Below are 460,792 nucleotides of genomic sequence, written 5' to 3'. Positions count from 1 at the left end.
CCATTCAGAGAACGAGCATTCCAATTTAAAATATTTAAATTATTATTTGGATCCATTAGAAAAACGTAATCCAATAACAATTTGATTTGTAAATTTTACACTTACTTGGACTGCTTCAGTCATAGTGGTGGCTTTGAACATTGCATCAATCATTAGATTCAATTGTTCAGTTAGAAAATTAAAATCAGAGGCAGACATGTCATGTGATTTCCCATTGGAATTTCCGGTAGACGAAGAAGCGGAGTTACCTGTGGCGGTAGGGTTTTTTCCATTTGATTTGAAACAAGTAGAATGGGTACCCATGGATCGAACAGGGGAGGAGTTTGAATTTCCTGCTACGATATCGGCAAAGGATTTACCGTGGGTAGATACATTCGAACGGCTACCCGACGGATTAAAATTAGTTTGTGAATGAGCATGATTATGATCTTCCTGATGGGTATGATTCATGATCAAGCGATCGTTAACTGAAAAATGAGCATTGTTCGATACTCTACCAGGCAAATTCCGGAAACGACCGTTATCGTAACGGATATTATCTTTCATCTGCCTGGCACGAGCCTCAATGACCCTTTTGCGTGAAGGACAATTCCAAAAATTGGACTTATGGTTAGCCCCGCAATTACAGCATATGAATTTGGTGGTATCTTCCTTCACTGGACAGACGTCTTTGGCGTGAGAAGAACCTCCACAAATCATGCATTTAGCATCCATGCGACAATTTTTTGTACCATGACCCCACTTTTGGCACCGACGGCACTGAGTGGGGTTCTGGTAATTTCCTCCAGGTTTCTGGAAATGTTCCCATGTCACACGGACATCAAACAAAAGTTTTGCTTTTTCTAAAGCTATTTAGTTCTTTTTTGTTAAAGTGAACTAAATAAAATTCTTGAGAAAGCCCTTTCCGAACAATGCCAGATTGGGTTCTCTTTTTCATAATGATTACTTGGACTGGGGAAAATCCAAGTAAATCATTTATTCCATTTTTGATCTCTTCAGGTGATTTATAGTCATTTGAGAGACCTTTCAAGACAACTTTGAACAATCGTTCAGTTTTATCGCCATAAGTGAAAAATTTGTGCTTCTTCTCTTCAAGATGTTTGAGAAGAAGTTCACGATCTTTAAGAGTTTCCGGCAAAACGCGACAGTCTCCTTTCTTTGCGATTTGGAAGGAAACTTTGATTCCCCTAATGGAGTTCAAGATCTCCTGCCTAAATCCCCCAAATTCGGAACAACTGACCACGATAGGCGGCACTCTTTGCTTCCTCACTTGAATCAAAGAGCCTGGGCTAGAGGCTGCTTCGATTTGGTGTTCGGAAAATTTGTCTAGAGCATCGAACTGATTGCTCATTTCGATACAATTATTCATTTCACCCTTGGAAGAAACTTCGCATTCCGGGGAAGCGTCCTTTCTTCCATTCTTGCCACATGTAGTGACAGTTTTAAAACCCACTTTTTTGGAAGGAAGTAGTGAATTCAGAGATTCACCCTTCCTTTTGTTTGTTGTTGATACCATGTTTAGTTAATAAACGAAAGAAGACGTGACCTTCGAGAGGTTTTTTTTCCCAAGACGGTGTCCAAGAAGGATTACCACCTTTTATACATATACATTTGTTTAGTGGAATATTGGCTTTTTAATTGGGGGAAACATGTCTTATTCAGCTCATTTGTAGAACAATCTTGACTAGTCGAATGAGAATCTTTGGAAACGTTTATTAAGTGGCGATTCAACTTTTGTTCATTCTAATGCATAACGTTGAACATTGATCTAAGTTTGTGTTAAAAAAGCACCTTCTCAGCTCTTTATAGAGCAAATTTTTTATTCAGCTGCCATTACCATTATTGAACAATAATTAAACATGCATGCTTGTTTGTGGCTCTGAATTGTTAGTTGGGAGATCATCATAGGAGATTTGAACGCTCAGGTTGGCCAGGAGGAGGAGTTCAGACCGACGATTGGAAAGTTCAGTGCCCACCGGCTGACGAACGAGAACGGCCTACGACTGATAGATTTTGCCGCCTCCAAGAATATGGCCATTCGTAGCACCTATTTCCAGCACAGCCTCCCGTATCGGTACACCTGGAGATCACCTCAGCAGACAGAATCGCAAATCGACCACGTTTTGATCGATGGACGGCACTTCTTCGACATAACCGACGTCAGAACCTATCGTGGCGCTAACATTGACTCCGACCACTACTTGGTGATGGTGAAACTGCGCCCAAAACTATCCGTCATCTATGATGTACGGTACCGACGCCCGCCCCGGTACAATCTCGAGCGACTGAAACAACCGGATGTCGCAAATGCATACACGCAGCATCTTGAGGCAGCGTTGCCGGATGAGGGCGAGCTCGATAGGGCCCCTCTTGAGGACTGCTGGAGGACAGTCAAAGCAGCCATTAACGACGCTGCCGAAAGCATTGTCGGATATGTGGAACGGAGCCGAAGAAACTATTGGTTCGACGAGGAGTGCCAGGAAGTTTTAGAGGAGAAGAATGCAGCGCGGGCTGCAATGCTGCAGCATGGTACGCGGCAAAACGTGGAACGATACAGACTGAAGCGGAAACAGCAAACCCGCCTATTCCGGGACAAAAAGCGCCGCCTGGAAGAGGTGGAATGCCAAGAGATGGAGTTGCTGTACCGTTCTCAAGAAACGCGGAAGTGCTATCAGAAGCTCAACACATCCCGCAAAGGCTTCGTGCCGCGGATGGGAGCGTCTTGACGGACGGACGCGAGGTGATCGAAAGGTGGAAGCAGCACTACGATGAACACTTGAATGGCGCAGAGAACACAGGCACAGAAGGTCAGGACAACGAAGGGGATGGCTACGTCAGCACAGCGGACAGCGGAGACCAACCAGCTCCAGTTCGTTCGAGTTTCGGCGGGGACTACGACAGGGCGATGGACTTTCGTGCCTGTTGTTCAATATTGCGCTTGAAGGTGTTATGCGGAGAGCCGGACTTAGCAGTCGAGGCACGATTTTCACGAGATCCGGACAATTTGTTTGCTTCGCGGACGACATGGATATTATTGGGAGACAATTTGAAACGGTCGCAGATTTGTTCACCCGCCTAAAACGCAAAGCAACAAGAGTCGGGCTAATGGTGAATGCGTCGAAAACAAAGTACATGCTGGTTGGCGGAACTGAGCGCGACAGGACCCGCCTAGGAAGCAGTGTTACGATAGACGGAGATACCTTCGAGGTGGTGGACGAGTTCGTCTACCTCGGATCCTTGTTGACGGCTGACAACAATGTTAGTCGGAAATACGAAGGCGCATCATCAGCGGAAGTCGTGCCTACTATGGGCTCCAGAAGAAACTGCGGTCAAGAAAGATGGGCATGAGGCGTGGACTATGCTCAAGGAGGACCTGCAAGCTCTTGGGGTTTTCGAACACCGAGTGCTAAGGACGATCTTCGGCGGCGTACAGGAGAACGGCGTGTGGCGGCGAAGGATGAACCACGAGCTCGCTCAGCTCTACGGCGAACCCAGTATCGTGAAGGTAGGTAAAGCTGGAAGAATACGCTGGGCAGGGCATGTTGCAAGAGTGCCGGACAACAACCCTACGTTCGCTACGAATCCGGTCGGAACAAGAAGGCGTGGGGCGCAGCGAGCTAGGTGGATTGACCAGGTGTACCAGGACCTGGAGAGCGTGGGTCACAGTCGAGGATGGAGAGAAGCGGCCATGAATCGAGTGAATTGGCGAATTATTGTTGGCGAGGCTTTATCAAGATAATTGATGTAAAGCCAAATAATACAATAATAAGCTGTTTAGACCGGTACTCCTCTATGGGCACGAAAGGTCCATGTTTCTACGTGCAGAGGACCAACGCGCCCATGGTGTTTTCGAACGGAAGGTGTTGCGGACCATCTATGGCGGAGTGCAGAAGACGGAACGTGGAGAAGGCGGATGAGCCAGCTGGTGCAATTAGCTGCTGTCCACCTCGCAAAAATTGGAAGGTTGAAGTGGGCCGGGCATGTCATCAGAATGTCGGATAACAATCTGGTGAAAATGGTTCTTGAAAACAATTCGACCGGCACAAAACGACGAGGTGCGCAGCGGGCAAGACGGGTCGATCAAATTGAGGACGATCTGCGGGCCCTTCGCAGAATGCGTGGCTGGCGGCAAGCAGCCTTTGACCGCACAGATGTTCCCCCATAGGTCATAAATCCAAAAAATTGACTTCAACGAAATCGTGATATTTTTTCAATGATATCATTTCAAATACTTATAGAACAAGGTTCCATAATTGTTTGATATAGGTCTCTTAAGTGAGATGAGTTAAGTGGAGATATCAATCATAAAAATTTAAACATTTTTAACAATTTCATTACGCTGACAGAAATGTAAACGAAACTTTACAAGTACGTATTTTGTTTGCAAAATAGATCGCTAATATACAGCCTAAATTCGAAAAAACTCGAAATTCTCAAAACATTCACTAAGCCGAAAAGAATGTTTCCCTTCCAAATCCCTTCATGCGTTCTACTATGAAACTTACCTATGTAGTTATATTACATTTTGCACATAAATGCAGTTGCGACCGTTTGCGACCAGATTGGTGGTAATCCCTTTTATGTCGTATGTCCAGTTTACCTGGAGAAATTTCTGAAGTAATTCCTGAAGGAATATCTTAATTAATTCCTGGAGAAATTCTTGGAAGAATCTCTGACTGAATTCCTAAAGAAATTTCTGAAGAAACTCATGGAGGAATCCCTAAAGAAATTCCTGGATGGGTCCCTGAATAAATTCCTGGAGGAATCTCTGAAGAAATTACTGGAGGAATCTATGAAGGAATACCTGATGGAACTCCTGTGAGAATCATTTGAGGAATATCTGGCAGAATTCCTGAAGGAGTTCCTTGAGGAATTGCTGGAGGAGTTTCTTGAAGAATCTTTTGAAATCTCTAGGGCAATCTCTGGTTAAATCCGTGGACGAATCTTTGGAGGAGTCCTTGGAGGAATCACTGAAGGAATTCCCGGAGGAATCCCTGGAGGAGTTCTTGAAGAAAACCCTAAAGAAATTTCTGTAGGAATCCCTAAAAGAATTACTGGATTAATACTTGAATGCATTTCTGGAGAAATACCTGAAGGAATTATTGAGGAATCTCTGAAGAACTTACTGAAGAAATCCCCAAAGAAATTCCCGGAAGAATTTTTCAAGAAATTCCTAAAGGAATTCCCGAATGGATCTCTGAAGATATTCCTGGAGGAATCTATGAAGTAATTCCCGGAAGAATCCCTGAACAAAACATTCCTGTAGGAATCTGAAGAAATTCCTGGAGGAATCCATGAAGTAATTACTGGAGGAATCCATGAAGGAATTACTAGAGGAATCGCTGAAAGGACTCTTGAACAAATTCCTGTATGAATCTTTAAATAAATTTCTGGAGGGATCTCTGAAGTAATTCCTGGAGGAATTTATGAAAAATCTCCTGGAGGAATCTCTGAAGGGGTGTCCGGCCATTTGGCCGAACGCCGTTTGGCCGAACGGGTCATTTGGCCGAATGCCGTTTGGCCGAACCACGAAAAAAAATTGCTTCAACGCTGATAAGTAGGAGTCATAACTAATCAGGTGATTCATTTGTTGATTTTGATAATGTGGCCGAACGTCATATTTGTCGCTATATTAGTGCTCCAAGAGAATAATTAAAACGATCCGTTAATTCAGGACGAAGTTTTGAACTTGTGTCTAGACTATAAGCTGATGGGTTGGTTTGTTTCCGAATTATCAACGGTGTGCTAGGTTTGCTCTTGATTGATTTTCATCAGAATTTTTTTCTTCTTCTAATCATAGGCTATTCTTTCGATTTGTACTGGTTCCATAATTGTTGGCAATAATAAATCTTATATTTTTTATTGGGAATTTTACCTTCTTTAAATTATTGGCAGTTCTTTGTAGTTATACTGATAAGGTACCGCGGGGCAAGTGGGAACGAAAAAAACGATAGTTCAAACAAATTGTTCAACAAAATTTCCAAATGTCAATATTTTTCAAATCCAACAACACAATCACGTTTTGGCAACATATTTGCTGGTGTGTGCATGAAACTAATTGAATAATTTCGAAATTGTGAAAACCTTGGAAGAAAGTTTTAGAATGAGCCAATGGACGCAGTTACCTCGCTAAGCGGGGCAAGTGGGACACATCCAGTTTCATGCGTCAATCCACATCAGTAAGTCAACCATTACAATAATAGGATTGATAAGTCATAGATTTTTAATTTTAAGTACATATTTGATGTACATAAGGGGTCAACCATAAAATACGTTACGTTTTAGGAAGAAACCCTTTATTTAATAGTATGTCACCTCACATTCAATATTAACTGAAAATTCCCCAATAAAAGCATAAAGAGGAATTGAACATGTTCAAAATACACTACCCGCCATAAGTATGGAATCGCATCATCTAATATTGCAACACCTCAATTGAATATTGCAGCACCCCCCAAAAAGTTTAGCATCACCCGTAAGCTATTACACTAATGACGCAATATCTTGGAAACCTTACATTCTAGAAAGCTGCGGTCTTCAGCAAAGTTGTTCAGAAGCCTTACGGCGTTCATCAGCTGAAATTTTTAATGCGCCATTTTGCCGCTACGTGGCGCTAGTGTGCATGTAATTTGGTCATATTTTAGACGGCTCTAGCTCATGAACCTGACCACCTAGAATGTTCGTGTCTTCAGCTAAGTTGTTCAGAAGCTTCAAAGCAATGTGAGGCAGCACTGATTGGTTAGCAATTTTGCCGCTACGTGGCGCTAGTGTGCATGTAATATGGTCATATTATAGCAGGCTCTAGCTCATGAACCTGACCACCTAGAACGTTCGTGTCTTCAGCAAAGTTGTTCAGAAGCTTAAAAGCAATCTGAGGCAGCACTGATTGGTTAGCAATTCTGCCGCTACGTGGCGCTAGTGTGCATATAAATTGGTCATATTTTAGACGGCTCTAGCTCATGAACCTGACCACTTAGAATGTTCGTGTCTTCAGCAAAGTTGTTCAGAAGCTTAAAAGCAATGTGAGGCAGCACTGATTGGTTAGCAATTTTGCCACTACGTGGCGCTAGTGTGCATGTAATATGGTCATATTATAGCAGGCTCTAGCTCATGAACCTGACCACCTAGAACGTTCGTGTCTTCAGCAAAGTTGTTCAGAAGCTTAAAAGCAATCTGAGGCAGCACTGATTGGTTAGCAATTCTGCCGCTACGTGGCGCTAGTGTGCATGTAAATTGGTCATATTTTAGACGGCTCTAGCTCATGAACCTGACCACTTAGAATGTTCGTGTCTTCAGCAAAGTTGGTCAGAAGCTTAAAAGCAATCTGAGGCAGCACTGATTGGTTAGCAATTCTGCCGCTACGTGGCGCTAGTGTGCATGTCATTTGATCTTATTCTAGCAGGCTTTAGCTCATGAACCTGACCACTTAGAATGTTCGTGTCTTCAGCAAAGTTGGTCAGAAGCTTAAAAGCAATCTGAAACAGCACTGATTGGTTAGCAATTTAGCCGCTACATGGCGCTAGTGTGCATGTAAATTGGTCATATTTTAGACGGCTCTAGCTCATGAACCTGACCACTTAGAATGTTCGTGTCTTCAGCAAAGTTGGTCAGAAGCTTAAAAGCAATCTGAGGCAGCACTGATTGGTTAGCAATTTTGCCGCTACGTGGCGCTAGTGTGCATGTAAATTGGTCATATTTTAGACGGCTCTAGCTCATGAACCTGACCACTTAGAATGTTCGTGTCTTCAGCAAAGTTGGTCAGAAGCTTAAAAGCAATCTGAGGCAGCACTGATTGGTTAGCAATTTAGCCGCTACATGGCGCTAGTGTGCATGTCACTTGATCATATTCTAGCAGGCTCTAACTCATGAACCTGACAACTTAGAATGTTCGTGTCTTCAGCAAAGTTGGTCAGAAGCTTAAAAGCAATCTGAGGCAGCACTGATTGGTTAGCAATTTTGCCGCTACGTGGCGCTAGTGTGCATGTAAATTGGTCATATTTTAGACGGCTCTAGCTCATGAACCTGACCACTTAGAATGTTCGTGTCTTCAGCAAATTTGTTCAGAAGCTTAAAAGCAATCTGAGGCAGCACTGATTGGTTAGCAATTTTGCCGCTACGTGGCGCTAGTGTGCATGTCATTTGATCATATTCTAGCAGGCTCTAGCTCATGAACCTGACCACTTTGAATGTTCGTGTCTTCAGCAAAGTTGTTCAGAAGCTTAAAAGCAATGTGAGGCAGCACTGATTGGTTAGCAATTTTGCCACTACGTGGCGCTAGTGTGCATGTAATATGGTCATATTATAGCAGGCTCTAGCTCATGAACCTGACCACCTAGAACGTTCGTGTCTTCAGCAAAGTTGTTCAGAAGCTTAAAAGCAATCTGAGGCAGCACTGATTGGTTAGCAATTCTGCCGCTACGTGGCGCTAGTGTGCATGTAAATTGGTCATATTTTAGACGGCTCTAGCTCATGAACCTGACCACTTAGAATGTTCGTGTCTTCAGCAAAGTTGGTCAGAAGCTTAAAAGCAATCTGAGGCAGCACTGATTGGTTAGCAATTTAGCCGCTACATGGCGCTAGTGTGCATGTCACTTGATCATATTCTAGCAGGCTCTAACTCATGAACCTGACAACTTAGAATGTTCGTGTCTTCAGCAAAGTTGGTCAGAAGCTTAAAAGCAATCTGAGGCAGCACTGATTGGTTAGCAATTTTGCCGCTACGTGGCGCTAGTGTGCATGTAAATTGGTCATATTTTAGACGGCTCTAGCTCATGAACCTGACCACTTAGAATGTTCGTGTCTTCAGCAAATTTGTTCAGAAGCTTAAAAGCAATCTGAGGCAGCACTGATTGGTTAGCAATTTTGCCGCTACGTGGCGCTAGTGTGCATGTCATTTGATCATATTCTAGCAGGCTCTAGCTCATGAACCTGACCACTTTGAATGTTCGTGTCTTCAGCAAAGTTGTTCAGAAGCTTAAAAGCAATGTGAGGCAGCACTGATTGGTTAGCAATTTTGCCGCTATGTGGTGCTAGCGTACAGCTGAGAGAGGAGACAGCTCACTGACAGTTGGAATGTTTTCTTGCCTTCTTAGACTTCTTTTTTACTATTTTATTATTTATTTTTTTTATTATCTGTCTCTTCTCTCTCAGATGTGCAGGTAGATTTGATTATATTTCCGCGGGCTCTAGCACATGATCTTGACCACCTAGAATGTTCGTATCTTCAGCAAATATTTAGAAGAAGGCATTTTCTACGAAACTGTTTACTTAGACAAAATTCAAAACATTGTGGAATATAATACAGTGAGGACCCGATTTTGACAGCCCCTCGATGAATTTTAGGCTGACAAAATGGGGAACCTGACAAAATCGGGTCATTTTATTATGTTCCTGTTTTTCAAATTTCGACGTGTTAATGATTGCTTGTGAACCGCGTCAAGAACTTGCATGGACTTTTAAGAGTTCATTAAAAAGTTACGTAACGCAAAATTTGTCAACTTTAGACCCCCTTTCACCTCCACGTAACAACTTTTGTATAGAAAATTTTACGTTTTTCTTTGAACCGTAACACTATGTAAGACCCCCTCCCTCGCCTGTTGCGTTACGTAATATTTGAACGGTCCCTTAGGGGTCGATGACCATTGGCATAGCCAGGTTTTTTCATCAGGGGTGGGGGGGGGGTCTTGAGAAGATCGAATCTTAACATTTCATTCACGATTTTCACGACAAAACGATCATTATACAATACACTCTTTTTGCATGAAACATAAAACTATACAAGATACCCACCGTATTTTTTTCATAGTAAGCTAAGTGAAATCCTAAACGCGTCTTATTTCAATGTTGAGTGACGGGTCTATTTAAAGTCTTGCAGATTTACCTATTGGAAAAATTCCAAAGATTCGATTCGTTGTGGTTCCTTTGATCGGCAATTTTGCTTTGTCCAGTAAAACAAATGGAATCAACCTGAGTTCCTAGTTATACATGATCGATGAATTATCTAAAAATTTCTCACAGAACACAGAAATTCCTAAAGAGGTTCATATTAAAATTCCTTTTGATTTAGAAACTCCTTCGAAATACATAGCATAAATAATTGCCTCGAAGCTCTTCTTGGAATTCATTTTAGTATACTTCAAAAAATGTTTCATACGGAGTTTTCACATAATTTTTCCTAAACATTGTTTTAAAACTCAATGTTTGGAAATGGAATGTGTGTAAAATATTTCTTACTGTATGAAAACCAAGAAATTTTCTTTAGTTTTCATGGATATATTTTTGCTGGGTTCTTAGCGCAGAAGTATTCATAAATTACATCACATGAAGTTGTGAATAAATCTCATAAATTATTCCTATACCTAAGGGATGATTTGCTTCAAAATGATTTTGGTGAAATTCCTAGTCAAGTTCCTGAAAATCTCGTGAGCAAATTTTGAAGTTTATCTCGAGACATACTGAAGATAAAAATGGAATGAATTCAACAAGGACTAAAAGAAGATAATTATTGAAGTAATTACTTGAAAAATAAAAACATTCTATTAGAATTTTGAGTGAAGTTTGTGGTCGAGTTCAAGTTCAAGCAAAAATCAATTTTAATTTAGACGCAAAACCCTTTCGGTGTACCCAGTATGTTTCTGGAACAATTTATGAAATTATTGTTTGGAAATTTTTGAAAGAAAAGTTTTATGTAACAGGAATCCATAGATTAATTTGTGAAGTAGTATTGAGAGAAATTCTCGGAGGAATTCATGAATGAACCTACACACATGTTTTTTTTTTTGTCATAAACTCGGCTGTATGAATCCCGTTTTTTTTTTAATTTTAAGAATGATTTAACTAGCGAGTTGCCAAGTTGCTAAGTAACGAAACACAGTTTTATGATACTTGAGATCACTGTGCATAACTCGTTTAATATTTGGCATATTAAATTGAGTTTTTATGGAAGAATTTTTAGAATCACCTCTAGAAAACACCTTTAAATTTTGTTGAGGAATCTCTGGAGATTTTCGAGGTACAGCCAGGAACGATTTATAGAATAATTTCAGGAATAATTGGAGAAACACGTTGGAGAAATATCTGGAGGATTATGAATGATATCTCGAGTGGAATTCCTGTGGGAAATACGAGGAGTCCGATTACTCTAATGATAATATTCTGCTGACAATAAATTTTGTAGAACCTTTTTGAGTTTCCCAACAGATTTGATATACCCTTCGAAAAATTTATGGCAAGAAGTTTTTCAAAAAGCTGATTGTTTGGAACACTCCATAAGTTTTCCAATCTAACATCATGCAACAATTATATAAATATGAGTGCTGGAGACAATCTTTTAAGAATACAAACACATGATAAATTCCCGTAATATTGTTTTTAGCATCGTCCAAAGGGGAGGAGGCATTCCCATTGCCCCCTCTAGCTATGCCCATGCGTGCATGACATTAAACATCATCATCATTTTTAATGAAAATATGGTAGAACATGGCGAAAACAATTTTTTGATAAATTTAAAACAAGCCGACAAAATCGGGTCAAAAAGCTGACAAAATCGGGGGAAGACATCGGGGGCTGACAATATCGGGTCAGTACTGTATAATTGTTTACTATGTGTTAAAAAATTACAAAATTTGACATTTTTTGTTAAAATAGGCTATATTTAATGCCTTAAGGAATCCTACACAGTTTTAATTTAAAGTTATTTCCAATATTCAGTTCAAATTTCGGATCCGTCATTTCGCTAAAAGCAGAGCCACCCTCATCAAAATTGCTAACCAATCAGTGCTGCCTCAGATTGCTTTTAAGCTTCTGACCAACTTTGCTGAAGACACGAACATTCTAAGTGGTCAGGTTCATGAGCTAGAGCCGTCTAAAATATGACCAATGTACATGCACACTAGCGCCACGTAGCGGCAGAATTGCTAACCAATCAGTGCTGTTTCACATTGCTTTTAAGCTTCAGAACAAATTTGCTGAAGACACGAACATTCTAAGTTGTCAGGTGTTCATGAGCTAGAGCCGTCTAAAATATGACCAATTTACATGCACACTAGCGCCACGTAGCGGCAAAATTGCTATCCCATCAGTGCTGTTTCACATTGCTTTTAAGCTTCTGAACAACTTTGCTGAAGACACGAACATTCTAAGTTGTCAGGTTCATGAGTTAGAGCCTTCTAGAATATGATCAAATGACATACACACTAGCGCCACGTAGCGGCAAAATTGCTAACCAATCAGTGCTGCCTCAGATTGCTTTTAAGCTTCTGAACAACTTTGCTGAAGAAACGAATATTCTAAGTGGTCAGGTTCATGAGCTAGAGCCGTCTAAAATATGACCAATTTACATGCACACTAGCGCCACGTAGCGGCAAAACTGCTAACCAATCAGTGCTGCCTCAGATTGCTTTTAAGCTTCTGATCAACTTTGCTGAAGACACGAACATTCTAAGTGGTCAGGTTCATGAGCTAAAGCCGTCAAAAATATGACCAATGTACATGCACACTAGCGCCACGTAGCAGCAGAATTGCTAACCAATCAGTGCTGCCTCAGATTGCTTTTAAGCTTCTGAACAACTTTGCTGAAGACACGAACATTCTAAGTTGTCAGGTTCATGAGTTAGAGCCTTCTAGAATATGATAAAATGACATACACACTAGCGCCACGTAGCGGCAAAATTGCTAACCAATCAGTGCTGCCTCAGATTGCTTTTAAGCTTCTGAACAACTTTGCTGAAGACACGAACATTCTAAGTTGTCAGGTTCATGAGCTAGAGCCGTCTAAAATATGACCAATTTACATGCACACTAGCGCCACGTAGCGGCAAAACTGCTAACCAATCAGTGCTGCCTCAGATTGCTTTTAAGCTTCTGATCAACTTTGCTGAAGACACGAACATTCTAAGTGGTCAGGTTCATGAGCTAAAGCCGTCAAAAATATGACCAATGTACATGCACACTAGCGCCACGTAGCAGCAGAATTGCTAACCAATCAGTGCTGCCTCAGATTGCTTTTAAGCTTCTGAACAACTTTGCTGAAGACACGAACATTCTAAGTTGTCAGGTTCATGAGTTAGAGCCTTCTAGAATATGATCAAATGACATACACACTAGCGCCACGTAGCGGCAAAATTGCTAACCAATCAGTGCTGTCTCAGATTGCTTTTAAGCTTCTGAACAACTTTGCTGAAGACACGAACATTCTAAGTTGTCAGGTTCATGAGCTAGAGCCGTCTAAAATATGACCAATTTACATGCACACTAGCGCCACGTAGCGGCAAAACTGCTAACCAATCAGTGCTGCCTCAGATTGCTTTTAAGCTTCTGATCAACTTTGCTGAAGACACGAACATTCTAAGTGGTCAGGTTCATGAGCTAAAGCCGTCAAAAATATGACCAATGTACATGCACACTAGCGCCACGTAGCAGCAGAATTGCTAACCAATCAGTGCTGCCTCAGATTGCTTTTAAGCTTCTGAACAACTTTGCTGAAGACACGAACATTCTAAGTTGTCAGGTTCATGAGTTAGAGCCTTCTAGAATATGATCAAATGACATACACACTAGCGCCACGTAGCGGCAAAATTGCTAACCAATCAGTGCTGCCTCAGATTGCTTTTAAGCTTCTGAACAACTTTGCTGAAGACACGAACATTCTAAGTTGTCAGGTTCATGAGTTAGAGCCTTCTAGAATATGATCAAATGACATACACACTAGCGCCACGTAGCGGCAAAATTGCTAACCAATCAGTGCTGCCTCAGATTGCTTTTAAGCTTCTGAACAAATTTGCTGAAGACACGAACATTCTAAGTTGTCAGGTTCATGAGCTAGAGCCGTCTAAAATATGACCAATTTACATGCACACTAGCGCCACGTAGCGGCAAAATTGCTAACCAATCAGTGCTGCCTCAGATTGCTTTTAAGCTTCTGAACAACTTTGCTGAAGACACGAATATTCTAAGTGGTCAGGTTCATGAGCTAGAGCCGTCTAAAATAAGACCAATTTACATGCACACTAGCGCCACGTAGCGGCAAAATGGCGCATTAAAAATTTCAGCTTATGAACGCCGTAAGGCTTCTGAAAAACTTTGCTGAAGACCGCAGCTTTCTAGAAAGTAAGGTTTCCAAGATATTGCGTCATTAGTGTAATAGCTTACGGGTGATGCTAAACTTTTTGGGGTGCTGCAATATTCAATTGAGGTGTTGCAATACTAGATGATGCGATTCCATACTTATGGCGGGTAGTGTATATCATTTATAAGTTGGTTGGTTGGTTGGTTTGACTTTATTAACGAGATTTTTAGCCCTGGGCTAGTATCATTTATAAGTTGTTAATTAAATATATGTTTTGTTATAATTTATATGCATGGCAGAAAACCACCTTATGGGATGGAATTGTTTTCCATCACTACTGTATTTGGTACAAATAACAAATAAAGTTCAAATAACATAGAAAAGTAATCGTTCTCATGATGCATTTCAAATTTCAGCTGTGTGTTTGTTCAATTTTGAAGTCGTATTTCAAAAATAAAAAAATAATTAAAAAATAAAGAATAATAACACTTTTCTTCTCCCTCTTATGCAATTACGTAATTTGAGGTTGATCTTTTTTTGATAAAAATCATTTGTTTGAATGTTTTAGTGCTACTTTCTAGCAAAATGTATGAAACGTGTACGAAAAGTTTTGATTCTGGTTTTTGTTTTTATAGGTCCCACTTACCCCAGGTACAAATATATTTTGGGGTAATATAGACCATCGAAAATTTCATATGAAATGAAAACAAAATACTGGTTTATCGTTAGCAGCTTGTAATAATACTAAAAATTATAGCTTACTGATGGAAATTCGTTTTAAAACACATTTATTTTTTGCGAGTCAATGCAAGACGTGAAACGTGTCACAATTTGTCATGCAAGTTGAAAATGGCGCTGAACTGACAACTGTTACATGAACCACATAGTAATAAAAATAACAATATGTTTAGTACTAAATACATTCCTTGTCATTGTATCTTCAACTTTCTAGAAGAATACCCCCATGAAAAACTTTTCCTAGTTGAGCTATGACGAAACGCCCCACTTACCCCGGATTCTCACTTGCCCCGGGGTACCTTATAATAATTATTTGCATTACACTTGCTTTAGTTTTTATAAGAGATTTTTCCTTCTTTTGATCATAGGCTGTTCTTTCATATTTGAATATTTTTCATAGTTTATTGGAATTATGGCTTCTAATACGCTCATGAAGAGTCTAATTAAAAACATATTTTTTTAGCGCAAGGGTTAACTAAGGAAAGATTTCATTGTCCTCCAAGATTAACTCTGCACCGTTGCTTTCGTATATCAATAAATCGTACGATTCAGTGAACGTCAAATACTAATACAGGGTGTCCGCAAATTATCCGTACAAACTTTGAAGGCATGGATCTATACACTTAAGCGGAATAATTTTAGTATTCTTGCATGGTATAATGCATTGGCCTATTATATTCTTTAGCAGTAAGTTTCACACATTTCCGCTTTTAAATATTTGTAAAACCAAAACAAAAGTGTGGAAAGGTCTTAGAGAGAGAGCCGTTTTTCGAGCTTTCTGACGAAAGATAAAAGTCCATAGAACTCGAAGGATTAGAACTGATTCATTTTCTATTTCCAGCCTAACTTGAAGCCAAGGAACGGTAGATTACTTCAAACAGTAATAGAAAATTTGGATTAATCTATTTCAGATTTTAGGGAGAAACATCTCTAAAATGACTAGCGGCCCTCAGGAATAACGTCTCCAAAAAATTAAAATTTGCCTATCTCAGCAAGAAGCGATCATTTCTAAATTATTTGAAATTCTATTTTGTGTCAACATATGGATGTATTAAAAAAGGTACAAGGTCATTGATTTTTTATCGTTTTAAATGTGAGATCATCTTTCTCATATTTTGTTGTTCGGATAATTTACGAACACCCTGTAGGCTCACTGTTTCTCCGTCGAGAAAAGAAGAAGCCAAAACTCGTGTTTGCTAGAACTATGAATAAAATCGCTTAATACGATTCGAAGCATTGAAGTGAACCGATGCTACAAAACTGTCTTAGTTGCTGTCAAAAGATGACTACAAACGCAATGCGATAACCTCTGCTGGCTACTATTACCACTAGCAGAGAGTATAATAATTGTTTTCATTTATGATGTTCTTCTTTCAGCATTGACTATTTCTTGAACTAATACTAAAGAGCTGATTTATCCTTCTTTAAGAATAAATTGTTCTTTGAAATTCATTAAAAATTCATGCTAACTATTATCTATCATCAATTATTTTCAATTTCGGCCAAACGGCATTCGGCCAAATTTCTGAAGAAATTGCTGGAGGAATCTCAGAACAAATTGCCGAAGGAATTTTTGAAGAAATCTTTGAAGAAATTTATGTAGGTAAAAACTCCTGGAGGGATCTTTGAATGTATTCATAGGGGGATCCCTGAAGCAATTTCTGGAGGAATCATTGAAAGAACTCCTGGAGGAATCCCTGAAGAAATTCCTGGCGCAATTACTGAAGGACACTGAAAAAATTCCCGGAGGAATCCCTGGAAGTATCCCTGGAGAAACTCCAGTGGAAACCCCTGGAGTAATTCCTGGTTATATCACTTAAGGAATAACTGGTTGAATTTCTAGAGGACGAGGAATCTATAGAGAAATAACTAGATGAAACCATAGAGAAATTCCTGAATGATTTTCTAGAGTAATTGTTAGTAAAGGATTTGTCCCAGTTGGGACGTAACGCCAGAAAGAAGAAGAAGAAGAAGAAGAAGAAGAAGAATTAACGTTTAAGAGGTAGATCCGTCATTTTATTCTTTTTCTTGGCATTACGTCTTCACTGGGACAAAGCCTACTTTTCAGCTTAATGTTCAATGAGCACTTCCACAGTTATTAACTGAGAACTTTCTTTGCCAAAGTAGCCATTTTCGCATTCGTATATCGTGTGGCAGGTACGATGATACTTTATGCCGAGGGAAGTCAAGGAAATTTCCATAACGAAAAGATCTTGGACCGATCGGGAATCGAACCCAGAAACCTTCAGCATGGCTTTGCTTTGTAGCCACGGACTCTAACCACTTGGCTAAGGAATACCCCTAATGATGCTAATAAAAATAAAAAAAAGGTTCTTCAGATAGTTCACCAACAGTTTTTACAACTTTGTGTGTGTTAATCTTAGAATTTCTTCTATTCCAAAAGATTTCCATACGCAATTGAATAGGATTCAATTGGGAAAATGCTATTGATGATTTCTTAGAGAAGTTTTCCGCAGATCTATCTGCATTTTTTCACAGAAAGTGCTTCAAGTGTTTTTTTATCCTCAAAAAATCAGTTTGATGTAGCTCTCCACTTGCCTTCGAAACTCTCTTGAAAATAATATTTAAAAATTTCTTCAAAAACCAAACTACCAAAAAAAAACAATGTTTTTGCGGAATAAGTTCAACTGTTCTTTGAACTCTTCCGTGGAAATATTTAAAAATTTACAGAACAACTTGTTCTGGGATTTCGTCAGAGAATTATATTATTTCTTCTGAGATAACGCCCATAAATTCTTCCAAAAAATTCATTAGAGGTTCATCCAAGTATTTTCCAGATACTTTTCAAAAATTTCTCCAAAAATTCTATCAGGTATTCTTCCAGATTATAGAAATTACTCCATATTTTTTCCGAATGGTAATCGCGAGTTTTTTTTTTCGATAAATAACATCTAGAAATCTATCAACACTCCATTTTATGTTCAAAAACTATGCATAATCAATTTATATGAGATTTCTAGATCACCAAAGACAAACAAGTTTTGAACAACTGCTAAGGAAATTTGTGGATAGTTTCAGCTTGAATAAAATTTGGAAAAATCCTGTTGCAAAATTTAAGAATTTAACATATTTCTGAAACTTTCTGACAATATTAGTATATATATTAGTTTCTAACATGACAGTTTTCAGTATGCAATCTACGAAATACTCCGTTACCACGCAACGCAACGCAACTTCAAATTGGCATAGAAGCAAAGCGGTGGGAGAATCTTTGAGCAAAATGACGAACCTAGGAAGATTCTTTTTAGTTCTTACACACCAAAAAAATCTTAGATTTACACGGAACGTAATATTAGCCTCAATCATGCAAAGCCATTTCTCATGTATTATTCAATGATAAAACCTATAAACACATCTATTATATACAACATTGTTACCAAAATCCTTAATATTGAACGCGAAACGTCTTCTCTCGAAGAATGTTGCATGCAAAACGGCACGGTTTACATGATTTTCACGCTGAAAATTCAATCATAAATAATGCACATGGAATGACAAGCCGTCGATCCATCCATGTGCATCATTTTTGACAGAATATTCATCGTAGAATCATGTAAACTGAGAATTCTTGTTTGCAATTTCACTTTCAAGATGCAATAAAGCATGCAACATTGGCGAATGTTGGATGGAAGATCATGAAATGTTTCAGTTTCACTCAAGTTTGCAAGCATTATCGAATGCAATGAGACAGTTTATATTAATTATCGTTGAATGTTCAGTTGCAACTCGTTTTACATGATTATCATAGACAATTACGAGCCATGTAAATTTGAGAATTTTTTGCTGTGTATGATAGAGAAAGAGAGCTCTTTTACACATCGGAACGACTGACAGACATTAAATATTTTGGAATCATTAAATTTCATGCAAGTGTTCATTTTGCCCCGATTGGACCTAATTTACTACGCCACTTTTCTGGCATATGATATGATTTTTATTACCATGAATGAATGTAGCACGTCGTACTAACATCAAACTTGAAAACTAGCCGGGAGTAATTTGAAAAAAATGTCATTGTATGGTCTTAAAACAAGCATTTGCTTGATGTGTCCATTATGCCCGCATTCCCCTACAATAAATTAAGACTAACTTACACAAAATTTTCATAATTTTTATGTTCTTAGGTAACGTAACGCTAAAATTGTCAATTTTTGACAATTTAAAATTTTTGTATGGGACGTAATGCTTGAGTCTACTCCTCCCCATCTCCCTAGATCGTTACGTAATTTGTGAACGGCGATGCAACTAATTTTCACCCCGATTTGTTTGCAGTTAAAATAAGTCAATTTTTGAATTTCCTATAACAACAGGCTTATTTCTTTGTGAGGACATAAAGTAACAAAGGGAAAAAAGATGACGATACAATTATATTAAAAAAAAACAATTGATAAGCCAAAGAATACAACAAGAAAGCAGACCACATCCCTACATGGTGATAGTGGTCGTTAAGTGTTGTGTTATAATTAAATTTCTCTTGTTGTATGCGGACACGTGTCGTCCTGGAGGGTGTAAGCAAACTCTTCCTGTCTTTGCCTCACGCCCAGAAAGTTACACGAAGTCAGAAACTTTCAGTGCAATCACCACCTACGGTCGGCTCCTGCCTGGTAGACTAACCAGCTGAGCTGCAGATGTTGTCAGAGGTGGCTACCTCGTACACATATACAGTAGTGATAATAAAACAGTTGACTACTAAACAGTTTTTTTTTCGTGAATTTGATAAGTTTTTCATTTTTTACAATCTTTAAAAATATCTGAAATAGGTTTGTTTATTTTATAGAAATATAATGTAGACACAAAAGTTTATGCTGAGATGAGATTCCCAATTTGTGATTTTGTGCTTTAATAGTAGTTTTTGCAATTTCTCATCGTGATAGGCTATTTTCGTCATTTCTGTTCGTCATGAAACGGCCTTCTTTCCTATCCTGAATTATGCAATCTCGTTAGAGTCAAAACGCAGCTGATTTCACTTTCAGTATTTTGAGTTTTTTTGCTTACAACATTTTTGCAATTTCGTGGAAGACCACTTGAGGGTATAGGAAATCATATTGGGATGCAGTAACCTTCATTTTGTAATTTAAAAAAAATGTTGTGTAATGATTCATTACGCAACTCAAATCAGTTGCGTAGTGAAAAAGCGTTCGATAATAGTAATTAAATTACGCAACTGCTTTTAGTTGCGTAATGACTGTTACGACTGTACATAATTCAGTGCTGGAAAATAGGCTGTTTCATAACATAACGATAAAAAACGGGGGTGGGACATTTCGCATAAAGACGTTTCGCATAAGAACGTTTCGCATACGGACGTTTGTCATAATGGACATTTGGCATAATGAGAATTATATGCCTCCTTTGAAATGCTACCTGTTCTTATATGAAACTACATTATGCAAAACGTCCATTATGTCAAACGTCCGTATGCGAAACGTCCTTATGCGAAACGTCTTTATGTGAAATGGGTCACCCCCCAATCTGTCATGAAACGGCCTATTCTGCATCAAATCATGTGTATTGCAAATTGCAAGAACTCATTACGCAATTGATTTTAGTTACGTAATCATTCATTACACAAAACTTCGCTTATTTGAGTTGGGTGATGACTTATTACAGTATGATTTCCAGAAATTGCAAATGTTATTAACAACTCGGCTCAGAACTGGTTTTTTACAGCACTCTTCGTTGTTATCCAACTTGGCAAGTTTTGTTGAATAAATTAACGGCTTGCGCTATAAAAATCATCATGCTGCACTACTCTGAAAAGAATTTTATTGTAGAAACTACTGAATCCATGGTAAAATTAAGAGCTGCACCAACGATTTTCAACCGGCTACATTAATCTGATAACTTTTCCATAACATAGTCAGCATTACTACACAAGAAAATATATTCTGTTTATTTAACCAGAGTTATAGTATTTATGAGTTCATGAATTATATGACTAGAAACATTCTAGATTTGACAAGTTTGGAATCATACTAACCATACCGTAATCCGGGGTATCATTGATCAGCGGGGTAACATTGATCGGAATGGCTTATCTCATAAAAAGTTCGGATTATCATTTATTGATGGAACATTTCCTTATCATGAATAGTACTTCTCTTTCTTACAGTTATGAGCTAATAAAAGGTAATATTTTTGCGAAAATTGCGTTTACCTTATGCGTAAATTTGTTAACTTTTCGAAATAATGATTTTTATTGTTTAGGATGACACTACCAAATATTCATGTCTCACATAAGTTCTGCAGACGATATAAGCAAGGAAAATGTGGCTTTTACTAAAAATGGCATCGCCGAAAACGATTCCGTTGTCAAAACTTTTATAAGTATGCTCAATTAGGCAACATTACCGAATTACTGTTAGGAATGTAGAATTCCCTTAGGAAATTGCCTACCTTTAGGCGTATTGCGCGGTTCAAATTGAATTTATTTTTGAAATAACTCAAAAAGTAAATGACTTGTTATCGTTTGGCCTTCATATTCGGCTTCAGGGGTCATTATTTAAGTAAGAAACGACATTTTCAATATTACCGAACGTTGTTTTCATAGGTGATCAATGTTACCCCATATCAGCTAAATAAAAAAATCGGTTTCAACATTTTTTAAAACATGCTTAAATCTTTCAATAAACAAAATACAGTATATAGTCTCGACCTATGGGTAGCAGTACTTGTTTTAAAAATATGAAATTTACAACATTTGCATTTTCAAACGAAATATTAAAAAAAAAATTCAGAAAAATGATCAATGTTACCCCGGTACTGTGTTATACGATGGGTGTCACGGATTGAAATGTAATGCTTTGTAGTGGATGCTACTATGGACATAGTCTAATTTACTGCACTGCTCAGTAATTTTAACCAGGTAAATTTTAATCAGAAGTTTGTTCACTCAAACTAAGGACAAAATCCCAAAAGAGCAACGTAACAACGTAATTTACAAGATACCCTGTGGAGACTGTAATGCTAGTTACGTTGGACTCACCACAACTAGCCTGAAGAAAAGAGTAGGACACCATAAAAGTGACATAAACAAATTGGACAGACTTATGAATGACATCGAAAACAACAACAACGACGCGGACTACAACAGCTATGAACTCGGCAGATTAAAAGAGAGAACAGCTCTCCTACAGCATACAGCCGATAACAAACACCGCTTCGCTTTAGAGAAAACAGAGATACTTGATTGCCATCGACGATTCTCTGCTCTCCCTATCTTGGAAATGTGTCATATAATTACCACAGACAAGACGGTCAACAAGCGAAGCGATTGCGACAGTCTTAGTACAACATATGCAGGCATTTTACACACACTAAAATCAAAAATCAAAACAAACAATATCGATAGACAAATAATGAACAACACTAATACTACTGATAACGACACCCAATAGAGAATATAAACATACATAACTTTCACACAATATTCTATTCAAACTTTTATATGTAAATACAAAATGACTGTTGATTAGAGAGTAAGTGACGAATTAGTTAGAGCAGTGACCCACCATATAAAAAATTTTCCTGTTAGTTTTTTTTTTCGATTAAATTAATAGTAAGTAATTTTTTAAAATTGTCTTTTGTACGTTTGATTGTTTATATAATTGTTAAATTGTAGAAAATTGATGGCATTTTGTAAAACTTTGACGATATTGAATGTGTATAACGTCCCACCTGACGAAGAACGACCTTTTTCTGTAAGTTTTTCATTTCTTGTTTGTACATCTTTTTAACCTTTTTAATGTATAAATTTGTTTTCAATTCGTTAATAGAACCCTTGAGAAAGATGGCATAGACCATTGAAACGTCGGGCATAGAACAAATTTTGTCGTTTTAATTGCTCCTAAGACTGCATTGCCGAAAAAATCCCCCAGTGCGAAACATACCAGTCGAAAGCATCAAAAGGTTATAGTAAACTTAACAGATTTTTGTAGTCGGTAGAAAATCGTTGGTGCTGTTCTTAATTCTACCATGGATTCAGTAGATTATACAACGAAATTTATTTGCGTGTATGTTGCGTAACTTTCTGCTGTAATGGCCAATACTGTACGATGCCAAGTTGTTCTCCTACATACTCCCAACATCTTGGCGCTAAACTAGTGCCCACCTAGGAATTCAATATATCTCATCTTTCTCCTGTCGGCAATCGACCTGCAGCCAAGCAACTCTCGCCGAAAAGCTGAAGGAGATAAACGAGTGGATTTAGGACAAATTAATTAGATAAATGTTTACATTTCGTGCTGATAGCACCGGTCGGAAGGTCGGTCCTCATGTTGTGTGTCGGATGTTCACCGTACCCTAAACTGCCCTCGAAACGAGACAAGAAATAAAGGTGAACGATAATCTCTATTGAGGAAAGTGGCAACGATGTCACCGCTTGCTGGACATTAACTTTACGAGTTGTGAACATTCATTAGAAGCAAACTTGGAAAGGAGGGAGGCGAAGCTGTATTGATGTGCGTAGCATACGGTGTTAAAGATGATAACGACATTCCAACACGTTGATTCGAGTGTTTTTTTTTAAATCTTATTATCGTATTTAAGTAAAGGTTGGTGGGCTTTTGGTCGGGGTTGTTGGTTTAACGGCTACCGCTTCTGCTTCATAAGCAGAAGGTCATGGGTTCAATCTCAGACACGTCCTTTTCCCGTACAACTACAAATAGTTGTATCTATCACTTGTTGTTATCTTCCACTTTTAATCTATCACAGTTGATCTATACGTTAATAGCATTTGCTTGAACCCAGAGACGGACAAAAAACCGTTTTCTTACGCTTCCATTCCTCCATCATTATCCACGCCTGATACATAGGCAGTCTGCCAAACAGCAAGCCTCTCTGCCATAAAATTTAACCATCCCTACACCTTCCCGCAAGAACTGGTGTAGATGCAGGGGTATACAGTCAACTTTCGTTCGTTGCACTAAACCTGTAGCCCGCTTAGTGAAAGACTATCACTAATTGGGCTGAATTTCGAGCTGTCAAATAACAGAACAAAACAATAACAGAGCTACCAACATTGATAAATTGCGTCTTATTTCAGGAAATGACGTTTGTCTCCGTTTTAGGTGGGCTTTAGGTCTTCGATAGTTCTTCTATTGAAATGACAGTCCCGGTTACGTAAAGGATGCGAAAATGGCCCCTGAAGTTTGGGCGAAGCTTGAAGCAGCATTTGAAGACACCGGCTTGACGCGTCGGGTGGCGTTGCTAAGGAAGCTCATCACCATATCGCTTTCGTCGGGCGGTAGCGTGGAAACGTACGTAACGAAAAATCATTTCCACCGCTCATCACCTCAGCGGCGTGGGATTCGAAATTTGCGAAGAGTGGATTGGATCTTCCAGAGAATTACAAGCCGATGCTATGATCATTGCTGGCAAATGGATCATTAAAATAACCAAAACGTCCGCTATGGAAAGCATAGATAGCGCCACCGTAGACTTGTGTGTTTGACAGAACAGCAATGCTGTCACAATGTTAAATCCCATATACAGAGGCGCCTTTGTTTTGGTGCGGTGAGGACTTGCAAAAACTACCTTCAATGATCCATTATGGAATACCCGTCACCGGCGACAAAATCGAAAAAAATCGTTTCCTCCGAAAACGAAGTAAAGCTTAGCCAAAAACTGGTCAGCTACGCAGCCCAAAGGTCCGAAGTAGAAGCGTTGCCATATGTACGGGCACATTGCTTCAGCCCTTAGTCGGATGTACGTACCCGCCATCATGTTTAAGTTCCGTGCTACGATATAAATGTCGTCGGCTAAACTAAGTAGCAGGACGGACTTTCTGAAAATCGTGCCTCTCGTGTTTATCGCGCTCTTCGTATCACACCCTCTAACGCAATGTTGAACAGTAAACACGAAAGGCCATCACCTAACCGTGACCCTCTGCGAGATTCGAAGGGACTCGTGTCCCTGATACTCGGACTACGCACATCACTCACTCCATCGTCGCTTTGATCAATCTTATCAGTTTGTTCGGGAAACCGTATTCGTGCATAATCAGCCATAGCTGATCCCGGTCGATTGTATCATAGGTCGATATAAAATCGATGAACAAATGATGTGTGGGTACATTGTACTCGTGGCATTTCTGCTACACCTGGCGGATGACGAATATATGGTCCGTTGTAGCTCGTTCGCTCATAAATCCTGTCTGATATTGCCCAACGAATTCTCTAGCAATTCGTGATAGACGGCGGCACAAAATTTGGGAGACCTTGCAGGCAGCGCTCAAAATTGTGATCGCACGATAATTGGCACAATCCAGCTTGTTGCCCTTACTTAGATGGGATATACGACACCTTCCATCCACTAATTCAACCACCTCACTATCGTTCGTGAGAAGATTTCCGTCACAGTCTCTACACATGTCACCGTCGAAAGTTTTAAGCGCATACATACAGCAACAAGGTAACGATCCGAATCTATATTCGCATTCGGTATGTGCGAACATTGATGATGTCAGAGAAGAATATTCCGTCGAATAGAAAGCGGTCGATTTGGTTTTCGGTTTGATTATCAGGTGATCTCCAAGTGGCTTTATGGATATCTTTGCGGCGGAAGAAGGTGCTTCGGACTATCAGACTACAAGAGGCTGCAAAGTTGACCGTTGGCCGTTTTCGTTCGATACGACGTGCAGACTGTTCCGCCCGATCACCGGCCTGTACATTTACTCTCGTCCAACCTGTGCGTTCATGTAACCAACAACGAATCTTTATCTGCTCCAGCTGTGCGTAAAACGTCTCCTTCTCATCGTCGGGTCTCCCTTCGTGTGGACAGTGTAGGCTGATAATGCTGTAGTTGAAAAAACGACCTTTTATCCTCATCTTGCACATCCTTGCGTTGATCGGCTGCCACTTGATAACAACCGCAACCTGCGAAACCAAGTGACTTGCAATTCCCTGTTCCATGTTTCCAATCGTAATTCTTATTTCGTCGCGTGGGTCTTTGCCGATTGTTCCAGGTCGTATTTCCTCTTATGCAGTCTTTGTCATCGTTTGACCCGTGGAAGCGTGAGGTAGGAACTTGTGAGGACCAGAGCTGTGTTAAACGCTCCTTCCTAGTTGTCGACTCACTGTTTTGCAGCCCATCGATTGTAGTGAACAAATTTTTAATTCCGTCGAAGTTTCTAACATTTATGAGCTTGTATGTGAGTAATAGTCATTAAAAGTTTAATACACTGTTTTACAATAGGAAATACCATTCACTCTTGTGTGGTATGAGCCAGCCTACAGCTTGAATCAGTCTAGTGAGCCGCCGTATTTGCTGCATTGGTGGTGTTCCCCATTCGCGTACGCACCCGAGACAGTCCACCGCAGACACGCATAGTAGCTAGTCGTGTAAATAAGCAGCGCTACATGCTGGGTGATTTGTCGATGGAATATTATGTTTTCACAACTCTTATCTGTAATTGAATGTTTTACAATCCCAAAAGTTTTCAATATTAAGCCTAGTCACGGACGTACAGAGAGACATCCACACACCTGATATCCTACATATCTCCTTCGCGACGGACAATTTTTCACCATTATGATCAAATTTCTCTTGCTATGTGTTAACGCTCCAAAATGGATTGTACTCTTCATGGGGTTTTAATGTAACTCATTGACTATTTATTACTTAAGACGGAAAAATCTGCCCTGAATGAGCCGTTTCAAAAAATTATGTCCAGTACAATTGTGGAGCTCCGTCCCGAAAGGGATATCGAACTCATCAACCATTAGCCGGGACCAACGGTTTTACTTTCCTTCTGAAGGAAAACGTGATCAGGGATTATATCTCTCAGCAAATCTCGACGGCGTCGACGGGAGTTGATACTCGCCTAACTGGGTTGAGAGGCAATCGCTATCCAAGCAGAAGAAATTTGCTGTAGAATATTTCCATGCCATGTAATATCCGTATTTACCACCTGAATGAGGTATTACAGAGCCCTAAATAAGAGGTAAAATATTTTAAATAGTATATTATGCATATTCTACAAACACCACATTGATAATTGGATAAGGTATTGCAATGCCTCAATAATACATGATGAATGTTTAGTAGTATTATTATTCCTATAGTTCAACACCTCAAGCAGTCCTCAATACCTTCGCAATACCTCGATGAGGTATTTTAATTGTTTTAAGGGGGCAGGATCCGTCATTGATCTCGGAATTTTCAAAAGCAGTTTTTTCGTTCAAAATCAAGAAAATTTACAGGAAAATGTGTTTACCGTATTCTGTTTCCCTACCGAAACACAGTGAACACATTTCCATTGAATAATTTTTTGTTTTGAACAGAAAAACTGCTTTTCAAGTTTCGATGATGACGATGATTACGATGACTTAGCGTTGATCGTTAAACAGGGAGTGAAATTATCGGTCACGGCGATAATCTTAAGCCTATCGCTCAAGCCAATTTTCCGGAGAAAAGGGACGTGTGATAATATCCTACCCGTCTTGCACTGCGAGAGTATGCTCTCACGAGATCTGCAGAAACGAATTTATATCATCACCAGCAACGAAGAGTTGGCTTCCTTCTTTTCTACTCTTGTTTCATCGTTTTGAGTGTCCTTCGCTTCCGCATGTAGTTTTTATATACCAAATTTCTCTCCCCCTTCGTTTAAGCTGGCGTGGTCGAGTGGTTATGGTACACGCGCGTTTTGAAAACGTTTTTGCACATGGGCATGGGTTCGAACCCCGTCGGCGGCAAACATTTTTGTTACATATTTCCCTTGTGATAATTATCGCTATAAGTTTAGAGCCGATAAAGTTGGATCAGTCAGTGCATATGGGGTCGGATCGATCTTGGCTTTTCGTCAGTACAATAATCAACAATTAGGGTGATGTGCTAGTATCAAGGCTAGTATCTATCGTATTAAGCATTGATCAGTGAGAACTGCAATTTTCCCAGTATTGCAGTGAATGATGCTGATACAAACCGATGCCAAACAATTCTTTCTCAAAACGGCTTTAGCATTGTACCATAACATTTTGATAAATCTTGATCTCTTTTTGGAAATAATGCAAAGAAAATGCGTCTTACCGTATGGGGTCATGCACAAATTACGTCACGCTCCAAGGGGGGGAGGGGGTCAAGCCAAGCGTGACAAGCCTTAGAAAATTTTCAGAGGACTCATACAAAAAACGTGACAAAGGGGGGAAGGGGGTCGAAAAAGTCGAAATTTAGCGTGACATAGTTTGTGTACCATCCCTATTCTCAATCCGTCGTATCGTTTTCAACTCCGTCGCAATCAGTTTCCAGATTCGTCTCACAACTTACGGTTCACTGTGATGTATTGAGTGGTTAAAACACAATATATCAACGCTATAATAAAATGTTTTACTAGAATATATAGATCTACGGGCATCTCCCTCCATTCCTTCAGCGTTCGTCATCATAATTCAGCCCAAACATATGAACACAATTCCTTTTGACCGTACAATTATGGCATTTGCTCACAGTACAGCGAAAACAACACAATCAAAGGAACCGTATTTTTACGTCGAACGCCGCGCACACATTGATGCGCACAAGCTTTTTTTCTCAGTACGACGGATTGAACTTTGTTTACATTCTCAATTATACGCGGCGGTTGAGGAAATTTCGTAAAATGAGGTGATTTATTGAAGTTTTACGGCGTGTGATTGGAATGATATCCTTCAGTGAAGAAGTACGAAGGTTTTCCATAGTGAAAATAAGTGCCCGGCGAAGTAAGTCACCCACGGGGGCGGGAAGAAACTTGTGTTGGAAAGTGGTGTGGCTCGATCGCTAAGCATTTCTCTCAAATCGTGTTCGTCCATGCGATTTCGGTGAAAAAGTGCAAAGTGGATAATTGAACTGAAGTTATTTACAGAAATACAGTAGTTTTATTGCATTTTTGGTAAACAATTGTACGAACCATAACAGCTTTCACAAAATTGCACTTAGATAATGAGTCTATGTATAGTAGCGCTTACGACGGAGTAGAACGAAATCCTATAGCAGTTCACGAAATCTGGTTCTCACAGATTAAGGCGGCAACTAATTGTCGGGTTGCTTGAAAAATGCCTATTTAAGTCTCATTTCCGTGATAATTTCATTCACTAGTTTTAAACAATATTTTCAATATCACAATAATATAAAATTGAGGTGTGGACAATATTTTATACTACTGAGCAACACCTAATTAAGGTATAATACCAAAATATGGTATGCAAATATAGGTACGAGTTATTCGTTCCTGCTCGAGTAAGGGCATCCAGACTTTGAGGTTCAGACGTCTAAGATCCACAGTCTCTATGTACTATAATTGATGATTGATACTACGTATTATCAGAAAGTGCCACGAGACGTTAAATTGTTCCCAAAAATGTTAGAAAATAATCAATTTATAGTAGTTTTGCAAAGTAAAATCGTTGGTTTAACCCCTTTTTTTGCGTACGCTACTGGATCAATGTGTTACTCGGGATTACAGTACGCTAAATTGATTTCACTTATTACCATGGTAGAACACCACTTGGGCACATCCATTACTTTTTTATGGGTAGTTTGGGTAAGTCAGATTGTTTGTCTAATTTTGAGTCCTATTGCTTTAAGAAAAACTCGATAATGAAGAGAACCAAAAGTGCCGGGAATAGGGTACGTCTTCCTCCCGTTGTTGTTTATGAGCCATTATTATATTGTTAATAATAACTGATAGCAGCGAGAATAATTTATTGCAGCAGCCTAGAGTCCAACCCCTCCGATATCCGTAATCCGCCAGTAGCTCATTACTCTGGTCGACATTTGTCCTGTCTGCATTTGGCAGCATGGGGAACGCCTACATGACTAAATATGTGTATACGCGTCACATCGGATAGTGTCGGTACCTTACTCAGAACCAGATGAAAAAGCGTATCTATACTGGAAAGACCGAATCTCCCATCGCCGGCATCATCAGTTTCAGTGCACATCAGCTATGCTTTGGAAATTGCGGGAAGTGTTCACAGATTAACAGCCCTTATGTTCAATTACCAGGCTGGTTTTAAGCAAACATCTAGGCTGTGATCTTTTGTTCTTACTTGTTCTTCTATTTAATGGGCTCAAGCGCCAGAGGCATTACGAAGCCAAATCAATTTGACATTTTCTTTACAACTTCATAAAATCTCGAGCTTAATTTGAAAATCAGTAATAAGACAGTTTGTTCGAGACTATCAAGAAACAATTAGGTATGTATGGATCCAAGATAGAACGACAAAACGATAAAAACCTTATACAAAGTATCCTGTCCAAAATGAATTCCTTTCCAGTCATATGTTACATGTGAGAATTTAGTTTTTTTTTCTGCGAGAGAGGTCTTATTGTTTGTGACACATCAACCTAGCCTGGAAATAAAAGAACCGCCAAAAAGTAGCGATGAAACCGGCGTTCGCATGAAAGAGAATAAATTTTAATTTCAGCAGATAGAATGTAATTAATTATAACGCATTCTCTGTTCGTACTCGCCGTTTTATGTCTATGCATATACAAACACACACACTTTTGCTGACTAGCAATGGCAGGAGCGTGAGTGTTGAGTCGGAATGTTGATATTTGGCACGTTCCTGTTGCAATTTATTTACTTGCTGAAGCTTACATATCTAATGATAAGGCATTGGAACATATTAATTATGGAATGCGCTGAGCGCAAATGTTTGGTGTTGATTATAGTGTTCGGACTTGAGAAAAGCGTAATCCTTCGCAGAAAAGAAGATCAATTCTTGCTGATATGATACTCTGGTCGTACAGTAGGATGATATGGAAAAGGTTCGATTCACATTAGAGACTATGAAGTATGATGGTGCTATATTGCGTACATTTTTTTATATTTTGTGTTAAATTAATTCATCGAAGTGGTTATTTTTAGTTCAATAATCTAATAAATATATTTAGATCATCAACACAATACTTAAAGTTATACCAAAAGTTTGATGAGATCTATCCCTTATCGACATGACTAATAGTTATTGCATGTGTCTATAATCATTTTTATTACATGCTAACCATCTGCAGACGACTCTTGATCGGCACGTCATGAACGTAACAAATCCTGCATAGTCTGAGTGATAACCGTAGTTAATGCATTCAAGCACTCGGTATCTCCTCACATCCATTGGATTACAATGTCTGGAGAATTTGTCTGTCAGAAGTTTGTGTAGTTTCTGCCTATAACTACCATATCCTAACAGAAACTACAGAACTACAGAAACTAACACCAGGTAAAAGTTTTCTCTTGATTTCTCTTATACCAATTTGACGCATTTGGTATTAGGCGATGGGTCCGTCCACTTTTAATGGAGTTATCCCATTCCTGCTGTCAACCTCTATGTGTTGCCTCTTCACACGCTTTGCGGACTCCTCCGATACCTCTTTGATTGAAGCATCTTTCTTGATGATGGCGCCATCTCGGTTATGATGCAGTGTACAGCTATGAAACCATTCGGCACGTGCTTGCTACTCTCAAGCATATGCTCATATGTGTTCCAGCCTCTTTAAATTTCTGGTCGTTCCAAGTATATTTGAGCAGAGCAGATCGCAGAAAGCTGCGCGCTTGAAAGACTGCTTTCATTTTTGTCACGTTTTTGATCGATTTCGTTTAATTCGCTTTCCGGATGCCTATAACTCAGTTTTGGCTGATTTGTTTTTTTAACAGTGGAGGTGTTTTTTCACACTCGTTTTCCGTGATTCTACTGGAACTACTCCACCCGGATTAAGTGAAAAAAGTATTATTTCGCGTCGCGTTGTACGTGGTGTTTTTCACGTTTTTACAAATTTTTGCAAGTTTTTACGGTACTGATTAGTAGTAGTGAACCGTAAAGATCTTGTGTGATTTATTTACTTTAGTTTGTTCCTTTTAAACAGTATGTATTTATTATATTTATTTATTTGGTTTTACATCAATTATCTCGATAAAACCTCGCCATAAATATTTCGCCAATTCACTCGGTTCATGGCCGTTTCTCTCCATCCTCGACTGCGACCAGTGGCGTAGTTAGATTTTTGTGGGCCCGGTACGGAGGAAGATTTGAGGGCCCCTCAAATAGAGGTTAGCAAAATATGCTTTTTATTACTAAACTCCCACGGAACTTAAGCATTTTTTCGAAAACGATTAAAATTTGGAAGAAAATTTCGTGGTTAAAAACTATTCTGCTGATAAAAATTCACCCAAACGAGGGCGTAGCCAGAGCTTCCACCAGGGAATAGTTTTTAATGCAAAGTTTTATGGAATCAAAAACTATAAATAGAGCAATTGTTTCAGAAGTTTCTATATGCTTCTGTTTAATGGATCTTCGTAATCTTGAATAACTTTCTGTATTGTAAGAGGCGAACCAGCTGCGAAAGCTGAAAACCGACACAAAAAAACTATCTGTATGTTGTACGGTATCTAGTAGTACACTTACAATTATTCTTAGTTAAACTATTTGAAGACTTGTGAAAAATATCGTGGAACGATTCACCAGATATTTTGGTGAAATCGCAGGACATATTCTCAAAACTCATGTATTGCGCTAATTCCTGAAATTTTGTTGTTGTGGTTTTCGATGCAGATCAAGGAGACAATCAAAAAATTTTTTTTTTGATTTTATTATAATATTATTTTATGAGGAATTCCCAGTTGAACTCATAAAGGTATCCTTAGAGAAAATTTAAGAATATACCTTGATAAAAAAGCATGCCGAGTTTCTTTCGAACAAAAAAAAACTTGAGACTTCTTCAGAGTTCCTTAAATTCTAGGATTTTTTTAGATACTTCATATAAAAGAAGTCTTAGGAGAATTCTAGAAAAAACTGGTAGAATTGCTTATAAGTTTCTGGGGAAAACGCTGCTTTTATTACTTAAAGAACTATTTGTAATAATGGACGAATCCTTAAACGAAAAATGAAGGACGAATCTAAAAGGATCTCCGATTATCTGAGGGATTGAAACTTTTAAGATGAATACCAGAAAAAAAATCCTCAGATAAATCTCAAGAGGTATACTTGAAATAAGTAAAAAAAACTCACAGAAGAACCTCTGGAGTTATTGGTAAAGTAATACTTGAGAAAACCACGGTATTTCTTGGCCAAGGATACGCCAAGAAATCCCTTTAGTGGTTTTAGGGGAAACTTCTCAGAGGTCTCCTCAGTGGAATTCTTAGTTGATTAGTTAGTTTGCATTGACTGGATTAGTTTGGATAGAATGATGTTGTCCAGTCGGTGGTTCGTATATATCTGCTTTATTCAAAAATCATTTCCTTACGCTAGCCTACCTACTGAGTGGCGTGACACATACTTTCTGCTGTGTAAGCATTTGGTAGTTCATCGTTCTACAACGGCTGAATGTTATGATTATCCAGCATAACATTCTGTCGTTCGACTTCTACTTCTATCGATCGCGTTCCACAGGCGTAGTCAGGGGTGTATCCGCCACACGCCCTATTTATTTATTTTTAAATTTTTATCTTATAGTTGAAAATATAAAACATTTAGTTTATAATGGTTGAAACGTAAAACATTTAGTTTGAAATACATGTTTATTTTTAATTCTAATAATTTGAAATGTAAATGTGTTTAACTAATGTGATCCATTGTAGATCGCCTTTGATATCTCATATCTCCAGCTCAGTCTTCTCAAGACTCTACAGAACTAACATTAGAGATACTCATTTATGTGAAATGGAATGATATTTGTTTGGTATTATTAAAAACGTAAGTGGTAGCGAGCTCATCCGCCACACGTCCTAAAAATATTTTACTGTATTATATTGGTTATAAAATTGATGGATTTGTTATAAAAGGTTTTGTCCTACTTTTATGAATTAAATCTACCTTATCTTTTATTCGAATCGCTACATTCGGTCCTCTGTCTTCTACTACAGGGTACGGTCCCTCATATACTGTACTAAACTTGTTCCCTGTTTCATTTTTTATTAACAATAACTGTCCAGTGACATAGTGTAATTCTTTTGTGTTTGTATTTAATTTTAGAGTTCTTCTTGTTTTTGCTTCAGTTAATGATTTGTGTGCTGCTTGTTGTGTTGCTTGAATTTTTATTTTTAGTAATTTTGAATAATCGTCCAAATTGTAAATGGGTGTCAGAATCGTAGGAGGATCGCTTAAACTTGATGGCAGTTTACAATGTTTTCCAAACACTAACTCAAATGGAGTTTTTTCAGTCTCCAGATGAGTTGTGGTATTATACGCAAATTGATAAAACTTGGTCCATGATGACCATTCTCCAGGATTTCCTGCTGCATAGATTCTCAAAAAATTTCCTAAACTCTTATGCGAGTTTTCCAATGCGCCTATCGACTGATGGTGATAAGCAGTTGAATTTAATTTAGAAATTTTTAAAAGTTCACAAATTTTTGTAAATAACTCTGACATAAATTCTGTTCCTCGATCAGTAGCAATTTCATCGGGAACTCCATAATTTAATATAACATTCTCTACAAAAGCTTTAGCAACAATTTTGGTTGATTTGTTTAATATTGGTGTCGCAGTGATGAATTTTGTCAATTCACACTGTGTTGTTAGTATGTATGAATGACCTTCATAACTAGGCACAAGTGGTCCAACCAAATCTAAATAGATTTTGCTGAATGCACTATTTGCCGTTGTTGTTACGATCTGTGGTACATTTTTGGGTTTTATGTGTTTATTTTTCTGGCAAGATTCGCAAGACTTTATGAAATTGGAAATATCCTTTTTCATAGTCGACCAAAAATATCGCCTTTGTATGTTCTTTAGTGTTTTCGCGATACCTGCATGGCCTGCCGTAGGCAGTAAATGAAAATCATTTATTATGAGATCTTTCTCCATTTTACTTTCAATGTGCTTCATCTTCTGATCCATTATTCTCAATGGTGGCATGCCATTATTTAAGTTGTTGGTATGTATCATGTTGTAAAATTGTTTTCCTGGATCAGTATTCTTTATTACGAGCTCGTTTATTTTGTTTATTTTGCACATTTCTTTCAGCATTACTACTATCCGCCGTAGCTGGATTAGAGTCTTAGCTGGATTAATTTTAATTTGATGTTTTGGAGCATCAAATCTTACTTCAGGTATTACTTTGTTTTCATTAAAGATTACTTCGATTGACAATCCTGATAATGAATGCTGGCCAGCCATTTCATTATTTGGATCCCCATCAGAATTCTCTTTTGCTGATTTACTTCGCGTGGTCACTAGAACATCTTGGTCAACTTTCTTGTTTATTTCTTTTAAATTGTCGCTTGTCATCCTAGATAAGGCGTCTGCCAATACGTTGTCCTTTCCTGGAATATACGTTATACTAAAATCATACTCTTCCAGTGCTAACCTGAATTTAGTTAGCCTACTAGAAGGTTCCTTCATTGAAAACAAATAGACTAATGGTCTGTGGTCTGTTTCCAAATCAAACTTTCTTCCATACAGATATGGTCTGAAATGCTTGATCACCCAAACTACAGCCAATAGTTCCTATTCAATAGTTCCATAATTTAATTCTGATTTGTTCAGTGCTCTGGATGCATATGCTACTGGTCTTCCGTTTTTTCGGTTAGACAGCACTGCTCCCAAAGCATACCCTGACGCATCAGTTTGCAATTTAAAAGAATTTTCAAAATCCGGGTAATCCAAAATTGGTGGGTTAACAAAATTAGTTTTCAATATTTCCAAGCTTTGTTGACATTCTGGTATCCATTCAAATACTACACCTTTCCTTGTCAACTGATTCAATGGAATACAAATCCTTGAAAAATCTTTTATGTGCTTTCGATAGTAGTTGGCGAAAGCAACAAAACGTTTAACTTCATCGGCTGTTTTAGGTACAGGCCAATTTTTTATACTTTCTATCTTCGAAGGATCAGGTCGAACTCCTTCTTCCGATATGAAATGTCCCAAATAAAGCAACTCTTGCTGCAAAAAATTGCACTTAGCGGGATTTAATTTAAGATTAACTCCCCTAAGTCTTTCAAAAATAGCAATAAGGTTCTTATTGTGTTCTTCTAGTGTCTTGCCAAAAACTATTATATCGTCTAGATAAACTAAACATTTTTCCATATTCAGTCCCGACATCGCGACTGTCATTAATCTTGAAAAAGTTGAGGGACTAATTTTTAATCCCATTGGCAGCCTGGTCATTTGAAATTGACCAGTGGCTGTTGAAAAAGCTGTTATAGGTCTACTTTTAGGATCTATCTCACATTGATAGTATCCCTGCGAGAGATCCAAGTGCGTGAAGTACTTGGCCCCTGCCAGAGAATCTATAATGTCTTCGATATTTCCTAATTCAAACCTATCATCTTGAAGGGAATTGTTTACCTTTCGGTAATCAATTACCATCCTCCATTTTTTTTTTGTCATCGCATGACTTTTTGGGTACGAGGAGCACCGGGCTATTCCATTCGGAACGGGCTTCCTCTATTATACCACTGTCAGTCATATTTTTAATTTGTTTGGCAATTTCTTCTTTTTGTGATTGTGGCAACCGATATGGTTTTGTATATACTGGTTGCGTATTTTGCTTAACGGCAATCGATGGTGATAAAATTTTGGTAACCGATAGCTTATCATCTGATAGACAAAATATATCGTTGTACTTCAGACAAATTTTTCGAATCGTGGCTTTTTCCTCACGAGATAAGTGATTAATTTTTAATTTCTTTAACAATTTTTCAGCTCTATTCGAGTCAGTTTTGACATCATCAAGTTGAATTATATTATATTGATCAAGCTTTTCCATTTTTGGTTGCAGTTCATGCAAAAGAACTGTTTTTCTTGATACATTTAAAATTTTTACTGGGATCTTCCCATTGTGAGGTTTTACAATTGAATTAGCTATAAAAACGTATGGTTTGACTTCCTCACTTAATAACACCTGAGGTTCGTTTACATTTACCTCTACAAATGCTGTGATCTCCGTTCTAGCGGGTACACATATAAATGACATATTTGGTGTGTTGAATGGTATTTTAATTTTGCAATTGTTTACGTATGCAATTAGTGTTTGTTCCTTGAAGTTTAATATTGTTTCATACTTGTACAAGAAATTTTTTCCAAGCAAGGCAGGTATGCTAGGGGGTAATCCCTTGACAACATAAGCCTTGATTCCAAAAACTGTTTGTCCATAGCAAAGACAAATATTAATACTTCCTGACGACAAAGTTGAACCATTTATTCCTCTTATTTTAATTTTGTCATTTTTGTCAATTGCTGTTTCACGGGGAACAAGATGTGCTGAAATAATAGAACAACTTGCTCCACTGTCTAAAATAAATGGTACCTGTTCATTTTTGATGTTGAATGTTATCGATGGTAGCCTTTTCCCTACATTACTCACGAAAAAGCTCGATAATATTCGCAACATCTTCTTCCTGTTGTTGATTTGGTCGCTGTTGAGGTTCTTGGACAGCTACATTGGCATGTCCGTGTCTACCTCTGTTGTTGTTACCACGGTTTTGTTGTGGATAGTTGTTATTATTGTTGTGTTGTTGTCTATTTCCGGGAGGTTGCTGGTTTTGGTGGAAGCCTCTACCTCGGCCTCTGCGAAAGATCGCAGCAGTCTGTGAGCGCGAGTGGACGTGAAAAAAAAATCGGCTGTCATTTTTTTGTGTAGTAAAACTTTTAAAAATAATTAATCTGGCCAGTGCTTTTTACATGAGTGTAATATGTAGTGAATGGTGTTGTCGGTGCAATTTAAGCTTTGAAGGACGAATGGATCGGTTTCCGGAGAGAAGCAATGTGTTGTGGAGTGCCGTGGGGACGTTCGGTTTCTTTGTAGTGCTACCTGAGCCTAACGGTTGGCGTACGTGGTCATACGAACCACTGATGAAAATGGATTGGTCATCGTACCAGCTATACCCAATTGGGGGGAGATCCGGTGAGTTTGTTCCAAATTATTATCAGAATATTGTTAGCATTAGTTGATTCTTGATAAGTGCCGCGGGAACGATTGTTTTTTTTTTGTGATAAGCATCGTCGGTTCGAGGTGACGGATAATCGGATGGTTCGCGTATGAGAGGAAATATATTTTGAAATTGCCACTATTTCCACATTTATTCCGTTTTTTTGAGCTTTTTTTGCAATGAACATAAAAATACGCGTGTTTTTTTTTTGTTTGAATTGCTGCTATTCGTTTTACATAAGTTAAACACGGTTTTTTTGTTTCTAATGTTCAATTACCGAATAGTGAAATAAAAAAAATTCTAGTATTGTAGATCATACGCGTAGCGGTTTTCCGGTTTTTTTTCCTCCGATGACCCTTGAGGGATCGGTTCTGCTTTTAAATCATTAATAAGCAGATACCCACACTTGATTCGTCGCAAACATAATTATTTAAAACGGAAAGTACTATGCGGAATCTTATTAATCATATATCTTAAATACGACAAATATCTTCTCTTTGATTGCCGACATTCAAAAGATTAAATTCAAAACGCTTAAACAATAAATGCCATGGGTCTATCGCTAGCTTTCAAAGCGAATCCTGACTTTATTTTTCCTCTCCCAACCCCCACCTCCGTAGCACTTATGAGGGTGTCGCTGAGTCGGTGGCCTCTCATTAAGTAAGTGCTACATCAACATTTCCTTCCCCTATCCCAAGTTACGGTAAAGATGGGCGTGGCCAGGAATAGCGATATTTATGGTTTTGGTCTTCTTGTTTAAGATTGGATCAAGGAATACTCCTCATCCTTGATCTTGAGAGCAGTCTGAATGAGATTATCAAAAAGGAACATAAATGTTGCTAGTATCCAATCTACGAAGTATACCGTAACTACGCTAACGCTAACGCTAACGCTAACGCTAAGCCTCTACCTCGGCCTCTGCCATAACCGAAACCTCTTGCTCTGCTTCCTCTTCTTGTCCGAAAATTAGAACTTCTTCCCCGATAGTTTCCTCTATAAAACCCTGAGGGGCCGGCATGCATCCACATAGCCGTTTCCTCCTCATTGGTGTGCACCTCCAGAGCATCACTTATCGCTCTGGTAAGTGTGCCTGGATTCCTTCCTAAGGTTTCTTCCCCGTCTGATGATTCCGAGTGGTCCTCCTCTGAGTCTGATTCTTCACTAATAATCTTTTGAATGGATAGGTCCTTTTTGTTTGAACTTTTTAATAATTTGATACAAGCATTTATGATCACTCTCAGATCTCTATATTGTTTTGATAGATTTACTCTTACTTTTTTTATCTTTTACTATGATTCTCAATCTATCTTCGAGTTTTAGTAATCCTTTAATCTTGCTATTTTTTTTCTCTAGTCCGAAATTACATTTTTTCAAGCTAGTATGCAATCTTAAAATTGCATCTTGGATTATAAAAAATCTATCCATTCAAAAGATATCAATTTTTTAAAAAATTTTTGGTTTACTCACACATTTCTGTTTTTCTCTCTTTTGTTTATCGTTAATCTTCTTCTTTTTCCTTAGTTTTTCATGTTTTTGGTTGTTTTGATTTCGTTATCCTTGTTACCTAAAATAATTTTTTTTTTGTAAATATGTTTTTTTTTTTAAATTTACCAGTTTATTTGGTTACTCCCCCTGCTCTGTTGTTGTTAATAATTTTCCATTGTCTGGTTGAGTTCTCGATATTCAAATAACAGCGTCTCGCGCCATCCCGTCCGGGTGCTTTGTGGCTCGATTTTCGCCAATGCTGCTGCTGCAACTCCAAATACGGCCTCACCTATTTGCTGTTTGGCCTGGACTTCCTCGTAGCTAATCAATATCAGTTTCCTCGTGCAGCGTCCGTTTCTCTGCCATTGTTCATCTCTTTGCGGGGTTAGTCCGAAACGAGAACTTCTTCTTTTCGATTGGTTTATCAAGCCGATTGTTTTTCTCTGACGTGCACTTTACTGTTTCTCGATGCAACGAGTCACTGTGTACCGCGTAATCGTAAAAATCTTTTAAAATTTTAGTTTTTTGACATTTGACACGAAAAATAAAATTAACGGAGCACCAGAAAACTAGTCTTTTTCATGTTTCACTTGTTACGTTGGTTTCTCGTTTTCACTTATCAAGCTGGGAGCGTCGCCAGCCGTGCCGTACGTTCGGCAACCCGCTCAGTTTGCTGGCGGTGGCACCTGATAATACTCTTTGCCAATATGTAGCCCACGGCTACGCCAGCCATTACGCAAAGTGCAATGGTTTGTGCTACGTGGTGACCATTCGGTGCTGACGCGGTGATGGTTGGGGCGACGATTTCGTCAGCCGAAAACCAACCCATCGTTTCAGTAAGTTTTTCCCATGCGATTTAATTTGCAATTAATGTCACGCGTAATGTTCATTCTGGTACACAACTGTTACGGTGATATCGGCCTCAAACACTTCTTTTTTCAAAACTTTTCATTACACTTGAGTGTAGAATACTTTCACTTAGTGCTAAACACTAATTTATGGTCTTAATACTGGCAGGATCGCCATGCATTGACTGGATTAGTTTGGATAGAATGATGTTGTCCAGTCGGTGGTTCGTATATATCTGCTTTATTCAAAAATCATTTCCTTACGCTAGCCTACCTACTGAGTGGCGTGACACATACTTTCTGCTGTGTAAGCATTTGGTAGTTCATCGTTCTACAACGGCTGAATGTTATGATTATCCAGCATAACATTCTGTCGTTCGACTTCTACTTCTACCGATCGCGTTCCACAGGCGTAGTCAGGGGTGTATCCACCACAAGTTAATAAATTTCTAGAACGATTCCTGTAAGGATTCTTGAAGAATCCTTGAAAACATCCTTCATACAAATTACATCAAACCCACAAAACATGGTAAATAAAATCGTCAGATTGATGAATTTCCTTGCATAAAACGCTTTTTTTGTGAGTTCATTTGTACATTTCGTTTCGTCCCGTACACTCGTACAAAGTAAGTCGAATGAATCCGTAGCAGCTGTCAAATCAACATTTGTTATCATAAGTTAAGTCTCATAAGATCACATGTTAGTTCGGTAGAAAATTTATACACTCGCATTTTATGCTATTATTCATCACATAAAATATGCACGTATATCGCCTCCACTTTTGTACGTAGAAGGCCTTTTCGCGACATCTTATAAGTGAAATTTTGCACATGCAAAGCCTCCAGGTGATATCGTTATACGTACATTTTGGTTGCCTGAAAAATCCACGGCATAATTTCTTATAAATTACCATGATAATTTTATGAAGAAATATCTTAATGTATTATATAAAGTCACCCGAGAATAAAATTGGATGTTTTTTTGGATATCGATTTAAATAAAAAGATAACTTTATAAATCGAAAAATATGGGTATTATTTTGTGTATTATTTGTTAGTATCCTACATATTTTTCCTCGCCTTGAGCCTCCCAAGTGGTCTCGGACATAAAAGAAAACTTATGTTTGCATTAGTCTGAAAAGTAAATAAAAACTCAAAATCTTTAGCTTATTCATTCCACAAAATTCATGATTTTGAATATATCTCAAACGTTGTAATCAAAAAAATATGTACACCTTTGGTCTTCAACTTATGTATATACTATTGAGAAGGTCTCTGTATCAAGTCTTCCCCCTAGCTACGCTACTGACTGCGACCCACGCTGCACCTGATCAATCCACCTAGCTCGCTGCGTCCCACGCCTTCTTGTTCCGACAGGATTCGTAGAGAACACCATCTTTACAGGGCTGTTGGTCGGCATTCTTGCAATATGCCCTGCCCAGCGTCCTTCCAGCTTTAGCTATCTTTAGGTTCGCCGTAGAGTTGAGTGAGCTCGTGATTCATTCTTCGCCGCCACACACCTTTTCCCTGCACGCCGGCGAAGATCGTCCTTAGCACTAGGCTTTCGAAAATCCCAAGAGCTTGCAAGTCCTCCTCAAGCATAGTCGACGTCTCATGCCCGTAGAGGACTACCGGTCTTATGCGCGTTTTGTACAATCTTTCTTGACCGCAGTTTCTTCTGAACCCCGTAGTAGGCACGCCTTCCACTGATTTTCCGACAAACAATGTTGTCAGCCGTCAGCAAGGATCCGAGGTATACTAACTCGTGCATCACCTCGAAGGCGTCTCCGTCTATCGTGACACTTCTTCCTAGGCGGGCCCTGTTTCAACTGTTTCTTCAGCTGCTGGCGGTACTGTGCAGCTTTGACTGGCCCAGTTCTGTATGAGAGAAAAATAAAGTTGTTTTGATTTCACGGGGCACCCACAGGATTATTTCTTAGGGTTAAAGGAAGACTTCCTGAAAATTTTTGCTCATTTGGTCGTTCCCCCAAGTAACCAGTAAGCACGATAATGCGGCACGGTAACAGCATTATATGCGCATATAGGGTAATCATTTGATGTATGTCAGTTTTATATACTCATATAATGCTATTATAATGCCAGAAAAGGCGAAATAGCGTGCCATTATAGTGCCAAGATAAAACCGTGCTTCTCTGCATCACTAATGCTGATATAAGACCACGTGAGAAACGTCAGTTGTTTTCGCCAGGTTTTTAGGGCGAATATTTTGTGCTTTCGCGTACGCAGCCAGAGAGATTTCGCGTATGCGGCCAAGTAACTGGTACACGAGGTAAATAAATGAATGAATGAAAACGGAAACCTCTAATAGTATGCAAAAAAATGTAATAAAATGATACAAATAGTACATCTCCGTATTAGACATATTCGTTTTGGTAGTTTTCATCCTTTTGAGGACTTGCAATTGCCACATTATGATCCTCGTTTTATGATGATGAAATTCCTCATTTTGCGTCTCGAACCTGCGTTGTTGAAGTCCTGCTCCTTTGGTGCTTCGGCCACATAAGATGGATAGTATTGGAAAAAAAGTGACCAATTTAAACCATCACTTTTCCCCGTCATAAAACCTGTAATTGTAGTAGTGAGAAGATTTATGTTTGACTCCCTCTTACCACTATATGCAAACACAAAGCACGTGGTATATCTGTCAAAACACTGGATGGCATTTAAACATGCCCTGTATTCGAATATAAAGCCAATATAGTGCTTATTTAATGTTTGTATGCATCAGGCTTAGAAGCATTAATGAGGCTGTAATAGGGTTTATATTCAGCAGAAGTGCTGTTATAAGGTGTGTAAGCATTTGTGGTGCTATTAAAATGTATGTACGCATCTATGATGCTGATTAAGGGCTTATTATTAGTGCTTATGGTTACTTGGGCCATGAGCTGGCTCATTTGAAGAACTTGCTCTCATTCTCATCACACTGATTCCTGCTCACCGGTTTCCATTCAATAATTTGCTTCATCTGCTTCTCAATTATTATGAAGCCAACTCCACGTTTTGCTCTGTCGCCGATCGTGGCTGTAGTAGATGAGGTCTTTGTATAAAATCTTGTCGATGAGATCCACCACTCGGAATGCACGTTCTCTGCCACGTTTTCTTCCAGCGTATTTCTTGGAAAATTGTCTGAGAAAAGTCTGACATTCCGCAGCTTCTGAGCCAGTAGCGTATCAATCGCGTATTCATTAAACGTTCTTGTATTTCCAAGATCCGACTTTTTAAAATCAATGCGCTGGCTGTACTTCGGTCTTTCTTAGTTGGCGAAAAGTCTTCGATAGGCTTATTAACCAGAGTGGCGCTACCAACATCGTGCTAGAGGGTGTGTCCCTATGATGTTCGATATGCCATTATAGCATGTACCGTAAAACGGGGTAACTTTGATACCTTGAATATTTATGCATGCTGTTGCAAAGAATTATAATTTATATTTTTGAAACAAGTACTGGCATCCTAGCTATTAATTGCAGTTGATAGATTGCCAAAAGATTTATTTTGAGTGGATATATAATTTTTCATATAATCGAAGGTCGGTTTTCTGTTTTGGGGTTACTTTGATAATGGAGTATAAATCGAACAAAATTGAATGAATTACGTAACTTTTATAGGGCATTGCATACCACTAGGCGTTTAACGTTGTATGGAATTTTTTGACTTAGATTACAAAAATAGTCCCAGTTTGCGAAAATGCTTTTCGTTAAGAGATTTTGGACCATATCCAGGTTCTATGATGACTAGGCTGTCAAGTATAAGTGATCAACAATTCAAAACTACATCAAATAGCGATCGTAGAGGCGTTTCGAAAATGCTAAAATCGTATCAATTTTTAATATTTGTAAATAAGGCCTGAAATTTTCTCGATCCAAATGAAAACAGCTCTTACATGAAGTGTCATACAGATATTATTTAGTTTTGCATAACCGATTAATAGAAATTATGGTATTTCGTTTAGTATGTGGTGGGTAACGCACTATCAAAGTTACCCGCATTATCGAAGATACCCCGTTTTACGATACTTGAGAGGTATATGTTACATTAAAATATGTGCTTAATTTTTAAGATTATCAAACACCGAAGACAACGACAGACAAGCCAGTTCCTAATTTTTAATAGATTCAAGATAAAGTTATAATCTTTTTCCTCTCTGCTATACTAGAGTTATATTGTTCAATGGAGAAGAAATCCACTCACGTACAAGCAATGATTGCTCTCCGAGTGATCCTACCATTTAATGCAAGAAGGTGGAGTGAACTTCCTGTTTTCCCCATGGAAAGAAAAACAAAACGAAAAACTGTGATTGAAGCGGTAAAGAGGGGTAAGATTAGCTGGCAACTCTACGAAGCACCGAACGATGAACTTAATTCAATCTTAAGCACATAATCGCCTTCGCACTTCGTTCACTTAAGGACCTTCCTCGCTGAGATGCGTATAAATTTTTATTACAATCAAGCACTTTCCGTTCACTTGCTTTACGGGCTGAAGTTGAGTGTGGGCAAGACTGAAGCGGGACGAGGAAACGCGTATGGGAAGGATATCAATTTCGGTAAGCATACGGTGTCGTATGTTACATAACAGTATTGGTTTATATGATATCCAAGAGTCACAGAAATGTGTGAATAGCTTAAATTTAGCTAATGTAAGAAGAAAATTCACAAACATTGGTTTTGGCGATGAAAAAAATAATAAAGGATGTTGATGACTGTGATGTGTAGAGTATTATGATCTTGTTGAGGTGAAGATGAGTCGAAGCCAAAGTTCAAAATTTCATGCGCGCGGATCTGGAGAACCAAACATCTGTTTGAGCTGAAAACCTAATCGATTGGTCACCACCAGCTAGTCACCTCAAACGGCTGTTCGGTTCTCCAGATTTGTGCTTTTGAAATTTTGAACTTTGGCTTCGATTCATCTTCACCTCAATGAAATATCTGGATTGAAAAGGAAGGCGTTTTGGAAATCCCAAATATGTTTTGTTCTTCTTTTTCTCAATAGCTAGGAACTAAATGGTCTTGCGCGTCATATATTTCTATTCTAATTTCTGCAGTTGTAAAAAATATCATAGTTCCGTCTTCCAACGTTTCATTGCAGTCGATTAATGAAAGCTTAATGAATGTCAATAACGTGACAGCAACGGAAAACAGCAACATAATAAAGATTTAGCAGATTACGCATTCTTTGTTGACATCTTGGGTTAAATTTGTTGCCACTTGCTAATTTGCAAAATAGTATAGGCTCGATTCCCGGTCGGTCTAGAATCTTTACGTAATGGAAATTCCCTTGCCTTCCCAGGACATGGCGTATCTTCATACTTGCTTCATACAGTATACACATGTAAAAATGATCAATTGCCAAGAAAGCTCTCATTTATTAACTGTGGAAGTGCTCATAAGAACACCAAGTTGAGAAGCAGGCTCTGTTCCAGAGAGTTGTTAAGCCAACAAAAAAAAAAGAAAAAAAAAATGCAATAATGCCGTCGCATATGCTTTTCATGCGCTCAAACTACAGCATAATCTTAAATGCTCAATAAAAATTCTCTAACGTACATGCTCAGCTATTCAAATTCACCTAACCACTCACTTCGGTTAGAATACTCCTCCATAAGAAAACGCCCTGGAAATGAGGCGAAACTTTAATCAATTTGCGCTGAAATCAAATTGCATCATTGATTTTAACGATGTTTTTCACATCTCATTTTTCTCCGTCGTTTCCCAACCTCCGCGTTGCCGGCGGACTGGTATTAAAAACTTGCTTCAACATTCTTCCGTGCGCGGGTTTCCGAAGATTGATACGCAGCTCCTTCACACCCTGTCGCATTCGCAGGGGACAGGTGGCATTAGAGGGACCTTATAGGGTTGTGCTAAGAAGATGTTCAGGCTTAATGTATATTTTTGACGTTTGGACGATTTATTAATGAATTAAAAACGTAATCTATAAGGAAAAATTTGTTTACCTTCATTTCACTTTTTTAGTTAACATCTACACAGATAACACTGAATCAACAATTTCACGCCACAATACTCGGTTCGTGGCCGCATCTCTCCATCCTCGGTTCTGCCCCACGCTCGCCAAATCGATCCGCCCACCTAGCTCGCTGCGCTTTACGCCTTCTTGTACCAACCGGATCCGAAGCGAATACCATCTTTGCAGGGTTGCTGTCCGGCATTCTTGCAACATGCCCTGCCCATCGTATCCTTCCAGCTTTGGCCGCCTTCTGGATACTGGGTTCGCCGTAGAGTTGGGCGAGCTCGTGGTTCATCCTTCGCCGCCACACACCGTTCTCCTGCACACCGCCGAAGATCGTCCTAAGCACCCGACGTTCGAAGACTCCAAGTGCTTGCAGGTCCTCCTCGAGCATCGTCCACGTTTCATGCCCGTAGAGGACTACCGGCCTTATGAGCGTTTTGTACATGGTACATTTGGTGCGGGCGTGAATCTTTTTTGAGCGCAGCTTCTTATAGAGGCCATAGTAGGCCCGACTTCCACTGATGATGCGCCTCCGTATTTCACGGCTAACGTTATTGTCAGCCGTCAGCAAGGATCCAAGGTAGACGAACTCGTCGACCACCTCGAACGTATCCCCTTCTATCGTAACACTGCTACCTAGACGAGCCCTGTCACGCTCGGCCCCACCAGCTAGCATGTACTTTGTCTTGGCCGCATTCACCACCAGTCCAACTTTTGCTGCCTCGCGTTTCAGGCGGGTGTACAGGTCTGCCACCTTTTCAAATGTTCGGCCGACGATGTCCATGTCATCCGCGAAGCAAACAAATTGACTGGATCTCGTAAAAATCGTACCCCGGCTGTTAAGCCCGGCTCTCCGCATAACACCTTCTAGCGCAATATTGAACAACAGGCACGAAAGTCCATCACCTTGTCGTAGTCTCCGGTGGGATCTAAACGAACTGGAGTGTTCGCCTGAAACCTTCACACAATTTTGCACACCTTCCATCGTCGCTCTTATCAGTCTCGTGAGCTTCCCGGGAAAGCTGTTCTCGTCCATGATTTTCCATAGCTCTACGCGGTCGATACTGTCGTATGCCGCCTTGAAATCGATGAAAAGGTGATGCGTTGGGACCTGGTATTCACGACATTTTTGGAGGATTTGCCGTACAGTAAAGATCTGGTCCGTTGTCGATTGGCCGTCAATAAAGCCGGCTTGATAACTTCCCACGAACTCGGGTGACAGACGACGGAAGATGATCTGGGATAATACTTTGTTTACCTTATAAAGCAATTCAAAATTATAACTAAATCTTCTAGAAAGCGTAAAATTTGAGAAAAAATATGCTGAAAAAACAAACTCACAATGTTTTTTTTTTTAATGTAATATACATATTATTGACACCTATCCCTTACATTCGAGAACAGCACTACTGGTATCCCCTTGCCTGTTGTAGTAGGGCAAAGTGGCAATACAGAATTGGTAGCATGCGATTGGCGAATGAAAACACCCCCCTCACCAGACAGGAAAAGCGGATTGACGTAGCGACTGAATTAATATCTGTTGAGCTGTTGGGAAAATTCCTTTGCAGGAGTGGTAATCTGCTGGAGAGGAGAAATTCCTTCTGTATATTTCGAATATACAGCAGCTCTCCTCCCTATTCACACGCGCATTCCACGTCAATGTTGTGTTTTATAAACAACGTGGATAAGAAATTGTGATTATGAAAAAAAAAAACAAATGCTATTAGTATGGTTATGTAATTTTCTTGGTTTCATTTATTTATATTTTCTCATGAAACCAAGGTTCTCGTTGCATAATTTAAAAACAATATAGGGTACCGGTACCAATGGTTGTAATTGGACCAGTAGATTGGACTACGGATTTTCGATAAACAATACATGCGCTATTTTTTATGGATAGATCAGCACTAGTCATTCGATTCTTATAAATTTCAGCTTTTTATCAAAAAATCATATAAATAATTAAGTTTTCACGAAAAATTAACTCCCTTACACCAGTATTTGTCGTCGTGTTCCAGTAGTGGATCAACTGATGCAAGCAGGTTTTTTATTTGATGTATAAAAATGAAGAAAAGTTTCAGAGATGATCTTTGTGTTCTGTTCTAAAGATTTTAGTTGATGCTTCGAGTGAAAAATACTAAACCTATGTAAAAATCAACAATGTTATTTGAAATTCCTTGCATCGTTACTGAACGGCTACTACTGAAGCACTAGCGCAACTATTGGAACGCGTGTACTAGCGCCACTAGCGTTCTACTACTTATTTCTATTATCACCGGCCTTATGAGCATTATGTACATGGTACCTACATTTGGTGCGGGTGTGAATCTTTTTTGACCGCAGCTTGTTGTGGAGGCCATAGTAGGCCCGACTTTCACTGATGATGCGCCGCCTCCGTATTTCACGGCTAACGTTATTGTCAGCCATCAGCGAGGATCCAAGGTCGACGAACTGGTTGACCACCTCGAACGTATCCCCGTCTATCGTAACGAGTCCTATCACGCTCGGCCCCACCAGCTAGCATGTACTTTGTGTTGGTTGCATTTTCCACCAGTTCAACTTTTGCTGCATCGCGTTTCAGGCGGGTGTTCGGCGGACAATGTCCAAACCATCCGCAAAGCAAACAAATTGACTGGATCTCGTTAACATCGTTCCCCGGTTGATAAACCCGGCTCTCGCATAACACCTTCTAGCGCAATATTGAACAACCGGGAAGAAAGTCCATCACCTTGTCGTAGTCCCTGGCGGGATTCAAACAAACTGGATAGTTCGCCTGAAACCTTCACACAATTTTGTACACCCTTCATCGTTTCTCGTACATGATTTTCAATAGCTCTACGCGGTCGATACTATCGTATGTTGCCTAGAAATCGATGAAAAAATAATGCGTTGGGACCTGATATTTACGATATTCTTGGAGGATTTGCCGTACAATAAATGATCCGTTGTCGATCGGCCGTCAACGAAGCCAACTTGATAACTTAGCTTAGCTTAGCTTAGACTGATAACACATATCAATGGTTGCTATTCCGTGATTGACCGGTTGCTATTCGGCTGGAATTGACCATAATCATCTTCAGTGTGCATAATTCAGTGCCTTTATTTATACATGGTCAATAACGGCGCCGGCCACGTCCTTGCAGTCAGGTGGGATTGGGGAAAGGAATGTTAGTGATAAGCGATTAGACCATGATAAATAATTATTGGTGAGATATAAACATGCTTATATGTAAATATAATATTTTCATTTGATATGAACAATACCTATGTAGAGAAAAATTATGAAGACACTTGACTTGACGAACCATTCAAAGTTTGTTGAATAAAGTGAACCTTTCGCAAGTCTACACTCGAAGTGTCGAACCATTCAAAGTTGTTTTTAATAACAAAAAAAAGGTAAAGAGAAAATAGTGTTTTGAAAAAAAAAATTGACATAAATAATTTATGAATCAGAGTTTATGTCGACACAGACAGTGACGAACCTTTCATAGTTTTTTGAAAAATCATATTTACTCACCGTTGTAACGATTAAAGGTGCAGTCATACATATTTTATAGATTAGAAATAGTAGCATGAAACGAGCTCATCAATTGATCCGTTATCCTTGAGCAGCAACAATCCACTTTCAGCTTCACTCGTTTGCTCGGCTATATAAAACCACTCAGAGAAAATAGGCACGTCACCCGATAGGGAAAACAACTGACGACTGCTCGGGCTTTCTTGACGCACTGCCTAGGAGCAAGCGTCAACGTCGAAAGATCAAAAAGAACTAATCGAACGCGGCACTTTTTCACTTTACTCGACCGATGCGCGACATGTTTGATCCTGCCCTCATCGCCGGCCCCCGCAGGAGCAAGCGGCAAGGTCGAAGGATCAAACACATCTCTCAACGAAGCCAACTTGATAACTTCCCACGAACTCGTTTACTACAGGTGATAGACAGCGGAAGACGATAATACTTTGTAGGCCGCATTTAGAATGGCGATCGCTCGAAAATTCTCACAATCTAAATTGTCGGCCTTCTTGTAAATGGGGCATATTACCCCTTCCTTCCACTCCTCCGGTTGATGTTCTGTTTCCAAGATTGTGCCTATCACCCGGTGCAGACAAATGGTCAGCCTTTCCGGGCCAATCTTGATGAGTTCAGCTCCGATACCATCCTTACCAGCAGCTTTATTGTTCTTGAGCTGGTGAATGACATCCTTAACCCTCAAAGTGGAGGCTGGTAGGTTTCCATTGTCCGCAGTACTGACGAAGGCATTTCCTCCGTTGCCTCGACCTTCATTGCCTGTGCTCTCAGCGCCTTTCAGGTGTTCGTCAAAGTGCTGCTTCCACCTTTCGATTACCTCACGCTCGTCCGTCAATATGCTCCCAACCTTATCCCTGCACATCTCAGCTCGCGGCACGAAGCCATCTCCTCACATTTCGTCTCCTACAGGCGGCTTTTTTTCTCCCAAAAAAGGCGGGTCTGTTGTTGCCGGTTCCTTATTGCTGCAGTATGACCGCCAGTGCAGACAGAACCAATTGTTCCATCGATTCCGTCCCACGCACCCGACGTTGCTCTCAGCTGCATTGCTAATGGCTTCCTTCATTATTCTCCAGCAGTCCTCAAGAGGGGCTTCATCCAGCTCACCATCTTACGGTAATGCAGCCTCGAGGTGCTGCGTGTATGCAGTTGCGATATTCGGTTGCTTTAGCCGCTCTAGGCCATACCGGGGTGGCCATCGGTCGGTCTTGGAGACGGCGAAATGAATTATTCGTAAGCCACTTCTGTTCGTCAGCCGGTGGGTGCTGAACTTTCCAATAGTCGGTCTGATCTTGGGCAGCTGTCGAACTCGCGTTCGAGCACATCGGCTAGGATACGCGTGCTCCCGATGAAGTTGAGAGATTTACAGTTATACATACCGAGCTTCCAATCGTTAGTCCATTTACGTCGCTGTGGTCTTCGCCGATTGCCCAGGTTCGTATTCTCTCCTCAGACAACCAGAAATCGCATGACAGTTCATGTTACAACTCGTTCATTCATACTAATTACATCAAATTCGCAAAACACCGTTGATAAACTCGTCAGATTGATGAGCTTCCTCGCATAAAACACTTCTTTTCTGAGTTCATTTTTACATTTTGTTTCGTCCCGTACACTCGTACAAAGTAAGTCGAATCAATCCGTAGCAGCTGTCAAATCGACATTTGTTATCATAAGTTAAGTCGCATAAGATCACAGGTTAGTTCGGTTGAATATTTATACACTCGCATTGTATGTTATTATTCATCACATAATATATGCACGCAAATCGCCTCCACTCTTGTACGTAGAAGGCCTTTTCGCGACATCTTATAAGTGAAATGTTTCACATACAAAGCCTCCAGGTGATTTCGTTATACCGTCAAACGGGGCTTCTTTTGACATTATTTCCACATTCTTTAACTTTGAGGATTTGTAACTCTTAGAATTATGGATAGATGTAGATAATTTTTGCCTATATTTAAGTTGTATATGTACGTGACAAATGTGCAAAATATGAGGCAAATCCATCAAGAAATAACAAAAATGCTTGATTAGTGAAAAAAGTGTGTCCTTCAAGACAAAAAAGGGGCTACTTAGGACATTTTCACAATTTGCTAATGAAATGATTTTTCCTTATTACTTACACACTGATTCAATAGATTGTCGTCCACTGTGATGTTATGGAACGTTTTTATTGATAAACTTAATGTAGAAAATTGCAAAGCAAGAATCAATTACACATATATAACAAATTTCAACGAAACATGCCATTCACTATTCTCAGTTTGCAGTATGAAACTTAAATTTTCAACTTCCTCTTAAATGGAACTATCAGTTACGAATGCTCGATTTTCAAGTTGACAAAAATGAACGACGTAACTACTAGGTACTGCGATGATAAATGAGTTATGTACAAAAACTCTTTTTTTTCTATCCTTACTGTTATATGAACGATATGTTGAAGGATCACATTATTACCGGTAACTGCTATAATACCAGTAAGTTATTTTCATTAAAAACGCAATCTATGAAGTAAAGATTAGCAAGATCGTGAAGAAGTAAGTTTGCTTTTGTACTATGCTTTTAGCTTCTTAGCAGTTTAGAGCTGGCTTAAGAGTAGTTTAATTTAGGCATTTGAAAGATGCAACTGTTCTGTACTACAAATTCATGTAAAATGTGACGAAAAATAGTTTTTTTTAGAGATTATGTTGTGAATTTGGCATTGGTACGTATTGTAATATATGTGTTTTATGTCTATTCACTTTTACAAACATTTATATTATATTTTTTATGTTGTAAAATACACAAACCGAAACATTATAATAAAATAAAAGTCGCAAAAATAAGACCTTTGATAAATTCTTTTAATAAAACAACAATTTTAAGCGCAACAAATCACAAGATTTTCATGAAACATGACGATTTGATAGTTTTGTGATGCTCCCAATAAGTTTCCAAGACATGGGTAAAATTCAAACAATGTTTGTATAGCCAATGTTTTATACCATGTGAATATTTATTCGGGCTTTTTTGAAATGTTTTCTTGTTTATCCTGTTATTGTTGATGTTGTTCCAAGAAAAAATCATGTCTAGTGGTAGAGCATATATTGGTTCTTAAAAGTGCTGAAGACACAAAATTACTCAGATTAATATTTACGCTGCTAATAAATACAAAAGGTGAGTGTCCAAAGTAGCCCCTGGAATCAAAAGTAGCCCCGTCCGCGGTACGTACATTTTGGTTGTCTGGGTCGTTGATTATTCGCTTGATTTTTTACGGCTGACTTGCAGGGCCTGCCACCAATCCCCTACATTTATGGAGGACCATTCCGCCTTAATGTTCGGAAGGCTATAGTGCAATTATAGTCATATTCGGACGATGATCAGCCGCCCTCGCATTGGGAAGAGACGCCATTATGACCCGCGCCTACCCACTATGGGCGATAAGGTGGACAATAATCGAAAAAATGATTTGTTCTGATATGTTTTTCTTGTACATCAGTCCACAGTAAAATTTTTTATTAAGATACTCCCAGAATATTAGAGTAAGATCTGTTATAGTTTTATTGGTGCAGTATGTCAAAGTTATAGTTTTTAGAATACATAAAGAATTCGGTGCAAACACAAGGTATATGTTGTATGGAGTATACTGCATATTCGTAATATTTTATACAGATCTATATACACTGTTCGAAAGCTTATTCAAAAAGCTATCTTAGAATTATGAAATGAAATAAAAATTTGCATTCAAGGTCAGGTAAATGTAAGCACAAAACTGGAAAAAAATATATTTGGGTTTTTATCGAAACTTAACACATACCATAGTTGTCCCAGGCTACAATTCATTTCCGAGGGTACCTAAAGATGTAAACTAAAGGATCGTGAAAAATTCAGCTGCACAAATTTGCACTTTTTTGATAAAGGGTTTTTTGAATTTTTTCCAATATTTTTCACAATTTTCCATTAAAAACAGAATAATTAGATACCGCAAAATGATTCATATCTTCAATACTATGTAAGTTCTAATATTCAAAATGGTTTGCGCAACGTTAATCGCATAAATGACCTATATGTATAATTAGTAACAAAACTCATAATTTCGTTATAGGCCCTATTCAAAAGTTAGTCTCGAAAACTTGTTATTGAGATCAAAATATCAAATTTGTATAATAAAACTCATCAAGACGGAAACATATTTTTGGCCGCCAGTTCCAATGGAAACCGCCCATAGTGATAACTCCTTCCTGTGACAACCATGGAGATGCAGAGGTGATCTCGGTCTCTAGTAACAATGGATGTCACACTCATTGTCCTTCCTTTCCCCGATGACGTAAGGACGTGGCCGGCGCCGTTATTGACTTTATAGTTTTTTGGGTTCTCGAAAGTGTACATCGAAGATGGAAAGCTATTCCCAAGCTACATCTGTTGGTTCCTTGTGTTCCTTTGAATAGGGCCTATAACGAAATGATGAGTTTTGTTACTAATTATACATATAGGTCATTTATGCGATTAACGTTGCGCAAACCATTTTAAATATTAGAACTTACATAGTATTGAAGATATGAATCATTTTGCGATATCTAATTATTCCCTGAAACATTTCTAGTTGTTTAATGGAAAATTATGAAAAATATTGGAAAAAATTCAAAAATCCCTATACCGTCGGACGGGGCTACTTTAGATTCCGGGGGCTACTTTGGACATTCACCTTTGGTATTTATTTGCAACGTAAATATTAATCTGAGCAATTTTGTGTCTTCAGCACTTTTATTAACCAATGTATGCTCTACCACTAGGCATTATTTGTTTTTGGAACAATATCAACAATAACAAGATAAACAAAAAAATATTTCAAGAAAGTCAGAATGAATATTCTCAAGGTATAAAACATTGGCTATGCAAACATTGTTGGATTTTTGACCATGTCGTGGAAAGTTATTGGTAGCACCACAAAACTATCAAATGGCCAAGTTTCATAAAAAAAATTGTGGTTTGTTTTGCTTAAAATTGTTGTTTTATTAAAATAATTGATCAAATGTCTTATTTTTATGACTTTTATTTTATTATAATGTTTTGGTTTGTATATTTTACAACATAAAAAAATTGAAATAAATATTTGGGATAGTGAACAGACATGAAACACAAATGTATCAATTCGTATCAATGACAAGTTCACAAAATCATCTCTAAAAAATATTGTCCGTCATATTTTACATGAATTTGCAGTACAAAACAATTACATCCTTCAATTCCTAAAATAAACAACTCTTAAGCTGCTAAGAAGCTAAAACCATATTACAAAAGCAAACTTTTACTTCTTTACGACCTTGCAAAACTTTACTTCATAGATTGCGTTGTTGATGAAAATTACTTTTTAGTTACAGGTATTAATGTGATCCTTATATATATATCGGTCATATAACAGTAAGAATAGAAAAGACAGTTTTTGTACATAGCTCATTCATCATAGCAGTACCTAGTAGTTACATCGTTCGTTTATGTCAACTTAAAAATCAAGCATTCGTAACTGATAGTTCCATTTAAGAAGAGATTGAAAATTTAAGTTTCATACCACAAACTAAAAATAGTGAATAGCATGTTTCGCAGAAATTTGTTATATATGAGTAAATGTTTCGAGCTTTGCAATTTTTTATATTATGTGTTTCAATGAAAAACGTTCAATAACATCACAATAGACCATAATCTACAGAATCAGTTTGAAATTTATAAGAAAAAAACAAATTTCATTATCAAATTGTGAAAATGTCCAAAGTAGCCCCTTTTTTGTCTTGAAGGACACACTTTTTTGCTATTCAAGCATTTTCATTATTTCTAGATGGATTTGCCTCATATTTTGCATATTTGTTACGTACATATACAACTTAAATATATGCAAGAATTATCAATATCTATCCAAAATTCTAAGAGTTACAAATCCTCAAAGTTGAAGAATGTGGAAATAATGTCAAAAGAAGCCCCGTTTGACGGTATCAAAAAAGTGCAAATTTATGCAGCTGAATTTTTCACGATCCTTTAGTTTACATCTTTAGGTACCCTCGGAAATGAATTGTAGCTTGGGACAACTTGGGATGTGTTAAATTTCGATAAAAAATCAAATACAGTTAACTCTCCCTTACTCGATATTCCGTATCTCGATATCGAGTTAGAGAACCATAGTAAAAGTTGGTTTTCATGGCTAACTCGATGGTCCCTTGGATCGCAGTTGCATTGATTTTGTGTTCTGTAACTCGATACCTCCCTAACTCGATGGTCCCTTCAATATCGAGTAAGGGAGAAATGACTGTATATTTTTTCCAGTTTTGTGCTCACATTTACCTGACCTTGAATGCAAATTTTTATTTCATTTCATAATTCTAAGATAGCTTTTTGAATAAGCTTTCGAACAGTGTATAAAGATCTGTATAAAATATTACGATTGTGCAGTATACTCCATTCAACGTATACCTTGTGTTTGCACTGAATTCTTTATGTATTCTAAAAACTATAACTTTGACATACTGCACCAATAAAACTATAACAGATCTTACTCTAATATTCTGGGAGTATCTTAATAAAAGTGTTGACTATGGACTGATGTACAAGAAAAACATATCAGAAAAAATCATTTTTTTTCGATTATTGGCCACCTTATCGCCCATAGTGAGTTAGTGGGGAGGGTTTAAAAGCTACATAGGGCCGATGTACCAATAGCCGCATAGCTAAGAACAAAAATTCGTATAGAATCGAAAAATATCGCTAGCGTCATTATTTTTACATCATCTGAAAGCTTTTTATTTTGATTTTGTGGAAAAAATATGAAAACTACGAAAACTCAAATGTTTGTATTTATTATCGCATGTGCCACTATAGGAATGCATGTGCCTATAGAAGCACTAGCAGCACGGCGTTGGCAAAATAGTAATCAAAACTGTATTTTTACAAATCTTGTATATTTTTCCTACAAAGTGTGGATCGAAAGCTTTCGTTTGATGTAAAAAAGTTCTTAAATCATTAATTATTTTGTAAGATAAAAAATAGTTTCTATAGTAGTGCTACTATAGGAACAATAGGTTTACTATAGGCGCAAGGGAGCTCAAATTTTAAGCAAAACTAATTATGTCGATCATTTTTTGAACAAAACCAAACTGTGTGTCAATGGTACTTAGATAAATAGCTCCTGGCCTTCATGTCAAAAAATGTTTTGAAAAGATTTATAGCATAACGGCCGTAAAAAGCCACTAGTGCGATTATAGGGGACTGTCCACTAAGGGAACACCGACCCTAATCAGGATTCACCTTGGTAAGTGATGCGATTCATGCAGCCTCAGTTCAAAAAGTCACTCATAAAACATTAAAGACAACGTGAACCTATTTTAAGCCGACATTTTTAATGTCGAACCATTCAAAGTTGTTTCTGTTATGACAAGGAAGAAAGTTAAAAGGAAAGCCTATGTCATGTTAAACATGAACAAGAGTTTTTGTCGACACTTTTAGTGACGAATAATTCATATTTTGTTATTTAAATACATAAAGAGTGACATTCTTATCGTTGTCAAATTTGGGCTTATTCCGCGCGGCGTGGGAGTCGTGACGAGTCGCTCTCACCTCAAGTGACGACGTGAGACGACTAATATAAAACAAATGGGAGCGAGTCGACAATTGTCACCTCACTCGACCCGTCTCATTTCACACGCCACGCAGAACAAGCACATTTGCCCCAAAGTAATTAAACATTTAGGATAAAAGCATGTAACGGTCTCACCAAATTAATTACCCATCCTTGACTGAGCAACCATAAGCGAAACACACTCAAAAATCCACACGCCGACAACGCTAACACTGAACTTGCTAATTTTGGTCTTTAAAAAGCACTCTTTTCCGGACGTAAATCTTATTACCACTCCGAATCACAATCGGCCTAAATTCACTAAATCATCAAAATCAGCAGGAAAAAAAACGCGAGCGAAAATTTTTGACGTCCGTATCTACGCGCGGGTTACTACGATCTGACTGATTTTCAATTTTCAAAAAAAAAAAAATACAGTTAAACCTCCATGAGTCGATATTGGAGGGACCATCGACTCATGGAAATATCGAGTCATGGAACAGCAATCCTTCGAAAAGCTGCTTCTAGGGACCATCATAGTAACCATTAAATTTTGTTTTTAATATGGTTCCATGAGTCGATACCGAGTAATGGAACATCGACTCATGGAGGTATCACTGTATCTCAAAAACTAAAAAACGTGCATCGCTGATTTTCTGAACTTAAAAAAAAAATGAAAACAGCGATATTCCTTTTGGTACCGAGACCTTAAAAACACGAAAACACGGATTTTTTTTTTATTTTTTTTTTCATGTAAAAAATAATTATATATTTTTCTTGAAAAGTTAATATCTTTAGCTTTCATTTCCAAGAAAATTGAAAATCGGTCAAGCGGTTTAAATGTTATAAATAAAAAAAAATTACAAATTTTGCAAAGTCGCGATTTTTCTGGTCACTCTATTTTGGAAATGGTGACCCCAATCAAAAAATCCAAAAACACGTGTATCCTTACTTCGGATAAGGAACAAAATTGCAAATTTTCACGGAATTTGGTGACCCACTAGATCGGTTTTTATGGAATGGCTGCATTACTGCTCCAACATTCATTCGGTTTTTATGATCAAAAATCAAAACTATGCCCAACCTACAGACCCTCCCCTACATCCCGTAAAATTAAAAAAAACGTGAAAATAAAGCTGTCGGAAAAATATGCATGTAAATAATACTTTTTCATTTCTGAAAAAAAAACAAATGAAATAAAGCATATTATGGGATCTAGTGAGGGCATTGATTGATATGAAAATTGTATAATTGTTAATATTTAAATATAAATAGTCAGTTCTTTGTTGCAATAGAGCTTCCCGGGAATCGCGGGAAACTGAAAAATTATTTCCCGGGAAATGGGAATCCCGTGGAGTCTCATCAAAAGAATTGGAAACTACTTTGCAACAATTTGATTCATTTATATCACAATAGACTCTCATTAAAGTAATGTTTCGAAAGCAAATAACCAAACATGAGGCACTAGGGCGATTCAAAATAAAAAAAAAAGAAAATCCAATCTGCCATATCTCCCTTACTATCCTTACAATAAAAGTACTGCCACATCGGTACTACTTTTATGGCAATGATAGTAAGGAATATATAGGGGATTGGATTTGCAAACTTTTTTAAACAGTTTTTAGAAAACTTGTGAAAAAACTATGCAAAAAAAACAAGACACAACGATTTTTTTTTTGTGGTAACAGATGATTCTGACATTTGAAAGGTTTTAAGAGGAAAATAACCATCATCGTTTTATAAATTTTCAAAACCAGTTTTTTTGCTCAAAAATTTGCCAATGTTTAAGAAAATCTATCATTACATTACACTTGCTAACTGTATTGCGTACTTACTGTATTCATGAGGTTTTCTTTAAATTTGAATGAAAAAACTGGTTTTTCATTTTTGATGATTGCTGATGATTGAATGATGGATTCTTGAGCCTTAACGAAATTAGAATAGCCGAATTTATACATTTTTTTTAAACTTTTACACACTGTGAATATCGTTAGAGTAATAACAACTACCGCATGTTATTTGACATAACTATTTGTAAATTCCTTTGAGAAAAACATGTTCGTTCTTATACTAACTGCAACCTGCCCATAAAAGCATAACTGTCCCATATAGATTTAAGAACCAACACCTCTTTTCATCGCAACAATCACGTTTTAACGCATACTTGCATACTTAACTCTGTACAAAAATTTACACACTTTGTTAGAAAATGTTGTGGCAAAATATGTGGTTGGTGCAGTCCCATATTGAAAAATAAAGGCATGACAGTCTCTATATGAACTTTTAACCGAAACAACAACGGCAAAACGTGAATTCAGTTCAAGTTTATATTTTTTGGTAATCAATAGAAGCAAAATAAGTTATCTGTCCGGTGCTCTACCCATAACTGCATATTTGTAACATTCGACTAAAGTAGGCATTGAGTAAATGGAGTACCAAGTATTCATTTTTCGCCAGTATGGAAAGAAACTAAAATTTCTAAAAAAAAATCCAAGAGCTCAACAATACTTGTTTTAAGCTGGTACTGTGTACAGTTCATATCGCATGTTAGGTGAATAGGCAGAAATTTATTCTGATAGAAATATCATCACTACAACATTATGAGACCCATGTATAATCCCAATGTGGCTGTTATGCGATTATATTTAGCAATGATGAATGATTCAAATGGGTAAGGATGACTCTATCGAAGATTCATGTCTCACATAAGTTCTGCAAACGATATGAACAAGGAAAATGCGGTTCTTACTAAAAATGGAATCGCCAAAAACGATTCCGTTGTCAAAACTTTCATAAGTATGCTCAATTAGGCAACATTAACGAATTACTGTAAAGAATATAGAATTCTTTTAGGAAATTGCCTACCTTTAGGCGTATTCCGTGGTTCGAGATGTTTTTAATTTTTAAATAACTCAAAAAGTAAATGACTTGTAAGCGTTTGGCCTTCATATTCGGCTTCGGGGGCCATGATTTAAGGTGAAGATGAATCGAAGCCAAAGTTCAAATTTTCAAGCGCACGGATCAGGAGAACCAAACACCCGTTTGAGCTGAAAACCTAATCGATTGGTCACCACCAGCTAGTGACCAATCGATTAAGTTTTCAGCTTAAACGCATGTGCGGTTCTCCAGATCCGTGCGCTTGAAAATTTGAACTTTGGCTTCGATTCATCTTCACCTTAAGTAAGTAACGACATTTTCAAAATTAACGAATGTTGTTTACATATGTGATCAATGTTACCCCATATCAGCATAATCAAAAACACACTTAAAACATTTTTTAAACATGCTTAAATCTTCCAAAAAATAAAATGCAGTGTGTATTCACGAGCTATGGCTGGCAGTACTAATTTTAAAAATATAAAATTTGCAACATTTGCATTTTCAAACGAAATATTCAAGATATATTCAAAAAAAAAAAGAGATCAATGTTACCCCGGATTACGGTATTTTTTTTTCGTAATTTCCAGAACAATCTCAAAGTTGATCGAAAGTATCCATGATTTGATGGCGTTCCATGATAATAATTCAAAAGTGTCAAAAATGTCAAATGTGACAAATATGCAGTTATGGGCAGTGCTACTAACTGAAAATGACATACAGAAATGTACTAGAAAATTATGAATATTTGTATGGGAAGACAAACATCAAACTCAAACGCTGTTTTCTCGATGGCTACTTTTCCCTATGGGACAGTTATGCCTTTATGGGCAGTGCAATATTCTCATAATTGTTATCATCTTCATGAGTTATTTATATTATATATTTTGTTTATATTACAAAAAAATATAATTCTTCACTAAACTAAAAATTATTACTCAACTGGTCTTTGTCGCGCCTGTGGACAGTTTGTCAAAATGAGCTAAGTGTTGTCAAACTCGATTCGTGGTTTAATGAATGTTTATACATACTGTAGTAGATAATGGGTTTATGTTGAAAATGGGTTGAAATATAAGGTGAATAAATATTAGTGTTGATACCAAACATGATGGTCAATTTTAGCGTGTTTGACATGCAATGGAAACATGCTACAATGAAAGAAACGAAACAAAAAAAAAACGCGACGTATAATTTAAGCTGTATGTAGTATTATCTTTCCGATAATTTACCCATGTGATTTGAGGATGTGGTGGTGCTCGGGTTGAGTTGCATACTTCGGCATAATAGAGCTTAGTGACGTTTCAACACACGTAGACTAGCATACGCTCGTCATACACAGTTTGTTTTTGTTTTCCTCAAAGAAACTTGCACACGCTTTCCAGACTCATCAAAATGCATATGGAAATATTACCCAATTTGAAAAATTTATACACGGATTCTGGGTGTTTTTCGAGACTGAGTGCATATTGTTTTCCCAACTACATCTAAACTATTGTTCCCAACTACATCTAAACATATTGTTTTCACAACTACATCTAAACTAGGTCACCCATACCATCGGGCGTGAAAACCACTATGAGTAGAAAGCGAGAGGCTAGGCGCGGGGTTTCGGTTTCGGAACGATGCCGGTCTATGTATTGTTTCAGATGTTGAAAGTGGGGTGTATAGAGCGCTGCATATGACGAGCCTAACCTCACTTATTTGACAGCTGCTGGTCCTGTTGTTTACGTTTCGGACTTAGTCGTTTTTTCCATCATTTTTTCATCTTCGCATTGCTATCACCAGCATGCTGATGGTGACGATTTTCCACGGTAGGAAGATATAATAATACGATCCGTGGGTATCTGCAGTGGATTTGACCTCTCCTAGCAGCAAACTTTCACGAAATTAAGAATGATTCGAAAAAAGTACTAAGTCCAAACTGTAAACAACAGGACCAGTACCTGTCAAAATTGATGCGTGACGTCACAGTGCAGTGGAGTATAGTGTGCGGTTGTGATGATGGCTTCGGTTCTTCGGAAGAAAACGAACAACGCATTCTATTTTGGGGAGACATTCGTTGAGCGAGCGATTCGCTTGAAACGAAAAAAAAAACGAAGTTAGAAACCGATCGCGAATCGGTACCGAGCAACGTGAAAGGTTGGAAGTCACCACGAAGGCATAGGGAAGTCATTCTGTTGGTTAATGTTAGCTCTATCGGACGTATTTAATTTGAAGTCGCGTGTTCCAAAAATCGAAGTAAATGGACGTTGGCTGTAGATAAGATCTGGAGGATTGTGTGATTCGGCAGATTAAAAAAAAGGATATATCATTACGACACATACTACTTTTGTTAACAACATATTACATTTAATTTTCCGTAGCAGTTCAGAATTTCTATAGGTGAGTTGATTTCACCTGCTTACAAGAGAAAAAAAATACGCTTTCAATTAACTCAACCTAATTTAATCTAGGTAGCGGAATTTGGGGCAAGTGTGCCATAGGGGCAAATGTGCCACTCTTGAATTTTATTAAAACTACAAAATATTTTTTCCCTTTGAGGTTAACAATATGTTCCCTTATAGTTAATAATACAATGATCAAAATATGATAAAAATTGCTCTATTTTTCACGTATTTACATCGACTTTTGTAAAAACAATCAAATTTTAGTGAATTTCTATAAGATTTCGTTGTTTTTAAATAGCATGGGAAAGGTAAATTAATAATTTTTCTAACGTACTGTACATCGTCAAGCTATATAAATGTGTTAGTTATTGTGGCATTTGAACGAAAAAAAAATATTAGTTTTACTTCCGAAATCCAGTTTGGTTGAAATCTACACCTTTTTGTGGCAAGTATGCCACCTATTTGGTTAACAAAAATGTGTAATATTATAGAGATCTGCCGTAATAAAGGGGTAATTCGTATATCGTATTGAATTGAGGCAAAAATAACCATTTTAGTTATTCGAATTGACTAGTAGGGAAATCCGCATGTGATGAACCTTGTTATAAAGCATCCCTTATGACGGTAAACTTAAAAATATTTTTTTAAATTATCAATTAGGCACTGCTTTGTTAGAAATATTAACAGAAAATTAAATTACATGAATGTTCATTCGGTGGCCGTTTTGCCCCATATGGGTGGCACACTTGCCCCATAGTGTTGAAATTTTGGTTATTTTGGATGATATTTGAGAAGCTCCAAAACTAATACTTTTTCAAATTATTTTCTTTTTAAATGGCTCAATGTTGATGAAAAGTTGTGAAACTAACATCCTGGGGCAAAATTGGTGTGTTTTTTAAGCTTTAGACAAAGTTAGAGAACAATTTGCTTAAGGTGGCACACTTGCCCCAAATCCCACTATATTACGCAATAGAAGGTTGCAACGATTAAGGATCATTTTCAAATTTGTTTCTGCTATTACAACAACTAGTTCATATGGGTATGGTACAGCGTACAACATGGCTGGCCTGAAATTTGGTTTGAAGATCAAAAGCTTATTCGACAAAGTTTTGATTTTCTGTTAATAAGTGGATTAAGGGATTTCATATATATGTTACATTACAATGTGATTTTTTAAAGTTAAATTTGTCTCTAGAATGAGCCCTAGATACTTTACTTCATCTGACCAATTTATTGGAACTCCTCTCATCGTGAAAAATTGTCAAATTGAAAGTTTCAAATATAGAGCTTTTGGTTTATGTGGGAATATTATAAATTGAGGTTTTAAGGCATTATGAGAAATCTTACTTTTCTGTAAGTATGAAGAAAACATATCCATTTTTGCAATCTACTACAGATGAAACGCAGGTTTTGTCCTTTGGCGGAGAGGCCTGTGTCATCCGCAAACAAAGATTTTGGACATCCCTGAGGTAAGTCAGGAAAGTCAGATGTGAAAATATTGCATAATGTTGGCCCTAAAAAGCTGCACTAGCCCTTACAAGAAGTCTTTCCGATCATCATTCTATTCAAAATGACCTTTTCAAAAAGTTTACTGATGGAGGTTAGCAAGCTGATAGGTCGATGGCCAGAAGTTTCAGCAGGATTTTCGTCCGGTTTTAAAATTGGTACAACATTAGCATTTTTCTATTTGTCAGGAAAATACGTTAACTGAAAACATTTGTTAATATATCAACCAACAAAGATCAGTTACTTTCTGGAAGTTGCTTGATGAGGATGTAAAAAATTCCATCATTGCTAGGGGCTTTCATTCATAAATTTGCTACTGATCTCGTGGCAAGTCTTTTTCTTCTCAGATGCTTATTCTCAACGAGTCCTATAGGCACTGACTTTAATACAATGGTCATTACCTACAGTTCTGCGCCAATTCGATTTTCACCGCAAACAAATCAACCGAACATCAAATAAATTAGGTTGCATGGCTGTCGGTGGGGGGAAAGTAAAAATGCGCTGCGACAACATAGGAAAGATATCCAAATCGAGTCCGCAGTCGCTAAGCGAACCTTTTGGGTTCAATTGGCTTTTTGCCCCGGCACCAATCAAGTTATAAAGTAGAATTTGTTTAACACGCCATCAAAAGAATAACAGTCACAAAAAGGCAAAAGTTTCTCCGGGAAAGTAATGGCAATAATGGCTTTCTGCTTGCTCAATGAAACGATTTGAGGAAAGTGCCAAAGTTATGCTGTTATTATCGCGCATAAATTGAGTTTATTTAGACTTTCCATCGCTCTTTCTCTTTGAACGATCTATAGTTTACAATTGAGTGTCTATTCTGAAAAAAATAAAGCATTACCTATAACAATGACGGCGATGAAAAATGGTCCGAATAAACCTATCAGAGGTTCAATCGTTCATGCTCGCAATTAATTTTACAAAAGCGAAAAACAATGCTGCAACGATGCTCCCACGCCGCCGTACAATGAGTGATTTATTCGGATTTTTTTTTCTCGTACAAACGTTAACAATACCTTGTGGAAGATTTGCTTTTGCTGCGCTTACAGTTTCTGGCAATCCTTGATGATAAAAGCAAAACAATGGAAAAAGACCCTTGCTTAATTGCTGTGATTCTGTTAATTTGCATGCTTTGTTGTGTAACAGACCTATTAATAAGCAGTTTGGTTGTGAAAATATGTAGCTCTACATGATACGACATAAACTGCTCCTACCAGAAAACCTGGGAGGGAGGCACAGATAGTACACACGAAATTTGAAACATTTTTTTCCATGCTGCAAGATTACTCCAGTTTGTCAACGACAATCAAGGCAGGCTTGGCCAAAATTTGTAGTTTTCATTTGTTGTGTACCTTCGATCTTTCTGGACAAACATTGAAAAAGGACCACAGTTTTCTATGCGTTCAATTTTCAGTTTTGTTGAAAACAGTAAAAAGAGACTCATTCCAATACGTTATATTCAATTAGAATAAACGGTACTTTCGTGACGATACTTTTGAATGAGCATGAATTGATTCTAATTCGATTTTTACTACTTTTGATGAAATGCAAAAATATGCTTTGGCTAATTACGCGCTTTTATCATGTTTGTCCATTGTTTAAGATCTGGGCTCGCAGTGACAGTTCGTGACAGCAAAATCTCGGCTCACTGTGACGTAGAGAAATTTTGTATTGGTTTCTCCCTCCCAGCAGCAAAATTCTGAACTTCTCAATACTTGAATGATGAAAAATTGGGGTGGGTAATGTCTGTTACATTATCGCGGGGTTGACGTAGGACTACTATGGACACAACTTCGATCAATTCTGGGTCAGACTTTAACAACAGTGCGGTAGCTTTTTGCATAGGATGTTTGATGATAGATGATAGGTGCTGTGATTGTGAGTATTCAATTACGTTATGGTTTTAAGGGAGATCTGTCATCTGGTTTGGAAGCTTTTTCGGATTTCAAAGTAGAATACTTTTTAAAAATCAGTGGGGGTTGTGTACAAGACACGACCACATGACGTTAACAACGCCATGTGATTTGCTGCATTTGAATTTAGACAATTGTCATAATTGCAACCTTCCTTTAGTTATAATTAAGAATGTAATGGTTTGTGAATTTAAGTACAGTAAGGAGCTCTCCGTTCGGAGAAGTGCTCCAGTCATCGATGTCGTCATCGCCACCGTAAATTTCAATTTGCCGTATTGTCAATTCTTCTTCTTCTTCTTCTTGGCATAACTCTTGGCGTCCTCACTGGGACAGAGCCTGCTTCTCAGTTTAGTGTTCAATGAGCACTTCCAGTTATTAACTGAGAGCTTTCTTTGCCAAAGTTGCCATTTTCGCATTCGTACAAAACCTACGGAGAGTGCCCAAAACATGACGTAAAAGTTGTTATCGGGGATGCCAACGCTCAGGTCGGAAGAGAGGATGGCGAGGATTGGACTTACCGTCAACACCAGCGAAACAAAGTACATGATCGCTAGTAGACAGCGTGGTTCCAATCGTAGAGCTTTCGCGGTGTTTGAACGTAGAGTGCTGCGAACAATACTCGGAGGTAAACTAGAAAACGGCATCTGGCGACGTCGCATGAATCACTAGTTGTACCAAGTGTTTAAAGAGGTGGATATTGTCAAGCGCATAAAACACGGCAGGCTGCGTTGGGCTGGCAACGTTTCCCGTATGCCGGAAGAACGACAAGCAAAGATAATATTCAACAGAGAACCCGGACGAGGCCGCCGACTTCGTGGTAGGCCGCGCACACGATGGATTTTTGCAGTAGAGGAGGACTTAAGGGCACTTAACGTTCAGGGCGACTGGAGGCGATTGACCCAGGACCGAGCCCAGTGGAGAAGACTCATCCATTCGGCGCAGATTCATCGTAGCTAATTGTAGCCCATCAAGTATGGCTGGAATTGGCCATTGGTGTGCATAATTCAGTACCTCTTTTTATACAAGGTCAATATCGGCGCCGACCACGTCCTTGCAGTCAGGTGGGATTGGGATTGAATGGGAAGGATTGTTAGCGTGTAACCAAAGACAAATTAACCTTAAATTAATTTAACCTTTGCTATCCTTATATAACCTTTCCACAACCTTGGTCTCCAACGTGGTTGGCTCTGCATCTCCACAAAGGCTACTGGAAGGGATGTTTGTTAATGGGGAGGAACGTTGGATCAAAGGATTCGCTTTGATAAGCGATTAGACCGTGATAAACAATTATTTGTGAGTTGTAAACATGCTCTTGAATGTGATATTTTCAATGGATATTCTAGGAAATTTACCTGAAGAAGAAAACGACACTTGAAGTGACGAACCATTCAAAGTTTGTTGAACAAATAGCTAAACGCAATATTCTTACAGCTGTCAGGACGAAAGCATGTGTTATCATATGTTGATTAGTAATATGATATTACTAATATGAAAAGAAAAAAAAAATCGATTGTCATCACTCTTATGCCGACAATAACAGTGCAGAGCCACTCAAAGTTTGTTGAATAAAATAAGAACCTTTTGCAAGTCTACACGTATAGTGTCGAACCATTCAAAGTTTTGTTTGATTGCAAATTTAAAAAAAAAGTAAAGTTAAAAAGAAGGGGTATATTCCGAAAAAAATATGTAAAACATATATAATATATGAATCAAAGTTTGTACCGACACTCAAAGTGACGAACCATCCATAGTTTGTCGGAAAATCATATTTACATCCCACCGTTGTAACGATTAAATGTGCAGTGCAGGTCGAACTCGATTATCCGGAGTATCGTTTTTGTTTTTCACTCCGGTTCATCAAATTCTCCGGATAATTGAATCACTATGAAAAAAAAAATGAAATCCTCGATAAAAGAACTTAAATATTATCTATTTTCGTTGTTTTATTTATATGATGCGGTGGCGTAGCCAGACATTGTTTTTTTTTTTAATTTCTTTATTAGTATCATTCCAAACATTACATTCATTATTTCTTATATCTAGGTGTTCTGTGTTATAAGACAACACTATCATCCTAATTTGGTAACACAAATCTAAGATTTTATTAACATTTTGTTAACAACATATTACATTTCATTTGCCGTAGCAGTTCAGAATTTTTACAGGTGAGTTGATTTCACCTGCTTATAAGAGAAAAAAAAACGTTTTTAATATACTTAACCTAACTTCACCTAAACATATAACGTATTAATCGTGGCAATAGAAGATTGTAACGATTTTTGCCTGAAATTATGAATTATTTTATTTGACATTTGTTCCAATGTTTCAAAATTGGATATTCTATGTAACTCATTGGTACTATACCAGGGAGGAAGCCTCAGAATAATTTTCAAAATTTTATTTTGAATTCTCTGCAGAGCTTTCTTCCTGGTATAACAACAGCTAGTCCATATTGGTACAGCATACAACATGGCTGGCCTGAAAATTTGTTTGAATATCAAAAGCTTGTTCTTAAGACAAAGTTTTGATTTTCTATTAATAAGTGGATAGAGACATTTCACATATTTGTTACATTTGGCTTGGATGCCCTCAATGTGATTTTTGAAAGTTAAATTCTTATCTAGCATGAGCCCTAGATACCTAACTTCATCTGACCAATTTATTGGAACCCCTCTCATCGTGGCAACATGTCTACTTGAAGGTTTCAAATACAGAGCTTTTGGTTTATGTGGGAATATTATTAGTTGATTTTTGGAAGCATTAGGAGAAATCTTCCATTTTTGCAAGAATGAAGAAAAAATATCCAAACTTTTTTGCAATCGACTACAGATGACACGCAGGCATCGTCCTTTGGCGGAGAGGCCTGTGTCATCCGCAAACAAAGATTTTTAACATCCCTGAGGTAACTCAGGTAAGTCAGATGTTAAATTATTGTATAATATTGGTCCCAAAATGCTGCCTTGAGGAACACCAGCTCTTACAGGAAGTCTTTCAGATCTAGAGTTCTGATAATTAACCTGAAGTGTACGATTTGACAGATAACTTTGAATTATTCTAACAATGTATGTTGGAAAATTAAAGTTTTTTAATCAAACCTTCATGCCAAACACTGTCGAATGCTTTTTCTATGTCTAGAAGAGCAAGACCAGTAGAGTAGCCTTCAGATTTGTTGGAACGGATCAAATTTGTTACACGTAAAAGTTGATGAGTGGTCGAATGTCCATGGCGGAATCCGAACTGTTCATTGGCAAAAATTGAATTTTCGTTGATGTAGGCCATCATTCTGTTCAAAATAACCTTTTCAAAAAGTTTACTGATGGAGGAAAGCAAACTGATTGGACGATAGCTAGAAGCTTCTGCAGGATTTTTGTCTGGTTTTAAAATTGGAACAACCTTAGCATTTTTCCATTTGTCAGGAAAATATGCTAATTGAAAACATTTGTTAAAAATATCAACTAAAAACTATAAGATTTTTTTTAATAATAGTTCTCACTTCTTCCAAATCAGTCTCCCAGGCATTTTCGAAAACGTTCTCTTGATTGAGAATATTTTCGAAGTCCTGAGTAACTTGATTTTCAATTGGACTAGTAAGTCCTAAATTAAAATTGTGCGTACTTTCAAACTGCATAGCAAGTTTTTGAGCTTTTTCGTAATTAGTTAGTAATAATTTGTTTTCCTCTTTCAATGCGGGTATTGGCTTCTGAGGTTTTTTCAAGATTTTAGATAATTTCCAAAAGGGCTTAGAGCCAGGGTTCAATTGAGAAATTTTATTTTCAAAATTTTTGTTTCTTAATTGAGCAAAACGTTTCTTGATTTCTTTCTGCAAATCCTGCCATATAATTTTCATAGCAGGATCGCGAGTGCGTTGAAATTGCCTTCTCCTTCTGTTTTTAAGACGGATCAAGAGTTTAAGATCATCGTCTATAATCACGGATTCAAATTTTACTTCACAGTTTGGAATTGCAATGCTCCTGGCTTCAACAATGGAATTTGTTAAAGTTTCAAGAGCATTGTCAATATCAAGTTTAGTTTCTAAAGAAATGTTAACATCAAGATTAGAGTCAACATACGTTTCATATATATTCCAGTCGGCTCGTAAATAATTGAAAGTGGAGCTGATAGGATTGAGAATCGCTTCATGGGATATTTGAAATGTAACAGGGACATGATCAGAATCAAAATCAGCATGAGTAACTGATTGGCTACAAAGATGACTAGAGTCGGTTAAGACCAAGTCAATCGTAGATAGGATTTTAGAAGAGGACAACATGTAGGGCTATCAGGGTAATGAATTGAGAAATATCCTGAAGAGCACTCATCAAATAAAATCCTGCCGTTGGAATTACTATGAGAATTATTCCATGACTTATGTATGGCATTAAAGTCACCAATGACAAAAAACTTTGACTTATTGCGACGTAGCCAGACATTATTTCTAGGAACAGTAGGGGTCTTTACAAGAAAGTCATGAAATAATAAATTTTTATGTTTCATGATTTCATGACTACAAGTCATGAAAGTATGAATATTTTTCAAGAATTTGTGTATTCCGGGCGGTACACAAATCTAACTGTCACTTATTTTTAATCTTAATCAAAGGATTCCAAATAGTTTTTCGACCCGAATAATCTATCGGTGCAGTTAGATGTTCCACAATTTACTTACTGGTACTACAAGTGCACTAACACAAGCAAACTTGATGACAAATGTTTGACAGGCAATAGCAATATGTAGCTTTAACCTTAGTAAAGACCTTGAGACTCTTTTTCGACCCATTTCAAAATTCAAGTCAATGTAACTTTTGATTGAAATAACCTAGCAATTTAAAATTTTTCGACAATATTTTTTTGTGGGAAATTTTATTTTTGTTGAAACAAAACAAACAACCCCTAGGGGAGCTTCTCTAAAAAGGTTACAAATTGTGACTGCGAGAAGTCAAAATCAAATTTCGAAAATAATTCTAAAGCTTCCCTCCTTGGTATAGTACTAATGAGTTACACAGAATATCGAATGTTGAAACATCTGAACAAATGCGAATAAAATTCTTATTAATTTTAGACAGAAATCGTTGCAAGTTTCAATTGCTAGTTGATTGGAAAGCATTTTTTCTCTTATATTTTTACAAACCAATCTTAAAATGTGGCTTTATTCATCGTAGATCTTATTTAATGCAATCGAATATTACAGCTAAAGTCTTGCATGTTTGACAAACAATTCAAGTAATTCAGTATAACGCTGAACTCATGTTTGAAAAATCAAAAAGTTCGAGGTCAAACGAATGGGTAGGGTGCCGGTACCAATGGTTGTAATGTACCAGTAGATTGGACTATGGAATAAAACGAACATTTTTCGATAAAAACGACATGTGCTAATTTTGGTGGATAGATCGTCTCTAGTTTAGTCGATTTGCCAAATTTCAGCTTTTTATTTTATCAGAAAGTTATATAAATAATTAAGTTTATGCAAAAAATTTGCTCCCTTGCACCAGTAGTTGCCGTTGTGTTCCAGTAGTGGATCAACGGATGAAAGCAATTTTTAAAATGGATGTATAAAAATGAAAAAAGCCCTAGAAATGATCTTTATGCTTCATTCGAAAGATATTATTTGCTGTTCCGAGGGAAAAATGTTAAACTTATGTAAAAATTTAACATTTTGTTTAAAATTCCTTGTATCATTCCCGAACGTCTACTACTGGAGCACTAGCGCAACTACTGGAACACGTGTACCAATAGTGGCTCAAGCGATTTTATGTTAAAAAAATAGTTTTATCACTCTTTTTATATTTTTCCCATATAGTAGAGGCTGAAATCTTTCTGCTGACGCCAAAAGATCTTTATTAAGGCTTTTCGTTATTTAATTATGATTTTCTATAGCTTAGGTAGTCCACTAATGGCACCGGCACCCTAAATGAAATTGGCCACCAACATCGTAGCGTCTCGCATCGTCTCCCCTACTGTTGATATATCACAGCAATGCAAGCCAGAAGTGTTCCCACAGGAAGGACACACCAAACTAAGCCACCGGAGCGGTACAACATATCCGGACAACATTGTCCCCATTTGCACCACTTGGTACCAGCAGTGTCGTTTGCCTATCACCACCAGCCAGCCTGTTCTGTATTGATATGCAAATAATACCTACTGCCGTCGTCCTTCAACGTGTCCCACTACGACAAGGACTCATACAAGTGCAGACAGGTAACAGTTCGATTTTTGCACCTTTTCGTACCACAAAAATCTCCGGAGAATTTCCCCCATCCTTCGGCGTTGCTTCAGTAACGATAGGAAAATCCGAAAGGAGGAAAAAAATCTGTTGTGGCTATATTGAAACCGGAACTTCGATCATTTGTCCATTTTCCCCATTTTGCAGTTGTTCTCTTTTGTCTTTTGGGTCGGGGTGGAGAGCTTTCATTCCAACGTTCAATTGAAATTCATTGGTTTACACATTCACACAATTGCTCGCTTTCGAGTCTTGTCTGTTTAGTCATCATCAGGGACGGCTCAAAGGGACTTACTTAACACTATGGATTCGAAGGAGCTTATTATTCTTATTTACATTGCAGGTTGTTTCAGACGAAGTTCTTCCTCTTGAAATTTTTTTGGGCTTGATAAATGCTTTCGACTATTGTAGCTTTCTTGAGGTTAATCCGATGTTAGTACCCAGTTATCCATTTAGGATCAGTTATTTTTTGTATAAATAGTTTTTTGGTTCTGAGAAATTTGCAGGATGGTGTTTTTGGTGAGGTTCTGCAGTAGTTCAAGGACGGTGATACCGTTTTGATTTGAATCACGGACAGCTTGAAATTCCGGACACTCTACTTTGTATGGGAAAGATTTAACTCGAAATGCTTCAAAATTTGTCGTCAAAAAGTTCCCAATTTGAAAGATGATTTAAATAAACATTTTATACAGCAATCCATAGAAATTTACTATGCTCAACTACTTTTGACGTCTTTCTAACGGCTTAGTGCGTTTATCTAATAATCATAACCAGGGACGAAAAAAATCATGCTCACTATACTCAATTCACTGACATTTAAGCCACCATCAAAGTAACCGCACCACCACCAATATGATTGTACAGGATTGTACTAATCGAAATGGCACAAAAGTAGATGGGCAAAACAATCAACGATGCCCGTATGTCGTTGGTTTTTTTGATCATCAGAAGCAGAAGAGTGTCAGTTCTAGTTAATTGATTATTAATGAGGTTCATATTAATTTAAAAATATGCTGCTTTACGGGTAATGAACGATCCGATGGACGGAATCGATTATATTGACGCGTCTTTGGTGTGTCTCGTGCAAAAATTAAACTTCCCGAAGCGGACTGTAAAAAAAGTCAAACTGGTTAGAATGAATATCATTTTTTGTTTCCGATTATCACGAAGCGGTTGAGTAGCAGCAGGTTAAAAGGAAACTGACAATCTTGCGCAAGCGCTTTGCCAATCTTTGTTGTGTTGTCAAGGTGATGATAAAAACAAATAAAAATCAACGAAGATTCTACCCAGCAAGTATCAATGTAGGCGAGGGTAGATTGAGTATTTTCGTCCCTGATCATTACTATGGACCTGAGACGAGACTCGCGAAGACGGTCTTCTTTTTCTGTGATTGCTGAGTTTTTTTCTTATTCCACTTTGAGTTTATACCAAATATGCGCATGCTGTTCAAACCTTCACATGAACTTCCCAGCAAAAAATGATTGAGTTTGCATCACATCGAATCATAAATAGCCGTTTGAGTGAAATTTCATGTCAGCAAACGTAGCAGACATTAGAAATAATTAATCTTCTGCTTAGACTCATCAGCAACTTTGGAAAAAACTGCTCCGCCGACTGAAGTTTTTAATAACAGTTTACTTTGAACACAATACTTTTCACTTTTTCAGCCATAAAAACGGTGGGCTGCATTTGACGTTTCGTGAGAGGGGAATCTGGGCTGCATATGACGTTGATATTTTTCCTCTTCGCGAGTCTCTCTCAGCTATGGACCAATGCACGAGTTCACTATCTGACGTTTTAGCGGTGCCGTGTTATTTATGGGACGATGGCAACCAATGAATTCGGCACCGCTCAAACGTCAATCTAGTGAACTCGTGCATCGGTCCAAGGACCACTGCACGAGTTCACTAATTTGACGTTTGAGCGGTGCCGAATTCACTCGTTTCCATGGACACATAAATAACACGGCACCGCTCAAACGTCATATAATGAACTCGTGCATTGGTCCATTCTAATTGTGTTTTTAAAGAGCTGTCCGCGATTCGAATCAAAGTGTCCAGAATATGATGCGTGGTTGTGTCACGCGTGAAACCGCTTTTAGAAATTAGTCATTCTTCTTCTTCTTCTTCTTCTTTTTCTTGGAATTACGTTCTCACTCGGACAGAGTCTGCTTCTTAGCTTAGTGTTCAATGAGCACTTTCACAGCTTCTAACTGAGAGCTTTCTTTGCCAAAGTTGCCATTTTTACATTTTCCGAATCTTTTCGCTAAGCGGCATGAGAAAGCGTTGTTTTTTATTCTTGTGTTTATCAATATTTTGAACAGATAGAAAAAAGGTGTTTTTGGCAAAGCTGATCAGGAAGACAAATGCTATTCGATAGACACTTGATTAGTTCTGAATATTCTCGCTAGATGGTGTCATCGGGAAATATGATAATGGTAAAAGCATTGTTCGTTAGACATTTGATTGGTTCCGATTTTTTTTTTCGCTGGGTGGCGGCAGTGAGTATCTATTATCTGTAGTGTTTGTAACACTAGATTCTGAATACATAGTAGAAAGGTATTGCAAGCAAAATTTATCAGGAAACAAAGGGTTGTAGCGCTAGTAAGCGTTAATTATTACGAAAAAACACGAATCTAGAAAACCAATCAAGCTTCTTGCTGGAAATTGATCGATTGTTAACATGCTGGTTGCCACTAATCCATCAAATTTTGTTTGGTTGGGTTGTCTACCTCGGGCCGCAAGGGTATCCAAAAGTTACGCTCTGGAGGCGTCCACATCCGGGCACTGCCAAACTACGTGGTCGATGTCTTCATAACCGGAACCACACCTATTTCAAACATTGCTCAGCGCGAGGTTAATCTTGTGTAGATGTGCATCTAGCGAGTAATGGTTGGACACTGAGAGAGAGGAGACAGCTGGCTTAGATTGCGAGCTCCCAAAAGTCAAGGGAACCTGTCATCAACTGTCACTGGAAAACCGCACATTCGAAGGGCAGAGCGTGAAAAACCGTCAAAATTTGGTCAAACTAAAACTGGATGTGATTGAAAGTGCAGGTTGTTTTCCTGTGCTTTCGCATATAAAATGGTTGAATATTTGAATATTGACGATTGGACTCAAATTGTTATTGATATTTTTTTAAATTTTATGATCTTTTTGATAACAAATGGGATGAGAAAATGGTTTTGACCCAGTTTGTGCTCTCCGAACTATTGTGCACAACCAAAACATGAGAAGAAAATATCAAAGAAGCCAAGAAAACAAGCCAGTTGTCAGTGAGCTGTCTCCTCTCTCTCAGGTTGGACATAAGTCTTGACATCACGCGAATGAAATCTCGACTTACGTTCAAACCTTTCCACCAGGCTCGCAAGGAAACTCTAGGAATTATGGAATGTAACCACCGTTCCAGTTGGCCATTTAGCCAATCGCTTTGCCAACCGTGAAGAGAACTTTGACGTACTAAATGAAAAAAATCATCGTGTAAAATTCGTCTATCATAAATCTCACCTTCCTCAGAGCCCACCTTTGCCATAAATTAGGCAATGTGAGGGGACCCATACAAAGGTAATCTTATATGATCTTTCGACCACTGCACACATCTGCTCTCTTATTTTTGTAAGAAAGTAAGATGCATGCTGAACAGGTTTCATCGATCGGAGTGCCTCAATAGAACTGAGACTATCCGAGAAAATGAAGAAGTGGTCTGCGGGCATGTTTGAGATCATCCCCAAAGCGAAGTTGATTGATGCCAGCTCAGCAACATAAACCGTGCAAGGTTCCTGAAGTTTTCGGAAGGCGGAAGCACAGACAAACAGACGTAACACTTAGAACAAATTTCTTCAAAATCCATCACCCATTTTACACCATCATCATCTGGTGAGCATGTCGCACGAAAAGGTGTTTCGTGCAACAAGACCGGCAGATGGCGGTAGTGTGAAACGTCAAACGCGAAGAAAAACGTTGTGCGCGCCTCTGGTTGTGAGATTTGTAACATAGCGAATTTGAAATCAACGTTAAATGAGTGGGCGATGGAAATTTCGTCAGTGTTACGTCTGTTTGTCTGTGGCGGAAGAGTTTTCATTGAAGACACCGAAGCCAGTGGATCCATTGATACGGGACCCGTCAGTGAAATATCTCCTGTAGGAATCGACATTCTGGTACTTTGCGTTAAAAATACGTACGTGGGATAGTTATACATCGAAGTTGATCTGTAATTCCATGAATAGCTTGTTTCATGGTCAAATCGTATTCAACAGAGGAACTGTCATTGGTGAAGCGTACACGTGGAGGGTTATAACACGTAAGGCTAATGTCAGATGACATATAGTAGAGGTAAACTCTCATGAATTTCGACTGAGTATTCAGTTTAAGCAATTCTTCGAAGTTTTCGATGACGAGTGTGTTGCTCACACCATACTTATTAAGTATTCTTAGCGAAAGCTCCCAGAATCGGTTCTGTAGCGGTAGAACCCCTGCCAGAACTTCTAGGCTCGCATTATGTGTCGAATGCATACACCCTAAGGCGATACGCAAACAACGATATTGAATTCGTTCCAATTTAATCAGGTGGCAGTTTGCTGCTGAGAGAAAACAGAAAGAGCCATACTCTAGAACAGAGAGAATGGTTGTTTTATAGAGTATTATGAGGTCATCCGGGTGAGCACCCCACCATGTTCCGGTAATTGTTCGTAGAAAATTGATCCTTTGTTGGCATATTTCCGTTACATACCTAATATGGGTTCGCCAAGTTCCTTTTGAATCAAACCAGACCCCAAGGTATTTTGAAGTCAAAGACTGGTCGATGTCTGCTCCCAATAGCTTAAGCTTTAGTTGGCCTGGATTCCGCTTCCTAGAAAATACAACCAGTTGAGTTTTTTGCTGCGCAAACTCGATCCCTAAATTTTTAGCCCAAGTGGATAGATTATCAAGGGAATTTTGCAATGGTCTTTGCAGGATTTCCGCTCGTGGGCCCTTCATAGAGACCACAGCATCATCTGCAAGTTATCTAACCGTGCATGGTTCTTCCAAACAGTTGTCAATATCTTTAACATAAAAATTATAAAGCAAGGGACTTAGACATGAGCCTTGGGGAAGGCCTATATAGCTAATTCTGGAAGTTGTCAGTTGACCGAGAGTGAAAATCATGTGTTTTTCTGACAACAGATTGTACAAGAAAATATTCAATGTTCCGGGAAGTCCACTATTGTGCAAGTTTTCTGACAATATTTCTATGGAAACTGAATCAAAAGCGCCCTTAATATCCAAGAAAACCGAAGCCAATTGCTCCTTGTCAGCAAAGGCTAGTTGAATATCTGATGGAAGCAACCCTAGACAATCATTTGTTCCTTTGCCCTTGCGAAAGCCAAATTGAGTACTGGAAAGCATATTGTTTGATTGGTGGTCAAGTCGAGATAGGATCATTTTTTCTAACAATTTCCTTAAAGATGATAACATAGCAATCGGGCGGTACGAATTATGATCAGACGCTGGTTTCCCAGGCTTTTGAATAGCTATTACTTTGACCTGTCTCCATTCAGGTGGAACAATGTTGTGTTCCATGAATGAGTTGAACAGGTCAAGCAACCGTCTTTTAGCGATATCGGGAGATTTTTAAGAAGATTGAACTTAATCATATCGCGTCCCGGAGAGGAGTTGTTTGATGAAAGAAGAGCCATAGAAAATTCCAGCATAGTGAATGGTCTGTCCAAAGAATCGTCTCTTGGAGTTTCCCAAAAAGGCGGAATATTGGATGAATTGTTTGTATGAGTTCCGGACTAAATCCCTAGAGGAATTTCTACAGGAATCTAAGTAACATTCATTGAAAGAAGTTTAGTGATCGACTTTGAAAGAATACCTTTAGATATCCGTGCCACGGATTCCGTGGACAAACTGCAGGGATAATCCTTGTATGAATCTCCTTTAGAATAACTGAGGTAACCATTTGAGGGGTTCTTGGATAAATCTATTGAGAAATCCTTGGAAGAATTCCTGTAGAAAATCCTTGAAGAATCCCCAGAGAAGTTTCATAAGCAATCACGGGAGAAAATTAAGGAGGATTCTAAGGATTTGCCGCAAAATTTTCTGGTAGCATCTTTGAAAACAAGTCATACAAAAATGTCTGGAAGAATCTGAGGAAGAGGAAGGTGTAAATTTATGGAGATATTGTAGAAAAAATGTGGTCGAATATTAACCTACAGCAATTCCTGGGGAAAATAGTAATCCCGTGAGGAAACCCAAAAAGTATTACTTAAGGAATGGAGAGATTCAAGAAGAATTCCTGAAATAAACTTCGATGGAAATTTGAGTTGAATCCCTGGAGAACCTTTGATAATGTCCCTGGAGGATTCCTGGTGGAGTTCTTAGAGAAATATCTGGTAGAATTCATGCATGAATTCCTGGGGTAACCCGGTGAAATTAAGCTGGACGAAACCCTGAATTAATAGAGAGATAACCCTAGAGCGCTGTCATGATCGGCTTCAAGAATCTGGTAGCGTTCAAAAACTTTTATTTTTTAAGGATAGGTTTTTTAACTTCTGAATATCATCAAATTGTTCTTAATTGGAAATATCGGAACCGGTCTTGGATATTCGGGAGAAACCTTGGTATATAAATCTGATAAAATATGAATGTCGAACTAGTACTACCGTCAAGCTGTCTACACTTGAAAATATTATATAATCGTTCCAAATCATTCAAAGTGAACTAGAATAGAACTACAAAGTGTGCAATTATAGCATAATCCAGGGAAAAATTTAAAATTAGTGATGCATTTCAAAAAATACTCAAGAATTATGTTTACAGCCATGTAAAGGTCACCTCGTTCCGTTTTATGTCACCATTTACCGTGATTCAATTTCGTATTTTAAAGAAACGTTGTTGGTGGAGCAACTATATTTTTAGTGGTGTGCGCAGTCGCACTCATTTTTAAGGGTATTCAAATCTTATATTACAATAAAAACCATAGAAAGTTGAAAAAATGGTTAAATCATATTTTTTACATTAAAATCGTTATAGGAGATTTGACTGTATTGTCCATTTTATCTTCGCTCAAAAAGTAAATCCAATATTACCCAATAATTTAAAGCCTTTTACACTAATGCACGGTAATAGGAACCATAAATATTGGAAAGGGTCTTATCGTACATTTGTGTTTCGACTGAAACACAATAAGAAAACTAATTTAAGGTACCCAGAGACAAGTGAGAATCCGGGGTAAGTGGGGCGTTTCGGCATAGCTCAACTAGGAAAAGTTTTTCATGGGGGTATTCTTCTAGAAAGTTGAAGATACAATGACAAGGAATGTATTTAGTACTAAACATACAGTCGACTCTCCATAACTCGATATTCAAGGGACCATCGACTTATAGAATTATCGAGTTATAGAATACACTGACAAAAAAAAATCGCAAAATTAAGGGATCAAATATCTATATTTCCAGTACATATATACAGTGAGAGGCAAAATAAAGTGCCCACCTTACCAGTTTTCGAATTTCTCTCATTGATTTGGTTCAAATTAAAGTTAACACACCTAAATCTTTTGTGATATTTTATTTTTGATGTTCTTTTAAAGTTGCACTTACGAAATTTTGATAAAAAAAAGAATTTTACTTAAAGAAAAAGAAAATCAATTTGTATTGAAAAAAAAGTAGTGACAAAAATAAGTGCCCACTTCCTTCTTGGCCCCAGAAAAGATGATTTAAGAAAAATAAAAAGCAATTTAATAGTTAATGTGTCCTCCTTTGGCCTTAAGGACTTGCTGGAGGCTCTTCGGCATGCTTTTCACCAGGTTTTGTAGGTGTTGTGGATCTAGTTCTTCCCAGGCGCGCTCCAAGGCTTCAAAATAATTATTTTTGTTGGTAACACCAGTTTTTTCAACCCTGGCATCGAGAATCGCCCACAAATTCTCGATGGGGTTGAGGTCTGGGCTTTGTGGAGGCCATTCCAGCGGTTTAATCCGACAAGACCGGAAAAAAGACTTGGTCTTCTTTCCAGTATGCTTCGGGTCGTTGTTCTAGAGAAATATGAATTTCTCTTCAAGGCCCGTCTGGATCAGCGAAACCTCCAGATTTTCCAGCAAGATGTTAATGTAGGAATCTGCCATCATTATTCCGTCGATTTTCACGAGGTTTTCTACTCCACTCCATGAAAAACACCCCCAGACCATCACATTTCCTCCTCCATGCTTCACCGTTCCTTGGATGTGGTGCTCTGCATCACACACGAGCCCGCCGCTCTCGGTTAGACAGCTCGAGCTTCAGGAGCGCCACATCCAAGGAACGGTGACGCATGGAAGTGTGATGTGATGAAATGTGATGGTCTGGGGGTGTTTTTCATGGAGTGGAGTAGGAAGCGTCGTGAAAATCGACGGAATAATGACGGCAGATTCCTACATTAACATCTTGCTGGAAAATCTGGAGGTTTCGCTGATCCAGACGGGCCTTGAAGAGAAATTCATATTTCTCTAGAACAACGACCCGAAGCATACTGGAAAGAAGACCAAGTCTTTCTTCCGGTCTTGTCGGATTAAACCGCTGGAATGGCCTCCACAAAGCCCAGACCTCAACCCCATCGAGAATTTGTGGGCGATTCTCGATGCTAGGGTTGAAAAAACTGGTGTTACCAACAAAAATAATTATTTTGAAGCCTTGGAGCGCGCCTGGGAAGAACTAGATCCACAACACCTACAAAACCTGGTGAAAAGCATGCCGAAGAGCCTCCAGCAAGTCCTTAAGGCCAAAGGAGGACACATTAACTATTAAATTGCTTTTTATTTTTCTTAAATCATCTTTTCTGGGGCCAAGAAGGAAGTGGGCACTTATTTTTGTCACTACTTTTTTTTCAATACAAATTGATTTTCTTTTTCTTTAAGTAAAATTCTTTTTTTAATCAAAATTTCGTAAGTGCAACTTTAAAAGAACATCAAAAATAAAATATCACAAAAGATTTAGGTGTGTTAACTTTAATTTGAACCAAATCAATGAGAGAAATTCGAAAACTGGTAAGGTGGGCACTTTATTTTGCCTCTCACTGTAATTACTTATGTAAGAAAGCAATAATATATTGTTGCTAGTATTTTGAAAAATATTATTTGAAAACTTTTCTCGAAATACTGAAAAAATCACGTTAGTTTTACTAACATTTATTTTTATTTTCATGCTTTTCAACTTTTATTACAATTTGCAAGTATTCATTCACCTCCGAACAAGCATTAGACAAAGTTTCCCCAAATAAGAATGATTTTAAAATAGATATCGAGTTATAGAGAGAAATTTACCTCTCACGTGACATCGACTAGTGGAGATATCGAGTTATAGAAATATCGACTTATGGAGAGCACGATGTATGGAAATTTGAAGGGACCGGAAAATCCATCGAGTTATAGAGTATATCGAGTTATAGAATATCGAGTTGTAGAGAGTCGACTGTATTGTTATTTTTATTACCATCTGGTTCATGTAACAGTTGTCAGTTCAGCGCCATTTTGAACTTGCATGACAAATTGTGACACGTTTCACGTCTTGCATTGACTCGCAAAAAATAATGTGTTTTAAATCGAATTTCCATCAGTAAGCTTTAATTTTTAGTATTATTACAAGCTGCTAACGATAAACCAGTATTTTGTTTTCATTTCATATGAAATTTTCGATAGTCTATCTTACCCCAAAATATATTTGTACCTGGGGTAAGTGGGACCTATCAAAACAAAAACCAGAATCAAAACTTTTCGTACACGTTTCATACATTTTGCTAGAGAGTAGCAGTAACATTCAAACAAATGATTTTTATCAAAAAAGATCAACCTCAAATTACGTAATTGCATTAGAGGGAGAAGAAAAGTGTTATTATTCTTTATTTTTTAATTATTTTTTTATTTTTGAAATACGACTTCAAAATTGAACAAACACAAAGCTGAAATTTGAAATGCATCATAAGAACGATTACTTTTTTATGTTATTTGAACTTTATTTGTTATTTCTACCAAATTAAGTAGTGATGAAAACAATTCCATCCCATAAGGTGGTTTTCTGCCATGCATATAAATAATAACAAAACATATATATATATAATTTCGTCAATTATTGATTGTTTATGTGCTACATTTTAATTAACAACTTATAAATGATATATTTTGAACATGTTTAATTCCTCTTTATGCTTTTATTGAGGAATTTTCAGTTAATATTAAATGTGAGGTGACATACTATTAAATAAAGGGTTTCATCCTAAAACGTAACGTATTTTATGGTTGATCCCTTATGTACATCAAATATGTACTTAAAATATAAATCTATGACTCATCAATCCTATTATTGTAATGGTTGACTTACTGATGTGGATTGACGCATAAAACTGGATGTGTCCCACTTGCCTCGCTTAGCGAGGTTGGCTCATTCTAAAACTTTCTTCCAAGGTTTTCACAATTTCGAAATTATTCGATTAGTTTTATGCACACACCAGCAAATATGTTGCCAAAACGTGATCCAACAACACGGATTTGAAAAATATTGACATTTGAAAATTTTATTGAACAATTTGTTTGAATTATAGTTTTTTTCGTTCCCACTTGCCCCGCGGTACCTGCATATGCATATATTATTTTATGGTTCATACGATGAAATACATCATACTGGAAGTATCTACAGCGAAAACTTATTGAAATTATGAACAATTTGATACTCTGACGATAAAATGAAAAATTTAAATTTTTGACTTTTCTACTAAGAGTTTTTAGAAATACAATGATTAAATCTAACTCACATGATTTTGACTACATAAACTAGGTTTTTCAAAACGCTTTGTGACAAGAAATATTGCATTTCATCAGTTGTATCTTATTTTGCTGACAAAAGAATAATTTATGAAAATTGTATGAATATTCTGTAGGTATTTGTATATGTGCACGGTGAATAGAGCACGCACGGTTACTGGTGACTGGTGACTAGTGGTCAGGCATTGCAGAATTCGCTCTCATTTGAGTATGAAGCACGATCAAAGCAAGCAAAGAAAAACATCCCATATTTTGCGGTCCACGATCGTCATTGTATCGCAAGGTGTAACAAGTCTGATAAATGGAAGCAGCGAGCGAGAGCCCCAAAGAGAGAGCGATGATAGAATCCATTTTCCTCGCTTGTTTACCGTTGGGGATAGGAGGGATTTTATCATGCACTACTATCCCCCCAATCTGATAAAAGTTGTAGCAGTATACGATAAACAGTCTCTCATAATATGCAGCATGTTATGATAGTTACAGAGAGCGATACGTGAGAGATTCTCTCAATTTTCTCAGGATTCAATCCCTGCTAGTGGTGGTATGATGTTCTGAAAATAACTACTCCACGCCCTTCCAGAACCAGTATCAAAATTATCCGAAGTTCAACCATCTTTGGTTTGTAAACTTGTAATGATCTTGTAAATCGGAATATAAAAACAATGAAATTTAACCATACAAATGTATGAAATTCTGAATATGGTGTGAACCAGTTCCTTCTAAAATAGGTTCCTGGCCCTAGGTGTGTCCAGGATGGGAAAACTTACACATACTTTCACACTCCCACTAGCAATACTCCTTCCTGTGAAAACTATGCAGATGCAGAGGTGATCTGGGTCTCTACTAGCAGTGGACGCCTCACTAACATTCCTTCCCTTTCGTGTCGACCGTAAGAACGTGGCAGGTGCCGTTATTGACATTTCTAAGTTTGGAGTTCTTAAAATTGTACATCGAAGATTGCATGCTACTCCCAAGCTGCATCTGTTGGTTCCCTTACAATTTAGATTATTCCGGTCAATCACGGAGTAGCAACTACGAATTGTATGGTCATCAATGCTTATGCTAGTCAATGAAAAATAGTTATTTTATCTTCATTCTTAAAAACAACATTGTTCATTTGTTGAAAAAAAAAACTATCATCTCTCGAATATTCTGATTAACTTTGACCACCGCATTTTTTCCATCAAAGCTAGATGCTAGAACCGACTCTGTGCACTATCACTACCCTCATTTGCTCCATGTCGCTGTTGTGGAATGTTGTCCACTTGCCCCGGGTGAACTCGGCCCCCTTCCGGTCGAACTCAAGCACGAACCGGGAAGAGCCAAAGTCACAAACATTGCACTTGACAGACTGTTTGGGACAATATTAAAATTCCAGTTCATGAATGGTGTCTCTTCTCTGACTTCGCTGGCAATTTTCACAGTCAGTCTTGTGATGGGGCCCGCCAGAGCCAAAGCATGACGATGCAGTCTTTGTGTGTGGCTGTATGATTGCTTCGCATGTAGGATGCAAAACAGTCGGCTAGAAGTGATGCTTGCTGGACAACGGACCAGAAATAGCTGTGTGTAGTAAGTTTAGTTAAGAGATTAATACTATTTGCTTTCAAAACACTGCTGCTGTTCGAACGAAACCTATAAACGAGAGAAACACTGATAGAAATTCCAAATATCTGACTGGATCTTATTTGGTTCATGGTTATGTAAATGAATCATTAATGATTGGTTTCTATAACCAAATGTTTATAATGTATGAGACGGTTTTGCCAACAAAAGAAATACCCATTTGAATTGGACGAAATTCTTATGCTCGTAACAGTGAGTGAGATAATCTAAATATTACCTTATACCGCCGTAAATCGCAAGTCAGCCCCATCTGCATTTTCGTTCAAATTGAGTTGACATTAGAGTGACATCCCGGGAAAAAAAATCCCGGGAATTGATCAATTTCGGGATTTCCAGAAATAAAATCCCGGGAATCCCGGGATTCCCAAAATGTACGTAGAATTTGATGAAAACCACTAAATTTCAATGAAAAACAATGACATTTTTCCTCACTATCAACCTTCTTTGATTAAGTAGAAAAACATAATGAAAAAGAGAATACACGAGTAATTATTTTCAAGAAAAGATCCATTTGCAGTCGAATTGCGTTCGTTGTACTATCTTTAGGTGGGCTACGTTTTAATTGGGCTCCCGTTAGTTGGGCTATAGCCCACCTAAAACGAAGGCAAACGTCATTTTCTGAAATAAGACATTATTTATCAATGTTGGTAGCTCTGATTTTCTTTTGTTCCATGTTATTTGACAGCTCAAAAGTCAGCCCGATTAGTGAAAGCCTTTCACTAAGTGGGCTACATGTTTAGTGCAACGAACGAAAGTTAACTGTACCAAGTAAGAAACACATATTTTGATTTGTCTAGTTGCAACGTTTTAATGATTTTCTTTTCAACATTACTCGAAAACTTATTCATACAGACTCAAGTCAAAAAAGTATGCAAACTTACTTTATCGATCCTACGTGTTTCGCAGGCAGAATTCTACACGTACCGCTCTGAACCAACTCGATTTTTCACTTTTAGAACGTTTAATTTCCGGATTTACAAAACGACGAAAGTAAGATTTTCAACTTTCGCAACCTAACCACTACTTTCGTCGCCCCGCTGTATGGAGAGACAAAGTGACTTAACCACGAATCAAAACAAAACACTACTTGAGTCAATTTTACACTGGTAGAAAAACGTCGAAAGTAACTGAATGAAACGGCTTATCATTTTGTTATAATTATTTTTGTGGGAAATAATAGGAACTCCATAGTTTTTGAACGCGAGCTCGTTGTATGCAAAATTTAAGAAATGTACACGTCGAAAAAATGTTAAAAAGGTGATTCATTTTAAAACAGTTTTAAAAGACAGGTTGCGATTCTTCTGAATTAATTTTCTCAAAACCGTATGCAAGTTACTTACGTCGATTTGAAAAAGTAATCGAGATTAGACATTTTTTTAAACCTATGCTGAGATAACAAATTTGAAAGAACACCTAAACTGCCGCAAATCGCAAGTCGGTACCATCTGTAAAATGTAGGCATTGAGAAAATTGACTGAGAAGTTTTTAATCTCGTTTTCCATACAAACATTCAAAAAATTCCAGGAGATTGGAACATGTTTCGATTTCAATGAAACTTTCATAATTTGCTTTTCACTCCGTTACCTTTCCAAGAAAAATATGAAGATGACCTAATAACGATTCATTTTCGTTTAAAACGATGTAAAAATCTGCAGTGGGACTGACATGCGTTTACTTTTCATTATTTGACAATTCGACTGTGTGTTCTGTCCTAATTTTACTGAACAAAAAGTGATTTCTTGTTAGTGCAGCTGAAAGATCATTAGAAGATATAAAAAAACTGATATCAACTCAATTTTGACCAAAATGCAGATACCACTAACTTGCGATTCACGGCAGTACACTTTAGTAAATAATTTTAAGTAATTAACTTTTAGCATGATCTACAATACCTTCAATGATCTTTGATCGTTTCTTTTGCTCTACAGTTTGCTTTTCAAATGTTTGAAGCAAATTGGTTTAATATTATGACTTAGGTTTTTTATCATACTTCCATTAATAAGTGCTATAGAGAATTTGAAAAAAAAATCCACTGCAAACCCGTAATTAGTCAAGCTAAGTTTTGATTTTTGTTAGGTTTCTTCACCAGAATATCTGAAATGTGATTTGCTATAATTAACATATTATTTTGAAAAGTTGCATTATCTGTTTATTTCATTGAAAAATACATTGTATTGTGAAATGCTAACTTCCATTTCAACCGAAATGCTAGTTTTATTAAAAAATGATAAATCCCGGGATCCCTGGATTTCCCGGGACAAGCATAGATTTTTGTCCCGAATCCCGGGACGAGCAAAATGGCCGGGAAATGGACACTCTAGTTGATATCCATTTTGAACCTATCATCGAATGATATTTCGGCTGCACTATCGAGTCAACACTTTTTGTTCGATGAAGTTGGGAAAACAAGTTGAATTGTCCCATAATTAAAAGTAACCGCAAATCAGCCCCAGAAGAGATTCACGTAGCTTGTAATTATAAAAAATAAAAATTTTTGTGATTAATTATACATTTTTCTCAGACAGCTCAGAGTATTAGAGTAAAAAGCAAATTGTGAAAGTTCCATTCAAATTCAAAAATGTTTCAATTTGCTGAAATTTTTTGAATATTTGTATGGAAAATGAGTTTGAAAACTTCTCAATTCATTTTCTTAAAGCCTACTTTTTACATATGGGACTGAATTGTGATTCACAGCAGTATATGTTTCATAAAACTGCAATACATATGTCAACTTGATCGGTGAAACTATATCACATAGTTTTTCATATGAGAAAATTCACCGTACAAAAAACACTAGGAGTCTATCCCGTATTTTGTACCTCGTTGAAGTAGCCATTGCCGAGCGTTTTGTTTGAACTCTTCGTCTGTCTTGGGCTACACTTCTCCAGTCGCCCCGTATATTTAGGGTTCTCAGGTCCACTTCCATTGCGTACAGCCGCCAGCGTATTCGTGGAATTCCACGAAGTTATTGACCTACCTGGTTTTCCGTTGACACATCAGTTTCTAGTTACCCATCGACCCAGCCATCGGCACTCAGATAGCCGGGGTTAGTGGAAGTTGCTAGCTTTTTTCTAAAAGTGCGCGCAACTGCTTCGAAACAATTAATTCTATGCCTCTCGAATGAAAAGGTAATCGTGTTGAAAGCGGTCATTACTTATGTGAGAAATTACTGAAACTTTCATAGTTTCACTCTTATGGCTTGCATCAACAGGCAAAAGCACTTTGGGTAAATAATACAATGCTTCATCGTCAGTTAACTAACATGGTTGAAGCAATGTTCCTAAAATGTATGCCAATATACTATAGGTCAACCGCATAATTTTAAAATTAATAATATTTTTTCACAGTGCATGCCACTGCAGAAATCAGTACTAGTCCTTTTTCAAGTCTCTACAAAAACTTCAACACCACTGCTCAAATCTAGACTGCTGTTTATCCCTTCCACTAACATCGAAGGGCAGTACCGAAGTTCGTATATGTGTTTATTATTTTATGCTTTTCAACTTGCTGTTGGCACGGTTCATCTTCCTCCAGGATGCATCTTTCAAATCCCACGGGGACATCCACTTTGGAACTACAATTCCGGTAACATATAGCAAACTGCTTTACGGATGTACTGTACACTAGCTGACAATTGCCTCACATGATACAGTAAACTCTTTCTATTTCGCTATCTAGTGGGACCGTATCGTGTTTGAGATGAACAATTTTGAAGTCTAGCATGAGAATACATACCTATCTTAGTAACATGGCTTCACATCAATTTGAAAGGAAATAGAAATGATATTGCGAAAAGGAAACTCCACTGTAGTGAGCAGAGGAACGTGCTGGTACTTCGAACGTTCATTTGCTTGCCTATTGCCTCAAAAGAGCCACTATTCTGCTATGTTGGCGCACGCATTGACTCTCACCTGGCATTGGACAGTAAACTTCGAACAATAACGAAATCCCCCTTGCTTCGAATAACCACTTGCTTTCGAACACGCCAATGCTACGAATGGGACAGGAAAGGTATAAAATCAGCATAAATACAAATGATAAATGTGTTAAGTATAATGAAACTTATACTACCTTTGTACCTAATCGTATTCAAGCAATGTTGTCAAAATTTCTACAATTTATCGAGTGACGGAACCTCATGTAATCGACCACATCGGATCAAATTTAAGAAACATTTCTTTGGGTCTTATTTTGTAAGGACTCTAAAATTAGAATGAAATATTTTAAAATCGATTTCTATAATTAGCAATAGTTTTCATCAATCTGATTTGAACTAGGGTAAATCGCCAAATGTTGAACGGTTAAGATAGACGTTTTTATGTTACATACTAAAATACAAACACAGTACATTTCAACGTTATGGAACAGTATTTTTTAACAGAACAGCGTGTTTTTGGATTCAAAAATACATTGTTCGAACGTACGCGATTTGGTTTTCCAACTTTCAAGGAGCAAACGCAGTTTTTGATGATGTTAGCTTTAAGCTTTCCATAGCCGAGTGGTTAGAGTCCGCGGCTACAAAGCAAAGCCATGCTGAAGGTGTCCGGTCGGTCCAGGATCTTTTCGTAAAGGAAATTTCCTTAACTTCCCTGGGCATAAATTAGTATCATCGTACCTGCCACACGATATACGAATGCGAAATTTGGCATAGAATGCAACTTTGGCATAGAAAGCTCTCAGTTTAATAACTGTGGAAGTTCTCATGAGAACACTAAGCTGAGAAGCAGGCTCTGTCCCAGTGGGAACGTTAATGCCTAGAAGAAGAAGAAGAAGAAGCTATAAGCTGAAACAATTTACTATTTATTTTAAGGATCAAATTTCAAATAGCTTACTCACAATTTTGGTAAACCGATAGTGTAACGATTGTGATGAGTCTACAAATTTCACGATGTAGGCTAGGTAAAGGTTAAGATTACATTAATTCAGGCTAGATTTTCAGCAATAAACTTGCTTTTGTATGATAGGATATGCACGATTAGTTATAATTCAATAGGGTAACGACTGTTTATTTTGTTCTCAAACGCTAACAGTTGGCGCCAGCGGCAAAAATTACAGACAACAACCTTTCGAACATTCAGTTTCTCTAACCGACCGCCGAGCGGCGACACTGATGTTTGTATGCCACTCATCGATCGCGCTACGCTGGATTCTCAAATTTCTCAAACTTCCAACACAAGCGCATGGAAGAATGGTAGTCGGAGAACTGTCAAAACGTATGGAAAATAATGAAAATCATAAATTGCTTGCAATTAGGAAACTGGATCAAAAAAGTAGTGATTAGAAATCAAGTGTAAATTGAATACAGAACTTTTTGTGTTTAGTTCATATTCCGTGGTGCTTTCTTTGCTTCAGGATTTCGTTTTTACTACCATTGAAAAAGAGCCATCTATTGCCTTTTCAGTTTTGAATATCGCCCTATTAATGTTTAATAATTCAATAATAGTTACTTTTAGGAGTAAATTTTAGTTACTTTTAAGGAAATTTCAATTTCGATCACTTGTGGCTGATGTTTTTCTCTCAATTGCATGTGTGATAGTCATGGACAGCTACTACCGTCTACGCTCTAAAGCAAAGCGTCACTCACGCATCACCGCAACTAGGGGTACGCCACATACCCCCACCCGTAAACCTTGGTGATTTCCTGTGGATCTCCGGAAGACATCGAACTAGGTTTACTACAGCTCGCGACGTCTAAAACAGCTCATTTAACGGCTGGTCTTCGGAGAACTCCCGTTGCAGTGCGATTCTAATGCTTGGTGTACTCTCCCGTCCTTGCCAGAGAATACTTGCTCTACTCGATCCCGTTACCATTGCACAATGGTCGGGCTCCATATAAAGGGGCGGCCAAAACTACCAAACATTTTTTTGAGATTTTTATGATTTTTTTAATTTTAAAATATACCTCATGTGTTATATTATTATGATCCTTAATTGAAATTGAACTAAAATTTAAATTTCTATGATTTTTATGACGGCAAACAGAAGTCAAAAAATTGAAAAATGTAACAATAAAATAAAGTACAAAATTTATAATTTAGGAATGCAATATTTCCCCAAAGTTACCCACTATCTGAAAGCTTATGGTTCAACACTTTTATCGAGCATGAGGATGGAAAAAAATATTTGATTTAAGTTCTAATACTATTCAATATTACATTTTAGTAATTTTGGTGATTTTGAATATGAAAAACAACTCTTGTCGCGTCATGTCGCCGCCATTTCGAATATTGCACATCAAAAAGCATCCTTAGATCTTACAAAAAACCTTTAAAATTTTTGCAGAAATTTGCTGATTTGCAAGTTAGAGCTATTTGAATAATTCAATATTTTACATATATTTTGACGATATTTTTCATACAAAGTTTATTTAAAATTTATTTAACCACTATTCATACACATTTTGATCAAACTCAATCAAATATAAACAAAATTTGTGCTTTCAGCCCGGTTTGATAACAATTTTAAATTAAAAAAATATGTTTTTCAAAGTTACGTAATTTGTGAATAATCCCTTCTGAAACAAATAAAACGCCAAATAACATATTCAGATTACATATTTCATCGATTAAGGCGATAAAAATAGTTTTGGCCAAACTTCACTTTTTTCCGACCATTGTGCATTGGTTTCTTGCCGAACCACTGACCACCATTACAAGGTCACCTACTGCAAGCTCCTTGGTTTCTTCGAACCATTTGCACCTATATCTGATCACCAGTGGATATTCTTTTATCCACCATCGCCAGAATTCCTCCGTGATGGATTGTGCCAGTTTTTAGCTACTTCTTAGTACTGCTTTGTTGTCTACCGGCGCTGTAGGTAGAATTTTGACTGCCCAGCAAAAAAATGATTAGCAGTGTTGCCACAAGTACAGTTTTATCTGGAAAGGTACAGATTTTCGGATAGTTTCTGGTACAGATTCTGTACGGTACAGATTTTCACGAAAAAGTACAGATTGGTACAGATTTTTGGAATTGGCATTTTTGGTGACATGAAATTCAAAAGATGCGTGTAATTTGGAACTAATTTTCACAAAACTATTTATTTGGTACTGATCAACAGGCTGATTTAACCCCAATGACCCTAGTAACTTATTACTATATAACAACATAATCGTGTAAACATCAAGCATAATCCTAAACATTTAAACAAGAGCTACACAACAAATGAACTTCAACATAGTGAAACAACACATTTCAATGCACAATTGCAAATAATTCACGGTTCCCAGCAAGATTCACGGTGTTCGAATTCCCTGAACAGCAATCCAGTCGGCCACGTCGATTCCATAATGGCTTTCCCTCTTGGAAGCATAATCAATTCCAACTTTGAAAGAAACGTAACGTAGATTTTCGAGGTTGCTCCAACGTGGTACCAATCGCATTACTTCGGGTTTATCGTTAGTTTCTAATGAATGCTTTACCATTTCGCCTATGGCATCTGTAGAAACATGTTTCGCAACTTTCGTGAAGAATAGCCAAAATTTTCGGGACCCAGTTGAAATCTCGGCATTTGAACCCCTTTGCAAGTGAGAAGTATCGTTCGAATGCAGGTTCGAAATGGGTACAGATTTTTAGAACCTGTGGTACAGACAAAAAAGTTTTTTGGGGGAGTACATTGGGCGTCAGTGCTTCTTGATCAGCCGACTCAAGTGGTATAAAGGTGCAGTTGATCATCGCCTCTGCTTCTAGAAGAACCGTTTGGTTTTCGAGCAGCGTCCAGGACTGCACCATTCGCTACTTTGACCGACCGGATGAGCCTCTCTCATACTCCGCCCATGTGTGGCACAGCAGGCGAAATGAATTTCCAACTAGTTTCCGCACTCGTGAAGGTCGATGCTAAGGCTTCATTTCTATGTTAGATTTCCCCTTTGAACTCTCGACTTGCACTTCGGAAACACGTTCTGTTGTCGGTGTAGAATTCCCTTGGAGGACCACGGTGGGCTACGAAACGACGCACAGCCATTTTGGATTCCGTTTGAGAGAGTACACTATTCCGTTTTGAGAGAGTACACTATTCCCAAATGCACGGCCCTACTCGTAAGGCAGGTGAAATCGGCGACCCACAGTTTGGCGATGCTTCTACAAAAACTGGCCCGATGCCTTACAAAAACTGGCCCGAAAAAGTCGGGATGAAAGGGGTTAGACGCATTGCTGGCAGTGCGGACATGACTGGCGGTCGCGGAACCGCTTTAACGATACGACAGCAAACGCATTGCTTTGAGACCTTTCCGACCAAAGATCTCAACTTCAGGATTTCAAATTTCTGCCCAATCTCACTGACGAAAGTCTCTCTGGTGGCGTGATTATATCGACGATAAAACCAATTTACAACGAGAAAAGATATTGGATGATTCTTAGGCAAGACTGCAGGAAGTTTTGTTTCAATTGGTGCGTAAGTAGCTGCGCTAATTCTGCCACGCGTTCTCAGGACCCCTCTATCGTCTAAAAACGGCCATAACTTGTAGATGAGACTTGATTAGTGAACGATACGGCGGCGGTTTTCCTGCGATCCCTGTGATTGTACCAGAATGGATACTTCTTCAGTGAAGGCTTCGTTCTGAGCGATTTTCCACAGCAGTTCTTCTGCTTGTTTCAGTTCCTCTAGGGTGAGGACTTCCACTTGCAGACTTTCCTTTTTCATTTTTGGCGCCAGTTGTCCAGATAATGGAACATGAATGCTAAAGTTTCAACCACGAGTTGAATCAGAAAAGATCGATCAAAATATTCAACCGCGGCTTGACATGACACAGGACGACATTTGAACGCAGGAATAACTCGTCGTTCGTCGTTGTAACTGGACACTGTACTGGCCACGAAACTTCTGGTGCGCACAGAAAACTCGGTCCACAAAACCAAAGGTTCTCCATCGAGAGCTGTCAACCCCCCGCGAAGTGACAGATAACGCAATATTCACGTACCTACTCTCATCGTAAACAATGGGGCCATCCACCGCTGCCGGAACGATTATTCACTATGGCTGAGCAGAATTTTGTTTCGTTGTTGACGGATGCAAAACAACGAATGGAACGATATGAAATAAGGGCGAGTCTGATATTTTCTTCTTCCAACGAAAATAAATTTAATAAAATCAGCAAGTTTTAGCACCGAATGAACTAAACAACGTTGGAGCGTAGAGCGTAGTTCGTTCGGTGAAAGGATTTAACGACTTTTTAGTATTATGTTTTTCGGAAAATAGTTCTTTGAGAAGTGTTATATAAAGTAATAGTGTTTCATAAAATAATATAGCGCATTACGCACAAAGTAAGTGCGGGTTGCTAATAAAAGTGCGAGATATTGCAAGATCAGTCTGGTGTCTTGACCGCACTTATTTAGTTTGAGATGACGAATTAGTGCGGCGAAGACACCAAACTGATTCACGAAAAACGCCTGCAAGTATGCATGCATGTAACATTCCAGTGTGTTTCATCAGATGGCTAAATTATATCAACTGAACAAAAACCATAATATATTTTGGACATCACCTGATTTATGCCTTATATACTGTTAAGGTTTTAGATGAACTTAGCTTAAATTTTAGACATATTTTATCATGTTGCCACTTTTAAACTTTTTATGAATGCCAATTCTGAGTGCTATTATTGCATTTAATGTATGTTCATGAAATGTACATCCTCTTGCATTCGTAGATTTCACAGATGGTCTGTTGATACAATTTACTATTTTGATATTTATGAAGCCAATTTGTAATTGTTATGGGAATGGTCATCATTAATAAGCAGCATAGTGTATTAATAATGCAATACATGATTTCCCGTACATATATTCCTCACCATCTCATTGGAAATGAGCATACAACGACTAGCCTGTCCAAATTATATGCATGTCCAAGTTATATAAGTTACCCTAGGTATTCAAAAAATAATTTAAAAAACATAGGATCGGTTACTAAAGGAACACCATGTGGACCGCATCACAACACTATTCAAAACCCGTTCGCGGACCGTACAAAATCTTCCCGATGGTCGCAGTCCGGTGACCACTGGTTTATAATGATATTACAAATGCCAAACAAAAATTGTAAATCTTTTTTTTTTTTTTCATCAAGTGTAATTCAAATCTACGCCCTATTTCGAGCGCACTCCATGATTTCATTGAGTTTGACAGTACCACGGACCAAAATTTTTCGGTACATTGACGTTGTACTGCAGCTGTCATGATGCTCCCGGGTTGAGAGCTGTGGCACATTATTCCACTTCGTAGCCTGGGCAGCGATGTTTGATTTAGTGGGTACCCACCTCCATTCAGCGATATCAGTTATAGTTAGAATTTCACTAATGCAAAAGGCGACAAATTTATTGTATCGGCGATGGTCCGAGCCTGGGAGGGAGAAACCAATACAAAATTTCTGTACGTCATAGTGAGCCGGGATTCCGCTGTCACGAACTGTCACTGTGAGCCCAGATCTCAAACATTGGACTAGCATGGAAAAAGCGCGTAACTGATTAAAACACATTTTCGCATTTCATCAAAAGTGACAAAATTCAAATGAAAATCAATTCATGCACACAATGCAAGTAATGTCACATGAGCACCTTTCAACCTGATTGAATAGAAAGCATTGAAAAACGCATCGTTTTACTTTTTCTAATGAAAATGAATATTTAGTACATAGAAAACTGTGGCCCTTTTTCCATGTTTGTCAGGAAAGCTCGAAAGTGCACAACAAAGGAAAACTGGCGATTTTCCCCAAGCCTGCCTTGATTGTTGTTGGCAAGCTGGAGTTATCTTGCAGTTCAAACAAACGTTGTTCTTTATTTCGTGTGTAGTATCTGTGCCTCCCTCCCAGGTCCGAGCGAAACCAGGAGAATACAGTACACGAATCGCTCCATAGAAAGCTCTGTGAAAGTTGTAGATTATGGTAAGATTGAAGGGTTTCCAGCAGACGAGACCCAAGAATAATGGCTTTCAGTTCGAATCTAGGGATGGATATTGTCTTCAATGGCGCTAATTTCGTTTTTGAACCAATGTTGCACTAACTCCATTCAAGGTTTTTATAATGACAGGTTTAGTAATCTAAGCTGTCAGTGGGTGAGAGGTGTGGTTAGCAGCGGGGAAGGTGGAAGTGACAGCTGGCGAGCTAGCTGGCTGGTGAGTTTGTTTATATTGTCGCGCGCCCACCAAATCGGAACGCGCGTTTGGGACACGCGACGTGTGACTCGTTCCCGACATAACTGTCATAATGACATGTGTGGCGCTGCATTCTTACGATGTTTATGAACACAGTGCACTATTCAAATATCAGTCGCGACGTTTGGAGATTGAGAAAAAATATATTTAAAAAATATATTTGTCCTTATTTCTGTCGGATCCATAATACTGGTTTTAATTCTACCGTTTCTATGGGGTTGTTAGGGATTGTTGACAACAACAAACACGGTGAAGTGAAAATTTTCTCCTGCGTCCATTAGCCTGTGTGTCGGTGTTAGAGTGTCTTCAATTAAAACATACATTTATTCCGGTGTTGAAGATATGTAATGATGTATGAAGATATGTGAAAGATGTTTTTATTCAGAACACTGGCAGACGAAGCATGGACTGTATAGTGTTCGGTTCAGTGTTACCACAATTTAAAAAAGTAGGCAAAAGAATGCCGGAAACGTGTACCTATGTGTGAGTGGAAAATAAATGTTCTATACTCTATAACACCCTGCTCCAGGAATGAATAATGGAATAGAGAGAAAATAGTGATATTGAAAAAAACTGCTCAGCCTATGTGCCTGGTAAGCAAACTTCGTCAAAACTACTGATTTTATGGACTTTATTCCTAGAAAGTATGAACGATGGTATAAGTTTAAAACAAAAAACAAACTCGCCAGCTGTCACTTCTTATTTCAAAATGGCTGAATGGGGAATCTGACAGATTGAGTTACCTCCCTTCTAGATACCTTGACTCCATTTATCTCCAGACGCAAGTAGGCTGCACTGGAGTATGCACACTTAACATAAATCGCAGTATCCTGTGAAATAAATCACCGTAATGGACCAATGGGGCTCTGCACAAAAATGTTCCTCTCCCTTTCACTCTTTCACGAAATTTGTAAACAACAAGGCCAGTAAACGTCAAAATCCCATGCAAAATCAAAACAGTGCAGAGGCCTATGCACGAGTTCACTAATTTGACATTTGAGCGATTCCGAATTCACTGGTTTCCATGGCCACATAAATAACACGGCACCGCTAAAACGTCAAATTGTGAACTTGTGCATTGGTCTATTGAACAGTAAACAACATGCATGCTGCTTCGCTAGAGTCGCAAAAGACATGAATTTGAAGGTAGTCGGTGGTTTCAGGAATAGCGGATCTGAAATAACATCTTCTCGTCCACTGCAACCACCGTCTAACAAATCTTCAGGAATAACATCATCCCAGTCCGTACCTCTGGCCCAGATGTCCTGGATCAGTACCTTGCCATGGACCAGGAAGAACGAGATCAGTCCCAAGCGGAACGACCTTGACGACCTCACGCTTCGTTGGCGTATGATCGTGTTCCAGAAGTTTCCGAATATCGTCTCTCAGCACTAGGGAATAGGTGAAGACGTCTTCTCTAGGCAGCCATTTCATCCCCAAAACCGATTCATGCTTCTCTCCCCTTTCAAGAGATTGTTTTTTTGTTTCCTCTGCTATTTCTCCGATGGCATTCAGGAACTCACGCAAGTTGGACAGAAACTGCCGCATCGTAAACCCACCTTTACCATGTACCATTCTAACTTCATTGACGGTTTCCACCGCCTCATCGACGGTTCTGAAGCTGTCCAAGTAGTCAATGCCTGGGAGGGAGAAACCGATACAAAATTTATGTACGTCATAGTGAGCCGAGATTCTGCTGTCACGAACTGTCACTGTGAGCCCAGATCTTAAAGAATGGACAAACATGAAAAAGCGCATAATTGAACAAAACATATTTTTGAATTTCAACAAAGTTGATAACAATCGGTTGAAAATTAATTACTGCACACCCAAAAGCAATGCCACGATAGCACCTTTCTATTTGATCGAATATAAAGTACTGAAACACGCATCTTTTTACTCTTTTCCAATCAAAATTGAAATTAAATGCACATAAAACTGTGGCCGTTTTTCCAAGTTTGTCCAGAAATATTGCAGGTACACATCAAGAGAAAACTAGGGATTTTTCCCAAGCCTGCCTTGATTGTCGTTGGTGAGCGGAAGTTATCTTGCAATTTGGAAAAGTGTTGTTCAATATTTCGTGTGTAGTATCTGATCCTCCCTCCCAGGTCAATGCCAATTGATTACTGGTCAATTCCTGTAGAAATCTTTGGAGTGATACCTGAAATAAACTTTGACCAAATAACCGACTTATATTCAGTTGTTTTTTTTTGGAGAAAATCGTAAGAAATATATTGCCTAATGTCACTAGCAATTCTCAGATTTTTGTTTAGAGAAAAAAAAACTCTGGGATGTATTGAAAAATATAGAGTTGTTCGGTTTAGTTCTTTGGGGGCTTTTCTTGGGCATATAGTACCTATAATTGAACCTGCCAACACATATCAGTTAAGGCTAAGTAGCCCGTCATTCGTTTTGGCAACAATGATGACTTTTCAGCTTGCATTTCAAAGTGATAAAACTCAGTCTTAACAGTTTATATTGACTTGAAAAAGTATCACTGTACGCGCTTACATGCATAAAGTATGCTGATACTTTTTCAGCTGTGTCAGTGCAAAACCAACTGATTTTCTTTGATTCTAAATCGTGATATGAATTGGCAACAATCATCAACGACGCATACAAATTTCAATTTCAATTTCAACGGCCTACTTCGCCTTAATAACTGTGGTACTGCTCATAAGTACACTAAGCTGAGAAGCAAGCTTTGTCCCAGTGGGGACATAATACCAAGAAGAAGAAGAGTTGTTCTGTAAACCAATCCTCCCGATAATTAAATAAATTAACTTCAGTGGCTCAGTAGCTAACTCGGTCAAAGCATCGTGGGTTCAAGTCCCATGTGGGCAAGTGGAGTTTTTTTTTGATAGTTTCAGCCATAATTCGTCTATCTCACAAGATCACTATATATTCAACATTTCAAGAACTATCAATCCATGCGCCTCAGATATGCAGAAGCTCCACACCAGTTCATCTGGATTGGATGTGTCTCGGTGATACTTCGCCGGAGCTCAGATGGCATCACAATCCAAGGGGAATACTCACCGTAAGTTTACCCGTTGTAGGTGGGTATGGTGTTGAATGCAGCCGGACACCAGAGCCAACGCATACCGGACATAATTGCAACATTTGTACTCTGCCTCCCAGAAACGCCCCTTCCTCGTAAGCTGGTTGGTGGCGGCAGAATACCGCTTCATCCCTCCTGTGAATGAAGGAAGGTTTGTTCATTGTTCTACACTATTAAGCTGTTTATTTTGAAGAGCATAAATTGTTTGGATCATCAGAAGCTTACACCAGACCAGCAACAACATGGTCACCGGGATTGAAATAATTTATTTCTGATGACATCAAACTGAAATTATTTTCTAGATGGACAGGGTACTGGTAATATTGGGTGTCAAAAATTGAAATAATCCTCTATGCTTAAACGATATCATTATGGTAAATATTAACACTCCTTAACTATATAAAAAAAGTTCCAGATCAAATTTTGATTAGGAGGAGATATCCCTCCCTCAGAGCCAAAACATAGATAAATCATGGTCCAATCAAGATGATGTAATAAAAGAAAAGAAAGCTTTTAAGGAGAGACAATTTTGGTAAAGCACCTCCTCTCCCCCAGTTTCGAACAGCTTGATTTGATATATAATATTATTGTAATTTTTGCACCAGTGTTTCAAAATACATTAATTTTTCATGGATTCCGTCGACCAAGGTATCACACATGCAATTTGTGGGCTTCGTGGCCGTGCGATTAGTGTTACACTGAAACGAGACTCGCGAAGACGGTCATCCTTTTCTGTAATTGCTGACAAGGGAAGGTCACGATGGTGTTACACGGGGTTTTCAACCGGACTATTTTTGTTAGATTCTACATGTCGAAATATGAAAAACCCCAAAGCCTTTCGGGTGATGGACCAGTGATGTAGCCAGGAGGGGCTCTGAAAGGGGCAATTTTGTACGTATATTATATTATTAAGCTAATTGGAAATTTGACAAAAATATTTTTTTAGTATCTATAGTGATGGGGACGGACCTGGTGTAGTGGTTAGAACACTCGCCTCTCACGCCGAGGACCTGGGATCGAATCCCATCCCCGACATAGTCACTTATGACGTAAAAAGTTATAGTGACGACTTCCTTCGGAAGGGAAGTAAAGCCGTTGGTCCCGAGATGAACTAGCCCAGGGCTAAAAATCTCGTTAATAAAGTCAAAAAAAAAAAAAAAATCTATAGTGATGGTAGAGAACAGAATTGACATGAATGTATGTTTAAAATGTATTTTCCATGTCATTGGCCTAACTAACATGGAATATGGATACCAAAACAAATTTGGTTTTATTAGAATAGTATACCAATACTAAACCCATCCCGATTGCGCCTGTGGCATGGAAAATACATTTTAAACATACATTAATGTCAATTCTGTTCTCTACCATCACAATAGATATTAGAAAAAGTATTTTTGTCAAATTTCCAATTAGCTTAATAATATAATATACGTACAAAATTGCCCCTTTCAGAGCCCCTCCTGGCTACACCACTGGTCCATCACCCGAAAGGCTTTGGGGTTTTTCATATTTCGACATGTAGAATCTAACAAAAATACTCCGGTTGAAAACCCCGTGTAACACCATCGTGACCTTCCCTTGTGAGTTTTTTCTTATTCCACTCTGTGTTTTCATCAATCATGCGCAAGCCGTTCAAACCCTCACATGAGCATCTCAGCAAAAAAAATCATTGCGTTTGTCTTACACCGAAGCATAAATAACTTTTTGAGTGAAATTTCATGCCAGCAAACGGAGCAGACATTAGAAATAAATAGTCCTGTGTTGAGATTCATCAACATCTTTGGAAAAACTGCTCCGCTGACTAAGGTTTTTATAAGCAGTTTATTTTGAATACAATACTTTTCACTATTTCGGCCATAAAAACGACGGGCTGCAATTGACGTTTCGTGACAGCGGAATCTGGGCTGCTTATAACCTACAAGGCCTTACAAGCCAGCCGTAAAAATTATCAGTACATCACACCGAAACAATCGGCATAGACCCAGGCATCGAGAACGGACTAACGATTGTTAACTCGGATAATGGAACTGTAAGTCTAACATGTGAAGTGCATGTTAACATTTTCAACTTGAAGCATACTGAAATCTTTATCAAATGAGCTGAAAGTTTGACCAGACATTGTTCTTGGCATGAGAATTCCGAATACTGCTTGACCGGTAGATTTCCAGACATTTTTTCAAATATGAACAGGTCTACTCCACAGGTTGTCCATAGTTGCCGATGTTCTGTCCTCTGTTATTCTTTTGTTACCACCGTTTAGCAAAGTTTCGAATGGTTCGCTCCACCTGGCAGCCGTCATCGATGCATCTGTTAGCACGTTACCTCCACGGTCGGTGCACATGACAGGAGATAACGCTATATATATTTTTTTCATACGGCATTGACAGTTCATCATTATGTTCTATAGGCCTTTTCATGTGACAGATCCGTCTATGCATTTTGGTTACATCGGTGGAGGACCGGTGCTAACACGGGCCTGTCATTTTCATAGAAGAAATGTCAAAGTGCTTCCCGATCAGCTGATTTGAGACGTCATTTGAATAGGCCTATAGGCCTTTTCACATGACGTTTCAAATCAGCTGATCCGGAAGCTCTTTGACAGTTCTTCTATGAAAATGACAGGCCCGTGTTGGCACCGGTCCTCCACCGATGTAAACAAATGCATAGACGGAGCTGTCACATGAAAAGCCTATACTTTTCCTTGCCGGCACTATCACATTTGTCGTATTCTTTTTTTCTTTCTGCTATGGATTCGTTTTTCGGTGATCTTGCTCTGTGTTCAGCCCATAACCATAAACTAATATCCGATAATTTGGCAATGTTCTTCTCGTACGTCACCCTCTGGCACTCTTCATCAAATCACCCGCTACTGAGTCGTCTTCGAGCAGTTCCTTACACTGCTTACTCTGTTCCACTCATCATTCCATGAATTGAATCCGTAAGATTTTTGTTCGCTGTGATCTTGAATGCGCCAGATTTGATAGTACCGCTCGAATATTACTGACGATGAGAGAGTGATCCGAGAAATGTCGGCCAACCATCAGAAAATGGTCCATCTGGTTGCATGCAAAGTAGGTACTGCTGATAGTCATCATTTTGGCAGTGGCGAAAGTAACGGAGTGAAGGCTTTCCTTATTGCTTCATTTTCCGAAACAAACTTTCATGCCGTATTTTGGACACTCTCCACACAGACAAACAGACGTAACACCGATGAAATTACCATCAATTTCTTATTTAACGATCATTCAAAATTCTCGATATTTCAAACCTCACACCCATCGTAGGTCATGTTGCACAAAATAGTATTGCGTGGAACATGCTCACCAGATAATGATGGTATGAACTGGGCGATGGACTTTCAAGGAATTTGTTCTAAGTGTTACGTCTGTTTGTTTGTGCTCTCCATAGGCCTTATCAAGTCGTTTGAAGAACGCCTCCTTCAAGTCAGCGAAATTGTTGTTCGTTGATCCGGTTGTAGTTGAAAAAAATGCCCGTATCCTCAGTATAAACGACAAATTTCCATTAATTCCAAGGCTCATTCCATGCTGTCATCATCTGGTGAACATGTTGCATGAAATGCTGTTTTGTTCAATAAGTCCTAAGGAGTGTATTGAAAAGTAGTCGCAAACATTCAACACGGTATATCTCAGACCATAGTTCATCTTTTTAAAAGCTTTTTCACGCAAATCTCCATCATGTCATCAAATATTGGAGTAACTAAAAAAATATTGAATAATTTGCAGTCTTAATATAAATACAAAAAGGTTTATAAAGTATAGAAAATAAAATCTTGCACAAAATTACATTTTTGAAGTGTCTTTTAAAGATTAGATGATTTGTATTGAACAAAATTTATATCAAACAAAATATGATGAAAAGCCTATTTTTTTCGGAAAATATGTTTACTTCATACAGCACGTAAAACGGATTTCAAAAAAATAAATTATTGCTCTAAGAAAGCTCAATTATTGGAATTAGCTCGGTTTTAGAAAGTCACTTTTGTATAATCAACTTTTGAAGCTCTGTCATACACAGCGGTAATTATATAGAGTACCGTTTTTTACTAACGTTACTTCATAAATATGCAAAGAAACTTTTCCAATCAAAAAACAATTTTATATTCGTTACAATCGTTCGATATTACCATTAACGTGTAGAAAGAAAAAATCAAAAAATGAGGTCCTTAAAATAGACTTTTTTCGATTTTTGTATTTACTCTCAAATGCGTGTTAATGTATTGTACAAAATATTTTTTTAAATTATGTCATGAGAGTTGTGGCACATAATATATTAGCATAAACAAAAACCATTTTAAAATTTAACACATTTAATAACACATCATTTTTTTCAGAAGTGTGCAAGATTTTTATCGACATCTGTTAGTTATCATACAAAATTATCTGTTGTAAAATTATCATACAAAATGTCACTTTATTCAAACAATATCACCGCATCATAATTTTTAAATACATTGTAAAGCATTTCTGATCAAAAAATTGTTTGCAGGTTCAACCCAATACTTTTGAGATTGTTTTGAATGTTTGCGACTACTTTTCGATACACTCCTTACAGGTGGCCGTAGTGTGAAACGTCATACACGAAGAAACAGTGCGCGCACTTCTGGTTGTGAATCATGGTGTATTTAAAATGATCGTTAAATATGTGGTGGATGGTGTTAGGTATGTTTGTCTGTGGTTTACCTATCCTACCAGTGGAACAATATTATTTTGTTGATGAATATGATCAAAATTTACCCTGTGATGGATAAAATTGTTAATCAAGCGATTGTTGATCGAAGAAAGAGAATTTCGTGTGATTCAACGAACAGAATTATGGATTCGATAAACGTTCCCACTCATCTGCCTGATAAATAGAAATATTATTAGAAGAACGCTAGTGGCGCTGCTGTCACAAAACTGAATTGATTTATAAATACCTTCAACTGTAGTTTTTCATTGTTTATTCACTGCCATGTTGTAGATAATGATTTGTTATGTTTTTAAACATTAATTTGAGACTTTGAGACCCGGTACTCAGGCTGTCAGCGCGTGGCAAACTAGATGTTGGTAACACAAACAGTAGCGACATTAGCATTCTTAGGTTAATGCTTCTACTGCCTGATACGAACCACAACTCGTTTGAATGAAGTGCAATAAAAAAATGTCTTATGTTTACAACCTACAGAAGGATATTTTTATTTATTTTTTTAATATATATATGTTTTTTCAACAAGGTATGATGGTTAGGCTATTTAAAACTTTGACTAATGGTGCATCCACTCTGATGATTTTCGTTCTCATCAGCAGAAGCATTACGGTAAGCACATAACTATCTCTGCAAAGCACTATCATTTTTCGCAGTAAGGCGGCATCCATTTATTACGTAACGCTAAAATTGGGAATTTTCGACCCCCTCCCCCCCCTCCGTAACGCTTTTTGTATGAAAAATTTCAAATTTTTGTATGAGCCGTAACGCTGTAGCCTACTCCCCCCTCCCCCTAGAGCGTTACGTAATTTGTGGATGCCGCCTAATGCAAAAACGGATAACGAAAAGGATTTTTCAATCAGCTAATGTACCGGGCAAACCACACTGCAACACAGTTTTGCTCTCATAAAAACTCAGCGGTGTGCAAATGTGAGGTGGATCTGCTACCGAATCATGCAAACATTCTGCTCGGAGTATGTAGTCCGAAGTTGTTACAGTTTTCATTAGGCAGAGAACACTGCTGAATTTATGAATTCTGCGAAATGATTTTTTTTTCTCGCGGAAATAGTTACCGACATGTGTATAAGCTTCCTATGAATGGTGGACAACCCTAGAACATGCAATTTTTTTGTGATGAACGGCATAGCTAAAAATCTAGTCTTTGATTGATCACAGCAAAATTTAGCTAATATTGCATTGTTTCGAGTGGAATCATATGCTTTTTTGTGACGAAACTCAATTCCTTTTTCGAAAACCAGTATACGCTACTGACATCACAACCCAAAACTAAACTGGATTCTTCTTCTTTCTGGCGTTACGTCCCAGCTGGAACCAAGCCTGCTTCTCAGATTAGTGTTCTTATGAGCACTTCCACAGTTATTAACTGAGAGCTTTCTTTGCCGATTGACCATTTTTGCATGTGTATATCGTGTGGCAAAAACGAAGATACTCTATGGCCTGGGAATCGAGAAAATTTCCATTACGAAAAGATCCTCGACCAGTGGGATTCGAACTCACGACCCTCAGCATGGTCATGCTGAATAGCTGCGCGTTTACCGCTACGGCTATCTGGGCCCAAACAAACTGGATACAACAGGTTTATCAGCAATACATACAGTTATGATCCCTCCCGACGAAATAGTCATTGATGGAGTAGTTTTCGACATTTTTGCATCTTTTCTTTGGCCACTGAAATTCTCATGTTAAACAGGATGAATCCCAACTTACCTATGGTGATTCGTTTGGCAAAATTTCTCCCCTATCACCTAGCCGGCACTTTGAAATTAACCTTCCATCTTCTTCTGCTCGGATCAGAACGACGTCGAGAACGGAGAAATTTGCTTGTGCCATTAACTCGTGGAATGGAGCCACACTATTATACTTGCTCTTCAATCCTTTCAGACCAATTTCTAAAAGGTTGAAAATCATCAGACAAGCGAAACGGAGAACGATTTTCTTCCCACACAAAAAGGCGTCCCGATCCCGGTGAATGGTTCGGTGAGCAGGAGTTGAGTATGGAAATTAATTTTCTTTCGGTTTAATGAAAATTTTAATCCCCCTCAAGTTGTTCAACATTAAAGCTCAACGGGTGAAAGAAGTTTCAAAGTGGGGAAATGTCTTTGGACTTTTGGTGCAGTGCTTATCTAATTGATGAACAGTTATTTTTGTCGAACGGTCTGGCAAACGATTTGAATGCCGTGGGGGATCACATTCGGCAGACACTTCATATTCTGAACAGCTTTTTCAAAAACACAGTTGCATTGAACTCGTTTATTCGCGTTTATCTTTTTCTGTATCCATAAGATGCAGAATTCACTTTCTCGATGTTAATCTCGTTTCTTATAATTTTTGCTGAAGTGTCTTTCAATCGTTTATATATATGTAATGCAAGTTTTGTTTGAAAACATAAACTTTCGAAGCAAACCAGGCTTATTTGGGCTTATTCACAAATTTCATAACGCTGAAGGGGGTGGGTGGGTGTCCTCACGATGTTACGGCTCATACAAAATTTGTAGAATACTCATACAAAAAGCGTTACGAAGGGGGGTGTCAAAAATGGTTATTTTCAGCGTTATGAAAAAAAATGAATGAACCCTTTTGAAATCATCGTTATTCACCTATTCGCCGTTTCAAGGTTTATGGCTAGTATGTCTAAAATGCATGCTTTACGCTAGTATTCTAAAGAACGTTCTATTGATACAAAAAAATGGGGTGGGTGATATCTGTTACATTACCGTGGGGTTGACATAGGACTACTATGGACACAACTTTGATCAATTGGTCGGGGTTCTGCTAAACCGCACCAAACGCCAATTTTTTCAAAAATGAGTTATTTACACTAGAGGATTCAGATTATCATAACCTATCTACATTTAAGATATCGAATATTTTGAACCATCCCTCGTTGAGTAAATTCAAAATTTTTCTCTAGCCGGATATGTAACACTGAAATTGTATCCAACCAGAGCGAATCATAAACCTTAGCTTGTCATTTGAGGTTATTTAGTATTCTGATTAAAGACGGCATTTTTTTTTAATTCTTCCTTAAATATTGCTAAGTGGCCATTCCGGACAACATACAGTAACAACACCAAAGGATTTTAGTATGTCATGTAAGTTAACGGCTTTGTAAAACACAGTATTGTTTCGGTGGTGCTGTTCTAATATCATTGAAATTTTTTTCAGCCACACCGCACCAAGTACCATTTATATAAAAATAGTGTTTTTGTATGAAGAAGAGATATCAACATTCGCAAGACGCTTACCTTCGCTTTATATATAATATGTCGATGGGTCCATGCAGGAGCCGTGATGAAATAACAAGACATTTAAATTTGATGTTGTCTGAATAATTTGGAAGCACTTGGTGCGCTTTAGTTGTTCAGAAAATGACGTTTTCGCCTGTTTTCATCATCAAGCCTCCTACCTAGATCAGATCGCGCACAGCTTGTTTCGAGTTATTCGCTCTCAATTCAACAGTTCTAAATGACCGAAAGGTAGCATGCCTTATCACCACTCGAAGGACACGAGTTCGAACCCCGATTAATATTTTTTTACGTTGTCCCTAACAGGGAGTTATATAAAATCAATCAACTTTCAGCTTTTATGACTATTTTTGAACAATAAAGCACAAGCAGTTTCATGTACAACGGGAATGATGAAACGCATGCCATTCTTGGTATCCACTTCACATAAAATTTAATAATCGTGAACTTGTTCAGCCAAAGTGTATTAAATGCGAGTAACTTGGTGGGCTCTGGCAAAACAAATTCATGTTTTTTTTCGATCGGCACATTCTTTAACTACATCATTATTGTCTTTTTCGAATCTTTGAATGCGTGAGGGACTTGATTCAATAACTCTTCTGTTGAAATAGATAATCAAGAGAAAGTCTGTAGAATACGTTAGAATACGAATTGGCTTGTATCAATTCATACCACTACATTGTGGCCAGTTCTATGGAAAATTACAAATCTTTTCCGTTCACAGTGCATACACATTTGTGACAAGCATTCCAACATGTGTGGCGATGATATGAACCCTTTTTTTCTTTTTTTTTCTTTGTTCTTGGAAATCATGACTCACATTTAGCCATACCGAACTGAAAACCATTTTCTTCAATTTTTGTTCAGCCAGAGTGAACTGAGTACCTCTTGATTTGAAATCAAATCTAATTAAATGGAAAATATTTGATGATGTTTTTGAATATTCTATCTTGAGTTACTTATTGGACCCTATTAGTCATTTGTGAACGGTGAAATTTTCAAAAGAGTCATTTGAGATTTACTCGCAGATGAGTGAACTTTAAAGTTAAATATCTCAAAATAATGCTTTTGGCACTTGGTGCGGATTAGCAGAACCCCGACCAATTCTGGGTCAGACTCTAACAACAGTGCGGTAGCTTTTCACAGATGATAGGATATTTGATGATAGATGATAGGTGCTGTGATTGTGAGTATTCAATTACGTTGTGGTTTCAAGGGATATCTGTAATTTGGTTTGGAAGCTTTCTCAGAGTTTCGGATTTCAAAGTAAAATACTTTAAAAAATCAGTGAGGGTTGTGTACAAGACAAGACCGCATGACGTTAACTCCGCCATGAGATTTGCGGCATTTGAATTTAAGTCAATTGTCATAATTGCAACCTTTTGTTACATTTAAAATAAATGTCCCATAGGTAATACTCAATTATCGTTAAATTGTGTTTGTCAGAGTGTAGGAGTTAGATTATTTATTGTAAAAAATTCCCCACTGCTGAGCCCCACTCCGACAACGAAAACGCGATGACATAAGAGGGAAACGCAAAAATCGACTCTTCGGTTGGGAGTTTCCGCCCATCGGCGATCGGTGAGGGTCTCGAGTTAACGAGACAGACAGCGATCGTCCTCTTGTGCTCGAACCGTCGAAGGAGACAGATCGAAAACTTAGTCCGCCGTGTTGAAATACCACTCGCCCATCTTCTGGGTTAAGTCCGCGTGCTATAGTGTTGGCAAGGAGAAGATTCTGATCCCTTTGGGGCCGAAGAACTAGTGATTGTGTGGAGAAGCGTCGTGAGTGCGAGGCCAAGACGGGCCACGATTGGAAGAAACCCCCCCCCCACAAGTGTAAGCTGCAAACCGCGAGTGCATAGTAGCGAGTAAGAGTTGCCGCCCGCAAGTTCATAATAGCGCAATTAGGCCACGAACCCCAAGCTGACAGTGGACGTAGCGTGAATATCACGAAGACAGTGAGTGAGTGAGTCGACTGGGGTGAGAAAAGTGTGAGGACGGCCCCCTCCCAGTGATAGCGTTAGTGAGTCCGTCCTACGGAGAGAAGGACGCCGCTGCCGCGTGCGAGCGTGAGTGTGGGCCATAGACCGGTCTGGAAAGCGGCGGAAGGAACCCCTTCCCAACCTAATTAATACCCTCGATTAGGGAAGCCAGGAAGCCCCCGAGATGAGTCACTGAGGTAAGTCGCATGCATCCTACTGAGTTAACCCTAACTTACATATTGTCGCTCCAACAAAAAATAGGCTTTCGATTTTTCGAGAATTAATTTTTTCGTTGGAGAAGGGGAATATTTTTGGATGGTTGATCACCTAACCTTTAGAGGGAAAAAATTAATACTCTCAAAATAACCTATAAATTTTGAACCCGTCTAATTTTATTCTGGCGGGGTACTCATATTTACTCACGATATATTCGTTGCTAGAGAAAGAGTAGGTAGCACGTGCTGGAGGTAGGATATATCGGATGATTTGTAGCCGCACGCTGCTAAGTAGAGTAGAAGACACCAGCGGTCAACCGAGAGACAATAGTTGTTTGTTCATATTTTCTATCTAGTTATATTTCCATACGTTTCGTGCATGCTTGTTTTTTTTGCTTTGATCTATCGCTGATCGCATTGATAGGCCCAAAGTAAACGGGCAGTGCCAGATTTTTTTTAGATTTGGATTTTGCGCTCATCCAATCATGAATATGGACAGGAAATATCAGGTGCAGATGAGTGTTACTTATCTTACACCTGATGAAGTCGGTTTTGAGCTCGAAATCAGGAATTTAACGAAGGAGAGAGAACGTAGTTTGAGTGTAAGCCGTAGGAAGCTCAAAAATGCACTGAGAGAAGAAGCGGAGGGTTTGATTCGGATCTTTTCGTACAAACGAGATCCTAAAATTGAACTTGCTATATGTCGAGAGAGGTTAGAGCGTGTGTATGACGAATTAAATGATAGTTCGCTCGATAGACAGATGTCCAAGACTGCGCTCTTGCATTTGTATCATCGTTTGAAACTTTTCAAACGAACTTTTGATGTTGGCAGTTATGGTAACGATGCAACTTGGTTGTTTTCGAAGGTGATACAAACCTATGTATCATTCTTCAACGAGAATGCTCTTTATTCCCCATTTTCTGTCACTGTGCAGAACACAGTTCCTTTGGAGCTGCAGGGAGCAGCTAGTTTGGCGGCTCAAGCGGCAGAACAGTCGCATGATTTAATTAATTTGGAGCAACCGATTTTGACTTCGTCGGTTGGTGAAACTGACCCAACAATATCAGTGCCACCTGATGCACAGCCCGTCTCTAACCCGAGTCTTATTGCAGCGGAAAATGATCCACATTTGAGTTTCCATAATTTGTCTATTTCTGCCACCTCGGTTTCAATGCCTAACGAAACACCCTTGATTACCGCGTCAATCGTCACCGTTGCGTCAGGAAGTGATTTAAACATGACGTGGGCAACACCACGATACCAGGTCGCGTCGCGTATTCAATCTAGGCAAGTTAGATTCGATACGGCTCGCGAATTGCCTACCGAGTTACGAGAACCATCTATGAGTATTACAACGGTGCAAACGAGTGCAGTGAACACGGTAAGCTCGATTCATGCGTCGATTGTTAACAGTGTATCAGGTGTGAGAGCCCATTCAATGGGTAACCATCCGGAATCACAACCAGATTTCAATCAGTACGCAGCGTCACAACAGCTTCCACAGAACACCGCCTCCCCAGCACAATGGTCAAATCCATAATACCATCCTCGAACCCAACCCCAAGTTAGTTTTTCACAACCAAACACAGGGTATTCGAATATCCAACAACATCAATACCCAGACTTCGATAACCCTTTGCACTCAGTCCCGATTAATCATCGAGACTCGATGTACCAACCAACGTTCCCACAAGCTGGCAATCCAATTAGAGAACACTGCCCTGTACAGTTATCCGATACAATCCCACTGAGATATACTCCCACATCAGTTGATTTGGTAGGTTTGGATCCGCGTAGGAGTAACCCGACTGCGCCGAACCAAACGATAAATCCTTACGCTTCTTCAAGGAACAATTTCCCCCAATCAAATGTTAGGGCTCACACCTCAGCACCAACTCCTTCTCTCAACCCTTTCCAAGATTTGGATTTTGTACCATTGGCAAACCGATCGAAAACCATTCCGGTTGTCAAATGGCCGATGCGTTACGCAGGAGAGGATCGCGGTGCCGGACTCAATACGTTCCTGTGGGAAGTTAATGACTGGACACAATCGGAATTGATTTCTGAACCGGAGCTACTGAGATCTTTTGGCAATCTACTTACCGGAAAAGCCAAGATGTGGTTCATCAGTAATAAACACCGGTTCACTACCTACTCCGATCTGATTGATAGCCTTAAGGCCACGTTCTGTCATCCGGACCTGGATCATTTCATGTTGCTAGAAATCTACCAACGTAGGCAACAGAAAAACGAAAGCTTTCTGGAGTTTTTCCTTGATGTCGAGAGGAAGTTCAAAAGTTTGACCAAGCCAGTGTCTGAGGAGGAGATTGTTCAAACGGTGCGGCGAAACTTGCGTGCCGACTACAAACGTGCTCTCATTGGTCGAGAGTTTCCAGATTTGTACTCGCTACAAATGGCGGGGCAAGAAATCGACGCAACAAACACCTATCTCTTCACCAAGCCACAGGGGAATGCCCAAACCAATGCGATTCAGGCGACAGGGAAACCAGCGCCATTCAACACGGCGTCGCGTGAACACGGTCAAGGATCGCAAAGGGGCGGAAACAAGGGCTCAAACCAACAACAGGCTTCAACTCAACAGTTCCGACCCAAGCAAGGAGCGAATCCAGGAAAACCCGAAGGAAAACCGTTTTTCAAAAAGGATCAAACCAACCCCAAAACGGAGGACAAGGCAAAACGGGATTCTAGACCCGAAAAAGGCGACTCAAGTGAAGGTGAGGCGCCGGAAAGTCAGAAAGGAAAAAATGGATTGGAAGGCCAGCTGCGTAAACATGTGCCGTTGAACGAGAAATTCGTGTGCTTCAACTGCCGAAGTCAACAGCATTTCACCGGTCAGTGCACTCTACCCTACAAAGTTCACTGCCAAGTGTGCGGATTTTTAGGTTTTCCCACACATCGGTGTCCGTTCTGTTCAAAAAACTCCCAGCGTCGGAAGGACAGGAGTCCTTCCAAGTAACTGTTTCTAGCTTGACCGATTCTCTTATTGCGTTCGGGTATTTGCCCTTACCCGAATGCGACGATAATACTGAAGATTTTCAATGCTCCTCAGTTTTATCAATAATAAATGATAATAGACCATACATAAAACCAAAAATTTTTGATGCAGTGGTTCGAACACTGTTGGATTGTGGAAGTCAGAGAACATTGATCTCTGCCACAACGTCCCCGCTTTGGAAAACGTCTACCACGAAGATATTGCCAAGCAAGTTAACTCTCACTAGCGCCTCAGGGGATTCACTGGACGTGGTGGGACGTGTGTTTCTTCCATTTTGGTTTGAAGGCCAAACCAAAATAATTGAGACCACAATCGATGAAGACTTACCCGTCGAATGTATCGCCGGCATGGACTTCTTCACGGCTTTTGATCTTCATATAACCAGAGGAGAAGAAATTCTCTTCTTGGTGAATGAAGAGGAATGCCCCAATAGTAACCCACCTCGTATCGTTGAGCTAAGCTCCGAACAGGTTGCGGCACTAGAAAAAGTTAAGAGAATCTTCAAGCCAGCTATGTCTGATCAGCTCGAGGTCACCTCGCTGATCGAACACTCCATAGAACTGAAGGAGGAATTTAAAGAATCTCCACCAATACGGGTATCCCCTTACCCGTACTCCCCGACAATTAGTAAAGCCTTGAACGTGGAGATAGATCGGCTTCTTCAACTAGGAGTAATCGAAGAGTCATATTCCGATTGGGCTCTCAACGCAGTGCCCATCAAAAAACCCAATGGGACTGTACGATTATGTTTAGACGCGCGAAAGATCAACGCCCGAACAAAGCGAGACAGTTACCTATTGGCTCACGTCGGCCGTATACTGGGACGTTTAGGCAAGACGAGGTACCTGAGCACTATCGATCTGAAAGACGCTTTTCTACAGATACCGCTAAGTGAAGACTCGAAGCCTCTTACCGCTTTTTGCATTCAAGGGCGAGGAATGTTTCAGTACACTCGCCTCCCGTTCGGCTTGACCAATAGTCCAGCAACCTTATCTCGGTTGATGGATAAAATCCTCGGAGCTGGAGAGCTAGAACCCTGGGTGTTCGTCTATTTAGATGACATCATAGTAGCTAGCGACAGTTTCGAGGAACATATCCGACTTCTCGAGGAAGTTGCACACCGACTAAGGAAAGCAAACCTATCGATAAATATCGATAAGTCGAAATTTTGTAGGTCTGAAGTACCATTTCTGGGATATTTGCTGTCATCTGACGGACTCCGACCCGATCCTTCCAAAGTCCAAGGAATTTTGGATTTCGAACCCCCCAAGACCATTCGCCAGGTGCGAAGGTTTCTTGGGATGGTAAATTATTACCGGCGTTTCATTCCCGACTTTAGTGCCATCACCACGCCGATCTCGGACATCCTAGCTGGCAAACCAAAGATCGTGCGATGGTCTAAAGAAGCGGACGAAGCATTCCGGCTAATCAAAGAGCGTCTCATTACCGCTCCCATACTCTCAAACCCGGATTTTGAAGAAGAGTTTATTATTCAGACGGACGCGAGTGATCGCGCCGTGGCAGGAGTGCTAACTCAAATCCAGGACGGGTCAGAGAAGGTTATAAGCTTCGTGTCCCAGAAATTGAACTCAGCTCAACAAAATTATTCGGCCACTGAGAAAGAAGCGTTGGCTGTTTTAATGGCGGTAGAAAAGTTCCGTGGTTATGTTGAAGGTAGCCACTTTACATTGGTGACCGATGCTTCCGCTCTTCAGTACATACGTAACAATAAATGGCGCCCATCGTCCAGACTCAGCCGCTGGAGTTTAGACTTGCAGCATCTGGACATGAGTATTATACACCGAAAAGGAACTGAGAATATAGTGCCCGACGCTCTTTCGCGAAGCATTTGCGCGATAAAGGCTTCCAGGGCAGGGACATCATCTTTCGAAGAATTGGTGCGAAAGGTAGAGAAAGAGCCAGCGGATTTTCCAGACTTCCGGTTAGAAGACGGACAGTTGTGGAAATACATCCCGGTAGATGACGAGCCTTTCGACGTGAGGTTCGAATGGAAGATGGCGCCACCACCAGAAAATCGTCCACGGATAATACAAGAAGAACATGAACAGTCGTTCCATCTCGGAGTCGAGAAGACGTTATCCAGGTTGCAGCTGCGGTACTACTGGCCACACATGGCCACAGAAACCCGTAGGTGGATTCGGAGATGCACCGTTTGCAAAGAAAGTAAGCCAGCCACCGTCCCTACAATCCCGGTTATGGGTAAGCAAAAGTTAGCCGATCATCCTTGGCAAATCGTCGCCATGGATTACATAGGACCTTTGCCGAAAAGTAAGGCGGGATATATACATATCCTGGTGGTGCAAGACCTTTTCAGCAAATGGTGTCAGCTCCATCCCGTCCGCAGGATCGAAGCGGGGAACCTCTGCAAAACGATCCGAGAATGTTGGTTTTTGAAAAACTCCATACCGGAGATAGTCCTGACGGATAATGCAACGACCTTCCTTTCGAAGGAATTCAAAGCATTGCTGCAACAGTACAATGTCAAGCACTGGACAACCTCTCGACATCACAGTCAGGGAAACCCAGTCGAACGCCTAAATAGGTCTATAAACGCTGCAATACGGACGTACTGCCAAAAAGATCAACGAGGCTGGGACACCAAGATTGCTGATATTGAGCACGTTTTCAACAATACGGTGCACTCTGCCATAGGCTTTACGCCGTTCTTCGTGACCCGTAATCACGAGATCGCGATAAGTGGAGAGGACCACCTGCGAATGCGACGGAAGGAGGAGTATGAACCGGAAGAACGGACTAACCAGCAGAAAAAGATTGGCGGCGAAATATACGACCTGGTATCGAAAAACCTGTTGAAAGCATACACGTCTAGCGCTCAACGCTATAATCTTCGAAAGCGTGCGCGCCCCGAGGATCTCAAAGTGGGTCAGAATGTATACCGCCGTAACTTCAAGCAGTCCAACGCAGGAGAATACTATAACGCTAAGTTAGCGCCAATGTATTTACCCTGTCGTGTGGTAGCTAAACACGGGTCCAGCTCCTACGAACTCGAAGACTCCGATGGGAAAAACTTGGGCGTTTGGCCCGCTGAGCACATTAAGCCCTAGTTTCCTATCAGTGCGAACCAGCGTTCGTTTCTTCCTATACCTTCCTATCTGTTTCCTATCCTGAAGATGAACATCAGCGATGGAAAACCATCAAAATCTCACTTTCAAAGCCACATGAGACAGCATTTGGCTCTCTCGCGTTCCCAGAGAGAGGATTGTATGCTGTGAGTGGTCAAGATCTCCTAATGTGAATGTCCAATGTTCTCTCTCAGTGGGAGTAGGGTGGTAAGGATTAGCTTAGGAGATTTTCTCATTCTGAAAACCTCAGAACATCTTTTAGGCCGGCCGAATATTTCATAAGTTTTATCAAGGAAATGCGGATTCCTTCTCAACTTAAAACAGATCGCTGCGAAAACTAATGTGTGTCTTCTAAAAACTGAAGATGGCCAAAATTAGGGAATTCTCTAGCGTTCAAACAAAGTGCGAGTATGATGTACCAGCGTGAGAAAATCATTGAATGGGACAGATTTGAAAGGAAAAGGGGAGGTTGATTCGTCGTTCATAAATACTTCCCAATGACAGTCAAGGATGTGACCGCGACTTATCAGTAACGGTTAGTTGGGACGAAGCTAATTAGTCAACCAGCGTTACTCTCGCCAGTTGGCGGAGTACTACGGGTGTTCGAGGAGTCGATGACTTTATTTTGGATTCACTGTGATGGCGTGCCAGATCACAGAGATCCCCCAATTGCGCGTACCCGAGTCGAACACCTTATAAATCCTATTTTTTTCTCTATTGAATGGCTTTTTGATATATATACATATTCATACATTTTTTGTAAATATCCAATTCACAGTTTTGTTTGTTTTTCTAATTTGTTGAGTTCGTTTCTCTATTATTTTCTTTTTCTTTTTTTTGTTTATACCGTTGTACAAATTTGTTGTTTCTTTAGTAATTATAATTGGTCATTTTGTTTATATTTAAAAAAAAAAATAACTTCATTATTTTTTTTTATTCTACCTCGGGGGAAATGTTACATTTAAAATAAATGTCCCATAGGTAATACTCAATTATCGTTAAATTGTGTTTGTCAGAGTGTAGGAGTTAGATTATTTATTGTAAAAAAATCCCCCTTTTTTGTGCCGTAAACTGCTGAGCCCCACTCCGACAACGAAAACGCGATGACATAAGAGGGAAACGCAAAAATCGACTCTTCGGTTGGGAGTTTCCGCCCATCGGCGATCGGTGAGGGTCTCGAGTTAACGAGACAGACAGCGATCGTCCTCTTGTGCTCGAACCGTCGAAGGAGACAGATCGAAAACTTAGTCCGCCGTGTTGAAATACCACTCGCCCATCTTCTGGGTTAAGTCCGCGTGCTATAGTGTTGGCAAGGAGAAGATTCTGATCCCTTTGGGGCCGAAGAACTAGTGATTGTGTGGAGAAGCGTCGTGAGTGCGAGGCCAAGACGGGCCACGATTGGAAGAAACCCCCCCGAACAAGTGAAAGCTGCCACCCGCGAGTGCATAGTAGCGAGTAAGAGTTGCCGCCCGCAAGTGCATAATAGCGCAATTAGGCCACGAACCCCAAGCTGACAGTGGACGTAGCGTGAATATCACGAAGACAGTGAGTGAGTGAGTCGACTGGGGTGAGAAAAGTGTGAGGACGGCCCCCTCCCAGTGATAGCGTTAGTGAGTCCGTCCTACGGAGAGAAGGACGCCGCTGCCGCGTGCGAGCGTGAGTGTGGGCCATAGACCGGTCTGGAAAGCGGCGGAAGGAACCCCTTCCCAACCTAATTAATACCCTCGATTAGGGAAGCCAGGAAGCCCCCGAGATGAGTCACTGAGGTAAGTCGCATGCATCCTACTGAGTTAACCCTAACTTACACTTTACTGATAAAAATTCACACGCTCGATCTGTGTGTTTAAAATTATGGATCGATTCATGAACGTCCATATCGAATTGCTGTGATTTTCTTGCAAACTTCGTGTATGTTGCACAGAGTAGTGTTTGATCCTTTGCTCGCGTCGCTTGCTCCTGCGGGGGCGGGTGATGTGAGCAGGATCAATCGTGTTGCGCGTCGCTCGCGCGGCATGAATAAATAGTGGCGTGACTCGCGGGTAGGGTCAGTAGTGTTTGATCCTTTGCTTGCGTCGCTTGCTCCTGCGGGGGCAGATGATGTGAGCAGGATCAATCGTGTTGCGCGTCGCTCGCGCGGCATGAATAAATAGTGGCGTGATTCGCGGATAGGGTCAGTAGTGTTTGATCCTTTGCTTGCGTCGCTTGCTCCTGCGGGGGCGGGTGATGTGAGCAGGATCAATCGTGTTGCGCGTCGCTCGCGCGGCATGAATAAATAGTGGCGTGATTCGCGGATAGGGTCAGTAGTGTTTGATCCTTTGCTCGTGTCGCTTGCTCCTGCGGGGGCAGATGATGTGAGCAGGATCAATCGTGTTGCGCGTCGTTCGCGCGGCATGAATAAATAGTGGCGTGATTCGCGGATAGGGTCAGTAGTGTTTGATCCTTTGCTTGCGTCGCTTGCTCCTGCGGGGGCGGGTGATGTGAGCAGGATCAATCGTGTTGCGCGTCGCTCGCGTGGCATGAATAAATAGTGGCGTGATTTGCGGATAGGGTCAGTAGTGTTTGATCCTTTGCTTGCGTCGCTTACTCCTGCGGGGGCAGATGATGTGAGCAGGATCAATCGTGTTGCGCGTCGCCCGCGCGGCATGAATAAATAGTGGCGTGATTCGCGGATAGGGTCAGTAGTGTTTGATCCTTTGCTTGCGTCGCTTGCTCCTGCGGGGGCAGATGATGTGAGCAGGATCAATCGTGTTGCGCGTCGCTCGCGCGGCATGAATAAATAATGGCGTGATTCGCGGATAGGGTCAGTAGTGTTTGATCCTTTGCTTGCGTCGCTTGCTCCTGCGGGGGCGGGTGATGTGAGCAGGATCAATCGTGTTGCGCGTCGCTCGCGCGGCATGAATAAATAGTGGCGTGATTCGCGGATAGGGTCAGTAGTGTTTGATCCTTTGCTCGTGTCGCTTGCTCCTGCGGGGGCAGATGATGTGAGCAGGATCAATCGTGTTGCGCGTCGTTCGCGCGGCATGAATAAATAGTGGCGTGATTCGCGGATAGGGTCAGTAGTGTTTGATCCTTTGCTTGCGTCGCTTGCTCCTGCGGGGGCGGGTGATGTGAGCAGGATCAATCGTGTTGCGCGTCGCTCGCGTGGCATGAATAAATAGTGGCGTGATTTGCGGATAGGGTCAGTAGTGTTTGATCCTTTGCTTGCGTCGCTTACTCCTGCGGGGGCAGATGATGTGAGCAGGATCAATCGTGTTGCGCGTCGCCCGCGCGGCATGAATAAATAGTGGCGTGATTCGCGGATAGGGTCAGTAGTGTTTGATCCTTTGCTTGCGTCGCTTGCTCCTGCGGGGGCAGATGATGTGAGCAGGATCAATCGTGTTGCGCGTCGCTCGCGCGGCATGAATACATAGTGGCGTGATTCGCGGATAGGGTCAGTAGTGTTTGATCCTTTGCTCGTGTCGCTTACTCCTGCGGGGGCAGATGATGTGAGCAGGATCAATCGTGTTGCGCGTCGCTCGTGCGGCATGAATAAATAGTGGCGTGATTCGCGGATAGGGTCAGTAGTGTTTGATCCTTTGCTTGCGTCGCTTACTCCTGCGGGGGCAGATGATGTGAGCAGGATCAATCGTGTTGCGCGTCGCTCGCACGGAATGAATAAACAGTGGCGTGATTCGCGGATAGGGTCAGTAGTGTTTGATCCTTTGCTTGCGTCGCTTGCTCCTGCGGGGGCGGGTGATGTGAGCAGGATCAATCGTGTTGCGCGTCGCTCGCACGGAATGAATAAACAGTGGCGTGATTCGCGGATAGGGTCAGTAGTGTTTGATCCTTTGCTTGCGTCGCTTGCTCCTGCGGGGGCAGATGATGTGAGCAGGATCAATCGTGTTGCGCATCGCTCGCGCGGCATGAATAAATAGTGGCGTGATTCGCGGATAGGGTCAGTAGTGTTTGATCCTTTGCTTGCGTCGCTTGCTCCTGCAGCGGCGGGTGATGTGAGCAGGATCAATCGTGTTGCGCGTCGCTCGCACGGAATGAATAAACAGTGGCGTGATTCGCGGATAGGGTCAGTAGTGTTTGATCCTTTGCTTGCGTCGCTTGCTCCTGCGGGGGCGGGTGATGTGAGCAGGATCAATCGTGTTGCGCGTCGCTCGCGTGGCATGAATAAATAGTGGCGTGATTTGCGGATAGGGTCAGTAGTGTTTGATCCTTTGCTTGCGTCGCTTACTCCTGCGGGGGCAGATGATGTGAGCAGGATCAATCGTGTTGCGCGTCGCCCGCGCGGCATGAATAAATAGTGGCGTGATTCGCGGATAGGGTCAGTAGTGTTTGATCCTTTGCTTGCGTCGCTTGCTCCTGCGGGGGCGGGTGATGTGAGCAGGATCAATCGTGTTGCGCGTCGCTCGTGCGGCATGAATAAATAGTGGCGTGATTCGCGGATAGGGTCAGTAGTGTTTGATCCTTTGCTTGCGTCGCTTACTCCTGCGGGGCAGATGATGTGAGCAGGATCAATCGTGTTGCGCGTCGCTCGCACGGAATGAATAAACAGTGGCGTGATTCGCGGATAGGGTCAGTAGTGTTTGATCCTTTGCTTGCGTCGCTTGCTCCTGCGGGGGCGGGTGATGTGAGCAGGATCAATCGTGTTGCGCGTCGCTCGCACGGAATGAATAAACAGTGGCGTGATTCGCGGATAGGGTCAGTAGTGTTTGATCCTTTGCTTGCGTCGCTTGCTCCTGCGGGGGCAGATGATGTGAGCAGGATCAATCGTGTTGCGCATCGCTCGCGCGGCATGAATAAATAGTGGCGTGATTCGCGGATAGGGTCAGTAGTGTTTGATCCTTTGCTTGCGTCGCTTGCTCCTGCAGCGGCGGGTGATGTGAGCAGGATCAATCGTGTTGCGCGTCGCTCGCACGGAATGAATAAACAGTGGCGTGATTCGCGGATAGGGTCAGTAGTGTTTGATCCTTTGCTTGCGTCGCTTGCTCCTGCGGGGGCGGGTGATGTGAGCAGGATCAATCGTGTTGCGCGTCGCTCGCGTGGCATGAATACATAGTGGCGTGATTCGCGGATAGGGTCAGTAGTGTTTGATCCTTTGCTCGCGTCGCTTGGTCCTGCGGGGGCGGGTGATGTGAGCAGGATCAATCGTGTTGCGCGTCGCTCGCGCGGCATGAATAAATAGTGGCGTTAAACGGGTTAGGCGTAAATGTATCATGGATCGCATCACCAATCGCTGGTGACTCCCAGATCTTTACCTTATCCCACTAACCCAATATCCTTTCCATGACAACTGTGGAGATGCAGAAGATTCTTCGGTCTCTAGTAACAACGGTTGTCTAGCTAACATTCCTTCCCTTCCCCGATGACCGTAAGGACGTGGCCGGCGCCGTTATTGACTTTTAAAATTTGAGCTCTCGATTTGTGCACATTGAAGAATGGTTAGCTAATCCCAAGCCCCATTCATTGATTCCCTGTGCAACTTCGATTGCTCTAGTCAATCACGGAGTAGCAACTACGAATTGTACGGTCATATATGCTCATGCTCATGCTCATGCTCAAACTTCGTGTATGTTGCACATTAAATTCCTTTGTTTTGCTTTATGGATTGATTCATCAACCGACAACAGGGATTCCATCATTTTTCTACATAAGTTCCCGAAGCTTTTCCTTCAGATTCGTATGCATTAACCTATGGACGCATAGATCATCACCCAACACGGATTTAGTGTGTTTTGCTTATGGTTATCTTGTGTCATAGTCATCATGTTCAAGTTGGTCGATTCATTGATTTGCGCAATGAGTTTGTTATGATGAAATCGATTAACTATGTTATCGAGTTCCATGTTCAAAACTTCTAAATTGTTTGTGATCAACCCATAGTGAACTAAATTGCAGTTGGACCTCGTGTCGAACGACAGTCATCATCATGCTTCCAAAGAGAAGAAGCAAATTTTGAAGCTGAAATTGTTAGATGAAAATTTGTGAATTCCATTTTTCTTTTAGTGAGGTGGGTCCTTCCCGGGTTTGCGGATCGGTATGGTCTTGGCAATCTTCAAGGAGCTTGGAAAGTAGTGCAATTCCAAGCATCTGTTGAAGATGGCGTTCAAAAGTTCGTAAACTTTGATGTTTAAGTGTTTGAGGATGAGGTTTAAGATCCTATCAAACCCGGAGGCCTTCATGTTTACATTATACCTATCAAGACGTGTTTCAATTCCGATAGGTTATGAGTCTAGCTAAACTTAGATTAGATTACTGGGGTCGGTAAAATTTTACTGGGTTTCGGAATTACCGAAAAAGTCAGTAAAATGAAAACTGTCGCCACGCGTAATTGAAAAGCAAATTTCACCATGTTTTATTTTTTAACGATGTATGATATAAAAAGAAAGCTTGTAACCTGCTCCTATCGCTTGATGGCTATAGCGGGTGATCATTACTCTCGTACATCAAGCCACTGATGGGCTCAAAGCCTTACCAACCAATACAGGAGTTTTGGGTAAATGATCATCATGTCAAACCATCACACCTTCACAACATTAACAACAGAACATCTCATCAGATTGATCGTTGTTAATTGTCGATCAATCGCGCCGCATGCCTCAAATGGATGCTCCGCTGGATGACTGCAGATTATCTTCCGATGCGTCGACGGGAGTAAACATTTTTTATGGAGATCGGTAAGAGATTATTGGACGGATTTCTAACATCATCCCTAAGTGTGCTTAGATGGAGGAAACTAATTTTGTTCTACGATGCCTCGATAGGCCTTTTTTTGTCTCCACCAAGCATGGTGATGGCTTTTTTCTTTCTGGATGAAGTGGTGATGTCGTGGTGGTGCAACGCCATAGACGTGCAAAGCAGCGGGGCTCGCCGACATGGCGCCGGTAGTCTTCTTCCCAACTGTCCGGACAGGATAATCCCAAGAAGTCGCCGTGGGATACACACACGGAGAACAAAATATAGTGTTCGTAATCATTTTCCGGTCAATTTAACTATATTTTAAGGTTAATTTGGAGATAACTAAAAATATAGTTGAATTGACACTATATTGTTAAACATAACTATACCATATAGTTGTTGACAACTATTTTTTTGATTGAATTTACAAACGTCAAACGTCAAAATTTAACTATATTTTAGTTGACTCAAAGTGAATTGTATTGAGTTTACAATATTTTTAAATGTTTACTCAGCATTTTGTTCTGCTTTATCAACATATCTGAAAAGAATCGGTGCTGCTTTATCGATCTAAAAAAACATTGCAAAAATGAAAACAAAGGGCGAGTCGACAAACTTGATATGTGGTCTCCTGCGTGAGAGGTGGTCATCTTAGCACCTACACTATTCCTTGCAAGTTAGAAATAAGTAGATTTGTGAGCATGACTTGAAGTCTAGGGAGGTGAATGTTTCCGAATAGTGATAATTATCAAAATTATAATTGTTATAAGTACCAGTGGATAGCTCAATCAAAGAAGTGTGTGTATTTGATTTGACGTTAATTTAGTGTTGGCGTAAGTTAATTTTATTTCGAAACAACTATTTGTGCGTAAGTAAAAGTAATTGACAGGATTGTAATCTTAACATACAGAAATTCTTCTGCGTGCAGCCACACTTCCACCACACTCAACAGAACCCTAGACTTAAGAGTAGGATAAGTTCAACAATAAACGTAAGTACTCCTCATTTGATCACTCCATTTTTATATGTACCGTTTTGCATCGAATTCCCGGACGCTTCGAAAGCCGGACACTCTGATCAATTTCAGCATTTTCTGCTGTTGAAAATAGCATCAAATGTAAATGTTAGCATTCCAATCAAATAATACATTAAAATTGAACATTTCAAATGTATTGGCATCGTAGTAGGTGGCGAAAATTACCGGAAAAACATGAAAAACATAATCGCTTGTCATCGTACGTACTTGTTTTTGCACTGCTTAGCCAGTTGGTTAAGATGATTCAGTTGAATTTATTCTTCCTTATTATTCAAAGTTTAAAAGCTTATACACGTTGTTTTATGTTCTAAACGGTTGATATTGTATTCGAGTAAGTGAGACATGTAGTGGAATTGTTTTGAAAATGGATAAATTGCGTGTTTTTAATACAAATTGCAGGTGTCCAGATTTCGAAGCAAAATTCTGATATGTTTCAAATGCCGGACGCTCATGTTTAAAACTTCTGGTAAGTAGTAATAAACGAAATTTGGACACTACCGTTAACTCTTGATATGTTTATTGTAGAAATCTGATATGTTCCCTATTGCCTGGTGGTTTCAAATGACGTGAAAGTGCTTAATCTTGAAGAAAAGCTAATCAAACACACGTAATTGAACTATATAGCTAAGTTCCATATATGGTTGACGAATAGAAATTTTTTTCAGTCTTAAAAATCAATTCCCAATGTGGAGATGAACTGTGAATGGCTTCAAAACACATGTATATGATGATAATGATATGATAATGTGTTTTAACAATATATATGAGAATAAACATATACCTGTTTTATATGATTCAACAATTGTTCTGAAAATTAGATGAGAAACTGAGTTTTTAAAGCATAGTTTTTCTACAATGAAACCAATTCTAGTCTTGATTGTTTTATTGAAGAAATTGTGAAGTAAATCTTTATCTTAAAAACGTATTGAACTACAAAGTGATACTCCGATTTTCGATCCCACATGGACAGAGAAATCAAATTGTTCAATGAAATAGTACGATACCGTGCTGCATCGAATTGCCGGTCGCTTTGAAAGCCGGAAACTGGTCTTTTTCAAGGTGTTTTTGATCCAAATTCTATTTGTTTACGTAGAATCCATAATGACGATGTCTTCTACATTCTCCAAGCATAAAAAGTGTCGAAACAATATTTTTGGGTGATTCAAGGTCGGTATCCAGGATTCAAATCATCCGCACACTTAGAATCAACACGGTATATGTGCTCCAGTACCTTCACTCACAATAAGTCAATTGTGCGTACCACAAAAAAGCATCATATTTGAGTAAGTTAACTACATACTATTTTGAGTTAATTATTTAAATGTCAAACCACAACCTTTCATCGGTTATTGAAAGTGAACATGCTCAACGGATTACCTCATTGCATATTCAATGGTTTTATTTATCTGCTGAGAATAGGAATCATCGATTATTGTAGCATCACTTATTGGAGACCTAGAAAAATATCAACAGTACAAATACCAGGTGAAGGAATTGTTGAAACCCGCCTTTTTTTAAATTGCATTCTTCTATGTTCTGCATAGAGTTTAGATTTCATTTGAAGATTAAACTACCGAAAATAGATTGCTGATGCATATTAAATTCCCAACGACGGGTTTATTAATTTATCACACACCATTGGTACTTCAACACAACTGTGAATTTTGGTAACCAATAAACAATTACTTAGCTTTTAAAATTAAAAATAACGAACGTAAGAGTCTACGGAAAAATTTAAAGGATCAAGACCTTCTGCTACACACTGATTAAATGGTTTGTGTAATTTTGTAGATATTTAATATAAAGCAAAACAAATAGGAATATTACTTCCAAAGAAAAAAAAAACATTTAACATGCTTCATTTACATGTATTTTTTCAAAAATGTTATTCAATGATAATATCCAAGTGTCCGGAATTCGAAGCAAAAGTGTCCGGATTTCGAAACATTCTCCAAAGAGTGTCCGGATTTCGAAGCATAACGTATCTTCCTTTTTCTATATTTTTAGTGATTTATTCCAAATTTTAAGCTTTTTTTACTCAACTAACAGGCGAAAATCATATTTATTTCGATAATAAGCAGAAAAAAATATTCATTAGACTCCAAATTTATAAACGAAACCACTGTTAAATGCTCCAAAGTGCTTAAGTGTCCGGATTTCGAAGCAAAACGGTACAGCTGAAATTTCATTCTTGGTTTGGGATGGCTCGCGGTAGTCAGCGTTGTGGTTCCGCTTTTGATCGAACCAGATTGCTTCTAAGGGTCGGGGGACCAATGCTTTTCATCCTTCTATCTTATTATCTTTTGTCTCCAAGACTCATGCGCCCTCTGCGGAGTGGTGACAAGCTCTCTGCAAAATTTCAGTAAAAAATCTCTGTTTTTCGATTTCTGACATTTTTTTTAGTTTACTGACTTTTTCGGTAGTTCAAAAACCCAGTTATTTTTACCGAACAGATTGAGTGTGTGGTCAGAAGATTTTCCAGCAGTTTTTCTTTGGCCGCGGATTTTCTGAAGAAGTAGTGAATCTCTTTCCAAGATGATGAATCCCGGAGGCGCAGAGAACGACGTGACGGGGCATTCTCGATGAAAATGACACTCATCCGGGAAAGAAGGCCGTGTGAAAAAGATATCGTGGATAAAGCTGATGGCGTTGTACAACATGCATCAATGTGGAGAAGACCAACTACAGCCTGGTGATGGAAGTTACGGACGCAAAACAGGCTTGAGACAAGCTGAAAAAGGCATTTCAAGATGACGGAATCTACCGGCGGATTATTTTGCTGCAACAGCTGATTTCGATTCGGTTGGATAATTTTCAAACAACCAAATCGCACGTGGATGCCATGGTTACGACGAGAAATGGTTGGCATCGTTACTGTTGATGGGACTGCCAGAGTATTACGCTCCCATGGTGATGGGAATGGAAGCATTGGGTCAAGCTTTATCGGCCGATACAATCAAGTCCAAGCCATGGAGGATATGGCGTCAAGATGAAGGAAGAGGCGGCGGTTCAAGCAAGGGTAAGGACGTTTGCTGTTTCAACTGCAATAAACCTGACCATTACGCTAAGAATTGCCTGGAAAAGCCTGGATCGTCGTAATGCAACAAGGAGTGCGTAAAGATTTTGGGCCGAGGCAGTCAACTCGGCGGTTTAACTCATCAACCGCAGCCCGAAACGAGCATGGGAAAGCATGGACAGGCATGAAACAGTACCTGGGCCACTTGAAGATTGTAACCAACCGTAGCAGACAAGACGGAAGTTAGATGCGAAGTCGATCAATACGATGGCGGATAGCTCTGTGAGCAGCTCAGCCGACGAGTTCCTAAGCGCAGACGACGACGAAGACGATGTGGAAATGTGGGACCTTCAAGAGCTTCCGAAGGACCGGCAGTACATCCGGAATAAGTGGGTGTTTACTCCTAAACGAGGCGTCGATAGGCAGATCGAGCGGTATAAGGCCCGTTTGGTTGTCAAGGGATGAACCCGGCAGAACGTGAAACAGCAGACCACCCATTATATGGAGAAAAAACGCCGCCTGAAGGAGACGAAGGGCGAGGAGATGGAACAGCTAGGGTAAAAGTACTGGTTTTGGCCAGCCTAAGAGAAAATGTCAATAAAAATTAAATGGGAAGCCGTATTTATACTACAAATATTTCAAATGCAAGCTTTCAATCCATATTATGTGTGTAAAATATCAATAGTGAGCTATAACCATTGTTTCGCATTGAAAATCCTGTTGGTCACGGAACCAGTTTTGACCAGAGATTTATCTTCGGTTCCTAAATTGGCCAATCGCATTGATTTCTCATGAGAGTGGCCAAATTGGGAGTGCCATGGCCAAATTAGGTGTATGGGAGTTAAAATAATAAGGAAAATGAATTGTTTTTCTTATGTTTTGAATCGATTTGGACGATTAAACGAATGTAGCTCTATCATGTGAATGTGATCTACTGAACACAAAAGGTTCCATGCTGATTGGCTATGTAAAACGGTGTATAATCCTCTATGGCTACAACTGGCATATGGCCAAAACCGGTGCTTCTACCCTATGCCGGTTTCAAGAAATACGAAAGTTCTGTCAGAAGCTGGACGCATCCCGCAAGTCGAGATGTGCAGGGATAAGGATGGGAGCATGTTGACGGACGAACCTAAGATGATCGATAGGTGGAAGCAGTACTTCGTCAATACTGGGGACAATGAAAACCAACCAGCCACTTTGAGGGAGGTTAAGGATGCCATTCACCAGCTCAAGAACAATAAACCTGCCGGTAAGGATGGTATCGGAGCTGAACTCATAAAGATGGGCCCGGAGAGGCTGGCCATTTGTCTGACCGAAGGAGTGGAAGGAAGGGGTAATATGCCCCATCCACAAGAAAGACGATAAGTTAGATTGTGAGAACTTCCGAGCGATCACTATTCTAAATGCGGCCTACAAAGTATTATTCCAGATCATCTTCCGTCGTCTGTCACCTGTAGTAAACGAGTTCGTGGGAAGTTATCGAACCGGCTTCGTTGACGGCCGATCGACAATGGATTAGACAGTGGCGTAGCTAGGGTTTCTGGGGCCCGGTGCGGAGTTAAATTTAGGGGCCCCTCTAAACAGGGGTAGGGAAAGTTTATTAGTTATGCCTACAGTGGTTCCCTATTTGGCCATATGTATGTGAATTTTCGAATACTTTCACATTTTGAATACATTTGAATGTTTTAACATCAAGAGATATATGATGTCTGAAAATTTAAACACACAAAATGATCAAAAATTTAAAAACAATTAAATTATCACGTATGGCGAAATAGAAAACCATTATGTCCATAACTGGTACACCTACCTTATGTGCCAATTGACTGTTCAATTAATCGAAATAATAATATACTTTTAATCAACATTAATATTTGGGATTGAAAATAAGGGATTTCGTGTTCATCTATTGTTGAAATCGTTTTTGATTTTTATTTAGTAGTCAAAATGTCAATTAATGGAGAGTAGGCCGTCCCTTATTTTTTGAAAATGCGAAATGTTAAAAGTTCGTCATTGTAAAGTGCTCGTTTTGGTAAGAAAAAATTCAGGTAAAAATTTGAAGTCCGTACGTGGACGCTAGGTGGTCCCCCAACGGCCCTGAAGGTATTAGGCGTAGATGACCCCGTGCGCATAATCGAGCTCGCTGCTCTGGTGCACGCAGCATGAGTATGAAAAGGCACCAGTAACAAATTGTCCTACGCGCGTTGATAATCAGCATAGAAGTTTGTTTTCTTTGGGATGATACGAATATTACGTGACGCAAAATTAGAACCCCTCCCTCCCAAACGTAACAGTTTTTGTATGAAAAATTTGAATTTTTTTGTATGAACCGTAACACTACGGAAGACTTCCTCCCTCCTCCTGTTGCGTTACGTAATATTTGAACGACCCCTTTTTAGTTCTGAATTTTATGTCAGCGTGAAGTGTTATGAAGATATCCACAGTATAAAATGTTGTTTTACCTATAATTCTATGCTGATTATCTATTTGTTACTAGTGGCTTTTCGTACTCATGTTGCGTACACTAGAGCAGCGAGCTCGATTTGACCAATGAGTGTCATCTACACCAAACACCTTTAGGGTCGTTGGGGGACCACTTAGCGTCCTCGTACGGACTTCAAATTTTTACCTGATTTTTTTCTCACCAAAACGAGCACTTTACAATGACGAACTTTTAACATTTCGCATTTTCGAAAAATAAGGGACGGCCTAATGGAGAGTTATACCACCACTTCATGGCTGATAGCAGATAAGTGTTTAAAAGAGGAACTTTAGAGACCTCATGCCAGAAAAATAAAACCAAGATGAGACTGAACAGGAACCACATTTTGATTGAGATTCCTCAATCAATCCGACCAGTCAACTCTCAAAGCGTCTTTCTGAAAGATTGTGTGAGGTTTATTGATTTTCTTTAGAAATTTCATCAGAATTTAATTAAGATGTTTGAAAAAAGTTTGCTTCAACTATTGATTCGAAGATTACAGACTTTCCAAGGAATTCCTCTAGAATTTTCGTTCAACTACTTAGAACTTTTTCCAATGATACACACTGATTTTTTTTTCCATAGATTCCTTTAAAAAATTTCCCAAATTAGTCCTCAATGTTTTACAAGATTTCCTTAGGCATTTGCCCAAGGAAATTTCTCAGATTTTTATTGGAGGGGATCTCTTAAAAAACTAGATACATTTCTAAACAAAATCGTAAAGATATCACTGATGATATATATAATATGATAAATTCTTACAAGAGGGAAGCCTTTCAAAGATCTCTGGATCTCTTCTGGACTTTGGAGAAAGTCTTGGTTTCATTCTTCAGAGTGGATTAGTCTTCAGAGAGACTAATAATGAAATAATTGGAAAATTACCCAACCAAAATATGCTAGACGAAAATCTCGAGTGGAACTGTGAGGAGCTACAGGAATAAATTCTGTAGAATTTTGTAGTTTTAAACACTACACAAATTTTCAAATTTAAGAATCCAAATAGAATTTACTTCAAAAATAAGATAAGATAGAAATCTTTTAACGCTTCAGTCGTCGCGCTGTTGTATTTTGTACAACACTACTGAAAAAGGTCGCTTTTCGTTCACAACAGCAGCGTGGTGGTTTTGACGGTGACAATCCGCGCGACGACCGAAGGGTTAAAGTAATCATTTTCCATGAAGAAGAGCAATCCTTAGTGGAAATTTATGAGAATCCTTGGAAGAATAGGGTAACGACTGATTATTTCGTTCTTAATCGCTAACAGTTGGCGCCAGCGGCAAAAAGTACAGGCAACAACCTTCCGAACATTCAGTTTCTTCCACCGGCCGCCGAACGACGACACTGTTGTTTGTATTCCTCCCACTGATCACGCTACGCTGGATTTTCAAATTTCTCAAACTTTCAACACAAGCGCATGGAAGAATGGTAGTCGGAGAACTGTCAAAACGTATGGAAAATAATGAAAAACGTAAATTACTTGCAATTTGGAAACTGGATCAAAAAAGTAATGATTAGAAATCAAGTGTGAAGTGAATACAGAACTTTTTGTGTTTAGTTCATCTTCCGTGGTGCTTTCTTTGCTTCAGGATCTCGTTTTTACTACCACTGAAAAAGAGCCATCTATTGCCTTTTCAGTTTTAAATATCGCCCTATTGATGAAGCAATTCCTGAGATAATCAGTGTGGTAATTATTGAAAAATAATAATCGTACATTAAACCTTTGTTATTTTCGTGGTCAAAAATCTGTAGGAATAAGGTATCAGTTTAATATCTGGAGAAATAATTACAAGTATTTCTAAAAGAATTTTCGTTGGAATTCAGTTTTTGGACTACTAATGGAATTTCTGAAGCAAATTTTGAAGGAATTCCTCTTAGCATATCCTAAGAAATCATTTAAGATATTTCAAGACAAATTCCTGGGAGAATTGCTAGAGGAATCTTTAGCCAAATTCTTGGGGGGATCCATGGAGAAATATTTTATGACCTGAATACAGCTCCAAATGATCCTCTAGAAGAATTCCTGAAGATAAAAATCAACTGGGGTGACCCATTTCGCATAAAGATGTTTCGCATAAGGACGTTACGCATACGGACGTTTGGAATAATGGACGCTTCGCATAAAGCAGTTTCATACAAGAACAGGTAGAATTTTTAGGAAGGCATATAATTCTGGTTATGTGAAATGTCCATTATGCCAAACGCCTGTATGCGAAACGTCATTATGCGAAATATCCCACCCCCAAAATTAACGAACCTAAGAAATAGGTAATATCTGGATCCTGTTACATTACGAATATGGAACTATAAACTTCAGTTAGATAAGATGGTTTGCGTAGAAAAGAGACTTTAGACACCTTTCTTCACCTTTGTTCGCGTTATCGAAATATGCTTTGGTACTTTTCAAGAATATATAAAATATTTTGTACAAATATTAATTTCGATTTGGTTCAGGATATGGCTCATAATAAAATGTTTCCAAACCAGTTCATGACTTCCTCAGGCACAAGTTATAGAGGGCCCTCTGATATTCGATGATTAACAGAACAATGTATATTTGAATCCAAAACTACCATGTTCTGTTTAAAAGTGCTGTTCTATAGTGTTGAAATAAACGCTGCCTTTATCACTATACTAGATTATTTAAGGGCCCCTACATATTACCAACTCAGGGCCCCTCCAAACCTGATTTTCCTTAACCCGCTTAATTTTAATTTGTGAAATCTTCAATTTCTAATGCTATGAAAAATTTTCACCATGATCTCGGGGCCCCTAAGAATCCGAGGCCCGGTGCGGACCGCACCCACCGCACCCCCCTAGCTACGCTACTGGGATTAGATCTTAACTGTATGGCGAGTCTTAAAAAATGACGTAAATATCAGGTCCCAACGCATCACCTATCCATAGATTTCAAGGCGGTATACGTTAGTATCGATCGCGTAGAACTATGGAAAATAATGGACGAGAACAGCTTTTCCGGGAAGCTGGATAGGGCATGCAGCAAGAATGCCGGACAACAGCCCTATAAATATGGTGTTCGCTTTGAATCCAGTCAGAACAAGAAGGCGTGAGGCGCAGCGGGCCAGGTAGATTGAACAGGTACAGCTGCATAGCTGCATCTGAATAACGTGTGTCGCAATAGATGATGGAGAGAGGCGACCATGAACCGAGTGAAATTGCGAAACATTGTTAGCGAAGTTTTACCAAGTTAATTAATGTAGAATCAAATAAGTAAATAATGTTGGTGTATCCAATTGGTAATTATTGTAGGGAGTCCAAGATTCGACGAAATTTCCAATATGACAAAAGCGCCGTTGATATCTAAGAAAACACTCCAACAGGATTGCTTTTGAATGATTTTTTTTCTTGACAACGTATACAACTTTGTGTAAAAAAGTCAAAAATGAAGATGAATGAAAAATGTATAATTATAAATTATGTTAACAAGTAACTAGGGATCATCAATAAAACTACTGTAAACCGGAGACTACTTAACTAATGCTCCATTCCAATACGGAAGTGGGCAACACGTTGAGGGGGTAAATTTTTGCAACATGTATCATATTTTACAATACCTTACCTTTCAGATTTTTTCCCTCTATGTTATTTATTCCTCACTGAACACAGACTACGGGATGCTTTCATGCGCCTGAAGTCATCCCGCCGAGAAGAAAATAACAACGCGAAGAAAAATTAATGCTCACGTGCATGCACCTAATACCAGTTGGTTGAATATTCTAGAGATGCTCCAGAAAGAAGACACTGAACTCACTTATGACAAATTGTGTTACTTACAATTATCGTTAAATGTGTGGTTGCTGGAAATTTCGTCAGTGTTACATCTGTATGTCTGTGTCTTCGTTATCTGCTTTCCTTCGGGTCCTGAAATGTCCATTATGCCAAACGTCCGTAGGCGAAAGGTCGTTATGCGAAATGGGCCACCCCCAAATAAAGCACCTCGTTTTGTCTTAATATTTACTGCGTTGCCGGAAAATTAAGATGAAACTCTCGCATAACGCATGGTAACCATCGTCATATGCAGCCCAGATTCCCCTCTCACGAAACGTCAAATGCAGCCCACCGTTTTTATGGCTGAAAAAGTTAAAAGTATTGTGTTCAAAGTAAATTGTTATTGAAAACCTCAGTCAGCGGAGCAGTTTTTTCCAAAGTTGCTGATAAATCTAAGCAGAAGATTAATTATTTCTAATGTCTGCTACGTTTGCTGGCATGAAATTTCACTCAAACGGCTATTTATGATTCGATGTGAAGCAAACTCAATCATTTTTTGCTGAGAGGTTCATGTGAGGATTTGAACGGCTTGCGCATAATTGGTATAAACACAAAGTGGAATAAGAAAAAAACTCAGCAATCACAGAAAAAGAAGACCGTCCTCGCGAGTCTCGTCTCAGGTAACCATGTGTGTAGCTCGTTGTTTCTGAGCATTTTAAAGTATTTTCATGTTATTTAATAACGCTATGGGGAAGAAAAGATCATTATCTACCTGCCCGTGATGATAGGGTGCTTATTATTTCATTTGCTCAGAAACAACGAGCTACACACGTCGTTATCAATGGCTTTTAGGCGTTATCTCAGAGTGTGCGAGAACTATACAGTTGATTGATTTTTATCATGCACTGTTATCCCCCTAAGCAATAGCAGTAGAGTGAATAAGCTCTCACGGTGTTCCACAAATCTTGATTGTTACAGAGAGCGATGAGTGAGATATTCTCTCAATTTTCTCAGGATTCAATCCCTGGTTATGAAAGGTTTTTTCGTTTAGTATTTGAAATGATTCTCAAATAATTCAATTTATTTATTGCATTTTCAACATCTTTTAAACACCCCTAGCCACAGGACATACTGCAACCAGAGCAGAGGGTGCTCACTGTCTTCGTCATCGCATTCACTAAAAAATGCGCACCATCCTACGGCTCGTTATTTCGAGCGTGGTTCATATTTTTAATGCATCCTGACATGATGATCGTGTACATTAAAATTTATTCGTCTAGGTTGTTTTCCATATCAAACCGCAATTGATGCCATACTGTGTCCGTTTTTCCTTCAACTGCGTACGTAAAAAAACCAATAAATTAATGGTAGGGTCGATGTACCAATAGCCGCATAGCTAAGAACAAATATTCGTATAAAATCGAAAAATAACGCTAGCGCCATTATTTTTACATCATCTGAAAGCTTTTTATCTTGGTTTTGTGGGAAAAATATGAAAACTGCGAAAAGTCATATGTTTGCATTTATTATCGCTTGTGCCACTATAGGAATACATGTGCCTATAGTAGCACTATTTCTAATTTCTGTTCCTATAGTAGCACTAGCATCTCGACGTTGGCAAAATACTAATCAAAACCGTATTTTTACAAAGCTTTTATATTTTTCCTTGAAAGTGAGGATCAAAAGCTTTCGTTTGATGTAAAAAAGTACTTAATTCATTACTTATTTCGTATAATAAAAAATAGTTTCTCTCAGTAGTGCTACTATAGGAACAATAGGTTAACTATAGGCGCAAGGGAGCTCAAATTTTAAGCAAAACTAATTATTTCGATTATTTTTTGAACAAAATCAAGCTGTGTATCAATGGTACTTAGATAAATAGCTCCTGACCTTCATGTCAAAAAATATTTTGAAAAGATTCATAGCGAAACGGCCGTAAAAAGCCACTAGTGCGACTATAGGGGACTGTCCACTAAGGGAACACTGACCCTATATCTACAACTGGCTCAAATTGATGTAATATTGAGAAATTCTCGCTGAAACCAGGCCGCCATTGGCACCCATCCATAGAATTCCAATTTTATGTCACTGATCGCTAGCTTTCGATAAAACTTAGGGATGGTCCTTTCGGTTTTCTTAAATTGGTGGACCCCTCGTACGCCAGCTAGCTAAACAGTTTGCTAAAAAGCCCTTTTTTAATCTTGGGTATTTCTTCACGTGATATGTCTCATATTTCCCTTGGAACACATAGCAAACTTAGTGGCATCAGTTGACAGCCTTTGCTCATTGCCTTCGGACGTATATTCACTTTGCTCCCGTGCTTCGTACTCCGTACTGCTTCCGTGGAAGAAATGAGTAGTGTAAGAAAGAATACTCTTGTGGTAGATTTTAACGTTCTTCCAGTCCGACCCGATGTCGGTAAAGTTCAAAACTTTATGGAGAACGAGATTAGTTTGAACCTCGCGGATGTCATTAGTGTTCAATTGCACAACACCCGCAACTGTGTGTACATTGAGATGAAGAACAATGACATAGCGTTGCGGTATGAGAAACTAAACAATCTCAAACGCATTTTTGTGTATAAAGACCAGCCGTTCAAGATTCCCGTTTATGTGGATAGCGGCGCAGTCACTGTCCGAGTTTGCGACCTCCCTCCTTCCTTGCCTCATGCAACCGTCGGAGATCATATGATGAGGTATGGACATGTCCTTTCCATACAAAATGAGCGATGGAAAAACTACTTTGGCGGAGTTTACAACGAGTCTACACCCAAACCAGAACAAGACCTGCAGATATTGCTCTAGAGCAGTACATCCCAATCAAAAATGTTTGGATGTAACCGCATCCGAAAACGCGGCCAAAACAAAGGCAGTCGCAACTGCAAAATCTACTTTCAACGAGACAGATTTCCCATCGATGCAACTTAGCCAACCATCTTCTTCCCGTGATACTTTTAGTGAAATTTTGGCAAGCGCCAAGCGTTCACTTGCAGAAGACGAGAACAAACCGAAAAGCAAACCTGCGGAGCAACCGAAACAACAAATTGCAAACAACAACGCCGATGACGACGACGATGCAAATGACGACAACTCATCCTCCCCGTGCGAAAGCTACGATGGTACCAACAAGCGACGGCTGTCAGCTAAGCGCGGCAAAGAAAAAAAGAAAATGTGTGCCTCTTAGGGATCGCAAAGCGATTGTGATCCCAATTCATCTGTTATTTTCTGTATGAAAAAATAGTTATTCGGCCCTGTGAAGCCTTTTGGCGTTTGGGCCTTTTAAATGAATAGAATTGAAAAAAAAAACTTAGTGGCATCGTATAGAGAAAAGATATAGCTTAAATTTTGTTAGAAAAGTCGTTTTTTCACCATTAGCACACCGCTCGTTTTGAATTCTGAGATCACCATCAGAAAGCTGAGGAAAAATTGCGTAAGATAGGCTACAGAAACTAGGTGAGCAATGGTATTTACCTCATGAAAACAAACGATTTTCTAAATCATGTTCTACGACTTTGACGTATATGGCGAGTGCAATCAATGCAAACATATTATTTGTACAACAAATAAACAAGTTTTCAATCGTTGGTGTTTTATTCGAGTCAAGTGAAGAATAAGAGTATTATTTTGAGAGATAAAATCTGGCGGCCATCTTGGATTTTGACGCCATTTTGATTTTAAGTAGTAGAATGAATTTTTCACATTGATAGCATTCAGCATGTCGAACTTAGAGGCTACAAATAAAAACAATTGTACGTATACTTTTCTTCTTATTATTCTTTATTTTCCTGACGTTACTTCCCTGCCGGAAAGGAGCCTGATATCAGCTATATTAGTTTTAAATACAAGTTATTAAATAGGAATTTCCTTTTATAATGCGATTTTTTGATAACAGAAGAATTATTCGACATATCTTTGAATTCATTAATAATGAATAAATTTCAATAAATAAAAAACGTCCAAAAACATTGATTGAAATAAACTTTTTTTTTTACCATATGCATTTTTATGCATTGAGTGAAGTTTATAGATTGCGCGTTGGGACATGAATAAGTCTTGTGGTAATATCTGTAGGTTCAGCGTAAAATATTGCTAAAAGTGCATTAATTTAGAATGGAAATCTTAAATATTTATGCTAAAAATCCTTGATTTTCTGAGCCATAGACTATCGTTATTACTACCGCCTAACATGCATGTAAAAACAGCGAAATTGAAAGATGAGAACCTGGATTTGTTATGATGTGGACGTAATGCCAAAACGCAGGTGTGTCATTTTGGGGTTGGAAAATCTGGCGGCCACCTAGAATTTCGACACCATATTGAATTATAAGACCTCTGTTAAAAAAAAAAACAATCAGATACTTTCTTTCTTATCTTATTTCTGATGTTCAACTTATTGTTCATTTCTATCAATGGGTTTAGACCAAATAAATGAAAGAATTAATGCTATTTTTAACTCGAAGATATGCAGAACAATCATTCAGATAGCAAATAATTAACGCTTATTTCATAGTCCTATTTGATAATTTGTTTTTAAAGCTAAGGGGCTGGCTCTGTTCCAATAGGGACGTAACGTCAAGAAAAAGAAGAACAAGAAGAAGAGTAAGCGCAACGGTAGCATTAAAATTCAACATGTTGAGTGCTAACAAGGTGAAAAATTCATTCTACTACTTAAAATCAAGATGCCGCAAAATCCAAGATGGCCGCCAGATTTTATCACTCAAAATACTACTCTTATTCTTCACTTGACTCGAATAAAACACCAACGATTGAAAACTTGTTTATTTGTTGTACAAAAAATATGTTTGCATTGATTGCACTCGCCATATACGTCAAAATCGTAAAACATGATTTAGAAAATCGTTTCTTTTCATGAGGTAAATACCATTGCTCACCTAGTTTCTGTAGCTTATCTTACGCAATTTTTCCCCAGCTTTCTGATGGTGATCTCAGAATTCAAAACGAGCGGTGCGCTAATGGTGAAAAACCGACTTTTCTAACAAAATTTAAGATGGCGGCCAAATTAAAAATGGCCGCCAAATTTGTTTTAACTTCAAATGAAAGCTATGTCCATTCTCTATACGATGCCACTAAGTTTGCTATGTGTTCCAAGGGAAATATGAGACATATCATGTGAAGAAATCCACAAGGTTTATCAAAAAATTGGGCTTTTAAGCAAACTGTTTAGCTAGCTGGCGTACGAGGGGTCCACCAATTTGAGAAAACGGAAAGGACAGCTCTTAAGATTTTTTGAAAACTGGCGATCAGTGACATATAATTGGAATTCTAACGATGGGTGCCGATGGCGGCCTGGTTTCAGCGAGAATTGCTCATAGCTACTTACAACAGTTTTGAATTCTAGTCACTAGGTTTAAGTTCAAATTCAATAGCAATTCCGTACTAGTAGATTAAACAATAATTCAATTAGATCTTAAGCTTTATTTAAGGAGATATTTTCCACAACGGTAGCTCAACGATGATGACTTGCAAAGATGATTTGCTCGATCGTTTGACATTTCTTCCGTCTTCTGTCATGTATGACGGCTAGAACAGGTACGGTCAACATCAGCGTCGCCGCGCCGAGGGGTGTTGTCGGAAAAACGTTGTTAATATCTTTCCTAGTATGAAAATATCAAAAGCTTTTCTGATATTTTTTTTTGTTTTCCAAGGCATTTTGTTAGAGTTACAATAATATCACATCTGTGATTTTCTTTATATAATTAGCAATTTTATTTTGCCTTTTAATTGCTGTCAAAAGATATTTATTATGTTTGCCCAAATCTGAAAATATCGCAATCAAAAAAGGCATGTTCTGGCAAGAATAATAACAATCTGGGAGGGAGAAACCGATACAAAAATTATGTACGTCATAGTGAGCCGAGATTCTGCTGTCACAAACTGTCAGTGTGAGCCCAAATCTTGAAGAATGGACAAACATGAGAAAAGCGCGTAACTGATCAAAACATATTTATGCATTTCAACAAAGTTGACAGCAATTGGTTGAAAATCAATTCCTACATACCCAAAAGCAATGCCACGATAGCACCTTTTAATTTGATCGAATATGAAGTATTGAAACACGCATCTTTTACTCTTTCCCAATCAAAATTGAAATTTAATGCACCTAAAACTATGGCTCTTTTCCCAAGTTTGTCCAGAAAGATCGAAAGTACACAACAAAAGAAAACTAGCGATTTTTCGCAAGCCTGCCTTGATTGTCGTTGGTGAGCGGGAGTTATCTTGCAATTTGGAAAAGTGTTGTTCAATATTTCGTGTGTAGTATCTGTGCCTCTCTCCCAGATAACAATCACTCTCAAACGGAAAGAAGTAGCAAGTTTTTTACACACCAAATTACGCATTTTTAAAAGCTCTAAAAGACTACTTCGATGAGATATTAGATTTGGAAAGCTAGAGCCAGGAAACCAGTTTTGTTTGGACCACCCTATGTAGGAAAAAAAAAACTCTAAATCGATCAATTTAAGGTGAAACATTTCGGAATCCAAAGATGGCCGTCACAATGTCCGACTTGTGCCTCTACTCACGTTTTCAAAGGCACAAAACTGGAGAAATAGTTGGCAAACGTTTTTGATCTTCTTATTTTAAACTTTCTGCTAGTGCACAAAGCCAAAATAAAAAATTAACTGTTGTTGGATGCTTTCTTCTCGAGATTTGTGCCTTTGAAGTTTCAGTGCAATCTTAGAAGTTGATTCCAAACTGTGTCACCTTAAGAGATCCAAAAAAACTTTTTGGTAAAGTTGCTTGAAATTTTTCGTTTTTCTTTTCGTCTAGTGTTCCATTCTAAAGCTCAAAATGAATTTTTCCGCGTTAAATTGCTTTCTGAACCACTGTGCAGTGTAGCCTATGTAACCACAGGTCTCGAAGTCGTGTCTAGTACACGACACTGAAGACGGCCTTACAGTTGAGGTCGAAATACGCGTATCTGTCAAAGGATACAAACTCTAGTGGAATTAAATGGTATAGTACTAAATTCGGTTTTTTCATCTACTTATAGGTATCCTACTAAACAGCTCGAAGATTTATTATCAACACGAATTTGGTTTATTTTTACAGTAGACTTCAGTTTACATCACATTGAAAATTAAATAATTGTTTCTGTGTAAATTTCCTCAGCATACTCTCAGGAACTCGTAGTACGTTTTTTTTGACTAATTTCGGGTACACCTTAAAAAGGCCTATATGTTAATGAAATACCTGAAAGGGTCTAGAGATGCATGAAGGGTACAAACTGAAAATTGCCATTAAAAAGATTCACCCTTTTTATTTATTTTTTTTATTTTTCTTATTTTCCTCGATATTTTACCGTTGTTATTATTCAATAATTTGCTTGTTTATTATTATATTATTCAATAATTAGCTAGTTTAGGGATATCCAATTTTTTACATGTTCTGAATATACTAAACCAGAATCCATAGTTTCAAAATTGCTCTGGAGCTAGTTTTAAAACACGTTTAAAATAAGTATGGAGATCATTTTTAAATCACCCCTCGAAAATTTTGCTTTGGGACGAGCTGAAATTATGTGGATAGAATTGTCATTGTGTCGACAGATTGAAATCAACGAGCAAATCAGCTCGATTATTGATAAAATTGACTAATCTCAAAAGGTCCTAACTAATGCTATGCTGAATTAAAGGGCCTAACTGGTGCGACATGCTCGTTTGGATACGCATAAAAATGCCAATCTGCAGATGATGTTTATATTCAATAATTTTCACAAGTTGTTGTGAAAATTTGAGATTTAAAATGCTATGGACCACGGAAATAAGAAATAAGAAGGAAATAAGGAAATAAGAAAATCAATATGGTTTTAAATAGGATCAATCAATATGGTAGTGTATCTCCGATTGAGCATTTCTCAAAGTTGACGTTTTGCAGATAAGCCGTTTTCAAATGTTTCGCTTAATTGGCCTCCTGTCTCCTCAACAACAATTGCAGGTTTGAGACACAAATAAGAAATTGTCATTACCATATAATAAGGATCAAATTGGGTCCTAAAATTTGTAAAGAAATCTTGTTTTTATTTAATAACACGAAAAAGCATGTTACTGTTATTACTTTAGCAATTTTTCCCGCTCAAATAATGGCTTTATCATGTTTAAACTTTAATTTAAAAATTTGGTCCATAAATGAACCTTGACACTTTTGATCATGTTTGACGTTCGCTTAGTCGACAAAAACACCACAGGGGTTTTAGTTCGACCACTGGGGTTGTTCCTATCTGACATTTCGTAAGGGACACGGAAAACAAGATACACCCAAAATTTGAGTTTAAGCCAAAGGATGTGACAAAATCTAATAAAAATGTTTTTGGGCTTAAATGAACGGAAAACATTAGAAAATTGAGTAAACATGTGTTTTTGGCCTAAACTTAAGCGTTTTGCACTAAAATTGGGACAGGGCTTTAGGACCCAATTGTCACAATCGTCGTAATAAAGACGAAACATGCCAAAAAGAAATGAATATGATACAGAGTAAGTGCTCTGTGAACACTTTCGTTTTATGTTTGCTTGTTTTGAGTTTCCATTTTCATTCATTCACTATTTTTTAACCTCGTGTACAAGCATAGAAACAAAAATACCGAATTACTAAAGTTTATGCAATAATGAATATTTCCTATCTCCCTTTTTTTCGTTCTGCTGTGATTTAATTGTATGCATAGTCACAAATTACTAAAATTTAGTAATTCTGTGACTACCTGTGTTCCTGAAGGCACTTGGCCACATACGCGAAAGTTTTATGGCTGCGTACTTGAAAGTACGAAAAAAAAACTCGCCCCGAAAATCGAGCAAAAACAACTGAATTTTATCACATGGTCTAATTTCGGCATTAGTGGTGCAGAAAAGCTCACTTATATTTTAGTATCATAATGGCACTTAATGTTGCCGTTTCTGGCATTTTAAGAACATTATGTGCGAATATAAAGCTGGCAGGCATTAAATGACTACGCTATATGTGTATATAATGCTGTAATTGTGCTTCTTTATTGTGATTACTGATTACTTGGGAGTATATGAATAGACAATTATTTCCGAAACAAAACCAACCACAAACTGCTATAGCAATCAGTCTGTCCGAATTATATCGGATCGTAAATCGTTTCTATGTTTGATGAATGGAATATTAGCAACAGAACAAGCTTCCTTGTCCCGGAGAAGTGTCTCGAAAGTTGCTTTAAACTGTAATTGAAACTTGTCGCTTCATTGAAGAGCTCTAACAGAAAATGTGCGAAGGAAAATTTTCCAACAGGAAAGTAAAAAGTTACGTTTTTATATTATGTAAATTCACAGGAAAAGAGCATATCTCATGTATGCCCAGACGGTGAATACATTCGATTGAACGAAAGTGAAACTCTTATATCCTTGTTGAGTTGTTTTTCCCGACTTTCTTTTGTTCCTAGCGTCTGGATAGATGCGAGACGAAGATGAAAAAGTTTTCCCTTTGATTTTCAAATAAATTATGCAATACGTGCTGTGGATCTAACTAACATCGATATCGTGTGGACTGGCTTTAGGCTTGTAACGGTGTACCATTTGCAGCTGTTTTCACTGCAAGCATGATCCACTTTCCCGAAAACCGCATCGCAGTTCTGATTATTGCTCGTGCAACCGTGATGACAATGAACGAAAAACTTTAATAACACTTAAATCACAATTTGGAAAGCACGCTGCGAAATGGCCATTTATCATCTATCGAAGCCCGTATATAGTGTATTTGTGGTGTAACAGCTGGCTTTCAACTCCCTTTTCCGGTGGTCAGCCGTGAATCGGAACACGGGAAACTGTTATCATGCCTTAGGAACTAGGATAACCATCACTAGTTTATAAGAAACATAGCCAATGAAATAGTTCGAAACAATTAATAGTTGGGTATACATAAGCAATTATAAATTGCAATTTGAGAATATATTTATTACCGAAACAGTCGCAAAAGCTTTGTGTGTTAGTACTTATTTTTGTTTTTCTCTTTTTTACGATTTTTCAAGTGCTTAGTTTCAATTTTTCATTAGTTTTTTTATTATTAAGTGCTTATTTTTGATTAATTCTAAAAATATTTTAAATGCTAATCATAATTCGACATTTTTTGTGCTTATTTTTATACTTTAATTGATTATGTACAATTTTTCACAAAAATATTGATTGATTTTTATTGTGAGTTTCCAATCTGTTGTTATTATTTTTTATAGATTTATCAGGTCTTTCTTTAGCCGAGCGGTTACAAAGCAAAGCCATGATGAAGGTGTCTTAGTTTGATTCCCGATCTGTCCAGAATCTTTTCGTAATGGACATATTCCTCGATTTCCCTGGGCATAAAGTATCATCGTACCTATCACACGATATACAAATGCGTAAATAACAACTCTGGCAAAGAAAGCACTCAGTTAATAGCTGTTGAGAAGCAAGCTCTGTCCTAGTGAGGACGTAATGTCAAGAAGAAGAAGATGTCAAAAATACACTTATATTGATGTTTACTGTCTTATTATTTTATTGGGTACTTTTTGATAATACACAGAGTGTTCCCCTTCTTTAAATGCTCGTTAATTTGGCTGCCATCGGAACAGTGCCGGCCACTTCTGCCAATTGCCACTCGTTCAAAGTGCACGAACCCGCCGCGGCACATGATCCGGAATGGTAATACGAAACAAGCGGATATTGATATGGAGAGCCAGGAAGAGATAATGGTCATTTTTCCAATATATAGCTCAGCCAGCACATCAGAAATTTTAGCCGACTAGCCAGCCCAGAGACCAGCTTCGGCACCAGCCGCTCTACTAGCTGTTCTCGTCAGCCACTCACATTTGTAGCCAAGGGTGTTTGTCGAGTACGTGAGACCAAGTCACATACCCAATTTGGTCGTGAGAAATTTCATGTTTGCGATGTGGTTCCAACCCGTCTGATCCTAGCCAATTTATGAAATATTTAATCAATAATTTCACATCCTTTTTTAGTTGTTTCCGCTCCGAACTGGTTCACTGACGTAGGTATTCTGGATTGAATGACGTAGCATTTTTTGGCCAATTTTTGACACCCCCTCCCCCATCGTAGCTTTTTTTCCCATACCTAATACATGGTTCGTTGCAAAATCGTCTGCAAATAAGCATAGAACTGAATATCTAACCTAAGTAATTATCTGTGCAACACTATAAAATGTTTGTTGGCAAGACCAGTTAAAGGTTAAGGACACTGAATTATTGTTATAAATGTAATATATTTTTTGTGAATATTTTAAATGTCTAAATGTTGAAATAAATGTCTGTCTCCACTTTTATTAGTGTTTAAGTGACGTATATGTTGCATTTAGTAGTACAATGGTTGAAGTTTCTCTGTTTATGTTTGTATGTGTTTACTCCGACGGTTGTTTATTTATTTTTTATTTATTTGTTTATATTTTAGTTATTCATTTATTTATTCATTCTTTTATTTATTGTTTATTCATTTTCATAGATTGTTTTTCATATTTATTCACAAACATATTAATATATGCGGAAAACAAGTGATCCCTTGATTGTGATAAACGCAACAAGGTAAGCCTACCGTCTATGTTTTGTGGGTGTATTATTGTGGCTCACAACGCTGCTAGACATCCCGTTGGTTGAGCGTTGGAAAGCATCAGCGTTTGCTGCCTAGCTTGGCCCGCGTTTTCGACCTGTGCTGTTTGGGCCGGCTTGAGAGATGATTGTTAGGCGAGCTTTGTTCGTAGTTGACAGCCGTATACCTACCCTGCAAGTGAGAAGGGAATTTGAATGGATCATTGAAGGTAGTTTTTGTCAGTGCTCACCGCATCAAAACAAAGGCACCACTGTATATGGGAATTAACATTGTGACAGCATTGCTGTTCTGTCAAACACACAGGGCAACGGTGACGCTATCTATGCTTTCCATTGTGGCCGTTTTGGTTATTTTAATCTAAGATTTTAATGATCCATTGTCGAAGCAAAACATTCAGCGAAATTTGTCGGAGTAAATGAGTAATTTAGTATAGAGCTTCAACCATATTCATGTTAGTGTGTAAGATTTTGCGTCATCGATCCGTCAAGCTTCGTGTTACATCGTGTCCGATCATCATCATCTTCGTCATCATGCCTGTACGAATGTCGGCAACTAACTATGATGGGGTAGGTTCGGGTTTATGTGCTGACTATAAATAGAAGCCGCCGATTAGGGTGAAGCTCTCTAGTAATTTGAAAAGTCCTGAGGAGTGACGAGATAGGATAACGGTCGTAATTTGGACCCCTTAAGGAAGGGATTTTAGTTTTTGGCCCTAATTGTTTAATTGCACAGCGTAACTAAGTCAAAGAACATGCCAAAATGTACAGAAAAACTTCCTCTACAAAATAAAAATACTCATACGGTCATGTAGGATCCAAAAAACGTCGAAAATAATTGAATTGTGAAGCACTGTTTTTCATTATTTTGGACACACTAATACATTTTGGACCGTCAAAGTATATATTTTGGACCCCCGGCATTTTCTATCGTTTGGCGACAAAGTCCATAACACTGGTTGTATAATATGCTTGCCCATAGTATAATCAATCGATTGACAATGGAAAACCAAAGAAATTTTATGCTTCAAGTTCAGGAATTTGAAAATTTGTGTGTAACGTGTTGTAACGATTGCACGGATGAACCGATTCAATTAAATAAATTTCAGGTAAAATAAACACATTTTTTATGTACAAATGAGTGATGCGATTGCGGAATAGTCCTATTTTTCCAAATGGCATGCGAATTGAGTTGGTCTTTCGATTTGAACTGGGAATTTCGCAGGAAAAGGAACCAGGGGGTCCAAAATATATAGGGGTCCAAAATATATTAGTTACCCTTTTGTCGGTCTGCGAGTTAGTCCGTCACCATACTGACCAAGAAGTTCCCCCGTAGTTATAAATACAAACGTAATAGTAGGAAGTGCCGTTGAAGCTTTAAAACTATTGAGTTAAATAACCTACATCATAAAACTATGAATTTAAAAGTTATCAAGAAGTGCAATATCCATAGCTAAAATGCTTAAGTAATTAAAACATTTTAAATCAACAGTACAGGTCATCGAGAATTCACCACTAATGGTTAGTGGTTTACTGTATTACATTTTCAATATTGTTGATTAACCCGTTAACGCCCAAGGTATTTCACAATTTGAATTCAGCTCCGTTTTTGTTATTCATAGTCGTATTCCCATAAATTAAACCTTAATTCACCAAATAAATTCAAGTCTATGGTGGGGATCCAAAAAAAATTCTTGAAAGTGTGTCGTCCATATCTAGCTGTTCTATAAGTTTATTTTCGAGATTAATCAAATATATTTTCATGCAGTTCGACCCATTACAATGTAAACAAGTTGGAAAAAACTGCTGGTGAGGGGTAATTCATAAATTACGTCACGTACAGAAGAGGAAGGAGGAGGTTACAATGAAACGTGACTACCCGTATAAAATTTGGAATCCATACAAAAAGTGTGAAACAGAGGAAAATTGAGGAGGATAAATATGGCAAAACATTGCGTGGCGTAATTTAAGGACGTACCTTGATAAAGAAATTGCACCATAAAGAATAAAAATTTCAGAGGCGAAAGGTTCATGCCAGAACTAAATCATTTAGTGACTTCAATTCAATTTCTGCTCTATCACGTAAGAAAGATACAGACATACATACATTTCCATACATGTACATGTACAATTATGCACACTTAAACCATTTATACCAACAACAAAATAAAATCTTACATTAAATATTTTGATTTAGAAAAAAAAAAAACCTACAGATGTTTCAGAATAGTCTTTAAAAAGATTATATAAAACTTGCCAGCTGATAATGGAAACATAACTATCAAAATATTTTTTTCTGGGTCAAGTTATTAGTATACAATGTGACTCGGATCTGACAGTGATTGAAATATATATTTGGCAATATCAGAATTTAGTTAGTCCTGTTTTTTTTTTTTTTTTTTTTCTTTGTTTTTTTTTTTTAATTTCTTTATTAGTATCATTCCAAACATTACATTCATTTCTTATATCTAGGTGTTCTGTGTTATTTGACAACACTATCATCCTAATTTGGTATAAGTTAGTGCTGATCAAAAGTTAGTTCTTCAGTCCAATGACAGTCGAATATTGGACTCCAACTATTACATGCTTTACAGATGTGAATACTTGAAGCCAACATTATTCGGCTATAACGTTGAAGTTACTGCATCACTGATGCATATATTCACATATTTACCGATAGAACCGATTCCACGCGGTCCAAGATTTTTGGCACTAGAGCTGGACAGAATACCTGGGGAGCATACTGAAGCGTGCCCGCTCAAATGTCACAGTTCTTGGTCTTAGTGAGTTCAGCAAGGAAGGCTCTTTACTGCTACCTCAACGCGTCGCTGGTTCTAAAAAGTAAACAACCCTACAAAACTACGATCAAACAATGGTGAAGGTGTAATCAATTTTCTCGAAAACATTCATTTTGGGAATTAAGTAGAATTTTCTGATTAAATTGGCAACAACGCACTGCAGTAGCGCGTAGTAAATAACTGCTTGTAAACAATATCTTTCAAACGCATTTATTACCTGTAATTTTGCGAAAAATAATTTTTACTTTTCCACGTTTAAGTCATAAAACTGGTTCTGGACTTAGGTTGGCGGCTATTCAATTTTACTCTCATTTGACAGCCGCCCTTCACCCTTGGAGTTCAGTTCATGGATGGATAAGTCAATTTGTCGTTTTTTTCGTTCAATACTCCCATCAAAAGATCAAAAGATCTAAATGGTGTCAAGGTTCATCTAAAAACGTAAGGAGCATTGCAGCTTATGTGTTGCAATTGTTGCTCGGATCGATAGTAAGTATCCATTGTTTTGATCTAGGCTGACCAATTTCTTATTGGTTGTTTCCTTGATGTTTCGCACATAATAACAATACCCAGCTTATATGTTTTTTGCGAAAATATCTCCTTTTATGTCGAAGATACCAAATTCGAGAGTTCGATTTTTTTCAGTCTCATCGCTGAACTGATATAAATAAATAACATATTTTACCACTAGCGCCACCTTGTGAGTGTTTCCCGAACTAATATGGTTTTAGACGAATAGGATTCATTTAATTGTTCAACATTGTTCATGACATAAACTTTGTATCTAATCACTTGACTGAGATATTTGCAAATAAAATCTTTGCCCACTAGCGCCATCTTGTGAGTGTTATAAGGTTTTATGTGACTAAGTATCATTTAAATGTTCAACATTGTCGAAGACAACAATTTTGTATCTCATAACAAAACTTAGATGCAAGCAAATACAATATTTGCCCACTAGCGCAATCCAGTGAATGTTTTCCGAACTAATAAGTTTTCGGGCGAATAGATCTCATTCAGTTGAACACATTTGTCGATGACACCAATGTTGTATCTCATCACTGAACTGAGATATAAAAAATCAAAATGTTCGACCATTAGCGCCATCTCTTGAGTGTTTTCCGAACAAACAAGGTTTTAGGCGAATAGTTCTCATTTAGTTGATCAACTTTATCGAAGACACCATTTTTGTATCTCATAACTGAACTAAGATATAAGCAAATAAAGTTTTGGCTCACTAGCGCCATCTTGGGAGTGTTTTCCGAATTTATAAGGTTCTATGCGAATAGGTATTATTTAGTTGTTCAACTTTGTCGAAGACACCATTTTTGTATCTCATAACAGGGCTAAGATATAAGCAAATAAAGTTTTGGCTCACTAGCGCCATCTTGGGAGTGTTTTCCGATTTTGTAAGGTTCTATGCGAATAGGTATTATGTAGTTGTTCAACTTTGTCGAAGACACCATTTTTGTATCTCATAACCGGGCTAAGATATAAGCAAATAAAGTTTTGGCTCACAAGCGCCATCTTGGGAGTGTTTTTCGAATTTGTAAGGTTCTATGCGAATAGGTATTATTTAGTTGTTCAACTTTGTCGAAGACACCATTTTTGTATCTCATAACCGGGCTAAGATATAAGCAAATAAAGTTTTGGCTCACTAGCGCCATCTTGGGAGTGTTTTTTTCGAATTTGTAAGGTTCTATGCGAATAAGTTTTATTTAGTTGTTCAACTTTGTCGAAGACACCATTTTTGTATCTCATAACCGGGCTAAGATATAAGCAAATAAAGTTTTGGCTCACTAGCGTCATCTTGGGAGTGTTTTCCGAATTTGTAAGGTTTTATGCGAATAGGTATTATTTAGTTGTTCAACTTTGTCGAAGACACCATTTTTGTATCTCATAACCGGGCTAAGATATAAGCAAATAAAGTTTTGGCTCACTAGCGCCATCTTGGGAGTGTTTTCCGAATTTATAAGGTTCTATGCGAATAAGTTTTATTTAGTTGTTCAACATTGTCGAAGACACCATTTTTGTATCTCATAACTGGGCTAAGATATAAGCAAATAAAGTTTTGGCTCACAAGCGCCATCTTGGGAGTGTTTTCCGAATTTATAAGGTTCTATGCGAATAGGTATTATTTAGTTGTTTAACATTGTCGAAGACACCAATTTTGTATCTCATCGCTGGACTGAGATATAAACGAAGCAAATATTTGTACGCTGGAAATTTGTTTCATATGTTGCTTATAAATGCGACATTTGTTGGCGTCTGTGCGCCACCTGGTGAGTTAATTCTGAATTAAAATAGTTACCAAGTGGAAGTCAGCAGTCCTGTGATCAACTTTTCAGAAGACAGTTTTCTCCTAAACTTCTTTATTTTCAAGATATTTGCACTACAAGTACCGTCCTATTTATAGGACGCTGGGCGTTCGGGGCTTCTGTCCTATTTTTAGGACGCTGGGCGGATATGGGCTAATTCGTTTTCAATTATATGAATTTGCATTGCATAAACAATGGAGCTGAAATAGCTATAGCGAGAGAAGCACATCTCTTCAACCAGACCATGGTGAAAGTGGTAAGAATGAATATAAGACTGGACTAGGATCTACTCGAGTTGAACATCTTCTTGTTTCCGCAGGGCAAAGTGTATCTTCGTACCAATCGATATAAAAATGTGACAAAGAAAACTCTCAGATTGAAAAACTACCACAACAAGAAACTCCCAGCACTAAGAAACTTGAACGTATCTAAGGATGCAGAACCGGATGGCATTGCAACCGAGTTCTTCAAGAATCTTCTAGAAGAGCTTACCATTCCCCCAGAACGCCTTTTAAACATGTTTCTTAATAATGGAAAATTCCCAGAAGCTTGGAAAACCTCATATTTACACAAAATCTGACATACGGAACTATCGCGAAAATGACATTATCTCTAGAAAACATGTAACACCTCCAATTGAAGTATTTTTAGGATATCAAGTAATGCAAAAGTGCAAAATTGTAAGGGATTTGGGCGTAGTCCTAGACTCAAAACTCACTTTTGTAGAATATTTTAATTCCATAATAAACAAAGCAAACAGTATGCTTCGCTTTATTAAGAGGTTCAACAACAATTTGCATGGCCCTTATGCTATTGAAATATTATATATTACAGACGTAAGACCAATTCTGAGGTACAACAACCTAGTATGGGACCCGAAACATGTCATAAAGCTTGAGCTTGATTGGCCGCCCGTTGATGCTACTCCAGTATCGCCAGATCAGCTGCACTTACACAAGGAACCAACCAACCAACCCTCAGTGTATAAGTGCTGGTGATCTCCTATTTTTAGGCGACAATGGCGCCTGCCACGTCAGAAAGCAGACCAATGTGAGGAACAGGGAGGAAATGATTTTGCACTTATACTGGCCTACTGTAGACCGTGGAGTCCGACTGCATCCACGCCAGTTCATGCGGTAGTGTATGGATTGGGGGAAAGGCATGGCAGAGATGTTTGCTTTTGTCGTAAGCAGACTGCCTATGTATCAGGCGTAAGCAAAGACATGCACATGGAAGAATGGAAGCGTTAGAGAAACGGTTTCTAGTTCGACTCTGGTTCTAACCTTTGCTATGAACGAATAGTTTGAGTGTGATAGATTAAGAATGGAAGATTTAAGCAAGTGAGAGATATACAACTACAATGTACGAGGGGATTAAACCCTTGACCTTCTGCTTACGGAGCAGAAGCGGTAGCCATTAGACTACCAACCCCGTCTTATGGAACCCGAAACATGTCATACACGAAGAACGCATAGAATGGATCATTAAACTAACCAAAACGGCCGCTATGGAAAGCATAGTTAGCGCCACCGTAACCTTGTGTGTTTTACAGAACAGCAATGCTGTCACAATGTTAAATCCCATATAGGCTTTTTCATATGACAGGTCCGTCTATGCATTTGTTTACATCGGCGGAGGACTGGTGATAACACGGGCCTGTCATTTTCATTGAAGAACTGTCAAAGAGCTTCGGGATCAGCTGATTTTGAACGTCTTGTGAAAAGGCCTATACAGCGGCGCCTTTGTTTTGATGCATTGAGCACTTGCAAAAACTACCTTCAATGATCCATTTGTACAGAAGCAGACAGAAGGCTACTCAAGTAATAGGGTAACGGTCGTATTTTGGACCCCTTAAGGAAGTGATTTTAGTTTTGTGTCCCAATTAATTAATTGCACAGCGTACCCAAGTCAAAGAACATGTCAAAATGTAGAGAAAAACATCCTCTACGAGATGAAAATGCCCAAACGGTCATGTAGGATTCAAAAAACGTCGAAAATAATTGAATTGTGAAGCACTGTTTTTCATTATTTTTGACACACCAATACATTTTGGACCCTCAAAGTATATATTTTGGACCACCGGCATTTTTTTTTATCATTTGGCGACAAAGTCCATGACACTGGATGTATAATATGCTTGCCCATAGTCTAATCAATCGATCGACAATGGAAACCCGAAGAAGTTCTACGCTTTTTGTCAAGAAATTTGAAAAAAGTTTTTGTTTACATTTGACAAATTTCTGACGGCTCCAATTTATGTGTGTAACGTGTTGTAACGGTTGCATGGATGCACCGATTAAATTAAATTAATTTCAGATAAAATAAACACATTTTCTTTGTACAAACGGTTGATGCAAGTGCGAAATAGTCCTATCTTTCCAAATGGCATGCAAATTGAGTTGGTCTTTCGATTTGAACTGGGAAATCTGCAGGAAAATGGCCAAGGGGTCCAAAATATATTGGTTACCCTACCAAGCATTATTGCCCATTGCACGATGACGTCATCAGAAAATCGCTCTCTTTCCCTCCTTCGGGAAGTTTGTAAACAACGGTGCCAGTACCTGTCAAAGTTGACAGGTACTGGCACCATTGTTTTCAAGTTTTGTTGAAGAGCGAAAGAGAGAGAATTTCGCCGTGAAATGCCTAATAACATTGCACGTATACTGCATATCAACAATACTGATGCGACATTGCTTTTATTCGGCAAATTACAAGAGTTGTCAAGCAAAAGAGCATTAACGCTACATTACAAATGCATCAATGCACTAATATTACTTTATGAATTGCTTGGTTGCTTTATAAACATTCTTGCATTAGTTCGACTAAATCAGGGACACTTTTAAAATACCTAAAAAAAGCTTACCATCTTACGGCAATGCAGCTGCTTTATATAAACAATGATATAATGCTCCATGGTTACTTGGGTAGCTGCCTTTGAAGAGGGTCAGTTTGTCTCAGTCACCATCTGATACTGACGGAGGTTGGATGTGCTCTCCACAGCACGGTCCTCCGTGCGGCGTCTTCTGGTGGCTGGACGTTTTTTTTTGTAGAGGGGCTGGGAATTGAACCAATTAACTTCCGCTTCTGAAGCGAAAGCGTAACCTCAAGGCTATGGACCCCCCCTACAACAATTGAGTTAGGTTTCTTTTAAGCTTTAAAAAGTCTATGCACTCCAAATAATGCGTTGTTTTACTATTTATTTCATTAAAATTCAATTGCGAACAGTAGTTTGTGAATAGAAACTGGATTATCCTAGTTATATTGACTATCTGTTTGGACGCATTTTAGAAGTTATGGAATACAAGAAAGTGAGTTCATCTTTCAGGATTTGTATAGATTTTGAGCAAACGGATCTCCATGGGCATCCAAAGTTTTGAAAAACAACTTGATGTAGAAGTCGTCGTTTTTTTTCGTTTTCGTATTTCTTTGTATTTCTTGTTTACTTCGGAAATGGTCATATTTCTATAGATTTCCAACGTCTGCTGGCATCCAACTTCCTATTAGTTCTAGTTTCTAGGAAAATTGTAAGCATCTATACAATTTCACACCGCACAAAAATACAAGCGACAAAAAATGCCATTTGGACATTACTTCTGAAATATCTCCGGTATCTGGTGGCTAATATGGATGGCCAAGCAAGTTTCTGAAACTAGACCAAATTTGTCGTCTACTGCATACAATTTCATCCATTTTTCATAAAGTAGCATTTGAATTTAGGCAAAATCTTGCTTATCCCCTGTACCTACTTAGTTATCGTTCTGAGCAGGCAGTGAGTCTGATATGGCTTTATTTCTGAAGCATTGCTATAAAGTAAAGGCATAAGAGAACTTTCTTAATTTTTATGCTCTTATAGTTCTATTTCCGTGAGAAACTACTCAAAATTGATCTGAACACGTAGTATTGAACACGATGATGTTCTGCTGGGCATTTATACAGGCTTTGACGAGGCTAAATTTGCGTTTCTCTGACGATAAGTTGTTTAACTCCATCGATCGATATCTCATTTGATAGAAATTTCACATGGGACAGTTATGTTTTTATGGAATACAGACGGCCGTTCCCGTGTGACTTAGAACGGCTGCGGATTTCGCAACTGCATAGGGATCGTTCAAATATTACGTAACGCAACAGGGGGAGGGAGGGGGTCTAACATAGTGTTACGGTCCATACAAAAATTTAAAATTTTCCATACAAGAGCTGTTACGTGGGGGAGGGAGGGGGTCTAAAATTGGCAAATTTTGCGTTACGTAATATTTGAATGAACCCATACGCGCAGCACCTCGAGGTTGTATTACCGGAAGAAGGTGAGGCTGCTGGAGTACAATAAAGGCAGCCATCTACGATGCAACTGAGAGTCGACGGAACGATTGGTTCGACGAAGAACGTAGGCAGATTCTAGATGAGAATAATGCAGCGTGGACGGTCATGTTGCAGCAATGGACCTGGAAGAACGTTCATCGTTATAGACGAAATCGACAACAGCAGACCCGCCTCTTTCGGGAGAAAAAAACGCCGCCTGGAGGAGACGTAGTGCGAAGAGATGGAATAGCTGTGTCGGTATCATGAATCACAAAAGTTCTATCAGAAGCTCAGATAAGGATGGGAGCATCTTGACGGACGAACATAAGGTGATCGAAAGGTGGAAACAACACTTCGATGAACACCTGAATGGAGCTGAGAGCACAGGCAATGATGGTCGAGACAATGGTCGGAATGCCAGACGATGTCAGACGAAACTAACCACCTCCTCCTTAAGGGAGGTTAAGGATGCCATTCACCAGCTCAAGAACAATGAAACTGCTGGTAAGGAAGGTATCGGAGCTGACTTCATAAAAATAGGTTCGGAGAGGCTGACTATTTTTCTGCACCGACAGATAGGCACAATCTGGGAAACAGGACGTCTAGTTTCGACCGCCTAGGGCTATAGAAAATCATAAACGAGAACAGCTTCCCCGAGAAGCTCACAAGACTAATAAGAGCAGCAATGGAAGGTATGCAAAATTGTGTGAAGATTTGGTTATGGGCGAGTTGGTCTTAACAGCCAGGATACGATGTTCGTGGGATCCAGTCAATTCGTTTACTACGAGGATGATATGGACAATGTCGACTGAACATTTGGCAAACCTGTACACCCGTCTGAAACTAAATGAACCATGTACAAAACGCGCATAAGACCGATACTGTAGAACGTGGATGATGCTCGAGGATGACCCGCAAGCACTAGGATTTAGGGTGCTAAGGACGATCTTTGGCGGTATATAGGAAAACGGTGTGTGGCGGTGAAGGATGAACACCGAGCTCGCCCAACTCTATGACGAATCATGTGTCCAGAAGGTGGCCTAAGCTGGAAATATACAATGGGCAGAGCATGTTGCAACAATGCCGGACAGCAACCCTGCAAAGATGGTGTTCGCCTTGAATCGGTTGGTACTTTTAGTGGTTTAGGTTGGTCATTTAGTGAGCGTAGGACAGGATGAAGGAATGCGGCCACGAACCTGCGTGAAATGGTTGATTCAGTGTTATCTGTTTAGATGTTAACTAGGGGCCCAGATAGCCGTAGCGGTAAACGCGCAGTTATTCAGCATGACCATACTGAGGGTCATGGGTTCGAATCCCGCTGGTCGAGGATCTTTTCGTAAAGGAAATTTTCTCGATTCCCAGGGCATAGAGTATCTTCGTGCCTGCCACACGATATACGCATGCAATAATGGTCAATCTGCAAAGAAAGCTCTCAGTTGATAACTGTGGAAGTGCTTATAACACTAAACTGAGAAGCAGGCTTTGTCCCAGTAGGGACGTAACGCCAGAAAGAAGAAGAAGAAGATGTTAACTAAATAAATGGAATGAAGTTATCCCTTAGAATTGTTCATCCACCGTATTTGAAAAAGGGAGTCCAATTCTTTAAATTATTGCCCTCTCTTCTCCAGATCACTTGATACACCTAAGTCAATAGATATGCTCGATCCGATTTGTGCCAGTTAACCGTATATAAATCTCATCGGCGACACCAGTCAACGGATATGAAACACCACGTCCGAGAAAAGCCATCGGCAACGTTCATAATAAATTAACAGAACAGTTGGAGCCAACTAGCCCGATCAAGATGTTACTCCAATACATCACGGCAACGACCGATGCATTCGGTTAAATCAGGACTTTCAATTTCAATGAAATGGAGTTTTCTCCCTATTGGCTAAATACATACATGTCCCATTCCTTTGGAACAGATTAGGTCCAGTCTAAGCGATGAAACCTATCTTTAATATGTCGTGACGTGAGGGGAACAGCTTATCCATACGTGTAAACGAATTCAGTCAACTGTTTACGGACGTGCTTGGTTTGATCAATTAGTTGTGAATCGGCGTTGTCATATGGATTATAGTTTTAATTCATGTCAAAGTTTTATGGATCTGCACTACTTGAATGAAATGTTTGGGTATATGAATTCCTGAGACGAGACTCGCGAAGACGGTCTTCTTTTTCTATGATTGCTGAGTTTTTTTTTCTTATCCTACTCTGTATTTTCATCAATTATGCGCAAGCCGTTCAAACTCTCACATGAACATCTCAGCAAAAAATGATTGCGTTTCCATCACACCGAAGCATAAATAGCCTTTTGAGTGAAATTTCATGCCAGCAAACGTAGCAGACATTAGAAATAACAATCAGCATTATCAGCATCTTTGGAAAAACTGCCCCGCTGACTGAGGATTTTAATAACAGTTTATTTTGAATACAATACTTTTCACTTTTTTAGCCATAAAAACGACGGGCTGCATTTGACGTTTCGTGACAGCGAAATCTGGGCTGCATATAACGTTCATATTTTACCTCTTCGCGAGTCTCAGATGAATTCTATTTATTGAGATTATTAAATATGTATTTTAAACTAGTGGTCCCGGCAAACTTCGTCTTGCCATCATGTAGGCTGTTGGAAAACATCAAGAAACCCCCCATACAAAATGACACCTTAGTCTTCTCTCATTTTCCCGATTATTACGGAGACTTTCCCGAACTTTTTCTTCACACGAACACATCGCATTCCTTGCGGAGTGCAACAGTGAAAAACTTGCGTTAATCCGTTGACTCGTTCTCAAGCCATTGCGTGACATACAAACATCACTCCGTTTTTATTTATATAGAAGATAGATACATAAATTGCATTTATTTCAGAATGCACCTTGCTTTTCTAAAAGTTCTTTTTCCTTATGGGACAGTGTATGTTTATCAGCTTAGTGTTCTTATGAACACTTCCACAGTTATTGAGTGAGAGCTTTATTTGTAATTGATAAATTTTGCATTTGTATAACGTTTGCAAAGCACGAATATACTCTGCACCGTGGAAAGTCAAGAAACTATCAACCCGAAAAGATCCTTAATCGGTGGGACTCGAACCCACGATCCACAGATTGGTCTAGATAGTTGTGCGTTTACCGCTACGGATATCTCGGCCCATAAGTCAAAGCTCTAACCAGATATTTTTAAACATAATGCTATTTGCGTTTTGGCCATTTACTAAACTCAAAATCGTACATGATAATGTACATGAGTACAAAAGTGGAAGCAACATATGCACGGCACAGTGGGACGAAATCAAAAAAAGTGGGACATGTGTGTTTGCGCTGAAACTATTGGGTTTAGCGTTTCGACATGTTCTACAAAGTTTCATCATTTGTTGAGTACTTAATTTAGACACTGAAAAAAATTTAACTTAAAGTGATATACACTGAGAAAAAAAATTAACTTTTTTAATTATTGTCAAAATTGAAAACTGTCTAAGGAAGTATTGTAGGCGACCTCATTTCATGAAAGTTTGTCGAAGACGGAAAAGTTCTATCTCCGCGGCCGCGAATGTTATAATTTTCGTACTATAATACCTATAATTTTCAATTTTGCGGCTCAACATTAATGATAAAAACATTTTTCCTGAATTTTCAGTGAATAGCTTACTCTTTTGACAGGCAATTGAAATGTTGTTGCATTTGAAGTGTAAAATTATTCGCATTTGCAAAGATTCCGGAGGCGTCCATATTGCCCCGATATTATCTCCACTTTTGTACTCATACAGCATATCATAACGATCGTGTGTTTGATTAGCAAGGTTCTTGTGAGGCAATTGTAGTGGCAAAAACCCAAATTTATAGCAATCAGTTGGGTAATTGTTGGCGAAAAAGAAAGTTGGGGGAATATTTTTCCAATCTGAGCCAGTGATCCATCGGAATATTTCCGAACGTGTGGATGTATCCTATACATTTTTCATTCTTTAACATGTTTGCATGTTTTCATTATATTTTTTGTCTACTCTCATAATCTCATAATCAAAACCGTCATTTTGAAATTATGTGATTTTTTAAATACAAATCGACCAACTTGCGTTATTTTTTTTAAAAACAACTTCTTTACACCCGAATAAAACCCGAGTTTGAAAAATTGTGGATTCAACGTTTCTGATTAATGAGGAAGCTGTTGCTCTGTTTACAATACTCACCATAGTCGATTCAAACCCAACTTTAACTCGATATTTTTCAAGTCCGATCCCGACCCGTACCCGATAAATGTGTAGCTCATAAACTCGACTCTAAACCGAAAAATTATTATTTTCAAACACGAACCCTTCTACCTGAAGAAATACAACAGTAGGGTTTCGTTCTACTTCGTCGTAAGAGCTACTATTCGTCGTATCAAACTTAAAATGTTCCACTACGGCGGATATTCCAACTTACCTGCTACATAGATTCATTTTCCAAATGTAATTTTGTGAAAGCTTTTATGATTCGTCCACCTGTACACCAAAAATGCAATGAAACTACTGTATTTCGGTAAAAAACTTCAGTTCAATTATCCACTTTACACTTTTTCACCGAAATCGCATGGACGAATACGATTTGAGAGAAATGCTTAGCGATCGACATCAGTCACATCACTTTCCAACACAAGTTTCTTCCCGCCCCCGTGGGTGACTTACTTCGCCGGGCTCTTATTTTCACTATGGAAAACCTTCGTTCTTCTTCACTGAAGGATTTCATTCCAATCACACGCCGTAAAACTTCAATAAATCACCAGATTTTAAGAAATTTCCTCAACCGCCGCGTATAATTGAGAATGTAAACAAAGTTCAATCCGTCGCACTGAGAAAAAAAGCTTGTGCGCATCAATGTGTGCGCGACGCTCGACGTAAAAATACGGTTCTTTTGATTGTATTGTTTTCGCTGTACTGTGAGCAAATGCCATAATTGTACGGTCAAATGGAATTGTGTTCATATGTTTGGGCTGAATTCTGATGACGAACAATTAATTTTAAAGGAAATTATTATATTCCATCATGCTGAAGGAATGGAGGGAGATGCCCGAAGATCTATATATTCTAGTAAAACATTTTATTATAGCTTTGATGTATTGTGTTTTGACCACTCCATACATCACAGTGAGCCATAAGTTGTGAGTCGAATCTGGAAACTGATTGCGACGGAGTTGAAAACGATACGACGGATTGAGAATACGGTAAGATGCATTTTATTTGCATTATTTCCAAAAAGAGATCAAGATTTATCAAAATGTTATTGTACAATACTAAAGCCGTTTTGAGAAAGAATTGTTTGGCATCGGTTTGTATCAGCATCATTCACTGCAATACTGGGAAATTTGCAGTTCTCACTGATCAATGCTTAATACGATGGATACTAGCCAAGGGGTGGATCACTTCTGATGCATCTGATAAATCAAAATATTGCAGGATTGCAATGCGCTGAACCCACTCCGGTTGAGTGGATCGGTGTGAAATTACCGTCTTCCCAAACTAATCCTCATGTTCCAGTGACATCTCATTGGACTGATGGCGAACCCACATGGCACCAACGGTCTTGCACGTTGGCTCGGAGATTGTTGGCCCTGGATGGCCAACACCGTATAGATGAATTCACCCTGATACTTTGCCTTCTACTACAAATCCTCATGCTCCAGTGACATCTCACTGAACTGATGGTGGCTGCTCATGAGGCACCAACGGTCTTTCACGCTGGCTCGGAAATTCTTGGCAAAAGATATCAGGTTAAACGGAACTGGACTGTTTGATGCGGTTGCACTATCGGAACAAAACTAACTGCCTGATTTTCCAACGAAACAACAGTCTGAACTTATTAATGTCGGTGGAGTGAACAGAGTCTATATTTATTGATTGTTAGTCTCGAAATAAATTTCAAAAAATGTCACAGCCATAGTTTATTTCAGTTCAATCAATAATTCACAACAAAGTAAACGGCTCTTTATTGCCGGTAATAAAATTCACTCTATTCAACTGCAATCGTCAAGTCAGTCTGCGAGTGCAGAATGTAGCGCTGAATGATGTTTTCCGTGGCAAAACAGGCATCTCGGGGGTTCCGGACAATACTCGGTGTCGTGGCGGCAGTGGAAACAGTTGAGGCACAAGCGATGCTGTTCAGCAAACTCCAATCGTCGAGTTGCTGTCAGACATTGGAATTGTCTGCAATGGTAAATGTAGTGCCGCTCCCGACAGAGGTAAAATTTTGGAGGAATGATTTTTCCGGTTGGGTCTGCAATATGCTGTACATTACGGTTTTGTGTTTGAAGTTCTGGACTGTCTGATCGGACCTCTTTTTCCTCTGCCACGAACAGTAACTGTCTGATCTTATGAACCGTTCCTTGTTGAGGGGATGCTTCCGAACTAGCGACGGCCGACTCCGTTAGCAACTCGTGAATTGTACGGAGCTTCGATACGCACAACTGGAGTCCTTGATGTACCTGCTACAGTGCTTCTGCTGTTTCGTACGGGTTTTGGTTTCTCACTTTGCAGTCAAACTGGATACGGCGTTTCCACTCAAGCAACGATTCAATTACGGCTTCCAGCAACTGATGCTCCGTTGACGAGGGCACTACCGAAAGCTTGATCTCTTGAACTGCCTTTATCAACGTGGCGACCAATTCCGACTTGCCGCCGGCGACTCGTTCCAAAGGGATGACAAAGAATTCCATTTCTTCACAAAAACTTCTTAAAACCTTCGATTACAATCTCGGGGCAATCAAAAAAATGTCGAAGAATTCTTTTATGTCTGCACGTTGCTGATAATTAAAACAAAAAACGAAACTTTTTCTCCGTCACACACTATTGAATTGACATTTTTTCGCTCGATTACCAAAGGCGTATGAGATACAGTACTGAAGGTTGTCGCGGCTACCACGGAAATGGATTCTTCTTTCAACAATGATGCAACTGAACAGATGTTGCATAGCCGAATTAGTGAGAACTGTGGGACAACACACCAATGAATTGTACGGATTGCTTTCACACAACAAATGATTATGCTGACGGCATTTTTTCAATACAAACTCCGTTGATTATACTGTACTACTGACTGACTGATTTTTTTTCACAATTTCGTATCACAGTATCCTGAATGCACTGGATGATTTCTGTGTAGGTATGATTTTCACCGCGATTGGCATAACACACACTAATGTTCTCAGATCTGTCGCAGTAAACATTAATCATAGCAATTCCGTTTCACAAGTTTTGATCTTTATAACTGTTTTGCTCCATGGTTTTGAAGGCGGCGGTTACATTTCACTTGCTCGACGATACTGGTACTTCGCAACTTCCGACGGGGTTAGCGAGCATTACAGACATTCACTCACGACGACGACCGTTCCGAGGTCCGATTTCGAAACCGACAATCCGGCTCGAAGGACCATATTATTCAACGCTTTGTATTAGAGCTATTGATGCCGGCAAACAAGTAGACGCTGTATATCTGGACTTGAAAGCGGCATTCGACCGTGTCGATCATCGTATCCTTCTTCAGGAACTCAGAAAATGTGGTGTTGCCATAAATTTCGTTGATTGGTTCCGTTCTTATCTGACTGAACGATCGTTGTGTGTGAGAATCGGGGAAAGTGAATCAGCATCGTTCACGAACATATCCGGAGTACCGCAGGGTAGCAACCTTGGACCTTTGCTGTTCTCACTATTCATCAACGATGTATCACTGCTTTTGCCGACTGGAAACAGGATCTTCTATGCTGACGACGCAAAAATTTATATGATTGTAGAAAGCTTGGACGACTGTTACCGTTTGCAACATTTACTCAACTTATTCGAAGCATGGTGTACACGGAACTGTTTAACATTGAGCATCGAGAAATGTCAAGTCATCTCTTACGGAAGAAAGCGCAGCCCAATTCGCTTCCCATATGAACTATCAGGGACGACGCTTGAACGTGTTAAATGTGTTCGTGATTTAGGTGTTACATTGGACAAGAAGCTCACTTTCAACTGTCACCTGAACGACGTCATCTCCAGAGCAAATAAACAACTTGGTTTCGTTTTGAAAGTTTCAAGTGGATTCAAGGATCCGCTAACCCTGAAAGCGTTGTACTGCGCCTTAGTGCGTCCAATATTGGAGTTTGCTGCTATCGTGTGGTGTCCTTTTCAAAATTATTGGATCTCATGAATTGAATCCGTGCAAAGGAAATTTGTACGCCACGCTTTAAAAAATCTTCCTTGGCGGGACCCAGAAAACCTGCCACCGTACCATGAGCGTTGCCGTTTACTGGGAATCGATACCTTGGAGAATATACGTCATGTGGCCCAAACAATGTTTGTTGCTAAGGTTTTGAGGAATGAAATTGATTCACCGTTCCTGTTAGCCGGCGTAAATATTTATGCACCTTAACGGACACTGCGTAGACGTCAATTCATCAGTCTTGGTAGTCGCAATACACGCTATGGACAGCATGATCCTGTGAGGTTCATGGCTTTGAAGTTCAACGAAGCCTTCCACTTGTTTGACTTCAACGTCACTATAACTACACTGCGGAACCATTTTATTCAGTATTTTAGAAGAAATTGACTGTATGTTTAGCTTAAGTTATTTATTTATACATTCATTAAGACAACTTCGTGTCAGATGGACTAAATCAGAAATACACTTTAAATATTATGTTTGCGCACATAAGAGCGTCTGTGTGGTAGTCGGAATCTTGTCGGACACCTTTGATTCATGGTCGCGGTGATAATCGGAACTGTAGCAGAATTGGCACACGAAATTACTGAATTACACAACGTTTATTTGACGAAGAACTGGCACACAAAGTCTTCTGTATTAATACGGCTATTTATTGCAAACTTAGCTTCAACTAGTATTCTGACTGTATTTCGACTGTATTTCGATTTAAACGAAAAAAAAACGGATTTTTAAATTTTCATGATTGCTGATGACCAAATAATGGATTTTTGAGCCCATAATCAATAATTCCAAGAATAAGAAATGATAAATCAGTGCGCACCGTACCTTCGTGCTGTGCGTACACGAATTCTCTCTGCTCTTGGAAGTTTTCTTAAAAACTACCTAAAGCAATAAAACAGTATTTTCAGTGCTAAAAAAACAGTACTTTTCAGTGCTAAAATTAAAAACGGTACTTTTCAGTGCTATACGCTCAAAAAAGAGTTCTGGAAACCGTGAACTGTCAAAATACATAATGAACTACCACCAATGGTCATATAAACATGATGAGTAATCAGTTCGATGCTCTAGAGTCTAGACAAATTTTCCGAACACCAAATCGAAGCAGCCTCTAGCCCAGGCTCTTTGATTCAAGTGAGGAAGCAAAGAGTGCCGCCTATCGTGTTCAGTTGTTCCGAATTTAGGGAATTTAGGCAGGAGATCTTGAACTCCATAAGGGGAATCAAGGTTTCCTTCCAAATCGCAAAGAATGGAGACTGTCACGTTTTGCCGGAAACTCTTAAAGATCGCGAATTTCTTCTCAAACATCTTGAAGAGAAGAAGCACATTTTTTTTACTTATGACGACAAAACTGAACGTTTGTTCAAAGTTGTCTTGAAAGGTCTCTCAAGTGACTATAAGTCACCTGAAGAGATCAAAAATGGAATAAATGATTTACATTCGACAGTGTTTGATCGTCAAATTAATTAATTAATTAATTTTCCAACATACCGTTTTGATTCATATTACGGACATTTAAGGACTGAGAATAGTATAACAGTCCGAAAATCATATAAATTGAAACATAATATATGATACCTCTGCGTTATCATGCTTTAAAAACACTAATCTTGCGGATGGCGGTCAAAGATTCGGATTTCACAGCTTGAATTACCTGAAATAAAGTGAAATTAGTGATCTTTCCATGATTCTTATTCCGGACGCCACCTCACTTTTGTTTCATATTGCGGACACTTTGTTTCGAATTCCGGGCAGCCCACGAAAAGCAAAACTAAAATGGTTAAATTATAAATTAAACTTTCTCATCCGTTAGAGCAACGTCAAAACTTATCGCGAATTATAAAATTTCATGGATTGCTATGGTAAATTCATATTAAAACGTTTCGGAAAGTTGTGATCTTTTGAACGGGAAATTTTGAAACATTTCATGTGAAACCTTTCCCATACAAAATAGAGTGTCCGGAATTTGAAGCTGTCCGGAATTTGAATCAGAACGGTACATTGTTAGAATAATAGAAAGTTATCTGTCAAATCGTACACTTCAGGTTAATTATCAGAACTCCAGATCTTGTAAGAGCTGGTGTTCCTCAAGGCAGCATTTTGGGACCAATATCATACAATATCTTCACATCTGACTTACCTGAGCTACCTCAGGGATGTCAAAAATCCTTGTTTGCGGATGGCACAGGCCTCTCCGCCAAATGACGAAGCCTGCGTATCATCTGTAGTAGATTACAAAAAAGTTTGGATATTTTTTCTTCATACTTGCAAAAATGGAAGATTTATCCTAATGCTTCCAAAACTCAACTAATAATATTCCCACATAAACCAAAAGTACTTTATTTGAAACCTTCAAGTAGACATGTTGCCACGATGAGAGGGGTTCCAATAAATTGGTCAGATGAAGTTAGGTATCTAGGGCTTATGCTAGATAAGAATTTAACTTTCAAAAACCACATTGAGGGCATTCAAGCCAAACACGAATTCTCTCTGCTCTTGGAAGTTTTCTTAAAAACTACCTAAAGCAATAAAACAGTATTTTCAGTGCTAAAAAAAACAGTACTTTTCAGTTGTCGCGGCTACCACGGAAATGGATTCTTCTTTCAACAATGATGCAACTGAACAGATGTTGCATAGCCGAATTAGTGAGAACTGTGGGACAACACACCAATGAATTGTACGGATTGCTTTCACACAACAAATGATTATGCTGACGGCATTTTTTCAATACAAACTCCGTTGATTATACTGTACTACTGACTGACTGATTTTTTTTTCACAATTTCGTATCACAGTATCCTGAATGCACTGGATGATTTCTGTGTAGGTATGATTTTCACCGCGATTGGCATAACACACACTAATGTTCTCAGATCTGTCGCAGTAAACATTAATCATAGCAATTCCGTTTCACAAGTTTTGATCTTTATAACTGTTTTGCTCCATGGTTTTGAAGGCAGCGGTTACATTTCACTTGCTCGACGATACTGGTACTTCGCAACTTCCGACGGGGTTAGCGAGCATTACAGACATTCACTCACGATGACGACCGTTCCGAGGTCCGATTTCGAAACCGACAATCCGGCTCGAAGGACCATATTATTCAACGCTTTGTATTAGAGCTATTGATGCCGGCAAACAAGTAGACGCTGTATATCTGGACTTGAAAGCGGCATTCGACCGTGTCGATCATCGTATCCTTCTTCAGGAACTCAGAAAATGTGGTGTTGCCATAAATTTCGTTGATTGGTTCCGTTCTTATCTGACTGAACGATCGTTGTGTGTGAGAATCGGGGAAAGTGAATCAGCATCGTTCACGAACATATCCGGAGTACCGCAGGGTAGCAACCTTGGACCTTTGCTGTTCTCACTATTCATCAACGATGTATCACTGCTTTTGCCGACTGGAAACAGGATCTTCTATGCTGACGACGCAAAAATTTATATGATTGTAGAAAGCTTGGACGACTGTTACCGTTTGCAACATTTACTCAACTTATTCGAAGCATGGTGTACACGGAACTGTTTAACATTGAGCATCGAGAAATGTCAAGTCATCTCTTACGGAAGAAAGCGCAGCCCAATTCGCTTCCCATATGAACTATCAGGGACGACGCTTGAACGTGTTAAATGTGTTCGTGATTTAGGTGTTACATTGGACAAGAAGCTCACTTTCAACTGTCACCTGAACGACGTCATCTCCAGAGCAAATAAACAACTTGGTTTCGTTTTGAAAGTTTCAAGTGGATTCAAGGATCCGCTAACCCTGAAAGCGTTGTACTGCGCCTTAGTGCGTCCAATATTGGAGTTTGCTGCTATCGTGTGGTGTCCTTTTCAAAATTATTGGATCTCATGAATTGAATCCGTGCAAAGGAAATTTGTACGCCACGCTTTTAAAAAATCTTCCTTGGCGGGACCCAGAAAACCTGCCACCGTACCATGAGCGTTGCCGTTTACTGGGAATCGATACCTTGGAGAATAGACGTCATGTGGCCCAAACAATGTTTGTTGCTAAGGTTTTGAGGAATGAAATTGATTCACCGTTCCTGTTAGCCGGCGTAAATATTTATGCACCTTAACGGACACTGCGTAGACGTCAATTCATCAGTCTTGGTAGTCGCAATACACGCTATGGACAGCATGATCCTGTGAGGTTCATGGCTTTGAAGTTCAACGAAGCCTACCACTTGTTTGACTTCAACGTCACTATAACTACACTGCGGAACCATTTTATTCAGTATTTTAGAAGAAATTGGACTGTATGTTTAGCTTAAGTTATTTATTTATACATTCATTAAGACAACTTCGTGTCAGATGGACTAAATCAGAAATACACTTTAAATATTATGTTTGCGCACATAAGAGCGTCTGTGTGGTAGTCGGAATCTTGTCGGACACCTTTGATTCATGGTCGCGGTGATAATCGGAACTGTAGCAGAATTGGCACATGAAATTACTGAATTACACAACGTTTATTTGACGAAGAACTGGCACACAAAGTCTTCTGTATTAATACGGCTATTTATTGCAAACTTAGCTTCAACTAGTATTCTGACTGTATTTCGACTGTATTTCGATTTAAACGAAAAAAAAAAACGGATTTTTAAATTTTCATGATTGCTGATGACCAAATAATGGATTTTTGAGCCCATAATCATTAATTCCAAGAATAAGAAATGATAAATCAGTGCGCACCGTACCTTCGTGCTGTGCGTACACGAATTCTCTCTGCTCTTGGAAGTTTTCTTAAAAACTACCTAAAGCAATAAAACAGTATTTTCAGTGCTAAAAAAACAGTACTTTTCAGTGCTAAAATTAAAAACGGTACTTTTCAGTGCTATACGCTCAAAAAAGAGTTCTGGAAACCGTGAACTGTCAAAAATACATCATGAACTACCACCAATGGTCATATAAACATGATGAGTAATCAGTTCGATGCTCTAGAGTCTAGACAAATTTTCCGAACACCAAATCGAAGCAGCCTCTAGCCCAGGCTCTTTGATTCAAGTGAGGAAGCAAAGAGTGCCGCCTATCGTGTTCAGTTGTTCCGAATTTAGGGAATTTAGGCAGGAGATCTTGAACTCCATAAGGGGAATCAAGGTTTCCTTCCAAATCGCAAAGAATGGAGACTGTCACGTTTTGCCGGAAACTCTTAAAGATCGCGAATTTCTTCTCAAACATCTTGAAGAGAAGAAGCACATTTTTTTTACTTATGACGACAAAACTGAACGTTTGTTCAAAGTTGTCTTGAAAGGTCTCTCAAGTGACTATAAGTCACCTGAAGAGATCAAAAATGGAATAAATGATTTACATTCGACAGTGTTTGATCGTCAAATTAATTAATTAATTAATTTTCCAACATACCGTTTTGATTCATATTACGGACATTTAAGGACTGAGAATAGTATAACAGTCCGAAAATCATATAAATTGAAACATAATATATGATACCTCTGCGTTATCATGCTTTAAAAACACTAATCTTGCGGATGGCGGTCAAAGATTCGGATTTCACAGCTTGAATTACCTGAAATAAAGTGAAATTAGTGATCTTTCCATGATTCTTATTCCGGACGCCACCTCACTTTTGTTTCATATTGCGGACACTTTGTTTCGAATTCCGGGCAGCCCACGAAAAGCAAAACTAAAATGGTTAAATTATAAATTAAACTTTCTCATCCGTTAGAGCAACGTCAAAACTTATCGCGAATTATAAAATTTCATGGATTGCTATGGTAAATTCATATTAAAACGTGTCGGAAAGTTGTGATCTTTTGAACGGGAAATTTTGAAACATTTCATGTGAAACCTTTCCCATACAAAATAGAGTGTCCGGAATTTGAAGCTGTCCGGAATTTGAATCAGAACGGTACATTGTTAGAATAATAGAAAGTTATCTGTCAAATCGTACACTTCAGGTTAATTATCAGAACTCCAGATCTTGTAAGAGCTGGTGTTCCTCAAGGCAGCATTTTGGGACCAATATCATACAATATCTTCACATCTGACTTACCTGAGCTACCTCAGGGATGTCAAAAATCCTTGTTTGCGGATGGCACAGGCCTCTCCGCCAAATGACGAAGCCTGCGTATCATCTGTAGTAGATTACAAAAAAGTTTGGATATTTTTTCTTCATACTTGCAAAAATGGAAGATTTATCCTAATGCTTCCAAAACTCAACTAATAATATTCCCACATAAACCAAAAGTACTTTATTTGAAACCTTCAAGTAGACATGTTGCCACGATGAGAGGGGTTCCAATAAATTGGTCAGATGAAGTTAGGTATCTAGGGCTTATGCTAGATAAGAATTTAACTTTCAAAAACCACATTGAGGGCATTCAAGCCAAATGTAATAAATATGTAAAATGACTCTATTCCCTTATTAATAGAAAATCAAAACTTAAGAACAAGCTTTGATATTTAAACAAATTTTCAGGCCAGCCATGTTGTATGCTGTACCAATATGGACTAGCTGTTGTAATACCAGGAAGAAAGCTCTGCAGAGAATTCAAACTAAAATTTTGAAAATGATACTGAAGCGTCCTCCCTGGTACTATAATGAATTACATAGAATATCCAATGTTGAAACATTGGAACAAATGTCAAACAAAATAATAAATGATTTCAGGCAAAAATCGTTCCAATCTTCTATTGCCACGATTAATGCGTTATATGTTTAGGTTAAGTTAGGTTAAGTATATTCAAAGCTTTTTTTTCAGATGAAATCAACTCACCTGTAAAAAATCTGAACTGCTACGGCAAATGAAATGTAATATGTTGTTACCAAAATGTTAATAAAATCTTAAATTTGTTTTACCAAACAAGGATGATAGTGTTGTCTAATAACACAAAACACCTAGATATAAGAAATGAATTTAATGTATGGAATGATACTAATAAAGGAATTAAAAAAAAAAATTAATGAATCATTTATAAGCTAATGATAAAAGTTTGCACTTAACGCTTTGAAGTATGCTACAAAATGGTTAAAATGATAATGACGGGTATTAATCATGATTAACGATAAATCCCATATAAAAATCTTTCGAACTTCCTTATAGCAAATAAATTACAAATCTGGATTAAATTTTTGATGAGTAATAAGCACTTTGAGAAGGATTGAAATGCATTTCATGGAAACGAAATTAGAGTTGAAAGGGGTTTCGAGGAATCATTCAATCATTCAACTGATACACTCTCGCATTTGCATGTATTTTATAAGGTACGGTTTGATAGCATGATTGTTCTTACCACCTCTTGCTGATAAGTTCTAAGTAGTCTAATTAAGTTTGGCTCCTCAAGAAACTTACTCTAGACGAGATGGTACGGCAGCAACTGTTGTTTGCTAGAACGAAGTACATCAATTGGATTGAATCAATCTTCTTAATTAAGGTAAATCTTATTCGCAAGAAGGTGGTGGCGTTTGAAAGGAATGGGGGTGGGAAAAGATAAAACGTTTATGGGATTGGTAATGGTGAATAGTGAGTGAGGGAGTGAATCATAAAGTGAAGTGGGGACCAATTTTCTTTCAGTCTTTTCAAGCTTTATTCTAATAATTTTAGTCTATGACAAGATGAAATTAATGGCGTCCAGATAAAACTATGTGGTACAGAAAATATGTAAAGTAATAGAGATTTTTAAATCCATATTAATTTATTGTATTATAAAACTGGAAGCTAACACATTATTCAATAAAAGATATCCGTTTCCAAATTTCTGCAGAACTTTGTATTAAACGTTTACTAATCTTAATGTGCATTTTTTTCCATAATGAGTTGGCAAACCTATCTTTGCCACCGGATGAGCTTTCAGTTCGATCTTCCACTTAGTCACACCGAGAGACCAGTCAACCTTAATGAGAAAACTAAGAAACTTTTCTCGATGATTCCCGCGAGATACTTTTTAATTGGATTTGTAGTGTGGTGTTATGGAACTCAATTTGCCCGACCATAATTTCTCACTTTCTCGCTCTGTTAGTTAGTTACCGCAACATTTTGATTACTTGAGCGTTTGGATTTTTACTCGTGGGACTTGTTACAACTATCTACAGTTTTTCGCTCGACCAACTCAACCTTCCGATATTGTCCAGACGTTGAAATTGTATTTTCACTTTGATTCGAACCGTTTTTGACACAAGATAGAAGTGTAGAAGCGCCCGATTCCTTGTCATTGGTTGGATTGGTTTCCGACAGTATTTAATTTCCTGTGCGTTTGAATAGGAAGAGAGTGAGTATCACATCACCAAAAGAAAACTACAAATCAAAATAATAAGCAATGACTGTCTGTCCCTGTTGAGTCAATAACATTTTGTCCCACTTTCGCTGAGGTCGTGTTGATTGGTTCTTGGAAATTGACAGGGGCTGGTTGATGGTCCTCGAGATATAACCGAAAACCACTAGAAATGCCACACAGCATTGGTGAAGGGGGAGACAGCCGGTCGCCCAACAGCACTTTAACACATTTTGCTAGATGGAACTGCCAAGTGGTCTTACCCTTCATTCTGTTCCGGGCTGTCTCCTGTCGACTTCTTCTTTAATTTAATTAAAATAACTTGCCAACAGATTCCCAAAGTGATTTCCACTTTCCGCCTACGAGAATTTCCGTCACTTCCGGTTCCATTTCGGTAGGTAGAGTGTACAAGGAAGTCTATATTGATGAACATAAGAATCGATATCGAACTCGAACTAGAAAGCGCAAATATATGCAGAAATGCTGACAACCACAGAGGAAAAAGTTTAGCTGAGCGCAAGCGGGTAACAGTAGAGGGGGGTTGGTGATTAAAATTATCCAATTCCGAAAAGAACAGGAAAGAGACAGTTTGCCAGTGCTTGGTGTTAATGTCAATTGACAGTGCCATTTCCAGTCTTCGACGATCTCGGGATCAGTAGAGTTTTGTTGACACTACTAATCGGGATGGGGGCGCAACGGTGAAGACGAAGAGCCTGGTAGCACTTTACTGACACGAATGCTCTCTGGGATTTTAATTTGCAGTTGTTTTGGTTTCCGGTTGATTTGGTATGTTTAATCTTTAGCTCTGCACATATTGGCTACCGTTATTATGATTATGTTGGTTTTAGATCTAAGAGAGATTTGGGATTAGTTGTTGCTAAGTCAGTTAAAGTGTTACAGTTGACACTTTTAGATCTACACATTCGCAATTATACGTGTGATTGTCAATTATTGAATTGTGCTAATATACATTTGATGAATTTCAAAAGTCACATCAATGTGTTATAATACATAGGTACCGTTTTGACTCGTATTCCGAACACTTAAGGCCACCAGTGATTTCAAATGCATCTGCCAATTTTGCATTTTGTAAATTTGCTGATATTTGTGGAAATTTTTAATTTCTACGCAAAATCTAATTGTTAGTTGTTGTGCATGCCGATAAAATTGTTTATTTTAGCTTGTTTAGTATTTTTTTACGTATAAGTATCGTTTTGTCTCAAATTTTTAGTTGAAATGTTTCGTTGAAATATGTCATCAAATCATAAGGAAATGGCAGTCAATTGCAATTCAATTTTAAAGTCTTCCAACCTATTTTGTACCTCGGGAGTAGTGATGATTCTCTAGTTCGAGACCAGCAAAACTAGCTCTGATAGATTTATTTGCGAAATTATTCATTTGAATATGATTTATTTGTACTGTTCTGAATTTGAATCAAGATGTTCGGAATATGAAACAGAATGAACACAGTGTTCGACATTTGAAGCAAAATGTTGTTCCCTACTTTTACGTAAAAGCAATACTCAACAAGTTTACAAAAACAATTTTATCAACACACCCAACATTTAACAATTAGTCTTTGCGGAGAAATTAAAATTCTCACAAATTTCTGCAAATTATGTTAATATGCATTCTTTGATCCCTCTGTATGTCGATACCTCTCTAACTCGATGTTATATGAATCAGTTTTCCAAGAAAGTTTACCTCTCTAACTCGATATTTTCATGAGTAGTTTCAAATATCCTTCAAATGTTAACAGAATGCACAAATATGTATGGGAGATCCCCCAGTACCGGACACTTAAGCTACTAAATTCATAATTCGAAAAATATTGATTTTATGGGCTCGTGTTACCCATTTATGATAAATATTATCATTTTTATAGTGTACAAAAATAAATTTGAAAATATAAATATGAATTTTGACATTGTGTTTTGATGATGTATTTTAGTGCCAAATTGATCGATCTGGAAATGCCTCGAATTCTGTAAATTTGAACGTCATTGAATGTGTACACTATAGAAATAGTTTATTATTACCAATTCAATGCAATTGCAATATTTACAAAAATAATGTGAGTTTTTCTTAGTTTGCAAGATGCCTATCAAAAACCTCTTTCATATATGATGAAAAATAGCACATTTTACGATGTTGTTATAAATGTTCATTCTTCTTAATTTTATTACATGTTCGATACCATGGTCGACGGAACCCATGATAAATGGAAGTATTTTGAGACTCTGATGCAATAATTACAAAGATATCATATAACACATCAAGCTGTCCGAAACTGAGGGACAGGAGGTGCTTAACCAAAATTGTAATTTGTCCATATTTACTTCAATTATGGTACAAAATACATTCATACTATCAAATTAGGATTATGTTCGATCATGCTTGCGGGATCCAAAGTATTTTTTATTCAAAATAATTAGGGGCTCCTGGGGTAATATGCACTACCGGGGCAATACGCACCTTGCCAATTTCTCTGGAATAAACGAGTTTTGAGAGAAAAACACTATGCGGATTGATGAAACGAAGCAAATTGTAGATACCCTGAGAATTTGATGCATTTTGAAAAACTTAACAGGGAGATAGAACAATAAATTCGAAAAGCACGATTCTGATGTAACTTTCCCGATCATATCACTTGTTGTTTTGAAAGCGATGAATTGAGGAATTTTACAATCTTTCATCATAAAACAAATGATTAGAGACTGGGTAAGTTGTTGATGACATTATTTGTCGAAATAACACAACGATTTCTATATTCCATAGCATTTTCTGTTAAGCACCCGGTTGGGGCAACATGCACTCCATTGGTCGGGGCAGAACGATCCATTCCTTAATTAACTACAATCATAAAAGTTAGGTCATTTGAAGTCTTTACTAACGTATTTATGCACAATTGTATCATCTTGTAGACGAAAATCTTCAAAAACTCGTGTTTTTACGATAAATTAAATTACGTTTAAAACATGATGGTGCATCTTGCCTCATTGTTGTGGTGCATCATGCCCCTTTGTTTAGGTGCGTCTTGCCTCAATGTTGTGGTGCGTTCTGCCCCAAAAATCGGTGCATCGTGCCCCGCATCAATCTTAATTCACGCAAAAGTAGTGTTTGAAAAAAGTTAAAATTTTCCAACAATCCAATGAAATTATAATGAAAATTCGCTCAACACCATGTAGGATGAACCCAGACCAACTAGATTCCTGTATTAAAACACTAATTACATGTTGTTTAGTGTTCATTTCGGCACATTTTCCTTAAGTGGTGCATATTACCCCAGGAACCCCTACTAAATAGGCTCAAAATTAAGAAAATACGTCAATTTTTTAAAGATTTTCAAACTTTTCTACTTTTTTAAAAGGGGATGCATATTTCAAGGATGTGTTATTCTACGCAAACATTAGTCTACATAATAGCTTTCTTTTCTACTAATACCTGTTCTCGCGGATACGATCCGATAGGGAATAATTACATGAAGGGAGATACGTTCGAATTCACGGTTTATTTCAGACTGATTTGGTATATCACATGGTGTTGTATTTATAGTCCTCTACCCTATTGTACTTGCATAGAATATTCTCGATGTGCATTGTTGTATACAATAATGTGTTGTGTCTAAACTGTTATACAATTGACGGACTGAATATTCTGGAACTGTCAGACAATAGAGAGAATGAAATGTAAATAAACAATCGTTGGATTGTGTTCGGTCTGGAAAGATCGAAAGGTAAGTTGATTGCTTATGATGAAATTATAATGGTTTACTGATGTTTTCTGTTTTGTTTCAGGTATGCTCGATTGTTATGGTATGCTCTACAGGTAAGTAGTTTCAGTGTTGCCAGAATGGCAGAATTTATGGAGTGTTTGTGGCCTCAACATGAGGCATGTTCGTCCACCGGTGTGGTGCGGCATGATGCACCCCGGTGGCTTGTTGTTGGCCACAACATTCCGCCCACCGAATTGGGTACCAATTCCATTTGGTCATGATGATGAGTAATGGAACATCTGATAGTTGTTTTTGATGTATCGCTGCTCATTCTTGTAGGACGAAGGGATGAGTTGTTTCATTGATGATGATAGTAGTGATGATCGTATTGATGATTGAATGGTGCCGTGCCGCCCACCTTGATAGAATGGCGGTCGAAGATGATGATATGCCGCCCACCTTGCGCAATCGGGTTGAGGTGATGATGATGAGATGAATGAATGACGAAGTTTGCATGCAAGTACATTGGCTGCTATCGTCTTGATGATGATGATTTTAATGAATGAAGTTGAAACTAGTAGTTCATGCTTCGTTGCTTCGTTGATGAATGGGTTGGGAATCGATTTCGTTTGCGTTGATGTGCCGTCCAACGTGTGGCGATCGCTTAGGCAGCATGATACGATGTTGAAGCGATGAGTTGATGTTTGATACTAAGAATGTCCTTGTGTATCCCGAAGGCAATAGGCACTGGCTGGCAGCGGCCGCTTCGGCGATATGGGATGTTGATGATGATGATTACGTGAATCCCGAAAGCAATAGTCGCTGGCTGGTAGGGACTGTTTCGGCGATTCAAGATGATGATGAAATTATGATTTCGCAGATGAGTGTGTCCATACATATCTCGTAGGCAATAGACGCTGAACGGTAGCGGCCGCTACGACGATTTGCGATAATGACGATGATGTTAATCCCGAAAGCAATAATCGCTGGCTGGCAGAGATTGTTTCGGCGATTCGAGTGGTGACGTTGATCCCAAGGCAAAAGTCGCTGTCTGGCAGGGACCGCTTGGAGATGTTGAATGTTGATGAGGATGTGAATCCCAAAGCAATAGTCGCTGGCTGGCAGGGACCGTTTGGCGATTCAGAGCACTAGTTTCGGCAACGGCTTGTTGCGCACTGGGAAACTGCTGCGACGAAGGTCGATGAGAAACGGACATCCAACTCGAAGGCAATAGCTTTGGTCTGCATGTTGTTGCGCTTGTCTAGCCGCTTCGACGATGGGAGAAGATTCAAACAGATTGTTGCGATCGACGATGTGCTGATTGATGCGATGTACAGGGTTCTCGGAGGCACGAGTTCCACGCAACGGGTTGTTGCGCACAGCGAAACTGCTCCAACGAACATATGAAGAAGCGATGTATACGTAGTTCATAGCGAATTGTTGTCGTTGACGATGACGAAATGCCTTGCTTGTGGTCGAGGATGATGAGTTGTAGAGGGTCCACTGAAGCTTGACGTCAGCCGGAGCACCTGCATGGTGGATCGAACTCGGTCGTCGCACGCGATATAGCACTGCCCGCAATAACTACGTTTCTTCATGATGTACCACTACTACTTTCACTAGGATGCTAATAACGTACTAGCATCCTGTCTACAGCGCCAAACTGTTCCCGCGGATACGATCCGATAGGGAATAATTACACGAAGGGAGATACGTTCGAATTCACGGTTTATTTCAGACTGATTTGGTATATCACATGGTGTTGTATTTATAGTCCTCTACCCTATTGTACTTGCATAGAATATTCTCGATGTGCATTGTTGTATACAATAATGTGTTGTGTCTAAACTGTTATACAATTGACGGACTGAATATTCTGGAACTGTCAGACAATAGAGAGAATGAAAATGTAAATAAACAATCGTTGGATTGTGTTCGGTCTGGAAAGATCGAAAGGTAAGTTGATTGCTTATGATGAAATTATAATGGTTTACTGATGTTTTCTGTTTTGTTTCAGGTATGCTCGATTGTTATGGTATGCTCTACAGGTAAGTAGTTTCAGTGTTGCCAGAATGGCAGAATTTATGGAGTGTTTGTGGCCTCAACATGAGGCATGTTCGTCCACCGGTGTGGTGCGGCATGATGCACCCCGGTGGCTTGTTGTTGGCCACAACAACACCATCTTCTCAATGTTTCAACTTTGTCCGGTATTGGGTGCTGTCCGGCACTGGGGGATCTCCCCCTATATTATAATTATACTGATAGTAACATAAAAGTTTACAATCGATTTGGGAGTGATATGATTGCAGGCTGGTCAAAATACATCACAAAGATGAAAGTGTTAAATTTCGCTATTTTTCTCGTTGAAATTACTGTTCTGAATGTATTTTGTCAAAATAATGAAAAATAAAATTAAATAAAAAATGTGTTATGTATCTTGATACCTCCGTAACTCGATGGTCCCTTCTTTATCGTGTTAGGGAGATTTGACTGTATCTCTTAAATGCAACACAACAATACAATAACAAAATCAAAGCAACATATTGCTCTGGGCTTCTTTTGCATATGCAAAGATTTCAAAAGTTCATAGCGCTTTTAGATCTGGAGACTATATTCTGTAGTTTGTGGTAGGTAGTACCAATAACATGTACCGTATTCCGGGGTAACATTGATCAGTTTTTAGGATATTTCTTAAATATTTCATTTGAGAATGTACATGTTGCAAGTTTTGTATTTTTAAAATCAGTGCTGCCACCTATGGCTCGTGACCATATACTTTATTTTGTTTCTTGAAAGGTTTAATCATGTTTATAAAAATGTTTTAGGGGATTTTTTAATTTAGCTGATATGGGGTAACATTGATCACCCATGTAAGCAATGTTCGGTAATATTGAAAATGTCGTTACTTACTTAAATCATGGTCCCTAAAGCCGAATATGAAAGCCAAACTTAAACAAATCGTTTACTTTTTGCGTTATTTCAAAATTAAAAACACCTCGAACCTCGGAATACGCCCAAAGGTTGACAATTTTCTAAGGAAATTCTACATTATGCACAGTAATTCGTTAATGTTGCCTGATTGAACATTCTTATGAAAGTTTTGATAACGGAATCGTTTTTGGCGATGCAATTTTTAGCAAAAACCACATTGTCCTTGCTCATATCGCTTGCACAACTTATGTGAGACTTGAATCTTCGGTAGTGTCATCCTTAACCATTGAAATCATTGTTTCAAAAAGTTGTTAAATTTACGCATTAACTAAATGCAATTTTCGTAAACATCTTAATTTTCATTAGCTCATGAATATAAGAAAGAAAAGCGCAATTCATGCTTCGGAAATATTTCATCAATAAATACGAACTTTTTACGAGATGAGTCATTCCTATCAATGTGACCCCGCTGATTAATGATACCCCGGATTACGGTAATAATAATTCATAGATTAAACACTTTTGAACCTACCTACAAAGCATAAGTTGAAAACAAATCAGATTATTTCCGCGTTAATCATTACTCCAATACATGATTTTCCATTACATTAGAAATTGTACTCAATTTACTCACTTCGTAAAAATCAATGTAAATTGATTTGCTTAAAAAAAGACTCCGTTAATTGTGTGTTGGCGCGCCAACTACAAATGGCAACTCTCTATGAGTAGAATGTATAAAACAAAGGAATATAAATCTCCAGGCATTGTGGCATAGGATTCGATAGGAAGTAATTATAAGATCTCGAAGATTTAGTTAATATCGTAGTGAGTCTAAAGAAGCACTGTAAATTGTATGTAGTAATGATAAGATTTAATATGAAATGAAATTTAATAAAGTTATTTATAGTTTAAGCTGATCCACAAAAATAACGTATTTTTATCTGCTTTAAACAGCTGTGCAACGATTGAGTCACCACCACAACATTGAGGTTTTGATGTATTCTATAATTCTCAAAGTTTAATTCTAAAATTAACCGATTTTTTAACAAGTAGTACGATTTTGAGACTTGGTTCAGATTCAATTACTTCATATTTAGTGAGTAGTCTATCGCAGTAATTGATCAACTTCACTCCGGAATCAAATATTTCAATTTTAAACTTATAAAAATCATTTTTGTTATAATTATATTATTTTGACAAAATTACGTTTACATAATTCGATAAACATCCAACCATTCATTTATTTAGTTAACATGTAAACAGATAACATAAAATCAACAATTTCACGCCACAATACTCGGTTCGTGGCCGAATCTCTCCATCATTGGTTCTGCCCCACGCTCGCCAAATCGATACGCACTTGATCCGCCCACCTAGCTGTCCGGCATTCTTGCAACATGCCCAGTTTTGGCCACCTTCTGGATACTGGGTTCGCCGTAGAGTTGGGCGAGCTCGTGGTTCATCCTTCGCCACCACACACGGTTCTCCTGCACACCGCCAAAGATTGTCCTAAGCATTCGACGTTTGAAGACTCCAAGGGCTATCGTAACACTGCTACCTAGGCGAGCCCTGTCGCGCTCGGCCCCACCAGCTAGCATATACTTTGTCTTGGACGCATTCACCATCAGTTAAACTTTTGCTGCCTCGCGGTTTCAGGCGGGTGTATAGGTCGGCAACCTTTTCAAATGTTCGGCCGACAATTTCCATATCATCTGCAAAGCAAACAAATTGACTGGATCTCGTAAAAATCGCACCCCAGCTGATAAGCCCGGCTCTCCGCATAACACCTTCTAGCGCAATATTGAACAACAGGCACGAAAGTCCATCACCTTGTCGTTGTCCCCGGCGGGATCCAAACGAACTGGAATGTTTGCCTGAAACCTTCACACAATTTTGCACACCTTCCATCGTCGCTCTTATCAGTCTCGTGAGCTTTCCGGGAAAGCTGTTCTCGTCCATGATTTTCCATTGCTTTACGCGATCGATACTATCGTATGCCGCTTTTGAAATCGATGAAAAGGTGATGCATTGGGTATTCACGACATTTTTGAAGGATTTGCCGTACAGTAAAGATCTGGTCCGTTGTCGATCGGCCGTCAACGAAGCCTTGATAACTTCCCACGAACTCGTTCACTACAGGTGTAGACTACGAAAGATGATCGGGGATAATTCTTTGCAGGCCACATTTAGTGTGGTGATCGCTCGAAAGTTCTCACAATCTAACTTGTCGCCTTTCTTGTAGATGGGGCATTCCACTTCCACTCCTCCGGTAGCTGTTCTGTTTCCCAGATTGTGCCTGTCAGCTGGTGCAGACAAATGGCCAGTCTCTCCGGGCACATCTTTATGAGTTCAGCTCCGATACCATCCATACCAGCAGCTTTATTGTTCTTGAGCTGGTGAATAGCATCCTTAACCTCCCTCAAAGTAGGGGCTGGTTGGTTTCCATCGCCCGAAGTACTGACGAAGGCATTTCCTCCGTTGTCCCGTCCTTCATTGCCTGTGCTCTCAGCGCCATTCAGGTGCTCGTCGAAGTGCTACTTCCACTTTTCGATCACCTCACGCTCGTCCGTCAAAATGCTCCCATTTTCATCCCTGTTTCCGCTTCCGTCTTTAACGTTCCACATTCTGTCGGGTCCCTTGCCGCAGCATGATCGCCAGCGCTGCATTCTTCTCCTCCTGAATCTGCCTACATTCCTCGTCGAACCAATCGTTCCGTCGACGCCGTGTAAGAAGGATCCCGGCTAGAGTCTTTCTTGACTTATGCGCCAGATACGTAATGCCCAGCTAGCAATTTTCAGTGCCCTGGAGCGAATCCACCTCCAATCCCAAACAATCACCAGTCCTTATTCCAATAACCTTCCCAAAATTTTTTCCTCAAAGTTCTAACAGAATGGTGAAGCTTTCGATCAACCAAAAAAAAGTTAATATAAAGTTAAGCAGTCAAAAGCAAATTTTATAAATAAGGAGTACTAGGTATGGTAATCAAATAAAAAAAATAACGTTTTAAAATTTACTAAAGTTGTTTTTTTTTCCATTTCATCACGTACAATGCCCTGTAGAGATGGTCGGGTCTCGGGTTTTCAAACCCGAAACCCGACCCGAACCTGAATCCGACGGGTTCGAGTCGGGTTCGGGTTTGGAAATTTAAAATTTTTCGGGTTTGGGTTCGGGTCGGGTTTGGAGGCTACATAATTTTTATTTTTTTTTCTATCTTTATTAACGAGATTTTTAGCCCTGGGCTAGTTCATCTCGGGACCAACGGCTTTACTTCGCTTCCGAAGGAAGTCGCCACTGAAATTTTTAGTGACTATGTCGGGGATGGGATTCGATCCCAGGTCCTCGACGTGAGAGGCGAGTGTTCTAACCACTACACCAGGTCCGTCCCCAGGCTACATTTTTAACACAGTAACAACATGAAACTTTCATGCATCAGAAACGATGAATGTTAACTTTTTGAGTTCGGGTTTTATTCGGGTTTCTCTTTCAAACTATTTTCGGGTTTCGGGTCGGGTTCGAGTTTGAACAGGGAATATTTCTCGGGTTCGGTTCGGGTCCGGGTTTCATTTTCAATTAGTGTCTCGGGTTCGGGTCGGGTCCGGGTTTGAAGAAATGAAAAAAGTCGGGTACGGGTCGGGTTCGGGTTTGAAAAATGTGAAACCCGACCATCTCTAAGCTAAGTACTGAGTAGCTATCGGATGTTCTCCCGGAGCCAACGGTACCGAACTCGCCGATAGTCACTCATTCCTTATGAGTGACGTTACTCACCTCTCGTGTATCTTGCGTTCTAACCCCCTAACCTGTGTTCTTCCCCTACTGCTTCAAATAGTGTTTCCTTACATGAAATCACGGTGGATTGGTGTGTGTTGATGGAGTTTGATTCGGGAACATATACTTGAGCGACGCTTGCTGACTAATACGAAGCAGTGGCGGTGGCATCGCTTCCGAGGACGACGCTATCGACCAACCACGTCGAGATTGGTGAACACCAAGAACGAGGGATGGTGGCTTGGCTGCTTGGCTCTTTCTATCTCAGGATATCGAATGTGGGTGAGGTTATCCACAATGCGCGGTGACTTCTGAGGTGGTAATGTTCTTCCCTGGAAAGGTGGTTTGGTACCGTCTGAACAGCCTGCGGACTTCAAAACGTGAGTCGGGTGGGTACACTGGCGCTAGAATTCTTTCCCTTTGATGGAGGACCACATGTGTTGATTGGTTTGGCTGTAAGCTTCCTACTTCGATTAGATTCAAGCACTTTCATCCTCTATCGCTGCCCATCTAACAGGCGCAATGGTTGCAAACGCTACTTATTTGAAACGGCGGATTTTCACCAAATCTTCTCGTTCCATCCATCCCACGTACCCGACGTTGCTCTCAGCTGCATTGTTAAAGGCTGCTTTCACTGTTCTCCAGCGGTCCCCAGGGGGGTTCATCCAGCTCACCATCTTCCGGTAATGCAGCCTCGAGGTGCTGCGCGTATGGTTGCTTGAGCCGCTCTAGGTCATACTGGGATGGCCTTTGGTACCGTACGTTCTTAACGACGGAGAGTTTTGGGCGCAGTTTATCCATCACCAGATAGTGGTCAGAGTTGATGTTAGCGCCACGATAGGTCCTGACGTCGATAATGTCGGAGAAGTGCCGTTCATCAATCAGAACGTGGTCGATTTGTAATTCTGTAATTCGGACCATTAAGACAAAAACGTGTTCCGCAGTGTAATTCATAACATTAACATTTTCGTTGCTCAAAATTTGTAATGATGCATTTTCCGCAGCAATATGTGCTTGACTTTTGTTTCTGATCAAGAATGTCTTTCATTATATTCTAATTTAAACTAACAAGTTATCGTAAGAATAAATGAACAAATTACAAATTTACGTGAGTTATTTGGTGAAGACAGCGACCTACCTCAGCCGAGTGGCTAGAGTCCGCGGGTTCAAAGCAAAGCTTTGCCGAAGATGTGTGGGTTCGATTCTCCATGGGAATTTCTTTGACTTTCAAGGGCATAGAGTATCATCGTGCACGTCACACGATATATGCATTCAAAAGCGGAAATTTGGCAAAGAGAGCTCTCAGTTTATAGCTCACTTTAAGAGGAAGTGCTTATTGAACACAAATCTGAGAAGCAAGCTCTTTCCCAGTGTGAACGTAGAGGCAAAAAGAAGAAGATTTGGGGAGGACATTTTCAGTCGTGAGCAAACAGGAGCCAAAATTGGATCAGTCGTCGATACACTTATCCGATTATGCGAAACCTTGTTTGCGTACATTGGAGCATCAATTCTGCGATGGAAACGTGATTTTTTGAAACTTTCTCCCTCTTCAGCCTACAACATGGTAGGGCGATAATGTACTTTCAATTTGTGTTTTCGAGGCGCATCCCGAATTCTTTCGCACTTGGTGATGGCTTTCGCATGGGTTCGATATTTTATGGGTAAATATGATTAACCATTTCCCTACATTCAAGCAGGCGAACAATATTGTTTCACTCATCATGGGATTTTGCATATGCTCCGGAAAAAAGGCGGAGGAATTTTTCTCTCAAAGTGTTGTCAAATATTTGTTTGCTGAAATACATATGGCTGACAGCACTCAGAGAGTTGAGTTCAATGGTAGTAAAGTGTTTGACAATAAATCGTCGAAAATGCAGTGAACGTGTTCTGGTTACCGCTACAAATTGGATATGCTACTGACAATCCGAACCACGACCATCCACAACACTATTCGTTCATGTGAACGCAACACCGTGTATTTTAACACATGATCGAAATTGTCTTAGATTTGACAAATCGTTTCTCGTATTTCAATTTTTGGTTTCTCGACTTAGGGCGATGAAACTATACACTGCGGGAAAAGTTCATCACTTACCCTCTTGAGCGTAGAACAGAAGGACCCATTCCAGTCGGACTGACTAGAAGATGTAAACGTTGCACAATGTATCATTGGGATTGCAGAAGCGTGCTCGTACGACCCTCATCCCTAGGTACCTAAGCGTTCGCATACTTTTCTCATTTCCCTACAGAAGTCAACGTGCAGAGCGCACTCCCATGCTAGACAACACAGACAAACCTGTTTCAGCACGGTTAAATTGAAACTTGCAATATCGGAAATCTACAGTGGGGCAGTGCTGCCATTAGTATCGGTTTGTGCAAATTGATTTTTCAAACATAGTTCCCTAGAAATACTATTAATTAGGACAGTTGAAATTCAAACCATTATGGCTGAAGCAGTCCAAGTTGGTGTAAAATTTACTAATAAAATAGTTATGGGATTACGTTTCTTACTTTGGAGCCTTCCTTAGCCGAGTGGTTAGAGTCCGCGGCTACAAAGAAAAGCCTGGTGTCTGGGTTCGATTCCCGATCGGTCCAGGATCTTTTCCTAATGGAAATTTCCTGGACTTTCCTGGGCATAGAGTAGCATTGTACCTGCCACACGATATACGGATGCGAAAAGGGCAACTTTGCTAAAAAAAGCTCTCAGTCAATAACTGTGTAAGTGCTCATAAGAACACTAAGCTGAGAAGCAGGCTTTGTCCCAGTGATGACGTAAAGCCAAGAACAAAGAAGAAGAAGAATATTGGATTACGTTTCTCAAATGGATCCAAACATTTTTTCAATATTTTGAATTGGAATGCTCGTGTTTTGAATGGTTAAGAGGACGAAATGTTTAACTTTCTAACAGCCTATAACATACATATAATTTTTTGACATTTTTTTGAAACCTGGATCCAAAATCAAATTCCTTACTTTTTTGTTTATAGGGTAAAAGCACCGGTTTTGGCCAGCCTAAGAGAAAATGTAAATAACAAAAAAGGGAAGTCGTATTAATACCACAAATATGTCTAATGTAAGCTTTCAATCCATATTATGTGTGAAAAATATCAAAACTGAGCTAAAACCATTTTTTCGCTTTCAAAATCCCGTTGGTCAATATAGGCCAACGAAACCAGTTTCGGCCAGAGATTTAACTTCGCTTCCTAATTTGGCCAATTGCATTGATTTCTCATGTGAGTGGCCAAATTAGGAGTGCCCTGGCCAAATTAGGTGTATGGGAGTTAAAATTATAAGGAAAATGAATTGTTTTTCTTATGTGTTGAGTCAATTTGGACGAGTAAATGAATGTAGCTCTATCATATGAATGTGATCTATTGAACACAAAAGGTTTCATGCTGATTGGCTATGTAAAACGGTATATAATCCACTATGGCTACAACTGGCGTATGGCCAAAACCGGTGCTTCTACCCTAATGAAATGATCGACTGGATGGAATATGTGCTGGAGTTGCTATCATCATTCATAGGAGTAAAAACATCAACTTTTTTCGTTATTTGAAACCAAAGCTTTTGAAACTTTGAGTGTTTCTGTTCAAATACAGCTTGGCAATTATATTTTTTTAGCTGCCTTTCTGCCGTTTCAATCTTTATGTTAACATTTCTTTACAAACAAAACTTGATATTGACAATGCTCTTGAAACTTTAACAAATTTCATTGTTGGAGCACTGCAATTCCTAAATGAAGTAAAATTTGAATCCGTGATTATAGACGATGATCTTAAACTCTTGATCCGCCTTAAAAACGTGCTATGAAAATTATATGGCAGGATTTGCAGAAAAAAGTCAAGAAACGTTTTGCACAATTAAGAAACAAAACATTTGAAAATAAGATTTCTCAATTAGACCCCGGCTCAAAGCCCTTTTGGAAATTATCTAAAATTTTTAAAAAACCTCAGAAGCCAATACCGGCATTGAAAGAGGAAAACAAATTATTACTAACTAATTGCGAAAAAGCTCAAAAACTTGCTATGCAGTTTGAAAGCGCGCAAAATTTTAATTTAGGACTCACTAGTCCAATTGAAAATCAAGTTACTCAGGACTTCGAAAATATTCTCAATCAAGAGAACGTTTTCGAAAATGCCTGGGAGACTGATTTGGAAGAAGTGTATAGTTCTCACTTGAAAAATTGAAAAATATGAAAGCTCCTGGCGATGATGGAATTTTCTACATCCTCATCAAGAAACTTCCAGAAAGTAGCTTATCATTTTTAGTTGATATACACTCCCGTGCAAAAGTTTGGGTTCACCCCCTTAAAAACATACAAAAGTGTGCTGCCCATATCTCTGTGATTACACGTCCAATTGAAACTCTTTAAGCCGCATACGAAAGGTAAAGAGTTATTCTTACTTCGTATGTATTTTTCCAAAAACATTTTTTGAATTTTGTTTACTAATTTGCTACTTAAAGTTGTGACATTTTTCAAAAAACACACTGAAAAATCATATTTAATTTCCTCAGCATTGGGTCGACCAAAATTTTAAAGCAAAGTGTCATTAGAATCGTAATCTTATATTCTTTGAAGAGACCCCACGAAATTTTGGCGGAAAAATCTGGAAAGTATTCAAAATCAATGAAACAGTCAGTCAAGTCATCGTGCAAAAGTTTGGGTTCATCCCTCAGTATGATGAAAATCGTGCAAAAGTTTTACTTCATTTATTCATTTAGGATTTTTCCGCCAAAATTTCGTGGCGTCTCTTCAAAGAATATAAGTTTACGATTCTAATGACACTTTGATTTAAAATTTTGGTCGACCCAATCCTGAGGAAATTAAATATGATTTTTCAGTGTGTTTTTTGAAAAATGTCACAACTTTAAGTAAAAATTTAGTTTACAAAGTTCAAAGAATGTTTTTGGAAAAATACATTCGAATGCGACTTAGAGAGTTTCAATTGGACGTGTAATCACAGAGATATGGACAGAACAATTTTGCATGTATTTTAGGGGGTGAAACCAAACTTATGCACGGGAGTGTATTTATCAAATGTTTTCAATTAGCATATTTTCCTGACAAATGGAAAAATGCTAAGGTTTTTCCAATTTTAAAAGCAGATAAAAATCCTGCAGAAGCTTCTAGCTATCGTCCAATCAGTTTGCTTTCCTCCATCAGTAAACTTTTTGAAAAGGTCATTTTGAACAGAATGATGGTCCACATCAACGAAAATTCAATTTTTGCCAATGAACAGTTCGGATTCCGCCATGGACATTTGACCACTCATCAATTTTTATGTGTAACAGATTTGATCTGTTCCAACAAATCTGAAGGCTATTCTACTGGTCTTGCTCTTCTAGACATAGAAAAAGCATTTGACAGTGTTTGGCATGAAAATTTGATTGTAAAATTAAAAAAATTTAATTTTCAAATATATATTGTTAGAATAATTCAAAGTTATCTGTCAAATCGTACACTTCAGGTTAATTATCAGAACTCCAGATCTGAAAGAAATCCTGTAAGAGCTGGTGTTCCTCAAGGAAAAACAATATTATACAATATTTTGACATCTGACTTACCTAAGTTACGTCAGAGATGTAAAAAATCCTGATGTACTGAAGATCCGTGGTTTCGACAACGTAGCGCTGCAGGAGGTGTGCTGGACAGAAGCAATGGTGCGAACGTTTAGAGGTGATCATACCATATACCAGAGCTGCGGCAACACACGTGAGCTGGGAACAGTTTTTATAGTGATCGGGTGATGGCCGATCAACGAAAAAATGTGCAAGTTGAGGCTCAAAGGCCGGTTCTTCAACTTCAGCATCATAAACGTGCACAGCCCTTACTCCGGAAGCACTGATGATGACAAGGACGCATTTTACGCGCAGCTTGAACGCGAGTACGACCGCTGCTCAAGCCACGACGTCAAGATCATCATTGGAGATTTGAATGCTCAGGTTGGCCAGGAGAAGGAGTTCGGACCGACGATTGGAAAGTTCAGCGCCCACCGGCTGACGGACGAGAACGGCCTACGACTGACAGATTTTGCCGCCTCCATGAATATGGCCATTCGTAGCACCTACTTCCAGCACAGCCTCCCGTATCGGTACACCTGGAGATCATCACAGCAGACAGAATCGCAAATCGATCACGTTTTGATTGATGGACGGCACTTCTCCGACATAACCGACGCCAAAACCTATCGTGGCGCTAACATTGACTGCGGTGAAACTGCGCCCAAAACTATCCGTCATCAACGATGTTCGGTACCGACGCCTGCCTCGGTACAATGTAGCACTACTGAATCAACCGGATGTTACCAATGCGTACGCGCAGCATCTTGAGGCAGCATTGCCGGATGAGTGCGAGCTCGTTAGGGCCCCTCTTGAGGACTGCTGGAAGACAGTCAAAGCTGCCGAAAGCATTGTCGGATATGTGGAACGGAGCTCAATAAACGATTGGTTTGGTCAGCAAACCCGCCTATTCCGGGACAAAAAGCAACGCCTGGAATAGGTAGAATGCCAAGAGATGGACACATCCCGCAATGGCTTCGTGTCGTGAGCTGAAATGTGCCGGGATAAGGATGGGAGCATCTTGACGGACGGACGCGAGGTGATCGAAAGGTGGAAGCAGCACTACGATGAACACCTAAATGGCGCAGAGAACACACGCACAGAAGGTCAGAACAGCAAAGGCAATGGCTACGTCAGCCCAGCGGACATTGGAAACCAACCAGCTCCCACGATGGAGGAAGTTAATTATGCCATTCATCAGCTCAAGAACAACAAGGCCGCTGGCAAGGATGGTATCGGAGCTGAACTCATCAAGATGGGCCCGGACAGGTTGGCCGCTTGTCTGCATCGGCTGATAGTCAGAATCTGGGAAACGGAACAGCTACCGGAGTAGTGGAAGCAAGGTGTTATATGCCCTATCTTCAAAAAGGGCGACAATTTGGAGAAAATTATCGTGCAATCACTATTCTAAACGCCGCCTACAAAGTGCTGTTCAGAAGTGCCGTGAGTACCAGGTCCCTACGCACCATTTGTTCATCGATTTCAAGGCGGCATAAGATAGTATCGACCGCGTAGAGCTATGGAAAATCATGGACGAGAGCAGCTTTCCCGGGAAGCATACAAGATTGATCAGAGCAACGATGGACGGTGTGCGAAACTGCGTGAAGATCTCGGAGGAACACACCAGTTCGTTCGAGTCTCGGCGGGGACTACGACAGGGCGACGGACTCTCGTGCCTGTTGTTCAATATCGCGCTTGAAGGTGCAATGCGGAGAGCCGGACTTAACAGTCGCGGCACGATTTTCACGAGATCCGGAAAATTTGTTTGCTCCGCAGACGACATGGATATTATTGGGAGAAAATTTGAAATGGTGGCAAATTTGTTCACCCGCCTAAAACGCGAAGCAGCAAAAGTCGGGCTAATGGGGAATGCATCGAAATCTCACTCCATAGAGGGGGTGACATTGGGTCACAATAATTGAAATAACTTGTTTTTGAGAATGTGATTGCAAAACCATTTACAGCTGAAAAACATTGATGGAATACGTTGCAAATAAGACGAAACATCATTCAAGATATTTCACAAGTATAATAAACCCACTTTAAAGAACGATTATAGCAAAAAATTGAAGAGCTATGAGAAAAAATATGTAAACCCAGCATTTATCTCAAGTTTACACAAATTTTCTTGTTTTTTTTTCATTATTCCATATCACAAATCCATTTGATATTTTTTACGATGTTGCTGCGCACAAAACACAGTTTTTGGTTTGAGAAGTTTTCAAAATGCGTTGCATTGTTATTCAATGCACGGAATACTCAAGTAGACTTGTTCTAGTTTCAGAGATGCTGTATTTAGAAAGGATAAACACATCTTAATGAAAAAAAGAGAACACCCGGCACCGTAAAATGTCAAAAAAGTGGACTTCAAATTTTATTTACTATCGTTCTTGCTCGACCCAATCTCACTCCCATCTTTGATGTTTTAGACACTGTACCTAAAAAAATGAAAATTTTGTGAAAAAATCAAATGGATTCCAAAAAATATGAGTGAAGTATAATGAAAAGACTTTCAACCTTCTACTAATATAACGATAGAGGTTAAAGTACATGCGTGATACTTTGTACTGGAGAAATTTAATGTTGTCAATATTGTCTAGTTTCAACATACAAGTTTATTGATATATTAAAAAAAAACTACTTTTTCTAAAAATGTATATTGTGATTAATTAATTGTAATAATATGTTCCCTAACACATGAATTATTAATTTTAGTAATATCAGCGTTATTAGCTGAAATATTTCATAAATCATATTTTTCCGTTTTGATCCAATCTCACCCACTAGACTCATTGTCACCCCCATCGACGATACTGTAAAACCGGGTTTCTTTGATAATGCGGGAAACTTTGATAGTGGGGGATTCTCAACATACTGAATAAAACAACGTAACGTCTGTTAATTAGTTAAGCAAACCGAATGCAAAAGCAAAGATAGTTAGTGTGACACTTCATGTCAGAATTATATTCGCTTGAATCGAGTACATTTGAAGCTTTATATTCGAATATTAAAAATCAATGGGATATTGCATTTTTGAAACCCTTACAAACAATCGGTTTTACGAGCATTATATGATGAAATTTTATAGAGTTCGTCGCTGTTCCCTGACACCCAAGTTATAGTAGAATATTAATCCGGTTTAAAATCATTTTAACAAATTGGGGCCATTTTTTTAATCGAGGTCACAATTTTCCATATAATATTAAACGCCTAGAGGTATGCAACACCCTTTTTGTTCTAAGTAATTCATTGGGTTCTGTTTGAAATATACTACTTTATATTCCGTTTGATTAAGACGTTTGATTTATACTCAATTCAATGTCGAAAAGGGAATATTAGTCGATATATAGGGAAAGTGTACCAGTTATGGCCATAGTGGTTCCCTATTTTGCCATATGTGAAATTTTGATAACTTTCACATTTAAATCTTTTTGAATGTTTTAACATCAAGATCTATCCCAAATTTAACTACTAAAACACACAAAAATATTCAAAATTTGAAGACATGAAAATAATCACGTATGGCGAAATAGGGAACCATTATGTCCATAACTGGTACACCTACTCTATTCAGAAATATTATTTTATAGCAATTCATATAAACTTTACTTCATATAAGGTTTTCCATGCGATTTCGAACTTAAAAACTCTTTTGTAGGTGAACTTTTCTATAAATTCAGTTATGTTTAAAACAAAATCTAATTCACGTTCTCTTTTTATATTCTCCAAACAAGTCTCAACTGCAATGATGCCAAACAGTAGTTTGGTTATCGATTTTCATCCTAGATGAACCAGCCTAGGGCTGAAAATCTCCTTAATAAAGCTATAATAGTAATAATCGATTTTCATGTGTTTACATACCCAATATCAAAGTTACCCCAAAACCTAAAATAGACTTTCAATTATTTGAAAAATTATCAGTTCATTCAAAGTGAATTGTTATGTAATCTTTCAACTGCAATTGATAACTGAGATACCAGTACTTGCTTGAAACATATAAAATAAAAATCTTTCAAACTAGAAGCAGATATTTTCAGATTTTTTTCCAACAAGCTATCAAAGTTACCCCGTTTTACGGTACGGTAAATATTCATTGTCCAGTTAATAAAAAAAACCTTCAAGAATTCTTCCAAAGAACTCACGAGGAATATACCTTGTGATTCTTCCATGAACTATTAAGGTAGTCAATCATGTGATTTTACGAGATTCCTCTTAGAATTCCCCTTCATGAATTATTTAGTGTTAGTGCTTTCTCCTTTACCGTAATTTCGGGTGAAATTGATCACTTTTCAAGGTTTTTCTTGTCTGATTTCTATAATGTTGACAATGCCAAACAACTGAATGCAGGAAAACAAGTATGAAGGTGAGCCTCATTGACTCAAGTTCCGAAATTTTCTAACAAATGTAATATTAGTGTTAAAAAATATGTCTAAAATAAAAAATCGGAAGATCTCCTTTCGGGGTGAAATTGATCACTTATCAATGCCATTATTGTTAGTTTTCTAAACAACTTTACATAATAAATTTGAGCTCCCTGAATCCGAATATGCTTGCCAAATTCTTAACAATACAATATTTATAAAAATAATGAATGTTTAAATATCAAGAATAACGCTGAAAACGCCTAAATGTATGCAATTTCCCAAGGAATTTCTTGACATATTACAGAAATTCAATTATTTCAACCAAATCAACGAATTGTTACGAGTTTTGGTTATGAAATCTAGTTTGGGGATATATCTTTAGTATCCTCACAAACTTTCAGGATTATACCATGTCCAAATCCTTGTCTAAAACTAGAAGTTTATTGATGTTTGTCAACACTGCACCGTACAAGATTTTGAAATTTTACATTATTTTCATATAAATAAACATTTTTGAACGCAAAAAACTTCACAACACACAATTTAGACATACTTACGACAAACAACGTTCATTCACTGCAGGTTACATTGATATTTGTGCTCCATTAGGAAGAAATAAAATCGAGTGACACAGTGATCAATTTCACCCTACTGATCAATTTCATCCGAATTTACGGTACCAGTTTATGTTCCTCCTAGAATTCCCACGAAAAATCATTCACGAGATTAGTAGTAACTACTGCACAGATTTATCCTGAAGCACATTTAGGTTTTCTGATCTCACCAGAAAATTTTTCGAAGAATCTCTTAATTGCTTTATTGCTCAAGAAATAGTACAAGAAATCCTAGGAGTTTTACCAAAATTCTCTTCAAGATCACCAAACAAGAATTCTTTTCCCACAGTTTTTTTCAGCTTTGCCTTAGAGCTACTTCCTTCAGTTAATCTTCAGATTTTTTCAACAATTCTCGAAAATTCTTCAAGGATTTCTTGAAATGCTCGCAGAAAAAAAAAGTAATCAAATGATTCATCCAGGTGGAAATCTAAGGATTCCTCCTAATATTATATTCTTAGCGATTTCTCAGGGAAATGCTCTACTGACCTAATTGCATAAATAAATCATTTTGAATTAGATAATCACATATTTTTAAAAATCTCTAGAATATAATATTTTTGAACTTCTTCTAAAATTAAAAAAAAATTTCAAGAAGTTTCTAACAGAATATGTTCAACTGTTGCTTCAAAAACTCTTCCGCGAAAGAGCTCAAAAAATTCTAGAGAAAATTTTTCACAGAATTCTTCAGAGAATTATATAATTCTATCCTCTGGGATAGATTCTTGAACTTAAAATAAGCCAGAAATTCAGGAATACATTAAGAATTGGTCAAAGATTTCTTAACAAACTACTTCAAGATTCACTCCATATCATATCCAAATCAACAGATTTCTAGAGTAATACTTACACAAAAGGTTTTAGCTTAAATCTAATTCGAAAAATGTACTAAAATTTCTGTCGGGAAACTCAAGATTTTCTGAAACTTTTTGACGAAATTCCTAGCAATATACCTCACAGAAAAGCTTCAGTGATTTTTGCAGGATTTAGTACGAAAAATCATGTTCTTTTTTCTTTATCTATTGTAATGGACAGTGATTGACATTAAAACGGGTGAAATTTTTGCTAAAGGTATTCGTACCCAACCCCAAATTATTTTTTGACATGAATTCCAAGTTTAATGACAAACAATTTTTTTTTTGTAGGGACTTTTTCAATTATTGTGCTAGAACTATAGAAGTTTAACGCGAAAGTATTGGAGGTGTTTTTTTTAAGAATATAGGCAACGATGCGTTATGGTAAAATTCGTGATGTAAGATTTTACTGACTTTAGATCTTGAAGGAAATGTTTGCACTGTTTTGAAAGCTAGTTGAGGTATTCCAGATGGAGTTGGATAGATGGAGAGATGGAAAATTCAGCATATTTTCAAAACTGTTAGAATTTACCTTTCTTTTTTTTAATTTTCTAAAATGTTGCTTATTGGAGTAAGAAAAGATACGAAGTTTATCAAAAAAGTGTAAGGCGAAGGAAAAAAAAATGTTGAAGCAGGTAGAACTAACAGATGTTCAATGCGACAACAACAGATAAGTTTCTCTCCATCAGAATATGTTTTAGATGTTATTCTTGAACATTCCTTCTTTGACTTCTGGATTCCTCAAAACTTAACTAAACCCAGAAAGCCTTAAAAAATATTTAATTAAAATTTTACCCTGAAATCGCATAAGAATTCAATCCTAAAATATGGATTTTACCAATAATTCAATTAAATCTTTTGATTTAAATATTTTTACATTCCTTCACCGCTAATTTCAAAAGCAAAATTAATCTCATAGACATTTCTTAAACACTTTTCGTATATAGTTCTTGTATAAACTAGGGATTTGAAGCAGAATTTTCAACGTTCTCTTCCGACACAGTTTGTGATGTATTTTTGAAACATTTTTTTTTAATATCAAGGAATAAAATTCTTGAAGTTGTTTGCTTTCAAAATGTTGGAAGTAAGTCTTATTTTATTTTCCTAAGAATGTAAAATAAAATGGTATCTTGGAAAAATATGGTTTAGTGTAAAGGCAACAATTTTGTTCTTGTGGAATTTCTTGAATTTTTTTTTTGCTTCAATTAAAGAAATATTTTATCTCTGGAATTATAAATTATGATCGATCTGTTGCCATCTGAAGAAAACTTAGGAGAAATAAAATTCTTTGGGAGGATCTGTTATGAATTAAGCCTATTTTTTCGCAAAAAAAAAATGCTTTCTATTGTTTATGAATCCCTTTAGTAATTTTGCCGATTTTTCAATTAATTGTGTCGTACACTATACGAGTTGTATGGTGATGATTCTGGGAGAGCCTGCCATCTTTGTTTGTGGATGACACAGGCCTCTCCGCCAAAGGACGAAGCCTGCGTGTCATCTGTAGTAGATTGCAAAACATTTTGGATATTTCTTCTCAATACTTGCAAAAAAAAAAAATTTCTCCAAATGTTTCCGAAACTCAACTAATAATATTCCCACATAAACCAAAAGCTCTTTATTTGAAATCTTCAAGTTGAGATGATTCCGAAAAAAATCAAATGAAGTTAAGCATCTAGGGCTCATGCTGTATATAAAAATTTACTTTTTAAAATCATATCGAGGGCATTCAATCCAAATGTAACAAATATATAAAATGTCTTTATCCATCAATAACAGAAAATCAATACAAAAAATCTTCAAACAAATTTTCAGTCCAACCATGTTGTTTGCTGTACCAATATGGACTAGCTGCTGTAATACCAGGAGGAAAGCTCTGCAGAGGATCCAATATAAAATTTTTAAAATGATTCTTAAGCTCCCTCCGTTCTATTGTACCAATGAGTTACATAGAATATCGAAAGTTGAAAAATTGGAACAAATGTCAAGTAAAATAATTAATAATTTTAGACAAAAATCGTTGCAATCTTCTATTGCGACGAATAATGCTCAATATATTTAGGTTAGGGTTTTCTAAAAAATGAATGTAATATTTAAAATGATACTAATAAAATAATTAAAAACAAAATCGTTGTAGAGGTCATAAAGACAGGACAATACAGCAAGGTCAGACTATCAGAAGGCCGGTTGCAAAGGCACGTTCCCCACCAATTCAAAAGGCAGACTAGGATTCTAAAAGAGCTTTAGATGACTCCGATTCTCAACATCAAAGTCGACAAGAAAATGCGGTATTTTTATGAACAAGACAGATTACGATAATCAGATGCAGATAGAAGGTTACTACCGATATTTGAGAGTAGATGCACTTACTGAACTTATCAAACTATTGTGAAAAAGATTGAAGCTCTTGAAAGATAACCTTAAAAATACCTAGGAGTCCTCCCAGAAATTATTGCAGTCAAGAATCATCTTAGTAGCGTAAAGGTTTTTGTTTTCATTGTGCGGACTATGAAAAACATTGTTTAGATTTCAAATTGTACACAATCGTTGAACAAATTGCTTTTTGAAAATTATGGAAGTTTTACAGTATTTGATTTGAATCAAATCCTTCCGTGAAGATTTACGAGAAAATAGCATTTTGATACAAAATCAATCTTCTACTTTACTTCCAACACTGCTTCGAAAGCTCAGAGAAGGGTTACGTTTGTACACGGTTTCGACGCGTTTACACCGAAAGGTCTTCCCCAACTATTAGATGGGATTTGCACATAACATCACGGAATCAGTTCTGGAGGAAGGAGATAATAAAGTGCCGACAGTATATTACTATACCGCACTTCAGTCATAGCATCTCGTACGTACCGGTGTGTGAGGGCTGTGGATATGGGAGCCGGAAACCTCGCATTGGAACGTAACACCGCCATCAGCCGTAACATCCAACCATCCAGCCAGGCAGGCAGTCTGCCGGTTGTTCTTCTGGCAGGTTATACAGTCGGCCAACAGTTATGGATAACCTCATCTATGTGGATCGATACTGGATTTAACATAAAAATGTTCATCAAATTGTTTTGTAACTATGCAAAAAATAGAAGAAATTACTGACGTTTAGGGTTAAAAGGGACAAGATGGGATAATGGGCAAGAAGCGGAATTTATATTTATTTAGTGGCATGAATAATTTTATAACACGACAAACGTGTAACTGCTTCAAGTATACGTGTTGGTTACATTGTAGTTATGAGTTGGTTTAATCCATATTAAGGATCTTCATCTTCCGCTGATCCTCATCTGTGAGATAGACTTCGTTTGAAATTTTTTATCGAAATTTACTATTTTTTGTAAATAACAGCAAATTTTAAGATGTACTCCCAAAAAAAACATGTTCTGTAGTGCAATGGAGGTAATTTTGTTTTATACAGCGACACCATGATTTTAATCATGTTTCGCTCTGAAAAAAAAAAAGAATCTTGGTTGATCCATATATGTGGGCTGACTGTACTCTTACCATCTCTAGACTCCTCCGGACCGAGACCAACCGGCGAAATTGAACTTGGGGTGTTGCGACACTGACTGTCTGTGCATAAGGGGAGGGTTTGCATGTGTTTAAATTTAATATGTGTATTTTAACTAAATAGAAAATTAACACAAAGTTCATTAGTTGAGCATACCGGTAGCGGCACCATAAGAGGTATTCAAGTTGCTGGGCTAGGGAAAAGATAAGGGTACGGAAAACGGAGCAAAGCCACTAAAATTGAGCGTGGTGTGAAACTGCGAGAAGCGTTTATTGCGTCAGACAAATATCTACCCGGTTGTACCCCTGTAACAAGATTCGGAAACGGCAGTAAAATAAATGGCATTTTTTTTCTAGTATTTACGATTCTGCGTCACCTTAAAGTATGCCTTTCTATTCAACTACGCCAGGCCAAATAACCATAAATAGTAAGAACAGAATGTCGTGACTTTTTAAAAGCATTATGTAAGGTTAAAAATATATAACACGTTGACATTTCGTCTACAATCCGAACACTTGATTTCGAACCATTCAGCGTTGCACGCATCGGCCTGATTAGTTTCGCCGGAAAACTACGTTCATACACTGGGTAGTATGAATAAAATGCGTTGAACTTTACTACATGTAACATTTACTAAAATACAACGTCCTCAAAGTATACTACACTTTTGGTATGAATAAAAAGCCTTTAAAACATGCTTTCGAACATCCCAACTAACATTTAGAGCAGATGTAAATATTCTTGAAGCTTTCTTTTTATGCTGAGAAACGAAAGCATTTATGCGATCCTTTGACCAACAAATCTGGCGAATGTACTCAGCTATTTTTCTGCAATAGCGATTAAATGTTATTTTCAAGCTCCAAAGCTTCCTAAACTCAATTCATAAGTATCTGAATTTAATGTTCCCAACGTTGAACCATTGAAGTACCCGCCACCGCTTAAGATCGAACTCACGATCTTTGCATCTACAAGTCTCGACGCTGTCCTTGCTGCCACCACAGTATATGTCCGTGGTCACCAAAGCTAAGAATAAAAAAAAACATCGTTTTCTCCTACATCGAGAACGGTTCACGTAATATTTTATAATGATGTTTTAAGAAGATATTATAACCATGCTTATTAGAGTGGTGCAAAAAATCGATTTGCTCCACACCACTCATTAGTTTCAAGATCAAATTCTAAGTGACCTCCCAAAACTTGAGCTCATTCGGATGAAAATTGAGATACAGTGACACAAATTGCAAATACAAAAGATACATTTTTTTTTTATTTAGTGCTCTTTTATCTTCTGAACAGACAACATTGCTGCATCTGGCGCAAAAGATAGCACACATAAATCATGGCTACTATGTTTCACTGCATATATCCAGTGGTGCCTGCAGAGCAGCCCAAATTATCTCAGCCAAAGTTCTACAACTCATACAAAAATCAATAACTTTTTTTTTAGTATCATTCCAAACATTACATTCATTTCTTATATTATGGTTGTTAAGAAAATTTTCCGGTTTGCGGTAACCGCAGAGTTTTACCGCAAGCTTCGAAATCATTCCATCATTGAAGCAAACAATTCAATCATAGTCTAGGACAGGACGCGACAGCTCAACTAAGACTGCCCAGTTGTTTTTCAGTCGATAACATTGACTATACAAAAGCCAGTGCTACCAGTATTCTTCTTAAGTAAATCTTGTGAAACAATTCAAATATCAAGGCTCACAATTTAATTGTTTCTTGCACGCTTCATTAATTTACTGCAATAGAGGATGCTTTATTTTTAAAACTCACGATTATATTCAAAACCGACGATATTTTTAGAGCAAATTAACACAATTTCCATTATATTGCTTTCAATCACGTATTTTTTTATGTATTTTAATATTGTAGGAGCACATGTGGTAAACTTAACATCGAATATAAATAGATTTGAAATAAAAGGATTTCATGAAAAAAAAATCAAACTTTCGATGAACACTCTAATTTAAGATCTAGCAACACGGCCGGGCTAGCAACAAAGTGCCCTGTTGCAATCCAACTCAACGATGTGAAAGTAGGCCTTTGCCAAAACGACCAATGAGAAGTGGTCTTTTCTGACTGGCAATTGGTTTCATTTTTGTACTTTGACCTGTCACGTCTTGTCTTAGATCATAGTATGCTTGAAAGAGAAAACGCTATGAAAAATAGCAACAAACAACGATCATCAAGACGGTATCTAAGGTATCATTGAAGCCTACTGATGATTCACCAGTGCAAATCAGTGATGTGACAGCTGCGGTAGCTTTTCGTTGCACCGTAAAACGGAAAGTTTTCCCTAAAATTGCAATATCTAGGTGTTCTGTGTTATTAGACAACACTATCATCCTAATTTGGTAAAACAAATTTAAGAATTTATTAACATTTTGTTAACAACATATCACATTTCATTTGTCGCAGCAGTTCAGTTTTTTTACAGGTGAGTTGATTTCAACTGCTTATAAGAGAAAAAAAAAGCTTTGAATATACTTAACCTAACTTAAGGCTAAGTAGCCCGTCATTCGTTTAGAAACAATGATTACTTTTCAGCAAGCATTGCAAAGTGATAAAACTCATTCTTGATAGTTTATATTGACTTGAAAAAGAATCACTGTACGCGCTAACATGCATAAAGTATGCTGATACTTTTTCAGCTATGTCAGTGCAAAACCAACTGATTTTCTTTTATTCGAAATCGTGAGATGAATTAGCAACAATCATTAACGACGCGTACAAATTTAAATGACGGCCTACTTCGCCTTAACCTCAACATTTAACGCATTAATCGTGACAATAGAAGATTGTAACGATTTTTGCCTGAAATTATTAATTATTTTATTTGACATTTGTTCCAATGTTCAGAATTTGATCTTGAATCAAATGAGCGGTGTGGAGCAAAAACGATTTCTTGAACCACTCTAATGCTTATACCACTTCCCAAGCATTTGTTCATATTAACCCCGTTACATCAGTGCGCATCGTACCTTCGTGCCGTGCGTACACGAATTCTCTCTGCTCTTGAAAGTTTTTTTATAAACTACCTAAAGCAATGAAAATTGTGTCAACATATTTACCCACTTTTAGTTATAACAGTTTCAAAATTGATTGTCTTAATAGAACTTTTGCCCCACCGGTGGGGCAAGAGTTCGAATCTAGTGTGGGGCAAAAGTTCGCTGGTAAATACACAAAATATTGATACTTTCATGGCAGGCATACTTTATACCACTCCTAAACTTATGTTTGCAGAAAAATACACACTAAATTTCCATCGAAAAATTGCCCAAAAAGCAGTTTTTCGCAAAACTAAGTGAAAATGTAAAATTTTGGTGATATTTTTCGCACAATCAGGCAAATTTCGCTAAATTTGAAGATGATATGTGGAGTTTTAGCAATTTGCAATTTTATCCGTGAGTTTATATATGGGTCAAACTTTTGCCCCGCTGATTCGAACTTTTGCCCCATTATGAGCCAAAAATTGTTTCTAAGCATTTATGCAAAAACTAATACACCTCTAAGCATCCTTATGATAGGCCTAAAAACGACCCTACATAAAAGATTGAAAAAGATTTTATTTATATTTGGTTCCATGCAACGAAAGTTTAACCAAAAATTACAATATTTACGTCGAATAGCCATAACCTTTCCAAATTTCAATCGATTTTAAAAATATTTGGAGTAAAAGTCTCTTACTTGAATAGCATTTGAATCACCTCAACATTTATAATTTTTGTTTTGAATTGAGTTAGAAGTCTTGAACAGAAACTCTTGCCCCACTCGAATTTTTGCCCCACTTTACTCTACTATTTTTTCTACTATTGATCCCTTTGCGATCCTTGTTTGGACCCGTGCTAGTGGTGGTAATCCTTTTTGGACACCGTCTTGGGAAAAAAACCTCTCGAAGGTCACGTCTTCTTTCGTTTATTAACTAAACATGGTATCGACAACTAACAAAAGAAGGGTGAATCTCTGAATTCACTGCTTCACTGCACTGTCGCTACACGTGGCAAGAATGGAAGAAAGGACGTTTCCCCGGAATGCGAACTTTCTTCCAAGGATGAAATGAATAATTGTATCGAAATGAGCAATCAGTTCGATGCTCTAGACAAACTTTCCGAACACCAAATCGAAGCAGCCTCTAGCCCAGGCACTTTGATTCAAGTGAGGAAGCAAAGAGTGCCGCCTATCGTGGTCAGTTGTTCCGAATTTGGGGGATTTAGGCAGGAGATCTTGAACTCCATTAGGGGAATCAAGGTTTCCTTCCGAATCGCAAAGAAAGGCGACTGTCGCGTTTTGCCGGAAACTCTTAAAGATCGCGAACTTCTTCTCAAACATCTTGAAGAGAAGAAGCACAATTTTTTTACTTATGACGACAAAACTGAACGTTGTTCAAAGTTGTCTTGAAAGGTCTCTCAAGTAACTATAAGTCACCTGAAGAGATCAAAAATGGAATGAATGATTTACTTGGATTTTCCCCAGTCCAAGTAATCATTATGAAAAAGAGAACCCAATCTGGCATTGTTCGGAAAGGGCTTTCTCAAGAATATTATTTAGTTCACTTTAACAAAAAAGAACTAAATAATATTAAAGCTTTAGAAAGAGCAAAACTTTTGTTCGATGTCCGTGTGACATGGGAACATTTCCAGACACCTGGAGAAAATTACCAGAGACCCACTCAGTGCCAACGGTGCCAAAAGTGGGGTCATGGTACAAAAAATTGTCACATGGATGCTACATGCATGATTTGCGGAGGTTCTTCTCACGCCAGTGAGTGTCCAGTGAGGGAAGATACCACCAAGTTTATATGCTCTAATTGCGGGGCCAATCATAAGTCAAATTTTTGGCATTGCCCTCCACGCAAGAGAGTCATTGAGGACTGTTTCTGTTGAAACACAGTTTGGTAAATATACTTTCATAGCTGCCTATTTGCCTTTTCAATGCTCTGGACAGCAAGTTAATTTGCTCCAAACTGACTTGCGAAAATTGACTCGCAATAAGTCAAAAATTTTTGTCATTGGTGACTTAAATGCCAAACATCGGTCATGGAATAATTCTCAAAGTAATTTCAACGGCAGAATTTTATTTGATGAGTGCTCTTCAGGATATTTCTCAATTCAATACCCTGATAGCCCCACATGTTTTTCCTCTTCTAGAAATCCATCTATGATTGATTTGGTCTTAACCGACTCTAGTCATCTTTGTGGCCAACTAGTTACTCATGCTGATTTTTATTCTGATCATGTCCCTGTTACATTTAAAATATCCCATGAAGCGATTCTCAATCCTATCAGCTCCACCTTCAATTATTTTCGAGCCGACTGGAATATATATGAAACGTATATTGACTCTAATCTTGATGTTAATATTTCATTACAAACTAAACTTGATATTGACAATGATCTTGAAACTTTAACAAATTCCATTGTTGAAGCTAGGAGCATTGCAATTCCAAAATGTGAAGTAAAATTTGAATCCGTGATTATAGACGATGATCTTAAACTTTTGATCCACCTTAAAAACTATGCTATGAAAATGATATGGCAGGATTTGCAGAAAGATAACAAGAAACGTTTTGCACAATTAAGAAACAAAAATTTTGAAAATATCTCAATTGGACCCTGGCTCTAAGCCCTTTTGTAAATTATCTAAAATCTTGAAAAAACCTCAGAAGCCAATACCGGCATTGAAAGAGGAAAACAAATTATTACTAACTAATTGCGAAAAAGCTCAAAAACTTGCTATGCAGTTTGAAAGCGCGCACAATTTTAATTTAGGACCTACTAGTCCAATTGAAAATCAAGTTACTCAGGACTTCGAAAATATTCTCAATCAAGAGAACGTTTTCGAAAATACCTGTGAGACTGATTTGGAAGAAGTGAGCACTATTATTTAAAAAAATCAAAAACATGAAAGCTCCTGGCGATGATGGAATTTTCTACATCCTCATCAAGAAACTTCCAGAAAGTAGCTTATCATTTTTAGTTGATATATTTAACAAATGTTTTCAATTAGCATATTTTCCTGACAAATGGAAAAATGCTAAGGTTGTTCCAATTTTAAAACCAGACAAAAATCCTGCAGAAGCTTCCAGCTATCGTCCAATCAGTTTGCTTTCCTCCATCAGTAAACTTTTTGAACAGAATGATGTCCCACATCAACGAAAATTCAATGTTTGCCAATGAACAGTACGGTTTCCGCCATGGACATTCGACCACTCATCAACTTTACCGTGTAACAAATTTGATCCGTTCCAACAAATCTGAAGGCTATTCTACTGGTCTTGCTCTTCTAGACATAAAAAAAGCATTCGACAGTGTTTGGCATGAAGGTTTGATCGTAAAATTAAAAAAAAAAAAATTCCAACGTACATTGTTAGAATAATTCAAAGTTATCTGTCAAATCGTACACTTCAGGTTAATTATCAGAACTCCAGATCTGAAAGACTTCCTGTAAGAGCTGGTGTTCCCCAAGGCAGCATTTTGGGACCAATATTATACAATATTTTTACATCTGACTTACCTGAGTTACCTCAGCGATGTCAAACATCTTTTTTTGAAAGAAGGGAAATTTTGTGCTAAATACAGTAATGACCCGATTTTGTTAGCCCCCGATATTATCAACCACCGATTTTAGCTACCCCCGATTTTAGCATCTTTTTTCCCGGTTTTGTCAGCCTTAAATTTATATTTATTTTAATCTGACTAAACAATTCTATGCTGGCAACATTAGGTGCATAAAGTCAATTATGACATTGGCCACGACTATATAATCATCTTCTTCTTCTTGGCATTGACGTCTTCACTGGGACAGAACCAGCTTCTCAGCTCAGTGTTCTTATGAGCACTTCCACAGTTATTAACTGAGAGCTTTCTATGCCAAAGTTGCCATTTTCGCATTCGTATATCGTGTGGCAGGTACGCTGATACTCAATGCCCAGGGAAGTCAAGGAAATTTCCATTACGAAAAGATCCTGGACCGACCGGGAATCGAACCCAGACACCTTCAGCATGGCTTTGCTTTGTAGCCGTGGATTCTAACCACTCGGCTAAGGAAGGCCCCACTATATGATCATCATCTAATGACCGAAATTTTGAAATGTGAAATTTATAATAATTATCTAAGAAACTGATCAATGTCACCTTTGATTACGGTACATAGAAAAAATGTTTTTTTTAATGAATAAATAAAACTAAGTCCTTAAATTAATATAAAACTTTAAATTACTCGAAAAAAAAAATCACGATTTTAGCTCTTTCCCGATTTTGTCAACCATATATGCAGCATGGGGCTGACAAAATCGGGACATTACTGTATATAAAAATCTTTAGTGCAAAAATTTATTCTAATAGCGGAACTCAGAAAAAGAATTAATATTTGGAAGAAGGGTTATTTCTGGAAAAATAATAAAATACTACTGGCAATAACTTTCCTAATATGCTTTAGGTTATTGAAGAGCATATGATCGTTGAATAAAGTCACATTTTGTATCAATTGACTCCACAACAAGCTTTTTATCATCAGAAAGATTCAATAGAAACGTAAAAGTTAATGTCATCTTAAGAAATTCTTGCTTTCAGACTCAGTATACCAAACGACTATTATGCCAAACGACTTTATGCAAAATGGAGATTATGGCAAACGACTTTATGCCAAATGGCTTTATGCCAAACGACTTTATGCCAGATGACCTACCACCGTCTTTTCCGTATCATCTCAGTTCGGTTGGATACCGAACAACCACCCCAAGCCGAACCGTCAAACAATTCAGAGTCATACTCACGGTTTTTACTCTCATTTATCTCTACCCGAACTCAACCCAAACACCGAATCGCATTCAGACGATCTTTGAGAGCGAACTGGCCAAATTATCGTTTAATGCGGTTGATTTTTTTTGCTCCTTCTCAACCACATATTTTTTGTTTTCCTTTTTGACGAAATCTAAGCCTCTCAAGGCACACACCTTAAAACACACGATAAAAATGACAGCGTTTGCAAAAATTGTCATCAAAATGAATCTTAGGAATAATTTCGGATTAGATATTTAAAATATAAATAAATTTGTATATTTCATAGTTTGTATTGTTTTATTTTATGAGTTGTCATTATTACTATAATGAATATTATTATCCATATTTACACATTCTCAATAGCCATAAGGGAGGTTCAATATTTTGTTACAATTCCTATAACATTCTCATAGTCCATAGTGCTTTTCTTGATTTCATTAACTCTGATATTATTTGCACCATATTTGTCGCTAATGCTCGTGTGAGTTCATGAAATGTTTCTTATAGTGTTTCTTTTCTTTGCATCCATGTGGCTGTATCGTCAGTTAATTGGCTAAAGTGATCGTGTTTTATGAATATTGTTTTATCTACCGTTATGTATATAGCGTAGTGTGTTTTTCGTCCTTTTTGGTTTCCTTCAGACGAGATACCTTACCACAATCATGAATGCTATCCTTCCACGACGTAACAATAAGCGCCACATTTTTACCGTCATAAAAACTTTTATTTTTTCATTCTGTTCCATATTTTTGCATTTGAAATAACGCATATATTGTTTCCGACTTTGCATCGGTTATGAATATGAATATAGCTTCTTTTATGCTCGTGTGTGTATGACTTTAAGATTTGCTCATCTGATTGCCAGATGAGGTATTTTTTTATTGGCTCACCTTTTCGTCTGCATTTCCTTTTATCTGTCGCCTTATTCAGTATCATTTTGGCACTTACTCCTTAAAATATACCGAGACAAATGGGGTGCACTTCACTCTGTACTCTAATAATCTGGGTGTCACATTCCGTACGAAGAAGCAATCAGCGAAAGAGTTTATGGGTGACAGTTGCCGGTGCGATCGAGGATAGTGAGGGAATGGATTTATCGTTCAGCTTTTTTACCACTTTGTTCGATACCTGTCAACTTGTCAATGATACTTATTTCAAGGTGATTGAAGGAAGCTGAAAAAAGGCAAAAAGAAAAGAACGAAGATGTCAGACTCTTTTGACGGACGGCAATTCAACTGTCATAAGTAAAACGCTAAAATTTTAAAATCAAATTGAATTTTTCATTTTGTAAATCTTTTGTTACAATAATGGCCCACAACAAGGCTTTATACTAAATCTGTATTTGATCTTTGTATAGAGTAAAGTGGGGCACAAGTTTCTCTTAAAGATTTTTAGTTCAATTCAAAACAAGTGTTATAAATGTCATGATGATTTGCAGTGGCGTAGCTAGAATTTTTTGTGGAGGGCCTGAGATTCCCACGAAAAATCATTCCCAGGATTATTCAACAGATTTTTTGTGAAGTTTCTTTAGACTTTCTGACCAGAAAATTTCTCAAATATTCTCTTCAATATTGATAAAATAAATAAAGTTACCTAAGAAAATTTAAATGTTCCTATAATGTTTCTGGCGGAATACGTTCTGTCCTTTCAAAAGCTCTTCAGCGATAGTTCTCAAAAATTTTCCAATCAATTTGTTCAGGGATTTTTTTTTTAAAGTATTGTGTTATTTTTTCTGGAATGTCGTTCCAGAATTATTCTTTAAAAATTACCAGAGATTTATTCTAGTATTTTTCAAAGTAAAAGAGTTACATACATTTAAACAAATGAAAAAAATTCATACTCGTACAACTTATGAAGAATACAAGTTTACCATAGAAAAATGTACACCACAACCAGTTCGGTTGTTGGAATGGATCGCAAAGTTTAATCACCCGTACACCTATCCAAGTTTATCCACATTAGTATCTCGAACTGACAACGCCACACCCGAAGCGATGATGGTGGTGCATTAAACAGAAACAAACGTTATTTAAATACACCAGTGCAAAACCATAACGAGTAAATGAAGTGGAAAACTTTTTATATCCACCGCAATGCAATCATTTGGTGGAACGGGGAAATGCAAAATGCTGCACTACGACCAGATCGTTCAGCGCAAATAGTGCCACAATAAGGCTGACTTTCGACACGAGCTTCAACAGCTGCTGCTGGAAGCTTATATTTGCAGGTCTGTCTGTTGGAGGTCCTACTTTGCACTTCGTTTTTGAAATAAGTTACATAGCAGTGCAACTCTTTCGATGAAGGCGGAGAAAAACTGTAGAGGTAATTTAAACTAACTGTTGTGTGATTGGTATCAAATAATGAATTCGAACAGACTGCCGTAGCGAGTGAGAAATGGGATTAATGTTTTAGTCATTCTTGAAACCACTGATGCTCTACTTAGGAAAAAAACACGTTTGTATATGATATAGAAATACTGTTCTAGATAGCGTACGTTTTATTTTACTCAAATAACTTCAAGTTAAAAATTAAAGGACATAAATTTAATAAAGACAACTCTTTCTTACTCGATATCGAGTTAGAGAACCATAGTAAAAGTTGGTTTACATGGCAAATTCGATGGTCACTTGCGTCGCATTTGAACTGGTTTTGTGTTCTAGAACTCGATACCTACTTAACTCGAGGGTATCTTCAATATCTAGTTATGGAGAGTTGACTGCAGTACTTGCACTTAAAAATGCTATTTTATTGGATTCAAATAAAATCTACATCCTTCCTCTTTACGATGCCATTAAGTTTTGTCTCTACCTCATTTGACATAAAGCCATTTGCATAATAAAAAAAAATGAACCAAGCGAACGTACATGAAATACGTGTTAACGTATTTAAATAAGGAACCAGCCAGTTGATTGCCTGGGACTCAACGGTCTATTACATATGCACTTCTCAAGTGTGGTACAGAGAAAACAGGAGAAAACTACTCTGTACCGCCTTTATTTGGCTTTTACTACAAGTCCGACACCCCCCTTTTTTTTTTTTTTTTTTTTTTTTTTTCTTCTAAGCAATGGGGGGATAATCTGCTCAACAGACGCCGTGTGGGGTTAGGGACCATTTACTACATGCAAGCAGTAAACAGGACTACACCCCCGACCCACTAAACCATTTCCATTGCCGCCAAACCCTTCGTCTCTCCGGGACCACCAAGAAGGCATTGCTTCGAAGAGGGGCTATTGCACATCGCATCCTCCAGGTTAGCTGCGTAGCCATGCAGCAACGAACATCGATGACACGCTTAGGGGGGTCCACCAAGGTAGCATGCTGGCGCTTTGCCAGCTTCCCAAGTGGTCCTCACCTCCCGTTGTCCGCTGAAAGCGGGCAGGGTCGACCACTACGCCCGCGCCCAGCTGCACCGCAGGTATCAAGAACTGATACTGCGGGCTTCGCAATTTGACCTACTGAAGGCTCAGGCCCTATCAGCTAGCACCAGCTAGGATTGCTGACGAAGGGGCCTCCACCTGCCCCGAACAACCAGAGGCTCGTATCCACCCAGTAGGCCGGCGCCACGACAGCAGCGCTACCAGGATGTTCTCCCCGCGGCCACTTAATCGCTGTAAGGGTCGATTTCGACCGTAGGGCACCGGTATGACCTACGTGGCCGACTGCGAACCCTTGGACCACCTGTTGTTTAGCGTCTGCACTAGCCACTCCTCGAGTCCACTCGCCACCTCCTTTGCAGTTCCGAGACGATGTGGGTGATAGCCGATGAAACGGCATTCCAGCCAAACTCGTCTTCACACATCCTCTGGACCAAATTGTCCGGAGTCGTGTCCCGACCGCATGTGGCTAACATGCGATCACGCATTGTGCGGAAACGCGGGCACACGAACAAAACGTGTTCCGCCGTTTCCTCTAAACCTGCACAAACTGGACATTCGGGAGAACCCGCATGACCGAAACGGTGTAGATACTGTCTAAAGCAACCATGGCCCGAAAGGACCTGTGTCAGGTGGAATGTTAGTTCCCCATGGCGCCTATTGACCCAGATATCTAACCTCGGAATCAACCTGTGAGTCCACACTCCCTTGGTGGAACTGTCCCACGCACGCTGCCATTTGACCATGGAGGCCAGTCTGGCAGTCCTGCGTATGCCTCTTGTGCCGCGCATTTCGAAGCACTCTATGTCTTCCATGATAAGGATACCAATAGGCACCATACCGGTGATGACGCAGAGTGCATCGTGTGACACGGTACGGTACGCGCTCGCAACCCTCAGGCACATTAGCCTATAAGTACTCTCTAGCTTGCTACGGTAGCTCTTGGTACTTAAGGCCGTGCCCCAAGCCGGGCCACCATACCTCAGTATGGACGAGGCGACACTGGCCAGAAGCTTTCGCTTGCTGGCGTACACCGCAGAGCTATTGGACATCATCCGGGACAGTGCCACAATAGCTGTGGAGGCTCTCTTGCAGGCATAATCGACGTGGCTACCGAAGGTAAGCTTATCGTCGATCATCACCCCCAAGTGTTTGACGGAGCGCTTCGAAGTGATCGTGCAGTCGCCTACACTGATCACCGCTTGCTGCACCGACTTTCGGTTGTTGACAACAACCGCTTCAGTTTTGTGGTGAGCCAATTCCAGTTTCCTGGAGCTCATCCACTCCTCCACAATTGCGATCGAGTGGGCTGCAGTCAATTCCACTTCTTCGATCGATTCACCGTAGACCTCCAGCGTAATATCGTCGGCAAAGCCAACGATGACCACACCCGCCGGGAATTTTAATCTCAACACCTCGTCGTACATGACATTCCATAACACCGGGCCCAGGATGGAACCTTGCGGGACTCCTGAGGTTATGTGAAAGCACTTCCGACCCACCTCTGTGTCATAGACTAATACCCGATTCTGGAAGTAACTTCCGAGAATCTTGTACAGGTACTCGGGTATCCCCAGACGCAGGAGCGCATCGGCAATAGCCGCCCAACTGGCACTATTAAATGCGTTCCTTACATCCAGAGTCACTACTGCGCAGTAGCGAATCCCCCTCCTCTTACGACACCCCCCTGGAACTACCTCATGGTATTACTCCAAGGGGCTGAGGGCTTGTTGATGCCTCTACGCATTTTAGTGACCTCTTGCTCTATTCGCTCTGGCAGCGAATTGTCTCTGCAGCGTCATGTGAGACTTTTTATGATAAATGTTCATGTGCTTGTTGCTTCGCTTGATTCCACTGCACTGCTCGTCATGCTCTTCAAGTCGATCGGTTGGATGCCGAGGTCAGTCTTGCGATTCCGGTTGAGGGGTGACTTCCAGTTCTCAAGCGCCCTGACGATCAAAAACCAGAAGGGCGTCGTGAGCGATACTACTCGGCGTAGTTCCTGATGATGAAGCTATAGCCTACTCCGTTGTTGGCCGGTAGAGTGTCGAAGTCGGTTCAGCGATTACGGTTAGAGAATGGCTTTCGGTTCACTGGCGCTCCGACGGCACAGGACGGTGATCCGTTACGTACTACTCGGAATAGTCCCCGGCAGGAGATCATCCTACTCCGGCGAAGTAGGAAGATATTTTTTTATAGAGGTTTTGAACCGTTCGGTTCATTCGCCTCTGAAAGGAAGATATTCTGAACCTCCGGCGACGGAAGATCTTCCGAACCTATGCACTCCGGACAAATGCCGAGGTCGGTCCTGCGATTCCGATGGAGGGAAACTTCCGGATCAAAGGCACCCCGACTAGCATTTGCCGGTGCTAATTCGCGGTCTACCCAACTAGTAGCCGATGGAGGATCTAGTCTACTCCGACCTTCAACTCGATGCTGATCGATTTGGTGTCGAGGTCAGTCCTACGATTCCGGTGGAGGAAGGCTTCCGGTTCCCAGGTGCTCCGTCTACCCATCACCGATACTACGTGAAAAACTACTCGGCCTAGTCCTCAAGGGAGGACAATATCTCCGATTGTGGCCCGACGCCCTCTAGTCTTCTCGACTTTTCTGTTGCAGCGAGGACATGATTTGCGTTATCACTCTGTTCACCGCTTGTCACTTACTTACGTATTGACACATTTTCTGCACGTTGTTGTTGGAGACGCTGCTTCCAAGCATTTCATTCCGCCCTTCCGTGAATCTTGGGCAGTCAAGAACTACATGTTGCGGTGTCTTCTCGATGTTTGGGCATTCTGGGCAGTGTACCGACTCTGCGTGCCCGAATCTTTAGAGATACTTTTTCAATCTTTCATGACCTGATAGGAACTGCGTTAGGTAGAAGCTCACCTCTCCATGCTTCCTATTCATCGACGTCGACAGGTTTGGGACGCGCCGGTGTGTCCATTTTTCTTTATCCACGCAGTCCTACTCGTGCTTACTTGCAGCACCTCTGTTTTGTGGTGAGCACTCTGCAGTTTGACTCTGCTTACTCAACACTTGATTGCGTCAGTTGTTTCCATCACTGACAACTCCACTTTTTCCAGTGTCTCCCCATCGTTAGTGACACGTGTCGTCGACACATCATCCACAAAACCAACCATCTTCACCTTCCTGAGCAGCGGCAGTGTCAAAACTCCATCATACATCCCGTTCCAAAAAGTTGAACCGAGAATCTTGTGGGGCGCCCGCTGTCACTTGCATTGACTTGCGCCCTTCTTTCACTTAGCACACCATGATTCTGCTCTGGAAGTAGCGCTTTAGGATCTAGAAGGCCGGCTCCAAAGCGCTGGCCGTCGATATGCCTTTGCGGTATCCAAACTGCATATTCGACAACTTGCGCTTACTTTCCGTACACTTCATCACCCTGTTACGAATGATTCTTTTCAGGAATTTTCCGAGCGTATCCAGGAGGCATATGGGCCTATACGAGGCTGGATCTCCCAGTGGATTTCCTGGCTTTGGCAGCAGTACCAGCTTCTGGATCTTCCATACTGCTGAAAAGTTACGGTTCGTTGTGTCCATAATTTGTGCGAGCACTTCGAGGAAAACGAAATGTGCAGGATCGAAGACCACGGTATGGAATGTTGAAGGTAAGTTGTGATAGCAATGAAGGGCAATCAGTTTTTTTGGTTCAGATTGATCTGGGTTATCTCCATTAATATTGTCATTTTATCGCTCTCTTGTAGGCAGGGCAATTGAAGCCATCCGTTTGATTGTCGTTTCCATCTTATGGAGTGCGTGCATCTTGGGTGTTCGCGTGCAGTATTTCACAAGATGACCCGTTCCCCTACAATTCCAGCACATTTTGGATCTGTCCTACCTATTGCAAGCTTTGAACGGTTCTATCTCGTTAGGTCGAATGTCGTTAGGCTGAAAGTCATTAGGCCGAATGCCATTAGGCCGAAACGGTCAATAGGCCAAAAAGGTCATTAGGACGAAAATAGCCGATAGTTCTAATGAGCCGTAAGGCGAATGGATAACTTTCAGGGATAGGTCAGGACAATTTACATTACCTAGAAGCAACCGAATGAATTTTCAGGTCAAATGGTTTGTCAGTTGTTAGATCAAGATTATTTGCAGTACCTAGCAGCCCACAATATCCGTTGTGATATATAACTAGAAATAACAGCCTTTGATTAAAAAAAGGAAAAAAACACTGATGAATGTGTTAGCCATTTGGAAAAGTAATGTAATTTCGTCCAGATCCTTGCAAAAAAAAGTACAATATCCGGACATAAAGCCTTCCCTTCTGCCTTTTCACTCAGCGATTAAGCCATGCGCTAATAAACAACCAAACTATCAAATGAAAGATTCTTCTTCATCTCAAAGGGCATCGCACCTATTTGGGTACGTCTAGCTCTGACCACGTTTTCGCCCAGATCCCATAACATCGGGTCTTCTCTGACGCTCTTGAGAAACGCAGCGTACGTCGTAGCATCGTTAGCCTTGTTTGGGACCAACAGAGTATAAGTGCTGGTGATCTTCTTTCAAAATTTGAAATTTTAGCATGTAATAAATGTAATAAATGAAAGTTCGCCAAATCTAAATCTATTGGCTGACAAAGCTATATGACTGAACATCAAACATTCTGCCTTGCATTCTTGGATGACGGCATTAAACTGTTAATATGATTGACTCTTTATCCAAAGCAACAGATTAGCTATCAAACCAAATGTTCCACAGGTGTTGGACTGGATAGCTGCAACGAGCATCGTTTGAAGCAATAGATTTACAAAATCGTGAAACTCAAGTCAAAAATCAAGTGCTTCCAAGAATTTGATTTTCATCTTAAACAGTTTTAACAGTGCGCCTTATTTGAATTAAGTAATGTATTGGACACTTAAATTAATATGACAAAGAACAAAAAAAAAAAGTTGCTCTAGACCCCCCGATGGATTATTTTGATTTTACCAGCAAATGAAAAAGGCAGTCCTCGGCTGTCATCAGCCCAAATTTGAGACATGCAGGTTTTTTTTAAAATCCATAATCAACACCGTGGCCCCTCCAGCACGATATAGATAGCGCAACCCGGTTATCGAAGACTCTTCACCAACCAAGAAAGGCAAAGTAGAGACAACGGATTGTTAAATGAATATGGTTTGTCAAAATGTACTAAAAAGCTATGAACATTTTTGTGAGAAAAAACTTTGATGTATAACTTTACATGATTTATGTATAACATTTTGCGAAATAGGTTGAACTACTAAATTGATAAGTGAAAAACTAAAAAGCAAATACATATAAAAAAATTGGTAATACTTACAACTTGCTTACATTATCCACATTATTCCAATAACTAGCAGCCTTTATTCAACGCTCAAATGCACACCTAGCAGAAGTAACAGCAAAAATCACAACGACGAGTATAACAGAAACGAGGGCGAATCGTCCGTCCAACTTCGGAAGATTATCCTCCTGCAGCAGCATCTAGAGCCAGTCTGCACCATACGGAATGCCAGCTTTAGTAGCCGGATCAGCAGTTGGCGTAGGTGCACCAGCAGGACAATTAACAGCTTTGCCCCGGCGGACCATCCGCCGGATGATTGATGGGGCCGATGGTGCAGATGGAACGGATGGAAGAGTTGATGACTACTACTGCTTCTGCTGCCGACTGCTCCCGAGCTCATCACGTTGTGCTCGCTGCTCTGCAAACCCTTGTACAGGCGGCCGTTTTTGTGGATTTTATTATTCTCCTCGGGTTGGTCAATGTTGGGCGTTGAGTTGATTTCCTGGTCATTGTTTTTATTCAGGCGGGAGAAATTAGAACAATTGCAAGAGAGATAGAGAGAAAGAGTCATTATTATGGCGATCAGGTCCCGGAAGGAATTATCTGCCGTGGCGAAGAAGAAATATCGAACTGTTTGTTAATTAAGCCAACCAATTGGTTCGGGTATTAAGTTGGAGCTGTGCCAAAGCGGGACAACAAAGAAGGTTGGAGTTCACTCAATTTGGGAGGTTTGTTTTTCATAACACTGTATTCAATTGTGTTGCAAATTTAACAGTACCATCATCTCACAGTTATTGAACAATTAGAGTCAAATATAACCTATTGAACCCAAGATAGACATCATAGAGAACATATTGCAATGAGAAAGCAGGTATCGTCTCGTTTAAAATTAGAACTTCGCAAAGTGATAAAAAGGCGGATAAAAGTTAACTTACAGTATCAATTCCAATTTTTTTTTGTATTGTTGTAAAATATTTAGAAAGTTCTTATGTAGGATTCCATGAAATTACCAACATGCTTGTATTTTTAGCTCCTAAAAGCAGTAAAATGCATGAGGAAATCATAATGAATTTCACCTAATTTTGTTAAATGTCAGCACACACTTGGACTCATATCACACTAGGATTAAATTGCAGATTTTTCTGTCAACTTTCGGAAAATCAAACTCCTGCAAGGTATGTTTTTGGTCGGTTGATTGCAGGACTTTCCAGATTGGAAAGCATGTTGATTAGACTGGCTCAGCTCAGTATGGGAGAAAAATAAAGTTGTATGATTCCACGGGGCACCCTCCAGGATTATTTCTTGGGGTTAGAGGAAGCCTTTCTGAAAAAATCAGCTCATTTGGTCGTTCCATGAGCTGGCGCATTTGAATTGAAGTTAATATGGGATTAACATTGTTGATTCACATGAACAGGTATTTTTGCCAAATAAACATCACAGATGTGATATTCGATAATGCGTTCCAGGCATTTCGCTTTTTCATACGACGCACGTCTTCTTTTCGGGATAAACTTTATAGTAACATCACGCCAGGAGCTGGGAATATTTATTTATTTAGCTGGTGTTTCATCAATTAATTTTTTTTTGCGTTTATTAGAGAGGTTTTAAACCAGAAGGGTTTATTCGCCTCTTAGGATCAATTAATTTGATAAAACCGCGTTAACGATGTTACGCCAATTCACGCGGTCCATGGCTGTGTCCCTCCAACTTCTATTTTGGCCCACCCTCTCCAGATCTTGTTACACCTGATCAAGCCACCTTGCTCGTTATGCTCCCCGCCTTCTTGTGCCAAGCGTATTCGACGCGAACACCATTGTTCGGGGCGATGATCTCGTGGACTTTAATTTCGGTGATTTGCCCAAGTTGCTGTATCTGGCGGTGGACTCAGCGTGAGGAGAATCCTTGGGGTTCGGCTAAATGAATTGGCTAAGCCAAGAAAAACACTTGTTCACTTTGATTGAACTAGCTTTACCTTTAACTTAACATAAATTCACTTCTATCTTCTCTTGGTGCCGTGTTGGTCGTTCTACTCGTTGGAAAAATACTGATGCGGCTGCTCCTTTGCTCGTCCTTTTTTTTAAAAAAGACAATTCACACCGTCTTCAGCACATAGGCTGCACAGACTGAACGATCACTAACATTAGGCAACGGACAACACGAAACACCCAGTAGCCCAGCGATGAATTTTTCGTTTGACGAAAAGTTTCACCGACTGGAGCGGGAATCGAACCCACACCCCATGGCACAATATGCCTAGACGACTGACGCCGCTAACCGCAAGGCCACGAAGCCCCCTTTTTGTTACGTGCTGGAGCCTGTTTCGCAAGTCGAGTCTCCACGCATCGCGACGGAGGTAAATTTCTTTGCGTCGTTTTGGGGAAATTTCCATCCTGCTTTCTGCTCGCTTTGCGCTCCGTTTGCGCACAGGATGATGTGTGGAGATGCAACGTTGCCAGATTTGCGTAGCATACGTTGTCTGTGCACAGTGGTCTCGAAAGATGTACTTGCGTACGCAACAACCATCTTTGCAGGATTGTTGTCCGGTAGTCTTGCAACATGCCCTGCCCAGCGCAGCCTAGCGGGCTCGTGGTTCATTCTCCACCGCCACATACCGTTCTCCTGCACTCCGCAAAAGATGGTCCTGAGCACCCTTCGTTCAAACACTTCAAGTGCTTGAAGGTCCTCTTCCAGCATGGCCCATGCTTCATGTCCATAGAGGACTACCGGTCTTATGAGCGTTTTGTACATGGTACATTTGGTGCGGGGACCGCAGCGTCTTCTGGAGCCCATAGTAGGCGCGACTTCCACTGATGATGCGCCTCCTTATTTCACGACTAACGTTGTTATCAATCGTTAACAAGGATCCGAGGTAGACGAACTCATCAACCACCTCAAAAGTATCCACGCCTATCGTAACACAGCTTCCTAGGCGGGCTCTGTCGCGCTCGGTTCCACCTTTCAGCATGTACTTTTTTTTGACGCATTCACCACCAGGCCGACTTTTGTCGTTTTACGTTTTAAGCCGGTGTACAGGTCTGTCACCGTTCCGAATGTTCTGCCGACAATATCCATATCATCCGCGAAGCAAACAATTGACTAGATCTTGTGAAAATCGTACCTCGGTTATTGAACCCGGCTCTCCGCACGACACTTTCTAGCGCGATATTGAACAGCAGGCACGAAAGTCCATCACCCTGTCGAATTCCCCGACGGGATTCGAACGGACTGGAATGTTCGCCCTAAATCTTCACGCCATTCTGCACACCGTCCCTCGTTGCTCTTATTAGTCTCGTGAGCTTCCCGGGAAAGCTGTACTCGTCCATGATTTTCCCTAGCTCTTCGCGGTTGATGCTGTCATATGCCGCTTTAAAATTGATGAACAGGTGATGCGTTGGGACTTGGTATTCACGGCATTTCTGGAGGATTTGCCGTACAGTGAAGATCTGGTTCGTTGTCGAGCGGCCGTTGATGAAGCCAGCTTGATAACTTCCCACAAACTCATTTGCTATTGGTGATAGATTTCGAAAGATAATCTGGGATAGCACTTTGTAGGCGGCATTCAGGATAGTGATTGCACGATAGTTTTCACATTCCTGTTTGTCGCCCTTCTTGTAGATAGGGCATATGATCCCTTGCTTCCACACCTCTGGCAGCTGTTCCGTTTCCCAGATTCTGACAATCAGCCGGTGCAGACAGGTGGCCAACCTCTCCGGGCCTATTTTGCTGAGTTCAGCTCCAATACCATCCTTACCAGCGGCCTTGTTATTCTTGAGCTGGTTGATGGCATCCTTAACTTACCTCAATGTGGGGGCAGGTTTGTTTCCTTCACGTAGTCACCTCCTCCACTGTCGTGACCCTCTGCGCCTGTGTTCTCCGTGCCACTTGCTGCTACCTTTCAATCACCTTACGTCCGTCCGTCAAGATGATTCCGTTCTTATCCTTACACATTTCGGCTCGCGGCACGAAGCCTTTACGGGATGCGTTAAGCTTCTCGTAGAACTTTCGCGTTTCTTGTGAACGATGCAGCTATTCCAGTTCTTCACATTCCGCTTCTTCCAGGCGGCGCTTTTTGTCCCGGAATAGGCGGGTTTGCTGCTTTAGTTTCCTTTTATATCGCTCCACGTTTTTTTCGCGTTCCTTGCTGCAGCATTGCAGCCCGCGCTGCCTGCTTTTCCTCCAAAACCTGCCTGCATTCTTCGTCGAAGTAGTCGTTACATGTCCTCCTTTCCACGTACCTGACGATGCTCTCGGCTGCGTTGTTGATGGCTGCTTTTATGTTGCTCCACCAGTCCTCAAGAGGGGCTTCGCCAAGCTCGCCCTCTTCCGGCAACGCTACCTCGAGATGCTGCGCGTATGCGGCGGCGACGTTCGGTTGGGCCAGTCGCGCTAGGTTACATCGAGGCGGGCGTCGATACCGTACATTGTTGATGACGGATAGTTTTTGGCGCAGTTTCACCATCTTTAGATAGTGATCAGAGTCATAGTTAGCGCCACGATAGGTTCTGACGTCAGTCCATCGATCAAAACGTGGTCGATTTGTGATTCCGTCTGCTGTGGTGATTTCCAGGTGTACCGATACGGGAGGCTGTACTGGAAGTAGGTGCTACGAATGACCATATTCTTGGAGGCGTTAAAATCTATCAGTCGTAGGCCGTTCCCGTTTGTCAATCGGTGGGCGCTGAACTTTCCAATCGTCGGTCTGAACTCCTCCTCCTGGTCAACCTGAGCGTTCAAATATCCTATGATGATCTTGACGTCGTGGCTTGGGCAGCGGTCGTACTCGCGTTCGAGCTGCGCGTAAAATGCGTCCTTGTCATCATCAGTCCTTCCGGAGTGTGGGCTATGTACGTTGATTATGCTGAAGTTAAAGAATCGGCCTTTGATTCTTAACTTGCACATTCGTTCATTGATCGGCCACGCTCCAGGTTTGCAGAAGCAAAATCAAACCCCCCTTCTCTGTCAGCATACGACCAAAGTTCCCACCGGGGGTGGGTTGCCCAATCTTCCCCAATGTTACTCGCACCCCGGTCAGTACCACGAGGAGGTAGGGATAGGAGCTGCTGGACAAGAGGCTAAGAACTGCACAAAGGGGTCTATTTTATTCCTGCAGGTACGCGAGGGGCCTTCCTTAGCCGAGTGGTTAGAGTCCGTGGCTACAATGCAAAGCCATGCAGAAGGTGTCTGGGTTCGATTCCCGGTCGGTCCAGGATCTTTTCGTAAAGGAAATTTCCTTGACTTCCCTGGGCATAGAGTATAATCGTACCTGCCACACGATATACGAATGCGAAAATGGCAAATTTGGCAAAGAAAGCTCTCAGTTAATAACTGTGGAAGTGCTCATAAGAACACTAAGCTGAGAAGCAGTCTCTGTCCCAGTGAGGACGTTAATGCCATGAAGAAGAAGAAGGAAAGCGAGGTACCAATTGTACGCCATGACCAACCATTTTCCGTGCCAACGTTACGGGTTATGTGTCAACACAGAGAAAGTTCTCGAAAATTGCAATGCGAAAGCCAGAAAATCACTGCGCACGTGGTGATCGATCATTGTCATATTCTGTTCAAGTGGTGATAAACTGTTGTTGAAGAATAAAATTGTTGCAACAAGAATAGGAGATAACAATGCCTTTGTTGGTGCGTATTGCGTGACAATTGATTCACTGAGTCTGTGTGATAAAGACCTCATCTGCCATTTTGTTTCAATCTGTAAACGGTGAAGGAGTGGAAATGTTCGACGCCAAGGATTTTGTTTAAGTACTTGATGTTAAGAAATATCTAAAACTAGGATGCTTGGTAAGTTAAGACTTTTCTTTTCTAGAATTTCGAATTCAATTATTTATGTTTATCATTGCAGTAAACACCTGCACGAAGCATATGGTACTGACGCGGTTCAAATTTTAAAATTTTTGAGAATTTAATCTCCCATAAGATCCTTTCCAACCTTGCCATAAAAACAGTGTTCTGTGAAATTTTCAGCTTTTAGGTGGTGATTTAAAGGTGGTCCAAAGACGATGTAGATTTATATGGTTTTATGGAGAAATTTTGAAAAATGTTCCAAACACGTTAGTACTGGACTGTAAGTACAAACTTATCATCCTATAGCAGAACTCATTCTTCAATCCATGATAAAGAAAGTTACTGAAGAAAGCAGTTCAATCCAATGGATAGGAGAAGGGATATTAAAGAGTTTGTTAGCTTTTATTTAGCTTCTCATGGGGTAAAGCCCAACAATATTCAACAAAAATCCCAATTAAAATTAGCTCAAAAGGGATTTCTTTCTTCAGCAACTTCCTTCATTAAGGTATAAAGATAGAGTTTTCACTATGGGATTATGTGTTTGTACTTATATTCCAGTACTAACGTGTTTGGATTTTTTTTTCAAAATTTCGCCATAGTAATTTCCATATAAGTGTACACATTGTCTTTGGGCCACCTTTAAATAATCACCGAAAAAGCTGAAAGTTTCACAGAACACTATTTTTATGGTTTGAATGGTGAAGATGATATGGAAGATCAGATTTTCAAACATTTTTAATATTTGAATCACCCTAACACCATATTTACGAAGGACAAGTTCAATTTCTCCGGAGCGTTGATAAAGTTTGGCAATTCAAATTGATTTTCAACAGGACGTTAATATTTATTTATTTGATCTCGCAAAGGTCTATGTGAAATAAGGTTAAATTAAGTGGAATAAGGTTAAATTGCTATAGGGCCTTGATAATATAGCTTGAATTTTTCAATTGATGTCATACAGGCCTTGAAGATGCAACTAATCTACATAAGACAAGACCAAATAAATCTGGGGCGTTTATAGCTGTTGTACACAGAATGAGTTAAATTCCTCCGGAGCGTTGATACAGCTTGGCAATTCATATTGATTTTCTACAGGGCGTTAATATGCTTTTGGTCCCGTGAAGGTCTCTGTGAAATTAGGTCAAATTACTCCAGGGCGTTGATACAGGTCGGACATTTCTTGACATCATATTGATGTCTTAAAGGGCGTTAGATTGTAGCTGATTTCTCTAACCTCTTCTTTTACCTACAGTTGTGTTCATAATAATAGTAGTGAAAGCCGATTTTCATACAAAATGCTTAAGTTTAAGTTTCCATTTGAGAAATCGGCATGAAATTTTGGCAGTGAACTACAAATATACTCAATTTTATTATCACAAGATTTGAAAATGTTCACGCTACCGGCTAAGAAGTTAAGCACTAGGTGAAATCGCTCAAAATAATAGTAGTTTTTCTTTTGAAAATTTTTGTTCAGCAATAATTTTATATAAAACTAGTGGTCCCGGCAAACTTCGTTTTGCCATCAAGTAAGCTGTTGGAAAACGTCATGAAATCCCCCATACAAATCCGGCGACTTTCCTGAATTTTTTCTTCGCACGAACACGTCGCATCCCTTGAGGAGTGCAACAGTGAAAATCTTGCGGCAATCCGTTGGACCGTTCTCAAGCCATTTCGTGACATACAAACACCACTCCATTTTTATTTATATAGATTGGTTTGTCCATACATTTATAGCTTGGGTGGAAATGGTTGAAAAGATGAATAATGAAAAAATCTAAAACTCAAAATACAGCAGATATTTAAATTATTAAAACTATTATTATTTTGAGCGATTTCACCTGGTGCTTAACTTTTTAGCCGGTAGTGTGAAAATTTTCAAATCTTGTGATAATGAAATTGAGTATATTTGTAGTTCACTGCCAAAATTTCATGCCGATTGCTCAGATTGAAACAAAGTTATAGTATGCCAATATGAAAATCGGCTTTCACTACTATTATTCTGAACACAACTGTGCATTTTTTATGTAATTGTGTGAAAATTAAAAAAATCTGAGAAAAGATTCTTAGTCGTTGACTAAGCGCGGCTAAGCAGGACGACAGGGCTCTTTATTGTGAATGGAAATGCCAAGTTACCAAGAGATGTCCCGTTTGACGAACTTTACATATTTTAATAACAGAATCGATATCTCATATAAACACATTTATACATACGAATAGGATTGGTTTTAATAAAAGTTATTTACTTACATCATTTACAGAGGTATCTTCGACACTGTTCAGTCTATGTGCTGATTTTGTCTTTTTCTGGAGCTCCATTTCTATCGTCGAATGCATGTGAGAAGAAAAATAAAGAGAAGAGAACAGAACAGAAACAACCCTTTATTAGTAGAGGAAGAAATTAACCTAATAGGTCTCAACCAGCACCGTTTTGATAGAGAAACCGACCAAGTTTCATAATCCCCACACGTCGATTGTGATCTGTGTCGTCGTTCATAGAAAGTGATTAAAACAATGGCAAGTGTTCACCCACCCTTTCCACAAACACACGCCGAGTCAAGCACCGAAACGATACTGGCAGCGCAATCTGGCGACGAGAGCGGAATCCATTATCCAAGTTATTGTGAACGGGATAGTAGAATTAATTTCTAGAATGTTAATGCATTCAGCATTCGGGATTGTTTGTTTTTGGTCTGGTGTGTTAGAACACAATGGCGGTAGAATTGTTACCTCTATAGTCAGCATGATGGGATCGTTCAGAGGACAACGGTAAAAGTTTCATGGATGCAAAAAAAAAACAATCTATTCACCTACAATGCTGGTAATATTTTCTCATGTTAGAAATGAATTTCTTCGAACTATGAAACATCGAAAGACTTAACAAATCGAAATTGGTAATTTAAGATTGATCATTGCATCTTCGACCATCATGGGTGATTATTGTGATTTTCCTTTGCAAGAATGGTAAACAATCCCATGGCTGCATGGCAAGTGAAGCACATGTGTTTCCCGACGTGTGTGCGTTATCCTAGTCACGGTTGCACACACAATGGGAAAACCATAATGCCAAGAATAAAAAAAAAACACACTGTGAACACGATGATTTTTAATATTTTTATGCTTTTACACCGTGATGTCGCCGTATGGAATGGAGCCTCGAGGAGATGAGTGACGAATAAAAAGGGTAGGCACTAGCGACATGGATATTTGGTGTTGTCTTTTGTTATGAGAGCAATCCTATGAAATCCGAGTGCTTTGTGGTCGCAATCAACTATCATGATATGGATAACACTGTGGACCAATTGCAACAACAGTCATAATGCACTTGCTCTTATAGATTCTTGGATATGATGTTATTTCGTCCTTTGGTGGAGAGGCTTGTGGCATCCGCAAACAAAGATTTTTGACATCCCTGAGGTAGCTTAGGTAAGTCAGATGTGAAAATATTGTATAACAGTGGCCCGAAATGCTGCCTTGAGATACTCCAGCTCTTACAGGAAGTCTTTCTGACCTGGAGTTCTGATAATTAACCTGAACTGTACGATTTGACAGATAGCTTTGAATTATTCTATTAATGTATATTGGAAAATTAGAGTTTTTTAATTTTACAATCAAGCCAGCATGCCAAACACTGTTGAATGCTTTTTCTATGTCTAGAAAAGCAAGACCAGTAGAATAGCCTTCAAATTCGTTGGAACGGATCAAATTTGTTACACGTAAAAGTTGATGAGTGGTCGAATGTCTATGGCGGAATCCGAACTGTTCATTGGCAAAAATTGAATTTTCGTTGATGTGGGCTATCATTCTGTTCAAAATGACCGTTTCAAAAAGTTTACTGATAGAGGAAAGCAAACTGATTGGACGATAGCTAGAAGCTTCTGCAGGATTTTTGTCTGGTTTTAAAATTGGAACAACCTTAGCATTTTTCCATTTGTCAGGAAAACATGCTAATTGAAAACATTTGATAAATATACCAACTTGAAATGATAAGCTACTTTCTGGAAGTTTCTTGATGAGGATGTAGAAAATTCCATCATCACCAGGAGCTTTAACATTTTTGATTTTTTACATAATAGTTCTCACTTCTTCCAAATCAGACTCCCAGGCATTTTCAAAAATGTTCTCTTGATTGAGAATATTATTAAGTCCTGAGTAACTTGATTTTCGATTGGACTAGTTAGTCCTAAATTGAAATTGTGCGCGCTTTCAAAATACATAGCAAGTTTTTGAGCTTTTTCGCAATTAGTTAGTAATAATTTGTTTTCCTCTTTCAATGCCAGTATTGGCTTCTGAGGTTGTTTCAAAGTTTTAGATAATTTCCAAAGGGACTTAGAGCCGGGGTCCAATTGAGAAATATCATTTTCAAAATTTTTGTTTCTTAATTGTGCAAAACGTTCCTAGAAGGATCACGAGTGCGTTGAAATTGCCTTCTTCTCACGTTTTTAAGACGGATCAAGAGTTTAAGATCATCGTCTATAATCACGGATTCAAATTTTACTTCACATTTTGGAATTGCAATTCTCCTGACTTCAACAATGGAATTTGTTAAAGTTTCAAGAGCATTGTCAATATCAAGTTTTGTTTGTAAAGAAATGTTAACATTAAGATTAGAGTCAATATACGTTTCATATATATTCCAGCCGTCTCGAAAATAACTGAAAATGGAGCTGATAGGATTGAGAATCGCTTCATGGGATATTTGAAATGTAACAGGGACATGATCAGAATCAAAATCAGCATGAGTAACTAATTGGCTACAAAGATGACTAGAGTCGGTTAAGACCAAGTCAATCGTAGATGGATTTCTAGAAAAGGAAAAACATGTAGGGCTATCAGGGTATTGAATTGAGCAATATCCTGAAGACCACTCATCAAATAAAATTCTGCCGTTGGAATTATTTTGAGCATTATTCCATGACCGATGTTTGGCATTAAAGTCACCAATGACAAAAGATTTTGATTTATTGTGAGCCAATTTTCGCAAGTCAGTTTGGAGCAATTTAACTTGCTGTCCAGAGCATTGAAAAGGCAAATAGGCAGCTATGAAAGTATATTTACCAAGCTGTGTTTCATCAGAAACACCTAAAGTTTCAAAAACTTTAGTTTCAAATGACGAAAACAGTTGATGTTTTATACGCCTATGAATGATGATTGCAACTCCCCCACATGTCGATCATTACGCTAAACAAAAAAGTTTGGATCTCTTTTGAGTTTGGTTCCAGGTTTCAAATAGATTTCGGTAATAACTGCTATATGCACGTTATAGGCTGTAAGAAAATTAAACAGCTCGTTCTCTTTACCATTTAAGGAACGAGCATTCCAATTTAAAATATTTAAATTATTGTATTTATTATATTGAACGAGAGGTCAAGTAGGCTTGAACAATGAGCAGTTCAAAAATATGATCCCGTGCGAGCTGAAAATTGAAAAAGAAATGAAAACTCTGTCGTCATGGCAGATATTGCTGTGTGCGTTTGAAATGCAAATATCAAATGCGGGAACACCAAATGCGGTGAGATTTTTAACAAGGAAGGTGAAGTCAAAGATTGGTTTTCTTTGCTAGGTTGGCGCTGAAATGGATCATGGTTGCTAAGTATCCTATGGCTACTTTGTGTTACCGCATTTGAAGCCCTGTTAGACGTGATTTGCACGTCAAACGCAAACAGCGATACATGCGGAAGTTTAGCAAAGATGTTAGGAAATATTTATGGTGCCATATATTTGTAATGAAATGAAATCAATATGGTCTGATGTAGTTGTTTTAGGGTTTTCAACTTCATTGTACATTTTGAAGTGCAGCACACCAGGTGCAGAATCTTGCACGAGAGTTCAATGCTTACTAAGTTCTTGTGTAAAATTAGAACGCGTTCAGTTCACTTTTGACTCGCGTTCAGTTTAAAATGCATCACTGCCCGACGGAATAAAATTAGTTTGTGATTCCTAATCAAGCGATTGTTAACTGAAAAATTAGCATTATTCAACACTCTACCAAGGGAATCCCGGAAACGACCGTTATCGTAACGGACATTACCGTTAATCTGCCTGGCACGAGCCTCGACGACTCGCCTACGCGAAGGGCAATCCCAAAAGTTTGACTTATGAGGGCCCCGCAATTCAAGCATACGAGCTTTGTAGTTTCATCACAGTACAGAGGTCCTTAGCGTGAGAAGAACCTATACCAACCTACAGCAGGAACCAATCCATGGTATGTCATTTACTATGACTAGGCAGTCAATGATAAATCATTAACTCTTTATAACTTCGTTATGTTGTGTCGTAGAACAGAATTTTTTAAAGCGTTTCAAAAATACTAAAACATTTCATCAAGATTTAATATTCGAATTGAAGCCTTCAAATGTTGCAATGTTAAAAGTTATGACACGAAGTGTCCTACTAATGCTTTTTACTTTTGCATTCTTTTGCCTAAATTAATAACAGAAATTATGTTACTTCGTGAAATTAATTTTAACCAAAGCGTATCAATAAAATCTACAATAAAACACATAATTTCCATGTCGAGCGATTTGTATATTTTTGGGGGAAAGCTTACAGGAAGAGATGGAACAAGATAAGCAACATTTGCTCATGTAGGGGTTAACTTGCTCCTTCATCATTTTTTTTTCAGACACACTTGAACCCCAACACCCAAAACCCATCGTTACATATTGCTTTTAATGTAAGAGATTTTCCCCCAACTCCGGTGCTTCCACGCTTCTCGCCCAACGCTTCGGTTGGATCGTTGCACATTCTTTCGCACATCGTTTGTGTGGCGGAATTATTCATGAACAAATTTCTTTTTTATTGTTCCCATGTCGGTAGCAAGAGTCGCTGCCATCGTTAGATATACCGTGTAGACGTGCAGGGGAAAGTTATACAAAATTATACTTTGAGGATTTTTTTACTTTTTCTTCCAATCAAATTCCATGTGCATTTGCACGGTTTTCTGCAGTGTTTCAAAATTTGATAGAAATCCACAATTACTGTTTGACCAAATTGTAATTGGAACAGGAATGGAGACTAATTATAGACAACATGAAAGAGAATTTATACATTTCAATGCAGGATTCAAAGAAAAACACATTAAAATATAATTGAGGCAGAAGCAAGCATAACAAACCCCATTATGAGTTTTTGTATGTTGTATGTTTTGACATTGATTTTAACATTGATCATTTTTGGAATAAGTAGACTTATTCTTCTTCTTCTTAGCATTATGGCTTTACTTAAGTGTTCAATAAGCACTTCAACAGTTATTAACTGAGAGCTTTCTTGGCCAAAATTGCCATTTTCACATTCGTATATCTTGTGGCAGGTGATACTCATGATACTCAATGCTCAGATAAGTCAAGGAAATTTCCATTACGAAAAGATCATGGACCGACTGGGAATAGAACCCAGACACCTTTAGCATGGCTTTGATTTGTAGCCACAGACTCTAACCACTCGGCTAAGGAAAGTCCACGGAATAAGTAGACTTACTTATTGTATTTTCGGCAGCTCTGTTCTCTTCGTCTTTTTTTTTCTTATTTTTTTCTTTTTATTCAGTGCCTTAATGCATGAAGTGTAGTCCTCGATCTCTTTCAATATTCTCCGATCCAGTTTCAAACTCAATGATGTAGTTGTTTAGTTACCCCAAAACAAAACAAAAATACTTTCAATTATAGGACACCTCAAAATGCCTTTAAAATGAATTGTTATGCAATCTTTTAATTGCAATCGATGACTAAAATACCGTTACTTGTTTTGAAAATATAAAATCAAAATCTAACGAACAGAAATAACAAGATTTTCTTCTAAACAACCATCAAAGTTATCCCGATTTACGGTACATAAAATTCCGATGAAGTGTTTCTAAGAATAATTTTACTAATTAAGTTATTTCATTGCAAGGGTGCATTTCGGACCACTTTGCCCTGGATATGTTGCACATGGGTACACAATATCACAGTATCTGGGTAAACCGTGCTCTGACTCTGTGCATCAGACATTCTATGCTTCCGGTGGCATGTCAACTATTGGTGTATTGTTGCTAGTGGATGCAAAAAGGATGCCAGTACTTGAGTGTTGTGGTTTTTTTTGCGTATCCTGCCATTTCTTGGTGTATTTTGGCTCAGAGATTAATGTCGTGATTGGGATGACACTCAAGCTGGAAACAAATGGTCAACAACCGATGCACGGGTAGAAATCAGAATCCAAAATCATGATTATGCACCCGGATATCATGATTCCAGTGTGTTTTCATCTTATGAAAATACACCATGATTTGGACTCACGATATCAAGAGTCAGATTGTCGTAACGCAACACAAGTTGCAGCTGAGTGCTCGAAATCATGCATCAAATGCTCAAAAATCATGATTCGCGCATCTGTTTCGGATCTATTTACAATATATTTATAAGTATGAAGTGTACAAAATAATTTCTAGAGCATTATCTTGCGGAATTCTTCAAGAGCTTTTTTTCTTCGAGAAATTTTCTGGTAAGATAAGAAATCCTAAAGAAACTTTAGCAAACAACTATAAATCTACTTATCCGTGGAATTACTTTCCGTGGGAATCCCAGGAGGAACTCAGTGAAAACTGGCAAAAGAGTTCTTAGAGAATGCGCTGGAAATGTATGGAAATAATTCATGACATAATCCCAGATAGAATCTATGACAAAAGGTCGAAAGGACAAAAGGTCGAAAGACAAAAGGTCGAAGAACAAAAAAGAAGGGACAAAAGGTCGAAAATCTTTTTTCAAAGAAGGAAAAATTTCCCACCATGCAAATCGTTTTCGACCTTTTGTCCTCTCGACCTTTTGTCTTTCGACCTTTTGTCCTTTCGACCTTTTGTCTTTCGACCTTTTGTCCATAAACCTCCCAGATACCTGAAATGCTGGTGGAATAGTTACAAAGGGATATTTCTCGTGAGTTCTTTGGAAGAATTCTTGGAGGTGTTTTTTTTTTACTGGATTAGACAGAAAATAAATATTGCTGTTTGCATTAGAGGAGCAAATCTTGACTAAACGTCCTCCAAATGCGGTAACACAAAACAATCAAAGGACACCTAGCAACGATTAAATAAATCACCGCCGCCCTAGCAAGATAAATCGATCTTTGACATCGCATTTCTTGTGAAAAATCTTATCGCGTTTAGTGTTCCCGCATTTGATATTTGCAGTTCAAATGCACACAGCAATATTATCCGTAGTGAAACTTAATATTTACAAGTATCACTGAAAATATATCTAGTATGAAGAATGAAACAAAATAACAAAATAACTACGAAGTTTGTGACAATCGTGATTATTGCGACCTACATTACTTCGATAAACCAAGAAATTTCTAGGCCCCCCTAGGCCCCCTCCAGAATAAAATCCTAGCTACAAATATATTCCATTTCTTTTGTAGAATCCCAATATAAATGAAAAACCCATTAGCTAACAATACCGAAGAAATCATTAGCCTCATCATTTGAGTCGTATATCATATTGTTGAACAATTTAACAATGAAACCTCTTTTTTTGTAACGAAAATCGTAATTAAATCTCAGCCATCCACCCGACATTTCTTGAAAACAGATGCAAGAGCGAAACAAAACTGACAGCAGGAAAAGTGAAGTTGCTGATTGTTGAGCAAATGTGAGTAACTTAGGGTTTGCTCGATGCGCATAAGCTTACTCAGAGCAAAGTTGTCCTCCCCCTTTTAGGTGAAAGTCCATTGAGCACGTAAGCATAATGTTGCCTCCCACTCGAGCCACCCGCTGAAGTACCCTCACGAGCCACCCAACAAAGCGGAGCACAATGTTATGTGCGTCGGCTAAAAATAAATCATCATGTTCCATGTATACCTCAACCCACAGAATTATGTAGGAAGTATTACAAGCACACGTTTCATACAATGGTATTATTGTCGATATGAATTCATCAACAACTTCATTAAAGCTCAGAATCGTAATTTATTTCATTTGGTAGTGAAAACCAAAATTATAGGCATTTTTCACACCATGCGTGTGTTGTTCACTATTTTTGGTAGTTTTCTCCTCTCTTCTCTCACTTCTCGAAGACGGAGAAAGTTGCCATCAAAATGCATTTGAATTATACAGTCAATTGTAGTGTATAATATCTAATATTCATTTATGCTGTTAAATTGCGTCGTACATCGTTTTTCTCACGCATAAAAATGTTTTGCGACACTTTTACACCTTTTGAGTATTATGAAATTGTAAAATACGTGGTTGTAGCAAGTGTATGAATATCCAAACAATTTTAATTCCAAACATAAAAACTGACATCACTTCCAATCAGTGAGAGCGGCGCATCTGATTCATAAACAATGTAGGCTCAGTGAATTCACGTTCCGGTGCTGTTTCCGAGCACAAATTGACGAATATAAGTGATTTATTGCTTTAAGAAGCTGTAATCGTTCGTAAAACTTTACTAGAGATTATTAGCAAGCCACTCTCAATGAGAGACCACCAGTCGTGTTCAGATTTGCCCGACGTTTAGAGACTTTTTCTCTCTGGGAGAGTTTTGAACGGTTCTTGGTAAACAACACTAGAAAATCAAACGCAAGAATGACTTTTACTCCTCCACAGCCTTAAGGTTTTAGGGAATTCAGAAGAGGATGCTTACTCAAAAGAGCTAATAAACGGAACGAAACGTAATGTCAGTTAGCGAGTAGTTTTATTTAAGCATAGTTAAACGTAACGAAAAGGTAACTTAATCTTTCTTCAAAACTTTTATTTTAGGAATCGAATTCACCATTCATTCGGGTTAGACAAAGGAAAACCATACGGAATGGAAAAAGAGCAAACATGGCCATGTATATAAAGCTCTTCACGTACCTGCGCAGGCTTTTACGTTGACTCGATGAAGGCTCGTTGACGGGGAACGGAACGTCGACTCCGCAGACTCGATGATGGCGACGGTCGACCTCGGCGATGGCGGTAACGAGATGACGACCACCGGCGTGTCCGTGCTGCAAATTGGCGGGCAGCGATGAGTTGACCCGCGTGCAAAATGGCCGAAATAACGTTGCGGAGGGAGTGGCGGCTGGAACGGAAGCTTCCGATTTCGGATCTCGAGAGTGAGACGGCTATTTCGCCTATTAATACCCGGGACGATCCGCTCCTGCCAATAGAGGAACACGTACCCAGCGACCCGGCTTCGCGTACCTGTCCGCTAATTCGAGCGGGGAGTAATGTCGCCCTATCTTTGGGTTAGGATCGAGGTTCGCGGCGTGCAATTGGCGTCACGCTTCAACGAACCGAACTCTCGGAAATGGGTCCACCAGAGATGACGTAATGGGACCTTTACCTTCGGTAATTGGCGTCCGAAGGAGAAAATTCGCTACAGAGCACTTTAGCGACTTCACTCACGCCTCCGTTTAACTACCTTTCAAGGCGGGCCTTTTGCACTGCACGCGGGTCTGGACGGTGATCGGATTACCAAATTCTCGATGAACGGACCAAATTCACGATTCGGCGGTGACGGATGCCGAATACCAACGGATAGAAATCCAGCCGTACGGAAAAAGCGCAGAGCGCTGCATGTCCAACGCGAAATCACATTAGTTTTAAGTCTTCATGCTATTAATTAAATATAATTACCTTTTTCCGTTGAGATAAACTTAATAAAAAAAGGGCAAAATGCGAATAATTTATGGACCTCGGTCCTCTAGAGATGGAAGAAATACACAAAACGTTTAACTTAACTTATCACGAAAAACTCACTCACTAACTTTTACCTTTAATTTAAACTTCAATATCACCAGAATAAACTTTAACTTTTCGAATTTACTTCAATTAAACGTAATTGGTTCACTAAACTCGCGCACTTCTGCTCTCCAGCCAACTTCGTAGCGAAATGAACGAGTTGAAGAAATTCTTGCGCCAAGAAACTGCCTATTCTGACCGTCCAACTATTCAAACAAAAAGCAACTATTATAGAAAATCGCGCCAACTGCTTTTGCATGGCGTGTGGTAGGTATGGCGACAAATCTGAATTACGCCTGTAGTCCGCCAAAATGTGTACATGGCGCTTTGCGAAGCTTTCATAATTCGTTATGGCAAACGCAATCCACATACGCTTACGCTACATGGATCGCTGCATTTTACGAACGCAAACAAAATATTTTTATTCAACGCTATAAAAACTAAAATCATTTTTTGTTTTATTTTTTTTTTGTTTATTATTAATGTTTTTAAACTACAAAAAACGTAAAACGTTGCAAAGCATCGTGCGTGAAAAATCAAAATGTTTCAAGTATCACATTAGATTTTTGAATTGCTACGGTGAGTAGAAATACAATTAAAAGTGAGTTTTAGAACGAGCACCGAAAAACCAGCAACAATATCTCGGTGCGTGCAGAAGAAGAGATTCGGTAGTGCGTGATATTTTACAACACAAATCACAGCAATAACTACATGTTTGCATTTGAAAACTGGTAATTTGTGAAAAACCCATTAAAGAATGCTTTCAGTTAAGAAACCACCCCTCTACAATAAGGTTAGTAACTTCAAATAATCATTTTTTGTGATCGCTCTCGAAAACACTGTGAGAAGCGTGGGAGGAGGGAGCGGAAAGTGAAGGGAGGAATAAGGTGCCATATTAGAGGCCATTTTGGCACTCAAGGAGATATGCCCTTAAGGCCGTCATTTAAATTTGTACGTGTCGTTGATGATTGTTGCTAATTCATCTCACGATTTCAAATCAAAAAAATCAGTTGGTTTTGCTCTGACCCAGCTGAAAAAGTATCAGCATACTTTATGCATGTTAGCGCGAACAGTGATACATTTTCAAGTCAATATAAACTATCAAGACTGAGTTTTATCACTTTGAAATGCAAGCTGAAAAGTCATCATTGTTGCCAAAACGAATGACGGGCTACTTAGCCTTAAGCCTCTTCCTATGATGATCATCGAGATGCAGATTTATACAGCGGGGATTCGCTGGTTGGAACACAACTGCCTTCCATCTAGCGAATCCGATCCGTTAGTTGGAACGACTGACAGATGGTGAAAATGCTCCAGACTAACGCATCTGCGACGGTACTCAGACGTCAAAGTCAGTTTGGCACCTTCTTTTGACATTCGAGTGCTTTTTAGTTGGATTTTATTCCAACCAGCGAATATCCAACCATCGAGTCGTTCCATGTAGCGGACCCCCAACGAGCGAATCCCCACTGTACTCGGTCTCCAATAATTATGAATATTACAAACATTTTTTTTCTCTACACAACAACCGTATCATGAAAACACAACACACATGCAGAGCCGTAGCGTGGCGATGCAGCACCCTTGACAAACCTCCCTTTGGGCGCCCCTATGTCAATTTTGTTTTCATGATGCAAGTTTGTATGCTATAAAATTTTTTGTAAAACATCCCAAACCATGCTGCTCAAGCTGTAATTCATGCATGTAAACTTTGTACATAGAACTAGCATTACTGTATAACTTCAGTTAGAGTGGATCTAGAATGGGAAAGGGCTCCACAAATGTAAGGTTAATATTATAAATTATAACATCAACATGGCTCTAGATTCTAGAAGGACCATTTCCCACTTCCAGTCGTCGCGTGGTTGACCACTGTCAGAACCACCACGCTGCTGTTTTGATTGAGAAGCGAGGTTTTTCACCAGTATTGCACAAAATACAACAGCGCGACGACTGAAGTGTTAAATCAACTTCAATTAAAGTTATACAACAATGCTAGCTTTATGTATACCACTCATATCCATAGATTGCCGGTTTAGCAGATTGTTTACTTGAGATATTAGTCAATTGCCATTAAATATTGTTTTTAAATGGTAGGACGAGTACTGAAATTATCATCGAAATCTACGAAATAAGTTATGTTGAGTGAACACTGTTCACTCATTTTGAGTCGGTACATTAAAATACTTGCTAAATATCAATAGAAAATGTACAAGGGGTCATGCACAAATTACGTCACGCTTGAGGGGGGGAGGGGGTCAAGCCAAGCGTGACAAGCCTTACAAAATTTTTGAAGGACTCATACAAAAAACGAGACAAGGGGGGGGGGTCGAAAAAGTCGATATTTAGCGTGACATAATTTGTGTACCATCCCTAAGAACTATTGAAGATTGTCCTAAAGATGTTTTAAAGAAATTCATTCGAATTATTGTTCATGAGACGCATGTGTTCAGAAACACCTGAGCATAGCATTAAAAAATTGTTTGAAAACGCTGGACCATTTGTAAAAAATTTAAATCTCTTGAATACAATGTGCTTACTATATTTTCATTGGTTTAAAAAAAGCAGAGGCTTTTTTAGTTATTTTGTTAAGAGTCTTACAATACATAAAAGCAAATTAGTCATATCATTTGTATATAACTAAAAATATGTTTTCAAATTTCTTAAGAAGATTCAGAGAAAATTGTTGGACAATTTGTACTTCGTCAAGATAATATTAGGAAGTTTGGTTCTTTGATAGTAACATGGAAAAAAAATTGTTTTATTATTCAATAATAAGCCTTAGGGAACAAGCGACAAATTCGCTACTAGTTTTTAATCACTACTTATTAATAAGCAGTGATGCATTTTAAACTGAACGCGAGCCAAAAATGAACTGAACGCTTTCTAATTTTGCACGAGAACCTAGTAAGCATTGAACTCTTGTGCAAGATTCTGCACATGCTCAAGAACGGCCCGTTCACTTCAAAATTCTCAATGAAAGATAGAACCCGAAAAAACTACACTCGACTTTAATACATTCATTTCACTCAACATTTATGGAACTTTAAATGTTTTTCAATATCTTGCAAAACTTCCGCGTTGAAATATGTCGTGTATCTGCCATGAAAACAGTTTTCATCTCAAGTTCAATTTACTGCTTGCACGGGTTCAGATTTTTGAACTGCTCAATGAGCAAGCCTACTTGATCTTTCGTTCAAAAGTTTGAACTGGAACGCAAACTGAACGCGTTCAAATGCAACACTGTTAATAAGTGCTTACTCAATCACCTTTTGTCAGTGATACTAGTAAATACTAAACCAATTTACTAGAAGATTGGAACTTATACTGTAAAGCGATCTACAATTGGTTAGTGTTTCATAAAACATTAAAGAAAACTATTATAACTCAGCGTAAAATATGTTTATATTAGGAAAAAATCTTTTTTCTTCATGCTTTTCTCTACTGACATGAAATTCTTTGAAAATTATGTTCAGATTTCTGTGATAAATTTTCGCAGGTTTAGATTTTTTGGATATTCTTCCCAGATGTCAAGAAGTATACAAAAAAATCTACCCAAAATTCACCTTGTATTTTGTGAGACCATCCATTCCTTCTCTTCCTCGATGGCCGTATTGACTCTGTAATGTCTGGAATTCTCGCAATCATACACTGATGCTGGTGAGCTACTCCCAAGCTCTGTCTGTTGGTTCATTGTGCAATTTTGATTGTTTTGGTCAATCAAGCTCATGCTCATGTTAAGATAAAAAGTGCAAATCAACAAATCTAGAGGGAATCGATCGAAAAAAAAATAGCACATTCCGTTTTGTCTCAAATTCCGAACGGACTCATAACCCGAACACTCGGTTTTTGTATGACGGTGTGGTTGAAATGTTTCGCTGAAATGACAAATTACCAGAAAATGGCAGCCAATCACAATTCAATTTAATCATCTTCCAATCTATTCCAAACCTCAGGAGTAGAGATGATTCACTAGTTCGAGGTCAGTAAAGTTAGCTCAGATGAATTTATTTGAGAAATTAGTTATGTGAATACGATTTATTTGTGCTGTTCGGAACATGAGATAGAATGAAAACAGTGTTCGGCATCTGAACCAAAATGTTGTTCCACACTTTTACGTAAAAACAATATCAAACAAGTTAAAATGAACATTTTTATCGGCACACCCAACAGCTAACAGTTAGGCTTTGCGAAGAAATTTAAATTTTCACAAGTATGAGCTAATTTATCCCCTCCAGATGCATTTGAAGGCACTGTTGGTTTTCAGTGTTCGGAATATGAGTCAAAAAGGTATTCTTTTTTTCGAAAATACACGCTCCACAGTTTAATGTACTGGCACATTCACAACCATTGGTACCGGAACTTTCCTAGTTTTGCCACTACAGGGCTGGTAACGTTGGATACGGACCCAGGACCAGATCCAAACCCAAAAGATATCAAAAGGTGGATAGTTAAATTTGATAAGCGAATCAAACGACAACAGAAACGATACGATGAAATAATGAAAGATTGTTAAACTCTCAATGTCAAATTGTTTTGAATAGACATACAGACCTGCATGATCCTTGTTGGATTAAAAAGTCTATAATTTAAAAAAAAACTTAAGATTTGCTTTTAATTTGTAATACAGGATTTCTTTAAGATCTTACTATGCAGATTTCTAATACCTTCAGAAATTATCCCAGAGGTTTCCATATGAAACCTTATTTATTACTCAATAGAAATCTTAACAGGTTTTGAAAATGACAGATCAAACAAATACCCCGAACCTCGCACGCCCGTGTGCCGACCAATCGATACAATCATTCGAAGCCGTGAAGCCTAGGTACTTACCGTACAACCGTATTGTCCCTTCGGCGTCCCCGATGCTGTTCTTCGAAATGCACTTGTAACCGCCCATATCGGCCTTGTGTAGCTTCTGGATCACAAGCGTCATCTGCACCGCGTACATCGAGCTTTCGTTTTCTGTCATCGAGTAGCGCTCGTTGGAGATTATCATCTCGCCTGCCGGTGACAACGAAAAAAAAATGGGAGGGAAATCGGTTAAAAATCGATTCCGGTTCGGTCCTTTGCATGATAATGGTGTGTCATCAAGAGGGAGATTTTTTCTGATGATCCCTTCTGGTAAAGTGTTTTGTCTAGGCGACTGCCATGCCAATGGTTATGGTTTTTATTGACAGATGGAAATTGATTGTTCATAGACATTTTCAGGAAGAAAATTATAAATTATTAAAAGTTGATCGCATCATGGGTAAACATTTCTACAATATTGTCTACACTTTCGCAATTGTCCATGGGTATGAATCGCAGAATGATGCTTATGCAGTCCATTATTTGCCCTACCGTAAAGTCGTTTTATACGCTTATTCGTGAAATAAAACATCTAAATTAGATAATCATTTAGCAAAAGTATATCAAAAATGTATGGAAAAAAGCTGTAAACATGACGACAAAATAAAGACTGATTATTTTATTATCGCTGGCGCATGACAGCTTAGCATAGTGAGTTCTGTTTGATCTTTCAACCTTGACACTTGCTTTTGCCGGGGCAAGCGACGAGGGCAGGATCAAACATGTCGCGCGTTGGTCTAGTAAGTGAAAAAGTGGCGTGATCGGTGAGTTCGGTTGGAGTAACTGAAAAAGTGCCGCGAACGGTTAGTTCTGTTTGTTCCTTCGACCTTGACGCATGCTCCTGGGCAGTGCGTCAAGAAAGCCCGAACAGTTTTTTTTTTTTGGGTCGCGAGCTTATTTTTTTTTCCTGAGTGCTTGTTTATAGCCGAGCAAACGAGTGAAGCCGAAAGTGGATTGTGGCTGCTCAGTCAAGGATAACGGATCAATTGGTGAGCTCGTTTCACGCTACTATTTCTAATCTATAAAATATGTATGACTGCACATTCAATCGTTACAATGGTGGGATGTAAATATGATTTTTCAACAAACTATGGATGGTTCGTCACTGTGAGTGTCGACACAAACTCTGATTCATGATTTATTTATGTTTAACATTTTTTTTTTCAGAACACCTCTTATATACCTTTATTTTTGTAATTAAAAAAACTTTGAATGGTTCGACACTACAAGTGTAGACTTGCGAAAGGTTCACTTTATTCAACAAACTTTGGATGGTTCGCCACTGTAAGTGTCGGCATAAGAATAAGAGTGTTCTATGATGTCCCAACCAATCGAGTTTTTTGTTTCTTTTCAAATGAGTAAAATATAATAACACATGCTTTCGTCCTGACAGCTGTAGGAATGTTACATTTAGGTATTTGTTCAACAAACTTTGAATGGTTCGTCACCTCAAGTGTCGGCATAATTTTCCTCTACATAGAAATTGTTCATATCAAATGAAAATATTATATTTACGTATAAGCATGTATATATCTCACAAATCATTGTTTATCATGGTCTAATCGCTTATCAAAGTGAATCCTATAACCCAACGATCCTCCCCATTAACAAACATCCCTCCCAGTAACCTTTGTGGAGATGCAGAGGCAAACACGGTCTCCAAAAAGCAAAGGTTACACACTAACATTCCTTCCCCCAATCTCACCTGACTGCAAGGACGTGGCCGGCGCCGTTATTGACCCTGTATAAATAGAGGCATTGAATTATGGACACTGAAGAAGATTATGGCCAATCCCAGCCGAACTTCTAGTTGATTCTTTGTGCATTTTCACTGACTTCGGTCAATCACGGAATAGCAACCATTGATATGTGTAGTCAGTCTAAGCTAAGCTAAGCTAAGCTAGCGCATGACAGCTTAGCATAGTAGTTGTCGGATCTAGAAACGTTCCGATACTTCCGATATATCAGAATATCGATATTATGCTATATTATTTCCTATTGAATATATCGGTGATTTCAATATTTTCTTCCGATATATCGCAAACCAATATTTGGATCACAATCTCAATGCACAGAAACCGGACACCCCTAGCTTGAAAGTATAAAAATAATAAAAAATAATGGCGTTTTCAGAATGTTCGTGTCTGCCCAAGGTCATTTTTAAAATATACTTGAACATTTTGTATTTTTATTCAAAAATCTAATCTAATCAGTAACCCGACACAGTGTTTTATTTTCAGGACAACAGAATTCATGTGCCTCATTATATTTTAAACTTGAAATTCAATATGAAAAGTTGAACTAAGATTTGCATGGACCCTCCTCCCCCTTTTTGTCTGTACCCTCCCCATTTTTAAAGTATCGCAAATGCTAGAATATTGGATATAAATGGTTAAAATAAGAGATTCAATACTACAATCCACCAGCTATCTCGCCAGAAATATCGTGGTTTATGAATAGCCCCTTGAACATACTGTGCAGCCATCCATAAATTTGGTTGTTCATTTTAAGAGGGAGGGGTCTGTTCAAAGGTTACGGTTCGTATAAATAAAAATAATGAAAATGTTGAGTTGACCACAAAGGAAAGGGGATGAAAAATACCAAAAATTTAACTACGTGGTTTATGAAGGACCCTTGCAGTTTCATGTTTACAATATCGAATTTAAGATTAAGGGGCTATCCATAAACCACGTGGATTTTTTAAATTTATATATGGACAAAAGGCCACGACGGGGGAGAGGGATCTTGATACCCAAAAAAGTCCACGTAATTTATGAATGTTCCCTGATAGATCAACGGACTTAGAACTAATTTTTTATTAATCTTATGCTTGTGTGATAACTAAACCTTCTTATGAATATCCTATCGATGTGGTGCCCGTAAACTGTTTTGTTCTGGTTATTAAACATTGAAGGATAAACAATGCTGAAAAATATAAGCACTATTCAACTCGTTATTAAGGCAACATGCTTTATAAATTTAAGTTTTATAGAAAACATGCTTTTTCCGGCGAAAAAACTCAAATAATCCAAAGAAATTTGATTTTTTCGTTAAAAAATCATGCTTTTGGGTAGTTTTTGTTTAATAATTAAGTCAAAACCATTTTTCAGAAAAATGTGTTGTATGAACAGTTTGAGAAGAACCAAATTTGCTTCAAAAAAAAAAAAAAAAAAATGTAAACAGATTATGAATCGATTGAGTATTTATAAAGTTCTGGTAAAACATAAATGATTTTTTCAGTGAAATGAGGAAAAATTTGGATAAAACTATTTTTAACTCAGACTAGTTTTGATTTTAGACAAATTTTTGATGTTTTTAAAGATAATGGTGCTAACAGTTTAAAATTTGTTGGAAAATAACAAAGTTATGATAACTTCACAAAAATTCATTTTTTATAACTTGAAAATTTACCTTTACCTCTAAATGTTAATATTTTTGGGTCAGATTTTGAAGTTTCTCTTATAATGTGATTTGAATACAGTAGAGCACACGAATTTTTGGTTATGAGAACTTTTGAAAAATAAGCCGCACCCTAATCAGCATGGCCATCACAGTGCTTTAAAAAAAGGCTAGCTATAAAAAACTATACATTAATGTTACATTGAAAATGCATTCTTTGATTCGACATCTTAAAAGATTTCCTTGGAAGTTTTTCAGACGAGCAGGGTGAGCGAGCACATCAAGATTTTAAGGACATCGAGCCATGGTTTAAAGGATAAAATAACGTCAATGCAATGGGTACATATTGTTGAAGATTAGTTTAACAAAAATATCCAGAAGAACATAAAAGACAATCACTAACCAAAACAAAATATTTTGTTACATACATGTAAAGAAAAGGTAACTAAAAAGTATCATGAAATATATATTCCATTTTATTTTTCTCAATCCTAAACTCTAATTTACAATGTAGCAAAAGCATAAAAAGGTGATGTACAAAAAAATACAGCAGAATATAATGTAGCATGTAAATTCTACTATTATCACAAGGAATTGTAGATCTCCGTGAACAGTAAATAAATTCGTTTTGAAAATGTATGTTTTTGATATTTGTGAAAATGCTTAGATGTCCAATAACAATTAAGAGGCACTTTTTATGACCAAATGAAGTATTGTCATTGCGCTGTTCATATGTATATGAAAAATGAAGCAAAGATGATATATCCATCACACTAGCATAGAATTTGATAGAAATAAGGGAAAAGTTTGTTTGCCTGTTAGATTTTAAATTCACTAAAGAAAACAGGAAACAAAATAACCTGCAAGGGATCCTCCACAAACTACGTGGTTAAATTTTTGGTATTTTTCATCCCCTTCCCCTTGTGGTCAGCTCTTTAAATTTTTATTTTTATGTATACGAACCGTAGCCTTTGAACAGACCCCCCCCCCTAAAATGAACACGCAATTTATGGATGGTCCTACAGAATGGTCAAGGGGTTATTCATAAACCACGATATTTCTGGAGAGATAGGTGGTGGATCGTAATATTACTAAAATCGCTTATTTCAACCATTTATATCAAATATTTGCAATACTTTAAAAATGGGGAGGGGTAATAAAAGGGGGATGGGTCCATGCAAATCTTAATACAACTATTAAAATATAATTTCAAGTTTAAAAAATAATATTCTTCTTCTTCTTCTTCTTCTTCTTGGCATTAACGTCCTCACTGGGATAGAGCCTGCTTCTCAGCTTAGTGTTCTTATGAGCACTTCCAAAGTTGCCATTTTCGCATTCGTATATCGTGTGGTTGATACTCTATGCCCAGGGAAATCAAGGAAATTTCCATTACGAAAAGACCGACCGGAAATCGAACCCAGACACCTTCAGCATGGCTTTGCTTTGTAGCCGCGGACTCTAATCACTCGGCTAAGGAAGACCCTAAAAACATAATATGGCACATGAATTCTTTTGTCCTGAATATAAAACACTGTGTCGGGTTATTGATTAGATTAGATATTTAAATAAAAAAAATGCAAAATGTTCAAGTATATCTTAAAAATGACCTAGGACAGACACGAACATTCTGAGAACGCCATTATTTTTGATTATGTTTATACTTTCAAGCCCAGGGTGTCTGATCTCTGTGCATTCCGATCGACTTTTTTTGTCGAACTGTGTAATTGTTATATAAATTATACATTAGAGGCTGTCCATAAACCACGTAGTCACACTTACGGATTTCTCAGGTGGAGGGGAACCCCTCGCCCTTTTTTCTATGAATCGTGGTTTTTGGTCAGGACTTCCCGTTGTCCATAAGTGCCGTGGTCTATAGACCTAGGATATATTCAAGCCCCTATCGGTCAAGATACCGGAAAAATTAATGGTTTAAAGAATTCTCGAAAATTTATTCAAATAGCCTCAAGCCAGAAAAGTAAACGAACTTATTTTATCAATCCTACGTGTTTCGCTAATGAAATTCTACACCATCCGCTCTAAACCATCTCATTTTTCACTTTTATAACGTTTGATTTCCGGGTTTACAAAACGAATTAAGTGAGGCTAATTTGTTTTTTTTTGGAAATAAGAGAAACTACCTAGTGTTTGAATGCGAGCTAATTGTATGCAAAATTTAAGTGATGTACACGGCGACAAAATGGTGTTTCATTTCAAAACAGTTTTAGCAGGCAGGTCAAATATGTTAAACATATTTCTTAAAATCGTATGAAAATTACTTACGTCGAATTGAAAAAGTAATCGAGAATTGTTTGTCAATCGGAGGAAAATAAATTATTTTTTAAGTTGAGAGTTCTTTAACAGTTGTCACTGCACTCTATGTGGCTGAATTACTATGGGAGTCGATGGGTGACTACAGACTCCAGACGAGTCATATGAATCTGAGCGATATGTGTATTTTGCATTTTTCAAAAATATCATATGATATTGTGATATATCGATATTTTGAATCAATATATCGGTGGTATCGATAGTTCGATTCGATAATCGTATCGAATCAAATATCGATAATTTGCCATATCGGAACGTCCCTAGTCGGATCATTATCCCGTTGTTGCTGAAATTCGGGCACGGTTATCCTGCATCACGAGTTCCAGAAATCACAGAACGATGCGCTTTGATATCCAACGCTTGCCAACGAATGGTACTGTACAGTACTGCCAGCAGCTAGACTAGCAGTTGGAAAGAATCACCGTTTCTAGAGATGTCACCAGCCTATGGAATCATACTCATGAAGCTGTGACAAAAACGTGATTGGCACTGGACAACGACGAAGGCGAAATGATTGGTTTGATGAAGAGTGACAGACGTGAATAATGTCGCCAGTAGCTGTATGCTTGTGCACTGTATCTGACAGAACAGTGAGCGGTACAGAGCAGCGAGAGTCGAAAAAAAGGTAATACGCATAAGGAAAAGGCAGCACGAAAAAAGTGTGGTAGCTGAAGCCCATGATAGCCCATGAACTGGAATAGTATGCGGAGATTTTATGCAACGGTCAACAGCGCGCGGCACAAAACCGTACCAGTGCCCACCATGTGCAATGATCGATCGTTTAAGAATTTGCTGACCGATGAAACGGATGTAGCTGCCAAGTGGAAGGAGCACTATCAGCTGTTGAATGGTCGGAAATTTAGCGAGAAACTTTGATGATGACTTTCGTGTTGTGGACCCACCGACCATAGTAGAGATGAAAAAAGCTTTCGGCGAGCTGAAGAACTATAAGGTCGAGCTTCTCAAGTAGCTTCTCATTTTTACCATAGATCAGCCAAGTACTTATTAAGGTATGGGAGGATGAAGAAAAAACCGGTTGATTTAATGGCCTCAAACGTCCAACTTACAAGAAAGAACACAGACTAGAGTGCGCCAAGTACAGAGGGATTGCCCCCCTGAATTCGGCGTATAAAAACTGTCACGCATCCTGTTTAACAGACTGAGATCGCTTGAGGAGTCCTTCGTCGGCGAATACCAAGCTGGGTTTCGTGAAGGTTGCCCGACAACGGACCATATGAAACGGCATTATCATCACACGATCTCATATGCTACTTGGCTTTACGGACGATACTGCGATACATTTAGATTTACTAGAGTGCCTGTAAACAAGAGTGTCGTCATGTTCCAGTTTTGACAGGTCTCCTGCTCGATTGGAACGCGAATTTGTATGGAAATGACAGTTCGCTGCTGTTCCAATTTTGACATTGACGCCACTCTTATCTAAATCAACTCTGAGATTTACAACATACTATGGACCTATGCACGGGTTCACTATTTGACGTTTCAGCGGTGCCGTGTTATTTATGTGACCATGGAAACCAATGAATTCGGCACCGCTCAAACGTCATATTAGTGAACTCGTGCATCGATTCATTAATGTTACAGAATAGTTTTGTACATTTGTATGGAAAGAAAATTTCAATTTATATTAGATTCTACCTCATTACCCCGAATGTCTATTTCGCCGAATTTACAATTATCTTGACATGATGATACTGATGACATTTCCCCATGATATTGGAATTCGGGGTAATGGGTCGTTCGGGGTTTTGGAATTCGGGGTAATGGCGTTCGGGTCAATGGCATTCGGGGTAATGGGATTCGGGGTGATGGGGTAGAATCGACATACCGTAAAATCGGGTGTAATTGATCAGAGGGGTGAAATTGATCATCGTATCACAAGATTTAATTTATTCGTAATGGAGCACAAATATCAATATGAGTTGCAGTAAATGAACGTTATTTGCCGTAACTATTGTCGAATTGTGTGTGGTAAAGTTTTTTGCGTTAAAGAATATGTATTACTATGAAAATGATGTAAAATTTTAAAATCATGCACGGTGCAGTATTGACAAACACCTATGAACTTCTATTTCTAAGCAAGGATCTGAACATGGTATAAACCTAAAAGTTTTTGAAGATGTTTGAGATATACCCCTAAACCAGATTTCATTACCAAAACACGTACCAATTAGCTCATATGGTTGAAATAATTGAATTTCTGTTAGATATCACTCAATTCCGTAAGAAATTGCATACATTTAGGCGTTTTCCGCGTAATTCTTGACATTTAACTGTTCGTTATTTACATAAATATTGCATTGTTAAGAATTTGACAAGCATATTCGGATTCAGAGAGCTCAAATTTATCAGGTAGAGTTGTTTTGAAAACTAACAATACTGGCATTGACAAGTGATCAATTTCACCCCGAAATGAGATCCCCTGATTTTTTATTTTAGAGATATTTGTTAACACTAAAATGACATTTATTAGTAAATATCGGTACATGAGTCGATGAGGATCACATTCGTACTTGTTTTCCTGCATTTAGTTTTTTGGCATTGTTAACGTTATAGAAAATAGACTAGAAAAACCGTGAAAAATGATCAATTTCACCCGAAATTACGGTACTTTATGCCATATTTAAGTATTATGGACTTTTATTTTCGAACGTTTCTAGTTTTGAACTGATAATTAGAATGAAAAGGTTTGAACAATACATTTGTAACTTTTTAAAAATGGTCAACTTGGGTAGACAAATTCTCAGTTATTTACTGACGGATTGAAATGAAATGTTCACATCATGTCAGGCATAACAAGAATTTCAACATATATTTGCATAATTTCTCCATGCACAACTCCAATAGTAAATCCAACTTGACGAAAGTGAAATCTTTGACAAAACCTTCAAACGATTTATTCAAAACTATGGAACCTCTACACAAAAAACAATCTTATGCAAATTTGTTAATCTCGTCAAAATTTACAACCTTTTTTTAATATGCCGATTATTCAAATTCGTAAAAAATCACTACGGTGAACTCGTGAAAATCACTCAAAAACATATGTTGCAATTCATGTAATGTCTGAAAAACTGTGAAAATTTCATGCAAATTTATCCATAAATATCTCAGATCTATCCCTACCTCATTGCAAGTTTTATCCATTTCATCAGTATTAGCATGATTGCCAAGTTTATAGTTTTTGTTTATTTTTATACTTACTTTGCGTGAAGTAAGTTTTCTCGACTTCCCAGAACATGAAGTATCATTGTACCTGCCACACGATATACACATGAAAAAACGGTCAATTGGCAAAGAAACTTCTCAGTTTATAACTGCGGAAGTACACATAAGAAATAAAGCTGAGAAGCAGGCTTTGTCCTAGCTGGGACGTAACGCCAGAAAAAAAAGAAGAAGAGAAAGATATATGCGAGTTATTCGTTCCTTGTCATGAAGCCATTCATGGCTACTACTATTGCAATGCACGTATTAACGTATCACAGGATTGTTATTATTCAACTAGAATTGCACTCCGTACACCTTTAAAACACGTTAAAAGTGGTCTATCGCAAGTTTTCGCAAAACAATTTGTACTCTACTTGAAAGCTCTTGTTTTTAGCTTTCAAATGAACTTCTTCTCATCGCGGGCATTCGCGGGCTACTAATGTCTTGCGGTACTTTTATAAAAAAATAATATGTTTTTTGGAAAATGTTTTGCCTAAATTTAGTTTGTATAAATTTAATGAAAATTTTTATTCAATTCAGTTGTACTTTATGTACCGTGATGAATCAATACCCGGACGCTTAAGACGACACACATGTTCAAACTCTTATGTAAGTATGTTTTGTTGGAATATTCTTGAAATATTATTGTTCAACACATTCTTACAAACCAAATCTTTATAAAAGTGGTGAAATATCCGGTATTAAACATGATTTTTACAAGAATATTATTAAAATATTGATGCTTACCTTGTCTTTTAATCCGGACACCGAATACAAAAGGTGTTTTTAAATCCGGACACAGTTGGATCGACATCCGTACATCTATATTTAAACTTGATTTATTTGAATATTGCATATGAGAATCATGTCAAACTTAATGAAATTTCACTCCTTGACAGAATCGATGAAAATATTTCCCTTAAAATGTTGCACGTAAGTAATATTAATGTTTTGGTTTGGAGAACAGTAGCGCATGCAGCTTGAACTGAAGTACATGCGGCTTGATTGTCAACCACTAACGATTTACACGGTTTATCTCACATTTGATCGTACTCTGTTATCTCACACTACTTTTTATAAATATGTTTTACAATTCTTCTCCAATTTTCCCATAAAAATCACTTTCACCAGTAAAAATCAGGCTTTTTAAATGATGTCCGGATTTTAAACCACTGACTCGACATCCCGGACAGTCTTTCAATACACCGTAAAATACATATTTGAACCATAATCTTCCACAATTGTGTTCAAAATTTATATTCAAAAAAGCTTTATAGAAACTATAATGTTCAAAATACTGGATAAAAAAAGTCTCACACACTTTTTCTGGAACAAATCGTTGTTCGTGCTTTGGCTTGCGCGTCAGTATTTTTTTGAATTTGAATTTGCATGAACCGCGACCAAATGACATTCAACAGACACTTCTATTTTGTTATTATTTTTATCAATTATTTGGCTGTGGTAACTAGATTTAAAATGATAGTACATATGTAAATAGTAAAATGAAGATAAAAGTAAAATATTGGAATTAAATCCAAACGTATTAGCATTCAAATCTAGCTTTAATTAATAAATATTACCAATGTGCCCGGGTATTGGTACCGTCCGGATTTTGATTCATCACGGTATTTACAATCAACTTCTCTGAAGATACCATGGCGGTTTGAGCGCTATTCAAACTCATGAATAGCTGGTGAGTTATGGATTGAAATTATTAATTTTCTAGAAAAATCATGTCCACGGTCCACTCAAAGACTTGTATAAAATGCAAAACTCAACGAATCTGCTTCAAACTTTGGATTTGAACCACCAATTTGTTAAGGAAGTCGGGAAAAATATTACCGTTAGAAGAAATCAACTTTGATTTTTGAGGTTTTGACAGTGCAATGGTACGCCATGCCCAGCCATTTACCAACCAAATCCCTAGTTCAACTCCTGTTTATTTTGAAAACCCTGATAATATTGCTTATGAAATTGTTGAAAATTCTTTAAAAGTTTCTCAAGTTTGGACACCAAATCATGTAAACCAATGTACGTATAAATCACTTTACTATTAATTGTTTAATTTAAAGAAAATGCTCCATTCAATATTCCAACGGGACTATCGTAATTGAAAAGAGATTGCAGAAAAAACTGCTTAAATAATGGGAACAAACAGTAAACGATATTAAAATGCCCGTCATATCTAGTATTTTATTTATGTAGCGCAATCGTGTAACTATTTATTGACAAAACAAATAAACAAATAGAACACTATCCATTCAGTTCTGATTGAACCTTTCTCACCCGTTAAAAGAATTATGATCACCAAACAATTTAACGTGTTTTTTAAACAATGCGCTGAATGCATAATTATAATTGAAACCGGGCCGAGTAACGGGAAGTGTATTGATGGGGAAAACAATGCCAGCAATTTTCACCATTGCCTTCCATGGGCTGCCACCTGTCCTGAATTGTTCTCGCTGGTGAAGTTTTTTTTGCTGTTGTTTCAGTCATTGCCGATGGAAAATCCTCGTGCAGCAACGACAATATATATACAGACAGCTATAGTTTATTCGCAGGAGACAATTGATAGCCAATTTTGTTGCTGGTTAACTGACCATTTCATTCGTTTACCACACAACGGTAAGGCTGGGAGAATGCCGAAAATGGAAATGGGTTTTCAATTATGAATTAATTATTAATAATCCACATTTGGAGAAAGAACACCAATGGTTAAATTATTGGGCAATTGATTATGATAACAACAATGCAGGCGTCAGTTATGTGAGAAAAAAGCCGATTTTTTTTTCGACGTTTGCTCGAATCAGCAATAAAGAGTAATCACTTCGGAGATATGCAGCATTATTATTATTGCAGCAGCTCAACAGAAATATGAACATTTTAAAAATGAATCTGAACGAGAAGCTTCTTCATCTTTGGCAGTGCGTCCCTAGTAAAGAGCTTGATTTTTAACTTTGTGTTCTTAGAAGCCTTCTACAGCATATCGTGAGGTGGGAGCTAGGGATTCTTGCCTTTCCCAAGCGAAACTCATCCATTAAGCCGTATGGAAAACCACCTTTTGGCACTTCCTCCGGGAGGTGGCCGAGCTTCTGGTCCATTTGTAACAGGTTTCTAGCACCAAAGAAGGACACGTGATCGCGAAAGTCAATGGTGTCTACGTTGGCAGCTACTACGCTCCTCTAATGTGGACGCTCGACGAATTCAGGCGGATGTTGAAGGAATGCACCTATGAGTTTGTCGGTCGGAAGCCAATACTAATTGGAGGAGGCTTCAATTCATGGGCCGTGGAGTGGGGTAGCATGGTAACCGATGCCAGAGGTTACAGCCTGCTGGAGGCCCTTTTCGTTGAAGCACTTCGTGTAGACAGCGATATTTCGAATTTTGATGCGGTGGAGTTGACAATGGCGATGGTAAGGGCGTATGGCGTAACAATGCCAAGAAAACGAAAGCCATCAAACAACCGGCGTCCCGTATACCGGTGGAACGAGGCACTCTGCCCTCTTCGCACCGCTTGTCTTGAATCCAGGAGACGATATCAGAGAGCGAGACACGAGGAAACCTGAGATTAGCGGAGAATTGTGTTTCAGCAAGCCAGAGCGGCTTTTAAACGTGAGATTAGGCTGAGAAAATCTAACTGCTTCAAAAAACTATGCCGAAGAGCTGATGCTAATCCTTGGGAGGATGCCTACCGAGTAATAATGTAAAAATTAAGGGCCCGTCTACGCCGTTCGAAACATGTGCGGACGAAATGAGAGTCATCGTCGAGGTTCTATTCCCAAAGCATGACCCTACAATAATGCGGAATCTCGTCAGATCTCCAACGAGGAGCTTATAGCAGCTGTAAAAGCGCTGAAGCTGAACAAGACCCCGGGTCCGGACGGAGTTCTTGTCAAGTTACGGCTGCTTCGAGCAGTGTCTGCATCAATTCGGTCATGAATCTTCACCATGGACCGATGCAAGCGTTCACTAATTTGACGTTTGAGCGGTGCCAAGTTCACTCGTTACCATGGCCACATAAATAACACGGCACCGCTCAAACGTCAAATAGTGAACTTGTGCATTGGTCCATTGTGTCCTGAGTGTATGGAGATCGAAGAAACGCCAGAACATGTTGTCTTCGACTGCCCGAGGTTCAACATAGAACGAAACACGGTGGCGTCTGCTTTTGGTGAGTACTTCAGCGTTGAAGGTTTGGTACACGGAATGATAAGCGATCCCGATCCTTGGAACATGATGACCAACATGGTGGTGCAAATAATGTCTGGCTAACAGCGCAACTGTCGAGCAGAGCAGATCAGTGAAACGAGACGCAGGGAGCATCGCTTGACGTCGGATTTTCGGGGCGCTGATGAACCGGAAGCCAACCTCCCCCCTGACTTGTCGGACCGACCTCGGCACTCGACAGGTCAGTCTGTTGATGGAGGAGACCATCGGGCGTGATCGGAGTAGGCTAGATCCTCCTAGATAAGTCGTTGGAGCGCCAGTAATCCGGAAGCCATCCTCCAACCGGAACCATTGCGCCGAGTTCGGAACTCCACTGGCAAAACGAGTAGTCGCAGAGACACCGTAGAAATGTCGTAGTGTGGAGCGGACACGTCCCTGGACAATATAATCCAGAGAATGTGTGCAGATGCCGAGTAACTACGGCTGTCACTTACATGACGCTAGAATAGCAGCGCCTATGGTGCACCAAACAAGAGTCAGCTGCAGAGAATTAGCCATGCCGAGGTTGGTGCCTTGTAACATTGTTTAAATTGGCTAGGAGAAGCAGTTTGAAAATGCTGCTTCTGCAACTTGCCCTCTTCGAAGAAATACCGTAAGGTGGTCCCGAGGAGATAAGGGTCTGAGACCAAGGGTAATGTATGTGCTCCCTGTACATTACTTGGGCAGTTCAATAGGATTTGCTCAAGTACAACTGGTTTTAGTGGGTCGCCGGTGGTGCGAAATCCCCACGCTCCCTGTCTTACCTTCTCAGGAATCGGCTTGCAGATTCCCCCTCACAACTGTCACACCGAAAATATTTAGGATGTGACCAATCGATCCAATTTTCAGCACTTGAAGGTTTAAGATGAGGCTTCGTTTCATCTTCACCTTAAATTAATGAGTCTTTTAAAGTATAATTTGAATTGTTCTGAAACTTCTGTCCAATCCTGTAAGTTTTTGGGAACCTTTGAACTGTTCCTCACAACCCGGTACGTCTGGTTGGTTTATTCAAGCAAGCATTATGGATTCGAATTCGTATTTAAATGTCAATTAAATTCAAACCTTGCACAAAATAAAAACATATTTAAGTTACGTTGTTTTTGCAATTGTTAATACAAAAATACAGTGCGCTTCAAAGTCGTACAGTCGATTTTGTCAACATGAAAAATATTCAAATTTACGCATTTACCAATACAACACTCACCAATTTCTCGCTGCCAGTAGTTGATTGCCTTTGGGGACGCTTCTACGTTACAGATGAGTGTGACATCGGTTCCTAGTGGAGCGCCCACTAGTTGATTCGGCACTTGTATTAGTGGATGAACTACACATTCCCAAACGAAGACGAAATACCGCAAAGTAAATGGGAAGAATTGAAACATGAGTTAATGAGTTAAGAATACTGAGTAGCAAAACTCTGCAACAAAAGTGGTTATTCATTAGGTGTTGGCGATTTAAAGTTACAAGATTCATTTTGCACATTTTCAGCCTATTTCATCTAGGGCGGTAGAGTGGGTGACAGAAAATATTATGTCTGGTTAAGGTGTGAAAAAGGGTTCCCCAGTAGCCCTTTTGTCGGATTGTACATAAATTCTTGATGAGGCAGGCTGGAAAAGAGTCGTGTAATCGTTTTGGGTCGTGACCTGCTTTTAAAGCCTCTTCCTATGCGGAAACATGCCTTGAGTGGTACCAAAGTCGAGGATGCTTTATTAAAGCTTTAAGAGGGTAATTTTCAGTATTGTTTGTATTATATGCACAAGTGCATGCACCACAGTAAGTTGAATCAATTGATATTGTCCTAATGTTGAAAGATAAAGCAATAACAATCAAAAACAATCACTTCGCCATAACTTCCGTGAGCATAAAGGGCTAATAAACGTATACTAGGATAGGACTCTCAACCGGATGTAGTAAAATTATCATACCGAAGTGATGACAAACTCCCGCACTCTCTTTCTTGTGGCAGGAGTGGTGGAAGTTATTAGCATTCATAAAACGAGCCCTATTCAGATGACGGTAAGCGGAACAACCAGGAAAGTGATATGATAACGATACACTCTTACAGCCAAGAGGAGCCCATTCAGCTGGTGTTTGGTGCCTGACTTGCCTTCTTGGTGCTAGCGTAGCGGAGTTTGCATGAATAATAATTAGATGTATAAAAGGTTCAACCTTTGCTGTGTGCGCAAACGACTGGATGGTTGCTTTCAACGATTATGCAAAAGATAAAGAGCAATGTGCTAAGCATTTGTCAAAGAGCAAAGTTTGTGTGTAGAAAAATTGGATGAAAAAAGTTACTCACTGCTATATTGGAATTTGGACTGCATCAACCCATTCAGGACGAATGGGTAATATTCTATGGTATTCAAAAACGAAAATATCTCGATATAACATACCCAATTTTTTTTCGTTGATTTGTATGAAAATAAATTCCTTTCTTACTTGTATGTGTTCAACATGCATTCTTTTATGAGATTATGAATTTTAAAATTATGTTATCTCTCACACTGTTTTTTTTTTTGGTCATTGGCATGTTCTGAGTTTTTTTTTTCATTTCATTTATTTTTTTTATTAACTTTTGTTTTTTTTTCGGCTGTTGAACTACATACCGTAAATTCGGGTGAAATTGATCGGTAGGGTGAAATTGATCACCGTGTCGTACGATTTTATTTCTTCCCAATTGAGCACAAATATTAATGTAACCTACAGTGAATGAACGTTGTTTGTCGTTATAATTGTCAATTTGTGTGTTGTGAAGTTTTTTGCGTTAAAGAATGTTTATTTCTATGAAAATAATGTAAAATTTCAAAACCATCTACGGTGTAATATTGAGGAACCCCCAGGACTAGAAGCCTAAAAAAGGATTCAAACATGGTACAAACCTGAAAGTTTGTAATGATGCTTAAGATATATCCCCAAATCAGATTTCATCACCAAAACTCATACCAATTTGCTCATTCGGGTAAAATAATTGAATTTCTGTTAGATAGTCGGAAATTCCTTAGGAAATTGCATCCATTTAGGCGTTTACCGCCGAATTCTTGAAATTTAACTATTCAATATTTCTATAAATATTGTATTGTTAAGAATTTAGAAAGCATATTCGGATTTAGGGAGCACAAATTTACTGTGAACGGTTGTTTTGAAAACTAACAATAATCGCATTGACAAGTGATCAATTTCACCCCGAAATGAGTCCACTGATTTTTTATTTTAGAGATGTTTCTTAGCACTGAAATGACATTTGTTAGAAAATTTCGGTACATGAGCCAATGAGGCTGACCTTCGGACTTGATTTCCTGCATTCAGTGGTTTGGTACTGTCAACATTATAGAAAACAGACAAGAAAAACCGTGAAAAATGATCAATTTCACCCGAAATTACGGTACTATGTTTTCTGCAGTATAATTTGCCTCAACTATGCCTACAGCAGTACAATTTGATTTGAAATTCACAAATAAAATTGTTATTGGATGTCGTTTTTCCGATGGCTTTATATTAGAGTTTTCAATCCCGGGAACATTTCCCTGGAATTGAGATTTCCCGGGATTTCCGTTTCCCGGGAAATGATTTTCTGTTTCCCGGGATTCCCGTAATTCCCGGGATTTCTATAGTTCCCGGGAACTCTATTGAAATACAGAATGGACCATGTATATTCAGTTAAAAACTATCGCACAATTTACTTTTCATATCATACCAAACAGTGTCCCCACTAGAATAGATACGATGTGTTTGTGAGTTAAAACATTGGTGAAAACCAACTGAAAAAAGGGAAGAAAACGGGATGTATTTCACTGACATTTTATAGGTGATTTCTACATGGCTTACTCCACTGCCTACTGATTGGCAATATAACGTTTACCGGGACAACTAGTTGGCAATACAATATAAAGAAATTTTCGAATAATCTATTTCATGATTTGAGTAGAATTATAAAGTTTTCAAGGTTTCTACTTGTTTGTTTTTTATTTTAGTTTTGTAAAGATTTATTAAATGTTGGTAAATATTATTTGAACTTCATACGATACCTTCACATATAATTTTGCTTAATTTTATAAACTTTTTTGTTAAAAAGCCTAGGAAAAAAAGAAGCAAATATTTTTGGAGGAACATAGAATATGACATTATTTCAAAAAACTTCATCAAATTAGCATAACTTTTACGTTTTTAGAATTTCCCGGGATCTTTGGAATTCCCGGGAAATGATAATTTTATTTCCCGTTTCCCGGGAAGTCAATTCCCGGAAAAATTGAAAACTCTACTTTATAAACATTTTTGAATATATTAAATTGGGATGTTAACTGTTTGAATGGTAAAGAGGATGAGCTGCACCAGCTAATATCATACATATAGCAGTTTTTTTAAGTTTTTTTTTCAAATACGATTTCAAACTCAAAAGCAATTCAAATATTTTTGTTTATCGAATTAACAGACTGAATGGTGCATGTGGTGAAGCTACTATCATCGATCAACTTCTACTCTTTTTTCGTCGTTTCAAATCAACATTATTGAAACTTTGGGTGTTTTTTAAAACACAGTCTGCACGATTCGTACATTTATCCAACGAGGCTCACCGAGATTCATAATGCAAAATACAGTGCCAGTACTTGTCTTTAAAATATAAATTATATGCATTTAATTGCATATATAAAATTGCATTTTCAAATGAAGTTTTAAATAAATATTTAAAACACTTACATTGATTATTGCACACATTTTTTTACGTAGTATTGGGTTACGAAAATTGATGTTTCAATGTAACCAGAGGAAGCAGTGAGACTTATCAATAAAAATGTCTCTCATGACATTTTTATCTCAAAAGATTGAATCCCTTCCTTCCTTCATTTTACTCAAATGCAGTAAATCCAAGTTCAGGAATCACTTTTGAGTCCTTTGTCATCTGAAAACAATGGTTTGCTCATTTAAACTGCTTATCCAGCAGCACTGTTAAATGCTTCTTTCACCAAGATGGGTAAAATTTCAATTAAATTCAATTCTCACTTGTGATACTTTCCCACTAAACTTTACTATTGGGCATTTTTCTTCCTCATCGTGTGTGAAGAGCGCACTTCGCAAAAAGCTACACGAGGGAATTGTGCTACAAAAAATAAACTTCAAGCACGATCGTCAAAGTTTCAAAGCCCTTTTGACTGGTGTAGTACTTGTATCAAGGGGCCGAGTCAGAAGTGGAAAATTCTGGAGTATTCACACATGCAGAGATACGGACAGATGAGCTGTTGGTGGCGAAAATTACCATACAGATGTTGGTTGGCTGAGTGGCATTCCAGAGCATGGGAGGGCTGCCAAGCGTGTCCGGAATATATGGGTAAAAATTAATTTAAAGTGAAGCGAATAGTTGCACTCCACCGACGGACGGTTTGACCCTCTTCAACTTGGTTGAACAGAGAAACAATTTTCAGCAAACCAAAGAAGAAACACTGGTCAAAGTGTTATGGCATAGAAGGCTTTTGGATTTTGCTTCATTTAAATTTAACTTCTATTCTGAGATAGTCTCGCTAACTGGTTAGATTTTGTTTGGGAAATTAAAGGTTTTCCTAATTTTTTATCTTTTTTGACCTCCACAGTATCTATTTGACGCAAAACCATCAATGGAGGTAGTTGTACTGCTTATATTTAAGCACGTTACAGAGTACATTTTAACAAAACGCCATAAAATTGAATGCTATTCAGCTATAATTGAATTAGCAGAGTCACAGGTATTTTTTTTTTTTTTTTTTTTTTTTTTTTTTTTTTTTTTTTTTTTTTTAATTTCTTTATTAGTATCATTCCAAACATTACATTCATTATTTCTTATATCTAGGTGTTCTGTGTTATTAGACAACACTATCATCCTAATTTGGTAAAACAAATCTAAGATTTTATTAACATTTTGTTAACAACATATTACATTTCATTTGCCGTAGCAGTTCAGATTTTTTACAGGTGAGTTGATTTCACCTGCTTATAAGAGAGAAAAAAAAGTTTTTAATATACTTAACCTAACTTAACCTAATCATATAACGCATTAATCGTGGCAATAGAAGATTGTAACGATTTTTGCCTGAAATTATTGATTATTTTATTTGACATTTGTTCCAATGTTTCAACATTGGATATCCTATGTAACTCATTGGTACTATACCAGGGAGGAAGCCTCAGAATCATTTTCAAAATTTTATTTTGAATTCTCTGCAGAGCTTTCTTCCTGGTATTACAACAGCTAGTCCATATTGGTACAGCATACAACATGGCTGGCCTGAAAATTTGTTTGAATATCAAAAGCTTGTTCTTAAGACAAAGTTTTGATTTTCTATTAATAAGGGGATAGAGACATTTTACATATTTGTTACATTTGGCTTGAATGCCCTCAATGTGATTTTTGAAAGTTAAATTCTTATCTAGCATGAGTCCTAGATACTTAACTTCATCTGACCAATTTATTGTAACCCCTCTCATCGTGACAACATGTCTACTTGAAGGTTTCAAATAAAGAGCTTTTGGTTTATGTGGGAATATTATTAGTTGAGTTTTGGAAGCATTAGGAGAAATCTTCCATTTTTGCAAGTATGAAGAAAAAATATCCAAACTTTTTTGCAATCGACTACAGATGACACGCAGGCTTCGTCCTTTGGCGGAGAGGCCTGTGTCATCCGCAAACAAAGATTTTTGACATCCCTGAGGTAGCTCAGGTAAGTCAGATGTGAAAATATTGTATAATATTGGTCCCAAGATGCTGCCTTGGGGAACACCAGCTCTTACAGGAAGTCTTTCAGATCTGGAGTTCTGATAATTAACCTGAAGTGTACGATTTGACAGATAACTTTGAATTATTCTAACAATGTATGTTGGAAAATTAAAATTTTTCAATTTTACAATCAAACCTTCATGCTAAACACTGTCGAATGCTTTTTCTATGTCTAGAAGAGCAAGACCAGTAGAGTAGCCTTCAGATTTGTTGGAACGGATCAAATTTGTTACACGTAAAAGTTGATGAGTGGTCGAATGTCCATGGCGGAATCCGAACTGTTCATTGGCAAAAATTGAATTTTCGTTGATGTGGGCCATCATTCTGTTCAAAATAACCTTTTCAAAAAGTTTACTGATGGAGGAAAGCAAACTGATTGGACGATAGCTAGAAGCTTCTGCAGGATTTTTGTCTGGTTTTAAAATTGGAACAACCTTAGCATTTTTCCATTTGTCAGGAAAATATGCTAATTGAAAACATTTGTTAAATATATCAACTAAAAATGATAAGCTACTTTCTGGAAGTTTCTTGATGAGGATGTAGAAAATTCCATCATCGCCAGGAGCTTTCATATTTTTGAATTTTTTAATAATAGTTCTCACTTCTTCCAAATCAGTCTCCCAGGCATTTTCGAAAACGTTCTCTTGATTGAGAATATTTTCGAACTCCTGAGTAACTTCATTTTCAATTGGACTAGTAAGTCCTAAATTAAAATTGTGAGCACTTTCAAACTGCATAGCAAGTTTTTGAGCTTTTTCGCAATTAGTTAGTAATAATTTGTTTTCCTCTTTCAATGCCGGTATAGGCTTCTGAGGTTTTTTCAAGATTTTAGATAATTTCCAAAAGGGCTTAGAGCCGGGGTCCAATTGAGAAATTTTATTTTCAAAATTTTTGTTTCTTAAATCTGCAAAACGTTTATTGAATTCTTTCTGCAAATCCTGCCATATAATTTTCATAGCAGGATCACGAGTGCGTTGAAATTGCCTTCTCCTCACGTTTTTAAGACGGATCAAGAGTTTAAGATCATCGTCTCTAATCACGGATTCAAATTTTACTTCACATTTCGGAATTGCAATGTTCCTGGCTTCAACAATGGAATTTGTTAAAGTTTCAAGAGCATTGTCAATATCAATTTTAGTTTCTAAAGAAATGTTAACATCAAGATTAGAGTCAACATACGTTTCATATATATTCCAGTCGGCTCGTAAATAATTGAAAGTGGAGCTGATAGGATTGAGAATCGCTTCATGCGATATTTGAAATGTAACAGGGACATGATCAGAATCAAAATCAGCATGAGTAACTAATTGGCTACAAAGATGACTAGAGTCGGTTAAGACCAAGTCAATCGTAGATTGATTTCTAGAAGAGGAAAAACATGTAGGGCTATCAGGGTATTGAATTGAGAAATATCCTGAAGAGCACTCATCAAATAAAATTCTGCCGTTGGAATTACTTTGAGAATTATTCCATGACCGATGTTTGGCATTAAAGTCACCAATGACAAAAAATTTTGACTTATTGCGAGTCAATTTTCGCAAGTCAGTTTGAAGCCAATTAACTTGCTGTCCAGAGCATTGAAAAGGCAAATAGGCAGCTATGAAAGTATATTTACCAAACTGTGTTTCAACAGAAACACCTATAGTTTCAAAAACTTTAGTTTCGAATGACGAAAACAGTTGATGTTTTATACGCCTATGAATGATGATTGCAACTCCCCCACATGCCCCATCAAGTCGATCATTACGATAAACAAAAAAGTTAGGATCTTTTTTAAATTTGGATCCAGGTTTTAAATGAGTTTCGGTAATAACTGCTATATGCACTTTATTAGCTGTAAGAAAATTAAACAGCTCGTCCTTTTTACCATTCAGAGAACGAGCATTCCAATTTAAAATATTTAAATTATTATTTGGATCCATTAGAAAAACGTAATCCAATAACAATTTTATTTGTAAATTTTACACCTACTTGGACTGCTTCAGTCATAGTGGTGGCTTTGAACATTGCATCAATCATTAGATTCAATTGTTCAGTTAGAAAATTAAAATCAGAGGCAGACATATCATCTGATGATTTCCCATTGGAATTTTCGGTAGACGAAGAAGCGGGGTAGGAGTTACCTGTGGCGGTAGGGTTTTTTCCATTTGATTTGAAACAAGTAGAATGGGTACTCATGGAACGAACAGGGGAAGAGTTCAAATTACCTGCTACGATATCGGCAAAGGATTTACCGTGGGTAGATACATTCGAAATTGAAAGATTCGAACGGCTACCCGACGGATTAAAATTTGTTTGTGAATGAGCATGATTATGATCTTCCTGGTGGGCATGATTCCTAATCAAGCGATCGTTAACTGAAAAATGAGCATTGTTCGATACTCTACCAGGCAAATTCCGGAAACGACCGTTATCGTAACGGATATTATCCTTCATCTGCTTGGCACGAGCCTCAACGACTCTTTTGCGTGAAATGCATTCCCAAAAGTTAGCTTTGTGAGGGCCCTTGCAATTGGCGCATTGAAATTTTCTGGTATCTTCTTTCACAGGACAGTCGTCTTTAGCGTGAGAAGAACCTCCGCAAATCATGCATTTAGCATCCATGCGACAATTTTTTGTACCATGACCCCACTTTTGGCACCGACGGCACTGAGTGGGGTTCTGGTAATTTCCTCCAGGTTTCTGGAAATGTTCCCACGTCACACGGACATCGAACATAAGTTTAGCTTTTTCTAAAGCTTTAATATTATTTAGTTCTTTTTTGTTAAAGTGAACTAAATAATATTCTTGAGAAAGCCCTTTCCGAACAATGCCAGATTGGGTTCTCTTTTTCATAATGATTACTTGGACTGGTGAAAATCCAAGTAAATCATTTATTCCATTTTTGATCTCTTCAGGTGACTTATAGTCACTTGAGAGACCTTTCAAGACGACTTCAAACGTTCAGTTTTGTCGTCATAAGTAAAAAATGTTTGCTTCTACTCTTCTAGATGTTTGAGAAGGAGTTCGCAATCTTTAAGAGTTTTCGGCAATACGTGACAGTCTCCTTTCTTTGCGATTTGGAAGGAAACCTTGATTCCCCTAATGGAGTTCAAGATCTCCTGCCTAAATCCCCCAAATTCGGAACAACTGACCACGATAGGCGGCACTCTTTGCTTCCTCACTTGAATCAAAGAGCCTGGGCTAGAGGCTGCTTCGATTTGGTGTTCGGAAAATTTGTCTAGAGCATCGAACTGATTGCTCATTTCAATACAATTATTCATTTCACCCTTGGAAGAAACTTCGCATTCCGGGGAAGCGTCCTTTCTTCCATTCTTGCCACGTGTAGTGACAGTTTTAAAACCCACTTTTTTGGAAGGAAGTAGTGAATTCAGAGATTCACCCTTCCTTTTGTTAGTTGTTGATACCATGTTTAGTTAATAAACGAGAAAGACGTGACCTTCGAGAGGTTTTTTCCCTAGACGGTGTCCAAGAAGGATTACCACCGCTAGCTTTCGCCAACGGGTCCAACGAAAAATCGAAGGCACGGGTCCAAACAAGGATCGTAAAGGGATCAATAGTAGAAAAAATAGTACTGAAAAGTACTGTTTAAGTAGCACTGAAAAGTACCGTTTTTAATTTTAGCACTGAAAAGTACTGTTTGTGTAGCACTGAAAAGTACTGTTTTATTGCTTTAGGTAGTTTTTAAGAAAACTTCCAAGAGCAGAGAGAATTCGTGTACGCACAGCACGAAGGTACGATGCGCACTGAGTCACAGGTATTCAAAATCATAAAGTAGAGCCGTAACATGCCTAGTTTTGGCAAAAAAATAAATATTCCACAATACGGGTATCTCCGGTGGCCATTCCTGGGTTATTTCGGTGCGCCAGAAGAACCAAAGTGGTCATTTATCAATAATTGATCTTGCAGAGTCACAGGGATTCAAAATCATGAAGATTGAGCCGTCGCAAGCCTACTTTTGGTGCTAAAATTTGTGATCCCATACTACGGGACTCCCGCTGACTATTCCGGTGCTCCAAAAGGACCAGAATAACCATCCATTCATTATTTTGGCAAAATACATCCAAACATAAAAAATCGTAAAGAATCGGATACAATTCATTTGGTTTTGAGGTTCAAATCTGAGTAATTTCATCGAATTGTCCAGATTGGCCCCCTCCCGGGACTCCAGGTACCGATTCCGCACGAACCATACTAGACCGAATTTTTCAGAGAATTACCGGGTTCCTTATTAAAGAAAAACATTATGCCAAGATATTCATCAACCGAATAGTACCGATGTGAATTACATATACAGAACTGCGATGGAAACTTACTTAACTCGGATGTTCCGGGTTTCCGGAACCGGGTATGAATAACTAAGTGATTTGAGAATCTCTATTCACAGTCCACGTGAATACCTATCCAACAATATGAGGAAGGTGCAGATTACTTGTTCAGTTACGAAACTACAGGTCGTCAAAGTAAGGGTCTCTAAAGGGACTTTTTTCAGATGTAGCAGGTTCCCGGTGGCCACAGTGACCAAATCCAGATCTCCGGGAGGGTTTTTGAAACTAAACATATGTGCCCTTCATTTAAGCCCAACAGAACTAAATTCGATCAACACACTGATTTTTGCGAGCTGTTTGAATTTTTGAGTCGAAAACGACCCTAAGTCACAATTTGTAAGTTTTTTTTACGGAAGCTCCCCTAGGGGTCATTCAAAACCTTTGTTTCCGCAAACACAAAATTTCCCACAAAAACATAATTGTCAGAAAGTTTCAAATTGCTAGGTTATTTCAATCAAAAGCTATATCGATTTGAATTTTGAAATGGGTCGAAAAAGACCCAAGGTCCTTACTAAGTTTAAATATAATATCCTTTACAGAGCACGTTTTAACGGAACTACATAAAATTGAATGCGATTCGCACAAAATCGAGCTCTTCTGAAAAAATGCTCACAAAATATAACATGTTCATGTGTAAAGAATCGCATTTACTCTGAACACATTGCATTTTATTTAGTTTCGGAAAGCTTCGCCTCCCAAGTACGTCTCAAATTGGAACCAATGTATGTCTGAAAGGGTGTAACAGCCTTGATGCTAAACGACCACGGTACCTTTTTAGACCATTTGCGATGTAATTTGGAACCATTTTTACCAGGGATTTATTGCAAGGATCCCCAAAATACGGTTTGACAAGAAAGATCCTACGAAAAAAGTCTCAATTTTCCTAAAATATAAATTTCAAAAAAGTTGTTTTGCCCCAGAGTTGCATATTTCCCAAGATACCCTTACTCATATCAATAGATTAGCAAAGTCTCAATGATAAGTGCTGTAAGTATTCGACACTTTACGCGACGATTGTTTCGTTGCCATGGTCAACAATCAATTTATTTTTCTGCATCCATCTGCTATCTTCACACATACACTTACAGCACGAGCGGTTGAACGAACATCAAGAAACAGACAGAAATAACTGTGAATTGAATGTCATCTGACACGATGTCATTTTCAAAAATTATGAGTTTGGCATAGAATTCACATATATCGAACATATTATAAACAATAATAGTTTAATCTTGCTTGTTATGTCGACATCTATATGATAAATGCAGCTGAAAAGAACACAACCGTATCGTTTCCTAGAGAAACTATCACAATCAGGGGCGTTCAATTGACATTTATCTTCTGTATGAGTATACACTCATTTGATTGCTCGTGCTGTGAATGCTGTACATGATTAGAAATAAAAAGGTGACCGTTCATATTTTCCGGAATTAGTTTTACGGAAATGGTCATATTTCGGATAATTTCCAACGTCCACCCACATTCAATCTTCAATTAGTTCTAGTTTCTTGAAAAATGCCAACATCTATAAAACTTAACACGGCACGAAATTACAAGTGACAGAAAAAATGTGATTTGGACATGCCCTTCAAAAATCCGGTAGAACTCCGGTTTCCAGTGGTCAAAACGCATGGCCAACCAAATTACTGAAACTTGAAACTGTATATGTCACTTGGCTTTATCTGTACGAGATGTCTATACAAATTTAAATAACTCTTAATTGATTGTTCTACTTAATAGCAATATTCAATGCAAAGAGTCTACATTGAAATGGGTTTAGACTGCCTGTTTTATTGTCTTAACCATATACCAATGACACATTTTTGTACAATAACTATTATTAATATCTATATTATATACTGGGTATCTTTATCACACCGAAGTCTGCAGATCAACAAACGTAACCAGTAATCTCTGGACGGTAAATCAACAAAGTTTACACTTTTGTGGGCTCAGGGCCGATTTCTTCACCTTCGCTTAAGCCGTAAACCACGTTTACCCATACGATTAAACCAGGTTTAAGGCCTAAGCGGTGGTGAAGAAACCGCTTATCAAACAATTAAGGTAAACCAAGTTTAACGTTATCCAGTAATCATTGAACTTCTTTGAGTCAAGGCCTTGAGATCAGCTAGCGTAACTTAGAACCATTCTGACGGTTATGAATAAGGTTCACAGCCAAATAGGCTGAATATAATGTGTCCCACCAAGTTTCGAAATAAACGATTGTTTACGGATATTCAGAAACTTCTGAGATTGAAGGCCTTCGTTTTTACAAAGGTAACTAGAGACCTTTCGAAGGTTTATGAATAAGGTTCATATCCAAGCAAACACAAGCAAACGTATACAAGTTTGGAGTTCAAAGGCTTTCTAAGGTTATCGAAGAACTGCGTTGAGCCTAGTAATTATGGTAAACCCATGGTAGCTTTTAACGTTCTGAAGGATACGATGTATCGAAGTTACACCTCAAATTTTCAGGAGTATAAATCTGGAGAACTAGATATCCGCTCATGCTGAAAATTTGATCGATTGGTTACTTGCTGGTGGTGACCAATCGATCAATTTCCAGCGCGATCGGTTTTCTGGTTCTCTAGATTTGTACTCTTGAAAATTTGATGTTAGATTCATCTTCACCTGAAAGTTGGTGAATAAGTATAACAGCCAAACAGGCTCAATAAAATAGTACCGTAATCCGGGGTAACATTGATCAGTTTTTGGGATATTTCTTAGATATTTCATTTGGAAATGCAAATGTCGCAGGTTTTATATTTCTAAAACAAGTACTGGAACCTATCGCTCGTGACTATATACTGTACTTTGGTTTTAATCAGATTTAAGTATGTTTGAATAAAAGTTTTTAAATGATTTTTTGATTAAGCTGATATGGGGTAACATTGATCACCCTTGTAAACAACGTTCGGTAATATTGAAAATGTCGTTGCTTACTTAAATCATGGCCCCTGAAGCCGAATATGATGTCCAAACGCTTACATCTCATTTACTTTTTGAGTAATTTTAAAATTAAAAACACCTCGAACAGCGGAAAAGGCCTAAAGGCAGGCAATTTCGTTAGGAAATTCTGAATTCTTATTAGAAATTCGGTAATGTTGTTCAATTGAATAAACTTATGAAAAATTTGACAACGGAATCGTTTTCGGCGATGTCATTTTTCGTAACAATCGCATTTTCCTTGCTCATACCATTTGCAAAACTCGTGTGACACATGAATCTTCGGTAGTGTCATCCATAATGATAAAAATCATTGATACAAAGTTGACAAATTCACGCATGAACGAAAAGAAATTTTCTCAAAAACCTCAACTTTCAAAACTTTCTTCATAAAAGTATTTGGAACCTATTGAGTGTGTCATCTTTATGAAGAATGAGTCAAGGAGAAGAAAAAGAAGAAGTTTGGAGTCACATAGCCTTCTACCCATCACATAACTAAGTACTTCAGAGTAATATGAGTCATTGATGAAACTTCCTCTAAGTAAATGGGATACTCGTGGATACTTATGACACTATCGACATTTACAACTACTAATGATGTATTTTTAACCCTACTAGGTTTCATCTGCCACCAGCTGCCACCCGAATAAATACACAGACCCCAAAAATGACTGATTTTTGCACTTAAATGGTTATAACTGCTTTTCCTTGGTCTTTAGAAACCTAGTGTCTTCTAGTGAATGATTCATTTTGACTGTTTACACAATTTTGTAGAACATTGTTGCTACCGAAAACTTCGCATTTTCAAAATATCGGAGAAAAACTAGTTTTAGGGGGTCGTTCATAAAATACTCCCGTATTTTGGAAATACGGCTGAATACACACTAGGTGTCTTTGGCAAAGTTGTTTGTATTTGAATTATCTACAACTTTGCCGAAGACATCATATTTAAAGATCGTCATTTCAAAAAAAATATTTTCGCAGCGCCGCCCGTGGCAAAGTTGTGAACTAACATTTACCGTCAATATATGCGCTATATTTTTAGAAAATTTTCGTCCGAAGACACCATTCCGAAAAAATCACGTTTGAAGGTGCTGCAGAATTAAGTTCACGATTTCGGCCGATCGAAATACTGTGCTGTGGCAGCGGCAGAACCCGTGGAATTGAAGGTGCCGAAGTCTACCCAGACGGAGCCCTTCGTTTTTGCGGGTAGCCCTAAAAGTGCGAATGCTTATAACAAGCAATCGCAGAAGCATGCGAGGCAGCCGTCAGGGGAGGAGCTACCCGGCGGCGCTCGCAAGGCCAGGCGGATATTAACCCCGAAAGTCGGAAGAAGTGCCGGAAAATCGGACCCCAGCCAGGCGTCCCGGAAAGCCGAGAAAGGTGGGCCCGAAAAAGCTGCCCCCTCACGGATTGATGGGTACAGGGGGTTGCGACCATTGAGAGGTCCTCAAACACCACAGGTTAGGGCGGATCAGGAGGGGGGGGGGGCGCCCCTTGGACAACCGTAGAGCGAAAGAAGCACGAAGTGCAGGAGCGTAGGGATACCAGGCCAAGGAAAGGTAGGAGGGTAGGTGCCAAGCGCGAAAAGGATGATGCGATCATCATCAAGACGGAAGAGTCCAAGTACTCGGAAGTCTTAAAGGCGATGCGCAGCGACGCGAAGCTCGCAGATCCCTAGATCTCCTAAGCTGTCGTACGCAGTGTCAGACGCACTCGTACAGGTGAAATGATCCTCGAGCTTAAGCGTGACAAGGAGCGCAAGGGCGCCGCCCACAAAAGCTTGGCGGAAGAGGTCCTTGGCGAGGGTGTCGAGGTGAGGGCTCTAACGCAGGCAGTGACTCTGAAGGTGATGAACCTTGACGAGATCACTGACGCAGAAGAGCTCGTCACGGCACTGCGGCAACAGTGCAAGGTACAGGTGCCCACCGCTGCCGTTCGGCTACGGAAAGGTTCGGCAGGAACTCAGGTGGCCTTAGTACAGCTACCTGTGGCGGACGCTAATAAGTCCGGTAAGGTAGGAAAGATCAAGGTGGGATGGTCAGTATGCTCATTGGCCATACACGAGCAACCGGTGATCTGCTTCAGGTGTAGGGAACAAGGACACAAGTCCTGGGGCTGTAAAGACCCTGATAGGACCAAGTTGTGTAGGCGATGTGGTGAGGAAGGTCATAAGGTACTAGGCTGCAAGCACCCTCCCAAGTGCTTGATTTGTTCCGGGAAGTCCGTGAACAACAAGCATCCAACGGGAGGCTCAAGGTGCCCGACCTTCAAAAGAGCCATAGCTGAAAAGTCACGGTACAGGTAACGCAGCTGAACCTGAACCACTGTGACGCAGCTCAGCAATCAGCTGTATCAGGCAGTTGCTGAGTGGGGGACGGATATCGCCATCATATCGGACCCATACCGAGTACCCGCCGGCAACGGCAACTGGGTCGTGGATGGATCCGGAAAAATGGCGGCGATATGGACGACGGAAAAATACCCCGTTCAGGAGTTGGTGTCTACTACCTACGAGGGCTTCGTGATCGCCAAAGTAGAGGACCCCGTTTACTGCAGCTGCTATGCGCCTCCGAGTTGGTCGACTGAGCGGTTCACGCAGATGCTGGACTGTATGACGACCGTGCTGACAGGGCGAAGTCCAGCAGTAATGGCGGGTGGCTTCAAAGCCTGGGCCGTGGAATGGGGAAGCCGTATCACGAACCAGCGAGGTCAAATCTTGCTAGAGGCACTGGCCGTGCTAGATATCGATCTGGTCAATGCTGTTACCAAAAGTACCTTTAGCCGAAACGGAGCGGAGTCGATTATCGACGTTACTTTTTGTAGTCCTGGCCTAACGAGTAGTTCGAACTGGAGGGTAGACAATGCCTACAATCACAGCGACCACCTGGCGGTTCGCTACAGTATCGACTACAACAACAGCAGGCAGCGAGTAGAGGAAGCGGCTAGGTCAAGGCCAAGCCCTCGTAGGTGGAAGACATCGTACTTCAATGACGAAGTACTTAGAGAGGCGCTCCGCCGTGAGCGTAACTTACTCGGCCTAAACGGGGACGAACTGGTAACGGTGCTCTCGCGTGCATTCGATACGACCATGCCTAGGCAAGTCCACCCTAGGAATGGGAGACCACCGACGTACTGGTGGACTCAAGCGATTGCGAACCTGCGCCGTGCCTGCCTACGGGCCAGGAGGCGGATGCAGCGAGCACGTACCGAGGAGGGGCGTGAAGAACGACGGGTGGTGTTCACCGCTGCCTAAGTCGCGCTGAAGTCCGAGATAAGGGCAAGCAAAAAGGCCTGCTTTGAGAGTGGCAACGCGAATCCGTGGGGCGATGCCTACAGGATCGTTATGGCAAAGACAAGAGGTGCAATGGCTCCTACAGAGAAATCTCCAGAGATGCTGGAGGGGATCAGATGCGAGATTCGAAGGGACTCGAGAGTGTCCCTGATACTCGAACTACGCACATCACTCGCTCCATCGTCGCCTTGATCAATCTTATCAGTTTGTCCGAGAAACCGAATTCGGGCATAATTTGCCATAGCTGTTCTCGATCGATTGTATCATAGGCCGATTTAAAATCGATGAATAAATGATGTGTGCAGCACCTGGCAAATGGCGAATATCAGGTCCGTCGTTGCTCGTTCGCCCATAAATCCTGCCTGATATTGCCCAACGTATTCTCCAGCAATTGGTGATAGACAGCGGCATAGAATTTTGGAGAGTACCTTGTAGGCGGCGCTCAATATTGTGATCGCACGATAATTGGCGCAATTCAACTTGTCGCCCTTTTCGTAGATGGGACACACGACACCTTCCATCCCCTCCTCCGGCAATACTTCCTGCTCCTAAATCTTGGAAATAACCCAGTACAGCGCTCTTGCCAGCGCTTCACCACCGTAGTTTAGCAACTCGCTCGGCAGTTGGTCCACTCCCGCGGCTTTGTTGTTTTTCAACCGTCTAATCTCCGTTTCTACCTCTCGGAGATCTGGAGGCGGAAGTCTTTCGTCGTCCGCGCGTGCTCCCAAAGTTATTTCCGTGTCACCTTTACAACAGGCCACATCACCATTAAGGTGCTCGTCGTAGTGCTGTCGCCACCTTTCGACCACCTCACGTTCGTTCGTGAGAAGATTTCCGTCACAGTCTCTGCACATATCAGCTTGTGGCACAAAGCCTATGCGCCAACGGTTAAGCTTCTCGTAGAACTTCCGTGTGTCTTTAGCGCGGAACAGCTCTTCCATTGCTTCGCGATCTCGTTCTTCTTGATGGCGCTTCTTTCTCCGGAAGATCGAGTTTTGTCTGTTCCGTGCCTGTTTATACCGTGCCTCGTACGCTCTCGTGCGGTGTTGCAGCATTCTCGCCCAGGACAACAGTGCCCAGGCTGCACTTCCGTCGTTCATCTTCTTCTTTCCTTATCGCTTCCTTCTCATCCTGACTTCCCCTGGCGTCGGAGGTTGTCACTAGTACCGCTTTTGGAGACAGCCCGATGCCAAGAACTGCTCTAGGGATCGCTTTAAGTGCCACATTCGTCAGTATTCTATCCGGTCCAGGGGCCTTTTTCAGCTTCAATGCTATCGCCGCTGCTACAAGCTCGTCATTGGTGATCTGACGATCTTCGGCGTTTGCTTCTTCCTCGTTGACATACGGTGTGGGTGGCCACGAGGTCAGTTCATACGTTGAGATGAGACCCTCGACAATAACTGGCATTCATGAACCCTTGAATTTCGTCATGACCACTCGATAAGCGTCATTTCAGCAATAGGCGTCAGCTGCCCGGCATAGCTCCTTGGAGCACTCAGACTTGCTCAGCGTTATCTCACAATTAAAATCAGCTCTGGCTGCTTGGAATACGACCTTTCCCAGTAAACACAAACTCGTATACGATAGCGTATAAGAGTGCAAATGTGGAGGCGATATACCTACATGCGCCATAAGGTTGCATGCAAGATGTACATATATCGCCTCCACATTTGTACTCTTATATCACATCATATATGACGGTGTGTTTACTGGGTTCGCTCCTCCGACCTGTCTCGTTCCACCAGTGCGCGGGACGTCGATCGTTGCGGGGCTCCCTTTTTCGTGGCATCGTTGTATCACATACCTTTGCCATCGCTGTTATAAGCCCTACCGCATCCAAGTTCAGGGCATCGCTGTCGATGCGAAATGCCTCAACGAAGAGGTCTTTGTCGAAAGCCTTCGTCTTCCACTGCCGGTCGCCAATTGTGTTCCTTTGCACTGCCGCAGTGTTCCGCTTGCCAATCATGTAGGTACTGGTTACCCTGCTACCCTAGTCCACGGTCCATGGATTGCAGTCACCTCCAATCAGCACTGGTTTTCACACTCAGCACTCCTCCAACATCCGACTAATTTCTTCAAGCGTCCATCTTGGATGCGCGTAGCAGCTGCAAAATAGATTTCATTGATTTTGGCGATCACAAGCCCCGCGTTTGAGCTGGCATCCACTTCCTGGATAGGAAACCTACCCGTCACCTATATCGCCGCTGCGCTTGTGCGTTATTGAGTGGTACTTGATACGGTTCAGCTATTTTCGCAACGTCGCACTTAGTTTCTTTTGTCGACTGCCACAACAATTGCTGTGCGGTGTCGCAGTGTTGTGCTGCGATTGACTTTTGATACGCACGACAATTGAGGCTGCCCGTCGAATTGACGTTTCTTACCTACGATGAGCAGAGCAAGCACCTTGGTCGATTCTTGCAGTCTTTCCCGAAGTGAACTCATTCTCCACACTTCCTGCACAGTTTTTTTTCTGTTCGGACCTTTACAGCTTACCACCGTATGTCCAAAGTCCATGCACTTGAGGCATCGCATCGGTGGCCTTTCTGCTCGTGTGACGAATTTCAGTGGGCATCTCGTCCAACCAATGCTCTTCTAGCCTTTCTCCATCAGTTTGTTCTCCGTGTCAACTGGTAGCCGAATCGTCGCGGACAGTGTGCCATCGTACGACTTCCTCAGACGGATTGCCATGGCCTCCTCTCCAAGGGTGCATTGCTTACGCAGCTTTCGCAGACAGACTATTGTTCAAATTCTCCTTTGTGTACAAACCATTTAATCTACATATTTTGAAATTAACGATTGTTCACGCTTCTACGAAAACTGCTTTCAGTATACTGTTTCTCTACACCTACTTGTCCCATCTTATTTGTAAACCTTATGGACCGAGGCTAATATGCGTTATCTGCAAGTGTAAAAAAGATCTCCCGGAAGTTGATGAATGTGTTTCATATTCATGCAGGGCGCATGAGTATAAAAATTGTTCATGAAGCTTTGGAAGATCAATGGTTACGTTTTCAGATCAGAAGATCTTGAACAGTCTTGAAATGCTAAATTTGGTAGATCCTTGCTTTAAGAGCCAGTACAATTATTATTCCTGATCGCAATGTTCTGAAACGTCATTCGTTACGATTGTAGATCTGACGATCTACGTTCCAAGTTATTCTTGGATAACCATAAACAGTCGTTGTACAAAAATGTTGAGTCCGTATGGTTACCAACCTTGTTCATAATTATTCTTAAGATCACTGGTTAGCAGGGTTGCCTCATATACAGATTTATCTGTATTTTACAGATTTTCTCGGATATTTCGAGAACAAGAATCTGTATATACAGATTACAGATTATTTGGAAAAATACAGCACGCTATGTCTGAACCAGATGATTATAAAAATCGAACGTACATCGGATTTTTTCTCGCTAGAGATCAGTATTTGGTTATATTTTCATAATCGGAAGGTTTTAAAATATTCTATCGGTGATTTTTTTTCCATACATTTTGTATGGGCTGAAATGCGTCGATTATTAAAATATAACCCACATACTAAACTCTGGCGAGAAAAAATCCGATGTACATTCGATTTTTATAATCGTTTGGTTCAGACATAGCGTGTAGAGATATACAGATTCTGTATACAGAATTCTGCCAAAATTATACAGATTTATACAGATTTTAAGCAAAACTGAAAATAAATACTTTTGAAAACCTTAAAATTTAAGCTGAGATGTAACAGTTCTGCATTGTAGTTGCAAATGATTGATATTTCCTCACATTTCTTGTGTAATTCTTCATGATTATTCCAGTTTTCAGTGATGCAGATTTTTTGTTGCAGGAAATAATTCTAGTGATAAATGCAGATTTTAATGTGGCAACCCTGCTGGTTAGAGGTTACGCTTGTGGATCTAAGGAACTTCACTTGAAGAAGTTCTTGTATTTATAACTTGAACTGCTCGAGAGACCCAGTACTCTATTGGTTATTGGTTCACCTTAAACCTTTGGTAGATCTTTATTATATGAGCCTGCATGGGTTTATCACTTTTTGTAATATTTTGAGACGTCGCTATTTACGCTTTTATATCTGATTACTTGTATTCCAAGAAGTTCATGAATAACTTTAAACAGTTGTTGTATTTACATCATGATATAATATTACGTAAATGGAGGTTACAGTGTACTGTCAAAGTTCGTGGAGTCTAAAGTAAAACCCCAACTGCAGAGAATACGATATTGGGTGAAAATGGTTCTTTGTAACTAAGTTTCATCTTTTGAATGGGAAAAGCATACGATAACAACGAAAGAAAAGCAAAGGGCCATTAAACTTACAATGTACTTGAAGCTTCATCCGTTTGCTCACCGACGGAGGAACACCGTTGGACGCGATGCACATGTACGCACCCATCTCCGAGCGTGTCACCTTGGTAAGTGATAGCATCTCACCTTCCACAACGGTAGCTGCATGCACAATGATGATGAGGAGGTGAGTGTATGTATGTGTCAAAGTAGTGCCAGATTAAATTGAAACACGAAGCATCACTGGCTGACTAGGGTGGGGCTTATTGCCCAAAATTTTTCGTAGTCAAAATTCACAAAGTTCCAAAGTTCATTCCAAAAGAACATCCCAATGATATTATGAAAAAAAAATAGAATTTTTGAATAAATGAAAAAAAAACTGAATTTGGTACTACATCATTTATTTCCACTAGAGTTTGTATCCTTTCAAAGACACGCGTATATCGACAATCTTACAATATCTACAGATATTCCACTAAACAGCTCAAAGAAATATTGTGATAAACATAAAACTATCTAGGACAAAAATTGCTTTCATAAAAGATGTTTCTTCAAATATCCCCTTTTGAGAGGTTGAGATATCGCAGTTTTGACTTTATGGGTTCTAAAAGCTTCAACACATTCTTGGCTAATGGCTAAAATGGCACTGACGATTTTCACGACACCTAAACCTTAACCAAAATTAATAATTTTAACCGATGGTCATCTCACATTTGGTAACTTTTGACTACGAAATATTTTTGGGAAAAGGCCCCACCCTACTGACTGACGGTTCATTCCTACCTTTCATCTTCCCGTGGGTGCCATTACGTGCGATTATTTCCCGGCCGTCCTCTCGGCGCCAGGTGATCTTCGGTTTCGGGTAGCCCCGAGCCTTGCAGACCAATTTGGCAGAGCCACCTTCCGGGACCATCATGTCGCCCGAAGTTTCCTCGTAGACGATGTCCGGTGGGATCACCACTTCCAGAAATGCAGTCTGTGTGTAATGAAAAAGAGCGGTAGTTTTAATTAAAGCTTGCCTATTGGTATACTGGGTTGGAAGAATGTAGAAGAGTTTATGTCTTTTATGCAAGTTCCCTGTGGAAGGTGAAGGTAATCTGATAAGCTGATGTTAGTATTGTATGACAGACGGTTACGAAGGAAGATAAGTGGCTGAATGAATAAGGTACAACGTATGCTATGTTTTTGTATATTTGAATATACACACCTCAATGCACTTGATATAGTGTATTTAAATGCAATGCTTCTTAACCATCAATCAGTTTCGCTTATTAAGTGCTTACAGAGTAATGAGTATCGCTGTTGCTCAAAAACGGGATTAATACTAATCAGATACTACATAGTCTCAGAATGGGGTCTTCCTTAGCCGAGTGGTTTGAATCTGCGGCTACAAAGCAAAGCCATGCTGAAGGTGTCTGGGCTAGAATCACGGTCGGTCCAGGATCTTTTCGTAATAGAAATTTCCTTGCCCAGAAAAAGGCATAGAGTATAATCGTACCTGCCACACGATACACGAATGCGAAAATGGCAACTACGGCAAAGAAAGCTCTCAGTTAATAACTGTGGTAATGCTCAGAAGAACACTGAGCTGAGAAGCAGGCTCTGTCCCAGTGAGGACGTTAATGCCATGAATAAGAAGAAGAAGATGAATAAGAAGATAGCCTAAGAATATGAAAGTTGGAATAATCCGAAAAACAACGAAGTGGAATTGACATTTTAGGGGCTGTTTGGGCACGTCTGGAGTTAATCATCAATGTTAACTTCCTTTTCCCGATCAGCCTAGATAGCCGTGTAGTGTCGGTAGCGGTTGTTTCAATTGGCTAAGAATTAACACTACGGACTGCCTGTTCCGGTGGTAAAAGTCCGCCTAACAGGTGACCCCTAATTAATGCGGCTTTAAGCTTACCGTGCCTAAGAATGAATGGTTAGGGGGGTCTAAATAAAACCTAATCGCAAACGGAGCCTGTGGAGTACCAGGGCCCCTTCTACAATATTATGCCCTTCCTGTGCTACCCGGAGCAATGGTGCAGGTGACCATGTGTTTCTCCGAGATAATCGGCTGCCTTTCTTCAGTCTCAAGCCTGAGACTAAATTAGGGTGGGGTTGTTAATACGTTGTAATTTAGTTTAAATTTGCACCTTTATGGTTTCGCATTATGCGTTTTACACAGTGTATTCTGTGCTTTTCGCCTTTGGCGATTTTTAAGACATACCGATCTGGTTTTTTCGTTGCTTGTCTTTTTCGTGCTGAGATTGCGAAAAGCTTAATCCTGCCTAGTTTGGGTAGTGGCTACGGTTAGGATAGCTTAGTTAGACCAATCTTCAGCATACAATATCAGCAACGATCAATTTTTGTAGACTCATGAAAATTGTACAGCTCAAGTGGCGCTAGTTCAAGAACCTTATTTTTATGAACTTTTATCTAGGTTACTTTGTGGACCCAGTTTTTGTTACTTTCAGAAACATGAAATGGCAAACTCGCGTCACATGCCTCGTGCATGCGTGCTTGTAAATAGCGCTGACGTTGCTATACTCATTTCTGAGTTAACAACCAGAGATGTATGTGCTGTCACAATGGATATTTCTGTTGGTGACCGCAATAGGAAATACGTGCTTCGTTTTGTGGTGTATTTACCACATGATGAACCATCCCCAATAGATGATTTCAAACGAGTTGTCGTTCACTGCCTATGAAAAGGCCTTCTGCTGATTGTGAGCGGTGATGCTGATCTGCTAGAGAAGAATTATCGCACGTCGAACTCAATTTAAGGAACTGAATTCAGTGAACTCTGTAAAACGTATATGGGTCCTTGCTATTCTTCCATCGCTGGGAATGAATTGGCTTATGAATTAGCTCGCAATGGAGCATCGCATGACTTCATTGGCCCTCAAGCAGCTATTCGAATTTCGAAGTGCTGGGTTAAGCTTCAGAAATTCTTGGGCGGCAACTCAGCACAAGCAATATTGGAATAATTTTGAGTCATGTCGTCAAACAAAATTGTACATTACTGAGCCATCCTAAGTATTGGCTAAGTATTTAACAAATCTGTCAAAGCAGAATTGCAGTCTCTTGGTTACAACCTTGACTGGCCACTGCCGACTCAACTATTACATGGCAAATATTCAGTGTGTTGATACATTTGTATGTGATAGTTGTGATTCCGATTATGGAACTTCTTATCACCTTATCACCTGATATGTAATTTTCGCGTAATTGCGATTCCAATTACTTGGTAAACACATTCATTCATTTATTTGGTTAACATCTACACAGATAACACTGAATCAACAATTTCACGCCACAATACTCGGTTCGTGGCCGCATCTTTCCATCATCGGTTCTACCCCACGCTCGCCAAATCGATACGCACTTGATCCGCCCACCTAGCTCGCTTCGCTCCACGCCTTCTTGTACCAACCGGATCCGAAGCGAACACCATCGATAGGCCCTGACGTCGATAATGTTGGATAATCAGAACGTGGTCGATTTGCGATTCTGTCTTCTGTGGTGATCTCCAGGTGTATCGGTATGGAAGGCTGTGCTGGAAGTAGGTGCTACGAATGGTCATATTCTTGGAGACGGCAAAGTCAATTAGGGTAACGGTCGTATTTTGGACCCCCTAAGAAAGTGATTTTAGTTTATTGTCCCAATTAATTGATTGCACAGCGTAACCAAATCAAAAAACATGCCAAAATGTAAAGAAAAACTTTCTATACGAGTTTAAAATGTCCATACGGTCATGCAGGATCTAAAAAACGTCGAAAATAGTTGAATTGTGAAGCACTGTTTTCCATTATTTTTGACACACCAATACATTTTGGACCCTCAAAGTATATATTTTGGACCCCCGGCATTTTTTATCGTTTGGCAACAAAGTCCACGACACTGATTGTATAATATGCTTGCCTATAGTCTAATCAATCAATTGAAAATGGAAAACCGAAGAAATTCTAAGCTTTTAGTTCAGAATTTTGAAAAAAGTTTTTGTTTACATTTGCAAAATTTCTGACGGCTTCAATTTCTGAGTGTAACGTGTTATAACGGTTGCATGGATGAACCGATTAAAATAAATTAATTTCAGATAAAATAAACACATTTTCTATGTACAAACGGTTGATGCAAGTGCGAAATAGTCCTATCTTTACAAATGGCATGCGGATTGAGTTGGTTTTTCGATTTGATCTGGGAAATTTGCAGGAAAATGGCCCAGGGGGTCCAAAATATATAGGGGTCCAAAATATATTGGTTACCCTAGTCGTAGGCCGTTTTCGTTCGTCAGCCGGTGGGCGCTGAACTTTCCAATCGTCGGTCTGAATTCCTTTTCCTGGCCAACCTGAGCGTTTAGATCTCCTATGATGATTTTGACGTCGTGGCTTGGGCAGCTGTCGTACTCGCGTTCGAGCTGCGCGTAAAAAGCGTCTTTATCATCATCAGTTAGGAACCGGCCTTTGATCCTCAACTTGCACATTCTCTCATTGATCGGCCACCACCCAATCACGCGCCTCTGCATATCACCCATCACTATAAAAGCTGTTCCCAGCTAATGTGTATTGCCGCAGCTCTGGTAGATGGTTACATGCTCTCAATTCGCTTATGCGATTTTCCCTCTTCAAAGGGTCCCACTCCTATTTCCTCCCATCTTTCCCTTCCTTTTCCTCTCCCATCGGGTAGATGATGAAATAGGCGCAAATATGGCGATGGCACAAATCTCCCATATGGCGGGGAACGTGCCTCTGGAGCCGGCCTTCTGATACCTGATACCGATTCATCTTCACCTTAAGGTAACACGGGAGACCAGTTCATTGTCAGTATCTTTCGTCTCATTCTCACAATTATCATCAGAAGCGAATCTCAAGTTTTAGTGAACCGATGACACCGAAAATTCAATGATTTGTACACTACCCAAGAAACCAAAAGTTCAGAAAAAAGGGTGTGTTTTTGCTTATTCAGCTGTTCTTTTAATATCCGTAGCGCTCTCAAAATCAGCGAAAAGGTTTCACTGAAACTATAAGTAAACCAAAAGTAAACTTTGGAGTGTACTGCTTAAGTACAATCCGAACTATTAGTTGCTTGGGTACATGTATAGAATTATAGTGAGTGGATTTGCAACTTCAAATGGGTAGGGCAATTACAATGACTTCCCGTGCGGCCGTTGGTTCCCGTTGGTTTCTGCGAAAAAAGGCCCCACAACACAATGGCCTCGGGGCCCCAACGTTTGTGATTCCGGCCTAAATACAACGTTTACTAATGTGGTTAATAGTTGAGGGTCTGTGACGTATGTAAAAACCATAATCATACAACTACTTACGATTGTCGACCCTAAACCCTGTAGTCCTTGGAGGACCAAAACATGGGAACAGATCTATACAGTTCTTTGTTTACTAATACGAATGGTTAAGAGTATGTGCCATTGTAAACACCTCTAAGGATTGCTAGTAAACAACGCCAGTAGATTTTTCCAACTAGAACACAGTTCTACATACTTATTTTTCACCATAACAGAAGTTTTGACGCAACACATACTGTTTTGTTTCACCTTCCAAACAGTGACGATTTCAAAGAAAAGAATTGAAATTTTCACTATGTAGAAATGTTAAGAAATTTAAGTCGTTTCTTGAAAAATTGATATAAATAGTCTAGTGTTCGGAATATGAGTTATGTTCGGAATTTGAGACAACACGGTAAAAAAAAATCTACCAGTGGTCATGATTACTGTGACATTCTTATTAACACTACGACTCACCTGCATTTTCATCGGGTCGGTGTTGACCTGGCACATGTACACTCCTCGGTCCTCCATTTTGACGTTTCGTATCACCAGGGTCCAGGTATTGTAGTCGTTGTGCGTAACCGACAATCGCCCATTGTTGGTGATCACGTGTTCGTGTATGGCAAGGATCGCCTTTGCGTCCGCTTTGATCCATGCAACCTGGTATTGTTTCGATGATAGCGATGATATCAGGATTGCGTGTCGCACATCGAGGGGGGGAAAGTGAAAATTAGTTCAAATGTGCAAAAATAGTCTTGCAAAGTGATAAATTTCCACAGTCGCTGGTGCTGGATTGTGCGGTTGAAATAAAGCAATGTAGGAACATTGGAGTGCGTCCTGCGAGTGCGGTTGCAAATCACGGTGTTTCTGCAAGCGTTACTGAGAAAAAAATGTCCATCAATTCGAAACCCACATTTAAAAAATATAGTAATCGAGAATTTTTTCGGTGAATTTGAAAATAAGTCAAGGAGGGAAACGAAAGTTATCGTGCTCTAAAGCTTTTGTATTTAAATAACTCTATCACATGGCTTAAAAATGAATCATTATTCAATCATTATCGATTGATTACCAGCAGGTTTGCATTAGAAATTAGGTTCTATGTACATTTGAAGTAATTTAATCCAGAGATACGTACCAACAGTTTAAAAATATTACGATGCATGTGAATATCCTTTCGAAATAGCCTTAAACCTTCAAAATCACAATAACTTTTATTTCTCTCGTTGAAATATTCTCAAATTCACGGAAAAGATACTCAAATGCCATATCTCTTGGTAGGTGTCCATCATTTTTCGTTAATAACGGTTCCAGACACACCGTGAAATGGAAGTTGATTCAATATTGATATTAAATGGGAAATTAGAGGGCGGGAAAACGGGGTTTTAGAAGGGATCTGCAAGATGGCACTCGGGAAGAGTTGGACGGGAGATAAGCGATGTGCAAAAGGTGCTGTGCGGTGGTGCTAAAGTGCAGTGAATTATACATTTTATTAGTGGATTTATTTATATGCTTTCTGTGTCTACGAACAAAATTACGACTGGTGGCACAACAAACAGAACTACAAACGTGAGTTTTTGTGTTCACAGGATGATAACTGTTTATGGGGAGGTTTGAGAGTTGGAAGGAAATATGCGTAGGTATATATTTCGGATTCTTGTGAGGGTTATGGATGAGAGGAATGAGACGGGTGATTTATAGTGGTGCAATTTTAAGGGGCTAGGGACTATGTTTGTTCGATAAAATGTTCACCCTTGTTAGGGGAGATGATAGGTGCATGTCTGTGGGACAGGGCAATGATTGAAAAATTATAGCTTCTGTTCATTTGTTGCTCGAATCAAATGTTTGAGTGGGACTTTTGTCATTTAATTGCTATATTTTAATCCTGTTCATGCGAGAACTGTGGTTTCTGAATGCTATTTGATAAGTGCAACAAATTTGAATTAACTCTTTTATTATATTATGATTATGCGCTTACATATTTGATATTCAATAACACTGTGATGATATTAAAACATTTTCAATAGGTTCGTCTCCATTATGCGGGCCCTGCTCAAAACGTTTGATGAGAACATTTTAAAATTTTCTATTTCCTCCAAATGAAAGAAAATACAAAGATTATTATTTTCGACGTATTTCAATTACACGATGATTAGCATTCATTATTATTTTTAGACATAATAACTTCCACTTCATAGTTTTTGAATTATTGATTTCTCAAAAAACTAGAGACTTTTGAAAGATAATAATGATTTGAGGTTAAAAACAGATATATTTTATGGAAAAAAATAAATAAAATAATCTAGGGAATGAAAATTATATCATTCATGAAAAAACATCTAAAATAATTCAGCGATTGAAATTGAAACATTGGAAAATCAGTGAATAAATAATTTCTGCTGCAAACCCTCGAAGAATTTTCGGAGAAATTATACTATACCGTTTTGATTCAAATTGCGGACAGCTTCTAATTCCGGATACTCTACTTTGTATGGGAAAGGTTTCAATTGAAATGTTTCAAAATTTCCTGTTTGAAAGTTCCAAACTTTCAGGCGCGTTTTAATATGAATTTCAAATAGCAATCCATGAAAATTTATAATGCGCAACTTGTTTTGACGTTGCTATTATGAATGCGGGAGTTTAATTATAATTTAACTATTGAAGTTTTTCTTTTCGTGAGTTGTCCGGAATTTGAAACAAGGTGTCCGTAAAATGAAGCAAAAGTGAGGATGCGTCCGGAATAAGAATCATTTAAAGATCATTAATTTCTATTTATTTTAGGTAATTCAAGCTTTGGAATCCGAATCTTCGGCCACCGTTCGGAAGTTAAGTGTTTCAAAAGTCTGGTAACGCACAGGTATCATGCAATTTGTTTCAATTTATATGCTTTTCAATCGGTTATACTTCACAGTGGCCTTAAGTGTCCGTAATATGAATCAAAACGGTATATCTAGCAGTAATTTTTGAAGGTAATCATTGGATTAAATATTCTTCAAGAAATATTTTATGAAATTCTTGGAAAAAAAGTACAATAATATCTGGAAATAGTCCAACTGTCTCAGTTTCAAAAGCTTTTTGTTAAAATCATGACTGCACAAAAAGCATGATCCTGGAGGAATACTTTTTGTAATATTAAGGAAATTGCTTAAGTAATCTGTGAAGCATTTAGTGGCGAAACCTACGGTCCTGATATCCTAGATAAAACTCCCTTTAAAATTAACCAAAAGAACCTGCACTAACTGTAGCAGGAATATATGAAGACATTTTTTCAACACATCTGGAAACACATTCTGGAAACTCTTGAAAAAATCCTGAAAGAAGTCAGGATGAAATACTAGGAAATCTGCATGCATTCCTTAGAAGAAATCCTTTCATTTATTTGTATTAGGGAATGTTTTAAGCCATCGCTTGAAATATGAATGGAGAAATTACTGGGCTAAACATAGTTATTTTCTGATTAATACTTTCGAGGAATCCTGGAAGAAAAACTTGTCGAATCAGAGTTAATCTACTTGAAGAAGTTCTTTTATTCATCTTTGGAATGCAGCTCCTAGGAAATTGTGTCAGTTATAGGCCAATTTAAGCAGTGATAGCGCAGGCGACGTTTTGCCAATAAAATATATTATAAGGAAGGTGCAATTATTCTAAATGTCTTCCTAGAACACTGCCGGAGGAATACTCAAAAGTAATCTATATTTATGGAGAAATTAATAGAAAATATTATTAAACATGCTGGAACAATCCCTAAACAATTATCCTTGAAGAATTTCTCGAACGAATATCTGGTAAAAATTACGTAATTGCTGCAAATATATCTGAATAGATACATGAATATTTTTTTGGAAAAAAATTCTAGAGAAGTGTCTGGATGTAGTTATCTTTAAAGAAATTTTCAAATTGTTGGTAAACAAATTCTTGAAGGAATATCTGGCAGGTTTTTGGAGAAATTGCACAATAATTAATATTTCAATTTCTGAAGAGCTCGCTGGAAAAATTCATGAAGAGATCCCTTGAATTATTCATGAAGATTTATTCGAAACAATCTAAAATCCATGAAAACTTTTAACAACACTTCAGGATGAATTTTTTGTAGCATTCATAGAGGATTTTCTTTGAAATCCTATAGAAAATCCATCAAGCAATTACTCAAGAAACGTCTACTTTGAAGTTATTAGAGAAATCCGTAGAAAATGCGACTGGGCATGAATTTGGTGATTTTTTTTCGGAGAGCTGCTGGAGAAATTCTTGCATAAACACTAACAATTTCTTTCTCCTTATGTTATACCTCGAGAAAACTTTTGGGGAATCTTAGGAGACATTACTAAAAGAACTAATAAAGAAATCTTGAACCCTTTCTGTGAAAATTTCATTAATAGAAGAATTGCCTTAGACATTCTTAACGAATTTAAGATTGAATTTTTAACAAAATCGCTGGTGGAACTGGCTGAAGAATATTAGACCGAATACTTAAAGAATTTTTAAAGTATTCCCAAATCAACACACACATATTTTTTTGTAGACATTCTTGAACATCTCTCAGAACATAGGACATTCTCTGGTTGTGTTTCTTGAAGTTAATCTACAGTATTCTCAAGGATTTCCTCTAAGATGTTACGAATGGATTCCTCTAAAAATTATGTCAATGATTAATTTAGGAAGTTGTATCACAATTTATCTACGCTTTTCTCCAAACTTTCTGCAGAAGTTTTCCAGAGATTCATATTCAATTCTTCTAATGAGCAATTTTTTTGATTTTATATAATAATGTTTTCAGACGTTGCTTCAGGGATATCTTCAGGAGTTCCTCACGGAATATTTTTGATAGTTCTTCCTTCAACATAGTTTTTCAAAAATCATTTCGCAGATTCGTTTGGAAGCTTTGCTCAGAATGGCGTATTATGCAAGTTAACTACATCAAACCTGCTGATCACCACACAAAAATACAAGCGACAGTAAAAATGTGATTTGGACATGACCTCGGAGAATTCGGAACATCTCCGGTGTCCGGTGGGCAATATGCATAGCCAAGCAAATTACTGAAACAAGACAAAATTTCCCGTTGTATGCTTCCGTTTGCATCCAATTTCATCAGGTATAAGCATTTGAATTTATTCAAATTTTGCCAATCCCCTGTATATATACACCCGATTCTATTTTTGCACGGATTTTTTTACACGGCCGTGCAAAAAAAGCTTCCATACATTTTTTTTCGCTAAAATCTTTTTTTTCTCAGTTTGCTACAAACTTGCATCAGTTTTGTGCGTTATAAACTCTTTCTGGACTTGAAGTGCATGCACGATGACTTGAATGATTTTTTCTTTGATTTTGAGTAGTTTTTAGATTTTTCCGCATAAAAATCGTGAGTGCACTTCAAAGAATATAAGATTACGTTTCTAATGACACCTTGTTTTAAAATTTTTGTCGATCCAATGCTGAGAAAATTAGCTATGTTTTTTCGGTGTGTTTTTTGGAAAATGTCACAAATATAAGTAAAAATTTAGTATACAAAATTGAAAAAAATATTTTTGGAAAGACACATACGAAGTAAGAATAAATCTTTGCCTTTCGAATGCGGCTTAGAGTGTTTCAATTGGACGAGTAATCCTCGGGATATGGACTGAACACTTTTGTATATTTTTAGGGGGTGAACCCAAATATATGCACGGGAGTGTATGTATTTTTTCCGCCACGAATTTGCTTGTAGAAGTCATGTGAACATGTTTGAGTGGAAAAATGAAATTTGTACAAGCTCATTTTAAGCAAAAAAGTGAACATTTTTGAGCAGGAATAGAATTTTTTGATTACAATCAAAATAAAAAATAAAAAATTCTGCCTAAAATTGTTCACTTGACTTCTGCAAGAAAATTCATGCCGAGAAAACTACACTTTGTAGCTTTCAATATTGATTTACAAACAAACATGCTCAGGATATACGTGTTTTGTGTGGTTTTCTTGTTAAAGATAACTTTGAGTGTAATCTTCTGTTATTTATGATTGGATATGAAAATCGAGTGAACATGTTTGAGTTGAATATTCTATTCTTTATTATTTATTTTCCTTCTCAAAAATGTTCACTCGACTTCCACAATCAATAATATGTCCGAAAAAAAAAAATAGGATTTTTGTACAATTTTAAGTAAACAAAAATTTAGTGCGATCAAAAATTTCGGTTGTTTCAACAGTTATTAACTGAGAGCTTTCTTTGCCAAAGTTGACATTTTCGCATTATTATATCGTGTGGCATGTACGATGATACTCTATGCCCTGGGAAGTCAAGGAAATTTCCATTACGAAAAGATTCTGGACCGACCGGGAATCGAACCTAGACAGCTTCAGCGTGGCTTTGCTTTGTAGCCGCGGACTCTAACCACTCGACTAAGGAAGTTCCCAAAAAAATCACCAAGTATTAGTAAAAATAAATGCTCATTTTCACACGGTAAACTGTACAGTTATTACTCCACTATTCTCCAGAAATACAATATAACAAATAGACCACGAAGTTCTTTGCATATCACATGCCCATTTTACCCCTTTATGAGATAGTGATGATTGAAAAACTTGATTTCTGTGACGAAAGTTAGTTACATTTCATAAACAAATTCTAAGAATCGTTTAACATTGAAGAAAAAGTTACCTCAGTTGAATTTGAAACAAAAAAGTCATAAGCATAATATCACTTTTTCATCGACCACCATATTCTGAATAATTGAAAACACCATACCAAGGGCTTCAATAGACTTGAAGAGCAAACAAGTTTGAAAAAATATTTCCAAATCGTGTGGACCACCCTAATGTCACATAACGTCAAAATGTAGCCCTAATATATATAGTAGGTGATAGTAGAAAAACAAACAAAAAACAGCTTTGATATACTCACTATAAATTTATGTGATTTGTGCTAACGTAAGAACAACACTACATTCACGAAAACGCGACGTGAGACAAGACATAACACTTATAGTTCTTACTATCGTAATAGTAATAGTAAACGTAATAGTACTATCGTAATAGTAAGATCTATAAGTGTTATGTCTTGTCTCACGTCGCGTTTTCGTGAAAGCTTTGATATAGTCTTTCATTAATGTGATTCAGTTATGTAAGCGCATATTCATAAGTACAATCTTAGTTTATTAATTTTGTTATTTTGAAAATAATTCCACTCCATAACTCAGAAATCTGTTACCCCGAATGTCATAACATCGAAAACATTACCATTTTCAAGAATTCTATAGCCCGGGGGAATTTCGTACGGAGCATTTTTAAATTCGTGTAATGGCATACTTGGTAGTGGAATTTTGAGCATTTGGATACAATTTTTGAAAAGCTTAGTTATATTTGGAAACCGATATTTTTTTAATATTTTTGTCAAGGATTTTCCAATTAAAGTTTCACAATCAAACATTAGAAGACGCTTTAAACTAGGTGCAATAGAGGTGCGGTTGTGATATTGTTACTTTGCGAAGATCTCAACAAACTACGTTTTATCTCTACACAGAAGTTGAGTGTGCTGCTTGGGAAAGTTAACACTGACTGGTGCTAGAGCTAATCTAGAAGGTGCGTTTTCTAAAACCAGGTGCATTAATGGAACACGGTGCCGTCGATAGTGGTCAATGACTCGTTGTTGCATCACTGACCTCGTAGATGTGCATTTGATGCAAACGAAATACTTGCGTGAACGTGGTGGTGCTACATCACTTTACTCATTTGGATTTGGTGCGCTGGTGCATTTTCTAAGGAGGACTTTGGTGCACAGGTGCAAGTAACAGTGCCGGGTGCCAGGTGCGAATGTGTGTTTGTGCGAAGAAGTACAACACGGGGAGGTGTTTTCGACCACAAAATTTAAGGAAGAATTCATACCATATTGAAGGAAACCGATACATACCCTAGCAGGAGCCGAATCCCCACTCACCCTATAACCACCGAGGTTGTTCACGACACACGTGAACGTCGCGTCACGTCCTGCAGCAAAGAAAGGGAAAAAGGGGTTTTGAATTATTGGGAAGTTTTCGAAGATTTATCGGTTTCCGGGGCGTGAATTAGCAGTGAGCATTGTAGGGTGCGGCATATTTTTCGAAAATTCTTAAAACCCCAAGCTAAGCCTACAATTAACTGAATTCAAATAATATAAGAAGAGGAACCTCAAAATAAGAGACAAAAATATTCTTTATTTGGACCAATTTTGACTATTTTAGCATCATTTTCTTCAAAATTGAGGTAAAGTCTGAAGATGAAACGAAGGCACACAAATCTTGAAAAGCACAAATCTAGAGAACCAAAAACCTCTAAATCTTAATATTTTTTGTTAAAGTTTTAAAATTTATCGTTTTATATGATTTGAATTCAGAAGTGCTCACGAATTTCTAGTTTTGAGAAACTTCGAAGCCGCACTCTAATGAGTAGAGTGAGTACAGTTTGAGGATACGAACCTTTTGCTATCGTAACGTTTTCCAGTGGGTATACAAAATCGGGCTCGAATGCTGCCACCGCTAGAGGGTTGAATGGATTCATGGGTCGATGGTCGCATGGAATGAGAAAGTAGAAAATTGAAAACTCCGTGGTTGTGTTACGGTGAGTGTTACATTGAAACTAATTAATTAAATCTGTGATTCGGTTTTATCGGATCAAACATTTGCAAACGAAGTAAGTTTCGGGTAGAGCTTTCAGTTTATCATTCGATACACGATACGATTCTGTTGAACACTGAATTAAAGACCGGCGATTTAATTTTAAAAGTTATGTGAATAATTTAACGCGTTTTTCTATTTATACATATCGTGGTCATTGATCAATCAGTCTTCGTTTGGTCATTCTTTTTCTAACCAAACTCAAACAGCGTTCTTATGAACATTTTTACAGAATTTTCTCTCCTTGTATAAATACAGAAAGTCGACAGAAATGGCAAACGAATACAATATCTGGTATTAACAGCCAATAATATACATATTACTTAAACTCAAACAAACACATAAGAGATCCAAACCATTTTGTTCATCGTAATGATCGTCTGGATGGAGCATGTGGTGAAGTTGCTATCATCATTCAAAGGCGTGTAAAACATCAACTTTTCATCAACATCAACCCAAGTATTTGGATGCTGCTATTTACCATTTGAATGCACTGGGCAGCAAGTTAATGGTATGCTCCAAACTGATTTGCAAAAATTGACCCGCGATAAGTATTTTTTTTTTGTCATTGGTGACTTAAATGCCAAACATCGCTCGTTGGATAATTCGCAAAGTATATCCAACGGCAGAATTTTATTTGATTAGTGCTCTTCAGGATATTTCTCATTTTAATACTCTGATAGCCCTACTTGTTTTTCCTCTTCTAGAAACCCTTCTACGTTTGACTTGGTCTTAACCTACTCTAGTCATCTTTGAAACCAACTGGTTACCCACGTTAATTTTTATTTTGATCATATCGCTGTAACATTTCAAGTATCCTTTGAAGCGATTCTCAATCCTAGGGCGATTCAAATTTTAAAAATGTTCGAAAATCTAATCTCCCATATGCTTCTTACCATCCTAACCATAAAAATAGTGTTCTGTGAATTTTTCAGCTTTCTAGGTGGTGATTCAAAGTTGGCCCAAAGACAATGAAGGTTTATATGGAAATTACTATGGAGAAATTTTGAGAAATGTTCCAAACACGCTAGTACTGTAATGTGAGTAGAAACTCATCATCCCATATTGAAAACTCATTCTTCAAACCTTAATGAAGGATATTACTGTTGAGGAACCAAATTCAACTTATAATATTCACGCATGAGTCAAAAGCCCTGAATCTAAAACCATCAAGTAGACATATTGTCACGTACCAATTGACATCCCAAGTAGCCACTAGCCCACTAGTGCAGCCGAGTGATAATCTGAAGTTTGAGGAGGCGGGAATAGGAGAAAATCATGCCGATCTTGAAGTGCCTGAGAAACGTCGAGGTTTGTGTGGTGCGGCACGCAAACGGCTGAAGAAGCTGTTAAAGAGTGGTATGGACTTTTCTGAAGCCCGAGAACGGGCTAAAGTCCCTCTAGTAGGTACTCCGAAGAGACAAAGAAAGGATGCTCTCGACCGTACCAACAGTAGCGATGAAAAGCCTGCGTACAAAAAGATTCGAGATGTTGGGCTCTCTCAAGAAGGTTAAACGAAAAACTGGGTTGGTGAAGCCCATGCACAGAAGGTAAATTTAAATATTCCTTTACAATCAAGCGTAGCGATACCAGTCGATAGGAATGTGGGGGTAAATGCCAGGGACTCTGTAAACCCTGTGTACTCACGTGAACCAAAAACAACGCGCGATAGGGTACGAGATGCCCTCCCAGCGCCATCGTACAGTGAAATTGCCAGCATGGTAAGGCTAGGTATCATGCCCAAGAATTATCCTGCAATTGAGCTGTCAATTAACCAGCAACATGTAGTTCAAGAAGCTCTTTTGTTGGCCGTTGTTCAGCAACGCCGAGAACTGTTCAAGCCTAAATTTACTTGCTGTCGATTCCTGGGTATTAGGTGCTCATATGTCAGGACAGGCTGATTGGGTGAAGAACAAGTTTTCTTGTTTAACACTATGGGAAGGAGCTGACTTAGTAATAGTGGACGAAGATAAGATCCCACGTCCCGAAGAGCTGGTCACCTTTCTCACGTGGAGTGCCAAGTACAGCAATGAAATGATATTATCACTCATTGAAAGCCAGAACGAAAACCTCTGCACTGATGCGTGGAGGATTCTTCGGCGCCACCTTAAAGGAGAACATGTTGAGCTTGTACTTACTGTTGATGATTCTTCTTTGCGTAAGCTGTCTGAAAGGCAGTTTGTATTAAATTATAGATGTGGTCAGATTCTCATGAAAAAGAAACGCCATATTCAACCAAATACTGTCGACCAAAACCCCATTTATGTAACAGAAGACGTGGATATGGATTCCATTGAAGTCCAACAAGATCCAAAAATTCCAGGGGCAAGTCGACTTGGCAAGGAATTAACTAATTTCGGAAAAGACACCAAAAAAAGTAATTCCCAGGGAGCAGATGATAGTACTGGGCATGGTGGTTCAAATATCCAAGGGCAGTCAAATCCTCATGGTAACAAAAAAGCCACGAGTGGTAAGCTCAGTACGATCAATCATAAGTCGTTGGTTCAGGGCCGTCTCCAACAACGGGAATAGAGTGCCGTAAATGAGAAGGTAAGTTTTATGCGATTAATCTAATAAATGTTCAATATGAATCTCATAAACATCATTTAGGTGAATCTTCATCATACGAAGGGTGCCTCATCAGTGCTCAGTAGAAGATTCACAAAAGAAAATATAGACGTGGGACTAATACAAGAGCCCTGGTTAAATAATAGTAAAGAACCCTACCCCTGCCCTTCAAGAAATTGTAAAGTTCTGTACGATGACAGTCAGTTCAAACCTAGAACAGCCATTCTTGTGAACAGGGACACAAAATATGTCCCAAATCACAAAATTTATATCAAGAGACATCGTTGCGATTAAGATGGAGGTGCCGAAAACTCGGGAAAAAACGGGGGTATGCATTGCTACTGCTTACTTTCCCGGAAACGTTGAAGACGTACCTACATCTTCGGTTGTCTTCTTCTTTTTCGGCATAACGTCCCCACTGGGACAGAGCCTGCTTTTCAGCTTAGTATTCTTATGAGCACTTCCACAGTAGACCTATTCATATTGCAATTTCAGAGAAAACTTTCCGTTTTACTGTTCAACCGTAAACCGCAGCTGTCACATCACTGATTTGCAGTGGTAAATCATCAGTAGGCTTCAATGATACCTTGGATACCGTCTTGATGATTGTTGTTTGTTGGTGTTTTTCATAGCGCTTTCTCTTTCAAACATACTATGATTGAATTGTTTGCTTCAATGATAGAATAATTTCGAAGCCTGCGGTAGAACTTTGACAGCTGCGGTAGAACTCGGCGGCTACCGCAAAACGGAAAATTTTCTTAACAACCGTAATATTTGAAAAAATCTCTGTAAATCTTCCGGTCAAGTAGTATTCTGAATTCTTATGCTAAGAACATCGTCTGGTCAAATTTTCAGCTCAGTTGATAAAGATTACGGTATGCTTTAAGTTAAAAATGTGTTTTTGGGCTTATTTCAAGGTTTGAAAAATCATATCTGGCATGTGAAAAATCAAAACCACTTGCTATTACCACTATTTGAAAGCTAATTTTATTCTGTTAAAGTTTGTCGAAGACGCTAATAAGATTAAATTGAGTTTAAACATTGTTTGATCCAGATTTGTTCGCCACAGTATCCAGAAATCACAGTTTTCTCAATATATATGGTATAGAAAACACACATTGAGATTATTTATTCAAGCCCTAATCAACGGGAATCAAACATAATAAACCTATGAATTCATTGACCATCAACTGCTTACATGTTGCTTGAGGCAATAAATTACAAAAAATGCCCAAAGATCGAGCACAGCATCGCAACCTGATGAAAGTTAAATCGTGCGTGACACATGTACCGACGAATGAATGAATTGAACAAGCTTGCATGGACCAATGCACGAGTTCACTAATTTGACGTTTGAGCGGTGCCGAATTCACTGGTTTCTATGGTCACATAAATAACACGGCACCGCTAAAACGTCAAATAATGAACCCATGCATAGGTCCATTGCTTTTTCTTTCCAATTGATGATTGTTTTGATCGCATTTCACTGGCCATTTAGAACGATTTGAAAACAATCATCATCATCGACTGAGAAAAGGCAGTGCTAACGTGTTCATTTTTTATGTTCTTTGAAGCTCACGGTGGTGCTTTTGGTTCACTCACAGCGGTTTTACAAATGTGCTTCATAATTATCTATTTTTTACAATTTGTTTTTGTAAGATAAATGGTAACTTTGAACGGGATTCACTTCTAGATATGCATAGTCATCATGTCTGGAAATTTAAAATCTGAAGTTTTCATACAGGTATGCTTTCCAGAGAAAAAACTCCCCGAAAATAGAGATTTTCAAGAACCACGAGACACAAAACTCAACCAAACTATGTTAAAACTTGCTCCAATCATAAAACCGTTTCGACAAAAGTTCATAGAATTCGATAAACTACTGTGTAGAGGTATTGCCGATAAGGTTTGGTGTTCCTTTTGGCAGTTATGATTTTTAAAGCTTGAAAATAGTCCAAAAATACAAAATGAATTGGAAATTCACTCCAAATTGACTGAAATTTTGACCAGAAGTTCATTTCGACATGTAAAATTAAAGTATTGGTTGACTGGGGAGTTTCCAGACATTTTTGAAATAATGAATAGGTCTATTCCACAGTTATTCACTGCGAGCTAACTGTGCCAATGACCATTTGTGCATGCGTATATCGTGTGGCAGGTACGGAGATACTCTATGCCATGGGAAGTCGAGAAAATTTCCAACCCGAAAAGATCCTCGACCGGTGGGATTCGAACCTACGACCCTAAGCTTGGTCTTGCTGAATATCTGCGCGTTTATCGCTACGGCTATCTGGGCCCCATCTTCGGTTGTAAACTTTGCAAATTCCTCTAAAAAAATAAACGCCCAATTTATAATAGGGTGCGATGCAAATGCCCATCACACAATATGGGGAAGTACTGATATTAATAAAAGAGGAGAAGATCTTTTAAGCTTCATGTCTTGTTAGACGACAGACATATGTAATAGAGGGGATTCTCCTACTTTTGTAAACTCTATCCGACAAGAGGTTCTTGATCTCACGATCTCTAGCGACCTGCTATCGGAGAAGATTGTGAACTGGCATGTTTCTGATGAAGAATCATTGTCAGATCATAAACAAATCCGGTTCGATTTTAAAGCTGGATCAGGAATAACAGAAAGCTTTAAAAACCCATTGAAAACCAATGGACCGATGCACGAGTTCGCTACTTGACGTTTGAGCGGTGCCGTGTTTGATTTGATTTGATTTATTGTGACTGTAGGCATTTGCCCATTATCTTAAACTAATTATAATGTTCTTCCGTCAATACAATTAAAAATTAAATCTTATCACATACTTAATTTGTTCTTTGGACATTTCAACATTTAAACAATCACGGTTTGCATTATAAAACGACATCATACGATATATAGGTTCATTTCTAGCATAGTTTTGAACTCTATTTAGAATTTGAAACGGCCTTGTTAATCTTAAACCTGTTCTACCCTCATATAATGAAATCTGCCCTGCTATGTATTGAGAATTATATCTACCATCAATTATATCCTTTAGGAACAAAGCGTCATCCGTTTTTCTTCTAATTTCGAGCGAATCAATTCCAACAAGCGTGCATAATGATTTATAATCCGGCAAAACGTCTCTCCACCCAAGGTTCCGGAGTGCAAACCTAACAAACTTTTTCTGTACACTTTCGATTCTTGTCTTATGCGTTTCGTAATATGGCTGCCAAACTATTCCAGCATACTCAATAATCGAACGAACTAATCCAACGTAGAGAGAAATTATTGTGTACGGATCATCGAATTCCTGTCCAAGCCGTCTAATCATTCCAAACATGGCATTAGCTTTTGCGATTACTTTGTCAATATGTTTAGTAAAGGATAGTTCACTATCGAGGTCCACGCCCAAGTCATTCACACAAAACGATCGATGTATGACATCTGCACTCATTCGATAGTCATAGTGGATTGTATTAGGCTTTCTAGAGAAAGACACCACGTTGCATTTAGAAACATTGACCTTTAGACCAAACTGCATACAAAAGTTGGAGAACAGCTCAACATTTCGTTGTAGATTCCGACAATCCTTCAAACAACTTATAGGAATGAATATTTTGACATCATCGGCGTAAATGAGGATGTAGACTCCATCGAGGTAACTAGGCAATTCATTCATGACAAGGATGAAGAGCAAAGGGCCCAAATGGCTACCTTGAGGCACCCCGGAATCAACAGAAAATGATTTCGATCTCGTTTGGTGTAGCTTAACGTATTGGGTCCGATTTTCCAAATAAGTACGAAACCAGCTGAGAATTCGATCTTCAATGCCGTGTTTTCCCAAAACTGATAGGATGGCATTAATGTTAATGACATCGAACGCTTTAGACATGTCTGTATATATTGTGTTCACTTGTAGTCCATCCATCATCCACTGGGAAGTTCGAGACACAAATTCAGCCAGATTCGTGGTCGTAGAGCGCTTTTTCAAGAACCCATGTTGACATGATGAAATACGCGGTTCAGTCCATGAATAAAGCTGGTCATAGATTAGGCTTTCAAACATTTTCGGTATTGCGGATAGAATGGCTATTCCACGGTAATTTTCCACAGGCAACTTGGAACCCTTTTTATGAACCGGAACAATGTGCGAGATCTTCCACAGCGCCGGGAAATAGCCACAAGAAAGAGACAAATTAAACAATTTGTGTAAAGGAAGTGCGAACGCTTCGACGCAACTTTTGATACAAATATTCGGAATACCATCGGGACCGCTAGCTTTGGAAACATCTAACGTTTGCATTTTTAAACACACTTCGTCCAAAGACAGTGCTATTTCAGGTAACCGCTCTTCCGCACGGGGATATACAGGTACTTGAATCTCATTTCGTTCGGAGTAAACTGCATTGAAGTATTCGGCAAACAACTCAGCTGCACGTTCGATGCAATCAGCATTCGTCGATTTGTACGTAACATTAACTGGGATTCCAGTATCACGCCGTTTTTTGCTGACATATTTCCAAAACACTTTTGGATTAGCCTGAATGTTAAATTGCAATTCATCCATATATGCCGCATACTGGGAACGTTGCTTCGTTTTAAACTCTCGCAATGCTTGTCTGTACGCATCCTCATCACGGATCGATTTGCTCCGCCGGAACTTGTTGTGCAGCTTGTTCTTAATCTTTAACAGTTGTACAGTTTCAGAGTCGAACCACTCGGGGTAGACTGGGCCACCTCTTTTATTGTTAACGACACGGCAATGTCTTGAAAAAACTTCATAGATGGTAGCATAAAATGCTAACACATTAAAGTCGACAGCATTGTTCACACGATGTACACCATTTCCTAATTCATCAAACATTTCAAACCTGCGTAAGTAGCTAACCATTGCGTCGGTGGATGCATTCAATTGTGCTACGTCAAACGTTTCGTATTCAATGAAAATATCATCCCAATTGACGGTTAAGAGCTCTTGCACAATATCAGCGTAATCACATCTCTTGAGGTCCAATTTACGTCGTGTTGGTTGACTGTGCAGTGTAGATTCATCATAGGTAAGTTTGTTGTAGTTAACGGTGAGTGACATAGCATTATGATGAGTTTCGTTGTGGAGTAGGGGCTCACACAAGTCCATTTGACAACATTCATCGTCGTTCGTAAATGTTAGATCGAGGAAACGATGGTTTTGATTCGGAATACCACACACTTGAACCAGTGCACAGGCAGTCAGTTCATCAACAATAACAGTTTCCTCCGGTGTGCGGACTTGCAGTGGTAAGAGAGATCGTTTTCGTTCTCACGGTACCAAATGGTGTTTTTCAGATTAAAGTCACCAATTACAATAACTTTGCTTTCAGGGCTTGCTGTATCGACCAGTTTACGAACGCTGTCGCAGTGTGACGAGTATCGTGCTAGACTCGCATCGGGAGGTAAGTATATGCAACACAAGACGATGTCGGTCTTTCCAATGGAGATTCTTACTGAGACTTCTTCATTGCAGGATGACTCATTAATAATACAACTCGGAAGAGTGGCTCTTACGGAGATGAGAACACCCCCTCCGGATGGCTTATCGGCATTCAACGGCGAACGATCACATCGGTAGGTAACAAATGATTCATGAAATATCATTCCATTCGTTATTGACGCATCCAAATTCGTTTCACAGAATACGTAAACATCGTAGTCATTCTCGACGGACGACAAGAAAACGGACTGCAGTCGGCCGCTACTACGGATACTGTTCATGTTCTGGTAGTATATGCGTATTTCGTCGACAGAGTGGACATTATAATCATTTTTCCTTACAGGCTTTCGAGCGGGAGACGGGATCGGAGAGTGTAAAGTCGGTGATATTGGCGCAAATGAATGACTAGAGCTAAGGTTCGAAACGAAAGACATCAGGGCGAGCCGACCGCGAGAATTCAAATTCTCGGAAATATATTTCTTTTTGCCACGACGTGGCCAACAGTGCCTTTTCTCTCAAATCCATCTCAATTCCCACCTTGAAGGAAACGAACGAAAGATCCTCAATTCTTCGTCCCTTCGGAACAAGTTTTACCACTTGCACATCTGATTGAGTCTCCAAATTACGTTTCACTAATCGAACAATATCATCGGTAGTAGCTTTAGGATCGAATTGCGAAAGATATAACCAACATTTTTGCACTTGGCTTGCCAAGGGCACCACTATGCTCGGATCATCATCTTTACTTCCTACCTGTTCATCACGTGTAGATAGCCTATTTACAGAGCTACTACCATCGGTTCTGTTCCGTTTGGCAAGTTGAGATGAAAAATGGAATTCACCTACGCGTTTAGGAGTGCGTGGTGTCAGGCTAAGTATTGAGTTGATTTTCGCTGCATTTTGCTTAATCTCAGATTTTAGCTTTTCCAACACTTTGTTTTGCTGCACTTCAAGGTGTAGCATAGCCTCATTCGTGGATGCAATAGCCTGTCGAAACGTTGCGTTTTTCATCATCTTCGTGCAAGCCGAGCACATCCAGTACAGCTGAGAGTTAGACTGGATCACTGTGCGAATCTCCGGACTGAGGTGTACACATCGGAGATGGAAGGTTGACTTGCAGAAACCTTTACAGACGATCTCTTCTTCTTGGACGAGATCGTTACTGCATGCAAAACAACAGGAAGCCATTGTTGTGGTGAAACTATACGGTAAGGATTTCAGAACGTAAAATCTCGATAAATTGTTCGAAACTCAAACGAACTCCACGATTTTCAAATACACGAGGTAATTCCACGTCGATTCTGAACGAAGTACAAAATAAATACGATGCCAAACACGTCGAAAACTACGAAATTATTGGATCGCAATTAGGTACACAAACGTAAACAAATTTAGACGTTCACTTTTTTATGTGTTATTTATGTGACCATGGAAACTAGTGAATTCGGCACCACTCAAACGTCAAATTAGTGAACTCGTGCATCGGTCCATGGACCAATGCACGAGTTCACTAATTTGACGATTGAGCGGTGCCGAATTCACTCGTTACTATGGTCACGTGAATAACACGGCACCGCTCAAACGTCAAATAATGAACTCGTGCATCGGTCCATTGGAATGTCTATAGTTATCATTTAACAAATAAGAATTGGTATAACGGTGAACAGTTCACGACTGTTTCACAACTGGAAAATGCCATTAAGGCGGCATTCACAAATTACGTAACGCTCTAGGGGGAGGGGGAGTAGGCTCAAGTGTTACGGCTCATACAAACATTTGAAATTGTTCATACAAAAAGCGTTACGGAGGGGGGAGGGGGTCGAAAATTTCCAATTGTAGCGTTACGTAATAAATGGACGCTGCCTAATAGGATCATTGACCGAATGGTCTCATCTTATCATGCTAGCTGTCCTATTGAACAATGGTCATCTAACAGGGATGTGCCTTGGTGGAATGACAAGCTGGCAGGATTGAGGAAGAAATCCAGGCGGTTGTTCAATAGAGCAAAGATTGGGTTGAATACAAAAAAGCCCTATCAGAATAAAACAGAGAACTAAGGCACGCCAAACGTAGGGACTGGAGACGGGCATGTGAAAGCATCAACAACGCTCCTGCAGCTGCAAGGCTACACAAAGTCCTTTCAAAAGACCATTCAAATAGTCTACGTAGCCTTAAAAAAGAAGACGGCAGTTATACTGTTGACTCTTCTGAAACACTGGAAGTTATGATGAGAACTCATTTCCCTGAATCGATCCCATATTCGGATGAAGAACAGGTCTCAGATGAGGCAAGACATGTATGGTCGATAAATGCCTATCAGAATGCTTGTGAAATCTTCACGCCTTCGAGGGTCGAATGGGCATTCAGTTCTTTTCAGCCTTTCAAATCTGCCGGGAAAGATGATATTTTCCCAGGCTTACTGCAACAAGGAAAAGAGACTCTTTGTCCGCTCTTTACCGAAATATTCAAAGCAAGTGTTGCGCTTTCATATATTCCAAAAGCGTTGCAAAAGGTTCAAGTTGTTTTCATTCCACAAGCTGAAAGAAAGGATAAAACAACTCCCAAAGCCTTTAGACCTATAAGCCTTTCCTCTGTTCTTTTAAAGACAATGGAAAAAAATAATTGATGACTTCATCAAGTCAACAAGTTTAATAGAAATGCCTCTTTGTAAATACCAATTTGCGTATCAATCAAGTAAATCTACCATTACAGCGCTGCAATCGCTGGTAAATAAAATCGAGAAATCTCTTGAAGCCAAAGAAATAGCCGTGGTTGCTTTTCTCGATATTGAAGGAGCATTCGATAATGCGTCCTATAGATCGATGAGTTTAGCCATGGAAGCAAGGGGCTTGGATAAAAGTGTTATCGAATGTGTTATGACTATGCTCAAGGATCGCACAATTTCTGCTGATCTAGGTGGTGCGCAAATATCTATAAGATCTACGTAGTGATGTCCTCAAGGAGGAGTGTTATCGCCCTTACTGTGGTTTCTTCTAGTAGACGAACTCCTTAAAAATTTAATAGATCAGGGTTTTGAGGTAATTGGATATGCCGATGATGTGGCCATCTTGGTTCGTGGAAAGTTTGATAACACGATTTTCGATCGGTTGCAAACTGCGTTAAACATAACTCTCAAATGGTGTAGGAAAAAGGGGTTAAACGTAAAACCTTCAAAAACTATTATCGTGCCTTTTACCAGAAGGAAAAATGTAAAGCTTATACAGCCTTCTTTGAATGGAGTTCAAATTCAATTTTCGGAAGTTAAACACCTTGGGGTTACTTTGGATAAGAAATTCAACTGGAATTCTCATCTGAGCAAGGTCATAAGTAAGGGTAGTAATGCCCTATGGGTCTGCAATAAAGCCCTAGGAAAAACTTGGGGAATGCGACCTACTATGGTAAACTGGATTTATTCAGCAATAGTCCGACTAAAAATTAGTTATGCTTCACTGGTATGGTGGCCCAAGACAAGTGAGGTAATCGCTCAGAAGAAGCTGGCTAAGTTGCAAAGACTTGCTTGTATATCAAATCACCGACAATCTAGCAAGACCGGGTGCAGCTTCGGCCCTGAACCGTTCTGTGGTGTTCCTGAGTGCACTCTCAGGATGAAACTGTCAAATTGGGAAATGTCCATGGTAGAATCCAATTAGAACGCCACGGATACATCCAAGCAAGCGAAAATATTCATAAAACCCAGTCTAGCTAAAGCCCGGGCTATACTGAATCTTGATATAGGAAATCTTAGGGTAATAACTGGCCTGATGACTGGTCACTGCCCAAGTAGGTATCATTTTAAAATGATAGGAAAAATACAATCCTCAGAGTGTCGTTTTTGTCAAGCTGAAAACGAAACTGCTGAGCATATACTCTGCAACTACGCAGCATTGCTTGATCAAAGAATGCAAGCATTTGGAAAAGGGTTATTAGAGCCCTTGGAAATTCGACAATGTAGTCCTAATAGGGTAATAGACTTTATAAAACGAGTTGTGCCTAGTTGGGACAGTGTGACACATCAACCAATGTCTATCACATCTCAATTGTGAAAGGATATTTGATGAGCACCAAATAAAATATGGGTCATACCACAATATTCCTAAATAATGCAAGCAGTGGTTAAATGGCTCTACAGATGAGGAAAAAAACACCATTAGCCCACTAGTTTGCTTTGGGCTTATAGGGCTTGCAATCCGGGTTATATAGGGCATGTCAGATAAAAAGCCCAATAGTAGCACGGAGGGTGAATTAAAGTGCTATTTTGGTTATTCGGAATGTGTCAATAACTTGGACAAATGGAGTTAAATTCCTAGTACTTATACTGGATAAAAATTTAACTTCCATAAATCACATTGAAAGCATGCAAGCCATTCGTAACAAATACATAAAATGTCTGTATTCACTTATAAGCATAAGCATAAAAAAAACAAGCTTTTGACCTACAAAATAAAATGGGCTGGCCATGTTGTATGCTATACCAATATAGACTTGCTGTTGTAATACCAGAAAGAAAACTCTACAGAGAATTCAACACGAAGTTTTCAAAATGATCTTGAAGCTTCCTCCTTGGTAATGAATTACTTAGGATACCCTGTGGAACACGTTTTTGTCTCAAGCACCGAAATACTGCTATTTACTTAATCAAGGATTACTGAATTCATCGTCATTCATCTGTATAACAATACATGTCAACAAAGTTAATAATACTTGCAATGCATGAAGTTATTTGTTGATGACTTATAAAAGTATTGTATTTGGACATATAAGAGAAATGGTGAATTTTATATGGAAACTATGTTGGAAAAATCGATTTCATCTTAATTTAATCGCGCAATTTCTACCAAGTTATACCTGTGAAAGTTGAAGTACTATTTTGCATACTTGATGAATAAGATTTTTAAAAAGTTTGATAAATCATACTTTATATTTAACGTAAAAATCATATAAACTTTGGTGACCTGTAGCTAAAAATTGTGTCCTGCTGGAACATTTTTGACAAAGACATCAGATTTAGCAACCCCAAATCTACTAGAGACACATAATTTGACCCTTGAGACACGCATATATGTCATTTTTGTTACGCTGTGTAGTTGAAACATTAGAACATATGTCAAATCAAACAATCAAAATTCATACAAAAATCGTTGCAATCTTCTATTGCCACTCTGAGTGCTGTCAGCCAAAAGATGAAGCTTGCTTGTCAATGGAAGTAAGTTGCAAAAATGTTCGTTAATTTTACTTACAATAATGGAAATGATGTTTTCTTATATACTAAAAGCTATTTTTTTTTGTTTCTTTATTAAGGTGAATTTTGGCACATTAATGTATGGCTAGTTCTTCACCTGACTGGAAATTCCAGATGGGCATCCCACGAAAAATGAGTATAGAAGGATGGTCAGAAGGACCAGCCTTTGAGTGTTGACGTTGGATAGCCTTATAGCTGGTTCAAAAAGGATATGGTTTCGATATGGTTCGTTTTGACTTCATACTGTTTTCGGTGTTCGAAACTTTTGGTAAATATTAATGCATATAACGATTTGCAGCCAAATTTACAATATCTTTATCAGATTACATTACAAATTTACATTATCTTTATCAGATGAACGTGAGTTCGTTTTGTATAAACATTACAATTTGGTCAATCATTTATCATATTTATCTATGAAAATGTGAAATTTCACTCCATAAAGAATATTTAACAGCAATGTGTCTATAGAAAGTTCTTCGATGATGGTAATGAAAGCTCCAGTCATCGCTTTGTTGATCTTATGGTTTGAGAGAAATATTATTCCTTGCTTGGCAATGTGATAAATAAAGTCGGAAAAATTACTTCAACTCATTTACGCACATTCGGTGGCCTTGAAAAGGGTCATAGGCTTTGTTTGCTCGGATGCTGTCATAGATAAATAGCACTACAGGATGTTATCAGTTGATTGCCATGGTTAAACGGGGAATCCTCGACGCAAGTGTATAAATTTGAAAAAATTCTCTGCTTATATGACGAGCCAGCTGAATGTTTCCTGGCAGGTAAATGCTGATAGCAAACATCAGCAACAGGCATTGGATCACACGGCAGAAGTCGAAATATGGAAATGTAGCTCAAGTTTGAAACCTTGAGCGATTTCACAAGCCAAATGCTCGATTTGCCTAATAATAGTGGTAATGGTACCTAACGGGCTTGATTCTTGACTGCATCACATATGATGAGTTTATCACAAGCCAAAATCTGGAAGCGCAGGTCAATCTAGAAATCTTGAGTGATTTCACAAACTTGACGCTGATCAACAGTTCAGCAGGCTTCTGGCTGCGAGGTGTTCCTCGCTAGGTAGGTTCGGAGGAGCTCTTACCAGCTTGAAAGCGAAAATGGAATGAAACCGAATCCGGCGAAGGAAGCATCTTTAAAACCCTAAGTTTAGCAGGTGATGCTCTTCCCTTTCGTGCTCTTCTCTTTCTGATTGACCTAACCAGGAAATGGGTATGTGCCAAGAATGTGTTCGGCTTAGAATCGCTATAAAATTGTGGAAAATGCTAATGCGTGACAAAATGGTCGAACATGAACTGTTGGAATGGTTGAAATTCCATAAATATTCAATACTTAACTATTGATAATCAATAGTTTTCTTTATTATGAAGGTAAATTTCTGATCCATGGGTGCCAAAATTATTACAATGGGTCGATGTGAATTGGTTTCAAAAGCGTTCGAAATATGTCGCAATTTTGTTAAATGTGATAATTTTTGTAATCTAAGTGTTCCCTTAAAATTCGATTTCACAAGTCCGACGCTTGATTAGCAGCTCCTCGGATCAGCAACTCAGGGTGCTTCTGGTATTTTGTTCCTAACGGGCTTGCTTCTTGACCACCGATGCTGAATTTATCTCGAGTCGAAATCTGCAAGCGCGGATAGATTTGCGGCAGCGATGACGATGGCTTAGGCGCTTTTTTCCGAACGGCAGTAGTTCGCCGCTCGGAGATGCGCCCAAGCCATCGTCATCGGCGCCGCAAATCAACCTTGCGTCTTCCTCTCCCGACGACACAAATTGGACTGTGACGCGGGCAGGGTTGCCACTAGATTTTTGAAAATGTCTGGCGAGTTCAAAATAAAAAGTCTTGCAAAGTCTGGCAGACACCATTGTGCAGGTATACTACTACACTCACGCAAATGGACCATCGATAAACATAGGAACCCATTATGAAAATTCGCCATAAGAAATCGGATTGAAATTCATAAATTTTCCTTATGAAACCATAATTTGAAAACAAAAAAACGTTTTCGTGGCAACCTGGAATCGAACCAAGAACATTGTGATCGACAGGCCCGAGCGTACACCACGCGCCTATCAACGCATTGATGTGAGTTGATGCTAAAACGATACATAAAGCGTTCGTATTGCAATAACCGTTCCATCTTTCATAAGGCAATATGTATGAAATTCGATAGTCCAGTTCGCTGCGTGTAGAATCGAATTTCAACGGTAACAAAAAAAAATATACAACATAGAAAAAAAAATCTAAATTCACATCAGCACTAAACATGCCCTTTTTTAAATGTTTAAGTCTGCATTGGAAAACATTTGAGTATTTCAGCTATGGTATTTATCAAATAAGTCCTTTATGTTTGTTTACATTATGGAACATAGATTCATATGATTGTACAAAGTTAAAATGATGAATCCCTGAGAAAGTTTCACCATGTATGTTTTCAAAACTCTATATCAAATTTATTAATGAGAACTGCACTCTAGTAGAGTTGATTTGGACACAGTTTAAACAACATACCGAACAGAAGAGTCTAGGGTAAATATGATTTAAATTCTAAAATACCATCGCATAATAATCAAAGTCACTAGGATAACCCCTCTACTGCCATCATCATTTTTCTACCAGAAAACAATATTTTATTCACGATGACTTTTTTGTTTTTTAATAGTTTAGCAGTTCCAAAAAAATTGTTTTTGAAATCTGTATCGCTTTTGAATCATTGGTTACTTGGTTTTAAAAATATTCCGCAATTCTTTGGGGAATGACATTCCCCATATAAAACTCCTTTGGCCGCCATTTTGTTTTTACTCAATTTATCAAAAAAAAAATACATGGGCAAAATAATTACAGGTTTTAAGGAGATTCTATCAAAAAAAAAATCATAAAGATAGATTGAGTTATCTTCAAGAAAACTAAAAATTACAAAATGATGTTTTTCGAACTTTTCATGATCTCTTTACGGCCATAGTGGAACCAAACACATGAATACACATTACTCAAAAACGATTGCACCAATTTAGTTCAGTTATACACAACAGGCTCTCATCAAACTATTGTTTTGAACAGTGTTGTTCAGACTCATTTCCGCGAAAATAACATTTTCCGAACTACGAAGCCACGAACTACAACAACCATGCTCTATCCTCCTAAGATAGAAAAGCAGATGGTTAAGCTTGAGTACTGCACACAAAATCGATCAATTTTGATCCCAGAGAGCCACAATTCAAGTTTCGGTGAAATGAAATGAGTGAGTGAGTGAGTGCGAATCATTTCACCGAAACTTGAATTGCGCCCACCGAGATCGAAACTGTCGGATCCCATGTGCAATACTCAAGCCCAACCACCGCCCCCTCCATCTCAGGAATACAACGCACAGATATAACAGTACATGGCTTCACAATTCGAATTTCGGGGAAATGAGTCTGATCAACACTGGTTTTGAAAAGCGAATATACCAATCAGAAGAAAAATTCTAATCCTGCGTAATTAAGGTAAGTATGGCTAACCGTCGGTCTGTATAGTCTGGCTGAATTTGAAAAAGTCTTGCAAAATGAGTAGTTTGTCTTTTTGTCTTTTCCTCTATCAAAAGTCTTGCAGTGCCAGATTAATCTGGCATAATGGCAACCCTGGACGCGGGTGCAAACGCAAAGCGAAAATGACTCGCCCGACCGTGTTCACATTCCGACCGCAAAAAGAAGACTGAGGGAAGAAACAGGACCGGTGCGCTTTTATAGTGGGAAGCGGAACCCAAAAATGTGCTTGAATGTGATTGGTTACATAAGAAAGGGGTCAAAATTTTACGATTTTCCAATAGTTTGTTGCCAATAATCAATAGTGTCCTCTATTTGAATCTACGCGTAGATAAATTTCCAATCGATTGATGGATAAATATTGAAAATCTATCGATAAATGGCTGAGTTATTGGCGGTCAAAACCTGACCTTTTCGTTACATGTTTCGTTTTTTGAAATTGTATCCCCATATGTTGCCGAAGGACGTTATCCAACGTCAAAAAATGTAAAGGACATCACCACACACTAGTGTGTTTCAAGTCGAAAAGTGAGAAGGCTGCAACAGATGCTGGAGGTAATAAGCCGTCGACTAGTCAGGACCAACGGGATTCATTCAACTCATCTCCATCCAAGTGGCTAATGTGGCATCCTCGGAGTCTATAGTGTCCACTACGACTCACCTGCCTTCGGTTCAAGCTTTGTTGGCTAGAGCAGTCGTTGTTATCGAGAACGACAAGGGTAATCGTATTCATACTCGCGTTTATTTGGATTCTGGGTCGGAGTGCAAATGGTTCGATCAAGGTTGTCCTAGTTCGCACGTGAAATAGATTTTCTCATTCTCTTGAAGGTGACGGTGAACCTTCCACCCACTACCACAAGAACGGATAATTGGTCGTTTCCAAGTGGAGTTCCACTAGCCGACCCTACATTCTTCGAACGTTACGGTGTAGACCTGGAACTCGTAATAGAACAGTTTTTGATTTCTTCCAAACAGGTCAGAGGATTTCCTTGGGCGTAAAGTATCCGACTATCAACGAGTCTGTTTTCGGATGGACAGTGAGTGGCGGTATTCTACACTTACGAGCTAAATACGGTAACGTATGGCACCAAACCAGTTTCATATCTGGCCACCAGAACGCTGCAACAACTGGCTTTCGATGAGGAGAAGACGTTTCCGCTCGTTATAGATGACACGTACATGGATTACGTCATCACTGGCGCCGTCGAGGAAGACAAAAGTAGCTGTCTGCGATGTCATTATGTGGTGGATTTCGATTGCGTAAATGCGCGTCAAACTTTCCTACTGTATTAGAAGGTGTACCAGAAGAGGATCACGCCAGTTGGACACCGGAGGGGATCGAATTGGACCCAGATCCCTAAATCTAAATTTGAGATTGACTTGGATGCCTGGTACGGACACTTTGAGATTCCAGTTCACAATTCCAACTTTAGATCCTGGCAAACCACTCACCAAACGTTGCGTCCTTTCTGTGAGCCCTTGGGGCTCTTAAGAACAGCTATAATGTTTGCAAAAAATTTCAATCAGCTACTGTGGACTTTCCATGACCGCGAAAATAAACATAGCTGGGATCAACCTTTACCAGCGACGGAGGGTGAGTCTTGGAAAAGGATTTACGAGCAACGGAAGACCAAATTCGAATTGATCGTGGTGCCATCATTCCGAAGGCCGTTTTATTGGAACTCCATTGCTTCTCAGCCGCTTCCGAAAAGGCCTACGGAGCTTGCCTGTACACGAATAGTCTGAATGCTGCAGGGGAAGTGAAGATACACCTATTAACTTCCAGATCAAGAATGGCACCGTTGAAATGTTAAATTCTAAGGTTGGAGATTTCTGGAGCAGTTTAAGCTGCGCTACTTTTTGAAAAGGTCAAGAAATTCGATTCACTTTCAGCGTTCGATTCGTCAACTAGCGTCCTACGTTGGATCGAGGCAGCTCCATCTACATGAACCACTTTCGTCGCCAATCGAGTGGCAAAAATACAGTCCATTACCGAAATTTCTCGTTCCAGCAGATCTTATCTCTAGAGGAATCGCCCTGGAAGACATCGTAGAGAACCAATTTTGATGGAAAGGGCCATCTTGGTTGGAGGAAGAGGAAGAAAAATGGTCATGCTTATCGGAAGTATTACCACCTAGTCCAGAAGAGGATCAAAAACGGCATATAGTTGTCGCCGCTGCATCTTCTAGCATCTCCTAGTTCAACCAAGCGTATTTCAAAAAGTTCTCATCGTACATCGATCTTGTTCACCGCACTGCATATTGGCTTCGCATTATGAAAATTCTATTAATACCGAAGAAGAAAAGAGTTTCACGTGCTTATTGACAGCCGAACTGAGGGAAGCTGAAAATACATTTGTCCGTTTGGTACAAAAAGAAGGTTTTCGTGATGGAATGGAGGCAATAGGCTAGCAGAATTTCGGTTCCAAAAGGTTCCCCACTGCGGTGGTTCAATCCTTTTATAGCCGACGATCAACTAATTCGGTCGCTGGGCACCAGTTCACTCGCTTGTTACTCCATCACTAACACGACGTTTGATTCATTTGGGGCCACAATTACTGTTAAGTGTTATTCGTCTGCGATTTTGGACATTAGGAGGAAGAAGTGTAGTAAAACAGATCGTCCGCCAGTGCCTGAAATACTTTCGGCCGAATATTTGAACCGTTCAACAACTAATGGGAGATCTATCTGCGTCTCGAGTAGGGGGGCTGGGGGCAAGAAGGACACCTTAAGATATATAGGTTCAAATCATGGTTGATTAGCACAATTTTTGAAGATTATTCCAGTGTAGGGGCAAGCTCAGCTCTTGTTTTAAATGATGTTATCGATAGATTTCAAAAATATTAGAAACACATGAACATCTGATGATTTGAGATTTTTGAAAATGCCCCTTCTTATGAAGTTTTTAAACGAGGCACGGGGCAAGAGTGCCACTCGTATGGGGCAAAAAGACCACAAATTTTGTATATTATTATTTCCCCGCGTAAAGGATACATTGTAGAGTAAGTTAAGATAAAAACTGAGGGATAAAAGTTGACTTATAGTTAAAAAGTAATTTTACGAAATTAATTTAGTTTTCATCTTATTTGACTGTAACAATAATAGTAAAAAATTTCAAAAACCATTTTGAATGTCCAAGATGGTTTATTTTGATTTTATTTAGTAGGAAACATTGATTGAATGCAATATTAAACAAAAAAATAAAAGTTCATTTGATTTTATATGAGAAAATTGCGGTGTCCCTCTTGCCCCATAAGACATACTGTTATTATACATGTAAAATTTAATGTCAAAGGGACTTTTTCGAAAAAAAAATCCTCACAGCTATATCAAACAATTGAAAATCATCAATACTGTGCGGAAAAATCAATATGTTTTGTATTTATTGGGAGTCAAACCTTGTTTTCCAGTCTTACATTCTTATAATATTTCGCAAATTTTGCGTTGGTGAGTTAAAGACATTTTTCTATTTTTTTGTACCAAACATTTTTAACTGTAATATTCACACAACCCTCAATTAGTACTCAATTTTTACTTACCCTGTGTTGATTTGAACTACGTGAAATTAGAGGTGGCACTCTTGCCCCGGGTGTCCTTCTTGCCCCATGTCCCCCTAATATTTTGCGAATTTTTCTTCGAACATGCGTACACACCAAATTTTCGCTTCATGTTTCAGCAATTCGATTTACTGGAAGCATATCAGCAATGCGCTGTTTTGCTGATATACAGCATTACCTTCGCTGTTTAACTGGCATTCAGCATAATGATTTGCTGGATTGGATCCAGTAATTATTTGTTTGCTGCTAACCAGCATTTGATTTGGCAATCAGCAATCAACATGCTATTTTGCCGTGAACCAGCAAAGTTAATTGCTGAACACTTATCAGCAATTCATTTTTTGCTGAACAACAGCAAACCACTCTGCCTGTCAAGCAGAAATGTCAAATCAAAGTCTCTCAGTGCCGCGTCAAGTCGACCATGTTTTGCTCGTGGTGGAAAAAGTTTGAACGGAATAAAAGGTATTAAAAATGGAATCCGATCTCCAAAATATTCTGGAAGAGCTGAAAAACAAAGAGGCTCTTGATTTGGATTTGGAGCACTACTATTTCAACATCAAATTTGATCCATCCTTGGCCAATTTTTATGCATTTTTTACGTCCATTGTTTTCAAGGCAGCAAAGCCGTCGACCACGGTCAATGGTTACTTGTTGCAACTCAAATAAACGTGACCATTTGAGTATTACAAGGGTTAAAATGAGTAACCAAAACACGCATCGATACATAAATTAAAAGAAAATATGTAAAAGTAATAATAAACTTTGTATTCAATGGAAGAAAAATACCTGAAAATTTCAGCAAACACACTCAAAGTGCTGAAAAAACCAGCAATCTTTGTTATTATCAATTTGCTGATTAACCAGCAAATATAAATAGGTTTTACTGGTTGTTCAGCAAAAGAGCTGTCAAATCGGTTTACAATCCAATTACTGAATAACCAGCAAATTCAAATTTATCATACTGGTTATCCAGCAAAACAACTTTCATCTCATGTCAATTTGCTTTGCTGGATGCTTCAGTTAATTTTGTCTTGCTGGAAGAATTGCTGATTAACCAGCACAAAAAAAATCAGCAGAATTTTGCTGGTTTCCAGCAATAAAAATTTGGTGTGTAAATTACTTTGGACCACTCTACGTACGACTTGGTTCAAGACGCCCGGTGGTTAAGGCGTATGTAACGATTTTTATATGTATGAGCATAAAAGCAGTGCATATGGAGCTTGTTTCCAATCTTTCAACTGACCGGTTCCTTCGAGCTCTGCGACGTTTTATTTCTAGTAGAGGTGCACGAATAAATTTTCCTATAACGGTGCAAATTTCGTCGGCGCCCGAAATAAGTTACAAGAACTTCTGAGAATCCTCAAGGATAGCAGTCATCATGAAACTGTATCGAGCGAGTTAGCAAAGGAAGGAATTCAGAGGCGCCTCAATCCACCAAGCGCGACACTCTTCGGCGGATTGTGGGAAGCCGCTGTACGGGCTGCCAAGAATCACCTCATCAAGGTTTTAGAAGATTCCATCAATTCCAGAAGATCTCTGCACGCTATCCCATTGGTCACCACCAGCAAGCAAGTAATTTGATTGATATTCAACGCGAACTGTTGTCAGATTTTTTTTTTTTTTTGTGGTAAAATTCAGTTTTATTTACAGGTCATTTCAGGGTACAATACAGTTATTTACAAGTCAAAGACAAACAGTTATTTACACATCGAGATGAAAATTAAGTTGGTTAACATCAATTAAACCGTTAACGTCATTAACGAAGCAGATGTATTTTACAAAAATTTTTAGCATCTCAACTCTTGTTGTTTTCCTTATTCTGGGCAACGCCGGTCGCATCAGGTCTTCGAACGATAACCGTCTCCATCCATCCATCAGCGCGGTTAGCCTCTGTTGTACGACCGTCCATGCCGGGCCGACACGAGCACATTCGCTGAATTTATGCCGGAGCGTTTCGATTTGTTGTCCACCGCAGTGCACGCAAAATTCATTCTCTGCTCTCCGCATCACGAACAGCAGTTTGCGGTGCTCCCACTTCTCGTTTACCAACAGGTATAACTTGGTTCGTTCCGCCGAAGAGAGCTGCTTAACGTGGATGCTACGCCACGCACGTGGCCAGTCAATCGTTGGATGATTTTGTTCCACCTTGGGCAAGTCCGTCTGCGCGACGAAATGCCGATGGATGAGATCGGCGGAGGGGTTTTCTTGGATAGGGGGTGGAATGTGGGAGTAATTTGAAAGGATTATTTTCAGGTCGGGATTATCGATTGAAATTGCTGGGCGGGGATTGTCGTGGAAAATAAGGGATTTATAATAGGGAAGGGAATCGATCTCTTTCAGATGACGATTGATGGCGAGTGATTTTGCCTTCAACGCTGGCAGATGAAGGTTTAAGCCCCCATGCTCCTTGCTGCGCGCAAGCTGCATCATCGGAACGCGGGCAGGCATTCCTCTCCACAAGAACGCGCCCATCGTGGAGGTGACTTTCGCCGTGTGTACACCTAGTGGTGGTAGCACCGACGAAACGTACCAAAGCTTCGACGTGCCGAACGTATTTAACATAATCACTTTCTGGTGTAAGGTGAGCAAACGCAGCGAGTGTAGCCACATTTGTTGCGCAAACTTCCCCACCAGCGCATTCCAATTTATCGTTGTCATCAGTCGTATGGAGTTTGCGAAACTGATACCCAGAATTTTAACTACATCGGCTGTCTGTAGCCACTGGGTATTTATCGCATTGCCCTCATAAAAACCAACGTTGATTGACACCGTCTTTCGCAAGTTCAAGCGGGCGCCGGCAACAGCCTCGAACCGAGTGAATATTTCATTCATCAGTTCGATCTGCCCGGCTGACGTCACGATGACGCTGATATCGTCGGCGTATGCGACCAACAAATCGTTGCCGCATGCTTGCTCGAGCCTACAAACCAGGGGGTGGAGGTAGAGCACGAACAGATGCATGGACAACGGGTCACCCTGCCGGACCGAACGTTGAATCTCAAACGGACGTGAGAGACGTCCGTTGATGAGCAGCCGAGAGGTGGATCGACTGGCAATGCGCGAGAGAAGAGCGATGAGATCCCGATTAAAGCCGAGCGAGCACATGGTGTCGAAGAGGAAAGAGTGCCGGACCCGATCGAATGCGTTCTCCAAATCAAAGCTGATAAGCTTGCCGGCGCGCCGGTGGTGACGGAGACTCGCAATCCGATCTTTCAGAGCCAGAGTGGCCTGAAAAATGTTACGCTTCGAATTGGAGCATTTCTGCCCGTCGCTCAGCACGTGGTGGGCTCGCATGACGCACTCTAGCCTGGTCTTGAGAATGCGCGAGAGAAGTTTGTAATCGCTGTTGAGCAGCGAGATGGGTCGATATGAACGGGCCGTGTTGTCGCCTCCCTTCTTCTTCACCAGCACGATGATGCCCTCCACAAAAGCAGGGGGAAGGTTGCCTGCTAGTGCTTCGTTGAGCAAGAGATTGAGCTCCCGATGGATTACATCGAACATGCGGAGATAAAATTCTCGTGGGATGCCGTCATTGCCGGGAGAACGCCGCGGGGCACTCGCTCTGATGGCAGAAAGTATTTCTGCTGTGGTGATCTCGTCCGGGCAGGCTTGATTGATGGGATCATCGGGAGGGATCACACGCTCGCATGCAAACCCGTCATCGTTGTTGTCGTCTGCTGCTTCCTCTGTGTACAGACCCGAGAAGAAGTTGAGCAGATTTGCTTCGATCGCTGCTGGCTCGGCAACGGTCTCATTCTCCTCCGTTCGCAACTGGGTGATAACGGTCCTCTTCCTTCGTCTCTCCCCCAACTGAAAAATCGATACGGGTTCTCCCGCCACGTATGTCTCGTTCATACGCATAAACATGTGCGAGAAATTTCGCTGAAGCGCCAACATTTCGCCTTTCAAGCGATTGATTGTGGCCAACATTTCTGGGTGTTGGTAGTACCCATCGTACGCTAGCCGTAATTCCGCATATAGACGCTGATGTGCGTCATGGAATTCGTCATAGACGATTCGTGATTTGCGTTTGAAGAAGGTTTTGATTTTTGGCTTAGCGTACGAAAGCCACCACTCGATCCACGACCCGTAATTTCTGCGCTGCCGAGTCCAATATTGCCACTGTGTTTGGAACTCGGCAACGTTCTCGTCGGTGAGAAGAGACGGTCGAAGGGACCAGAAACCACGGCCGGGCTCATTTCCTAGCTGGGGGAGGCAGACACGAAGTGTCAGCGCTTTGTGGTCCGTGAACGAACAGACATGCGTATGCGCGGTACGCAAATGCTCCCGCAAACCGCTGCTCACATATATGCGATCGAGGCGCGATTGTGCGTTCCGGCAAACGTAAGTGAAACCGGCATCTCGGGGGCGCAACTTTTCCCACACATCGTGGAGCTGCAACTGTTGCACAGCTGTTTTGAGGGCCGGGCTGGTGTTTGCGCTAGACGAATCGCATGCTCGAAGCACGCAATTGAAATCGCCAGAGAGGATAATGTGTTGAGTGGGATGGCGGAGATAGTAGGCGAGAGTGCCGTTGAAAAAATCCTCCCGTGCTGCGCGCTGTGCAGAGCCGGACGGAGCGTAGAGGTTGCAAATCGTGGTATCGTGCACTCGCAGAGCGATAAGGCGGCTATCCAGGCTTTTCTCGACGTGAGATACCTGAATGTACTCCTTCAGAGCAACAGCTGTTCCTCTTCTCGTGTGGTCTACATTCGTGTATACGACGAAGCCAGGCAAGGAGAGCTGGTCGTTTTCCACTTCTTGCAGACACACAATATCGAGGCTTTGGCTGTGGATGAAGGTGCGCAGCGCCGCTAGTTTCGTGGGATTGGTGATGGTGCCGATGTTGAGGGAAGCGATATTGTAGGATGTGAGAGCCATTACTGTTGTGAATCCTCATCCTGCTCGTCGTCATCGTCTTCTCGGCGTGGCTTTTTGCCGGGTGGTCGGCCTCTGCTTCGCCTGCTGCTCGTGGATGCCGACGATTCATCGGTCTCGTTGCCGTTGCCATTCTTGCTGTGCGATCGCAGCGCATGGATTGGCTTTTTGAACAAGTCCACCACAGCAACATTGGGTTGGGTAGCTTCGGTGGCTTGTTGTGTCGTTCGGTGAGATGACGACGGACCTTGCGCACGATGCTGATGCGGGCTGGGGGACGCCGTTAAATCAATCTTGTCGGATTGACTGTTGCTTTTCGTCGCCGGGGCAGACTGTTCGGTCCGACTCGGAAGCTTCGGCAGCTCGGGAAAAGCAACCGGTGAGGCGAGCGATGGCGCGGTAGAAGCTACCGATTTCGTGTTCGGTGGTTTCACACCGGACGATTTTTTCGGTGGCTGACGGATGCCACTTTGCTTCGCTACGTTGGCGTAGCTCTTCTGCACCAGCAGTTTTTTATTCTGGACACATGATATGCCAGAGTGTGCCTGCTCTTTGCAGTGTTTGCATGAGAGCACCTGCCCCTTGTACACCACATACGCTTGCTGCCCATCGATGGTGACCCACGAGTCGATGTTTCGGTTTAGTAGCATACGGGCAGACCATATGCCGAGTGGTATGCCGGCGAACTCGTAGCTCTCTCCCCACGTTAGCTCGTGAACCGAGATCACTTCACCAAACACACGCAAGAACTCCACGATCTTCTCCTTCGTCACGTTTTCGGGTAGGTCATGGACCTTCACTTCGACACTTCCATCCTCGATGGTTATTCGAAGCTTGTGCTTCTTCCCGTCTATTTCCACTTCGTGACGTCCATCTTGTTCTTCAACAATTTTCTGTGCGAGCGTCAGGTCGCCGACCTTGACGAACGCACATTGTTCACCTCTACTACACTGTAGTCTCAACACATCTTCCTTCTTCAGGCCGAGCACTGTGCGGCAAAAGCCGTGCACCTTTTCGAACGACGGCTTCACGGGGAAGTTCGAATAATCGATTCGAAAGGTGTTTTCTCGCCTCATCGCGTAATCACCACACGCGACGCGGCACAACGGAATATCGATAGAACGATCTGAAAAAAATGCCTGACTAATGAGGAGCGCAGTCGTAAAAACGTCTATGCGTCTCAGAAGCTGAGCGATAACTGTGATTCTCCAGTCTTGTGCACTTGAAAATTCGAAGTTTGGCTTCCTTTTAATAATCACCTTAACAGCCGCCAACTCACCCCCTCTCCAATGATCCAAATGATCTTTAACCGTTAACCCCAGTCAGTTTCCTAACCGGAGAATCTTTGCATGCACTACATGGGACTGATTTGACCATCGTTCCAACTAATCGGCTCAATGTGCTGCAGCTGATGCAACAAAGATTGCAATATTTTTGAAAGCCGTGGAAAAGGGAATATTTATGTTTGCTTCAAAGCCGAGCAATCTGCTACAAATCGTCATCAAGAAAAGTACAGATAAAACTATTTTTGAGATATAACCAGCTAAAGTTTCAAAATTTCGCAGTTTTTTTTTTACAATAACCCCTCCCATGGATGAAACATCCCCCTCTTATATTCATTATCAAAACACAATTGAATTTTCTTAATTTTAATTTGGAGTCAACCCCCAAGACACAGAAAATGGAACTTATTTTGCACAGACAGAAAGTTATTTTATCTTGTTGATTTATGTACAATTCAAACTCTCAATTTAATAATTGTAATAAAATTTTTCCAACTTACCATTTGTTACTACTAACACTAACGCTATATACAGTACGGATATATTCCGCAGAAATGTGTGATTGAAAAAATTAAAACTAAAACTATTCGGATGGCTAGATCGGATGTTGTCGTACTGGTCGAGATTGTACCATTGCTGAAGCTGTGACCGATCCCGATGATGATGGTCATTGTCCACGTTTGTGGCGCTACGGTGGTGGTCTGCCCCGACCGTTTCCACTGAGCAGTACGAGTTCACATTCTGGCGGTAGCCGGGCGAACCCGACTGACATTCATCAGTGTCATCGCTTTGAACTCGAGAATAGTCACATTCTGCTAACTCGCCATTTCGACAATTTGCACTATTCCCGACATCTTCCGGTGCCACGTTCAACACTTCGCCGGAAACGTTATTCACTTTGTCGCGAATGGAATTAGTTCTACGACCGCTTCCGTCACTGCCGCGATGATGTTTATGATGATGTTTATGTTTGCACTCGTGAAGTTTTATCGTCATCTTGACTGTTTTTGCATTATTTTACATTTTTGCTTTCCCGGCCGAACCAGTTTAGTTTGTAGAGCGCGGCAAAGGAATGTGGAATGCAATATTTTTATGTTGACATAGCTGAAGCTCCGGACTGCCTGTTTCCTAGTCCTCTAAAAGGTTGGAGTGAGTGTTGCCATCTGTCGAAAAAAAGGGGAAAAGAAGAGAAATATTGTTAGTATTATTGGTCTTGTACGTTCCAGGCAGGTATGCGGGTATGTTTTTTTTTGGTTGTTGATGGGCGATAGACGAATCGTTGATTTTGTTAATTTATTCCGGCGAATCGGGTTGAATTACAAAATTCCTGAATGGATTTTAGGTATAAGTTACGTAAATAGTGAATATGGAAACTTAAATCTTACGTTTTGTGATTCGCTACCTCAGCAATTCTTCACACTGGACGATGTGTCCTAGCAGCGCACTGATCACCTTGATTGTACTGTACAAATTTGTGTTTTAGGTTTAGTTTTTTAGTTTTTAGTGATTTCAATTTTGATAAAGAATTCAATGTCTCACCTTTAGTAAGTTTAACTAATTTTAGGTACAAATGGGTGATTGTATAGTTTAGTTAGATTCAATAGTTGTAGCTGTAAGAATAACCTTAGTTTAAGTATTTTAACCAGAATATCTCCTATAAATCGTTCGTCAACCAGCAATACCTTGTATAGCAATGAACAACTAGCGGTAATTCATAGATTAAAGTAAGTTCAAGTAAATTCAATATAGTTTTAAGAGCAATTTCAACAATTTAAGATAAGTTCTCAATCACTTTTTATGCACGATTTCTGTTTACGTTTCTGTCTCCTTCGTAGTCGATAGTTTGCCCTTGTTCTGTTCTTTTTAACCCGGGACAATCCCTTGGTTGATTCATGGGTGTGACCGTATAAGCCCGTCGGAGCTCGTTGGAAGGGGACCATTGGGGTTTGATGGATCTCTCGACGTGGCGGAGTTAACACTCCCCCCCGGAATACGCCGATAGTCCTCCAGAGGTGTATTCTTACAAGCGCCTATGTCGAGCACGGCGAGCTTCAGGGCTGGTCGCTCGTAGATTCCGCTAGCGGTAAGGACGGTGGCGGACCTTACCTGATCGTCGATTCCTGGTTTCGTAGCTATCACGCGCCCTTTAGGCCAGCAATTGCGCGGCAGGTTTGGGTCCACGATGATGACAATATCGCCAGCTTGGATGGGTTTCGCTGGCTCGAACCATTTGGTACGGCGTGTGATGGATGGTAGATAGTCTCGGAGCCATTGTCTCCAGAACTGGTTGGCTAGGACCTGAGAGCGTTGCCAGCAATTGCGGAGTGACACAGGGCTATCGTCGAGAGGTACTAGTGGCTTTAGACCGTTAGACGAACCCAGCAAGAAGTGGTTTGGGGTTAGTACTGGGGATTCGTCGTCTTCCAGGGGAATACTGGTTAGTGGTCGAGAGTTGATGATGTTCTCCACTTCCACCAGTAGGTTTTCGAGGACTTCATATGATAGCGAGCGGTCTGGGAGCAACTTCGTTAGATTCTGTTTGACTGTTCGGATCAAACGCTCCCACGCTCCGCCCATGTGCGGGGAGGCCGGCGGGTTGAAGCTCCAACTTGTATGGGGCGTTGTGAACTCGGTCATCATACGTTCATGATCTAGGCTCTGCAAGGCGGCTTTCAGCTCTTTGCAGGTACCTCGGAAATTAGTGCCTCGATCACTGTAGATGACTGCCGGTGTGCCTCTTCTGGCGATGACGTTGCGCAGGGCCGTAATGCAGGAATCGGTACTGAGAGTGTGTGCGATTTGCAGGTGTATGGCGCGGACGGTCAGACAGGTAGCAATCAGCACCCAACGTTTTTCCCTTTTTCGATTTGCAGAGACTATTATCGGCCCAAAATAATCCACCCCCATATGCGTAAACGGACGAGAGTAGGCAGCTAGCCGTGCTGGTGGCAAGTCACTCATCATTGGTGGCTGGGGTGCTGCCTTTTCGTTCATGCACTTCTGACATTGCCTTCGTATCTTATGGTATACAGATTTGAGGCGTGGAATTCTGTACCGCTGACGGATCTCGTTGAGGACGGTGTTATGGTTTTGGTGGTGGTACTTGCGATGAAAGTGATGCACTATCAGCTGTGTTACATGGTGATTACGAGGAAGAATGATAGGGTTCACTGCGTCATAGTCGATCAGTTCGCAGGCACCGGTTCGACCACGGACCCTCAGCACGTCCGATTCATCGAGGAAGGGACAAAGATAAGCAATAGAGCTACTCTTGGGAATTTTCTTCTTCTCCGTTTCACTTAGCCGATTGCCGTAAAGAATAGCGATTTCATCGGCGTACTCATCGGTCTGCGCAAACCGATAGAGAAAGTTTTCAGCACGTATCAACTCCTGCTGCGATAATGGTCCCACGGATCGTTGTTTTAACTTGACCAATTGCTTCGAATTACAGATAAACCGGAAAACGTATGCCGTGCTTCTCACCATTGTAGTCCACTTGGAGAAGTTCTGCGGAGTTATGATTGATTCAGCCACGGGAACGTGCGTAAGAAGATGTGCTCGTAACTCAGTATCTGTCGCTCCATACCTTAAAACTGTGGGCCATTCTACTTCAGGCTTTCGAAGAAACTCCGGCCCCTGAAACCAGCGGCTAGACGCGTTTAGGTCAGGAAAGCGTGTCCACTTAGTCCCTTCGTCGGCAACATTCTGTCTTGTCGGGACCCAACGCCACTCGTTAACGTCAGTAGATTCAAGAATTTCGCTCACCCTGAATGCTACAAACTGATTATATCTTCGATGATCTGAATTCAACCAACACAAAACATCTTTAGAATCGGTCCAGAAATATCGTCCCGAAAGCCCGATGGAGAGTGACTGAGCGATACTGTTCGCTAAGCGCATTCCAAGGACGCTGGCTTGCAACTCTGAGCGGGGAATAGACATAAATTTCAACGGAGCCACTCTTGTTTTTGCACAGACGAATGAAGTTTCAATCACGTCTGCTTTCTCGTATCTGAGATACACAACGGCTGCGAAGCCGTTCTCGCTTGCGTCCACGAAGGTGTGCATTTTGACTTTACAGGTGTTATCTAGCATTACAGATGTTCTATAGCATCTTGGAATTTGAACGTTGGCTACTTCTGGCAGAACTTTTAGCCATGTCAGCCATTTCTGGAACTGTGGCTCTTCGATAGGGGTGTCCCAATTAACCGACGATCTCCAGATTTCCTGCAGGAGTACTTTCAGGTACATTAAAAAGTGCGACATAAAGCCAAGCGGGTCGAACATCATCATAAGAGTGCGAAGTACCTCACGTTTAGTGGGTCGGCGGCGTCCGGACATAAGATCCTCGTCATATCGTGGAGACACCTTGAAAGTGAAGCAGTCCGTAGCCGTGTTCCACCAAAGTCCCAACACTTTTTCGGTGAGATTTTCTTCTCCCAGACTCTTCTCGGCAGCTGTGACTTCCTGCAGAGATGCTGAAACGATCGGTGAGTTGGAAAGCCAGTTACGCATTTCAAAGCCTCCGGCAGCGTGGATACGTTTCACATCCTGAGCTAACTTTATGGCTTCTTCCTCTGTCTCGACGCTAACAAGCATGTCGTCAACGTAATGCTTTTTTACAATGGCGTCGACCGCTTCTGGAGACTGGCGTTCAAATCGCTTTGCGTTGAGGTTTTTTACGAATTGGGCGGTTGTGGGCGAACAACAAGCGCCGAAGGTCATTACCTTCATAACGTATACGTCCGGCATGCCTTCACTTGCATTCTGTTTCCAATAGAACCGCTGACAGTGCTGATCTTCTTCCCTCATTAGGATCTGGTGGAACATTTCTTTTATGTCTCCACAGACCGCTATTCGGAACTCTCGGAACTGGATTAAGACTGACAGTAATGATGTTAGTTGATCGGGTCCTTTCAATAGCATCGAATTCAAGGAGATTCCCTGAGCGGTTGCTGCAGCATCCCAAACAAGTCTCAGTTTTCCGGGTTTGTTGGGATTGTGAACTGGAAACACTGGCAGATACCACTCACGTGGTTGACGAATTGTGAGCTCATCTGCGGTTAATTTTCGGGCGTACCCATTCTGAACATATTCGCTCATTTTTGCTCGAAGATTCTCTGCTAGTCTTTCATCGTTCTTCATCCGCCGCTCCAGACACACCCATCTTTTGAGAGCCATCTTACTGCTGTCGGGAAGTCTTATGTTGTCATATTTCCATAGGAGACCGGATTCGTACTGGCCGTTTTTCGGTTGCGTTACTGCTTCTAGCACTTCCATAGCACGTTGGTCTTCAGTGGAGAGGGGCAGCTTTTCAGGTTTGGAAATTCCCATGCTGTCAAGTGTGAAGTAGTTTTTCATCGCAGTATGGAGACTTTCGTCGGTGGCTCCGTTGCACTCGCACACTTGTACGGCATGGTAATTCACATGGCTCTCTAGTTGCTTATTAGGCGAGCAGTTCCCATACACTATCCAGCCGAGACGTGTTTTGACGGCTATCGGCTCGGATTGTTTTCCTTCACGACTTTTCAGCGCATGTCCTAGTTGAGCATTGTCCAGGCCAATCAAGATGCGTGGACTAACTTCGGTGTATGAATCGAAAGGGACTCCAGTCAGATGAGCGTATCGGCCCTGCACTTCGGAGGCTAACAGAGTTTGTGGCCGTAGTTTGAGTTCATGTATTGTGCGAACATCCGCCATCCTATACGTTTGGGAAGTATTCCTCGTGGAGGAGATTGCCAGTTCCACCTTTTGAGATTCGTTCTCCATCCTCATAGTATCGCCAGTCCATTTGAGGCAGAGTGCTTTGGGGCATCCTTGCAGTCCAAGCTCCTGTGCAAGGGAGTGCTCTATGAGCGTAAGCTCGGAGCCGTCATCGATGAAGGCGTGGGTCTGAATCGTCTTTGATGGACCATAAAGCACGACTGGGACGATGCGGAACAGCACATCATTCGTATGCGTTTGATGAACATTGCAACTGGTATTTGTAGCAGCTTCCACAGACGAGGAACGTCTTGATGCTTCGCTTATCTCGCTATGAAGCGAAGGGTGATGCAGATAATTACAGCCGTTGATACCGCATTTAGTTTGTTGTCGACACGTTCCGTTGTGCTTACGAAGACACTTACGACACAGTTTCGCTTCGCGTACAACTGCCCACTTTGACTCGTAGCTAAGTTCGATGAACCGTTTGCACTTTGGGATTGACGGACATACACCTTTGCACACAACGCACTCCTTCGATGTGTCCTGTAATCTGGAATGTACTTCGCATGATTGCGCTTCAGGAGATCCGGATCTATTATTGCTAGACTCCGAATGTACATTGATATAGGCATCCTTCTTGGTACCTCGCCCTCTTGGGGCATTGATGGACGTCTGTATGACTGAGCTTGCATCCTCCGCCATATAATAGAGCCAGGAACTGAAATCCATAAGATTAGGGGCTGGGTTACCTCTACTATACTTTGCCCAATCTAATCTTAACGTTGGAGGTAATCGTTCCACCAGCTCGAACTTGAGCGAAGCGTTGTACATGAAATCCTGTATTCCGCAGGCTTCTATTGTTGCGACCAGATTTTCGACCGTTAAAGCAAAGTTGACCAAGCTTTCCAGTCGGTCAATCTCAGGGGATGGTAGCGAACGAACTTTCCGTATAGCTGCTTGGACTATTGCTTCTGGCCGGCCGTAGAGCATCTTCAGCGTCGAAAGAACTCCTCCCACGTTCGAAGGATGTAGTAATCGACATTTAACTGCCTCCAGTGCTTTTCCTTTGAGGCATTTACGTAGCCGCAGCATGTTTTCCTCATTGGAGAATCCACACATCTGTGTCGATGAAGAATACATCGCGAAGAACAGTGGCCAGTCTTCGGGGTTTCCGTCGAACTCCGGTAGATCTTTGGATACCGCTTGTCGAGCAGCCATTTGACTTCGATTAAGAATACAGATGGTTTCCTCCGCAGGGATCGGTTCAGGTTGCGATGGACGAAACGCCGGAGGTGGATGCTGCTGTCTTTGAGTGGGCATAGGGAGTGCTGTGAAACGTGTCGATGTTGGATTCATGAGAAGGGATGATGGCTGCCCATGTGGTGTAGAACGCTGCGCGGGGACGAAATCCGGTAACGTATTACGCCTTCCTACTTGCGAACGCCGTTGCTGATCTGCTTGTCGTAGGTTGATCGTTGCAAATCTTTCGACGAGCTCAGAAGGAATCCTAGATTCGTCTTCTTCTATAACTCCAGAGTCTTCGACCGCCCCACCGCGTTCTGTGTCTCGGACCCATTGTGAAACGTCGGACATCTTCTCAAGGTCTTCATCATCCAAATTCGTCTCGCAATCACTTTCCAACTCTTCCAGTATTCTAAACTTCTCATCCAGGAATCTTTGCTCTAGCTTCTTCTGTTCCTCAAGTTTCTGTAGTCTCAATTCCATTTTTCGCTGTTGACTTTTTTTTGCTACTCTTCTTGCTAGAAGACGTTTTGTCGCTGTTATCTTTGGGGGGTGGATTAATAGCAGGCGTTGCTTTTTGGGTACCGTTAGCTGGCGTTCGTTTCTGGTTGTTGGACTCTACAACCGGACACAGTGGGCAGATCCAGCTGATTTCTGCTATACCTTCCGTAACTTCCACACAAGAGAAGTGGAACCATTTCTCGCAACCATCACACTGCACCATTCTACTGTTATCACTAGTTGCACACAACTCACAATTATTGTACCGAGGCGGACGCGCGCGACGATCCGGATTGCGTCTAACAACGACATTTTCGCGTATATTTGACAGGCCTAAACTAGTTTTCGGTTCGGATAGCAAAGCAGATTGCTTTCGCTTCGCTCCTAATATATTGGCAATGTCAGCATTTACCTGGTGGGTGGATGATAAGGTAGATAGGGGGTTTCCTGTCCTGCTCGGATCAGGCGAGTGAGTACTAACGGTGTCCGCAGTGCGCGATGCGCCGGCTCCCAGACATGTCTCGCCCACTGCATCGCTCGTTGCGGCTGCTGCTGTACTTGTTGTACATACAACTACGGTGGGACTGTTGATTGGAGCAACTGCGGCTTTGTCAATGATTTCACCCGCCGGGGTCTCTGCAAGGTGTGTTACACCTGTTCCTCCTACCAGATGGCCACGGCCAGATCCAGATTTCGATCCCTTGCCAGACATCGTTAGCCAAAAACGAATTTTGTAAATTGTTGATGGGCGATAGACGAATCGTTGATTTTGTTAATTTATTCCGGCGAATCGGGTTGAATTACAAAATTCCTGAATGGATTTTAGGTATAAGTTACGTAAATAGTGAATATGGAAACTTAAATCTTACGTTTTGTGATTCGCTACCTCAGCAATTCTTCACACTGGACGATGTGTCCTAGCAGCGCACTGATCACCTTGATTGTACTGTACAAATTTGTGTTTTAGGTTTAGTTTTTTAGTTTTTAGTGATTTCAATTTTGATAAAGAATTCAATGTCTCACCTTTAGTAAGTTTAACTAATTTTAGGTACAAATGGGTGATTGTATAGTTTAGTTAGATTCAATAGTTGTAGCTGTAAGAATAACCTTAGTTTAAGTATTTTAACCAGAATATCTCCTATAAATCGTTCGTCAACCAGCAATACCTTGTATAGCAATGAACAACTAGCGGTAATTCATAGATTAAAGTAAGTTCAAGTAAATTCAATATAGTTTTAAGAGCAATTTCAACAATTTAAGATAAGTTCTCAATCACTTTTTATGCACGATTTCTGTTTACGTTTCTGTCTCCTTCGTAGTCGATAGTTTGCCCTTGTTCTGTTCTTTTTAACCCGGGACAATCCCTTGGTTGATTCATGGGTGTGACCGTATAAGCCCGTCGGAGCTCGTTGGAAGGGGACCATTGGGGTTTGATGGATCTCTCGACGTGGCGGAGTTAACATTGGTATTGATACGAAACGAAACAATATACGCAACTTTAAGTACTGTTGAGCCATCGACGTCCAAGGTTTCCAAAAAATTGTAAAAAGTCCCGAAGTTGTTATCAATAGTTATGTTCCTATCAAGTGAACATAGTTTCAACAAAACAAAACAAAAATAAAGTCTATGGCGAGGCTCCATAAAATGCTTGAAAGTGTGTCGTCGACATCTGACTTCTCCATAGAACTAGTTTTTCCTTTAAAATATCGTGAGAGTTGTGAAAATATCTTCAGTTAAAAAGCTTAATTCTTCTACAACCGAAGAGCGGCCTCCGTTGGCCTAGTGCTGGAGGTGTCTGTGTTGGATTTTCATTTCAAAGCATCTTTGATTGAAGTGTTCAAAATACCGCATACCCTTACAGGCAGGATTGCAGCAGCAGCGATGCCATGTAGCTAGATAGACGCGACGAATACAAAATTTATATCAAAAAAGTTTTCCTTCCGAGACTCGTTGTCGCTGTTGCCAACGTTCGCCGGTTGGGTTTGGGTAGCACTTTGGCCGAAGCAGCCCGAGATTGCTCGATGATTTGCTTCTGCTAGCTACCAACTGCTACTGAAATGGACGAAGGAAATGTGTCGAAAAGAATCGTAATGTAATATTCAACATGTTGCCGGATTCTTTTCTTCATCTCCTGTGACAAGATGACACGCCTGTGATGGTGTGGTGATTATGATACTTTTATGCTTTTATTTGCTGTTGGGGATTTGTTTCGATTCCGGGGAATTCTGCGGTCACAGAGTATGAAATTAGACTGGATTTATCGATTTTAAAGTGTTTAGATAGGTTGTACAAGAGTTATTAATTGGAAACTGATTTCTGATTTTCGAATGCAACAGGTAACGAGTTTAACAAATGTATTTTTTACAAGTGCCTTAATGTGTCCCTGACCAAGAATAAATTGATCATCAATATAAGAAATTCGAAACCATTTGTTGTAGCCTAAAATTTAACATCATCTCGGGAATGCTGTCCATTCTGAAGTTCAAAAATGTGCACATATGTACCAATTTATGTGTCTTTTACAGGCATTTTCTCAAAAAGATGTTTAGTTCAGTTGTTTAAAGTTTTCAATCTAAAAAATATCCTGTAAACTGAAAAAGATTGCTATAAATTTTTCATGATAAACGCTGACATTCATGTCAGCAGCCTGTCAAAGAACGTTGTAAGATGGAACTTTGGTAGTATTACAAAAAAATCTCCAAAAATGCTCCACTGAACGTTTCTTACAAGTAATTATGAGCATTTAAAGATAATCTAGTCAGGAATTTATCAAAAATCTTCCAGGGAATATATGCAAGAAGCACCAAATACATATTTTTGTGCAGCATAGGGTAGATTTCGTTATATCAAAGCTTTATTTGTGTAATATATAACATGTTTGATATATATGAGCTATAATAAAGTATTCGAAAAACATGTCATTAACCCTTCCTTTACCAACCCCCTAAACGAGTTTCGGAAAAAACACGTTTTGGGCTGTAACTTTTTTGTTTTTTGATATTTTTAAACCAAATTTTGACACAAAAAGCGCATATTATTTCAGTTTGAAGGCTTGGACAGAATTCCGGAGTAATTCCGGAATCAAAATGGGTGCTTCGAAATGGCCACTTTCGAAAAAGTTAATTTGACCCGGTTTGCAGAGTGTTTATTCGGATTGTTTAGCATAAAACCCAGGTTGCGATGATAGTGACCTGGTGTTTACGTCAATTCATCCATATAATCGTTCATCAAACTCACTGATTGGACGGATTAAACGATGCATGCGTTTGCAGATGACAAAATTAAGAAATTAATCAAAAAGTTTTCCACAGTCAACTTTTGAATTTCAATCTCAGCAAATGCACAGATTATTTGACCGAAATTGTTGAAAGATTCAAGAGTGCAGCTGGGAGAATAAAAAAGCATTTTCCCAGCACTATTTATGTTCACATTATCTGGTGGTTACGTCGACTATGCATGTTCTTATATTCAGGAAAATCTTTGTCCTTGTATGAAGGTAAACACAACTGCCCATAAACGCATAATTGTCCCATGGGAATAGGCAATCTGGCAAAAATGGGAGTAATATGCGATTGTTGTCTGTCAATCTATCATTCTAATTCGTTCTGATTCGTTTTATATTTAAAGCAGCTGTGTCAATACAAAGCACTATGTACCCTTTTTTTTTATCTATAACAGGATTCCAAACCTGAAGATGTTTCAAATCGTTCTATTTCAATTACCCATCTGCCTACTGGTATTGAAGAAATGAGGTTTGTTTTAGTCATTTTTTTTTTCTCTTAGACAATTGCAAGTTATATCGTACCCACCAGACCAAACAATAACAAAACAGCAAGCCAGAGCAAACAATCATCTCCCACGGACTGACTGTTTATTATTATTGCAACCCATTGCACAAGACCCGGCACGAACAAGCTAAGGATGCTTTCGTGCCTTTCGACATAAAAACCGTTTCCTCAGCGCTAAACTGTGTTATACTCCGATAGCATGAGTTTTGAGTATGCTTATTCTGTTTAGAATTTTGGTGTTTTGAGTTTTTTATCTTGATAAATTATTAAGTTAAACATATAATTTTGTTGACCTTGAAATGTTGATAATGTCCAGAAAGTTTGCATTATGCAAAATTTAATTTAATAGTTTGCTTTTACTATGATTATAGAACAAAAATTCAAGGGAGCAAAATAAAAACTCACATTCTCATGATGTTCTGAAATTGAAACAAAATTTATCAAAATTAGCATCATGGACCAATATACTATTCTGGCGACAGTATATTTAGTTTGCGGTCTGTTTTCTTTACACACTTCAGCACTGCAAACGAAGAATGGTTGCATTTTTCTAGCCAAAGTGTTTCCGGAGCCTCTACCGGTTTAATGGGCTTTCTGTCTCTTATCGCTTTACCTCACCACGTGACACTTATGATTCTAGATCTATATCAAGATTTCAGTTCCTCTGGATGATGCTAAGCATTTGGCACATGATTTAGAAAGTAACCTTAAAGCAGCAGTAATGTGGCCCTTCTGTGATGTCTTTAAAGACCAGTTTTTGCTTTGAGTTATTTGAATGCAATTTGTCAGCCAATCTGTTTTTTTTTCGACTATTCATAAAGTTTGCCCAGACTCGCAGTTTAGCCATGAAATACAATTTGTGAGCACAAATTTGATTAAGATTTTTTTTCTGATAATAACAATTTGAGGAGCACCATGTATCCTTTTTTGAAAAGCTGCTCACCCCGGGGAAATGAATATCAGCTTCCTTTTTTCAGTATAACTTTTTTATTCCATAAAAAAAAATCCTGTTTGTTGGAGTCTCTTTTCTTTTGATATGAGAATCTTCAAGTCATTAACGACAGAAATTTATCTACTACAGCTATAGGTGAAATGTAGTTGTAACAGGTTGCCTATATATGCCTTTTAACGATTTGATTCGTACAAATTACAAGTTTGTTTGGCCCCTTCTTGGAGTTAAAGGATTCAGCTCAAATTTCCACAGCAACCTCTGGGGTCTTTAAATGAACAAGTTCGGGTTCGAAGCTTAAGATTATCAGTTTGATCATTATGGGCCAACCTAATGCGTACTTTTCAATGACAAATGCCCATGAAGTGTAACAATTTTGTTAAAATTATTACACTTTGCCAACCCTTTGGATTATTCAACTGGTTGCATTATTCACTTACACAATTTGTCAGAGAGCATGAGTGGCAGTGTAGATTTTTCCCTGGTGGCGCCCCCGTCATGACTTAATGACAATCGCCACGCGGTAATTAAAAAAAAATCGGTTGTGCAAGTGCTCCCATCACCAGTGTGCCAGTGACAACCTGCAGTGACATTAATTTATTGGCGTTACAGCCGATGTGAATAATGTAGCGTGCTTTAATTTTGCATTAAATATTTCACACGATCATACGGGGCTGAGCCGATGGGGTGGATAACGGATGAAGCAAATAGTGAACAGGAGAAGTGACATGAAAAAGCTATCTTTTGAGTGCTCCATGGTTCCAAGCAGGTTATAGGTTATTTTCAATTCTACAATATCATTGAAACTTGCTTCGAGTGCCCCATTACTGAGGAGTGTACTAAGGATATGCGATATTAGTAGGGGGAGATCCCCCAGTACTGGACAGCACCCAATACCAGACAAAGTAGAAAAATTGAGAAATCATGATCCAATCAAGATGGTGTATTAGAAGAAAAGAAAGCTCTTATAGAGAGTAATGTTTGCACAGAATAACACATCCTTGAAATATGCATGACTTTTTAAAAAAGTTGAGATGTTTGAAAATTGTTGAAAATTTAATGTATCACCTCTAAATTTGAACCTAATTAGTAGTTATTTTGAATATGGCAAAATAAGTTGGATCACGCAAGCATGATGGAATATAATCATAATTTGAAAGTATGAATGTATTTTGTACCATACTTGACCTATAGTATGGTCAAACTACAATTTTAGTCCAGCACCTCCTATCCCCCAGTTTTGGACTGCTTGATTGTTTACAGGATATCTTTTTTATTTTCGCACCAGTGTCTCAAAATACATTCATTTTTCATGGATTTTATCGATCACGGTATCAAAGATACAATAAAAATCAGAAAAAATATAAATTCAGATCAACACGTAAAATGTGATGTTTTTTATCATATACTAGTGGTCCCGGCAAACTTCGTCTTGTCATCAAGTAGGCTGTTGAAAACGGCTATGAATCGTCCCATACAAAATGACAGTTCCGTTTAGTCTCGTTTTTCCTGCTTTTTCGGTAAACATCCTGGAACTTTTATACACACAAACACGTCGAAATCCTTGACGAACAACATGGAGAAACAATCATACAAATCCGTTGCCTCGTTCGTGAGCCATTTCGTGACATACAAACAGCATTCCATTTTTATTTATATAGATAGATAGATAGATATAAGAGGTTTTTTGATGACCAACTTGCAGACTAAGTAAAACTTAAATTACTCTTGTGAATGTTGCAAATGCATTGAATTGGCAATGGAAAACTTTTCATGGAGTAAAAACGTTCAATGATATACAAATTTACATACTTCGAGGCATTTCTAGATCGTGTCCGGTATTGGGAGCCACCTTTAATGACAGGTCAATTTGGTACCGTAATCCGGGGGCAAATTGATCACTGGGGCGAATTTGATCAGATCGGTACCAAAAAACATTTCCTTCCAAGGATGCTGGAAATTTCGTTGGCACCACAGACATTGAATGTTTTCTAGTTCATAGATGTCTAATGATGATTTTGAACTGTTTTATTTTTATTAGGGTCAGTTTTGCATAGAAACATTCACACTTTTTGAAGGTGTAAGCAATACAGTTTGAAATGTTGGAGCCAAACAATCCAGTGGTGCTTTGCCTACATGTCAATTTTGAGTGTTTAAAATGTTGTGTAAGCTTAAGTATGAACTACTGAATTCATTTTTGATATCATACAGCATAGCAAGTATATATTTTGCTCATGAAACCGTTTATTCTCAAAACATGTGCTTATTTGAAGTGAAATTGCTTACATTTATGCGTATTAGGCAGATTTTCAAAGTTTAATTTTACAATAAAATGATTAAATATTCGAGTTGTAAGAATTTTGACATTATTTTCAGATTCAGTAGACCCAAATTTAGTAGATAGGGAAATTTTTTAATCCTAAACCTGCTTTGTTGAATTATGATCAATTTCGCCCCAATGTGTCATTTTAATTTCTTGATATTAAAACTATTTTTATGACGTGTTAAATATTATTTCATGAAAAGTCTTTTATATAAACTGATAAAGATCAATGAATTACTGATTTTATCGACATTTATTTGACAATATTTGAATTCTGAAGGACAACACAGCCAACAGTTGCAAAATAGTGATCAATTTGCCCCCGGATTACGGTACTAAAACACATCATCAAAACGCAATATCAAAATTCATATTTATATTTTCAAATTTATTTTTGAACGCTACAAAAATGGTAATATTTGCCATAAATGGGCAGCTAGGCTGCACCAAGTCAATAGTTTTTGAATAATGAATTTAGCGGTACTGGGGGATCTCCTCCTATTTTTCATGACGATACGAAACGAAACGATATGCGGAATTTTCAACACTGTTCGTAGCGAAATGAAACGAATTATTGAAGTATACCGTAAAAACCAATACGAAATTCAAATCCTCATGGAATATTTTGAAACGAAACGATTTTTTATGAATATTCTGCGAAGTTTTGTTTATGCAGTTTTAATTTTTGTAGGGGAAGAGTACAAATTTTCGACTCATACGATTTTGGCCTACTTTGTATGAAAATCCGTAAATTGGCACAGAATTCTTGTGGGTCGAAAATTAGTGCTTTTCCTACATACACGTAGAGTGGCTCTCACTGTTAAACTTAAATTTATTTGGGTGATATAACATCCGAATTTGGGTGATATAAACATCCGAATGTCAAGGTAACGGAGGTTAAAGGTTAATCAAACACGTAAAAGAATAATAATAACAAAATTTTTCTTTCTACTTCTAATTTCTGACAATTTCCTAATAGTCAATGCTTAATCACTTTTTTCACAAGATTCAGATTGCTTTGCGGTCTATGCATTGTTGAAATTATTATTCTTTCAAAATGTTTTATTTAATGATAACTTTCATTGTGAGTATTCGGAACCTACAATAAGTATCAAGTTTTGAAGCGTACGAATTGAATTTTGAATGTGGGGACCAGGTCTTATACGGTTTGGCGTACAACAATTTGGTTACCTTCAATAGTCTCCATATAATGCATTTTTACCAGAGTTGCTCGCTGTCACTATCAACGCTTAAAATTTGCTGATTTGTACAGGCCGACTGCGATACAATTCGGATCAATCTACATCATATCAACATCACGCTGTCTACTCCATCACAAGTGCATTGATGGCGATAGACTATGGATATCACTGATGGGTTAAATTTAGTCTTAAATTAAGCAGTTAAAATGGCCATTTATCAGTACGATATTTTGGACAGTGTTGCATATAGGTTGAAACTATTTGTTGGTCACTGAAAAACAGTAAGAGCATGGATAATTACCACGTGATCACTAATTCCGCAGTGATTATGAGCTAGAGTGCGAAGTCGCATCACTGCTGTTGGTTGTCAAATCAAAGTGATATTGATAGCTCGCAAGTGATAGTGATAGTTTCAGACCATCAGCCATCAGCTGATATGATTGATATTAAGCAACTCTGTTTTGATGGCCATAACATTTAGAAAACGCTTTTACGAAGTGCACCAAAAATTCCGCCATACGATACATTTTAGTGAATGAGTTCATTGTGAATTTCAGATAAATAACATTGCTTGGATAAAGATGTGGCTTTGATGGCTTTGAAAGATAATATTTTGATAATTTATTCAATCAACAATATTTAAACAGTATTAGCGTATTTATCCTGCGTATCGTGGGACGTGAGACGAGTCTACTGGGATGACGAAAGATCCAGTGATCGGCTGGAATATTATAATCGCTTGTCGCATATTAAATTTCAAGTATGTTCAAGAAATTTCATCAGTACACCAAATCAGATTTCTTGAATTCTATCATGTTGTTCTGGCATATGCAACCTCCAGCAATGAAACATACCATATGGGCACTCCCCTTATTCAATGACCCAAACACTGTGTATTAACATCAAAATGTCACTCAGTACGATAATCTGAAAATCCTTATTTATTCGATTAAATTTTCAACTAAATTTTCATATGACCAAATGCCACATGCTTCTCAAAGCAATAAAATTCTTTTAGACCAAATGTCCATTCGACCAAATGTACTTTCGACTAAATGTCATTCGACCAAACGTCATTCGACCAACTGTTATTCGACTAAATATCTTAGATTCCTGAGGAATGGATATGAATATCATTCGTGGGATTTCCATTGAAAATAACTTTTGCACTGGCACCATGGTACATATTTTTCAAACATCTGATAGACTGAGCTGGAAATGAAAACTTTTCTAGCACAGCCCAAATAAATGGGTGATCAACCTTATCGAAGGCTAGTAGAAGTTCTTCTACTATTCGTTTGTCTTGTGCGAGTGGTTTTATTGGTTATATTTCGCAAATCTTTCAAGTTATCAATACAGGATTTTTTATACTACATGCTGTTTGATTTTTTTCAAGTAATGGGTGCAACTGGTTCATTTAAATTATAGTGAACAGTTGGTAATCTGCATTTAGCATGTTGATAGGCCGTTTGTAGGATCTGTCATATGGATTAGATAGATGATTACTTTTGCAAAATTTGTTGACGGACGCACGTCGTCAATCAAATATTTGTTGAAAAGCTTGTTACCCGGCCGGTCGGAGGGACCTGGCTCAAATACAGAGACTCTTAGGGTCGGCGTAAGCTCGTCAAGGGTTCAAGTAAAACGCGCAATGTAACTTTTATAATTCTTTTATTGAACTTACTGGGTGTGGTGTGGGTGTGAGGTGTGTCGATGCGGCCGGCCGGAAGTGGAGCACGTGGGGGTTGATCGGCACGTTCTATACTGAACCCGAAGTCTATGGGGCTTGGATGGCTTGGTGTGGCCCAACGGTCTCCACGTTGGAGGTTGCGCCAGCTTCCTAGGGTGTCGGGGTTTCCAAATGGTCGGCTTCTGGTGTCCTTGGTGATCCTAGGACCTTAGGCGGGCCTTCAGGGCAACTACAGGGGTTCACCACGGGTTTAGACGGGTCGTGGGAGCCTTTGCCAAAATTTTCAGGCAAACGATGACGGGTCCTGGTAGTAGGGTTATCGGTTGAGCGTTAGACTGGCTATTGGGTATTCTGGATATCGGCAATACTCATACCTGATTCGAATGGTATATGTACGTAGGCAATAATGCACTTGAAACGGAATAACGGTCAACTTAACTTCCTGAAATATTTCCGTGTGGTCTCACTGAGATCGAATTTTGGAATAGACCTTTTTTTTAGCGCTATTCAAGCCAGTAGCCTGCTCACTGCAGACTATTTTTAAGATATGTTAAATATTATAGAACAGCCGATTACATAAACTGATAAAAGTCAAAGGAGTACTGACTTTGTCGAAATTTATTTCACAATATTTGAATTCCGAAGGATAACACAACACAAAAATGACAAAAAGTGATCAATTTGCCCCGGCTTACGGTACTGGTTCTCTATTCTTTTTTCTTGCTGTTCCTATGCAAGGCAAAATTAACGTCAGCATTTAATCCGCAAGAAAAAAAACAGCGATCTGGAACTGATGCGCGTAATAATGATTAATTAATGACTTTAGTAAATCCAGGCTCTTGCCCCACGAAAATAATGGTTTATTTTGACATTTGTGTGCAGCAGATGTGGGCGATATACTACATATGAGTAGAAGCCGTAGAAGCGCTATGCTGATTTTTGTTCGAAAATTCCGTTTGTTGTCAATTTGTATCATATGTTGTATAGGGCAAGTCGCCTAATGTTGAACGGCTAAAAACCTCGCCTATTGTAGAACAATCCGTGTATTCCTTATGGCGTGTTCAACAATTAGCGAGCATTTTTTCGTTCAACAATTGGCGAATTACCCTAAATGTTGTTTTATGCAATTGTAATTCAAGTAAAATAAATGTAGTTTGTGCTTGTGAATAAATAATGTTTAACGCAAATGTTGTTGAGTTACCAAACGAAGGCTTTGAGGAAAGCAAGGGTTAATATCCTATAAACTTGAATCCCAGGAATGGAGATGGCGTTGGAAATCTCTTTCTTTTTACGAATTGTTCCTTCGATGGTCTTAACCTGGGGGATGCGAACTGAAAATCGACAAGCAGCCAGGCTGCTGTCAAACTATTTTTTTTTTTCATAAAAATGATCCCAGTACGCCTGTACTGTTAAATCAAAGACAAATTAAAGACCCCCATGTCCCTTGCAGTTACCCAAAATTTTATGGCTCATAAGGTAATCTAGAATGCCGTTCAAAGTGTACTGCGATCTGTCAAAATTGGGTACCTTTTGCACTACCGAGGGACCAAATGCAGTACTAGAAGTGGTACCCAATCTGAGCCCGAGTGAGACGGACCTGGTTAAACTGTACGGTTATGATATCGTCACGCTAAAAACAACTATACAATTTGTGTATCACAAAGTCTGGCAACTTTTAAAAAAGGTTCTTCCAAATTTTTCGACAGCGGCTGACTTGTTTTCAGCAACGCTTAAAACTGTAATATATTTCAATAATTTATAAATATTCTCTAATTCTAGTTACTAATCAAATGGATACTCACAAGAAATGGTTTCCTCTCACACGACTTCCTCTTCGGTATTACTCGTGGGATGGTAATAGGTACAGTTACCCTAAACAGTCAGCTGTTTCACGGATGCCTTTTTCTACATATAACGATTCCTTATTACAAATCACTCAATTTCTCTATCGCTTCTACTTACAGTTTCAGGGTATGGTTTAACTCTGGTGGGTGGGAGGCCTTTCCCATACAGGTATTTTACCGGGTGGATTTGTAGAAGTTCACCACGGCTGTAAGGTATTTGGTAAGTTGTTACGTTTGATTTTCTCACTTATATTATTCTTATTTCAGGTCTTTATCTATGGTCTCGTGTTATAATATGAAGAAATCCTCGCTCAAATAAATTATTTCATTTATAATTGAGGCACTACGGAATATATAAACTGTTTACTACAGTTAACTCTCCCTTACTCGATGTTCGGTATCTCGATATCGAGTTAGAGAACCATAGTAAAAGTTGGTTTTCATGGCTAACTCGATGGTCCCTTGGATAGCAATTGCACTGATTTTGGGTTCTGTAACTCGATACCTCCCTAACTCGATGGTCCCTTCAATATCGAGTAAGGGAGAATTAACTGTATCTATACAACAAACTGTTTTCGATGGCGATAATATCAAACAGTTTTTCGCGTCTTCTACTTCAACAAACTATGTTTTTGTTTTGCCTTCTCTTTCGCTACCTACATAAGGCTATCCATGTGGACTTTCCTCGATAGGACTGACAGCTCAAAGTGTGAATGCAACCGAAACGAATGAGTAAACAAAGCATGCGAGTGTTGCCGGAGCTTTATATTTTCCTTTGTAATCGAACGGTCACTCCGATCGTGAAACGTCAAAAACTCTTGGTAAACAAAAAACCAGCTGATCGCAGCTGTCTCGTGGATTGCCTTATGGGGCTCTGCACAAAAATCAGTCTCACTCTTTCACTCCTTCATCAAATTTGTAAACAACAAGGCCAGTAAACGACCTCATATAAAATCAAAACAGTGCAGAGCCCCATTACCACTTCACGCGAGCTGTCATGCTGCGGTTATGCTCCGGCGTTAGAATTGTTCAGACAATAGGCCTGTTCAAGCGGCGTCGCAGAACAGTTCTACTTGTTCAAATTTATGTATTAGTCTTTTACAACTTTTTTAAAATATTAGTTTAACCTAAATACGACAAGACTTTTTTTATTATGTCAATTTTTGGATTTATTGCCTGTATTGTACTGATGAGACTTTGTATGAAGTATTTTAAGTGTGCGCTTTGAATGTAGTTTCCTTCGAAACAAGCAAACAACCAACGGATAGCACTCGAAGAAAAGATTGTGCTCGATTTGAACGACATGAATGTTCGAGTTCGCACCCCTTAAGTCTTAAACTGAATCTTTTTTGAAGTGAATAAGCGTTAAAATTATACTACAGATAAAACTTCCTTGCAAGAATCATAATGAGAAACCAGACCTATAAGTAATAAAAATAATTTTATTGAGATAACAAGAACAATATGACATGATGTCTTAAATGTATAATAAGAAAAACTAAACTTCAATCAAGCTTAGATAAAATATGATGGTAAAAGGTTGTACTAGTTGAACTGAATATCACTGCTAAGGCTTGATTCATACAAAATTGTTTACAAAAAATTCACGGAAGCGGTGGATAAGATCGGCGGAAGGTTGTTGGCGGATTTGGAAGGGGAGGTTTCGAAAGTTACTAATGATTTGTTTTAAGCAAGGAAGGTCGGTAATAAAGTTTGTTTGGGAAGGGTTGATTTGATTGATCAAGGAACGAAAATAAGGAAGGGAGTCGATGGATATGGCGGTTTATCAACAAGGCTTTGCACTTGAAGGCTGGAAGCTGTAATTTCAAACCACCATGGTCTCTGCAGCGCGCTAGTTGTTGCATGGGAACAGTGGCTACAATTCCCCGGAATAGGAACCTTCGTATTGTCGACGTTATTTTCGCCAGATGAGCTGCTGATGGGACCAAGTTTGCGCTAATGCACCATATTTTAGAGATGAGAAAGGTGTTGAGTAAGCAAAAAGTTGCTGCAGCGTTAAGCTACGCAGCGAGTGCAACCAAACTTGGCGGCAAAAATTGCTCACTAGATTGTCCCAGTTGAGCGCATTCATTTGACGCACGGAGTTGGAAAACATTACGCCAAGAATTTTGATCGTAGCGCCAGTGTGTAGCCACGGAACAGTCAATAGATTATTTGATATACCTTGAAGTTGTTTTGTCTTCATTCAGACGGGCCCCCGAACTGTTCCTGTAACTGTTCCACGCTGGTAACAATAGCACTAATATCATCTGCGTATGCGCTGCTCGATTGTAGTTTTCCGTCTAGTTCGTTCTCCCACACAGAAAAAAATATTTAATTTTAAATGTGATGTAAACTGAAGTCTAGTGTAAAATTAAATCAAATTCGTGTATTTTTATAGCATCATGTAAACTTAAATAAATATACATTCAATTTTCAATCAAAACTGGTTGAATATTACATGATCGTGTAAATTTAAAGTGAATTCGATTGAAAAATAATGGATTGGTCGTTGAAATTTAGGTTTATTTTGATGCTCCAAATATGTGCATCAAAATAAACTTAATTTTACAACATTTTTTTAGCTGTGCAGTTGGTATGTTGATAAGGGTTCGTCGGCAACGAAGGTTTCATTTATTCGGACAAACATTTCAGAGAAACGTCGCTGATGGGAGAGTAATTCCGCGTTCACTCGGTTGATGGTAATTAGCATGGTTCGGTTGTTAAAGTAGCCATCGTACGCTTGCCTTAGCTGCTCGTAGAGACGCTGCTGTTGCTGATGAAAAATATCGAAAGAGAGTTTCGCTTTCCATCGGAAAAAATATTTGATTTTGGGCTCGCGCATGATAGCCACCATTCCATCCATGACAAATAATTGCGGCGTTAGCGGGCCCAACATTGCCAACGGATTTGCAGTTCGTTGATGCTTTCGGTGGTTAGGAGGTGGGGACGCAGAGACCAAAAACCACGACCATGAGCTCTGTCGGGGAAGGGAATGCATATTTTTGTGACGAGAGCTTCGTGGTCCGAAAAACAGCAGACATGGACATGTGCTGTTCTCAGCTGCTCTCGGAGGCTGTCGCTGACATATATTCGGTCGAGTCTAGACGAAGAGTTGTGTGTTATATATGTATAGCCAGTCTCTCGTGATCGTAGCTGCTGCTACATATCCCTCAATCGAAGCTGCTGTACAGTGGCTTGAAGTGCGGGATTAAAATTGGATCCCGTAGCGTCGCACTGCCGAATCACACAGTTGAAGTCGCCTCCTACGACGATGTGGTCGGTGCGATGTCGTAGGTAGTAGCTCATGGTGTTGTTGAAGAAGCGCTCCCGCTCAACGCGTAGAACAGTCCCCGACGGGGCATACACATTACATAGGGTTGTGTACACGCAGAGCAAGCAGTCTTCCATCCAGGCTCTTTTCGAAATGCGAGAATTTGATGTGCTCTTTAAGAGCAATTGCTGTCCCTCTCCTAGCGTGGTCTACATTACAGACTACATACGTTAAATCCGGGCAGGCTCAGCTGTTCATTCTCCACCTCCTGAAGAAAAACGATGTCGAGATCGACCGTGCTAATGAATGTGCGGAGAGCGTTGATTTTGGTTGGATTGGTGATGGTGTTGATGTTGATGGTGCCGATATTTACAATGGTGTATTCCATTTTTGATGCATGTCATCCCCAGATACTCGGCCGTGATTGTTGGTGGCTTCTTCACTGTATTGCATTTTCTTACCCGGAGGCGATCTTCTGCTACGTAGACGTCGGCTGCTGTCTGATCCGTGTGATGTTTGCGAGCTATCCGTTTCGTTACCATCGGGTTTACGAATTGTAACGAAATCGCTGAGCGTGATTGCACTCGGCGCGGCTTGGCTAACGAGAGGCACTCCTGTAGGCTTCGGAGCGGGGGGCGCCATCACATTTGTCCGCTGTGTTGTTGGGAGTCGAGTTTCTTTCGGTTTGGCACTCAGTTGGCCGGGCACATTGGGTTGAGTTTGGGATTCTGTTAGTTTGGGCTTCGTTATGTTCGGCTTCGCCAGTTTTTTTTTGCCAGCGCTGCCTGTTTCGCGACGTTGGCATATGATTGATCTGCGGCGAGCTTCTGCACGCGCAGTTTTTTGTTTTGTACACACGGGATTCAGATAGCCGTAGCGGTAAACGCGCAGCTATTCAGCACGACCATGCTGAGGGTCGTGGGTTCGAATCCCGCTGGTCGAGGATCTTTTCGTAAAGGAAATTTTCTCGATTCCCAGGGCATAGAGTATCTTCGTACCTGCTACACGATATACGCATGCAAAAATGGTCAATCGGCAAAGAAAACTCTCAGTTAATAACTGTGGAAGTACTCATAAGAACACTAATCTGAGAAGCAGGCTTTGTCCCAGTTGGGACGTAACGCCAGAAAGAAGAAGAAGACACGGGATTCCGTCATGTCCAAACTCATGGCAGTGGAGACACGTCTGCCGCTGCCCCCTGTAACCAACTGCCGTGTCTTCCTCACGAATCGTAACGAAAGAAGGGATGTTTTTCTTCACCACCATCCGAGCAATGCGTATACCGGTCTTGACGCCGGCAAAGGCGCACTTCGACAACTCCATCCTCCATCGAAATTCGCAGCTTGTACGCCTTCCCATCAAACACGAATTCGTGCTTGTTATCGTGCTCTTAAACGATCCTCTCAGCAAGATCGAGGTTGCTGACCTCCACGAAGGTACAACCCAGTCGTCTGCTCGGCTGAAGTAGAAGCACGTTTTCGCAAGTAAGCCCGAGCTCTTTTTCGATGAATTTGTGGATTTCATCGTGGGTAAGATGTTTCGGGAACTGCGAATAATCAACGCGAAACGTATTTTCGCGGCGCGGCATCGCGGAACACAACGACGCGATTGTTGCAAACTCGATGAAGCAGTGCAAAAGTTCACCCGTTGACGTTTGAGCGGTGCCGTGTTATTTACGTGACCATGGCAACGAGTGAATTCGGCACCGCCCAAACGTCAAATTAGTGAACTCGTGCATCGGTCCATACTAGAAGTGTCGTTGAAGACGATCGACAAAAAAGTATTAAAGTAGTCTGTGAACGACTTCCGAAATTCGCTCCTTCGAGAATATCGACTGATCGGCTCGGATGTTGAGCGCTAACTGGAAAGAATGCCAAGTTCATTCATATGGGTTGAGAAGATGTATAAGTAGTTGAGCTTGTATCACCCTTCATTTAAAGTGAATCAATAGTCTCGGTGGTAGAGGCTTCAAGTCCACTAGACGAGCAGTTGAGAAGAATCAAGCTTATGGGATCTCCACAATGGTGTCACAACAACGGCACGGGATGTGATAGGCACTGGTCAATAATGAAAACGAAACTAATGGTTCGATGACGAGTGCAAGAGAGTGAGAGACGTGAAGACAGCTGGTTACTTAATGCTAAAGTTGGTCGGAAAAAATGCCAAAACGATACTGTGTAGAAAATCCGGTTTTCAGGCATACAGTCAGGTAGATTGCCGTTTAATTGTCTAAAATCTCATACTTTTTTATATTTAACTTTGGTATTGATTTAACCTTTGGGAAAAATGGAAATGGTTTGACAGTTTTACGTTATGCAAAACCATCTTAACGAAACACAATAGTCAATCAAACCCTTGAATATTCATTATTGGGCAAATTGTCTTCTTTCTAGTATTACATTTTTCATGATCGAAATTAGCTTATATACAAATTTGTCTTATTACGGTTCAGACGCCAATGAATTATTTTCCCAATATAGCAAAAACTGCACCCAAGAATTCACTGCCATTGTGGTTTCTCCAAGTAAAACGTGCATTGAAATCAACGGAATCTGCCTAGAGCCTAGAGATGTGTGTGGTAGCTAGAGATGGGAGATTTAGATGTAATAGTGTTTGAACGAATAGAATGTAGCATTCATTTTCCGTGCATTCATACATGCTGATTACAAATATTTTGACGTGTATGTATGATTCCAGTTTAAACTACATTATAAACACATTACATTGAGTGTGTATGACGGACAGGTGACAAGCAGAAAACGTCATGACGTTTTCTACTTGTCACCTGTCCGTCATACACACTCAATGTAATGTGTTTATAATGTAGTTTAAACTGGAATCATACATACACGTCAAAATATTTGTAATCAGCATGTATGAATGCACGGAAAATGAATGCTACATTCTATTCGCGTGAAGAAAAACCAAGATTTCAGTTTTGAGAATATTGTTATGGCGAACGGTTGTGTCGTAGCTTTCGGGTTCAATCATTCGGCTGATGGTGGAATCAGCCGATTGATCTGATTCACGGATACTACAATGGCGCAGTCGGTAGAATTAAGAAGAAATGCAGTTTTGTGTTTGTGAAAGTAAACATTTAAGAAATGGTGAGTAAGATGGTGCTAGGCGAAAAAAAAATGAACAGATAGCGTCCCCAGTAGGCTCCCTGACGGAAGTGCAGTGGAGTAGGCTGGCGGATGAAAAATAAAAACATTGATTGTAGGAAAAGAACATTTCCCCAGTAGGCTCCCTGACGGAAGGGCAGTGGTGGAGTAGGCTGGCGGATGGGAAAAAATACTGATTGAAGAAAAAGAACATTTCCCCGGTAGGCTCCCTGACGGAAGGGCAGTGGAGTAGGCTGGCGGAAAAAAAAGCAAAATTCCCTCCAGTAGAACTCCCTAACGCCAGAGGGGTAGTGGAGTAGACTGGCGGTTAGAGAAAACGGAGAGAAAAAATCCTCCCCGGTAGGCTTTCCGAATGAAGTAGGCTGGGGGATGGAAAAAAAACCCCAGTAGGCTCCCTGACGAGCGGTAGTAGGCTGGACGGAATCTGCAGCATGATGATGATGATTGATGATGATTGATGATGATGTGATGATGATGATGATGATGATGATGATTGATGATGTGATGATGATGGATGATGATGATGATATGATGATGATGATGATGATGATGTATGATGATGATGAATGATGATGTGATTGATGATGATGATGATCGATGATGATGATGATGATGCTGATGATGATGGATGATTGATGATGAATGATGATGATGATGATGATGATGATGATGATGATGATGATGATGATGATGAATGATGATGATGATGATGATGAATGAAATGATGTGAATTGATGATGATGATGTGATGATAATGATGATGATGATGATGATGCTGATGGATGATGATGATGATGATGCATGATGATGATGATGATGATGATGATGATGATGATTGATGATGATGATGATGATGACTGATGATCCGATGATGATGACGATGATGATGATGATGAATGATGATGATGATGATGTGATGAATGATGATGATGACTGATGATGACTGATTGATGATGAATGAATTGATGATGATGATGATGATGATGATAGATGATGATGATGATGATGATGATGATGATGATGATGATGATGATGATGATGATGATGATGATGATGATGATATGATGATGATGATGATGATGATGATGATGATGATGATGATGATGATGATGATGATGATGGATGATGATGATGATGATGAATGAATGATGATGATGATGATGATGATGATATGATGATGACTGATGAATGAATGATGATGATGATGATGATGATGATGATGATGATGATGATGATGATGATGATGATGATGATGATGATGATGATGATGATTGATGATGATGATGATGATGATGATGATGATGATGATGATGATGATGATGATGATGATGATGATGATGTTGATGATGATTGATGGATGATGATGATGATGATGATGATGATGATGATGATGATGATGATGATGATGATGATGATGAGATGATGATGATGATGATGATTGATGATGATGATGCATGATGATGATGATGATGATGATGATGATGATGATCGATGATGATGATGATGATGATGATGATGATGATGATGATGATGATGATGATGATGATGATGATGATGATGATGATGATGATATGATGATGATGATGATGATGGATTGATGATGATGATGATGATGATGATGATGATGATGATGATGATGATGATGATGATGATGATGATGATGATGATGATGATGATGATGATGATGATGATGATGATGATGATGATGATGATGATGATGATGATGATGATGATGATGATGATGATGATGATGATATGATGATGATGATGATGATGATGATGATGATGATGATGATGATGATGATGATGATGTTATCAGAGTATAGAAGAAGGCGAATGTGGTAGCTAGAGATGGGAGATTTAGATGTAATAGTGTTTGAACGAATAGAATGTAGCATTCATTTTCCGTGCATTCATACATGCTGATTACAAATATTTTGACGTGTATGTATGATTCCAGTTTAAACTACATTATAAACACATTACATTGAGTGTGTATGACGGACAGGTGACAAGCAGAAAACGTCATGACGCGTGAAGAAAAACCAAGATTTCAGTTTTGAGAATATTGTTATGGCGAACGGTTGTGTCGTAGCTTTCGGGTTCAATCATTCGGCTGATGGTGGAATCAGCCGATTGATCTGATTCACGGATACTACAATGTGTAACTATCCGCTCGGCAGCATCTCACCGTCTAGAATCTAGGTACATCAGCATGAAGTGAACCCACTGCGGTAGAAGTTGTTGGCTTACGGCTTGTTACCGCAAAGTTTTCCTCTCATTCATTTCCCTTGCACGGTAGGGTTGAAGTTCCACCTATGGCAATAATGAGAACCACAAGATCTTTATTATATTTTTTCACTAAAATATGACGGCTGATATTCACAGGAATGGTATAATTATATGTTTTTGATGATAGCTAAGCCTTGATAAGAATATTCGTGCAGTTCGCTTCGAAAACTAAAGATTGCCTCTTATTAGCAGTTTGCCAAGGGACACTTCAAAATTACTTCAAGCGATCAATGTATGTTGCCTAGCGATCCAATATTTAGAAGCTCTAAGTTAATTTAAAAAATATTGTTTAATTGAACTGCTTGGCAAGGCTTCTGTTGACTTCTTGCATCCGCAACTGGTACTCCTACCCTAGATCCTAGCGTTAAAACTTGTGAATTGAAAGAGTTGAATGCATCCGTGCAAAACGATGAGCCTTGCTTGCGGAAAAATATATATTAAAATAATACTTTGAGGTAACAGGCGAGGGTTTTCTGGATTTTTTGGCGGCTTTAATTCCGCCGGAAATTCTAATTGAAATTCCTCGGATGAAATATTTATGTTCGTTTTTCCTCGCGCCGGACGGGCAGTTGTTCGGCAGGCTAAGGAAGTTTGTGCAGCCGAACAAAAAGCAGTGGATACACGTGGGTGTGGGCAGGCTCAAGATAAAAAGGGGATTAGACGCACGATTTAGAAACAATGTGTAGGATGGTTTTTGAAGGTTATCAAAGTCAATGATTATTAAAAATTTACCTAAAATTCAACAATCTTTTTTTAAAAAGGGGGGTTCTTCAAAACCTTGATCAATAAGAAGCCTTCTAGACAAAGGCAAGTTATTTTCGGGGCAATAATCTTCCAGACAAAAACAATTGCGTATTTTTTTTACTCCCGTTCATTTCTCCATGACTTTCGCTATTGTCATTTCTTTTCGTATCCCACGCCATATTTTTCACATTCTTGTGACTTGGTATCTTTAATTTTTCGATATGAATATTTTAAACTTAACTTATATATCATTAGTCATGGGGCCCTACATAGCCTGGTGGTAAAGTCCGCGGCCACAATGCAAAGCCATGCTGAAGGTGTCTGGGTTCGATTCCCGGTCAGTCTAGGATTTTTTCGAAAAGGAAATTTCCTTGACTTCCCTGGCCATAGAGTATCATTGAACCTGCCACACGATATACAAATGTGAAAATGTCAAGTTTGGCAAAGAAAGCTCTTAGCTAATAACTGTGGAAGTGCTCATAAGACATCAAGCTAAGAAGCAGGCTCTGTTTCAGTGGGGACGAATTCCAAGATGAAGTTAATTTTTCAAATAGGGAGACTTACGGCTTCGGCACCATTAGAATATTATCGGCAACCAAATTTCAAACGCCAAATACACAGTATTTTTCTATCAAAACACATCAATGAAAAAAATTCAGATGATTCTTTGTTCTGCCCGCTTCCCGCTGACGAGATTTTCGAGACTGAACAAACAATATCGTTAAATATGTCATCAATTCAAATGAACACGCCTCAAAATGCGATTGCTTAGAAGCTGCTGAAGAGATTCGCCAGCAGTTCTTATGGGAAAGTTGCCGAACAGAATGAGGCTGCCGACAATAGTCACACAGACAAGGGATGTTCGCAGCGTTGTAAAAACGTTTTCAAAAGCATTTTGACAAGTCAATCGGTGTGAATCGATAGAGGATTGAGCAACGCATAAATGTAAACAGGCAAACACGGAATTTGTCTGCTGATGTCCGAGGAAATTTCAAAAGAAGCGCGCCATCGGCTTAGATTGCCGAGAATACGTAAGTTCCCCTACCTCAATTAATTATTTGTACAAACACTAATCTGTGAAAAAAAATCCTCAATCAAGAAATGGTATACAAGAATGCAAATTTCTTTCAGATGATTCCCAGTTTCACTTGCTGCTTTCTGCCCACGCTTGTGGTTGTACATACGATGAAACAATATAGCCTTCTGCTATCTTAACTCTTTTGTTTGAGTTTGGCGTTCGTTTCTCCTAAACAGCGAGAAAATTTCCAGATCCGAAAGAATGAAGCATAGGGGATTTAAAATTTAGTTTTTTTTTCAAGTACTTTTCCCATTACGATGCCAATGTTCCGGCTCCAACTGAACTAAGCTCATCAATCCCCCACAACGGATGCTTCAAAAGTTGTGATGATACTTCTGAGAGTTTTAGAAGTCGAACAATTTTTTTTTTGTGTGTGTTCCGTTCAACGTTTCACAGCTTCTTGCTAGGTTGCTGGGTTGAATCGTAGTGAAGGTCGATCGTTTGCTTTTCTGCTGAAGCTAGATGCGAAAATTTGCTGCCGCAGCTTCAACATATGCTGTAGACATGTGCTCGTAAGAGTTGCTTTTTTTCTACTGCAGTACTTTGCCATCTTGCCATATCATCGTCACCATCAAGTATGATTTCACATGTTGTACATTAGGGTTATTAGTTTTTTCAATGCATCATACAACAAGTTTGGAACAGAGTTGTTTTCCATATGAAGGAACTTTGAACGAAATTAAAACGGTGGTGTTTAACATGTTTTAACACTGGGACAGCTTAAATCATGATGTTCTAAAAAGATTTGATGAAATCGTGAATGCATTACATCTACTCATCTTGATCATGAATTGAAGTTTTACCTTTTGCGAAGTATAAACGATTGATAGTTTTAAACTCTCTGTTAGTTTAAAACACTCTGTACTTGAGAAGTCTCGTTAGCCTGTTTAACCTATTCGTAAAACAATTGAACAATAATTAAAATTTTAGAAAAATATTAGTGAAATCAAAGCAATTGCATATGCGTTTTGACTAGATTGCGGATTCATATGCAGCTCATCAATCCCATCAGCTCCACTTTTAATTATTTTCAAGCCGACTGGAATATATATGAAACGTATTTTCTTCTTCTTATTCTTCTTCTTCTTGTTCTTCTTCTTTATGGCGTTACGTCCCCACTGGGACAGAGCCTGATTCTCAGCTTAGTGTTCTTATGAGAGCTTACTATGCCAATGACCATTTTTGCATGCGTATATCATGTGGCAGGTACGATGATACTTTATGCCCTGGGAAGTCGAGAACATTTCCAACCGGAAAAGATCCTCGACCGGTGGGATTCGAACCCACGACCCTCAGCTTGGTCTTGCTGAATAACTGCGCGTTTACCGCTACGGCTATCTGGGCCCCACTATATGAAACGTATATTGACTCTTATCTTGATGTTAACATTTCTTTACAAACTAAACTGGATATTGACAATGCTCTTGAAACTTTGACAAATTTCATTGTTGAAGCCAGGAGCATTGCAATTCCAAAATGTGAAGTAAAATTTGAATCCGTGATTATAGACGATGATCTTAAACTCTTGATCCGCCTTAAAAACGTGAGGAGAAGGCAATTTCAACGCACTCGCGTTCCTGCTATGAAAATTATATGGCAGAATTTGCAGAATGAAATCAAAAAACGTTTTGCACAATTAAGAAACAAAAATTTTGAAAACAAGATTTCTCAATAAGGGGGTTCGTAGCCTTGAGGTTACGCTTTCGCTTCATAAGCGGAAGGTCATGGGTTCGATTCCCAGCCCCTCCACAAAAAAACCCGTCCAGCCATCAGAAGATGCCGCACGGAGGACCGTGCTTTGGGGAACACATCCATCCTCCGTCAGTATCAGATGGTGACTGAGACAAACTGACCCTCTTCGCAGGCAGCTAGCCTCAAACAACTCAGGAAGACGACAAAACGAACCACCGCAAGAGCAATGGACTATGGCTTATATGGAATCTGATTGGACTAACAGCGGAGCACTCTCCTACCTGTTCCGCGTGAGAGTAAAGAGAGTGAAAGTAGATGTCAATATAGATTAGTTGAAAAAAGATCTGTATCGGCAAAGAAGATACATATACGTGGTGGCCAAGAGCACAGAATGCCTTTCAAATAAATCATAAGAAAAAAAAATATTTCTCAATTGGACCCTGGCTCTAAGCTCTTTTGGAAATTTTCTAAAATTTTGAAAAAATCTCAGAAGAAAGAGGAAAACAAATTATTAATAACTAAATGCCAAAAAGATCAAAAACTTGCTATGCAGTTTGAAAGTGCGCACAATTTTAATTTAGGACTTACTAGTCCAATTGAAAATCATGTTACTCAGGACTTCGAAAATATTCTCAATCAAGAGAACGTTTTTGAAAATGCCCGTGAGACTGATTTGGAAGAAGTGAGCACTATTATAAAAAAAAAATCAAAAATATTAAAGCTCCTGGCGATGATGGAATGTTCTACATCCTCATCGAGAAACTTCCAGAAAGTAGCTTATCATTTTTAGTTGATGTATTTAACAACAAACAACATTTGACAAATGGAAAAAATGCTAAGGTTCCAATTTTAAAACCAGATAAAAATCCTGCAGAAGCTTCTAGCTATCGTCCAATCAGTTTGCTTTCTTTAGGGGACGGACCTGGTGTAGTGGTTAGAACACACGCCTCTCACGCCGAGGACCTGGGATCGAATCCCATCCCCGAGATAGTCACTAAAAATTTCAGTGACGACTTCCTTCGGAAGGGAAGTAAAGCCGTTGGTCCCGAGATGAACTAGCCCAGGGCTAAAAATCTCGTTAATATAGATAGATAGATAGATAGATAGATAGATAGATAGATAGATAGATAGATAGATAGATAGATAGATAGATAGATAGACAGTTTGCTTTCCTCCATCAGAAAACTTTTTGAAAAGGTCATTTTGAACAGAATGATGGCCCACATCAACGATAGTTCAATTTTTGCCAATGAACAGTTCGGATTCCGCCATGGACATTCGACCACTCATCAACTTTTACGTGTAACAAAATTGATCCGTTCCAACAAATCTGAAGGCTATTCTACTGGTCTTGCTCTTCTAGACATAAAAAAAAAAGCATTCGACAGTGTTTGGCATGAAGGTTTGATCGTAAAATTGAAAAAAACTTTAATTTTCTGTCTGTCAAATCGTACACTTCAGGTTAATTATCAGAACTCAAGATCTGAAAGACTTCCTGTAAGAGCTGGTGTTTCCCAAGGCAGCATTTTGGGACCAATATTATACAATATTTTCACATCTGGCTTACCTGAGTTACCTCATGGATGTCAAAAATCTTTGTTTGCGGATGACACTGGCCGCTCCGACAAAGGACGAAACCTGCGTGTCATCTGTAGTCGATTGCAAAAATGTTTGAATATTTTTTCTTCATTCTTGCAAAAATGGAAGATTTCTCCTAATGCTTCCAAAACTCAACTAATAATATTTCCACATAAACCAAAAGCTCTTTATTTGAAACCTTCAAGTAGACATGTTGTCACGAAGAGAGGGGTTCCAATAAATTGGTCAGATGAAGTTAAGCATCTAGGACTTATGCTGGATAAGAATTTAACTTTCAAAAATCATATTGAGGGCATTCAAGCCAAATGTAATAAATATGTAAAATGTCGCTATTTGCTTATTATTAGAACAATCAAAACTTTGTCTTAAGAACAAGCTTTTGATATTCAAACAAATTTTCAGACCAGCCATGTTGTATGCTGTACCAATATGGACTAGCTGTTGTAATACCAGGAAAAAAAGCTCTGCAAAGAATTCAAAATAAAATCTTGAAAATGATTCTGAAGCTTCCTCCCTGGTATAGTACCAATGAATTACATAGAATATCCAATGTTGAAACATTGGAACAAATGTCAAATAAAATTATTAATAATTTCAGGCAAAAATCGTTGCAATCTTCTATTATAACGATTAATGCGTTATATGTTTAGGTTCAGTTAGATTAAGTAAATTGAAAACGTTATTTTTTCTCTCTTATAAGCAGGTGAAATCAACTCACCTGTAAAAAATCTGAACTGCTACGGCAAATGAAATGTAATATGTTGGTCAAAAAATGTTAAAAAAATCTTAAATTTGTTTTACCAACTTAAGATGATAATGTTGTCTAATAACACAGATCTCCTAGATATAAGAAATTAATTTAATGTTTGGAATGATACCGTAAAACGGGGTAACTTTGATAGTTTTTTCGAAGAAAACTTGAATATTTATGCATGCTGTTTCAAAGAATTTTAATTTATATTTTTATAACAAGTACTGGCATCCTAGCTATCGATTGCAGTTGATAGATTGCCAAAAAATTGATTTAGATTGGATATATAATTTTTCATATAATCGGAAGTCGGTTCTCCGTTTTGGGGTAACTTTGATAATGGTGTACAGTCACCCAACAGTTATGGATAGCACACAGATATGGATCAGAGTTGGATTAAAACGGAAATATCTCATCAAATATAGTTGCAATTACGCAGAACTCATTTTACCCACGTGAACCATAAATCTGTACAGCATCGCAATCAATCGTATTATGCTTAAGCATGTTTTTTTCCGTCCGTAGGAAATAAAATGTCAACCAGAAGCATTGATTCATAACTGTGGGACATTCAAACCTATTCCACAGTTATGAATCAAAGATAAAACGATTCCGAAACTAACGCCAAAACTTATGCTTCCACTAGCACACCATTAATTTACCTTTCGTTTAGTATGTTGTGGGTCTCGCACTATCAAAGTTACCCGCATTATCAAAGTTACCCCGTTTTACGGTACTAATAAAAAAATATTTTAAATGAACTTTGAATGAAAAATATCTTCAAAGTGGTAACAATCCTTTCTGTATCATTAAGCTAACGGCTTATGCGCCACCTTTTATTTGAAGGAACGTTAACTGGGATCCCGGCATGAAACCGCTTTCTCAGAGCAGGCCAACAGTTAATAACGGACCGAATTGTGTACAAATTGACCCAACAAATGAAGCAAAATTAAGGGGAAGTGGTGGTAAAAGGAACACCGTGCCTTTTACCGAGAAAAATCATATCACAATGATTTTTTTATTATGCACGGACGACTTAGAGCATTAATCAGTGTGCTCGGCAACAGTGCGCATCGTACCTTCGTGCTGTGCGTACACGAATTCTCTCTGCTCTTGGAAGTTTTCTTAAAAACTACCTAAAGCAATAAATCAGTACTAAAAAACAGTACTTTTCAGTGCTAAAATTAAAAACGGTACTTTTCAGTGCTACTAAAACAGTACTTTTCAGTACTATTTTTTCTACTATTGATCCCTTTACGATCCTTGTTTGGACCCGTGCCTTCGATTTTTCGTTGGACCCGTTGGCGAAAGCTAGCGGTGGTAATCCTTCTTGGACACCGTCTTGGGAAAAAACCTCTCGAAGGTCACGTCTTCTTTCGTTTATTAACTAAACATGGTGTCAACAACAAACAAAAGGAAGGGTGAATCTCTGAATTCACTACTTCCTTCCAAAAAAAGTGGGTTTTAAAACTGTCACTACACGTGGCAAGAATGGAAGAAAGGACGTTTCCCCGGAATGCGAACTTTCTTCCAAGGGTGAAATGAATAATTGTATCGAAATGAGCAATCAGTTCGATGCTCTAGACAAATTTTCCGAACACCAAATCGAAGCAGCCTCTAGCCCAGGCTCTTTGATTCAAGTGAGGAAGCAAAGAGTGCCGCCTATCGTGGTCAGTTGTTCCGAATTTGCGGGATTCAGGCAGGAGATCTTGAACTCCATTAGGGGAATCAAGGTTTCCTTCCAAATCGCAAAGAAAGGAGACTGTCGCGTTTTGCCGGAAACTCTTAAAGATCGTGAGCTTCTTCTCAAACATCTTGAAGAGAAGAAGCACAAATTTTTTACTTATGACGACAAAACTGAACGTTGTTCAAAGTTGTCTTGAAAGGTCTCTCAAGTGACTATAAATCACCTGAAGAGATCAAAAATGGAATAAATGATTTACTTGGATTTTCCCCAGTCCAAGTAATCATTATGAAAAAGAGAACCCAATCTGGCATTGTTCGGAAATTGCTTTCTCAAGAATTTTATTTAGTTCACTTTAACAAAAAATAACTAAATAACATTAAAGCTTTAGAAAAAGCAAAACTTTTGTTTGATGTCCGTGTGACATGGGAACATTTCCAGAAACCTGGAGGAAATTTCCAGAACCCCACTCAGTGCCGTCGGTGCCAAAAGTGGGGTCATGGTACAAAAAATTGTCGCATGGATGCTAAATGCATGATTTGCGGAGGATCTTCTCACGCCAAAGACGTCTGTCCTGTGAAGGAAGATAGCGGACTTTGGGGCAAGTGTGCCATAGGGGCAAGTGTGCCACCCCTGCTTTTTATAAAAACTACAATATATATTTTCTCTTTGAGCTTAACAATATGGTCCTTTATAGTTCACTATACAATGATCAAAATATGATGAAAATTGCTCTATTTTTCACGTATTTACATCGACTTTTGCAAGGACAACCAAGTTTGAGTGGATTTTTATAAGATTTCGTTGTTTCTAAATAGCATGGTAAGAGGTTAATTAGTAACAGATTTTTCTAACGTACTGTACATCGTGAAACTATTCAAATGTGTAAGTTATTGTGGCATTTATACGAAAAAAGTATTTAGTTTTACATCCGAAATTCAGTTTGGTTGAAATGTATACTTATTGGGGCAAGTGTGCCACCTATTTGGTAAAAAAATTGTTGAAGTGAAATTTATAAAAAATGTAAACATCATCAACAAAATCATAATAATAAACTAAAATGAGGCACCGGTAGTGGTTTCTGAAGTATAGTAGGGGAATAACTGACATGTTTGCCCACCAAAGTGATTATATCTCAAAATATTCAATAATAACATGTTTTTCGGCTTATTAGGTACCGTTTTACATATCTAAATCAATATTTTACCGTTATTTAGTGCTGATCTAGTTTAATTTTATACATATTCGTCGTAATATAAGGGTTCTACTTATATTATATTGAATGGAGACAAAAATAACCATTTTAGTTATTCGAATGAATAATAAAGAGTTACGCATGTTTTGAACCTTGTAATAAAGCACCACCTTATTACGGTAAACTTAAAATTATTTTTTTAAATTGTCGATAAGCGTCTGCTTTTTAAGTAATATTAATAGGAAATAAAGAAAATTTCATTGCAAGTAGAATTACATGCGATGTTCATTCGGTGGCCGTCTTGCCCCATATGGGTGGCACACTTGCCCCATCGTGTCGAAAAATAGGTTATTTTGGATGTTATTTGAGAAGCTCCAAAACTAATACTTTTTGAAATTATTTTCTTTTCAAATGGCACAGTGGTTATGAAAAGATGTGAAACTAACATCATGAGGCTAAATTGGTGGATTTCATAAGCTTTGGGCAAAGTTAGAGAACAATTTGCTTAAGGTGGCACACTTGCCCCAAATTCCGCTACCACCAAATTCATATGCTGTAATTGCGGGGCTAACCATAAGTCCAATTTTTGGAATTGTCCTTCACGCAAAAGGGTCATTGAGGCTCGTGCCAGGCAGATGAAAGATAATATCCGTTACGATAACGGTCGTTTCCGGAATTTGCCTGGTAGAGTATCGAACAATGCTCATTTTTCAGTTAACGATCGCTTGATCATGAATCATACCCATCAGGAAGATCATAATCATGCTCATTCACAAACTAATTTTAATCCGTCGGGTAGCCGTTCGAATCTTTCAATTTCGAATGTAAATCCTTTGCCGATATCGTAGCAGGAAATTCGAACTTCTCCCCTGTTCGATCCATGGGTACCAATTCTACTTGTTTCAAATCAAATGGAAAAAACCCTACCGCCACAGGTAACTCCGCTTCTTCGTCTACCGGAAATTCCAATGGGAAATCACATGACATGTCTGCCTCTGATTTTAATTTTCTAACTGAACAATTGAATCTAATGATTGATGCAATGTTCAAAGCCACCACTATGACTGAAGCAGTCCAAGTAGGTGTAAAATTTACAAATCAAATTGTTATTGGATTACGTTTTTCTAATGGATCCAAATAATAATTTAAAGATTTTAAATTGGAATGCTCGTTCTATGAATGGTAAAGAGGACGAGCTGTTTAATTTTCTTACGGTTAATAACGTGCATATAGCAGTTATTACCGAAACGTATTTAAAACCTGGATCTAAACTCAAAAGAGATCCTAACTTTTTTGTTTATCGTAATAATCGACTTGATGGGGCATGTGGGGGAGTTGCAATCATCATTCATAGGCGTATAAAACATCAACTGTTTTCATCATTTGAAACTAAAGTTTTTGAAACTTAAGGTGTTTCTGTTGAAACACAGTTTGGTAAATACACTTTCATAGCTGCCTATTTGCCTTTTCGATGCTCTGGGCAGCAAGTTAATTTGCTCCAAACTGACTTGCGTAAATTGACTCGCAATAAGTCAAAATTTTTTGTCATTGGTGACTTTAATGCCAAACATCGGTCATGGAATAATTCTCAAAGTAATTCCAACGGCAGAATTTTATTTGATGAGTGCTTTTCAGGATATTTCTCAATTAAATACCCTGATAGCCCCACATGTTTTTCCTCTTCTAGAAATTCATCTACGATTGATTTGGTCTTAACCGACTCTAGTCATCTTTGTAGCCAACTGATTACTCATGCTGATTTTGATTCTGATCATGTCCCTGTTACATTTCAAATATCCCAAGAAGCGATTCTCAATCCTATCAGCTCCACTTTCAATTATTTACGAGCCGACTGGAATATATATACCCAAGTAACACATTTTGTCATAAATGTGGTCAAAATACACCTTTCATACATCACCGCTGTTTTGGTTCGAAGGTACAGGACCAAATTTCATACACCTTTATAACCGAAAAAGCGCAGACAATGAAAGTTTTAAAACATCTTTCATAGTCCAATTACAATATTTATTTCATACTTCACATAGCATACTGATTTGCTATATCAGAGTTATATCATACATCATAATAACCAAAAAGTTGTAATCAAGTTATCAAGACGTAATTTGTCGTATTAGAATACAAGTGCACATAGTGTATTAGATATTTGAATTGTTTTGACAGCTCAAAAAACAAAAACAAAGAAGATTAACCATTGACTTCAAGTGGTGCAAATAGCATGAGGAAAAACAAATACCTTGCTGTATTAAATTTAGCTGGGATTTTTTGTTATATCAAATTACGAGTTTAAAAATATAAAGTAATATTTGTACACGTATGGTGTATGTTTTTTATGTGCCGTTTTAGATTTCTGGTGTAAATGAGTGTTGTACCCCTTGTTTATTGAAGCGCCATTTAAGAGATGCGGATTGCAACATGTGATCAGTGCAATTTATCCGATTGTGTGATTTTTTTTCTTTGGATGAACAAGCGATAAACATGGTGGATTCAATCAGATGCCAACAGGGTAGGTAAAAACTCTTCGTAATATTTATTGGATTAGATACCTAAAAAATCAATTGGTTGATATGTTTTGATTCAATAGAATGTAGTATTTGAAAGACATCAAAAGTTTAAGCCGGGTCGAACACATTCCTGACCATCCGTACTGAAAACCGTAATTCTACTATATGTAAATCGCTTGCAATGAAAGTTCTACAGTTATTGATTTTTCTGATCGGTGCTGTAACGTGGCATGGCTTTGGAAAGATGCCTGGAAGCAATTTTGTGTATGAATGAAGTTTTAAATACGTATCGAGTACGTGTTCAAAACAACAAATAAAAAAGCAGTTCATTTCATTGAAAATGTCAAATATCGTCGTTGATGTGTAATGCTCGTTCCCATTGAAAAAAATACATCTGACGAACTTTCATTTGCGCACTATTTTCGTGTATATTTTCAATCATTTCTATCCTCCGCTTGCATTAATCACCAATTGACTTAATTGTTCGCCACAGGTTTTGTTTTGCTTCAAGTTTCTGCATCCATCTTCGAAGAGAAACTGAGTTGTCAAAGAGACATATGCTAAATATGTTTTTCGTTTGACATATAAAAACATAATTATAACATCTCTATCAAAACAATGAAACAAATATGTATGAAATATGTATTCAAAAGCAACTTTATAACTAAATTTCCATCGACTGAAGTTAAGTAATGATGAGTGCTTTATTTAAGTAATATATACATTTGTCATTCAGGAATATAACATAAACACTGTTTCTGAGTTTGCCGGAGAGATATGTTCTTGTAAAACTTCGCCAGAACGGTTTTAAAACAGAAGATGTATTGGATTTTACCTTTAACATCTGATTATAACATCATTTTCGAATAACTGACCGAGAAGATGTTTTCTGTGTTACTTGGGTAAAACGTATGTTGACTCTAATCTTGATGTTAACATTTCTATAGAAACTAAACTTGATATTGACAATGCTCTTGGATCTTTAACAAATTCCATTGTTGAAGCCAGGAGCATTGCAATTCCAAAATGTGAAGTAAAATTTGAATCCGTGATTATAGACGATGATCTTAAACTCTTGATCCGTCTTAAAAACGTGAGGAGAAGGCAATTTCAACGCACTCGCGATCCTGCTATGAAAATTATATGGCAGGATTTGCAGAAAGAAATCAAGAAACGTTTTGCTCAATTAAGAAACAAAAATTTTGAAAATAAAATTTCTCAATTGGACCCTGGCTCTAAGCCCTTTTGGAAATTATCTAAAATCTTGAAAAAACCTCAGAAGCCAATACCGGCATTGAAAGAGGAAAACAAATTATTACTAACTAATTGCGAAAAAGCTCAAAAACTTGCTATGCAGTTTGAAAGTGCGCACAATTTTAATTTAGGACTTACTAGTCCAATTGAAAATGAAGTTACTCAGGAGTTCGAAAATATTCTCAATCAAGAGAACGTTTTCGAAAATGCCTGGGAGACTGATTTGGAAGAAGTGAGAACTATTATTAAAAAATTCAAAAACATGAAAGCTCCTGGCGATGATGGAATTTTCTACATCCTCATCAAGAAACTTCCAGAAAGTAGCTTATCATTTCTAGTTGATATATTTAACAAATGTTTTCAATTAGCATATTTTCCTGACAAATGGAAAAATGCTAAGGTTGTTCCAATTTTAAAACCAGACAAAAATCCTGCAGAAGCTTCTAGCTATCGTCCAATCAGTTTGCTTTCCTCCATCAGTAAACTTTTTGAAAAGGTTATTTTGAACAGAATGATGGCCCACATCAACGAAAATTCAATTTTTGCCAATGAACAGTTCGGATTCCGCCATGGACATTCGACCACTTATCAACTTTTACGTGTAACAAATTTGATCCGTTCCAACAAATCTGAAGGCTATTCTACTGGTCTTGCTCTTCTAGACATAGAAAAAGCATTCGATAGTGTTTGGCATGAAGGTTTGATTGTAAAATTAAAAAACTTTAATTTTCCAACATACATTGTTAGAATAATTCAAAGTTATCTGTCAAATCGTACACTTCAGGATAATTATCAGAACTCCAGATCTGAAAGATTTCCTGTAAGAGCTGGTGTTCCTCAAGGCAGCATTTTGGGACCAATATTATACAATATTTTCACATCTGACTTACCTCAGCTACCTCAGGGATGTCAAAAATCTTTGTTTGCGGATGACACAGGCCTCTCCGCCAAAGGACGAAGCCTGCGTGTCATCTGTAGTCGATTGCAAAAAAGTTTGGATATTTTTTCTTCATACTTGCAAAAATGGAAGATTTCTCCTAATGCTTCCAAAACTCAACTAATAATATTCCCACATAAACCAAAAGCTCTTTATTTGAAACCATCAAGTAGACATGTTCTCACGATGAGAGGAGTTCCAATAAATTGGTCAGATGAAGTTAAGTATCTAGGGCTCATGCTAGATAAGAATTTAACTTTCAAAAATCACATTGAGGGCATTCAAGCCAAATGTAACAAATATGTAAAATGTCTCTATCCCCTTATTAATAGAAAATCAAAACTTTGTCTTAAGAACAAGCTTTTGATATTCAAACAAATTTTCAGGCCAGCCATGTTATATGCTGTGCCAATATGGACTAGCTGTTGTAATACCAGGAAGAAAGCTCTGCAGAGAATTCAAAATAAAATTTTGAAAATGATTCTGAGGCTTCCTCCCTGGTATAATACCAATGAGTTACATAGAATATCCAATGTTGAAACATTGAAACAAATGTCAAATACAATCATTAATAAATTCAGGCAAAAATCGTTACAATCTTCTATTGCCACGATTAATGCGTTATATGTTTAGGTTAAGTTAGGTTAAGTATATTAAAAACGTTTTTGTTTTCTTTTATAAGCAGGTGAAATTAAATCATCTGTAAAAAAACTGAACTGCTACGGCAAATGAAATGTAATATGTTGTTAACAAAATGTTAATTAAATCTTAAATTTGTTTTTACCAAATTAGGATGATAGTGTTGTCTAATAACACAGAACACCTAGATATAAGAAATGAATGTAATGTTTGGAATAATACTAATAAAGAAATTAAAAAAAAAAAAATCAGTGTGTTCGGGTTGATACGGAGGTCAAGTGAAGTGAAAATATCAATGAAAACTGAGAATTTAGAAAATCACGTTTGAAAATTAGAACTGACGTTACTTTTCACTCGAAGGTCTTGAGGTTTTTCAGTGAGGTTAATATCGTTATGATATGATGTCAATTCTGATATTTTTAAATTTCTTTTCAAATGGGTTACAATCTTTAATGGAGTAAGTAAAATAAGCAAGTAAATCCGACAAAAATTGGATAACTGAAGAAATCGTACTGTCGAGCAATCGAATTGAGTCTTTGCTAACTAGACCAACAAATTTGCCAAAGTTTCTGCTTAAATGACGTCACGAACTAGTGAAGGGAAAACTGAATTCGAAGTAATGTTTATTACTCATCAAGCTTCGCACTTAAAATTTTACTGATCAGGTCTCCTTCGACGTCTACTTACAGCGAGTTTCGTAGCCATGCTTGTCTTACCGATGTTCGAGTGGTTTTGATGGTTGACGAGGACTAACGACCTGACGTTCGACCGACGTAGAGCGAACACTAGCACGATCCATGGGTGACGATGAATTCAGGGTAGATGCGTTCCTGTCTAGTGGAGTGACGAGCACGTGGACGAGGCTCGATATCGTCCCACTTGACGAAACGGATCGGAATTCGAGCAGTATTTTTTGCCCGAGTCTAAATATGCACATTCGCAACGGTGCTACAGTGTCTCTGCTCAATGCGAAACGCCTAGCTGTTCTGCGCGCCAACGGTTGATCACTACGGCACACGCTGAGTCGAATTTGGTCTGCCAACTCGAACCACGTGGACTGCCAGTTCTGGTCAAGGCTTGATTCCACTTCGTCCTGGGAAAATGTGGCCCAACTCCAGACGAACCGCCCACGTTGGATGGGCAAAGCCTATTCAACGTTGGAATTTCACTTTTTGCTCCATTTAAGGTCGAAACAGTAATGGCCTGAACTAAACCACTATTAAGGAACACGTGGTTGTCACACGGTTCTTTCGGTTTATCATGTTCAGAATCATCAAAATTACTTAAGCGCAATATTGAATAGTATTAAAACTTCAACCAAATATTTTTTTACATCCTCATGCTTGATAAAAGTGTTGAACCATAAGCTTTCAGATAGAACGTAACTTTGGAAAAATGTTGCATTCCTCAAATATGAGTTTTTTAGGGCCATTGTGCAATGGCTACCATAATTTTCTCATTATTGTCTTCTGCATTCATACTAAACATCGTTTCGATGGAGATGGATTTAAATGGAAAATAAAAACATTCTAATTTGTTGTATCGAAACGTTGAATATTTTTTTATGATTGTAAAGTTTTGATGTGAAAATCAAAAGTTTTGTTTATCAATTTTTGTCCGGAGGCAAAAGATAAAAACACGGATACCGTCTTCAGCTATTTAACTGCACAGACTGTAGCACTAGACAACGGACAAGCATGCTCCAATGGCACAACCTTGAAACATTCTTGACGAAAGGATCCGATGACTGAAGCGAGAAACGAACCCACACCCCATGACACAATGCGCAATGCAGCCTGGCGACACTTAAGGTGAAGATGAATCGAGGCCAAACTTCAAATTTTCAAAAGCACGGATCTGGAGAACCGAATACCCATTTGAGCTGAAAACCTAATCGATTGGTAGTGACCAATTAATTAACTTTTCAACTTAAATGAATGTTCGGTTCTCCAGATATGTGCTCTTGAAAATTTGAGGCTTGGCTTCGATTCATCTTCACCTTAAAGCTCTGCCACAAAGCCCTTCAAATGAAAGTTTTTTTTTCGTTTTAGGTCATTTTTTTTGTAATTGAACTGGGATGCTTTTGAGATTGCTCTTTGTTGGAAAATTCTCAAATAACGCTGATTTTAACCAGCGGATTCGGAGTAGAAGTAAGTTGCAAGGTTCTTATTCTCAAGACAGTTATTTATATGTACCTAGTCCTGCCCTCAGATTTTGTCTCATTTCTGCAGTGTTGATAGAGAAGATTCGTTTAAATTTAATTAAAGCACATCAATTAACCAATATTATTGGGTTAATAACTAATATCACACAAAGTAATATTTGTGTTTGTCTGAGGGGTGAAAAGATGTGTTCCCAGTAAATTGGAGTTTCTAGATGCTATGACGCCGTCAGAAACATTTTCAGAGTTCTGTTTGATCTTTCGACCTTGACGCTTTCTTCTACGGGAGCGAGTGACGAGGGCAGGATCAAACATGTCGCGCGTCGGTCGAGTGAAGTGAAAAAGTTCCTCGATCGGTTAGTTCTGTTTGATCTTCGACCTTGACGATTGCTCCTTGGCAGTGCGTCAAGAAAGCCCGAGCAGTCGTCAGTTGTTTTCCCTCTCGGGTCGTGCGCCTATTTTCTCTGAGTGCTTTTATATAGCCGAGTAAACAAGTTAAGCTGAATGTGGATTGTTGCTGCTCAGTCAAGGATGACGGATCAATTGGTGAGCTCATTTCATGCTACTATTTCTAATCTATAATAATCTATAATATGTATGACTGCACATTTAATCGATACAACGGTAGGACGTAAATATGATTTTTCAACAAACTATGAATGGTTCGTCACTGTGAGTGTCGACATAAACTATAATTCATGAATTATTTATGTTTAACATTTTTTTTGTTTTCAAAACACCCCTTTCTTTTTATCTTTATTTTTGTAATTATAAAAAAAAACTTTGAATGGTTCGACTCTACAAGTGTAGACTTGCGAAAGGTTCACTTTATTCAACAAACTTTGGATGATTCGCCACTGTAAGTGTCGGCATAAGAATAAGAGTGTTCTATGATGTTCCAGCCAATCGAGTTTTTGTTTCTTTTCAAATAAGTAAAATATAATAACACATGCTTTCGTCCTGACAGCTGTAGGAATGTTACATTTAGATATTTGTTCAACAAACTTTGAATGGTTCGTCACCTCAAGTGTCGGCATAATTTTCCTTTACATAGAAATTGTTCATATCAAATGAAAATATTATATTTTCATAAAAGCATATTTATATTTGACAAAAAACTATTTATCATGGTCTAATCACTTATCAAAGTGAATCCTTTGACCCAACGATCCTCCCCATTAACAAACATCCTTCCCAGTAACCTTGGTGGAGATGCAGAGGCAAACACGGTCTCCAAATAGCAAAGGTTACACACTAACATTCCTTCCCCCAATCCCACCTGACTGCAAGGACGTGGCCGGTGCCGTTATTGACCCTGTATAAATAGAGGCACTGAATTATGCACACTGAAGAAGATTATGGCCAATCCCAGCCGAACTTCTAGTTGATTCTTTGTGCATTTTCACTGACTTCGGTCAATCACGGAATAGCAACCATTGATATGTGTAGTCAGTCTAAGCTAAGCTAAGCTATGACGCCGTCAGAAACATTTCAGCTTATCTCAATTGTTAGTTATAGCACGCATTAATTAAAAAAAAGAAAAAAAAAACTATCAGTCAAATTTTAGGAATTATTTATTTTTGTAATATCAACAATCAAACATACAAAAATGGACATTCTTGATTATGTTACGAATTCTTGAAGATTTGTTGGGATATAATAAAACAGTATTTTTGCCAAGAAATTTACATAAAAATTTAACTATCAAATAGCAGAAATCAAATGTTTATATCTAGCGTGACATAATGGAACACGCTTGAGAAGTGATATAATTGAGTAACTACTGCATTTCGGTGCTTGGGACAAAACATTGTAACGCTGTGAAAAAACATCGATATATGATCCAGCATAGGTTCCATTTTCCAACTCATAATATCTTTTTAGATTTATTAACAGCATATCAACTCAGCTATCATCACACTTAAATCCGAAAATCAACCTCGGTAAAATGATTCACCCAACCCCCCCCAGCTTATATATTCAGCTTTATAAACTCAGAGCTATGAAATAAATTATGTTTGAAATAACTTTCGATATTGTCTCGAAAGTCTCTTACAAATTTCATCACTTGGGTACGACGAGACGAGGGAGACTCAAAAACCGGAGTTTTTTGTGCATCCAGTGGCGCAACCAAGGGGGGGTTTTGGGGGTCAAATCCCCCCCCAGGGCAAAAATATTTATATGACTAACCATACTGTAACCTACAAGCACTACAACAGTATTACAAGTAATATTTTTCTAAATTGTGTAAAAACATAATTTTCTCACTTTTACTGATGGCTTTTGACGAGATGTAATAATAGATATATTGGAATTTTCAACAGTTGATTCCGAAGCTTCATCATTCTTATAGTTGATGCAGCATTTAGTCAAATTTTACGACTTTCACAGTACGTGAATTGTTGGAGAAGCTTTTTTTTGTGTTCAATGATTACGAAAAAATCCTAGTTCTAGAAAAGCTCGAAGGGGATGGCGATTCGGTTCGTAGGCTTAAAAATCACATATCAATACTGTTACTTCCAAAGGGCTTAACTTACATGTGCGATTTCTCTTCATCAATCCTCTTTTTCGATTATGACTTCGCCAAATAAAAAAATGCAAGTTTTCTTGTCCATGTAGTACGATTTAGTAATCCCTTATCTATTCATCTAAATAGAACTATAAGTGAATACACAGTTTTGGAACTTTCAAGCAAACCACAATGGATGGAGATTTAAATCGTTATCGGAATGTTTAAATTCCATATGAACTCTTTTAACCATTCATATCTAAAAAGTAAAATCTATGCTAATTTTTATAAAGAATAAAATATCTTGTAGAATACGAAGCTTCTTTTATTCACCACAGGCGTATTTTGGAAAATTTTGGAAAATTATACCATTACTTTCTTCAACTAGAGGTGTAAGTTCATACAAAAAGGCATGCCTAGAGCGAGCGAGAGAAACTGACGTTTAAAATGTTATTGCGTTCTTCGTAAATGTTAACATATTGAAAATTTTCTACTTTGACTCCATTTTCACCATCCAAAACCCCCCCTAGAGCCAAATCCTGGTTGCGCTACTGTGTGCATCTGTTGTAAATGGACAAGGCTCGTATACTTTTTCTAGACTTTCTTAGATGCTTTTTCATATCCGAATGTTGTATGGGAATTTCTTCAGGGTTACGTCTGTTTTTCTGTAGAAGGGCCTCGCCACTAAAACTCGTCCTTACATAGTCTACGTAGAATTTTGAGTAGAATTATTGATTTTTTTAAATTCTAACTGAAATACTGAAATAAACTTGTAACATTTATGCACATTTTTCTAGGTTCCTGACCAAGTATTATCGGCTAGTTACACCGAAGTTAGTCGTTCATCATAATTTCACGCATAGCTGGGTTGCATAGCGTCAATTCCAATGAAATGTTAATTGCTGCCCCAGCAAACAGATGCAAATATCGGAACATCGTCAAATCGTGGTCAGTAATGCATGTAATAATCGTTTTATGCATACATTGCGCACAGGACGACCAGTTAAACCAAACTGTTAACCTACCAGAGAGCAGGGCGAAAAAGCTCTAGACTTTTGTCACTTGTGCATTGCTCTGGCGGTGATGGTGGCCGAACAGCAATGGAAAAGGAACCACACGTATGAGCGTATTTCCGCAATTATGCCTTTTTAATAAAGTGTAAATGCACTGTTATTGTGTCATCAATTATTATCACCACAGGCCACCCAACTGCCAACTGGTCCAGGAGGATGGCACTTCGATAGTTGCTTACAGTGTTGGTGTTTCTGAAACAGTGCCAATTTTTGTTTTTATGTTGTAATGTACATGATCGTGTATTCATACAAAGTTTCCAGAGAGTAACAAAAGTAACACAACTCTCAAATATTTTACATATTTGTTACATTTGGCTTGAATTCCCTCGATGTGATTTTTGAAGATTAAACTTTTATCTAGCATGAGCGCTAGATGCTTAACTTCATCAGACCAATTTATTGGAATCCCTCTCATCGTGACGACATGTCCACTTGAAGGCTTTTAGGTTATTGTGGGAATATTATAAGTCGAGTTTTGGAAGCATTATGAGAAATCTTTCATTTTTGCAAGTACGAAGAAAAAATATCCAAACTTTTATGCAATCGACTACAGATGACGCGCAGTCTTCTTTTTTTGGTCGAGAGGCCTATGTCATCCGCAAACAAAGATTTTTGACATCTCTGGGATAACGCAGGTAAGTCAGATGTGAAAATATTGTATAATATTAGTCCCAAAATGCTGCCTTGAGGAACCTCAGCTCTTACAGGAAGTGTTTTCGACCTAGGGTTCTGATAATTAACCTGAAGTGTACGATTTGACAAATAACTTTGGATTATTCTAACAATGTATATTGGATTTTTTTTTTATTTTTCAATCACGCTTTCATGCCAAACAATGTCGAATGCTCTTTCTATATCTAGGAAAGTTAGACCAGTACAATAGCGTTCAGATTTTTGAAATGAATCAAATTTGTTACACGTAAAAGTTGATGAATGGTCGAATGTCCATGTTGGAATCCGAACTGTTCATTGGAAAAAATAGAATTTTCGTTGATGTGGACCATCAATCCGTTCGAAATGAGCTTTTTAAAAGCTTACTGATTAAAAAATGCAAGCTGATTGAAAAATAGCTGAAAGCTTCTGCAGGATTTTTGTCCGCTTTGAAAAATGGCATAACCTTAGCTTTTTTTGATTTTTTTATGATCAGCAAAGTATGCCAACTTAAATTTTTTTATTAATTATATCAACCAAGAATGATAAGCTACTTTCTGGAATTTTCTTGATGAGGATGGAGAAAATGTCTTCATCGCCAGCGGCTTTCATATTTTTGAATATATTAACAATAATTCTCACTTCTTCCAAATCAGTCACGCAGGAATTTTTCCACACGTTCTCTTGATTGAGAATGCTTTCGAAATCCTGATTAACTTTATTTTCAATAAGAGTACTGCCCTTCTACGCCTACTTGTCCTATGTTCTGTGTAAACCTTATGGACCGCGGGACAAATATGCGTAGAAGATCTATCGACATATGTTTCATATGTATTTCAGTCAGCTCGTATATAATTGAAAGTGGAGCTTATAGTTTTGAGACTCGTTTCTTGGGATATTTTAAATGTTTCAAGGTCGTGATTAGAATCAAAACCACCATGAGTAACAAGTTGGTTACAAAGGTGACCAAAGACCAAATCAATCGTAAAAGGGTTTCTAGAAAAATAAAAACAAGTAAGGCTATCAGAGTATTGAATTGAGAAATATCCTGAACAGCACTCATCAAATAAAATTCTGCCGTTAGAATTGATTTGCGAATTATTCCTTGAGCAATGTTTTGCAATGATAAATATTACCAGTCGATCCATGTCCTCGAAGTACATGATGTTGATCTTAAAATAGTGTATTGTGTTACTGTCCTTTATTGTTACTTCAAATCATGCCAATATAGAAACTATAATGTTTAGTCCCAAGACATTCCGTCTCCAATCAATAGCTAATGTTAATATAGACCATTTCACTTATCCATAGTGCTGGACAATTTGCATCTTTTAAAATATTTAACAGCCCTAAGTAGTGTCATCAGATGTACAAAACATAAAGAACCGGTATCCTTGTTATAGAGTCAAACACTTAAATTCCAAAGAAATCTCGCTACAAAACGAAGAAAGTGCCACCAGCCGTCGGACCATCCGACATTGAAATGTGCCGTACCTAGCCAATAAAAGGTGGTGCCAGGAAGACAAACCTGATTTTCCATTTTCTCCGATCACTTTCAGTGCCTTTTGTCGCTGTTGGTCTTGCCGACGACATGTCTAGTGAGCTGCGAATAATTTAAATTGAAAAATAAAAATAGCGCATCGAGAGATCTCTTTCCCATGATGATACTCGGTGTGAATGCTGTTCTGATTCCGAGCTCGATGCTGATGCTGATCCGATGTCCCGTTTTACCACCAGAGAGCACAACATGCTGATTTCCATACCGTTCAGCCGCAGCCAACAACGCCAATGCTTTTCCGTATCATTGTCCCCGACTGATGATGGCTCGGTACTGCTCAAGACGGGTACGTAGACAGTTGGGGCTGTTAGGATGGGTCATGTTTGAACGGAAAACTTTTTCTTGAATTAGAGCCTTCCAATTATTTGAGTTACACTCGAAAATATGTTTAGTCATTTACAAAAAAAAAAATGACAAAATTTGACTCTTTCAGCAAACTTACATGCAAGTTTGCCAGTTTGTAAGGCAATTTATTTGCTTAATTTGTCACAGAATCCAAACTTTATGTGTACCGTCGATGGGGGTGACAATGGGTTTAGGGGGTGAGATTGGGTCAAAACGGAAAAATATGTTTTGTGAAATATTTCAGCTAATAACGCTGATATTACTAAAATTAATAATTCATATGTTAGGGAACATATTATTACACATAATTCATAACAATCTGCATTTTTAGAAATAGTAGTTTTTGTTTACTACATCAATAAACTTGCATGTTGAAACTAGATAAAATTTACAACATTAAATTTCTCCTGTACAAAGTATCACGCATGTACTCTAGCCTCTATCGTTGTATAAGTAGAATGTTGAAAGTCTTTTCATTACACATCACAGGTATTTTCCGGAATCTGTTTGATTTTCCCACAAAAAAATCATTTTTTTTCGGTACGATGTCTAAAACATTGAAAATGGGGGTGAGATTGGGTCAAGCAAGAACGATAGTAAATGAAATTCCATGCCCACTTTTTTGACATTTTACGGTGCCGGGTGTTCTCTTTTTTCATAAGGATGTGTTTATTCTTTCTAAATACAGCATCTCTGAAACATCAAACAAGTCTACTTGAGTATTCCGTGCATTAAATAATAATACAACGCATTTTAACAACTTCTCAAACCAGCAACTGTGTTTCGTGTGCAGCAACATCGTAAATTTTTATCAAAAGGGTGTTTTTTTCTAAATTTGATTATTTATCAGTGTTTTCATATTATAGAAACATCTCACGGAAGAACAAATGAGTTGGATCGCTGAAATACTTGGATTATGACGTCAACTTCTGCCTGAAATTTATTGATCGTGGAATGTTGCACCGAAATTGAACTATTTGCGAAGGTTTAAAATAATCACTGTTTCAGTACACCTTTGGGGAAACTGAATGGGCTTTTTAACAATGGGGATGAGACTTTGAAGACAATTTGAGGGAAACACCAAGAAAAATTATGTAAACTCGACGATGAATGTTGGGTTTACATATTTTTTCTCATAGCTCTTCAATTTTCAGTATAATCTTTCTTTTAAGTGGGTTTATCATACTTGTGAAACATCTTAGTTATCTTTTTGTCTTGTTTGCATCGTTTTTTATCAATATTTTTCAGTTGTGAATGGTTTTGAAATCATATGCTCAAAAACAAGTTATTTCAATTACAGTGACCCAATGTCACCCCCTCTATGGGGTGAGATTGGGTCATTTTTCGTTCACTTGTGGTGCCGCTGTGAATAAATATTTGTCTTTAATTTTTTGAACAGTTGTTAATGTACCATCAAAGTACATACACACCAAATTTGAATTTTTTTGGAGTTAAATTGCGATAGTTATTCAAAAAATAAATCACACATATCCCATTTTGACCCATTGTCACCCCCAACGACGGTATTACAATACTTATCAGTAAAGTTCATAATACTATCGATGCTCAAATGTTTTTTTTTGTGTTTTTGAAAAGTATTGTATACTATCATATAAGAGAAACAAAAAGTTTTCACGCAACTCAGTGGTCAAGAAATCATGGATGAGTTGGCTCATCTTTTTGACTCATTATCTCGTAATTTCACAGTTTACTCACACACGGCAATAATTTCTTCTTAGTCTAGTAAAATTATAGCAGTCCTATCTAACGTAAACAACAACAATCGGGTTTCACGTGTTTTTGACGGGTTTTGTGACTGAATCATTTTTTACGGTTTGAGTTGATTGAGTGATTTTACATCAAAATCTCAAGCGTGAGATTTACGAAGCAGATCTCTAATGAGTTTGCTCATACGGGAGAACGTATTTATTGAGATTTGTGTGTGAGTCTATCAACACTGGGCTGCCATCGGCACCCATCGTTAAAATTTCAATCTTATGTCACTGTTCGCTAGTAGATATTTGCTAAAATTAAAGGGTGGTCCTTTCGGTTTTCTCAAATTGATAGACTCTTCATACGCCAGCTAGCCCCACGTGTTTTTTTTTTTGAATTTTCAGACCCAACCCCCACCTCTCCCTCGTGGTCATTTGTCCATACACAAATTTTGAAATTTGTATGGACCCAGGTCAATCAGCTATAAAACTGGTTATTATATAGAATATTTTCTTGTCTGCTGCACTTTTATAACAGAATGATTTTCGACATATCTTTGAATTCAGGAATAGTGAATAAATAGAACATTTCCAAAAGTGCATTTATTTATAGAAGAGATCTTATGTTTTTGAGCTAAAAAAATCTTCATTTTCTGTGCTCTAAGGTATCGTTTTAACTGCCGCCAAAATACATGTGAAAAAATAAGGGGCTATCCATTAATTACGTAAGACATTTTTCGGGGTTTTTCAACCTCCCCTCCCCCCATGGTAAGATTTTTGGTATGGAAATTAAAAATAAATTGTATGGCGCGTTAGAAATCTCAGACCCTCTCTCCCCCATAAACCCTTACGTTATTAATGGACCGCCCAATAGCGAAATTGAACAGCTGATAAGCAGGCTTTGCCCAATATGGACGTAATGCTAATCCTCGGGAGTGTCGTTTTGAGATTTAAAAATCTGGCGGCCATCTTGGAATTCGACGCCATCTTGGTTTAAAGCGAAGATTTTTTACCATCGCTCATTATATCGAATTATGAGGCATCCATTGACAAAACAATCCGATTCTTTAATTCTTTTCTTTTTTTCATTTGTTCAATTCGTTGTTCATATCAATCAATGATTTTGGACCAAATATATAAGAGAATTAATGCTGTTCCTGAACTTGAAGATATGTTGAAGAATCATTCTAGTACCAAATATAATTAAAAAATAATTTTTTTATTTAATTATCTGTATTAATAACTAATTAAGCTGAGAAGTAGACTTTGTTCCAGTAAGGACGTAACAAGGTAAAACATTAATTTTACTGCTTAAAATCAAAATGGCGTCAATATACAAGATGGCCGCCAGATTTTTTCACCTAAATTAATGCTCTTATTCTTCATTCAACTCGAATAATATACTCGCCATATACGTCAAAACCGTAGAACATGATTTAGGAAATCGTTTATTTCATAGGGCACATGCCATTGTTCACCTAGTTTTTGTAGCCTATCTTACTCAGTCTTTTCTCAGCTTTCTGATAATGACCTCAGCATTCTAAACGAGCGGTGCGCTAATAGTGAAAGAACGGTTTTTTTTCACAAAATCCAAGATGGTGGCCAAATTCAAAATGGTCACCAAATTTTTTTAATCTCAGATGAAAGCTATATTCCTCCTCTATACGATGCCACTAAGTTTGCTATGTGTTCCAAAGGAAATATAAGACATATCACCTGAAGAAATACCTAAGATTTATCAAAAAATGGACTTTTTCGGAAACTGTTTAGTTAGCTGGCGTAGGAAGGGTCCACCAATTTAAGAAAACCGAAGGGATCACCCTTTAGTTTTAGCATATACTAGCGATCAGTGACATGAAACTGGAGTTCTAACAATGAGTGCCGATGGCGGCCTGGCTTCAGTAAGAATTGCTCTGCTAAAGCTCTGGATACCATCGGGTACCTGTATCTTATCTGATATGAATGATTTCGAGATTTCTATCAGCTCTCGCTGGTCATGCTTACCACTTCTTACTCATCATCTGCAGCAGGTTTTCTTTACGATAGCTCACATTGCTTATCTGAACACTGTGCTGTCGGGGTCAATGCTTGTCACAACTATCGGCAAATGACCAGCCTATGTTGATCACTCCCAAGTTCATCATATATCATATTGTAGGCATCTGCAACCGGCAGCCCAATCGCCGCTACTTGGTTGCACTGTGGATTCTTTCTGAGGCAGATGGACACATCGATGTCACAATGGTCTTTAAGCGTAACCGACACTTGTGCTTCATCGGTGATTTCAAGTCTTTTAAACTAACTTGGGACTTGACCCCTAGCGCCAATGAGAAAAACACTGTTGAAGCTCTGTTGAACTCCTATAAAAACCCACAGGCCCGCGACCACATCTCCGTACAAGCGACCCGTACCGCTTTCAAAGTACTTTAGCCCATCACCAGGAGCGCCACCCGGCACATTAGGATCCAGGCCAGCGAGATCCTAATTATGGAAGACTGGCAGCATAAGAACATGGTTACGGCTACGGATCACGCATAGGAACCACGCTGCAAAGCTGAGAGCCGCGCTATTCTATACCCTTAGTAAAGATGGATGACACTTCTCTGAAATGACGAGTAGGTTAATGGTACAATTACCTCCGTCCCGTTAAAACCTTGGCAGGACTTCAAATACGTTCTAAACCCGCCACGCTAGCTGGTGGAAGTAGGCTTAGTTGAACCTTTACTGACTTGCGCCGATCTGGCTCTGAACTTGGCACCCCATAAGGCGCCGGGTCAACCCTAGCATGGCGTCACTGCTTGCATACATCATCATGAGATAACGAAAGTGACTACTTACGACGGGCGAGGATAGCGGCTTAGAGGGGGAACCCGTTGCAATGGAGTTTAACACAACAAGAGTCCAGGACGCGAGCGCGTTCAAAAAAAGCGGTAAGGTACCACGATCACCGGTGCATACACGGAGAATCTACCGACGTACAGCAGTAGCTCGAATCAATGTGAGACACAATGAGAACAAAGAGGATTATTTCAGAGTCATAGTCCAGTGTACACACTGAAATCGAGCAACAAAGCTGCTCAAGGAGGGCAACAACCTAAAAATTCGAGGTTGACGGAGGTGAAGAATAAGGTCGATGAACTCATCCAGTGCGTCAAGGACCAGCACAATGAACATACCGCCATCAAGGGCAAGCTGACGAGCATCAAATCCTCTGTCAACGCTTCCATGAACGAGCAGAAAGCGTTGAGGATAAGAGTAGTGCTTGCCGAAAAGGCACTGAAAAACGTTACGGAGCAAGGAGCGGCTGACAAGCTCGAGACAATCGAGACAGAGAGTCACCAGAAAAAGTCCAGAAAAAGCAGCGCAACGAGCAAGGAAAAAAGAAACAGAAAGAGAAGATGGAGAAGAAAAAGTACGGGAAGAAGAAAGTGAAGAGACGCCCACAGCGTGAGTGGTCGAAAAGGGATGCCATACTTGTTGAGGCAAACGACCTAACAACGTACGCACATATCATCCGAAAAGTTGAGGACCCGAAGGACCTCGGAGAAAACGTGGTTAGAACGCGGCGTACCCAGAAAAGGGAGATGCTTTTTGAGATGAAGAGTGAGCCACCAATCAAGAGCTCGGCCTATCAGGAGGTAGTCGCGAAATCTTTGGTGAACGAGGCAGACGTGGGAGCACTTACCCATGACGCAGTTGTTTAGTGCAAATATCTGGATGAGATAACAACCTTGGACGAGATGAGTGATGATCTGCGTAAGAAATGCAGCATTGGAGAGGAGGCCATGACAATCCGTCTGAGCATGGTGTACTACATTGAGAAGGTGATATATTCCGAAAACTGACAGCTACTTGACGACGTCATTCCTATCCACCTCGAACAAATTTGCGAAAAAAATGATCTAGTGGTCCGGAAGATAAATGGTACGATAGAAGTGACGTCACATGTTTACAATCAAACTTGATATTTACATCAGTAAAGAGCCTGCCGTGTTAATTTTTATGCCGTGCGTCTGAGGAAGTCGTGTGACGGCACACTGTCAGCGACGATTCGACTATCAGTTGACACGCGCGAACAAACTGGTAGAAAAAGGCAAGATCATAATTGGTTGGTTGATATGCCCACTGAGACTTGTCCCACGAGCAGATAGGACACCGATGCGATGCTTCAAGTGCATGAACTTCGGATATCCGGCCTGTGCAGGAAATGTGGAGTAAGAGGTCACTTCGGGAAAGACTGCAAAAATCGACCAAAGTGTTTGCTCTGCTCACCGGAGGAAGGATACACCCATTCGACGTGCAGCTTCAATTGCCGAGCGTACCAAAAGGCGATCGCAGCCCATCAGTAACGGTGGTAACCTGAATCACTGCGACACCGCACAACTGTTGGGGCAATTGACAACAGAAACTAAGTTCGACATAACGATAATAGCTGAACCGTTTTGAGTACCACTCAATAACGCCAATAAAAGCAATAGGTGGCGGATAGCACAGGCGCAGCGGCGATATAGGCCATTCGTGCACCTATTTCCAGCACCCGTATCGGTACATCTGGAGATGATCTCAGCAGACAGAATCGTAAATCGTCCACGTTTTGATCGATGGAGGGCACTTTTCCGACATAACAGACGTCAGAACCTTTCGTGGCGCTAACATTGACTCCGACCACTGACTGGTTATGGTGAAACTGCACCCAAAACTATCCGTCAACCAACAACGATGTACGGTACCGACGCCCGCCCCGGTACAATCTAGCGCGATTGAAACAACCGGATGTCGCCAATGCGTACGCGCAGCATCTTGAGGCAGCGTTGCCGGATGAGGGCGAGCTCGATAGGGCCCCTCTTGAGGACTGCTGGAGGACAGTCAAAGCAGCCATTAACGACGCTGCCGAAAGTATTGTCGGATTTGTGGAACGGAGCATAAGAAACGATTGGTTCGACGAGGAATGCCAGGAGGTTTTAGAGGAGAAGAATGCAGCGTGGGCTGCAATGCTGCACTTTAGTACGCGGCAAATCGTGAAACGATACAGACTGAAGCGGAAACAGCCTATTCCGCCTATTCCGGGACAAAATGCGCCGCCTGGAAGAGGTGGAATGCCAAGAGATGGAGTTGCTGTACCGTTCTCAAGAAACGTGGAAGTTCTATCAGAAGCTCAACACATCCCGTAAAGGCTTCGTGCCGCGAGCTGAAATGTGCCAGGATAAGGATTGGAGCATTTTGACGCACGGACGCGAGGTGATCGAAAGGTGGACGCAGCACTACGATGAACACCTGAATGGCGCAGAGAACACAGGCACAGAAGGTCAGGACAGCGAAGGCGATGGCTTCGTCAGCACAGCGAACAGTGGAAGCCAACCAGCTCCCACGATGGGGGAAGTTAAGGATGCCATTCAATAGCACAAGAACAACAAGGCCGCTGGTAAGAATGGTGTCGGAGCCGAACTCATCAAGATTGGCCCGGACTTGTTGGCTACTTGTTTGCATCGACTGATAGTCATAATCTGGGAAACGGAACAGCTACCGGAGGAGTGGAAGCAAGGCGTTTTATGCCCTATCCACAAAAAGGGCGACAAACTGGAAAATTATCGTGCAATAACTACCCTTAACGCCGCATACAAAGTGCTATCCCAGATTCTCTTCCGTCGTCTATCACCAATAGAGTTCGTGGGAAGTTATCAAGCAGGTATCATCGACGGCCGCTCGACAACGGACCAGATCTTTTCCATGTGGCAAACTCTCCAGACATGAAGCATGTACCAGGTCCCTACGCACCATTTGTTCATCGATTTCAAGGCGGCATACGACAGTATTGACCATGTAGAGCTATGGAAGATCATGGACGGCAACAGCTTTCCCGAGAATCTCACAAGATTGATTAGAGCAACGATGGACGGTGTGCAAAACTGCGTGAAGATCTCGGGCGAACACTCCAGTTCGATCAAGTCTCGGCGGGGACTACGACAGGGCGATGGACTTTCGTGCCTGTTGTTCAATATTGCGCTTGAAGGTGTGATGCGGAGTGCCAGACTTATCAGTCGAGGCACGATTATCACGAGATCCGGACAATTTGTTTGCTTCGCGGACGACTTGGATATTATTGGGAGAAAAGTTGAAACGGTAGCAGATTTGTTCACCCGCCTGAAACGCGAAGCAACAAGAGTAGGGTTAATGTGAATGCGTCAAAAGTACATGCTGGTAGGTGGAACTGAGTGCGACAGGGCCCACCTAGGAAGCAGTGTCACGATTGACAGGGATACCTTCGAGGTGGTGGACGAGTTCGTCTACCTCGGATCCTTGCTGACGGCTGACAACAATGTGAAATACGAAGGCGCATCATTAGTGGAAGTCGGCCCTATTATGGTCTCCAGAAGAAACTGCGATCAAGAAAGATTCACCCCCGTACCAAATGCACGATGTACAAAACGCTCATAATACATGTAGTCCTCTACGGGCATGAGCAGTGGAATATGCTCTAAGATAAAGCGACCACAAATGTCCCGCGAAACGCGGGACACCTTGTTAGATCTCGCTCCCAATTAAACATTATTCGTATTGGATGTGTATTCTACAAACATTTAAGGTCTAAATCATGATCTAATTTCTCAGTTCAGTCAAACAATTAGTTTTGACGCAATAATATCATGTTGAAAATTGCGTTGTCCCGCGAAACGCGGGACGTCTGGTCACCTTACTCTAAGAGGACTTGCAAGCTCTTGGGGTTTTTGAACGCCGAGTGCTAAGGACGATCTTCGACGGCGTGCAGGAGAACGAAGTGTGGCGGCGAAGGATGAACCACGAGCTCGCTCAACTCTACGGCGAACCCAGTATCGTGAAGGTAGCAAAAGCTGGAAGGATACGCTGGGCAGGGCATGTTGCAAGAATGCCGGAGTACAACCCTGTAAAGATGGTGTTCACTACGAATCTGGTCGGAAAAAGAAGGCGTGGGACGCAGCGAGTCAGGTGGATTGACCAGGTGCACCAGGACCTGGAGAGCGTGAGTCGCAGTCGAGGATGGTGAGAAGCGGTCATGAAACGAGTGAATTGGCGAAATATTGTTGGCGAGGTTTTATCAATCTAATTGATGTAAAACCAAATAAATAAATAATAATAAATCCTTTGTTAGTGATGCGGCCATAAGCTAGCATTTAGTCCGGCGAGCGAACCGCTTCATTTGTTTTTTACTCGATTGTATCTGTAGGATTTAATATAAGATAAATCGAAACTGAACAAATGTTGACTAAGCAGTCTTTAGGGAATTAAAAACGCTAGTTTTTGTTTTCACCCGACGTTTCGGTCCGTTTAGGACCTTTTTTAAGGGTTCTAAAATGTTTAATATTATAATCAATTGTTGAAATTTTACAAGCAATTTTAAGTCAAACGTAATTACCTATCACTACGGTTCACTAGTCAAGATTGCTAAACGTGCAGGTTTTTTCGTCCTACACTGTATCGATTGAGTCCGACCGGTTCTGAACCATCGTTGGGCGGACAATCTTTTTTTTTAATTCCCTAAAGACTCCTTAGCCAATATTGGTTCAATAACATAACCTCAGTCGAAGCTTATGAGCACTTCCACAGATATTAACTGAGAGCTTTTTTTGCTACAGTTGCCATTTTTGCATTCCTATATTGTGTGGCAGGTACGATTATACTGATCGAACCCAGACACCTTCAGCATGGCTTTGCTTTGTAACCGCGGACTCTAACCACTAAGCTAAGGAAGGCCGAAGGTTTGTTGTAGCCCCTCAATTTTGATTTTGTTGGCTACCTCTCTGGTCTTCGTCACCAGTGTGGGAGCAAAGGAGAAATCCTGCTAATACAGTTGGAGTTCTGATGTTAACGTTCATATGTTCGTTGTCAATAATGTGAGGGATGTATCTATAGGTAGATGCGTAAATCAATCACAGATGATTGAAACAAGAGTCAAAGACCGTTTTGTCAGAGCATGTATGTTCCGGAAGCTAGTGTTGAAATGCTGTACAACTGGCTGTCGTTGTGATTGTGGAAGTAATTCGATAAGCTCCGAGACAAACAAGTGGAGATCCATTCAGGAAATTGCACGAATATGCTTTCAGGTTGTGTGCCTGTAGGCAATTTAGAGAGAGAGTCGGCGTATTGCAAAACCAATGGGAGAAGAGGAAACCAAATATTTCTACCAAAAATGATTTTCTTTTCTTGATAAAATAAATTGTTCCTCTTTTTCTTGACATGACCTCCCCATTGAAACAGAGCCTGTGCTAAGTGCATTACCTATACTTCGAACGACAACAAACTTATTACGTAAAGTATATAATGCATTGCATACTTGTACGCTGGGCCTTCCTTAGCCAAGTTAGTTGGTTAGAGTCCGCGGATACAAGCAAAGCCATGCTGAAGGTGTCTGGATTCGATTTCCGGTCGGTCGAGGATCTTCTTGTAATGGAAATTTCCTTGACTTCCCTGGGCATAGCGTATAATCGTTCCTTCCACACGATAAACGAATGCGAAAATGGTACCTTTGCCAAAGAAAGCTCTCAGTCAGTAACTTTGCTTATTGTACACAAAGCTGAGAAGCAGGCTCTGTGCCAGTGAGGATGTAATGCCAAGAAGAAGAAGCACCTGTACGGGTTTGACACTGATTGCAAATACAGTCCCAATTTATAAAAAAAATCGCTGAGCGATTTAGTATAACTTTTTTGACTACAACTAGGTTGTCAAGGATAGGTGAGGAACTCTTTGAAATTCCTGCATATAGTGATCGTAGAATAGATTATCTGTAAGTATTTCCAAATTTCTAAAACTTCATCATTGTATACCAATCTGCAAATGTTTTCTATTCTATCAAAAATAGCTTTGACGTGATGTGTCATACTAATACTGTTTATTTTTGCATTCGTTCAACAGAAATTTAGTTATTTTGTTTTGTTCGCACTGTAAAAGATAGGGTAAGTGTTCCCTTAGTTGTGGGTGTTCCTATAGTTGCGATAGTGCCGTTTTCACTGATTTTATTACATTACCCACAGAACCGACTCTGCTAATCGACATATTGGCTTGTTGATACACGGAATAGTTGAAAAGAGCGTTCAAATTACTATAAAACTGATGAAATATCACTAAAATTGCTAAAATTTTACTTGCTTGTACCAATAATTGCGGTAAAGTGTTCCTATAGTGGAGGATCCCATAAGAAAACAACGGATACCGCAACTATAGGAACACATATTAAAAATATACCGCAACTAAAAGAACAGTGTACCAATAGTGGAGGTATTATTTTTTACTGACATGCCGTGGATTACTGCGATCATTTTTCTCATTGAACCAACGGTCGTTACTTCCGGTTACAACATTAACATGTACATTAATTGCGCATCTTGAATTTGGGCGGTTAAACAAAGTTCAATCGTGCTTAGTACCTCCACTATTGGTACATCTACCCTACCCCATTTTACAGTATTGCAAAAATCACGGCGGAAGTTTAGATACGCAATATAAATAACCTCAGTATGTAAAAGAAAAGTATGGTGACTTTTCTGTAACAAATAGTGTTATTTGGATGGGCTCCATGTCTTCTTTTTCTTCCTGAAATTACGTCCTCCCTGGGACAGAGCCTGCTTATCAGCTTAATGTTCTTATGAGCACTTTCATAGATTCCTAATATTCTAGTACGATTCCAAAACTACCCGCAAACGAATCGCAGTTTCTGTTTTGATTCTCAAGTTTCACTCAAAAAAAAACTGCTCTAAAAAAATCAACCTCAGACTATAGATGTTCTCTAGGAATTGCTGAATCAACTATTCCTGGCATCGTTCACAAAAACTAATACAGACGTTCCTTTGGGACACATTACACGTATTTCCTCGAAAACACCATATGACAACTTCACACCAAGGCCACAAAAAGGAAAAGTTCGTGTTCTTCTGGACATCACCCTCTCATCCCACCTTAGAATCACTTCATAGTGATGTTTATCTCATGATTGTTATTGCTGCAGGCTTATGCCATCCATGTCTTCCGTTTGCGGTTCTGTTTCTGGCTCGTTTTCCGTCCTTGCCTAAGTAGTCTGATGGTATTAAAGTAATAATAAAATATTAACTTACTTTTGAATTCTCCCCTCCGGTTTGTCGAGGCAGCGCAAAAAAAAAAAATCCAGCAGATCCTTTCGCACGAAGTTGCCTTTTCGCTGTAAAGAGAGAGAAAACCGTGACAATGTCGTCAGTGGTGGTCTATCCCTTGCACATGATGACATCTGATTCGTAGTATTTGGTTGGTGAGCAGGAGTTTAGGGGGTTGAAAAAAAGGAAGAAAAGGACACGAGACAGTAGCTGACAATCATAGCGAAGGATATCAGGAGCGTTAAAATTTAATAAGTGTCTTCCGCTACGGACGGGATCCTTTCGACGAATGGTTGAAATGTTGATTTTGTTGAGTTATGGTGTAAATTATGTAGTTGTTTTGTACCACAAGAATTGTCTTTTAGATGAGAATTGAAATTATATTCAACAGTCATGGATGTAAAACAGAACATTTAAAGAATAATACCTTAAATAATCGAAATTTACCATTGGGAAAGAAGTAATATTGAAACATTTATGTTTATGAAACTAACACTGTCCGGAGTGGATATCATTAAAAGAAAATTGGTCAGGTTAAGAATAATATCTGTTGTTTCTGTGACATGGAACGTGGTACCTCTAAACATCTGCTCTGCAGTCTTAGTGATTTATACAAGCGCACATCCGAATTTCTAAACGGGGATTATTACAACAAAGTGAAATTTGGTCTGAAAATCCCAAAACGGTTGTGGGTTTTATAAACTGTTTTGTCGGACTGCGAAAAGACGCTTCAATGTACTTAACCTGCAAACTGGATTCACGGTGGCCAGTATTTAGTTTTTTTTTTCAATGTTGACAACAGTAGGGGTATTTTGGGTAAAATGAACAGTAAACACCCTAAGCTATTTTCATGTTCTTCTTCTTCTTTCTGGCGTTACGTCCCGAATGGGACAAAGCCTGCTCTTCTCAGATTAGTGTTCTTATGAGCACTTCTACAGTTATTAACTGAGAGCTTTCTTTGCCGATTGACCATTTTTGCATGTGTATATCGTGTGGCAGGTTCAAAGATACTCTATGCCCCGGGAATTGAGAAAAATTCCTTTACGAAAAGATCCTCGACCAGTGGGATTCGAACCCACGACCCTCAGTATGGTCATGCTGAATAGCTGCGCGTTTACCGCTACGGCTATCTGGGCCCCTTATTAGCTATTTCCATGTGTTCTAGTTCAAAAAGCTGACAGATTATTTCTTAATTGCTTATTTTCAATTCTCAACCCCTCTACCGACAGATTCATTTTTTTTACCACCATAAAAATATTCAAATCGCGTGAACCCAAACTTTTGCATGATGACTTGACTGACTGTTTCATTGATTTTGAATACTTTAAAGATTTTTCCGCCAAAATTTCGTGGGATCTCTTCAAAGAATATAAGATTGCGATTCTAATGACACTTTGATTTAAAATTTTGGTCGACCCAATGCTGAGGAAATTAGATATGATTTTTCAGTGTGTTTTTTGAAAAATGTCACAACTTTAAGTAAAAATTTAGCATACAAAATTAAAAAAATGATTTTGGAAAAATACATACGAAGTAATAATAACTCTTTGCCTTCCGAATGCGGCTTAAAGAGTTTCAATTTAACGTGTAATCACAGAGATATGGACAGAGCACTTTTGTATGTTTTTGAGGGGGTGAACCCAAACTTTTGCACGGGAGTGTATTTATCATTAGTGATCTGGTTTTAGAGATATTCCGATGTTCCTTGGGGGCCGACATTTTCCATATAAAAATAATAAATAAATAATATGAATAATGCATTATAATGTTGGTCAAATTATCAAAAAAAAAAAAAAATGTGTACTATACAATACCAGGCAATAAGGAGCTATATAAAAAATCAAACAAATCGGTTCAGTATTCTTCTTATTTTTGAAGAAATCTGAAAATCACGAAATGAGTTTTTTCTTTTTGAGTTTCAAGATCTTTATTTGTGGTACCAGAAACAAAAGTGCTCATTACTCAAAGACGGTTGCACCAAATTGCTTCATTTTTTCACAACAAACTCGCATTAATGTATCATTTCGAGAAGTGAATATACGAACACGATCAAAATTCTGTAGCCTGAGATATTTACGTGGGTTATGGCTACCCGTCGGTCCCCCAAGGAATTTTGGAATATCTCTGGATCCAGATGACCAATTATCAATATCGACAAATATTCTAAAACTAGAAGAGTTTTTTGGGAGCTTGTAAAACAATCAGGCAAAAATATCGAGAAATAAAAAAGTTATCGCGATTTGAATATTATTTTAGCGGTAAATAATGAAGCTGCCGGTAGAGGTATTAATTTAGGAAAAAAGTTTATGCCATTGTAGTAGAACAGTAGGCTACGCTATATCTACGTAGTTCTGACAAAGAGATTTTCATGTCGGAAATAGACCTCCGAAGAAGAAGATTCAAGAGTTCCAGTTAGGACGAAGGTCTCTTTAGAGCGTGGCACAGTGCTTCGAACGTATGGCACTTGGGGACAAAAGTCATATCGGGCTGTTTTATGCGGTTTTGCCCTACGAAGTTGAGGAGGATCTCGTTATACATAAAAAAACTCATTATTGGCATAAATGACACATATTACATCAGTAATGGCATGAGTGGCTTATACGTCAAATTTTACATTTGACACCATAAAACAGTGCTCGCTTGGCAGAAATGTTCAAAATAAAAATGCATGAAAAAATACTTGAGTCGTTCGCATGAACGATGTATGTGACATACGTAACCATAAAAGTGTCTCAATAACCAACTTTTTATAAAAATATTGGAGTATGGATTATTCCAATGAATAAAATGAAATCCAATTAAAAAGGTTGAATTAAGTTTCTTTTTATTAGCAACACAATTCATTTACGAGCTATTAATCATCCGAGAACTGAATTATTGCTACAAAAGAAAATTGAAATGTCGTTTGACCAGAGGGTTTATTTTTATTTATTTCGATCATTTTCAACGGAACGTCGCAATGGTTCCGGTCAGCAAACTTTCATCCGATTTTCCTGCTTCCGAAAATGTTTGTTGTACATGCTGTGTCCTTAACTTCCATCGAAGCCCCACTTGCAACCAGTTTTACAGCAGTAGAGTAAAGTGGGGCAAAAGTTCGAGTGGGGTAAGAGTTTCTTTTTAAGATTTCTAGCTCAATTCAAAACAAATCTTATAAATGTCATGGTGGTTCAATTGCTATTCAAGTAAGAGACTTTCACTCCAAATATCATAAAAATCGATTGAGATTTGGAAAAGTTATGGCTATTTGTTGTTTTTCGACGTGAATATTGTAATTTTTGGTCAAACTTTCGTTGCATGGAACCAATTGAAGATAAAATCTTTTTCAATATTTTATATAAGGGCGTTTCTAGGCCTATGATAAGGTTGCTTTGAGGTGTATTAGTTTTTGCATAAATGCTTGAAAACAGTTTTTGGCCCATAGTGGGGCAAAAGTTCGAATCAGCGGGGCAAAAGTTCGACCCATGTATAAAATCACAGAAAAATTTGCAAATTGCCTAAAATCCACATTTTATCTTCAAATTTAGTTAAATTCGTCTGATCGTGTGAAAATTGTCACCAAAATTTTACATTTCCACTTAGTTTTGCGAAAAACTGCTATTTTTGAGTATATTACAATTAACTCGGTTTTGGGAAATTTTTTTATGAAAATTTAGTGTGTATTTTCCGTCAAACTTAAGTTTACGGCTGGTGTAAGGTATGCCTGTCATGAAAGGATCGATATTTTGTGTTTTAGCCAGCGAACTTTTGCCCCACACTTGATTCGAACTCTTGCCCCACCGGTGGGGCAAAAGTTTGAATAAGACAATCAATTTTGAAACTGTTATAACTAAAAATGAGTAAATATTTTGACCCAAGTTTGTTCAGCAAAATTATAGCCAATATGTTGAAGGTTCACTGTATGGTATTTGTTTTGTTTCAACTGCTATTGTTTTCCTGGAAACTTTGATTATACCACTAAGGTCGAACTTTTGCCCCACCTTACTCTAGAAGCTTCCAACGAGATATCCTTCATGATACTGGATGCAGTACAATTCATGAGCTGTTGTAGATCGACTGTAGCAGCTGTTTCTGATGCAGAAATCGGTTTCGGAATTATTTTTTGTTTCTCTTGCTTTAGCACATAATGGCAAGGAAGCAAGTTCGGATTTAATTCGTTCAAAGTGGCTCGAAACAAATTGTACTTTCGTTCCGACAGATCTAAATCAATGTTCAAAGCTAATGCCTGTGCTGCAGTAATGACCTGTACTTGATCCCCAGTCGAAGAATTTGATAAATTGTCAGCGAATGCGAGCACTTCGTTGATAAGATCTGCAACACGTCCCTTTTAAATTTTCTTGAACATTCATTGAACGGTTTGTGAGGCCCCATGCCAGCTTTTGCAGCCGAGCTGGAAATATCTGCATCGTCAGTTTCCTGATTGCGCGGGAGCTGAACTGGTTTTGCTAACCAGTCGGAGTTTTGCTTCACGAAAATTTTGTATGATCTTCCACATTCAGCCCACTTTTGGTTTATTTTGCAACAATAAAATTTGCAAAACGTCTTTAGCTCGTTCTCAAATATCTTGGAGAAAGAATCAGTGCCATAACAAATATACATGAAATTCAGAACATGATTTTTCCGATTGGGTGGAGCGGCAGAAAACTACTGTTCGAAACAATCTTTATTGATGGTTATGGCAGCATATCCTGAAAATCATAAGATGACATACAATTGGCAAGCATATGCAGCTGGAATCACTTCCAGAATTTGAAAAATACTTCAAATTTTATTTTTAAGTGGATTTTAGAAAGGTACTTTGAGGTACTTTTTTGTATGGGCAAAAAGAAGATAAGTGTTTTAATTTTCTTCTGTATTAAAAAGCGTGTAGCTCAGAAGCATCTTTTTCAACAATTGTTAGAATATATCACAGAAAATTGAATGGAATGACTCCTACTTACTTGTTTCAAAACGGTCCATAACGATTTTCATTTTGAAAATATAATAAGGATGGGAATGAAGCGAATTTTAGAGGGACTGGATTGACACGAAAACAATGAATAATATAGAACGAAGAAACAACTTGTCAACACGTGGTGTTTTGGTTTGTTTTGAAAACTGCAAGAACTTTCTAATATCTGTACTACACGCTCAAAACATACGTTAACATCATGGCCTGCTTGATTCGGTCGAATATGAAAGTTGATTTTTTGACTTTTGTCCAAGGGACGAAGCACTGTGCGTGGTGTGCAAGAAGTTTTTAAAGAGGACGGAAAACACTTGGACGACGCTGCCCAGGTGAGGTTGCTGCTCCGAAGACTCAGTACGACGGCCCATGAGCGGTACGCAGACAGCATCCTTCCAAAACACCCACGGGAATTTAACTTGGAAGAAACCGTTGGCAAGCTGAAGTAACTGTTCGGTCGTAGGAAGTGAATTATCCATGCGAGGTACCAGTTGTAGCAGTAGACATTGCAGAATGAAAAAAAGTATATAGGGGAATTTACGTATTCTCGGAAGTCTAAGCCGATACCGCGCTTCTTTTGCAATTTTCTCGGACATCAGCAGACAAATTACGTGTTTGTCTGTTTACATTTATGCGCTGCTCAATCCTCTATCGATTCACACGGACATAATTGTTATAAGCTTTTTGGGAACGTTTTTAAAACGCTTCGAACATTTCTTGTCAGTGTAACTATTGTCGGCAGCCTCATTTTCTTCGGAGCTTTTCCATAAGAAATGCAGGCGAATCTCTTCGGCAGCTCCAAATTAGCCGCATTTTGAGGCGTATTCACTTGAATTGATGACATCTCTGGCGAAATTGTTTGTTCAGTCTCGGAAATCTCGTCAGCGGGAAGCTGACAGAACAAAGAATCGTGTTTTCATTGGTGTGGTTTGATAGAAAAATACTGTGTATTTGGAGTTTGAAATTTGATTGCCGATAATAGCCGAATGATGCCGAAGTCGTAAATTACCCTTTTCTAAAATTATCAAATCCATTTATATGCTTCTCGAGAAAGAAACTTCTTTTCGCATGCAACCGATGCCACGCCTTACACTGTCTGTACGGGTAAAAGAGGACCACCTCTACCTGGCCGACCTGGAGAAGAGATCCATTACCATGGCGGGCCTGATGAAGGTGAGAACGCTCTTCAACATCATTGTTGAATGGGAGTGTTACCACCCGAAGAAGAAGGACGTGACGTAGTGCGGTAACTGCCTCGCGTTCATTCTCGGTACGAGGCACTGCCACATGAAGCCCCGCTGTGGCAAATGTGCCGGCATTGAACCGAAGTGTGCCAACTGTGGTTGTAACCACGAGGGCAGCAGCTGTAATTGCCCCAAACGAGCGGAGCTCCTGGCGATCCGCCAGCAAGCATCCGCCAAGAAGCAGGGACGACAGCGTCAACGCCGGCCACCACCACCGCTGACTGAGGAGCACTTTCCATCTCCCGGCTACCAGCTGCCCAATCTGCCACCGCTTCCACCAAACCATCGGCAGGCATCCCACCATTTGGTCCCTCCGTTCAGCATCGCTTTTTGCCGCCACCGCTGCTCCACTGGTGCAGAGAGCACTCCCTCCTGGATGGGGGAATCCTGGACCAAGTGCTCCTGGCACTCCTCCCTCCGACGATGGCTTTTTGTACACACCAGAGCAAATGTTGGAATATTCCAGGAACTTGTTCCAACGGCCAAAAAAAAATTGTTCCATCGGCTGCGCGCCTGCCGTTCAAGTCGAACAGATCAACGCTGCCAACTCGGTGATATTTGCTTTCCTTTTCAAAAATGGCCCGTGAGTCCATCACCAGGATCGCAAACTAGAACCCTCGTTCCCTCCGGAACAAAGCTATCGAGTTCGTAGACTTTCTCGAAGAGAAAAGCATCGACGTTGCCATCATCACGGAGACGCATTTGAGTTGAGCGTCTTAATTCCCAACCATCGACTTGTGCGGCTAGATCGAACCGGCTCTGAAGGAGGAAGAGTCGCCATCGCTTTGCGCCACAACATCAACTGTCGCCTGCATCAACGCCGATCCTGCAGCTCAAAGTAATCGAAGCGTGGGAGTAGAAGTGCAAGCTTCTGATGACCCGATCACTATCATCGCTGCGTACTACCCAACGCAAGCGAATCACAACCATGGATCGGAAACGGCCCTACGGCAGGACAACACCAAGCTAACTCGACGGCGCGGGAGGTACATCATCGCTGGCGACCTCAACGCAAAGCACGAAGCCTGGGGGAATCCCCGAAGAAACCGAAACGGAGTAATCCTGCAGCAAGGCGGAAGGTGACTTCAACAACTTGGACCCGGATGCTCCCTGGATCCGATGTCAATCAGATGAACAAAATTATTAAGGCCAGAATGTTGGACCTCAGAAACCAAAATTTTGCTAATAAGATCCGCGCTTTTACAGACTGTGCTCAGCCGTTCTGGAAACTAACAAAAATCTTAAAAACCAAGGCCCACTTAACCGTTGGTTCTCGTTCTACTAGATAACAATGGCCCCGTGGACCGCTTGATAAAGCCTGCTGAAAAGGCAGCCGAAATAGGTCGACATTTCGTCAGCTCACATAATCTTGGACGCAACATCATGAGTCCGCATGAAGCTGCTGTTAATGAGCATGCAAACAACCTCCATCAGATTCCCAACGTCTTCTCTGAGAAGTTGGAGATTACAGCTGACGAACTCTCAATCTATTTAAAATCCTCCAAAAACACGAAGGCCCCAGGTTTCGATAACATCATGAACTTGGAACTCAAGTACTTGAGTGTTTAGTTCTATGCTCACCTCGTACCTAGCAGTACTTTTCAGCAGAAAATTGTAACGATATTTGTTAGGGGCCGTCCATAAATGACGTAGCATTTTTTCACTGATTTTTACATCCCCTCCCCCCTCGTAGCATTTCGTCACAAATGCTGATACCCCCCCTTGGAAAATACGTAGCATATCAAGCAACCAACACCCACCCCCCCCTACATTTTTAATTTGATTTCCTTAGCAATTGGAAACAATTGCAATTGATTTCCTTAGCAATTGGAAACAAAAAATTTAAATTCAGAAGTTCAATACAGATTTTGATATTAATTACTGACTGAAACATAAGGATAATCTAACGAATAAATGCTTGATTTACAGTAGCGCTCAAAAGTAATTTGGAAAACAGTTTTAAATGAACTGTTTCCTGTTTAAGTTGTTGGCTGAACTGTATTTGTTTTGCTGTTGTTACCATGAAAAAATAGTTTACAGCTGAAAATATAGAAAAAAGCAAAAATCTTCGATTGGATTGGTGAAGCTAACAGAAACGAGTTAGGGTACAATAAGTTTTATAATATGTTGAAAAGACATTTAGTTATATTAGAGGATTGTTTTTTAATTATTCGTTGTTAGGAAACAGATTTCAACGAAAATGATCAAGAGATGATAATATCATATATAATAATATCATATTATATTGAATTTGAAATGGATATTCGTCATTATTATCCAAATTCAAATCCATTTAGCAATCAGGTTCCAGATGTAGAAAAGATTACACTTGTAATATTTGGAATGTTCAGATAATCTTAGCGATTAATATACAAGTTATTCAACTGAATTTGCCAAAGCGAACATATGTTTTTTGAGAAATAAGCTCTAACAGAAAATATGAATAAAACTAAAACTTCCTTTCCAAGTCGTTAAAGCCTTGATTTGCAATTAATTTATTTATTTTTCAATTTATATATTTATAAATTAATTTATTAATACAGGAATACAATGTTCACATAATTATTTAAAGCATTAAATAAATCTGTTTGATTGCACTACAGAAAATCTAAAATTTCTTAGATTTTTTTCAATCTTGTCATATGAATGTCTTGAAGCTGAATCATCATTTTAGAACCCAACTTTAGTCAAACAAAGAAAAAAGAAGTTTGATAAAAATATAATTGTATGCCATTTTTTTCAGTGACTCTCATTTTTCCGACGTGATTCAAAATGCTACGTCCACTAATTAGGACCCCTCCCTCCCCCTCGTCACACATCGTCACAAATTCGTAAAGACCCCCCTCCCCCCTAAAAAGCTACGTCATTTATGGACGACCCCTTATGCGATTTATTCGTTAAACACCTGAGCAGATGCGGCGTTGAGTTTTTAAATTACGATAAATCTCTCATTCTCGCGAATACGTGAAAAGTTACTTTTTTTTTCAAATTCACATAGGTTTCATCATTTGGCGAACAAATATTCTTGTCGTCCCTAAGGTAACTCAAGTAGGTCAGATGTGACTATCTTACAATATTTGTCGCAGAATGCTGGCTTGAGAAACAGCAGCTCTCACTGGAAGTCTTTCTTTGGAGTTCTTATAATTAAACGGGATTCTTGGTAAAACCTGTGCTTTATTGTAAGCTCCTAACAAAGCATAATAAGATTAACTGTAGGTATATGGTATTCTATCACATAAATTAACACGAAGAGCAAATACTGAGTGATGCAGTTTGCACTCAGCCACCGGGAGTGCACACTTTTTACCATTATTCTTCTTACGTTTCAACAAAGAGGACGGTATCCCTTCTGGTGATGCTGTCATCTCCATATCTGCACGATATGGAATTGGTTTGGTGCATATGGTATATAGTGAGAGAAGCACGAGTAGAGCAGGGTGATGCATGTCAAGGGCGATACTCAAGTAATTGAAATATGTCTATGGCTTGCGAAAGTCTACTGAACCTAGGTAAAGTCATTGAGGCAATTCTCAACAAATGATCGATTAAAAAAAGGTCTAGAAAGGTTGGATGAACTTGGTCTGACCGTCACTTTCTTATTATAGCTGTTGATTTAATTGACAAACTTGTTTTAGTCAGACTAAAATGAATGTTATGCTGAGGCTTTCTTCCTTTAGAATCTTCCATAGCCTAGTGGTGAAGACCCCAACTACAAAGCAAAGGCATACTGAAGGTGTCTGGGTTCGGTTCCCAGTCAGCCCAGGATCTTTAAGAAATGGAAACTTCCTTGACTTCCCCGGGTCATTTTTTATACGAAGGCTTAAATGGTAACAGAGGCGAAGAAAGCTTAAACAATGTGCAAGCGCTCTTGGAATACTTAGCTGATAAGCAGGCTCTGTTCCACTGAGGACGTAATGCCTAGGAGAAGAAGATGAGACTTCAGAAAATGCTTGGTCAATCAATTGGAACCTGTTGTGATCAATATCACCCGAATTTACGGTACTCAACAAGTTGCAGGATTATGATTGTGAAAATCGTTTGTTGTGTACATTTTTTTCTATTTCGTTAAAGGCTGCTTGAGGGAACCATAAATCATAATACAGTCAAACCTCCATGAGTCGATATTGAAGGGACCATCGACTCATGGAAATATCGAGTCATGGAACAGCTATTCTTTGGAAAGCTGTTTGAAGGGACCATCATAGTAACCATGATTTTATGTTTTCAGTATGGTTCCATGAGTCGATATCGAGTAATGGAACATCGACTCATGGAGGGATGACTGTAAAATGCGTTTCCATTATTCAACAACTTCCTTGAATTGTTATGTAATGATTCATTGTGCAACTAACAACGAATGTGTTATAACATAGTGTTGCTTAACGAGTCATCAAAAATTGAATCAGTTGCGCAATTACTCTTACAAAACTGCATAATTCAAATCAGTGCCGTAAAGTATGTCGTTTCATGACAAATTGGCATGTTAAAAACAGCATATTGCGATGTAGTATTGCAAAACAGTTAATTATGCAACAAGTTGGAAAATGAGGATTTTTTTTAGCACGAATCGTGCAAGGCTTCCCGAGTTGGATAAATACAACTAATTGGACAAATACAACATGGATGTCACACATTAAATGTCTTTGCCACACCTCGGTATATATTCTCATTAACTCAGAACCAGTGGAATCCGAATCATCCAATGGATGTAATTTGAAAGCTTGTTTACTTAGTCATCCAGAAAATCCAGATGTTGTCACTCAGATATTAGTTTGCCAACATTTCGATTCCCGGTCAGCCCAGGCTCTTTTCGTAAAGGAAATTTCCTTCATTTCCTTGGGCATAGAGTATCATCGTGCCTGCCACACGATGGCGAAAATGGCAACTTTGGCAAAGAAAGCTCTCAGTTAATAACTGTGGAAGTGCTCATAAGAACATAAGAAAGCTGAGAAGCAGGCTCTGTCCCAGTGGGGACGTAATGCCAAGAAGAAGAATAAGAACGGCCGTTGATGTCTTGGAAAAAAAAACAATGCATTTCCCCAAAGTATAAAAAAAGAAATCAGTTCAGCATTTGTCGCATCATCTATGAATGATGAATGCTAAAGAATTCCAATATCGAAAGTCAGCGTGTTCCATTCAAACATTCATAAAACAGGTGCACTCATAATTCGTTCCCATCACGAAACCATCCGTCTAAACAACCGATCGTAAAATTATCGTGCTCTTCCAATCGGTAACGAGGATTAGGGGGGATATTTGACCGCGACCACTTCGTGCCAACAATTATTTAATTTCGTGCAATTCAGCACGCTATAAATCCACTATCTACAAATTTTATCCGTCTGGGTCAAATAAACTCATTGTTCGCTTCGCAGAGTTCAATCCACCATCCAATCCCCATCGACTAGTCGGTTGCCGTTTCGACGGTGGGGTTGTGCATTGAAATTCGTGGAGGGTGATAATCGAAAGCGTTTATAAATCAGTAAAGCCCGAGCAGAATCAAAATATTATTCAAATGATGTCGATTAATGTTATCAACTTCGCAGTATTGCTTCGATGTTATCATTTACCTACCTTGATACCTTGATACCTTGATGGCTACAGCGTAACGTCACGCCATTGCCGGGCGTATTGTAGAGCTCCATCTTCGTCGGTCTTGGGCGAAACTTCTCCAGTAGCCCCGAACGTTTAGGGTCGCCAGGTCCTCTTCCACTGCATACAGCCAGCGTATTCGTGGTCTTCCCCGAAGCCGCCGACCTCTACCTGGTTCCCTGATGAATATTATTTTCGCAATTCTTTCTTCCAACATTCGCACTAAGTGACCAGCCCACTGAAGTCTGCCGTATTTTACACGATTGATGATATTCGCATCTTTGTACACTTGATACAACTCGTGATTCATGCGTCTGCGCCACACACCATTTTCGAGTTTCCCACCGAGTATTGTCCGCAGCACTTTACGCTCAAAAACATCGAGAGCTTTCCGGTCTGACTCTTTCAACGTCCACGCTTCGTGCCCGTAGAGAGCCACCGGAAGAATCAATGTTTTATACAGGGCGAATTTTGTTTCCGTTCGTAAGCTGCGGGACCTAAGCTGCATTTTTGCCTTTCTTGGTTGGTGAAGAGTCTTCGATAGGCCACCTAACCAGGGTTGCGCTACCTACATCGTGCTAGAGGGGCTGCCTCCTCGGTGCTGACACGATACAGCAATGTCCGTTTGTTCTTTACATGATGACCACGGTCATAGCCGGTGTCCGGCCATTTGGCCGAACGCCGTTTGGCCGAATGCCGTTTGGCCGAACGCCATTTGGCCGAATGCCATTTGGCCGAAAGGGTCATTTGGCCGAATGCCGTTTGGTCGAATCATGAACAAAAAAATCAAATTGCTACAACGCTGATGTGTAGGATTCATAAGTGTGACCAAATAACTGATAAGCTAATCAATTTGTTGATTTTTATGATGTGACGGGACGTCATGTTTGTCGCTATATAAGAGCTCCAAGAGAATGATAACATCGACCCTTTTATTCAGGATGAAGTTGTGAACTCCACACTTCACAACTTTGAGGTGATGATTGATTCGCCACTTGATTACCAATGGTGTAATAAGGTTTCAAGTGTTTTTAATGATTTCATCAGAATTTTTTCCTTCTTTTAAACATAGGCTATTCTTTCTAGTTATACTGGTTCCATTACTATCGGCAATGACTGACCTTATATTTTAATTGGAAATTTTTCCTTCTTTAAATCATCGGCAATTCTTTGTTGTTGTACTGGTGAAATAAATTATTATATGCATTGCACTTATTTTAATTTTCATAAGAGATTTATCCTTCTTTTGTTAATAGGCTTTTCTTTCAAGAGGGAAATATTTTTCATAATTAATTTAATTAATGCTTAAAATACGTTCTTTTCAAAACATATTTTTTTAGCTCAAGGGTTAACTTACACACTCCGAAATCATGCGATTTTACGTCTTTTGGATGCACATAGAAGAAGCGAGCCAAATGACGTGAATTTGTGTCTCATTTTAAATACGATGGTGTCTGATTCGGGAAATTTCAATCATAGCGGCATCGTTTTCATGTCCTTCATCATGTAAAATTACATTTTTCTATCAATACATCTTTCAGAACCCATTTTTATGTCATTTCATCACTTACATAATGGGCCATTCAGTCATAATGCGAATTACGTCCGGAGTGATTTTCATTATTTTTAAGAGTGTAGATGAGATGTCATTCTCCTCCAAGATTAAAATTACAACTTGGGAACTGAACACTGCACCGTTTCTTGAATATAGCAATAAACGACTCGGTGAACACTTACGTCAAAGAAGTACACTGTTTCTCCGTTGTGAAAAGAAGAAGCCAAGACTTGTTAATGTCAGAACTATGACATATATTACTTAGTACGAGGGATCGAAGCATGCCGATCCAGCAGAAGGACGAATAAGTTTTAAACTGTTTCAGTTACTGTCCAAAGTTCAAACGCGATGCCAAAACATCTGTTGGTGGCTATTACCACTAGCATAGCATTGAACAACTGCTTACATTTAGGATGTTCTTCTTTCAGCTCTGACTGTTTCTTCAACTAACACTAAAAAGCTTATGTATATCAATGATGATATTTCCTATTTTATGAATAAGCTGAATAAGTTCTTTGAAATTCATAATAAATTCATGCTAACTGTAGTTCACTTTTGTTTTCAATTTCGGCCAAACGGCATTCGGCCAAATGGCGTTCGGCCAAACGGCATTCGGCCAAATGGCATTCGGCCAAATGACCCGGAACCGTCATAGCCATCACAACCATCCACCTTTATCTGGTTCTCAATAGTTTCAAGTTCATTCGGACATGCTACTATGGTGAGCCGTCATGCGCTAGCGATGTTATCATTTAAGGATTTAAATAAGAAAACTTGATGTTTGATCATAATAAAATCATTATCGTATATTGTGATTATGTACACTACAGTGGCACATAATAATTAAAGTGCCAAATGTTTACGTTACACCCCTTGAATTTGATTACTCGAACCCCAGAAACATTTGTTAATATTTGAAAGGAATCCATTGTTTGGAAAATCTTTAAGTAAAAATCAAAGAGGGTTTTGTACAAGACACGACCGCATGACGTTAACTACGCCAAGTGATTTTCTGCTTTTGAATTTTAGTCGATAGTCATAGTTGCAGCCTTCCTTTAGTTCAAAATCTAACATAATATCATGACGGTCGCAACATTTTAGATTTTTAATTGACAGCCAGTATATTTCCGTAAGACGTAGTTAACGTCAAAAGAAGAATAAGCGAAGAAGCAGAAACTGGTCTGCTTTTATAGTGTACTTCCCAACCCACGTGTTTGAACATGTTTGGTTGCGTAAGAAAGGGGTTGATATTTTCCCAATTTTCGACAGTCTATTGTCAAAAATCGAAAGTTTTCTCCATTTGAGTAAAATGTTGTATAAATTTTCGACTGTTGGGTGGAAAAATATTGAAAATCTACCGATAAATGGCTGAGTTATTAGTATTCAAAATCTTACATAATTTCGTGACGGTCGCAAAATTTTAGATTTTCAATTGACACCCAGTATATTGCCGTAAGACGTAGTTAACGTCAAAAACGAAAGAAATTCATTAGTTAAGTGACGCCTTCAATCAAAAATGTAATTTGGACATTCCACACCAAGTGTTCACGAAAATGTACAAATGCAAAAACAATTATCACCGATTCCAACCAAATGTTGATCAAATGTTCATGATCCCGTGGATACGATCCAGTAGGGAATAATTACACGAAAGAGATACGTTTGAGAGCTTACAATCAGAAGAAACAGTGTGTTTGTTTGAAAAATTGAGACATGAATTTGCGAAAAAATACTCAGTGCGGTCGCACGCATACTGAATTTCGTGCCGGCAAGTAGGGTTTCAATGCTAGTAATGGACCCCTTAGTAGCTGAAATTCATTCTAGACGCTTTTCCGCAATGATATCTCAGACGCATATACGTTTTGTGGAGTCTAACAACCAGCCCTGTCGTCCAGCTTAGTCGCGCTTAGTCGACGACTAAGAAGCTGTTCTCAGATTTTTTGTCAGAAATTTTCTCACGAAGTCATAAAAAAATGTAGGTAACGTGATAGAGCTCTCCGAAATCAACAACAATCTAACGCCTCTTGAGACAAATTCGTACTAAAGAGTTTAGGATCATGTAACCGCTCTGCAGGACACCAATCAAAATTTACGTATCAACGCCCTGGAGTAATTTGATCTTATCTTATTTAGATCAGATATATCTTGACGCCCTGTAGAACATCAATTGAAAATTCCAGGCTTATCAACGCCCTGTATTTTTTTTTTTTCCTTCTAAGCAATGGGGGGATAATCTGCTCAACAGACTCCGGACCGAGGTCCGGGAGTGTGGGGTTGGGGACCATTTACTACGTACAAGCAGTAAACAGGACTACACCCCCGACCCACTAAACCATTTCCATTGCCGCCAAACCCTTCGTCCAGGTTAGCTGCGTAGCCATGCAGCAACGAACATCGATGACACGCTTATGGGGGTCCACCAAGGTAGCATGCTGGCGCATTGCCAGCTTCCCGGGTGGTCCTCACCTCCCGTTGTCCGCTGAAGGCGGGCAGTTTCGACCACTAAGCCCGCGCCCAGCTGCACCGCAGGTATCAAGAACTGATACTGCGGGCTTCGCAATTTGACCTACTGAAGGCTCAGGCCCTATCAGCTAGCACCAGCTGGGATTGCTGACGAAGGGGCCTCCACCTGCCCCGAACTACCAGAGGCTCGTATCCACCCAGTAGGCCGGCGCCACGACAGCAGTGCTACCAGGATGTTCTCCCCGCGGCCACTTAATCGCTGTAAGGGTCGATCTCGACCGTAGGGCACCGGTATGACCTACATAGCCGACTGCGAACCCTTGGACCACCTGTTGATTAGCGTCTGCACTAGTCACTCCTCGAGTCCACACGCCACCTCCTTTGGAGTTCCGAGACGATGTGGGTGATAGCCGATGAAACGGCATTCCAGCCAAACTCGTCTGCACACATCCTCTGGACCAAATTGTCCGGAGTCGTGTCCCGACCGCATGTGGCAAACATGCGGTCACGCATTGTGCGGAAACGCGGGCACACGAACAAAACGTGTTCCGCCGTTTCCTCTAAACCTGCACAAACTGGACATTCGGGAGAACCCGCATGACCGAAACGGTGTAGATATTGTCTAAAGCATCCATGACCCGAAAGGACCTGTGTTAGGTGGAATGTTAGTTCCCCATGGCGACAATTGACCCAGATATCTAACCTCGGAATCAACCTGTGAGTCCACACTCCCTTGGTGGAACTGTCCCACGCACGCTGCCATTTGACCATGGAGGTCGTTCTGGCAGTCCTGCGTATGCCTCTTGTGCCGCGCCTTTCGAAGCACTCTATGTCTTCCATGATAAGGATACCAATAGGCATCATACCGGTGATGACACAAAGTGCATCGTGTGACACGGTACGGTACGCGCTCGCAACCCTCAGGCACATTAGCCTATAAGTACTCTCTAGCTTGCTACGGTAGCTATCGGTACTCAAAGCCGTGCCCCAAGCCGGGCCACCATACCTCAGTATGGACGAGGCGACACTGGCCAGAAGCTTACGCTTGCTGGCGTACACCGCAGAGCTATTGGACATCATCCGGGACAGTGCCACAATAGCTGTGGAGGCTCTCTTGCAGGCATAATCGACATGGCTACCGAAGGTAAGCTTGTCGTCGATCATCACCCCCAAGTGTTTGACGGAGCGCTTCGAAGTGATTGTGCAGTCGCCTACACTGATCACCGCTTGCTGCACCGACTTTCGGTTGTTGACAACAACAGCCTCCGTTTTGTGGTGAGCCAATTCCAGTTTGCTGGAGCTCATCCACTCCTCCACAATTGCGATCGAGTGGGCTGCAGTCAATTCCACTTCTTCGATCGATTCACCGTAGACCTCCAGCGTAATATCGTCGGCAAAGCCAACGATGACCACACCCGCCGGGAATTTTAATCTCAACACCTCGTCGTACATGACATTCCATAACACCGGACCCAGGATGGAACCTTGCGGGACTCCTGAGGTTATGTGAAAGCACTTCTGACCCACCTCTGTGTCATAGACTAATACCCGATTCTGGAAGTAACTTCCGAGAATCTTGTACAGGTACTCGGGTATCCCCAGACGCAGGAGCGCATCAGCAATAGCCGCCCAACTGGCACTATTAAATGCATTCCTTACATCCAGAGTCACTACTGCGCAGTAGCGAATACCCCTCCTCTTACGCTGGAGTGCTATCTCAGCGGTTTTCTTAACCGTCAGAATAGCGTCTACAGTGGACCTCCCTTTCCGGAAGCCGAACTGGTTGCCTGAGAGACCATTTACACCCTCGGTGTACCTCGACAGTCTGTTGAGGATGATCTTCTCGAGCACTTTCCCCACCGTGTCAATCAAGCATATTGGTCTATACGCCGACGGGTCACCGGGTGGTTTCCCCGCCTTTGGCAATAGTACCAGGCTCTGCCTCTTCCACGCATCTGGAAATACTCCCTCGTCCAGGCATATCTGCATAGCAGATCTGAATATACCGGGAGCCTCCAAGATTGCGACTTTGAGGGCCAGGTTTGGAACTCCGTCCGGACCTGGTGCCTTCCCCATGCTTAGGGATTTTGCAATCCCTACAAGTTCCTCATCAGTTACTCTATCCTCATCGCCAGCCCCAATCCCCGGCTGTCCTACAAAAGGAGGCCATGGGCTAGGATTGTGGCGTGGGAAGAGCCCCTCGATGATCCCCTCCAGCATCTGTGGAGATTGCTCCGTAGGAGCAATTGCACCTCTTGTCTTCGCCATTACGATCCTGTAGGCATCACCCCACGGGTTCGCGTTGGCACTCTGACAGAGTCCCTCGAAGCAGGCCTTTTTGCTTGCCCTTATCTCGGACTTCAGCGCGACTTTGGCAGCGGTGAACACCGCCCGTCGTTCTTCACGCTCCTGCTCGGTACGTGCTCGCTGCATCCGTCTCCTGGCCCGTAGGCAGGCACGGCGCAGGTTCGCAATAGCTTGAGTCCACCAGTATGTCTGTGGTCTCCCATTCCTAGGGTGGACTTTTCTAGGCATGGTCGCATCGCATGCACGCGTAAGCACCGCTACCAGTTCGTCCCCGCTTAGTCCGAGTAGGTTACGCTCACGGCGGAGCGCCTCCCTAAGTACTTCATCATTGAAGTACGATGTCTTCCACCTACGAGGGCTTGGCCTTGACCTAGCCTCTTCCTCAACCCGCTGCCTGCTGTTGTTGTAGTCGATACTGTAGCGAACCGCCAGGTGGTCGCTGTGAGTGTAGGCATCGTCTACCCTCCAGTTCGAACTACTCGTTAGGCCAGGACTACAAAAAGTAACGTCGATAATCGACTCCGCTCCGTTACGGCTGAAGGTACTTTTGGCACCAACATTAGCCAGATCGACATCTAGCACGGCCAGTGCCTCTAGCAGGATTTGACCTCGCTGGTTCGTGTAACGGCTTCCCCATTCCACGGCCCAGGCATTGAAGTCACCCGCTATTACAACTGGCCTTCGCCCTGTCAGCGCGGTCGTCATACAGTCCAGCATCTGCGTGAACCGCTCGGTCGACCAACTCGGAGGCGCATAGCAGCTACAGAAGAGGACCCCGTTTACTTTGGCGATCACGAAGCCCTCGTAGGTAGTAGACACCAACTGCTGGACAGGGTATTTACCCGTTGTCCATATCGCCGCCATTTTTCCGGATCCATCCACGACCCAGTTGCCGTTGCCGGCGGGTACTCGGTATGGGTCCGATATGATGGCGATGTCCGTCCCCCACTCAGCAACTGACTGGTACAGCAGTTGCTGAGCTGCGTCACAGTGGTTCAGGTTCAGCTGCGTTACCTGCACTGTGACTTTTCGTTGATGGCTCGTTTGAAGGTCGGGCACCTTGAGCCTCCCGTTGGGTGATTGTTGTTCACGGACTTGCCGGAACTAATCAAGCACTTGGGAGGGTTCTTGCAGCCTAGTGCCTTATGACCTTCCTCACCACAACGCCTGCACAACTTAGTCCTATCAGGGCCTTTACAGCCCCAGGACTTGTGTCCAGGTTCCCTGCACCTAAAGCAGATCACTGGTTGCTCATGTATGTTCAGTGAACATACTGACCAACCAACCTTGATCTTACCTACCTTAGCGGACTTATTTGCGTCTGCCACAGGTAGGTGTACTAAGGCCACCTGAGTACCTGCCGGACCTTTCCGTAGCTGAACGGCGGTGGTGGGCACCTGCACTTCGCACTGTTGCCGCAGTGCCGTGACGAGCTCTTCTGCGTCAGTGATCTCGTCAAGGTTCATCACCTTCAGAGTCACTGACTGCGTCAGTGACCCTCACTTCAACACCAGCGCCAAGGACCTCTTCCGCCAAACTTTTGTAGGGTGCGCCCTTGCGCTCCTTGTCGCGCTTAAGCTCGAGGATCATTTCACCTGTACGAGTGCGTCTGACACTGCGTACGTCGGCTCGTAGATCCGCAAGCTTCGCGTCACTGCGCATCGCCTTCAGGACTTCCGAGTACTTGGACTCTTCCGTCTTGATGATGATCGCATCACCCTTTTCGCGCTTGGCACCTACCCTCCTACCTTTCTTAGGTCTGGTATCCCTGCGCTCCTGATTCTCCTGTTTCTTCTTCTTCTTCTTCCTCACTACGGTTGTCCAGGGGGCGTCCCCCCCCTGCTCCGCCCTGACCTGTGGTGATGGAGGACCTCTCAAAGGTCGCAACCCCCTGCTCCCATCACTCCGTGAGGGGCCAGCCTTTTCGGGCCCACCCTTCTCGGCTTTCCGGGACGCCTGGCTGGGGTCCGATTTTCCGGCACTTCTGCCGGTTTTCGGGGTCAGTATCCGCCTGGCCTTACGAGCGCCGCCGGGTAGCTCCTCCCCTGACGGCTGCCTCGCGCGTTTCTGCGGATTGCTTGCTGTAAGCATTCGCTTCCACGCTTTTGGGGCTGCTCGCGAAAACGAAGGGTTCCGTCTGGGTAGACTTCGGCACCTTCAGTTCCACGGGTTCTGCCGCAGCCACAGTCACCATGGTTCAGCATGGTTCTGCTTGGCCGCCAACATTGACTTACGAAGTCTAAGCAAGGCCTGCTTGAGGTCCTTGCTGATGTTAGACTTCGAGGACGCAAAGTCAATTATGGAGTCGAGCTGCTGTGCAGCCACTTCCATCGTAGAGAGCCCATCTCTACTTTTATTGATGGCCCTCATCAACCACGCTCCATCCATAACTTCACCCGATGCGTTAGCCGGGGATGAAATATGGTTTCCAGCACTGGCACTACGTGCACTGCTGCCTCCTCCTGCTTCTACTCTCCTCAACGGAGATCTAGCTAGCCCACTTCTTGCGAAGGGGTTCGCTTCCCTACTACTGCTACTACCTGCACTACCACTACTAATCTGATTGTTGTTTGAATTTGTACTCATTTTGGATCCCACGAGTAGCACGGGAAAAGAGGTCAACCACGCCAGAGCCCTGCATTAACGCGGTAAGGGACAAAATACTGTGAGGGGTGCCCAGGTGCCCCACAGGCTCCGTTAATGGCCGAACATCTTTTTCACCCCTTCGACCATTCATTCCTCAGCACGGTTTTTTCGCATCACACCTTGAATTGGGGTTACCCCGTTTGGTGGACTCTTACCACCGGAACGGGTTGTCCGTAGTTCTATTCTAGACGCCGGAACTACACGGCCAGCGCCCTGTATGATATCAATCGAAATTGTTAAGCTATATCAACGGCACCGGGGAATCTGACCTTACCTTACATAGATTATGAGCATATTAACGCCCTGTAGGACATCAATTGAAAATTCCAAGCTTAATCAACGCCTTGAAGTGATTTGACCTTGTCCCATGTAAATCAGCAGCATCTCAAGGCCATGTGGGGCATCAATAGAAATTGTCATGATGTATAAACACCCTAGACTAGTTTGACCTTGTCTTACGTAGATCAGGTGCACCTTAATGCCCTGTATCGATTGAAAATTCTAAGCTGTGTCGCCCTGGAGTAAACTGAACTTGTCTCATATAGATCAACTTTACTTAGCGCCCTATGGGACATCAATAAAAAATTAACTGTATAAACGTCTTTGATCAATTTGACCTTATCCTATTATTAAATCAGGAGCATATAACACCCTGCGATACATCAATAGCTTCAAGCTCTATTAACGCCCTGGAGTTTATTGGCATAACCCTATGTCGATCAGATGCATCTTAACGCCCTGCGATACCAACACCCTGGAGTAATTCGAACTCATTACTTTTTTTTTCTATCTCGGAACCAACGCCTTAAATTCCCTTCCGAAGGAAGTCATCACTACAACTTTCACTTTAGAAGTGAATATCTCGGAGATTCGATCCCAGGTCCTCGAGATGCGTGTGCTCTTACTACTACACCAGGTCCGTCCCCTAACTTCTCATTACAGACCAAGTGCATCTTTACGCCCTGTAAGGCATCATTTAAAAATATCTAGCGGCCAACGCCCTTGATTAATTTGACCTTATCTTATGTATATCAGGTACACCTAAACGCCCAGTTTAACATCAATTGAATATTCAAAGTTGTATCAACGCCCTGGAGTAATTTGAATTTGCCGTATGTATAATAATTGTATATTTCAAGGCGTATCAAAACCCTGAAGTAGTTTGACCTCATTCCATATAGATCAAGTCACCTCAACGCCATGTAGGACACCAATTAATAATCCAAGCTTTAGCAACGCCCTTGAGTAATTCAACCTTATTTCACGTAGTTAAGAAATATTTTAACGCTTTGTATTGATCTTGTCTCATGTAGACCATCATAACGCCTAGTAGGACATCAATTGCACATTCTGAGCAATATCAACGCCCATACTCCAGTGCGTTTATTGACTTTATTCTATGTACATCAGGTACATCTCAACGCCCTGTACTACATTAATTAAAAATTCTAAGCTTTATCAATACCCTGCAGAAATTAAACTTTAGTCCTCATAGATGATTGGATCTTAAAACTCTGTATCAACGCCCTGTAGTAATTATACCTTATTTCACGTAGATTAACGTCCTTAACCCCTCTACCGGCAGCTTCATTTTTTCCCGCAAAATTCAAATTCAAATCGTTATAACTTTTTTGTTTCCAATATTTTTGCACCATTTTTTCACAAGTTCTCAAACAACTCTTCTAGTTTGGGAATCCGTGTCGATATTCATTATTGGTGATCTGGTTTTAAATATATTTCGATGTTCCTTGGGGGACCGACATTTTCCATATAAAATGTGTTTGGCGGCCATTTTGTTTTTGATCAATTTATCAAAAAATTAAAATATGAGCTAAATAATGTCAGGTAATAAGGGGCATCTCTGAAAAAAATCATACAAATCGGTTCAATATTCTTGGAGATATCTGAAAATTACGATATGATATTTTTTGAAGTTTTAAAGATCTTCATTTGGCCAGCGTGGTTCCAGAAACCTAAATGGTCATTACTTAAAGACGGCTGCACCAAATTGCTTCATTTTTTCACAACATACTCTCATTAATGTATTGTTCCGAAGAGTGAATATCCGAATACGATTACATTTCTGTAGCCTGAGAAATTAACGGGGGGTTCTAGTTACGGGTCGGTCCCCCAAGGAATTTTGGAATATCTTCAAAACCAGATGACCAATGATCAATATCGACGCAGATCCTTAAACTAGAAGAGTTTTTTTGAGAGCTTGTGAAATATTGAAATATTGAAAAACAAAAAAGTTATAACGATTTGAATTTGAATTTTGCGGGAAAAAATGAAGCTGCCGGTAGAGGGGTTAACGTCCTGAAGAATACCATTGTTTTTGCTGTATGTGTGTAAATCAACTGATTCTATGGCACTACCCCGAACGCCACTACCCCGAATGCCACTACCCCGAACGCCATTACTCCGAAAGCCATTACCCCGAATGGGTCATTACCCCGAACGCCACTACCCCGAATGGGTCACTACCCCGAACGCCATTAACCCGAATGTATAACATTTTGAGACATATTTTAGTTAGAGAGTGGGGAGATAATTGTACGATTCCTTTTGAGTATTTACCGAGTTTGGCTCAACAATGTATTTTTTCAAAGATAAGAAGATAAAAAAGCAACTTTATTTTCAGCAAATAATTTTTACATACTACGTTTTCGTTTGGATTTATCCTCTAATTTTGGTGAGATTCACACAGCCACATCGCAATACTCTGAAGAACAGCCTATTTCGAAAAGAAGGGTGAATTTATTATGATAAGGATAGCTATAATATGCAAAATATAGGATGTAGTAAAGTCTCTTGTTGGACGTCAGAACCCACTTCCTTTACTCATTTTTGTAGGTGTCGGGCTACTAGCATTAGGTTCTTCTTAAAGATTTTGTTTCGTAAACAATGGTAATGGAAGATCACTCTGAGAAAGTCGTCGCAAGTGTTGTCCTATGGAATCCGCTTGAAGACCAGCCTGATAGACAACCGCTTCGCTATAGCAAGGAAACGTTAATACACTTGTACATGTTAAAAGTTAGAAAAACCAGCAGCCTCTGATTTTTGCTACAGTAAAAAACTTTCGTTGCTTTGTGGGATCATTAATTTGGATTTCGTTGAGATAATCATCAAAAAAAACTTTTTTATTTAATTCAAGACAATGAAGAAATTATTATAGCAGAAAGTGGTGAGCATATCCATAAGATACCTGTCTGTTTAAATACAAGAAGATAAAGAAAGGGAAAATTTCTGATTAGAATTATAGCAGTATTCACTTTAGTGCATCCTTAAAAAAACTGTTCTATATGGAAATATTAGTGACTAGCTTTTCCAACGAAAAACTTGAAAGAACAGCTTATTTAGGAAAGAAGGCCAAATTTCTGGTGAAATGTTTCAGCTATGACGTGAATGATCACTGTTACAACGTGATGCTATAGCACAACGTACATTCATAAGAAAGGAAAATATTTGTTTAATCACAAAATTGAAATTTGAACACCACTAAGAAGTCCAAATATCGGTGATCACGCAGTTATTCAGCAAGACCATATTGAGGGTTATGGGTTCGAATTCCTCCGGTGGCTGATCTTATGCATTTAACATTTTCTTTGTAGTCCCTGGGCATAGAGGCACATGTACAAGAATGGAAAGTTGACAAGGAAAGCTTTCAGTCAATAAAAGAGTAGGGCATCTGTACCAGTCATAGTGGCAATAGTAACGGGTTGAGGAATAAAAAATCGCCAGAAAATAACGGATGCTCGTTTTTCATATCTGAATACGTTAAATGAAAGCTTTTCTATTCTATTTTACGTAAAAAATAATCTAAGAATAATAAAATCACCGAATCTTTCAAAAAGCACTTCCTCCATTACTGGAACATGTTCCAGTAATAGCGGCATTTGCTAACGTCTGTTCCTATAATAGTGGTTTACATTGATTTTCCATTGAAACCCACTAGTACAGGAACGTCCCACTATCACTGGTGCAAAGGAGCAAAAAAGTTAAGGCTTTTAATTGTTTTCTACTATTTCCTTACTAATTTTCAACCAAATTTTTTACACATTCATATTAATTTAACAAGGGCCATGTTAGAAAAATACACATAAAAATAAAAATTGACTATAACACGCTCGAAACCGCACTACCACTATTATTGGTACGCACACTACCACTGGATCAGCCACCCTAATTTTATTAAAAGCCCATTCACAAATTTTCGTAACGCTGAAGGGGACAAACAAGTGTTGTGGGTGGTGATCCTTAAATGTTACAGCCCATACACAATATGTAGAATTTCCATACAAAAAATGGTATGAAGGGGTGGGTAGGTGTCAAAAAAGGATATTTTTAGCGATATGACATTTGGGAATGAACCCTAGAACTGCGAAAGTGTCTACTGAGCTGACAAACAGGCACTGTCTCAGAAAGAATGAGGAGAAGACAGTAACCAACAAGATATTTCGAAAGAATAGCTGACATATAAAATAAGGAAAAATGTGTGATGAACATTTTACTGATGAATTTTACGTACCATTAATTACCAGTTTTCATTATAGATGCATTTTTGCCCGCCAAACAAGATATCGCTCTGTATCTCATACTATTCGGGGTAATGGCTCATTCGGGGTAGTGGCGTTCGGGGTAATGACCCATTCGGGGTAATGGCTTTCGGGGTAGTGACCCATTCGGGGTAGTGGCGTTCGGGGTAGTGGCGTTCGGGGTAATGGCGTTCGGGGTAATGGGATGGAGCCAAATCAACTGAAAAGTACTGTTTGGTCCTTCAATTATGTCATCTGTTCTCGCGGGAACGAGCGATGGAATCAGGATCAATGGTGATTAGCGTATTGTGTATGCCGATTAGAGTTGTGAAAAGTCATTATATCACGCTACACAGAAGCCATGCAAAGCAAATCACTGTCAGGAAAATACCACTGTAAAGAAAATGCCTTGAAAGTAGTAAAACACCCGTTGCTAAGAGCAACTCAAAATTACTGTAGAAAAGTGCTCAATTTTCCGCATTCACAGCCTAAGATGACTCTACAGATTAAGAAAGTTCATGCACCCAACATTGGCTACTTGATGAGATTCACGTTTTTATACTATGGACCGATGCACGAGTTCACTATCTGACGTTTGAGCGGTGCCGTGTTATAGGCCAGGGGAAGTGGTTCACCTAGAGTGAATTTCTGTCAAAGAAAAAGTAGATTTTGTATGAGATTTGACAGAAAAATGAATGACAAGTTCATCCACTTCTCCTGGCCTATTTATGTGACCATGGCAACTAATGAATTCGGCACCGCTCAAACGTCAAATTAGTGAACTCGTGCATTGATCCATGGACCAATGAACGAGTTCACTAATTTGACGTTTGAGCGGTGCCGTATTCATTCGTTGCCATAGTCACATAAATAACACGGCACCAAAGACAAATTAAAGACCTTCATGTCCCTTGCAAATGCCCAAAAATTTATGGCTCATAAGGTAATCTAGAATGCCGTGAAAAGTGTACTGCGATGTGTCAAACTTGGGTACCTTTTGCACTACCGAGGGACCAAATGCAGTACTAGAAGTGGTACCCAATCTGAGCCCGAGTGCGACGGACCTGACGGCACCGCTCAAACGTAAAAAAATGAACTCGTGCATCGGTCCAATTTGACGTTTGAGCGGTGCCGAATTCACTGGTTTCCATGGTCACATAAATAACACGGCACCACTAAAACGTCAAATAATGAACCCGTGCATAGGTCCATTGTAGTGATCTCTCCCCACGCGATTTTCGCAAAATTCAAGCCTACTTCTATCATTATTCGCAGCCGTGATGCCGATTAATTATTTAATTTATATTGGTGAGTTCGTTCCGGTTGAAATGTATTTCTTCATTTATTTTGTAACTAGTGGTCCTGGCAAACTTCGTCTTGCCATCAAGTAGGCTGTTGAAAACCGCTATGAATCGTCCCATACAAAATGACAGTTCCGTTCAGTCCCGTTCCTCCTACTCTCCCGGTGAACATCCTGAAACTTTTATACACACAAACACGTCGGAACCCTTGACGAACAAAATGGGGGAAGAATTTTCCCAATCCGTTGCCCCGTTCGTGAACCATTTCGTGACATACAAACACCATTCCATTTTTATTTATATAGATATCTATATTTAGTTTCATATCATACATATCACAATTATGTGATGCTTTTTTCGAATGTCGTTTCCGCGTTTGGTTTAGAGTGGGCCGAGGGCCTCGGGGCGCAGTGGCTGTGGGCCACCAAAATTTGAGGAACCTTCACAAATATTTGTGTTGTAAGTTATTCTTCTTGTTGTTGTTCAATCGATTGCACGCGTGAGAGAACTGAGCCTTCTAATAGCTAAAGCATTGATATCATAAATATTTATGTTTATATAAAACATCATGAATTCTGATTTCCTACAAATCTACTCAAGTTTGTAGGCCTCCAAAAATCTAGAGCTCACCAATGCTTTTAACACATTTTTTTGCGATCTGAATCATTCTTATTGTCATCCATTTTAGAACTGATACAAAGACCTTCTCAATAATATGCATGAGTTGAAGGCTAAAATCCCGTTTGAGCTATACATTTTTTAGAGTTCAATGTTTGAGATATTTTGAAAATCACTTATTTTATAGAATGAGCAAGCCAAAAAATTAAATTTTTTATTTTTTATAATAATATTAATTTACTTTTATGCCCGGGAAGCTCAAGGAGAGGGAAAACAATAGGTTTCAAACTTGGATATAAAAAAAAATAAAATTAAAAATAGCAAATTTTACAAATTTTAATTTTGTTTTATTTTGAACAGTGGCATTAGGGAAGGTGTACCAGTTATGGCCACAGTGGTTCCCTTTTTGACCATAAGTGAAATTTCTATGACTTTCACATTTTTTATCTTTTTGAATGTTTTAACATCAAGATATATCTTACATCTTACTATTACAACACTCACCAAATTTCAAGTTTCAGTTCAATCTATATATAAATAAAAATGGAGTGGTGTTTGTATGTCACGAAATGGCTTCCGAACGGGTCAACCGATTTGAATGATTATTTTTTCGTTTTGTTCGTCAAGTGTTCCGACGTGTTTGTGTGCATAAAAATCCCAGGATATTCACCGGGAAAGTCGAAAAAACGAGCGTGAACGGAACTGTCATTTTGTATGGGACGATCCATAGCGTTTTTCAACAGCCTACTTGATGGCAAGACGAAGTTTGCCGGGACCACTAGTTTAAAGATATTCAAGTTATCGCGTATGACGGAATAGGGAACCACTATATCCAAAACTGGTACACTTGATTGTGCTACTTTTCCCGTGATTTTTACCGAATACTGTCAACATTTACCGTACTCCGTTAATTTGTTTGTCCAAGCTGTTTCTTCTTCTTCTTGGCATTACGTCCTCACTGGGACAGAGCCTGCTTCTCAGCTTAGTGTTCTTATGAGCACTTCCACAGTTATTAACTGAGAGCTTTCTTTGCCAAAGTTGCCATTTTCACATTCGTATATTGTGTGGCAGGTACGATGATACTCTATGCCCAGGGATGTCAAGGGAATTTGCTTTACGAAATGATCCTGGACCGACCGGGATTCGAACCCAGACACCTTCAGCATGGCTTTGCTTTGTAGCCGCGGACTCTAACCACTCGGCTAAAGAAGGCCCCTATCGAACTGTTTGGAATTTCATTATTTAAAATTTATTATAGAGGTTTTAACTAATGTTATTCGCCTCTGTTTGTTTGGAATGTATACTAAAGTATTTGTGATATATGAGATTTGTATACGTTAAAACATTTGTGATATTTCTCATGTGACGACATCATTGACGCCTAGCAGTAGAAGCGCCCTCTGAGTTATAGCAACGCCCCCCTCAAAAAGGGACGACTAAGAAGCTCAAATTTTACGACGACAGGGCTGCTAACAACAAATTCAATGTCATTACTTCATAGAACGTCTATGAAACATACAAAATCATTCGATTTTTTCCAGCGAAATATGCATTTGAAAAACTGTTGTCCGAATGCCTATTATGGACCCTCCAGGGGTCCATAATAGGATTGTTTACCAATTTGACGTTGCGTATTATGGACCCTCCATTTGATTCCTATGTAATCCGGCTCGCTGCTGACGAGCCTATTATGGACCCACCTGGAAATGCGTATTATGGACCCTCTTGTGTGGTTTCATTTACAAAACTGTTCAGATATCTGTATTTATGCGTCTCAAACCAAATATTTTGCCTGAAACTGCTGACTAACAATGAAGTCAAAGTTCCCCCGGTGGATTTTCATATGAAGAAAGTTGCTTTGAGTGTTAATTTTATGTTTTTTCTGTAGGGGGTCCATAATACGCAAAGGGTCCATAACCGGCATCGACTCCCTATTCGGCCTATAGGTATGCGGCTGTAGATGGTAAGAACTCAGTATCCATAAACAATTCGCTCTCACTTGTGATCGGGAGATACAAACGTGAGCGTGTTGGGGGTTTGGCATATAAGTCCGAAAGAGACATGGATTTGCGAGAAGAGATGTGTTCATAGTTAGTACTCGGATTCAGTTTGGCTTTCTATTCCGCAGAATCATAAGGTGTTCTGTAGCTTAGTTGGTTAAAGCGCCGGTCTAGCGTACACGGAGTCGTGAGTTCGAGTCTCACTAGAACGCGTATTTTTTCGCAAATTCATGTCTCAATTTGTCAAACAAACACACTGTGTCTTCTGATTGTAAGTTCCCAAAACTATGTTTCAGACATACTAGCAAAGCTGGTATATGCCAGTAAAGGGCAAACATTCATTAATGTAGAGATACGTTTGAATTTAAGATTTATTTCAGATTAATTTATACATAATAATTATGTAATATTTATACTATCTAGTTAACTTTTATGTAATTGATGGATTGACCCCGGTGGTTGGTTGGCCACAACAAATCATTTACTTGATATGTGAAGAAACCCAAATTTTCATGCCCCTCTTCGGCCCACGGGACAACCCTCATTTGACAAAAATTCATAATTCAACTTACAGTCTTACATCTTTCAAACAATTAGACATAGAGAAAATTTACTGTCAGCACCTTTGTAGGATTTTTAAAGGAGCCCAGATATTTGGTTTTTAACACTCTAATACCACAACTTTTATTTTCATTCCAAGCATCATTTTTCGCTATCTTAAATCGATCTAAGCACTTTTCAGGCAATGATACATTTTTTATTCGTGTGCCGACAAGACCCCTCGTTGGAGCAGCCCTGATTATCGCAACACTGTCTTCATCGCTGACAGTGTGAAGAGTAAGGGAGAATGACGTTTTTGGAGAAATGTCAGGCGACAGATTACGGGAAACTGCTTTGTCATCTAAAAGTGCTACAAGTGAATTCATACGACTATCAAAACATAAAATTTTACAAAATTATTGTTTAATAAAATAGGGATTTGTTGGAATTAGTTGAGCTAGAAATTACCGCAGACAAGACTGTAAGTGAATTAATTATACAAACTTTATTATGAAGCAAATTACCATGAATTGTATCATTAGGCTGAAATCGGACTGAACAATTGAGCTCTAGAGGGATAATACGACCCAAAATTGTAGTTTTGAGGCAAAGGTCACCAAATTTGTAAGTGTTGGCAATCCATATTAGTACCAAACTAAGCCGAATAACAATAAATAACCGTATATTTTAGCTTGAAGCTAACCTACTAAAGAATCGAGTTTGCTGTCTTGAGTTGGTGTCACCTAACCCCACAATTCGCAAATTTATTATATTTTTTTTTCTTATTGTTATTTTTGAACATCCCTATCCTTTTTCATTTTTTCTTCAAGCCTCTTCTGATCACCAATTTTCGACTATTAAAAAAATGAGGTTTTGCAGTGCGTTTTAATATATGATATCTTAATTTTTTGGAACACATTTTATTTTCCGTGTTACTAACGGAAAATCGGTTTATAATCATTTCAATTAATCTGGGGTAATATGCAGTCTTGAGACAAAATGACCCACGGTGCTTTTGTAGGCTATTTGCGAAATTATTGGGAACATTTTTCATGACAAGAAATAGTAAGAGGTTGTTTTCGAGATACAATCGCCAAGCTGACGTTGGATAACGTTAGCTTCTTCTGTTCCCTGGCTTGGGAGCGTCACGAACTTATGAAAATTTTCTACTGATAAAAATCGAATCAATTGGTTCGGTTAACACTTCAACACCTATATAATCGGTCGATGGAAGTAGAAGCATGATCGGTAGCTCTTGCTCCCCAAACAAATATTCCGATTGAACGTTAGGTCCACGCATGATCCACTAAGATTGGTTGCTTTATTGGGTTCCGAAGCCAGTTTGAGGTTGAGGTATTTCTCCATGAAGTCCGTGAACTCCATGATCTCCTCTTTGCTCAAACCGATGTTAAAGTTGCCAGTCACGATGATTGACATGATCTCCTTTTGATACTCGAAGAAGTTTCGCACCATGAAGAACTTCTTCTGCTTCGTCGTGGTATCCGGGGAAATGTTGAGGCAAATCTGCGATTCCAGAGGTCGGCCGTCATGGTCCTGCAGGAGTGGCCTAACTGATAGGTTTGTTTGAGAATACCAACCTGTGCGCGATCCACGCCAAGCGTGCCAACATCTTGCACAAGGACATCCAGCTGGCTCGTCGTATCCGTGTAGAACGCGCTTAAGTTGAATTGCAGCACAATTTAAAAAAACGGCCCTTTTCAAGGTCACAACAATGCATTCGACGTAAAAGAGTTACAACCAGAGACATTTCATCTATTACTATTAATTTAATAATTATTTTATTTATCAATTATAATTTCGGTTGATTAGTTTTCAACGGATATAAATGGCAAACAAAGTCGGTAGCATTTTTGCAGTTTTCTTTGTGTGCGTATTTCGGCTCGATTGACAATTTCTTACCAAATCAAAACATCAACAAAGCTGTTGCTGATTAGTTTTAGCTCTTTGTTTGACAAGTTGATACTCTGATCGCTCTAGCATGTATTTACATGTAGGTAGCGACGACGACAACGGCATTATTCAAAGTAAGTAAAGTTTGTAAGGATGCTTAAAATATATCCCCGAGCCCGATTTCATCTTCTAAACTTGTACCAATTAGCTCATACCTACGGTTGAAATAATTAAAGTTCTGTTAGATATCAGGGTTTTCCTTAGGAAATTGCCTACATTTAGGCGTTTTTATTGCAATTCTTGAAATTAACTATTCTTTATTTTTTTAAATATTGCATTATTCGGATTCAGGGAGCTCATATTCATTATGTACAGTCGTTTCAAAAAATAACAATAATCGCATTGACAAGTGATCAATTTCACCCAGAAATGGGATCCCCGATTTTTTATTTAAGGAATGCTTTTCAGCACTAAAACACATGTGTTAGAAAATTTTGGCACATGAGCCAAAGCGGCTGACCGTCGTACTTGTTTTCCTGCATTCAGTTATTTGTTCAACATTGTTGAAACTACAGACAAGAAAAACCATGAAAAATGATCGATTTCACCCGAAATTACGGTACAAGTAAACTTCAAAACGTCAAAACCTTATAACAGCAAGAAAAATGTGCTCTATGGAGAATAAGACATGTCTGATATTTACCCATTTATCAATAGTTTTGTTATGAAAATCAATAGTTTTCATTCTTGGAGTCGATTCTTAGAAAGATTTCCAATCGATTGGTGCAAGAATCTCGAAAATCTATCCTGGCGTTAGTATGTTATTAACAGTCAAAATCTAACCACTTTTCGTGACGCGAGCAATTTTCGTTTTTCGAAATTGTACCCCAGTAAGTTGCCGCAAGACATTATCCAACGTCAAAAAGTGACAAAAAAGTTTATGATAAACATCAACACATTGACAAGGTGCGTTAGAACCCCACAAATGTTATACCGGTTTAGTTATCCTTCGCCAAACCACCCTTCGGGGAATTTACGTGTATTCTGCAAATCAGTTTGAAATCGATATCTGGGTTAGAACAACTTTAACAAACAATAATAGCAAATAAACCATTTTGGAATTTAGGGCAAACAAACCAATTTAGGGTAATTAGCCCTATATTTGTATAATATTGAATAATATTTAATTTCATGAGTGCAGTACTCTGTTTTCGAGTACAATGAGGAAAAATGTTGTACATAAACATATATAGTCCTGCGAATGACTTCAAATGATTTTGAAAACATATCTGCAAAGACCAAAAGGACAAGCTCATATTAAACACTTTTATTAGGTTCTCCGACATTACCCGGAAAACCATTACCCGGAATGCAATTTACCGAAAGATCATTTACCGGAATGAACTATTTACCGGAAAATCATCACCCGGAAGGACCATTTACCGGAAAATGTTTTCTCTACAATGTTGAATTTTTTTTCATTTACGTCCTTTTCATCGATTTACGGTCATTCAGGTCAGTATATTGACTTAAAAATATTTGAAATGGCCACAAAAGTTAATGGACAGGAGAGGTTCTACCTTCAAAACACATGAGATATCGAAGATGCACTATCTTCAAATATTTGCATTTCATAGATGATTCACCTTCCTTTTAAAAATAAGCTGTTCTTTCAACTCGTCTCTGCAGCTTCCCTTGGCTGATCTTGCTGAATGCACTAAGTTTAGTGCATTAAGCAAGATCAGCCAAGGGAAGCTGCAGAGACAAGTTGAAAGAACAGCTTATTTTTAAAAGAAAGGTGAATCATCTATGAAATGCAAATATTTGAAGATGGTGCATCTTTTTAGGTTTCTTCAAATCATAAAGCTAAAATGAGAACTGCACTGTTGTATGTCGCTTTCTTCGCAAGATAACTGTTTTTTTTTTTTTAATATTTTGACACAATATTTTAATTGAATGCTTACCTGTTTTAACCTAAATGCTGGGATGTTCCATTTACCCAAATGCACCATACCTTACTTAACAGGCGAGTTTTTCGATTTATATTGATTTTGGCATCAAATATGTATAGTTAAAAAAACTCTTTTCATTCTTTTTATCCTTGTCATTTTATAGCCGAAATTCTGTTTTCTGATCTGTATCAAGCTATTCTTTTCTAATTAAATTACAAATAAATTACACATTCAATCAAATATCATAGCTAATGGCCTACGTTACGGCAAAGTATTCAGAAAGATCAAGCTGAGGATGGTAGAATTGAATACAGCCGGTTCAAAATTATTCGTGTTTAGCAAATTTGGCAACTTTCCAGAGCTAGATTACTAACATACTTGTCAAACTATAAACGAATGCAGAAATGATCAATTGAAATAGGCTCTCAGCTCATAACTGTAGAAATGCTCCTAGAACAGCTGAGAAGCAGGCTTTGTCCCAGTTGAGTGGTAACGTCGGCAAGAAGAACAATATATTTAATCCATAGCACTTAGGAGATGTATTTTAATGTCCAGAGCATGTCCATGGCTAGCGTGACATAATTTGTGCTAAGCAGCAATGAAAAAGAATAAAAATTGTACTGATAAAGGTTGTTGAAAATGGAACATTTGGTTTTCCGGGTAATGGTGCATTCCGGTAAATGGTTTTTCCGGGTAATGGTACATTCGGGTAAGTGGTCTTCCGGTAAATTGCATTCCGGGTAATGGTATTCCGGGAAATGGTATCGAATCCATTCTCTTGATTGAGTATGTTCTTGAAATCCTGAGTGACTTGATTTTTTATTGGACTAGTAAGTCCTAAATTAGAATGTGGACAAATTGAAAAAAAAAAGTGTTTTCAATGTTGGCATCAGCTCTAAACTATCTCTTATTTTTATTTCGTTTTAGACAAATATACGACAGTTGTGAAGACGCGATTATGCGGCAGTTGATCAGTAATCAAACAGTCAACATTGTTAATACACACACTGCAGCAAAAATATTCCAGATGGGGCTCTAAGAGAACATCGATAATCTTGACGTTGAGTTGCACCACCAAGTAGGTGCAATTTTCGTCAAAATGGTTTCAAGTGTCAAAGAATCATTGATTTGTACATGTCATAATAACCATTTTTATTTGGCTACACTGAAAACGGATTTGACAAAAGCGCAAGGATGCAGTATTGAGGTTTACGATTCAATGATAAATGAAACGCATTTAACTGCATCAGAGTTGTATACTTAAAAGATTCTAAAGCCAGGTACAGAAAGTCATTAGTGAAACAGGACATCTACTGGACTTGCCTGCGAAAAACGAATGGCTGCTGAAAAATGTGAAATGTGCTCAACAGCGCGACAACCATAACTGCGGCGTTTATACAGCTACGTTCGCAGAAAAACTTATAAAAGGTAAAGAAAATATTTTTAAAATTCGAATAGCAGGGTTTGTGGTACTGTCCACTCATTACACATCCAGTTTTGAGGTTGTTTTCGGAGTTTTCTTTATTTTCATCAGGAGGAAGGTGAAATTAACGGTAGACCTGAACGCGGATCCTTTAGAAATTTGAATGGATTGCATTGATAGACTGCATCACCAATCATACTTAAGAAATATATTTTATTTAATCAATTTAAACTTCATTTGAAACTTTTTTACAGGCGTCAAGACACTCAGAACTCAGTTTAATGCGGACGCAAAGAGAAGCCACCTTTTCGAAATGCTCCAGAGAGCCATGGAGAATCAAAAGGTGTGCATCATTTGCTGCCGTGCACTTGATGATGAAAACGAAGCAGCAGCAGGATGCGCGAAATGCGGGGCGCCACTGGATGACAAATGTCTGCAAACCAGGTATGGCGAGAGATCCACCAGGATCGAGAATTGTCCGGCTTGCGAACCTTGATTTGATGGTAGAAGAAAAAAAGTTGAAAGAAAAAAAGAATAAATAAATCGTATATGGACGAATTGACAATAATTGCTTTTCTATGAGTAGTTCATTTTCAGTAGTCATCCAAGGACATTCACAGGATCCTTCATATCCTGACCCCATCACCCTTTGCGTTGTGGACGAATAGTTGATTTTTTAGAATAAATCATTTAGTGGTCTTTATAAGTTATTTATAATAGGGCGTCTGTCCCAGTGATAGTGGCAATAGTAACAGGTTGAGGAATAAAAAATCGCCAGGAAATAACGGAAGCTTGTTTTCCATATCTGAATACGTCATTCGAAAGCTCTTCTATTCTATTTTACGTAAAAAATAATCTTAGAATGATAAAATCATTGAATCTCTCAAAAAAGCATTTCCTCCATAACTGGAACATGTTCCAGTAATAGTGGTATTTGCTAACGTCTGTTCCTATAATAGTGGTTTACATTGATTTCCCATTGAAACCCACTATTATAGGAACGTCCCACTATTACTGGTGCAAAGTAGCAAAAAAGTTAAGGTTTTTAATTGTTTTCTACTATATCCTTACAAATTTCCAAACAAATTTTGTACACATTCATATCAATTTAACAAAGGCCATGTTAGAAAAATACACATAAAAATAAAAACTGCCTATAACACGCTTGAAAACGCACTACCACTATTATTGGTACACACACTAACACTGGATCAGGCACCCTAAAAGTGTTTAATGTTAGCTTGTCATTTTGGTCTTTGCAGTTAAAATTGTTCTAACCCAGATATCAATTTCAAGCTAATTTGAAGAATACGCTTAAATGTATGTAATTCCCCGAATGGTGGTTTTGCGAAGGATAACTAAACCGGTCGACAAATGTTTTGATTCACGATCATTTGATAAAGGAGATTTTGGTCTCGAAAGTTTGATAAAAATCTGTATCGAAATTTCACGATGCTACTTAATGAGCGTTGAATTTCCTTATGAATCGATGACGATCGCTATCGATTTGTTATATGAGCGTCTTTAAAGCTCGACATAAAGAAATGTGAGGAAAATTGAAGAAATGGTTGACCGGGGTACCTGACTTTACTGCTCCTATAGTAGTAATTAAAGGTATGAATCATATATTTGCAAAAAAAAATAAAATCATATATTTAAAATCCCAGAGTTGTCTGTCTGTCAGTAACGCTTTGAAATGTTTCATTGAAAAGTTTCGTTGAGCACTACAATAGTAATATCAGAGCACTACAACGGTCAATATTAATATTAGAACACTACAATTGTAAACCTTGTAGCACTACAATAGCTCATTGACAGAATATTCTGTAATTTTCTGGAACATTGTTCATTTCAATTAGTAGAATATTCTCGAACCCTTCACTATCAAGCAAATTGTGATTCGGTCGAATCTGAATCGAGTTGGAGTTAAAAATGTGTAACGGGAGTGATTCCAAGCAACAGCACCAAAATTTGGTAAATTGTTTAATTCATTTTTTTCTATTGAGCTGAAGCTTTGCACAGTTTTCCAGTTCCATCTAAATCGTCATTTTCCGATATCAAATCTTCAAGTTGAGTCACGACTAACTTTTCAAAAGGGTGTATGTGAAAATGGTTCAAAAATATTCAAAAAGCTGCACAGCATAAACGGTTCGTTCGATTGTTAGACAACTAGAGAAACAAAGTTAGACAACTAAATAAAGATTCCAAAAAAAAATACACACAGTAAAAAAAAAATTTTTTTGCATTAAAAAACATAATTTTTGACACAAAAACTCAAATATCTCAAAACCCTATCGGAATACCAACGTAATTTTTTGAGGGAAAACGTTATATTAGCTATCTACCACAAAAATTTGGTGATGGTAAACCAATAAACAAAAAAGTTATGACATTTCAAACATGTCACAATTTTCACATTTAGTAGAAAAAAAAAACTTTTTTTTCGGTGTAAATTATTACGGGAACCGCAGTTTGTTGCTGATTTTATTGTTAAAGGCCTTGCGTGAATTAAACAAGTCGTTTTCATGTATTCATTAGTATTATGTATATTATATGTATAAATATTATGTATTTGTATAAATATTATATGTATATGTATATATGTATAAATTAAAATGAATTAACAGATTACACGAAAATAATTTTTTTTTACCAGGATATTTTTTTAGAGTATGATCGATGAGTTTCTAAATGTTATATATAAACTTTAAAAGTTTTGGATTTGGGTATGCGTTATGAGATCATGAAAACATTTTATTAATACTTATTTATTTATTTATTGTTATTCAATTTTTTTACAATATCGAACACTTTTGCATCATTATCAGTACAGTTCGAGTATAGTTTTGCTTTAATTTTATTTTCTGACATTGGAATGAAACAGTGAAATTTTTGGGTTCCTTGGATCGTTTTCACGTTATTATATTGCTCGCTGAGCTCTGATGCCGTTAATTCGTACTCTTCAGTAGTAGTAAAACAAAATGATAATTTTGTTAAATCTTCTTCTTTTCTGCGATTCGCCCAATCAAATAGTTCTTTTGCAGTTTTAATTGGATGCTCACGTTCTTTGGCTAAACTTGCTCTTGTGGCCATGCGCTTTATGGTTCCTCCAATAGCATCACAAGGACCTTTGCCATGTGACGTAGCAAAGAAATGACATTCTGCATCAATTCCGTACTTTGATTTAAATTGACATAGGCTCGAGAAATTCTTACGGTTTTTGTACTGCGATGCTGCTCCATCAGACATGAAATATATCTTTCTGATTTCTTTATCCTTATCAACGCGTAAAAAGTTAATCATTTTGGCAATGAACAAATTTACAGATACTGAGTCGTGTCTTAAATCTTCGGAAATTACAATAAAACTAAAATGTTCAATTTGCGTACTTCCATTGAAATAAATAACGAATGGATGAATTGTAGCTTGTTGTACGTTCCAGTGATGGGACTGCACTTCATCTTGCAATACAAAGCTACAGTTTTCAGAAAAATCACAAATGACTAAAAGTTCACCATCTTGTAATGTATTTTTCGTATTTTTTAAAAAGCGGGATTGCTCTGTTTTAATAAAGTCGTGAGGAATTAAACTTTCTAATTTCAAGCAAAAAAATGACACAAACTCATCTACAGGTTTTACAATAGTTTCTAGGTCACACCTATCCGTGGTCACCCATTGCTCAAATGATAACTGATCAATATAATTTTCTTCAAACTCAGCGAATAAAGTATATTCCAATGATGAAGAATCTGGACAATCCGAACAAGATCGTAGATAGCAATTTGATGTTGTATTTTCACACAAAAGACTACCAGTTAACATTTTAATATCCTTTGATAAATTGATTCTTTTCAAACTATGTAAGATTAGGTTAATATTTTCGTGTGTTGTGCACACACAAACATTATGTGTTCCTGAATTGGATAGAAGCTTGCATTGCCTTGGACGAAGGCTTGCAAATGAGGAAAACCCTACCTTAATATTTTCGTTAATTTCCTTGAAGCGTGTATACGCTTCTTTCAAAGTAGTCATCATTAATCGTTTTTGGATTGCTTGACGCTTTCCATCTTTTTTGACAGATACATAATCTTTTTGGACAGGCATAGCTCTACTTACTTCATCGTCTTCAAAATATTGAATTATTTTTTCTTTTGTCTCATCTGTTAATGAAGTACTCGACCTAGCATTTTTGGTTGCAAGACAGTTATTTTTGAATTGTTTTGCCTCTTTTGCTGTATTTCTATTGGTTTTGAACTCATCAATGGCGTCTTGAATAGACCACGAGCTTGGCAGCATCGAAAAAATCAATAATTTTTCTTTCCTTGTCGTGGCTAGATTCGAGAACCTTTCCTTCATATTCATAATTACCTCATCGTAGTCTGTATTTTCCACATCCTCAGGTCCTAATTTGAAGAGGTTTCTTCGTACAGCTTCGTTGATTTCACGGTATTTTTTCTCGGGATAATTGACGTAACCCATCTTCGTCCATTTAATCGGAGTCACTTTTATTCCAGCTATCCCTTCGTTGAAGCGTTCGATGTTGACCGTCTGGATGCACTCATCTTCTGATTGATTTGTTGAAACAGATGTCGCTGATGGTACCGTGGCAAGACTATCTGCACTTGGTACTTCTGGTAACTCCTCAGTTGTTGTCGGTGCATCTAGTAATTCCTCAGTTGTTGTTGTTTTCGAACTTCCTGCAACCTGATCCACCGATGATGTACAGATTGCCCGTTTGTCAACGTTTAAACGGCAGGACGTACAAATGCGTAAATTTGTATTCAATGTAGACATTGGAGCATAACCAGCCGCTTTCAGTTTATCTATGATGCTTTCGGTGAGATTTCGTAGCTCTTTCGAACACTTTTTTTCTGCAAACGGCCTGCAACAGTTGAGAAAGCGACTACTCATGTTGCTCGTTAGATTTTAATAAACAAAAGCACTTTTAAGTTTTTACTGACTAGTTTGGTGTCGTTTGCTTGACTGAAGAAAAATTTTAGAATTAAATCTTTTATAACCATAGTGGTAGTATATTTTTAGCTTTTTCGTGAGTATGTTCATGGTATGTACCTATCATGTTTTTGATGTTGTTGAAGTTATTCGCTTTCTCCCAAATATGATTAACAAAGTCTATTCTCTACCAAGGCGGGTCTATACCCAGGTGTAATCAGATTTTAACTTTGTGGAGAAAACCAGCGCCGAGAAAACCGACCTGCTTTACGTATACTAGATCACCTGGGTATAGACCCGCCTTGTTCTCTACGAGGTAAACTTTTTGCAGGTAAACTAGTCGTATACCTGTATAGAAAACTTTTTTTGTAGCTTTTATTTTCAATATTAGATTTCTTATAGGTTTCTTTTATCAAAAGGTTTCAACACTATTGAGAGAATTTTTCTTCAGTTACGTACAATAAAAAATATGACACTATCAAGACTTTAGATCACAACACTGGATCGCGTCTAACTTTCCAATAGATGCTATAATAGTTATGAATAATTAAATAAAATATCATGAAAACAACTTGTTAACCTCATGTGGTACCCTTAACAAAAAATTCAGCAACAAACTGCGGTCGTGAAAAAAAATTAACAATGAAAAAAAAAAAAAAATTCACTAAGTGTCAAATTTGTGAAATATTTGAAATGTCATAACTTTTTTGTTTATTGGCTTACCATCACCAAATTTTTATGGTAGATAGCTAATATAATGGACCGTTTTCCCTCAAAAAATTACGTTGGTATTCTGATAGGGTTTTGAGATATTTGAGTTTTTGTGACAAAAATGATGTTTTTAATGCAAAAAAAATTTTTTTTTTACTGTGTGTATTTTTTTTGGAATCTTTATTTAGTTGTCTAACTTTGTTTCTTTAGTTGTCTAACAATCGAACGAACCGTTTTTGCTGTGCAGCTTTTTGAGTATTTTTGAACCATTTTCACATACACCATTTTGAAAAGTTAGTCGTGACTCAACTTGAACATTTGATATCGGAAAATGACGATTTAGATGGAACTGGAAAACTGTGCAAAGTTTCAGATATTTTTGAAATGGTCGATCAGAATCGACTTGCATGCCTCCGTGGAATCCCTCACGGGCTTGTTTCAGTTCCAACTCATGTTCAAAAACGAGTTCGACATATGTAAAAGCAAGACAAACATGAATGAGATGAATGTGCGCCAAATATTCGAGTTTGATTGATTTACAGTGAAAACTCCATTAGTCGATGTTCAATGACTCGATTTCGACTCATGGATGTATATTTAAAACAAAATTTTATACTTATTATGATAATCTCTTAAAACAGCTTTCCAAAACATTCCTGTTCAATGACCCGATATATCCCTGAGTCGATGGTCGTTTCACCACAACTGAGATTTTGAAAAATGACAATGACATCAGATTCTTCTTCTTCTTTTTGGCATTTACGTTCTCACTGGGACAGAGCCTGCTTCTCAGCGTAGTGTTCTTATGAGCATTTCCACAGTTATTAACTGAGAGCTTTCTTTGTCAAAGTTGCCATTTTCGCATTCGTATATCGTGTGGCAGGTACGATAAGGCTCTGCCCAGGGAAGTCAAGGAAACTTCCTTTACGAAAAGATTCTGGACGGGATTCTAACCCAGACACTTTCAGCATGACTTTGCTTTGTAGCCGCGGACTCTCACCATTCGGCTAAGGAAGGCCCTGATATCAGGTATTCGGGAGAATATGCTAGAATTTTTGGTAAGATTTTACTCTCTAATTTGTAGAATCTTCTGTAACGTTTGAAATATTTTTCAACAGAAGGAACTCTACAACAGCATATAAGGCTGTAATTATTTTAGATAAGTACACTACAACAGTATTGAGGCCATGTGCTCGATGGAGTACGGCCAGAGCATAAATATAAGCGATTTTTCGGTCATCAGTATCAAGCGATTTGAAAGATTATACGTAGCTTTTCGCATTAAAATTTCGTTGGAACGTGGCTAGCCACGTCGGGTAAGCTAGTCATATATATAAAATCCCAGAGTTGTCTGTCTGCCAGTAACGCTATTAAATGTTTCATCGAAAAGTATCATTGAGCACTAAAACGGTCAATTTTAATATTAGAACATTACAATTGCAAACTGTGGAGCACTACAATAGCTCTTTGACAGAATATTCTGGAGTTTTCTCGAACATTGTTCATTCCAATTCGTAGAACCGTAATTTCGGGTGAAATTGATCATTTTTCACTGTTTTCTTGGTATGCTTTCTAAAATTTTATCAATATCATACAACTAAATGTAGGAAAACAAGTACGACGGTGAACCTAATTGGCTCATGCACCGAAATTTTATAACAAATGTGGTATTAGTACCAAAAATCAGCTCTAAAATTAAAAATCGTGGGATCCCATTTCGGGGTGAAATTGATCACTTGTCAATGTGATTATTGTTAGTTTTGAAATCAACCCTACACACTTAATTTGGGCCTCCTTAATTCAAATATGCTTGCCAAATTCTTAACGAGACAATATATATGGAAATAATCAATAATTAAATTTCAAAAATACCGCAAAAATGCCTAAATGTAGGCAATTTCCAAAGGATTTCTGCACTTTGTAGCACAAAATCAAATGTTACAACAAAACGAGCAAATTGGTAAGAGTTTCGATAGTAAAATCTGTTTTGGAGATATATTTTTAGCATCATCTCAAACTTTCAGATTTACACCATGTCCAACTCCTTGTTTAAAACTATAAGTTTATGGATGGCTATCAATTTCACACCAAACTTGATTTTGGAAATTTACATTATTTTCATAAAAAATAAAAATTCTGTAACACAAAAAACTTCACTTTACACAGATAAACATTATTTAAGACAAACGCCGTTCATTTACTATAGGTTGCAATGAATTTGGTGCACTATTAGTAAGAAATAAAATCGCTTGACACGATGATCAATTTCACCCTACTGATCAATTACACCCAAATTTACGGAATATTCTCGAACCCTTCGCCATTGTCGTCTGTTTAGGAATCAACTTCGTGATTCGGTCGAGTAATTCGGTTGAGATTGTGGTTCAAAAACGAGTTCGACATATGTAAAAGCAAGATAAACATGAATGAGATGCATGTGCTCCAAATTTTTCAATTCTATTAATTTACAGTGTCGAGTGTTCAATGACTAGATATCGTCTCACGGATGCATACTACGAACAAAATTGTATGCTAATAGTGGTCCCTTAAAACAGCTTTCCAAACAATTCCTGTTCCATGACTCAATATTTCTCTGAGTCGATGGTCTTTTCACCACAACTGGGATTTTGAAAATGACAATGACATCAATACGGGAGAATATGCTAGAATTTTTGGTATGATTACAGATAACAGATATTTATTTTAGTACAAACATTTTCTGAAAACCTGTGTAAATATTTAAATTGAAATTCCTTGCAATCACTAGCGCTGCCACACAGCGAATTGCGTCAATTAGTGGTGAATTGGTAAACATGGGAACTTAGCGATGACAGCGCCACCACGATGTTGCTACTTGTGTCGCCATTCAAAATGACCTATACAGTTTTACAATCGGATTTCAACGTCTGTTATCTTTGGTAAGATTCTATTCTCTAATTCATAGAATCTTCTAGAATTTTTGAAATATTTCACAACAGACAGAACATTACAACAGCATATAAGGCTATAATTATTTCAGATCAGAACACTACACGTGCTGAAGTATGGCTAGAGCATAAATCTAAGCAATTTTGCGGTCATCAGAATCAAGCAATTTGAAACATTATACGTAGCTTTTCGCATTAAAATTTCGTTGGAACGTGGCTAGCCACGTCGGGTAAGCTAGTTATAATATAGTAAAGACTTATTAATAATGTTTAGCATTTATTATCAGTGTTGCCAAATATGCAAAAAATCGCTTGATATTTTTTTTTTGTTTTCATTATTTGTATACCGTAGAATTCCGTTCTTTTATGCTCCATTTTTAGCACCCCCCCAATTTTGACAACAAAAGGAATCCGTTTTGGCAACATTTTTGAATTCGATCAGAAAATGAAAATGTTTGTACCTAAAACCATAATTTCTTTTGTTTCGTAATTTAAACAGCAGTTTAACTTCACGCCAGCCGTCTCTCTGCGCCCATCTTCATCAATATTCTCCCAAATCCTTCAAGTAATAGAGCTGTGGGAAAGTCACATGTTCGTAAACTGTGTAGCTTTTGTGTACATCCCTTTATGAATTAAGTTTTACAATAAGGTTTGAGTTCATTTTATTTGATTCAGCAATACCTACTTTCTTAGAAATTTAGAAACAAATTCTACTTTTACAACATTAGAATCAATAATTTTAGGATAACAAATTTAGGATATTCAATGTAGCTCAAAGAGTCCGAGTGTAGATGTCCCCAGTTGGCAAGAGGCGCACACTTGGCATCTACAGCGCCTACCACAGGTTGCCAAACACCATTCGAGCTAAGAAGCAAAAAATGGTTAGGCGTGAGTGCTTAAGTGCTGCTGAGTCCAGCGGTAGGTAGGTGAGTGGTAGTGTACTCACGGTGGCTCAGCTTCTGCCAATGCGATTAAGTAGGTCTCTTCGTCTGGGTTTCTGTAGGTCCCCATGGCAGCCAAAGCATTCTTAAAGGACCGCACTAGTTCTACCCATATACAGTCACCCCACAGTTATGGATCAACTAAGGGTCATTTTTCAGAATAAAATATGATTAAAAAACTTGGTGAAGCTGTACAAAACAAAATTACCTCCCTAGCACTGCAGAATATTGTTGTTTTTGAGAATACACCTCAAAATACCCGGTTATTTACGACAGTGTTGCTCAAACTCATTTCCCCGAAAATAACATTTTCCGAACTACGAAGCCACGAACTACTACAAACATGCTCTATCCTCCTAAGATAGAAAAGCAGATGGTTAAGCTTGAGTACTGCACACAAAATCGATCAATTTTGATCCCAGAGAGCCACAATTCAAAAGGGGCCCAGATAGCCGTAGCGGTAAACTCGCAGCTATTCAGCAAGACCAAGCTGAGGGTCGTGGGTTCGAATCCCACCGGTCGAGGATCTTTTCGGGTTGGAAATTTTCTCGACTTCCCAGGGCATAGAGTATCTTCGTACCTGCCACACGATATACCAATGCAAAAATGGTCAATTGGCATAGAAAGCTCTCAGTTAATAACTGTGGAAGTGCTCATAAGAACACTAAGCTGAGAAGCAGGCTTTGTCCCAGTTGGGACGTAACGCCAGAATGAAGAGAAGAAGAAGCCACAATTCAAGTTTCGGTGAAATGAAATGAGTGAGTGAGTGAGTGAGTGAAACTTGAATTGCGGCCCACCGAGATCGAAACTGTCGGATCCCATGTGAGGGATTCCACGGAGGCATGCAAGTCGATTCTGATCGACCATTTCAAAAATATCTGAAACTTTGTACAGTTTTTCAGTTCCATCTAAATCGTCATTTTCCGATATCAAATCTTCAAGTTGAGTCACGACTAACTTTTCAAAAGGGTGTATGTGAAAATGGTTCAAAAATATTCAAAAAGCTGCACAGCAAAAACGGTTCGTTCGATTGTTAGACACCTAAAGAAACAAAGTTAGACAACTAAATAAAGATTCCAAAAAAAATACACACAGTAAAAAAAAAAAATTTTGCATTAAGAAACATCATTTTTGTCACAAAAACTCAAATATCTCAAAACCCTATCGGAATACCAACGTAATTTTTTGAGGGAAAACGGTCCATTATATTAGCTATCTACCATAAAAATTTGGTGATGGTAAGCCCGTAACGCGGGTAGATCACCTTTTCGAGGTGCGTTACGGGGTAAGATCTACCATATTGTACTCTTGTTGTATCTGTTCTTGTGAATACTTATTAGTAGGGTCGGAAGAGTATAAGAGAGTAACAAGACACTAAGACCCACCTATTTGTCCTAGATAATGAGGAGGTCGAAGTGAAAAAATGGCTCAATCAGCATCTGAGGTTGGTTTCAACTCATGAGACAATTTTTTTCCGAGTGCAAGAATTTATCTTTCGATATCTAGGAGGGAAACGATTCCGAATCAGTGGAGTAGCAGACCTCTTAACTTCTAAAATAAGTTTTCTGTTTCAAGGAATCTAAATGTTTCATGGGATGAAATCTGTTCACAGTTTCAAAAAACGACTTTGAACCTTATAAGTAGAAGCAATAATTTGATACGCTAGAGTACCGATGCATGGTCAAAATCAGTATCATTCAACCAGCTTAGTCGCCGAACCTGATTAAGGGGCGCGCTTTTGAGAGTTTAATGGTAACAAACTGTTTTCTCCAAAAGGTATAAATAGCGGTATCTTTTTCTAAAGAGGCTCTATGCAAAATGGTAAAGAATGATATTTGTATAAAAAACGACTACTTCATTATTTCTCAATAGTAATGGAGTAGAACGACATGCACTAAACAAAGGACACGGGTATACCACAAAAGATCAAAGAAAACTGGTCGCAGTGGTTCATCCCGAACAGAAACAGAAAAAAAGCCAATAAACAAAAAAGTTATGACATTTCAAATATTTCACAAATTTGACACCTAGTGAAAAAAAAATTTTTTTTTTCATTGTTAATTATTATTAGGACCGCAGTTTGTTGCTGAATTTTTTGTTAAGGGTACCACATGAGGTTAACAAGTTGTTTTCATGATATTTTATTTAATTATTCATAACTATTATAGCATCTATTGGAAAGTTAGACGCGATCCAGTGTTGTGATCTAAAGTCTTGATAGTGTCATATTTTTTATTGTACGTAACTGAAGAAAAATTCTCTCAATAGTGTTGAAACCTTTTGATAAAAGAAACCTATAAGAAATCTAATATTGAAGACAAAAGCTAAAAAAAAAGTTTTCTATACAGGTATACGACTAGTTTACCTGCAAAAAGTTTACCTCGTAGAGAACAAGGCTGGTCTATACCCAGGTGATCTAGTATACGTAAAGCAGGTCGGTTTTCTCGGCGCTGGTTTTCTCCACAAAGTTAAAATCTGATTACACCTGGGTATAGACCCGCCTTGGTAGATAATAGACTTTGTTAATCATATTTGGGAGAAAGCGAGTAACTTCAACAACATCAAAAACATGATAGGTACATACCATGAACATACTCACGAAAAAGCTAAAAATATACTACCACTATGGTTATAAAAGATTTAATTCTAAAATTTTTCTTCAGTCAAGCAAACGACACCAAACTAGTCAGTAAAAACTTAAAAGTGCTTTTGTTTATTAAAATCTAACGAACAACATGAGTAGTCGCTTTCTCAACTGTTGCAGGCCGTTTGCAGAAAAAAAGTGTTCGAAAGAGCTACGAAATCTCACCGAAAGCACCATAGATAAACTGAAAGCGGCTGGTTATGCTCCAATGTCTACATTGAATACAAATTTACGCATTTGTACGTCCTGCCGTTTAAACGTTGACAAACGGGCAATCTGTACATCATCGGTGGATCAGGTTGCAGGAAGTTCGAAAACAACAACAACTGAGGAATTACTAGATGCACCGACAACAACTGAGGAGTTACCAGAAGTACCAAGTGCAGATAGTCTTGCCACGATACCATCAGCGACATCTGTTTCAACAAATCAATCAGAAGATGAGTGCATCCAGAAGGTCAACATCGAACGCTTCAACGAAGGGATAGCTGGAATAAAAGTGACTCCGATTAAATGGACGAAGATGGGTTACGTCAATTATCCCGAGAAAAAATACCGTGAAATCAACGAAGCTGTACGAAGAAACCTCTTCAAATTAGGACCTGAGGATGTGGAAAATACAGACTACGATGAGGTAATTATGAATATGAAGGAAAGGTTCTCGAATCTAGCCACGACAAGGAAAGAAAAATTATTGATTTTGTCGATGCTGCCAAGCTCGTGGTTTATTCAAGACGCCATTGATGAGTTCAAAACCAATAGAAATACAGCAAAAGAGGCAAAACAATTCAAAAATAACTGTCTTGCAACCAAAAATGCTAGGTCGAGTACTTCATTAACAGATGAGACAAAAGAAAAAAATAATTCAATATTTTGAAGACGATGAAGTAAGTAGAGCTATGCCTGGCCAAAAAGATTATGTATCTGTAAAAAAAGGAAAGCGTCAAGCAATCCAAAAACGATTAATGATGACTACTTTGAATGAAGCGTATACACGCTTCAAGGAAATTAACGAAAATATTAAGGTAGGTTTTTCCTCATTTGCAAGCCTTCGTCCAAGGCAATGCAAGCTTCTATCCAATTCAGGAACACATAATGTTTGTGTGTGCACAACACACGAAAATATTAACCTAATCTTACATAGTTTGAAAAGAATCAATTTATCAAAGGATATTAAAATGTTAACTGGTAGTCTTTTGTGTGAAAATACAACATCAAATTGCTATCTACGATCTTTTTCGGATTGTCCAGATTCTTCATCATTGGAAAATACTTTATTCGCTGAGTTTGAAGAAAATTATATTGATCAGTTATCATTTGAGCAATGGGTGACCACGGATAGGTGTGACCTAGAAACTATTGTAAAACCTGTAGATGAGTTTGTGTCATTTTTTTCATTACATTACAAGATGGTGAATTTTTAGTCATTTGTGATTTTTCTGAAAACTATAGCTTTGTATTGCAAGATGAAGTGCAGTCCCATCACTGGAACGTACAACAAGCTACAATTCATCCATTCGTTATTTATTTCAATGGAAGTACGCAAATTGAACATTTTAGTTTTATTGTAATTTCCGAAGATTTAAGACACGACTCAGTATCTGTAAATTTGTTCATTGCCAAAATGATTAACTTTTAACGCGTTGATAAGGATAAAGAAATCAGAAAGATATATTTCATGTCTGATGGAGCAGCATTGCAGTACAAAAACCGTAAGAATTTTTCGAGCCTATGTCAATTTAAATCAAAGTACGGAATTGATGCAGAATGGCATTTCTTTGCTACGTCACATGGCAAAGGTCCTTGTGATGCTATTGGAGGAACCATAAAGCGCATGGCCACAAGAGCAAGTTTAGCCAAAGAACGTGAGCATCCAATTAAAACTGCAAAATAACTGTTTGATTGGGCGAATCGCAGAAAAGAAGAAGATTTAACAAAATTATCATTTTGTTTTACTACTACTGAAGAGTACGAATTAACGGCATCAGAGCTCAGCGAGCAATATAATAACGCGAAAACGATCCAAGGAACCCAAAAATTTCACTGTTTCATTCCAATGTCAGAAAATAAAATTAAAGCAAAACTATACTCGAACTGTACTGATAATGATGCAAAAGTGTTCGATATTGTAAAAAAATTGAATAACAATAAATAAATAAATAAGTATTAATAAAATGTTTTCATGATCTCATAACGCATACCCAAATCCAAAACTTTTAAAGTTTATATATAACATTTAGAAACTCATCGATCATACTCTAAAAAAAAATATCCTGGTAAAAAAAAAATTATTTTCGTGTAATCTGTTAATTCATTTTAATTTATACATATATACATATACATATAATATTTATACATATACATAATATTTATACATATAATATACATAATACTAATGAATACATGAAAACGACTTGTTTAATTCACGCAAGGCCCTTAACAATAAAATCAGCAACAAACTGCGGTTCCCGTAATAATTTACACCGAAAAAAAATTTTTTTTTTCTACTAAATGTGAAAATTGTGACATGTTTTGAAATGTCATAACTTTTTTGTTTATTGGTTTACCATCACCAAATTTTTATGGTAGATAGCTAATATAATGGACCGTTTTCCCTCAAAAAATTACGTTGGTATTCCGATAGGGTTTTGAGATATTTGAGTTTTTGTGTCAAAAATTATGTTTTTTAATGCAAAAAAATTTTTTTTACGGTGTGTATTTTTTTTTTGGAATCTTTATTTAGTTGTCTTACTTTGTTTCTTTAGTTGTCTAACAATCGAACGAACCGTTTTTGCTGTGCAGCTTTTTGAATATTTTTGAACCATTTTCACATACACCCTTTTGAAAAGTTAGTCGTGACTCAACTTGAAGATTTGATATCGGAAAATGACGATTTAGATGGAACTGGAAAACTGTGCAAAGTTTCAGCTCAATAGAAAAAATGAATTAAAAAATTTACCAAATTTTGGTGCTGTTGCTTGGAATCACTCATGTGCAAGACTCAAGCCCAACCACCTCCCTCTCCATCTCAGGAATACAACGCACAGTTATAACAGTTCATGGCTTCACAATTCGAATTTCGGGGAAATGAGTCTGGTCAACACTGATTTACGAAAAAGTTTTGATTTCGATAGAAATTGTAAACAATGTCCACCCCCCAGATGTGGATCAGTGGGAGAGAAGGCTCTTTAATATGGATCAAATCGACTCATATTATGGATCAAAACACTATAACAGCAATTTATCTGCGAGGTAAATGAATGGTGTGCTAGTGAAAGCATAAATTATGGCGTTAGTTTCGGAATCGTCTTATCTTTGATTCATAACTGTGGTATGGGTTTCAATGCCCCCCAGTTATGAATCAACGCTTCTGGGAATACGGTTGACATTTTATTTCCTACGGACGGAAAAAACATGCTTAAGCATAAGCATAATACAATTGATTGCGATGCTGTGCAGATTTATGGTTCACGTGGGTAAAATGAGTTCTGCGTAATTGCAACTATATTTGATGAGATATTCCCGTATTAATCCAACTCTGATCCATATCTGTGTGCTATCAATAACTGTGGGGTGACTGTAGCTGCAGCAATTCGGCCACCTCTGCGAATTAGTCCATCGTTTTTTATGAAGCAATTCATCTTGTAGATTCGTCTGCTTTTTTCAAATTGTCTCGGTGGATGTTAAGACTATCCTTGCTTCGACTTCAACGTTGTATACTCATGTAGAATTGATTCAAGCTAAACAAACTTCAACACCATTTGTTCTACCAACTGCAATTTCTTGCTGATGAGATGTACTGTTTGCGGATACGGCAACTAGTCCTTCTTTCGGCAGTTACACTGGAACCACCACGCATTTCCGAAGACTCGCACAAGCCGCCCTCATTATGAAAATCGTTCAAATTGTATAGTTCCACTGACGTTGAAACAATGAACTGCAACCATGGCCAGCATTTCTTCCTTAGTCCTGCATTGTTCTTCCTGCGTAGGTCACTCCGAGACAAATTCCGTCTCAGAAGCATTCGGACCATTTCCCCATTTAGTGGCCTCGTCTGATACGTTCCATTTTTATGGAACCTTTCTCCAGTCAGTAATTTCGGTTGACTTAAGAATTTCTCCGATCTCAAAAGCCACAAATTGATGAAATTTTTGCTGATCAGCTCTGAGCCAGGCCAACATGGTGCGCGAATCGTTCTATAGAAATTTCCTTCCGATGGGAAAGGCGTGACTTGAAACAACCGTTTTCATCAACCTAGTTCCAAGAACGGCGGCTTGTAATTTCAACCTGGGTACGGAGAGCTGCTTAAGAAGCTATACCTTAGTTTTTGATGAAACGAGACTGCAGCGAACCGTGTCACGCTGGACAACTCTGAAGTAGGCCACCGCAGCGTAGTCACTCAAGTTGGCATCTACGAAAACATGCAATTCCAGTCTGTTTAACGTCTCTGCGTCGTAACCTGGGAAATAACACCGATCGTTTTGTACTTGAGCTAAGCTGTGCAGTGCTATGACCCATCGGTGCCTTGATGCGGACAATTCCTCAGGTATTCGGTCATCCTAGCCGATACCAGACCTCCACACCTCTTGCACGAGGATTTTACCGTGAATTACGAAGTTTGCCACCAACCCGAGCGGATAAAAGATGCTCATAACCAGGATTAAGAGCTCTTTTTTCATATGGTACTCATTTACGTCGAGCAATCTCTTCAGATCTTCGCGGAAATGTATTGCGAAAGTAAAAACGTCCTCCATGAAACCTTATAATCCTCAGCACACATTAAGCATCGCTGTCTTTTCTCTTGACCGATCCGGTCCAAAACATCAGTATTGTTGGACAACCATTGCCTTGAACTGTGGCAATGGTTGTCCAACAATGCTGAACCCAGCGAGTTCGTATAGTCTCTTCACTTCCGTTGCAAGTTCCATCGCTTTGTCGACTATATCAACGCTATTCAGGTAGTCGTCGACGTAGTGGCTTTCCAAAACTGCGGTTGTGGCCTTCGGAAACTCCCGGGAAAATTCCTGCGAGTTCTGATTTTTCGTAAACTGCGCAGAACTCGGTGAACATGTAGATTTAAATATGGCGACGTCCATCACGAACACCTCCACAGGTAGCGATGGATTATTCCGCCACAGAAATAGCTGAGTTCGCCGATCTATCTGCGAAGAACTTGGTGGAAAAACTCCTTGGTGTAAGCGTTGACGGCCACGTCTCTGCCGAAAACGACAAAGTACCATCGATAGTGACTGAAGAAGATCAAGTCCTTTTAGTAGAACGGAATTGAAAGAAACTCCTCCACACCACTCGGTCTTACTCCGTTTTTTTTCGGGTTGGTTATGACCTCCAAGGGCAGATACCACGTTTGGCTTATTCTGTCTCTATTAACTCCTGCATTGTCGCTTTGTGTCCGATCAATATTAAATAATTAACTGGAATACCTGGAGTATTCATAGTAGTTATCCCTTATAAAATACATTGTTAAATTGTTGAAAAACTCCGTTGGAATCGTAAGTAAACTATTGTGGAAATTCTAGAGAAATCCTTGAAGGAGAAGAGAAGAAGAGAGTCATTGAGATATGTTTTGAGTCAGTTACCAGTCGAGCTAGGCTTTTTATTGACCCTGGAATCAGCAGATGTCCCGATGCAAACGTGAACAAATTTTACACAATTCTGATCTTTCTGGCTTTGCATTGGAAGATGTCTACTGGAGAGCTTTCAGGTTCTTTGAAAGTAATGTGCTGCGAAGAATACTCGACAATAAACTAAAAACGGCATCTGGCGGTGTCGCATGAATATACGAATCACGATTTATGCCGGATGCCGGTATGCCGGCAGCACGAGAAGCAAAGACAATGTTCAACAAAGAACCCAGACGAGGCCATCGATGTCCTAGTGAACGTCGCACTTATTGGAGCTCAATGACCAGGGCAACTGGAAGTAATTCAGCTGTAACCGAATCTAATAGTGAGATTATTTATTCATCGTGAACTCTTTGAGCGCAATATTCCGAATGAGTCAGAAGACGAAAATGAAAACCTTCTGAACGAAGAGATATGTGTTCTTGAATTGCGAACAGAGATAAAAAATAGCCAAATTCCTGAGTTCTAGAGGCATAGTCCTTAAAGCATAACATATTTGCAATCCAGTTCGCAGGGCAAACGATTCCAAAAAGGTTATGCATTGGTTGTTAAACATTGTTTAGTTTTCAATAAAAGATGTAGTGTTTCGATCGTTTAATTACTTACAAAACTGCTGTCAATTTTCCTGTCCCAACACACTAGTCCGACTACAACAGATTGCTATTGTTAAGCGAAGCATCAAAAACATGCAATCAAAAATCCACCAAAGGTCGGTAGAACAAAAACACTAAATTAATATGTTAAGCTACCGCTTAATTCGAAGGGTATGTGGTGGCGTTACCAGAGCTTAGCAACAATTAGTTCGGGTACTAGGGTGCCTCCAAACTCCAACGCCTTTCGGGCTCCCTCTGGAGTCAGCAGCACCGATTTTGTTTGTGTGTATACACATAATTAGTTTATCGCCTCGACGATTCTCGTATGAATAATTTTCTCCGAATGGAGCCAGCAATGCACAGTGGTTCGGAAGGTGACCAAAACCTTTGAAATTAAAGTTATTTTTCGTTGAACGGAACTATGTTTCCCCGGCGTATTTAACACTTTTGTGGTTAAAATCCAGAATTTGAAGCAAATTCATTAGATTAGGGGCCTTCCTTAGCCGAGTGGTTAGAGTCCAAGGTTACCAAACAAAGCTATGCTGAAGGGTGTCTAGGTTCGATTCCCGGTCGGTCCAGGATCTTTTCGTAATGGAAATTTCCTTGATTTCCATGGGCATATAGTAATATTATAGTATCATCGTACCTGTCAAACGATATACAAATGCGAAAATGACAACTTTAGCAAAGAGAGCTCTCAGTTAATAACTGTGGAAGTGCCTATATGAAAACTAAGCTGAGAAGCAGGCTCTGTTCCAGTGAGGGCGTAATGCCATGGAGAAGAAGAAGTCAATAGAAATTTTTAACAAATCTGTGTAAACTGTGGACATGATTTTTCAAGAAAATTTATATTTGCAGTCAATAAATCACCCAATGTTTATGAATTCAAAGCAAGCTCGAATAGCTTTGGTATCTTCAGTGATTTTTTGTTAATACATAAAGTATGCCTAATCCAATATTTTTTTCAATAAACTCATACAAGGTAAATTTGCGCATTTTTTAAACCTTGCTATTTTTTGTCTTAAAAGAATCATAAAACTAGAGTAGTCCACAATTAGATGAGGCACATTCGAAAGCCTAAAAAAGAGCTTTCATTCAGGGAAGTGCTGTCATGAATATCACGTGACTTTGACATTTGAATATTTCGAATATCTTCCATCCCTGTGGAAAAAGTAGTCGAACATTGTTTTTTTCCTGGTGACCATTTCTGAATTACCATCGACTCTATCTTATACAGTCAATGAAGATTTTATCAGCATTTGGTTGAAATCGGTGATGATCGATTACCCGTTTGTACTTTTTTGTGTACACTTGGTATGCAATAACCTATATAGATTTAGAATCTTTGATACGAGAGTTTGAGGTTTTGGCCGACATTTATTCCAGATCGGACTACCGTGCAATGTGTCGACCGCCCAGTCCAGGACATTGTTGGGTTGGAGGAGAACGGACAGACAGGACAGGACGCACTCAGGTTCAGACTAAACGATATGATGAAGTTGATTTCGATGGTGGTCACCCAAGTTTGCGTTTGGCTTTACCGGTGGTTGCCTGGGGAAAGTGATTCTTGGCCATTGTTCTGCGTTCTGGTTGCTTTGCCTAGCTGCTCTGGTTTGGCGTCCGGCAAGCAACGAATGGCGTTCGTGCTAGGTAAAGTTATGACCAATCATTCAAATTAATAATTGCTTGTTGTTTTGCTGACAGGAAGTGCAAAACGGCGGCATTCAATCAAGGGGTGAAATTGTTGGCAAATTGTTTCTCTAATTCCTAAATGGAGGGGGGATAATTGGATTTAGTATGGGAATTTCTTCAGACAGATTCAATTGAAAGAGTATAAGATGTTTGATCTTAATAAGGTTGATTTGGCTTTACATGATTATTTAATCAGGACCAGCTGGATGGGGTATGGTGTACTGAGTGCGCATTTCATGAATAGAATTATTTCTAAGTAGAGTGGAAAATAAGCATCTTAAGTATAGTTCATATTTTATCTAGACTTCACCAGCTCTGTTCAACTCAAGAGCGTCTACCAAATTTGTGTGTTTTGAATAATGCAAACTGTTTGGAAGTTGGTTCTTACCTTCTTTCCAGAAAGGAATGTATTAAGGTTGCTTTGGACAACGGTATCTTGGGTGGTTGAAGTGGATGTCCAGTGATTGCATTGGGCGGTCGCAGACCGATTCTTAGTGGATTTTCTAGGGTTTTATGCACTCAACACATCAGATTAACGGTTCACAATTTACTATAACACCTCATTACACATTAAACACTTTATTTTAAATCATTACACAAACTACATTTGATTCTATAACTAACAATTAAGACATTTTGGGATTGGGTTCCATAAAGTTGGTTTCTCGCTCCATGTGTCGATGTAGACATTCTTACATTAACTACAACTCGTATAATGTCCAACAACATTAATTGTAAAAATAAGCACAACTACTAAAAGAATTTCTTAAACAATAGTTAATGGAAATCCTTGACGACAAAAAGGCCTAGTTCATAATAGATCTTTCCAACAAAAATCAGCCCAGCTAAGTGGCTAAACCCGATTTTGCTTCATTTTTTTAAAGGTAATTTCACATTTAAAAACTAATTGCTTAAAAAGTAAACTACAATTTTCCAAGCAAACTTATGTTTTCAATTATAATGAAATTCCAAATATATTCTGATTGGTTTCCAATTAATCTGCAGCAAAATGGTTAAATACACCCTTCGATATTCCTTGAAGCATTTTAGTATAATCAAATACCTCAACGAAAATCGAATGGTGGCTTCAGAACTTATACTACAAATCTCTTGGAAATTAGTTAAACAGTATTGTGAATATTTTCATAACGTAAATTCCCCCTGGAGGACAACCATTCCTTCTATGTCTATTTTTATCGTCAAACTGATTTTGACTCGCGAATTCAACTAAAAAGAAATTAACCATTAATCTACAATAAATAAAAACATTGATTAAGGTACAGTAGGGGAAGTGTATCAGTGGGGTAAGTGGATCATTTGTCAATATAAAGCATAAATACTTGAATATGTTGAAAGTTTTCGCATCATTCCCTCTTTTTAGGTTATATTGTTACGCCCACACTGATACTATTGCAAAACTGGTACTACACGTACACTAACACAAGCAAACTTGTTAGCTGCAAAAAGTAATTAATTTGAAAATTGTTTTCCATCAATCAAAAATCCATTGTATCTCTGTCTAAAATCGAATTCTATTATTTTTTTCGACACATGGTAAGCATTTCAGTTCTAATTGAATGATTCACAATGAAAAATATGTAATTTATGTAAATGAATACAAATATATTGGACATGGTACACTTTCCCCTACTCTTTAATGGGGTGGGGTAAGTGGATCAAGTATACTTATCATTTATTGGCAGACTGCTTACGTGAATTTTAATAAGCTTTAATATCCGACAATGTTGTTTTCCTTTATTTTGTTTCATTCCCAGTTTGAATTTGCCAAATTGACCATAGAAAATTTGAATTAATCGACCTAAAAGCTTTTTTAACCTTTCTGGTATAAAAAATATATAAAAAAAATAATAATTTCGCTTGCCATCGAATTCCTCAATCTTTAAAGGAATCTGGATTAACATTAAGCAAAATTACTGTGTAGGAAACATGGATTTATTTAGATATTTGCAAGGATCTCCTTTAAAACATTTGTTCAGAAATAGTTCTTGAGCAATTCCTATAGGCTTTCTGGTAGAGTTCTGGCGAATCCAGAAGTCAAGGAACGAATTCCGCTAGATTTAAAGATAATTTCTAATGAAGATTCTGATAATTTTTTTTGAGAAATTTAGTTTATTTATAAGAGAACTGTTAATTTTCCTGATATAATTCCCTTTCAGAGAAAAGATTATAAATCTATACTTCTATTTTGTTGTTCCGTTTTCCATCATTTTCTAAAATTTTAGGCTCAAATACCTTGAGTTTATATTATAATTCGGCAGCTCCATATCAGCCCCATTTTGAGGCGTATTCAATTAAATTGATGATATCTCTGGCAACATTGTTTGTCCAGTCTCAGTAATCCCGTCAACAGGAAGCCGACGGGACCTTCCTTAGCCGAGTGGTTAGAGTCCGCGGCTACAAAGCAAAGCCTGAAGGTGTCTGGGTTTGAATCCCGGTCGGTCCAGGATCTTTTCGTTATGTAAATTTGCTTGACTTCCCTGGGCATACGGTATAATCGTACCTGCCACACGATATACGAATGCAAAAATGGTCAATTGACAAAGAAAACTCTCAGTTAATAACTATGGAAGTGCTTATAAGAACACTACGCTGAGAAACTGGCTCTGTCCCAGTGAGGACGTAATGCAAAGAAAAAGAAGGAAGCCGACAGAACAAAAAACATCTGCATGTTTTCATTGGTGTGTTTTGATAGATAAATATATTACTCTAGAAATCTTAGATAAATTGGAAATGGGTATGGAGTGATTCGCCCCGGGGGCCTAGATAGCCGTAGCGGTAAACGCGCTGCTATTCAGCAAGACCAAGCTGAGGGTCGTGGGTTCGAATCCACACCGAAAAAAAAAATTTGGGGAATGTTAAGAGGAAACTTTAGAGCACCACCTTGAGGAATCATTCAATGTTTTTTTTTCAGAGAGTCCTGAATAATTCGTGCTTTGAATTTAACAAGCAATCCTGTTTATTCTCGAATATTGAAATTATGCAACAAATTACACTGCGGAACACGTTTTTGTATCAAGCACCAAAATACCACTTTTTTTCTTAATTAAGGGTTGCTGAATCCATTGCCGTTCTTAAAAACGTCATAGCACGTCTAGTTTTTGAGATATTGACTGCTGAAAATGAAAAATTTGACAATTTCAGTCAACTTTCATACAAGTTTGCCAGCTTAATGACAATTCATTGGCTTAATTTTCCACAGAATGCAACCATCATGTGTATAACAATTATTATCTCAAAGTTTATAATACTTTCGATGCTCAAAAGCTACTTTTTGATGATTTCAAAATGTTTTGTATTTTTCTATAGAAGAGAAACAAATTGTTTGGAGACTGCAAGCATGTTGGAAGAATCGATTTAATCTAAATTCAATCGTGCAATTTCAAAAAATAATATCTAAAATAAAAGTAAAGTCCTATTTTGCATGCTTGGTGGATTAGAATACAGAAAAGTTTGATAAATCATACTTTAAATTTCATGCAAACATTGTTTTATGCAACTTTGGCGACATGTAGCTAAAAATTGGGACGTGCTGGAACATTTCCGAGAACGGCATCATATACAGCAGCCCCAATTCTTCTTCTTCACTTCATTTGATCCCCAAATCACGCAAAAATGCCTTTTTTGTTGCGCTGTGTTATTGGAAAAATATCATTATTTTTAATATCGCCCAACTTAAAAAGTTGCAATTTTTTGCCAAAACTTATCAATGTTCCAAAGTACGCTATACAGTCAGTGACATAAGTTAATAACCAAATGCTGTTTTTCCATACAAAATGCTCAAGTTTGGGGTGCTGTATCTCAGCTTCTGGTTGTCCGAATTGGCTGAAATTTTGATGAAGAACTACAAATAACTTGAAGTTTTTCCTGTAAAGGAATTTTTACATTGCAGTCATTTTCCATAGAGTTTCAGAGGGTTGTTTAAAGACAAACCGTAACCGTAAAAGTAACCGAGAGACTTTTTAATTTAATTCTAAACCGGTCTTGGGAAGTTTAGTAAGCCACAGCAAAGTACCGTAATTTCGGGTGAAATTGATCATTTTTCACTGTTTTCTTGGTACGCTTTCTAAAATTTCGACAATATCATACAACCAAATTCAGAAAAACAAGTACGACGGTGAACCTCATTGGCTCATGCTCCGAAATTTCCTAACAAATGGGATGTTAGTGCCAAAAATCAGCTCTAAAATTAAAAATCGGGGAATCTCATTTCGGGGTGAAATTGATCACTTGTCAATGTGATTATTGTCAGTTTTGAAATTTATTTTACATACATAATTTGGGCCTTCTGAATTCAAATATGCTTGCCAAATTCTTAACGAGACAATATTTATGAAAATAATCAATAATTAAGTTTCAAGAATACCGAGAAAAAATGCCTAAATGTAGGCAAATTCCAAAGGATTACTCTACTTTGTAGCAGAAAATCAAATTTTTCAACAAAACGAGCAAATTGGTAAGAGTGTTGATAGTGAAATCTGTTTTGGAGATATATTTTTAGAATCCTCACAAACTTTCAGGTTTACACCATGTCTAAATCCTTGTTTAGAACTAGAAGTTTATGGATGTCTAACAATTTCACACCAAATTTGATTATAAAATTTTGAATTATTTTCATAGAAATAAGCATTCTGTGACACAAAAAACTTCACTATACACAAATATACATTATTGAGGACAAACACCTTTCATTTAATATAGGTTGCAGTGAATTTGGAGCATTATAAGTAGGAAATAAAATCGCGTGACACGGTGATCAATTTCACCCTACTGATCAATTACACCCGAATTTACGGTACCAATTGTGCTGCTGCTGGAGAAGACACAAGAGCTATATAACTATATGAACATTTTTAGATTTTTATACACCTTGCTAACAAAAAATCGGTTTATTTTGACATTTGACCTTGCGATACCTATGACATAGTTTTCTTTAACTAACAAATCATAACTGACGGAATGTGCAAAAATATAGTAGGATAATGATAAGTTGAGCAATAAATCTATTCCATTTGCATGAAAAATATGTGTATTTTAAGAGCATATATCTCACATACAAAAAAAAAATGTTTCGTGATTTTTGATTCCCAAAGTAACATGACTAAAAAAATAAATGCTTATGTTAATTAATAAGGAGCGCTTGGAAACAAACGCAGGATTCCCTGCGAATTTTTAAGCACTGCTTACTCAATAACCTTCTCCAGTGAAACTCGTGTGAGTAATTTTCTCAAAGAAGATGAGGGATTCCACGGAGGCATGCAAGTCGATTATGATCGACCATTTCAAAAATATCTGAAACTTTGCACAGTTTTTCAGTTCCATCTAAATCGTCATTTTTCGATATCAAATCTTCAAGTTGAGTCACGACTAACTTTTCAAAAGGGTGTATGTGAAAATGGTTCAAAAATATTCAAAAAGCTGCACAGCAAAAACGGTTCGTTCGATTGTTAGACAACTAAAGAAACAAAGTTAGACAACTAAATAAAGATTCAAAAAAAAAAAAAAAATACACACAGTAAAAATTTTTTTTTTTTGCATTAAAAAATATCATTTTTGTCACAAAAACTCAAATATCTCAAAACCCTATCGGAATACCAACGTAATTTTTTGAGGAAAAACGGTCCATTATATTAGCTATCTACCATAAAAATTTGGTGATGGTAAGCCAATAAACAAAAAAGTTATGACATTTCAAATATTTCACAAATTTGACACTTAGTAAAAATTTTTTTTTTCATTGTTAATTTTTTTTAGGACCGCAGTTTGTTGCTGAATTTTTTGTTAAGGGTACCACATGAGGTTAACAAGTTGTTTTCATGATATTTTATTTAATTATTCATAACTATTATAGCATCTATTAGAAAGTTAGACGCGATCCAGTGTTGTGATCTAAAGTCTTGATAGTGTCATATTTTTTATTGTACGTAACTGAAGAAAAATTCTCTCAATAGTGTTGAAACCTTTTGATAAAAGAAACCTATAAGAAATCTAATATTGAAGACAAAAGCTACAAAAAAAGTTTTCTATACAGGTATACGACTAGTTTACCTGCAAAAAGTTTACCTCGTAGAGAACAAGGCGGGTCTATACCCAGGTGATCTAGTATACGTAAAGCAGGTCGGTTTTCTCGGCGCTGGTTTTCTCCACAAAGTTAAAATCTGATTACACCTGGGTATAGACCCGCCTTGGTAGAGAATAGACTTTGTTAATCATATTTGGGAGAAAGCGAGTAACTTCAACAACATCAAAAACATGATAGGTACATACCATGAACATACTCACGAAAAAGCTAAAAATATACTACCACTATGGTTATAAAAGATTTAATTCTAAAATTTTTCTTCAGTCAAGCAAACGACACCAAACTAGTCAGTAAAAACTTAAAAGTGCTTTTGTTTATTAAAATCTAACGAGCAACATGAGTAGTCGCTTTCTCAACTGTTGCAGGCCGTTTGCAGAAAAAAAGTGTTCGAAAGAGCTACGAAATCTCACCGAAAGCACCACAGATTAACTGAAAGCGGCTGGTTATGCTCCAATGTCTACATTGAATACAAATTTACGCATTTGTACGTCCTGCCGTTTAAACGTTGACAAACGGGCAATCTGTACATCATCGGTGGATCAGGTTGCAGGAAGTTCGAAAACAACAACAACTGAGGAATTACTAGATGCACCGACAACAACTGAGGAGTTACCAGAAGTACCAAGTGCAAATAGTCTTGCCACGATACCATCAGCGACATCTGTTTCAACAAATCAATCAGAAGATGAGTGCATCCAGAAGGTCAACATCGAACGCTTCAACGAAGGGATAGCTGGAATAAAAGTGACTCCGATTAAATGGACGAAGATGGGTTACGTTAATTATCCCGAGAAAAAATACCGTGAAATCAACGAAGCTGTACGAAGAAACCTCTTCAAATTAGGACCTGAGGATGTTGAAAATACAGACTACGATGAGGTAATTATGAATATGAAGGAAAGGTTCTCGAATCTAGCCACGACAAGGAAAGAAAAATTATTGATTTTGTCGATGCTGCCAAGCTTGTGGTCTATTCAAGACGCCATTGATGAGTTCAAAACCAATAGAAATACAGCAAAAGAGGCAAAACAATTCAAAAATAACTGTCTTGCAACCAAAAATGCTAGGTCGAGTACTTCATTAACAGATGAGACAAAAGAAAAAATAATTCAATATTTTGAAGACGATGAAGTAAGTAGAGCTATGCCTGGCCAAAAAGATTATGTATCTGTAAAAAAAGATGGAAAGCGTCAAGCAATCCAAAACTGATTAATGATGACTACTTTGAAAGAAGCGTATACACGCTTCAAGGAAATTAACGAAAATATTAAGGTAGGGTTTTCCTCATTTGCAAGCCTTCGTCCAAGGCAATGCAAGCTTCTATCCAATTCAGGAACACATAATGTTTGTGTGTGCACAACACACGAAAATATTAACCTAATCTTACATAGTTTGAAAAGAATCAATTTATCAAAGGATATTAAAATGTTAACTGGTAGTCTTTTGTGTGAAAATACAACATCAAATTGCTATCTACGATCTTGTTCGGATTGTCCAGATTCTTCATCATTGGAATATACTTTATTCGCTGAGTTTGAAGAAAATTATATTGATCAGTTATCATTTGAGCAATGGGTGACCACGGATAGGTGTGACCTAGAAACTATTGTAAAACCTGTAGATGAGTTTGTGTCATTTTTTTTGCTTGAAATTAGAAAGTTTAATTCCTCACGACTTTATTAAAACAGAGCAATCCCGCTTTTTAAAAATACGAATAATACATTACAAGATGGTGAATTTTTAGTCATTTGTGATTTTTCTGAAAAACTATAGCTTTGTATTGCAAGATGAAGTGCAGTCCCATCACTGGAACGTACAACAAGCTACAATTCATCCATTCGTTATTTATTTCAATGGAAGTACGCAAATTGAACATTTAGTTTTATTGTAATTTCCGAAGATTTAAGACACGACTCAGTATCTGTAATTTGTTCATTGCCAAAATGATTAACTTTTTACGCGTTGATAAGGATAAAGAAATCAGAAAGATATATTTCATGTCTGATGGAGCAGCATCGCAGTACAAAAACCGTAAGAATTTTCGAGCCTATGTCAATTTAAATCAAAGTACGGAATTTATGTAGAATGGCATTTCTTTGCTACGTCACATGGCAAAGGTCCATGTGATGCTATTGGAGGAACCATAAAGCGGCATGGCCACAAGAGCAAGTTTAGCCAAAGAACGTGAGCATCCAATTAAAACTGCAAAAGAACTATTTGATTGGGCGTATCGCAGAAAAGAAGAAGATTTAACAAAATTATAATTTTGTTTTACTACTACTGAAGAGTACGAATTAACGGCATCAGAGCTCAGCGAGCAATATAATAACGCGAAAACGATCCAAGGAACCCAAAAATTTCACTGTTTCATTCCATTGTCAGCAAATAAAATTTAAAGCAAAACTATACTCGAACTGTACTGATAATGATGCAAAAGTGTTGGATATTGTAAAAAATTGAATAACAATAAATAAATAAATAAGTATTAATAAAATGTTTTCATGATCTCATAACACATACCCAAATCCAAAACTTTTAAAGTTTATATATAAACATTTAGAAACTCATCGATCATACTCTAAAAAAAATATCCTTGGAAAAAAAAATTTTTTTTCGTGTAATCTGTTAATTCATTTTAATTTATACATATAACATATACATATAATATTTATACATATACATAATATTTATACATATATATACATAATACTAATGAATACATGAAAACGACTTGTTTAATTCACGCAAGGCCCTTAACAATAAAATCAGCAACAAACTGCGGTTCCCGTAATAATTTACACTGAAAAAAAATTTTTTTCTACTAAATGTGAAATGTGACATGTTTGAAATGTCATAACTTTTTGTTTATTGGTTTACCATCACCAAACTTTTATGGTAGATAGCTAATATAATGGACCGTTTTCCCTCAAAAAATTACGTTGGTATTCCGATAGGGTTTTGAGATATTTGAGTTTATGTGTCCAAAAATTATGTTTTTAATGCAAAAAAAAAAATTTTTTTTACTATGTGTATTTTTTGGAATCTTTATTTAGTTGTCTAACTTTGTTTCTTTAGTTGTCTAACAATCGAACGAACCGTTTTTGCTGTGCAGCTTTTTTGAATATTTTTGAACCATTTTCACATACACCCTTTTGAAAAGGTTAGTCGTGACTCAACTTGAAGATTTGATATCGGAAAATGACGATTTAGATGAACTGGAAAACTGTGCAAAGTTTCAGCTCAATAGAAAAAATGAATTTAAAAAATTTACAAATTTTGGTGCTGTTTGCTTGAATCACTCAGATGGCAACTTAATTATACAAACCAAACATTTTAGAAAAAAAAAAACAAGCTATTGTCAGTTTTAAAATATTTCATACTGAAAAAAGGCCATTCTCTTTAATGTTGTTCTTATCTTAACTTGAAGTTCTCTGAAAATGTTGTTTAGGATTCTGTGGGAATTTGTCTCAAGTTAGATTTCCTGATATTCATCCCAGCTGTCAAGAACTTTACAAAAGAACACGCCCGAAACTCACCTTGCATCATGTTATTTTTTGGTTTTTTTGTTGTTTCTTTCATAATCCTTATCGAGTTTATTTGAATATTTCCCTTATTTCTCTTCAATATGAACCTCTATTGAACACCACAAACTTGAGTTATGCTTAATCCATTTCAAATCTTCAGAAGCCAATTCAGAAAATTGTTGTAATCTTCCATTATTACGTTTAGGAATTTCTTTTATGACTTAAGCGAAGGGCACCGCTTTATCAATATTTTTCAAAATTTACCAAATGTGTTACGCATTTTTAGCTTTAGAAGAAACGACTAATTGTTGTGGAGGCTGCAAATATGCTAAAATTCGAAGAAATTGATATAAAATTTCGGTAATTTAGAACAAATTAAGTATAATACTACAGTTTAGGTCTTATTTTGCAAGCTCGATGAATTTAATTACCAAACTATTAAAAAATCATTGAAACATTAATAAAACCCAGGGTTTTGTACAACTTTAACGCCTCTAGCAAAAAATTGTGATGTGCTAAATCTGTTATGTGAGTGGCATCAGACTCAAATTTGGAATGGGAACGTGCGTGGCGTGGTTACGTCAGATATTAACAGTCTCTTAAATTTTCAATCATTTCAGCCTTATTCCCTCTTCCTCGATTTAAACTTATTGGAAAATTTTGGTATTTTCAATAGATTGCTGAGTTGTCTGATTCTCGTCCTCTTCCCCTTGAAGAAGGAATTGTTTAAGCCAAAAGAGATAAAAAATAATAAAAGTCCAAATGAACGGTTCGGAAGTCTTAAAAAAACTCCATTTTGTGTCGTTGTCCGCACATTTATGAGGTACTTGAGCCAAAAAGCAAAGTGCTGAGAAAAGTGTACTGTAATCTGTCAACTTGTGTAACGAATTTAGTGCTAGAACCAGGTTCCCAATTTAAGCTTCTTTACAACGTCTCTGGTCTAAAGGTTACTACTTCTCACTACCATGACAGAATATTTTGAGTTCATTCTTTGGTCCATTCCCTTATAACAAAGCACTGAACACTGTCTGATCGATTATGTCTTAACATTTACATCGAAAATTCTTTTGATGCCATGTTTTATAGGAAAAAGAAGGATATATGCAGCTCTATACTTACTTGATTTAATTTGAATACGTACTTAATTCAAACTAATTACAATCTCCAGCTGTCGATAGGACGTGGCCATGACATCTCTCGACTGTTGGAGGATGACTTGACATTTCTTGCCTACCGATTCAATAGTAAGATCTTAGTAGGCAGGGATTAGCGTTATTGTTAGTTCTTAGAATATATCATTTTAATACATTTCATTTCCGATTTTTGGTTCTCAATCAAAGGGATGTTTTGATCATATGCTGCATTATCCTTGGAACAGATATCATTGTAATCCTCCGCAGTTCTTTTGATTTAGAGCGTCTTTCATGATACAGCCTCCCAAATGGTGAAAATTGTCGCAAGGTGTCGGAAAAGCATGTGGTCGGCATTTTAATATGAGCTTCTCCGGCACATGAGGATTTCCTTTGTCCGTAATGCAACCATAAGGACACTAAACGACAATATTTAAAGCAAATATAGTACAGTCTAATATGTGGATTATTTATGATATTTGACCTGTTTTGAAACTGGAGTACTGTCAAAATTAGAAACAACCTGAAGTAAAGGGAATCTGAATTGTATTCAGTTTGAACCTAAGGTTTGTATCAGAGTTTACACAGTTTAAGGCGAAGTAGGCCGTCATTGAAATTTGTACGCGTCGTTGATGATTGTTTGCTAATGGCAGCACACGATCTCGAATCAAAGAAATCAGTTGGTTTTGCACTAACACAGCTGGAAAAGTTCAGCATACTTTATGTATTTTTAGCGCGTTCAGTGATACTTTTTCAAGTCAAGATAAATTATCAAGACTGAGTTTTATCACTTCGAAATGCAAGCTGAAAAAGTCATCATTGTTGCCAAAACGAATGACAGGCTACTTAGCCTTAAGGACATTATAAAGGAAGCCACATAAAAATGCATGAGTGTTGGTAAAGTAAAACTTTTTCCTATATAGTGATTGTATTTGTTAGAACAAGAATCATGTTACAGATACCACCATAAGAACAAACTGTCAAAGTTTGTTTTGATTAGCTATCTAAATGGCAGTGTTGCGGCAAGCTTATACTAAATGTTCTCAATTATTTAAAAGTTATTCAAACTTGATTTTTATCCGGATTTATTCCTATGTATTGAAATAGAAAAAAAATCATTCTTCACATTGTTTTAATTTTTGAAGCACAATGTCTCGGAAATACGGAAAAAATGTGTGATTTGTATAAATTATTAAGAAACAATTCCGGGCCCCACTGTTGGAAAAGTTACCAATACTACCACACATCATGACTGCTTATGGTCACCGTCGCGAGTGTTTAATCTCCGTAAAAGTGAAATTGGAATTGGAAAAATAAAGCCAGTTCAACGCGATTTGCAAGGTTTATTCGGAATTTTGATCAAAGTTATAGAAAATTTAGATGTGCGCGGTTGTAGTGATTACATTTGTATCGATTTTTTCTTTAAAATTATGCGTAAAATACAGTGAGAACTTTGCTGCTTAATTGATGCCATCAAGAATGAAGGAAGAAGCTGAAAGAAACGGAAACTGTGCATGGTTTTGAAAAATGCACGAACTACGTCTCCTAACTACAATTGTGCAACAAATTTAATTTCAGTGGGTAGATATAACCATGTGTGCCAGCTATAGCAGTTTCGCATCACAATCTAAAGGTAAGTACTGTAAAATATTCGATTCACAAGTTCGCATATTTTTGTCGAAATCAAATGTATGGCAAGAGGGGTGGATAGGAGGGGAAGTGCGGTAGGTGCCATGTTAGACGCCATTTCTGGCCTTGCTTTATAATGTCCTAAACCCAGGTGTAAAAACAATTCAACATTTAGGGTAATTCTGTGAGTGGCTTACCGTGCTGCATCGAATTACCGGACGCTTCGAAAGCCTGACACTGGCCTTTTTCAGGTCTTTTTCAACTAAAAGTAATTAACTTTCACAATCTCCGTATTGTTTTGATTAGCGGTGCTTATTGGCCTGTCTTCCAGTAACACATTTGTAAGAAGAAAGTATAATTGGAAAAAGATTCACAGTAAAGTCAGTTCGATGATTTTATTTGCCTTGTTTAGCTATATTCAACTGCTTGCTTATAAACCTGAAAAGAAAGGCAAACCATTATAAAAAAATACCTTCTTATTACGATCGCCAAGAAAGACAAAAGTGAAAAAATCTGACATTTGATAAGTTTCAACAATAAACTGGTATCGGAAAGCTAGCTTCGATTGAACTATAAAAAACATAGTGTAGGAAAGAAATGTCAGAAGTGGGTGATCCAAATTTATAGCAAGTTAGCGTTAAAAGCTGGATTCCATACCAACAGAACCAGAATTAAAAAGCATGATGATATTCTGGTTATAAGATTTGATATTTTAACTAAACTGAGCGTCTATAGATTATTCATAAATTACAGTCCAATCAAACTATTACACGCTGGCACTCACTTAACGCCCACTGCATTTTTTCAGATTTCTTTCAAGTCAAATTCAGGTGTAATTTGGTAGATAATAAGTTTATAGGGAGTCGATGCCGGTTATGGACCCTTTGCGTATTATGGACCTCTACAGAAAAAAACATAAAATTAACACTCAAACAACCTTATTCTTATGAAAATTCCACCGGAGGACTTCGATTGCATTGATAGTTCAGCAGTTTCAGGCAAAATATTTTGGTTTGAGACGCATAAATACAGATATTTGAACAGTTTTGTAAATGAAAACCACACAAGAGGGTCCATAATACGCATTTCCAGGTGGGTCCATAATAGGCTCGTCGGCAGCGAGCCGGATTACATGGGAATCAAATGGAGGTCCATAATACACAACGTCAAATTTGTAAACATCCCAGGAGGGTCCATAATAGGCAATTCGGACAACAGTTTTTCAAATGCATATTTCGCTGAAAAAATCGAATGGTTTTGTATGTTTCATAGACGTACTATGAAGTATATGACATTGAATTTGTTGTTAGACTCCATAAACGTATATGCGTCTGAGATATCATTGCGGGAAAGCGTCTAGAATGAATTTTCAGCTACTAAAGGGTCAATTACTAGCATTGAAACCCTAATATGTCTCAGCTGCAAGCGAAAATCAGCTTTTATCCCATTGAAACCGAGAAATTGCGTTGGAGAAAGAGGGGTGGCAGCATTTTATAAGAGACCTGACCTGACATTTCAACTGAATTCAACATATTTTCTTTCCGTTTCAGGCTGACCAACCTTCCTTAGTCAGTGTGAATTATTCTAAGCACCCTACATTAGATCGATCTTTCAACCAAAGATGGAGGAGAACAAACCGTAGAGACTTCAATCGGTATTAGACGACAAACCAACCTTTAACGACCGGGGAACAAACACGGAATAGGTAGCTAAATATAATAGAACACTCACAAGCTTGGCACGATATTATATTCCACGATGAATCCTTCACAAGATGAACGGGGAAAGCCAGTAATGTTCTCAGGAATTCGCACATTGACACCAATATCCAGCAGTATTGTTTCCGGAGCGCAGCGCCACTTCGAATGGCAAAAATCACAAACACCGTTTTAATCGCCTCAGTTCCATGATTCGGGAAATTGAATTCCCCCGTTTTTGATCTGATTGGATTATGTACAATGGTTCAGATCACTTTAGTCCGCCTCGTGCCACCACACATTATTGGAACGTGAGGAATCAGCCACGAACAATCAAATGGATTTATCATGCGTTCAGCTGTGAAATAACACACCAGACACTAACCACCACACTCACTGGCAAACAAACCAATAAAATGCCACTCGGCTGTACTCGAATCAATCAGCAAGTAGGATTAATCACATTAATTGAGAGCAATTTCAAAATTGGTTGCCACTTTCGACCTGCATAGATTGTCGCCTGTCAACCAATTACACTTCCGCAGCAGGTCAGGCGTTCCAAACAGCGGGCGTTTACGGAAGGCCTACGGGCTTATCACTGTCCATTCGATACGTCCAAACCAATGAGAAGGCCGTGATCTGATTGAGGGACAGCGCTTATGCATGTTCGTCTCTGGAGCTCCACAAATTGTACTTCATTGATGGAGTCTAACGCGAATATTCCGTTATGGCTTTGCACATCCGACCGACGATACAGCTGATGAAGTACTGCAAATGATTGCAAATTCCAAACATTTTGCACACTAATCCTTCACGAAATGTGCCACCGACGAACTGTGACCGAACGTGCCCTGTTCACTGAGTTCCCTCCCGAATACAGCGTTCGGATTGCATCACAGAGAAAACTTCACTGCCCATTTCGGAAGTTCACTGATGAACTGACGTTCACAACAACAGGAAGCTCTCCTCCAAAACGGCGAAACTGCGCATGTTCTTCCCATTTCAACGTTTCATTCTACAAGCACGCAGAAACGATAAAAAAAAACTGATGAAAGCGGAAAAGCTTGCGAAGAGTGGAGGAATTTGTAAGGCGGAATATCTTGGCAAGCAATGTGTTGGTCTGATGTTGGAACTTGAAGTGACTAAAGCCAATGCAATGTTTTCGTTGTGGGATCATCTTGGGATGAGAAAAAAAGTTGCATACAGATATATCTCGTTATGAGGTAGCATTACAGGTAAAAAAACAAAAAGTGAATAAAGCGATTTTAAATACATAAATCATTTCTTTCACACATCTACAGCCTATTGGACAGGCTCAAATTGTAAATCGCATAACCGAGCCAGAATAATATGTACCGTCAGCTGGGCCGGTTTTATTTTGGACTCATTTCGATTTATTTGCAGCACAAACATTACTCTGATCAGTTTTGTTTATTCATTTTTTTACCATTATGTGCTTTATAACCTAGCATATATTTTTAATTGAAATAATATCAACAATAATAGAAAAAAATACAACAAATTTTTGTCAAAGAGTTCGAACAAATATTTAAACGCCATAAAACATCTGCTTTGGTAACATTGTTTCAATTTCCACCCATTTGGAATGTTATTGGGGAGCACCATAATACTATCGAACCATCATATTTCATCAACATTTGTGGCTGTCTTTGTTAAAAAAAATTTGATTTATAAAAATTATTGATCAGAAGACTATTTTTACAGCTTTCGTTTTATTATGAAGTGCTAGTTTGCATATCTTATAACTCAATGAAAAAAATGAAAAGTTATAAGAAAAATAAATAAACTGAAGAAACAATTCGTACAATAGCAGCAAGCCTTCTTTAGCCGAGTGGTTAGAGTCCGCGGCTACAAAGCAAAGTCATGCTGAAGATGTCTGGGTTCAATTCTTGGTCGGTCCAGGATATTTCCGTAATGGAAATTACCTTGACTTCCCTGGGCATAGAGTATAATCGTACCTGCCACACGATATACGAATGCGAAAATGGCAAATTTGGCAAAGAAAGCTCTTAGTTAATAACTGTAGAAGTGCTCATAAGAACACTAAGCTGAAAAGCAGTCTCTGTCCCAGTGAGGACGTTAATGCCAAGGAGAAGAAAAAGCAGCAAGTTAAAAAAAAATCTGTGAAAATTTATCAACAGGTTATGTTTTACATAAATTTCTAGTAAAAAAGAATTGCTAAAAAATAAATAGAACACCATGTCTCAAAACTACTGTAAATCAAAAAACTTCTTACAAAAGTAACATTTTGCTTGTTTACGACCTTGCATAAAATTAATCTTACATTTCATAGGATGTTCTTTAAATGAAAATTATCTTCAAGTTACAGGAAATTACATTTCTAGAAGTTCTTCTTATCAGTTTTGCACAAATCGGGTTATTTTGAGGGTTATTTTTAACTTTTCTGTACGAAATTAGTGCCACATCATAAAGCACGTTCAATTAAAATCTGAACATATATATATATACGTCATTGCCGTCACGATAAATAATCAGACTGTCACATATTTTAACGGAAAATATAAACATGAGTATATGATATTTGAATTGGAACACAAAAAATCATTTCAGCTGTGGTCGATTTATATAAGGGTCAAAACCAAGTCCCTATATTAATGTCAACACATTTAACTATTTTGAATTTGAGTTGCCTATTCAAAAGTATAGATATTTGTCACAAGTAAATCTGAAATGAATTATTTTTATTTATATAGAAAATACCTTAAGAGCTATGATTTCGTGAAGTTGTCTTATGTGGAGAGAAAAACTAGTGATTTTTAAGAAAGACCTCATCGAAATATTCTGATAAAAACATTCATAACTAGTAAGTTCCAGCAAAAAACAAAAGTAGGGTCTGTTCTAGCTAGATAAGAATTGATTTTCTAAAATAACAAATTTCAATGTTAAAGGTTATTTTATCAAACAAAATTTTTACAGGCAGCATTTGAAATGCCCCAAGGAAAAATAAAAGAGTATAAACAATTTTATTTGTTGAAAAACTATTATGATTCTTGCTATCAAAGTCGTGCCCATAATTTCTGGGACACCCTATAACAGAACGAATATTTTTGTACGAATATCAATCATCGCAATATCTCGTTGCTACATCATTCGTTCGTGTCTACTAAAACAATCAAGCATTCTTAACTAAAAGTTCGTATAATAGGAAGAAAGTGAACTTAATATTGCAAAGTAAATATAAGAATAGCATGATTAGTTGAGAAGTGTTACACATAAGTAGTTTTTGAGTTTTACAGTTCTCTCAATTTGTTTATCAATCAAAAAACATTCAAAAACATCATTATGATCAAATTATTTTGATATCTAAAAATTTTCAAAGTAGTCTCTTGTCGTTGAAAGATTGTATAACAATTCATTTTGAATGAACCCATAATTTGTCATATAACTTATAACTCACTTATTTGGCTTTACATCAATTATCTTGATAAAGCCTCGCCATGGCCGCTTATCTCCATCCTCGACTGTGACCCACGTTCTCCAGGTCCTGATGCACCTGGTCAATCCACCTAGCTCGCTGCTTCCCACGCCTTCTTGTTCCGACCGGATTCGTAGCGAACACCATCTTTACAGGGTTGTAGTCCGGCATGCTTGAAACATGCCCTGCACAGCGTATCTTTCCAGCTTTAGCTACCTTCACGAAACAGGGTTCGCCGTAGAGTTGAGCGAGCTTGTGGTTCATTCTTCGCCGCCACACGCCGTTCTCCTGCACGCCGACGAAGATCGTCCTTAGTATCGGCGTTCAAAAACCCCAAGAGCTTGCAAGTCCTCGAGCATAGTCCACATCTCATGCCCATAGAGAACTACCGGTCTTATGAGCATTTTGTACATCGTGCGTTTGGTGCGGGGGTGAATCTTTCTTGACCGCAGTTTCTTCTGGAGCCCATAGTAGGCACGACTTCCACTGATGGCCTTCGTATTTCCCGACTAACATTGTTGTCAGCCGTCAACAAGGATCCGAAGTAGACGAACTCGTCCACCACCTCGAAGGAATCCCCGTCGATCGTAACACTGCTTCCTAGGCGGGCCCTGTCGCGCTCAGTTCCGCCTATCAGCATGTACTTTGTTTTCGACGCATTCACCATTAGCCCGACTCTTGTTGCTTCGCGTTTTAGGCGGGTGAACAAAATTGCCACCGTTTCAAATTTTCTCCCAATAATATCCATGTCGTCCGCGAAACAAACAAACTGTCCGGATCTCGTGAAAATCGTGCCTCGACTGTTAAGTCCCGCTCTCCGCATGACACTTTCAGCGCAATATTGAACAACAGGAACGAAAGTCCGTCGCCCTGTCGTAGTCCCCGCCGAGACTCGAACGAACTGGAGTGTTCGCCCGAGATCTTCACGCAGTTTTGCACACTGTCCATCATTACTCTGATCAATCTTGTGAGCTTCCCGGGAAAGCTGTTCTCGTTCATGATTTTCCATAGCTTAACGCGGTCGATACTATCGTATGCCGCCTTGAAATCGATGAACAAATGGTGCGTACAAACCTGGTACTCACGGCATTTCTGGAGGATTTGCCGCACGGAAAAGATCTGGTCCGTAGTCGAGCGGCCGTCCATGTAACCTGCTTGATAACTTCCCTCGAAGTCATTTGCTATAGGTGATAGACGACGGAAAAGAATCTGGGATAGCACTTTGTAGGCGGCGTTTAGGATGGTGATTACACGATAATTTTCACACTCCAGTTTGTCGCCCTTTTTGTAGATAGGGCATATAACACCTTGCTTCCACTCCTCCGGTAGCTGTTCCGTTTCTTAGATTCTGACTATCAGCCGATGCATACAAGCGGCCAACCTGTCCGGGCCAATCTTGATGAGTTCGGCTCCGATACCATCCATGCCAGCGGCCTTGTTGTTCTTGAGCTGATGAATGGCATCCTTAACTTCCACCCTCGTGGGAGCTGGTTGGTTTCCACTGTCCGCTGTGCTGATGTAGCCATCGCTTTCGCTACTCTGACCATCTCTGCCTGTGTTTTTTGCGCCTTCAGGTGTTCATCGTAGTGCTGCTTCCACCTTTCGATTACCTCGCGTCCGTCCGTCAAGATGCTCCCATCCTTATCCCGGCACATTTCAGCTCCCGGCACGAAGCCTTTGCGGGATGTGTTGAGCTTCTGATAGAACTTCCGCGTTTCTTGAGAACGGTACAGCAACTCCATCTCTTGGCATTCTACCTCTTCCAGGCGGCGTTTTTTTTGTCCCGGAATAGGCGGGTTTGCTGTTTCTGCTTCAGTCGGTATCGTTCTACGTTTTGCCGCGTACCATTGCAGCCCGCGCTTCATTCTTCTCCTCTAAAACCTCCTGGCACTCCTCGTCGAACCAATCGTTTCTTCAGCTCCGTTCCACATATCAGACAATGCTTTCAGCAGCGTCGTTAATGGCTGCTTTGACTTTCCTCCAGCAGTCCTCAAGAGGGGCCCTATCGAGCTCGCCCTCATCCGGCAACGCTGCCTCAAGATGTTGCACGTACGCATTGGCGACATCGGTTGTTTCAGCCGCTCGAGATTGTACCGGGGCGGGCGTCGGTACCGTACATCATTGATGACGGATAGTTTTGGACAAAGTTTCACCATCACCAGGTAGTGGTCGGAGTCAATGTTAGCGCGATAGGATCTGACGTCGGTTATGTCGGAGAAGTGAAGTCCATCGACCAAAACGTGTTCGATACGGGAGGCTGTGCTGGAAATAGGTGCTACGAATGGCCATGTTCTTGGAGGCGGCAAAATCTATCAATCGTAGCCGATCCAAATATTTTTATGGTATTTTAAGGCTGTTTAATTGTATAACAACTCAAAACATTCACATAGCAATTATTACTGAAACCTATTTGATACACAGTTAAAATAATGAAGATTACACGTCATGTGAACTTCATTTATTCGATGTAAACATGATGTCATGTAAATTTAAGCCTGGAATCATGTAATATTTGTTACATGTCACGTAATCACACAAGAACCTGCTAATTACGTGACACATAATAGAAGTTTACTTGACATATCATGTAAATATCCATGATATACCACGCTCCAATTATGTGCATTATATGTCTCAGAATTTTACACGTTGCGTTCAAACTGTGTACCTGGATCCAACTCAAAAGAGATCCAACTTTTTTGGCTGATGGCATGTGGAAGATTTGTAAATATCATTCATAGGCGTATAAAACATCAAATGTTTTCGTCATTTTAAACCACAGTTTTGAAACTTTGGGTTTTTCTGTTGAAACACACCTGGGTAAATGTACTTTCAAAGCTTCCTATTTGTTTTTAAATGCAATGGGCAGCAAGTTAATTTACTTCAAACTGACTTGCGGAAATTGACTCGCAAGAAGCCAATTTTTTTGTCATTGGTGACTTTATGCCAAACATCACTCATAGAATCGTTTACAAAGTAATTCCAACGGCGAAATTTTATTTCATGAGTACTCTTCAGGATATTTCTCAATTCAATACCCTGATAGCTCTACATGTTTTCCCTCTTCTAAAAACCTATCTACGATTGATTTGGTCTTAACCGACTCTAGTCACCTTTGTAGCCAACTGATTCCTCATGTTGATTTGATTCTGATCATATCTCTGTTACATTCCAAATATCCCATGAAGCGATTTTCAATCCTTTTTCAATCAATTCAATTATTTCTAAAAGAAAACAATAATACTAACTTATTGCGAAAAAGCGCAGAAACTTGAAAGCGCGCACAATTTTAATATAGGATTTACTAGTCCAGAAGAAAATTAAGTTATCAGGATTGGAAAAACCATTCTCAATCTAGAGAAGGGTTTCCAAAATTCCTGGGAGTCTGATTTGGAAGAAGTGAGAATTATTGTAAAAAAAAATGTGCAAGCCCCTGATGATGATGGCATTATTGACATGATGATGATGGCATTTTTGACATTCTCATCAAGAAACTTCCAGAGAGTAGCTTATATATTAAAAAATGTTTTCAGTTAGCATATTTTCCTGACAAGTAGAAAAATGCCAAAGTTGCATCAATTTTCAAATTAGGCAAATTTCCTGTAGAAGTTTCTGTTCTAGCTTTCGTCCAATCAGCTTACTTTTAATCAGTAAACTTTTTGAAGAGATCAGAATGATGGTCCACATCGACGAAAATTTAATGTTTGCCAATGCATAGTTTGGAATCCGACATGGACATGACAAAGAAAAAGCATTCTGTAATGCTTTGTATAAAGGCTTGATCGTTAAATAAAAAAAAAAACTATAATTTTCCATCAAGTCTGAAAGCCTTCCAGTAAGAGCTAGTGTTCCTCAAGGCGGCATATTGGGACCAATATAACAAAATATTTTGCATCTGACTTACCTGAGAAACCTCAGCGATGTCAAAAATCTGTGTTTGCAGATGACACAGGCCTCACCGCCAAAGGCCGAAGCATGCGTGTCATCTGTAGTCGATTGCAAGAAAGTTTTAATATATTTACTTCATATTTGCAAAATGAGGGTTTCTCGTATTGCTTCCAAAACTCAACTTATAATATTCCTACATAAACCAAAAGCCCTTTATTTGAAATCAAATATGTGAAATGTATTAACCGCCTATCGATAACAAATCAAAATTTGGTCTTAAGAATCAAGTTTCAGGCCAGCCATGCTGTACCAATATGGACAAGCTGTTGTAATAACAGGAAGAAAGCTCTGCTAATGGATTCTATAGCTTCCTCCCTGGTAATGGTCTAGTTACATAGAATATCCAATGTTGAAACATAGGAACAAATGTCAAATAAAATTAATTAATAATTTTATACAAAAATCATTGCAATCTTTCCACTGGCACGATTACTGGCTTATTATATTAGGTTAATTAAATTGAAAACGTTTTTATTTTCTCAAAAGGAGGTGCAATCAACTCACCTGGTAAAACATCTGAACTGCTACGGGCGCAAATGAAATGCAATATGTTTCTAAGAAAATGTCGATAAAAGCTTAATTAGGGTTACCAAATAAGATGATAGTGTTTCTAAACAGAACACCTAGTTATAAGAAATGAATGTAATTTTAAATATATACTAATAAGGAAATAAAAATGTCATTCAAATACTTGTAAATTTTCAATGCAAAACTTCCTCAATGATAATTTTTATTCTAAGTTGGTACACTTCCTCTAGTCTACTTGTCGATTAAATGTAGTCTTCATAATTTTTAAAAATATAATTGATGATTTTGTCGGTAAATAACTGAATGATATTGTTATGCACAAATAAACGATGTGCACTTCAATTCCGAAGAAAGTTCTTCCATCAGGGATTAAATCAGAAAAATAAAAATATAAGACACGTCCTTCTGTGTCCGTCGTCGAATCCAGACACTCCTTTTTGTCCCTTTCGTTGGGGTGTATTTTTTTGTCAAGTGAACACTATGTTCATTCCCAAAAAAAATCCAAGAGGAAGGTTGAAAAATTATGAAACGATCCGTTAGATTACGTCGCGGAGTCAATTAATGCAAAATTATGTGTTTGAACTTGGACCACTTTTTTCCCCCATCCTCGTGTCCTAAACGCTTAGGGATGGGCCTTCCGGTTTCGTCCTTGTGGGGGAAATGATTTTCAGGAAGCACGTAATTTGGGTTACTTGGTGTTGTGCTGGGAAGGCGTTACCCTTGGAAGGACAGAAAGACGACAGCAGCGGTTCTGGTGAAAATTAAATTTGGGTGCTTCTCGGCTTAATGATGTGTCGACTGCAGATAGAATCTTGCAGCAGGAGATGAGAGTCGTTTTTGTTGGGAGGTTGGGTAAAAAGGGGACACAGTACAGATTTTGAAACAGAAGCAAGAATCGCTTTGACTCGATAAAAGATGACAATATTGAGTTCACGTCCGGGCGCTCTGGGTAGACAGTCTTTGCTTGGTAGGCGGTAGATCGATTGAACTTTTTTTTTCGCAAATTCAAGAATTGTTTTATTTATTCAAATGCGTGGCGTGATGCAATGCGGTTGTGTTTTGTTACGGTAGGAAATAAGTTTTAGTGTTTTGTGTTATGAAGAATTCTTAAAGATTATGATTATATTCAACCTGCTGCCGCTTGGATTGATGGCTAATAATAATTTACACGAATACATATAAAAAATATTAATATTTTCATACAAGTTTATTCAGAAAAAATTGAAGGCAATGTAATGAAAAATTCACTATGCGCTTTATTATTTTTTTCAACTGTTATAGTTTTTTTCTGTAAATATGGATATTCCACTACGGAACTTTGCCCTACTTTACTTCAAGTAAATTCATAACACGATGTTAGGGAAGCTAGGTGGTTAAAAATTCGTGTACAATGTAACTGTATATAAAACAATCAACTTCAACATCCATCGAGTGACAATCTTTTATCAACTGTAATTCAATTTATCAATAGCGGGAGGGTTATTAAAAGTCCACCAAAACCTCAACATACTTCAACTGAAAACCCACATAAATTTGGTGAGGCAGCAAAAAGCTTTCTCGGAACTAACCGTTCCGTTCAGATCAGCTTGGAATTAGGGCAGCTAATTAGAGCTGCATTACATTACTGCCGGACCTGTTGTTCACGGATATCACTTGTTCATACGCACACACCTATGTTACCTATCAGTAGCAATCACCGGGACAAAATCTGTCGGGACTGAATCAATTAACACAAATTCAGTCACCAGGTCCATTGGCTCCGTACAGCATGGTGACATATTCCACCTACCGTTGTTTATCTTCAGAGATTTCCTAACGAAGAACCGCAAATTTCATGCATAGAGAATGGATCAAGCGAATGTAAATCGAAACCGGTGAATGGGGATCCGACGTGTACAGGGCTGGTAGCAGATTTTTTTTTTAGTGATTTGGTGTTTATTGAATGCAAGTCTTAGTTTTGATAAGCTGTCTCAAAATCTTCTTCTTCTTCTTCTTCTTCTTCTTCTTTTGCTTCTTGCCGTTACGTACTCACTGGAACAGAGGTTACTTCTCAGCTTACTGTCCTTATGAGCACTTCCATAGTTATTAATTGAGATTAATTTCTTTGCCAAAGTTGCCATTTCTGCATTCGTATATCATGTGGCAGGTACGATGATACTCTATTCCCAGGGATATCAACGAAATTTCCATAACGAAAAGATCCTGGACCGACCGGGAATCAAACCCAGACATTTTCGACATAGCTTTGCTTTGTAGCTGCAGACTCTAACCACTTGGCTAAGGAAAGTCTCAAAGTCTCTTTCTTAAATAAACTGATCTTTACCCAAATATCATTTCCAAACCCACCTGGTTATTCAATTTTATTCATGTTTATAACAGCCACACGCCATTAAATTTATTTTGTTATTGTTTTGAACAGCTCAATGGTTTTTATCATTTCTGGTTTAAAACGATCTGTGCAATATTTCAAATATATTCAAATAGTTACAAACTGTTGAATGAACAGTTGTAAAACATATAAAAACTTAAGAACATTTCCATACCTACACTTACGTGGTTGTCATGGCTTACATAAGCCAAACGAACAACAATTGAAAATAAATTCCAGATGATTCAGCACAACAACACACTATCTAACATTCTAACACATCTACTTCGTCTAACCAATGAGAGAAGTGTCTCCTTACAATTGGATAAAATTTAATTTGTTACTTGTGTTAATTATATTTTTCTTCTCCTGGCATTGAACGAGAACCATAGCACAAACTTCAAGAATCTCCTTCATAAATAGTTACACGATTATTTGTATATAATTATCAGCTTCTTCAAGCAAAAGCTTCTGGACCTATTTTATTAATCTTGCTCCTAAGATTCTTCTGGAATACTTTGCTGATCTCTTCTGGCATTTCATCAATCAATGTACTATCAAATCTCTATAGAATATGTCCAAAACTTCCTTCAGAGTACTTCAAGGGATACTTATGAGAGTTTTTTTTAGAATTTGCTCTAAGAAATCCAACACAGCTACTTCAAGCAATTTTCACAAGGATTATTCTAGAAAATTTTCCCAGAGGCTATTCCAAAAATTTATACCAATTTCTTCGCAATTACTCTAGCATATCTTCCAAAGATTTTTACAGTGTTCTTCCAAATTAATCCTCGGAAAAATCGTTTCGGGATTTTTTTATATCAACAAGCGTGGTGACGTGCGATTGTATTGTTGCAAAATGTTACGTTTATTTCGCTGGTAAATCGGTTGGAGTGATTTTTTTCTTGGCTGAAAATAAGCGGATGTTTGAGAATTCCTAAGCTATCTTAGTGAAATTGGTGAACCAAACAAGATTGTGATGGTGCACATTGGTCCAGTTTTGAGAATTCATGGCAGAAATTACGCATTCTCAATATATTACTGCTTAAGCCATTACAAGTGTTTTGGAACATGATTCAGGTTGAAGACTCTATTTGAGCATAGTCACAATTTTGTGGTTGTCATAAGGCAAAATTCTAACAAAAATGCTGTTTTTCATACGTTTTTTGGCTCTCAACTTTTTCGTACAACTATCGTTTAGGCAAACCTAGGCGAGAAGAATTTCCTCAATCGATTCCTTAGCCTTAAATGCGCGTTTGAGCATGATATCTCCGAGGGAGCGATTGTACGGTATGAAGTAGCTTTTCTTTAAATATTTGAAGTACTACGACAATAAGTTATAATTTAATAAGGTTAACGACACTTGAATATAAATTTGGCATCTGAAGATGTTGAATCTATATGAGAATAAGTTATAGACCAGAAAAAAATATGCTGGGACCAAAATTTGCACGGGTTTTGGTGAAAAATGATTAGTTAAGTTTTGAAGAAAAAATTTAGGTTGAACATGTAGAAAAACATGTTTATTTTAACTTCTCGTACGTGTTCTCAACTATCTAATATAGTAGATGAATGTTTGACTTTGTTTTTCAATCAAAAACTAAGTTTGGAATGTGGTTTCTGCCAGCTATTTGAAAATCTGGACCAATGTGTGGCGTAATTTACAGAATCACGAAAACCTTTTCCGATACCACATTACAGATAGAATAAAATAAACCATCATGATGGAATTCAGAGTGCAGTTCAAATTATTATGTGGTTTAAAATTTACAAACGGATCTCATGTTCTCACTACATCAATAGTACTTACTTACTTACTTTGCTCGTTCTACGTCCTTCAAGACATGACCTGTGCCACAATGTTACGCCAACAAACTCGGTCCATGGCTTCTAGCCTCCAGTTTCTCGATTGGCCCACGCTTTCTTTATCCTGCTCCACTTGGTCAAACACCTAGCTCGTTGCCCTCCCCTTCGTCTTTTACCGGCCGGATTTGAGTGAACACCATTTTGAGGGATTGTTGCCCGGCATTCTTACAACGTGTCCCGCCCATCGTACCCTTCTAGCTTTGGCGACTTTCTGGATACTGGGTTCACCGTAGAGTTGCGCAAGCTCGTGGTTCATTCTTCTCCTCCATACGCCGTTCTCACATACTCCGCAGAAGATCGTCCTAAGCACACGTCGTTCAAAAACTCCTAGCGCTTGCAGGTCCTCTTCGAGCATTGTCCGTCTCATGCCCGTAGAGGACTACCGGTCTATTAGCGTCTTGTACATGGTACATTAGTACGGACGTGAAGTTCACCAGTCCGCAAGGTCTTGTGGAATCCGTAGTAAGCACGATTCCTGCAATGATACGTCTTCGAATTTCTCTGCTGCAGCAGGTATCCGATGTTATCAATGATCCGAGGTAGACAAATTCGTCCTCATCCCCGTCGATCATCACGCGTCTGCCAATGCGAGCTGTATCGCGCTCGTTCCTCCAGTCAGCAGATATTTCGTCTTTGACGTATTTACCATCAATCCAACCCGATCTGCTTCACGTTTCAGCCTGGTATACTGTTCAGAAACCACATGGAATGTTCTATCGACAATGTCCACATCGTCAGCAGAGCAGATGAATTGGCTGGATTTATTGAAGATCGTGCCCCGCATGTTGAAGCCCGCCCGTTACATAACACCTTCTAGCGCAATATTGAACAGTAGGCAGGAAAGACCATCGCCTTGTCGATGTCCTTTGTGTGTTTCAAACGGGTCGGATAATGCACCCGATATCTTCACACAGCACTGTACACTATCCATCGTTGCTTTGATCAGTCTAGTCAGTTTCCCGGGAAACCATTCTCGTCATAATCTTCCACAGCTCTTCGCGGTATCATAGGCCGCTTGAAATCGATGAATAGGTGGTGCGTAGGGACTTGATATTCGCGACACTTTTGGAGGATCAGACGCAACATAAAGATGTGATCTGTCGACGATCGCCCGCCCACAAAACCGGCTTGATAACTTCCCACCAAATCTGCTTGCCAGTGGAGATAGACGGCGGAAGATGATCTGGGAAAGCACTTTATAGGCTGCGTTAAGAATGGTGATGGTTCGATAGCTCTCACATTCTAACTTGTCATCCTTTTTGTATATTGGGTATAAAATTTCTTCCTTTCACTCCTCCGGTAGCTGTTCTGTATCACAGATCCTGGCTTTCAATAGGTGCAGACAATGGCCAACCTGTTCGGGCCCATAAGTTCCACTCCAATACCATCCTTTCCAGCTGCTTTGTTGTTCTTGAGCTGTTTGATAGCATCCTTAACTCCACCTATTGTGGGAGTTGGCACGTCTCCTTCATCCGCCATACTGATGAAGCCATTCCTCCTGCTGTCTTGATCTTCCTCCTCTGCGCCGTTTAGGTGTTCATCGTAGTGCTGCTTCCACCTCACGTTCGTCCGTCAAGATACCTCCATCCTCATCCCGGCACATTTCAGCTCGCGCACAAATTTTTGCGGGATGCATTGAGTTTCTTGTAAACTTACGTGTTTCTTGAGAACGATACAGCTGATCCATCTCTTCGCACTCCAACTCTTCCAGGCGGCACTTTTTATCCCGGAATAGATGAGTTGCTGTCTTCGCTTCTGTTTGTATTGTTTCACGTTTTGACGGTGTAACCCGCCAGCCCGTCGCGCTTCCCGTTCGTAAGTGGATGGCTTTAGCGCCACTCCTAAAAGGAGACCACCCAGCAGTTTGCAGGTTTGCCCGGCCTGAGACCCCTTCAAGGGAGGGGTTGATTTAAAGAACTTGGGAAGAAAGCTGACTGGCTGCGTTAAATTAGCCGTTGTACTTCTCGGTAGAGGCTAAAGGCCATCAATACCACTGGAAGTTCCAAATACAAATTCCTAGAATTCTACGAAACCTTAATCACTGGAGCGGATTTCTCATCACGGGCCCAGTATGAACGTCACTCCATTACAAACTGTTTCCAATTTGAAAATGGTTAAAGGTCGATTTCGGGCCGACTTACCCAGTACAATAAACTACAAGAAAAGCGAAACGAAACGAACTACATGAAAATCCCTCACAAGACACTAATTTCTTCACTGACTACATCAAACAATTTAGATTGGGAACCACTGACTATATTTATTGCATCACCAACAAAAGCTTTCTGCTATAAAAGCTCAAATAACGCTCAAACACATAACGCTTACAGTTGCTACAAATATATTTAAACGGTTTGATCTTCCTACTACATGCTTGCCTAGGCCTTTCCTGTTCCCTTTCCTACTCTAGCGTGCGTGTTATCTCCTACTTCATTCTCTCTCTTTCTTACGGCGCTTGCCGTGCCCGGGCTCTTCTTCTCGGTGTGGGTTTTGGTAGCTACGGGTGGGGTTTCGGGTATTGGCGATAACGTGCTCAATGAATCATTAAACAATTGAGAACGGCTACGGGCTATCGAATGTGCCGTACTGTCTCATGCGCATGGACGACACAACGAACAAACATGCATGCTTGGTACTTACTCTACCATGGATTTACGAGTGGGTGGTTTTACGGATGGTGGGGGTGGACTAGCGGTGGACACGGAGCTGTGCTGGCATCTGCTCCCGGCCTGTACACGATCGCGGATCGATCAACGGTCCATTCCGTTGGTCCTTACTGGATCCGCGGACTTACGCGTGAACGCGGCACGTGCGTTCTTCGTCTCCCTCCTTCTACGGTTGGGTAGTTGACGCTGACGATAATGCGATGGCGGCTTGCCTGTCTAGGGCGCGCAGAATGGCGCGGCGCAACCCTCTTCCGGTCACGTGTGCCCCGGGAATCCTCCGAAATCGAACGGTGGGGTCAAGAGCGGCTTTCTGGTGGATGGTGGTGTGCCGGCAATGGCCACTGCTGCCACGATCCTATCACACAAAGAGTGCAACGCACATGTTTCACTACAAACCCACAATATAGCCAAGTAGCTTCTTACCCGGAATATTGGTTTAAACACACGCACTTTCACCACGAGGAAATCTACTAGCCTTAAAGAGTTGTACTACACTACTGGAAAGGGAACTAATTAGTAATCCTACTTGAAATTCTCATGTAGTTAAGAATTCACCTATTCAAGCACACCACGACGCGAAACAAGTAATTAACCACTCTGCCTCTTCCACAGTTCGAAACGAAGTGGACGATCAAGGCTGGGGAATTGTCCTCAGATACCCGCTAAATTGTGACCTTCGCTTCGAGGTCGCGAAATGGGACGAAGTCCAATTCGCGAGTGCGAAATTCTCAAAATTTGGACCCGAAACTTCAATGGCATTGCGACCTCTCTTTCCAACGGCCGCATTAGACGTTAAGGCAAATTCTCTCCCCAAAGTTCGGTAGGAGTGTGCTAAGCCGAACGGGAAAGGTCATTGGATCCTGAAAGGATTTTGGGCAGGTCGATGTCCGCCGAGAGACATCGCAATATGCGCGCGTTGACAATTTGGGCTGGCTTGGGTTCTTTTCTCTAGGCGCGTGTAACTGCTGTAGGGAACTCATTTATGCAAGCGTAATGCCAATGGTAACTCTACAGAAGGACGAATCATAATGCGGTGAATTTATTTCTATTTATTGAGAAAAAACGAACGGACATGCAGAGCAATTAATTTGGAAAACATTTAAATCAAATATTACAGGGATAAATCTTAAATTAGAAAGCGTACTTGTTACATCATTCCCCACTTAAATTACGAAAATTTGATTGGCATTGAGAATGGAGATGGAAATAGCCAATCAAAATTTTCGTAGGCCAAACAAGTCGTCTCAGAAACACTACTATCGATTTTCGGGTCATATATGATCATCGTCGACCGAAGTCAACTCATTACTCTATTTACAGATCAGGATCCATCACAGAAACCTGTCTGCCACTGACATCAGCGACGTAAGTCTCCGGTCTCCAGCGAAAATCTAAACATAATGTAACCAAAAAGCTTGTTTATTGAAGAATAAAACTAACAGGGGTGGCCAGAAATACTCGATGTCCCAGAAAACCTTGACTTTATATTGAGAGAAAGGAAACTGTTCAATTGACCGGAAGTTTGTTGATGACCTCATTCATTCACATTAAATTCGAAAACACAAACATATAAACGGCTTAAACTCGAGAGTTGTCGACAATACTCTGAGCAAGCGCACACAAATAACGAAACATTGTCTTCATACACCAGGACATTGCCGATAATCGAAGACGACATTCACGAAAATTTCCACCTAAGTGGACGAAACCGATAAGTCCATTGACCATCTCTACCCCAGCACGTAGCGAGAAACGCGAGACGTCAACTTCTTATCTTAAAATAAACTGTTTCGTTTTCAGTTTGCAGCCACGGAAATGCATCCGCGATATGCGCTTACTGAAACACGAAACGAAAAAGCTCCTTAAAAGAGATTTCAAACGCCAGGTCAAACCGACTGCGAAAGCTCTTCAAGAATAACACATACTCACTATAAAACCATCCAACATTCATACCTTGCATACAATAATGTGTACCAGAATCCGACTCCTGTCGAACTCCGACACACTCACACTCGAATCATACACGCGATGTCAACAACAAAGAACTGTCAAAATCAACAAGACGGAAAGTGAAAGTGGATCGCGCACGCGTGGCACGGCGATACAGTGCAAAATCGGGAAAATGTTATAAAATCGTGAAATTAGTGCTGAAATGGCTGGAGTGCATCGGTGACGTCCTGCGGGACGTTCCAATAAGTATAAGGAGAGTGGAACACAATATTGTTCCAAATTATCGGGTGTAAGTTGGTTTGTTTGTTTGTTTATTTTTACAGGTGCTTTATTGCCCCGGCTGCTACGGAGAACTACGGAACTGCCCGAATCGGAAAATGGAAAAGCTGGGAACTAACGAGTGGGAGATTTCAACGTTTGCAACGGAAGGATCGTGACTGGAAAGGATTGGACGGACAACGGGAAAAAGGAATCGAAACTAGGAAAAATGGTGGACAAAGGTGAACGTAAACAGGAGGAATTCTAATTGAATGAAGGACGTGGGAAAAGGAAACGAATGAGAAAGTGACCAAATCTACAATGAACGGAAATGACTACAACGAACTTTAATAAGGTAATTATTGATCTAAGCTAATTAAATTTTACAACTGTATGAACGCAAACTAAACAATTATTTCGACTTTTAGGTATTTACATATTTACATCGCCGGTTAGACGAAAACGAATGCAATGGAACAATTTGAGATAACGAATGCATTTAAATATGGAAAAATAAGCTAATCAATGGAATAAGGAATATAATCGTGAGTTTTTAAGTTAATTACTAATCTAAGCTAAGTACTAATACTACATTAAGGGCTAGGGAACTAGGAAAACTAATCTACTAATATTTACATATATACAGTTCGCATAGGCGAATGTATTCCAATTGGAATCTTGTCCCAATCGGTTTTCGCGTCTTAATTGGAATTTAACGACTTGATTGCTTTGCCCTTCATGGTGTTTTATAGATTTGTTCGTTGTGGTCACTTTCGATTCATAGCTTGCAAACTGTTGGAATGTGTTAGGCCCAATGTCGGTACCCTCAGCCCTGGTCAGTTCGAAACGTTCCGTAGGCGAGTCCGTCGAGCATTGTCCGTATGATAATTGAACCCGAAGGTGTTTTTACATCTGAATAGATTTGTGGTCACTCGCAAGGAGTTTCATAGCTCTACAAAGTAGGATTAGAATTTTTGGGCTTAATGTCGGTACCCTCAGCGCTGGTCGGTTCGAAAACGTTCCAAGAGCGAGTCCATCGAGGCATTATCCGTACGATGTTTGAACCCGAAGGTGTTTTTTTCATCTAACGATTTATGGTCACTCGAAAGGAGTTTCATAGCTCTACAAAAGTGCGCCTACGATTGGCTTAGATGAGGAAGCATCTTCTTCAAACTGGTCGCGAAATAGACCCCTAACCGCTTCCCCGTCAAATCTTCCAACTCGTAGGTGTTAGTTCCCAACCTTTTCGTACTACCGCCAGTTCGTATTTGGGTGCAAGTTTTCTTGCAAAAACCCTTCCCCTTGTCAGACAGGTCAAAGTCTGCTTTAATATTTTTTTCCCCCTACCGCATAGGTGGGGCAATTTGCATTGGATCGTAGGTTGTAAGTCTTTGCATGTCGCTGGTAGGCTGTAGTCAGGTTGGTCTTAATGTCCTCGAACAGTTTCTTCCGTCGTTCGACTGTCAAATCCTCATTATCGCCGGTAGACTCATAGTTGTCCTTATCCGACCGTACTCTCTCCCATCAGATACCATGTTACGACCAAATACGATAAAATAGGGACTGTACTTTGTGGATTCGTGAATCGCGTTTCGGATAGCGTTTGCGATCTCCTGAATGTCATCCGCCCAGTGCTTGTGCTCTTTCTTCAGCGTGGCGCGAATGGCTGTCCGTGATTACGCGGTTCACTCGCTCGGTGTTGTTCACCTGAGGGTGGTACGCCGGTGTTAGCCAATGCGAAACATGGTACGCTTCCAACAGCTCTCTAAATTGTTTCGAAATAAACTGAGACCCATTATCCGTTAGAACAACCTCCCGGAACTCCAAACAGACGGAAGATCATGTTTTCGACAAATTCGACCAGTGAGCTAGCTTTTGCTTCTCGGAATGGCTGCACTAGTACGAATTTGCTGAACACGTCGGTGGCTACGAGTAGGCACGTATGTCTATTTTTGCCGGACGGTGGCAATGGCCCGACATAATCTAACGTCACGAACTGCCATGGGTATTCGACAGGCTTCTTTGATCCCATCGGCGGTGTCACATTCGTGTTACCCGACTTACTGACCTGACATTTCAAACATTCACGGCAATGTTTCCGGACGTCGCTATTCATTTTCGGCCAATAGTATCTCTGCTTTACCTCGTTCAACGTCTTGTCATACCCGAAGTGGGCTTTCTCGTGGGTTCTTTTCAGGATCTGCTCTCGTTCCGCTATCGGAGGATATTGCTTCCACGCGAATCGAGGATCGGTTAATCGGTTGGTTGATTTCACGTAACGGAAAATTCTTTCATCTACCACACGGTAGTCCTGGAACTTCGAAGGGTTTTGTCGAATGTCTTCCCGCAAGTCTTCGTAACTTTGGTCCCGCTTGAGTTACTGTCAGTACATCTACATCAATTGACCTAGACAAGCAATCGGCGGTGATATTACTCTTGCCTTTTCGATACTCGAGGTCGAAGTCGTAGGCCTGTATTCTCAATGCCCAGCGCATCAGTTTGGCATTCCCCGACTCCGTACCGATGTTGAACAGCCATAGAAGACTTCTCGCGTCTGTAACGACTCGGAATTTTGTGCCTTCGATGTAATGCCTGAAGTGTTGAATCGCTGAGAGAACCCCCAGACATTCTTTCTCCACAGCGGAGTACCGCCTTTGAGTACGATTCAGTTTCTTGCTGAAGTAACTGATCACCCTAGTAACTCCGTCCTGCTCCTGCACCAAAGCGGCACCTACTGCTCTATCCGAAGCATCGGATTCAATCGTAAAAACCTTGCTGAAGTCCGGGTTTCCTAGAATTGGCGCTGATGTCAAAATTGATTTGAGCTCTCGAAACGCCTCTTCTGCTTCTTTACTCCAAGTGAATTTTCTTATTTTCTTTGTGAGAAGATCGGTTATTGGAGCAGTCACCTTACTATAGTCCTTGATAAAGCGCTGGTAGAACCCCGCCAGGCCCATCAAGCGACGGATGTCCTCCTGCGTCTTCGGTCTCGCATAATCTAAAATTGGTTGATTCGACTACTGTCAATCGCAATCCCATGCTCGTTCAGCAGATAGCCCAAGTACATCACTTGCTTCCGACAGAAGCGTGATTCTCTAACGAAATCGTGAGTCCCGCTTTGCGTATCCGCTCCCCTACTAATTTTAGCAATCGAAGGTGCTCCTCTAAGGTTTCGGTAGCGATGACTATGTCATCGAGGTAGACGAACACCTGCGGTTCGAGGTCGAATCCAAGTGCTCTGTCCATCAACCGTGACATAGTGAACGGCGCGTTGATGACCCCGAATGGCAACACTTTGAAGCGGAAGACGCCTTCCGATGCTCTGAATGCCGTGTAGTTACGGCTCTCTCCTTCAACGGAATCTGGAAGTAGGCATCCTTCAGGTCTATGACCGAGAAGTACTTTGCTCTACCCAGACGACGAAAAATGTCCTGCATGTTTCTCATAGGGTAGGAGTCTTTTACCGTCAACTTGTTGATCTTCCTGGAATCCAGGCAGACCCGAACCTTCCCGTTCTTCTTCGGTACTGGCACTAGTGGGTTGGTCCACTCACTGTAGCATTCTTCGATTGCATCCAGTGTCTTGAACCTCTCCACCTCTTTCTTTATCGCCTCTTGCATGTACGGTGAGCATTTGTACATCACTGGGTTCCGTGGCTTTGCACCTTCCTTCAGCACGATTTCGTGCTCGATTAGATCGGTTCTACCTAACTTCCCCGTCGAAGTCAACTCAAAACCTCTGATTACTTCCATCAGTTGTTGCCTCTCCTCCGTACTCAATTCGTGTTCGGTTTCTATAGATTCTGGATCCGGGATTTCTTCTGTTGGCCCCTCATACACTGAATGTCCAACGTGTCATCCTCATCTTCCTTGGCCGCCTCCGGTAATTGGTTTACCGGTTCAACGGTGAAGCAAATAGCGTCGTTTTGCTGACTTGCTACCGTTTCCAAGGACTCT

The 460,792-nt window shown here is 39.0% G+C and overlaps 1 protein-coding gene and 1 long non-coding RNA gene across 4 annotated transcripts; one reads left to right on the top strand and one right to left on the bottom strand.

Moving 5' to 3' along the window:
* Window positions 1-202,756: 202,756 nt before the first annotated feature.
* On the bottom strand, window positions 202,757-439,982 carry LOC5564043 (MAM domain-containing glycosylphosphatidylinositol anchor protein 1). 3 transcript variants are annotated; one of them, XM_021848091.1, is made up of 13 exons: window positions 439,830-439,982; window positions 370,572-370,654; window positions 308,947-309,609; window positions 281,733-281,792; window positions 281,189-281,265; window positions 273,784-273,969; window positions 268,824-269,016; window positions 268,074-268,202; window positions 247,649-247,768; window positions 233,266-233,436; window positions 218,988-219,058; window positions 210,984-211,449; window positions 202,757-203,477 (listed from the first exon to the last, which is right to left on the bottom strand). In XM_021848091.1, the coding sequence occupies exons 3-12, from the start codon at window positions 309,440-309,442 to the stop codon at window positions 211,072-211,074; spliced, it is 1,881 nt and encodes a 626-aa protein (XP_021703783.1). In that variant the 5' UTR covers window positions 309,443-309,609; window positions 370,572-370,654; window positions 439,830-439,982; the 3' UTR covers window positions 202,757-203,477; window positions 210,984-211,071. The 3 variants fall into 3 exon arrangements, with proteins under 3 accessions (XP_021703783.1, XP_021703792.1, XP_021703798.1); XM_021848100.1 differs by having other exon boundaries at window positions 210,995-211,449; XM_021848106.1 differs by having other exon boundaries at window positions 281,216-281,265.
* Window positions 336,139-406,347, top strand: LOC110677194. The gene is made up of 3 exons (XR_002501012.1): window positions 336,139-336,295; window positions 405,120-405,620; window positions 405,870-406,347. It is a non-coding gene; the product is annotated as an uncharacterized LOC110677194 (long non-coding RNA).
* Window positions 439,983-460,792: the final 20,810 nt, after the last annotated feature.

Source organism: Aedes aegypti, chromosome 1 (assembly GCF_002204515.2).
Source record: "Aedes aegypti strain LVP_AGWG chromosome 1, AaegL5.0 Primary Assembly, whole genome shotgun sequence".
In the NCBI taxonomy this organism is placed as follows: domain Eukaryota; kingdom Metazoa; phylum Arthropoda; class Insecta; order Diptera; family Culicidae; genus Aedes; species Aedes aegypti.
The sequence above is the reverse complement of the archived record's forward strand: the minus strand, read 5'-3'. Positions and strand labels throughout refer to the sequence as shown.

Excerpts from the sequence above, each read along its gene's own strand:
- LOC5564043 (XM_021848091.1), bottom strand. The coding sequence starts at position 309,442 with ATGACGATAAAACTTCACGAGTGCAAACATAAACATCATCATAAACAT. Across the intron at positions 281,793-308,946 it reads AGTGTTAGTAGTAACAAATG|CGGTGGCAGCATTCGAGCCC; the intron begins GTAAGTTGGAAA and ends TCAACCCTCTAG. Across the intron at positions 269,017-273,783 it reads CCGACCCGATGAAAATGCAG|ACTGCATTTCTGGAAGTGGT; the intron begins GTGAGTCGTAGT and ends CATTACACACAG.